This window comes from Puma concolor, chromosome A1 (genome assembly GCF_028749965.1).
Source record: "Puma concolor isolate L17-30 chromosome A1, mPumCon1.1.hap2, whole genome shotgun sequence".
In the NCBI taxonomy this organism is placed as follows: Eukaryota; Metazoa; Chordata; class Mammalia; order Carnivora; family Felidae; genus Puma; species Puma concolor.
The window spans coordinates 53,050,806-53,587,517 of record NC_141667.1 but is presented as its reverse complement, the minus strand read 5'-3'; the positions used below and the strand labels follow the sequence as shown (position 1 = coordinate 53,587,517).

General features: G+C 35.8%; 2 protein-coding genes, 1 long non-coding RNA gene and 1 pseudogene across 9 annotated transcripts; 2 read left to right on the top strand and 2 right to left on the bottom strand.

Annotated features, from left to right (window-relative positions):
• Window positions 1-119,218: 119,218 nt before the first annotated feature.
• On the bottom strand, window positions 119,219-136,837 carry GABRA6 (gamma-aminobutyric acid type A receptor subunit alpha6). 4 transcript variants are annotated; one of them, XR_015252063.1, is made up of 11 exons: window positions 136,367-136,837; window positions 136,054-136,172; window positions 135,393-135,460; window positions 133,224-133,444; window positions 133,057-133,139; window positions 132,612-132,755; window positions 132,049-132,201; window positions 130,050-130,309; window positions 123,336-123,397; window positions 121,361-121,396; window positions 120,705-120,780 (listed from the first exon to the last, which is right to left on the bottom strand). XR_015252063.1 is itself a non-coding variant. In XM_086708708.1 (10 exons), the coding sequence occupies exons 1-10, from the start codon at window positions 136,402-136,404 to the stop codon at window positions 120,505-120,507; spliced, it is 1,398 nt and encodes a 465-aa protein (XP_086564834.1). In that variant the 5' UTR covers window positions 136,405-136,835; the 3' UTR covers window positions 119,219-120,504. The 4 variants fall into 4 exon arrangements, 3 of the variants coding, with proteins under 3 accessions (XP_086564834.1, XP_025779335.1, XP_086564968.1); XM_086708708.1 differs by lacking the exon at window positions 123,336-123,397 and having other exon boundaries at window positions 119,219-120,780; window positions 136,367-136,835; XM_025923550.2 differs by lacking the exons at window positions 121,361-121,396; window positions 123,336-123,397 and having other exon boundaries at window positions 119,219-120,780; window positions 136,367-136,827.
• Window positions 136,838-221,423: 84,586 nt separating this feature from the next.
• LOC147584169 (uncharacterized) lies at window positions 221,424-260,126 on the bottom strand. 2 transcript variants are annotated; one of them, XR_015251964.1, is made up of 3 exons: window positions 259,978-260,126; window positions 258,554-258,725; window positions 221,424-222,623 (listed from the first exon to the last, which is right to left on the bottom strand). It is a non-coding gene; the product is annotated as an uncharacterized LOC147584169 (long non-coding RNA). The 2 variants fall into 2 exon arrangements; XR_015251966.1 differs by lacking the exon at window positions 259,978-260,126 and adding an exon at window positions 259,785-259,898.
• Window positions 260,127-260,637: 511 nt separating this feature from the next.
• On the top strand, window positions 260,638-499,944 carry GABRB2 (gamma-aminobutyric acid type A receptor subunit beta2). 3 transcript variants are annotated; one of them, XM_086708488.1, is made up of 11 exons: window positions 260,638-261,158; window positions 262,225-262,453; window positions 262,615-262,706; window positions 263,701-263,768; window positions 338,654-338,874; window positions 376,185-376,267; window positions 451,123-451,260; window positions 452,996-453,148; window positions 456,520-456,764; window positions 461,975-462,088; window positions 493,869-499,944. In XM_086708488.1, exons 2-11 carry the CDS (start codon window positions 262,377-262,379, stop codon window positions 494,214-494,216), a joined length of 1,539 nt encoding a protein of 512 aa, XP_086564614.1. In that variant the 5' UTR covers window positions 260,638-261,158; window positions 262,225-262,376; the 3' UTR covers window positions 494,217-499,944. The 3 variants fall into 3 exon arrangements, with proteins under 3 accessions (XP_086564614.1, XP_025780636.1, XP_086564634.1); XM_086708508.1 differs by lacking the exon at window positions 260,638-261,158 and adding an exon at window positions 261,457-261,585; XM_025924851.2 differs by lacking the exon at window positions 461,975-462,088 and having other exon boundaries at window positions 260,639-261,158.
• LOC147584168 (ubiquitin-conjugating enzyme E2 variant 1 pseudogene) lies at window positions 397,881-405,614 on the top strand (annotated as a pseudogene).
• Window positions 499,945-536,712: the final 36,768 nt, after the last annotated feature.

The following is a 536,712-nucleotide window of genomic DNA, read 5'->3' as shown; positions in this document are numbered from 1 at the left end:
TGTACACATAATCAGCTTAAAGTGTGTATACATACACATAATCTCCATGTAAACTCCTTTAACCCATCGGAATGCTTATTTTTTCCTTATTTTTCTTTTTTCAGGTGAACATAATGAATAGATATTTAATCAATATCATTTATTAAGGGTTTAGCATGCAGAAAGGAAAAATAAAGATCTGAGTTGGGGAATCAATTTAGAAAGATTACTTGTGAGAAATAATAAAAATAAATAAATAAATAAGCTTGTTGGTACCAAGAAACTGCATTTAGTTGATGCAAAATCTTCTGACATGGTAAGGATATACCCAATTTAGAATATTTGAGGATTTTAATATGGTTTCATTATCCTGTTGGGCAGTTGCATTCACATATTTGTTTGAAATCATAAAACTCAAAAAGTGACATAAACATTAAAGCAGACTTAAAAAAAATCACTCATCATGCCCTGAATTGCCACAGGATTTGTGGAAAGGATATGAAATGGAAGGATTTACTAGAACACAGATCAAGAATTAAGACCCTAATGCCCCATCTGTTCAGTAACTCCCAATTCTTGATGTTTACAATAATTGTGTTCTGTGCAGTGAAATAAAAATGAGTTGGTAGATATGGATGCATTTTTTATTATGATTGTTCACAAATATATCCCAAATTATCTACTGGCCTTGCGTTAAATGTAGAACATAGAACCAATTAGAATTTTTTTTTTTTTTTTTTACTATAATTTACAATGAAACAATGTCAACTAACCCATTTCCAATTTCACTTACAATAGCATTCACCATGGTTTTTCTTGGAAGAAATTTCACAACTTCCATTTTCAATGTTCCTATGATCTTGGGCAGGGGTAGGGAGGAACAAAAGGGTTTTAAATGTGAGTGATAATTACTCTTGAGTAATTTCATTTGTGAAACAATCAGCCCATGCAAATCTCAGGAATGTAGATTGTCCCCCATGAGAACTGGAGATTTAGCTCAGAAAGCATTGCCCTGGATGGGCAAAGATATACAATATCAGAAACCATATAGTCCAATACCAACTTAACATAAAGGATCAAGATGACAACTGCAGATATATTTACTTGTTCCATACTTCATCTGCTTATAAAGATGACAGCACATAATTGCCTTTAAAAGATGTGAAGTGTGATTCTGAACGCAATGGAGTGGGCTCACTGTCACTATTCACTTTCAATGTTAGAATTTCAACATAAACAAGACCATTCTTAAATTTCACTTAAGGAGATTAGGGAATGGACTCCAAATTGCCACTCCCTCCCCCCATAAAAGAGATTATCTCCCATTTAGTAGCTAAAGTATACCAGACACTGTACTGGGTGTTTTTCCTCCACATAATCTTTGCAATTGCATTTTCAAAACAATGCCGTTTACAGACAGAAAACCTAGATTCAAAAGAATAGGGGGCATTCCCAGACACACATGGCTCATAAATTAGAGCCCAGATTTGAACCTGAAAACATTGATTTTGTGGCTTCCAAAAATTCATGATAACAAGGTAAGTGAAGGTAACTTCCTTCCTCAGAGGCTGGCTGTAGAACTGTCATGACAGACTGATGAAAGTATTTCTGATAGCAAATTTGTGATTTGTGAAGAAATGTAATTATATGAATTAAAAATTTTTTAAATGTTTACTAGAGGGAAGCAGAATAACATGTTTAAGAAAGTGGAACTTGGAGTCAGACATTTTCTTTTTCCATCAATTACTTACTGCTTAGCCACTTCTCCGAATTTCTGTTTCCTTTTTTGTAATGGAGTATTAATAATTTTGTTTTACATGGAATTTTCATAAGATAATACCTATAAAATAGGTAATACATTAAAATATGTGCAACAACTGGTAGTTATGGTTATTATTACACAATCTTTACACTGCAACAATCTGTGATAACATACAACATACCCTAGAAGATTGCTTAGCTTTTCAAATATTGAAATTATGTTTTTATATATGGTAACCAATTAAGTTAAGGCTCTGCAGTTGGAACAACTCACTCAGCCAAAATTTATTAAATATGAGATTGACCATTTGATTTTTTTTTCATCATGGAGTTATAGCCTGAAGCAAGAAAGCATTGGCTTTTACAAGGAAAGTGAATTCATTATTTCAGAGAAATTCGACTCAGCAGGTGGTAGAACATAAGACACAAAATGCTTAAGGCGGAAGCAAGACTCAACCATAACCCCGCGACAGGAGGTGAAAAATCCTCTATCCAACTTCTGCTCAACTATTTTGCAAATAAGATGATATATATTTAGTCAAAGTATGGGATGGCTTAATATTAAAATCAGATAAAATGAAATAAATGGGATAAAACTCAAAAAAAGAGATAAAATAAAACAATGAATGAAAATTAATGAATAAATAAGAAGAAAAATTACCTACTCTTATTCTTTTTTTTTTTTTTTTGACAATTGTAGCAGATACCTCTGAAGAAGGAAGCAGTTCAGAAAATTACAGTAGGGAGCATTGAAAAATGGGTCATTTATTACAGATTCAGCAAATTCTGAAATTGAAAAGTAACTTTTACTAGACCAAGAAAGGATCAGAAAAAACTTTTGCAGAGATTTATTTTTTTATACCATGATTTTGATCTTATTTATTTGTGTAGGAACATTTTATTTTATCAGGGAAGTTAATCCCATAATGGACCATTTGAATATCAATGTTTTAGAATTCAAATAAAACACAGATATCAATTAGTATTGAATTGTAAATCAGACAAATTTTGTCTGATTTACAATTCTTTCTATAAGCTAATTTCAGGTAAAAGTGTACTTTTCTAAACTACCAAAGTAGGGGTACCTGGGTGGCTCTGTAGGTTAAGCATCGGACTCTTGATTTCAGCTTAGGTCATGATCTCAAGGTTCCTGCATTCAAGACCAGCATCAGGCTCTACTCTGACCGTGCAGAGCCTGTTTCAAATTCTCTGTCTCCCTCTCTTTCTGCCCCTCCCCATCTCTCTCTCTCTCTCAGAAATAAATAAATCATTAAAAAAAAAAAAATTAAACTGCCAAAGTAGAATAAAGGCAGAACTTGGAAATGGTGTTTGAAAAGCAGCTTCACTAGACTGATGTTCTGTTCTTAGCCTTCATTATTAGTTCTGTGAACCATGTTAAAAGATTATAGTTACTCTTTGGGTGACCTTGAGAGATTTGATACCTCTAGGAAATCTAGCTATTTCAGGGATTGAACTGTTCTAAGTTAGTCTGACAGCCATATGTTTAAATCATGATTTCAGTGCCTGGAGAAATTTTTGTTAGGCTCCCAAGCAAGTCAGTGAATTCAGGAGAATTGCCTTGTGGCTTTGGAAGAACATGGTTGGGGAAGGTCAGTCAAGGTTCAGAAGCCTTTGTCAAAGGCTTAAGGAAGGCAAACACAAGTCCTGTTCTCAGACAGAACAGCATCTATCTCCCATTTAGACTCCTGTGGAAGACCTATAAATCACCAAAAAATAAATAAATAAAAAGAAAGAAATCCATTACAAATTGTGGCCTCTCCTCACACTTTTTAAAATGAATGTATGATTTCACTCTAAGCAATAAATAAGAACCAAAGAAAATTAAAAAAAAAAATCAGAAATAGAAGATGGGCTAATATTTTCCTTAAGAAGAGCTTGTGAGTCACCAGAAAAATTTAAGACAAAACCAAAATATTTTAGGACTAGTTTTGTTTGAACTGGGTAGTAGTTCCTCTACTATAATTTATGGGTACAGGTAGAGGAAGTATTGGCAACATTTGAAATTGTAGGCCCACATTTTACCATTCTTTCCTTTTGAAGTATCATGCTAACTTTACATTTGCTTAACTCCCTTCTCTTTCTTTTTTTTTTTTTTTTTTTAATTTTTTTTTTCAACGTTTTTTATTTTATTTTTGGGACAGAGAGAGACAGAGCATGAACGGGGAGGGGCAGAGAGAGAGGGAGACACAGAATCGGAAGCAGGCTCCAGGCTCCGAGAGCCATCAGCCCAGAGCCTGACGCGGGGCTCGAACTCACGGACCGCGAGATCGTGACCTGGCTGAAGTCGGACGCTTAACCGACTGCGCCACCCAGGCGCCCCAACTCCCTTCTCTTTCTAAGCACATTAAGACATAAAGTGAAATATGGTCTTCAGAGTTCACATTAAATATCATGCAAAAATAAAATTTTATATAAAAATCTTAATAAAAAGACTCCTGGACAATATTAAATATTTTTTAATCATGCCATTTTTATTTAAAGAGGCCTCACTAACCATCCTTTGTATAGATCCTTATTTTTATCTAGTTTCCAAATCCAAAGCCAAATGTGAGATTTCCTCATTTAACAACGTACTGTATTCAAGGACTCACTTGCTCGGGCCAACTACTTTCACTGTCTCATACCTATTTGCAGAATTCCTATCTATAGTTATTACTGGCTTAGAGTTTCCAGAATGTGTTGCATACAAAATCTTTACAAATGCACCAAATACTCTAATCAGATTATTCTTAGAACTGTTTAAAAAGTCAATTCAAATGTTCTTCTGAGGAGCGAATATGAACAAAATCATCACCAAAACTTTGGGGAAACAAAAGTAGGCATAGGGATTGTTTGACCAGATATAAAAATGTACATAAGGAAACTATAGTAAATAAATTTTAAATAGTTCTGGCCCAGATGCAGGTGGAAGCTTAATTAATGTAAATGCCCCTAAAGTTAGAGGCATCTTAAATGTCCCCAGACAGGGGAGGAATTGAATAAATTTTGGTATATCCATATCATGAAATTATAGGTGGTACTTTAAAAAAATGAAGTAAATTTTTACCCACTGACATAAAATGATGCTTGCAGTGTATTGCTACATCAAAAAAAGCAAACATGAAGAAGTATGATTACTGTTTTGCAAATACATTTAATAGCAAGATAAAATATAGACCTGAAATGGTACACAGTTTAGATACATAGAGCTGTCATTTTATCCTTTCCATAGCATGATGTTTTTAAAATGTTTATTTATTTCAGAGAGGGAGAGAGAGAGACAGCACATGAGCAGGGGAGGGGCAGAGAAAGAGAGAGACACAGAATCCAAAACAGGCTCCAGGCTCCAAGCTGTCAGCACAGAGCCCGATGTGGGGTTCAAACTCCTGAACTGTGAGATCATGACCTGAGCGGAAGTTGGACACTTAACTGACTGAGCCACATAGGCGCCCCTGTAGCACGATTTTTTTGTGTGTGGGTATGTATACCTTTTGTAAAACTTGTTGTATAAGACAATAACAAAAAGAAAAGTATATGATTTAGCTTCCTGGATACAGAAGAAATGAGGCAGTGACACTAGAGTTCATTTAAAACCCCAGAAGTCTGAAAAAAAAAAAGCCAGAAGTCTGACTCTAGGTTTACAGAGCGAGGTTTGTTATTATAATTATCACCGCGGAAGAGTTGGATTCTCAGAATTGCTGAGATTTCATTCACTTATCTTAGAGGTTGAAGATGAAGTGGCAACATAGTGCTAGAAAGTCATACTCACTTTCTTCATCTTTCTAATTATATAGTGATCCAGGAGCAAAACTTCCCTGGAGAAATAAGGTACTTCGTTCAGAGTCTTAGGCACTGCTTCAAATGAAATTATAGGTTTACTGTGAACTCAACAATAAATGGCCAAAAAATAAAGGCTGTCAATCAACTGAACAGACACGGTTGAGTATGAAAGAAGCTCTGGTACATACTATAAATCCCAGATCCTTTTTTTTTTTTTTTAATGTTACCAGTGCAGAGACTTACAGCCACTTCTTTTTTTATTTTCTTTTTTTTTTTTTTTTTTTTTGGTTTCAGGCAGAATTCATTTTGTGCCTGCTTAATACCCTAGGGAGCATATGTTTAAGTATGTTAGCATCACATTGACGGGAACTAGAGCTCTTCACCTAACTCTCTGCCTATAGACCTTGGAACTGTTGACCAGTCACTTAATTCTCATCATCCTGTTGTTAAGTGAATCACTTTCTATCCCTTATGTTGGAAGATATGTAAGCTTGGCTGTGTGGTTTTGCACAACAGTTGTGTAAGTAAACATCTCCAAATCCCTATCAAGCATGCTCTTTTCTCTCATTTGAAAGGTTCTCTCCTGCCTTCCCCTGCCCCACACACACATAGCCTTAGCAAGAAAACCAAGTTTTAAACAGAGAGAAAATTTAAATGATTCAAACTTATTTGTTTTCACTCCTAAAAAATGTACCATCATAAGTTAGTGTTTTTTTTAAAACATTGAAGAAACAGTTAACCTCATGGTCAAGAGAGAAGTATACCTCTTCTTTGCATCTTTGTATGAAAAAAGGAAAACAATTTTTCCATATATGATTAATATTGGACTTTGGGCATCTATTTTCCCATGGGTTGAAAATAACTTTCTATCTAAAGGATGAAAAGATCAGGCTTAATCATTGAATATATCTGCGAAATTTTATTAAAACACTTTTAAATGTAAAACTCTGCTCATTACAGTTTACTATTAAGCTGTGGTAGAGGGGGTTAGCATTTCTTACCTCTCACCTAGCTTAAATAGGTTTGCATTTCAGATGAGTATGTATGCAAAGATAAACCTAGCCATGTAGTATGGGGTCAGTGAAGTGTCGTATGCATTAGTCTCCAGACTGGTTGTAAAAAGATTTCCTTTCTTCTCCTGAGATCAGAGGAGGGTAGATATTGGAAGTAGGGGCTAAATGTCCCATCTTGGATGCACATAAAGATGGCAGAGACATTTTGTTCAACACAAACTCAATGAAATAGAGGTCCAAGCAGATGTACAGCAGAGCAGTTTCAGGGAAACACGGGTCATGTCCTGGCTCAGCTAATTACTGAGCTGAGACAAGTTACTTAACTTTTTTGTATTTCTGAAAAGAGCCACTTTTTTCTTAAGAAACCTAAATTAGATAACTTAAATAAAGTGCTTAGCACAGCGTTTGGCACATGATAAATACTCAATGAACATTTTTTAATGTTACTGATATTATTTCTACTCATTAATATTATATCATCACTATTATAATAAAATCTTTCTGATACTCAGTTTCTAAATTAATGGATTGTGATTCATATTTCTTCCTCACAGTGAGGTCCAAAGGAAATTGTACTATCGATACTATTACTGGAGACAATGACATTATAAAGTTGCTTTTTTAAAATTTTGTTTAATGTTTATTTATTTTTGAGAGAGAGAGAGAGAGAGAGAGAGAGAAAGCAAGTAAGCAGGGGAGGGGCAGAGAGAGAGGGTCACACAGAATCCAATGCAGTCTCCAGGCTCTGTGCTGCCAGCAAAGCCCAACGCAGGGCTGAAACTCATGAACCGCGAGATCATGACCTGAGCCAAAGTAGGACTTTCAACCAACTGAGCCACCCAGCAGGCCCTTTATTATAACATTAAAAAAATTTTTTTTAATGTTTATTTTTGAGAGAGAGAGGGACAGAGCATGAGCAGAAGAGAGAGAGGGAGACACAGAATCCGAAGCAAGCTCCAGGCTGTGAGCTGTCAGCACAGAGCTGGACATGGGGCTTGAACTCACAAACTGCAAGATCATGACCTGAGCCAAAGTTGGACATTTAACCGACTGAGCCACCCAGGCACCCCCATTATAATGCTTTTATTTAGGAAATATTTTGGTCACCATCACTTGAGAATTTACAAAATAGCCATGTAAATGCCACACATCAGGGAAAACATGTCTCTCTGAATGCAGTGTACAATTTAGGATTTAATGGATGAATTCAAGATTCCTAGAAAAAGTGATGCCAATGTATATTAGCATAAGCAGTCACTATTATCTTTAGACAATCTTGTCTTAAATACTTTAAGCTTTAAAAAGATTCAGGTTATAGGAACACTGATGTTAGATTAGTCAGAATGCACAATTACTTCTCCTTGGCTCCATGAATCTATGCATAGACAACAATATTTCATGTTGCATTTTGCAAATTGTGTATGCTCCCATCCTCTTCTCTCTTTATTTTTGTTGCTTTTGTTTAAATTTAAAGTTTGTTTATTTTGAGAAAGACAGAAAGAGAGAGAGAGAGAATGAGAATCCCAAGGAGGTTCTGCACTGTCAGCCCAGAGTCCAATGAGGGGCTCAAAACCATGAAATGTGAGATCATGACCTGAGCCAAAACCAAGATTGGATGCTCAACCGACTGAGCCAACCAGGCACTCCTTCCCTGTTTCTTTTTGAATACTAAAGCCTATGTCTCTTATCACAATAATTAAGCAAGAAAATTGTTACCCTGCATATCAGCCCATATATCTCTTATGCATAAGACAAAGACTTTACTGAACATTTGCAAAAACTTGACAGCTCAGGTATTGGTGCCTAGGATTCTACTGGACTAAAAACTTCCCTCCCTTAATCACAACCCTATAAATATACACTGGTTATATCCCAAGCTATGACAGACACATTGCCAACCCCAAAGTATTGGAGTCATGCTGATTAGGGATATTCTGGTTATTACATATTCTAATAATAGTGATTCACATGAAGGAGTTCTCATGCTTGGACTTCTCCTGCTGGGTTTAATACTTCTAAGTGCTTCAGAGGACACTCAACCCTTCATTCTTAGAGGAAAGTATTAGTTGACTACCTCCTGTCTACTATAGTTAGGGAGATAGCTCCAAAACACAGTGTCAACCACTCCAACTATTTATGAGGCCATGGTCATGGGAGTGAGATAGGTAAGGAATGCTGGTTTTGGAGCTGGAAAATCTGGATTTCCTTATTCACTAACATTAGATTGTAGGCTCCCTGAGATCCAGGAACATTCAGAGGAAACAGATAGATTGAATAAGTCATATATAAGGTAGAATTTAGAAGAGCAAAATAGACATCGGGGTGAATTGTGAGTAAGAGTTTAGGGACTTAGTAGGAGGCAATTCTCTGTTGTTTTCTAGCATTTCTGCACATGTTATGAGCAGAGAAAATGATTGCTTTGTTTCAGATTATTTTTTTCAAGGATGTGTCTGTAGTAAGGTAGAGATAGCATACATGTTTCTCATAACAAGAGATGTGGGTTCCTGGGGCTCCTGACTGGCTCAGTTAGTAGGGTATGTGACTCTTAATCTCAAGGTCATCAATTAAAACCCCATGGTGGGCATGGAGCCTACCCAAAATATAAAATAAAATAAAATAAAATAAAATAAAATAAAATAAAATAAAATAAAATAAAATAAAATAAAATAAAATAAAATCTTAAAAAATAGAAGAGAGAGATGTGGTTTCCCTATATTCCGGGTTCCTCTCCTGTAATGCACTGCGTTCCATATGCAGGTGCCATCTGGACCTCTTCAGGTTGTTCTATGGAAACTGGGGTATGGGGCACTGATGCAAATGTTACGCTGCTGGTTGTGCTTTGAATAATAAAATCCTTTGTCTTTGACCCAGGTGTCTTATGTCCTCTGCTTGCATCCAAGAAATTGCAGCAAAGTGTTAGCTTGCAAGTAGGGTGCAGCATTAGACACCTCATAGTTCTTGACAGAATATAGCAAAACAAAAGGATGCAGCATATAAAGAAAATCTAGAAAGGTGAATGAGCAAACGCTGGCCTGCAATTCCCTTCCTTCGTGTTTAATAAAGGTTCACTTAACATTAATTCATTTATTCATATATTGAGGACCTTCCAATGGGGCAGGTATTAGTCAAGGCACCAGGAATACAGTACTATGACTGACAATTCCTCTTCTCTCTTGCTGCATGCCTACTAATAAGTAGAGACAAATATAAGTAGGTAAACAAATACATTTTAAAATTTCAGATGGTCGTAAATAAATAAAGCTAAGTAAAAAGGATAACGTAATCAGGGACAACTTCTTTCATTAGAGTGGTCAAGGAAGGCCTTTCCGAAGTGGCAACATTTGGTGTAAAGTCTGTCATGTAGAATTTTGGGGGAAGAACATTCCAGGGGGATAGGGGAAAAGAGAGGGAGAAAGAGAGTAAGGAGGGAAAAAGGAGAAAGAGAGAGACACAGCATGAGTAGAGACACAGAAAGCTTGAACAGGAGAAATAAAAGCAGTGTTGCTGGAACATGGGTAATGAAAGAGAGGAAAAGTGATATTGGATGATTTTAGCAATTTGTGCAGAAGCCAGACCATATTGGAAATTATAGACTATGGTAGGCACTCAGATGAGATAGATGCTCTTTTCCATTATGAAGTTATATTGGTTCAATTTCTTCATTATTTTTAAAAATATTCAAAGTTTACTGGTACTATGAGTGTTCAGAAAATAAGGAATACATTTGTGCTGTGTAAGGCAGTGTTTGGATTTATTTGAAAAAATGGAAAGAAAGCTTTTGCCTAGAAACTTCTGGAGAACAGAGCTAACTACTATTATTACTATTAAAACACTAGTACAGTACTTCTATTACTATTAAAAATAACAATATATAGGGGCGCCTGGGTGGCTCAGTCGGCTAAGTGGCCGACTTCGGCTCAGGTCATGATCTCGCGGTCCGTGAGTTCAAGCCCTGCGTCGGGCTCTGTGCTGACCGCTCAGAGCCTGGAGCCTGTTTCAGATTCTGTGTCTCCCTCTCTCTCTGACCCTCCCCTGTTCATGCTTTGTCTCTCTCTGTCTCAAAAATAAATAAACGTTAAAAAAAAAATTAAAAAAAAAATAACAATATATATATGAGAAGAATGAAGAAGGCAAGAAGAAAAACAGAAAATTATGGAGATAACCATGTGCCAGGAATTATGCTCAAAGCTTTACATACTTTTTTTAAAACTTCAATATGAAGCTGCAAAATGCTTTGGCACTTCTTTCAGACATGGAAATTCAGGCTCAGAGAGTAAGAGTTCTTTCCTGAGATTTTTGAGCTATCCTACGCCTGTTCTAGGATTTGAACCTTGGAACTCTCTTGCTCCAAAGCCTGGAACTTTGCAGAATATGCAGCCTATATTCTAATGTAGCATCTCTATGCTGAAGATGTTCCTTCCTTATAAAGCAGGCAGCTTTGTCATCAGTTGATACAGAATTGTAGTATCCCAGAAATTGTTAGGTTTAGTCATGGAACAAAATGATTGGTTGTTTTTATCTGCATTGTTTGAAAAGTCTGGCTCTATACAGAGGTTGAAATACAGCACATAACATTTTCTTTTCCAGTGGATGCCATAGCAGACAGATGTACAATGTCTACATATTAAAATGGGGAAAAATGCCTAAATTGATCATCAAGCATGAGAATATAGCTGACCCATGTTTTATTCCAGGTGCTTCTAGACTTTGGTCCTTTGGAAGAAAAATGATGAGCTTCTGGAAAATATCTCTAAAGAGAAAGGATTATTATCATCCTAGAGAAAATGCTTTAAAAATGTACAAATTCAGAGGTACAGGAACAGAAAAAAATTATCTGAACTAAAAAGGCAGGTCTTGATCTAATAGAGTAATAAAATATCAATCTAAGGGGATCTGAAGTTTACTTCTTAGGTAATTAGTGACTACTAACTTGTCACTGGGGAAAAAAATTCTGAAACAGATTGTCTAGACAGGGGTTTCCAAAACTGTTGCAAAGAATGCATGTTTCTGAAAATGCCAACATTTTATGAAATTAAGATTCCGTTGTTTGGAAAACCTCTAGCAAAATGTATCCAAGTCTCTTCTTTCTCAGTTTTATTTGGGGTTGAAGATGGAGGCCAATGGTTTGGTGAATTTAAAACATAAGAGTGGGAATTCAAAACAAGGAAAGAGAAAAACAAGCAGCCAGATGGCCTGTTATTGAAATCAACAAAGCTCTGTAAAACAAAGGAATATGGAGAGGGTGTCCTGGCTCTTTCTCTAGTCCTGTGGCTGGCAACGTGTTTATTGGAGATAGCCATCTTTGAAAAGGATGCCCCTTTGAAATGGATGTCTCAGCAATCAAAGCTTAAGTCAGGCACTTGCATCACACACACACACACACACACACACACACACAAAAGCCAACTGTCAAGATTTACACTACAAAAAGCTGCAGAGGAAATTTAAATATACTCTGCGGCACTGCCACATCAGCCCTGGTGTATCTATATCTTAACTCTGTTTTGGTGAAAATACAAACTCTACTGGGTTTAAATGATTGTGACCAGATCTCTGTTACTTACCAGCAATTAGGTGCAATTCTGATACACCCCGTGTATTGCACATTTCTCTTAAAGGTTTACAGGCATATTTACTCATTAAAGACCTTGAAAATTAATGTCAAAAATAATACATTCATAAATAAAGCAACTATTAAGAAATTACCATGTGCTAGTCACTGTGCAAAATGCTGAGGGTGTGGGAAACTAAAAGACAGAATGATTATGTCATGGATGCCTTTTCAAAAGAAGCTCAATTAAGGTTTGAGGGGTGAATAGGAATTTTCTAAATAGAGAAGAAATGGAAACACAAGACCTGTAGGGAATGTAATAAATGAAAAGAGATAGCATTATTAGGTTTTCCCAAGAACACCAGCATCCTTTATAACAGCTGAGGAATAGAAGTGAACTGCTGTTTGGGGTGGCTATGTGGTCCTGTGACAGAATTACACATTTGGAGAGGTAGACAAAGGCCAAACTATGCAAGGCTTTTATGCCAATCTAAGACACTTAGGTATTATACTCTAGACAATGTGGCACTATTAAGCAATTTTAGACCAGGAGAAACAAAATCATTTTTGTGTTTTTGAGTAACCTCTCTGGCATTAATGTGGAGAATGGGTAAGGGAGGTTGATTGTGGAAAGCTGGCAAGATGGGGCATGAAACCAGATATGAGAAAGCCAAATTGGACTCTAGAGGACACAAATCATTTCAGTAATCACTTCTCTGACTGACTAGCGAAAGGCCACCAATATTTACTCACGGAACAATGCCAGTTCCATGAATCTACCAAAGATCATAGTAGATTCTGACTCTTACACCAATAGAAAGCCCACATTTGAGGAAACTTATTCTATGAGTTAAAATTAAAAAAAAAAAAAAAACAAATTCCCAGTCTCCAATTTGTTAAAGGACCACTTTTTTTTTTAAGCACAAAAGTGAACATACTTCTTTGATCTATTCTGATTCTACTAACACTCAGCTGCATACTGAAGATGGTTTTGATTTCTTTGCCACTTTGTAGACATCTCACTATACCAAGATAAGAGTACAGAGTCTACTCATCTCTTCATATCTGTGATCAAGAAGATTTCCATTCTCCCAAGGCCCACTTTTCCTGGAATTGAGAAGATGCTGAGAAACAGCCCACTGTGGTGTTTAGCATTACTCTTGCTTGGAACATTGTGACTGAAGCCAGTATCATCTTCACTGACTTACTACCATTGATACTAAAGAGCCAATGGCTGCAACTTCAATAAAAACCTGCACAGTCCTGATTTCAGAGTCCTTTCTGTGGGAGGTCATTACAACTTTAGGATTCCTTATCATCCCTAAAATGAAAACAGCTACAACAGTGCATACCCAACCTCAAGAGTTTTTGTAACAACCTTCTACCACACCAAATTCTGAGGAGATTCTGAACTTTTGAACAACCCCTCCTCTGAAGTATAGAGTGTTTACTTTGCAACCTTTGTGGAAGATCTGTAAAATATTTCTACATAAGATTCCTAGATTACCATTTTTTTTAATCAGTATCTTCCTCTTGAGGTAGTTGGAAGTAGATTATCTTCTTTATTGTAATAGTGGTGTTGTTATCATTTCCATCCCACCCACAACTCTCATCACCTCCACCCTGCCAACTAGATTTCTGGGAAGAATCAGTCAATGTGTGAAGAATTAGAACTCAAGTTCATCCATGCTGCTTTTGCCCACCATCTGTATTTCTTTACAAAGACTGCTGCCTCAGACTTTATTCCTTTAGGAAAATTTTTCCTTTCAAACATGAAATATACCACCTCATCAAGAAAAGGTATCCAAGAACCTCTACTCAAAAGGATTTTTGGCAGAAGGTATCACTACCCATCAGATAATGGCAGAGGCTGGGTATACAATGGGGGGCGAGGGGGATATGTGATTTTGTTGGATATCCACTCTATTTGATGAATATTTTAATTAGAAAGCAATGATTAGATGACTTAAAAGTATATACATGAAAGTCTACTTATGGAAAAGTATAAAAGTATATTTTGTTCATTTTTATTTGGTCTCCACCTAGTTCCCAAAGAGAATTAGGAGTGGCTACTGGTATATACTCTGTCTGCTTTATTAATTATTCTAAGTTTTGTTGATGTCCTTATATGAAAGGAAAGGACATTTACACATAGTACTTTCTCTTTTACTCAAATTAAATTCAATTTTTTTATTTCTGGAAAAGTAATATATTCAATGAGATGAAAAGGCAGTAATAGACAGTTTGGGAATTAGAAAGAGAAAGAGCCATGTGTGGCTCAGTCTTTGTTTTTCACAAATGGAGAAGAAAGCACTGAGATAAAAATCATGGTAGCGAGCCTTTAAAATATTTACAAAGCAAACCTTTTCAAGAATTATAGGCATGTCCTCACGTCTAGGAAACATCCTGACTACAGCCCTATAAAATTAGTAGGAATCACAAAATCCCACAGATCCTGAGATCAGTTTCTTGAAAGATGATTCTTAGAGAGCATTTAATCCAATGCTTGTACGTCACAGTAAGAAAACAAAAATTCCAGTGCATGAAAGCAACTTTTCCAATGTCACCTAGTAATCGGGGCTAACTGGAGCTTTTTGAAACTACTTCAAAATTATTACTGTATGGTGTGCTCCCAGGCAATGTATTCTGGGGGGAAAGCCCTGGGCTAGGACTCTACTTTTATCCCGTTCACAAAGTAGATAGGTGTGCCTGTAATTTAGGACACATTTATTAAACTGTTTGTTTGTTTGTTTGTTTGTTTGTTTGTTTTGAGACAGAGAGAGAGAGAGAGAGATCTCGCAAGCAGGGGAGGGCCAGACAGAGAGTGGGACAGAGGATCCGAAGCAGGCTCTGCACAGGGAGTGGAAAGCCAGATACAGGGCTCAAACTCATGAACCATGAGATCATGACCTGGGCTAAAGGCAGACGCTTAACGGGTTGAGCCACCCAGGTGCCTCTACGACATCTATTTTCTGAATTTTTGTTAGATGATACAATCTTGATTTTTAAGAATCGAACAAAACCACCTAATGTAACAACATTTGAACCAATGTCTGAGATCAAAGACTAAAAGATACCTTGCTTTAGAAACTAAATGTGACATAATTCAGATCGAATTTATAAAACTAGGTAGAGCATTTTATGTAATTACTTCTTTTAAGGAAAAGAGACTTGACAACACCTTATTTCAAATAATAAAAAAAAGGCTTTTATTTTATTCAGTTGTGGTTCCATCAGTTAAAAGATTAAAGAAACTTTCTTAGGTTTCTGGAAATACTTAGTAACCCAGTTTCGTAAGATCCCATCACATCCCAGCAGGATGCATGTTTGAGAGCTCTTCGATATAAAAGTTTAGACCAGGGAAAAAGAAGAGCCAATCTAGTGGAAGAGAAGCATTCTCTTTTGTGGAGTTTTACCTTTAGTAATTAAATTAATCAAATAGATATTTTTCATTTTTCTCCCACAAAATACACATTTAAAGACCATTCAAATATAAATTGCTCTCACAATCATGCTAATTGGCTCTCTGGTAATTCAAGAGATAACTTCTTGATGAAGAAAATAGTGATGAGCTCTCAAGGGAATGTAAGGAAATTTGATTTTTTAAGAGTAGTCCTACTTATAGTTTGTTCAAGTTACAAATAAGTAGAAAACACTTTAAAGTGGAAGCTTGAGAAGGGTTCCTGAAAGGGATAGTAATGCTGATATTCATCATCTCTCATCCTCAAGGTAAAAAGGAGGGAAACCTCTGAATTACAAGCTTACAAATTGAGTAAGAAGACAAACTCAGATAATAAGATAAAGCTCTGTGTCCCACTTAGCTTCACATTTATGGTTTTCCCCAAACGTAAAGACTTTGTAATTGCTCATATTTCATTATTGTGTGTGAAAAAGAAAGACCATTTTCCACCTCTGTGCTGCAAAAAGAAATGATTAACATTTATAGAGCAGAGAAGTAGAAATGTTCCTGGAATCTAGGAGCCTGGTAGTTTCAGCTGGTTGCCCAATGTGGCTGCTTCTTTGCCGCAGAACATCCATTTGTTTGGATATTCACCCTCACATGGTTCAGAAACAAAATAGAGGAGGAGAATTATCATAGGTCTCAAACTCCTTAGTAGTGATTGATTAGGTATGAATGCATGACCCAATCCTGACCAAAGGGATAGACAGGTAAATCTCTCAATGTGGCTTCCCAGGCAAACAAACAAATAAAATGATGCAAGAGTAGAAATATTTATTTTTTTCACTAGATATGGCCAAATGTCAAGATGATAACACAAAACTACTATAAATATCTCTCAACCGTAAGTAAAAACATTTCCAACTTGCAAAGGATAACAGATTACTAATATACCAAGCATCTGGGTCCATGATGATATGCTGACTTGAAAAAACAATTCTGGACTCAACCCTTGGCTGAGCATGGAGAGAAAATTTTCCATGGGTCTCTTGCATTTCTGCATATCTGTACTGTAAGCAACGGTTCTGATTGCCTTTGTCTCTGACTACATTTTCAAGGATGTTTGTATAATGAAGAAGCTTGGAAGATAGAGATAGTGTCTCCCTGTGTAACACAGAGGCAGTTTGTTTAGTTTTCAGCATGATAAAGTTAAAGTTTGCCTCCAAGACAAAGTGTAGGCAAGCTTACAACCAATTAAATGAAAAAAAGATTCTGGTTTCCTGAGTTTAGAGTTCTTCTCTTGTACAATGCAACCAACTTTATGTGCAGGTGTCACCTGGTCATTTTCACTTCCATACGGAAATGAGTCTCATGGAACTAGTGCAAAAACTGATACTCTGGCTGTTGTTACTGTTTTGAGTAATAAAGCGTTTGTATCTGACCCAGAGTCTTGTGTTCATATGTACTCCTGAAACTATTACAAGATAATTATTTTAGCCACAGGTAGAGTAAAATCTCAGACCATTCACATTTATTGACACTAAACTTCCTGTTGTGTGAGGTTATATATATACCCAATAATTAATCTCTTTTTAATGGGATACTCTACTGTTTATGAGTAAAATAATTCATCAAGGTATCATCACAATACTGTGTATTTTTGGAAGAGGAGAGCAAAATATTCTCTAGGTGTATGTTTCATGTTATCCCAAAGTCCATGGCATGATACAGTGAAGTTGGAAGAACTGGATACTTCTGAGATCTTAGGAAACTATTTGATCCTTTGGATTAAGTATTCTTCTTCATTAAATGGTGACAGTAAATATGCTCTACCTACATATGCTCTTATGTAAGCATTGTGCTTGCAGAATATACATATAGTTGCTTTAGTAGATCAAAAAGTCATAAAATTTTATCTGACTATTCTCTAGAAATAAACAGAACTGTTTATATAATTAGTATTGCAGTACAACATGTTTTATAACTAGGTTGTTATTGCAGTACAACTAGGTTTTATAAATGGCAGATATCTTAAATTCTACAATAAATACCTTTAATTTAAATTTTTGGGGGGTAGAACTGCAAAGAGATCATCTTAGGTACAAGTGTAAAGTCATTTCTTTAGATAACTCACATTTAAATATGTAACCCAAAAGCAACCAGGAAGAACTATGTACATTCCCTTTTCTCTTCCTTTCTTTTTCCTTGTTGGTAGAAGATGGACTATCTTTTTTTTAATGTTTCTTTGTTTTTGGGAGAGAAAGAGAGAGAGAGAGAGAGAGCAAGTGGGCGAGGGGCAGAGAGACAGAGACAGGGAGACACAGAATCCAAGGCAGGCTCCAGGCTCTCAGCTGCCAGCACAGAGCCTGATGTGGGGCTGGAACTCACGAACTGTGAGATCATGACCTGAGCCAAAGTTGGATGCTTAACTGACTGAGCCACCCAGGACCGCATAAGTGGATTCATTAAAGAATCATTTGCAAAGTACCCTTCAGTGGACAGAAATTCTGTTAAAAATTCTTTACCAGTTTTCTTTCCTTTTCCTTCACTGGGTAGAAGAGAACATTGGGCAATGTTCTGGAATGGTAGGTAGAGAGGGAGGGTCGGGGAACTGAACAGAGGTATGGAATGGCAGGGTTGATGGTGCTCAGGGATTCAGGGCAGACTAGAATATGTGATGACCAACATGGGATTAATGACAGGAAGGTTAGAGATAACAGAAGAGATGGCTGGCTGGCTAGAGTTCAGTTACAGTAAGCAAATAAGGAAATGTGTTGAGAATAATATGAAACCTCTGGAAACAAGAGAAGATGTTAACAAAGAAAGGTAAAATGATGGAAGGAAACATGAGGTGTGGGACTAAAATTATAGATTTTAGTATAGACTCATGATTTTGTAATATACATACACAGCTATATGTGTAATAGTTGCAGTTGTATATGCATTATATACATGCACTTCCAAGCTCTGTCCATTGATAGGGCAATGCTACTCCTGTAACAATAAGTATGGTGAGTGCCACGACACTGCTTTTCTAAATGCTGACCTCACTAAAAGAAACCAGTTGCCATTTGGCAACTATCAGAGATCATGGTTAATTAAGTAGATGTTATCAATAGACACTAAAGTCATTTGGTGGTGGTTTGATGAGGAATGGGTTTGTAGAATCAGTCTGAAATATTTCCCTACATGACTCTAGTCAATTAATCTGAGAAAATGGTGACTGTAGAGGGGAAAAATTTGGCAAAGGCCAGTATTGCCAGCTAACTCAGTTAAAGTCACCAAATGAAGGATTGTTCTGCAAATGTCTCCTGAGGTGACGCACCAAGAAGCGTGCAACAAAATTTTTGTGGAATGCCTGCCAAAAGTGCATGAGCTGGATCAAGACAAGAAGAATCATCACACAGGCCCAGGTTGCAGGTCATGCTATATAGAATGCAAGGCCTCCTCCTTTTAAACTTGTCACAGACACAAAAGACAGGAAAACACTGAGGGACTGAAACAGGATGGAAGAATCAGGAGACATAACAATCAAATTCCATATGGTACTTTGGATAGGAACCAGAACCAGAATGGAAAAGTTTTAACTTTGGGGGCAACTGACAAAATTTGAATGAGAACTTGGGCTTGAATGGTCATATTATACTAATTTTAAATTCCTGATTTAGAGGGTTATATGATATTCGAGAAAGTATGCTTGTTTGGTGAACAGAAATATTGTATTGTTTGGAGTGATGAGACACTATGTCCACATCTTATTCTTGACACTTCAGGAATAGATAAAGGATAATGGCTATATATTTATATACAGAGAGATAGATTGAGAGACAAACAAATGTGGCAAAATTTAACAAATGGAATATCTGGTATATATATACTGATATTAAAGTGTACATGACCATTAGAAAAAATGTAATTATTTCCACTTGAATTTAAGGTGGGTATTCAATGCATCATTTATGAGTCCAACAAATACTGGGATTCTGCATTGTTTGCCCCAGTATTTTGGGTGCAAGATTTACAGAGGGAACAAAGATTCTGCCAATGACTATATAGACTGTAGTGGAATTCACATAACCATGGAGGTCTGTGATGTCTTTTTTGAAGTATTTACTTCATTACAACATTATTTTCATTTATGCTATTTTTAGACATTTCAGTGGCCTTGTGAAAGGAGGTGAGGAAATCTGAGCAGAAAATTATAATATTCAACAGGATAATGAGTGTATCCACCAAAGCCTGTACTTTACAGCAAATGTACTCTATTTCCTAATTTCTGGGATCTTGAATCTAGAAAGTATGTCATTTCCATTATTGTTACCAGAATTATGAATAGAGGTTTTTGTTTTTGTTTTTTGTTTTGTAATTTTGTCAAGGACTTTAGCAAATACGATATTGTTTGCAAGGCTGAAAGCAGTCTGGTAGTGAACTGCCTCCTCAAATAACAAATACTATATTTCTTCCCTTCCAGCTCCCAGTTCCTTACATTTCAAAGGTCAGAAGTATTTTGAATAAAATAGTAAAGACCAAATATCTTTATAAATTGTGGTGGAGGCCCTCCGTGGAAATCTTATTTTTAAAGTGCTTATATCTAAACAATAAAGAAGGTAGTATCTACAATGTATTGACACGTTTCTTCCAAGTTCTATTAAACAGTAAAACTTTCATTGGCTTTAATTTATTCTTTATTCTGTACTATATCTATCATAAATATAGACTTCCAAAACCATAAAAAATATTAAAAATTCTTAAGAATGTTGGCAATCTCACTAAGGATCTATGTTTTACTTCCCTTTGTTTTGTTAAGCTGCAATACTTTTTGCCACTGGAATTTGACAAATGACTAATAATAATTATCCTGGTTTTCCTCTTATTGCATATAGTGAATTTACTTTATTTGTACATGAATAGTAGTAATTCAGAATATCTGCATATATGAAAAGTAGATTGCAACCTAGAACATACTTGTCTAATGACTAAACTGTCTCAAGCCCAATGCTACTGTACACATGAAACATAAAACAAATGAAAAGTAATGCCTCAACAGGAAACACATTTTGGTAACAAGTGAGTAAGAATCCAATACAGAAATTTATTAACATATTCATAAATAAGGAGTAGAGAAAATCTGCAGAAAAGTATGACTGTCTCCAATTAAGGAAGTACCAGGAATGGCTTTCTGGGGAAGAGGACAACTTGTTTAAGTTCTGTTGTTTTGCCTGTTTTTAAGTTACGGTTGTTTTTCCAAATAGATGCAACACATACTAAACCTAACATACTGAAAAGTTTAGTAATTGAACACAGAAAAAATATAATGATAATCTCACTGTTCAAGTATGTCTGCCATTAATATTTAATTTCTCATTCTCTTTAACTTTTGTTGTCAATAGAAAAATAAATACCCACATATAGAAATTAATCTTTTTTTTCCTCTTCATTAATGTCATAAAATAATGAACACTTCTGGAAATCCATATTCAAGTGAGTAAACACTGTGTCAATATGGCACTAAAGTTAATTCAATATCCCATAAACTGGATGGATTTACATTTGAATCTGGTAGCAATTTAACAGAATGTTTTATTTAATTAATCTTTCATGATGCTTCTGGATTTTAAGGATACTTTACCAGAACTAGATTCTTTCAAAAACTGAGTTACTATCATTTATAGTCCAGATTCATAACTTTTTTCAAGTATGTAAATTGATTTGCTTAGTAAACACTATACCATTCAATATTTTTCAAATGGAAGTTTCAATTAAGTTTAATACATAAGTTCTAACTACTTGCCAAGGAAGATACACGTTATCAAGTAGAGAACATTGCCCTTTTTTGTATGCCTATTATATTGTAAGTAAGGTAAGTTACACACACACACACACACACACACACACACACACACACACACAGCAGTGAAATAATATGAGATTGCTTACATTTGGTGAAAATAAATAAGCAAAACAGAAACCTTGCTGTTCTCTTCATCTACAGCAGTACATGCTATGTGTTTCTGAGATCAGAAACAGGAAGTTTCTTGTCTGGAGTCCGTGATAATCTCTAAAGAGTCATTATTCACATGGTTTCTGGGCCTGTGGCACTATACTTCACACTGTATCCCTGTGTAGAATAATGAGGGACAGAAAAAGTAATTTTGCAGTATGAAGAATGGTTACTTAAGGAGTGAGCCAATGTTGGATTTAGAGACAAATGGATGAAAATGAAAGAAGGATGTCAGGTGTATATGGTAAAGAGCCCCCTATATGTACTCTATTGTACACTCTGCACCTACTCTTTAGTGTAGGTAGTCAACAATATTTGTTGAATGAGGTAATGAGTCAGGTTTAAAATGTTCTCAATGACTGGAAAGAAACGCTGGCATTATTGATGGATATCACTTACATTGACCTGATGAAATTCTTCTCTAAAATACATGTGCCTATAGAAAACGAGCACCCTCAACTCCTAGTAACAAAGGTAAATGTAAACTCAAGATTCAATGGCTATTTATCTGCAGGCTGCAGAGTTTGGACTATTGAATTGAAAAGGTGATTTGAATGTCTTTAATTTTCTGAGTATGTTTCCAGTTTTAAGTAAATAATACTTCAATGTCATAGCTTTTTCCTAATAGAGCCACTGTGTGGGAGGAAAGTGGGGATAAGGTCAGAAATGGAACCCAACTCAAGGAGAGACACTTTCCAACTTCTGCTCTTCTGATGAAGACTCTCCTGGCTCTAATTCGTTTCATTACAAAAGTCTTAAAAGATTTAAAGAAATTTCTAGTTTTGTTGGAAATAGTTTCTCACAATCTCTAAATAAATTAATCCCCTTCAGTATTGCTATGACATGCTATTTCTGCTATGGTTACATTTTTTTTTAAGCAGTAGAAGAAACTAAAAAAGAAACCACAGATTCATTAGTTTAAATTCATTTAGTGAAGGAAAACTGCCTGAAGATTTTTTTTTTAAGTTTCCTTCCCTGAAGCAAATTTTTAACAGGAAATTTTATCTAAAAGTTTGCTATATTATAGCACATTGCAATTCCCTTATACTTGATCCAAGACCACTTTAATAATCAAGAGACTGATATCCGTGCTCATGGATTGGAAGAATAAATATTGTCAAAATGTCAATACTTCCCAAAGCTATCTACACATTCAATGCAATCCCAATCAAAATTTCACCAGCATTCTTCTCAAAACTAGAACAAGCAATCCTAAAATTCATATGGAACCACAAAAGGCCCCGAATAGCCAAAGTAATTTTGTTTTTGTTTTTGTTTTTTTTTTTATTTTTTTTTTCAACGTTTATTTATTTTTGGGACAGAGAGAGAAAGAGCATGAACGGGGAAGGGGCAGAGAGAGAGGGAGACACAGAATTGGAAACAGGCTCCAGGCTCTGAGCCATCAGCCCAGAGCCTGACGCGGGGCTTGAACCCACGGACCGCGAGATCGTGACCTGGCTGAAGTCGGACGCTTAACCGACTGCGCCACCCAGGCGCCCCAAGCCAAAGTAATTTTGAAGAAGAAGACCAAAGCAGGAGGCATCACAATCCCAGACTTTAGCCTCTACTACAAAGCTGTCATCATCAAGACAGCATGGTATTGGCACAAAAACAGACACATAGACCAGTGGAATAGAAGAGAAACCCCAGAACTAGACCTACAAACGTATGGCCAACTAATCTTTGACAAAGCAGGAAAGAACATCCAATGGAAAAAAGACAGTCTCTTTAACAAATGGTGCTGGGAGAACTGGACAGCAACATGCAGAAGATTGAAACTAGACCACTTTCTCACACCATTCCCAAAAATAAACTCAAAATGGATAAAGGACCTGAATGTGAGACAGGAAACCATCCAAACCTTAGAGGAGAAAGCAGGAAAAGACCTCTCTGACCTCAGCCATAGCAATTTCTTACTTGACACATCCCCAAAGGCAAGGGAATTAAAAGCAAAAATGAACTACTTGGACCTTATGAAGATAAAAAGCTTCTGCACAGCAAAGGAAACAACCAACAAAACTAAAAGGCAACCAACGGAATGGGAAAAGATATTTGCATATGACATATCGGACAAAGGGCTAGTCTCCAAAATCTATAAAGAGCTCACCAAACTCCACACCCGAAAAACAAATAACCCAGTGAAGAAATGGGCAGAAAACATGAATAGACACTTCTCTAAAGAAGACATCCGGATGGCCAACAGGCACATGAAAAGATGCTCAACGTCGCTCCTCATCAGGGAAATACAAATCAAAACCACACTCAGATATCACCTCACGCCAGTCAGAGTGGCCAAAATGAACAAACCAGGAGACTATAGATGCTGGCGAGGATGTGGAGAAACGGGAACCCTCTTGCACTGTTGGTGGGAATGCAAATTGGTGCAGCCGCTCTGGAAAACAGTGCGGAGGTTCCTCAAAAAATTAAAAATAGACCTACCCTATGACCCAGCAGTAACACTGCTAGGAATTTACCCAAGGGATACAGGAGTACTGATGCATAGGGGCACTTGTACCCCAATGTTTATAGCAGCACTCTCAACAATAGCCAAATTATGAAAAGAGCCTAAATGTCCATCAACTGATGAATGGATAAAAAAAAATTGTGGTTTATATACACAATGGAGTACTACGTGGCAATGAGAAAGAATGAAATATGGCCCTTTGTAGCAACATGGATGGAACTGGAGAGTGTGATGCTAAGTGAAATAAGCCATACAGAGAAAGACAGATACCATATGGTTTCACTCTTATGTGGATCCTGAGAAACTTAACAGGAACCCATGGGGGAGGGGAAGGAAAAAAAAAAGAGGTTAGATTGGGAGAGAGCCAAAGCATAAGAGACTGTTGAGAACTGAGAACAAACTGGGGGTTGATGGGGGGTGGGAGGGAGGAGAGGGTGGGTGATGGGTATTGAGGAGGGCACCTTTTGGGATGAGCACTGGGTGCTGTATGGAAACCAGTTTGACAATAAACTTCATATATTGAAAAAAAAAGAGAATGATAGAATGATTTTCATTTAAAAAAAGTAAAAAGAAAAATTCCAGACTGAAATAAAAATATTTATCAGTAACAGTTAATAAATGAAGTTAGAATTCTGTACTTACATTAAACCAACTGTATAAGTTTGAGCTCATCACTTCCTCTCTCTGAACCCCCGTTTTCTGATGAATAAAATAAAGATATTGAAATAGAAGTGATCTATAAAATCTTTTCTATCTTCCATGTCCAGTTACTCTAACACTCTACTTAAACTAAGTAGTCTACTGGACTTTAGAAAAAATCCCCCAACACCACTTGCAATTTCTGCCACCCCTTTTCTCATTCTGCAGTCTTTGAGTCAGAATTAACTATCACAGAGCACACTGATTACACCTCTCTAATAGCACTTACAGTCTCTTGCCTTATTTGACAAATTGTTTCCATGACGGCTAATACTTAATGGATACTTATGACCACTTATGCACTTCACAGTTGTAGGAATCATTAGAGAGTAATACTGTGAAGCACCGTCTCTCCACCCCAAGTGCTCAAGTTGTTATCTTCCATAGACTGTATGTTGCTTGAGGACCAAGACTCTGTGTTTTACTCTCCTTGAAGATAATAGAAAGTTTCGTTCAATGTTCCATACATACTAAATGAATAAATGAATAAATGAATGAGGAATTAAATGTGTTATCCTCTATTGAGCAATTAATTCCTAGTTAGGCTTTAGGTGGAAAACAAACACATATATCAGGTTTGATGGCTAATGTCTCTTGGAAAACAGATCTATTAAAGCTAGGTCCTCTGCCAGTGAATGCAGGCAGATAAATAGAGGTAGGAGAGAGGAGGTGGAAAAAAAAAAAAGCCATGAAATCTGAAACTACAATACTGTTATATTTTTCAGGATGTGATTTTTGTTTGTTTTTCATCTTTATCTTTTCTGTTTCAGATGTTTTGAGCTAAGGACTGAAACTAGGTAAAACTCATAATTTCTTTTGGATCTTTCTAAAATGTAACTTAAAAAATTCCTCTTTTGTTATTGGGAAAGTATTTTGAAAGCAATAATATTCTCTAAGCTAAAATATATCTTGCAAAACAGAAACTTCAAAAGATTTGAGGAACTGATACCGAAATCAGTGATAACTTATTCAGTTTAAAATTGATTTGGCCTGCTCAATTTTTAAATAATTGTCTAACTATGGAATTATAATATTCTAAGTATTTAGGCAAGTCTCCTTGGTTGTTTCTTCCACTAAAGTCTCTGTTTCTGTGTAGTTTACTAAAATAAATGTAAGCATGCAGTTATATTCATCCATTAAAAACTTCTTATAGCATTCACTTAACATATTTTCATATATTCCTATTATGAGTAAGACAGTGTTCTAGGTGCTGGTTAGTATCAGCAAAAAAACAGATGAAAGCACTTTCATCCTAATGGAAGGAGATCACATAAATAACATAAAAATTCTATACTTGGTTAAAAGGTATTAAAGAGAAAAATAAAGCCAAAAGGGGAACAGGAAGTGGAGACATGAAGATGACATTTAAAAAAAAATTTTAATATTTATCTATTTTTGAGAGAGACAGAGACAGAATGAGAGTGGGTTGGAGCAGAGAGAGAGGGAGGCACAGAATCTGCAGCAGGCTCCAGGCTCCGAGCTGTCAGCACAGAACATGATGCAGGGTTCAAACTCATGAGCTGTGAGATACTGACCTGAGCCGAAGTTGGATGCTCAACCGACTGAGCCACCCAGGCACTCCCATGAAGGTGACATTTTAAATAGAATGACCATAGAAGATCTCACTGAGCAGATGATATCGGAGCACCAGCTTGCAGGAAGTGAAGGAGAAAGTCCTATGGTGGTTTGAGGAAGTGTTCCAGACAGAAGGAACAGTGGGGGCAAAGTTGTAGCACACAATGCCCCATGTGGTAAAGATGCTATGGTGGCTTGTGAAAAATGAATGACTTTAAAAATAATTTCAAAGATAATTTAAAAATAAAAAAATATTTCCCTTAAAATTCTCACACATTGTACAAATATAAAATCAATAAGTCATGTGTCTATCCCCAATTTTTACACTGGAATATTGTAGGAATAGAGAACAGGTATTTTTTTAAGGTTTTTTGTTTTGTTTTGTTTTTTTTTTCAAGAGAGAGAGAGACAGAATTCCAAGCAAGCTCCACACTGTCAGCACCTAGCCCAGCTCACAAATCATGGCATCATGACCTGAGCCAAAATCAGGAGTCTGATGATCAATTGACTGAGCAACCTAGGTGTCCTGAGAATAGGTACTTTCTAATCATGATTGATGAAGAAGCAGAGCTGGGATTATGCCCATAGAACATATGCTCAAGACAAAGGCTTATAAATGAGATCAAGGACTGACAACTTTTTGCTTCAACTTTCCTCTCCCTCTCTCTATACAGCATAAAATAATGTGTCTCTGTATTAACCTATATAGCACCCAGCCACAGAAAATGTATGTGATTCTATATTGTTTTCTTGACATTGCTCCAAAGATAGTATCCCTGTTTGAAAAATAAAGCAGACCATTATGATGCTATCTGTATAATACAAGTAAGCAGAAATCCCATTAGTCTGAGTTGCCAAGATAACTTCGCCAGGTGATTGCATCAGCAGTTTCCCTGCTCGCTATAAAACTAAGCAGTGCTAGGTCTTTGTTTCTTCTCTCCTCCTCTTTTCTTTATGACAACCCTGTAGACAATAAATCATTTATGTGGAATCCAGATTATCAAACATATCTCGAGAGATTATCAGATCACTCTGCTTTGTTAAAACCAAAGTTGCAACCCCCTTATAGTCTCTCAATGGGCCCCCCATTGCATGTTACCTTTGGATTGCACCCCCTCACTTTTTCTTTTGTCTTTTCAGCTCTGCTTTCTCAGGCAGACATCTAAATCTATCCCCTGAAAATTCATTCACAATGAAATGATGAAGAAGAACTTCAAATAGTATCTCTCCTAAGGGAAGAAGTTTTCAGGGTAGAGTCTATTTTCTAGTCAGCTGTAAGGCAGGCTGACTTTGTCACCTGTCTGTTATTTTCTGTCACCTGGGCATTCTCTAAAAGAAGCCAGGTCCCTGGATAAAAGGAACAAAAGCATTAACCCAACCCACTATTCTTTCTTATACTTTATATCACAGACCCTTAAACAAGGAAACAGAAGATGTCAGTATCTGCCAGGAAAGACATAGACAGATAACATATTTATATATAAACAGTTATTTGAGTTCACAATATGATTAAATGGCATAAAAACATTTAAAATTCGGGGCGCCTGGGTGGCGCAGTCGGTTAAGCGTCCGACTTCAGCCAGGTCACGATGTCGCGGTCCGTGAGTTCGAGCCCCACGTCAGGCTCTGGGCTGATGGCTCAGAGCCTGGAGCCTGTTTCCGATTCTGTGTCTCCCTCTCTCTCTGTCCCTCCCCCGTTCATGCTCTGTCTCGCTCTGTCCCAGAAATGGATAAACGTTGAAAAAAAAAAATTAAAAAAAAAAAACATTTAAAATTCAACTTTGGAAAACCTAAGTTGGCAAGAGAAAATTTTCAAGTTATAAGAATAAGTGAAGAAAGCATGACATAATGTGGCATGTGTTTGTTAATAGTTGTATTCATGCATCTGTATACAAATACATATAGGAATGTACAAATATAGAGGCAAACATATGTGCATAAAGGAAACAAAACATTATCTTTAGTAGTAATATTATAGGTAACTCTTTTAGTTATTTTTTATATTCTTCTGTATTTTCCAAATGTATATAGTTCATCTACAAAGCTCATTTTACTTCTCCCTTTCCTTAAAGACTCCACACAAAAAAATAAACATTTAAACAAATTAAAGAAAAAATGGTTAGAACTAGTAAGTGAGCCAGCAAAGTTGCAAGATACAAAATTAACACAAAAGTCAGTCGTGTTTCTATACACTAACAACAATCAATGTGAAAAGAAAACCAAGGAAACAATTCCATTTACATTAATTAGCATTAAAAAGAATAAAATATGTAGGACTAAACTTAACCAAGGTGAAAAGACCTGAGCATTGAAAACTAAAAAACACTAATGAAAGAAATGTTTAAAAAACACAAATAAATAAAAGGACATCCTTTGTTCATTGACTGAATAGTTAATATTTTTTATATTTCCTTATTTCCCAAAGTGACTTGTAGACTCAGTGCATTCCTTATCAAAATTCCAATAAAATTCTTTTTACAGAAATAGAAAAAAAAAGTCCTAAATTTCATATTGAGCCACAAAAGACCTTGAATAGCTAAAGCAATTTTGAGCAAGAACAAAGTCAGAGGCATCACACTCCCTGGTTTCAAAACCTATTACAGAGCTACAGTAATTAAAACAGTACAGTTATAGCATAAAAACAAACATATAGATAGATCAATGGAAGAGAGCTGAAAGCCCAGAAATAAACCTTTTCATATATAGTGAGCTGATCTTTTGACAAGGACGCCAAGGACACACAGTGGAGAAAAGATAGTCTCTTCAATATGGTTTTGGGAAAACAAGATACCCATATGCAAAACACTGAAATTGGATCCTTACCTCACAGCATATATAAACATGAACTCAAAATGTGGTAAAGAAATAAGCATAAAATCTGAAAGAATAAAACTCTTAGAAGGAAACTTAGAGAAAAACTCCTTGATGTTGGACTGGGTAATGATTTCTTGGATATGACACCAAAAGCACAGGCAGCAAAAGCAAACAGACAAGTAGGGTTACATCTTTCAGGAAAAAAAAAAGAAATAAAGAAATAAAAGGCAATCTACAGAATGGGAGAAGATATTTACTGATCAGATACCTCATAAGGAATTAATATGCAAAATATATAAGGGACTCCTCAATACCATAGCATAAAACAAATAACCCAATTAAAAAAATTAGAAAAGGACCTAAATAGACATTTATCTAAAGATAACATACAAAAGGCCAATAGATACAACATCACTAATTCATCAGGGAAATACAAATCAAAACCACAATGAAACATCACTTCACACCTATTAGGATAGCTATTTTTTTTTTTTTCAACGTTTTTTTTTTTTATTTTTTTTTTTTATTTTTTTTTTTTTTTATTTTTGGGACAGAGAGAGACAGAGCATGAACGGGGGAGGGGCAGAGAGAGAGGGAGACACAGAATCGGAAACAGGCTCCAGGCTCTGAGCCATCAGCCCAGAGCCCGACGCGGGGCTCGAACTCACAGACCGCGAGATCGTGACCTGGCTGAAGTCGGATGCTTAACCGACTGCGCCACCCAGGCGCCCCTAGGATAGCTATTTTTAGAAAAACAAAACAAAAACAAAAACAAACAAATGACAGCAAGTGTTGTTAAGGATGTGGAGAAAAAAGAATCCTCATACACTCTTGGTAGGAATGTAAATTGGTAGAACCATTATGGAAAATAATATGGAGGTTTCTCAAAAAAATTAAAAATAGAGTTACCTTTTGATTCAGCAATCCCAATTTTGGGTACATATCCAAAGGAATTAGGATCTTGAAGAGGTGCTTGCACCCCTGTTCATTGAAGCATTATTCACAATAGCAGGATACATAAATAATCTAAATGTGGAAGAATGGATAAGAAAAATGTGGTATATACATACAATGGAATACTATTCAGCCTTAAGAGAAAAGGGAATCATACCACTTTTCACAACATGGATGGGTTCGGAGTATATGATGGTAAGTAAAACAAGCCAGACAAAGAAAGACAAATATTGCATGATCTCACTCATGTATGAAATCTAAGATAGTCAAACACAAAGAAGCAGAGAACAGAATTAATAGATCTAAGAGGATAGACCTTATGTTAAGATTTCTAACCACATGAGGAAAAATAGAGGGGTAGCAAGAGGAAACTTTTAGAAGTGATGAATAAGTTTAAGGCCTTGATAGTGATAATGCTTTTGCAGGTGTGTACTTATCTTCAGAAACATCAAGTTGTAGAAATTAAATATTTACAGCTCTTTGTATGTTTAATCATACCTCAGTAGCACAGTTTAAATTGTAGTGTTTACAATTTAAATTTTACAATCAGGGAAAACGATCTTTTCATATGATGTGCTGTGTTATCTGCATTACTATTTTGCTTTTGTCCTCAACAGGGAACAAAATGTACATGTTAAGTAGGGACATCTCTTAAAAGCATAAATTCCTTCCAGGGGGGGGAAAGATCTTATCATGAAATAGTTTCTCTCTAGCCTCTAAGGCACCAAGTATAGAGATGCACAAGTTGCTAAGGTCAAGGAGTATGTGCCCGCTATTGTGTGTGGACTTGTCCCCAAGGGGGTAATTCAGAGGACACTCAGCCTCATGAACATGGCACACAAATGTCCTGTTTTCTTAGGCTGTTGCAACATTTAAATGTATTTGGCAGTCCAAGCACATAGTTTCTTTCTCAAGGAGTTTTTCTGCTGAAGGTTATGCTATGTATGCCACTAAAACATAAATCTGTTGGCTGTTTGTTAAACCTCTTGTACAATGAAATCAAGGCAATCATCAATGGGTATGGTTCACTGGAAAATGTAAACTGGCTTCTCCACCCCAAGAGAAATAGATTAAGCTATGCAGTTGCACATACTCTCTATAGACACCATCTCTTTTTGTAGGGAAAAGCTTTAGTGCAACCCTTCTCATTGAACCTGCCAAGTTCCTCTTTTCTCCTGAAAACACAAATTCCCATTCCACATCGAAGAATGACTAATGCCTCTCAGTGCCCAGAATGTGTTTGTAATAATTGATATTTCATCCTCTGGTGCCAGGGCTACATGGATAGAATGCTTTATGTTGAAGGCTCAGGAATATGCTTTGGTTTCTTTGGTATTGTAGGGGGGGAAATTTTTCCCTTCTTCCCATCTAGTTTCTTTGGTTGGCCTAATGATTAAATTGATGTAAGACAGATGACATGAAGAAAGCAAATTTAATTTTGTGTGTACATGAGTGCCACAAAGACAGGAGAGGCTCCCTGACAGGTAACTTACGTTTATATGCTATCCCGAGCTAAGGAGAACTGGCAGAGGTCTGAGACTTCAAAGGGGAGGAAGAAAGACTAGAAGAGCAAAAGTTTGGTAAACTAATGCTTGCCATGCCATGCAGAGAGGTCTTACAGAAAAATAAAAAAGGAAAAAAAAAAAAAGAGCAGGGTACAAGCTTGTTATATAAAATTCTTTCAGGAAGTTAAGGGGAAGGTAAAAAGCTCTTGAGTTTGTTGGACCCTAATCATTTTCAGTTTGAGATAATTAACATGCAAATGTGGTACATTCTGGGGTTGCCTGCCCTGAACCCCATTGGTATCCTGCTCAGATGAAGTATGCCCACAATCTTTACAGGACCAATGCAACCCAAGCACATAATACAGGTATCTCATAAAACACAGGAGCACCAGAGGCTTACATAATGTATCAGAGATATGAAAGTGTTCTTTGGGAGAGATAAAATATGATATAGAAACTACCTGGGTGAAGAAGAAGCACCTCAAGTTCTTAGAAGTCAAATTTTTATTAATAGGGATCACATGGCATGGAATTTAGGCCCCAAAGCTTATCATGTCTCTAAACTGCCTTATTCAAATCAAGTATTATAATTTATTGTCATAAAGTGTCTCTGCTCTTCACCCAACCTATCTCCACTGCTGTATTTTATATCGGTGTCTAATTATAAAAGCAAATACCTTTTACTTTAAGTAATTTTACCACCATGATTAAGATTATCTACTTCAATAACAAAACAGAATAAAAGAGAGGTGAGAAAGTAAAAAATGACCTTGAAAATAATATGATGGTTGGGATGTGAAAATCAAATGTTTTTTCAAATACTGGGAGTATAGGAGAGAAAAAACTTTTACCATCACATGAATCTCATCTATTATTTTATGAATATAGCTTTATTAGTTTAAATAATTCTTATCCATTTATTTAAACTTCTCTTGGATATTCTTGATGGCAAAATATGAATTATCAGCATTGAGAGCAAAACTGATAACTGCCTCTGGGTAACTCTAAAACATGGATAGGGGTGCCTGGGTGGCTCAGTCGGTTAGGCGGCCGACTTCAGCTCAGGTCATGATCTCGCGGTCCGTGAGTTCGAGCCCCGCGTCGGGCTCTGTGCTGACAGCTCAGAGCCTGGAGCCTGTTTCAGATTCTGTGTCTCCCTCTCTCTGACCCTCCCCCATTCATGCTCTGTCTCTCTCTGTCTCAAAAATAAAATAAACGTTAAAAAAAAAATTTAAAACATGGATAGTTGGCAATTAGTTATTGTGCATTATTAATTAATTGATAAATTAGCATTTTTCAATTCTCTATGCTATTTCACCTCACTTACCTATCCCATCCTCACACCTTTCCAATGTATTATTTTCGCCAAATCGGGAAAGGATAACCTGAGCCTTACCCCAAAATGCCATCAACTGAAAGTCAAAGTGCCCATTTCTCATCCTTTGAGGATATCTCCAATTGTTATCCCCAGCGAGTTTGAAAGTACTCTTGGCAAAAGAAATGGGGGAGAAAAAAGATCAACAACAAATGTGACTTGTTAGGTGTTTGTTATGTTTGTTTCTTCCTTAATGGAACATGCACATAATTTTAACTGACCACCACCGAGACACTTCCAAGCTTCCCAATTTTAAGGACTTGACTCTGTGCCAGAGGCAAGGTTTTCAAATGTAGCTTCTCACAAGTTCCCAGAAGTAAAACCATTTGGATATAATGGATTATTAACTTAAACACAGTTGAAAACCAACAGTGAAATATCTGAAAAAGAAATGCTTGCATATTCAGTCAACTAATATTTGACAGGGGAGCAAAGGATACATAATGGGGAAAGAATAGTCTCTTCAACAAATAGTAATGGAAAATTGGATGAGCACATGCAGAAGAATGAAGCTGACCTCTTATTTTACACCACTTACAAAAATTAATTTGAAATGCATTAAAGACTTAAACGTAGACCTGAAAATGTAAAACCTCTAAAATAAACCAGGGAAAAAGCTCCCAGACATTTGTTTTGGCAGTGATCTCCTGGGTATGTCACACACACACACACACACACAAACCCAAGCAACAAAAACAAAAATCAATAAGTGGGACTACATGAAACTAAAGGGCTTCTGCACAGCAAAAGAAACAATCAACACAATGAAAAGGCAACCTACAAATTGGAGAAAATACTTGCAAGTTGTCCATCTGATAATGGGTTAATACCCAAAATATAACAACTCATTCAACTCAATAACAACAGAAACAACAACAACCACAAACAAAAATAATACCCTCAAACAGTTCAGTTAAAAAATTCGAATGGACATTTTGCCAAAGAAGGCATACAAATGGCCAACAGACACATGAAAAGGTGCTCAACATAACTATCAGGGAAATTAGATCAAAACCATAATGAGATATCACCACACCTCCTTTCATAAGGACTATTATCAACAAGTTAAAATATAAGTGTTGGTTAGGGTGTGGAGAAAAGGGTGCTATTCATGGGAATGTAAATTGGTACAACCACTACAAAAAACATCTAAAGTTTCCTCAAAAAATTAAAAATAGAACTGTCATAAGATTCAGAAATCCTACTTCTGGATGTATACTTCCCCCCCAAAAAATTGAAATCAGGATTTCAAAGAGGTATTTGCCATCCCATGTTCATTGCAGTATTATTCACAACAGCCCATATATGGAAACAAGCTGTGACCATCTACAGATAAATGGATAGAGATGTGATCTGTATATTCCACTATATTCAGCCATAAGAAAGAAGGAAGTCCTGTCATTTGAGGCAACATGGATGGACTTTGAGGACATTATACTACTGAGTAAGATAAATCAGACAGAAAAAGATAAATACTGTATAATCTCTCTCATATGTGGAATTGAAAAAAACCAAACTCACAGAAACAGAGAGTAGATGGTAATTGCCAAGGGCTAAGTGGTGGGTGTGGGTGATGGGGACATATTGGCCAAAGGGAGCAAACTCAGTTTTAAGATGAATAAGCTTTGGAGATCCATTGTACAGCATGGTGACTATAATTAACAATATTGTATTATATATCTGAAAGTTACTAAGATCTTAAACATTTTCACCACCCACTCACACACTTACACACACAAAAGGGTAATTATGTGAGATTATAGAAGTGTTAATTGACCCTATGCTAATTGCTTCACAGTTTGATACATGTATCAAATCACCACCTGTACACTTGAAATGTATACAGTGTTATGTATCAATTACATCTCAATAAAATTGGAAAAAATACATCGTTGAAAATAGTTTTCTTGAGTTCTGTTTTTGATATTTGTCCCTATCCAGAGTCTAGTATTGATACTACATCTGGTGGAAGCTTACACATGTCTGGCTTACACATGTCCCCAACACCACAATGGCCTGGCTGCTGCTCAGGTCTTATGTAGTGTTTATCACATCTTATAGAAGTCGAATGTCATAAAGCCTTAAATTTGTACTCCAGTCTTTCATCCTAGGTTACTCATCTAGGCCTGAGCCCAATTTAATTTACTAATCTAGCCATGTATCTTATGCCACACAATCTAATTTTTTGGTTTCAAGCCTCTGTGAAAGGAAAGGACTTTGCCTGGGTACACAATGTTGAAATACAAAGAAGAATAACTAGAAGAATAGAGACTGGCTGTCAGAGAAGACATGGACATTAAGTCACAGTCATAGCAAATGATTTGGAAAATGATGGCCAACATTGTGTGCCAGGAAATGTCCTCCAAACATGGCAATGGGAAAGTTTGAGAACAGGTATCCCGTAGACGTTAGGACTGGTTTTATTCATCATAAAATTCAAGAATTAAATGTGTAACTACTGAAGTTTTTCTGAGAATAAAACATCTTCACAAACAATCTATATTTCACACATTTCAAACATTTATGACTTAGGGAACAGAGACAGTTCTGACACAGACCTGCAATACAGTCCACCAAAGGAAGTTGTCTCCTGCAGATGTCAATCAAAAGCCTGATTTTTTTCATCAATATAGATTTTATATAATTTCAGTGGATAAAGCTAGTATTACTTGAAATGCTACTCCTCCCATGAGTAATTTTAAATAGCAATAGTATTTATTTTTGTTCCTCTCAATATAATCACTGATGTCAGCTTTGGGCTTTATCACTCATTCATTCTTTCATTCTTTCTTTCCCTTTTAAAAAATTCACTGCAGAAAATAAACATTTGATAATTGCTTATTATTTGTCAGATGTATGCTAGTCACTGGTGATATAAGTGAATCAAATTGGTGAGCTTTCTTCTCTCAGTATCCTAACAGTCAAATATGGGAAACAGACCTTCATCAAATTATCATAGAAAAATTACAGTTGGCAAATTCACTAAGTCCTATGAATACTAATAATTAACATTTCTGGAGGGCTTGCTCTGTGTCAGATACTGGTGTGAATGTTTTAACAGTATTAACTCACTTAATTCTTGCCACCACCCTAAACAATATATCCTAGTATTATCTCCATCTTACAAGTGCAGCCACCGAGGCCAGACACATTAAATCATGTGTTATCTTAGAACACAAAATATCGGGGCGCCTGGGTGGCTTGGTCAATTAAGTGTCCGACTTTGGCTCTGGTCATGATCTCACCGTCCGTGAGTTCAAGCCCCGCGTTGGGCACTGTGCTGACAGCTCAGAGCCTGGAGCCTGTTTCAGATTCTGTGTCTCCCTCTCTCTCTGCCACTCCCCTGTTCATGCTCTGTCTCTCTCTGTCTCAAAAATAAATAAACGTTAAAAAAAATTTTTTTAAAAAAAAGAACACAAAATATCAAGTACCAGAACGGACATTGAATATCGGAGCTTGATCTTCGAGCCTGTCTTATACTATCATATTCTTACTTCCTCTCATGTTAAAAAAAAGTATATTTTGACAATGCATGAGTCAGCTGTCACTCTATTATGCTGAAATAACAAATATACCACAAGTCTCTGTGGCTTATAACAATAAAGGTTGATTTATTTATTGGTCATGTTAATGTCCCTTGTGGGTCAGCTGCAACTCCACTCCATGTCCTTTTCCTTCTGGAATCCGAGAGAAAAGAAAATCTCCTGTCTTAGTTATACCAGACTTGAAGCTTCTTTCTGCACATGACATCACTTCCACTTGCGTGTCACTGTACAAAGCAAGCCTCATTATAATATTGGGTATCAGTGGGGAAGGAGATATCCTTCTTCTGCAAGAAGAGATACCAGGGAGGGGTCATACCAGGGTGAGTCTGGAAGGCAGGGAATATTTTTAACAAATAATATAGCACACAAAATACATGTAAAATAAGTCCTTAATCCAGTCAGGGAGTCAAAGAAATCTTGAGGTACTGTCTTAGTCGTGTTCTAATGGGTGAAATGTCCACAGAGAATATTCCATGCAGTAGAAATGGCAGGTCCAAATATCATGAAGATGCAAGCAAGCATGGTTTTTCAGGGAATTGAAAGAGATAAGGCTGAAGTAAGGACAGTAACGACAGGGGAGACTGTCCTGAGAGGAGTATGTAGAAGTAAGCAAGAGTAAGATTATGCAGGCCCTTCTAGGCCTCACTAAAGATTTGGACACTGAGCTTAGTAGGAAGCCACTAAAGTATTTTAAACAAGGGGTGATTTCACTGGTGATTTTGGTTGCTTTACAAAAGAATCGTTCTAGGTAAGGCTCATCACCTAAAGATGTCCCCATCTCCCAGATCTTCCTAATACTATTGCTTTAACTGTTTAAGAGGAGAAAATAAAGCTAGCTTTTATATTGTTACCCCTAGCAGAGTACCCTGTCAGATCCATCCATATGCAGTGATTCAGAACAGTCAGTAACTTCCTCCCTTTGTCTCAGAGAGCAGTTTATACCCTCTTACCTTTAGGTTCAGGTTCTCCCCAGTCAGTCTCCCTTTTGTTCTCCCTTTTTGTCTTCCTGAGGAGCTGAAAAGGGAGCAAATGGTGACATGGCAAGTCTGAGCATGAGGCCCTTTGCCCTTTATAGTAATGGGTGGGACTCAGCTGAGAATTGTAGTAGTTTAGGGCAGGAAATCTGTGCAAATTACCTCTAAGTAGAGCTTTCAATTTGGAAAAGGTGCAGCATGTGCCTCAGATGTTTTTAGTAGAAATAAATGCTACCACTCCCTTGTCATGGCAATCATCATTCGCTTCTGATGTGAACTCCGGTCTGTCTCAGGCATTCCATGGAGAATTGTGCTATCCCCCAAAGGGTGTGCAGCCCATCCCAGCCTGTCTTCCTGCTACTGGTAATTTAGGGCTGTTTTATTTGTCCCTTCAACTGCTAACATCAACTTCAGGATGCTGGTCAGTTAAGAGGAAAACAAATGAACAACAACAAAAAGCACCCAGCATATGTTTCACTAGTTTAATACCTGAGAAAAGCTATCAGTCAATATTTGTATCAGCTATAGAGACCACACTGTTTGTTGGAATAATGCCAGGTTCTACAACTGTGAGGAATCAAAATCCCAAATTCCACTCCACATTTACTGATCATAGACACAAGTGAGTACTTTCAAGGGATCATTCAGGAAACCAGAATCCTTCTATCTTGTGAGTCTACTACTTTTGAAGTCCTCTCATTAATCACTAGATAATGCAAAAGCTTGGAGGAACTATCCATGCACGTATTTTATGGAGCAAGTGTGGAAGGGGAGAATGTTAGCTTCTGCTCACACTCCACATGCTATGAGCTACAACCCAACCATATGGCCACACTGAACTAATGGAACAGCTGGGAAATAAAGGATAGCTGTAAGTACAGGAAACAGAAGAAAAACATCTGGAGAAAGCTAAGTATTTGCCACCATACACATTACATCTACATTTCATCTTAAAACTTGGGAATGAAATGGCAAATTTCATATTACATATATTTTACCACCACCACAACAGAAAATAATGGGGGGATAGGATCTTCAGAAACAGTCAATTTCTGTTTCATTAAGTTGTACTAAAAAATATCCTTTGAATAGTCCTGCTCTTAATGTTGAAAGTGAGATTCAATTAACTCATTTTCCTGTCTTATTTAGCCTAACACGGTTTGTAATTTTTGACATCCAGATTGAGGGTCCAAAAGGGTGATTTAAAAACATCACTAAAAGTCATTCTAATTATAAATAGCTGTAACATGTTTTTTTCCCTCAACATCCATTATTTTGTTTATTTTTTCCAACAAATATTAATTGAGTAGCTATTATATTCAGAACTGTATGAGACAATGGGTACATAGAAATAAACAAATGGATAAATCCCTAACCTGAACTTGTGGCATTTATATTCTACAGAGGCGGGGAAATATTACACAAGGGGAAAAGGCCAGTTTATTAACAACTATATGATATTTGTTACCAAGAACACAGTCTGCCATGACAATGTAGAGCTAGAAAAACAGATGTGTAGTCAGCAGAAGCTGGATGCAAGAAGAGGGAAAGTGGGTGGAGGAGCGTTTCAGCCACCACTGGGACAAACACTCTAGTTGGAAAGAGGTATAGCAACAATAGAACAACACCCTGAGGGAGAGGGAAAGGGACAGGAGATAATAATGTGGAGTTAGGTAAGGCCTGACTGAGAGCAGCGTAGAGCCATTAAAATTTTGGAGCAAGATATCAGTTACAATTTGGAAAGATGACATTGGTTGTTCTTTATCATACAATAGAGGGATACCAGCTAGGAGGCTATTACTTTTCTTAAGGTAAAAATAGCCAAAAATAAATGCTCAAAGTTAACTAGCAAGGGAAGAGGAAGAAACACAGGGAGGGAGAAGTAAGGAATGATAGATTTATACAGACAATGTTGGAAGCCCATATAGAAAAGCAGAGGAAACCAGTGAATGATTACATATGTAAAGACATTATCGTTTCGCTAGTATCAATTTGCTTTCAGGAAACAACTATGTTGTCATAGGGGCACTTGGGTGGCTCAGTTGGGTAAGCATCTGACTTTGGCTCAGATCATGATCTCACAGCTTGTGAGTTTGAGCCCCACATCGGGCTCTATGCTCATAGCTCGGATCCTGGAGCCTGCTTCGGTTTCTGTGGCGCTCTCTCTCTCTCTCTCTACCCCTCCCCCACTCATGCTCTGTCTCCCTCTGTCTCTCAAAAATAAAAAAAAAAAAAAACATTAAAAAAATTAAAAAAAAAACAACTATGTTGTCATGACCTTTAGATTTATTTCCCTGTTCTCTGCTAAAGTACACAAATGGAGGGCAAAACAAATTAGTTTTCTATGGTTCTAATAACTTCCCCAGTCTGGTGCCCCCCAAATGTACCTACTCAGTGTACTTTATTATGTCTAGCATGTACCAGACACTGTGCTAGGTCTTAGAGATAAAGTAGTGAAGAAGAGAGAGTTTCTCCACTTATGGATTTTATAGTTTGGTGGGTCTTTGGGTTGTATCTACCCAGACAGTTTTATCCAACTGAATATCATGCTTTTCTACATTTACATTTCTACATTCTACATTTCTACATTTCTACATTTGTTTATTGAAATGCCTTTCTATATGTTATTCTAGGCTGTGGCCATGGCTTTTGAAATTAACAAAGTGTACATGGATGGGATCTATCAAATACTTTAGACATGTTGACTCTGGTGGCAAGTTAAAATGTCTGAATTAGGAATATTCCTTCTATAAACCAAATAAACTACATAAGAATACTTAATTTCAACTGTATTGAATTTAAAAAATATATCAAAATGTATTCTCACTTTTGTCATTTTAGGTTAAAGCATTCACTCTCCAGACTCTAATCTATTTCCTATCACTAACTATTTGATTTCTTCTTTTATCATCAAACTCTCCCTCTTCAGACTTTATTAATCTATAATTTCATTCCACTTGGAAATCTTCTATCTATGTATCATAGCCTTCATGTCACCAACAAATTCTTGGAACAGTAGTTTGTATTTTTAATAATTTACTCCTACCATTCTCTAGTTTGTTTACGACAATTTAATTGATCCCACAAAACCACTATAAATGGCTCAGAGCAACAGTGACCCCTGACTACAAAGTGTACTGGGCAATGTTAGCTTTCAGTTTACTTGATCTCTTTGCCGTGCTTGGCAAAGTTGGCCACTCCCAACACCCCAACCCCTTTTTTGAGCTTCTGAAACATTTCTTCTCTTCTTTGATAACACTGAATTTTGAGGAACACTGGTTCTCAGTCCCCTTTAATATCTCCTTTCTCCTGTGTAATTTTTAAAATATTCATTATTCTTAGGGGGTTCCATTTTATACCCTAGGTTCTTCTTACCCTTTATACTTTCCCCAGCTGATATTTTCAAATATGATTTATGATCTATTATGATCTATGCTTTTGACTCTCAAAATTTTATCATCAGCTTCTATTTCTCTATAGAGGTCCAAATTTATACACACAATTACATTTCATTCAATCACTTCAAACTTAATAAAGCCCAAACTGACCCTACCTGGCTCTGCATATATACAGAGATCCACCCCCTACTAATAAACCCACTACAAATTCAGCTCTTTTTCTCCAAAAATCACATCCTGTTGGTGGATAAACACCATTGACTTTACCTCTTAAATATCTCCAAGTTTCCTCACTGTTCTCTAAGACTTCAGTATTGTCAGCCACTCTTTATCTTCCTCTGGGTCATTCTAACAATCTCCAATTCGACCTCACCTTCAGTGGCTTGTTCTTGCTTTCAAGATAAATTCCAAACTATTTGAAAACTAGCAGAGACACTTCTTAGCTGGCCAAATCTCTCTCTTCTTTATCTTCTCCAGCTACAAACTTAACCAGTTTGCATTTGTTTTATAATAAGAATTTCAGTATCAATAACAAAGTGATGTCATTTTCCCTAAGAAGTCTTCCTGGCTTGTTTCTTGTGGCAGAGTTCTTGTGCCATTTCTTCCTCGCGAAACCTATAGCTCTGTATGTATTCTTCTTTTATATCACTTATAATATTTCATTGTAATAGGTTGTTTCCATGTCTGGCAACCACTTTGGGACTTGGGGGCATGGAAAAACATTTTATTCATATCTATGTGTCTGATACCTCCCACAGCCTAGGCTTACAGTATATTTCTAATATTTACTGAAAAAGAAAAATATAGGTGAATAGATCATTAATTTTAAAATGTGGAGAGTTGTATTGATGGTGTGTGGTCTCCTGGATGCTATTTTTTTTCTTTTTAAAAACTGTTTATTTATTTCTGAGAGAGAGAGAGAGTGAGAGAGAGAGGAGAGAGAGAGAGCAAGATAGAGCATGAGCAGGGGAAGGGCAAAGAGGGAGACAGAGAATCCCAAGCAGGCTCCACACGGCTAGGGCAGAGCCCGATGCAGAGCTCAAACCCACAAACCTTGAGATCATGACTTGAGCCAAAATCAAGAGTCAGATGCTCTACCAACTGAGCCACCCAGGCACCCAGATACTATTAAAATCTTCCAAGAATTTTGATTATGTGTTTTTCATAGACTATTGCAAATCTGAAAGCAACTCCAAAATAAGGAACATTCTCAATTCTAGATTTCATATTTCAAGCACTGACAACTCACTCTTCCATTATTCAGAAATCTTGTCTTTGAACTTTATAGAGTCTACTAGTCATCAGCCTTATGCTAGGGATAATTGATAACAATTAACTGACAGCTTCTTATATAATTACTAAGAGTAAAAGTAAATACAAACTTTAATAGATATGATTTGATAATATATTTTTATAGTCTTTAAAAAGTTCATGAAATTGATCCAGTAATTTTATGTCTGGGAATATATCTTAAGAACCTAATCAGAGTGCCTAAAGTTATTTAAGTAAAAGAATATTTACCATAATGTTATTGTGTGTATAGGGCTGATTGCAGTGAATTGGGGTTAAGTAAATAAAGGTGATGAATTTCTAAGAGAGATTATATAGTCACTTAGTGTTTTTAAGGGGCATAAGGAATATATAAAAGCAACAAGAAATGTGAGATTTACAAAAATACATAGAGTGAGATCCCACATCTTTTGAAAAAATGTACATAGTACACAGTATTGGAAACATATAAATGAAAAAAGACTGGAGGAAAATGTACCAGAATACATGTAATAATTCAGTGTTATGAAGATAATCATGAATTTTCTTTAACCATATGTTGATTTTGTAATCTGAAAAAATAGACAGCAAGTATGTTTTCCCTAGTTCTATTTTGTGCCTCCCCACTTTTCCATGATTTCTTCTAGAAATTTGTAACTGTTGGAACCTCTACTGAAAGGTCAGCGTGCTACATAACCCTGAGCCACAAATTGCCCTAGATTCAGTCTATAATTTGAGGGGCTAGTTACTTACTGTCTGAACAGAAAACAGGAACTTGACAAATAAGATCCTTCACTTGGTGTTTTAAAATAGGATATTGAGGGTGTTACTTAGCATTTGGAACCAAAGTACAAGTGTTATAATGAAAGAGGCAATGGAACCCAAAGGAATTAAAAGGAAAACAGGGTGATAATATATTAAGAGCACTGAGAAGCAGAGGCAGTGATTTAGCATTGAGAGAGTGCTTGACTGGGCAAGACTAGAAAGACTGGACTGCCCACCATTCAGTTCCTGAGAAAGGCAGAAAGAGCTGGGTCTGTTTCTGAAAGTTTTTCTGGTTCTGTGATTCCTGGCTATATAGTGGTCTTTTACCTCAGTTCCCATGAAGTATACGTCTTGTTAAAATACATGCCCTTTCCCTCTTTTAAGATTACTTGTGTCACTGTTCCTTGCACCCAAAATAATTCTAAAAAAAAAAAAAAAGTATTTTCCAGTTCATATAGGCAGGATACTGGTCATTAAAAGATTTAATGATTCCCCATTTCTACTGACTTCACCTACTGTTATTAATTGCACTGGTCACATAGGATGTTAGCTCTTCCTTATAGCACGTAGGATATTTGACCTTGCAATACGACTGTTTCTGTACCATCACCTCCAATAGAGGGCAAGGTCCATGACTTTGTTTACTGTTTTTTTTTTATTTTATTCATTTTATTTATTCCATTTACAATTATGTATTGAATGCCGACTTTTTTCAAGGACCTAGCAGTGTGCTAGGCTCTGGGGATACACTAGCAAACAAGACAATCATTTCTGATATTACAGGATTTACAGTGCAGTGCAGGGGATTAAGTTCTAAGGGTTCACTGAATAAAGACTAAATTAAACATTACTCATTTGGTTGGGAAAGTTAGATATTCTCCATATGTTTCAAAGCCATTTGTATCATATTTTTAAGATAACGTTTTTAATGTTTATTTATTTATTTTGACAGAGTGCATCAGGGAGGGGCAGAGAGTGAGGGATAGAATCCCAAGCAGGCTCCACGCTGTCAGTGCTCACCCCAAATCAGGGCTCAATCTCAAGAACCGTGAGATCATGACCTGAGTCAAAACCATGAGTTGGAGTTTTTAACTGACTGCCCACATTTCTATCATATTTTATCTAAAATAAATTACTGGGAAGAAATTCTGGTCTCATTGAGTCTTTATGACCTTTGAGTAAAGTATTTTGTCACTCTCATTTTCCTTTTCATCACTGCTGAAGAATTTTATTTTGCTGTTCAAGAAAACCAGAGAAAAATGCTGTATGAAATGTCATTAACTACTATTTGGGTGCAACATGCAGAGTTCATATGACCAAGCACACCTACAGTAGTTTCACATGAATGTTTTATAAAATGCAGACAATTTAGGACTGTTTTTTGTTTGGTTGTTTTTAGCTTTGTGATGAGAGTTATTTAAAAATTTCTCATTTGGGCCTCATGGAAATTTAGGAAACACAGTTGATAAATTTAAAAAGTAATCTGTATCACTAGGGTACTGGTTAAATATTGTAGTACATTTGTACTATGATCTATTATGAAGCAATTTTAAAAGAATACTATGGAACTGTATGATGGCATGAAAGATGTTTAGTGTATTTTTTTTTAATTTTTTTAATGTTTATTCATTTTTGAGAGAGAGACAGAGTGTTAGCAGGGAGGGGCAGAGAGGGAGAGACACACAGAATCTGAAGCAGGCTCCAGGTTCTGAGCTGTCAGCACAGAGCCTGATGCAGTGCTCAAACCCACAAATCATGAGATCATGACCTGAGCCGAAGTCTGACACTTAACCAACTGAGCCACCCAGGCACCCCTAAGATACGTTTATCTATATCTATAGATCTATAAATCTCATTTCTAGAGAGAAAACTATTTATTTGTACATGCCTAGTACACATTTAAATTGTTTCTTTTTCATCCATACCTTCCGTTCTTCTTTTTACCAAAATCCAAATTGTCTTCGGGGATTTACATTCTTCCATGTGTCTCTATGGCTGGTGGCCCCACTTAAGACTCTCTGAACGCTTCTTCCTTGCCAATAATTGGTTCAAGAATGTGATCCAACATAGCCCTATTTACTATGAGAAGGCGTTTGTGAGGGATTTTCTAGGAAATTTCTTCTTCACCTTTTGGTATAGTTTTTGAAAGCAGCTCTTTCTTAGGATGTAGCTGTATGTGAACATAGGGCCCAAAACTGCTGAAGCCACCTCTCTTAAAGCTCATTGCCCAGAGGCACAATTCAATAAGAAATTATAGGAAACATAGCCACAGTACTGGAGTAAGTCAACCTTGAAACCTATGTTTATCTATACTTTCAGTAAGGTGAACCAGAAAGTTTCCATAGTTCACAAGCTAGCTTCTTTTGTCTATTTAGCCTGTTGCATCTAAAATCATCCTGAGGTTTTGTATGTTCTTGTGTGTGTATGAGGTTATCCATTCGTAGAAAAAAAAGGGAAGAACATATATCAATTAATAAAGGAAAATAATGGAAAAAGTGGGTTGGGTAGAAGAGAAAGAGGTCCCTCTCTTTTTATCTACATGTTTTTTATGGATGTAATAGATATTTAATGATATTGTATTAAAGCATCAAATAAAACAGAAATATTAAGAATAAATTTATTATCAATACTATGCTGTATCACTATTCCCTTAGACCACAATACCATATTCTAATTTTCAATAAAATCACTGATGAATCCACCAGAGAGTTCACTGATGAATACTTCAAGTTTTAAATGTTGGGAGCCATATAGGAAAGGAGACAAGAGCCAGAGTCAGGATATTTGAGTTTTTCTCCTGTTTCTGCCCCTAATTTAGGTACCTGATCTCACACAAGCATAGAACGATCATGAGCCTGATTTACATCATCCGCAGAGTGATAAGAATGGACTCAAACATCTATTCTAAAGATTTTCCACCATTCTCTGATTTTTTGTTTGTTTGTTTTAACTTACATCGACAAACGAAATAGTTTAGATTGGATACAAGCTAAAGGCAAGACAAGGAACCAGATGAATTGGCAAGGTTTATTTCCAGTGATAGCAGAATTGCTGTATCTGGTACTACCTGAGGGATGATGAGAAAAAACAGATAGAAACACCATTTGTTTCATTAATTTGTTTATTTTCAGGTTAATGTTTTGTAGTGGTCATTAAAGACTTCAAAAGGAACTGGGATGCTTTATATATTAATTAATTTCTCTATTGTCTTATAGTTTTATAATTTCATCTCTATAATGATGTTTTCCTTAATCAGGTCAAAAATGCATTCACTTTACTCCCACCAAAAAAAAAAAAAAAAAAAAAAAAAAAAAACCAAACAACAACAAAACAAACAATCCCATTAAAAAATGGGCAGAGGACTTGAATAGACATTTTTCCAAAGAAGACTCACAAGTGGCCAACAGATACATGAAAAGATGCTCAACATCACTATTCATCAGGGAAATGCAAATCAAAACCACAATGACCACAATGAGATATCACCTCATACCTGGTAGAATGGCTAAAATCAAAGGCAAGAAACACTTAAGTGTCGGTGAGGATATAGAGAAAAAGGAACTCTTGTGTTCTGTTGGTAGGAATGTAAATTGGGGCAGCCACTGTGGAAAACAGTATGGAAGTTCCTCAAAAATTTAAAAATAGAAATACCATATGATCCAATAATTCCTCTATTGGATATTTACCCAGGAAAAATGAAAACACTAATTTGAAAAGATATATATACCCATATGCATATTATAGCATTATTTATAATAGCCAGAACATGGATGCAACTTAAACGTTCATCATTAGAGGAATGGATAAGGAAAATGTGATATGTATATATAAATATAAATATAAACACATGTAAACAATGGAATATTACATAGCCATAAAAAGGATGAGATTGTGCCATTTGAGGCAACATAGATGGACCTAGAGGGTATTGTGCTAAGTGAAATAAGTCAGACTGAGAAAGAAAAACATCATAGGATTCCATTCATAAATGAAATCTAAAAAAAATGAATAAACAAACAAAAAGCAGAATCAGAACTATAAATACAGATAACAAATTGACAGTTGCCAGAGAGGAGAGAGGTTGGAAGTTGGGCAAAATAAGTGAAGAGGAGAGGGAGACACAAGCCTCTAGTTTTGGAATGCATGTCATGAGAAGAAAAAGCAGAACATAGAGAAACCAGTCAACAAAATTTTGTGATGTAATGGGACAAATGGGAGCTACACTTGCGATGTGCATAATACAGTGTATAAACTTGTCAAATTACTAAGTTGTACACCTCAAACTAACATTGTGTGTCAACTATACTCAAATTTTAAAAAATCAACACAATAAAGGCTATATTTTCTGACTGTAAAAAAATGTATTCATTTTATTCTTAAGCATTAACCCCCTTTTTTCCCTTTTATATGCCTTTTTTCCCTCTATTATTAAATATCTTTGAATAAAAGAGAGAGCAGTTCTTGGGAATGACAAAATTAACGCTTTGGCAGTCAGCACAGTTGTTCAGTTACTTTCTTATCAACTGTATTTTCTCCTCCTCTGTCATTTTTTTCCTATACAAATAAATGCATTTATATTTCATTAATAAAATAATTTCTAATTCTTTGTTGGATGTTTATTCTTACCTTTAAAACAAATAATTAATGCTAATTATTTTTATAAGATAATATTTTATAATCTTCAAAGGTGGTTTAATACACATTTTCTTAGGAATTGAAAATTCTTGAGAAGTAGTTCCAAGGAAATAAAGTCTCCAATGTACAGATGATGAAGTGAAAGTCTTAAGATGCTAATTATTTTTCTTAATTAGTTAGCTAATTATATGGCCAGTCAGCCCAGATTTTATAATAAAATAAGGCTCACTCTATATCCTGCTTCTTTTTTCCCCATCTTTTTGACCTTATGTTTTCTAAAGCATCACTCAATTTATTTTCTGGCAGAAAAATTATGAAATTAAAATATGTCCAGATATTTGCAAGTATTAGTAAAACGTGCTTCAGGTGAGAAAATAGAACGATTTCAGCTTATAATACCCCTGCATCCACAGTTAACAGTTGTTTCTCATCATAGTGTGTTCCTAGGCCAGTAAGATGATAGGAACACAATGTAATATCTGGAATCTACAAAGTCCCCAGATAATGCACAACTGTCACATGCATTGGTGAGAGAGATGTCATAGACATTGGGGAAATGATCTCAAGTTCTTTCATGTGGGTGTGATTACAACCTGGCTCACAGACAGCACACATAAGGCAGGGGAGTTCTACAGCCTGTGTGAACAGCAAATTGCTCATGTCCTCAAATGTCCAGTTTGGTGCCCAGCTGCCACTGATACCACAAGATTAGTGTAAAGATCCTGTCAAGAATTTTGGTCTTGTCATTATCAAGTTGACTGGCATGTGGTGAAGGAATATTGCATTCTTCTGATATTCCCAACTTATTTTGAGACATTTTTTATGAATGCTCATTTGGGTTAAATAATAGAAACCACCAGTGTCATTGTGAATCACAAATTGCTATTTGTTTCAAATTTGCTATTGTTTCATCCTCAGCAAGCTGAGGCTTCAGTCTACCTTAGGTCTTTCTGATGCAAATTTACCTGATTGATATCTTTTGGCTGTCACTGCTACCAGAAGCAAATAAGAATGCAGTCAGGACTCACAAAGTAGTTATAAAATTTAAGGACCCTTCTGTGTGCTACTTTATTTTCTAAGCCAGTAAAAAAAGCCATCTGACTTTTGTGACAGGTAACTAAGTTTTCTGCTAGACTTTCTGTTAAGAAACTTCACTTAACCAGATGCCTAGTCTCAGACTGTTCAAGGCGTTCTGTCTGTGTTTACACCAATCTGTGTTCATCTACCAAGACTCCTCAAATACAGATTCTCAATCTTTGTTTGCTTTCTTGGTTTTGATGAGTGTCAGTGCGGGTAGACTTCTAAACACCATGTTCTATGAGAGGAAATTCTTAAATAGTAATGCTATGTGCAATGCTAATTCTTTTGAAAGGTTAAAAAAAACCTCAATGTGCCTTATATAACATGATCTATTTATACTCTGTCACCAAGGAGAGTCAGCTGCATTTATGTTTGGGGTGAACAGAACAATTTATTTGTCCCTTCTCACCCAACTGATTACGACCAGTTTACCCAACTCACTGACAACACTCAGGTCATGAGACACTATCAGAAGCACTAACATGTTTGGGACTGAATTATGTAGCATAAAAATACATTTAAAATAAGAATTCCACGAACAGAGGAATTCAAGCCCAAGAGTTTCTGTATCTTCTTCCAGTATCAGTTAAAATATTAAGTTCTGTCAGAGGATGTTCTACATGATGACAGCTACTAAGAGACTCTTGCAGTTTCTATCTCAAATTGGATGCTTTCAAAACTCCTTCAGTATTTCCAGCACCTGGTAGTGACTAGTGACACCCATGTGAGTTTTTTTTAACCAATAAGAAGCTCTTTAACTTATAATAAAGCAAATTATTGAATTGTTACCATAATAGAAAATTCAGGAAGGGGGGGAGGCAGATTCCAGGTTATATAGCTTCTGAGACCAAAATCTGACTATGGTTTCCTAAGACTATTAATCATGTCTCCTTCATTTATGTATGGAAGCTACCATGAAGCATCAAATGTTACTATATTTTTACAACCCTTTCTTCTCTAGCCCTCTCTTAGTGCTTGTATCTGCTCTTGTATCTGCTTGTATCTGCTTAATGCTTGTTTCTTACTCATTTGATGCTTAGTGTATCCTTTCTTCTGCTTTAATTTTCCTCACAATACAGACTTTGTTGTACGGTGCATGGTATGGAGCACATTACATGCTGTATTTCAATAAATCATCACAACAACCTTATGTAGTTGGGACTATCGTTATACCCATTCACAGAGGTGGAAACTGAGGTTTGGAAAGTTAAGTAACTTGCCTAAAGGGATGCAGCGTGTAAGTGATAGAAGATTTCAGTCCTGACCACCTGCCTTCAGCTTCCACATTCTTACTGTTTTCCTCTTTCCCTTCCCTCCTTTTCCTGACGTCCCCCTCTCCAACATGACAGCAAAACCAAGGTGCTAGGAGTCAGAGATGAGAACAAAGCAAAGTCAGTGTCTACACAATGCAAGTTGTTCATAGGATTAAAAATAATTTTAGAATTAGACTTTATTTCCATGCTTCCTAATTTTTATTTCTTTTCTAAATCCTAGCGATAGGAAGATGTCACTATTGTATACACGAGCACTACCTGGCTGCAAAAAACTGGAAAACCTGTCACTCTGAAAGGAACCACAGGAAGCTTCCCACCTTAGTCAAACATCTATTACACAAAGGGCACTCGATAAAGATTTGCTATTAAAGGCTTCAAGTTCCTTTTTGTGTCGTTTCATATCTCACTAATGGGCTTCAGTTTAATTCAGTTTTATTTATTCTTTGCTTATTTTATTACAGTAAAAAGGTGCAATTTATAACCTCACAAATTACATTGCTCTTTATATTTGTGTTGTGTGGGAGTTTTTTGGTAAACCTCACAAAGCAAGGTATAATGAAAAACGACCTGCAATTCAAGAAACTAATACAAAGAAAAAAGTGCTTTGAGAATGTAAACATAAACAAATGAAGAATAAACTGTCAAAGTGCATTGTCATAATCACACATCTTTAATGTATTAAATTACACATAATGTTAAATTCTTCAAATAGTTAATTAAGGATGCAGAAAGTTTTAAATGTGCTGTATTTTTCCAACAGGTGACGCTAGGGTTGGTGTTTCTCTTAATGTCATCCTTTGTATTTTTTTTTCTCCACACATGATAATATCTCCATGTTTTATGTAATATACATTTCCAGCTCCACCAGACTAAGAAGTAAAATAAAGTAGATATGAACTAGATACTGCAAAATTATTTAAATCAGAGAACTGACATGCACCTGAGAGATTTCATCAGGTGAAAATAATTGATAGGCTAAAATGAATATATCCACCTTTAAAATAATCTAAGATATAACAGTTTATAAAGTTGCAAAGATAAAAAAACTGGCTCTAAACTTTCTCCTCATTTCAAAGCTCATGTAGTCTGAAGACTTCCTCTACAGTATAAACATTATTTGAACTGCAATGAGCCCAACAAGGAAATTGTACAAAAAGGGGTGTGAAGAGTCAGGATATAGAGTATTTGCATAAATTTGCATTACTTACACATCCAGAAAAATTTCACTCACCAGCCAAATTTAGTTTAACAGATGAGAGCATTTTGATTCAGGCTTCAATTTCTGACTGCAACATTTATTTGCTTCAGAGAACCGTGTATCCTCTACTCTTAGAAGGGCTTTTGCTGCTTCTTGTGCACACATATCACAATCCACTGCACAAATTTAAGAGAAAGTATTTGCTTAGTGCCTTTTTTCTCCTACTACGATAGTGTTTCACAAGGGCAAAACCATTGCCAAGTTTCCCCCTGTGTCTCCCAGTACTCTATTCAGTGCTGAGCATATAGTACATGTTCAATGCCAATCAAAATTGCACCAGCATTCCTCTCAGAGCTAGAACAAACAATCCTAAAATTTGTATGGAACCACAAAAGACCCTGAATAGCCAAAGTAATGTTGAAAAAGAAAACCAAAGCAGGAAGCATCACCATCCTGGACTTTAGCCTCTACTACAAAGCTGTAATCATCAAGATAGTATGGTATTGGCACAAAAACAGACATATAGACCAATGGAATAGAATGAAGAACCCAGAATTGGACCCATAAATGTATGGCCAACTAATCTTTGACAAAGAAGGTAAGAGTATCCAATGGAAAAAAGACAGTCTCTTCAGCAAGTGGTGCTGGGAGAACTGGACAGCAACACACAGAAGAATGAAACTGGACCACTTTATTTTGCCATACACAAAAATAAACTCAAAATGGGTGAAAGACCTAAATGTGAGACAGGAAACCATCAAAACCCTAGAGGAGAAAACAGGCAACAACTTTTTGGTCTCATCCTCAGTAACTTCTTACTCAACATGTCTCTGGAGGCAACAGAAATAAAAGCAAAAATGAAATATTGAGACCTCATTAAGATAAAAAGCTTCTGTACTGCAAAGGAAACAATCTACAAAACTAAAAGGCAACCGATGGAATGGGAGAAGATATTTGCAAATGACATATTGGATAAAGGGTTAGTATCCAAAATCTATAAAGAACTTACCAAACTCAACATCCGAAAAACAAATAATCCAGTGAAGAAATGGGCAGAAGACATGAATAGACACTTTTCCAAAGAAGACATCCAGATGGCCAACAGACACACGAAAAGATGTTCAATATCACTCATCATCAGGGAAATACAAATCTAAATCACATTGAGATATCACCTCACACCATTCAGAGTGTCTAAAATTAACAACTCAGGAAACAACAGATGTTGGTGAGAATGTGGAGAAACAGGAACCCTCTTGTACTGTTGGTAAGGATGCAAACTGGTGCAGCCTCTCTGGAAAACAGTGTGGAGGTTCCTCAAAAAATTAAAAATAGAACCACCCTACCACCTGGAAATAGCACTACTAGGAATTTATCCAAAGGATACAGGAGTGCTGATTCATAGGGGCACATGTACCCCAGTGTTTATAGCAGCACTATCAACAATAGCCAAATTATAGAAAGAGCCCAAATGTCCATGAACTAATGTGTAGGTAAAGAGATGTGGTTTATATATACAATGGAATACTACTTGGCACTGAGAAAGAATGAAATCTTGCCATTTGCAACAATGTGGATAGAACTGGAGGGTATTATGCTAAGTAAAATAAGTCAGTCAGAGAAAGACAGATATCATATGTTTTCACTCATATGTGGAATTTGGGAAACTTAACAGAAGACCATGGGGGAAGGGAAGGAGAAAAAATAGCTTCAAACAGAAAGGGAGGTAAACTATAAGAGACTCTTAAATACAGAGAACAAACTGAGGGTTGATGAGCGGGGAGCAGGGGAGAGGGGAAAATGGGTGATTGGCATTGAAGAGGGTACTTGTTGGGATGAGTACTGGGTGTTGCATGTAAACGATGAATCATGGGAATCTATACCCAAAGATAAGAGCACACTGTATACACTGTATGTTAGCTAACTGGACATTATATTTAAAATAAATAAATAAGTAAGTAAGTAAATAAATAAATAAATAAATAACACATTTTAAAAAATGAACAAATGAATACACTGGATGTCTCATTAAACTTCTCAGAAGAGGCAAAAAGCAGATCATTTAATGGCCTAATTTAAATCCTTTTATTCCAATGTTATGCTCATTCTTTGATGAGCCTGGTTCATTCTGAGGACTGGGAATAACATCGCTCAAAGTAACCCTAACTGAGCAAGGGAATTAGAGCTAGAGAGATACCGTGGGTAGTTTGGGCTCAGAATAGATTTTGAAACTGTTTAGACAATGATTAGGTTTGGCAAATTAACATTAAATTAGAACTTATTAATGGTACTATAAAAATGTTTTAAACTGTGGTATGGTTTGGATTTCAGTTCTGAGGATGGTTTAGTTTATTTTTTTAGTTAATTTCAGTAAAGTTTCCTAGTAATAACCTACATTCCAGCATGCTTCTTAGAGCAAACTTACATGTATATGTATAAGAATGGAGATGTGTATATATCTCCAAGCTTACATGTGTTTTATAAGGATGGAGATATCTATCTATCTATCATCTATCTATCCATCTGTATCTATTATCTCCATCCTATGCCTTATATAAGGATATTTGTTCAAATGTACCCCTCTGGAGCTCCATGCCTATCTCTTCTGGAGTCTGATATTGTCAAAATAATGTAGGAGGCAGAATTAGGGGACCTCTTTGTACACGTGAAGTTATTGTTGCTTATATCCTTTATATACTACATGAAGACAGAGATGTTTAATCCGATGACATGTAAGTTTCTTTTAAGCTTTAAAACTCTGAAAAAAATCTGTGTAGCCTATACTCACATTTTACAAAAGTACACATCTACATTAGAGTATGTCAAATAATATCTGTATATTCAAGATTATAAACACATACCAATTTCTAGATATAAACAATATTGCAAATCCTTCACTTGTTTAAAAAATAAAAGATAGGGGAACCAGGGTGGCTCAGTAAATTAAACATCTGACTCTTGGCTTTGGCTCAGGTCATGATTTCACTGTTTTTGAGTTCGAGTCCTGCCTCATGCTCTGCACCTCTACACTGACAAGGTGAAGCCTGTTTAGGATTTCTCTCTCCCTCTTTCTCTCTACCCCTCCCTGGCTCTCTCTCTCTCTCTCTCTCTCAAAATAAACATTAAATGTTTTTAAAAAGATATATTTATTCTACTTATTTAGTTTACTTCTAGCTTTTTTATTAACTAAATTAATTTCTGATTTGTAGAATCATAGAAATATCTCTGCATTAATTTCTAATGCCTAATTTCACTTAGCGTTCCTGAGCCAAAACTTAGAATCGCCTCACTGGGCAATTTCCACTCCTTACCAATATCTTCAGCCCTATCTAAATGGAGACCAATTTGCCTGTCTCTTCCTTTAGGAGTGAGCAAAGATTATAATGAACAATGATTAAGTAATAAGTTCAATTAATTAATACATGTTTTAGCCTCTCATTTCTTTTGTTTCACCATTTTCTTCCAAAGTCCTCTTTTTGAAGCTCTGCAGAATGGCCAATTGCCTAAACATTTTTTCTTCCTGTGTCTCTTCTAATTCAAACATGCAAAAGTGTTATTGTGTTGCTTGCTTTTAAGCATTCTGCCATTTTTCAAACTGAATCTGGACTCAGCCACAAATATATGCTTCAGCATATGTGAATCTCAAAAGCCACCTTAGGTCACTACCACTCACTGTGACCTCACTCCTTCTGAACTCACAGTGTGTGAACTACTCGTGACACTCACTTGGTAATTAATCATGCCTGCCTTGTGACATTTCTGATGATGTATATTTAACATCACACAGTTACATAATTTGTCAGTGTATCTGTGCCCAACCACTTCAATTGAACTGCAAGCTCCTTGAGGCAGATTCAATGTCTGTCCTACAGAATGCATCGTAAACAAGGAAAATATATGCTGATTGATTATTCAATTGATTGACTATGCATTTAGTTATGAAAGAAGTCAGGCAGTATGAATAAGGAAAGTTAAAACTGTCTTCCCCTAATTAGATTTTCTTGGTTATATTAGTGTCTAGGAAGCAATTGTGATGGTTCTCAAAAAAGAATCCACCACAGATTTCTTTGCTTTGTCTGAAAAGTCAAGAACAAAAATAAGGTATAAAATGTCATACAACGAACATTATGCTTTATTTCTTTAGGTGACTTGTTCCACGTACAATTCAAATCTTTCGGCATTTAAGAAGAGGTCACGTCCTAAAAATGGTGCCTAGTGAAGTAACAGTGTGACTTTAATAATGAGCCCAAGAGTCAAATAAATTTGAGGACGACTAGCATAAATCACATTAGATAGGAGTCTACCTGCCAGAACTCACAGAGCTTTAATATTCTCATATTTCCCAAGGTGTGGGACAGAGAATACAGTGCATCACTTTACCCAAATTTGGGTAAGCTTGGATTTGTTTTTAAAGCATCTTACAAGATCTGCGTGCCACAGTGGTCAATTTTAGACACCCTGAGACAGAAATTTCAGGCACACCTGACATAACTCATAATGCCTAAAAATGGCTTATCAACTGCAGAGGACCATTTCTTATTTTGGGGACAAAAGTCCAATATTAACTTGATTTTTGTTGTTCACTTCTTTAGTACTGTAACAGTCACGGCAGATCCTTCAAACTTTCTTTTTCTTATGTGGCCATTTTCTTGTGATGTGTTAATGAGGTTTATGTATTTTGATACTGTTTTATTGCTTTTCTAAAATTCATCTCATTGAATCTACAGGACTTTAGGAATGTATATTATTTTTGTCTTTTCTCCCACTGCACTGTGATGTCCTCTGCAGATTGTGTAAGCATGTCTGCCTGTGTTGGACACACATGTCTGCCTGTCTTAGAGACAGAAGATCTATAGCAAAGTCCTACTCTACAGCCATTAGCTATATGATGTAATCTGTTACTTTCCCGTCTAGGTCTAAGTTTCATCCTCTGCATGAAAATAAAAAATTATGGGGGTACCTGGGTGGCTCAGTCGGTTAAGCATTCAACTCCTGATTTCGGCTCAGGTCATGATCTTGCAGTTCGTGGGTTCCAGTCCCACACTGGGCTCTGCACTGATGGCAGGGAACCTTCTTGGGATTCTCTCTCTGCAACTCCCCCATGCATTCACGTGCATGTGCGCTCTCTCTCTCTCAAAATAAATAAACCTTAAAAAAAGATGAAAAAACTATAAATGCAAGATCTTAGTTAACTATAAAATACTTTGCACATGCAAGGTACTATTTTATATCATCGTATAATTAATTTCTTATATTTAGTCATATTTTGGTTAATGAGAAACTGTTAGTAGTTAAGTCTGGGGTGTGAAACAGGAGGTAGTTAAAAGCACAAGGAAAACTTACACATTATACCTCTTTGTGCTTTTAGAAATTTTATTATTTTATTTTAAATATATTTTCCAAATATATACAAAAAAGTAATATACATTCAAACCAAGCCTCATCATAATATCTGTTTATTTCAAGTGACACAAGCCTAAAACTATAACTTAAACAAATGTGGAACTTGCAAGGGCAGGAATAAATATTGATTAACATGTTAATAGCCTATTTATTCTTTATAACTCTACACTGAAAAGAGCGAGCTAGTGCCATATCCAAAGGGAAAGCACAAATGATCTGCCAAAGCATAGTTGTAATCCTTGTACACCTTTGATGGGAGAAGGCAATGTCCTTTCCATTTTCTTTTATAGATTTGACAAAAACATTAATCATAGCTTTTGCTTGTACTATGAGAGCATCATTTTTTAAAGGAACCTCTTGTGTTTCTCACATTCAGATGCTAATCAATTATGTCCTCCTTTGCCTTTGGATAAAAATCAAACAAAACATCCATTAGCAAATTATCTTCATTAGACTCTGGGGAAATTTTGAATAACACTTTTAGAGATTCATGGTGCTCCCAGGGAAGATAGTTGTTAAAGAAGTACTGATCATAGAATTAATATTAGTAAAAATTTACTCTTAGTACTGAAGATTTTTATGACAAATGGTGTTTTCATTTACTAAATTATAGGTTTTTTTCTCAGATTAGAAGATCAGACTTCTACATTAAAAAATACTTTTATAGAACAGAGGAAATAAGTCTGCCTTATTGCTTATATCAAAAAATTGGGTTACGTTTTGTCCAAATTAATAAGAAAATTACCAGGGTGCCTGAGTGGCTCAGTCGGTTAAATAGCAGATTCTTGATTTCAGCTCAGGACATGATCTCTTGGTTTGTGAGATCAAGGCCCACATCAGACTCCACGCTGATAGCGCGTGGAGGCTGATTCTGATTCTCTCTCTCTCTCTCTGACCCTCCACTGCTTATGCATGCTCTCTCTCAAAATACATAAATAAACCTAAAAAAAAAGAAAATTACCAGGCATTTTCTCAGTATAAGCATTTATACTTATTATAAGTGTAGTAAGTAATGTAAATGTCTGTGGCTCTGGATGGACTTCTGTGCATGTAGCTCTGGATGGACTTCCTTGCCTCACCAGAATCACATGTATCAAGAAGTCTAGAATGCTTATACTTACTCTATTTTAATAGTTTATTTCTCAACTTCCTTTGGCTTTTAACTACCCTCATATTTTTCATTTCTATGACTTTCAAAAAGATGTTTGGTATTAAAGTGATGTAAGCTTTATTAGAACTGGAGAAGTTTTTATTTCAATATAAATAAAGTGACTCTTACAAGTAAGAGTTTCTCCAGGCTGGGGCTTTCAGAGACCTTGACCTTTCAAAGAGCTATAGATTTCTTATCTTTAAAAAAAAGTCATTACAAAGCCTTGTTCATCTTATTTCAGGCTTATAGCTAAATAATTACAATACTACTTTAATAAATATCTTTAATTCTTGACTGTTCTTTTTCATATCCATCCTCCTAGCCCCCCTTTTCTCCACCCCAAATCTATTCTGTAACCAACGCATAAGTTTCTTTGTGTCACCAGTATCCTCCCCAAAATTTTCATGTTCCAACTGCCCCACCCTACTGTAGGATAAAACTAAGATTTAAAATATTTAAAACTCTTCTAGAATATGATTTTCTTGACCTTGCTAAGATTTCCTCCAATTTCTGGTCTACTCAAGGATTGCCAAACTCATCCACACTTTTCTGATTTTATCCTTTGTTTTATTGCCCTTTATCCTCTTTAATCTCTACCTCTCGCATATGTCCACATTTCTGGGAAGAGATGCTGGGGATTTTGAATATCACATTTCTGAGAGCTGTATTTTGTTGTTTTCTTTATAGACTGATGCACTTTATTTTGTTTGGCAGTAACTTGCAGCATATCTGAATACTTTTAAAACTGGTTTTTATGCTTTGTTTGAGCAGATCTGTTGCAGTCTTTACTGTCAGTTTGGCCTTCCTACAAGGTAATGTGCTCTTTGCTTAATGGCATGAATGTTCAACAAAAGCTTCTTTTCTCATTGCTTGGAAAAATTCTCCCAGCTTTGAGTAAACGCTAAGAATGCTCTAGTTTACAATCCCCTACTTATTTTTCCCACTCTTGTAGAGTTTCATTTAAAGTACACATGTTTAGTATTCAAACACAGACACATGGGGATCCCTTCATAGATTTAAGATGTTGTTTTCTCTGTACAGCTTTCTCTTCTCTGGTGCTGTGACCACGATGTCAGGTGCCTCAGGCTTCCCAAACTCCAATCTCTGTCTACTCAATGGAATGATTTGCTGTGTTCTGTTTCATTTCCTTATTCCTATACTCTGGTCCAGAAAGTGCTTCCAGAAAGCCGAGGTAATTGTAGGCTCAACTCATTTTTTTTTTCTTTCTTCTAAGGGCTCACAGTATTACACAGCATTTTGATCAATGTCTGTAGCAGTTGATTCAGACCTTTGTTCACTTTTTCATTTACCATTTTGGAACATCACTTCTGGCTCCAGTTACTTCATCATGACTGGAAATGCCATACTTAACTTTAAATAACACCTAGGGTCTCAATTACTTGTTTGGTTTGAGATGATACAATTCTCTAATTCTATTTTATTCACTGATAAAAGCAGATTATCATGTGTTTACCAAAATAATAATAATAATAATAATAATACTTTTCCCTACTGTACTTGCAGTAAGAGGAGGCCACATGACTGACTATCTTCTGTCCAATAGACTATGAATGAAAGCCACGATAACTCTGTTTGGGCTTGTCCCATTAAATAGCACTCAGTAGTCCTATACCCATGCCTTGTCTCTGTTTACTGGATGAATGCAGAATGACGCAAGGACTTTTAAAGTAGTTTCACAAAATGGAAGGCTGACTATGAAGATTATCCATATTCGTGAGGGCAAATAAACTATACTATACATTAGGGTTGTCCATTTCGGCAGTTTTTCTACCTTGACTGAATGAGTGAATAACAATAATGCCCATACAACACATTATTATTTCATGACAATGCTATTAAATAAAATTAGAAAATATATTTAAATCAATACACTAGTTAAGTGCCTGTTAATGACAAATTTTATTGTTGTTACTATTTTTCTTACTAATCCTACTAGGTATCTTACTATTTTAGTAAAATAATAGTAGATATTTTAAATTAACATTAACATGCTAGATAATATTTTATAGAGTAAATGCACAAAAATACACTCAACTTTATATATGTACACATACAACAAATGTACATAAGTTTTAAGATCTTGAGTTATCCTGTAACATTTTAAATTGCTTTTTGAATAGGAAAGTTGTTCAATAAGTGGATATTCAAAATAGGAGCTTTTAAGGCTGACACTGATAGCTTCATCAAAACAATCCTTTCCTTTGCTGTGTCTAATCTAAGATATATTCTGCCTTTAGATACTTGGATCTGAATGGCCTCTCAGACTTAATATTTTATACTCAATACACCCAGAACAGTCATAAAAGAAACTAAAGTTGAGAATTCTGTGCTGATGAAGAAACTACTGAAGGTAACTAAGAATCAACTCTGATAGTCTGTGAGCAGAGAGAGGAGTAAGTATTTCTTCTTATAACTCCAGGCTTTCTCCTTGAGGTGTATTTTCTATTATTAGCAATTAAGTAGACTTTAGAATGTCACTTGAATTCTCTGTCTCAGCATTGAACTTGGATGATTAAGCAGCCGCAAGAGTTAGTAATGATGTAAGGTTGCTTTTAATAACAGCTATGTTTTAGTCAAATCAGGTTGAGGTGGGTGTTAAAGAAGGGGGAAGTTACCTTACCCTGCAGATTAAACAGGTTGAAAAATACAATTTCCTACCAAGGTGCAGAGTGTTGTTGCACACTGTGGTGTGCTTCTAAGTCATGATGCATTACAGTTCCCCCAACAAGTGAACATCATGAACACACTGGAAAAAGCCTAGATGACAAAATCACTTCCTGTTTGTGATATGGTAAAAAATCATGCATTCACCAGCGAGATTATTAAAATAATTAGTTGTTAGTGATGTTTCCAATCTTAGCACTTTATTTATAAGTGGTTCCATGTATTTAGTTTAAGCAAAAATTTTTTAAAAATCAGAAAATTATTTGTTTAGGTCTTAGAAAAAACTGTTTATGTTAATTAGCTAGCATAACAAGTTTTAATTTTTTGTATCACAGGGGAAAAATAAACATTTTCTATTAACCAAAAGAATGGTTTTCCAACAATGGCTCCCCTGGTAAATAGCTGGAAAACTGCCATGTCACTCAGAAGTTATTGAAATGGAAATAGGGGAAGAGCAGATCATAAACATGGTCACTTGGGATAATTTAATAACACTTTATTTCACTTAGAAAGTATATGTAAAAACAATGACACACTGAAGATAATGTTTCTTTACATTTACACTGAACAGTGAAATATCTACAAATACATATATTTATGTAATATATGTATACTTTGTATATGTCTGTAATATATGTATACTTTGTGTATATATGGAATATATACATGTGTACTTGTGTGTACACATAATAGTAAAATAAAGAAGATTATTTCAATGGATCTCATTTAGAGGGCTCAGCAGAATTATCTAGTCTAAAATGTTCTGTAATTGTCCTAAGTCTGCATGTCCAGCTGTCTCCCTCCCTCTCTTTTTCTCTCTCAAACCCTCTAGAAACTGAGCACATCAATGGCCTAGCAGTGTGAAGGTTATGGTCTTTTCCTCAGGGTGTTGTTAGTCTTCTCTACCATATATTTTTGTTTGTTGATGTGGTGGTGGTGGTGGTGGTGGTAGTTGTTTTTCAGATTCAAGAAGCTTTCAACTCAGCAAGACTTCATTTTTCTTTAATAAAGATTTAGCAACTTCTTACCATGTGTTATCATTCTTGTAGGTGCTGGGGGGAAAATGGCAAAGAAAAACAGGCAGAGTCCCTGCTGTCCTGGAAGATGCAGGCCAGTGAAAGAATAGATCAGTTAAAAAATGCATACAAATACATAAAACTGATAAGTATCATAAAGAGCTGATATTTGGTCATGTGAGAATACAGTAGGCAAATTTGCCTGAATAAGGGAAGCCAGAAAACACTTTTTCCAGAAATTAATGATTGAGTTAAAATCTACACAAAATAATGAATTAGATGTTTTCCAGAGGACATCTATGTGCAGTTTATTTTTCTGAAGGGAAACTGATATTCTTGACATGGATTAAAAGCTATCCTTATAAAAATAAAGCTTAAATAAATCTAAATATGGAAAGCAAAATGTAAACAAAACCTCAATTTATCTCAAAAGTATGATTTTTTTTGGAAAGGTCAATATGGTTTGTTTTAAAGGTAAGTTAGGAGCACCTGAGGGGCTCACTCAGTTGAATGTCCGACTCTTGATTTTGGCTCAAGTCATGATCTCATAGTTGTGAGATTGAGCTGGGAATAGAGCTTGCGTGGGATTCTTTCTTTCCCTCTCCCCTTTCTAAGAAAGAAAGAAAAGGAAGAAAAGGAAGGAAGGAAGAAAAGAAGGAAGGAAGGAAGGAAGGAAGGAAGGAAGGAAGGAAGAGAAAGAGAAAAAGACAGAAAGAGAAAGAAAGAAAGAGAAAGAAAGAAAGGAAGGAAGGAAGAGAAAGAAAGGAAAAAAGAAAGAAAAAGAAGGAAAGAAGAAAGAAAGGAAAGAAGAAAGAAAGAGAGAAAGAAAGAAAGAAAGAAAGAAAGAAAGAAGAAAGAAAGAAAGAAAGAAAGAAAGAAAGAAAGAAAGAAAGAAAAAGAAAAATGAACGGGGGGGAGTGTTTTCTGGTAGTATGCATTTTATTTTTTATATTCATTTGATTCCAAATGCTCTTTTTGATGACAATGATAAAAAATGCTAGTTCACAAAGGTAACAAGGTAAAAGTTAGAAAAACTTTCCTTGTTGGGTATTGATACTCATGCAATAATGCTCAGCAGGATTCTACAGGATTTGCTGAGGGGATTGGATTTGAAGCATTTACTTTGCTCACAAGATTGTATTTGGCAAGTTTCAGGTCATCCATAATCTGAGATGCAGTAAAGGAAGGTAAATCAACTTTAAAGTTATTTAGGAATAATTAACCTTCAGAAAAGTTTGACACTGCTCCTGTATGCCAGTTTCAACCTGCAGAGGAGTCAGCAGGGTTTGCCACTAAGAAACACTTACTCCAGCACAGCAAAGTCCAATTATTTTCCCCCATAACTACTTCACTGTACAATATAAACTGGTTTAGTAGTACCTTAAGTAGCACTTTGAGGTGGCTGAATGAATGACACTAAATATTAAAATTTACCTTATTCAATGGTTCAAGTACCTTATCAATTAATCTAAGCAACTAATAAACACCTTATTTTAATGTTTAATGTTCAAGTTGAACACTTTTTCACTTCTCAAAAAAGCAAAAAGTGAAATACCTGTAAAAATATTTATTTTGCTAGTAAGCCCATAGCTTGTCTATATAGGCAGAGATCCTTTTGACAAACTTTTAATTGGGACTTTTCAGCTGGTGGGAAAGAATTACTTGAGGGTTATTGGCAGCATCTTCCACATCATTTTGATGCCCATGGGTTACAATGACAGAAGAATTTCTTGTTCCAAGAGTAGCAAACTGGATTTGTTGCCAAGATCCCAGATGGCCCATACTTTTTTACAGTCAAAACTTTGCTTGACAAAGAAACTTTTTATCATTTCAAAGATCTCAATTGCCTTTGCAGTTTCCAAAAGGAGTTTACAAAAATAGGGAGGTTTTTGATGTTGTTAGCAAGCATACAATAAAAGGAAATCAAACAGTTGCACTGAGAGAAATCATTAGTTTCTTTGTTGAATGATGAAAGAAAATGGTGTCATTGCAATTTCACTAGGTCCTGTGTCAAAGTCACAGAGAGAAATGTCAGCAGACACATAATGGATGTCATAATTTATTAGAGGCTTGCTTCAATTTTCTTCCTCTGCTCTAAGCCACAAACTATATTAATTAATGCATGTTAGTCTGCTAAAGTTCCACCTGTCAGAGGTCCTACTCTGACAAAGCAATAGCATTAAGGTGTAATTAAAGTCAAAGCTTTTCTGTTGGGGCAAACCCAGACTTTAGTAAATTTCCAGCAATTCCAGACTGAGATGCTATCGTTTCAAAAATGATCCACATTATCTAAAGTATTTCTCAGCACCAGAAAAGGTAACGTGCTTCTTCAGCTTTTATTACTGTACACTCCTATTGCTGGGAGATTTGCTATAGAGTAAGGTCCATAACTTCCATATCCTATGTGTTTTTATTAATCAGAGTTCTCTAGAGAAATAGACCCGAATAGGAGATACATATGTGTTATAGACTCTTGTCCAGATTTGAAGGCCTAAGGACAGGAATGCCAAGGGAAGAAGATTGATGTCTTAGCTCCCATGGTCAGCAGAAAGGGAGTTTAACCTTCCTTCACTTCTTGTTCTATCCAGGCTCTCAACAGATTGGATGATACCCAACTACCCCGAGGAGAACAATCTGCTTTACTCAGTCTATCAATTCAAATGTTACTCTCCTTGGAAGCACAGACAAACCCCAAAATAATATTTAACCAGATATCTGGACATCCTGCGACCCAGCCAAGCTCACATACAAAATTAACTATCACAGTGTTCCTTTACATTCAAAAAGCAAAGCAAAAATAAAGTACATGTAATTTATCATACTTGGTTTTTGTCAGTTTTTACCTGAAGTAAGATCCAAAGCATAAAAAACAATATATCATAATCATAATGGCAAAGTGTTTTTCGTTAATTTTCATTAAAGTGTAATAGTGTGAGCACTCACATCATGTAAATAATGACAATTGTATATTATGCGAATATGCCTCCATCCTGACCTGCATGGTTGACAAGAAGAAAAATCATAATGACACGAGTACCAAATCATTAGTATCTCATAAAGAAAATTCACAGAGTAACATAAAAGGCAAGAAAGAAGGAGAAAATTGTTCCTGCATTAGTGCTCCATAATATCCATTTATGTTGACATAGTGGAGTTGTTAAGATCAAATTCCCATCCTTGCAGAGAAACAGATACTCATCAGCTTGAAAATAAAATACATCCCTTAAGACAAATTAATATAATCAATGATATTTTCTGAGTGTAGTAGTTATTTCCCTATGGTATTTATTACTATGTCTCCTCTGGACATTTGCTGACTTTTTAAACCTTAATTGGCTAAACATGTTTGTGAAGTTCCTTATTATCAAATTCATTATTATCGTTGTCAAAAATATACTAAGCATTGTACTAATTGCTATGTCAATCTCTACTTATATATGCTTTTATGTGTGTATATATATATATATATATATATAAGAGATATATAAGAGATAAAAAAAGAAGGTAGATATTGTTATCTTCATTTAGAAGTCTAAGGCCTCACCACTCAAAAGTCTGAAGATCCTCTCACTCTAAAATAGTTATTCATTTTCAGGAAAATGTATAAATTATGATTTATGAATGAATTTGTATTTTCTCATCGACATATTTTCAGAGATTATAAATTTTTGTTTCTCAGTAATCTTCCATTTCTTATAGCATCTAATATTTCAAACCTAATTTCTTTTTTATATTAGAAACTTTGCATAAACTAATCAATGTTTTGTGATTTAATTAAGAAAATATTTAAGTAACCCAGATAATTCAGTTTAACAGAAAATTCACTGACTTCTCTTTGCTAGCTGAAGATTTTAAAGCTCTGTTTACCAGAACAGAAAAACAGCTTTAATTTTAAAATTTCTGATAAAGTTTCCAATAAACCTGTGTAAGTGGAGACTTATTATTACATTTATCATAGCTGCCATCTATCACTTACTATGTCTAACTACAGTACTCATATACGCATTTTATCTTCTCAACCAGACTATGAGGTAGACACTCTTATCCAATTTACAGATAAAAGAATAAAAGAACTGAGGCTTACCAATGTTATACAGTTTGCCCAAGATTATAGAAGCAGTGAGCAAGTTGGTGTTTGAAACTAGATAAGACTGATTCAAAACTAGGTATCTTAAACATAATAGTACACTGAACCTTTGGTCCATGAAAAAGATCTCTATTAATTTAAGGTTGTATTCCTATCACAACAAGTTATAGCCTAACAATGCTGTAATAAACACTTTCTTCAAAATTGAAGGATTTGATGGTGTCTCATTCTCAACAAATTTACATTTCAAGATTAGTGCCTATCTCTAGAAGGTATCTATGTTCTTCCAGTGTATAAGTTGTTTCTTTTGGATTGTGGTTTATCTTTGCTTTAAATTCTAACAGGGATTTTCATCTCTTCACTCAACATGCAATTATTTAGTATTTATTATATTCTTTCCTAGACCCAAATCATTCAAGGATGAACATTACATATAGGTTTCCAGATTCATGGAATTTATCATCTGAAGACAAACTACGAATATATTACTCTAGTATTTTCTTGTGTTGTGTCTTAATTTCCTAAAATATGAATGTTGAGAAAAAAGAAGTAATTTAAGATTTCTACAAATTTGTCTGTGTTAATCAGAATTTTACTAAATTACTTTCTTAGAGTGCATGTATTCATCAAAAATAAATTCTTAAATACTTTAACAAGTATGTCCTGGTATTCTTGGTGGTACTTAGTATGCAACCAAAATTTACTCATCTTTATCCTGCCTAAAAGAGTTAAGTAGCAAATAAGCCCCTCTCAAAATTAATATAACTCACAGGTAACTGATGTCAAATTCCATTAACAATCATCTTTTCTGGCACAAAAACAGACACTCAGATCAATGGAACAGAATAGAGAACCCAGAAATGGACCCAAAAACATATGGTCAACTAATCTTTGACAAAGCAGGAAAGAATATCCAATGGAATAAAGACAGTCTCTTTAGCAAGTAGTGCTGGGAAAACTGGACAGTGAATGAACCTGGACCACTCTCTTACACCATACACAAAAATAAACTCAAAATTAATGAACAACATATATATAAGACAGGAAGCCATGAGAATCCTCGAGGAGAAAGCAGGCAAAAACCTCTTTGATATTGGCCACAGCAACTTCTTACTCAACATGTCTCTGGAGGCAAGGGAAACAAAAGCAAAAATGAACTACTGGGCCCTCAACAAAATAAAAAGCTTCTGCACAGCGAAGGAAACAATCAGCAAAACTAAAAGGCAACCGATGGAATGGAAGAAGATATTTGTAAACGACATTTGCAAAAGATATTGCAGTATCCAAAGGGTTAATATCCAAAATCCATAAAGAACTTACCAAACTCAACACCCAAAAAACAATCCAGTGAAGAAATGGGAAAAAGACATGAATAGACACTTCTCCAAAGAAGATATCCAGATGGCCAACAGATACATGAAAAGATGTTCAACATCACTCATCATCAGGGAAATACAAATCTAAACCACACTGAGATATCACTTCACACCATTCAGAGTGGCTGAAATTAACAACTTAGGCAACAACAGATGTTGGTGAGGATGTGGAGAAACAAGAACCCTCTTGTACTGTTGGTAGGAATGCAAACTGGTGCAGCCGCTCTGGAAAACAATGTGGAGGTTTCTCAAAAAATTAAAAATAGAACTACCCTATGACCCAACAATTTCACCACTAGGTATTTATTCAAGGGATACAGGTATACTGTTTCAAAGAGACACATGCACCCAAATGTTTATAGCAACACTATAAACAATAGCCACAGTATGGCAAGAGTCCAAATGTCCATCAATGGATGAATGGGTAAAGAAGATGTGGTATACACACACACACACATACACACATGCACACGCACACACAATGGAGTATTACTCGGCAATCAAAAAGAATGAAATCTTGCCATTTGCAACTATGTGGATGGAACTAGAGGGTATTATGCTAAGCAAAATTAGTCACAGAAAGACAAATATCATCTGAATTCACTCATCTGAGGACTTTAAGAGACAAAACAGATGAACATAAGAGAAGGGAAACAAAAATAATATAAAAACAGGGAGGGGGACAAAACAGAAGAGACTCATAAATATGGAGAACAAACTGAGGGTTACTGGAGGGGTTGTGCGACGGGGGATGGGCTAAATGGGTAAGAGGCATTAAGGGATCTACTCCTGAAATCATTGTTGGACTATAATAATTAAAAAATTTCTTAAAACTGTGAACCAGAAACCATAGACTGAAAGTGCTGTATATGTATTTTAATACTTCTGGCATATTATTAACCAAATTCAGTGTGCTAGAAGATAGCCACATATTTTTTCCCTTTATATAGAATTTTGACACTTCTGTTTTGTACACCAATATTCAGTTTTGAAAAAATTTTGAATCTTGCCTAAAAAGGATGGTACTGTGTATTTTACAATATAATAAACATATCAGCTTTTCTAATGAAAAAAAAATCATCTTTGCTTGTATTATCATTCTTAAACAGAAAAGAAAAATCTTTTATTAGTTTAGGTATCATATGCTTAATATTCTATTATTTCTAAATTTAAAAAATCAAATTTCCTTTCCAATTATAATTAGCTAATTATAATTGATATCCAGACAGAGGGCATGTTTCTGTCTGCAAGGTTACCCTTAAACCACTCAACTGTATTCACTAAAATATTCAATGAAATTGATGCTTTGTTTTCCTAGATCTTAGTATCAAGGCTTTGGCAAACAAATGGATTACATACAGGTTACCATTTAAAATGCTAGAAACAGGGGTGCCTTAGTGGCTCAGTCAGTTAAGCATACGACTTTGGCTCAGGTCATGATTTCATGGTTCATTGGTTCAAGTCCCACGTTGGGCTCTGTACTGACAGCTCAGAGCCCAGAGTCTACTTCAGGTTCTGTGTCTCCCTCTCTCTCTGCTCCTACCCCACTCATGCTCTGTATCTCTCTCTAAAAAATAAAATAAACATTAAAAAATTTTTTTAAACCCCAAGTTACTTCTTTAAAGTTCATTTCCCCTTTCTTTAATTTTTACTTGCTAAAAAACATAATTTTAGTTGATCAATAACATAACCATATAATTAACATTATATTATGTTAAACCCAGGTGTTAAGTAATGAAGCTAACATCAATTGACCGGTTTGTAGTCACTAAGACAGGTCTCCTGACTTAAAGCTGTACTCTTTTTAAACCATGACTCATTCATGTTGAGTTCAAATTTAGATTTTCAAAATTGTTGACATACTTTATTTGAATACCCATGACAGATAATGAAATAATTTCAAGTAATTCTGAAAATATGTTTTATTTCTATGTCATTTTTGTTTCAGAAGATAAATGCATTTCTCCTAATATTTCAAAATTCAAAGAACAAACAAAATTGATCTTCCAGAACTATTCTCCCTTTTGGTATGCTCATGAAAACATTTCCAACTCTTTTCTTAACTTATTTCAAGCGTGGTTTTAGAATCCATACCACTATATTCCTGGAGGCTAGCATCAGTCCATCTTGGTGACATAAAAGCTAAAACTTCTTTGAAATTCTTTGTTTAATGATGGATAGTTCTGAAACATCCTGCATGTTTTTCACCTTTAACAGAGTCAGCCTTTAGAAGACAACTTTATGGGGAAGCCGCAATTTATAATGGTCTTGCATCTTCCAAGTTTTCTCTAGCAAAAGCTAGAATCAGGGTCCTAAAGTTGGAAACAGTATTGGAAATCTTAAATCCCCCTCTAATGAAGGATTAGATCCTTCTTTTGATTTGTGTGTGATTCAGTCAAACCAAAAAATGTGCTATTCTTTTCTACACAAAAGAACTCATATTTGTAGATGCAGATTTTATCTCCCTTTAGCATTTGCTTCTCTAAGAAGAAAGCATTGGGTCCTTTGAGGTTCTTAATAGAATATTCATTCTAGAGTTTTCACTATATTGGATGCTCTAAACTGAACACAATTGAAATTATAACTATCTTTTTAATTATAGAGTCCCAAATATCCTGTTTATCACTTTCTTGGGAACTATTTGGTAGTCTGTTAATCAAAAAAATGTGAAACTATTACTTAAAAAATTATTTCACTCAGACAAAAAATTATTTTTGTCTTAAGTTACTCAAAATACATTTCCAATCACTTCCCACTTCACTAAGAATCCCATTAAAAATACTTTCTGCAAAGCCCCATCTAAAAACGCATCTTGTCAGCTTATTTATCCCTTTCTTCCCTCCCTACCCCTTTCTCTCTCCCTCTCCCTCTCTCTCTCTCTCTCTCTCTCTCTCTTCTCTCCCCTCTCCTCTTCTCTTTCTCTTTCATTTCCTTTTGCCAGTTAGAGCTGGTAGCCTGGATCAACGTTTTTGTTGTTTGATTTGTTTTTTGTTTTTTTAAAGATGCATGACCTTCTCTTGGCTCTCCTTAATTACCTAGCCGTTCTGAGCCTGGTGAATATCTGCAAATTAATTTTTTCCTTCTTTGTCCCTTCTATGTTACTAGCCCTGTGGGAGTAATTGAGAGTTATATATATATATATATATATATATATATATATATGAGAGAGAGAGAATACACACACACACATATATGTATATATATATATGTGTATATATATGTGTGTATATATATATATATATATATATATATACTTCCCAATCACTCTTCTATCACTCTTTCTTGAAAAAGAAGCCTTTCTCCTTGGCATTTCATTATGACCAAGCCCATGTCATATAATCAGAGAAAACTAAGGAAAGTATCCTGGATTATTCTGAGATACTTAGATTAAAGGAGTTTACATTGTGCAGGCAAGTCTGAACACTTTTGAATGTGTTCCTTTTCTACATACCCCCTTCATATTTCGTATATACCCAGATATCTAAAATAGCTCTTGGGTTGTGTGTGCGTGCGTGTGTGTGTACGCAAAACAGATTTTTTTTTCACTAGTAGAACTAAGTGTTTTCCAAACAGCAGACTGTGACCCATAAGTGGTGATTATAGCAACTTACGTATCGTAAGAAAATTTTAAATGAAATGAAACAAAATATGTGAGTATAGAATACATACTGCAGTTAAATATATATGTATATGTAAGTGTAAATATAGGTGTATATGTAAGCATGTACTGTGTCGTGATATCAAATGGATTTTTATAGTGTATCACAATGAGGAAAATGTTTGAAAACCACTGATTTAGTCAATTTCTTTGGGATATCCTCACTAATTTTCTCTGACTCTTTTGCTTCTAAGTTTCTATAGTTTTATGGATAACCCTCTGTAGTTTCAAAGTTAGACAATTTAGGAATTAAGGAGCAAGATGCTGAGATTATCAGCAAACAACATCTGGAGACACTCTGGAATATTCTAAAGTACACGCGACTTTAGAAAATATAGATTCCATAATCCTCTCGTCCTGCTATTTCTTGAGATGCTTGTTTCAGAATGTACTCTATGAGATAATGATAAGACATCACATTGCTTACTCCTGTACTGAATGACTTCATAAGAATAATACATTCATCCAGGTTTGCAACTGTTTTGCTTTCATGTCTTCAAGCTAACTCTGAGATCTACCAGAGACCACTACTCTAAGAAGGAGGGGCCTATGAACGTAACGGTTTCACTAAATAATAGCCTTGTATGGTAGCTACACTTGTGGTGAGCACAGCATAATGTATAAACCTTTTGAATCACTATGTTGTATACCTGAAATGAATGCAACATTGGATGTCAACTATAATTAAATAATAACAAAAAAAGAATGAGAATATTGAGTTCATTTAGAACAAAAAGTCCTAATTATGGTAATAGGCTTCTCTTCTATATTTGAATTTGCCCTTTTCTTGCATTTACTTTTACACAGAATCTGTGTGTACATTTATCACAAAATGCTTTGTAACGTAACGACTTGATGAGGAAATTACACCTCCCACATCAAGTGACATGAGAGAATAGCTCTGTCCCTACTTTACAGGTCAACATAATGCACGTAATATCACATTTCAGCATGTAAACAGGTTAACACAACACCCAACATTAGAGCAGAGTTTCCTCAGAAAGTGGCAAGTGAGGGACAAAGGGCAAAATCATGAGTCTCTCTTACTAAAAGCCCAAGTACTGAATTTTTAAATGAAAATAGATAATAATGTTTTTCTATTCATGTTAAGATAAATGGTTAATTTCCCTATGTAGTGTGTATTTAGCATAAAATGGTCCTATATACTCTAGGGTCCTTAGTATTTATTAGCCATTTCTCTTGCAAAATCTGATCTCCTGGAGAGACACAATCCATTTAGAAATTTAGAAATTTGAATCAACAATTAAAATCTCTGCGTTTCAGAGTATCACACATCTTATTTTTAACAAGAAAGGCTAGTGTGTGTGATTATTTCCTCCTTCTCTCCCTTTCACCCTCCCTCATTCCCATTCCCAACCTTGGAATTTCTCTCCTCTTCTCTCTTTCATCTCTTACCAGCCTGTTAAGATGCATCTCACACTTGGAAAGCTGTTATGAGCTGAAAAAAGGAAAGAAATGACAGGTGTACACTAAGAGGGTACAGTGTGAAGATTCTGTAGAGATGGTGCTTATAGGAAACTCAGAAATGATGAGGCTGATAAACTCTAGTCCAGATAGGCTCCTTCTAGACAAAAATAAATCAGTACTGGGAAAAGTCCAGTGCACAAAAATCTCATGATACCATATTTTTCATACTATGAGCTTTCATTGACTTACAGGCTAAAATTAGTCCCCTCTAAAGTCCATTAACTACTTCAGAGAGGTCTATGGATGATGATGATGATGGTGATGCTCACATGGCTTCAGGAACAGGTTATTTCTTGCAAGCTCTTGATTCTGCCCCCAGGCTGTTGCTGCTGTGATGACCCTCATGAATACACATGTCTGAAGCATTTAGTGACTATCCCACTCTTCTCCTTTCATGAGCTCAGTGGATAAGACCCCTCTTTCCACTTTTCTAGTCCACCCCAAGCATAGAGAAAGACCTTCCATTCTGTTCACCATTGTTACTGAAACTCCCAGACTGTAACTTCTCATGAAAATTTACCAAAAGCTTGAGATAATAAGAGGGAAATATAACACATAGACTAAATTACAGCTTCTCCGCATGAGCTCTGCCTTAGTTCCTTCTCTGTGTTGCTGTGGGCCATCTTCACATATCCAGAGGAAATTCAACTTCCACTCCCTCCATGGGCAACATTCTAAGATTGTCCATGCTCTGGAATGGTTCTTACCTCCTACACAGAGAGAGGAAGAGGAAGTTTTTTCTCACTAGTGTCTGAGGATCATATTCTGGATTTCCATTTTTCTGCCCCACGTATGACCTCTTCTTAAGATAGATATCTGACAATGAAAAATGTCATTGCTTAGAATAAAAAAAAATCCTGTCCATAGTCATTCACATGGTTTTCTGACATTAGTACTTCTATTGGACTTATTATTTAATCAGGCTTAAATAAAATTATGTATGGGACATAAAGAGTATAATTTAGATAGACCAAAACAAGCTAATGCCAAACAAGCTTGCAAACATTTGGGGGATCTTGAATCACTGTGGTTCACCCAATGGGAGTCCACCTATATGAAATTTATGGGCTTTGTAGGGTAGTTATCCTGATGTTTTCCTTTTATCAAAAAATGAAAAAAAGATTTTTGAATCAAAGTATTAGAAATGTGTTGCCTATCTCAAGAAGCAAGAAAATTTTCAAAATACAAAACATAAGCTTACACCTAAAGGGAGCTAGAAAAAGAACAACAAATGAAGCCTAAATCCACAAGAAAAAGATAAATAGTAAGGATTAGAGAAGAAATAAATAATATATATATCAACAAATAAGCAAACAACAAAACAACAACAACAAAAACCCCAGCAGAATATATTAATGAAACCAGGAGATGGTTCTTTCAAAAAATTAATAAAATTAATAAATCCCTAGCCTGACATAACAAAAAGTAAACAGAAATAACCCAAATAGATAAAATCATGAATGAAAAAGGAGAAATCACAACCAACGCCACATAAATACAAACAATTATAAGAAAATATTATGAAAAATTATATGCCAAAAATTAGGCAATTTGTAATAAATGGATAAATTCCTAGAAACATATAAACTACCAAAACTGAAAAAGGAAGAAATACAAAACCTGATCAGACCAATAATCTGCAAAGAATCTGAGTAAGTAATAAAAAAATCTCCCAACAAACAAAAGTTCAGGGCCAGATGGCTTCCCAGGGGAAATCTAACAAACATTTAAAGAAGAGTTAATACATATTCTTCTCAAACTACCCCAAAAAATAGAAATGGAAGAAAAACTTCCAAATTCATTCTACATGGCCAACATTACCTTGATTCCACACCACACAAAGATCCTATTGAAAAAGAGAATAATAGGTCAATATCCCTGATGAACATGGATGCAAAAATATTCAACAAAATACTAGAAAATTGAATCTAATAGTATATTAAAGAATCATTCACCATAATAAAATAGGGTTTATTCCAAAGTTGCAAGATGAATCAATATTTGCAAATCAATCACTATGATACGCAACATTAATAAAAGAAAGGACAAGAACCATATCATCTTCTCGACAGATGCAGAAAATGCAATTGACAAACTACAGCATCCATTCTTGGTAAAAACCCTCAACTAAGTAGGGATAGAGGGTACCTCAATATCATAAAAGCCATATATAGAAAACCCACAGCTAATATCATCATCAATGGGAAAAAAATGAGAGTTTTCCATTCTCAACACTATTATTTAACATAGTACTGAAAGTGCTAGCCTCAGCAATTGACAACAAAAAGAAATAAAAGATATTCAAATTAGCAAGGAAGAAGTCAAACTTTCACTGTTTGTAGACAACGTGATACTCTGAGTAAAAAACTTAAAAGACACCCAAAACTGCTAGAACTGATACACAAATTCAGTAAAGTTGTAGGATACAAAATCAATGTAAAGAAATGTGTTGCATTTCTATACACCAATAATGAAGAAGGAGAAAGAGAAGTCAAGGAATCCAACCCATTTACAACTTTACCAAAACCCAGAACATACCTAGGAATAAACCTAACCAAAGAGGCAAAATATCTGTACTCTGAAAAATACTTGTGAAAGAAATTGAAGATGATATGAAGAAATGGAAAAGCATTCCATGCTCAGGGTTGGAAGAACAAATATTGTTAAAATGTCTATTCTACCCAAAGAAATCTACACATTTAATGCAATCCTTATCAAAATATTACCAGCATTTTTCGCAGAGCTAAAACAAACAATCTTAAAATTTGTATGGAACCGCAAATGATGCAAATAGCCAAAGCAATCCCGAAGAAAGAAAAATAAAGCTGGAGGCATCACAATTCCAGACTTCAAGTTATATTTCAAAACTGTAAGGATCAAGACAGTATGTTACTGGCACAAAAACAGATACATTGATCAATGGAACAGAATAGAAAATCCAGATATGGACACACAACTGTATGGTCAACTAATCTTTGACAAAGCTGGAAAGAATATCCAGTAGAAAAAGTCTCTTCAACAAATGCTGCTGGGAAAATTGGACAGCAACATGCAAAAGACTGAAATTGGACCACTTTCTCACAATATACACAAAACACAAGTTCAAAATGGATTAAATACCTAAATGTGAGACAGGACACCTTCAAACTCCTGGAAGAGAACATGGGCAGCAACCTCTTTGACATCTGCCAGAGCAACTTGTTACTAGATACATCTCTGGAGGCAAGAGAAACAAAAGCAAACATAAACTATTGGGAGCTCATCAAGATAAAAACCTTCTGCACAACAAAGGAAACAGTCAATAAAACTAAAAGGCAATCTTCAGAATGGGAAAAGATATTTGCAAATGACATATTTGATAAAATATGTCATTTGCAATAAACTTGGATTTGGATAAAATATCCAAAATCTATAAAGAACTTATGAAACTCAACACCTAAAAAACAAATAATCCAGTGAAGAAATGGGCAAAAGACATGAATAGACGCTTCTCCAAAGAAGACATCCAGATGGCCAACAGACACATGAAAAGATGCTCAACATCACTCATCATCAGGAAACTACAAATTACAACTGCAATGAGATATCACCTCACACTTGTTAGAATGGCTAAAATTAACAACATAGGAAACAAGAAATATTGGTGAGGATGTGGAGAAATGAGAACCCTCTTACATTGTTGGTGGGAATGCAAACTGGTACAGCCACTCTGGAAAACAGTATGGAAGTTCCTCAAAAAGTTAAAAATAGAACTACCCTATGATCCAGCAATTATTTGCACTACTAGTTGTGCCTCCAAAGAATACAAAAATACTGATTTGAAGGGATATATTCACCCCAATGTTTATAGCAGCATGATCAATAATAGCCCAGTTATTGAAACAGCCCAAATCTCCATTTACTTATGAGTGGATAAAGAAGATGTGGTATATATATATATATATGAATATTACTCAGCCATAAAAAAAAGAATGAAATATTGCCATTTGCAATGACATGGATGGAGCTAGAGACTATTATACTAAGCAAAGTAAGTCAGTCAGAGAAGGATAAATACCATATGATTTGACGTGGAAATTCATACGTGGAATTTAAGGAGCAAAACAGATGAACATGGGGGAAAAAAGAGAGAGGCAAACCATCATACAGACTCCTAACTACAAAGAACAAACTGAGGGTTGCTGGAGGGATGTGAACAGGGTGGGGGATGGGTTAAAAGGGTAATAAGTGTTAAGGAAGGCACTTGTGATAAGCACGAGGTGTTGTTTGTAAGTGATGAATCATTATATTCTACACCTGAAACTAATATTACACTGTATGTTAACTAACTGGAATTTAAATAAAAACTTGAAACATGAGGAAAAAAAAGAAATGTGCTGCAAGAGAAATATAATCTGATAAATAAAAACTTTTTTGTTAGCCCTTTTTACTTCCATTACATAAAAATTTTTTGTAGTTGTTCAGGCACATTTATACAGCCTGGCCACTTGGCAACATTTTCAGGTGAGTCTGAGTTTTATTTACTGAAAAATATCAAACTTTTAATTTCAAATAATTTTAAATGGAAATAATGGCCTAATACATCTACAGTGAATTACCCAGGATTTTTGTCTTAATTCTTCTCAATCCAGTAAATCTGTAAAATAACTCTCAAGATTTACAAAGAAGTTATGGATTCTAATCAACTACAAATTACCTGTGTTGTGAGGAATCAAATAAATAGCATGGATTAATAGAACCCTCAGGAAATCCAAACACCACATTTTAGCGAATAAATTCATGTGAACTGCTAAGAGGTGGCCAGAATGATTGATTTAATATTGATTTATTTTTCCTTACTCTAAAAAAAGTTATATAAAATGCTTTAGAATATATAAAGGGGAAAACAAGAGAAGCTTTCATGACAATATGCATACATACACAAACACATGCACAAGATACACACATTTTTGTGGAAGAGGGTTCTTGTCCTTCAAATTGGCTATTGTATATAAATAAGTACAAACTCTCAGCTTGAAAATTTGGCAATGGTGTTAACATGTTAGCATATTTCACACTTTTTTTCAACCAGGAAATCTATGTCTAGAATATATGCTAAAAAACCATCATGGCTGTGGGCAAAAATCTAGCAACAACAACAAAATTATAGCATGTGTACTTTCCATGAATACAGAACATACATCAGTTTTGTTTACCATTATATCTCCAAAACCTTATATAGTACCTAAAAACATTTGGCCCATAGTCAACATATATTTATATATTTTATGTTATATAATGTGTGTGTGTGTGTGTGTGTGTGTGTATAATGTGTATATGTGTATATATAATGTGTATATATGTATGTGTGTGTATATATATATATGTATGTATATACACACACACACACACACACACATATATTTAGAGAGAGAGAAAAAAATGCCATCAAAATAATAAGATTTATTCAGAATCAATGGTATTAAGTATTGAAGATACTAGAGAATAAAAGAACAAAGTAAAAATCATGAGTAATATATAACAAAACTTTTTCAAACAGAAATGACATATTGCAATATATGGCTAGTAGAATTTCTAAAAAAAGAAAGCAGAGATTGTAAAGTCAATATTCAAGAAGATAATTGTTATAATTATCCACAGTTGATGGAAAACAAGAGAGGGGAATTAATAAGAGTAAGACCATACAAAGACACAATGTAGTGAAACTTCAGAGCAACATGAACAAATGATAAAATTGTTGAAGCATCAGAAAGAGAAAAAATGCATAATTTCCTTAGAGTGACTAAAAAATGAAAAGAAAATACATATATATAAATGATTTATAATTTTACATATAATACATTTGGAAACTTAAATAGATAACAAATACCAAAACTAACTAGAGAAGGAAAAGAAAATCTGAATACACTAACCATTGAACAATGTGAATCCATAGCTGAAAATCAACCCATGATATCAACAATACCAGATCTAGATAGATTTATAGAAAATTCTTCCAAATTTCAATGGAAAGAATAATTTGTATCTCAAACAAAATATTAAGGATCATAGAAAAATGGGAAATATTCCCAAATCACCTTATGAGGCACAAATAAAACCGATGACAATGCAAGGCAACAATGGTATGAAGAATAGTTATGGTCCAACCTTACTTGTAACATAAACACAAAATTCCTGAAATGAAAAGATTAAAAATCAAATTATCTCAATTGCTGCAGGAAAAAAAAAACATTTTATAAAATTCAAACCAGTCATTATAAGGATTCTTTCAAAATTAAGATTTGAGGACATTTTTAATCTGGTAAAAAATGCATCAAATACTTCGTGTTCTTGCCCCCAAACCTCTCAGATTTTGTCAACTGCTGCATCATCTCGTTTTTTTGAAGATCTAACTTGATAAGAATTCTTTTTATCTCCAATGTATATTTCTCACATTCTGTTCTAAAGTTTCTCTGATGTCATGGGTTAAACACTTACAAGAATTTACTTGGCACTGACATATCTTAATCCTGGGATTGCTGGATCATATGGTAGCTCAGCTTTTAATTTTCTGAGGAACCATCACACCGTCTTCCACAATGGCTGAACCAATTTACATTCCCACCAGCAGTACAGTAGGATTTCCTTTTCTAGGCACCCTTACCAGCATTTGCTGTCTATTGTCATTTTGATAACCAGCCATTCTAACAGCTGTAAGGCAACATCTCATTGTGGTTTTGTGTCACACTTCCCTGATGATTAGTGATGTTGATCACCTTTTCATATACATTTTGATCACTTGTGTGCCTTCTTTGGAATAGTATCTTTTCAGTTCCCCTGCCATATTTTAACTAGATTATTTACATTTTTTTTTTTGCTTTTGAGTTGTATGAGTAATTTATATATGTTAGATATTAACACCTCATCAGATATATGGCCTGTGAATATTTCCCCCCGTTGTGTATGTTGCCTTTTCAATTTATTGTTTCCTTTGGGGTACAGAAACTCTTTAGTTTTATGTAGTGCCCTTGTTTTACTTTTTGTTATCTCTGCTTTGTGTGGCTTATCCAGGAAATCCTTGATGACACTAATGTCAAATGTCCTTTTCCTTATGTTTTCTTCCCCCCTTGGAATTTTGTGATTTCAGGTGTTATATTTAAGCCATTGATCCATTCTGATTTAATTTTTGTGAGTGGTATGTGTCCAGTTTCATTGTTTTGCATATGGATATCCACTTTTTCCCACTGTGTGTTCTTAGTACTACTGTCAAAAATTAGTTGTATGGGTTTGTGTCTGAATTCTCTATTCTGTTCCATTGGTCTATGCATCTTTTTTTTTAATGCCAGTATTATACTGTTTAGATTAGCTTTGTAATACACCTTGAAATCAGGAAGTATGGTGCCTTCATCTTTGTTCATTCTTAGGATTGCTTTGGCTTTTCAGGGTCCTCTGTAGTTCCACACAAATGTTAGAAGAGTTTTCTTTCTATTTCTATGAAAATGACATTGGAATTTTCATAGGGATTGCATTGAATCTACAGATTGCTTTGAGTACTATAGACATTTTCTCAATATAAATTCTAATCCAGGAACACAGGATATTTTTCATTTATTTGTGTCTTCTTCAATCTCTTTCATCAATGTCTTATAGTTTTCAGTGTACAGGTCCTTCATCTCCTTTGTTAAATACATTCCAAAGTATTTTATTGTTTTTGATAGTATCATAAATGAGATTGCTTTCTACTTCCTCTTTCAGATAGTTTCTTGTTAGTGTATAAAAATGCAACTGAGTTCTGTATGTTGATTTTGTATCCTACAACTTTATTGAATTCCTTTTTTAATTAGTTTATTTATTATTTACTAATCCATATGTGTGTGTGTGTGTGTGTGTGTGTGTGTGTGTTTAGTGGAGTTTTAGAGTTTTTTGTATATAAGATCAAGGACAACTTTCCTGGGTAATGTGTTCTCATTCGGATTTTGTTTGTTTGTTTGAACACTTTGAATATATCATCACATTCTCTTCTGGCCTACAAGGCTTCTGCTGAGAAATCAGCTCATTGCCTTATTGGGATTCCCGTATATGTAATAAGTCTTTTTTCTCTTAGTGCTTTCAAAATTCTCCCTTTGTCTTTGATTTTTGAGAGCTTGATTATAATGTGTCTCAGTGAAGATCTCTTTGGCTTATATCTGTTTGGGGATCTGTGAACTGCATGTACCTGGATGACCATAATTCCCCCCAGATTTATGTCGCTATTTACAGATTTGAGGGCACAATCATTTCTTCTGGCCTTTTTGGGCTTGCTTCAGTGGGGAAAAGTATTTAGCTGAAGGTAGCTACAAGGATACCAGCTAGATGGGATACAGTGTCTTTGGTGCCTAAGAGATGCAGTGATGTAATCTTCATTTAATTCCATCAGCTAAGGTCAGCATTAGTGCAATCGCTGGGGCGGCCATGATTATGGCCATTGATTGTGGAGGACCTGTGAGTGGTAGTGGTGGATAAGGCTATTAAGCTCCTCAGAGGCTACAAGTCTTAGGCTTTTCCCATTCTCTCTCTCTCTCTCTCTCTCTCTCTCTCTCTCTCTGCCTGTGGGAGAAAGTTCTCACTGAGGGGAACTCTCATGGTTCCTTAACTGGCATGTTGGGACTCAGACCAGTAGCAGAACTAGGGTCCTGGCATAAGGTACATACACAATTACCACAGTACTGGGGCCTGGGACACAGGCACACTCACTGCAGTAATGACACTAATGTCTGAATTGTGGGTCTGTGCAGATCTCTCATGGAACTAGGTTTTGGATTTCCGGGGCTCACTGCAGTGACTAATATTAGCAGTGGAAAGCAGAAGGGTGACAAAGTGCAGTAGTAGCTTGAACCAAGGGGGCACAGTGAAGTAGCAACACGGCCTGGGACTAGTGGGTATCAGTGCTAGGCCCAGGTGGGAGGGGGAGGAGTTATAAGACAACAGCTTATCTCCAGTTGTAGTCCATGAAAGCCACATATCAGGGCACTGAGAGCAGTGCCAAGATCAATGACAGTGTGGCTGGCCAATGACACATCAGAAAGATATGACCTGAGACCCAGGAGATGGATTTTAGGACAATAGTAACTCTGGTCCTGTCTATGTCTAAGCACTATGACAACTTGATCCCAAAAGGTGGTGCAGAGCCATGACTGTGGACCCTAGTGCCAGGTCTCACTGTAGTAACAGCTCCAGCCCTGGGAATTCAATTCAGTGGGGGCAACCCCAAGTGACTTCATCATCTGGGATCAGCATTGGTTTAGACTGTAGAAGACATTGGCAGCAAATGCTGCAAATGTCCACAGGGGTAAGGTTTGCAGGGATTCTTCTGTTCTTTGCTCTGTGGGATGAAATTTCTCTTGGGGATATCTTCTTGTGCTGAGCTGCACTGAACTGGGGGATCGTGTGAACAGGTGAAATGTTTCCTGCACTTTTCTCTGTGGTCATCTTCAGTCTTTGAGCTCTGCAGGATTTTTGCTGCTTCCTCCTTATAGTTCAAAGCTTTTGCTGAGCTATTTTTGTCAATTTGTTTTTGTTTATTTATTCAATTTGTTGCTTTTTGGGGGAAGTTGAGCATTGAAATCTCCTAGACCTCCATTTTTCTGACCTCCTAACCCTCCATTTACTTTGAGACGTTTTTGAAAATTAGAAATCAGATAAGACTATGTACACAGAAGTAAAAAGTGAATCATTGCTCAAAATTTGTGAAGAATTTATACTCAAAGCCAAATTCTATGACAAGGAGGAGACCATAGTGCATCCAACTCAGTGATTATTTGAGTAACACCTTCAGAACAGTCATGTTTATTGACCAATTTCCCCTACTAGGATAAACACAAAGAAACATTTGTGATTACCTACAGGCTAAAGTAGTGGGTTGAATACTGTATCTACAAAGGTGTGGTAGTACTCTTTGGCTTTTGACCCAGAGGAGTGATGCAGAATGCCAACACCTATGATTAAAACAATCAGAGCACACCTCCCAATAACACATTCTGTTCTTCCCAATCACTAGAGATGGGTTTGGGAACAGAAACTGAAACCAGATTCAGGAAAAGTAGAATCTCAAATAGAAAGGTGATCACACCAGTAGAAATAAAAAATAATTTTTAGGGAGGAAAATAAAAATAGGAACAAGAGACATCTCATTCACAAAAAAAAGAATAAAGATTTGAGGAGAGTGTTATTAGAGCAAAACAACAGAAACTTTGAAAAGACATGCAGCATCCAGGAAATAACAGAGAACACCAAAGCAGTAAATACAAGTGGAAAATTATTGTATTATGTCATTAGTTGCTTATTTGTTTATAATTTGGTATTCTAAAATGCAGTTAGGTATGCTAACATTAAAATATGTTAATTAAAGTAAAAACTCGATAGATGGACTAGAGCCCATTAGTTATAAAGAGAATTAGTGGTGTTGAAGATTGAGTCCTGGGAATCCTTCAGGAAAAAATAAAATAGAACCTGAATAAAATAAAGAAGAACCTGAAAAGTTACAGAAAATTAAGAATGATGAAGTCTCAAATCTTCAACATCATTTGGTGTTCCAGAAGGAAAGGTCAAGAATAAAGAGGAAGATAAGTAAGTGGCTGCTTTCTCTGTGTCAATTCTAGAGAGACTACAGAAGCTAAAACAAATAAACAAAAAACAAAAACAAAACACACACACACACACACACACACACACACACACAAACCCCAAAGTGAAAAACCATTGAGCTATGGATCCGAAGAGCTTAAGAAAAGACTGAAAACCTTGGAGAAAGGAAGAAGCTGTGCTCTGCTATAAAAAAGGAACATCAGTTTGGACATAGGAAATTAGAAAATCAACTATGAGATTTTTTTTTTAATTTTTAAAATTATGTAAAGATAAAACTAGAAAAAAAAGTTTGTGTGCCACTTTATTTTTCAAATATTATCTACCTGCTTTATAAACCTCCTACACACACTTTTAGAATTTTTGCTAGAGTACTTCAACTCCTTTTGACTCCTGCACTATAGTATGAATCTTGAATAAATACTTTTTTTCACTGCAATGCCATTATCATATATAACAAAATAATTATAGTGCTTTTGGTAACATCAAATAACCAGTCCATATTCAAATTTCTTTATTGTCATAAAACTTTCTGAGTGTCATTTTTTAAAATTAGGTTCCAAACAATTTCCATATTGCATTTGAATGTCATATCTCTTAACTGTTTTTTTTAATTTAACTTTTGCTTCGAGATAATTATTGATTCACATTCAGTTACACAATATAAGACAGAGAAAAGTGGGTGTGGCCACAAAAGGGCAATATGATTGATCTTTGTGGTGATGAAATGTTCTATATTTTGTTTCTAATGTCAGTATTCTGGTTGTAACATTGTAGTATAGAGTTACAAAATGATTCCAATTGAGGAAACTTGTATTGCTTATATTATTTGGTATAACTGAATGTATTCAGTCAGTATTTTTTTTCAAAATTGCTTTAGTTATTCTAGTTCATTTTCACAGGGAAGTTGATCTTGACATTCTTGAACTACCGAACAAATGCCGGGATTTAACTTTTTCAGACCTAATATATGGAAAAAAAACCCTCTTAATGTAGATTTTTGTAATTGACAGAAAATTCGTCTAATGAATTTCGAACAGAAAATTCGTCTAAATGAAAATGAATACTAGCGCGCCATACATTAAGATGTAACCTGAGAACCATAGTCCGCAAAATAATTGTAGTAGTGGGAAAGCAATAAGTTAAATACACCAGACAGATAAGAGGGTAGAAAAAAAGACTTACAAATATATGAGAACCTGACATACAACAAGGATAACATCAAAAGACAAGTTCTGGAACAAAATGGCATAAATTCACTTTTCCCTGATCTTCCCCTTTGAATACTACACAATACTCTGGAAATAATTCAATAATTCAATCATAAAAGTACTCCCTTTTTTAGGAGCACCAGGGTGGCTCAGTTGGTTAAGTATCTGACTTTGGCTCAGGTCATGATCTTGTGGTCTGTGTGTTCAAGCTCTGTGTTGGGCTTTGTGCTGACAACTCAGAGCCTGGAGCCTGCTTCAGATTCTGTGTCTCCCTCTCACTCTGCCCATCCCTCGCTCATGCTCTGTTTCTCTCTCTCTCTCAAAAATAAACATTAAACTTTTTTTTAAAAAAACTATCTTTTTTAATGTTTATTTATTTATTTTGAGATTGAGAGAGAGAGAGAAAAAGAGAGAGAGAACAAGTGGGGGAGGGAGAGAGAGAGAGGGAGAGCAAGAATTCTCAAGCAAGCTTCATGCTGTCAGCACAGAGCCCAACATGGGGCTCAATCTCATGAACCGTGAGATCATGACCTAAGCTGAAAGCAAGAGTAAGACACTTAACCAAAAACCCATAAAAGAACTCTTAATGATGGATTGAAGAAAGTAAACTGGCCAGAAACTACTGGACCTGAAGAATGACACTAGTGAGTTTTCCATATATTCTAGACTGACTGCCAGAGAGTCCTACAACCCAGAGCTGCCAAAAGTCATATAAAACAAGCAAGCGAGCAAAAAGCAAACAAACAGTAGACTCTCTCTATGCAAAGGATCAACAAAAGGTAAGCCCAGATGTGACTTAATGAGGAGATCTATACACAATGGCAGTGGTGGGCCTGATCTGCCTGCAGCAACAGTACTAGTAGAGCCCAGATGAGCTATTCTATCCCATGCCCAACAGCTGCCAGCAGCCACAGTTCTGATCTTCCTGTGGTGGTGATACCAGTAGAACTCAGAGATAATCACATACCCTTCCCCATACATGCTGACAGCTGTTCACCTGATCTGCCTACAGGAATGGCAATAGTTGAACCTGTACTAGCTACCTTGTATTCTGCCCAACACACAAGAACAAAGTAGACCAGAAAAGTATTGCAAGGGCTTAGAAAACTAAATCATCATTGGAACTATATCCCACAAAAGCAGACTAAAACTTACACACTTACTCTAAAGAGGGTGTTCAATCTAAAGAGGATGGATTCTTGTTAAAATATAAGGTTTAGGGATACCTGGGTGGCTCAGTTAGTTAGGCATCTGACTTCGGCTCAGGTCATGATCTCGAAGTTTGTGGGTTTGGGCCCTGCATCAGGCTCTGTGCTGACAGCTCAGAGACTGGAGCCTGCTTATCATGCCAGCTATCAAAAAATCAACAAGTTAAGTAATAAATTATAATAAATTGGTGCCAATAAGGAAATGAACCAGATATTGAAATTACCCAGTAATGATTTTTTTAATTCATCACAAAATTGTCTCAGTAGAACCTTTGTATTTCTTTGAAACAAATAAAAAAAACCTCAGCAAAGAAATATTTTATATAAAAAAATTCAGACTATAGATATAACAAATAAAATAACTGAAATAAAAATAAAAACTTGCTCAATATAAATTTAATTAAACAATACAATAACCTAAATAAAAAATGGATGAGCTCAGTAAAACAGTAGAGATGACAATGACAGAGTTGGTAAACTTTGAGGATAGGTCAACAGAACATTCATCATGTAAACAAAGAGAGAAAATAGACTGGATAAAAAACGAACAGAGACTTGGGAACTGTAAAAATAACAGAAGAGCTAACATATGTATCACTGGGGTCCCAGAAGAAGAGGAGAAAGGATATGTAGTTGAAACATTATTCAAGATAATAATTGCTGAATCTTTGTAGATTTAGAGCAAGACATAAGTCTATAATACAAGAAGCTGAAGGAATCATAAATAAGATTAACTCAAAAAATCCATGCCAAGACACACCAGAATTAAACTTTTGGAATCTGAAAACAAAGAAAAAAGCTTAAAAGAAACTAGATATAAATGATTATTACCTATAGAGGAAATTAATTTGACTGAAAGCCAGTTTCTCATCTGAAATCATGGATGATAGAAGGAAGGAACACAAATTTTTCATGTGCTGAAAACAAAAAAACTGTCAGTAACTTTTATACCGAAAGAAACTATCCTTCATGAATGAAGAGGAAATCAAAACATTCTTAGGTTTAAAAGACAACAAAAACAATTAAGAGAACTGTTTGCTAACAAAACTATTCTTTAAGAATGACAAAAGGAAAAATGAGCACCTGGGTGGCTCAGTCAGTTCAGTGTCCGACTCTTGATCTTGGGTTAGGTCATGATCTCAGGGTTCATGAGTTCAAGACCCACATCAGGCTCTGCAATGCTGGAGCAGAGCCTGCTTGGGATTCTGTCTCTCCCTCTCTCTCTGCGCCTCAACTGCTTGTGCTCTCTTTCTCTCTCTCTCTTTCTCTCTCTCTCTCTCTCAAAATAAATAAATAAACTTTAAAAAAAGAATGACAAACGGAGGTTATTTAAACAAAAGGGAGATGATAATACTGGAGACTTGAAACTTCAAAAAATAAAGATAAACAATAAAATAGTTAAAAAATACGGTAAACCAAATAGATTATCTTTCTCCTAATGCTTTTTTTTTAATGTTCATTTATTTATTTTGAGAGACAGAGAGTGTGTGTGCAAGGGGCAGAGAGAGGGGAAGAGAGAGAGAGAGGGAGAAAGAGAATCCCAAGCCGACTCCACATATCAGCACAGAGCCCACTGCAGGTCTTGATCTCACAAACCGTGAGATCATGACCTGAGCTGAAATCAAGAGTCAGACGCTTACCCAACTGAGCTACCCAGGAGCCCCCTTCCTAATATTATTCTTAAGTCATATTTGGAGATTGAAACAAAAATTATAACACAATCTTTAGTTATGTTCAATGTATAAGGAAGAAATTTCTAAAACAACAGTATTTTAAATGTGTGAGGGTACAGGGACCTAAATGGAAGTAAGGTCAATAGTAATAGTCTGTAGTAAATTACTCATGGACACTATAATGCCTATAATACCTATATAGTTTACTCAAAAACAGTAAAAATAAGATGGAATCCCCCAAATATTCAAATTACTCGAAGTAAGGCAAGAAAAGAAAAGAAGAATGAGAAATAGAAGATAGGAACATAAAATAAATAATAAAATGATAGGCTGAAACCTTATCAGTAATTATATTAAATGTAAATGCTCTCTATACATCAATTAAAAGAGACACTGGTAGAGGGGAATAAAAAAAAGTTATGACCTAAATATATCATCTATAAGCTATCTATAAGAAAATCACTTCAAAAACCATGAAGTAGGTAGATTGGAAGCAAAAGAATGGAAAATACAGGGATGCCTGGATAGCTCAGTCAGTTGAACGTCCAACTTCAGCTCAGCTCATGATTTCACAGTTTATGAATTCGAGCCCCACATCAGGCTTGCTGCTGTCAGAATGAAAAAACTCAACTATATGCTGTACAAAAGAAACCCACTTTAAATATAAAGACATATATAGATTACAAAGAGAAAGTTATGCCATGCAAACAAGAAAGGTGTGGTAGCTTTATGAATTTCAGACACAGCAAACTTCAAAACTAGGATGAAAACTAAGAAAAGAAGAGCAATAAATAGTCAAAAAAGATTCTTTGTCTCCAAAATGACATAATAATCTCCAATGTGCATTCACCTAACAATAGGAAGTCAAACTAGGTGAGCCAAAGACTGATAGAACCAAAAAGAGAGGAGTGCCTAGGTGGCTCAGTCGGTTAACTGACTCATTCGGTTAACTGACTCAGTTGGTTAGTTGACCTCAGCAGGCAACTTCGGCTGAGGTCATCTCATGGTTCTTGGGTTCGAGCCACATGTCAGGCTCTGTGCTGACATCTCAGAGCCTGAAGCTTACTTTGGATTCTCTCTCTCTCTCTCTGCCCCTTCTGCTTGTGCTCTGTCTCTCTCTGTGTCTCTCAAAATTAAATAAGTGTTAAAAATTAAAAAAAAAGAACTGAAAATAGAAAACTCTACTATTATATCTGGAGACTTCAATACTCATCTGCAAAATCAAGCAGGCAGAAAAATCAGTAAGAATATAGATAAACTGAATAGTACTGCCAAACAATTTGTTCTGATCAATATTTTTAGAATACTACATCCAACAATAGCAGAATGAACTTTCTATTCAAGCTCAATGGGACATTCAATAAGACAGAACATATTCTGGGTCATAAAACACATGATAAACTTTTAATAGAGACTTTACACTGTATATTCTCAGACCACAATGGAATTATACTAGAAATCATAACAAAAAGATTGCTGAAAGATTCCAAGATATTTGGAGACTAAGCTGTACATTTCTAAATTTGATGTGGACCAATATAAATAAGTCTCATGAGAAATGAAAATACATTTTGAACTAAATAAAAGTGAAATATAACTTAAAATTTGAAGGAGGCAACAAATGCAGTGCTTAGAGAGAAACTTACAGCATTAAATGCTTACATTAAAAAAGAGGGGCTCCTGGGTGCTCAGTTGGTTGAGCATCTGACTCCTGATTTTGGCTCAGGTCATGGAATCAAATCCTGTGTCAGGCTAAGCATGGAGCTTAGAGCCTGCTTAGAATTCTCTCTCTCTCTCTCTCTCTCTCTCTCTCTCTCCCTCCCTTTCCCTCTCTCCTGCTCACACTTTCTCTCTCTCTAAAAAGAAAAGTAGGGGGCGCCTGGGTGGCGCAGTCGGTTAAGCGTCCGACTTCAGCCAGGTCACGATCTCGCGGTCCGGGAGTTCGAGCCCCGCGTCAGGCTCTGGGCTGATGGCTCAGAGCCTGGAGCCTGTTTCCGATTCTGTGTCTCCCTCTCTCTCTGCCCCTCCCCCGTTCATGCTCTGTCTCTCTCTGTCGCAAAAAATAAATAAATGTTAAAAAAAAAAAAAAAAAAAAAAAAAAAAAAAAGTAAAAAAAAAATATGTAAAACCAATAATCTAAATTTCTACTTTAGGAAGCTAGAAAAAAGAGAGAAATTTAAACCTAAAGCAGGCAGAAGAAAATAAATAATAATAATTTGAGCAGAAATCAATGAAATTAAAAACAAATAGGAAAAAAAATCAATGAAACAAAAGTTGGATCTTATGAGAGGTCAATAAAATTGATAAACATCTAACCAGGCTGACCAAGAAAAAAGTAATGAGACATACTTTACTAATGAACACAGGAGTATCATTATTGAACCTATGGAAAAATTCCTTGAAAGACATTTACAGTTCACACAAGGGGCAATATATAACTTGAGTAACCCTATATCTATTAAATAAATTGAATCAATAATTAACAGCCTTTTGAAAAGAAGGCAACATAAACAAATGGTTTTACTAGTGAATTCTATCAAACATTTAAGGGAGAAATAATCCAATTCTTCACAATCTCTTCCAGAAAGTAGAAGCAGAGAGATGCCTTCCTAACTTGTTAACTTAAAAGTAATTAACAAGTTAGCTTCATTAACTTGATGAAGAATATCTAGAAAAAAAGGACAGTTAACATCACCTTTAATAATGACAATGTAGATGTTTTTTCCTCAGGCAAAAATGTCCTCTCTAACCAGTCTTGTTTTATATTGTACTAGAGATCTTAAATAGTACAATAAAACAAGAAAAATAAATGGTAAAAATGTTGAAAATAAATAATAATACTTTTATTCTCAGATGACAGTATTGTCTATGTAGAAAACCCCAAACCACCCACTATTACTCTAAAACTCCTAGAAATAGTATGCAAGTATGACAGGGTCTTAGAATAAACAGGTCAATATATAAAGCAATTGTTTTTCTATATATTAGTGACATATTTTTGGAATTAATGTTTAAAAAAATGCATTTGCAATAGCACCAAAAAAGCAATACTTAGGCAAATATGTAACAAAATATGTCTTTATTCTCTTCATACATTTATCCATCTCTGTATCCATTCATTGCTTCATTAAAAAAGTGTTTCCAGAAATGTATAGGCACTATGTATTTGGAAAATGAACTAAAATACCACACAAAAAAATCATGCATGTTGAAAAATGTTGACAATTAGGGAAACAAACAGATGGGGGACTGCCATGAAGTCCTTTCTAAGAAGTTGACATGTAAGCTTTGAAGTAAATGTGGGCGAGACAGTCACGAAAAGAGGGAGATGAAGTACAATTCAAGGAAAAGCAACAGATATCTAGAAAAACCCTCAAAAGGGAATAAGCTTGTTGTGCCAGTGAACTGAGCAAGGCATCGTGGGCAGCAGAGAAGTTGGCACAAAGAAGCTGGAAAGGTGAGCAGAGGCCAATCTTGAAGCCCACATTAAGATTTTACAATTGTCATCCTTTTAAAATGAATCACCTATGTGACTTTTTGTTTATTGTAATAATGAAATGAAATTCAAGTCACTCAGTTAAGAAACAGGAACTAATCATGACACTAAACGGGTATACATGAGAAGCCAAAGGCAAGATTTTAACAGCCCCAAGAAGAACCTAGAATGTGATATGGAAAAGCTGACAGGACTCTCTTACTACTGCTTTACTCTTTTCTAATTAATCCTTTTGGCTTCTCAGTCCCATGGCTTATCTTTCCTTAATAAATGCAGGTAAGTGAGGGGAAGGGCATATTCCTTAACATATTCCTAAATATTTTTATTCGAGTGCTTATATATATATATATATATTTTAATTTTTTTAATGTTTATTTTATTTATTTTGAGATAGAAAGATAGTGATCAGGAGAGGGACAGAGAGAGAATCCCAAGCATGCTCTGCACTGTCAGTGCAGAGCCCAGTACGGGCTTGACTGTGAGATCACGACCTGAGTCGAAATCAAGAGTCAAATGCTCAACCGACTGAGCCACCCAGGTAACCAGAGTGCTTATATTTCTTGTCTGGATTATTATTTTAGCTTGCACTTTGGAACTTGCCTAGCTTTGCTTCTCTTTTAATCAGCCTTCAACACTGCTGCTTAAGGGGTCCTTCTAGTGCATTTATCTGAAGGTTCACTGCCCTGGTTTAAACCCTTGAGTGGACTGTTTCTACCATTAGGTTATAATCCATGCTACCATGACATTCAAGGTCCATTATAATCAAGCATCTCTCCACTTAGTTCTCTTGAGTTGTCTACTGCCAGTCATCTAGAGATATACTAGACATTCTGTGTTTTCTCTCACTCCCAGCCATCCTCATTGAACTCTACTCACTCTTTAAGACTTAGCTGAGGAAGCTTCTCTTACAGTCACTGAGATAAAGAACTGATGTTCTCACCCTACAGACACCAATGGTCATCATGTGATAAATCATGAATCTAGCAGACTAGGGATAGACTCTTTGAACTCTTTTCAATCAGTTCCTACTAGCACATGGCTTGGATTATAAGAATATATTAACTAAATGGGGGAAAAAAACATCTATACCCAAAGACGACCTTTAAAAAAGCTTAAATTACTTAAAGGGCCAAAGGAGTGATTTCTGCATTTTGTGCAAAAAAAAAAAAAAATGGATTTTGGATTGAGTTAATATTCCCAGAACAGAAAAGATTTAGACTATTTAAAAGCATCTTAATTAGAAGTCCATGAAAATATCTAAAATCAGATTTTTTAAGTAAACAGGCCTTGCATAACCTCAGTGACCAGACCATCTGTTAAGCATTTAGTAACATCACTGAGAGTGAATTGCATTTTCTAAGTTTGGCCCATCACTCATCTGTGTGGTAAAAGGCATGGCATTTTTAGCATGTTCAAATTGCAAGTAATTTAGCATTTCTGAAAGTTCCTTGGTGATTTGAGTCATATTCAGACAGTAATTATGATTTGTTTGAAAATGGACCATAATGCACGATTATTGTATCATATACATTGAAATGCATTTATTGACTTTCTAAGTTTTGAGTACAGTAATTACTCTGAAATGAGGCAAAGCCAATTTTACATGTTTTTACCAACTTCAAAATGTGCAAGTTAATGAGATTTATACTCTGACAATTTTTATTATTTTACTTTCTCTGTTGTGAATGTTAGCATCTCAAATCAATATATTATCCCTTTGATATCATCAGAGGAATAGGTTAGGTTTTATTGTCTCTCTGTCTCTCTCTTTTTCCAAATAGGTGGCACTCTACATCTTGATGACAAGTCAAGGTGGAAGGAGTTTATTCCCCACAGAGTATCTTTTATGATTGCTCAGGAGTAACATCCTACCTATTGCCACTTTCCCATCAACCCCAGGTGAATTGAATGGCAGGCTTAGAATCAATGGAGAAATGAGCCTAGGCTACTTACATTCCTAGTATGGGTAAATCTTGTTCTTTCATTCATATGTATTTAATAATCACTTATACAGTAGACACCATTATAGGCATGGAAGAATTCTCAAGAGAGACGAAAGACATACTCTCTGCCTTCACAGAGCTGATAATGTGTTATGGCAGAAATGTAAGTAAATAGACTAATGCACCAGTATGTGCAGTGATCCAAGAAACAACACTTAATGAATGTAGAGGAAAGACAGGAAACCCAGTTTGGGGAATAGGAAAAACTTCCAGACCAAAGTGACAACTCAGCTGAGAGCTAAGTGACAAAGGAGGGGGGGGGGACCCTCCCTATCTAAGTGATGCAAGAGACATATATAAGATCAGCTATAAATCCTGAAAAGCAATTTTGACCATGCGGTCCACGAAGAACCAAAACAGTCATAAGTGTTCCTAAACAAATATCACTACTTTCCGCTTTCACTGGAAACTGCCATATTCGTCGTTAAGTGAGTCAGTAGCAGGTCTCCTCCTAAAAGGGATAACCTTGTTGTACTTTTGCTCTCTTTTGAGAAAAATGCAGAGTTCTGCCAGCTTTTCCCTATTTAATCATGTGTTAAATCTCAAGAGCTCCTTTCAGGACAATTTTTTCTTTAAATGCGTCCCTTAACAAGTCTAGTTGCTAAAATCACACATCCTCACCTGAAAATACTTCAGAAGGTTTGGTGCTGTGCACGAGTCTTCATTAGGAAAGTGACAGAGTCTTGATTGTTATTTAATTTAGAGAAAATGATACCTCGTGTCTGGGCATGCTAGTTTGTGGATTTAAAAATAAATGTGAGATCTCAGAGTCAGGTGGACTTAGCTCAGGCTGTGGAATTCTGAATAGGGAAAATGATTCAGTGATCAGGAAAATTTAGGGGACTATTTTTATTCATTTTTTAATTTTGCATTTTAAAGGATCCTCGTATTATTTGCGAATTTACCACAAGAAGTGTTTAGTATATAAGACTTTTCACAACACATCATTTTCTACGCTGAATTAGAAGTGCATACAATTGATCTGTCATTAGAACTCTGTAGGATCTTGGGCAGTAAATTCCTTCCTTTCAAAAGGCTTCTGTTTGGCCATCTATAAAATGAGTGAGCTGATTTAGACAATAAATGGCAAACACCTGAGAAACATTGCAATTTCCACCTTCTACACCCATGGTAGGTACCACTAATCAACCATAGCACTCTTCCCTACTGAAGCCAAGGAAGGCTTCAGAATCATTCTTGCACAATGCTTCTGGCAACTGTGAACCAATTAAAGCTAGAACAGAAAAATGTATTTACCATGGTTTGTTTGGTTAGATCTCTTAGGCTTCTTATGCCACCAACAATCCCCAAATAGGATAATTCTGTGGAGTGTTTTTAGTTTTAGTTCTTAATGCAACTTTTATGTGAAGTATAGATGTATATTACAAAAGCAAACTCAGGTAAGCAAAATAATGAAAGAAAAATAAAAGAATAATCCCTCCAGATCGCATACATAGAGATAGCTCTTATTAATATCTTGAGAATTTTTATTTTTTAGTACTACCCCTAGCGCTAAATTTTTTAAAAAATATTTTTAAGGGGCGCCTGGGTGGCGCAGTCGGTTAGGCGTCCGACTTCAGCCAGGTCACGATCTCGCGGTCCGGGAGTTCGAGCCCCGCATCGGGCTCTGGGCTGATGGCTCAGAGCCTGGAGCCTGTTTCCGATTCTGTGTCTCCCTCTCTCTCTGCCCCTCCCCCGTTCATGCTCTGTCTCTCTCTGTCCCAAAAATAAATAAAACGTTGAAAAAAAATTAAAAAAAATATTTTTAATGTGTATTTATTTTTGAGAGAGAGGGACAGAGCAAGCAGGTGAGAGGCAGAGAGAGAGGGAGACAGAGGATCCGAAGTGGGTTCTGTGCTGATAGCAGATGACCTGATATGGGACTCGAACTCACAAACTGTGTGAAATGTTTAACTGAAGTCAGATGCTTAACCAACTGAGCTATCCAGGTGCCCCTAATGCTAAATTTTCTTAAGAGTCTTTTATTCTCAAAATGTTTGGCCCCCAGATGAACAACATTTCTTTATTTTGAACACCTACAAATTAACATGATTCATTCAAAAAGCATTTTGATGATTTTTTTTATGTGAGATCTTATCTTTACAGGCCAATTCTTGTCTTTTCTCTAGGAAACCAAATTCTCATGTGACCACTTAAGGTCTTTATAACTAGAGGCCAACTGGCTCCTTATGCAGAGAACCCTTATTTCATGGCCTTAAAAGCCTTCACATCCCAGTAGGTCCTGCCAGCCTGCTGGAACCAAATTGTTTTACTCATTCTTGGCTGGCACCTTCTTTTTTATTCTCCTTATAACAGAAAAGTAGTCTGTCTAAAATTTGTGAGGAATACAAGCCTGTGTGTTAGGTCAGAGGGAATGTAGTGAAAGGGAAGATAGAGGGGAAATAACATCTTATTAACATTGTGTTTAAGACATGAAGACACTAGTGGCTATTGTAGTTTTTTAAACATAATACTTTATAATATGCAAATTTCCAGGAAATAATGTATTCTATTACAATGTTTCCCTAGTAACCTTGTGATTTACCCACAGCTAAATTTCTAGACTTCTCATATTTCAGTATATATACACACCTTCAGTATATATATTATATATAATATACATATACTAGACAGTGTATATATATTTTCAGTGTATATATATACATACATATATATTCAATAAAATATATATACTTAATATATAACACTTAAATATATTTATTTATATATTTATATAAAATACAATTAAAATATATACTTACTATGTATACTTCAATACATATATTTATGTATATTATATATATACTTTATAGTATATATACACATATACTTAAAAACACTATTCAGTTTTCATATATTGAAAAATTCAATAATTATATAATTAAGAAATTTGAGCACTACACTGAGTCTTTCTCACATCCTAAAGGTATTCTCCAGCAATTCTCCTCTCTCCTACATTATTTTTCACCCTTTAGTGGATCATCTCCATCAGCATATAAAAAGATGTTATTATGCTCATTAAAAAATCATTAAACTCAATAACAGGAAAACACACTACTCAATAAAATCAATCAATAAATAAAAGAATTGGGCAAAAGACCTGAACAGACACTTCACCAGAGAAGATATACAAATGCTTAATTTAAGCACATGAAAAGATGCTTCACATCATATGTCATTTAGGAAATGCAATAAAAATAAAAATGAGAAACCATGATTAATATCTATGAGAATGGCCAAAATCTAGAATATTGACAACACTCACAAATGTTGATGAGGATGTGGATCAATGGGAACTCTCTTATTCATTACTGGGTGGAATACAAAATGGTGCAACCACTTTGGGAGACATTTTGGTGGTTTCTTAACAAAACTGAACATAATTTTACCATAAAATTCAGCTATTACACTCCTTGGTATTTATTTAAATAAGTTTGCAATGGACTGCGTGTTTATGTCCCCACAAAATTGTATGTTGAAACCATAATGCCAATGTGATGGTATTTGGAAGTCTGGCCTTTGAGAAGTAATTAGATCTTGAGGGTGGAACTTTCATGAATGGGATTAGTGCCCTTATGAGAAGAGGCCAGAGAGCTAGCTAGCTTTCTTTCCATCAAGTGAAGATACAAGAAGTCAGCAGCCTGCCCTAAAAATTTTCTGTACTTCACCTATTCAACATCCCTCCCTCCACCCTATGCCCTGGCAACAACTGATCTTTTAACTGTTTCCAGAGTTTTGCCTTCTCCAGAATGTCACACAGTTGGAATCATGTAGTATATAGGTTTTTCAGGTTGGATGCTTTCACTTAGTCATATGCATTTAAGTTTCCTCCATGTCTTTTTATAGCTTGATAGCTCATTTCCTTTTAGCCCTGAATAATATTCCATTGTCTGGATGTACCACATTATTCATTCACTACTGAAGGACATCTTGATTGCTACCAAGTTTTGGCAATTATGAATAAAGCTGCTATAAACATCTGTGTGTAGATTTTTGTGTGAATATAAGTTTTCAACTACTTTGGGTAAATACCAAAAAGCACGATTGCTGGATCATATGGCAAGAGTGTGTTTAGTTTTATAATAAAACACCAAACTGTCTTCTAAAGTGGCTGTACCACTTTGCATTTCTAGGAGGAATGAATGGCAATTTCTATTGTCTCACATCCTTGTTAGCATTTGGTGCTGTCAGTGTTCTGGATTTTGGTCATTCTAACAGGTATACAGTGGTACCTCATTTTTCCTTTTAATTTGCATTTCTCTGATGACACATAATACAGAACGTCTTTTTATAAGCTTATTTTCCATCTGCATGACTTATTTGGTGAGGTGTTTGTTAAAAAAGCATTTTTAAGTCAGGTTGTTTTCTTATTTTTGAGTTTTAAGAGGTCTTTGTATATTTTAGATGACAATCCTTTATCAGATCTGTCTTTTCTCCAGTCTGTGGCTTGTATTTTTATTCCCTTGCCAGTGTATTCACAGAGAAAAAAATTAATTTTAATGCATGGCTTATCAACTCTTTCTTTCATGATTGAGTCTTTGGTATTGTATCTAAAGAATCATGGCCAAACTCTAGGCCATCTAGAATTTCTTTCCTTTTTTTATTTTTAATGTTTATTTATTTTTGAGAGAGAGTGAGAGAGCAGAGGAGAGGCAGAGAGAAGGAGACACAAAATCCGAAGTAGGCTCCAGTCTCTGAGCTGTCAGAACTAAGCCTAACGTGGGCCTCAAACTCAGAACCGCAAGATCATGACCTGAGCCAAGTTGGAGGCTTAACTGACTGAGCAACCCAGGTGCCCAAGATTATTTTGCTTCTAGTAGTTGTATAGTTTGAATAGCTTCTAAGATATTTTGAAGGAGTTTTATATCTTTACAATCATATTATGTATTTTTGTACCCTATACTTAATATCTTCTCTTTACTTGATTGCATTGGCTGATGTTTCCAAGACAATATTGTGCAATAATGTTGACAGTGGGTCCTTTATTTTCTTTGTGTCTTTAGTAGAAATGCTCTTTGTGTTTTCACAGTGGTGATGCTGATTCAGTGTTTTATTACATAAGGGCTAGTATCCAAACTCTATAAAGAACTCACCAAACTCCACACCCAAAAAACAAATAATCCAGTGAAGAAATGGGCAAAAGACATGAATAGACACTTTTCCAAAGAAGACATCCAGATGGCCAACAGACACATGAAACAATGCTCCACATCACTCATGATCAGGGAAATACAAATCAAACCACACTGAGATACTAACTCATGCCAGTCAGAGTAGCTAAAATGAACAAATCAGGAGACTATACATGCTGGCGAGGTTGTGGAGAAACAGGAACCTTCTTGCACTGTTGGTGGGAATGCAAACTCGTGCAGCCACTCTGGAAAACAGTGTGGAGGTTCCTCAAAAAATTAAAAATAGATCTATCCTATGACCTAGCAATAGCACTGCTAGGAATTTACCCAAGGGATACAGGAGTACTGATACATAGGGGCACATGTACCCCAATGTTTATAGCAGCACTGTTAACAATAACCAAATTATGGAAAGAGCCTAAATGTCCATCAACTGATGAATGAATAAAGAAGATGTGGTTTATACATACAATGGAATACTACTTGGCAATGAGAAAGAATGAAATCATGCCATTTGCAGCAATATGGATGGAACTGGAGGGTATTATGCTAAGTGAAAGAAGTCAGTCAGAGAAAGACAGATACCATATGTTTTCACTCATATGCGGATCTTCAGAAACTTAACAGAAGACCATGGGGGAGGAGAAGGGGAAAAAAACTTATAAACCGAGGGGGAGGGAGGCAAATCATAAGAGACTTTTAAATACAGAGGACAGACTGAGGGTTGATGTGGGGTGGAGGAGACGGGAAAGTGGGTGATGGGCATTGAGGAGGACACTTGTTAGCCTGAGCACTGGTTGTTGTATGGAAGCCAATTTGACAATAAATTATATTAAAAAATAGAGTTATATTTTAGATTTTCTCCTTGGATTAACAATAGTTGAGTAGAAAGAAACTTTCTCTACTCACATATACTTTTTATGCTTTTTAACAAATTTTTTTCTAGATTATACTTTGGTTGGTGAATAATTTCTATGCAATGTCTACTTTATAGCATCTACAAATGTTTATTTTGGGGCCTAACATGTGGTCAATTTTTTAAAAATTTTTTAATGTTTATTGTTGTGAGAGAGATGGAGTGTCTCTCTGGGGAGGGGAGAGAGAGAGGGAGACACAGAATCTGAAGCAGGCTCCAGGCTTCAAGCTGTCAGCACAGAGCCCAACGCGGGGCTCAAACTTACGAGCCATGAGATCATGACCTGAGCCAAAGTCAGACGCTTAATATGGCTAGGCTCCCTTAATATGTGGTCAATTTTTGTAAATGGTCCATATTTCCTTGAAAATATATTCTCTATTATCATATCTATTCTGTTCACCTAACAAGCTTATTATTTATTTTTTCTCACTTATTTTTGTGTCAATTTGAAATATAATGGACTGAAAGAAATGTTAGTCACACTACTATTTCAATTCCATAAATGTTTCCTTGCTTTTCCTATTGATTTTATACCCTGACTTTATAATAGGGGCCTTCTATATGTAGTCTTCTATTATATTTTCAGAATAAAGATCCTGCATTCTCTTACTCCATTTATGTTAACGTATTTTGGAGGAGTCGGGAAGGAACTGCCCTCGTTTGTAGGTAAAAAATAGATTTTTTTGTACAAAGTTGTTATTTGTACCATAATTATGCATAATGATATTGATCTCAGAACACGAATTGCCATTGATTTTTTAATATAGTATTAGGAATAATTTTGCCTTAAAAAGAGCCATAGTTTTTCAACCAAGCTCTTCTTTGTAAACACGAATAAAAAATTATAAGATAGACATCACAGGTTAGAAGTTTAATCTGAAGTCCATGGAACAAGATGGATTAACCCAGAAAGGACTGATCTTTATACCCTCCCTACAGAAACTGATGTGGCAATTTAAAATAATTTTTGTGGGGCGCCTGGGTGGCTCAGTCGGTTAAGCGTCAGACTTCGGCTCAGGTCATGATCTCACAGTTTGTGAGTTCGAGCCCCGCATCGGGCTCTGTGCTGACAGCTCAGAGCCTGGAGCCTGCTTCAGATTCTGTGTCTCCCTCTCTCTCTGCCCCTTCCCTGCTCATGCTGTGTCTCTCTCTGTCTCAAAAATAAATAAACATTAAAAAAATAAAAAATAAAATAATTTTTGTGTCTTGTTCCATAAATATTTGAATATTTTTTGATAGTCTGTATTAAAAATTTTAAAGGAAGAGAAACAACATTGTGGTAAGTACTTGATAATCTTTGCTCCTAATTCTTAAGATTCTTAAAATACAATATAAAGTTTTCTTTCCTAATTTATATACAAAACAACCCAGTAAGAGTCCATACAGTAGAACAAGTAGTACTTATTCCACTGAAAAGAGCAAATAAGATCCTTTACAGATGAAGATGATGGTATTGAGGTTTTCTTACCAGTGCAATATAACTATATTTATGATAAAATTTGACTTCCTGACAAAGTAAGTAGACTTGTTAATTTATGTTTTATAGTGCCTGCACATAATTTCTTATGTTAAAGATTTCACAAATAAATCCAGAATGCATAATGCAGCTCAGCAAGTGATAAAATGTATCAGGAACATTATTGTCTAAAGGCATTATTGTCTTCTATGACAGTAAAACAGAACTGTATTTGCTGGACTTGTGTTTGAACTCCAGCACTTGCCATAAGTATCATTCACATAGTCACACACACACACACACACACACACACACACACACACTCATTAGGTAAGTGAATATATCAAAGAAAATAACATTTCAGTGATTACGAATGCTGGTAACTATAGCAGTGATATAGATCATGCAGATTTCTCTGCACTATCAGTGCAGAGCCTGACTCAGGGCTAGAACTCACCTACCATGAGATCATAGCCTGAGCTGAAATCAAGAGCCAGACACTTAATCAACTGAGCCACCTAGGCGTCCAGGTAATCATATTTTTAAATTAATGAGTAAAAGGAAGAGCTATACAAAATTTCTCATGTAAAGTGTTATATGAACAAAGAAAAATCTGAGACCAATTGACGAGGACCTATAGAAAGACAAATTTCAATTCAGTAAGTACAGTCTATCAAGGTATCAAAAAAGAATTGATAGTAAGTTCTATGTTGCAGAACTATGTTTATGTTCAAGCAATGACAAAATCATCACTGAACAAAGGATAAATAGATGACATTCAAACATTGGCTCTTCAAGCTTCTGACATGCTACAAGGTGGTAATATGCACAAGCTTTGGACTTAGACCTATCCAGGCTTGGCTTCAGTTCTGACACCCTGCGTATTCACTATGAACCCCTGGGAATGTCTCTGAGCATTACATTGCATTTTTACGTAAAATAAAGATAGTAATAATATACTATGCCAAAGATCGATTAGAGGAGTAAATGAGATATTCTGTGTGAAGTGCCTCACACATAAGCAAATGCATATATTTTTTAATAAAAGTAATTATTAAAAGATATTAGGGGCACCTGGGTGACTCAGTCAGTTGGGCATCTTACTCTCGATATCAGCTCAGGTCATGGTCTCGTGGTCCAGAGATGGAGCCCCATGCTGACAATGTGTAGGTTACTTGGGATTTTCTCTCCCCTCTCTCTCTGCCCCCCCCCACTCACATGCACGTGCTCTCTCACTCTCAAAATAAATAAATAAGCATTTAAAATAATAATAATAATAATAATAATAATAATAATAATACTGATTTCTGTTAATTTTTTCCAGAGTATATAACTTTGTCTCTTTCATTTTAAGTATTTCAGGTTTGTTTTCTCTACCTTAACACCCACCATATTTTCCCCAGAATCTTGCTAAGGTCAGAAGCTAAATCAATCCTCAGAGTCAGTATAGCATTATTACATTACTCTTCTGTCAGCCAAGGTCCTCTTTCAAAGTATTTAGGATAAGTTCTCGGTCTCAATGATGGCATGCCTATTACATTTTAAATGTTTAGAAATTTTGTCTTCATAATAAAAATGAGAATTTTATTTGCAGAAATTTTCCTTTAGCTCTTCTTAACCTCTGTGCTGTGAATCTACCAAAGGGCACTGCTATATTTTGATCACTATGTAACACATTTTGGTGTAAGTGGTAAAGATGGTTATAGAGCAGGATAAAGAGGGTCAAAATCTTAGTACAAGTGAAAAGTTAGAGTTGCTATCTGAAGTTGATGCCAAAGACAAGATCGTATATGAAATGCAGTGTTTGAAAATCTGCTCCTGAAAAAAAATTTGGCTGCTGAGTATATAAGAAAATGACATCACGGGGGCCCCTGGGTGGTTCAGTCAGTTGAGTGTCCCACTTCGGCTCAGGTCATGATCTCGCAGCTCGTGTGTTCAAGCCCCGCATCGGGATCTGTGCTGACAGCTCAGAGCCTGGAGCCTGCTTTGGATTCTGCGTCTTCATCTCTTTCTGTCCCTCCCCTGCTCATGCTCTCTCTCTAGACTCTCTCTCTCTCAAAAATAAATAAACATTTAAAAAAATGGTATCATGGAAGAAAACAATTCTACTCATTGATAAAGTGACCAATACTAGAGGTTATAATCTTATATATGATATATTGTACAACAGGATGGTTGTGTAGTGACTCTTGGTGACACATTAATGTTATTTTGGTGGCTAATTTTATGTCAACTTGACTGGGCTAAGATTACTTAGATAGCTGGTAAAACATTATTTCTTGTGGTGTTTGTGAGGCTGTTTCCAGAAGAAATTAGTATTTGAATCAGTAGACTGAGTAAAGAAGATTTACCTGCCCGTGCAGGTGGGTGTCATCCAATCCTTTGTGAAGCTTGAATAAAACAAAAAGGTAAGGAAGAATGAATTTGCTCTCCACCTGAGCTGGGACGTCCATACTTGCCTGCCCTTGGACGTCAGTACTCCTGATTTTGGGACTTTGAGACTCAGACCAGAACATATCCCATCAGTTCCCCTGGTTCTCAGGCCTTTGGGCTTGGACTGAATTACACCACTGGCTGTGCAGACAGCAGATAGTGGGACTTACTGGCTTCCAAAATCACGAGGGTCAATTCTTGTAATAAATCTCTTATGTATACCTATGTGTCCTCTTCTGCCTTTCTGGTGAACGAACCCTAATACACAGGTGTATGCTAGCTTAGGTTGCCGTAACAAAACACCACAGGCTGGGTGGCTTAAACAACAGAAATTTACCTCCTTACAGTTCCAGAGTCTAGAACCCTCAGATCAATCAGCAAGATTGGTTTCTGTGAGAGCTCTCTTACTGGCTTATAGATGATCACTGTCTTTCTGTGTCCTCACATGGCCTTTCCTAGGTGTACATGCAGAGAGTGATCTTCCTCGTTTTATGTCCATATTTTATGATCCATTAGGATTAGAGACCTACACTTATGACCTCATTTAACCTTAATTACCTCCCAAAGGCCCTGTTCCCAAATACAGTCACATTGAGAGAGTTCTAACACGTCAATTTGGGGAGACACAATTGAGTTCATAGCAATCCCTTCAGGTGTTCCCCCCAAAATATACTGTTTAAAAGTGTGCCATCCACAGGCTCAAAATGTTTGAGAATTAGGAACTAAGTATCTCAGGATCCTTAACATGTTAATAATTACAATGCATTCTGTCACCTCTCCAATAATTCCATTAGATTTAATGCCTCAATTGTGTGTTTCAACAAATTCTGTGATTTTGTCAATTCATCTAGTAATTGACAGATTTGAGTATTTAGCCTAAAAAATACATTCCTGATTTTTATTCCATAGATCAACTTCTTCTAGTGTCCACTTTCCATAATTGTGGTAATGTACCTGGTAAAAACTTAATAAATACTTAACCACTTGTAGCTCAAAGTATCCTTACTGATGAGTGTAAGCTAGATGATTTAAAGCACAGTGGCTGTGCTGAAAATCTTTTATTGTCTCAATTCCTATCACTGTACCTTCAGGATGTTCTGATGACTGCATTTTAGTCATATGAATCCAACTTTTTTTCCAGCTGATGGAGGAAAAGAGAATGAGACAAGGAGACAGGAAGAGAAAAGAGAAAAGAGAGAGACAGATGAAGGAGAAGGTAGGAGAGAGGGAGAGAGAGAGGGAGGGTAGAGGGAGAGAAATACAGAACAATTTAAATTTTTTTAATGTTTATTTATTATTGAGAGATAGAGAGAGACAGAATGAGCACAGGAGGGGCAGAGAGAGGGAGAGACACAAAATTTGAAGCAGGCTCCAGGCTCTGAGCTGTCAGCACAGAGCCCAATGTGGGGCTTGAATTCATAAACGGGGAGATCATGGCCTGAGCCTAAGCCAGACGCTTAACCGACTGAGCCACCCAGGTGCCCCTAATTTAAAAGACAAGGTGATTTCATTTTCTACTTTTCACCATGAGTATATGGGCTGGAGTGATCTTGAAATGATGGAAGTGAATTTCCTATTTTCTCATTCATTTTCAAATACTCTGAGTATATCATGCAACATGTGATTCTAGTATTTCAGTTATATAATTTTCATCACATGACCCTTTAGTATGACCATAACTGGACATATTGTATATTTTATTTTCCATGGACATTTTAAAGAAATACAACCTACTTCTGATGGAATATAATACTTACCTTACATATTGGTTTTGAGAGCAAATCTCATATACTATGTTTCTATGTCATACATCCTAATTTCAGACAAGTTAAATATGTAACATTTTGTATCATCGATATAGGACAATTTTTAAAAAATGAAGTATCTGCACAGTGACAAAAGTATTATTATTAAGAATTGGTACTTCTCAGAAGAAAAGTAGCTAACTTATCTGTAGTCTCTTTTAGGGCAAAATAAATGTTGATTTTTAAAAATAACAGCTCTCTATAATTTAGTACTTCCCACATTATGTCTTGTAAAACAATCTTTTCAAATGTTTGTCTTTCCTTTGGCTTAAAGAGCCTTTGCAAAGGTACTATGTCTTACTAGAATTACAGCAAAATGGTAAGCAATAGTTGCTGGGGTTGAAACAATGAGGTATATGCACAAGTGAAATTAGAAAGTCAAATCTTCCTGTATTCAATTACATTATTAAGATAGAGGCATTAACTGAGTTTCACATATTTTTAAATTCAAGCATTACATATGCATCCTATATAGATCATATATCTGCAAGTATTGTCAAATAGTATTTTTGAAGATGCCTGAACTGTTGGAACCGATCGCTGTGATCTCATGGGTTTTTTTGTTTGTTTGTTCTTGTGTTTTCCTTTTTCATTTAAATTAATCTTTGGCTGAGAAAGGCGGTTCTTAAGAGTTATGACTGTAGTCATGTTTATTCAAATAATGAAAAATAAGGTTATCAGCAGGAAAGAACAACTTTGGGCCCTGAATTGCAATTTTCTTACACCTTTACAGAGGAAATTAAAAAATCACATTGTCTCCACGTGGAGATATCTTGTGGTAGGAATAGATACTGCAATTTTTCTGTGGTACAAACATTTCCACACTGATCACACTCACTCAGGAAATGCGCAGAATCCAAATTACAATAAAACTATTTCAGCCAAGAGGGATTCAAAACCAAAACTGTTTAAACCATCATAGTACTTAGAATATATCTCAACTGGGGACTTAGAATATATACCTTAATATCTTAGGAGATAAATATATTACATATGCCACCGTTTGCTTTGGTAATAAGGAGAAAAAGAAGACGTGATTGAGAAAAGCAGAAGAAATGTGATGAAGATAAAATCACCCTTTCATACATAAATGAAATGCAGCTATTTCCAGCTTACCATCTTGGCTATTCTAAAACTTTCATTTTGATTTGTTTTCAAAGCTATCTAGAAAAATATGCTCATGTGTTATACTTACTGAGTGTCATTACCTGCATAGTAACAGTTGAGCTGCCTTTAAGAGATATACAATGATAGAAATCCCGAGTGCTCTTTCTTCACTACCCTAATGTATCCACTTGTAGATTTTTGTCAAAACAATGTTGAATCAATTATTAAAATTAACTTAAATATGAAATGCAATTTTTTTCTTTTAGCTCTTTTATGAGCAATTCTAGACCACTGTGAAAACTTCACCCCAGGAATGGCAGTATCTATTTGACTAAAGAGTAGCTTAAGTTATTATTTTGAAAAAGAAGACAGAAATTGCTTAGGCAACATCAGCAATACTGCATGATGAGAATAATTCTATAAAGCCCCTGTGTATGTAAGCCATAGCCACATAATACCTCCCAGGAAAAGAAAATATGAATGTTATATGCCTGTAGATAAATACAAAAGGAAGACTGGAGCATCATATCTATTAATAACCCAACAATTTTTTCCTCAAATGCCCTTGTTTTCAACTTTCCTTTAAATTGCTTTAGCATTTCTCTCAGTACTTGCGGCAATTTTAAGATTTTCTCCAACTTCACAGCATATAAGCTGAAAAATATATAAATAAGTCAACAACATTATCAACTATTTTAGAGAGTTTTTTAATATATATAATTTTCTACAGTGGCTCAAGAAACAGATCAAAAAAGCTTTGAGCAACAGCTTTAAGTCTGGATCATAGGGTCATAAGTGGAATTTGATATAAAATTATTGCCTCTCTGAAAGTTTACAGAAGATATAAAGAAACCATCTACATTATAAATTTAACTTTGAGGAAAGACTCCAAAAGAGTTTTAAAAATGCAAAAAATGTGGGAAAATAATGTGTCCTCTTGACCTTCCTCAAAGCATGAATAATTTTGTGGTATTTGTGAGCTAAGAAAAAGATTTGTATGGAAATCTCTGAAGTCTTTGCCTTTCCAGCATGGTTCATGTTATTGGCACTGAAACAGAGATATGAGTAGAGATTTTCTTCCTATTCAGACACAACCAATTTCCAGGCCAGATCTTCATCCTGACCTTAAAAAACAATAACCCCTTCCATGTATGTCTAAAAGAAAGAGCTGTGGAATACTGCCTTACACTATTATACTTTGCCTGAACCATATTATCATATTTTATGTATTTGATTTTTATGTGAATTTTGTCCAGATTTGGTATCAATTATCATGTCATGAGGTGGAATGCTATAAAATTAACTAAATGCTGAGACACACAGAGTTCAGTTCTATACCATGCACGGCAACTGACTTGCTATGGAAACCAAAAAATCATCTGCCTACTTGTGCCTTCTATTTTCTTATCCATAAAATGAAAATAATGGCACTTGATCAGGTGGATTTTACTGAGATTCCAAGAGACTCAGCTCAGAAAACAGATTTCAAGCGCATTGAAATGTATAAAACATGAAGATAGCAATAAAATATTATCAATAAAATGTTGAGAATAAGTGAAATTTCAAAGAATGAATAAGCTTACAAACAGAGATCTATATTATTTTGTTTCTATGGTTAAATTTAGAAAACTTTATCCTTTTTTCTTACACTTTAACAATTGGTACATGCACCTTGAGATATATATCAAAAAGAAGTCCTTTACATCTTTTAAATATGTAAATTTTAACAATAAATTTTCTAATCCATGAGCATGCATCTTTCCATTTATTTTTCATTTATTTATTTATTCAATTATTTATTTTATTTTCCATTTTATTTCTTCTTTAATTTATTTTATCAATGTATTGTAATTTTTGGTATACAGGTCTTTCATTTTCTTGGCCAAGTCTATTCTTAAGTATTTTGTTCCTTTTGACACTATTGTTAATAGGATTTTCTTAATTTCTTTTCACATATTTTGTTGTTAGTGTACAGAATTGCAACTTAATTTTGTATGTTGATTTTGTATCTTTCAACTTTACAACCCAAATATCAATCAACAGATGAATGGATAAAGACAATGTGATAGCCACAAGCGCACACACACACACACACACACACACACTGTAATATTATTCAGCCTTCACAAAAGAAGGAAATCCTACCATTTGCAACAAAACGGATGAACTTGGAAGACATTGTGCTAAGTAAAATAAATAAGTCAGTCAGAGAAGGGCAAACTGCATGATTTCACTTTTATGTGACATCTGAAATAGTCAAACTTGGCAGAAGCAGAACCTAAAATAGTTGTTTCCAGGGTACAGGAGGAGGGGGAAATAGGGAGTTGTTCAGTGGGCATAAAGCTGGAGTTATAAAAGATGAATCAGTTCCAGAGATCTGCTGTACAACATAATGCCTATAGTTAGCAATACAGTATTGTGTACTTAAAAACTGTTGAGGGTAGGTTTCATGTTAAGTGTTCTTATAACATTATGGAAGAAAAGAAGGGAGGGAGAGAGGGAGGGAGGAGAGAAGGAAAAAGAAAAGAGACACAGGAAATGTTTAGAGGTGATGGATATATTTATAATCTTGATTGTGGTTATGGATTCATGAATATATGTAGTTTTCAAACTCATAAAATTGTATATATTAAACGTGCACAATTTTTTGTATATATACCTCAAAAAAGTTGCAAAAAGACTTTAAATAAAACTAGAGTACACACACAGACATACAGACATAGAATGGCACTGATATACTAAAGGACATACAGTGAATATGTTGAACTATGCAAAATAAATAAATAACCCATATTACAAATTATTGATGTTGTATTCCAAAACCTCATTTAAATAATTTGAGAATTGAAATTGATTTTCAAACAGAAAGAAGAGGGGCTTCTGGGTGACTCACTCAGTTAAGCATCCGACTTTGGCTCAGGTCATGATCTCATAGCCTGTGAGTTTGAGCTCTGCATCGGGATCTATGCTGACAGTTCGGAGCCTGGAGCCTGCTTTGGATTCTGTGTCTCCCTCTCTTTCTGACCTTCTCCTGCTCATGCTCTGTCTCTCTCTCAAAAATAAACACTAAAAAAATAACTTAAAAAATAAAACAGAAAGAAGAGTAAAATAAATTGAAAAATAACTTTTAAACAAAGCTTGCAACAAAGTTGTTTTATTATTCACCCATTTTCCTGTGGAGGTAAATAAGTTGAATTAGGTAAATAAGTTATAGACATGACTGCTTGAAAGAAATGTCCTGTATAACATTATTTAGGTATGTTTGCTCTGTTCATTAATTCAAAATGTTAATCTTTAAAATAATTCTTTTAAAACTATTTGAACTCCCTGAGGTTATCATCTGAGTAATTGACCCCATAGGTAAATAAATACTGAGTTGATGTAAAAGGGAAAACGGGCAGACACAGCTATAGTTTCACGAGAGTCTGGTACTTATGCTAAAACAAAGAAGAAAATAATTTTGGTACTAAACAAGTGGAGGAACATTTTCATCTATTGATTTATACTCTTAAAAACAGTTCATTTATTTTTCTAGAGGTGGCATCATAGTAAATGTGAAATATGGACTTTAGTTTTTTACATCATCTGGAGAAGAAATAATTGATGTCACTGATTTGTTGAGCTCCAGGCAGTTGATTAGCTACATTAATTATAACCTGAAGGCTTTTTACTTGTGCCATAAGTATAGTCTCTGCTTTCCTACCAAAGCCCAGAGTGGTTTTTACATTACTGTGTGTAAATTCATGATTAACAATCTCTTGTAATTCTCATTATGGACATCATCCTGGTCAGGAGCGATCACCTGAGCAATCTGCATGCCGAAAATAAACACTTGGGTTAGCATAGAATCTCACCACTAATATTAATATAAATGACTTTGGTGTTGTGTTGTGTTTTTTTTTTTTTTTTTCAGATGCCAGGAACATTGTCTGTTTCAGGATCCATATCTCTTCTACATTGAAAGGAAGATATACTCTGACACTTCTCTGAGTGCCCAGACCCCAAAATGCCCAGAGACTGAAGAGAGAACCATTGAGCAGTATAATAGAAAGTGAAAGAATTCAAGTCGAGTGTACACCAAGCAATAGTGTTATGTGGGTGAATCACTTTACTATTCTGGCTTTCCGTTTTCTCCTATAAACTACGTTAGATTAATTACTCTCTGATTCCCTTCTGCCTTGTCATTCTATAATATGTGTCTGAAACTGTGTTGAATCCTTTTAGATGCACCTGCCAAACAGTAGAAATTCGATTCTTCAAGGGTGGTTCTGAGGACTAAAGTTGCACAATGTTTTCAACTAAAATTTGCCTCTTTTTATCCTTTCCGTAACCTCTTAAAAGAGTGTGCCTCAAGCATTGAGTGACTTTTCTGTTCTCCTCAAAGAAACAATAAAATTGAAATTGAAGTCAAGAAAGTAAAAATTGGAGATAATTGTGGTGAAATCATGCTAATAATTTTGAGTACTCAGTTTTTTTCCATAAATTATTCTCTATCATGATCCAATTAATCATCATAATATCTCCTTGAGGGAGTTAAGTAGCTAATATTACTAGATGAATAAAGATGCCCATTTTACTTTAAGAAGTATCTTCCCCAGCTTTATTTTTAACACTAATTACCTCCTTACCTAGAGTAGGATGAAGTATTCCAATAATACCACATATGTTCCTTTCATGTGGCCAAAAATAGATTATCTTACAGATTTATTTCATGAATTTGATGGTATTTCAAAAAAAGCAATTAGATACCACAGTGTAGTGAATTCTAAGTTCTTATTTTCTAAATAAGACTTTAATAACTAATTGAATCCACAGGCTTCATGAACTTATCAGCTCTTCCATTAATTTGCTATGCATTCTTGCCCAAATTCTTTAACATATTTGTTCCTCACTATAAGAAGCTGATAATTTAATTGCTGTGTTAATATTTAAATTTCTTAAATACATTGTACAAATTCAAAATAGTATTATTTTCATTATGTCCAATATCAATATTTATCCATTGAAATGAAAACTGTCAGGGGAAACAATGACCAGCTGATGCTCTAAAACTATTTCAAGTTTGTACAAATGTGTGTACAAGGTTACGATCCTATGTATGCCCGAAGTATGTACAAAGCATACATCTAACTAGGTCTTTCTTTTTATTTTTCAACTGAATAAGTGAATCATGGTTAAGGCAGAAATTAAATTAGGAATTTTCTCAAAGTGTTTAGTATGTACTGAATTATTGAATTGGACATGATCTTAGAAATAATGTGCTCCTATTCTTGTAATGTACTGATGCTGTGTAGTAAAGTGATTTAGGAGAAAGTATTTGGGGACAAACACTGGATTTTAACTACCACTAAGCAGCTCTGTAGACTTGGCCAAAACCTACCAGTTAATTTTTTGCAGTTTTGTAATTGAGTTATTAATTTCTAATTCATTGAACTTACTTAGTGTTAAGACAATGTATTCAAAACACTTGACATACTGAAAATAAATGGAGGGACAGAGGGTGAGAAGAGATGAAATGATGTTTCTTTGTCCAGCGAACTACTAGGTGAATTCTTTATTTGGTCCTTTAGAATTCTCTTTGACTCAATTTTCTAATGTCCTCTGTTTTCAACTGGGCCATGGAAAAGGAATGTATAAGAATCAGCCTATGGATATTTCTACTTTGTCTTCATATCTCTTAGGTTCCATTGTAGCAGTTTCCACTGAAAAACAAAATGAACAAGTTTGGGGAGTGAGCCAATTTGGCAAAGATCACTCTTCTCTTCCTGTGTTACTTAATGCCCCTAGCAGAGCATGGCACTCACTCACCCATGTCTTCTTCATTACTGCCATATTGTGTTACAAATATCTCTATTAGCACTTCCTTCCCTAGATTCTAATTATCTGTTGATGTTTCTCTCTTTTTCACTAGACTGAGTTCCTTGAGGGCATGGGGTATACATTACTTGTGTTTTTTTTTTTTTCTTTTTTAATTTCAACACAGCTCTGACACATGGTAAATGCCATTCAGTCTGAATGAATGAAGTTTATGTGTCAGATTAATAATGGGAAATGAATTAAGACAAAAAGAGAAAAGACAGAAAACAATCTACAGGTTTGAATTACAATTCTGTATCGTCCTGCCTATCTGAGCCTTCTTTACAGCCTGATGGCCACACTTGATATGAATTAAATAATTGTGGGATAAATGAAGAATTGGCCACAATTACTTTAAAAATGATTATTCTATGGATATTTTAATTTTAAAATTGCAACGTTTATCCTAATTGCTATTCGCAGTATGCTATGGTTTATTGGTCTCTGCATATGTACCAGGCACTGTAGAGGGATCTCTATATCAAAATTTAAGCTCCATCGTTATAGAGAAGTAATTTTGGTATCCTTATTTTACAAATGAGTACATTGGAGCATGGAAGTGAAAATGATGAACTAAATTCATAGGTAATTGTATACACGTACTGGTGTTTCTCTTTCTCCAAATGACTTTATGATCATCTACTAATGAATGTCACAATGCATTCAATGTCTGATTGAAACATATTTTTGCTAATGATAGTGAGAAAAGGGTTGGACAGTTGCTAGAAAGATGAAAGGATATGAATAATGTGCATACTGGCTAATTGACCCACTTGCATTGCCTATATAGGAATGGAGAGAGCACTCCACCCTCTTCTAGTCTATCCTAAATATTGCTCTTCAGTGTCTAGGATAGACTCATAAACCAGGAAACAGAGGTGCCTGATTTGCTAAAGAACTAATTAAGAGGCTACTGCTATAAACTTGCTAATATGCAAATGTCTTATATTGGCATATGCTTCTCAGTATTCTAAGCTCTTTCTCATAAACTAGCATATAATAGGATAGGAGAGAAGCAACAAAGTGTTCTGGTTCACACACAAGACCGAAGTGGATGCGCATTCTGACTCTGCTTTTCTTTGCTGACTGTGAGCAACTTCTATGACTTTCTTTGTAAAAGATGGGAGGAAAGATCTTAATAATACCTTCCTTAACAGATTTTATAAAAATAAACTACTTAGAATATTATATGAATTTTCAGTTAAGCAGGGCTAGCAGTTTAGGTCCATTTGAGATGACAAAAACAAACAAACAACATTAACAACATTAAAATGACATTCAATGAAAAATGTATGGAGCATCTGTAAGATATCAGATACTGCACTAGACACTAGGTAAATAAAGAAAAATAGATTCCAAATAGCCTTCAGTTGTCTCAAATTATCAGTGGACTCCTAAGTCATAGTTCTGTAGTCAGCTAACAGTAATGAACATTTTTTTCTACACTACTTTATATAAGATGATATTTTACTCATATTATCTTCACAACAACCTCTTAAGATAAGAACTATTATTATCGCCAGCTTTCAGATGAGAAAACCAAGGTGGTGAGAATTTAAGTAACTTGCCTAAGATGGCATATTTAAAAAGGGTTTAGCTGTACCAGACACCCTCACAGTCTATGCTGTCTTCTGTGAGATATTGCCTCATGTGTGTTATTTCCACTCTTATAGAATGCTTACGGGAACAAAAGGGGGGTAATAACTTCTGATCAAGATGTCACAGCAGATATTTGTTCATTCCTGCTCAATTCAAATACCCTGAAATAATATAGATTTTAAAAAATAGGCAATTAGTCATATTCAAAAAATAAAACTATATGTATCTGCAATCCCTTGGTGATAAGTTGGTATTCAAGTCATATGGTGGCACGGCAGTGGGAATCATGTTTAATCATTTGAATACTCTTGCAGAAACTGGGACTACCTGGTAAAACAGCAGAACCTATGGCTGCAGATAGCCAGATGCAGGGGCCATGCTCCTCATCAATGAGCTGTGATTGGTAGAGCACCACGTAACCAAGAGTTACACGTTCAACTTTGCAAACCAGAAATTTGCTGTTTGCCTGTGACCCAGGAATAAAGCAGAAGCACCATGCAAGTATAGGGAGTTTATCTGTACTACTTGAGGAGGTAATGCAAAATTTTGCAGAAGACAAAAATGGATTGTGGATCTTGTTTCACCATGAGATATTGTGCAATTAACATCCCTTCTGTGAGATTGTTTCCTCACTTGTAAAATGTGCATAAACAGAATACACTTCATTGAATTGTTGTAAAGATTAAATCAAATAATATATCCAATACAGTAAAACCTTGGTTTGTGAGCATATTTCATTACAGAAACACGCTTGTAAGCCCAAGCACTTGTATATCAAAGTGACTTTCAAGAAACATTGGCTCAGTTGTGTTTATGCGACATTTAGCATCATTTACTACTCGTATTGCAAGACATTGCTAATTTATCAAGTTAAATGTATTAGAAATGTTTGCTAGTCTTGAAGAACACTCACAGGGCAAGTTACTCATAATCTAAGGTTTTACTAAACTTATAAAAATGCTTCACTCATACATGTACTTACTCATACTAAGACTAAACCATTTTTACTTTAACTGTTTATAGTAGAAATGCTTTAAAATATTTTAACTCACTCTTAGGATGTTTTAAATGGAGTCACTGAAAATTCATTATACAATTATTGTAAAATGATAGAAATTTAGGTTGTTAAAGGATTTTGGAAAGCATCTAATCAAATCTCCCAATTATAAAGATGTAGAAATGGAGGCTCAGAGAAGTGAAGTGATTTGCTGATGGTTCACCTATATATTTTATATTCTTCTGCCTCACTGCTTTCTATCTGCTGTCATTTCTACTTTTGGTCTGCCTGATTCTAAAGCCCCTCCTGTTTCTCCACAGTTTACTTGTCTCTTCCACTTTGGGGTAAGAAACAAATTAGAGTGAACTAGGTTTAATATATAAGTGAACAGGCTTTGAGTGAAGGTAGTGATTCTACTGTGAGTAAAATACTTGCCTTTCAATACCTATATTTTGGTTTATTTACTTTGAGTATTGCCTAGTTGTGGATGGTGGTGGGAGTTGAAGGGAATTCTGGGCTAAGCATCAGGTTATCAATTTTATGAAAAATTAAAATCCTTAGAAAAGCAAAATACAGATAAAAGCGAGGCATTGTTACATTAACATATGGATAAATATAAAAGTCAGGTAAAGGGGCGCCTGGGTGGCGCAGTCGGTTAAGCATCCGACTTCAGCCAGGTCACGATCTCGCGGTCCGAGAGTTCGAGCCCCGCGTCGGGCTCTGGGCTGATGGCTCAGAGCCTGGAGCCTGTTTCCGATTCTGTGTCTCCCTCTCTCTCTGCCCCTCCCCCGTTCATGCTCTGCCTCTCTCTGTCCCAAAAATAAATAAACGTTGAAAAAAAAAAATTTAAAAAAAAAAAAAAAAAAAAAGGCAGGTAAATGAATTAACTAGCTACCACCACTAACAAAAAATAACCCAAGGATAGTAAATAAATTATGAGATTTTAATGTGTTCAATTAGAACTAATATGTGAAAGTTAAACAGAGAAGGTTGTCTGCCAATTCATTTTGTAGTAATTGAGAAACAAGCAAATTAATTTAAGAAATGCAGGAAAAGTCTATTTGCATATTATCTTTATGACTGTACATAAAGCATCTAGTCTGGAAGAATTCCCATTCAAAGGGACATTAAATTAGCATAGTGCCGGTCTATAGGTCTCCCCCAATAGTTACCCACATGCTTGTGAACACCCATAGGCAGAGAGATGAATGTTCCTTCTAGCTCAGGTTCTGGAGAATTTAAGACAATAATTGCTTTCAATGTTTCTGGGGCAGAAAGCATTAGACGGCCAAAATCTGGGTTAAGGACATTTGTAAACCATAGAACTCTTTGCAACTGTACCCTTTGTGTTACTAACACCTCATATCACTCAGACTTTTCTTCAGCAATTTGTAGTTTTGTTTTGTTTTGGTTTTGGTGTGATAGTACACATTTTATTTTTTCATCTGCAAATATTTGTTATAAGCAACTTTATGATTACAGATTTCATAGACCTGATATGGAATATTTATAATTTTAATCTTATCAATTGTGTATCAATGCTTAATACTAGCATATAATGAGATGACGTGATGAAGGTGATGATAATGGTGATGATGATGATGTTATTAACACTCACTTATTATGGTGCCTTATATATACCCGACACTGTTCTAAGCAATTTCCATATATAAATTCATTTGATGATAACATATGGAAGTAGGTTTTTACCAGTAAGTGCTTTCTGACAACAAGTCCTTCTGCTCCTAATGGCTCTACCACCAGCTCATTATGGTTCCTGAAATCCAACCATGAAGTAGTGTTTTAGAGAGCTTAAACCGGACATCAGAATAGTTTAGGTTCCAGTCTGTGTTCATGTTTAAACTATTGTCTCTCGGTTGCAAATTTATCCTTCTATGTTTTGTAACACCGGTACTGAACCGCACAGCTTTATTTCTCCCTTTAAGATGTTTCCTACTCAGTTCTGGGAATAGGAAGCCCTCTAGGGAGCTGAGAAGAAAGGAGAGAAAAGGAAGAAGGGCTTCCTCATTCCATCTTAGTCTGTTTTTCTATGGCCCTCCCCTCTGGCAGGAGTACTTAGTTCTGCCTCTAGGTGCTTATGCATTCCCAGATCTAGCCTCGTGGTGACCCAGGCACTGACCTCTTTTAAAAGTTTGGGCCCAGGCTCTTTGGAATCTTTCCAAGATGATATTCCTAGCCCTTCTTCTTTTTTCCCATAGTTTTAAGGATAACAGCTATTTCTCTATCTGAACTGCACTTGATACCAGGAGACTCTGAGGTTTATTTGATCATGTCCATGTCCTTTAACGAAGCATCGATCTCCTTTCCAATAGGAAATGACATAGTAGTAATTAATAATATGAAGTCACATCACAATTAATTAAAAATGTCACTCTTGTTGATGATGTAATGAAGTAATCCTGAGAATCAAGTGCTTTCAATACTTAATTTTTATGGTAGTTATGATGACTACAAGAACTATGGGTGGTTGGTCTGCTTCTGACTGCATTGGAGAATCAACAGGCAGGAAAGTATAAGCTCAGGGTTTTTCCTTCTCAGTTGAAGTTATAGAGAACAAAAGACCTTTTATGGCAGTCTCAAAAGAATTTCTTATTTCTAGTAGCCATAGGGCTGGCTTCTCCTAAAAAGTCGATGCAGATTTTAATTGTGCTGATTATAGAACTATAATGTAAATCAAAATCTTACACTGGCCATGTATCTCATGAGAGAGCCAGGATATTAATTGGGAAGGAAAGTGAGGCTAAAACTTGGATGGTGACAGCTGAGTGGACTTGAGCAGGGCTGAGAATCTTAGAACTTTAAGGCTTCCTAAGACTTTCTTATAATGGAAACAATCCACCTTCCTGGATGTGAGAAGACACTCCTGCTCTTGAATTCAGATCCTTCAGTTATTCTGTCAGATAAAAAACTGCAAATCAACCAGTTGACAGGCCGACTAAAAAAAAAAGTAGTAGAGGAAGGGTGTTATTGTGTCAACTACAATCATGTAACTAATTACAGATATGGGAATTATAGAAGGTATGAATATTTCCATTCCTTGCTCGCTATTACTTTCCTAAATATATATAGCTCTAGATATCTCTAAAGATCACATGGGCATTTAAACTAATTGATATTTGTATATATTAAATAGTTTCTTTTGACCTCCTTTCTCCTATCCCTTTAGTGTTCTACATAAAGGTGTTTACATCATAGAAAGGCTTACAATGGACTCTTTGGGAAACAGATTATTCAAGTGTGACTGTGATTATATTAGATTAAATGTCATCACTCAGAAATGGATACTGTAACTGCTGCCCAGAAACGGATATGATGGCTGTGTGGATCTTGTATATCTCCTTTTTGGACAAATGTTGAGAGTATTTTGTTTGCATCAAGGATAATTGCATCTTCTGGTTGGGAGTCAGCATACATATACAGAAGTGAATGTGTGATATCAATTAACTAACAGGGTGAAGTATGTCTGTTATTAAGCATTTTTCTGTCATCTCCAAATCCAACCTTCTATACCCTATTTTATGATGCTGGGCCGGGAACTCTTTAATTTCCATTTCTTTTCTACCCCTGACAGGTTATTCTAGTAGAAGGTGCTGGAGGAAGATTAGAAAGCAGGTGGAAAGAGAAAGGAACATTCTCCTTTCTATCAATTTGTTTTGCCTTCACCTTGCAAAAACAGTTGATTAGAGTCTTCAGTGCTTTGCATTTCCAAAGCCAGTCTCCCGAAGGTATCAGTTGCAGTCAAGCAGCACCTCCTCCTTGCGAGACTAATCCTAAATGTGCAAGTGTTCTTTGGCACGTGACTGAGATCCCAGCAGCACATGGGCAGACCACAGAGGTCTGAGACCCAGCCCCGAGGTGCCCCTTCTCCAATTACCTGTGATTCCAGCATCGGGCATGTGGCACCCTGTCCTTGTCTGACTCCCAGCTCTGGGGTTTCCTTCTCTGAGCTGCTGAGCTACTTTCACCATCCAGGTGGTGTCTTCTCTTCACATAATGGAGTCCAGCTCTAGAAGGCCTCTTGCCTAACTTTCTAGGCTCTGTGAATAGTACCATCTTTCTTTTGGTGTCTGCTCCTATAGTTACTATCTCTATGTTGTTCATTCATCAGTTTCTTCTGTATTAAATTCTCTTTATTGAAATACCTAATCTGGTTTCTGTTTGATACAGTTCTAATTTGTGTTGACTGGGATAACTCATGTCCCCATTCAGACTCAATTCCTTACCTGTTTAACTGGTGGGCGATTATAGAAGGGATTGTACAAATAATATCTAAGGTGATGTTTCCCAATTTTTTTTTTCTGGGGAATACTAGTCCTGTCTCCCTGCAAAATAATACCTATGGCTGAGGGGATTTGGGAAATGTTAAATACTGTAGCAATCTGTGAGAGAATCATAATGCACATAAACATAATAAAGGCTCTGAGAAGTCCAACAGAAAAGAAACTTATTTTACTCTGATTCAGCACATCTTCCCAAATTACTTGATTAGAAAAACTGCTTTATTTTCATTTAACATCTATCACCACTCCATGACATACACTGAGAAATAGTATTCTCTAAAATCCTTAGCAATTCAGAAGTTTTATAATTTTATGGATTTTTAAGATCATTTTATTGGGGTGAAATCTGCCTCTAATATCTAATGAGTTTAATTGGTCTTACTTATCTGTTTCAGTTCTAAGCATAAACGTTGACTGAAAGTAATGTCCTTTGCAGTGAAATGTAGAATGATTGCTGAGGACGCGGCAGGAAGGATGTCAGAACACCAGAAAATTACTACAGGAAATGAAAGACGAGATGAGAGAATTCTGGAGGGGATTAAAGAACAGAGTTACACTGGGTTTGATGAGGATATGTATGGTTATGGCTATGTGAACAAGCTATGGATTCGCACTATGTGGGTGTGGCTCTCAGTTATACCATCTGAGTGCCACTGGCTGTTGAAGAAAATTAGTTATCTTCTCTGTACCTTGGTTTCTTAGTTGAAATGGAAGTCTGGGGTGCCTGGGTGGCTCACTAGGTTAAATGTCCAACTCTTGATTTCAAGTCAGGTTGTGATCTCAAGATTGTGAGGTTGAGCCCTGCATCAGGCTCTGCACTGGGTGTGGAGCTTGCTTAAGATTCTTCCTTTACCTCTCCCTGTGCTCCCCACCCCCCAACTCTCTCACTTTCAAAAATAAATAAATAAATAAATGGAAGATAATAGTGGTACATACTTTACTGATTTGTGAGGAAGGTTAAACGTAACATAGAGTATAAGATGATTAACCTCTGCCTAGCATTTAATGTACTTTCTAAAACAGAAACAGGCCCTATATAATTAGACTAATTTAATTTACATATAAAAGAATAGGAATGACACAAGTATAAATTGTTCAAAATGGAAGGACCTCAAAAGGGCATCTGATCCATCCCTCTTATCCTATAGCTGAGAATAGAAGGAAGTCTCCCAGAGACCAAGAGATTTGGTCACGGAGCTAGTTAATGGAGATGTTGGATGGAGTTCTCTGTCTCCCCCCCCCCCCCCCCAGTAGAGAGCTATTTCAATTAACTTGTCATTTGTTAGGCTGTAGAATTTTCCCATTTTTCTGTATTAACTCAAGAGTAGTAATCTCAAAATGTTTTTTTCTGCATTCATAGCTCAGGATGATATCAATGATATTTAAGCCCCAACAACAGCAATGAAGAGTTTATCAGTTTGGACAAACCACATCACATGCTTTTTCCTACTCCTAGTTCCTGTTTCTCTAAGAGTATCATTCAATATGGGAGAAACATGGCTGGACTTAGAATCAGGGAGAAGTAGGATAGCATAAAAAGAGAAATAGTCTCAATTAATTTTTTTCAGCTTTATTGAGGTATAACTGACAAAATCACAAGGTATTTAAAGTGTACAATGTGATGATTTGATATATGAATACATTATGAAATGATTCTCCCCACTGAGTGAGTCAATTAATGTATCTATCACCTCACATATTTACCTTTTTTTTTTTTTTTTTTTTTTTTTGCTGAGAACATTCAAGTTCTACTCTCTTACCAAATTTTAATTATGTAATATAGTGCTGTACTCTAGTTGTCATATTATACACTGGATGCTCAGACCTTATTCATCTTACAACCGAAAGCATGTTGAGTGAAGCAGGAAAGACATGAAAAATCATCTCTGTGAATACAAACTTAACTCTGTTTAGAGTGAGATGACTGAGACTGCCTGTCCCATACCTTCTACCTGTCAGAATCACTGGGGACTCTAACATTGGGTAGAGGTAACCACTTCATTTCTTCATATTTAAGAGAAAGCTCTTTTTCCCTATCTTTATTAACCAGATCCAGGGAACCATGTTTATTTTTGTTTTATTTAGTGGCATACTTAAAAAGGTAGAAAATATGAGATATAACCACAGTCAAAATATAACAAAGTTTCCTTATAGTCTCATTTTTTTCTACAATCTCATGGAATTATGATGAGCATATTATTTTTAAAGGAGCTCCTAATGAGAAAAAACACCACTGTATTGCAGCTTAATTAAAGCGATATACATATGCATACTTTATGTATTTATTGAGGTAAAATAGCACAGCAAGGTTAAAAACAAATGGCTAAGTTCAGGCTTAACTGTTAATTGTTAATACAGGCTTAACAATGTCACTGGAAACCATTTTACTAGCACAAAGGCCTTCAACATGCTGGTATTAACCTATTGATAAATATTTAGACTATTTATATTGTGTACTCTTTGACAACTAAGCCAAAATAAACATATTTTAAGGCAACCTTTGGAAGTATTAGCATTTCTTATTTTATCTTTGTGGTTAATGCTCTTCACAGTGACAATTAAAATATTGAACATTGAAAGACAAAGATTGGCAAATTCATCTTCAGGGCATCTTATTCTCATACAAATTCTTCCTCTAACATATAGAAAAGTCAGTTTTCAACAACCTTCAACTTCCAGTTTTGAGGGGTAACATTATTGCTTTTTGGCCCAAATATGCTTACTCAAAGCTATGTGTTACAGGTTTTCAATGTTCAGAAAAGCATCCATACAATTCTTAATGCTATTTTTAAAAATTAGAAAATGAGAACTTATAGAATAGAAGTTATCCTGGCTGCAAGCTATTCAACACTGCTGCTCACTTCCATTGTGTCTTTGGAAAGATAAACTACCCAGTATACAAGGTTAAATCCTGCAAATGCAACAGGGAACAGAATCCGAGAATACTGGTCTATTTTACTGGTGCCTCCAAAGGCTGCAGATAGTGGTGGGGGTGTGACAGGTGTTGACTGTAAGATAGGAGCCCTAGTGAGGACTTTGCTGGCCTCAGGGGATGGAACTATTGGCAAGGTCAGAGAGGAGATTCTTTTCTTCAGATGATACTTGGAATCAGGATGCTGTAGGGAAAAGACATAAAATTCAGCCTAGGTAAAAGACTAGAGATTACTTAGTTATTCACTTTTTCATCACTGACAGATATTTATTGACTACTTACTATGTAAGATAAAATATTAGCAAATTGTTAATAGTATTTGATAGTGCTGCTTTTCCAAGAAAGTGTTAAGTTTAAAAAAATGTTTTGTTTCTATCTAACATCCTATAATTTAATCCATCAGAAATTGATGCCAAGCATATTCCACATCCCAGAAACTGTGTTGAGCATTAGGCTATTAGGAAGAGATGAACCGTGTTACAAAGGCTTATCTAGCCACTTGCAATTGCTGGCGATGCATAAGCCTATAGGGCAACGAGTGTGGGCAACGAGAGGGGAATTCACTTTGGAATATATGGACAATTAGTTAATATAAGAAAATATAGCGGTGTGCCTGGGTGGCTCAGTTGGTTAAGCATCCAACTTAGGCAGAGGTCATGATCTCATGGCTCGTGGGTTCGAGCCCCACATTGGGCTCTGTGCTGACAGCTCAGAGTCTTAAGCCTGCTTTGGATTCTGTATCTCCCTCTCTCTCTGCCCCTTACCTGATTGCACTCTTGTCTCTTAAAAATAAACAAACACTAAAAAAAGAAGAAAATATAGCAGTTCAGTTAGTTGATATCATTCTTCTAGCCTACATCTTTATCATCACACATTCATAAATTTGAACCAGCTGAGATGACAACAACAAAAAATATTAAGGTGCTTGTATATGTGAAAAGCCAGTGGCAAAGTATCAATACCTTTAAATTGCATGGGATGACTGTTCATTCCTTGAAATACAATTGCCTCTTAAGCCCAGAAGTTTTATATTGAGAGCTTTCTGCTTCCCATTCAGAACTTCTCCACTGGTCTCCCTCCATTCTAAGTCACCAAAAAATGATTCATTGACTGACCTCAGAATTGTTATATGTTCTTTTTTATCATTTGAAATCATGAGACAACTAATTTTTGTCTTGAAAGAGATATTTAGCATATTAATTGTTAGGTGAGAAGTCTAAGTCCAGAGGGTGGAGGTGAAAATGCCTCGTCCATAGTTGCACAGCTATGGTGACTAGTAATAAACTACGCTGGTCAATTTCAATGCTTGTTTCATCATCCCCACATTTTCTTGTTTTTACTCTGAAGGATTGGGTCTAGTTCAGAGACTCTAATTCTGTTTGCTTTAGCCTCTTTTCATACTGTTAGAGACGAGGGAATCTTCCTTTGATTTGTATCTTTTCCTGTCTACATCCTGTAATAGTCACTCTCCTTGTGGCCAGGTTGTCGTTGCTGGGTCTGCCTTCGAACACTTGCTGTACATTATCTCTGCTCTTGTAAAACTGCCTTGTTTTCTCCCTGGCAGCAAAATCACCACTTTGATGCCTGGCAGGGTATGTTACTCACATGGGCAGACTCCTGTGGCTTTAGCCAGCAACCCCGCGGCAACAGGATGAGGCAGCTGCCTCCCCTGTGCTGGTTGAGCCACAGGACCAGAGTGACCTGCCGATGTGGTGACATTTGGAGTGTGAGAAACAACAATTCCAAGAAACTCTTCTTTCTATCTTCCTCTCCTGAATTTTGCTTTTGATTTGTCATGGAATTTACTGAGTATCTAAATAATAATAGACATCATTGACAGTTCAAGCCCAGTGTGCTTTTAGAGACCATGGGAAAATCTCTCTCTTCACCAAAAACAAAAATGAATCTCTATAGTCAAGTTTTATTTCTCACACCCATGGTGAATTTCAAGGAAAGTGTATCTTTATTTGTTAGGTATTGGCGCAGAATTGAGCTAGGTATTCTGGACAGAATTAAATAAATCATAGGTCTTGGGAGTAGAAGATAATTTAAAATAGTAGAGGTTTCAGTCTGCTGACCTTAGGAAATAAGTGACACTTTCTACTAAAAAACATGTGACAAATAAGGACTACTGTGCTCAGGGTCACCAGTCAGTATGAGGATAGGACCAGAGTAGTGGTATTTTGGTCAGTGTATGCTGCCTGTCTTAGGAAATAAACACAGTAACTTCTTTCAAGAGCTTTCTATTGTGTATCTCAGATTCTAATTGGAATTTTCAGCCATTGAGTATGTTATTGAAATATTCTCCACATAAAAGAGCAAAAAGTATTACTGTTGCATTTTCCAAAAAGAGTTACCTCCTCAAATTTTACTCTAGTAAAATTTCTAAGGATCGTGATGGAGTAGAAAGAGGGCAAGCCTTTAAAGCAGATTCTCTTTTTAAACTCACCTTGATTTTTAATGGCATGCATTGCCTGTGTTCATTTCTTTTTTAAGGAGAAACAGGGTAGACATAAAAAAAAATTCATTGAGACAAAAAAGTGATTATAAAACATAATCTGCCATAAAAATATAAAGCATTGTGTTATCTTCCCCTCTTTAGAGCTGTGGGGCAAAAAGGTGTTTGTCAATCTTTTGGCATTGTCACACATAACTTAATAAGAATTACCAAATGACTTTTGTCCAGCGTTAAGCAACATCACTCAAGACCAAACACCATGAAAAAATTAATGACATTACCTTGGAATTAAAGATTTGCCATTTCCTCATCTATTTCTCCAAACAATCTCTATGGAGGCTTGCTGAAGAGTTAAGACAGGAGAGTCAAAGAGCCCTGGATTGCAATTCCACATATACTACTTATCTACTAAATGAAGTTTCCATCTTTAAAGTTAGGAATTAAGTTTTTTCTTTTTGTTAAGAATTTGAGGAAGAAAATGTAAGATATATTTATCTAATAGATTTATAGATAGATGGATAGATATTATATATATATATATATATATATATATATATGAGAGAATACTTTTTTGCCTTAAAGTTATTATCATGTTCTTACATTCTTCCTTCTAAACATTATTGTGCCTTATCTCCTTTCCTGACGTGAAATCCACTTATTGGTAGAGGGCATATATTCTTCATTTAAAAAAAATTGTTTTAATATTTATTTATTTTTGAGAGAGAGAGAGAGAGAGAGAGAGAGAGAGAGAGAGAGACAGATTGCAAACAGGGAAGGGGCAGAGAGAGAGGGAGACACAGAATCTGAAGCAGGCTTCAGGCTCTGAGCTGTCAGCACAGAGCACATGTGGGGCTTGAACTCATGAGCCACGATATCATGATCTGAGCCTAAGTGAGATGCTTAACTGACGAACCACCCAGGCACCTCACAGGGCATATTATTCTTAAGTATGAATGTGCCACAGTGCCTAGCCAGTGCATAGAACAGAATATATTCTTAATAAGCATATGCCGATTCAACAAATGAATGAAAATCTAAAAATTTCCAGAATTTCTTAGTCAGGCAAAGAGGAGAAAACAAAAAGTTTTATGATTGTTTTACATTATATTTTAGTATGTTGTTTCATATTATACTGTAAGTACCATATCTAAATGCTTACCAGTAACAAGCACTGCACAGCATTTTGCATGCATTATTTTGCTTATTCCTAGAAAAAAATCTATAAGGTAATAGTATTATTTTCATTTTAAAGATGAACAAATGAAGGCTTAAGCAGGAAGTTCACACAATTACTGGCAGTGCCTGTGATGCTACCAATCACACTCTTAATCATTTTTGTGGTTTCTTCCCATCAGCTTTAAGGTTCAGGGCATGGCTTCCCAACCACTGAATTATTGACCTTTTGTGTAGCATACTTCTTTGTTGTGTCCTGTACATCATGAGACGTTGAGCAGCATCCCTGCGCTCTACTCACAAGATACCTGCAGCAACCCACTCCCCAATGTTGTGACAACCAAAAATATCTCCAGACATTGCCAAATATTCTCTGGGGAGAAAAGTCTTACCGCTGAGTATCACTGATTTAGAGTCACAGCTATCTCACTGCCCAGCAGTGATTGGGGGGTATTTCTAGCAGGCAGTAAATACGATATGCTCAAGGAAATGCAAGAGGCCTGGCTAACCCACATGCTGGACAATCAGTTCCTGCATAATTGGGAATTGGCAATACAGAAAACTGGACTACGATTTAGAAGAATCACATTGAATTTCTGAAATGAAAAGAAAGCCAATTTTGCAAGCCATTCAAGATACAGGTTTGCATCAGACCCCGCCTGCTCTATTGTAAGCCCAGCAGCTTCAGCTGATGGTAAAATAGGTTTTTGTCAGAGTCCAGATGAGGGCTCAGCTTGGGGCTGTCACTGTTTTGAGTGGAACACCTGTGGTTTTGAATTTTTCCAGCGCTCCCCTGCTGCTGAATGCCATCCTGCTCTGGGTATTTATAGAGTACTGCTTTGTTTTAAGTAATGCCACATTGCAAAGGTACTTGGAGTCAAAGTGGACTTTATGACAATCAGTTATTTGATGTAAGGATAAGACATTTGGAAAGTGGTTAAGGCAATTTTGATATGACGTTCAGTGAATCTAATATGTTATAGAGGAGGGGGCAATGGGTTACCTCACAAGAGAGAGATTCTAACCAGGGCTGCATTACTCAAGGAACAAACAAAGCATCTGTTTTTAGAACGAGCAAACAGGGCAACAAATATAAGAGAGAATATTTTTGAGGGTGAGAGAGAGAGAGAGAGAGAGAGAGAGAGAGAGATGACACGTGCCAGAGGAGCAAAGGGAGATGGAGGGAAAGAATCTTAAGCAGGCTCCACACTCAGCACAGAGCCTGATGCGGGGATCAACCCCAAGAACTGTGAGATCATGACCTGCTCCGAAATCAAGAGTCAGATGCTTAACCGACTGAGCTACCAGGGCACTCCAAGAGAAAACATTTTTGAAAACATTTAGTACTTGATATTTTAAAAAAAAAACACTATTATATTAATTACTATGAAAGAAATAAAAATTCCATCAAATTTTCTTGCATCTACGTAATAGCTGGTAGAATTGGGACAGAGACGATTCCAGAATTTCTATAAAGAAGCAGCTTATTGGCAGCAATCTGGTGGGTTAGTGGTGTGGGGCACATGTCTACAAACCATATTGGAATGCTTAGAGGGTAGAGAAGGAAATACTGGATGGGGATTTGATAGAGGGTATGGGGAAAGAACTAACCACCTACATCCCTCATCTAATCCATACTACCCTCTCTATAATTTATGCAATAGCACAACCATGGTGAAGGGACTCAGAGTCTCTCATTAACTTACTTTAACCCTTAGTTCTACAGAGTAATGATAGTATTCAAAGAAATCTTGGCAATATTTGGAATGCAGGAGGAAAATCTTTCATTATATGCTTTGTATCTCTTTACATAGGTGGAGGGAAACATAATAATGGCTGAGCAGATCATCCCACCCTTGAAAGGGATTATAAAAAGGACATAATATGTCTTATTTTCCTCTCTATGCCCAAGTTTCTAGCAATTGACTTAGTGTTTCTAGAACAGGACCAGGTTCATCCTTCTATCTCAGCTTAGGCATCACTTCTTTCAGAATCATGACCCCTCCAGTCGAGTTAGGTATTCTCACATGGCTCTTCCTTAGCCACTATACGTCTCTAACCAAAACGTTTATCACAATGTTTTGTCATGTCTTATTGGTTTGTCTTTCTTCCTGTTGAACAAGAAGCTTGTGAGGGAAGAGGCCCTATTGATGTCAATCACTAAATGTATCCCCGGCATTCTACAAAGGATATGGAACATAAAAACATTTAACAAGTACTTATGGTATGAATAGTTCAATGAATACATAGGTATTCAATAAATGGGTTCCAGATGAAAAGAAAAAAAAATAAATGAATAAACAGCATAATCAGTATAAATATAATTATTGTCCTGGCTAATGAAATTTTGGGCAATTTTGTTTGTAGATAATTTACCAAGAATATCACACCTCCTGTGAAGAAGAAAAGCCACATTGGATGTGTCAATAGGTGGGGGAATTCATTCTTAGGAACATAGGAATGAGGGCTTAGACCTTTAAAATAACAAGGAAACTAGAAAAAAATCCAGAAATTGATTGAGGTCCAAACTTGGTCTTACACACAAAATAAATATACCCTAGTCACATAATAATTAATGAAACATGAAGATAAGAATAACTCTCTAATCCCAAGAGAGCATGCCAGATAAAAATAATAAGGAAGATACCATATAAGCAAGAAAGAAGCTGTGGACAGTTTCTTCTCAAAATCTAAGAAGAAAGAAAGAAAGAAAGAAAGAAAGAAAGAAAGAAAGAAAGAAAGAAAGAAAACAAAGAAATGAAAAAAGAAAAGAAGGAAAGAAAACCCAGTATCTACTTCCAAATGCCTTAAAACCAGGAGGATCATTTGTCTACAGAACACTGCTGAGGATTTAGTTTTAGATGTCTCTTTGGGTTTGAGTACTGCATTTAAAACTCCTGAATTTCTTTGCCATTATTATATTACATTTCAAGGTCAAAATCAAAGTGATAAACTTTCTCCCATATTCATTCTAAGTAGTTTCTTGTGAAAAGCAATGAGGACATTAAAATATAAACTTAGAATCACATGAAATATCTAAGCACGTAATTTTACTTCAACCTCACCACATTGGTTTGCTATTTTAATGTTCAAATTACTCAAGTAATGTTATTTTGATTACAACTGAATAGCCATTTTTAAATGTCATGGTATTTGAAAGAAAAAATGACCTGGCAATCATAATATACCATTGTGTTGTATAAACTGCAAATGTGTAATTTATGTTTGTTCCTCTGCATTATATAAGGCAAATTGCCAAGGTTTGACATGAATAAATAAAATGTAAATGTTCTATGTAATCATCTATATTTATTTTTGATACCTACAAGGTTTGCATTGTTAGGTTTGCTTATTTTGGTTTTTATTTTTATTTTTATGATTTGACCAGCCTTTTAGAAACAAAATGCAGCTTTCCATTGCCTTAAAATATTTTAAGTGAAACCAGGTTAAGAAATAAATTTTTTCATAAGAAAAAAGTCAACTTGCAGTCAATTTTGAGATGATTTAAAATGCATTTTTTATCTAGCTTCCCAAAGGACCTGCTCATTATAGGTTACTATTTTAGAATCATAGAAGATAGCTTATATGAAAACCTGAGATCTTAAGTTCCATCTTATTAATAAATTATACCTTTAAAATAATAGACATAGGGAATGCTAACTCTATACTTTCTCCAAGGATTTGAAGTCATTTTCCTCTCAGTGATCCATATTCCAAAAGAATTGAATAAGGAAGTTGGTCTTTCTTTTTATCTCAATATCAGATCAAAGAACATATTTAAAATCATTTGAGTTATTTTTTATCTTGTCTTTCATGAATTTCTCTTTTGATTTTAATTGCATTTCTCAAAGAAAACTGTTAAACTGAATTCTGATAAATACCAATTCTTCTTTCTCTATAGACACATGTTAAGATAATGTATGGCCATTGGGACATATATTGATTATATGTCTATATATATACAGACAGTTTATAACATAATCACTTATTTTTACAAACAAAATAATTCTCAAAAATATTTTCTGAAAAAAAATATTTTCAAGTGTTTTGGACTGAGTCTTCAGAGTAGCATCTTTTTTGCTATAAAATTGACATTTTTGTGGCCTTTCAAAACATTTATATAGGGGCGCCTGGGTGGCTCAGTCGGTTGAGCGTCCAACTTCGGCTCAGGTCATGATCTCGCGGTCCGTGAGTTCAAGCCCCGTGTCAGGCTCTGGGCTGATGGCTCAGAGCCTGGAGCCTGCTTCCCATTCTGTGTCTCCCTGTCTCTCTGACCCTCCCCCGTTCATGCTCTGTCTCTCTCTGTCTCAAAAATAAATAAATGTTAAAAAAAAAATTTTTTAAAAATACCAAAAACATTTATATAAAGAAAACAACATTAGGTCATAGGAAGAATTTTGGGAATGGCCTAGCATTCTGAAAATATTTTATATTGCAGTATGCATTCCTTTATATTTCAACCTTTGAGAAATTATTGGGGAGGGGATGGCCTCTGCCTCTGGTGGATATCAGGACTTATGGAATCAATTTCTAGTTTTCCTACCAACTAGTAACTAACATTTCCCCCACTCTGAGACACTGTTTTTGATTTGTAAGCAGAGGTAGTTAGTCTGGATCACTGGTAAAAAGAATGGTAAACTTTTTTTTTTAATGAGAGCTAATTTAAGAAAAAAAATCTTTAAATTATATCTTATTTTATCTTATCTTTGGAGAAAATAGATTCCAAGAAATACACCAAGAAACTTGTTTCTTAGTATATCAAACCAGATGTTTCAATAGGAAAGTATCATCTTTTTACCCAAATACATGCCTGAGTATTTCAGAAGTACAACACACATAGTAATTTTTGTCATTAAAGTTAACCAAGGATTACCTAGACTTCATGTAGTTCCGTGATTTGGAAATGTTCACAAGAATTGGTTATAAAGACGTTTTTAGTTCAAAGTGTTTGCAGTACTTGATGTTACAGAGCAAAATTTTCTTGTTTTAAGAACTACTATTTGGAATTTGCATTGACATAAAAACTTGCATTTGTCAATAAGTTCTAAAATCCATTAAAAAAAGTGTGTGCAGTTGAACTGTTGTGAGAATTTACTCAGATGTGAAATTGAAATTTGGGGACACATTCATGACCCTTGAATTATTAATGCTATCATTTATTTCTTTTTCAAAAAACCTTTGAGGACCAGAGCTGAGCAACAGAAAATCTAAACTGAATTTTATAGGTATTTATCACTTATTATTAAGTCTTTGAATAAGAACAGGTTGGGATATATGCATTTAATATACAAATATGAACATGAGAATGTTTTCACGTAAGTCAAAAACTTTGCTTATGACTCAGCATTCACAGAACCTATTAATCACATCTTGCCTTCATGAAATAAAGCAGCAAATAGACAATTTCTAACAAAAATTGTCTATTCTATAGGAGTCCCTGTTTATTTCCCTAAGACTCTGAAGCTTCATTAGGAACTTTTTCTTTTTCACTTTATTCTCCCTAGTTGGTAGAAGTAAACCTGTTCAAAGGAAACATCTAAAGGCTGAGAAGAATTTTCTCATCTCCTCTGAGAGCACGGAATCTGCTAGTACCAGTGAGGATGATAAAAGAAGAATGCCAAAAGTTTAGAGCAAAGATAAATGAAGGATTGCTGCTTCATGTTTCTTTTCTTCTATGAATTTGGAAAAGAAGTTGGCCTTAGAACCAGAATTATGTAACTTGTGCTCAACTAATAGTATTTTTGGACTACTGAGTTGTTTGTGATCACCATTTGGCTGCCTTTTCCTAACTGGTAGGTAACATTAGAAAAGTAAACAATTACCAAAACAATCTCAGCTTCCAAGGGTTCAGTCGCTTTTGATATTGTCACTGGGGGTGAGGCTGCAATCTGTGCCCTCCTTTTGGCCTTCTGTGTCTGAAGATTGGTAAAATAGTTGACAGCCGCAAATTCAATAAGAGCAGAGAAGACGAAAGCAAAGCAAACAGCTATGAACCAGTCCATGGCAGTTGCATACGACACTTTTGGCAAGGAGTGCCGGGCACTGATGCTTAGTGTGGTCATGGTTAAAACAGTGGTGATCCCTAAAATGAAAAAGAATGAGAAATGCAGCATTAGCATTTAGAATCTGATAATAACATCAAATGACAATGTGTCAGTGGATTAAAAATTCTGCAAATGTAATTTTTGTTATTATTGTTTTTTTTAATGTTTATTTATTTTTGAGAGAGAGCACAGGCAGGGGAGGGGCAGAGAGAGAGAGAGAAAGAAACACAGAATCTGAAGCAGGCTACAGGCCCTGAACTGTCAGCACTGAGCCCAAAGTGGGGCTCAAACACACAAACAGTGAGATCATGACCTGACCCAAAGTCGGACGCTTAACTGACTGAGCCACCCAGGCGCCCATGTTATTTTTGTTTTTTAATTGTTGACAATTACTGTCATAGGTATTAAAATTTTTGTATCCTTCAGTAACCAGTGCAGTGGCATGTACACTGGAGTTGATCAAAAAATATTTTTTAACTTGATCTAGTTTAACTATTGTAAAGCTTAACTCGCAAATAATTCTAGTTGTTTACTTCTTAAGAAAACTCACAGCAAGTAATTATCATGTAAGTACTAAAACCTTGAACTCCTGGTCTATCTGAATAGATGATAATATCTATTATCATATTTAAGAAATCTATCTGGTATGAATAGTAAACATACATTAAGTCCCTCATTTTTTAAAATTTCTAGCTTGATTTTAAGATAAAATATTTACTCATGAGAAAATAATTTCATCACTGAGTTGTCAACAGTTTCATGTCTTGTATTATACTTGGAAAATTTATGTAATTTCAAGATGGTCAACATCATTGTATAGATATTCTTTTATAATTTGCAGAAGTAGGTCTATTTTAAAATATACTAAATTAAAAAGTCAAAATTCATGTGAGATTTCAGTTCAACTCAGGTCTTACCTATGAACTTCTAAATTATAATCATGAAAACTCAGAAAAATGGGATTTTGTTGTTGATGATATTTTCGCTTACAGCTCTTTCTCTTATTACATTTTGTTCCATCAAAACTAATAGTGATTCTAAATATCATAAATGGAGCTCATTATTTATGTTGAACCATGGGAAATTGGTTATATTTAACTATTTTCAGATCTTGAAAAATGGCAACGTTTTACAATTCAATCTAATAAAAGCAAGATTTAATTTATATATTAGATATAATTTATATATCAGGGTTCAATATCTTAACCTTTGTTTTCATGGGTTTACATGTCAGTTGTTACTTTTCTGCTTTTCCTTAGTTATGAAATAGCAAATTAAGATTTTATTTTATTTTTTTAATGCTCATTTATTTATTTTTTAGAGCAAGAGGGTGAGAGAGCACAGGGGAGGAGGGGAGAGAGGGTCAGCTGTCAGCACTGAGCCCCACGCAGGGCTCAAACTCATGAACCAGGAGATCGTGACCTGATTCCAAATCAAGAGTTGGGTGCTTAATTGACTGAGCCACCCAAGCATCCTGAGATTTTAAAAAAGAAAAAAACAAAAAAAAAACTAAAACGAAACAAAAAAGCCTCCTTAATAGGGCACATGAAAGTCACAGGAATCCAGCCAGAATTCTTGCTAAGACAAATTTTTTGTAGATTCATCACACAGCTTAGGATAATATAAGGGTCATTTTATGTAATACATATGCCTGAATAAGATAGGAGTCTATTTCCTTTGTGGATTGAAAAAGTGCACTAGTGTGAATATTCCCCTAAAATACACAAGCAATAATTGCTGGAGGATGGGTGAAGTATAGCCAAAGAATGAAGCATACCAAAGACAGTTCTGGCTGGGACAGACTCCTTATTAATCCAGAAAGACACTTGAGAAAGAATGACTGTCATAATGCAAGGAGTGTATATCTGTATCATGAAGTAGCCCATCTTCCTTTGCAAGTGGAAATAAACTGTCATTATTACGTATTCACCTGTTGGAAGACACATATATCAGAATTATTGCTCTTGACAGTATGCAAAAAGAATGCAGCTGGAAATAAATCTTGCAGATCTTTAAATTAACATGGGCTAGAAGAAAACAAGCAAAGGCATATTTCAATGTATGACAAAGATACTTAATCAGTGAATGATAGATACATCAGCTCACTGTTTTCGGTGGTGTTCTTTGTGTCATATACATAGAAAACTACTCATCCCAAGGTTACACAAATCCTTATACGCACATGGTTGCAAAATCAATTTTAAAGAAAGCTACTCATCACTTCAAAACAGCAAGCGTAGCTGAGGATGGCTAATGCAAAGAAGAAAGAAATATATACTTTGAAAATGTGCATTGGGGTCACCTTGTTGGGTTGCATTCATGAGTTGGTCTAATTCTTACCTGTGTTAGATTTAATTGTCTCACTAGATACTGTTTGTCCAATCAGATCATACTGGAGGAGGCTTGAAGATTCTTCTGGGACTTCGACTGAGTAAAGTGGTCCTTTTTTCCATGTATATATGATTTCACTTTTGGGGTAAGCATCTGAATTTTTTAAACAAACAGCAGTGAATATGACTAGTTGTGTTTTTCCTTTTTAGAGCAAATCTTGTCCATATAAAAAGGAAAATACAAACATAAATTTTCTTTAATGGTATTCTTTACTCTGTGTGACTAAAACCTCTATTTATAAGATTGACAGACATGATTAAGTGAGTATATTCCTGGAATCTCACTGAGAGTATCATAGTAATATTTCTCTTTTGCTTCCCAGTCTCTGATTATAATCAAATAATTGTATATTTTGAATGCATTATTTGGCTTTCAGAAGTCTTTTGTAACTTACAACTCCCAAACTTGAGTGGACAAGCATGCCCATCCATAGGAAAGTTAACCAGCCTCATAGGACAGTCAGCATTGATGGTAAGCCTAGGGACATTGAAATAAATGGTTCCGAGTTAGTATGATGGACAAATCATTTGGGTAGAGGAAGCTGAATTGGGAAAACCTCACCTCATAGTGTATAAAATAGTTCCATTCTGCATTATTCTGAAGAGTTTATTAGGGGTTGTCATATTGTGAGCAATTGATTTTTTGCCATTCCTGAAAAAAGTGTCAGGTGTCCATATTTTACTGACCATTAAGTTATTCAAACTCAAAATCTCAGTTGGCCCCCCAAACTTCAACCTCTCATCAGTCCAAGTCTGGCGGAAGAAAACATCCATTGTATATTCCTAAGAAAAAAAATAAGATATTCATGCAAACTGGGGAGATAGTTTATTAAGAATAGTTGATTCACTAGCTTATATACCCAATTCTAAAATTTAAGAAATAAAACAACTTTTTTATGACAATAGTCTATCAGAAAAACTATGATTTCAGTAAATTATTATTTTTCTCAAACGCAAAGTTTGAAACATTATTATAAAAGATAGTATTGTGTCGTGCAAACCTCCCTTCTTCACCTTTACCCTCTTCCACATTCTTCCTCCTTTCTATTAGTCATCCACCTCTCCATCTATTGGCCTATCAATTTTGCCTTCATTAGCTTAGAAGAAAAATATGAAAAGATTTACAGTCTAGGTTTTGTGTTGGCCATCCCACCATCAGTTAGTCTAACCATTCCCCTCAATGTCTTGTCCACCTTCAAAGGTGTCTCCAAGAACCCTGGTACCATGAAATCAACTTCCAAGGATAGACAAACTTCGCTTGATAAGTGTACTCTGGCTGACATCATAATTATTTTATATTGTTCTCAGAGAACATAAAAGCAAATGTTACCACAATTACTCAGAGGATCATTTAAGTATGCATAATTAGAACTTTGAGTTTTAATTTGTGGCTTTTATGAAATAACATTAGAAATCTTAGGAATTATGGTGAGGGCATTGCAAAAGTCAATAATAAATAACAGCTTGTAAGTATATCAAAATATTGCCAATAATTGCTTTGACTACTTTATAAGTTCCTTTATGAGACCTATTATTACAAGTGGTGATTAGATTTTCAAAGTATAATTTGACACATAATATATCCATATAATAATGGTCTAGGGTATAACCAATCTCCACTGTATAAATATACTTTAAAAATGAGACACATACATAAAATGAAGTTCCAAGTGTTCCCCAGACTTCAATAATATAATATAATATGGTTGTGATTATTTATTCTGGAGGTGAGTCAGTAGTCAATGAAAAATATGATAGTAAAATAATTGAGGATTCAGGATAATTCTGACTCCCCCTTCTTTCAAGACCTAATACATTTATCTCTTAAATAAAGTCCTCCTCCTTCTCCTTCACTTCCCTGTTTTCTTTCTTACTTTTGTCCCTCCCTCTCCCTTTCCCTTCCTCTTGTACTGCTTCCTTTTTCTTTTCTTCCCTTCTTGATTTTTTCTTTTCTTGACAACTCAAAAAAGCAGAAGATAAAAAGTCTCCAGTAACTACTTATCCACAGTTACATTTTCCTAATTAAATGAGGCAACTATATAAAGATTTATTTTTACTTCAATTTTAGTATTTATATTTTACTTTTAGGGGGAGATAGTACCTGAGAACTATGAAAAAATACCATGATACACTTTGTTCTAGAAGACTAGTTCAGATTTTCATTGCCACTTACTATAAATACTCTCTTACGAATCCTACAGCCATCTGTACCTGGAACAGAGTTCCCAGAACTCCTACTGGTCCATTCGTAACACAAAAGGTACAACATACTAGCCTTTCCAAATGATGCTCTCTACTGTTTAGTAAAATATACTGAGAAGGATGTGCCACAGAAAATAGCTATATTTTAAGTTTCATAGATATTCTCAATATACTCTTATATGGCGTATCATCTTTGTTGGTTTTTCTTTTTGCTACTCTAAAAATTTACCAGGACTTCATAAAGATGGGGAAAATCTTACCTTTGTAGAAAAAAATCAGTGCATGATATGTGGCCAGAAGAGAGGACTTTAAAAAGTCCCTTAGGTTAAAGCATTCAAGCAAAGTAGTGAAATGTGAGGGAGATTAAGCCAGGAATCTGCTCTAATGGCCATGCCCTCCAAGCATGAGCACACATATTGTATTAGGACTCTGGAACCAAGCTTGGTAACAATGCCCAATACTGTTAGTTCTGGGACTCTGCCCTCCCTTCACCAAATAAAACTACCCTCCTCACTCAGAAGTCACTCACCATCTCCACATCTGACACGGGCCCAAAACTGGTCACATAAATGTCTGTTTTAACTTCAGTGACAGCACCTGAAATTAGCCCAGAAGAATGGGGGCAATTACCACCAGTGATGTTAAGGAGACTGAAATTAATGACCTTATCACGAAGTCCCTTCTCATGGTCAGAATCTGCAACCTATCCTAAAGCAATCTCAGTAGCAGGAACCCTTGGGTTTTTCAACTCTGAAAACTCATACCAGTTGTGTTATTTTGAAAATTTTCTCGTCAATTTGGGGGAATTTAAGGAATGCAAGAGAACTAAGTTAATACTCTAATAATAAAAACTATAACAATAACACATCTTGATAGCTTTAATGGGACAAATGTTAAGAAAAGTGCTTTACATGGAGAATCTCACTCTATACTCACGTAACTCTATGAAGCAAGCACTGTTCATACACCCACACTACAGCTGAGGAAGCTGAGGCTTAGAGGGTTCAAATAATGTTCATAAAAGGTCACGAACAGAGGAAGGGGCAGAGACCCGATGGGAACACATGGCCTTTCCCAGTACCCCTGCACCTTACCACTCTGCCATCCTTCTGAAGCCTCTGGGTCTTAGAACAGCAGGAAGGGAGAAGGAGAGAACACATGTTTGGTCTAGTAGAGATACTGTCTCTCACCTCCAAATCCCGGCCTCAGACGATTGTCATAGCCTTCAAGCAAGTTGTCTAGGATCCGACTGATGTTTTCTGAGTAGAAGTTGCCTTCATCTTCAAGTTTCCCTAGGGTATTTTCTACCCTGTGAGTAGACAGTCAATGATCCTCACTCCCAGCCTCAGAGAAAATAGGCTGTCCAATCCACCCTCATATACTCCACCACAAATACATGCCATACCACCCAGGCTTCTTCCATGATTTGGTACAGAAGTCACCCAGTGGGTGTGCGCTTTCACTTTCCTTAGCGCTGAAGGGAAAAAACAAAATCTTACTCACCATAGAATAATGTACAGCCAGGGCAGAGGCGACGCCATCCTGCAGAGCACTGCAATGCCCCAGTTCACCCTCCTCCTGGCTTCTCCTCCCTCCTAACAAGCACCCCTTTGCCAATCAACTAGAGTAATATTCCAGACCCCTCATATCTCTTTTCCCTGTTTGTGTCCAGCCAGTAATCCGTAGATGAAGAGGTTACCAGAAAAACTTTGAAGGTCTCCCTTGCTCTCTTGTTCTCGTTTTTGCCTTTTCATGTGGAACAAGGTGGCTTATGGTCTTAGACTACATCCTGATGGACATTCAGCCTCTTCTGGTGGACTCAGTTAGGAAACAAGAGTCTGAAAGGACACTGTATGGTCGGAGAGCAGTGACAATAATTGAATAAGGCATTAGGGGAGATTAGAAGGAAGAAATCCACTGCTAGTTTTGGCATGGAATTAGCAGGTCCCTGTGAGAAAATCTGGAAAGCTGTGGCATCTTGCTGATTGAGATTATGTTCCAATGGCTCAGCATTTATTATTTCTGTGGTTCACAGAAGGATTCCTACACAGCTCTTACTGCTTATAAAATCTAACAATATTGAGATCCTTTTGGGTTATCTTTCTGATTTCATCAGCTTTATGGCATCAGATGCACCTTTCCTCCACATTTAAAATTACCCATCATTATTCATTGAAAAGCACTTACAATACACTAGAACAACTCCTTGTCGTCTGGCTGTTGGTTTAATTTTTTTTTCTGTTTTTTTTTGTTTGTTTGTTTGGTTGGTTTGTTTGGTTTGGTTTGGTTTGTTTGTTTGTTTGTGTTTATGTATTTTGCTTATCCTTCCTGTCAAAGATATGTCATCTCAAGCTAAGATATAAATAGGTCCTACCACTATCTTTAAAAACCCGGCCAATTTCATGGATGCTGCCTATAAGAGACAATGTCTGGAAATAGCTGATTAAGGTTCCCCATGTACAAATACTGTAAGAATAAAGCATCCATGGACATGGTTAATGCTGATGTTGTGGGCACTATTTTAATAGGCTTGCCACAGGTGAACAGAGAAATGTTTGAACTGAAAAAATAGCGTTCTTTACCTAGTCTGGTAGATGGAAGTTGGAGGAAAGGAAGTCACTTTAAACGTTAAAATTTTAAGCATTGTGAATCCCCCCTCTCATATATGTGTATATATATACTGTGTATATATATACATACATATATATATATATTTTTTTAAATAGTAATTCAGGAACACAAGAAATAGAAACAAGTGTCTCACATCACCATCTTCCTGCCAGATCTACACAGCATTCACCCACTTCACAGTCTGTAGCTTCAGAATCTAAATTCCAAAAAGGTGACCGTTCCTATTGCAGACACATAGCTAAGTCTTAAGAGTCATTTCTAAAGACATGACATAAATTATTTGTGGAACATTTCAATAAATTAGCTGTGACTAAGAAGAAACAATAGAAAAAAGGAAGGACTGCAAGATTTCTGTGAAGTAGTTTTTTTAAGATTACTGAATCTCACAGTTGTGTGGAATTTTCTGGTTATTCATCAACCCCCCCCCCCCCCGACACCCTCCAGTATTCCTGGCAAGTGGTATCCAGCATCTGTTTTCTCACATTGTCTTACTTGTGCTGAGCTGAAACCTGCCCCTAGTCCTAGCTCTCACATTTGAAACCATACACAATGATTTGCTAGGGAAAGACCACATGGCAGCCATTTAAACAAAGCTATGTATCATGTCCTCTCAAATTTAAGCTCCTAAACACTCCTAAAATCTTCTCTTTTTCATTACAGGACCTGGTTTCCATACCTCTTCTTCTTTTCACTCTAAACTTCTCCAGATGATGACTACAACACATTTTCTTTTTTTTTTTTTTATATATATAATTTATTGTCAATTGGCTTACATACAATCCCCAGTGCTCATCCCAACAAGTGCCCTCCTCAATGTCCATCACCCATTTTCCCCTCTCCCCCACCCCCATCAACCCTCAGTCTGTCCTCTGTATTTAAGAGTCTCTTATGCTTTGCCTCCCTCCCTCTCTGTTTGTAACTATTTTCCCCCCTTCCCTTCCACCATGGTCTTCTGTTAAGTTTCTCAAGATAAGTTTTCTCAAGATATGAGTGAAAACATATATCTGTCTTTCTCTGACTGACTTATTTCATTTAGCATAATACCCTCCAGTTCCACCCACATTGCTGTAAATGGAATGATTTCATTTAATTTCACTATAAATACTCAAGGATGATTAAAGAAAATTATTGCACAGAAAAAGCAAACTTAGTACCAGACACTAAATAGTACTTTATATGATAGAAAAGAGGCATTAGTATAGAAGGGGCTTGAACCAAAGGATTCTGGTATTTATGTAACTACTTCCCACCTAGTAAGGACATTTTTCCCTGTTTGCTTAGAAACTGTTATGGAGAGCAAGTCAGTCTAAAAATAATGAATGCAATTTAAGACTGTATTAGTGAAAATTAACATAATATTAATAATAAATACCAAATATTTAGCATTTACCATATTCCTAGAATTATGTTAAGAGCTCCATATACTCCAACTCATTCACTACTAACACAAAAATCCGAGTTGTCTATAATTGAGTCCATTTTGTAAATCAGCAAGTATGTAACTTGCCTAATTTCACAGCTAAAAAATGGCAGGATCAGAATTCAAAACTAGGTATAAGCTAAGGCCATGGGGTAGAAGCCAGTGAAAAATAAGTTTCCATTCTATTAAAGAAATAGTTTCTAATTGTGGTATTTACCCAAAGAAGGAAGGAGTACCATAGGAGAAAATGAGTTTCCTGTTAACAAAATGTTCAAGTATACCATGAAATACCATGGACAGGTTTCATGAATGTATGTTTCAGGAGGAAATTACATAATCCCTAAGAACATTCAGTAGGAGATTGAGGCTATTTGGGGGCATCCTAAAGAAGAGCTTTTTGACAGAGACCTTGAGTGAATATTTGTGGGGTTTTTTTAATGTCTATTTTTATTTATTTTTTTTTTTAGAGCATGGGAGCAGGGGAAGGGCAGATAGAGAGAGGGAGACAGAGAATGTAAAGAGGCTCTACATTGCTAGTGCAAAGCCCAACATGGGGCTTGAACCCACAAACGTAGAATCATGGCTAAGCAGAAGTCAGACATTCAACTGGCTGAGCCACCCAGGCACTCCTCAAGTGAATATTTGGATTCAAAGATTCTGCTATGGAGTTATTCTGGAGTGATATGAGAAGGAGGATTTAAAGAGCTTCCTCCTAGTGGTAAAATGGGTCTGGGAGGTACTGGAGGACAAAACTACTAAAGGAAGAAGAAAAAGTGGTAGATTATATAATAATAGTTAATATTTATTGAATGCTTATTATGTCAATTGTGTACATTGTCATTATCTCTAATCTGTGCAACTGCCTTACAAGCAGCTATTTTCATTTTTATTTTACAAAAGGATAAAATGAGGCATACAACAGGTATGTAACTACCTTAATGTCCCAGAGCTAGTTATTACTGCTGATTCCAAAGTATACACTATTATACACTATGATTTATGTATGGCAACTCTGACTCCATTTTCTAAAGTTGGTCCTCTTAAACTCTCTGGACCAACAATATTTTTCTATATTCTTAAGGGATACCCAACCTCTCAGTGGACACTGTAGAAAATTCCCATGCAATATTGTTTGGGAATCCAGTGCAATAAGGACAAAATTGCTCTGGGAAACAAATGGCAATAAAGGGATGGTCCTCTGGTCACCAGCTTAAAATTGTTTTGGCTTGGTTAGCAATAGAACATTGAATACATTATATGGCAGAAAAGTATAGGCAGGCAATATCAATTTCAAATCTGAAAACACAAATATGGAGGGACTAAAAGTCATGTCAGGGCGTCTGGGTGGCTCAGTTGGTTACGTACCCGGCTTCCACTCAGGTCATGATCTCAAGGCTTATGAGTTCAAGCCCCGTGTCAGGCTCTGGGCTGACAGCTCAGAGCCTGGAGCCTGCTTCAGATTCTGTGTCTCCGTCTCTCTCTGCCCTTCCCCCTCTCAGGCTCTGTCTGTCTGTCTGTCTCTCAAATAAGTAAGTAAATAAAATAACAGGTTATTGAATTCATGATTTATACCTGTTCAACCAGTATCCGTCCAATTTAGTGTTTGTTTATTTATTAAGTGCTTGTTTTATGCTGAGGATATAGAAATTAAAAAAAAATAATGTTCACCTTCAGGAAGCTCACATTCTAGATGTTAATATCAATGTAATAGAACTGAATGGTAAACATATATATTATTAACCATGTGCTATGGTAACAGTAAAAAGGCATCTGTGGGGGATGGTGGTCAGTGATTATTTCATGAAAGACACAACATTTGGACTGAGCTTGAGAAGTTGAATAAACTTTTAGTAGATTTAAAAAGGCCATTCCAGGGCACCTGGTGGCTTAGTTGGTTAAGTATATGACTCTTGATTTCAACTCAGGTCATGATCTCATGGTTTGTGAGATTGAGCCTCACATCAGGCTCTGCACTGACAGTGTGGAGCCTGCATGGAATTCTCTCTCCCTCCCTCTCTCTGTTCCTCCCCCCCACCTTGTGCTCACTCACTCTCTCTCTCTCTCAAAATAAATAAATAAACTTTAAAAAAAAAAAAAAAACAAGAAAAGGCCATTCTAGGCTGCATGATGAACTCAGAGTTGTGGCCATTCATGTTGTTTATAAACAGCAAATAACTCTGAGAAACTGGAAAATAGGAAACAAAGAATGTCATGGATAAAAAGACTGGAAGATAAACATAGTCCAATAGAGGGAGATTTTCATGCTCCTCACTGGAGGATTTGAGAAAGGCATGGCCATGTGTAGAAGACTATGATGGCATTGTTTAAGTAATTCATAACAGCACTTTTTCTCTGAGAATTGCCCTGCTATTTTATAGGGGTAGGGACTTATTTCTCATGTTTGTCCTGCTTGATCTCATATCAACCCACCATTGATTATACAGAAGACTGGGATACCACTTTGATATCAGGTAACTTGGGTTCATTAGCAGGCAAGTTACTTAGGAAAATTAGTTATTATCTCTAGGTATCATCTTCATCACCATTAAATGGAATTACAGGGGCTTGGTGAGGATGAAATTTAAAAAGGCATTAAGGCGTTTTCACAGGATATTGTCCATAGTAAATAAAAAACAAAAATACCATCAACATCACTACCAACATCACCCATAATTATCATTGTCATTGTCATTTTTGGCCATTTTTTTTCTCTAGCATTTAAAAATGAGATGAAAAAATTACAGATTGGTCTGTGTCATTTGCTAAGGTTGCCAGTGTTAGAGGAAGGCATGTTTGGCCAAATTCATGCAACATCAAAGAAATATCTGTGAAGAGAGAGGAAACAACAAAAATGCATCAGCCTTACAGAAAGCATCAGAAACAAATCACTTCAACCCCAAATCTGCAAGAGCGGCTGCCCAGATTTTTGATGGCCTCCCTGATTCCATTCCTTCATAATCTAGGTATCATTTCTTCCCTCGAGTTCCTTCTGAAAGCACTGTATCCTTATTATTAATTATTTTTAATTTTTATTTATTTATCTTTGCTCCAGATAAGTGGATTACTGTCACTAGCTCCTAAAGGGTCTTTTAACTCAGAGACTACATCCCAAACTCGAAAACAAAATTTCAGGTGATGATACATTATGACAGCTGGATGGACTGACTGCATACCTAGAGCAAACCTAGACAAAGTGGAATTATGAGTGTACTTCCTGTGCCTTCTGGAAAGGAAGGTGTTAATTGGCAAATACATAATGATCTTGCTGCCTAATGAATCTCTCACACCTCCACAGAGTAGAATAAGCATTTCAGTAAACTGCATGAACTCTTTCAGGCCACTAGGGGACTACTGAGCATCATCTTCTGGCAGTGCTACCCATGCCCCAGAATCTGTTTGCCTATTTATCAGGTGTTTGGAGTATAGGAAAAAGAGGACAGAATTTTGGGTTCAAGCCCAGTGATGAGCTCTGGGGAAATGTTATAGAAGAACAAAGCAGAATGGAAGTCTATTAACATGGATTCTGTTGGACTTGGATAAGATGTAAATTCCAAACCTATTGCCTGTAAAGGGATATTCTCAAAGCAGGTTATAAAAATAAACATTTGAAAGTGCCATGGAAAGGTCAGAGGCTTCCATGGGAATAATTTTGTCCTTCATGTTGTTATATTAAATGACTTTATGTTACTTCTTAGAATAAAATAGAAGAGGCTTGCCATTTATATAGGAGTGATTTAATCTGAGGAGGAAAAAAAGTGATGGGGTGGGTGGGAAGGCTCTTCCAAAAAGAGGCTACGAGGTATTTGATGCATAATTTGGAGCTAATGACTCAACAGTGACTGAACAATGTTACACACGCATGCTGCTGGTAAATGTTCTCTAACAAACCCTGACCATCAAAGACACACACAAATTATCTTAAAATAGACTTTTAACAGGCTTTGGAGAGAACAGGCTAGAAGTAGAGTATCTGATATGTCAGAATTAAAAGAGCTATATAGCACTATGAACTTGCAGTGAGCATATTGTCGTTGTTGGTGCCCATTTTACTATCATGGCACTGTATCAATAAGGAATGTGTTAGATGTAAAAACAGAAAACTCAACTTGCAGTGTTGTAAACAAAATGGATTCTTTTTCCTACAGAAAAGGAGAAAATGACGGACCTAGGCAGCTCCTGGCTTTGGCAGCTAAGTAATGCCAGAGCTGACAAGGCTGCATTTCATGGTTGTAATATGGCTACCTCAGTTTCAGTCATCATATCTGCATTCAACAGAAGAAATAAAGAATAGGGTCACGGGGCCCTGTCTGGTTCCAGAGGGAGTTGAGAAAGTTACAATATAGTCTTTGATTTCTGATTTAGGAAATGAATAAATACAAATAGATGTTCAGATTAATCCACAAAAATCTTTTCATACTTACTATAGAAATCTAGGAAATTGAGTTGATTGCATAGCAAGTAATATTCTTTTTTAGTTTTGTCATCCTTTATAATGTAGGTGGCCAAACAAGATGAGGATTAGGAATGAATGTTAAATGGGCCATCTGTCACAAGCAGAGAACTGCCTCTAGGTAGTTACAATGAGATACCCCATATTCTGGTATAAAGCCTCAGGGAGTGGACTGCAGACTACATTTCTGTTGCTACTGGCACACTCAGCTTTTGGGCCAGGCACAGTCTGCACAAATACGTGGAGAAGCCTGGCAAGAGGCATATGAGAATTTTGCAAACATTTTTTCTCAATAAATTCTTTCTCAATATTTTAAAGATATTCTTCTGAATTCCGTTGTCATCTAATGCAAATAATACAGCTACTATCCAACGGTTAATAAAATAAGAGACCTGATAGTTAAAGCACTTAGACCATCAAAGGCTTAAATGGTTGAAGCACATTAGTTTAGCTCCTACCAGAATTATCCTTCCTGGGTTCCATTTCCAAGTTATAAACTGATATCTATATATCTATATATCTATATCTATATCTATCTATCTATCTATCTATCTATCTATCTATAGTTTTTTTTTTTTTTATTTTCCTACAGGAAAGAATCAAAAGACATTGTACCTATTACATCAATTAGTAGCCATTATATTAAGTCCCACTTGGGAAATTTCTTACAAAATTAAGTAATAGGAAAAACTTTGTCTTGAAAAGAAACTAAAATAATATTTTTCTTTCTACAAACTATATAACTGAGCATGTTTCTCCTTTTGACCTTGATGCCTGGATACTCGGAGTCAAAACTGAATTGTAGTTGACTTTTTTTGTGTTAATCTTCTCTTACCTTTGTACCTGTTTTTCTATTTCTATTCTACACTTTGCATTTGCTTTTTTCGGAAAGGCTCCTCAAAACTTCTGGGGAAAAAGATAGAATATAAATAAATACTAGTCAGTGAAATAGCTATTGGTGATTTTCTGGGCCACTCATTCATTTGGATCAATTATATCATATTTTCTATTGATTACCTGGTATACTGTTTGAACTGAAACCCAGGATTAAATAAAACACCAAATGGAGAAGACATTAAGCCTGAGAGGACAGTTGGAATCAGAAGATTCAGCAAAATCAGACACTGAACTAGAGATAATATATTTTACCGAAAAGAGGCAGTTACTTTGAAGTTCCTGACAATTTATACTTTGAAACTACATTAGCAAAATGTCACATATCTTCTCGTTTTAAAGGTAAGAAGGAAATACTGTTTTATTTATATGGTAAAAAAAAAAGTACTCTTTTTTTCTTTAGGTCTTTCTTCTTTAGGTTCACAGTAAAATTAAGAGGAAAGTACTGAGATTTCCCATATACCCCTACTCCCACACTTGCACTATCTCATCTCTTTTCAACATCTCCCACCACAGTGCTACATTTGTTACAATTAATGAGCCTACACTGGCACATCATTATCACCCAAAGTCCATAGCTTACATTTTTTTTTGTTCACTCTTGTACATTCTATGCGTTAGACGAACGTAGAATGACATGTGTCCAAACGTCTAGTATCTTACAGAGTAGTTTCACTGCCCTAAAAATCCTCTGTGCTCTACCTATTCAACCTTTCCCTTGCCCAACCCGTGGAAACCACTGATATTTTTACTGTCTACATAACTTTGCCTTCTCCAGAATGTCCTATAGCTGCAATTATATTGCATGTACATTTATACTGCATGTACATTTTCAGATTGGCTTATTTCACTTAGCAATATGCATGTAAGTGTCCTCCACACCTTTTTATGGCTTAACACTTCATTTTTTTAAACACGGAAAAATAGTCCATTGTCTGGATATACCACAGTATATTTGTCCATTCACCTACTGAAGGACATTTTGGTTGCTTCCAAATTTTGGTAATTGTGAAGAAAGCTGCAGTAGACAACTATGTTCAGGTTTGTATGTCAATGTAAGATTTCAGCTCTTTTGGGGAAATACTAAGGAGCACATTTGCTGGATCATATAAGAGAAGGTTTAGTTTGTAAGAAATCACCAAACTGTTTTCCAAAGTGTCTGTACCGTTTTGAATTCCTACAAGGAGTGAATGAGAGGTTCTCGGGTACCGTGTCCTCACTAGCACTTGGTGTCATCAGTGTTCTGGATCTTGGCCATTCTTATAAGCATGTAGTAGTGTCACATAATTGTTTTAATTTTATTTCCCTGATGATATATGATATGGAGCATCTTTTCATAGGCTTATTTTCCATCTGTATAATAATTATTATACTTGGTGAGGTGTCTGAAAAAGTCTTTTGTCCACTTTTTAATCAAGTTATTTGTTTTCTTATTTTTGAATTTTAAAAAATCTTTGCGTATTTTGGATAAGTCACTTTCCAGATATGTCTTTGGCAAGTATTTTCTCCCAGTCTGTGGCTTGTCTTCTTATTCTCTTGACATTGTCTTTTGCAGAGTAGAAATTTATTTTTAATGAAGTCCAGCTAATCAACTATTTCTTTTACGGAGTGTGTTTAGTATTCTATCTAAGAAGGTATCACCATACCCAACGTCATTCAGGTTTTCTCTTACACTATCTTCTAGTTTGGTGTTTAACATTTAGGTCTATGATCCATTTTGAGTTAATTTTTGTGAATGATGCAAGGCCTTGGTCTAGATTAACTTTCTTGCATGTGGGAGTCTAGTTGTCTAGTTGTCTTAGCACCATTTGTTGACAAGACTGTTTTGCTGCATTACATTGCCTTTGCTCTTTTGTCACATATAAGTTGATTATATTTATGGGGGTCTATTGTCATCTCTATATTCTCTTGCACTTATCTATTTGTCTATTCTTTCACGAATGCTACACTGTTTTGATGAGTAGCTTTATAGTAAGTTTATGAAGTTGGATAACATAAGCCCTCCAACTTTGTTCTTCTTCAATATTGTATTAAGTATTCTCCATCTTTTGCCCCTCCATATAAACTTTAGAATCAATTGTGAATATCCATAAAATAATTTGGTGTGGTTTTTATTGGGATTGCATTGATGAATTGATGAACCTGTAGATTGAGTTAGAAATGACTGACATAGAGGGGCACCTGGGTGGCTCAGTCATTAGGTGTCTATCTTTTGGTTTCAGCTCAGGTCATGATCTTACAGTTCTTGGGTTCCAGCCCCACGTTGGGCTCTGGGCTGACAGTGCTTAGCCTGCTTGAGATTCTCTCTCTCTCTCTCTCTCTCTCTTTCTCTCTCTCCCTGCTGCTCCCCCATTTGCACTGTCTCTGTTTCTCTCAAAATAAATACATACACTTAAAAAAAGAAATAACTGACATGTTGACAATAGTTATTTTATTTTGAAGAGTGTTTTAAAGTACAGAAATGTATAGAGAACAGTTACCATCATTCTGTTACCTAGCACGAGAATTACAAACATTTTTTTTTTTTCTTTAGGTAAAATGTTTTGGACAGAAAATTCCAGATCAAGGTGAAGTTCTATTTGTTTCCTTTCAAATTTTTTTCTACTCCCTTGAGAAAGTCAGATAACGTCTTGAATATGCTATATACTTTAAAGCACATGTTTTTGTAATTTTACTATGTATGCAGATGTAGAGAATTTAATGTTTTTAATTTATAAAAATGTTGTTACACTCTATCAATATTTCTTTCACTGTATTGCTTTCTAGACATGCTGTACATATCATAATACAATTTTATATTCCCCACTGGATAAACAGTTGGTTTGGTTTTTTTAAATAAATTTTATTTAATTGTTTTAAAGTGTATTTGAGAGACACAGAGACAGCGTGAGTGGGGGAAGGGCAGAGAGAGACAGGGTGAGAGAGAGAATCCCAAGCAAGCTCCCCGCTGCCGGTGCCCAGGCCCAGACCCCACAATATTGTGAGATCATGACCTGAGCGGAAACCAGGAGTTGGATGCTCAACCAACTGAGCCACCCAAGCACCTGGGTTTGGTTATTTTTTAGATTATAAATAATGTTATAATGCATATCCTTTTATATATCCCTTATACATGTAGGGTTTTATAGTTGTGCATTTTAACCTTTTATTAGATTTGCAAAACTGGTTTCCAAAGTTGTTTTACCAATACATCATCAGGACGGTTACATGAAAATTCTTGTCTCCTATATACCAAATCTTGATATTTTCAGATTTTGTTTTGCTAATCTGATATGACAAAATATATCATTGTTTTAATTTGCCTAAATTTACAATTAAGATTCAGGTTTTTTTTTTTTTTTTTTTTTTTAAGTTTAATGGCCCTTTGGATTTCTTCATATTTGAATTGCCTATGTGTAGTCCTTACCCATTTTATTACTTCATTGTTCATCTTTTTCATAGTAATTTATGTTATAATTTAAATACATATATATAAATAATATGGGTTTGAACTCTGAAGGTCCACTTATACACAGATATTTTACAGCACAGTACTGTAAAAATATTTTCTTTTCCTTATGATTTTCTTAATTACATTTTCTCTTCTGTATATTATTTCATTTTTAAAATACAGTATAGAATGCATATACAAAAATGTGTTAATTGACTATGTTATTGGTAAGTCTTCTAGTCAACAGTAGGCTATTATTACAGTGTATATGTTTATGTATATATTACTTTGCCCTTTTATGTTCAAATAGGCTCTCAGTCTATTACTTTATTTACAATATATTGTCATATATTTTTTAATTTAATATTGTAAACTTTATTTTGTTTTTCCTTAATACCATGTGATCTAGGGTGCTACCTAGATCTAGGTGCTACCTAGGTGCTACCTAATAAATCATGTCCTCCTGTGAGTGAAAGTATCTAATACATTTTCTTCTGATAGTTTTAAATTATTTTTTCCATTTAAGTCCTTAATTATCTGAAATATGTTTTTGTGAATGGGGAGTATTAAGGATCTATTTTCTTGTCCTAATTTTAATGCAATTGTTCTAATGCAAGTGTGGAATAGTCTGTATTTTACTCTCAATTCTGTTCTATTGACTTATTTGCTTATATGAACACCATTGTTTTTCACTGTTTGCCTTAAATACCATGTATAATGAATGTTATGCTGTGCCTCTTCTAGTAAATATCCTGTTAATAATGAAGGACTTATGTCTCTACCTTGTGGGAATGCTGTAAGCCCTTTTCCAAATTTCTTTAGCTGAAGAGTCTTGTAATAAGCATGAATCTTTTTCGGGGTAGGCAATCTTCAATAACATGGATACAAATATTTATACATCTTCCCAGAACTTGAGAAAAATGTATACAGCCATCTCAGGTTCAAAGCTCCCATGGGTTTGTCCAGGGCTAATTTTTTTTTTCATTTTTAAAAAGTTTATTTATTTGGAAGGAGAGAAAGAGAGACTGTGCAAGTGGTGGAGGCATAAACAAAGAAGGAGAGAGAGAAACCCAAGCAGGTTCTGCAGTGTCAGCACAGAGCCCAATGCAGGTTGGATCTCACAAACCCTGAGATCATGACCTGAGCTTGCCAATAGTAAGTTTCTTAACTGACTGAGTCACCCAAGCTCCTCACAGGGCCATTCCTGAGATTGCAAATTCTCTAGTACAATCCCTTCCTTTCCACAGGTGGTAATCCCAAAAGCACTAAGAAACTGCCTGCATGCCATCCCTCTGTTTTATAATCTTCAGTTCAGGGAATGAAGCCTATGACTCAATGCAGATTTCATTGGAAACCTTCCAGTTCCTGGCCTTTTGCACAAACTTCTCTCTCTCTCTCTCTTTCTATATGTGTGTGTGTGTGTGTGTGTGTGTGTATACATATATATATATATATATATATATATATATATAGTATACAATATATATATATACAGTACACACACAATACACATATATATTATATGCAAATTTCTCTCTCTATATATTGTATAATATAATATATATATACAACACACACACATATATGTATATATATATTATACAATACAAACACACATATACACACACGCTTATATATGTTTTCATATCTTATATTTCTAAGTGGTAAGCTACTTGTTCTTGAAAATATTTGTGAATATGCCACAACAAGGAATTAGACCATATATGCAATTTTTTAAATATCACCAAAGAGTGTTATGAAAGAATCAATTATGGAAATACATACACTAAGCATTTTTTTCAACATTTCAACAAGCCTCTAGATCTAGTATGTACTAGACTTTACATGTGATTCCAGAGATTCAGACAAAGAGGGTGAGTACTGTCATCATGAAGCTCATTGCCTACCTTTTGGTTTCTCTTTTAACCACTATGTCAATATTTCTTTTGATTTTCATGTGTTTGAAATGCTGTGGTTAAAATATTCTTTTTCTGTGTGTGTTTAGTAATTTGTTTAGCAAACAGTCAGTGGTAGTTATATGCCAAATACTGAAGTGGTTTTTAAGGGGGAAACAAGGAAAGCAAGACACCTGATCTGTCTTAAGGTAGAACGTGACAAGTGTGAAATGACCATGTGGCAAATAGGCTATCAACTGGGATATGTGGAGGTGCAGAAGGCAGTGGACATTTATGTGAGGGAGACTTGAAGGCTCAATTTTATTCCACTGGTCGATGGATTCTCTGTTTTTGTTTCAATCATCTATTGTAGACCACTCTTATTCCATATTTGCTTGGAAAACATTTTGAAATCTTAATTTGTCTTTTCTTTCCTCCCCTTCATTTTACTTTAATTTTCCCCTCTTTAGGCAGTTGGCAAATTTTGTCCTTTTTTCCTTCAGGCGAGTTTGTGGCCTGGCAGAAAGCAATGAACACACTTTTACCTCCTAAATTTTGTGTCCAGAAAGCCCTATAGTGGTAAGCATATACAAGATGGTTTGAAAAAGCGTGAAAAAAGAAAGATTTCATTCAGATTCCAAGATTACCCCTGGCTAGGGGAGTAGAGAAATTGGACATATACATAGATCTGGGAAAAATAGGATTGCGATACCGTGCTTCCCAGCTACATCTGAAAGGCAAGGAACCAGCATAGAAATAATAGCATGGTACATCAGTCAAATGGGATTACAAGCAGAAGTTTGCCCCCCAGGAATAACTCAGAAACCATGGAGAACCACTAGATGTCACAGGGCCACATAGGCAGGGACAATGATAATTCACTGTCAACTCTGAGCTGATGTTTGAGAACAGATGCCCTGTCCTCAGTCCATGTCTTGGCACTGAATAACACCCTATAGCTGTAGCATCAGGAAGGAAGAAGTTTCATTTTTTGCATACCAGAATTTTCCAACAGAGATTTATGTTATGTCTACAACAAATGTATATTGTGGTTTTCTGTTTATTATTTGCCTTTTATTCAAATACTGCTTCTTTTGTTGTTTTATAATCCTTCTTTAGGACTTTGTATGAGGTCAAGATAAAAGGATTTACAGAGAAAATGGGAGCTGGTGCAGATATAAGCAATAAACTAGTTTTCTTCTCAAAAACCATTTTTTTTTTGGCCTCAGTCTTTAGCTGCAAAATGATGTTTCATATGCAGTGGTGGTGGTGGAATTACTAATCATTCACAGACTTGATGCCTAACTTTTATTCATTAGCTGCTCTTTTTCTCAGAGATTTCTGAATGTATAATCCAAGGAATGGATCTTTTATGATGAATATCACTTGCTAATCCTCTTTACCTTGCAACTCATATTCCAGGTTGCAACTTAAAATGTCAATTTCACCACCAAATCTATCCTTTCCCAATTTCCTCCTCCAAATAACTGGTTTTGATTCTTCAATTATGTATTCTTACAGCACGTAGCACTTCTATTATGCACTTACCATAATAGTAGTTACATTATTTTTTACATAATTCTTTGACTAAGGATCTCCTTTCTTCCACTTAGAATGCAAACTTTTGTTTAAAGAGTTACTTCTATAGCACCTAGTACAATGTTTGACACATAATAAGTATTTAATAAATATTGCTTGAGTGAACATGGGAATGAGTAAACTTCAGTTTATCACTTCTATTCTTCTCTACTACTTATATATAAGTATATATATAATATAAATGTGTGAATATGAATATACACATACATATATTCATAAAAGATTACATTTTTATAGTTGTCATTTTACAGTGGATAGAAAGAAACTCATGTAGTAACGTTTCATATGAGAATAGAATAGATTGAAAAACTGCAAGTTGAATGAAGGATTTTTTTGGATTCCTTTCTACAGTCTCTGCAGTTAGATCAAGCTTGCTTAATATTCCATTAACACATGTTCAGGGAGATCTATGTGACCAGATAAGAACCATGGTGTGATGAGCAACTCCAGGTTGCTACTTGGTTATATTTCTTTCCTGGAGTGCTCATGTATTTGCACATCTGAGGGAGATTTATAGAGCTCCTAGATTTTATGCAAAAAAAATTATTGAGAAAAAAATTAATTATGTACCTCTAACACTTGCAGTGTGCTGGGTAGCAGAATCTGAATATAGAAAGCATTGTCAATAGAAGCATGAATATGGCAAAAGAAAAATGCAGTTCCCAAAGTGTCCAAAATAACCCATTATATACTACTTGTAATTTGTCACATCACATCAATCAGTTACATTTGAAGGTCTTGGGTTAAACACAAGTCCCTTAAGATTTGTAAAATATGAACGATGATTTCACTTTAGCCTCCAGTACCCGACTGCTTAAGACAGGTGCCTTCATTTTAGCTGCAATTAAATACACACACGCGCGCACGCACACACACACACACACACGCATATACATATATATAGGTATATACCATATCTATATGTGTATATATATACATATACATATGTATATATGTATATACATATATACATATACATATATATACACATACACATAAATATATAGGTATATACGTGTATGTGTATATATATGTATATATGTATATATGTATATGTGTATATATGTATGTATATATATATATATATTACTCACAGGTGTGTGTGTATATATACACACACACATATATATATATAACTGTAGAAAATATGTATACATATATATTCTAGAAGTGAAGCCCAGTAACAGGCAATTCATTTCTTTGTAATGTGCTCTGGATCAGAAACTCCATAAACACATTACTGAATATGTTGTCTTAAATGTAAAATAAACATTAAAGCCAACTCTGGCCATTTCTGTTTTACTTCTATTTCTGGTGCACAAGACTAGGAAACAGCTTTTAAAAGACACTCATCTTGCCTTCAAGCTTTGTTATATTTTGTTTAAATCTTACTTTTATTTATTGCATATATCAGTGAAATAGGGCATAATTTGAGTATTTAATTGAAAATATAAGTAATGCTGTACAAATGTTTACGTGGTTGCAAATAATGTTATTCAACCATTTAAGTAAGTACCAATGTGTGGGTGATTAGAATATAAGAGTGTATAGATATTATTGAGAAAATCACCTTTTTTATCAGTACTTTATTTTTATTTACCTTTATAATAGAAAGATAGATATAAATGTATACCTATTTCTAATGTTCTTCACTTGGGATTATTTATAAGAAAATCACAATAGCTGGTACAATATTGCATTGTGAGAACTGTGCTTATTTTATTTAGTGTGGATTTTTGTTTTTAGATAAGTGTGTAGGTGTTTAGGTGTCAGCCATATGACATCCCTGTGTACTCTGAATTTACCCAGAAAGCTACAGGCAATGTTACATCAAAGTTGGAAAAGAATAAAATCTCAAGCATTCTTATTAAATTATTGTCTTACTTGGTTGGTGCCACTGAATATTCACTGCTAGATAGATCAGAAACTCAATAGAAGAAATGACGATATTCTTAGAATTTGCATGAAGGCAGAAAGAGGGGAGTAGGAGAATAGGAAATGATATAGATCTACACTGGGGCAAAAGACCTACCTATACTTTGTTACTCCTTTGTGTTAGTAAGGATTCTATAGACAATTAGAACCAACAGCATATAAAGAGATTTATTATAAGGAATTTGTTCACATGGTTATGGAGGCTGAGTATTCCAACAATCAGCAGTCACAAGCTGGAGACTCAGGAGAGCTGGTGATGTAAGTCGCAGTCTGAGAACCAAGAGAGCCAATGATGTTACATGTCAGTCCAAGTGCAAGAAGAAAACCTACTTCTCAGCTCAAAAACTCTCAGGCAGAGAGCAAATTCCACATTTCTCTGCCTTTTTGTTCTATTCAGATCCTTAATAAACCTGATGCCACCCATATTGGGAGGGAAATCTGCTTTATTCAATCTACTGATGCAAATGCTGACCTCATACAGAAACACCTTCACAGACATATCTAGAGGTAATGTTTAACCAAATATCTGAGCATCCCATGGCCTACTCAAGTTGATATACAAAATTAATTATCACACCTATTTTTATTCCGAATATCTTTCATTGTAAGCATGCCTGGGTTCAAAATTGCTTCACTACTCTCAAGTTATAAATGCTCTGTGCCTTGACTTTCCCTCATCTGTGTCAGAGATAACTGACAGATAACCCTGTTGTAAGGTTTAAGTGAAATAATACATTTAAATTACAAGGTACAATGCAGGCCTTATCAGTAAGCACTCAGTGAGTGTTATTTGTTATTAGCATTATTAACATGAATAGAAATAATAAAAGTTTGAGTGCATCTAAAAACTACTATCTTGGTTTTCAAGAGAGCCAGCATGTACAAGTCTATCACTAGCCTACAGGGCAGAGAGCCAGAAATATTAGACCAACAGCATGACATGGAAAGCCAGTCACGTGAAGGTCAAATAACAGTTGCATAGAAAAGTGACAGGAAACATAAAGTCAGCTACTCTCCTTTGAGTCTCTTGGCCTTATTCACTGGTAAAGATGCATAGCTTCCACCTGGCCCAAAACTTCTGTCATAATGATGAGATACTTTGCTGTTCATGTAACTGGCTCATCCTGGATCTATTTTACTTCAACAGTATTCTCATTGAGACTCCTTCAGCCATCTATTTTCAGGGACACATCTTGGAAACTTTAAGACCTAGAAAAGCCTTACCTCAGAAATATATAGCAGTATTTACCCTCTGAACACCAGCCCCATCAGTCCAAATTTTTACTCATCATTCTCACCCATTCTGCTCCTTATTCTCATGGAGAGTTCCAATCTGTTGGTCTGTCTGATTTCCTCAACCTATACACCTCTTCTTGGTATCTCTTCCTGACTCTAATGGAACCACAAGCTTGATTGTCTTAATGGTTTCTCACCAGTAGTACCAACTGGCAAGCAAACTTATCTAACAATGTATCTGTCAGGAAAACAACTCTATTCTGAATGCAAAACATTTCAGATTACTGCTTACTTTCAGAAAAAAATTTTTAAACATTATGTTTATAAACATGCTAAATCCATTGTGTCCAAAATTACCATGATTCTCTGTGCATGCATCATTCATTTGACTTATTCTTGGTTGGTCTGAGCCCTCCTATTCTCTAATGCCTATTCTAAGGCTTCATCTCTGAGCCAGCTAGATCCATCGTCTCTCTGTACTCAAATGATTCTATAGAAGTATTTGGTAAGTAAAGATTCAGGAGATTTTATTGAACACATGATGCCCTCCATGACTGAAAAAAGCAGACATTCGAGGGGATTGCATAAATTTCAATATCCATCTTCCTTTCTAATGAAATCTGCCAAAGAACATCCTTAAAGTATTATTAAGAACATGTTACTGTGTATAGATTTTTAAATTACATAACTCAAAAAATAAAATAAGAGTATGGACCACCAGGGGCTCCTGGGTGGCTCAGTCAGTTAAGCGTCCAACTTCCACTCAGGTCATGATCTCATGGCTTGTGAGTTCGAGCCTGACGTCTGGCTTTGTGCTGACAGCTCAGAGCCTGGAGCCTGCTTCAAATTCTGTCCCCCGCCCCCCACCCCTCCCCTGCTCATGCTCTGTCTCTCTCTGTGTCTCAAAAATAAATAAACATTAAAAAATTTAAGGGGCGCCTGGGTGGCGCAGTCGGTTAAGCGTCCGACTTCAGCCAGGTCACGATCTCACGGTCCGTGAGTTCGAGCCCCGCGTCAGGCTCTGGGCTGATGGCTCAGAGCCTGGAGCCTGTTTCCGATTCTGTGTCTCCCTCTCACTCTGCCCCTCCCCCGTTCATGCTCTGTCTCTCTCTGTCCCAAAAATAAATAAACGTTGAAAAAAAATTTAAAAAAAGAGTAAGGACCACCAATTATTATTTTTAATTCATGACAGCTCTTGTGATTTTTAAAAATATATACTGTATGAAATCACTTCAATTATTTTTCCTACCTTGGTGCTCCTATTTTTCTGGAATTTATGCAGATGTTTAATTTACCTATTGGGTAATACAAAACTTAACACCAGAAAGACTTGCATGTAAAAAAGGAAGGGAGTGTGATGAAAAATATTGAGAAATTTTGCAACTTTAATTCTTTGTATTGGGAAATCCTTTCCCATTCTTTAATATTGTAAGTAATTCATGAATTGATCTCCTTGCTCCTCATGCTATGACTCAAAAATGTAAATTTATATAGTTATTACATCAGAGGGAGAAATGGGCACTGTGGACTTTTTATACCTTTCCCATCTTAACTCATGTTTACAAAAGGCTGTAAATGTGTCCAAAAAATGAACCCTGTGTGTTGAATAGAAATATTTTAACTCATTTGGCTGCAAAACTATAAAAGAAAGTGATTTTTTTAGATGTGTGTCCATTGAAAGCCACTCACATCAAAAAGATTCATTAAAGATTGGGTCAATGGTAACAGATTTTAAATTTTACTGATCAGTTCATTTTCAATTTCACTTTAATCTTAGACCTCCACATTTTTTCAATAACAGACTTAATGATATATCATTCAATTCAGATAGTATAAAATTCACCTTTAAAGTATTACAATTCAATAATTTTTGGTTTAGTCACAAGGTTGTGTAATCACCACTGCTATCTAATTCCAGAAAGCTTTTCACACTAGAAAGAAACTCCGCACTCATTAGCATTCGGTCTATTTTCCCCTCTCCCCAAGCCCCTGCTAACTACTAGTTTACTTTTTATTTCAATGAATTTGCGTATTCTGAACATATCATAGAGATGGAACTATACAAAATGTGGGCAATTGAACTAACTTCTTTCACTTAACAAAACGTTTTCAAGGTTCATCCATATTGCAGCATGTAGGAGTACTTAATTCTTCTTTCTATTTAGACTAGTTTTACATTCACAGAAAAATTGTGGGAGAAAATAGTAGAGTATGATCCCATACACACTGCCTCCAGCTTCCCTTACATTAGTATGGTACCTTTGGTACAATTAATGAACCAATATTGATATATTATTATTAACTAAAATCTATACTTTCTATTTCCCTAGTTTTTATCTAATGACATTTTTCTGCTTCACAGTCTCACCCAGGATATTACATTACATTTAGTCACCATGACTTTTAGGCACCTCTTGCCTGTGACTGTTGCTCAGAATTTCCTTGTTCTCAATTACTTGCACCATTTTGAAGAGTATTTTTCAAACATTTTGCAGAATGTCCCTGTATTATGATATGTCTAATGTTTTACTTATGATTAGTTTGGGGATATGGGTTTGGGGGACTAAGACCCTAAAGATAAAGTGCCATTGTCATCTCGCATCAGGGGTACTTAACATCAGCAGGATTCATTATTGTTGATGTCAACTTTGAAAATGTGGCTGAAATAGTGTTTGTCATATTCTTCTACTGTAAAGTTATTCTTTCCCCTGCCTTTCCATGCTGTACTCTTTGGAAGGTAGTCACTATGTGCAGGCCACATTTAAGATAAAAGGAATTATGACCCATCTGCTTGAAAGCAAAGTATCTACATAAATTGTTTATAATTTTTCTGCATAAGAGAATTCCTTTTTCCCCCATTTATTTACTTCTTCAAACTTTATTTATACCAAAACTTTAATCAGTTTATTTCTTTTTTTAAAGTTTATGTATTTATTTATTTTGACAGAGATAGAGACAGAGAGAGCATAAGTGCACAAGCACATGAGTGGGTGAGAGGCAGAGAGAGAGGGAAACAGAGAATCCCAAGTAGGCTCCATGCTGACAGCACAGAGCACTGATGTCGGGCTTGATCCCACAAACCATGAGATCATGGCCTGAACTGAGATCAAGAGTCAGATGCTCAACCAACTAAGCCACCCAGGTGCCCCTATTAATTTTCTTTCTGAATAATATCCCATTTTATGAGTATACCACATTTTGTTTATTCATTAAATAATTGTACATTTGTTTTATTTCTGTTTTTTTGAAGTTATTATAAGTAATGTGCTATGAGCGCATTTATATAAATTTTTGTGTGGATGTGCATTTCAATTCCCTTGGGCACATATCCAGGAGTGAAATTGCTGTGTTGTACAGCAAATCAATATTTAACATATTGAGGAACTGCTAAAGTCTTTTCCTAAGTGTCATTACCATTTTACAACCCTTGCCACCAAAAATATATGAGGGTTCCAATTTCCCCACATCCTTGCCAATATTTATTATTTTCTGTATGTTTTATTTCAGCCATCCCAGTGGGTATGAAGTATCGATTGACTTTGGCTTGATCCTCATTTCAGTAATGATTAATGATTTTGAGAATCTTGTCATATACTTATTGGCCATTTATATATCTTCTTTGGAAAATGTTTATTCAAATCTTTTCACTAATTTTTGCTTGAGTTGTTTGTTTTTTTATTATAGAGGGTAAGAGTTCTTTATTTATTCTGGATACAAGTCCCTTATCAGAACATGATTTTGAATTATTTTCCTCATTCTATGGGTTGCTTTTTCACTTTCTTAAAGGTGTCTTTTGAGGTACATCTTTAAAAAATTTTGATGAAATCCAATTTACCTACTTTTGGAATGTTACCTAAGTTTTGGTGTCATATCTTAAAAAAACAAAAAATAAGCAAAAAAAAACTGCTTAATCGAAGGATGTGAAAATTTTTTTCTGATTGTTTCTCCTAAGACTTTATAGATTTCATTCTTATATTTAGGTCTACAATCGATTTTGGGTTATTTTTTTATAAATTGTATAAGGTAGTTATCCTTTGCATTTGGATGTCCAGTTGTCCTAGGAACATTTGCTGAGAAGACAATTATTTTCCAATTAAATTATCTTGGAACACTTTTCAAATTTAACTGACCATAAATGCAACATCTTATTTATGGACTCTCAATTGTATTCCATTGATTTATATGCCTAGCCTTCAACTAGTCCCACACTGTCTTGATTACTTTGTAGTAAGAGATGAAATTGGGAAGGATGAGTATTACAATTTTGCTCTTTTTTAACCATTGTTTAAGCTCATCTGTGTCCCTTGAATTTCCACATGAATTTTATAATTACCTTGTCAACCTATGCAAAATAGCCAGCAGGGATTTTGATAGAGATTGCATAAAATTTGAAGACAAGTTTAGGGAGTATTGCCATCTTTGGGAGACTTAGTGTTGTACTTGAAATACTTTTCCATTTATTTAAGTTTTCTTTTGTTCCTTAAAACAGTATTTTGTCATTTTAAGTATATAAACGTTTTACTTTTTTGCTAAATTTATTCTGAAGTATTTTATTCTTTTGATGTTATTGTAAATGAAATTATTTTCTTTTTTTTAAAACATTTATTTATTTTTGAGACAGAGAGAGACAGAGCATGAACGGGGGAGGGTCAGAGAGAGAGAGGAAGACACAGAATCTGAAGCAGGCTCCAGGCTCTGGGCTGTCAGCACAGAGCCGGACGCAGGGCTCAAACTCACAGACCGCGAGATCATGGCCTGAGCCGAGGTCGGATTCTTAACCGACTGAGCCACCCAGGTGCCCCTGAAATTGTTTTCTTAACTACAATTATATATGTTTCATTTTATTGCTAGTTTATACAAATACAATACATTTTTGAGCATTACTTTTGTATTTTGATACCTTACTGAACTTGTTTATTTGTCCCAAAATCCTTTACATTAAATCCTGCAGGATTTTCTACATAAAAATCATTAGCATCTTTGGATAGACATAGTATAACTTATTCTTTTCCAATATCAACACCTAACTTTGTGCCTTCATGAATAGTTGGAGGAGGAAGTTCATCTTCTGTGGTGAAGAGTGGATATCTTACTAGATAGACATGGTCTCTGAGACTGAACCTGAGTCCTACTTAATGTAAAAGAAATTAATTGAGTAGAAAAAGGGTCAAGTGACGGAGAAAATGAAGGCTATGAAGAAAATGATAAGAAGATGAGGAAGATCATTAATCAAGGAAGTAGGGTATAGATGAGATCTTCTTAGCCAAACTGAGAGATCTTGTTCCAGGGGTGAGTTAAGTGATAAGTGAAACTGATAATCTTGGATTGACAATACAAACATAACACAGAATAAAGGCAGAAACAAATTTTCCATGTAAAAATAACTGGCAATATACCTGGTATCTACCAGGCATACACAAATGTAGAACCTGTGTGAAAGGTTCCCAGGCATATTTGTGGGTTGTGTAATATCTGTGAATCCTTTTTACATACGTATACATGTCTTAAATTCATCTACCATGGGATAGGGGCAGCTGGGACAAAGTAGCTGGAGTTCATTACGAAGGAAAACCTTATTTTTGGTGAGGAATTCATTCATTCCTTGCTCTCAGCAAGAATTTCAAAAAAATGTTGGTTTCACCTCTCAGTCCATGTTCTCACTACTTTTGAAAAAAAACTTACCCCTCAGATCCTCCATTTTCTCTAGTGACTTCAGCTTTAGAGGAGCAAGATCTAGCTCCCCATAACTTTTTTGTACTTTGAAATATTTTACTCAGTTATATTAATTAAATTAAGAAGACAACACAAGCACCATTTCTTCCAGGATGCCATCTGGATCAGATAGCCCTTATCTTAAATCTAAGTAAAGTAAGATAGAAATAGAAAAATTGAACAAATATATATTCAGTCTTGTGTTGCTGGAAAGACTGAATTTGGGATTGACCTTCAACAAAGGTAGAAAGGATTTGACAAAATTCCTAGGCTTTCAGTTGAGAACCTAATTTACTACACCTTAGATGCATGGGATATTCCCTAGGATTAAGAGTGAACCAGAGAAAAAACATTCTTAACAGAACCTTAAAACCCAATTTTGTCTGTACACTAGTGGCTTGGCACAGAAAAAAAATATATATATATGTGTGTATGCATAAATACATATATATACAAATGTGTATATGTATATATACATACATGTGTATATGTATATACACACATATATGTATACTTACATATATGTGTGTGTATATATACATACATATTAAATTAACTTTGAAAGAAGACAACAGCAGCCAGAGCCATTTTATTTTTTTCATATTTAATACAGAGCATTCATTCTTTTTTAAAATTTGTTTAACATTATTCATTTTTGAGAGACAGAGAGTGTGAGCGGGGCAGGAGCAGAGAGGGAGACACAGAATCTGAAGCAGGCCCCAGGCTCTGAGCTGTCAGCACAGAGCCCAGCACTGGGCTCGAACTCATGAGCCATGAGATCATGATCTGAACCGAAGTCGGATGCTTAACCGACTGAGCCACCCAAGCGCCCCTAGAGCATTCATTCTTACCTTACCAGTTATGCCCAAAAATGAGCAAATAAACTCCAAGAAAAATAAATAATAGAAATAGACCTACGTTGGTTCAAATATTGTAGTTATCAGAAAGAAACATTAAAACTGTGATTAATATTTTCAGTAAAATATGCACATAATTGGAAATTTTCAGCAGAGAACTTTTTAAAAGATGAATCGTTGTCAAGAGCTGAAGATTACACTGTAATTCAGAACTGAGCATATAGTTTTTTTTTATTTTTTTTAAATGTTTATTTATTTCTGAGACAGAGAGAGACAGAGCATGAGTGGGGGAGGGGCAGAGAGAGAGAGAGACATGGAATCAGAAGCAGGCCCCAGGCTCTGAGCTGTCAGCACAGAGTCCAACGTGGGGCTTGAACTCACAAACCGCGAGATCATGACCTGAGCTGAAGTCGGCCGCTCAACCGACTGAGCCACCCAGGCACCCCTGCATATAGTTTTAAGAGAAGATTTGATGTGGCAGAAGAAAGGATACATGAACTGGAAAATAAATTAGTAGAAAAATACCCAGATATAAAAATAAAGAATTTTAATTGGAACACCTGGGTGGCTCAGTCAGTTGAATGTCTGATGCTTGATTTCAACTCAAGTCACGATCCCAGGGTCATGGGATTGAGCCCAGTGTTGGACTCTGTGCTGAGTCTGGAGCTTACTTGATATTCTCTCTCTCTGCCCATCACCCTCACTCATGCTCTCTCTTTCTCTCTCTCTCTCTCCCTCAAATTTTAGAAAAAAAAAAAAACTCTAAAAATAAAGAATTTTAAGATACAGAATATAAAATATGTGTATATACATATATATACACACATATTATATATATATATATATATATATATATATATATATATATACAGTGAAATTTTTTAACATGAATATTTAGAGGCTTAGGATAAGAGGAGAAAAAGAATAGAGAAGAAGCAATATTGGAAGAAATAACAGCTGTGATTCTTGCAAAATTGATGAACACATGAATCTATAGATTTATGAAAACTTATGATCCCCAAACAAATTAAATGCAGAAACAACAAGACAAAACAAAGTATATCCTGGCACATAATAGAGAAATTATTAAAAGCCAAAGGTAAAAGAAAAATCATCAAAATTTTCCAGAGTTCTTTTATCACTTTCTGAGTTTTTCTAATTGTGATTTATATTATTCCTTCACATCCTTCATTGTTGCTAAGTATCTGTTAGCTCATTTTAAAGTGGTGACTTGTGGTTTTGATCTGGTTTCATGCACATAGATTTCTGCAAGGAAGTTATTTTGCTCTTTATGATTTTTTTTGTCTTGTAATAATTTTGTGCTAGATCTTATCTTGATACTTTTCTGCTATTCTTTATGTGAAATTAGCATTCCTAAACGTTTAGAATGAAGTGGAATTTAGAAAAGCAGTTCTAATTTCACAGAGCTTCCTCTTCTGTTACTTTTATGTAAGGTTCAAAAACAAGGAAGCTTGCTTTCTGGGATTATTTTGGTTACTCTTTCACAAACTTTGGTGTGTATGTTCTCTTTCCTGTCTCTTTCTTGTGCCTATCCTGCTCAGTTTTTTATTCTACTCTTAATAGTTTCTCATCATGGGTTGTATTCTGGAAGGGAACCTCTGGTGGTCAGTTTGAGAAATCATAAGGACAAGACTATTTTAAGGGCTGGAATTCCTTGCACTCACTCATTAGTAAGGAGAATACAGCCCCCACCCATTTCTGTTGCTGTCTGAAAACAATCCCATTACTTTACAATGGATATCAGTTAGCTCTTGGGAATTATCTTCTTTTTAGGTCCTTAGATGACATGCTATTCCTTTATCCTTATGTCTACAGCACAAGGCCAATACCATTCAGGTACTGGGATTTTTAATGGTTTTCCTGTACCCACATAGCATTTTAGTGTTCATGGAAAGAGTCTGTCAGCAAGGTTTGTTGTAAATATTGACTATGGTTTTTTTGAAAATGTTTATTTATTTCTGTGCGTGTGAGAGAGAGACAGAGAGAGACAGAGAGGGAAAGAGAGACACAGCACTAGTGGGGGAGGGGCAGAGAGAGAGGGAAGCAAGAATCCGAAGGAGGCTCTAGGCTCTGAGCTGTTAGCACAGAGCCCAATGCAGGGCTCAAACCCATGAGCTGTGAGATCATGATCTGAGCAGAAGCCAGATGCTTAACTGACTGAGCCACACAGGTAGCCTTTGGTTTTGTTATATAGTTGCTCTACCTGCTTCTATTTGTGAATTTGGAATGCTACCACCACCTGTTTCTGAAATCGTCAACCTCATTTATGACACAAGTTTTAATATCATAATCTGACAAAGATATTAATAATTAGTAAGATAGTAAGATAAACTTCTCATGACTATAAGTGCAAAAATTTGAAACAAAATATCAGCAAACAATTCCAGCAATATGTAAAAAGGATAATACATCATGAGAAATAGGAATTTAGTTCAGTCATGCAAAGTTATCCAAACTTAAAAAAAAATTGACGTCCATCACCACATTAACAAAATTAAGTAAGAAAATCACAATATCATCTAAAAAAAAATCTTAAAATAATCATTACCCATTTAATAATTAAAAGAAAAACACTGTCAGCTAAGTAGGAATAAAACTTCCTTAATCTATAAAATTTTCACAAAAAATATTATATTTAGTTGTAAAATATTGAAAATGTTCTCCTGAGATAAAAAAAATAAGACAGTTATGCCCACTATCACCAACTCTATTCAATGGTATATTAGAAACTCAAAGCTAGTAAATAGACCCCACTCTACTCCCAAAATGTAAAGATGTAAGGATTGGAAAGTAAGAAATAAAATTGTCATTGTTCATACACCATGATTGTGTATACTAAAAAATCTAAAAAGATCACTATTAAACTATAATTAATGATCTAAAACAGGTTGTTGAATACAAGTTAAATATAGAAAATAAACTATATATCTATATCTATATCTTAATACTGCAGTGATATGAAAATAGTGAAATTTTACAAAGCAACATCTCTATCAAAGTATCAAAATCAAATGCCTAGCAATAAACCCCAAAATTATGGGAAAGATCTTTACACAGAAATTTAGCAAAACATCTGTGTGAAAATAAAAGGAGATCTAAACAAATGAAGGATTATATTAAGTTTAGGGATTTTAAACTTTCTTTTTTTTTCTTTAAGTTTATTTATGTGGAAGAGAGAGCACCCACTGAGGGAGGGGCAGAGAGAGGGAAGGAGAGAGAATCCCAAGCAAGCTCCACACTGTCAGTGCAGAGCCTGATGCGGGACTCAAACTCACAAACCATGAGATCATGACCTGAGCCGAAACCAAGAGTCAGATGTCCAACTGACTGAGCCACCCAGGTGCCCCTAAGTTTAGGGATTTTAAAACTTAATATGATAAAGATACCAAATCTTTCTAACTTGATCTATAAATTTATGCCATGCTACTTAAAATCCAAGCATTTTCCTTTATGTAAGTTAACAAGTTAATTTAAATATTTATATGAAAATACAAGCAAAAAAGCCAAAAGAATCTTGAAGAAGAGCCAAGCTAGAGGATTTATATTATCATATATCAAAACTTATTTCAATTTACAAGATGTGCAGTGACATAAGGCTATACAAATATACTACTTGAAGACAATAGTAAACTCAGATTAATAGACCTATCATATATGTGGACATCTGATTTATCTGTCATGAAGGCACCACTACAGTGCTGAAAAGATGGTCTTTCTGATAAATAATGCTAAATAAATTGAAAATTAATTTAAAAAGAAACTTGGCCTGCACTTCAATAAATTCCAGATGGATTGTACATCTACATGAAAAAGGTAGATCAGTAAAATTTCTTAAAAATAACATAGGCTAACTGAGCATATTTCTTGACAAGGGCAAGCTAGATTACAGGAAAAGGAAGTAAATGAGATCAGACATTAATCATCACTCCAAGGTCTTCCTCCATCCATGACCTGTAAATCCTATAAATAAATTACTGCTCTGTAAACTGTTCCTGGAGAGTTATTGTACCTCCTCAGTCCAGTCACATTATAGACCAGGATGTAATGAAGAAATATTTTAAGTAGAATATATTTTTATCACAATGCTGTATTAATAGGTCTTGGTATTTTTGGCCTGTAGCTTCTAGGAGTCAGAGACCATGTCTACTATCTCAAAAATATACTAGTAAAGTATATTTCATTCTTCATTCATTTCTCAAGTCATCACACGTTAATTATTAGGTGCATCCTATGAGTGAATGCTAGTTTAAGATAATGAGGAAGTGTACTTTTTGTTCTCTTTAATTGACTTACAATCTACTTAGGAAAATATATATAATTTTAAACTGTTTAAGTGCCGTTTTGCTACTTCATATCTTAATACCATAGTTAAAAAATATAAATTCACTTCCAGACAATTAATATTTATTAAGTATCTACATTGTGCTTAGCACTCTGCAATGTCATATATGCCAGAGATATGAAAAAAATATGATCATGGTTCTTGCTCTCAAGAATTTTATAAAGCAATTGAATGAAGGCTATAAAGACTTTCTACTCTGTGATTTCAATAAATTTTTACTGTAATCACGACTCTATCTCCTTGAAATAAAACATAAATCATAAATAAAGAGGCACTGCTTCCCATACAGCTCTGTATATTTCATGGTAGAAAATTGATAAGTCAAATAATTTTAAAATGAGTTTGAATTACAACAAATTCAAACTCTGTGGCAGGATGTTGATAGTTGGGGAGACTGTGTATGGGGAGAGGAATAGGGGCTTATGGGATTTTTCAGTACTTTCTGCTCAATTTTGCAGTCAACTTAAACTGTTCTAAAAACTAAAATTTTTAGGAGTGCCTGGGTGGCTCAGTCAGTTAAGCGTCTGACTTCAGCTCAGGTCATGATCTCATAGTTTGTGGGTTTGAGCCCCACATCGGGCTTAGTGCTGACAGCTCAGAGCTTGGAGCCTACTTTGGATTCTGTGTCTCCCTCTCTCTCTGCCACTCCCCCACTCTTACTCTGTCTCTCTCTTTAAAAAATAAACACTAATTTTTTTAAATAAATAAAATAAAATTTCTATGTAAAAAAATAGGTTTATCATGTTATGTAAATGATGTGTTCTTTTAGAAGCTATGCCTAACACTTTCTTATTTTATGAGACTAGCATTGCCCTAAAACCCAAACCAAATAAATAGATTATAAGAAAAGTAAATTGCACACAAATATCTCTCATTAATGTACATATAAAATCCTCAACTAAATATTAAAAGCTTGAATCCAAAACAGAATAAGAATTATATGCCATCACAAAGTATAAGTTATCCAAGCATGCAAGACTGTTTCAAAATTTGAAAATCAATTAGTATAATATACCACAGGGACAAAAGAAAGAAGCAAAATCATATGATTGTATTAATTGACATTGAAAAAGATTTGACAAAACCAACACTCATCCATGATAACAGCTCTTAGCAAACTAGGAATAGAGGGGAACTTAACCTTGATAAAGAATAGTTACAAAACAAAACAAAACAAAAAATTACAAGTAACGTAATAGTGAGAAACTAATTACTAACTACTAATTACTAATTACTAACGTAAATTACTAATTTACTAACGTAATTACTAATTACTAACGTAATTGTGAGAAACTAAGGACCCCTGTAAGATGAAGGAAAAGGCAACAATTTTCCTTTTAACCCCTCTTGTCCAACATTGTACTGGAAGCTCTACCTGGTACAATAAGACAATAAAAAGAAATATTATATATATAGATTAGAAAAGAATAAATGATTGTCTTTATTCATAGATGACCTGATTGCATAGAAAACCTAAAATAATCAGAAACTATCTCCTGGAACTTATAATAAGTATTGTGAAATCACAGATATAAGGTCAATAAACTAAAGTCTATTGCTTTCCTATGCCAGTGATGAATATTAGACATTGAAATTGAAAAGACAATAAATTTATAATAACACCAAAATAAGTTAAATATTTACATACACATCCAAGAAATATGTACAGGATCTGTAGGTGAAAAACCACAAAACAGTAATAAAGGGAATCAAAGTAGATCCAAATAAATGGACAGATATTCTGTGCCAATGGATTTGAAGACTGAATATCATTAATGTCAATTCTTTCAAACTTTATCTACAAATCTCCAACAAATATCCCTATTTTATATATATCAACAAACTGATTCTAAAGTTCTAATTGAAAGGCCAAACCTTAGAATAAGCAGCACAATACCAAAAGAAAAGAAAAGAAAAAGCAGAAGGATTCACACCAACCAACTTCAACACTTACTATAAACCTGTAATAAGTAGACAGATTAATGGAAGATAATAGAGCACTGTGATATTGTGATTTGATCATTCAGATGACCAAATATATATTTGGTACATCAGTGAGGTGACTTTTGGAAGGCACTTGAGGATGGGGGCTGGTAGCCAATGGAGGCAACCATGTCATTAGAGGGTTGAAAAGTTTAGCCCCACCCCCTGATCTCTAGGGAGAGGAGAGGGGCTGGAGGTTGAATCAATTGCCAATAGCCAATGATTCCATCAATCATGTGTGTATACTGAAACCTCCATGAAAGAAACAAAAGAACAGTGTTCAGAGAGCTTCCATGTTGGTGAACATGTGGAGATACGAGGAGAATAGTATGCCCAGAGAGTGCATGGAATCTCTTAACTCCTTCCCACATACTTTGCCCATGCATCTTTTCTAATTGGCTGTTCCTGAATTGTATCCTTTTATAATAAATCAGTAATTTAGTGTGTAAATGGGTTTTCTGAGTTCTGCAAGCTGCTCTAGCAGATTAAGGAAACCCAAGGATTGAGTCTTAGGAACCTCTGATTCACAGCCAGCTCATCAAAAGCATAGCTAACAACCTGGGCTTATTAACTGGCACCTGAGGTAGGGGGTAAAGGATAGTCTTGTAGACTGAACCCTTAAACTGTGGAATCTGATGGTATCTCTAAGTAGATAAATGTCAGAATTGAGTTGAATTATAGATCACCCAGCTGGTGTTCTGAAAATTGCTTGTTGGTGTGAAGAACCATCCCTGCTCTACACTGGAATTGGGTCCAGGAACCCAGAATTTAAGAGGCCAGAAACAGATCCACATAAATATAGTCAACTAATCTTTCTCAATGTTTCAAAGGCAATTCAATACAGAAAGGATAATATTATCAACAAATGGAGCTGGTGCAATTGAATACCCAAACTTTTTTTTTTTAATGAACCTAGAAAAGATCTTTCACATATCTCAAACAATAACATTCAAAGAACCCTATACCTAAAGGTAAAACTAAAAACCTGTAAAACTTTTAGAAGAAAGCACAGAAGTAAATCTATATGATTTAGTTTTGTAGTGAATTTTTGGATATAACACCAAAATCATGATCCATGAAAGAAGTGATTGATAATTTTGTCTATTTTTTTACATTAAAAAATTTTTTTTGAGAGATAGAGAGACAGAGTGTGAACAGGGGAAGGGCAGAGAGAGAGGGAGACAAGGAATCTGAAGCAAACACCAGGCTCTGAGCTGTCAGCACAGAGCCTGAGGAGGGGCTTAAACTCACAAACCACAAGATCATGACCTGAGCCCAAGTAGGTCATTTAACCAACTGAGCAACGCAGGTGCCCCTAATTTTGTCTATTAAAACTGAAAATATGTGCTCTGAGAAAGACACCATTAAGTCACTAAAAAGACAATACACAGACTGGAAAAAATATGTGCAAAATCTATTTGATAAAGAACTTGTATCCAAAACATTCAAAGATATTGTTAAACTACAAGAAAAAACCTAATGTAAAAAACAGCGAAAGATCTGAACACAAAGATAATATATATATTATATATTATATGTAATGTATTTTTTACTTATATGTGTGAATGATAAATACGCATATAGAAATATCTAGCCCAATTTGTCATTAGGGAAATTAAAATTAAAATAACAATGAGACACTACTACACACACATGAGAATATCTAAACTCTATAAAACTGACAATACCAATTGCTAGTGACAATGTACAGCAATAGGAATTCTCATTCACTGCTAGTGGAAATTCAAAATATTCAAGTTTTTTGTTTCTTTTTTATAAAGCAAACCATACAATCTGACTGATCTGAAAATTATAGCCACTACACAAGCCTGCATGTAAGTGTCTACAGTAGCCAAAACTTTTTTCACAATTGCCAAAAAAGTGGAAACAACCAAGATGTTCTTGAATAAGAGTATATATAAACAAGTTTGTGGCATATCAATATAATAGAACACTAGTTAGCAATTTAAAGGAATAAGTGAAAGAAGGAATGTCATAAAAGGCTACATACTATATGATTTCATTCTTTCAATATCCTGGAAAAGTGAAAAATATGGAAATGGTAAACAAATCAGTGGTTGAAAGTGTTGATAGAATGTGAAAAAAATGACCCTTTAACTCTGTGGTCTTCCATCCAAAAACACACAATGACAGTCTACTCATGAGAAAACTGTAGATAAATTCCAACTGAGGACCATTCTACAAAATGCCTAATCACTACTTCTTAAAACTATTAAGATCATTAAAAAAACCCAGAATCTCCAAAAAGGAAAAATTTAGTTTGGGCTATATGAGAACTCTATTATACCTTCACAATTTTTCTAAATCTATTCTAAATGCCAAAATTGATTTTTTGGGGTCACCTGGGTGGCTCAGTCAGTTAAGCGTACAACTTCAGCTCAGGTCATGATCTCTCAATTTGTGAGTTTGAGCCCCACAGTGGGTTCTGTGCTGACAGCTCAGAGCCTGGAGCCTGCTTTAGATTCTGTGTCTACCTCTCACTCGGCCTCTCCTCTGCTCATTCTCTCTCTCTCTTTCTCTCTCAAAAATAATAAGTGAACATAAAAATAATTAAAAATTTATTGTTTAAAGAAAAATCCATCCTTTGTGTGAAAAACAATTTGTTTGTGTGAAAAACAATTTGAGTAAGTACACAAGAGAATTTTTTATGATGATAAAACTATTCTGTAATTATTATAATAGTGGATGTATGACATTATGCATTTACAAACCCATAGAAATTTAGAGAAAAAAGAGTGGGACTTAATACATAGAAATTAAATTAAAAATTTAACAATTTGGTGATCTCAAAACGGAATGAAAACTATGAAGAAAATCAAACTATATTGTAAGTATACGAAACAGTCTCATTGAAGGGACTGGCCAAAATGTTGCTGATCTAAGTAACACTGGAAATGAATGGAGTCTGTAAGGCTAAAGGAAAAGGAAATGCACAAAAACACTTTAGTTCATAAAGTTTTTATTTTCCTCTACAGGGGTATGATTAAAAATTTGGAAACCACTCTACATGTGTACTGGAATTGAACATTAGTTCAATAGATGGTGAATTGGGGAAGCCAGGTTTCTCACTGTTGGAATAGGAGATTACACACAAACAAGGAAATAAGGCTATGATAATCCACATGATAATGGTTCAGAGTTGGAGACACCAGTATTATCTCATGTTTAGCTCAATATAGATACAGATGGATAAATGTTACATATAATGAACATCACAGCTGGTGTCCATATCTTTTTTCCTTCTGTCATTCTCTAATAAAAGGGTCAAGACTCTGGAGAAATGGTTGATTCTAGGACAAGCAGGAAATATACAGAATGAGTCTAGAGCATTTTGTTTTTCCAAAAAGTAAGGAAGTACTATAAATAACAAATACAACAATAGAAGTATTTCAAAGGGACACATAAGCCAATTGAAATATTATCCAATGATCAAAGCTAGAACATTGTGAGCAATAGAATAAATAATCTAGTATTGGAATATAATTCTAAGAATAAAATAAGTATCTATGAGTCTATGCTAATATAGACAAATATATAATTAAACACATAAATGGGAGACAACAAATTTCCCATGAGAAAATTCGAAATAATTTTTGTAGGTACTCCACCCTCAGGGAAATGGAGCATAATTCCCTACGCCTTACACACACACACACACACACACACACACACACACACACACACACACAGATGTTATTTTGCACCATGAAAGAACAGCCAGAGTTCAAATGTGAATATTCTTTGTAAACTGAAGAGGGTAAAAGGAATAGAGGCTGTGATAATAATCTAAATATGCCATATTTAGATCAAGTAGATGCTGAAATCTGGGAACCCCTTGTTAGTATACTTGGAAAATGGCTTTGAAAATATTAAAATAATAGCTCTTCATTTATCCTCTGTTGTAATAATCTGGATTCTTTCTACTGCAGTTGACAGAGCCCAACTCAAACTGAAGCAAAAAAGGAGAATTTATTTGGTTAGAGAACTGCAAAGCTCTGAAATATCTGCTAACTTCAGAAATGGACAGAACTAGGAGTTCAAAAGTGTTTTAATATCTATATCTCTCTATAGTCAATTCATGATTTACTCTGGCTGGCTTTATTCTGAGACTTCCACCTCATGGCAGCTACAGGCTTATATTCTTCTAGCTCAGCAGCATCTCTAGAAAATATGGCTACCCTTTCCAAATAAATTAAAAAAAAAAATACAAGTTGAGTCTTATTGGGCCAGCTGGGCTCATAATTTACCACTTCTGTAAAGTACAGTGGGATGTTCTAGAACTGAATAATGCAGTTATCTCTGACAGAAGCAGTAACTCAAAGGAAATGGCCCTTTATAGTTAATTGAATAAGGACCATTTTTTTTTTTAATGTGTGATTTCAAGTTCTATACATTGGATAACTGACTACATGTAAAAACAGTAAAAATGGATAAATGTAAAAATAGAAACAGGAGTAAGTTTAAGGCAAAAGTAAGATAATGTACCTAGTTTTGAGCAATTTGACTTTCAAGTGGCATGGGGATAATGAATTGGGTTTGTCTAAAAAGAAATCTATGTTGAGAGACTATTGAATAAAAGTTAGGAAATGAAGAACTTTCTGTTTGTAATTTAATTTTATATACTATTGGAAGTTTTATGTACATATATTTTTTTTTAAAAAAATGCTACCAGAATCCTGTGTAGAGTAGACCAAATGTCTCAATGTGTAACTTACTGGTTCAAGTGACAAATGTGATATGGTATTTTGTTGCTCTTTGAGCTTAAATAAATAAATAAATAATGATGGTTTAATAAAGATTGAAATAATGCCTAAAATCACTCCTCATATTTTAGGGAAATAAGGTATTCAACAACAAAATGAAGTGTGATATACAAAAAAAGTACAAACTTAAGATTTTGATCAAAGTTGTCTGTTATTTCTCCTCTGTTCCCCAAATGACTTTCCCGTCTCCTTGAATAGACAAAAACTCCAATAGTTGCCAGGAAAAAAAAAAAAAAAAGCTAAGAACACAAAATTTCAAAAAAATTGTTTGGCTCTAAATAAAGGTAGCAAAAGTGTCCATACTCAGTCATGCCTCATAAAGTTCCTTTCACACAACCGAATGACCATATAGTTTTATATTCTCTGTAAACAAGACATAAAATAGCATAATGGTTCAATGAGTCTCATACCTGAAATATATATATATACTGAAAGAAACTGTAGCCCATTATTGTTGTTTGAGTACTTTGACTGCAAGCAACAGGGACTGATTCAGACAAAGCAAAACAAAACATATATGGGTATAGGGAGGTTACAAGTCAGTCTCAAAATTAAAGAGATTATTTGTTATGGGTTCAATTGTGTCCCCTCCCAAATACATTTATAGAATGTACCTCAGAATATAAACAGTGGAGATAGGACCTTTAAAGAGGCAATTAAATGAAGGTGAAGGTGAAGTTCTATGGGTGGGTTCTAATCCAATATGACTGATGTCTTGATAAGAAGAGGAGATTAGGACACAGATATAACACAAAGGAAAGACCATGTGAAAACACAGGAGGAAGGCCATCTACAAGCCACTGAGAGAAGTCTCCTAAGAAACCAACTCTGCTGATATCTGACCTTGATCTTGGACTTTTAGACTCCAGAAGTATAGGAAAATACATTTCTATTGTTTAAACCTCCCAATCTGTGGTACTTGTTTATGGCAGCCCTGACAAATACCACTGAACACTAGGTCTCAGAAAGAATGCAAATAAAGTTATTTCCAGATATTGCTGTAAAATCCAGTGAATTGTTATTTCAGAATTGTAGCTTTGAATTAAATAAGTATAAACTCAGTCCATCCTTACATAAATTCAAAGTACACAATTCCCAGGAGAAAGAAGCTGATTGGCTAAGACTGAGTAACATACTTACCTTTTCACTAGGACAAAAAATATCTTGATTTAACAGCTGCACCAAAATTGCATAAAATAAGAGAAGTGGAAAATAAATAACATAATAAATAATTTCTACTACAGCTATTAACATCTTCCAGAATGTTACTCTCTTCGCAGAGGAAGGTAAGTAGAGTCTCAAAGTTCACTGAACAGGGAAAAGACCAGAATATTCTATAACCAGACAGAAACTCTGCATTCCTGGAGAATGATGGGGGAAGGGAGTTGTAGGCTGCAAGATCAGAGAGGAAAAGAGAGAGGCCATAATTTTTAGAAATGGTTTCATAAGTCACAGAAAAAAGTTTAGATTTAATTCTCATTGCAGTGTAAAGCCACTGCAATTTCATTCAGGGAAGTTACATATATATTTTTATAGTTTTAAATGATATTATGATAGGAATATGCCAGGGAAAGTATGTAGCAATAAAGAAAGCAAGATGTCTGGTTAAGAGGATGATCGCATTTTATATGAGGGAGATACTTAGACCAAAGCAGAAGTAGAAGAGATGTGATGTGGTTAGATGCAGGATATTTTTTGAATGAAAAGCTAAGAGAACTTGTTAATTAATTGAGTATCGAGGAGGAGGAAAAAGGGGAGCCATAACTCTTAGTACTTTGACCTGGATAATTAAGTGAAATATATATAATTAACTGAGAGAGGGAATTTAGGGAGGCACAGTTGGGAAGAAAGGGGTGCTTGGTAAGAAATTAACAGGTCAGTGTTGACTCTGTTAATTTAAGATGCTATATTCTCTAGTAGAGAAAAATCTTCAACTGGGTTAAATACTAAGGAAATAAGACATTAGGTTAAGAAATTAAATTTAGTAAGATTAAAAGCCACTATTGCTGTTGACAAAAGTAATTTCTGAGTATTAGTAGAAATAAAAGTCTGATGGGGGTAGAATAAAATGTGAAGATTTAGTAAAAGCAGATGTAAATGGTTTTCCCCAAAGGAGGTACATTGATTGAGGGACATTATGGTATATTTCATGCTGATGAAGTGATTCAGTAGAGAGAATAGAATTAATAGTACAGTGGGGGATGAGTAGATCATTTCAGAAGCGAAATCCTTGAGCAGGTGAAATGGTGTTGGATTTTATGTCCATATGTTGATACTGGCTTTAGAAGAAGCAGGAGTTCTTTGATCATAATTACAAAAGTGGAAGCAGCATATTTTGTTACAGCGCCAGTACTATAGGGTAAAGACATGAAATAGTCATTGCATAAGGGAGGCAACAAGTTTACTAGGAAATTCAATGGAATTGTCAGGGAGTACTGAGTCCCCACTTGTGATCTGTGGTCATAAATTTAAAGCACAATTGGTAGTTTTTTTTCCTGCCACATTAACCTCTTCAGAAGTAGGATTTCAAAATAGAGAGGTGGGTTTAATCTGGGTTGAGAATTTACCTGGAGAGTCTGATGGCGAGAGAATGCCCAAGGAGTAAGGAGTCACTGTAAAAGAGAGATCAAAATGTTGACACCAAGACATAGATGGGGTAAACAAAGAAGCAAGCTACCAATGCTTGTAAAAAAAAGCCAGTTCCAAAGAACTACTACATCATGAAGAATACACCTATAAAAGCCTAACACTACAGGTTCCTTCCATTGGAAATGTACAGCTGGTTGATCACGTGAGGCAACAGAAGCAGGAACATAGATTTCTTCATCCTAACTAAAACCAAGTCATTGAGAGTTGAGCAGAAGTTCCCGAACCACCTATTTACTTCCAAGACCATCAGCAGCATCCCTGTGAACTTGCTTTGTCCAAAGAACAATCAAAATGTCTGCAAGAATGTAGAATATTTATGATTTGTCTGCAAGAATGTAAACATTATTCAGCCTATTTCTTATCTTTCCATTTCTTTCCAAAGTCTCCCTTGACATTATCTTCTATTATCTGGAATTCATGAACTCAACATGTTCTTTACACTAAATAAATAACCAATGCCTTTTCATCTCCAGATACAGAAGATTCATGTTTTGATTAATAATTCTTTTTTTTTTAAGTTTAATTTTATTTATTTTGAGAAAGAGGCAGAGAGAGTAAGAGAAAACAAGTGGGTGGGGGGCCAGGAGAGAAGGAGAGAGAAAGAATCTGAAGGTTCTGAAGAAGAATCTGAAGAAGCAGGCTCCACACTTTCAGCATAGAGCCTGACACGGGGATTGATATCATGAACCATGAGATCATGACCTGAGCCAAAATTTAGAGTCAGATGCTCAACCAACTGAGCCACCCAGGCACCCCTTAATTAATAATTCTTAATACTGCCACAGATGTATTAACTCCACTGATATATTTTAATTGCTATTTCCTCATTCATGTGATAGACTCATTCATAATGAAGGCTCATAGTAACAGGAATTTTGGAATTAGAGAATGAGAAGGCATCTTAAGGGCGTATTTTAATAGGAATCATTTTGTATACATTCTAGGTACCAGACATTACATTATGCTGCATTAACTCTTTAGAGTGCATGGCAAATATAATTATTCCCATTTTACTAGTATATCCCCAGTTTACAGGGTTGAAACAACTTGACCCAAATCAGCCCTTCACATACCTGAAAGTCAGGTTTCACTCTCAGATTTCCATGTGTGAAAATTTGGGCTCATATGTAAAAACTATGCAGTGTTGTTCTTCCCTCTCTAAATAATATGAACTCCTTTCCCAGATAAGTAAATTGAAACCCAAAATTAAGAACAGATTTACCTAAGCTTCTACAGTTAATTGGTAACAGTGCTCAGGTTATCTTCCAATGTTTTAAAATGTAGGGAAGTTTTATTGAGTAGGGGACTATATTTTTAACATTGCATGAATTATTACTATTGTTTATTTTATTTTATTATTTAAAATTTTTATTATTATTTTAATTGGAATATTGTTAGTTTAAATATACTGTTCATGACTAAGAACTGTGCTGCAAGTGGGGTGGTTCAATTTTTGCAAATCAATCAATGTGATACACCACATTAATAAAATACAGGATAAGAACCTTATGATCCTGTCAATAGATGCAGAAAAATATTTGACAAAATACAGCATCCATTCTTGATAAAAACCCTCAACAAAGTAGGTATAGATGGAACATACTTCAACATCATAAAAGCCACATATGAAAAACCCACAGCTAATATCATCTTCAATGGAGAGAAACTGAGAGCTTTCCCTCTACAGTTAGGAACAAGACAGGGATTTCCACTCTCACCATCACTATTTAACACAGTACTAGAAATCTAACCCTCAGCAATCAGAAAACAAAAAGTAATAAAAGGTATCCAAATTTTCTAGGAAGAAGTCAGACTTTCACTACATGTAGATGACATGATAATCTATGTAGAAAATCCAAAAGACTCCACCAAAAAATTGCTAAAACTAATGTATGAATTCAGTAAAGTCTCAGGATATAAAATCAATACAGATATCTGTTACATTTCTATACACTAATAATGAAGCAGCAGAAAAAGAAATAAAGGCATCGATCCCATTTACAATTGTACCAAAACAATAAGAAACCTAGGAATAAACCTAATCAAAGAGGCAGAAGATCCGTACTCTGAAAAAATATAGAACACTTGGAAAGAAATTGAAGAGGACACAAAGAAATGAGAAAAAAATTCCATGCTCATGAAAGGGAAGAACAAACATTGTTAAAATGTCTGTATTACCCAAAGCAATCTATACATTTAATGCAAACCCTATCAAAAATACCACCAGCATTTTTCACAGAGTTAGAACAAACAATCCTAAAATTTGTATGGAACAACAAAAGATCCTGAATAGCCAAAGCAATCATGAAAAAGAAAACCAAAGCTGGAGACATCACAATTCTGGACTTACAGCTATATTATAAAGCTGTAGTCATCAAGACTTTTTGGCCCAAACATAGACACATAGATCAAAGGAACAGAACAGAAACTCCAGAAATGGACCTACAACTATATGGTCAACTAATCTTTGACAAAGCAGGAAAGAATATCCAATGGAAAAAAGACAGTCTCTTCAGCAATGGTGTTGGAAAAACTGGACAGCAGCATGCAGAAGAATGAAACTGGGCCAATTTTTATACCTTACACGAAAATAAATTCAAAATGGATGAAAGACCTAAATGTGAGATAGGAAACCATCAAAATCCTAGAGGAGAACACAGGCAGCAAATTCTTTGACCTCAGTCATAACAACTTCTTACTAGACATGTCTCTGGAGGCAAGGGAAACAAAAGCAAAAATGAACAATTGGGACCTCATCAAGATAAAAAGCTTCTGCACAGCAAAGGAAACAATCAACAAAATGAAAAGTCAGTCTACAGAATGGGAGACGATATTTGCAAATGACATATCTGACCAAGGGTTAATATCCAAAATCTATAAATAACTCATCAAACTCAATACCCAAAATACAAATTATCCAGTTAAGAAATGGGCAGAAGATATGAATAGACATTTTCCCAAAGAAGACATCCAAATAGCTAACAGACACGTGAAATGATGCTCAACATCACTCATAATTAGGGAACTACAAATAAAAAATACAATGAGATATCACCTTACACCTGACAGAATGGCTAAAATTAATAACACAGGAAACAACAGGTGTTGACGAGGATGTGGAGAAAGGCGAACCCTCTTGAACTGTTGGTGGGAATGCAAGCTGGTGTAGCCACTCTGGAAAACATTATGGAGGTTCCTCCAAAAGTTAAAAATAAAACTACCCTATGATCCAGCAATTGCACTACTAGATATTTACCCAAAGGATACTAAAATACTGATTTAAAGGCATACATACACCCCAATGTTTCTAGCAGCATTATCAACAGTAGCGAAACTACAGAGAGAGACCAAATGTCCACTGACTGATAATGGAATATGACTCCACTATTAAAAGAATGAAACCTTGCCATTTGCAATAACATGGACAAAGCTAGAGTATATTGTGCTAAATGAAATAAATCAGAGAAATACAAATACCGTATGATTTCACTCATATATGGAATCTAGGAAACAAAACAGATGAACATATGGGAAAGGGAAAAAAAAGGAGAGAGCGGAAAGGAAACCATAAGAGACTCTTAACCATACAGAACAAACTGAGGGCTGAGGGAGGGGAGATGGAAGGGGGAATGGGCTAGATGGGTGATGGGTATTAAGGAGGGCACTTGTAGTGTTGAGCATTGGGTCTTATATGTAAGTGATGAATCACTAAATTCTACTCCTGAAACTAATATTACACTATATTTTAACTAACTAGAATTTAAATAAAAATTTGAAAAAAAAAATAACTGACTGCAAGCGAAATTGTGGAGTTGAACAGACCAAAAAACACAAAACCGTGTGGCTTGAAGAGAAAATAAGGAAACTTGTTTTATTTTTTAAATTTTTAAAAAATGTAACTATTTTGAGAGAGAGAGAGAAAGACAGCATGAGTGGGGGAGGAGCAGAGAGAGAGGCAGAGAGAGAAAATCCCAAGGTAGCTCTGTACTGTCAGCACAGAGCCTGATGTAGGGCTGAAACTCATGAACTGTGAGATTATGACCCAAGCTGAAATCAAGGGTTGTATGCTTGGGATCCAACTGGGATCAGCCACTGGGAGCCCCAGGAAACCTTTGTTTTAGTCAGTTCTGATCAACCAATTAGTTATTTTTTCTTATCGTAATAATATACCCTAAGATTATAAAAATATCTTTGTTATTCAAAACACTGAAAAAAAAACAAATTTGCTTTTGTGAGTTTAATACAGTAAAACCTTGGATTGTGAGTAACTTGTTCTGCAAATGTTCTACAAGGTGAACAAACATTTCTAATAAATGTTAACCTGATAAACAAGTGATATTTTGCAATACAAGACATGATGCTGAACATTACATGATCACAGCTGAGCCAATGATTCTTCTCTCTCTGCTTCTCTGTGTCTCTGTCTCTGTCTCTCTCTCTCTTCGGGATTGTGGGTGATCATCTCCCATGCTTGGATGCTCAGTCCCAGGCTGCAATATTTGGCAGAGATCAGTGATTTTTCAGAACATTGGAAGTGCCCCCAACTGGCACTGTGTTTTTGTTACTTCAAAGCACCTATGGACAATCCTTTGCTTTTCCATACAAGAGTAAGCTTGGGAATGGTTTGCTTCATTCTAGGTTGGGCTGCCTGTAGATACAGACCCTTCCCTCTGCTGCCTTATTGCCAGTTACATTAAATAGAGTTTATGACAAGAGTTTATTAATACTGTACTGTAGTCAACATCCATGTGGGTATACAATGCCCCCCATTCAGAAAAAGGATGAAAAGAAAGGCAGTAAGAAAAAGGAGATAATTATGGTGGAAATTAATAAGGAAATCATCAAGAAGTATGAACGAGGTATGCAAGTGGCCGAAATTGCAAGATTTTGGAAGTCTACGTCTACATCTCCTCTGCAGAGGAGGAGAAAAAGGCGGAGGAATCCCTCACTTCAGATGAAATTAGGGAGATGTGTAAAATGCGGGAAACAGTGCAAAATTTTGTAGAAAAGCACCACCCAAATAAGGCTGTAGCAGTGCGAGTGATGAATCTGTTTAACGACAATGCAATGTCATATTTCCACGAAATCCTCTAAGGAAGGCAAAAGCAAGTGTCATTGGATAGGTTCCTTGTTAAAATTGCATGAGGGAAAAAGATTCCATTGAGCCAAAAGATAGCAGTGCTTCTGTTAGTGATAGTGAAAGTCATCCTACACAATAACCCTCCTCTCTCTTGTTCCCTCACACCAGCCATGAAGGTTTTCAAAGGTAGGTGCAAATTAATTTGTTTATTTTTCTCTATATTTTGTATTTTCTTTATTTTTTTGTAGTATATTACAGTATTGTAATCATTTTTATATGAATATTTTTGGGTTCTGGAATGAATCATCTGAGTTTCCATTATTTCTTATGGGGAAATTCGCTTTGATACACAAGTGCTTTGGATTACAAGCATATTTCTGGAACAAATTATGCTCACAAAACAAGGTTTTACTGTACTTTATAGTCCATAAATGCTTTCTTCAATTGAAATAATTAAACACTAAGTTGCAATGCAATACAATTATTGCAATGCGGTGTAATACAACAGCTAGGAATTTCATGAATTAAGTGAATAAAAATTACATAGACAAATAACCAAACTCTTTCTTTCTTGTATTGTACACAACCATTCCTGAGATAAATTATCATTTTTCTTTTTATCATGTCTTCAAAATGAGAGCTTTTAGTGGATAACATTCTAATTTTGCAATATTGCAACCTTAAAACTCTTAAAAATGGAAAATAACATTAAAATATGAACTAGTTGTAGCTGTACTTGTAAATTTAAAGGTTCATTTTAGCAAGGGAGAAAATACATTTATAATTAAATTTTTCATAGCAACAAAAATATATGTTCATTTATAGTAACGGCTTTAAGGGAGAGTAAAACATAAGTAACCTTAATCTTGTCTATCAAAACAAGATTTTAAAATAAATTTGATAGAGGAAAATATTAAACAATGATTATATTTTATTCAAATTTCTTAATCAAGACTTTTCCTTTGCATTGATGCAAAATAAAGATAAGTAAAAAAATACATATGTTTATATAAATTAATGAAAAGCAACAAAATATTCTTGGCATAAAAATTGATGACAAATTTTTTTAAATGATAAAGTTTTGCTACACAATATACATGCATTAGAATATATTTAATTTTTTTAAGTTTATTTATTGTTTTGACGGAGAAACTGTGCAGGAGGGCAGAGAAAGAGAGAGAATCCCAAGGAGGCTCTTCACTGACAGTGCAATGAATGCACTGACAGTTCAATGTTGGGCTCAAAATCACGAACCGTGAGATCATGACCTGAGACGAATCCAAGAGTCAGATGCTCAACCAACTGAGCCACCCAGGTGTCCCCCCTTTAATATATTTAAAACTACTTAAGCAATTGTTTAAAACAACAAAACTCTTCATTGTTTGATGATTGAGTGGTTTGTTTTTTGATTATCAATTTCATCTTTTTCTATAAGTTTATTTTCCTCTCCACTTAAGAAAAAAGGAAGGAGTGACAAGAGGGGAAATTATGATGAGAATCCTTTTTAAAATTTATTTTCAAAATCTCTTTTAATTAGAAAAAATTAAATATGAGTTTTTCCAGCTTATTATCAGATAATCACTTTGCAGATATACCTAGGTGTGAAAAAAAAAAATTAAGCAACTTCCTCAAACCATTTTGCTATACTATATTCCATGAAAAGTGTTCAGGTTGCCAGAAGTAAGAATCAGTTCTTTGACATAAATATTTTGAACTAAAGTGCAAAGTTTATTGTTTCTAACATCTGTAGATAAACAGTAAAATATGACAGAAATACATTTCCGTTTTTGGTGTGAATTTGTGATCCATATTCAGGAAAGATAATTTAATCTAAGCCAAATGAAAATTGTTATGGCATATTCAGAAAGGAAGCAGTTTACGTGATCTCTGATCACGTAACCATGATCACGTAACCATGATCTCTGATCATGGTTATGTCCCATGCCCAACTGTAGTTGAGTCCTTACCTATTCAAATCATTTTGTTAATTAATATGTTTTCTTTTACTGTACCAGAAGTCATTTTGCTCCCTTTTTTATTAAAGGAATCTGTTCCACCTCCTTGCCAGCCCCAACCTCCTTCTCTCCCATTGTATCTAATGCCCTATCATGTTGGTGTTGGCAGTAGCATGGCAAGTGATTATCCAGTACTACAGACTATCAGTTGCAGAGTGATTTTTTTTCCCTCTTCTTTTTCTTCTTTCCCTTTCCCTCCTCCTCCTCTTCCTTCCTCTCCCTCTTCTTTTCCACTACTACATTTTTACAATTGATTTCTAAGTCTTTGAAAGCCTAATAAAACAGTTGGCAGTTCCTAAATTCATTACTTTGTACTCAGTAGTGCTTAAGTATCTTGGGATTTTGCTCTATGAAATTATACTCCATAATGTAAACAAGTATTAGCTCTTTCAGAAAACAATAATAAATGAATTCCCAGGGCAAAGGCTAACAAGAAAAATAAACTACATCAGGTATTTTAGGTTGATGACTTTCTAGAACTTAATTCCAGCCATATCACTGATGTTTGGATGGCGGAAAAAAAGGAAGAAAAGGTAGGCTGTGAATGGTTCTTTCATTTGCTAGTAGGCTACATGTTATATGTTCTAGAAAACAGAGAGGGGAAAAAAGATTATCTTCTGTTTCTCTACTTACTCTGTACCTTCTAGGGGCATGTACTTACAAATCAATGCTTCAGTTGTGACAACTCAATATCAAGTCATTTCCTTCCCAGAAGTGGAATAATTTTTTTCTGCTTTATTTACAAAATTTATTATTACAGTGTTCTTTCAGAGTTCTGTGATGAGCATCCTTAGTATCCATGTATTCAAATACATGTGCCTCTCAAATCATTGTAACACCTTTTCAAGGCTGTTCAATACTCTTCTCATTGATCGTAACACCAAGTACAACATCTCTATTTGGTAGCAATTAAATAGTTTGTACCTGTAACATTGAAAAGGCTTTTAGGAATGGGTTGCAATGAGGTAACTCAGGTATATCAGCCTGAAGTATTCTGGCATTATAGTTCTTCATTCTATTTGGATGAGAATCAAATTTGAAGAAAAGAAACACTTTTGGTCTGGCAGGGAGGTGAGTGATACTTTTGAAATAGCGACAAATCCCATTTTCCTTTCAAGTTCACAGTACTTTTGAGGAAGATTCTTGCCAATATCTCAAGGAAGCTGCTTGCCTCAGAAGAGAGCCCCGGGAAAGGAAAGTGGTGTGAGAGGCGGAGAGTGTAAAGGATGGAAAGCAGGCATTTCTGCAATCTTTTACTTGGTTTATCCTCAATCTACTTTTGAATTTGTTTTGGCTAGAAAACTTCCTTCTTTTGCACTTCATAAGAGATCTGGATTTTAAAAAGACAAATAAGATTTTTACATGAGAAAAATTAGATACTCGGTTAATTTCACCAACATAATTCCATAAAGCATAGTCTTAGTAGAGTCTCTAAAATCACTCAAATATGTGCCAGTCTCACTAGGAAGTGATGACACTTGGGATATTTCAGCACCTTCTGTGTCCTTTCAGTGTTGAGAGCATGAGAACAGAGATTCACATCTCAGATCCTCAAGTCTCAGTGCTCTTCCTGTTCCTGAAAATGTCATCTTAACAGATCTGTTCAGCCTGAAACATGTCACCGACTTCAGTTTGATCCAAGGATGTTTCAGGGAATTGTCTTTGATGCTGGACATATGTTCTAAGGATGTATCGCCAAAGTGTAAATGGAGGCTAGTAACACTATTAACACCTACATACATTTTTAAGAATACTTTTCTTCACAGTCATCATTCTATTTTCACACCTCAGAACTAGTCAATGACTATTGTTTGACAGCAAAATGGCAAACTGAGGTTCCAAAAAAGAATTATTTCCTTTATATAAGTCTTTTGGAAGGCAAGACAAAGGAGGACTTTATGGCTAAGCAATTCATAAAATGTAGCTTTCACCACCCAATTCTATAGGTATTGTGTTCATATTATTATGGATATAATGTTAATATTATTAATTTCCACATAATCTTTTGTAAAACACCACAATGAATTAATCACTTTACATTGATTTTTTGGTGCACTTTGTGCCTTTGAAGATAGGAGCTGAAATGTTCAGCAATCAATGACTATATTTTTCTTTTGTATCTTTGAATATAACAAAGATATAAAATATATAAAAAATATATAATATATAAAATATATAATATATTATTAATATGTAAAAATATATAAAATATAACAAAAAGTATATGTATCTTTTGTCTGAGTTATTAATTAAAGAGAAAAATAAATTGTCCTTTTTTTTCATTTTTCATTCACAAGTATGTGATTTCTCAGGTAAAATTGTTGATGAAGATAGCTGGCAAAACAAAATGAAGTGTTGCTATGTTGTATTGTTAGTGATGCTTTGATGAAGTCATTGAACCAAAAGAAAAACCTATGTGAAACTGATGAATTAGTTAACATGTATAAATTGTTCTTTATTTATATTGGAAATATTTGAATAATGGCTTGAGTTTTATAGCATCCAAATATGTGTTGGTGTATTTGTCGAAAAATATGGGGATATTTAATTGATTTTTTTTCATTAATATGTACACAAACTTTAAGGCTTGGATTATACATTTACCTTGTTGAATATACCTAGATATCTCCTCAAAAACATTATGAATGACAATGAAAGTAAAAAACTGTAAATCCTACTTTTATTACCAGAATTATGAAAAAAGTTTAGGTATCAAAGCAAAAATGGAAAGAAAAGCCAATAGACCAGCATAAAGTTAGGACAAAATTTATTGTTTTGTATTTAGTCTCAGGCCTCAAATTATTATAGTTGCAGTTCCCAAACCTGTGAACTATGAAGTAAAGGAAATTCAACAATTCTTTTATTAGTCTGTTCCACATAAACACCACATTTTTAACATCCACATAATCAAAAAATTAAAACACAGCAGAATATATATATATGTTATTATATATATATATATATATATATATATAAACAAAAAATTCAATTTTCTTATAAAGACCAATTAGAAATTGCACATTTTTCACTGAAACATTTAACTGAGACAAGTGAAAGGGATACGATGGAATAACTTGGGAAATCAAATCTACAAATCTGTCATTAGAAGTTTTCTGAATTTTATCTGTGTTATCACTGTCTGTCATCATATCATGCCTTGGCAATAAGGGAAACAAATGTTATAGCAAATAGGAATACATGTTTGTCAAATATGACAAAGAGCTGGAAGCATTATTTTATTTCAGCTGTTCTTAGAAAATACTTGCTATATAAAAAAAGAAGCTTTGATCTCTTTTTTTTTGCAGGTAAAGCAAACTGAGGCCTACACATATTAACTAGCTGGTGTCAGATAACTCTGTTGGATGAATGGAGTCTTGGGGCACCTGGGTGGCTCAGTCGGTTGAGCATCCAACTCTTGATTTTGGCTCAGGTCATGATTCTAGGGTTGTGGGATCCAGCACTGTGTCTGGCTCTATGCTGAGAATGGGGCATGCTTTAGATTGTCTCTTTCTCTCTCCCTCTACCCCTCTCCCCAGCTTGTGCTCTCTATCTCTCTCTCTTCCTAAAAATAAAATAAAATAAATAAAAATTTAAAAATAAATAAATAAACCCCAGTCTTACTGATTCCTGAGCCCATTACCAGAGGGCCAGTTTGCAGGACAGGAGAATGAAACAGGAAGAAAGTGGATTTCAATGTAAACACGTGTTACATGGTTTGTCACCACTAAAGTGGTGAGTGAGAACTATGGGTTCTCCATCCTGAGGGATATCCTAAGAAGCCTTACAAAATATGTCCTTAAAACTCCAACTGGTGATGAAACGGGAATTATTTATTTATAGACTCCTATCCCTCATTGACCAAGAATGACCCCAAGGACATTAATTCAAGCAAATTTCCAGGTTACACATTTTGAAGTGTATAATAAAAATTCCTAAATTTGGAAGCAGATGTTAGGAAGTTCTATCTAGGTGAAATAGGTCAATTAAAATCTGTCCTAAATTGGTCACAGGGCAGTACTGGAATGGGAGATGAAACCAAAAGACTTTAAAGTGGTGTACAGGAGGTATTTAATGCACTCTATTTCTATTTTCTCTAGGAAAAACACTTTGAGAACCAATAGTTTCCAAGTAACTTCATGATACTCAGAAAGACCAAAAAGTAAAAAACTTTTATATTAACCATAAAGCCTAGCATAATGTCCTGTATGTACATGGTAGGTACTCATAAAAAAATGTTGATTTATTTATTATTCTCTCATTAGGTTGCATTTTTTAAATGTTTTAATTATTACATTTAACTTGTTATTTCATTTGAAATTATTTTGGTGCATTATTTTTTCTTACATTGGTTTTCTCATTACCAAAATAAAATACTGAATAATCCATCTATTCTTCCACTGATTTATAAATCTTTTCTTTTCTATTAAAGATTTAATCCAGGGGTGCCTGGGTGGCTCAGTCTGTTAAGTGTCCAACTTCAGTTCAGGTCATGATCCCATGGCTCGTGAGTTCAAGTCCCGCATAGGGCTCTGTGTTGACAGCTCAGAGTCTGGAGTCTGCTTTTGATTCTGTGTCTCCCTCTCTCTCTGCCCCTCTCCCACTCATGCTCTGTCTCTCTCTCTCAAAAATAAACATTAAAAAATTTTTTAAAGCCTATCTATTTTATTAATTATAATAAAGTCATGAGTACCACAAGAAATAGGGCATGAAAAGTGCTGAGCAAAATCTCTGGAACAAAATATGCACTCAAGAATAGTCACTTTCTCCCCTTTGTCATACTATCTGACTCTAACCCTACTAGAATGTGCTAAGAATGACTTCAGTATGAAAGAGAGACTACCTTAAGACTTTCTCATTAAACTGGAATCACCACCATTCTGGATAATAAGCCCTAAGCCTATGTTTTAGTCCTCTATCACCCTTAATTTCTGTCTCTCTTAAATATAACCACAAGAGACTAACCTAAAACCTTTGGTTTAGAATATTTAGCCTTAACATTTCTCTTCTGTGTTAGGAAGATTTGGAGAATTTCAATATTTGAGAATTATTGCAAAGAGTTTTTAACTTATTGTTTTTCTACTGTCTCTATTCAGTAATTTTCTTAGCACACAACTCAAACACATATCAAATTAAAGAAGACATTATACTATAATGATTGTCACATTTACATATTCCACATAAGGACATAAAGAAAAAAGAATACATCTTTGGAAAGAGGATCATGGCACCAGTGATAGGAAGGATGACATGTGCAGAGAGAATAATTCCACAGTTGTCTATTCCCAAAGCAACAGGTCAAGCAGAAGTCTTCTCTGTTGCATGTGCAGATCATTGCCCACATGTGCACAAAAGAACACTGTGTCTATGATATGCAGATTATAATCCCAGTTACGTGTGTGCATATATACATGCACACGTTTTATTTATTTATTTTGAGAGAGAGACTGAGACACAGAGAGAGAGAGAGAGAGAGAGAGAGAGAGAGAGAGAGAGAGCGTGGGGGAGGGGCAGAGAGAGGGAGAGAGAGAATCCTAAATAGGTTCATGCTGTCAGTGCAGAGCCCAAAGTGGGGCTCAATCCCATGACCTGTGAGATAATGACTGAAATAAAGAGCCACTTAACCGAACCACCCAGGAGCCCCCCTCCTACTATATTTTGAACATGTTTACAAAATGAAACAAAATCTGATTTCAGAACAATTCTGATTATGGTGATTTGAGCCATCAGAAACAATCAACCCAGATTAACTGCAGAATCAATTCACTCACCCGTATATAAAGAGGTAAGAACTATTACCCAAACAATTAGCTCAGCTACCACATTACAGCCTAGTTAAATTCATCAGAGAGCCATATTTCATATGGTCAATATGTCCAATATTTTCAATTCCTTATATTCCATATGGTCATATTACCCTGTGTTTTCAATTTCTTCTGTGCATTAGCAATAGCTGTGATGACAATACTTCTTTGATGTAAGGGAAACCATATGATCTATATTATGAAAGCAATTTTATTTTACATGACAATATGGGTATGCCAATTATTGTAAAGAGTTTTTAACTTATTCATTATTTTTCTACTCTATCAGTAACTTCCTATATCCACTAATTTTCTTAGCAAACAACTCAGCCATCAAATTAAAGGCATTAAGCTATAATGACTGTCATATTTACATATTCAATGGATGCATTGTTTTATTTCAGCATTTTTTTCTGGTTTTGTTGAGGAATACTTGACATACCATTTCATTTTTGTAAAAGTTTGTGTCATGTATTCAGCTGCCTTTTCTATTTAGGAGTTGACGAAAGAATATTTTGAAATAAACTTGGAAACATTTAAATGGATAACTAAGCAATGGTATTTTAGTTATATACTATTGTTTGACTTTTACTAAATTAGAATAAACACTTTTGAATGTGTTATCCCATGCAACAGACATTGATTTTGTCTAAGAAATTCAAACTTCCAGAGTGAACATTTGAATTTTCAGTTAGTTTTAAGTTTTTGGTTATATACGAACTATGAAGAGACAGTTTCACTGAGGAGGCAGATTACTATGGTGAAATCTTTTGTTTTGATGTAAAATGTAGGGGAGGAATAAGAAATTTCCCTCTATCCTTCTAGGTTTTGGAATGAGACACCCTTTGTAATAAAAGAGATATTAACAGGAGAAAAATGTATTTAATTTCACAAATATAGGGTCCCCAAAGATATGAGACCTAAACCATTAACCAAAGAAGGCAGCTTTTATACCTTTTTTGACAAGGAAACAATAAATTTATGAATTGATAAGACAAAGAAGTTTCAGTTTGGGGTAGTAAATTAGTAAACAAGTAACAAGCTTTGTTTATACCGCTTTCTCCTTCCTGATTTTTATATTTCTGGGGATAAGGATGTCACTTTTCCTTCTGGTAAAGACAGGATACCCTTCACAATGAGAAATTATTTCTTGCTTTCAGGGGATCAAAGAAGGGTCAGAGCATCCTTTTTGCATTGGCTGTTTTTTTAGTAACTTTAATTCAAAATAATCAATATGCCAAAGTGGCACATTTTAGGATTGCCTGCTCTGAACCCCACAAGTACAAAAGCATCTTTCCAAAAGAAATTGGAAAATTCTCTTCCTCTGGTTACTGTTTCTAAAGGAAATAAAATTAATGCTGATATCTATGAGTTAAGAATGAAAAAATGAGAGGGGCGCCTGGGTGGCTGTCGGTTAAGCGTCTGAGTCTTGATTTTAGCCGGAGTCATGATCTCATAGTCATGAGATGGAGCCTCACATGCTGGGCGCGGAGCCTACTTAATAATCTCTCCCTCTCTCTCTCTCTCTTCCTCTGCACCTCTCCTACTCACTCTCTCTCTCTGTCTCTCAGAGAAAAAAAAAATGAATGAAAAAATGAGAAAAAGATTAATAAAAAATTGAAGAAATAGTGACAAAATCATAAGGATCTCATAAATGCTGAAAGCAGTGAGTTTAGAGAATAAACAGAAAGTGATGGGGCGCCTGGGTGGCGCAGTCGGTTAAGCGTCCGACTTCAGCCAGGTCACGATCTCGCGGTCCGTGAGTTCGAGCCCCGCGTCAGGCTCTGGGCTGATGGCTCAGAGCCTGGAGCCTGTTTCCGATTCTGTGTCTCCCTCTCTCTCTGTCCCTCCCCCGTTCATGCTCTGTCTCTCTCTGTCCCAAAAATAAATAAAAAAAAAAAAAAAAAAAAAAAAAAAAAGAAAGTGATAAAATTATTTTAAGGTGGTAAGAATCACCATTTCATCAGTTACATAAAGAATGAAGAATTAGAGCAATCCATAGGTTGTAGTTTTTTCCCCACAAAATGCACTATGCTAAAATATAAACTGAAATTTGCATGAAATATTGTATGTGCCAAATATTTTCCTGATGGATTATGCATTTTTACTAAGGTAAAAAATTATGAAATAAGTATTTATTTTTTCATTTATAGAAATACTTAAAATGTCTTGCCTAACATACATTAGGAAATTTCATGTGCCATGGCAGAAAACTCAATTTTAATTGTCTGCAACTATTAAAGGGAATTTAAGGCTCATGCAATCAGGAAATACAGTGGTAGAGCTGGTTGTAAGCTTTATGTGTAGGCTCAAAAGAAACCACTTGTGAAGGTTAATTTTATATGTTAACTTGACTGGGCTAAGCAATGCCCAGATAGGTGGCAAACATGATTTTGGGTGTGTCTCTGAGGGTGTTTCTGAAAGAAATTAGCATTGAATCAGTTGACTGAGTAAAGAAGATTGCCTTCTAATGCAGATAGGCATCATTGAATCCACTGAGAGCCTGAATAGAACAGTAAATGGTAGAGAAAGGGCAAATTCTCTCTCTGCTTGAGCTGGGACATCTAACTTTTCCTGCCCTTGGACATCAGTGCTCCTGGTTATTGGGCCTTTGGACTCAAAGTGGGACTTACACATTGGCTCCCCTGATTCTTAGGCCTTTGTACTTGGATTGCAACCATACCACCAATTTTCCTGGGTTTCCAGCTTGCTAATGGCAGATCATGGGACTTCTCAGTCTCCATGATCTTATAAACCAATCTCTCATAATAAATTTCTTTCTATATATCTATATCTGTACTATGTATATGCTCTATCTATCTATCATCTACCTATCTATCATCTATCATATATTTATCTCCAATTGGTTCTGTTTCTCTGGAGAATCCTGACTAATAGACCACCAGAGCTGAGTTTTACCTGTTTCTGGCTTGGCTTCTCCGGAGTTGATTTCATTATTAAGCAACCTCTGCCCTCATGATTGAAGGATGTAAATCAGGTAATCCTTAAACTATATGCTTCCCCTCTCCCCCAATCCACCAAGAAAGATAAAATATTCTCAATAGCTATGAACTTCATATACTCCCTTTAATTGGATGTCTAGATTATGTGTCCATTCTGGAGCCAATCATGAGGGCTACAAGAATGTAATTAGATTGGTTTAGGGCTGGTCAAATGCACCACTCCTGGTGACAAGGGTGTAATCATTTTTAATCAGAAGCGCAGGAGTAAAGATTAGGGAAGGAATGGTGATCCAAAAGAAAATCAGTGTAGTGTTACTTGTATTAGTTTCCTGAAACTGCTGTAACAAATTACCACAACTTTGGTTGCCTAAAACAAACAAAACAAAACAAAACAAAACAAAACAAAACAAAACAAAACAGAACAAATTTTTTTTTTCACAGGTCTGGACAAGTAGCCCAAAATTAGGCAAGGCTTCACTCCCTCTAAAGAAGAATCTGTTCCAGGTTTGCCTAGCTCCTGAGGCTCCAAGAATCCCTTGGCTGGTGGCTACATCACTCCATTGTCTACCACTGTGGTCACTTTGCCTTCTCTTGTTTGTTTCTCTCTAAACCCCTTTGCCTTTTCTTATAAGAATACCTGGATAATCTAGGTTAATCCCTTCATCTCAAAATCGTTAATTTTATCTGCAAAGATCCTTTTTCCAAATATGATAAAATATATAGGTTCTAGAGATTAGCACTTAGTATCTTTAGATAACTATTATTATGGCTACCAAACAATATGAAATCAGAGCTGAATGGCCATAAACAACAAAGGTCCACCACACTCACCATATTTGTAAACAGAGACAATATGATACAGTATGATAGATGAGTAGAAGTTACCAGCTTTGATAACTGGGTTGGAATCTTAGATGTGCCAAGTAGTCATTGTGTCCTGGGCAATTTACCTAACCTCTCTGAGCCTCAGTTTCCTAAGTGTAAATAAGAGATAGTAAAAGTGTCTATCTCATAGTCTTTAGTGGGGAGTAAATAAAATGCATGTAAAAACAGCATACTACACAGTACATAGTGCTGAATAAGTACTGGCTAGTATTTGTCTGTTAAATATTTTTATGTTTACATACCAGAAATAAAACACCCTTGATTATTTTAGTATTTTAGTGCCATTTGTTTCCATACTTTTTTTTTTTTTTGCCATAAATAGAAGTGATGTAACAGTGTGCAAAGAGTGAACAACTGGGAAGTACAAGCCCTGACTTCCCGTCATTGATCTGAAACCAGAGGCAAGTTATGTCCTCTTTGGATAGCACTCTATCTATCTACAAATGGAGATAAATTTAGATCGGAGATCAGCAAACTATAGCCCATGAGCCAAATCTGGCCATATTCATTCATTTAGTTTTTGTCTAAAAACTGCTGCCCTATAAAAGCAGAGCTGAGTAGTCCCTAGGGTGACTAGTCTAGACCCCAAAGCCAAAAATATTTACTATCTGACCCTTTCCAGAAACAAATTACCAATTTCTAGTTTTAGATGCTTACTTAGGACTTTCTGTCTTAAGTTTCTGTCATTCCAAAAATGAGTTTTTGGAACCATTCTTTTTACCTTCTTTTGGAACAAGTAAACCAACTCATGATGCCAATTTATTTAGATCATACATTGAATTATAGAGCCTCATGGAGATAATATATTTATAAATCATAAATTTCTAAACAAATCTATTGGTACTTGATAATATAATTGGAGGAAGATAGAATCAAAACAAAAAGGAAACAGTTCCTTCAGTGTAAACGAAAAAGTCTTCTCAAATGAATAAATACCCAGATAGCCCTGTTTTCTGTTATGATTTTAGTCTAATTAGGAGCCATTTGAGAAATAAGTGTTTTAGAATATAAAGTGCTATTTATTAGAAATACACAAATAGCGACAACATTCCATACTTCTCTAGTCACTAAGTAGAAGTCTGTTTTAAGGAATAGATAAGAATAATTAAAACTGGCATATCAAAATACCAATTAAGTAAGACTGGCCTCTATTGGTATTTATGTTACAATGGGCTGGATGCTAGGTGTCTATGATTGTCTCTGAGGTTCATGCATTGATAATACCTTTCCCTTAAGATTACCATTCTTTAGAGACTGTGTTAGAGAAATAAAATTAAAAAAATAAAATAAAATAAAACAAAAGCACCTTGCATCAACTTTAATAAGCACTCCACAGATGATTGTCTTTGCACCTGTAAGGGAGTGGTCTGAGTGTAGGGCAGCCAGATCCCTCTTCTTGCTATTGCCTCATCTGTCTGCCCTCATGTGCCAAAAAACACATGGTTTATCTGTGCCATAATGTGATGAACACTGGGAAGCACTCAAGAATATGAGTTGGGGAGGGGGATATATTAATGGGTGAAATTGTTACAACTTTTGGAGATACTGTGCCACTTGATCACCCATTCACTCCTAAAATTTTTTATTTTTATTTTTATTTTTTTCAATATATGAAGTTTATTGTCAAATTGGTTTCCATACAACACCCAGTGCTCATCCCAAAAGGTGCCCTCCTCAATACCCATCACCCACCCTCCCCTCCCTCCCACCCCCCATCAACCCTCAGTTTGTTCTCAGTTTTTAAGAGTCTCTTATGTTTTGGCTCCCTCCCTCCCTCTCTAACTTTTTTTTTCCCTTCCCCTCCCCCATGGTCTTCTGTTAAGTTTCTCAGGATCCCCATAGGAGTGAAAACATATGGTATCTGTTTTTTCCCTGTATGGCTTATTTCACTTAGCATAACACTCTCCAGTTCCGTCCACGTTGCTACAAAGGGCCATATTTCATTCTTTCTCATTGCCACGTAGTACTCCATTGTGTATATAAACCACAATTTCTTTATCCATTCATCAGCTGATGGACATTTAGGCTCTTTCCATAATTTGGCTATTGTTGAGAGTGCTGCTATAAACATTGGGGTACAAGTGCCCCTATGCATCAGTACTCTTGTATCCCTTGGGTAAATTCCTAGCAGTGCTACTGCTGGGTCATAGGGTAGGTCTATTTTCAATTTTTTGAGGAACCTCCGCACTGTTTCCAGAGTGGCTGCACCAATTTGCATTCCCACCAACAGTGCAAGAGGGTTCCCGTTTCTCCACATCCTCTCCAGCATCTATAGTCTCCTGATTTGTTCATTTTGGCCACTCTGACTGGCGTGAGGTGATATCTGACTAAAATTTTTAACAAATTACTAAATACACTTCATTAACCAAATGAAGCAGAGTTCTCAACATTACTGTGAAGCAGAACTGGAGAATGTAGCAGAGAGAAATGCAAATTCTATTAGGCATTTGAGAAACCTATTGCTAAATTTACTTCCTTAGACTGATAAATTTCTGCATGGAAAGGGGGGAAATAAGGAGCTGAAGGGAAGAAACATAAATTCAGATATTCTTTCCAAAAAATTGGAACTTCCTCCTCCCTCTAGATACAAAAATAAAAGGGTACAAGCACATCTCTTAACAAATTTACATAGAATAATAACACAACTTTGACCTAAGCCCAGCAATTTGGGATACTAGCTCTTTACTAGTGTGTTGCTAATTCTAGCATGTACCTTAACTCCTCTGAACCTCAAGTACTTCTATTATGTATATTTAAAATATCTTACCTCTTAGAAGTCATTGTGCATATTATTATGTGCATTTCCTTCTCTTCTAAAATCAGTGATAATGTAAAAATTATTAATAATCAGTTCTTGGGAGGATCATAAACTTTGACTTAATTAGAAGAAATTAATTTCTCTTAAACATCTTATTCTAAGAAAATATAGTGGGGAGTGGGATGGAATTGTACCATCATATATATATACCCTACGTTTTTCTTGACTCCTTGTTTATAAATGGCAGAATCATTATTGCCTGTGAGATTAAAATTGCTTAAAATATTGTGCAGGAAGTATGATTTTTCTACTGAAGAGGAAGTATTAGTGGAAAAAAACAATAACTTCTAATAGAAAAGGCACCCTGGGAGAAATTAAAAATAAACAGATAAACAATAATCTTGGGTCATGAATTAAAATATATAATCCTTCTCAAAATCTGCTAGTAATCTTGAGAGAATGTGATAATTGCATTATCATTAAAGATTTTATCCCAGGAAAATTAGCCCAATAAAAAATAATTTTGATTTTGGAGAAGCTTTATAGAATAATAATATAATCTCTGAAGCACAAAACAACTTCACAAATATACCCATGAACATATTAAAATGAAACAATCAATTTTCCTTAAATATTTTTCATCTATTTTATAGTCATTTAGATTAGTAAATATAGTTAAGCTATAAAAGGATATGAAAAATGATTTGCATATTCAATGTTGAAAGCATTGTACTTTTGACACAGACTTACATATAAAATCTTTTGTCCTGTGTATAAATTATAATATAAAGCAATGTTAATAATTTATTTTAGCTCTATTCTTCCCAAATAATTACATTTGTATCATAATAGGAACTATCTTAAATTTAATGCTAAAAAATCATAACTGTCAGTACAAAAAAATCAATTTGCAAATTTTCAGAAATATTCACCAGAAACATAGATACCATCTGCATTAATAGAGTATTTTCTATTTGTACAGTGCTTTTGTTTAATTGCCTCTGCAAAGTTGTCATTTATAACATCACAGCATTCATCTTCTGATCCACAAATTTCAAGATGTTCTAAAAGAAATTATTTTCTAATGTATTTTCTTTTGGCAGGGGTAGAGGAGAGAGAGTCATGCATATAATGAAAGAAATTTTGACCCTATAAGGTTAGGATGAGGAATAAATAATATATGTAATTCATCTAGTGGACTACTTGGAACAGTGCAACTGTTCAAATCCTACAATTTTGCCATTGGTGTTTAGAACAAAAAAAGTGATCAATATTAAATTAGTAACAAAGGCTTCAAGGTAGAGATGGGTGTTTGAGTTCATTCTACCATTCATTTAATCAGGAAAATTTTATCTGTCACCTTTTATATGCCAGACACTGTACTATACAATGGCGAAAAAAAATCCCTACCTATAGTTTAGAAATATGGAAACTAATAATTAGGGAAAAAAGTTTATTCAATCCTATACACTATGTTGATGGAAAGATACAAGAAAATAACTGTTGAACAATAGCCAGAATTGTAATCTATAAATCTCTTCTTGTTTAAAAAATATTTTTAAGGTTTTTTTGTTTGTTTGTTTTTTAATTTTTGAGAGAGAGATGGTGACAGAAACAGAAACAGAGTATGAGCAGGGGAGGGGCAGAGAGAGGAGATGCAGAATCTGAAGCAGGCTCCAGGTTCCAGGCTCCAGGCTCTGAGCTGTCAGCACAGAGCCTGATGTGGGGCTTGAGCCCACAAACCGTGAAATTATGACCTGAGCTGAAATCAGATGCTTAACCAACTGAGCCACCAAGATGTCCCTATAAATCTCTTCTTAAACTAAATGAGATCCATATGTAAAATCACCTAATCTAGTAGTTAGCATAATCTAGAAATAGGAAAATAACATTATGGTTGCAACTGTGCTATAATACAAACATCTGCTTTTATAACTTAAAATGACAGACATAAGATGTCAGGATCATACATAAAAAGTATGCACTGCTTTGATTTCATTATGTGCATAACTAAATATCTCTTCTGACACCTGTAATATTATTTTGAAAACTTTGTAAGTTTCCTACTAAGTATATACCAGGTATTTCAATAGCATGGAGAGAGCTTTAAAAAGTAATCAAGGGGCGCCTGGGTGGCTCAGTTAGTTGAGCCTCCAACTCTTGAATTCTATTCAGGTCATGATCTCAACAGTCTTGAGACTGATCCCTGTGTCAGTCTTGCTGGACATGAAGACTGCTTGAGATTCACTCTGTTTCTCTCTGCCCTTCCACTGCTCATACTCTCTTTTTCTTTCTCTCTCTCACTCTCTCTCTCAAAAAAAAAAAAAAAAAAAAAAAATAAAGTAAAATAAAATAAAATAAAACAGTTAAGAATCTTTGACAACAAAATTTAAGTACACAACTGAACTAGTTTGATGTATTACACCAGTCCAAAATGATTGCTATTATCATTATTAGGAATTTTTAAACTTACATTAAACTGCTTAAAATCTTAGATGTTCTGGAAAAGAAATGAAGAGTTCTACATTCTAATTCATGTGTTGGCGCTAATTAACTCAAAGAGATGCAATTGTCTCTTTTTAATTTACTTTTATTTTTATACTTTCACCTTTTATATATAGTAAAAAGTATGAATCTTAAGTGTGCAGTTCTGTAAGTTTTAAAAAAATGAATACACCAATATAACCATCAAACAGAGGATATTCCCACTGCCCCTAAATATTCTCTTTTGCCCTCTTCCAGTCAGTAAACTTCAAAGATAATGGCTGATGTGCTTTCTGTCACTATTGATTGCCAATATAGATAACCAATTTTAGAATGAATAATATCTCTTTAATTTCTAGTTGGCCCAAATTTTCATTATAAATGGTCATTGAATTTTATCAAAGGTAGTTTTTTCACATTTACGATAATCATGATTTTTCTTCTTTATTCTTCTTATGTTATGAATTACATTGACTGATTTTAAAAGTTATACCAAGTTTGTACCCCTGTGATAAACCCAAGAATTTAGTTGTAGTATATTATCACTGTCTATATTATTGAATTTTGTTAATATTTCACTGAAGTGGTCATATTTATGTTAATGAGGGACACTATCTTAAAAATTTATTTTCTTACTATGTTTATTGTCAGTTTTGGTATCAGAGTTATTATAATGATCTCAGAAAGCAAGTTAGTGCATATTCCTTCCTCTCCTATTTTTGAAAGATTTATTATAAATTGGTGTTATTTGATCCTTAAAATGTTTGATAGGATTCACCAGTGAAGCCATCTGGCCCTGGAGTTTTTGTGGGAAAGCTTTTTAGTAATTAGTTCACTGTTTTAATAGTCATAGGTATTAAATTTTTCATTTCTTTTTGTGTTAATTCTAGTGAATGGTGGTTTTCAAGGAGACTATCCATTTCATCTAAGTAGTTGAAGTTATTAGGCTGTTTTTCATAATTGCCCCTTACCATCCTTTTAATGCTTGTAAACTATGTCGTGATGCTCCCTACTTCCTTCCTGATATTGTTAATTTGTGTTTCTTCAGGTTTTCTCTACAAGTCTTTGCTATTGGTTATATCAATATTATTAATTTTATTATTTTTTCAAAGAAACCAACTTTAGCTTTGTTAGTTTTCTATACTGTTTGTTTTCTAAATCTCTAACATTCTTATTTTTATTTGCTTTATTCTCCTGTTTAATTGCTCATCTTTTTAAAACATCTCCTTATTAGCTTATTTCAAATCTGCAGTCTCTTCTAAAATATAAATATAAAACTATGAATTTCCCACTTAACAGGATTTTTTTTAAGTTTATTTATTTTGAGAGAAAGAGAGAGAGCTTGAGTGGGAGGGACAGAGAAAGGGAGAGACAGAATCCCATGCAGGATCCACCCTGTCAGCACAAAGCCCAAAGTGGGCTTGAACTCATCAGCTGAACCATGAGATCATGACCTGAGCAGGGATGAAGAGTCGGATGCTTAACCAACTGAGTCAGTCACCCAGCCCCCAACCCCCACACTTAACAGGATTTTTGAGTTTATTTATTCATTGTATTTGAGTCAAAATATTTTCTAATTTTCCTTATGATTTCTTCTTTGCTCCAGGGACTACTTAGAAATGCGTCACTTAGTTTCAAGTATTTGGATATTTTCTAGTTTTCTTGTTATTTATTTCCAATTTCACTGCATCATCTGAGAATATAAACTGCATATTCTCAATCTTGAATCAATTGTTGCTTGATTTATAGTGCAGTATATGGTCTATTTTTGTAAATGCTTTATATATACCTGAAAATATGTATTCTCAAGTTGGTTCCGGTGTAGTCAGCAATGCCAATTTGGTCACATTGGTTACTAGTGTTGCCCAATTTTTCTACATCCTTACATGATTTTTATCTCTGTGCTCTATTAAATTTTGAGAAAAATAATTTATCATTATAAAATGTTTCTCTTTTGTATCTCTGGTAATACTCATTTTCTTAAAGCCTACTTTGATATTAGTATGGCTTTCTTATGATTAGTGTTTGTTTTGTCTCTCTTTTTCCAGCCTTTCATTTTCAATCTATATGTTTATTTCCAATTTTAGAGTGACTCATCACTAAAACCAGTCTGACAATCTCATTCTTTTAAATGAAATGTCTGTTTAGTCCATATCCAATGAATGCCATTATTGATATATTGGATTTAAGTGTATCTTCTGGCTCATTGTTTCCTGTATGTCCTGTTCTGTATTTTGGTCCTTTCTTCTTCTTCTACTGAGTACTTCATATTGTTTCATTTTATCTCTTTGAATCTACTACCATCATTTCTTTGTTTAGATTCTCAGTGGTTGCTTAAAATCATAATTTCTCATTGTCTAACTTAATATTATACTTTAATGTGTATAACTTAATCTACCCACTCCACTACTATTATCATATATTTTATTTCTATGAATATCATTATTGCTTTAATGGTCAATAGACATTTGAAGAAGTTAAGAAAAATATAATTCTTCTTATATACCCATATATTTACCAGTTGTCTTCATCTTTTCTTACATGTGGGTTTCCTTGGTGGATTATTTTTCTTCAGGCTGAAACCATTTATTAGCTTTTTTATGACAAATTATTTCAAAAAAAATGTCAATTACTCTTGCATTTATGTAAGGTATTTAAGGAAGGGATCTAGAATTCACAGTTCTCATACCACCCTCACCCCCACCAGTACTTGAGGAGATATCTTTCTATTATCTTCTGGCTTTGATTTTTTTTTTTTTCCAATAAGAAGTGAGTCTTCATTCTTATTATTGTTCAGTAGGATACAATATATTTTTATTCTTCTAGCTGTTTTTTAACATTTTTTCCCTTATATTTGGTTTCAACAGCCTGATTATAATGCACATAAGTGTGTTTTTCTATGTTTTTTTCTTTGCTTGGTTTTCCTGAGAGTTTTGGTTCTGTGACTTGATATCTTTTATCAGTTTTGACATAGTTTTACTATTATTTTGACTATGATCTTTTTTACATATTTGTTTCCATCACTATAGTCTCTCCTCTGCATAAGGGACCAAATTTATATATTACCATTTGGTATCATGCAATAGGTCTCAAATGCTCTGTTGTGATTTATATTTTGATATTTATACTTTGTTTCAATTTGAATAATTTCTATTGATCTGTCTTTGTATTTATCAATTATTTCCTTCTGCTCTGTCTAGACCATCCAAAGATCTTTTGTAACTTAGACGTATTTTTTTCCTTATAAAAAAATTCCATTTGATTGTTTTTTAGGTTTTTTCATTTTTCTGTTGTGATTTTTCATCTGTTCACCAATTTTCACCATATTTTTCTGTGTCTTTCAATATGGCTATAATGTGTTTTTAATATGTTTATTAAATTTGGCTTAAGGAATTTTATTGCTAATTTCAATATCTGAGTCATCTGTGGTTCTATTTCTGTTATTTTGCTTTTATTTTTGTATCAAATCTTTCCCTTCTCATATCTTGTAAATTTGAACTATATGCCAGACATTGCAGATATGTTGCAGAAAATCTGGATTATGCTATCTTCTTTGAAAGCATGCTGTGTTTCATTCCAGTAGGGAATTGGAAAACTGGCATATTGACTTGATTTGACTTAAGCTTTGCTTTAAGTGGGCCCCTCAAGAACTTTGGTTTTCCTCTTAGAGCTAGAATATAGTTCTGGATCCTTCTTCTAAAGGCATGGCTCTTCTGGGATTTCGGTGGAAATTCTAAGATGTTTACCAAGCCCCTCCAACTTATTGGGAGATGAACTCCAAATGTCTCTCTAACACTTGGTTGCTGAAATTTCTGCTCAAGTCTTGATTATTCCAGAGGCAACTATCTTCTAGGTTCTTTTGTATCACCTCACACATGCAGAGTTGAGGCATCGGCTGATATTTGACAATTTGCACACAATTTTGGTGTTTCCCTCTCTGTGGTATCCACTTTTTAAGAATGTTCTTCCTCAATTTCCAGCCATACAAGGGGCTCCAAACACCAACCTCTGTCCCTTCATCCCAATAACACTGATGATTTCCATGTCAAGTTCTGTTCCTTCTTTGCCATCAGACACTAAGGAGTGTCCTTGGGGAAAACCTATTTAATTGCTAAATTTGCATAGTTTGTTTCCTTTCATTTAAAGACTTTTTCTTTTATTTTCTACATGCTTTTGATTCCTTTCAGACCTTTAAAACAATTGTTTTGTCACAGTTGTTTTCATAATTGTCGAAGTTTATCATTGTTATTAGCAGGTTAATTAGTGTGAATCAGGCTGCTCTATCTTAGTTGAAACCAGAATTTTTGAGTATTTATTTAAAAAGTTGCTAACGTTAGCTGAGTACTTTTTTAAAAGTTTTTATTTAAATTCCAGTTAGTTAACAAACAGTATAATTACTTCCAGGTAATTTCTTACTTCCAGTGTAATTTAGTGGTTCAATACACATAGTTGAGCACATTTTATAAAAGTCAGGTATTGGGGCACCTGGGTGGCTTAGTCGGTTGAGCGTCTGACTTTGGCTAAGGTCATGGTCTCCGGCTAGTGAGTTCAAGCCCCACGTCGGGCTCTGGGCTGACAGCTCCGGGCCTGGAGCCTGCTTCGGATGCTGTGTCTCCCTCTCTCTTTGCCCCTAACCACTCGTGTTCTGTCTCTGTCTCTCTCAAGAATGAATAAACATTAAAAAAATTGTTTTTATAAAAGTCAGGTACCATGTTCTGCATGCATCTTAAAATTTAGTTATCAGAAAAGTCTTGTAAGTTATTTACTACCTTCATTCCTATTTGTCAGATAAGAAAACCGTAACATGGAGAATAAAGGTAACCTCCACAAAACACATAACTAGTAGGAGGAAGCACTGGGATTTAAAGCTAGGAAATCTGGCTTTGATTTTAATTGACTATTATATATTGCATCTCCAAACTAGTCCTTTGCCTTAATACTAGAAAGTGATTGAAATTTTATCTAGATTATTATTTCCACATCTCAAACATACATTTTTTTTTTCTATAAGATTTTCTATGAGATATTTCCTTTGGCTCTAGAGGAAAAAGTGTCATGCAAATAAATTTTGTATCACTGGAACCATGCTATCTCTTTTAGGGCTTGTTCATATCCAGTGATTTACCAGACAGTTGCAATATCTCAAATATACATCTAAGGCCCTTTGAATTGTGAATTCCCCCAAAGTATGTTGGCCTAAAGTGACTATTAGCTGAGCTTACCCATGAATTGGTATTCTCAAATGACCTCATACTAAAGGCACATTTTCAACTGGTCCAAGTAGAAAATACAGTGTCCTAGATTAACTTACCTTCATGTTGATCATATTTTTGGGATCTATACATTGCTTCAAAGAATAAGAGATTTTAGACCCCAAAAAGCATGGTTTAAGCCTTTGCTGTATATATAAAAAACACAGGGCCAAGGAAGTAAAGTAGCATCATCTAACATCACAGCTATTTAGTTGCAGACATAGGACCCAAGTAATAAATTCACTTCTCTTTGTAATTAACAGAAGCAACAACCATTCTTACATTTAAAAAGAGAAAGTAAATATAACAAAGAGCATTATTCTTAAATTAGTAGAAATCCTTTGTCCTTGACCATTTAACTTCTGAAATAGTGTGATTAATTGATTGTTTCCACAAAATAGCTCCATGGATTGAATCTATATTAAGTATCATTATATCATTCAATTTTCCCTTTTATACTGTATTCTGAAAATTCATAATTAAGTTCCCTTACTATGAAATTTCATATTATTTCAATTGCCCAAGTCAATAATTTTTTGGTCCATTGTTTTAGAGACATACATAATCAAATCCAATAATATATGACTGAATAGTAATAAACTATTAGGGTTATGTTGAAGAAAATGGGAGAAATCACTAAAATTCTCTGGATGGTCCTTTGAGAGGGCCATAGCTCTTTCAATGAGCTGCACCAACTGTGTTAACCACACCCAACATGTTCTTCCCATGTCCTATATTCATAACTTCTTAGGCACACTATTGTTCATGTTTCATCCTAATAGTATTATAAGCATACATTCTTCTTTTCAAAATTGGCAATGATAACATAAAAAAATCATAAGGCCTATACATCACCATTATAATACAAATCCATTGTTATTTAACTTGTACAATGAAAATAATTTGGCCCAGAGAGGTGAAGTGACTTTCTCAACATTAAATAGATTCTGAAACTAAAAATGAAATCTTGATTACCTTCCAAACTGGATACCATTCTCCTATGAGACATTGTATCTCCATCAATATGTATATGTCAGCATGTGAGAAGACCTTACTTATAAGCTATATTGAGACAACACTAAATCTGACAGGGTTTATTTTCCAGAGGGCTATCTATTGGTAACTTATACAGTTGGATGAGATAGGGCATAAAATTATTTTTCCAGTAAAAAAGTGTGGGAGAGCCTGGGTTAAATAAATATTTATCTTTAGTATTGGACTTATTTGAAGCTTTCTTATGCTAATATGCATGTATTTCTCTAAAAGGAGAATGGAAACATTTCTCAACATAACTGACTAAAAGATTTTATTTTTTGAAATACTACCTACTATAATAAATAACTGGTAGAATAATTTAGAAAAAGTTCTCTAGAGGTTTAGGTGACAAAATCCTCAGAATATTGTGGCCACTTAATAAAATTTTACTGAAAGGAGAAATGGACATTAAAATTGTATGTACATTCATAATAATTTATACCTAAAGTCTATCCATTATCAAATCCTGTTTCACATAATGTCACTAAGGACCATCTTGTGAGAAAAGAAGGTAGTTTATCTTCATGATAGTGACTTCAGTGGATGGAGACATATTCCAAAGACTTCTAACTTCACTCTATATCCTGATGGGATACCATCACTCTTAATCTCATTTAACTGCTATGTCGTTTAAAGTGACTGTCTTTTAAAAAGATTAATAGAATCCATTATTGTATGTGAAATTTTAACTGAGTTTAAACAGCTACAGAAACACCATCACCTGGGAAAATTGCCATGTTGTTTTCAGAAAGAGAAGTTTGTGAACTGACAGCCCTTTTTAAGTCTCCTCCAGCTAAAGTGACTCAAAAAAAGAAGTAGGTTAGCCAATTTTAATTTCCTTGGAAGCATTGATTTTACTTTCCAATGGAATAAAGTATTATATTAAAATGCATTAGAAAAAGAAGCACAATTAGTAGCAATGATTTCCTCTAAATTTATTTAAAAGAGGAAAAAATCATCCAGATCACTGAATTGAGGACGGATTTTAGCATATATTTGTAATAAATATCACCTTATTTAATTATAATGTTTTGTTTTTATTTTAGTTACAGCCTTGGAAATGAGATTTAAAACAAGCATTAGTTTACTTGTTGGGATTTTCAAATTCAATAAATACTGAATGAATATGCTGCAAAGAATAAAAAATAAAGTCCCTACTCTCAAGGAGATTGAAATCTAATAAGGGAGAATGACAAGTACAAAAAGAAAAAACAAACTATAATGACAGTCGGAAAGTGGTAAGCCAATTTTAAACAAGACAAAGCACTATAAAGTTTCCCAAACAGGGAGAAAATACATTCTGCTGCATATAATCAGGAAAGATATCACAGAGTTGGGTATATTTGGCTTCTCAATCTAGTGTTACGAAGGAGCCATGCAAGGTTTTACATAACCATATTGCATGGAGCCTGCCATTTATCAAGTACTACTTCTTCCTTGTCTCTTCTGAGTCTCCGTAACTGGACAATCTCTGCATTTGAGGTAAGCATAGATTGCATGAGTGGAAGTATGGAAGAGAAGTATTGTGCCCAGAATATAAAGTCCTTTGATTGGTAATTTTATTAAGTAATAAAATAATATTGGAATTTTTTAAAATTAAAGAATAGCAAAATCAGGGTTGATCTGGAGACATTGTTTGTGAAAGGGAAACGGAGAGAAGATAAACTGCAAGCAAGAAAATAAGTGCAATGATGCGGGCAAACAGCCCTTAACTTACACACTAGAAATAATAACTAAGCAAAGGAGTTGTACAAGAGGTTTTACAAAGAAGAAATGACAAGATAGAACAATTAGTGCACAGTGGAGGGGGATGGACAACTGAAAAAAAAAAAACAACAAAAAAACAAAAACTTTAGTTTCCAAGCCTGAGTGGAAAGGAAATCATCATGCTATATACCAAAATAAGCAGTAGAGGGAAGAAAGCCAATTTGTCACAGCAGACAATGAGTTCAGGTTTAGTGATTATGTTTGACAGCTTGGTGAGACTTCCAGGTACAATTTTTGAAAAAGAAGTTGGAAATGTGGGACAAGAATTACATAAGACAAAGGTAAGAGTTAATGACTAGTATGGCATGGGCAATGAGCAATAAAGTGTGTGCATTGGGCAATCAGAACAGTTGCTGGCTGTAAATAGCTGGTATCAGTAAAAAGCACTGGAAGATCCACCCTGCATGGATGGAAAATAATTGAATCCACCTAGTGAGAAAGGGTATAAAAAAGATAGTTGGGAGAAAGCTTTAGGGAACATTTATGTAAGAAGCTTTTGGAAGTGGAGCCAAACAAAAGTCCAGAGAGGAAACTGTTGGAATAGGAGGAAATAAAATACAATACACATATTCAATGCCTTTAGCTGCTATGTATGTATAGCTTAGAAGATATGATCATTCATTTTATCTCATTCTCTACTTGATTCACGTATGGGGCTGGTCTTCAAACTACAGTGGAAGAATCTGAAGAAAGATAACCTGTCTTCTATCTAGGTATTCCTTATAGTGTTTTAGGTCCTTGTGGATATGGAAGATTTAAATTTTGAATTGACAAAGTTTACAAATCGCTTGAACACATAAAATTTACATTACCCAATAATGTGCGTTAAGCTGGACAAATGCAACAGATTCCATTTTAGAGATAAAACTCAGAGAGGTTAAGTGATCTAGCCAATGTCTTTAATTTAATTAGTGGAGGGCTTGGGACTTCATCATGGCTTTACTAGCTCATTGTTGTGTTCTCTTCTGAATGTCTTACGGTTTACAGTCTACTTCTATTCCCTTGAATTCCTCAGATAATCAGAATTTTCCCAGTACCTAGTACCCATGGGAATATTCACAGTCCTTCACCAAATATTGCAGAAAACACCCCACCATATTGCACAGTAGACATTTTTTTCCAGGAAGTTAAGCTTCTTCTTCTTCCTCTAAAATATACTAAGTTCAGACAACTTGGGATAATAGATTTTTCCTATGTTTGTTTTTTATTATTATTATATTTGTTTTTGATCATAGTATACATTAAAAGTATCTAATCCTTTTGTCCACTAGTAGATAACAGATGATATATATTAGCATCAAAACCAAATAAACACATCTGCCAGGACAGTGGAGTAATTGCTTCAGTTTGAGCCTCCAAAAGTCCACTGATGATTAAAATTGCCCTTAAACAACCTTTTAATGAACTTAAGCTAGAGGGCCTTTCTGAATCCTCAGATCTTCACTCTGATTACTGTGCTTGGCTCTTCTTTTCTGAAGGCTATCAAAAGCATTTGGATCGATCTTGTGTTGTAGAAAGCATATCCCTTTCAGCTTAGGTAATGCCATCAAATCATAACTGAAAATGGACTTCACTTTGAGTTCAAGAACCCTAAAAGGACAGCTCTACTGACATTGACCCACTGCATCTTCAAGAGTCTAGTTTCTTAAGACACATTTCACAGTTTTTAGTTGAGGTCAGCATTTGTCTGGTAGGCTCAATGAGCTTGAAAGTTAAATATTTTAGAGCCAGACTTAGAAAATAAATATTTAAACATATTTTGCTTTATTTGTATACCCACAGGCTTATTTATAGGATTATAAATGTCACATATACATATATTTACTCCTAAATGGGCATGTTCATGCAGTAGTTGATATTTAATGCACATACCCCTATAAAATGCACCACCATAAAATGGAACTACAACACATTTGCTGAATCACCATTTTCATATTCTGATTTAATGTCTGACTACACTATACATAACAAAACTTTTTTTGATGTAACCCTAGACTGACGAGCAGGAAGGATTATTGTAGAGGACTGTATATGTTATCCAAATTATAGAATTTTTTATTAGGAAGGCAATAGATGTCATTAATGTCATTTTCTTGATGAGGAAGCTCAAGTATTGGGAGTAATCTTGAGGATCATCTGGCAGAACTAAAATTGAGAACTTGTTTCATCCAATCCTGAGACAAATGCTCTATCAATAAAAATTGGTTTTAAAATATGTAGTCATATGACTGAACCATCTTTAAATTAGATACTAGAGATTTGTTTTCTGGGCAAAATGGGTCTATGCTAATATTTCTCAATAAGAATTTTGTTTTTAAAATATCATATCACTTTTACAGTCATTCTAGCAGTTACATTGATTGAACATTTATTTTGTACCAAAAATTGCTCTAATGATTTTGCATAGATTGTCTCTTTTCATTCTGGTAAAAATCCTAAGGGGTTATACTATTAACATAGAACAGAGGCCCAGAAAATTTAATTTCTCAGGATCATACAGCTGGTGTTGGGGATCCAGGATTCAAACAGAAACTCATCTCTATTTAAGGCACTCCTTTTAAGTACTACATCATCGAAACACTAAAAGCTATGCCCATTTAAAATTTCTAGATTCCAGTAAACTTGAATGTTTACAATGAAATGTTTCCAAAGAAAAGATGCAGAAATAATATAGACCACAAAATAGCATTGGGGTAAAATTAATTATTGTTATACATCCATGAGATGGCTTTGTTGTAAGAATTAAATGAGATAATTCCCTATTATTTAAACACATTAGGCCTGTCAGGCTCTACTCTTGACTACTCAACTGTAATTAAAAAAAAGAAAGAACACAGAACCATAAAAATAAGGATTAGACAGGAGAATCTCTTCTTCCCTCTGTCTCTTTCACGTTTATTTGGATTGAAGGCATGTTCGAACAACTTCTGTGAAGCATTCCCAAACATCTCCACCTACCCCTAGACCTGCCATGTCCCAGACAGAAAAAATAATAAATTTTACCTCTCTATTTCCATATAGCACTTCACTTACATTTCTACTACACAGCATATAATGCAGTAAATTTTTATAAGCTTATACATTTGTTTTCCCAGTAGACTATAAACCTCTCAAATTCTTATTTGACTCTAATTATTTAGTCCCTAGCATAGTACTTTCATGGGTATTTGTTTATATTCAACTTTTTTGGATGAATTACTTAAGCAGAATTTCATATGAAATAGAACATTATTATTTCTCCACTTTTCTAACTATAATTACTAAATTCCATTGGTACAACCATTCCTGGCTTTAATCCATTCTGATCAGAACTTCAGATACATGTATATAACCTAAGTCTAAGTCAATCTGAACAATCTGCCATGATTGACTTATATATGCACACATGACCCAAATTGGTCCAATCAGACTACATGTTATGATTTCCTAAGGAGCTACCAGGAGGAGGAAGAAATTTCCAATATAACTCTCCATATATTTACATTTCCCACCTAAGAGAGAAGAAAACAAAGTTGAGAAATAGTAAGAAAAAGGGTTTTTTTTTTGTTTTTTTTTTATCAGTGTCATTTAAGTTCCTGAACTTAGTCATTTCTGAATCCATCACCACAACCCTGAACTTTCTTAGTTTTTAAATAAAAGTTCATTTTACTTTAGGTTTAAGTTGGATTTTTTTCATCACTTTTAAAAAAAAAATAATGTTTATTTATTTTTTAGAGAGACAGAGAGAGAGAGCATGAGCAGGGGAAGGGCAGGGAGAGGGAGACACAGAATCTGAAGCAGGTTCCAGGCACACACAATTCCAAGTAACACAATTAATTTATTCAGAACATCTCAATGTCAGTCAGGCCAAGGAAAAGAGCAAGAAAAACAGAAAATATAAGGTCCTAATTCTTAAATCAAGAGCTAATATTTTTCCAAGCCCTGTCCCCCTCAAAATTCAATGCTAAGAAATGAGTGAAGGAGAGATAGCAGTAAAATAGAACAGTTTTTACCAGGTAGATAAAGCCCAAATACTTCACTCAGGGTCTTAATTCACTGACAACCATAATCAAACATTACTCAGGGTTTCATTGCTGTCCAATCCCTTCACAGCCTGGGGGAATCCCTTTATAGACATCATCTTTAATGTCTAACAACTAGGTTTGATGGTGACATGTAAAGTACCTATTGAAAGACCCAGGAGTCTCAAAAGTAGAGACCATCCACATAAACATGTCCATATGGCATTTCTCATTGGTGAAGTGGCTTGTTGGCGAGATTCAGGGCAGATTCAGCCAAATAACTTTTTTCTCTTATATGTTGTATGTTCTTCTCTTTTCCCACTTCTGCTCACTTGATAAGTGAGCCTATTATTGTTCTGTGTATCAGTTTCTTAGGGTTGTCATAACTAAGTGCCACAAACCGGGTAGTTTAAAACAACAGAAATTTCATAACAGAAACAGTTATGAAAGCTAGAAGCCTGAAATCAAGGTATCATCAGGGTTGATTTCCATCTGAAGGCTGTAGAAGAAAAGCTGTTCCATACCTCTCTCCTAACCTTCTGGTGGTTTGTGGGCAATATTTGGCCTTCCTTGGCTAATATCCACCTTCATGTTACATTTTATTCCCCCTGTGTGTGTGTCTGTGTCCAAATTTCCCTTTATTAGGGTATCATTCATATTGGAGTAGGAGCCCACCCTAGTCCAGAATGACCTCATCCTAACTATATCTGGAACAACCCTATTTCCAAATAAGTCTCATTGTGAGGTACTCGGGGGGTGGAAACAATACATCCTGTGTCACTCTGGCATCAGCAATGTCCTTATCTTCAAGATAGAAATTTATGGACCACTATGTTTAATGCCATAATGCTAAAGAATAAGAGTTTTATTAAAAGTAACATAGGAATCTAGGTCTGTTAATACACTTTTAACAAAAATTTTAAAAGAAGAAGAAAGTTAATCCAATGACAAGTGAAGTATTAGGAAGGTTACAGCTGAGTCATCCTGATTACAACAATACACATACATACAGAGTTTCAGAAACCTTAAAATTAGAACTTACTGGCTCAGCTAACACTGCCTAAATTTGTTTCACCTGTGGAAATTTTCTAGACCTGATTTTATTTTAATCTACAATTTGAAAGCTCTAAGGCTAAAGTATGAACAATGCTTTATTTCCCTATTTCTAAGTAAAAGTGAAACCCAAGTGACTTTTAGAAATGATTTCTGAGAACAGGAGTAGAAACAGAACTAAATGCATTAAATATAGATCATTCTAACCAGAAAGGTCAAAGGACACACACAAAAAGAGGGTTTACATTTAACAGATGAAGAACATGGGAAGAAGATTTATCAGAAAGAGTATTGCAACAAATTAGATTCTACAGTTGGAGTTATCGTATTTTGAATGAAAGAAGAAAATTAATATTTGGAGTGAAGATTTGCAGCTTCTTTTTTATATATGTTCACTTCATTTTTTTAAATGAATGTTTGATTAAAGCAAGGAAACTTGTGATCCAACCCAGAGACCTTTCTTGACGAGGACGTGGAATGACTTATCTTTCTTGGAGAATTTCCCAAAGAAGAAAATGCCAGGGGAATTTAAAGCAAGGAGCTAGGACAGCCGATTTTTCCTTCTTTCTGTAGGCTCCTTATGATTAGGATTTCTAATAGATGTTTCTACCTCCAATTCACTGACTATAAGAAAATTGCCTCATGAAATAAACAGATTCAAACCTTCATGAAACTACTACTAGGGTTTATATAGCCACTAAAAGTGGTGATTTGTAGAAAACCAGACTGAAATGGTTTTCATTAACAGGTGGAAATCACATCAATGATACTCTGTCATATGCTTCAGCATCACAATTCTGAATCTGAGCAGGCTGAGAGTGTTGAAATTGGCCTTACCTTCTTTAAGCTTTCTATTTGTGACACTGTGTGCCATGTGAACCACATAAATATAATGAAAATTAAAACTAACACATGCCTCTTAGAATACCTGACAATGGTGTCAATAAGTTCATTGATAGTATAGTTATAAAAATGTGTAACAAAAAATGAAATGGGAAGAAAGGGTCAGAAATATTTGAATGTAACTAACATTTAGTAAGCAGAATATATCTGAGGGAACTCTGCCAGCAATGATGAAAAATCAAAGATGAATGAAACCCAATCCCTAAACATGATAGCATAAAAGGCAAACAGCTGGATCCCCTCCTTCCTTTCTGTTATAATGGAGAAAGCACCCTCCTGAAATACACTGATCTTAAGCGAATCATTCAGTAAATTTTAGAAAATAAATATACACATAAAATCTAAATCCCAGCAAAATATATGGCATTTTCATCACCTCAGAAAAGTTCCTCGTGCCCCTTACTAGTTAGTACCATGTCTTTCACTCTCAGAGACAACTCCTGTTATGATTATTTTTTCACCAAGATTAATTTTGCCTGTTTTAGAATTTCAGATAAATGAAATAGTATGGCATGTTCTCTTTGGGATAAGCCTTTTATTCAGCATATTAGTTTTGAGATTCATCCATGCTTTTGCATATATCAGTTCCTTTCTTTTTAATGCTGAATAGTATACTATCATATACTTATGCCAGTTTTGAGCAAGCAGGTGCTGTGTGTGTGGGTGTGGGTGAGAAAGAGAGAGAGAGAGAGAGAGAGAGAGAGAGAGAGAGAGAGATTTAATTATTCCCCTCTTGATGGATACCTAGTTTTTGGGTTTTGGCACTGTGAATAAAGATGCCATGAACATTCTTGCACAAGTCTTTTTGTGGAAAATATGGTCATTTATCTTGGGTAACATCCAGAAGCAGGATTATTGTATATGGGAGGCCTTTGCTTAGTTTTATATGATTACCATACATTTGTCCAAAGTAGTGGTAGCATTTTCATCTCATATTGTAAGGTATGAGAGTTCTGGATGTTCCAAATTTTCACCAACATTTGGAGTTGTCCATCTTTTTTAACTTTAGCCATTCTTGTGGATGTAGTAGCATCTCAGATGTTTAATTTAAATTTTTCTGATAACAATGTTGAGTATATTCATGTGCTTATTGGCAATTCATATATTCATATCTTTGGTCTACTTTTAACTCAATTATCTTTTTATTACTAAGTTTTTGGAGGTCTTTCTATATTCCAGATATAAGTGTTTTTTCAGATATATATTTTGTCAATATGTTCTTCCAATATGTAGCTTGCTTTATTATTTTCATAACTGGTTTTGCTGAATTTTTGAATATTTAGGGATTTCCTGGATTTTTTGTTGTTACTGATTTCTAATTCAATTCCATTATTGTTAGATAATATATTCATTAGAATTTCAGTGGATGTACCATGCACATTTGAAAAGAATGTGTATCCTGAAGTTCTTGGGTTTAGAGTTCTATACATGCCAATTAAGTCAAAGTGTTACATAGTGTTCAGATCTACTTGCCTTTACTGATTCTTTTGACTCATTATTTTTTCAATTACTGAGCAGGAATGTTAAATCTCCAAATATATTTGTCTATTTATCACTTTTAATTCTGTTCAATTTTACTTCACATATTTTGATACTTTGTTATTTTATGTGCATACATATTAGGAGTTTTATGTCTTGCCAATGAATTGACCCTTATATTACTTAAAAATGTCTTGCTTCATTGATGGTAATGCACTGTAATGAGGTCTACTTTATATAATATCAATACAGATAGTCACACCTTCTTGTGATTAGTGTTTGCAAAGTATATCTTTTTCCATCCTTTTACTTTCAACTGACTGTGTCTTCATATAATTACCATGTAATCCTTGTAGAAAGCAAAAGGGTTGGGGAACCTTGGTGGTGCAGTTGGTTAAGCGCCCCACTCTTGATCTCAGCTCAGGTCATGATCTCATGGTTTGTGAATTCAAGCCCTGCATTGGGCTCTATGCTGATGGTGTGGGGCCTGCTTGGGATTCTGTCTCTCCTCTCTGCCCCTCCCCTGCTTGTGCATGCTCTTTCTCTCTCTCAAAATAAATAAACTTTAAAAAAAGAAAGCATAAAGTGCTGTCTTATTTTTTAAATTCAGTCAGATGATCTTGTCTTTAATAGGCAGGCTCAGTCCAACCACATTTTTTTTCCTGTCTATCTTTATTTTTGTCAATCTCATAGGTGTAAAACAGAATTGCATAGTGGTTTTAATTCCTATTTCTTTAATTAATAATGAAGATAAGTATCTGTATGAGTTTCCTAGGGCTGCCATAACAAAGTGTCACAGACTGGTTGGCTTAAACAACAGAAATTTATTTCCTCACAGTTCTGGAGATTAGAAGTCCAAGATTAAGGTGTTGTCAGGGTTGGTTTCTTCTGAGAGCCCTTCTCCTTTATTGTAGATGGCCATCTTTTTCTGGTGTCTTCATACGGTCTTCCCTTTGTGCCTGTTTGTGTCCTAACTTCCTCTCATAAGGACACCAGTTACACTGGATTAGAGTCCACCCATTATGACCTCATTTTACCTTAATAACCTCTCTAAAAGTCCTATCTCCAATCACATTCTGAGGTAATAATGATTATGACTTCAACATATGAATTTTAGGAGGACAAAATTCAATCCATAACAGCATATTTTTATATGGTATATCTACTTACATATTTTATCCTGTGGGTGGTCCATCTACATTTAATGTAATTATTGATATGGTTGAATTTTCTATTTGTTTTCTGCTTGTCCTTTTGTTTTTCTCCCTCTGTCCCTCCTTTCATCCCTTCTTTTGGTTTGCAAACCTTCTAAAATTCTATAACAATCTCTCTATTGGCTTTTCAGGTAATCCTCTTTTCATTATCATTTTCTAGTGCTTTTTCTAGATATTAAAATTTATATCTTTAACATTTCACAATATAATTAGAGTTAATACTGTACCAGTTTATGTAAAATGAAAGATCTGTGCATCATATAACTTTATTCCCCAGTTTTATGATTGTTGTCCTATACATTACGTCTAAATATGTTATATAGCCCACAATACAATGTTATGCTTTCATTTTAAACAACATCTAAATTTTAAGCAATTAGGAGAAATATAGAATATAGTGCTTTGTACTTATTTAATATTTACAATCATCTTTACTCTTCTGCACATTCAAGTTTAATCTAAGATTATTTATCTTCAACCAGAATTATTTCTTTAGCATTTTTTCTCAGGCAAGTCCACAGCGAACAAATACACATACATATATACATATATATATGATATATATCATATATATATACACACATATATATTATATACGAGTATACATGTATATTTATCCTAATATGCAGTTACTTCGTCATTCTGGAGTGATATTTTTCTTGGCTATAAATTTCTGGGTGATAAATTTTAATTCTCTCAGCGCTCTAAATAAATTGTTCCTCTGTCTTCTTAACATCCTTGTTTCTGATAAGACTTCAGCAATAACTTATATCACTGTTATTCTTGTATATACTGTGTTATTTAAAAATTTTTTTTTAATGTCTATTTATTTTTGAGAGAGAGACAGACAGACAGAGTGTGAGCTGGGGAGGCGCAGAGAGAGAGAGAGAGACACAGAATCTGAAACAGGCTCCAGGCTCCCAGCTATCAGCACAGAGCCCCACGCAGGGCTCGAACTCATGAATGGAGAAATCATGACCTGAGCCGAAGTCAGATGCTCAGCGTACTGAGTCACCCAGGAGCCCCTATATGTGCTATTTTTGTCTGTACTTTCAAGATTTTCTCTTTCTCTTTGTTTTTCAGTATTTCAACAATGATGTGTCAAATGTGGCTTTTGTTAGTTATCCTTCTTGAAATTTGCCAAGCTTTTTGAAACATGTAATTTCTGTCTTTCAATGACTTTAGGAGAGATTTTTTTCTGTCCCATTCTCTCTCTTCTCTCCAAGGGTCTAAGACACATATGTTAGACATTTATGTGATTCTTCACAAATCTCTGAGTCCCTGCTTATACATTTTCAATGTTTTTTTCCTTTTGTTTCTCAACTTGAATAATGATTATTGACCTATCTTCACTGACTCCTTTTGTGCTCTTAAATATGCTGTTAAGTGTATCCAGTGATTTTTTTTCACTTGCGCCATTGTATATTTTAGTCTTCAAATTTCCCTTTGATTCTTTTTATAGTGTCTGTCTTTCTGCTGAGACTTGCTATCTTTTTACTCTTTATGTTCTTACTTTCCTTTACATGTATAGTTTATAATACCTTGAAATGTTTGCTAATTGCACACGTGCCTGGGTGTCTCAGTCAGTTAAGTGACTGACTTTTGATCTTGGCTCAGGTCATGATCTCACGGTTCCTGAGTTCGAGCCCCCCATCGGGCTCTGCATGGACAGTGCATAGCCTGCTTGTGATTTTCCGTCTTCCTCTCTCTGCCCCTCCTCTGCTTGCTCTCGATCTTTCTCAAAATAAATAAACATTAAAAAAATTTTAAATGTTTGCTAATTGCAAATCCTGGGTCATCTTGGATCAGTCTCCCGTGATTGTCTTTTTTGTTGAGTATGGGTCATGTTTTCCAGTTTCTTCCTATATTGTACATTGGATTATATCCCAAATACTGTCAATGATTTGCTGTAGAGGCTCCATATTCTATTATGCTCTTCTCAAAAGTGTTTATCTGTTTATTAGGCTGCTAAGTTGCTGAACTCAAACTCCATGCACTGTCCCCTATCTCTGAAATCTCTATTCAATTATTTTAGCCTAGCTAATAAGCTTGAAGTTCATCCTGCACATGTATACTTCATGGGGAGCGAGGTAGTTGGCTGAAGTTTATATGTTGTACAGGATAATAAATAGACTAAATCACACCTGAGGCACTAGAGTCAAGCAGACCATAATTCAAATTTCTCCTCTGTGTGTTTTCTGTTATTTGATCTTGAGAAAGTCACTCAACGTCTCTGAATTAGGTTTTCTCCACCTTAAAATGAAGAGAATAATAGCTGCTTCCCAAGCTTGAGTTAGAGATTGAGTTAATTAGCTTGTACTTGGCACATTAGCATGTGAAGGCCCTCATTATTATTTGAAGTGAGAAAAGTTTCATGACAAGAGTGTAGTGTTAAGGGGTTCAAAGGGGGCAGCAATAATTTTCATTTGGAAGGGAGACTTTTGGAGGGATTTAGTATTTGAGGTATGCTTTGAGGGATAAAAGTTGTTTAATTCACAGTATTTGGTTCCAGTGTTTCACATTTACATATGGTGTCCCTATTTACCTCCATACTTACATATATTTACATTTATATTTTCTATAGATGAAACTATAGATGTCTATATTTTGGTATCCATACAGCTCTCTTTATATATGCACATACATATATGTATACATACAGAACTACAGATATAGATAGCATACATATAGATGTATATGTATATGCATATATGTATATACAGAAAATCTATAGATAGAAGTGCAGATGTGAATATGGCTTAGATATATCTATGGATATATGGATATTTATTTCAATATCTAGAAAACACATACACACATACAAACACACATATAAGAATATACACAAAGAATCAAAATGTCATTTTAAAATAGGTCAAGAATGAAGTCAAAAGTCCTTGAATACTAAGACTTTTGAAAAGCTAGAGATGAGGAAAATCATGAAATGTATGAGTTCAAAGCACTTACCAGAATTATTATACTCCCTCTGTCAGAGATATGCTAAAATCAGAATTAGCGTCATGTCTGACACATGAAATTTGGATACAAACTTCCTTATTAAAGAGAATTACAAAATGTGTGCTCCAGAGCTGAGTTTTTGTTATCTCTAGAGCTAATCTGGTTGTGGTTTCATGTGATGTTTGAAATTCTACTAAGGTTACAAAAGGAATGGGTTACATAAAATATTCAGGACTTCCTCCTCTGACATGTCAGACTAAACTTTGACAAGGGTCTTGATGGTCTGGTATACTAATATGAAATATATTTGATTGGAGTGTCTCAGTTGGTTAAGTGTCCAACTCTTGATATTGGCTGCGGTCATGATCTCCCAGTTGTGAGCTTGAGCCCTGCCTAGGGCTCCACACTGAGCATGGAGCCTACTTGGGATTCTCTCTCTCTCCCTCTCTCTCTCTGCCCCTCCCCCCTGGTCCGCCCCCCCTCTTTCTTTCTCAAAACAAACAAAAAAACATTAAAAAATATACAGCTGATCATTTTAAGTCAATGAGACCCAATGATAGGGAAACTACTATCCTAGAGCTCTGAGTTCTGGTCCTGGCTCAGCTACTTGTGGTGCCAACCTACCAAGCAAAGCAATGTCCTTTGCTCATACCCTCCTGGTTAAAACTGAGGAAGGTGGGACCACAAAACATCTCATTTCCCTTCCAGATGGCACTTACAAAAATGAATTTGTGAATAGTCAGCAAAACGAATAGGTGCCATCATGCTGAAATTTACCTACAATAATATAGCACTTTCAGGATATTTTTATTTGCACCACTTTCAATAACAGAAGGCTAAAAATTACTTGTAACCACATAATTTTTAAAATAATGTTTAATTATAAAAAGAAATATTAAGTCAAACTTATTCTTGATTAGTGATCAAAGACTTTGTTAAAATAGAACTTGAAAATTATAATCAATAATGAGGAGCAAACTGTTGTTTTGAATTTGAAAGAAATCTGAAATTGTTCACATGGAAACCATTGTATACCTTCAAAAATACAATTTCTCACATATATAATGCATTTGCTTTTACACATAGGTCCGATTTTTTTGACAATTTAGCTTTGTTTCTTCTTGATAATCTCTCACTTTGGGGAATTTCAAAAAGATACTTAAGGATAATAAATAAAATATTTTCATTTGGGTCTAGGATTTGGTCTGAGTTACTTTAACTGTGATCATCTTGCAATCTAAGCCTGAGTTGTTCTACTATTTTTATGGCGGTATTAATCAGTTCTAAAAATATAACTGATTACAATGAAGAGTGATTGAAAATGTTATCAATGATCCTTATTGCAAAATAAAATTGCAGATTGTTTGCAGAGCTGAGTTTAACAAAAGGCTTCTCTCTAATGTGGCAGGAATGATCACTACCTCTACAGACCTCCCTCCTGCTGCTGTCGCTGGATAATAATTCTTGGCTCTGGGATTCTCATCCCAGAATTTGTCATTACCTAGCTATTTGACCTTGAGCATGTCAACTATTAACTTTCCTGTGCCTCAACTGTCTTTGCTTGTCTTGTCTAAGTCACAGGTTTACTGCGAAGATACCACAAGTTACTATAAGTTACTTATGAAAATACTTTGTAAACCATAAAGCGTTATGGAAAGTATTTTTATTTTCTTGGTTTGGCTTTTAAAAGATATTCCAAAGAAACAGTATCACAGACAAATCTTTTCTAGAACCACTAAGTCTAAGGGAGTTCACACAAAAATACATATATTGCAAGCACTAATTCAAGTCTATTAAATAAGTTTAATGGTAAAGAGTTGGGCTCCAAAGTCAGAAAGAATTGTTCAAATCACAGTTCTGTCTTTTATTGCATCTTTAACCTTGAACAAATTAGAAAATTTACTTGAGCCTTCAACTTATCAGTAAAATGCAGGTATCTACTTGATAACTTATTAATTAGAACAGGTTAAAACAAGTTATGCTTTGATAACAAAGAATTCCAAAATTTTAGTAGCATATAAAGTAGCAACAAAGGTTGGTTGGTTTAGTTTCCCTCTCACTCATGCTATATTTCTTTTGTAGGTCAGTTGAGGCACTCCACTCCATTTCTTCTCACTCTGGAACCTTTGCTGTTAGAATATCTGCCACATAAAATTAGCTGATCACTAAAGCAGAGGGAAAGTGAGAGCAGTGGTTGTGTGTTGATTTGGCTTTAACTGCTTATATCTCACCAGCCAAAGAAAGTCATATGGCCTCATTCAACTTCAAGGGGGCAGAAAATTGTAATCCTACCATAGCCTTGGAGGAGAATTAGAACTATTGGAAAGAGAGTCCTAATCATTGTTACAAACAGCTTGTTCTAAAATTACATATATGAATTACTTATCTCAGTGACTGGCAAATATACTAAGGTTTCAATAATGTCTTATCATATCTCCATTAACTTATGTTTATACACAGAAATAATTTTGAGATTTCCATCATCTATACTTACAATGCCTTGACCCATGAAGCAAAAAACTGGAGAACCTATCAGAAATTTGGGTGCCTACGTTATTCTGTCATAAGGGATCATGATTTCTCCACCCCTCCCCTGCTTACTTACTAAAAACAATTGCAAGGAGAAATATTGTGACTTTGTGAAAGTATTACATGATATTGCAAAGCAGTTTGAGTTTCTAAGAAGTACCTGTGTGACACACATTGCATCTATTTTTTACTGAGAAATACCCCAGGGATATCATTCCTGATGCTTCAAAGAAGGGATAAAACTTACAAATAGATCTTGTTTTTTAAATGACTTTGTGGTTCTTTTCCTGGAAGCCGTCTGACTGTAACTTCCATTCTTCATGAGACTGTGATTCAGGTTGACTCTCTGTGATCCCAAAAATATCCTAGCTTCTAATCCAGATGACAATTACAAATAAGCAAGTCAGAGGGAGGGGAAAAAAATGAAAAAACAAAGGCGCTCACAGAGCAACTAACATAGTTCCTTGGTACATAGTATACACACTGACAGTTTCTTCTAGTTAGATGGTCTGCACATTACCTCTTATTGAGTCCTACAGTTGTCCATTTTTCTGAAACCTATGCAAATTATTCAGGCTTTTTTCCACTTATGTGAAAATAAATATTCAGGCTCTGTATTTTTTATGTCTAATGTAAAGTTATCTGGTACAAATCAGTAATATTACATAAAAATAATGAATGTCTGAAACTATGCTATAAGGTCCACAAGAGAAGAAATGAGTCATAGTTATTTGGAGGCAGCCACTCTCAGCCCTTGTCTCCCCTGCCCTATCCCCACAGCTCCAACACAAGCTCAAAACTGTTCATTAAAAAATGAATAATGATGGGCGTCTGGGTGGCTCAGTCAGTTATGTTTCTTGCTTCGGCTTAGGTCATGATCTCCCAGTTTGTGAGTTTGAGCCCCACAGCACAGAGTCTGCTTCAGATCCTCTGTCTTCCTCTCTCTCTGCCCCTCCCCTGCTCACACTCTCTCTCTCTCAAAAATAAATATTTTTTTAAAAATGAATAATGGTATCTAATGCCAACTCAAGTATTTGGGTTGCTATGTATCAAATTCTAGACAAGCTTCTTGAATATGGTACTTTAGAATGGGGTGGCATGAGTAGGTAGTATTCTTAACCACTTTAGAATTTGGAGTTATAAAAGAATGGTTGTCTGAGGGGAGGTGTTGGAGGATGGACTAAACAGATGATGGAGACTAAGGAGGGCACTTGTGATGAGCACCGGGTGCTGTATGGAAGTGCTGAATCACTATATTGTACACCTGGAAAAACATCTCACTGTATGTTAACTAACTGGATTTGAATAAAAACTAAAAAAAAAAAAAATGGTTTGTTATATTCAGTTCTAGCAAACATTTTCATATTCTCTAGCCTATCTGTCCCATGACCAGAAGTGTTTAACTATGAGACCATTTAGACATAACCAGATGCACTGGTTTTGAGACAGCAACTCTCAGTTGCTTTGAAAAGTACTATTTTGCAGGTGTGGGCACAATTAGATATTCAATTTATGCAGGTGTTACATTTCTGACAGGCTTTTATTTTCTCTTCTTTCCCTTTCTGCCTTATCTTTTCATTTTATTTTTGTAAATCTATTTGTTAGAAGAGTTCTGGCCTGGAGAGCCACAGCATTTGTCAGTGGGAGAAGGTGTAGGTGGGAACAAATATATTTTTCAAGTCACTGCCTCACTCTGAGCACAGAGCATGGTTCCTCCTGCTAGGTGGACACCTAAGAGTGCTCTTCCCTCAGGGGCAAGCTTCGATACTTAATTTATGGATGTGCTCAGCCTGATTTTAGAAAATACCTGGTGATGTAAGACTAAGAATTAAGAAAAAAGATCAAGTTCTCACAGTAGCTGCTTGCTAATTAATCCTGGTGATTAACCACCTGAGAGAATCATCTAAGAATAGCTATATTGGGCAGTATTTCTATTTTTTCCCCTCTACCTGTGGCTATCCACAAACAGGATGAAATAGAGGGTATTTGGAAGTGAATACTTTGACAGTTTTAAAACAATACTCAAGGCTGTAATTACTTTAGTAAGTTTTGCTTCAGCGAACACTCTCGAAGAGAAGGTCTGCATTTCTTTTCATTTGCAGCCTTGTTTTCCTTTTCAAATAATTCACCTTGGGATATCTTCAGATGTATGCACAAACCGTATAAAAGATTTGAGACTTTCATAAAACCAAGACTTTGGAGGCAACATGATCAATTCTAGATAGCATAATGCATTTCACTATAAGAAATGTAGCCCTATCAGAACTGAAAAGTGTACAATTAATGCTTTCATCATATAGACAGAATCTGAATTAGTCCATTTTAAATTATCTAAAGTACGTAATAACTTATTAAATAGTCAAAAGGGTTATGCTGCAGGTATGTTTTTATATATGCACAAATTACATATAAACCATTAAAAAATGTATTGAACACCTACTATACACCAGGCACTATTTTATATTTATACACAATCCAGATGTATAATGTTGTAGTAATGTTCATATATTTATCTTAAACCTAATAATGAATGTGTTGGTTAAAATAGTCTTAAAATCAACTTTATTGTTCCATAATTATGAGATGACATAAAATTCTACCACCCAGAGATGTTTGATAGTATTTCATTGTAGGTCACTCTAGAAAGTTCTATCTGCATACATATATATAGAAAATTTTCAGAAATCAGATCTATAGACCATATGGAAGTATAGCATGATTTAAAAATCATAAGAATACGTTTTTTTTTCAATTGTATTACCTTTTTAAATGATCATTACTATGCAGAAACTTACTGTTAGAGTCCAATTCTGCCCTCTAACAGATCACATATATTTCCTTGAAAAGGGACTGCACTGAGCTTCATCATCCAACAGTTAGTCCATTAATTCCTTCCAATCATACCCATGGTACAGTAGGAAGATGGAACAAACTCTACTAAGCTCAACTTCTGTGCCAGGCACTCAAGATACAGGGGTAAACAAGAAGATGTGATTCTCCATCTAACAAATTTTATATTCTGGGTACTTAAACTTTCTCTAGTCTAGATTTAAAGGTAACTCAGCTAGATTTTAGAAATTTTGGATGTTCATCTGGGGACTACCAGGGCAAGAGACCAAATATAAAGCCTATCTAGTTCGATGCATCATATCATTCAGGTTCTAATCTCTCGTAGTAATTGCTGAAAAATGGCATTCGAGGATTTAGAGATCCTGAAACTGGCCACATACCAACATAGTTCTTTGCAGTTCTATCAGTCTGTCATATTTGGTTAGGCCTAGTATACAAAAAAAATCATTAATTTTTTAATGTTAAACATTTGTTCAAAATCAGTTATGATACCAGTTAGCATTCCCACACCTGACACATTGTGAGGACTTAATACATGTTTGTTAAATTAATTACTCAGGTTCATCTCTTTTCAAAGTGTTAAATTCACACTGGAATATAAAGGTAAGAATCTGCAATTCATTTCATCTATTTAGATCTCAGCTATAACATACTGATTGCATCCTGGATCAGCAGAAAGCAAAGTCAAATTTAAAAAAGGAAAAATGGCCAAAAACTACTGTTAGTTTTCACCTTAATCTAGTGTTTGCTCATCAACCACTGAACTAATCATGCTTGTGCCTTGAGTTGAGAATAGAATGGGGACATTATAGATTTAGAAAGTCCAGGGCTTGTTCTTTATTGATGCAATAATTTTTTGTTGAGAGCCTGCTATGTCTTGAGTATGTTCGACATTCTGTAAGTTAAGACACAAATAAATGTTTTTCAATATCCACCCAATCAGATCTTTATAAAAAATAATCCCAACAAACAAATCTTAGTTTAGACTGAGGATAGAACAAGAATGCTATTCTAAATGATCTTTTCTAGGAAGTTAAACACATTTTTCAAATCACCATTATTTTCAGTGTTATCATCTGTAACCAAATTTCAGAAGACAATCGTATTCATAGATTCGAACAAGAAGGGTGTTCTGGTCCTTTGTTTCATTGCTTTGTTGGTTTTTAGTGTCCTGTTTTTTAAAAACTGATCCTTGGTATGTATATTCATGTATTCTTTTTAGGAAGAAAAAATATCAGTAAGGTGAAATTGCTGCAGTATTTTTCTTCTCAACTATGTGCAATTCGTTTCTTTAGCTGTGTGTCCGTTTCCTAGGAAACCTTAGTGGAGTAATGTTTGATTGGCTGTCATGCTGGACTTATCATGAGAGTTCTGAGCAAAGAGTCAGAATGGCATAGCCCCAGATAAGTTGCTCCAAAGACATAACAATGCCTCTCTGTGCATATTTGCAAGCTGATGCAAACCATACTGAGTTTGAGGTGTTACCGTGTTGCAGGAAGATCTGTGCATGGAATTTTGAAGACCCTCCTAATAGACATGATATAGCACAATTTCTCAGTACTGCAATCTTGATCTCTTACCAGGTATTTAAAATTTGTTTTCTACCTATAGTCTTAATTAAAGATTCAAATTTGAAATTCTTAGTTGTAATACCTCTCCAGAGAAATAGAACTGTTTACTACCCTAGGATATTTTACCTGCTCATGGTTGATGATTAAAGTATCCATGACATATTTTACAGTGCTATTGCACTGCTTACATAATATATTTAAAAATAATTTTCATATCTAATACACTACAATTTATGAACTTACTGTAAATATTACCTCATTGAATTCTTTCTGGACCTATGAGTCAGGTAGACAAAAAGTCTAATTAGCTTACTTTAAAAGATGAGACACTGGAAGCCTCAAACAGATGAAGCAATTCATGTGTGATCACACAACAGAAAAGTAGCAGACATGAGACTGATATCTGCATCTGTTCATAAACTTCAGAGCGCTCTTCCTAAAAATTTCTAATTGTCCACATCTAATAAAACAGTATCTCCTGGTTGCCTCCATTTCCAAAATATATCCCCAATTCATCTATTTATCTCATTTTCTGTTTTATCACTTATTTTTCCTCCAAAGTTCCATAATAACCTCCTAAATAGTCTTTTTGATACTAATCTTCCTAAAATTCATTCTCTCCACTGTAGCCAAGTACTTTAAAAATTTTAGTGTGGGTGTTTTCTGAAGTAAAATTTACATTCCATGAAAAGCACAGTTTGTAAAAACAAAACACAATTTAGTGAGTTTTAATACATATATACTTCATGCAACTATATCAAAATTGAAATATACAACATTTTCAAAACTCCAGAAATTTCTCTCATGCCTTCTTCCAATCCCCATCCTTCAGCAGCAACCACTATTTTGATTTCTTTCACAGGGAAGCTTATATAGATTAAATAATGCAGCATGTACTCTTTATTCTGCTTCTTTCCTCAATAAAATATTTTTGAAATGCATCCATATTGTTGTATGAATGAGAAGTTTGTTATTTTCGGCGCAGTGTAGTATTCCACCAAAAGCATAGACCTAAATTTGTTTACCTATTTTACTGTTGATGGACTCTTGAGTTATTTACTATTTTTGATTATTATTTCACCGTAATTTTAAAGTAAAATTCTTATTTTATAATCGTTTCAGATTTACAGAAAAGAGGTAAGATAGTAAAAATAGTTCTCATATAGTTCACATCTAGTTTACCCTATTATTAACATCTTACATTAGTGTTGTATATTTGTTGCAACTAATAAACCACTGTTGAGACATTATTATTACCTAAAGTTCACACTTCACTCGGATTTACTTAGATTTTTATTTTAGTCTTGGGCATTTTATTTTTTTCAGTTTTATTGAGAAATAATTGATGTACCTCACTGGATAAGTTGAAGGCTGAGGGCATGGTGATTTCAGTTATACATATTGTGAAATGACAACATAATAGGTTCAGCTAACATCCATCTTCTCATATAAATAAAATAAAAAAAAAAAAGAAAGAAAACCAGGAAAAAAGGAAAAAAATTCCCTGTGATGAAAACTCTTACAATTTCCTCACTTAACAACTTTCCTATGTATCAAGCAATGTTAGCTACAGTCATGGTGTTATATGTCCCTAGTACTTGTACCTGGAAATATATACCTTTTGACCACCTTCAAATTTTCCCTCTCCCACTTTCACCTCTGGCAACCATAAATCTCTCTTTTTCTTCAAGTTTTTTTTGTTTTTGTGTTTTGTTTTGCTTTTTGATTCCACATATAAATGAGATCATGCAGTATTTGTCTTTAACTTATTTGACTTAGCATAATGGCTTCAAGGTCCATCCATGTTCTCACAAATGGAAGGATTCTTTTTTTAATGGCTGAATAATGTTTCATTATATATAAACCAACTTCTTTATCCATTCATCCATTGATGGACATTTAGATTGATTCCATGTCTTGGCTACTGTCAACACTACTGCTGTGAACGTGGGGATGCAGATATCTTTTTTGAATTAGTGTTTTTATTTCCTTTGGATATATTCCCAGAAATGGAATTGCTGCATCAAATGGTAGTTCTATTCTTATTTTTTTGCTAATTTTCCATACTGTTTTCTATAGTGTTTACACCAATTTACAATCGCACTAACAGTGCACAAGGGTTCCCTTTTCACCACATCCATGCCAATGTTCATTATCTCTTGTCTTTTTAGTAACAGTCATTCTAGTATTTGTGAGGTGACACCACATTGTAGTTTTAATTTGTATTTTCTTAATGACAGTTTTTTTATGTACCTGTTGACCTTTCATATATCTTCTTTAAAGAAGTGTCTATTCAGGTCCTTTGCCCATTTTTAAATTTTTTTGTTTTGTTTTACTGTTTGTTTTTTGTTTGTTGCTAATGGGTTATATATATACATATATATATGTATATATATGTATATATATATGTACATATTTTTGTATATATTTTAAGTATTAACCCTTTACCAGATATATGGTGTGGAAATATTTTTTCCTAATCCTTAGGTTTTCTTTTCACTTTTTTCATGACTTCTTTTGCTGAGCAGAAGCTTTTTAGTTGATATTCCATTGTTAATCTTTCATTTAGTGGTTTGTACTTTAGGTGTCATATCCAAAACATCATTAACAAGACCCATATAAAGAAGCTTTATTTCTATGTTTTCTTCTAGGAGTTTAATTGTTCAGGTCTTACATTTAAGTCCTTAATCCAGTTTGAATTGATTTCTGTGAGTAGCATAAGCCTAGTTTCTTTCTTTTACATGTGAATATCCAGTTATTCTAACACCATTTATTGGAAATACTTTTTTTTTCTCCATTAAATATTCTTAGCTCCCTTGTGAAATATTAGTTTGCCATATAAGCTTGGGTTTATTTATGGGCTCTCAGTTCTGTTCTGTTGCTCTATATTTTTGTTTTTATGCCAGCACTATACTTTTTTGATGACTATAGCTTTATAGTATATCTTGAAATCAGGAGGTATGATACCTCCTGCCTTTTTCTTCTTTCTCGAGATTTCATTGGCTATTTGAAGTCTTTCCTGGTACTACATGAATTTTATGAGTGTTTTCTCTACTTCTGTGAAGAATGACATTGGAATCTTGATAGAGATTATACTGCATCTATACATGGATCTTAGTAGTACTCACATCATAACAATATTAATTCTTCTAATACATGAACACAGGGTACATTTATTTATTTGGTTTTGTTCAATTTCTTTCATCAATGTTTTATAGTTTTCAGAGTAGGGATCTTTCACCTTAGTTAAATTTATTCCCAAATATTTTTATTGTTTTTGATGCTATTGTATATGGGATCAATTTATTTTTCAAAAAAAAGTTCATGCATAGACACATTACTGATTTTTATGTTAATTTTTCATCCTGCAACTTTGCTGAATTTATTGATTAGATCAAACAGTTGACTAGGATTTTCTGCATATAAAATTATGTCATTTCCCTTTTTTTTAAATTATTGATTATTGATTATTTTTTTAAATTATTGATTTATTTTGAGAGGGAGAGCATACAAACAGGGGAGGGTCAGAGAGAGGGAATGAGAGAGAATCCCAAGCATGCTCCACATTATCAGTGCATAGCCTGATGTTGGACTTGAACCCACAAACTGTGAGATCATGACCTGAGCCGAAATTAAACGTTGGACATTTAACTGACAGCTACCCAGGCACCCCTAAAGTTATGTCATTTCCAAATAGAGAAAATTTACTTCTTCCTTTCCAATTCTAACACTTCCATTCATATTTTTCTTGCCTGATTGTTCTAGGTAGGACTTCTAGTATTATGTTGAATAAGAGTGGTGAAAGTATGCACCCTTGTTTTGTTCCTGATCTTAGAGGAAAATCTTTCCATCCTTCACCAATAAGTATGATGTTAGCTGTGGGCTTGCCATATATGGCCTTTATTATGTTGAAATATGTTTCTTCTATGCCAAATTTGTTAAAAGTTTATATCATGATTAAGTGTTGAATTTTGTCAGATGCTTCTCTGTACCCATTGAGATGACCATGTGATTCTTTTATTCTATTAATGTGATTTATCCATTGATTGATTTGTATATACTGAACATCCTTCAAACCCACAGATAAATCCCAATTGATTATGGTGAATGATCCTTTTAACGTATTGCTACATTTGGTTTACTAACATTTTATTGAGAATTTTTCATCTATATTCATTAAAGGTATTGGTATGAATATTTCTTTTCTAGTAGCAACCTTTTTTGGTTTTTGGTATCAGGATAATGCTGGCCTCATAAAATGAATTTGGGAGTCTCCCCTCTTTGATTTTTGGAAGAGTTTGAGAATCGTTATTGCTAATTTTTCTTTAAATGTTTGGTAAAATTCACCAACGAAACCATCTGATCCTTTACTTTTTCTTTGTAGGGAGATCTTGATTACTGATTCCATCTCCTTAGTAATAATTGGTTTATTCAGATTTTCTTTTTTCTTTTTCTTTTTTTTTCTTTCTTTGCTTTTTTTTTTTTTTTTTTTTTTTTTTTGCCTAACTCAGTACAAGTAAGTTGTATGTTTCTAAGAATTTTTTACTTATTCTAGGTTGTTTAGTTTGTTGGCATATAGTTCTTTATACTACCTTCTTATGATCCTTTGAATTCTGTGAGATCTGTTCTGGTGTCTCCTTTTTCATTTATAACTTTGATTGGGTCCTTTCTCTTTTTTCCTTGGTTAGTTTAGATAAGGGTCTGTCTCTTGTTTATCTTTCCAAAGAAGTAACTTAGTTTGTTTAATATTCTCTATTGTTTTTCTGTTCTTTATTTCATTTATTTCTGTTCTAATTTGTATTCCCTTTTTTTATGTGAAATCTGGTCTCAGTTTATCTTATTTTACTATTACTTAAGTATAGAGTTAGGTTGTTTATTTGGGATCTTCTTTTTTCTTAATGTAGGTGTTTATTGCTATGAACTTCCCCCTTATGACTGCTTTTGTGAAATATCATATGTTCTGATATATTATATTTCCATTTTAATTCCTCTCAAGAAACTTTTTTATTTATCCTTTATTCTTTGATCCATTGGTTGTTCATGAGAATGTTATTTAATTTCCATTTGTTCATGAATTTTCCAGTTTTCATGTTGTTATTGATTTCTAGCTTCATGTCATGAAACTAGTGGTCAGAGAAGACACTTGGTATAATTTCAATATTGATTTGCTATGTATGACTTGTTCTGTGGCCTACATGGGGTATATCCTAAAAAGTATGTTCCATGTATACTTGAGAAGAATGTATATTCTGGTATTCGATAGAATGTTCTTTGTATGTCTGTTAGGTCCAATTGGTCTACAGTGTTGTTCAAATCCACTGTTTCATTATTGATTCTCTGTCTGGATGACCTTTCCATTGTTGAGAGTGGACAATTACAGTCCCCAACTATTAGTATATTATTGTTTATTTCTCATTTTAACTATGTTAGTTTTTGCTTTATATATGTAAGTGCTCCAATGTTGTGTGTGTAAATATTTACAATTGTTATATCTCCTTCATGTATTGACCCCTTTATCATTATATATGTCCTTCTTAATCTCTTTTTACTATTTCTAAAGTTTATTTCTGATATATGTATAACTATCTGCTTTTTTTTTTTGTTATTGTAACCACTTGCTTGAAATAGCTATTTACATCCCTTCATTCTCAGTCTATGTGTGTTTTTAAGGCATATCTCTTGTAGATAACATATTGCAGGATCTTTTTTTTTCTTTTTTTTTTTAATTCACTCAGCCATTCTATGTCTTTAATTGGAGAATTTAATTCATTTATATTTAAAGTAATCATTGATAGGTAAGAACTTACGTTGGCTATTTTGTTATTTTCTAGCTGTTTTGTAGACCTGTTTTTTATCTAGCTGTCTTTTTTTTTTAATGTTCTTTTTTTTTTAAAGTAAACTACCCCCAGCATGAGGCTTGAACTCATGACCCCATGATCAAGAGTTGCATGTTCTACTGACTGAGCCAGCCAGGTGCCCCATCTTGCTGTCTCTTTTTGCATGTGTTGTGAAGTCTTTTGCTTTCATATGCTTTGACTTCTTATCATGTTCTTTTGTGTAATGACTACAAGATTTTCCTTTGTTACCATGAGGCTTACGTAAAATATTTTAAACATACAACACTCTATTTTAAACTGATAACAACTTAACTTCAATACAATTTGTAAACTTTGCACTTTTGCTTCTCTTCTCCTTCACACTTTAGGTTATTTCTATTACAATTTATACGTGTTTTTATATTGTTAACTAATAATAGATTATTATAATTAAGGTTATTGTTACTTCATTTATTGTTTTATTTTTTTTAGTATTAATTTATTTTTGATAAAGACAGTGGGAAGAAGCAGAGAGAGAAGAAGACACAGAATCTGAAGCAGGCCTCAGGCTCCCAGCTGTCAGCACAGAGCCTGATGTGGGGCTCGAACTCACGAACCATGAGATCATGACATGATGTGAGCTGAAGTTGGACGCTTTAACCAACTGAGCCACCCAGGTGCCCCACTACATTTATTCTTTAAAAAAGAGTATTTAGGGGCGCCTGGGTGGTGCAGTCGGTTAAGCGTCCGACTTCATCCAGGTCACGATCTCGCGGTCCGTGAGTTCGAGCCCCGCGTCGGGCTCTGGGCTGATGGCTCAGAGCCTGGAGCCTGTTTCCGATTCTGTGTCTCCCTCTCTCTCTGCCCCTCCCCCATTCATGCTCTGTCTCTCTCTGTCCCAAAAATGAATAAACGTTGGAAAAAAAAAATTAAAAAAGAGTATTTAAGTGAAATATGCATCACTATTACCATATTGTAAAATCTAATTTTGACTAAGTATTTAAAATTACCAACTATTACTAGTGAGATTTACACTATCTTTTTATGTTTTTGTGATGTTAATTGGCATTCTTTTATTTCCACTGAAAGAGCTCCCTTCAGCACTTCTTATAGGGTAAGTATGATGGTAATAGAGTCCCTCAGCTTTTGTGTGTTTAGAAAAATCTTTATTCTTCATTTATTTCTGAAGGACAGGTTTGCCAGGTATAAAATTCTTGACTGACAGGGGTGTCTGGTTTGCTCAGTCTGTTAAGTGTCTGACTTTTGCTCAGGTCATGATCTCACAGTTTGTGAGTTTGAGTCCCATATCATGCTCTGCGCTGACAGCTCAGAGCCTGGAGCCTGCTTTGGATTCTGTGTCTCCCTCTCTCTCCGCCCCTCCCACACTCACACACACTCTCTCTCTCTAAAACAAATAAACATTTAAAAAAAAGAATTCTTGACAGTTATTCTTGAAGTTATTTTTTTCCCTATTTTGAATATAACCTTTCATTCGCTCCTTGAAATTACTATTGAGAAATCTGCAATAATATTATGGGGGTTTGTTTCCTTGTACATAACTTCTCTCTTTTTTATTGTCACTCAAAATTCTTTCTTTATCTTTGACTTTTGTAAATTTATTTATAATGTGTTTTGGTATAGCCCTATTGGATTCAAGTATTTGGGTCCTTTGGGATTCATGGATCTGGATATCCATGTCTCTCCCCATTTGAGAATTTTTGAGAATTTTTCAGCCATTGTTGCTTTAAATGTACTCTCTGTCCTTTTTTCTTCTTTTCCAGGAATTCTTTAATGCAGATATTGTTTCTTTTCTTTGTGTCTTATAATTCCCATAGTTTTTTTCTTTTTTTTCATTCTTTTTCTTGTTGCTTTGTCAGGGTAATTTCCAATTTCCTACCCTCCAGATGATTGATTCTTTCTTCTATGTGGTTGAGCCTATTTTTGAAACTTTTTATTGAATTCTTCAATTTAGTTACTGCATTTTTCAACTCTAGGATTTTCTCTGTGTATGTATGTTTTGATGTTTGCTATTTCTCTGTCAAACTTCTTGTTTTGTTCATACATTGTTTTACTAATTTTGTTTAGTTGTCTGTGTTTTCTTATAGTTCACTAAACTTTGTTAAGATTATTCTGAATTCTTTATCTGATAATTCATAGATCTCCATTTCTTTGGGGCTAGTTTATTGGAGATTTATTAGTTTCCTCTGGTGGTATCACATTTACTTGAATTTTTGGTGATTCTTGACTACTTACACTGACATCTGCATATTGAGTAATTGGGCTCCTCTTCCAGACTTAACATGTTTGCTTTGGCAGAAACAGTTCTTCATCAGTTAGCTTAGATTAGGTTTCTGGGTGCTTCTGCTATTATGGTCTATTTTTGGATGTGGCAACGGTCCAAACTCTGAAGACACAATAGGGAGTGTGACACTGGCTGAGAAGAGTTGGATAAGACTGCTGGCTTGGTTCTCTACCCAAATGTGGCTGTAGTATAGGTTCTGCACTTGCCTGGATTCTCTGGTGAGGCTTACTAAATGGCCAGGACTAGGTACTCCATTTTATATTAGATGGGGAGATGAATTAGCTTCCCTTCCCTGACAGAGCAGCAGGATGGGACCCAGAGCCTGTACAGTTCATTGTTTGAAGACCCCAAATCAGGCAAGAGTGTGCACTGAATTCCCTGATTAGGAGAGGCCACCTTATGCTGTTCAGATGGGAGAAGCCATGGGTTGTGCTCTTTGTTCCACTGTACATAGGGCTATTGTATATAGTGCTACTGTATATAGGTGCCACTATACATAGGGCTATTGAGTGGGCCATGCAGACTCATGTGTTCTTTGGTAATGTTCCACGGTTTGACTGACTTTATTCAGCAAGGACCAGAGCTCTGAATTAGATTCCCTACCTGGTCACAGTGGGAGAATCAGCTCTAAGTCTGGTAATGTTATTTGTTCGTTGTCTTAACTCAAGCTGACTCATACCCCTAGTTCCCTAATCAAACAGGGCCACTGGCTTTGCTCTGCGACCTGCTGGTTCTGCCTGTTCTCCTCTCAGCTTGAGGGCCACTAGGCCACACTGCTTCCAGGAGTTGTTGCCAACCCTTCTGGTCAGATGGGGCTGAAAAACAGTCTCCACAGTTTATGGGGTTACGTCTCAGTTTCTTTGCCTGGGCAGGAGGAGGAGGGGCCTGTCCAGACTACTCTCAATTTCCAAACAGTATCTCCAGTTGCATGGGGCCAGGGATTACCCGCAGCCTTAGTTATGAACTAATAAGCCTGCCTGTTCATAGCACTGGAGCACTCCATGCCTGGTACTTGTTTTGCTCTGGGGGTGATCAGCTCTGCCTGCCCACCTCTCAGCTCAAACACCACTAGGCCACACTGCTTCTAGGAGCTGTCACCAGCCTTTTTGGTCAGATGGTGCTAGAAGACACTCTCCACAGTGGATGCGTGGGCCTGCAGTTCAGCTCCTTGTCTGGGCTTGGGCAAACTAGGCTCTATGGCCCCAAATTCCTCATTTGAAGATGCAAATCAGGCAGATATGCACTCCACCAAGTTCCCTTGTCAGAGTGTGCCCCAAACATGATTCTGCAGATGAGCAAAACTGCTGGTTGAGATTACTACTTAGGCACTACAGTTATGAACTCACTCTTCCAAGTTATGTGTGCTGATTGTTGGAAACCCCTCCTCCCTTCTCTGTCAGATTCCCAGTGGTTGGGCCCTCAGCAACCTCTGCAATACCCATGGTTTCGAGATCAGAGTAAGGTTTCCCACAAAGTAATCTACAATGCTAGTGGGGAGAGACTGGTTGTCCCCCCAGGTTCTTTTTCCGCACTGGAGGAACCAGTGGTTCAGGGGACACCTCTCTGCATGATGCTGTGTTGGCCTGGAAGAGAGGCAATGCAGTCTTAACTTTACAATACAGTCTGTCTTGGTGTCTGCAGTACAGGGACATGCTTCATCCTCGCTGTCATATTTTAGTATTTTCTCAGTGATGTCCTGTTCTTGAATAGTTGTTGTTTTTGTGAGGGGGAGTGAAGTCAGAAACAACCTATGTCACCATCTTAGTGACATCACTTGCTTAGATTTCCTTAGATTTTACCTAGTGTTATTTCTCTGCTCCAGAATTACATCTAGGATACCACATTACATTCAGTTGGTGTGTTTCCTTAAGCTTTTCCAGACTGTGACAGTGATTTAAACATTCCATGTTTGTGATGACTTTGAAAGTTTTGAGGAGTACTGAAGAGGCATTTTGTAGAATATCTCTGAATTGGGGTTTCTTTTTTCTTGTGATTAAACTGGAATTATAAATTTTTGGGGAAAAGGCCACATAAGTAAGGCGCCATTCTCATCATATCATAGTAAGAAATCATGCTATCAACATGACATTGCTGTGAATTAAACCATGATCACCTGGCTGAGGTAGTGTTTGTTAGGTTTCTCTACTGTAAGCATACTCTCTTTTCTCCTTTCCATAATGCGCTCTTTAAATGGAAGTTATTATGTACAGCTCACACTTAAAGAGTTATGCCCACTCCCCACATCTTGATGGAGGAGTATCTATATAAATTATTCAAAATTCTCCTGCAGAGGGCACTTGGCTATTCCTCATTTGTTTATTTACTAAATTACTTGTTTATATAAGTATGAGGTCATGGATATTTATTTTATACTTTATGCTATAATCCAATGCTAGTTATTAATTTTGCCTTTCAAGCCATTCCAGCTTTAGACATTGGGAGCTCTTGCAGTTGGTGTCTGTGCCTTTTGGCATACTCCCACAGTTGTGTATAACATTTTGTTTTTGTGTATTTTGTTTTGTTTTCGGAGTTCTTCCTTACTTTCTGGCACTACAATATGCTTCAGGTTCATCTTCCATACATCTGCCCTAGTCCTAAAATCAGGCTTTTTGCTAAAGAGACTTGGATCCTTTCATTTGGTGAACAGTATTAGAATCCAAGAGCTTCTATAAGCCCATCTATATCTTTCACAGCATGAAAGGTGTTAATTTTAATAAAGACCAATTTATCATCTTTTTTTTTTTCTTTAATGAATTGTGTTCTTAGTGTTGTATTGAAAAGGTTATCACCAAACCCAGGGTCACATAAATTTTCTCCTATGTTTTCTTCTAGAATTTTTACATTTTACATATCATTTTACATGTAGGCATATAATCAATTTTAAATTTTGTATAAGTTATGATATTTGATTAAGTTCATATTTTTATATGGATTTCCAATTGCTTTTTTCAGCACCGCTGTGAAAAAATACTCTTTTCCAGCACCATTCGTTTAAAAGACTATCCTTTCTATATTGTATTGCCTTGTGCCTTTGTTAAAAATAAGTTAGCTAAATTTATGTGGGTCTATTTCTGAGTTCTCTATATTGTTACATTGATCTATGCACCTATTCTTTTTACCAAAAGAAAGGTTTTGTGGTTACTATAACTTTATAGCAAGTCTTGAAGTAAGGTAGTTAAGTTAGTAAATTTTATTTTGCTTCTTAGGATTATGTTGGTTATTCTATATCCTTCACATTTGCATAGAAATGTCAAAATCATTTGTGCTGATATCTATAAAGTAGCTTGCTAGAATTTTGACTGGGGTAGGGTTGAATCTATAGATCAAGTTGGAGAGAACTGACATCTTAATGACATTGAATCTTCCATTCTATAAACACACAATACTTTCCCACTTATTTAGGTCTTCTTTCAACAGTGTTCTTTTAGTTTTTCTCCTATGGACCTTGTGCATATTATCTTAGATTTATAGCTAAGTACTTACATTTTGGAAGGGGGGCTGATATATAAATAGTACTTTTTTAAATTTCAGATTCCAATTTTTTATAACTGGTACACATAGTAAATTTTGAAACATAAGCAAATCATGTTTAATCATTACACTTAAAATGCAAATTCCTTAACTCTGTCCTTTAAGACCCTGCCAATCTTTCTAAACTAGGTTAACCTTTAAGTACTAAAGTTTCAAACTCACTGTTTTTTTTAATGCTTATTTATTTTGAGAAGAATGAGAGAGGGAGAGAGACAGAGCATGAGTGGGGGAGGGGCAGAGAGAGAGGGAGACAGAGAATCCAAAGTAGGCTCCAGGCTCTGAGCTGTCAGCATAGAGCCTGATGGGGAGCTCGAAGTCATGAACTGTGAGATCATGACCTGAGCCAAAGTCAGATGATTAACTGACTGAGCGACCCAGGTACACCTCAGACTCCCTATTTTTTTTGTTTTTGATTTCTTGACTTATTCTAAGCTTTTTCATACCCCAGGGCTTTTGCACTTGCCCTTCATTTTGCCTGGATTTGTCTTCACCTAGGTGTTTTCCTCTTTGCTTCTGTCACTTTTCATCCTTTATGTCTCATTTTAAATGTCAAAGTGGCCTTCCCTAATCACTACGTCTAAAATAGCCAATTTTTTCTTCCGCCACTTCTCTTCATTTATCCTTTATAGCTTTCATAGTACTTATTACCATTTGGCATTATTTTGTTTGTTATTCTTCCTAGTTATTATTGGTCTTTACCAAAATAAAATATAAATTAAATAAGAGTACAGTCTTGGCCTTTTTCATTTACTACTTTATTCCCAGTGCATATTACTGTGTCTAAAATATAATAGATACTCATTTAAATATCTTTGAATGAATTAATGAATATGTATATATACATACATATACATATACATATACATACATATACATGTATATAGTAAGAAAGACACACCAAGGTCAAATATCTCAATTTCAGCAAAATCTTCCTTCAGTCCCTAAACTGGAAATGATTATTCTCTGCTCCTGTTCTCCCTTAAAATATATCCTTTTTATGCAACTATTTGTAGTACTTGTTTATGTGCATCTTTGTCTCCTATAATCACTATGAACAGAGGCAGTAATTTATACATGTTTGTATTCACCATAACTTCAAAGAGAGTATCTTACATCTGAATTTTTAAAAATGAATAGATAGCAAATGGGTTAGTTATCAGAAGACCTTAGATGTGATCCAAACAGATCTCACCAATTAATTGCGTAACTATTTGAGAACCACCTCACCTTAGTAGGTCTTGTTTTAAAATAAGGAAGTTAGACTAGATTGGTAATTCTTAAACTTTCTGTTTCTTTTGAAGGAGGTATAGCATACATGGTCAGTGCTCCACCCATATTCCCTGGGATCTCTTTCCCACTTTCATGAACATCAGATTCCAGTGTGTTTTTATTTTCAAGAGCTAGAACCTGCCTCCCTTCATTGGAAGACTGACCTCGGGATTCCTGAGAAAGCTTTCTCTGAAAACTGAGAGAGTCAGAATTACAACCCCCATGCCTATCCCCAGCACTGGGAAACCATGATCCAGTGACTAAAGATGTAGGTTATGAATCTCCCAGCTTCTTAGGCCCCTGATATCCACCACTCTGAGGGGGCTCTAGAGACCACTGCAAAACAGGAATTTGGTTTGATGTCTCACCCTTGCTTGTCTTGCTTCCATTCCTAGTCTCACTTCCTCACTTGGCAACCTGTTTCTCATGGAAACACTTCCTAATGCATCACTTTCACATGAATCCTCATCTTAGAGATGCTTCTGGGGAACAGGGGAACCCAACTTGAGATATGAGATATTGGTTAAGAGACCCTTTTGGGAGTATGTGGAAAACCATGGTTTATCTTCAGGAACACACACACACACACAATTCATGCAAAGATATTTATATAATCTATGGATTTCAATTTAAGAATCACTTGACTAAAAATCTCTAAGGTAATGTCTTCTCAAGTTCATTCACACCTTCAACAATGTTTATTGACTACTTACTTATACTTGTTATTGTAATTCCTAAGGATACTGGGAGTGAACAAAACCAGTCAGAACCTTGTTCTGTGGAGTTTATCTTCAAGTGGAGAAAAATGATAATAAAATGCTTAAGAAAAAGATAAGCTAATGTTAAGTGTAACACAGATAATTAAATTAGAAAACTAGTGACTACCTTATGCATGATGATCAAGGGAGACCTCTGGGAGGATGAGGCATTTAAGCTGAAATTGTAATGACAAGCAGAAGCTAGCTATACAAAGATCAAGGGGTGGCAACACAAGCAGAAGGAACAGCCAGTGCAAAATTTCTAATTAGGAATGAGCTTGATAAGTCTGAGAATCAAAAGTGAGTGACTCAAGCATAGTATGCAAAGTAGAGAATGGTATGAGATAAAGCTCAAAGAGTTGTCAGTCATTGATGATGGAGAGTAAGTCAGAGTAAGGAGTTTGAATTTTATTCTAGGTAAAATGGGGATAATGATGATCAGTGCCAGTCTCCTACAGGAACATTCCACTGCTAGTGCTAATAATAAAGGGTTTGGACTCTAACTGCACTTTGATCAGTTCCATCGACACCAACCCTTCACTCTTCTTTCCTCACCTATCCTTTCCTTATTACCTAACTATAAGCTTCTTCTCACTTAATCTTCTCTCACTGGAGAAAAAAGGGAAAAAATATGATGACTAATTGTATGAATTAAAAGTCATTTGTGAATGATCCTGATTCCACGAATGATGAGAATTTCCCTGAATACTTGCACTGATAAGAATGAACCATTCTTGACCTTTGACTAGATCTAGAAAGAGGTTTCTATACAGAGGAAGTCACACTGAGGTGATAAAGTCTTACAGACTACAGAGTATATGTTACTGACATCTTCAGTTTTGTTTATGTTGGGTGGGCAGAGATTTGTACCGATGGCCATTCTTAGTATTGATTCCATGTGAGTTTAATTTCAAAGAAAAAAGCTATAGAATCTCATTTTCTATAGTCCCTAAAATTCAGTGAAAGGTTGTCTAAAAGCACAGTAGATATTATTAGTATCTCAAATGCTAGAGAAACAAACAAAATAAAAAACAAAAACAAAACCTACAATATGGGCTCTGAAATATTTTTTTCCCAATTCTTTCACTGGCACCATGGTGGTACTTCTACAACTCATGTCCCCCCAACAGGAAAGGTGTCTTTCTGACAACGCAAGCTTGATAAGACAGCTGGAGTTACTTAGAAAATGTTGACCAAAGTAATTACCCTCTTTCTGATAGCAGCTGTAAAGTTTCGGTTGCTAGGGTGGAATTGAACCCCAAACTGACTGAATTCTAAAGAATTTATTGTTAGAGTTTGCTTACATACACATCAGGGTATACTTTTAAAAACAAGAGCTACTTAATTGGATTAACAGCAATGATTTTGTCCTTAATACCCAAGGTTCAAAAGCTTAACAAAAATATTTATAAAACAGATGAAGAAAAGGAGATTCTCCTTACTGGTCAGCTTGTTGCTGCTGTTGTTTCCATAGTTGCACGCATCCTAACATTCAGCCTACTTGGCAAGCAACAAAACATAGGCTGCTTTTGGATATAATTAGGGTTGAAGCAATATGGAGGTGATATAGTGTAAAATGCAATACTTTCTCTAATCCCAGATTGTCAAATTATATCTAAATTTATGTCTCCTACTCTTTTCCTAAATTATCAAAAGTCATTGTTTTGTAACAACCAGTTGCCATGTATTTGCTAAGTGTCTACTATTTATAACATCACTTATGGATTACAAAGAAGTCTCAAGTATAATTTCTGTCTTCAGAGTTTATGCTACAGGTACAGAACTGAGATGTATGGAAAAATAACTATCTAGAGTAGGTAATAAATTCACAGGCATCATCATGATCAAAAGTTTATTATTTAGTGCCTGGTTGCTGTGCAGGAGGATTCTGAGGAATACTCAAATAAATTATGTGCACAACATTGCTTTAGGAATTTTGAGTATGTCAAATTGTGAGAATAAAATGCTACCTTGATTATAGCAAAAGTGTTTATGGCCGTCATAATAGCAGTGGCAAAGTTAGTAGGTATGAGAGTAGGAAACATTTACTAATCAGACACCGCATGCCATATCCACCACATTTTGACAAACAAGAACTCAGGCTCACCTACACCCAAATTAGGAATCAATCAGAAATCCAAAGTCGGGGCTTCTTGCCTCAGCCATGATTCCCTTAAACACATCAAATCAGGCTTCAAGGTGGAGACTGGATCAGATACAAGTTTGCTACATAGGAAGCTTGTTTCAAAGATTCAGCCCTAAACAAGTATCCATTTATTTTCTATAAATCAACCTAAAACTTTTCGCAGTCCCCTAGCATGTGGAACATCACATTAGTTTTTTCATTCTATCTCCAACCATTTGTACAGAGGTTCATGAGTTTGTTTAAATATGGGGAGGAATAAGCTTCCTTCCATCAGCGACCAAGATTCTCTACTTTATGTGTTAAACTTGGGGTGTTTGCCTCTCTGGCAAGGTTGGAAGCACTGTTGCTAGGTTCCTGCACCTTAGATACAGAATGCAGTCATCCCCTTAAGCATTTTGGCCTCCTCAGACTTCTATTTCCTTCCCAGCATGGGATTCTCCTCACTTCTACCCCTTCTCAAAGAGCCAGACTCTTTCCTCCTCCCAAAGAAAGCCAACACAATTCCTCTCAATCGCTTATTAGGCTTTAGGAAAACAAAAAACAGACTAGGATGTATCTTGTAAGTCACTTTTTGGGCCCAGAAACAGAAATCTCTACTGGAACAAGAAGGCACACAAGGTCATGATATCTCTGTGGAAAGGATGAAGAATGAGAAAGGACTATGAGGGAAAGAAAGTAAATTAATATCTTTGTTAATCACTCTGTCACATAAACATTGAAGGCAAGTAGAAATGAGATAGGCAAAGAGGACAAGATAGGGCATTTTGGTTCACCTGAGATTTTATTAGCCCATGTGCCTATATGTAAATGCTTGGTACCCAAGTATGGTTCTAGCACCGACAGCAATTGTATAACATGGGAGTTTGTTAGAAATGTAGAACCTCATTGTGCTCCCATGCCCAGCTAATGAACACTAATAAACATGTTCATCAATAAATACTAGTAAACATGTACTTTAATAGGATTCCCAGGTGATTTGTATGCATATTAAAGTTTGAAAACCAGTAGTATAGAGGGGAAAAAGCGCAAAGTGCATTCAGGGTATAGTAAATAGATAATTTGGCTAAAACACAGGTTTCTGCAAAAGCAAAAAGTTTGAAACATCTAGAAATGACAGTTGGTCCTGATGATCAAGAGACTTGAAAGCCATGTTCCAGGAATTAAAAGTTTTCTTCCAGTCATTGGAAGCCATTGCAAGTTTTTGTACTGAGGAATGACATGATCATAGATGGCTTAGGAGGATTGGAAGAAGGGGGTCATTTGTGAAAGAACATGATGATCTGTAGTCTCAAATCTTTTCTGTAAGATACTCTTTCAAATCCATTAGACACTTTCATAAATACATAGGCTCTTTCAGGTTTCTGAGAGACTATTAAATATACTAACATGATGCAAAGATGTTCCAACTAATGACTTGAAAGAGTCATTTTAGTTCTTAATGTCACTGGGTTCTGCAAAGAAGCAACGGGAACTAAGGTCTCAGGGATGAGAGACTGAATATTCACAGCCAGTTGGAAACTAATACCAAACAGAAAACATAGGCAAAGAGGGCCCTGGGAACACAGTATATGTATCTTTCAGGTTCCTTAATGTTGCAGTCTGTATCTTTTTCATCTGCCCTTTGGCAATTTCACCACTTATTTGAGTTCTTATCTGAGGTAGGTCAGGGTGCAGAGTGGAGCTAGCTGTTATCATCCTGCTGAAACAGCCTTAAGGTCAGTGGTTTGCAGCCATCACTGCACATTAGAATCACCTGAGGAGTTTTAAACACTACAGCTGCTCAACCATGTTCCCAGGCCAATCAAATGATTATTTCTGGTGGTTCTAACAATCAGCCAGGTATGGCTAGAGTCAAATAAATGCCCTCAAACTGAAAATTACAATAAAAAGAAAATATCCTTCTAGTTTAGTGGGTGGAGTAAAATATAACGGTTACCATTTATTAAGTCCATATTAGGTGACAAACACTTATAAATGTGTTTCACATGCATTATCTGTTTAGCCTCCCCCTAGATAACTTGTGTTTCAAGTAAGATTTTTTACCATAACCTCCAGTTTACAGAACAGTACACTAAGGCTCAAAACAAAGAATGCAGTTGCCTACATTCAGGAAGTGGTCAAGCCAGGATTCAACCTAAAGGAGTAAGGTTTAGAGCCTGATCCTTGGTCCAAATCACAAATTCTGAGGACAATTTGTGGATTCATTCATCCCTTCTACCCTAACCCAAGTCTACTGAGTACAATTTTTTTTTAATATTATGAAAATAATGTATTCTGTGATTCAGTTGGTAAATGCTCAAATTTGTTTTAGCATGATGGCTCATTTCTAAATGCCATCACTGCATAGGGTGGTGCCTTGCATATTGCAGGCATTCAATAATTGCTTTTTATATGATGATATGAGTGAATTCACTCATTTATAAATTTATAAATTCACTGTTTTCTTGTAAAAGAAGAGAAAGGTATCTGATTGAATCAATCATACCACCAAAATATACACCTGGCAATGTGTTTTTAGCAGCCATTGTCAGTAGTTTCATCTTATTTGGTTTACTTATCAAATATGGTCTATTCTCTGTGTTTAGGGTCTCCCTTGCTCACTTTACTCCAGTCACATTGGACTTCCTCAGTCCAGTCAGTCTTTCTCCTATCTCAGAATGGGGAGAACTTCATGCTTATTGTTCTCTCCACTAGATTCATCTCCTTCTACTGCCCTCTCCTCTTTCCATCTCAACACCATCACTACCAGTGTATGCCTGGGTAATACCTTCAGATTCCAATTTAAAAGTAATTTTGTCATGGGGCGACTGGGTGGCTCAGTTGGTTAAGTGTCCGACTTCATCTCAGGTCGTGATCTCACAGTTCGTGGGTTCGAGCCTGCTTCAGATTCTGTGTCTCCCTCTCTCTCTCTCTCTGCCCCTCCTCTGCTCATTGTCTGTCTCTCACAAAGAAATAAAGATGTTAAAAAAATTATAAATAAATACAATAATTTTGTCACATAGCATATATAGTGACTTCTCAACACCTCCTCCTCTGATAATTTTCCCTATTTCCCCATTCTTTACTTAAAATGACTTTATAACAATTTGTTATTATGTATCTCTTGTTTGTTTATTCAATAACTTATTCCCTATTAAAACGTGCCTTCCCGGAGCAAAGGAATCCTGTCTTATTTACCACTGTGTTTCTAGTGCCTAGAAAGTACCCAGCACACAGTAGATGCTCAGTGAAAGCATTGAATGTTCAGTGTTTCTAAGTATTAGCTGTGTTAACCCCTAGCAATAGCATTTGTTTCTCTCAATTCCCAGTCTTACTTACTAGGTGATCTAAATTACATGTAGTTGTTTTTTCTCACTTTAGTGTTTTCAACCGATGCTTAAAAATAAATAACCAACACAATATGTACTGTTTCCATTTAGTAACCTACTTTTTTTTGAAAAGCTATTTATCTGTAGGAAGTCAGAGAATCAATGAAAATTCAAGCAAATTTCCCTGAGGCAGAAAGTAACCAGAAGGTGAGTCCATTTTGAAACAGGAGTTTTGTGATATGGAGTTTTAATCTAGTGAGAAAATATTGTACCTCAAACCAATATCCTGGAATTTCTCAATAAATTTTGAAAGGATTGGTTAATTTTCACATGCAACTATACCATTCTCTTACGCAAATTCGCCTTAAAGGTTATACAGTGATGACTCTGCCTCCATATTTGTTTGGACAGTCAATTTTATTCAGTGCAGAACGAGTGTGTACTCTCAAAATTTTCTAGGAGATATTCCTTATTTTTATCATGTATATCCATTTCATAAATTCAATTCAACAAGCATTGATAATATGTCCACAACGTGCCTTACCCCATGCTCCTTGCTGTAGGAATGCAAAAGGAATCTATAACAAGGTTCAAAGAACCATTAACCATATTAAGATTACAAGAAAAAACCCATGACTTGGGGTAAAGGGTAAGGCTGGGGTAGAAAAACATATGAGACAGCATTTACTAAAATGAGGTACTGAGCACAACCAAGGACCTCACTTTAATATTGCCATATATGAGAAGCTCGTGCCACATTCAGTGGTGAATGGTTGAAACCTTTCCCCTAAGATCAGAAACAAAACAAGGGTGCCCACTCTAACCACCCCTGTACAACATAGCACTAGAAGTCCTAATCAGAGCAGTTAGGGCACAAAAAAGGCAAATAGTTACATAGCTTAATGACAAGACTATTGCTCTTAAAACATCTTTTATTCAAATTCTGGTTCTGATATTTATTAGCTTTGTCAGTTTTCATGAGTATATTACTGGTTACCTCACAGAGTTGTTAGAAGGATTAAAATATGCAAATTGTCTCACATAATATTCTCAAAAATATGCAACTCTTATACCTGATAAGAGGAATGAAACAGCAATATTAAGTTAAAGAGGAATGATTCATGGGGAAGGAAAGATTCAAAATTTAGTCATTCATTCAATGTAAATTTTATTTTAGACCTATTATGTGTCAGCTCTTTTGGATACTGTGTTGAAGAAGATGGCCATGATTTCTTGAAGTCCACATTTTAATGGAGGAAGACAAACAATGAACAAGTTTAAAAAAAACCAACAACAACTCAGAAAAGAAGATAGTGAATGGCTGTAACAGGACAGAGAGAGTTGCCTGGAGTTGGAGAAGCATAGGAATGACCACTCTGAACAGGTTACATGTGAGATGACGAGACCTGGACATTCAGTTATCCATGTGAAAGGGGGAAGAATATTCCAGGCAAAGGACCACAGGGGCAAAGCTCAGAGGCAGGAGTCTGCTTGGTGTGGGTGGCTAGTGTAAACGGAGTGTAGTGAAGGAAGGAGTGACCTAGATGAGGGTCCAGAAGTAATTCTGGGCTGAAGAAAGAATGCCTGGAAAGTCATGGAGCAAAAGGATCTCTTCAGATGTACCTGCTGCACCCCTTGAAGTTGTGAAGGGAAACAGAGCAAGTAAACCCCTTTGGAAAGAAACCGCAGCTTAAGGAATGAGACCAGGGAAAAGGAACTTGGCTAGAATATAAAGTCATGGTTTGTGTAAGTTCATAGAAGAGAACTTTAGATTTAAGCAAAGGAAATTTGATGCATAGTTACTACTTATGCTTTTCTTTTCTTTTTTGATTTCAAGTTTTTATTTGAATTAGTTATTTGAATTAGTTAACATACATGCTAAAATTGGCTTCAGGTGTAGAATTTAGTGATTTATCACTTACACATAACACCCAGTGCTCATCACAAGTGTCCTCCTTAATACCCATCACCCATTTAACCCATCCCCTACCCACCTCTCTCCATCAACCCTTGGTTTGTTCTCTATAGTTACATTTCCTTAAAAGGTATATATGGATGGCCAACAGAAATTCATCATGCATTCTAATGCCTTCCAGGGCTTGTCTCTGGATTCCATTTCCTTATGGGTCAAATCTTAGTGAGAAACTTTTGACAAAACAAGTTGTTAAATGCTAAGTACATTATATTCTTTATAAACAACCCTCCTAAAAATTAAAAGTATTAGGGAGTCACAATTTATATTTTTAAACAGGCTTTCTGCTTTGAACTTTTCATATTACTCATCAAGAGACCTTGTAGCTTTTTCTCTAATTTTCCCTACACTATTCCAGTCTCAGGGGCAGATTCAGTGATTTTCATATCTGAATTCCACATGCATAGCATTAAAATATGGGTGAATAATGATGTATATTTCTTTCAAAGCAAGCAGATATTATTTAAATAATGGATATTTTCAAAACCATGATACTTTGTCCTTTGCTTTCTTTAAATCAATTTTCAAGAAAAAAACAAAACTTTGCATTCCCACTAACAGTGCAAGAGGGTTCCCCTTTGTCCACAGGCTATTGTTCCTCGTGTTGTTGATTTTAGCCATTCTGACAGGTGTGAGGTTATATCTCATTGTGGTTTTGATTTGTATTTCCCTGATGATCAGCGATGTTGATCATCTTTTCATGTGTCTGTTGGCCATCTGGATGTTTGAGGAAATGTCTGTTCATGTGTTCTGCCCAGTTTTAATTGGATTATTCATTTTTTGGGTGCTGAGTTTATAAGTTCTTTATATATTTTGGATACTAACCCTTAAACAGATAAGTCATTTGCAAATACCTTCTCCTATTCCATCAGTTGTCTTTTAGTTTTATTGATTGTTTCCTTTGCTGTGCAGAAGCTTTCATTTTGCTTTTGTTTTCCAATACTACTTGGCCATAAAAAAGAATGAAATCTTGCCACTTGTAACAATGTAGATGGAGCTAGAGAGTATTATGCTAAGCAAAAGATGTCAGAGAAAGACAAGTACCCTATGATTTCACTCATATGTGGAATTTAACAAAACAAATGAGCCAAGGGGGAAAAAAGAGATGGAGAGGCAAACCAAGAAAAAGACTGAACTATAGAGAAGAAGGAAGGGGAGCTTCCTGAAAAAGTCCAAGAAAAAGACTGAACTATAGAGAACTATAGGGAAGGAGGATGGGGAGCTGGGTTAAATAGGTGATGAAGATTAAAGAGGGCACTTATTGTGGTAAGTATAGTGCTGTGTAGAAGTGTTGAGTCACTATATTGTACACCTGAAACTAATATTACACTGTGTGTTAACTAACTGGAATTTGAATAAAAACTTAAAAAATAAACTTAAGTTTATTGAAAAAAAAGAAAAAAAATAACTTTGGAATGTCCCTAAATAATCAGGGCTTTTTCTTCTATAAGCTTATAGTAGCACCACTTTATAATGAAAAATGTTTAATTTTTTTTTAACATTGTGTTTATTTTCAAGAGACAGAGCATGAGTACAAGAGGGGCAGAGAGAGAGGGAGACACAGAATCTGAAGCAGGCTCCAGGCTCTGAGCTGTCACCCGATGCGGGGCTTGAACCCACGAACTGTGAGATCATGACCTGAGCCAAAGTTGGATGCTTAACCGACTGAGCCACCCAGGCACCCCATGAAAAATAATTTTTAGCTTACAGTGAAATGCCAACCTGCTTCCCAATGCTACCCCACATCCACATTCTGCCTTGCTACTTGTGTAGTTGTAGAAAAGGAAATTAACTTCTCTAGTCTCTCCTGTATTTGGGGGAAGAGTAAATAAGCTAACACATACAGCCTGTGTACAATATTCAACACAAAGTAGGTGCTCCACAGAAGCTGATTTGTTTTCTTAGTTTCTGCTTCAAAATCAGCTCCCTTTACATCTTTTATGTTAATGAAAGATGTTGGAGTTAGTGGGTCTTTCAATGCTGGTTCTGAGTCCTTGTGCTGTTCTGGACATCAGCCACCTACCTGTCCCCCAATCCCTAATCTCTAACAAGTTTCTGGCCAGGATAAACGTTTTTTTAACTACCTTGGTGAATGATTATCACCATTCTGACTTTGGTAATACAACTTCTTAACCTTCTCTCTGTCGTTCTAGATTCATCACTACGATCTGATCCCTACTTGGCAACCTGTATCTTTCTTGGTTCACATTACTACTTGAGTATATCTATACTTTATCTGTTTGAGTTCTTGTATAGGATTTAAGGTAACTACCTATAGGCACACTGACCTGAATTGGGATCTAGGGTGTATTATTTACCAGTTTTGTCACTTTGGACCCACCTGTTAACTTTTAATAATCTTTATTTCTTCACTTGAAAATTACAGATAGCAAACCTGACCTCAGAATTAATGTGAATATTAAATGAAGTAAAGCATATTAAGCACTTATCACAGTGGCTAGCACAATTGTATACTCAGGCAATCATTTAATTATGGCAAAGTTAAACACACACACAAGCACATACACGCATGAACACACACAGGCAGAGAGAGAGAAGGAAAGTGATTTAATCTTACTGCAGACACAGACACTACTAAAAATGGCCACGTGAGGAAACTCTGACCTGGGCAGAGTAAGGAATGTATCACCCACTTTTCCAACATGAGGAAAGGTATTAAATTAGAGCTATAATGCCCCAAACCAGGTTATTTTAGCCAAGTTCACATGATGCAATTGTCAAATTGTGAGTGGCAAAATATTTACCAGAACACCTTTTCTTAAAAAAGAAATATAAGTTCATATTAGCTACCCCTATTCCTCCATGATTTAAATCCTATCATTCATTTGAGGAAAATAAATTGAAAAATGACTCTCCATCCTATCTTCTTTGGGATTTTTCCTTCTTCCTCCACTTATATCAGTATGTGAACTTGTTCCATCCAAATGAGTCTTTAACTCAGTGGAAAAGGATACACAAATATGTGTTGAGGGAATTTATGTCAATGGGCTCTAAAACAAACAAGCAAAAAATATAAAACAGACTGTGCTGTTGTAGTATAACACTGTGGATTGTCAGAAGTAAAATTGTCTACCGTTGGCATTGTCATCCATCATGTTGCCTAAGCAAAACTGCAATCTCAGAGGAAGTAGGAGGGGTGAGAAGTGACTTAAAATGATTAGTTCCGCTCCACAGATGCAGGAGCTGGTGCGCTAAGGACCAAGTCAAGCATCTTAGTTGTGAATTTGTTTGTGAACGTGTCTGTGATTTGCACCATGAGGGAAAATGAAGAGAACATGAAACCACATTTTAGAACTGCATGTGATGGTGAAAAAATAAGTAGGCTATATTTTATTCTTGTTATTTCCTAACAACTTTGTGGAACCTGCAGACGGTCCCCCCCTCCCTCTCCTCCATTCATGCTTCCACAAGTGTTCCTGTTAATGTTAACCTTGCTTCCAAAAACAAAATAAACACAATGTAGTTACTATGAGTCAGAAGGATTTAACATTCATTTTTATTATGACCTTCCCAAATGATCACAGTGGATAAAACCACCAACTCTGAAGGCAGATTGGCTGAATGTAAATCTCGCCTCTGCCATTACTTGCCTTGTGGACGTAGGCAAGTTATTTAAGCTTACTTTGTCTTAATTTCTGCATCTAACTTAAAAAAAATGTTGAGGATGATAACAGACCTACAACCTATGCTATTCAATTCTGTAGTTGTGGCATAATAGCAAGCATTGATAGTATCTAAAATAATGAGTTCGGCCATGACCCTATAAAACAGGATCAAGCTATGTTTGGTTAGTGATCCATAGTTGTCAACTGCCTGATTTAGGTCACAGAATTTTAGATAGAGAAGGAACTTTAGGGATCACTTAATTTGACAGCCTTATATTACATATGAGACAACTAGGAGACAGGAAGAAGCTGTACCTTGTCTACCTCCTCTTCACCTCCCCACCCTCCTCCACCAAAAAAAAAAAAAAAAAAAATCACATAGCTAGTGTGAAAGTAACAACAAAACTAGTTGTTTTTCTTATATAACTTATGGTATCATTTTCATCTGCAGAGTTCTTTTTTTTTTAATTTTTTTTAACGTTTATTTATTTTTGAGACAGAGAGAGACAGAGCATGAATGGGGGGAGGGTCAGAAAGAGAGGGAGACACAGAATTGGAAGCAGGCTCCAGGCTCCGAGCCCGACGTAGGGCTCGAACTCGTGAACCATGAGATCATGACCTGAGCCAAAGTCGGACACTTAACCGACTGAGCCACCCAGGCGCCCCCATCTGCAGGGTTCCAATAATGATGTCTTATTTTCCAAAAACAAAGGTTTTCCCTGGATTGGATCTCATACTTTCCAGTGCTCTCATGCTCACTCCCCAGAAGCAGACCAAGAAAGAAAAACTTTTGGGCATGTGATAAGCAAGTAGGGGAAATAAGATAGGGAAGTCGGAGTAAACCAAATAAGGGTGAAATTTCAAGCCAAAGCCATTAGGCAGGTAAGTTTGAGCCTGACTTCACGAGGAAACTCTGGAGTATAAGTTGCTTAAGGATTGCTCTACTGCCCACCACATAATCATTGGTTAATGGGCACTGAGGAGGCTGCAAATTCTCCAGTATTTTCCAGTGGTCAAAAGCTGCCCAGTAGCCCAAGGGGTGGTATACTGAAGAGGGTGAATGCAGGTACTGCTCATAGAAATCACTCCAAAATAATGTGCATGGGGTGGGTGGGTGGTGTGGGGTTGGGAGGATAAAAAAATTATCTGAGGGAATTTAGGTAGAGCACTAGTTTAGTCTTCTGTATGACCTTAATAACAGGAAAATAAATAAATAAACCTGTTTGAAGAATTAGACCAGAAATTTCTGCTGCAAGCTAGCTATTTGAAGTTTTTTGTTTTATTTATAAAAATTCATATTGTATTTTACCTTAACATCTCAATGATTACTTGAGGCTCTTTCCAAAACTATGAGTTTGATTTGCAAGCTTCAAAAGTTGTTTTAACTGATATCTAATTTTTTTAACTTTAAATTTTAGGGTTTTTTTTCTTTCTTTCTTTTTTTTTTTTTTTTTTTTTTTTTACCATCACTCTCCTACTCTACTTTCTTTGTTTTCTGGTAGAACATCAGTTTTTATGCAAATAACATCTTAATGGTTTTCTCTTCTCATACCCATTTATACCTCCCTCTCCATATAGAAGGACGGAAGGGGGCAGCCAGTTCCTTGTATGCCACATAACCCCACTCCCTAGAGGAAAAAAAAGAGTAAGCATTCATTTCACTATTCAGGCTTCTTGCAGTAAATTCTTCAGTGCTTTTCCCGTCTAATTTTAAAAGAATCTAAGATGTAATGTTTCTTCCCCACGTCAGTTCAGCTTCACACTAAGATTAAAATGATCTATGATGCCATGGCATTCCTTTCAGATCTCACGCCCCTTTGTACGTGGAAGTGACATACAAGATCCTCTCAAATTACTAGTATGATTTATATAACATGAGAAGTGTTTTGTTTGTTTACTTCGTTTCCTGGTAAAGATCTTACCATATTTTCCCAGTAGTGTTTTGTTTTTTGTCTTTTTTCCCCTTCTTTATTGCTCCTTGCTCCCTGACCTCTCTGTATTGTTGAAGTTTATATGACTGCTTTCATGCTACTACTGCATACTTAAGTTCCTACAAAACCTAAAATATTTACTATCAGAAAAGGTTTTCTGATCAAAATGATGTGGCAACTATAACATAGCCAATAAATGATCAAAGGATGACTGGATTCCAGATCTTACATCTATTTACATAACTTGAAATCCTCATCCTGATGTCAATGTTTTCCACATCACGGCTGACATTGCCAGTCATTTATTTCTCTAGCCAGACACTGGTTTGCCAATGAGGAAACTTACCTCAAATGTTTCCATTACCCACCCTTCTAGGTCCATTTCAAATCACATCTATTTTTTTTTCAATGCTTATTTATTTATTTTTGAGAGAGAGAGAAAGCACAAGTTGGGGAGGGACAGAGAGAGAGAGAGAGAGGGAGACATAGAATCTGAAGCAGGCTCCAGGCTTTGAGCAGTCAGCACAGTGCTCAACATAGGGCTCAAACCCACAAACCATGAGATCATGACCTGAGCCAAAGCCAAATGCTTAACTTGCTGAGCCCAGGTGCCCCCAAATAGCATCTCTTCAGTAAAGGCTTTCTCATTTAATTCTAACCGATTGTGGTCTATTTTTCCTTCAATCTTCCTTGGATTAGGTTCTTCTTGGTCTATACCTTTCTTGTGACATTAATATTCTACTGTTTAATTATTTTTTGCTATCCTCCTCACTCTGCTACAACTTAGCTCCTTGAAAGGAAAAATCTTTTTGTTTACCCCAGAATCAAGAACACTTGCAAATACATAGATGCTCAGGATATTCATTGAATTACTGAATTAGATTTTGATACCCTACATATAGAGATGACTTTGCTGTTTTATGATGTTCAGTTTCATCTCATATCTTCTGGGTGCTGGTCACTCACACTAGTGACATCTGATAATAATAGATTCTTAAGAGTTAGAAGGCTTTCACTGTAGCCTAAACTATGAGAATTTCTCTTTTAGAACTTTGACAGATTAGGGGCGCCTGGGTGGCGCAGTCCGTTAAGCGTCCGACTTCAGCCAGGTCACGATCTCGCGGTCCGTGGGTTCGAGCCCCGCGTCGGGCTCTGGGCTGATGGCTCGGAGCCTGGAGCCTGTTTCCGATTCTGTGTCTCCCTCTCTCTCTGCCCCTCCCCTGTTCATGCCCTGTCTCTCTCTGTCCCAAAAATAAATAAAAAACGTTGAAAAAAAAAAAAAAAAAAAAGAACTTTGACAGATTGATCCTGCCCAAATTATTTAGTCAGTTTCCCAAATGTTTTTATACCAGAATTTTTATATACTACCTACATTATTTTTGTCAAATGCATGTGCCACCTGCTCTGTTATTTTTGTCAGTAGTTTCTTGAATTTACTCACCTTTAACTTGCATAAATGTATTTTAAAGAAAGGCAGTATCACCACCTTTTGTGTAAATTTAATATTACTGGCCATAAATGGAATATAACCATAATAAGAAAGATCAATACATTTGGATCTGAAGATTTACATCTCTCAGTTAAAATAGAGACGGAACAAAGTTGTTAGGGGAATGTTGATGACATGTTGCTATCAAACTGAGACTTTCTTGGCAGTTTAATCAGGATGGAAAGAAAGCTGATACATGTTGTGATACTATCCTATTTAAATCTCTGTCCATATATCTACAGTCATCTCCTGAAGCATCAGGGTTTACATGCGAACTTCTCAGTAAAGTGCATCTTTGAAGCCTACCAAACTCCCAAAGTACTCACTGCTTCTTGTTGAATTATCATTGGCTCCAACAGCTAAGTCACTTAGTTCTAAACTCTCATTACAATAAAGTATATCTAGCAAAAAAATAAAATAATACAATTTTAAAAGTGGACAAAGAGGGGTGCCTGGGTGGCTTAGTCAGTTAAGCATTGGACTCTTGATTTCGGCTCAGGTCAGGATCTCACAGTTTTGGGGATTGAGCCCCACAGTGCGGAGCCTGCTTGGGATTCTCTCTCTCCTCTCTTTCTGCCCCTCTCTGTGCACACATTCTCCCTTTCTCTCAAAAAAAATAAATAAACATTTTAAAAAACGGACAAAGGACCTGAATAGACATTTTTCAAAAGAAGACAAAAGAATGGCCAACAGGCACATGGAAAAGTGCTCCATGTCAGTAATCATTAGGGAAATGCAAGTGAAAATCACAATAAGACATCAACTCACACCTGTTACAATGGCTAGCATCAAAAATACAAAAGATAAATGCTGGTAAGGATGTGGATAAAAGAATCCTTGTCTACTGTTGATGGGATTATAAACTGGTACAGCCACTTTCTAAAACAGTATGAAGGTTCCTCAAAAAATTAAAAATAGGACTATCATATCATCCAACAATTCTACTTCTGGGAATATATTCAAAAGAAATAAAATTACTATGTTGAAGAGATATCTACACCCTGACATTCATCCATAGCAGCATTATTTACAAGAGCCAAGACATGGAAACAACCTAAGTGTCCACTGATGGATGAATTGATAAAGAAGTTGAAGAACACATACACCATGGAATAAAAACCAAGGAAATGCTGCCTTTTGTGACAACATGATGGAAATTGAGGGAGTTCAATGCTAAGTGAAATAAGTTAGACAAAGACATATACTGTAAGATCTCACTTACATGTGAAATCTAAAAAACAAATAAACAAACAGACTTGTAGAAAAAAGACACCAGAGTTGTGGTTACCAGAGGTGGAGGGGAGGGGAGGGATAATCTGAGGAAGGTGGTCAAAAAGTACAAACATCTAGTTGTAAGATAAAGAAGTACTAGAGATGTAATCTACAACATGATGACTATAGTTAACACAGCTGAATGGCATATTTGAAAGTTGTTAAGAAAGTAAATGCTAAGAGTTATCACAAGAACAAACTTTTTCCCCTTTTTTTGTATCTATATGAGATATTGGGTATCACTACACTTATTGTGGTAATCATTTCATAATATATGTAAGTCACATCATTAAGCTATACACATCAAACCCATACAGCCCTATATGTCAATTATATCTCAAGAAAACTGGGATTTTTTTTTAAAGATACATTACACTCATAACAATAACACTGATAGATATTGGCTGTTGGGCTTTCTATCCTGAAAGGCACTGTCTTTATTTTATAATGCAATGGCTGTGCTCTAGGCTACCACATACCACATCCCTCAGTAGGACACTTCCTTTATGGCTGTTAATAATTTATTTGAACCTGAAAGCAAATTCATTTTCTCAGGAAGTAGGAACAAAACGTGTCTTCATGCAGTTTCTAATATGGGAGAATTATGTTAAAACATGAAAGGAAACATTGGTTGTTATCACCTACTCTTAAGGTTTCCAATTAAAGAAAATCTTCACTCTCACAGACTGACTACTTCTCCTCTCCTCCTTTTCTGCGGAGAAGCTTTCTCAATCACAAAATCTTGACACTTTCATAATATTGTGAAAGACAAATAATATTAGAACTTACCTCATAGTATTTTGTGAAAATTAATGAGGTGTAGACAGGTGAGAACACCAGTATCAGGAAAGGTCATTTGGTATCAACAATGACGTATGTGTCATGGTTAAATACCAAACAAAAGTATATTTTTATTATTAAGAAAAATCACATACTAACACTAATTAAGAGGCTATTCTATGATTATTAATATGCTACTATTCTATTTAAATACTTAGCAAAAATGTTGCTGTGGAATTCATTCATTCAATATATATTGATAAGGTTTTACTATGTGTAAGTAGAGCTAATACAATTATTTGACATTAATATTATAATGTTTTTACTAATAGGTCTTAGTTACTCAAATATTAATTTATGAGGACCTTTTATCCCTGGTTATTCTCATTCATAATTTTATTAATTTATATCATTTTCCTACATGTATTTACTTATGTTTACTCAGTTATACCATGACTTTTTAAAAACAGTTTTCAGGGTGATTGTTTCACATATGATTATGTGAGCTGCTAAAATGTAATGTAGCAATCATCTACCCTTGACATGAATCTGAGAGACCAGATGTCCTAGATTGATATATTCATTCATTCATCCTTACTGGCCAGTTGCAGGGACATTCATGCAAGACAGATTCTTCTTCTAGCAACATTCAAGTCCCCATGTCATAATTTCTGTATCTAAAACATATGGTTAGTAATAATACCTATTCCACCTCTAGTAGATATCTGTGACTTTATCTGTTCAGCATCCATTTCCTCTCTTTCTGGTAACAGAACATTAATAGTCTTACTTTGGGTCATTATTCCTCAACCATTCACAGTCCATATTGTTTGAATATGGTTTATCCCAGCTTCAGGATCCAGGGCAAGTGACTGGTTGATGATAGGAGTGGGATCCAAGCCCCCACAGAATTGGGTGGTGTAACTAAATTGCTAATCTTCTCAGTGTTGCTAAACGAAGCCAGTTTATGGTTATCTTTGGAAGCCAAACTTCATAAAACAGAACTTTGAGCCTTCTCAATTTACCTGCACTCAGAGTTGAACACCCTTAACATGACCTAGTATTCATTTACTTTAGCTAGTTTGAATTTGGTTTCTGTCCCTTTCAATCCCAAGAGCACTGAATAATATACTTCACAGAGTTAAATGAGTAATTGTTGATGTTCATCACAGAATAAACAAGCTAGTAATCAAGCACTCAATATGTATTAGTCATGAATAATAATTGGAATTACAATTTATCAATTAATGAGTGTCTCATACAAGTTAGGTGAATGCAGTGAGCATAGAGAATAATAAAATAAGAATACAAGTCCCTTGTAGAATTAGCAAATGGAGATGTTTCTGAAGGTAATTTAAAGAAAAAACAAAGCAAAACAAAAAAGCAAGACTCTACAATTGGTTTAGATTGAAGTAGGGAAAGGACTAACTTTCCTTGAAGCTGATGACAGCTGGAGATTTTCACAACCTTCATATGCCCGAGTCCTCTAACTCGTGGAGGCCCCATGACATATAAAATAAAACATATTAAAAATGTATATTGCCCATGTGAAATTTAAGTTTGATAATTATAGACATAATATTATGTTTTATAGACATTTAATTAAACATTAATTTCAGCATTTAGTTTGCTTTTCTAATTTGGGGCTAATATGTACATTTTTTTTTTCAAGATTCCAGCATTTTTATAGGCCCTCTAAAGGCTTGTAAACCTAGGTTCTCTAATTCAGGCAGCTAGTGGATAAATAGTCCTGGTAGAGGAGCATCAGGAAAGGGCCTCAGCGTGGTGTGACCCACATCCTGGAAAACTCCATTGGTCATAGTGGATTACCTATCTTTGGCCATCCCTCAAAAGTCATCCCTAAGTAACCAACAAACCTGACGGAAATTTTCAAAAGTTACTCCTTAGAATCTGCAATGTCATTGCTCATACATCAGTTTTGTTCCTTCACTTGTATTGATGAGGCACACCTCTCCTCCTCCTTCAGGTTTGGAGAAGTGGTTGGTAAAAAGATAAGGGATGTGGTGTTTTGTTACTACTGAGACTGAATACAATTAGTATCCCCATGGTGTCAGAAGTTAGGCAATTTCCTCATTTAACAATTTTACCTCCATTTGGAGCATCAGTAATTTCATTTTGTACTTTAAGGTACACTTTTTCTGTACTCTTCAAGATCGATTATTTTGAGGTGGTGCTGCAAGGTAAAAGGACCTTCAAAAAAATCTGGTAATTCAAGCCCTGAAAATTTCCTGTTGGTCATCTGATTGTTATCAAATCTCTGTTAGATGCAGAGATCCTTTGGGCTAAGATTTTATTTTGTTATAAAACTCACTAGATGAGACATGCTGAGAACTGACTGAAAAGTAGACAAATTTATGGAAGTTTTATTTATAAAGTTGATAGTTATCAGGAAAGGCCTGAGTCCTTCAGTATTTTCTTATAAACTGTATAATCTTATAGTCACTTAATTTTTGCTTATATTTCTTCATATATGAAAATATTGTAATAGTAACCTTTCATAGGCATATTGTAAGGATTAAATATTATTATATGCAGAGAATTTGAAACACTATGAGACACATTAATATTGCTATACTATTATTACATGTTAATTTTCAGTTAAATAGTTTAAATTGGTTTTTATGTCATCAGGCTTACTATGGCCAAGAATTTTACAGAAACTCAGACTTAATGTTAGTCTTAAACTGTTGAAGGAGAAACACTCAGGACTCAGTGAACATAGAATTCACATTTCTAATTCTATGTGATAAAACATCATTAAGACATAAGCCCATACTTTGCAATTTACAGTAATTTAGAGATAATTTTTATTTTCCAGTGTCTGCGAAAGCAAGGTTTGCCAGACATATAAATAAAGGGTATTTTTAATTAGCATAAGAGAAAAAAATATTTTATAACAGTTAAACTACTCTAGGATCCTTTAGCATATACAAATAAATAAAAGTACATTAATGCATAAGATATATGTAAATATTGTTTAAAAATGATTCTTATTTGTATATTACACTAGGTTCCAGGAAGCCATATACTTGACACACTTTATTAGTAATTGGTAAGTTTATATTATTGTATGTACTGAAAGTAATAAATGTATATTTTCTTCCTACATAGTGTTTCTGATGTTCTCCCTAGTCTTTAGTATTACTGAAATTTCTAAATATTATTTTATAAGACCCCAATCAATATTTAAAGCTAAAAGATCCATTATTCATTTAAAAAAAGTAATAGTACTTTTTTAAATACTTTCTTTGAAAAGTAATCATTTAAAAAGTATTTAAATGATTTGGCAAAATAGGTAACCCATGTTCCATGAAACCTTCCCCAAAATCATCACTGCTGATGATTCACCACCAGCAGCAGGTCAGTGAAACTGACCTGGCACCATGGGCATATTCCATACTTGTTCTTCATCAGATAAAAGGCTATGATACAGAATTCCACATTACCCCCTCCCAACGGAGTTGTGTTAGTTTCCAGGGAAGGAATCAGGGAGGCAGAGTGCATTACCTTCTGTATTTTATACCATATGCACATAATGTCTACTCCAAAATTAACATACATTTTAAGAATTTAATACAGCTGAACAGTCCTTTATCAGAATATTCTCTTTCCTTGGCTTTTATCACCACAGTATCTTCCTCTTACCTTTTAGGCCAGTCCTAATTTTAGTCTTTTGATAGCTGTAACTGTCTTTTACCAGAAGATTCTCTTCTAGATCCTCTAGTCTCCTCATTCTGCTCATCCTCCTGAGAAAAGTCTTATGTGCTCTTATGATTTAAGTTATTTACACCCTCAGCATCTTCAAATATATACTCATTCATTAAAACATATGTATTAAGTGTCTACTATAGGCACTAGGTACTGGAATACAGCAGTGAGTAAATCAGATAAAAATCTCTGTGATTTCTTTTTAACTTTTATTCCATGCAGTAAGATGAAAATAAAATGTGTAAAATATAATACGGTAGTAATATTTTCTAAAGAGACAATACAAAGCAGGAAAGGGCAACAAAGGTGTTAGGATGAAACATGGAAATTTTCTATTGGTCCCACCTCAACCCTCACTTCTGAGCTTCAGGTGCATATATCAAAACATCCAGTGTGCCTTGGATGTCTAGCAGGTACCTTAAACTTAAACTGTGACCCAACCTGAGTGTATTATCTCCAGCAACTTTTTCCAGCACCACTACTGAACTACTCAAACCAGAAATGTGTGAGTCATCTTTGGATACCTCTCTCATTCCCTATATTCCATCTGTCACAAAGTGTAGTCAGTTCTATCACATAACTTGGGCAACTTCTCTACATCTTTACTGTCACTATCCTAATTCAGGTGAACATCAATTCTCCTCTGGATTCCTGCAAAAACAGATCTCACTACAGCTACTACCATCTTCCTCCAGTGTCACTAAAACTCATCCTGTCATTCCCCTACCTCAACAGATCAACGGTCCCAAATTGCTACTGCCCAGATCTCTAACTGCATCACTCTTGGGACCACTCTTACCCTTCTCCTTTAGTCTCAGGGTTCTTCCTTCATTCTTCATCTATGCTATCCTCTCTTGGCCCAAGATATTTGCACATACTATTTCTTCTTCCTGGAATATTCTTCCCCCAACTCTTCATTAGGCTAACCCATCTTTCAAATCTCAATTGAAGCATGAATTTATCCAGCAAGTTTTATTCAAATACTCAAACTGGTTTATTTGCAGCAATTATGGATTCCATAATATCCTGTCTTTCCCACTTTACACATCATGCTACACCAGTTATTACTTCTATATTGGCTCTACCCATGTGGGAGTGTGAACTCCAAGAGGATAAGGACCATGTCTGCCTTTACCACATGTCATCCCCAGTGCTTGTCAAATAATGTTTGACATAGAGTAGGTGCCCAGTACATATTTACTGAATAAATGAATGACTATTTTAGTAAAGATTAAGAGCAGATGATTGATGATTGCTTTTATCTGGCATTTATATGCTTCATGCACAGAGATGATTTTGAGTCATGATCTCTAAATAGTACTTACAATTTTGCCTTCTCATTGTGTATCTGGGATCACAGAGGATGCTCTCCAGCAACTGATACATCTTCAGATTCCAGTAGTGCCCTCCCTTGCACATTATTGTTCCAATTTTCACATTCCTAGGTAGCGATATCAGTCTTCCGGAGAGAAGTCCTAGAGAAGTCCTAGAAGTCTGCTGTACAATAAAGACCCATTTCAGGTATAAGTTGATCTCAGGTTTTATAGCTAGTGGAAATATCTCTTTGATTATGTTAGTAACATCTATTGGTAATAGATATCCCTGAGATGTTACCACATAGAGAAAATATTTTTTCTCCTTTTGATTGGTTTCAATACATTGCCTTTTTAACCTTAATTCCCTTGAAATGTCTGTTTCTCTCTTCTCAAGTCTGTCTACGATAATTGCATTAAATTTATGTCCACTCAGACTATATAGATTAATGCTATTAAACCTTGTTTGTTTTCCTGTCCACTCATTATGCTTTATTATTAAAAATTGTTAATATTTGTTAATTTCATGCCAAATGCTCCACATATATTTATGTCATTGTAAAATCAAATGGAGAAGGTTCAATTATCATTCTCAGTTTTACACAGGAGTAAACCATGGCTTAGAGAGGCTAACTGACCTGTCCAAGTCACAAAGATACGGAGTATTCAAACTGGGATTTAAACCCAAAGTTCTGCCTCCAGTTCCTTTGAAACTCTCAGTTTGCACTGTGCTATTGTTTTACATGCTGAGACACAAGTTATTTTAACTCTTTGCTTACCTCTCCCTTAATTTTCTGTATAAGGTAAGCCTTCAATAAGTACTTGTTTAACTCTTCACTGGGCTGTTATTATTACTGCTGAATGACAGTATTTGTGGTACTGTTCTTTTTACTGATTTTTTTCTTTCCCAACCCAAACTGAAGAGAGCGTAAGCGGGAAAGGCTGGCAGTGCAGAAAGTGCAACAAGGATAAATAAAAGTCGGAAGGAAAAGACAAGATTGCTAGGGTTTCACCAGCTAGTTACTTGGGGTTCAAACTGCTTTAGGAATCCGCTGGACGTAATGCTAGTAATCTAAACTTTGTTCTTCCTTCAGGACGTTCGCTTGTGTAAAAGATTCCCATTGTAGAGAAATGTAAAAAGAAATGGAGGAAAATTGGCAATTTTGCTCTATCATGGGTCTATATTTTGGTTCCTGTAACTCGCAACCTGAGTAATTAATGATGGAAGAATTACAGATTTCACCGTTCTCGTTTATGGCGCTGATTTTCACCTGTCCCTAATTCAGAAACTCCCTTACTCTGTGAAGGCACACAGCTCTTCCTTCCCGCTCGCGTTTCCTCCCAGGGGCGCTTTCGGATTCCCGCCTCAAAGCCCTCTCGCCTCCACCCTCCCCTCGGAGTCATTCCTCCAAGCGTCCCCAGGATGACCCTCTGACCTAAGCGGGGGAGGAGGGAGGTTGTCCGGAGGTAAATGGGTCAGGAGCAAGGCTCGGACCTGGACCGCGGGGAGGCCCGGGTGCTGCGGGGACCGAGAGCCGGCCGAGCGCCGCCAGCCCCTGCCTCGGCTGCGGGCGGCGAGCGCCCCTCCTCCTCTCCGACTTGGCCCGCCAGCGCGCGCCTCCCACTCCCGCAGCGGCCGAGGGCTCCTCGGGCCGGGGGAACTGCGCCGCGGCCGAGAGCCGGCAGCCGGCAAGGTCTCGGACGTGGGAACCAAGGCTGTCTAGTCTAGTGGTTAGGGACGCTGGCTTTGGAGTCCAATTCTGTTTCCACCTCTCGCCTCCTAGGTGACCTTGGGCGAGTTGCTTCGCTTCAGTGTGCCAGTTTCTAAATCGATATGGGGAAACTGAGGTGAGGGCTAAATCCTAGGATTGTTGTATTAACAAAGCACTCCAGGCAAGTAGTAAGCGCTCAGTTAATAGACAGCAACGGTCAGCCCTCAAGAGTGAGAAGCGAAAACTGCTCTGGGTCCAAGGATGTAGGTTTGCGCTCTCGCTTTTCCAGTTCTGCACCGAGGAGTAGGGGGAGGGGCCGCTGGGAGCACCTGCCCTCCCTCCCCTCCCCCCCTCCTCCCCAGTTCCAAGATAACTCGGGAGAAGCGGGGAGGCATTCGTCCCAACCTTGGGTTCGGGCTCCTTAACGCGGCCCAGATCCCCCAGCCTAGTGGCAGCCCGCGGCGCCCGCGGCACGTCTCTCTCCCGCGAGCTGAGGAAACATTTCTGCCCTGAATTGAGTATCTCCCTCCCTCTCCGACCACAGAGCTCGCTCGCTGCCTCCTCTGGGACTCGGCAGCCGTGGGGAGTCCGGCAAAGCCTCGGGCGGGAGGGAAGAGACAACCTCAGGGTGTGAGAGTGTCCCCCCGCCCTGGGAAGGGAAGCGAGGACGAGGGGTGGCGCGGAGACCGGGGGAGAACACCGGGCCCCCTGGCGCTCCTGGGCCCCATCCTCATTTTGCTGCCTTCTAGGGACTGCTCTGGCTTTTCCCGTCCCGAGGCACACACATCCCCGGAATAGCCAGGTGTCCCAGGCCGCCACACGCCCGGCTCTCCGCCTAGGGCAGAGAGGCCGGAGGCTCCAGCTCAGCACGCGGCGGGAGTGGGCGGCGAGCGCCAGCAGGCGAGGTAAGGAGGGGCGGGGGGCGGGTGGGGAATGTGCCTTCACGTGCGCGCGCCTGTGCGCGTGCTCCGAGGGGGCGTCGGGTGGGGGTCCGCCCCAGGGCCACCCGCCCTTCCTGCACCGTGTCCCCGCCCCAGCCCCCTCGCACCCTGCACCCAGGCTCCGGTGCTAGCCACGCGCGTTCCCCACGCCCCCGTGTCCCAGCACCCCCTGATCCAAACCCCACCCTCCCCACTAATAATTTCCCAATGCAGAATCAGACCGAAACCTGGAGAGAGAACGTTGCCTTTCTGCTCCCCTCGCCCCCCCCCCTTCTATAAATAATCCGGACTAGCGGGTCAGGCACGTCACACGGCAAGAAACCGGGACCCCGACGTTTTCTTCTCTGGGAATAGGGGGTAAAGGGTGAGGAGAAGGAGAAAGAAATCGCTCGTGAGTAGTGAAGAAAAGCTTGCTCCTTGACTCCTAGAAGAGACCAGGCACCATTTTATTCTTTTCTTTTTCTTTCTTATTTTTCCATTTCTTATTCTCTACCCCCCCTCCCCGCCCCAAATCCAATGGATTGCTCAGCACTTCTCCCATTGGTTTCTTTCCTCCCTCCCCCTTCGACTACTGCACCCACCGTCCCTCCCCCCCAACCCCCGCCGCACAACCCCCACCTCCAGCACACGTCTCGCCCCACGCAGGGGATGCTATTCTCCAGGAAATAAAGTTCAAACTCCTCGCCTCATAGGCTTGCTGAGACCAGAAATGGGCTCCCAGGCACCCGTCTTCCACTAGCACTCCACACCTGCTGTCTTTTAAATTCCTAATCTGGTTTTGCATATTTAAGAGGAAACATACATACACGCCCCAAAAACCCACAACCCGTGAGGTGCAAAACTGCCTCCCGCAACTACCAAAACTTACCCGAGGCTCTAGTTGTTTTTGTCTTAACGGAAGGAAAACAAAGATTTTACTCTGGGCCCTCCAGTGGGGTGATATTCAACTATGTATATGTTGTACACATATATGTTTTTTCTTTCTCCCCTTTAATTTTTTTTTTTTTTTTTTTTTTTTTTCCTTAGCAAGAAAATCTGCTCGGTCCCAGGCAGCCGCCGCTGCCCCTTTGATGTTTTGGTACACCGTGCGCATGCGCCTCACATTAGAATTACTGCACTGGGCAGACTAAGTTGGATCTCCTCTCTTCAGTGAAACCCTCAATCCCATCAAAAACTAAAGGGATGTGGAGAGTCCGGAAAAAGGGCTACTTTGGGATTTGGTCATTCCCCTTAATAATCGCCGCTGTCTGTGCTCAGAGGTAAGTGTGCCCAGCATTTCTCTTTTTCATTTCACTTTGAAGGGCTCTGTCTGCATACCTCTGTGAGCAGGGATCTGTAGTGAGGATCGGATAGATGCTGAAGACGCTCTGCCTGCTGCCTTATTGATGCCTGTTTATTGTCTTTTCTTTTTTTTTTTTAGTGTCAATGACCCTAGTAATATGTCGCTGGTTAAAGAGACAGTGGATAGACTCCTGAAAGGCTATGACATTCGTCTGAGACCAGATTTTGGAGGTAATGGGGTTGCCTTGGAAATAAGAAACAGCCTAGTTATAGCCTAAGCTGTCTTTTGAGCTTTGTGTGCGCTGTGCCTTCCCTCTCCCTATTGTTGGCTGCATGTGGTATATCGGATGTGTCTCTGTGTTACCATATTGAGAAAGTGATCCAAACTTAAGTCTATTTGTCAGTATCCAGCACTTAGATGGTCTTTCAGTGAGACCCTCTTAGAGTTTATAGGTGACTGCTGTCCTTCACCTTCACTGCTAAAATCCTTTGCTTCACCGTCTTTGCTTCATTGAGATACGAGCCTCTTAAGTTTAGTTAATGGTGTACCCAGAGAACCTGGCTTACTGGAGGCCATCGTGAACATTTTTGAGAATAAAATGTGCAGGCAATTGGTTGAAAAGTGGCATTAATCCCCTGTGCCCGCCTACTTTGGAAGAGTTCTGGCATGGTTTAAAGTGGCTGGTGTCTGGGCATTCTCCAGTCCTGGAAGCCCCACTGCTTAGGGCGGTGGGAGGGAGGGGGGGTTCGGGAGCGCCAGAAAGTAGGTGGGGAGGTAGGTGGGAGAAGGGTGAAGGACCCCTTGCTGCAGCCTTAGATACACTGTTATGCCCATTTAATTTTGCTTTAGACTCTTATGAAGCTCAAAGAGTTAAACCTGCTCACTGAAGGACAGTGGGAAAGAATGAGGAGGAGGGGGTTTTAGTGCAATATATAAAATTCCCTCGGGCTAGACTGATTCCTGTGCTTCTGTGAGTTGTGTGTATTCTCACACTGAGACAGCTACATATGTAGACAAAATTGGAATCTCTTCCACAAAGGCACATGTGTGCATGTTCCATAGAGCGTTTCCTAGAGGAGTGCCTGGCACTCTTTTTAAAAAGGAGCAATGAGGGTGAACAGCGGGGGAGGGATCTGGGGCAGAATACCCCAAGCCCAGGGACTACTCTTGCTGAGAATGAATGAAGTTCTGAGAAATCACGTGGCTGGCCATCTTGGTTTGCAGGTCCCCCTGTGGCCGTGGGAATGAACATTGACATTGCTAGCATCGATATGGTTTCCGAAGTCAATATGGTGAGTACTGAGGTTTATAGTTGTACCTCTACAGACCTTCATTTGGGGACAGGAAGTAGGAAGGGGTCAGTCAGTGGGGGTGGCATAAGCATGAGTAAGCATATGAAATGGGGATGAGGGCTGGGAATTTTGCTTTGGAACCCACTGTGTTTGAGGTTTCAGAGCCCTTGCTTTTTGGTCCCTAATGATTTTTCCAACCTGGTTCGGATACTTGAGAATTGGTACAGAGCAAGTAAAAGCATCATAATTCATGTGCAAAACACAACCACATGCACAAGATCCCTTGCAGAAGCCACATTTCCTAAGGTTTATTGAGGAACCAGGTTCATCAAGTGATTTTCTGAGTTTGGAGTGGGGTCAGGAAAAGAGGGAACGGTTTTGAGGCTATTTCACAAGGAATATAATCTTACAAACTAAACTGTCGCTAATAGACTAAATAAATGACCCTGGGATACAGATGTCCACTTGTTGCTTTCAGAGATGGCCTTTTTACAAGCTGATGGCTGTCACCTCCCCCCACAATTGTTCACCTGCTCTTTTAATGTCTCTTCCCCACAAAAATAAATTAAAAAATTGTCCACCCTGTGTTCTGAAGGTAGGCTCAGACCCATGTGCCCTATCTAGTCACTTTTGCAGTGTTGTACACTGCGTGTCCTAAGCTTGTACAGTTTATGGACAGCAGCACTCCTTAGTGGCTACCTCCTTGGAATTGGGGCAAATGCTGAGAAAAAGCCTCTCTTCCTGACCAGGGACACTTGTGGGGGGTTTGTTTCATGCAGGAGCGCCCCCTGCTGCCCATGTGGGGGCACTGCAGACAGACAAAACCATGACAAGTGTCCTAGATACCCCAGAATACTTGGGCTACTTCTTTCTCCAGTGACTTTTCTACTCTGTGTTGTTAAAGTTTTCTCCCTTGGAAAAGTCTGTCTATAAAGGCCACATTTGACTGTAAGATGGTAATGTTACTTTCAATACTGAAAGCACACCGCACATTTCAGAAGACTGTTGTGGCATGGTTCTTCCTAGAAATGAAATGCACTAATAAAGAAAAGGGTGTAGTGTGTAAAGTTTTATGTAAAAGACTTCTCAGCCAGCCATCAGGACTTGAAAGTTAGGACATTTACTAATTAACTCAAGACAGCAAAAGTAGTTGATATGTTCTTAACATTATGCAGATTTTCATATTCCCAGAGTTTAAATAGAGAGAAAACTCAAATAACTAACCTCATCCCTATACATTGTCCAAAGACAGGTGATAGTCATTAGCATTATGACATTATAAAACATAACTACTCCAGGGAATATTCAACTCTTTCTATAAAGTTTCTGCAAAGTTTTAATGCCATGTATCTTCTTATATTCTAATTATTGGGAAGGCTTTTTTCATATAGGATATAAAAACAGACTGAGACAATATTGGGTGATTCAGAACCACAGATTTCCCACATATTATGAAAATTCCCTGTGTGTCTAGAGAATACATTTTCCTTGGGAAACTAATTTCTCAGATGCACAAATATTCGCTTTTGTGGAATTCTAGAGGTCTTTCATTAGTTTAAATTTTTAGTTTTACTAGAAAAATTTAAAAAGGTCCTAATGTGGGTACTTCCTAAGTCCCAAAAACTTGAATCTAAATTGTGTTGCTAGACACAAAGTGATGACAGAAATCAGATGTGGTTCTGTGCGTCCTGCATGTGGTTAAATTAGGCTGCTTTCTTTTGCCTTTTGATTTATTTGTGTTATTTTTTTACAGCCCTCCTCTTTGGAGCATCACAAAAATGGTGTTCTATGGAAAATTAGGAAATAGATTCTAAACAAACAATGATGAGATGATAGGTCACCTGTGATAGGTCAGCTATGAACTTGGATATATTATATCCCCCAACTGTTTAGAGTAGTGCTGTGCTGTGTGTGTGTGTGTGTGTGTGTGTGTGTGTGTGTGTGTGTGTTTTAAATTTTGTTCACCTTTTACCTGCATACAGCATTTTGGAGAGGTATCTGAGCTGGACACAATGCCAAGACCTGCTAGTCAAAATATAGACCCAGCTAAGGCGGGGTGACATCTCTTAAAGCTATTTACTGTTGATGAAAAATCATGGGATGTTGAAAGTGCAAAAACAAATGTCAGGTTGTAAATAGGCCAGTACTGCAGCATTAATGATTAGAACGAAATGTTAAAAATTCCATGCCAGATTCCTTTCTTAGCCTACTGCTACCACATGCGGACTTGTCCAGACACATTTTTTACTTGTTGAAAAATTAACACTTATTTCAGCTAACATTATAGTGACTTAAATTATCCTTCAAAGAAAAATTTTGTGATGTATGTTATTTTTAAGTATGCTTATTTGATTTGAAGCAACAGCTGGGAAATTTCATCATTGGTGTGTAAATAAAATAAAGATGCTTGTGGCATATTACCTCTAGTATAGGGGTCTAAAAGTGTTAATATGTCTTGATTATTTTTAGTTCTGAAAGAATGGTTGATTATTTAAATGAAACCTCAAAAGTGATTAACATACATGTTTTTGCCTCATTATCTTTTATTACCTGCAACCTCTGGTAATTGTAACTTTCTTTTACTATGGTGAATCTTCCTTTGAAGGATGGTAGGCTCCAGACCATTTAGATTGTCACTGACTCATTTGTACTGAAAGAAAAGAGACATGTCAATGTGATACTCTTGGTAAATGACAGTGATCGAAAAATCTGAACCAAATCAGGAGTCTTGAATACTAGTTCTGCTTCTGCTGCTCAGTCATCCTCAGGGAATTCACAGATGGACAGGGCTAAATTTCCTCACCTGTTAAAGAGGAGGAATAGTCCCATTGTACCTATTTCAGGTGACTACCAGAATTAACAAAACTATACATGTGAAAGTGTTGATGTTCCATGAACATAGCTTATGTAGAAGACTGAATAACAGACTATCATTCAAGAGAATTTGTGTCCACTCCAGCTGCTGCCCTAAAGGTAATATACTAGGTCTCAAGTTTGTTTTTTTTCTTTTTTTTTATGTGTGAATTGAGAGGGGACATAATAATTTGACTTCCAACTCAAAGTTATATGTATTTCTGGTTTGGTTTATTTAGTAGCTCTGTTGAGTACAAAAAAGTTCCAGGAAAACATGGAAATCTAGCATAAATGTAAGGAAACTGCAGAATTCCTAAATGTCATACAGTTGTGAGTTCTTACTCGTGAAGGTGAGGTTGGTAGCTTACTCAGGTGACTGTTGGCCCAATGCTAGATCTTTGGAAGAATGTGATTTCAATTAGAATGCTCCTGAGTGGAAAGCTTGGCTCTAGAATGAAATATTTTTAGATGTCTTGGTTACATTGGCAGGGATCTTTTTGTTAAGGTTCTTTGATGAAAAGTGCATTTTAAGATCCAAAATTGGCTCTGAGAATTATGGACTGAAATAGCTTTCTCTTCATTTAAAGTAGATTCTTCTCCATCTTGAAACAACACATTTGCCAACCAAAGAGTGAAGCAATATTTCACTTTTGAGGAAAGAGTTCTAGTAAACACACACACAAATTACCTTTTTATGGAATGGCAAATGAAGAAAACTGCTGCCTTTTTTTTAAAACAGATGTTTTCTTGCATCACCAGATGCACAGTTTAAAATTCAATTCAACACAAATGCTTATTTAGCAGCTACTATGATCCAGCCATGTTGTAGGCCTCAGAGACAGAGCAATGAACAAAATTGATTTGTCTCCTGACCTCATGAGACTTAATATCTAGGTGCTCACTATTCTTAATTCTTCTGTAGACTCTTACTGTACTTATGCTTAGCATAGTCTTATCTTTTCTTTAAAGCTTTTTTTATGAGCAGCTGAATGAGTACCTAGTGGTCTGTATTTCCCATGAATTCCTTTGTCACTTCTTGGTTTCACCATTCATTTGTTATTTGCCATTTCAAAATGCTGTGTATGTTACATATTCATTCTGTTTTCCTGATCATGTTATAAACTACATGTAGACAGAGTTATAATATATCACTCCATGTGGTTTTGCTCTATACACAATGACTGGTTGGATGTTAGACCCTGGGTGAATGCCACAAATATTGGGTGAACTATTTGTTTTCATAGCAGCAATTTGTTATTATTCACTAGACACCGTACCATATATGTGGAGAAACAGAGCATAAAATCATAGTCCTCAAATTCAAGGCATTCGTTGTTTAATATAGAAAAAAATCACAATACAGGATTATAAGTGCTTTGAAAGAGGAAATACAAAGGGCATATTGGGAATGCAGAATACTAAGATATTACATAGAAATTTCTAGGTGAAGAAATTAACTAGAAATTATAGGACTGTGGATAGATGTTCCAAGTAGAAATAATGGCACATAGGAGAAAAAGACACAGAAAAATAAATGGGGTTAGGAATTTGCAAGTAACTTTGACTGGAATTGGGAGTGGGAGTAAGGAGGTGATAAGAGCTTGTATTGAGATCACAGGTGGTGATCAAATTATAGAGACCATTTTTGCAGCTTGAAGTGTTAAATTTTGTTCCAAAGACTGTAGAGATCCATGAAAGGATGTGAATAGGAGAATTGCATGAACAGATTCACACTTCAAGAAGATGCTTCTGAAATATGAAGAGTCAAGCAAGACTTAAGTTGGGGGATAAGATGAAAACTCACTGCAAAAATCCAGGAAGAATTGATGAATTGAGGCAGGGATGTAAAATAGAAGAAAGAAAAACAGCACATTTATGAGGTATAAGCAGAAGGACCTGGTGAATCCCAAATTTCTGATGGTACTATTTATTAATATTCAGAAACAAAAGGGGCATCCAAGTTGGAGGCGGGAGTCAGGGATTAGGTATACGGGCAGATGGTGAGCTCAGTTTGGGATATGTTGACTTTTCAACACACATGAAATCTCCCAGTGGGGATTGGGAAATACAGTTCTAGAGCTACGTAAAAAAGTCATGACTAGAGAGGTGAGCTTCTACATTGTCATCGTATAAGTAATATTTATAACAGTATGAATGGACAAAATTAAAAAGGGAAAGTGAAAAGACAGCTACAGTTAGAGATCTGGTGAGCACAAGTGGAGGAACACTGAAAAGGAGTCCACAAAGAGTAACAAGGAGCTAAGCAACAATCAGAGAGTTAGGAAGAGAACCTGCAGATAACAGTGTTTTGGAAGTGGAGGTACAAGAGAGTTTAAAAAAGAAGGAAGTGATCAGTTGTGTCACATGCCAAAATGATCAATTGAAATAAGTTGTGAGATTCATCTACCGAGTGTAGTAGTAACAATAGCTCACTGGTAAATATAGAGGACCTTTGGTAGTTGGGAACTATACTTTTGAAAAGTTTGGATCTGAAGTAAAATGGGGAGAGAGCAATTACTAAAAGGAGTGATATATAATTTGGAGAAGTTTCCTTTGGAAGGGAGCAGGTTGCAGATACAACACAGGAGATGGGTGGGGCGGTGGGACAGGAAGCTAAAGGCTCACTTAATTGAAGACCTCTATATTCTCTCCAACATGGGAGACATTTCCTATTGAGAATAGAGGAGGTTAAAATTGGCCTCTGTGGAGAAAGGGTAAGTAAGTGAGGTTACCTGGGACACACAGAAGGATAGCCAAGAAGCAATGAAGCATGGTGAAGTGTATATGAACACTCTCCGACTACAGGCAGGCTTAAGCCTAAGTGAATTATGCTTAGAAGTTCTCCTACCCAACTTTTAGCAAGCTATTATGTTCTCTCCTTTTTCTTCTACTCCTTTGCACCATCATCCCCTCTCCCTCTCTTGTATATTACCCAACATTTTCCAAGTCATGTAACACAAATAGAATAGAATAAAGCTAGTGCTTATTGAGTTCTTAACTCATGCAAGTATTCTGTTGATTTGCATTATTTCATCCAATGCTCCTATAAAAACAGTGAGGTAGCTACATCAGCCTACTTACAAAAGAGGAACCTGAGGCCAAGAGAGGTTAAGTGACTCGTTCAAGGTCACACAGCTAACAAATGACTGACTTCACATTGCTTGATCTTAACCATGCTGCAGTTTTAAGTTGTAGCAAAGACTCGTTAAAAAAAAATCATGTTCATTCCTTGAGAACCCTGTTTTGTTGTAGTTGCTATTTTTTTGAAAGAGTGGATAGATCAGAGAAACTAATCATAAGATGATACTTCTCACTCTCTTCGCCTTAAAAAAATCTTAATTTTATTAGTGATTCCAAGTAGATAGTTTATTCAGTATACATTAAATAGAAGAAATGATACCCATCCTTCAGAAACACATACTTTAAATTACATCTGTTGAGCATGATTTAAACCATGCAATAAAGGAAAATTTACATAAGATCCAGAATATTTCATGTGTTGTAATTTCTGTCATTATGAACGGGTGCTGTTGGTTAACTTGTCTAATAATTTTCTTTTGCCCTAGAAGAATCTATCAGATAACAATTAAGGCCAATAATTGCCAGGAAATAATGGCTGCTACATGTTTATGAATCATAAACTCGGGGGTTATGGGCAGTGAGTGGACACTGTGTGAAAACACCACACCCTTTCCCCCCCTTTTTGTTATCATAAATACCTCATTTTCAGTTGAATTTTTTTTTTCATTGAGAACACATTTTTCTGATTTCTGGTTAATTGCTTCTGCAGATAATTCTCCTAAAGGTAGTTGAATTCTTTTCCTTTTCTTCCCAGAGCTTTCCTTCCTCCATCCCATGTAGTATAAATGAGACTCATTATAAAGATTACATCTCTAGAAGACTTACCTATTTTAAAACATCTATGACACTTGATATTGACAGTTTATAAGTCTATTTTTTCTGGTTAACTCTTAGGGCAATTTTTTTGCTGTTACCTTGTGGGTACCCTGAACAATGCTCTTGCTTAACTATGGGCATGAAATAAAGATGTGATAATGGACTTCCTCTGCAGGAGACAGCAGGCTAAGGAAGTATCTCAAGTTTCATGTTTTAGTGCATCATGTGTGCTTTGGTGTGCTCCTCCAAGTAATTAAGTGGTTGTGGGAATTTTTTAAGAATGTAAATCAAAGTGTTTTTCCTAACTATATGGGAAGGGTGTATATATGTTAACTTTGGGGAAGGGCACAATTTGTTTTATGATCATTCTATAACAAAGTTTCTTACCTTCAGCATTGCTGTCACTTTGGACCAGATACTTTTTTGTTGTGAGTGGGCGGTCATGTGCATTGTAAGAAATTTCATGGCTTTTCTTGCCTCTACTCCACTCGGCTGCCAGAAGTACTCCTGCTGTTGTGAAAACCAAAAGTGTCTCCAGAAATTGCTAAATGTGCCATGTGGGGTGAGGGGATTGTCCCCAGTTGAGAGCCACTGGTGTAAAGAATGGTGTTGTGGTTTTGTCTCTAAGCAACTAGAGAAAAGAGATTTGTCACTGAGATTTTCTCATTGATTTTGTGCTTCGTCACCATTTTCATTTATGTTTGGTGGTACATTGTGACGAAACCAATTTGAAAATACCAACAAATATCAAAAGCAAAAATTACCCATATCCCTATTATTTTATTAAAACTGTGTTTTAATTTGTATTACCTTCTAGCTCTCGTCTATTAGTTTATTCATGTTTTACACATTGCACTTGTTTTGTAAAGATAATTTTATAGTCTATATTTTCACTTAACACACCATGCATATTTTTACAGATTTATGCTTTCTTTATAAAAAATACACATCTCTACTACCACCAGTGTAAACTGGTGGGTATTTTTCCTTGATCTTACAAACATATAATGAATATATTGACATTTTATTTTTTATTCATTCTGAGAAACCATTTTAAAATATATTTTATAGATTATTAGTCATAATTATAGCTATCGATTATTTAAAAATAAACTTACTTAATCTTTTAAATTTTCCTTTTAATGTTTATTTATTTTTGAGAGAGATAGAGCACAAGCAGGGGAGAGGCAGAGAGAGAGAGGGAGGCACAGAATACAAAGCAGGCTCCAGGCTCTGAGCTGTCAGCATAGAGCCTGATGCAGGGCTCGAACCCATGAACCATGAGATCATGACCTGAGCCGAAGTTGGACGCTTAACTGACTAAGCCACCGGGTACTCCCATATTTACTTTTACTTTTGCACCATTAACAATAATATATAAATCACATACAAAATAGAGAACTGGATTTAAGTAGCGTATAAATGGAAATTTTAAAAAATGATATATCAAGTTGACTCATATTTACACAGCCACTCTTTACTGTTTCTATTCTGATATTAATCGGTTTTTCCAAAATCAATTTACACTTTTCAGATGACAAAAATACTTAGGAACAGTTAAAAGAGGAACAAGAAGCAGGGGTTATGAGTTTTTAAAACACAAGATTTATGTGCATTTCATTTGCATTATATATATATGTGTGTGTATATATATATTTATATGCAAGGAGAAACATGGCTTTATGTTATCCTGCCCCCATTTATATGGAAAAATATAGGAATGTCTTTAGCCCATTGGCTCTTGCTGGTGCTCATTTTGTTAACATTCTATTGGCATTTTTATTGCCAAGTCTTATTTTCCTTGCACTATAATTTGGCCCCTACTGCCCACTTACTTGCCAAGAGGTCTTAACTTAGAAGTAATTGTTTGGCAATTGAAGCTAAAATAACTTCTCTCCTAACACAATAGCAACAATTAATGAAGTTTTAAAGGTGAATCTACCTGTATCTTAGAAAAGTGATACAAAAGTAAGCCATAGAGGAAGATCGGAGATTTTGAGGTGTACAAATTCATGGAAAGTGCCCAGCACGATGCCAGACAATTAGTAGATGCTTGCCAAACATGGATTGGCAGAATTGGTTGAAGGGGTAGTTGAAGGACTTCAGTACATCAAGCTACCAGGAAGTGTTTATCAAGGGCTAACTTAAGCAGCACTCTACCAGTTAAGCTGCATTGTGGAAGGATGGGAAATGGGACTAAGGTACTTTCTAGAGTCAAGAAAGATTAATCTTACTGCCTGAAGAGGGAGGTGAGGGTTGATGGAGAGAAGAGTGTTTCAGATGGTGGGAGAGGAGACTGGTATGTCTCTCAGGTAAAAGAGTCAAAATAAAAAATTGGGAATCAAGTTTTACAGTGATTGTCAAATTTTTCTGTGCAGTAGAATCTCTGAGTCTAGTGTTAATATTCATATTTTTAAGGCCCATATTCAGAGTCTGACTCCTCAGTCTAGGATGGCGTTCAGGGGTCTTCATGTTAAGTTTTCTACGTGACTGACACAAGTACGATCTGAAAGGCACTGTTAGAGGAACATGAATTTTATAGTGAAGTTGGAAGCTGGATAATTAGTAATAAAAGAATTTGACAACAACTGACTGGCCTCTAGTTGTAATATGGATTTTTACAACAATATAAAGATCTAAGTAGTAAGGGTGGGTGGGATTTGCAGAAAGAGACTTCATGGCAAAGAGAGTTGAACTGAACAAATGGAATCAGTGCAATTTGAATAGATGGAAAATTAGAACAGTCCTGTGGGAAAGGGCAGTAGGGTATAGACAGCATGAAGAAAACCATTGCATATTAGCAATAGTAATATTGCAAAAATATAAATTTAGGGTGTGTATGACTATCTCAATGCTCACAGAAATCCAATGACCTAGATAATAGTATTATCATCATCTTTTAGAAATGCAGAAACTAACAACTGGATAGATTATATAATTTCTAAGATTTCACAGCTAATGTAAATGGATCAGAATGGTAGGGTGCATATGGAGGGTATGAATATCAAGATCCTTAATTGCATAGGATCTTGATGGCTCTGCAGAAGAGACCTTGGGATTTCTTGGGTGGGTGCTCTGACACTGTGAGAGAGCCTTAAGCATCTTCACAAGGAACAAAGTTAAAGGCAGAAAACACTTCATAAAGGAAGTATGAGAACATTGAAAAACATTTTCCAGATCTGATTTCTATTTTTATAAAATGTCCTTTGGAACTTCCACAATAATTTTATTGACACACATCATTAAAATGATCGCAGTTCTATATTTAAAAAGAACAAAGGTTGAACAATGGTTGCAAAATGGTGGAGGGATGAGCACCTAGCACAGTGTTTGATACTGTGAAAAAATTAATAATAGCTGTATTGATTATTTAGTTTTAAGATGTCTGAAAAATATCAGAAATACTTATATTTTAATATACATTTCATGGTAATATGATTTTGCTATCCTTGTTTAGCTATGTAATTGGTGGTTAGTAATAGTAGCATTACACGTTACATATAGGGACAATGGCACTGAATAGCTCCCTATTAATTATTTATGGCTGCCTGATTATAATTCTTGAAGTATGTGCTTAAACTTTAGGCCTCAGTGATTAAACAAACATCTTGAGGTTGCTCCTCTAAAGATCAATAATTCAGTGCCTAATTGGTAGAAGACCATTGCATCAAAAACATTTTTATAAAATGTTTATCTCTAGACTTTTACATAGTTTATTAAATTAAATAGTTTTTAAAAGACACTTCTCACTCAACTATTTTATTTTTTATTTTAAATAGAAATGATGGTTGCATCATGAGAATTAATCTACTTGACTTGCTTAATAAATGTGTATTTATCTAGCTATGAACTAATACATAATGTTCACTATCAAACATACTCAAGGTAGAGATTTAAAGAGGATTTGAGGGGCACCTGGGTGGCTCAGTTAGTTGAGCATCCAAGTCTTGATTTGGGCTCCAGTCATGATCTAACAATGAAAGCCCACTCCCACATTGGGCTTTATGCTGACAACACGGAGCCTGCTTGGGATTCTCTTTCTCCCTCTTTCTCTGCCCCCCCCCATCTTTCAAAATAAATAAATAAATAAACTTAAAAGAAGAGGATTTTATAAAATGTATATAAAGTTATATTTGCATCTCATGGTCATCTTGACACTGGTTTAGGGTTTTGCATTTTCTATGAAAATAGCGATACAGTGAATAATAATGGAAATTAAAGGCCATTTTATTCTTCATTATTATCCTGCTAAGGGGAAATATTGGATAGTATGGCTTGGAATATAGATAATTGAAAGGTGACTTTTTTCTGTGGAAACAGTCCCATTTATTCCTACCTTCCAATTTCTAAAGCATCAACATAGAACAAGTAATATTTTAGAGAGTGTGCTGTTCCTCCCTTCCAGGAGGGAGCATTTGTTTTAAAGTAATTATTGAATCTTCTTGCTTCTTAGGACTACCGTTTAAATGGATTTTACAAGGGACTGTATAATCAGACAGGTAGCTCTTAAATAATCATGCAAAGATCATCTTTACAAATTTTCCTGTTTTGTGAGGCTGTTGACATTTCATCATCTGTAGATGTTTCAGGAAATATTTTTAACATTAATCTTTAAAGAATGATTTATAGGCCATTTTAAGGAATATCATAAATAAGAAGGAGAGTTGTCAACAGCTTTAAATATAAGTGAATAGGTGCCCATTGTTAGGTTGTAAAATCTAATCACCTTTCTGTATACTTACCATCGTTGCAGATACTGTGCTCCAAAAAATGAAATTTAAATATTTTTTTCTGTTTGCTTTCTTTGACCTACAAAGAAACTTAAAGACTTATTTTGTAAAGACATATTTCTATTTCTTTTTCCAAATGAGTGTTTGAGTTAATAGACTGCAGATCTCTTGAAGCATTCTCCCATCAGTCAGTTGTGTAAACCTTTCCTCTTTCAAGCACTCTTAAGCCAGCTCTTTCTTTTGGTGGGGCTGATCTGCTAGGCTGCGTACATTTGCATCTGGCTTATGTGTTGGAAGAATGCTTTTAAGTGTTTACTTGAATCATACTAGCTTGTCGGTGTGACAAACCATTTTTCTAACTGAATTCATTAGAGAATACCTTTGTTATTCTAAAAGTCATAATATTTTAAGTACTTGCCAAATTTACACGTGAGAGATATGTAAAATTACAGAGCATATGAAAAAGTTTCCTCATTTCCTTCAGATTTTTTTCAGTGCTTTATTTTAGACTGCTTGTTGGAGGCTAAGTTCTGTTCTATAAGAAATCTGAATAAAATCATTTTGCCAATTGCTTTTTAACACTACAGAGTAATATTTTCTGACATATATATACATATTATAAAATATATATGTATTATAAAATACATATGTATTATAAAATATATATGTATTATAAAATATATATTATAATATATATATATATATATATATATATATATATATATATATATAAAATTCTCTGGTTATTCAGAAAGATCAGCTTTCATGTTCATATCTTAATTATACATTTTCTAACAGACCAGGAAACTCTTCCTGCCTATCTATTTAATGAACCATTTTTGAAAGCCACATTTTAAAATGTCTTTATTTCATTAATTTACCAAACTGACTCTGATCATCATCCCCACCACTTAGACGGAAATTTGTTGTTTAATGGAACTTTTTCTACTTAGGATACTTTAGTCAAAGTGGCAATGCTATAGGTGTGTCTTGGTGTTAAAATTCCCAGATTTGGACAGAATACCTCTTAATTGTTTATGTTCTCATTAAAAAAGTAGCCACAATCCTAGAGCTCTGGGTTTCCCATTTTGTTGTTGTTTTAGTGCCTAGTGCAAATACGGCAGGAACAAAACTTGATTAAATCAAATGCTGCTGTGTCTTTGAGCTTTAAAGAGAGGGACAAAGAGAGATGCAGAGAGGGAGAGGCGAAGAGGGATAGACATATGTATTCCTGTTCTTGAAGAGTGTGTAATGTGTTTTCAATAGTTGAGAAATAGCAGAAGGCCTTTCCTACATAGTCACTGTGTCCTGTTTAGTATAGATGAATATTTATATATGTAAAGTATGCAACAAAGATTACCATGAAAGATATATATGTGTATATATATATATATATATATATATATATATATATATATATAAAATCAGGGACTGTCTTTTTGAATTACGTGATATGGAATCAACAATATCAAAATGCATGTGGATTCTTTCTGTACTTTTAAGCATTTGATAATTAATACATATTTTAATTTAAAAAAAGTCAATGAAAGCAGTTTTGAAAAATTACAGTATACCTGGAACTGGAATTTGAGCCTGATTTGTCCCCTATCCCATTTATTTTGTGTTTTTCTGAAGTGAAAGAAAAAGGAAGTGGAAAAAATTGAATGGAGCTGCCTCCATCATAATCTCCCAGGATGATTGTTAAGAATCCACATTCCAGATTCCCAGATGACTTTTGGGAAGCCTACAAAACTAAAATAAATAGAACATAAGGAAGTAGGCAATCTAATTCATTGAGAGGTCAGTTAAATTAGTAATTATCACTATGTCAGCATCATTAGAGTTTGTGGATAAATTGAAGATTATGATTTACTTTTTTCCTGGCTATTATAAATCCTCTTTCATCACTGAGGAATAAATCCAATTCATGCTTGAAACAAAAATCTGCTCTGCAAAGGATATGGTAATCTTGAGAATTAAGAACAAAATTAGATCTTGATTAAGTTTTATGACTTTCATAAATGAAGAAAATATCACCCCTTGATACCTTACTTGTTATTTTAATGAGGTGGTACCTATCTCAGTATCAGAGCATCTCAAAATATTCAGTAGGCTGATGATTAGCATTTGTGTGAAATAATAATTGTGATGTATTTCAAGGTCAATCTAAAAACTTCAGTTTGAATACAATTGTGTTCTTCAAGGTTGAGAACAATATGTGGCTTAAGCAAAATGTTTCTAATTTCTTTTTATCTACTTTATCAAATATACAAATGGGTTGATTAAAATCAAACATAAAATTTAGGGTGTGTATATTTTATATATCTAATAATACACACACACACATATAATTATTAAGCTCTATGTTTCTTTTGAAAGGTAGCAGTCCTTGGGCTAAAAGTATGTTATTGAATTTTTCTAGAGATTATTTCTGTAATTATTGTGAAAAAGTCAGTATTCATATCAAAAGCAGGGACTGGGAGTTCTGGATTTGTCCTGAATTTGTCACTGGTGATAAAACCTTGTACAAAATTCTTGTTCAGCGTTTCTGTATTTGGAAATTAAGGTAATTAAATGAAAAATTTTTGTCATATTTATTTTGTTAAGTGGGTAAATTTATCTGTTATGTGATTTTCTTAATTTTCTTCCATTTAAAAAATATTTTCTGTTTTTATCTTGAATTGTTTTTATTACTTATTTCTGTCCATTACAGAAAAATCAGTAACAGTGTAAACTATAATTAAAAGTGAAGATGCCTATTAATATCACCACCCAGATAGAAATACTGTTAGCAAAATGATCAGTAAGCCTCCAGACTTCTTGGGAGGTACGTGAAATATTATCAGATGGTATCAGACATCATGTTTTATGATTTTTGCTTTTAATATTTTGTGAACATCTTTTGATGACATCTAAAATTTTTCTACAACATAATATCCAAGGGTTGCATAGAATTTCATTGATTTTATTAAATCAATCCTATTTTGACAGACATTATGATTATTTTGTGGACTTTTAGTATCATGAATGAAACTATATAAAACAATCATGTATTGTCAGATTTGACAGATAGGTAGATAAATGGATAGATATTTGTCACAGTAAAATTTAATGAAATAGTCTATCCTTTCCCTATTATTTGAAATCTTGTCTTTATCATATAGGAAATCTCATCTGCCCTTAGGTCTATGTTTTTACTCTGTAATTTGCCTCATTAATATTTCTCTCTCTCCATCTTTCTCTCTCTCCCTCTCTACATATGTGTGTGTGTGTGTGTGTGTGTGTGTGTGTGTGTGTGTGTGTATAGTGTAAGCATAATATGGTTTTAATTATTTTAACCTTAAATATCAAGGCAAATCTCCTCTCATTATGTTTCTATTTAGTTATACTTAACCATTATGAGATAGTTACACTTTCATACAATCTTTATATTTTTGCAAGTTAAAAAAAAATGCTGTGCCAGCATTTTGGTTGTAATTGCTTGAAATTTGGTAGAAAATTTAGTTCTCAACGGCAGTGGCTCCTTGTATTGAAAACCATACTATGTCTCACCATTTATACATAGTCTGCTGTGTCCTTCAGTAAAATTATAGTTTTCTACATGGAACTCTTGCACATTTCTTGTTAAATTTATTCCCATAGGCTTTACATAATTCTTGTTAAATGAATTCTTAAATACTTTACAGTTTGTATGGTTATGGTGATTTGGATTTTTATATCCAATTATTATTTTTGATTCTTGGCCAAAAGAACAAATGCCATATAACCATCTGAGAAGGGTGTTTTTTATCTTTACCACTCCTCGTACCATTTCCATTGCAATTTATGCATGAAATACCTTTGGTATCAGTAACCTGTTTGAATAGATAGATAGATAGATAGATAGATAGATAGATAGATAGATAAATATTGTGCACTTTTTCAGTTTATTATTCCTAACCAACTTAAACATTTAAAATAATTGTTTTATTTCAATCTCCAACATAGGATTGACTTACTTGGTCCCATAAAACCAACATGAATTACCATTGAAGGTGCAGTCTTCCATTCCTTTACCCCAATGAGGTTCATAAAATTTAGATTTAAAGCTAAAGTCTCCTTTTAATATATCCCCTTTTTATCTTGCATATTGCAAACCTTGTGAAAATAAGAAACCTTTTTTTGGTGTAAACCAAATCATCATCACATGCTACATTTAAACTCTGGTATCTATTACTTGATATATGTATGGATGATTTAATTACAGACAGTTGAAGAGGGCATGTTTTATGTTGAGGGCAGATACAACCAGAGAATAAAACAATGTTAACTGACACAGTGTGTGAATATAGCCACAAATACCTTTTTCAGAGTGAAGACTTGTCTGGATTTAATACTAAAACTAATTGACCTTGAATCATACTTGATCGCCAAATATTGAAAAATGTAAAGGTTAGGCTCTCCCATTATGGTAGTCTAAGTTCATAAGTGATTTGACCATCTTAAATACACTGACTTATCAATCTGCTTTACTGAGCAGTTTTTAGTTTTCATGTTGAATCCTTCAGCTAAGAATAGTTTAGTTGTGCATAAAGTTTGAGATTACTATGTTAAATTTTAGGGAAAACATAGAATACCATATACATTTTAGGGAATTATAGTGTCTCCTTGGTTGAGTTGTAACTTTTGTATTGGTTAAGTCAGAAGTGCCTTTAAGAAAAAGCAAAAGCACAGATGGAGGAGGACTTTCTACAAATTAGTCCAGCATTGTCAATAGCATATGGTATTTGGCTGTCACATACATAGATACACACACATACATACATAAAATAGAGTATAACTTTTTTTTGTTTAAATAAGAACTTCCAACCTTCATGTTTAATTATTTGATGTTGGTAAATTTAAGTTAGCTGCATTAGTAGATGGGGATATCATATGAAATAGCAATGCCACATACATCAGTTTGAAAAGACTATATATCCTTGGACAGGAAAATGTGTTTCTTGTAAATAAATATAGGAAAACTAAAGTAAGGGTAGAATTCCATGCTGTTTTGCGTGTGTGTGTGTGTGTGTGTGTGTGTGTGTGTGTATATATTAGATGGATGTTTTTAATATTAAAATATTGATGTGTTACACATCAGTGAATTTAGGCTTCTGACTGATGTATCAAGTAAGGTTTGATCTTTTGACAAATGAGTTTTGGTTCTGTTTATTTTCATAAAAAATACAGGTACAGTACTAATATAAATAGAAAACTTACTAGCACAATTAAAAGGAATCCGATTCTTAATTGTCTATAGATTTATTGTCCATTCTAAAAGATAATGATAAAATTTATCTTCAAAGATATATTGTAGAAATTTTTATTTTTTAAACTGGACTTTAGTGAGACATACTTTGATAATCATGCTCATCTTTATTCAGCTAGTTTTGGCCAAAAGATTATTGATATTTTAGAGGAAGGGCCTATACTTGCCTATTTTTGTAAATAAACTTTTATTGGAATGCACCCATGCCCATTTGGTTAGATATTATCGATACCTGCTGTTGCAACTTATTTGTTTTTAATGTTTATTTTGAGAGAGAGAGAGAGAAAGAGAGAGGGAGAGAAAGAGAGAGAGAGAGAGAGGGAGAGAAAGAGAGAGAGAATCCCAAGCAGGCTCCACACTCAGCGTGGAGCCTGATGCAGAGCTTGATCCCATGATAATGAGATCGTGGCCTGTGTGCTCAACCCACTGAGCCACCCAGGTGCCCCTGCTTTTGCATTTTAAATGCAGAGTTGGGAGCGTGAGAGAGCGAGTAATGGGGAGGGGCAGAGAAAGAGGGAGAGAGAGAGAGAAAATCCCAAGCAGACTCAGCACTATCAGTGTAGATCCTGGTGCGGGGATCACACTTATAAACCAGGAGATCATGATCTGAACTGAAATCAAGAGTTGGATGCTTAACTGAGTGAGCCACCCAGGATCCCCAAAATAAATAAACATTTTTTTAAAAAAGGAAAATAACCTTTGTATTAAAATTGGGAGAATTATAGAAAATAATGTGAAGCTTTTTGTTTCATATTAATTATTCTTAGATTTGCTTTTTAATATTGTTTATAAAAAGAAAAGTTATAGTAACTTATGTTCAGGTTTGCTTTGTAGTACGTTGTGAATTTGTATGGCCTAAAAACGTATGGATGCTCCTTGTTAATATATTGATTAATGTAAGAATTAGAATCAAGAAAATCTTTTCTGCTCATAGTCCTTAACAGTTTCTCTCTACTGAGAAATGATCCCATAACCCATTAGACTGTGCTTCATGAGGTCAGGACCATGTCTGTTTTTTTGACTATTTTAACTACTGGCAGATCTAGCTTAAAAAAGGTCTGACTCATGGAAATTACATAAGAAATGAGTTAAGCTAGTGGTAGAATAACATATAATCCCTTTTATTAGTGCTTCTTTCTCTTAAGAAGTTATAGCACAACAAAACCATAGTTTGGTTCAGAAGTTTTTATCATTGCTTACCTTCAGTCTTCAATTTTTATTCAAGGATATTTTGGTTGATTTTCATAATTTGTTCTAGAAGTCATTGTACAGAGCTCTCACAGTGGTCATACAGTTATGTTAAGGGTCTACATATCAGTGCTGGTGACAACAGAGTACTCAGAATTTAAGGAATAGTTCCCAACTTGACATCTTTAGACAGTCCTCATTCCTTTCTGAAGTTTGTGGACTAGAATTTATGGCTAGGATTAAAAAAGTAAACCTAAGAGCAGAACAAAGCAGGAGTACCAGATTGTACATAAAATGAGGTATAATTGTTGTGACTTAACAGCTAATAAATATGCCATAATATTTCAGATGTAAGAGTAGTAAGGAAGTCAACAATGAACTAAGCCTACCAGATAAATAAAGTTTAAACCTCAATCCTTGAAAGTCTTTGTTAATGTTGAATGTCTTTGAAATTGGTTGAAATGTATTTAAAGAACAGAATGAGACAATCTGTTTTTTATTGCTTGATTACAACTAAATACATTTGGTAGTTATGTCTCCAACTACAAGAAGAAATAGTTTTCTTTCTTAAAACTTATAAAGGCAGGTTTGCTTATGAAAATTTCTAAGAGTATGTTTTTCTTTGACAGTTTTATAAACATTGGTAGCATTTCATAGTAGTTGAAGATCTGGGCTGTGGAATTTTGGCTTTTCTTATTAGCTATGTAATATGGTCCAAATAACCTAATTCCTTAAATCATCACTTTTCTCATCTATAGAATAGGAATATTGATAGTATCAGCCTCAAAAGAGTATTCTAAAAATTAAATGATTTAATATACATACAAGGCTTAGTAAAGTTCTTTGCACATAATAAATCTCAGTAAATTATATCTATTAATAACATTATATACATACAAATTTAATTTTGGTTGATGCCACAAGCCCGCTGACACATTCATGATTTCAGTTTATGCAGAATGGACACCATATCAAGGGTAATGGTATCTTGAAAAGCACATGGTCATTTGATGGTCAAAGAAGCTATGTGCTAGAAAGGAATCCTAGGGCATTAGGCTAGTATTCAGGAGACCTAAATTCTCAGTACGATTCACCTACACACTAGTGTGTCATATCAAGTATGTCATTTTATCCCCCCTCTGGACTATAGTTACATTTTTATGTGTGGTGTGGGGACAGGTGGGGATGAAGGTAATGAAAAAATGACTAGATTGATATAACCTTCCAGTTCTGAAATCCTGAAAATCTTTGAGTAAAAAAAAACCAGTTTTTTTTTTTAATTCTAAATTCTTAAAGATTTGCAACCAAAGTTGGAAAGAACTATGAAAAAAAAAAAGACAGCTTTGCTTATTAGGCCAGAAAAAAAGCTGACAAACAATAGTTGTGTTGTTTATCAGAAAGTGTTCCTCTTTCTAATGGAATATTTTGCAGTTGTTTTGCAGAATAAGCACTTTGCTAATTCTGTAGAGCTTTAGGGGTATAATCCTCTCAAGGTGTTCTGTCTGCAGGAGTCTGCTGTGAAATTGTTAGATGCTAATACTTCTAGATGCTAATATTTGTTCATACTTGTGAAAAGAATTTTATTGAGAAGTTAAAATGCAAGTAAGATACAGCTCTACTCTCTTTCTAAAAGTAATTTTCTTTCCGAATCAAATGTCTCTCATCTTAAATGTGTGATAATTCCTGGGGGGGGCTATTAAATTTTTGAGACTAACCAGAGCTTTATGTTCAACAGATAAAGATCCAAGGTTCGTATATGGAAAATGACACCCTTCTTATTGGAAATAGCATAAGATTTCATCTTGGGAAGTGCAGATGCCCTACAACATAGTTTTATAGCTACTATTTGCTTTCTGTGATGGAAAAAATAAAAGAACTGATTGTACAGTTTAGTAAGGCTAGAAGGATAACTGTCTTCTCTGATTCACTTGGAAGACATTGCCAAGGTCATTCTCAGAGCACGAAAAACTATTAAAATAAAATACAAATGTTCAGAATACACGTCCCTTCCTACCTTCAAAGTTTGATTTAGTGCTTTGCCAAGACAGAAAACTAATTTGTTATCATAGGGTTGCTCAGATCTCAACCACAATAGTTTGGTTTAGAGATGGTCTTTCAACATGCATCATGGCTATATATACTTGTATATATATGATATATATATATACATGTATGTATATATAATATATATACATATACATACATATATACATATACATATACATATACATATACGTATACGTATACATATATATATATATAAATATATATATATATATAATTTTATTACATGCTACCAAGGCTATTTCCTAGTTGAAGGTAAATACCTCCAACAATGGTAATACCAGTAGTAACATTTTTACACATTTGAGGATCTTAAAAGTACGTTAGTATCATCTATTTCATTTGATTCTCCTACCATTCCTGGGAGATAAACGACAAGGTGTTTCTAGTTTTTTCCTCCTTATCCTGCCTCCAATCCTCCTTTCTTGTCTTCCACTCTTCTTTTCTGCCTCCCTCTCTTAGTTTTTTTCAAAAATAAACTCCAGAGACAGTAATACTTAGCCATATGATTAACTAAATGGTAGAATTTGAACTAGAATCTTGATGTTACAAACTCAGATCTAATATTCTATTTTCTAATTCAGGAAGCAAGTTAATGGAAATTTGATTGAGAGAAAGATTTTTTTTTTTCATCTTAAAAAAGAGTGATAGAGGTATCAGTGACCATGGGTAAAGTACTTGGAACAAACACCAAATACATTCCTTTAAAGAGCCAATAAACCTAATAGTTAATGCAAAAGGAGCAGCTTGGGTTTGCTAAGCATCATTTCATTTTAATGCCTTGGGTAATCTCAAGAAACCACTAAAACCAATGTTCCTTCAGCTTGTCTGTCCCCATGAGATTTGTCTACATTTGAAAGATTGGCACAGTTAATCAAGCATCATGAATCATGGATGTTCCAAGTTACAGCCAACAAATAGACCTCCTACAGACAACCCCCCAAAATCAGTAAATATGACTTGCTCTACCTGTTTTCTGAAGCAGTGTATTACAGCAGTAATTGATTATTTGGAAAGCTTTACTGATCATTGAGATCTAATGGGGCAAGCTGTGATGAGAAGTTTAGCCATGCTCCTTTTTTGTTCATTGCAGAAAGGCAGATATGCTTTTCCATGGTGCTAGGGCCCATACCAAAACAACAGGGCTTCTGTGCTGGGATAGTCAGGGTACCAACTGTCATAGGATATATGCATTCTTGAAAACTGGTTTCATGGTACATGGTCTGGAAACAGACAGACTGCATTAACATATCAAATACGTGTGAATTTAGGCAGGTTGCTTAATTTCTGAACCTCAGTTTCTTCATTTGCACAATGAAGTAAATCTCTTTTGGGAGTTTATTGAAGATGAAATATAATTTCTTTAATGTTTTTAGGATACTTCCTGTGCAAAGAAGGCATTCATTAAAAATTGACTTTGATACATACGAATGCTGGCTATCACATTATGTCAAAAGGGACACTATCCCGAAAGAAATTATGTAAAAGAGATGAAACAATGGGCAGCCGGGAAATGAATATTAAGAATTTGAATAGGTTAACATAAGTAATTTTTTTTCATTTTGTAAAACATATTGCATAAAGATTTGTTCTTTGATAAATTCAATCATAAAAATAAAAATTAGGAAAGCAGAAAGGCATCTTGCTGTTCATCCAACTCAGATCTCTATTTTATTATGAAAGAGCTGAGTATCAGGTAAATATTCAAGGTTATAAATGACACAAGACAAGGACTCTGACATCTAGAGTCCTTTATATGCCACTCCTCCCTACATACTAGAGGCAGCCAGAGTAATATTTCCTATTTATACAACTCACATAACCTCATGGCCAGGTAGAAGGTGTGGTTATTATTTTTTTTTAAGTTTTTAAGAACTTCTCTTACTTTTAATGCTTTTATAATTCACTTGGTGGTAAATGATCCTAAAAACAAGTAGCAATGGTTCATTTTATGCTCCATTTTAATGCAAAATCTAATATCAACATTGACTAAAGAGGGGAAAACCACACTGGAAAAGAGCTATAAAAGAAAATATGATCATGGTGTTAGATGCCATTTAAATAATCAAATGTATTATCTGTTATACCTCGACCTTGCTTTGCTCATTGAATAGATTTCATAGACTTAAATTTTAAATCATAAGCTTTATAGATTTAAAAACAAAAACTATAGAATGACTTGCAGAATTTCATCTTTCCTCACTTTCATTCACTTGAAATTGTTTTTTGTTTCATAAAATTGAGATATTATTTTTAGTTTCTTTCTGAATTTTCTTTGGTAATTTCAAACCATCTATTGATAGTCTTTTGCTTTATTTCATTAATATGTCAATCTTTGATGAGACTTACATGTAGCAAAACTCTTTAAATATAGTCAATTCCCCTAATATGAAAACTTTTTATTGTAACTACATTGTTGAATCCTAAACGTTTCATCGTGAGGCTTCATTGATTTTTTTCCTTCATTAATAGAGACTGGGTGGATACCTTTAGTGGTAGAATGATTTTCAGAAGGGTAGGTACATAGAAGAGAGCTTCATAAGTCTCCCATATAAATTAATGGGTGTGAACATTTTAGTTCATCATCTAAGGGTGATGCCTTAGTGTAGGCCGTATATTATCACTGTATTTGAAGAAACTAGTTTTGGATTGCAAGATAATTGACATGAACATATGGTGAACAAACTCTGTGAGTCTATATGTGTGCATGGATCAATTTCCAGTCTCTTTTTACAGTGTTATGCTATGGCTCATGGTCTCCAGAAGGCAACCTCTGACCTGCCTATTCCTCTCTTTTCTGGTATGTGTTAAAGGGCACAGTGGTTTTCAAAATAACTTAACATCCAAACTTAACCTTTTTTTACAGTCTCTGAATGGCCATCTGAACATGTTCATTACCACTTCATAAATTCTGCCCTGAAGCTACATACTGTTCTTTATTAACCTTATAAAATTCAAAGGTAGTTGGTTTTAGGTTGATGCCTAAGAAACAACCACTACTGCTTTCCACAGTGATTTGTTTCAAGTGTTAGTAAATTCTTTTACAATCTAAAATCTGATCGTGGAGTTTAGGTCAATAGCTTGTGTTATAGGTATGGCACAAATAATTCTGATTTCATTTATAAATTATGATTTGTAATATATATTTTCTTAGATTTGAAAATAATGTGTATGCTTTAAGATGTCTTCTCAAAATACCCAATGACTTTATCAGTGTCTTTTTTATTATTGCCCCACATGAATCAGAGCATCTCTCTGTTATGTGGGTTTATTTCAAGCAAGTGTTAGAAATCTTTGGCTTCTGTGGGATGCAGTGTTTATGAATGTTGTGCTCTTCAATAATCAAGAACAATTTTATAGTCAAGTAGCATTACCTATAAAGGACTTTTATGGTAGGATCATAGATGGTAATAAATATAATTTCAGTTTTTGAAATCAAATGTACTTTTTACTATAAACTGTTGCAAAAGTTAGGGAAATCCATAAGACTTTAACTGACATTAAAATAATGTGAAGTCTATCCCAACTCCTGTTTCTCAGCTAAGTTTTAGTAATGGGATGGTAATTTCTACTACTACAGATGTCTGTATGCAGCCCCCTTTCTAGAATGGATTAGAACTTTGTCTTCATTTTCCTTTTAACTCATTGTTTACAACATTGGAATTTTTCTAGATCAAGAACTTCTTTTTTCAAAGGAATTCTTTTTGTTCATACTTTTTATTTTATAGGGAATAGTTAGAAAATAATAAGCTTTTCCAGTGTGGTGCAAAAGGAAGGATTGGCTAAGCTCTTTACTTCAAATGTACCTCAGTGTTCTCTCATGAACAAATCAGAAACTTTCAGTTTTATTTTGTCATCTGTGGGTTATTTCAGTTACACTGTCCTCCTTCTTAACAAAATTTAGGTAAGGTGTGTTCCACCCTTTAACTAGATTCCACCCTTTAAACAGTTCTTGTGGCACCAGCGCACCATTCTATGACTTACTATGACCCATTTTGTGCAGCCTGAGTTTAGAGAGTAATGCAGTTAGTGGGTTGTTGCAACTGTTTTAATGTCCAGCCATATTACACAGGTATCTGGAGAGGCAGTTTACATTAGCTTGTCCTCTAAGTTTTCTTCCAGGCCACAATGAGAATGAGTATTAGTGGCATACAAAGGTATGTGGGGCAACCATATATTGCCCCAGTGGACTTCAACCAAAGTCGCTGGGGAACACAGTGGTTATCCACCATATTTATAAGTCAAGATGGAAGTTAAAGCTTTTAAATCTAACTCATATTCTTTCTTTAATGGCCTCACCCTTTGCTGCACAAATTTATTCTCAGAAAGTCAAATCTGAGTTTATCAAAGCCATAAGGATCCAGTGTTAATACATCCTATCAGATTGAGGTATTTTGTGTTGCCTTTGTCAGGTATGACCATATTACTTCTCCCAGAATGAGGTGCGATCTTTCATCACAATCAATAATCTAACTCCAGGAGAGATGGAAGAAGGAAGCTTTTATTCCTCTCAAGGACACCATAATGATATCCGCATATACCTGATATTATTTATCTTGTCCTAATTCTACCTCCATCACAGCTGTATTCATGAAAAGTTGGGGATAAACATCTAATAACATTTCATATAATATCTCCCAACATGCCAGTTTCTGTCCTGTTAATTTATATATTCATATCAGGAATTGTCAGACCCTCCATATTCAGTCACAGAGAAGAGCCTAGCAAAATATCTGAAAACAAAAATGGTACTGTTTTATACACAAAAAAAGGTGAGACAAAAGCCTAAGTAAGATGAGATGAAATGTTCCCTTATGTCAAGTGTACATTATTGCTGGAAACAAAAGTAGAGACATGTCAAAGACTGGGAAATAATAGAGCTGAATGTAATGTTTTTTAGTTCCCTGGGTCAGAGCTTCATTTTTATCTTTGTTGCCTAGGCTATTGGTAACAGTCCATTGTGCCTTTTGTTTTGATGATTTGAACATGGATTGAACAAAAAGAAAATATGGAAGTTTGCAATTTCTTAGTAAGAACATTCCCTGAAATGTGCTGTATATTACATAAAGTCCATTATATTTAAATCTTCCTCAAAGACAAGAATCAGATCTTTTCTTACTTTGCACACCCTGAAGCACATATACAGTTTTTTTTTAATGTTTATTTTTAAGAGAGCATGACTGGGGGAGGGGCAGAGAAAAAGAGAGACACAGAATCTGAAGCAGGCTCCAGGCTCTGAGCTGTCAGCACAGAGCCTGACATTGGGCTCGAACCCACTAACCATGAGATCATGGCCTGAGCCAAAGTCGGTCGCTTTACCACCTGAGCCACCCAGGCGCCCCCACCCCGAAGCACATATAAAAGAAGCATGTGGCATATCAGAAATAGCATTGCTCTTAAATATAAATAAAATAGCTGAGTTCAAGTTTAGTGGTCCCTTATTAATTATATGTATGTGTGAGGAGGCTTCATGGTATCTTCACTTTCCTCCTCCATCATTTGGACACAGAAATGATTACCTCTGGTTGCTGTGATGAAATCATACGTCTTTTGCGGAAACCATGGTACCCATAGTGGTTAAGAAGAGGGCTTTGGAAGTCATGCAAAGCAGGGATAATAATATTTACTTCACACAGTTGTGAGGATTAAGTAAAAGACTCGGATAAAGCCCTTAGTACAGTTTCTGGCATATACTAAACACTCAATAAATGTTAGCAAAAGTATTAAACAATATAAATGGCAAAAGGAGTTAAGATTGGTCAACAACAATAAAAGAGCTTTAACTCATTTAAGTCTTATTATATGCATGTTATGCTAATGATTGCAGATAAGGAAAGTAAGAATGAGAGATAAATACAATGCACTTGATGATTCAAGTAGCAAATGCTAGGGTCAAGGCTCAAAGTCTTGCAAAGGAAAATCCAAAGTCTGTGCATGTTTTCTATAGCAGCTGCCTCTTGACAAACCTGTATGAAGTAGTAGCAGGCAGAAAAGCTACCATGGAATAGAGCAAATGCCAAGTTCGTTATACAGACTTCCTCATGCCACCTTTCTAGTGTGGCAAGCTGTTCGTTCTTTTGTTCCACCTGAATTATAATGGAGGTTTTTGGTACTTGTTGATGAGTCCATAAACTGAGGCTAAACATGTTTTGTTACCTATAAAACAAATATGCTGATGGGTTTTTTGAAGCTAATTGAGAATTACATTTCTAGTGTATTGGAAATCATCTTAAAGAATTATAGCTACAGAGTAGGAACTCATAATTTTGTTGTTATTAACAGGAAAGTGGGGCATTCCTTTATCAGTTCTCTAGCATGTGCTTCTAACCTTTAACTCTAAGAAGCTTACTTAATGCATTTGCATGGTAATTAAAAATCAGTGACGTTTAAAGGAACTTAAACCTAGTGTGGAATTAATGGGATATGTGAAGCATACCGGAACTTAAATATTTTGTTTAGGTAATTAAGCTGCTTAGAAAAAATAAAAACAGGAAAATACCTAGTAAAATTGAGTTTCTCACAGCTATACTTGTATGCACTTCATTCATTTTCTAAATTAAAAAGCTGTGTTTTGCAAATTGTCTTCTGGGTGGACTGGTACATATTTTCCAATAATAAACTCATTATTGCTGAAGACAAAAATTTCTTTTGCTTTTGATTTTTTTTTTGCATTTTAATTTCCTTTCCATGCACATTTAGTTGAAAAGTTAAATACAGTTTCAGAGAAATCTGTTGAAGATTTTCATGTAGAACTGATTATAGAGATATCTGTAATGAAAAAATGTGATGACTCTCAAAGAAGTTGACTTTATAGACTGAGTTTATTTTGCCTAACACGGTCCTTTTCCTTAGGTAAACCATATTTCAAGTGAACTCAGGAGCAGTTGAAATTAACTGATCTAAATGAATAGAATACTATTATGTATAGCAGCATTGACAAATATGGATCAGTAGTATTTTGGTAGTTAATTTTATGTTTCAACTTGACCCTGACTAATACAGTTACTAGAGCTCCTCCTTAATGAGCACTTGCTTTGGTAAGGCTTTAAGATCATATACATTTCCTTAATTAAAAGAAATTAACAATTATGAGACTAAGGTATATTTAATGTGAAGAAACTAGAGATTGGAAAAAGTAAACAGTCTTCTAAACTCACACATCTTATAAATGAAGAAGACAAGTTTGGCTCAAAATTCAACCTAAGGTATGAGATAATTGGAATTCAGAGTAGTATGTGGACATCAATCTTAGCTGGGGTATCTGGGAGACCTCAGCACTGTAGAATTGTTTAAAGGCCATTATTCTGTTAAAGTTCATAATCAGTGCACATCATTTCTCATGCCCACTGAGGACCATTCGGGGGCAATATAACTTGTAAGAATGACTCCATTAAAAATGTATATACTTTAATGATAAAGGGAAGGCAAGAGAATTTCCTTTCTCTTTCTTGTTTTCATTTATTTATTGAAATACTCTTTAAGCATTCACTTTAAGACAGGCACTCTTCTGTAAGTATTTCGTATTAAGGAGATAAAAAGATGAATGAAACAGACCAGATCTTTCATTTCATGTGCTTCTTCTATAGGAGATAATAATAAAGTGAACATACAAATAAGAATATTACACATTCTGGGGGTGCCTGGGTGGCTCAGTTGGTTGAGCATCTGACTTTGGCTCAGGTTGTGATCTCGCGATTTGTGGGTTCAAGCCCCGCATTGGGCTCTGTGCTGACAGCTCAGAGGCGGGAGCCTGCCTCAGATTCTGTGTCTCCCTTTCTCTCTGCCCCTCCCCTGCTCACATTCTGTCTCTTTCTTTCTCTCAAACATAAATAAACATTAAAAAAAGAATATTACACATTCTGTGCATGAAATAAACAGAATATGGATGTGATAGGTTTGATGGGAAAGTACCTTAGGGATGGAGGGACTTTTAAAGAAGTTGCATTTAAGCTTGTGGTGAAGGATGAGAGGAAGCCACCCTTGGGAAGAGTTGAAGGAAGAGTTTCCAAAACTCTGGTTAGATAATCAGCAAACACATTTGCAACTGTTTAAGCAAAAGTGTCCAGTGATGAGCACATCACTGTGCTGTGGGAACTGTGATTATAAAGTTCTGGAATGAAATCACTCTTGGCTAATATTTTTGGCATGGAAAGACTATAACTATATGAAAAATATTTGCTTTCTTGCTCCAGATGAAATTGAGCCAAAATTGTGACTTTAAAATGAATTTGTCTTTGAAAAAGCAATCAAATGATGAAGAAGCCAAATTTTGGTAATGTATAGGTCATGTCCAGCTTCACTGTATTTAGTGTTTCCACTGTTTTGTTGTTGCAGTTTCTTTCCATTGATAGTTTTAGTAGAGATCTGTGGATACATGTTACAGATGAGACTAGTAGAGATTTGTCTAAACCCTAGGATGTTACTATAAAATCCTGTTTGAAATTTAATTTGTTTTGTTTGGTGATGTTAATCATCAATTTTTCAAAATAAATATGTAAAAAACATATGCTAAAAATAGTGTTTGCGTATATCTCTTATGCTAAAATGTTATTTTGCATTTGTGGCTTTGCTTGAATCTGTCACTTTTCTTTTTTTTTTTTTTTAATTTTTTTTCAACGTTTATTTATTTTTGGGACAGAGAGAGACAGAGCATGAACGGGGGAGGGGCAGAGAGAGAGGGAGACACAGAATCGGAAACAGGCTCCAGGCTCTGAGCCATCAGCCCAGAGCCCGACGCGGGGCTCGAACTCACGGACCACAAGATCGTGACCTGGCTGAAGTCGGACGCTTAACCGACTGCGCCACCCAGGCGCCCCTGTCACTTTTCTTTTTAACTGAAGTAATCGCTGGTTTGTCAGTTTTGTTTTAATTAGTAGGTTAGTAAGAATAGCTTATGTAATACATTACTGGATGGTTGGGATTATGAATGTTTCAATTTTTTATACTTAGTATTTTTAAAGTTTTTCCAAAGACTGTGTATTCTATAGTCTGAAATTGGTATGTAAAATAAAATCATTTCATACAATATATAATTCATTTTATATAAGAAAAGAGCAAGATTTTCTAAACGTATTGATCTGTGTCTTTAAGTTCCCTCTACCTTCCTTTCTGATGTAGAATCTCTGCCATCAGACCAAATCTATTCCAGAGAAATAGCACTATAATCACTCACGTATTTAGTATGAATGTGAGGTTGCTACTTTCTCAATAATTGTGGACAAGCCCTTTTGTTTTACTGTGAAGCTAACTATGGTATGGTAAGATATCTGTATGTCTACACGCAGTCAAAATACTGATAGCATCATGCTTGTTACCATAACCTGATTATTCTTATCCTGACTACTATGGTATGGAAAGAATATGGTTGCAAGCCTCTAACAATTATGGATATACCCTTAAAAGACCAAAGAAGTATAATGGAAGATGACTAATAAAACTTCAGAATACTCAAAGTGTCATAAAAATGAATTTTTCTTTCTCGTTGCCTTCTTTCCATAATGCTTTTTTTTTTTTTTTTTTTTAATGAAGTCTAAGTGGTAGACATACCATTGGATTGTTTGGATACACTGATAGATATGCAAAAAAAAAAAAACCCCTCCACATTATCCTCTAGGCTAGAATAGAAATCCAGGCTTAAGTTACTAAAATTCACAAATACTATGTAATAAAATAAAAGTTTTTAAAGAGATTAGTGGGAAAATTTTATTCTTTTCATTTATGTGAAAAAAGAATTTTCTGAGAAGGTGAAAGTCAAGCCAGATCTTAAGGAGTAATAATAAATTAACTTTGAAAGAAAGATCATGGTGGTCAAAATGTGAAGACAGGATTAAAGGGAATGAAACCAGAGGCTGGAAGGTCATTAGGAAGTAATGCAAAAGGCTAAGCAAAGGTGATAGCAGTCTTCCTAGGACTTTGGCAGTGGGGTATAGAGGAGGGCTTTATATTCATCCATTAGAGCTGATCTGGTTGCATAATGTCAGTGTTTGTCCTGTTTGCTTTGTTTGCATACTGTATTCGGTGTGATGTCTTGACTGTGACACATGGAAGGAGATAACAGGAAGTGAGGATTGAGGAATAGGCAGAGTCAAAAGGATAGACATGTAAACAAATGGTGCAATCCTGTGCTATGAGTGCAGTAATCAATGTTTAAGATAGAACTGATTCTAAGGAGTGATTCACTCTCTAAGGATGTCAGAGAAGACTTTGTTTTTAATATTTATTTATTAGAGAGAGAAAGTGTGAGCAGGAGAGAGGCAGTGAGAAAGGCAGAGAGAGAAACCTAAGCAAGTTCCCATGCTGTCAGCATGAAGCATAATGCAGGGCTCAATCCCAGTAACCATGAGATCGTGACCTGAGCTGAAATCAAGTGTTAGACCCTTAACCCACTGAGCCACCTAGGCGCCCCATCAGAGCAGACTTTTTAGAAAATGTGATGCCCAAGCTGATTTTCCTCATGAAAAAAAAATGGGATAAAGGCTTTTCAGGCAAAAGAAACAGCCTATGCCAAATTTACAAAGTAATGAAACTGAGTGTGATATTCAGGGACATATACATTGATATTGCTAGATGGTAGCGTACAAAATGAGAAAGCATACGTAGAAATATTACTGGAAAGCTGTTTTATCCTGAAAATCATTGGAATGGATGGAAGTCATTGAAGTTCACTCAGCTAATTCCTTTTAATATATGCTTTTATCTGATATTGTATTGGTTGTTGATGCCCTTTAATCAAAGAGTGAATTGTATATGCTTTATTTTGCTTCTATTGTTTTGAGACTAATGCAGAGTGAATGAAATTAGAGAGATCTGGAACCCCATTTATGTAGTGTTGCCTCATTTCTTTATATAGCTACCTGTAATGGAATTAAGTATTGCTAGTTTAGGAAGGAGCCACAAAGCTTCTCCAAAGAGAATAGCTTAGAAGAAATTAGGTTCTGGCCAGTTAATTCTGCCTTACTTATACAATGGTGGTTTACAGATTTCCATGCCTTATTTTTATGATATTAGCATAAAACTTGGTGATTCTGTGGTCATGTACAAAGATGATTGTCAATATGAAGTGTGAAGCCAGTTAAGAAGAAGAGAATAATTTGGTCTACACTGTTATGAATAGGTGTCCAGGCAAGACACTGTGCATTTATTCTTTTACCTACTAAGTACATCTTTCAAGTTTCTGCATAATTATCTCCTCATTGAAACCATATTTTCTCTTTAGAAACCTGGGAAGTTTATTTTCTTTATTATAAATTTAATTAAAAGTTACTTATTATAGTTTGTTTTAATGTCCCTCTACTTGCTAAAGTGACAACTTGAAAGGAGGGGTATTGTCTTAAGGAACAAAGAGTATGGTATGCTTTTTGGCATAATCCTGCAATAGTCAGGGATTCTGCATTTAGGGTCAGAGAAATTGGATTCAGTTCCCAGCCACCGTCTCTCAAGCCTTATCTATAAAATGGGGGACATGGGACATGGGACAATATTGTTACTCATATTAGTTTGGTCTTCATCAGCTATCTCCCTGTGTAGAGTGCAAGCTTTAAAAGAACTAAGAACTTGACATCTAGTTTGTATGTCTCTGGTGCCTAGAACATTCTTTGCACAATATAGGTTCTTAATGAATGTTTGTGGAATATATGTATTAATAGACAACATATGTAGTTACCTAAGGTTTTTGTGAGAGTGAGTTAGTTTGCATCTATAAATATTTTAACATAGTTCCTCTCACAGAATAGGCATTTGGTAATATAAAGTTTTTAATTTAATAGCTAGTATTTTTTTTAAGTTGATTTATTTATTTTGAGACAACAGACAGCACAAGTGGGGTAGGGGCAGAGAGAGAGGGAGAGAGAGAGAAAATCCCCAGCAGGCTCCATGCTGCCAGCAGAGTCCAATGTGTGGCTCGAACTCCCAAAACTGCCAGTTCATGAACTGAGCCGAAAACCAGGAGTTGGATGCTCAACCGACTGAGCCACCCAGGCACCCCTAATTTAATAGCTAGTATTAAAAGAGCGTTTATCTTAAAACAGTATTTGAATATTGTTAAAATCTTTTTGTATGTGTATGTTTCCATATTTCTTGTATGCGTACCCAGTACTAAGTTGGATTAGTGGGTCTTGTGTAGATAGATGTTTAACTTTATAAGAAACTGCCCAACTCTCTCCAAAGTGGTTATTTCAATTTACACTTCCACCAGCAGTGTATGAAAATTTGGGTTGCTGTATATCCTTGCCAATCGTTGGTGTTGTTCTTTATAAATTTAGCCATTCTAGTGGGGGTGTAGTGGTATCTCATTGTGGCTTTAATTTGCATTTTCTCTATGACTAATACTGTTGAGCAATCTTTCATATGCTTATTGGCCAGTTTGCATATCTTCTTCTGTAAAATGTCTGTTTTAATCTTGTTCATTTTTAGTTGGGTTGTTTGTCATTTTATTATTGAGTTGTAGCACTTATGTACACATTCTGGGTCCCTTACAAGATTATCTCTCTCTTTCTCTCTCTCTCAATCTTTCAGTCTCTCTATTTCTATTATCTCTGTCTCTATCTCTATATATAGTTTTTTCCTCTTGGTCTGTGGTTTGCCTATTCATTTTCATAACAACCTTTTTTCCCCTCAGTAATTTTATTTCAAAATAATTTTAGATTTACAGAGGAGTTGCAAAGATAGTACAGAGAGTTCCCAAATACCCTCCCCCTAGCTTTCTCTATTGTTAACATCTTACATAACATTTATCAAAACTATGATATTAAAATTGGTACAATACTATTAAATAACCTACAGACTATTCAAATTTTCCTAGTGTTTCCACTCATGTCCCTTTCCAGTCCAGAATCCAATCCAGGGTACCATATGCATTTAGTTTTCATTTTTACTCCAATCTGTGACAGTTTCCTGGGCCTGTCCTGTCTTCTACCACTTCAAAAATTTTTTAAAGTCCAGGCATTTATTTTTTAGAATAGGCTTCAGTTTGAGTTTAACAGTTTTTTTGATGAGCAGAACCTTTAAAGTCTTCTATGGAATTCAATTTATCAATGTTTTCTTACCTAGTTTATGCTTTCTGTGCCCTATCCAAAAAATCTCTGAGTATCCAGAGGTTAAAGAGATACTCTCCTTCATGTCAGCATTTTTGTATCCTTTGGATAAATACATAATAATGCAACTGCTGGGTAGTAGGGTTGATCTATATTTAATTTTTTGAGGAACGTCCATGGGGTTTTCCAGAGTGGCTGCAACAGTTTGCATTCCCACCAACAATGCTGCAAAAGTGCTCCTCTTTCTCTGTATCCTTGCCAACATCTTTGTTTCCTGAGTTGTTCATGTTAGCTGTTCTGACATATATGAGGTGGTATTTCATTGTGGTTTTGATTTGTATTTCCCTGATGATGAGTGATGTTGAGCATCTTTTCATGTGTCTGTTAGCCATCTGGATGTCTTCTTTGGAAAAGTGTCCATTCAGGTCTTCTGCCCACTCCTTCACTGGATTATTTGTCTTTTGAGTGTTTGCTAAGTTCTTTATAGATTTTGGATACTGATCTTTTATCTGTCATTTGTAAATATCTTCTCCCATTTTGTTGGTTGCCTTTTAGTTGTGTTGATTATTTCTTTTGCTGTGCAGAATCTTTTTATCTTGATGAGGTCCCAATAGTTCATTTTTGCATTTGCTTCCTTTGCCTCTGGAGACATGTAAGAAGTTGCTGTGGCTGAGGTCAAAGAGTTTACTGCCTGTTTTTTCCCCTAGGATTTTGACGGTTTCCTGCCTTTCATTCATTTTGAATTTATTTTTGTGTATGGTATACACGGTTTCATTCTTCTGCATGTTGCTGTCCAGTTTTCCTGATTCCATTTTTTAAGACTGTCTTTTTGTCCATTAGATATTCTTTCCTGCTTTGTCAAAGATTAGTTGGTCATGCATTTGTGGGTCCATTTCTGGGTTTTCTATTCTGTTCCACTGATCTATGTGTCCGTTTTTGTGCCAGTACCATACTGTCCTGATGATTACAAATTTAACAGCTTGAAGTCTGGAATTGTGATGTTTCCAGCTTTGGATTTCTTTTTCAATGTTACTTTGGCCATTCAGGGTCTTTTCTGATTCCATACAAATTTTCAGATCGTTTTTTTCTATCTCTAGGAAGAATGCTGGCATTATTTTGATAGAGATTGCATTAAACGTGTAGATTGCCTTTATGTGGTATAGACATTTCAACAATATTTGTTCTTCCAATCCATGAGCATGGAATATTTTTCCATTTCTTTGTGTCTTCTTCAATTTCTGTCATAAGCTTTCTATAGTTTTCGGCTTACAGATCTTTTACCTGTTTGGTTGGGTTTATTCCTAGGTATCTTATTATTTTTGGTGCAATTGTAAATAGGATTGATTCCTTGATTTCTTTTTCTGCTGCTTCATTATCGGTGTATAGAAATGCATCCAATTTCTGTATGTGAGTTTATATCCTTGGACTTTGCTGAATTCATGTATTTGCTGAATTCAAGTTCTAGCAGTTATCTAAACGACACAAAAATGCTGATTCAGAGGGGCACATGAACCCCAATGTTTATAGTAGTACTGTCAACAGTAGCCAAATTATGAGTCTAAATATCCATTGACTTTTGAATGGATAAAGAAGAGGTACACACACACATATGCATGTAGGAGGCAAAACATTAGAGACTCTTAAATATAAAGAACAAACTGAGGATTGCTGGAGGGGAGGTAAGTGGGGAGCTGGGCTAAATGGGTGATGGGCATTAAGGAGAGCACTTGTTGGGATAAGCGCACTGGGTGTTACATGTTGAGTGATGAATCACTGGATTCTACTCCTGAAACCAGTACTACACTGTATGTTAACTAACTTGAATTTAAATAAATAAATAATTTAAAAAATTATATTCTCCTGTGTATTTTTTAGAAGCTTTGTAGTTGTTGCTTTTGTGTTAGGTCTATGATCCAACTTGAGTTAATTTTTCTCCATGGGTTGAGATAAGAAATCAAACTTCTTTTCTTATGGATTATTAGTTTACCAACATTGCCCATTCCAAAGATTGACCTTTTTTCATTGTATTGCTTTGTTGCCATTGTCAAAAATTAAAATATGCAAGTATGAGTCTGTTGCTATATTCTAGTCTCTTTCATTACTCTGTTCGTCTCTTATGTCGATACCACCATTTTGATTACTGTAGCTTTAGATCAGGGGTAGATAAACTTTTCCTTAAAGGAGCAAATAGTATTTTAAATTTGCAGGGTGTAAGATCTCTCAAAATTACTTAGCTCTGTTGTAGCATAGACAATATGCAAGTAAATTGCTGTGGCTATGTTTCACTAAAATTTTATTTGCAAAAACATTGTCCGGCCTATGGACAGTGGTTTGCTGAGTAAGACTATGAAATATGATGAACAACTTTATGTGTACATACTTTCCAAATTAGGTGAAGGGGGGACAAATTCATTGACAGAGACAACTCACAAAGATGGTGCACGAAATAGTAAATATAAATTTCAGAATAAGACTCAAAATCAGGTGATGTTAAGTCCTCCCAACTTGATTTTTCTTTTCCTTAATTGTTGTGGTTATTCTGCATCCTTTGTAGGTTTATGTAAATTGTGAAATAAGCAATTAATTTTGAAAACAATACCTGCTGATTTATTTTGATTGCATTGAATTTATAGATCAATTTGGGGAAAGTTAATACCTTAACAGTATTTTGTCCCCCAATCCATGAGCATGATACATTTTTCCCTTTATTTAGGTCTTCTCTAATTTATCTCATTAATGTTTGTGTGGAGGTATTGTACACAATTTGTTAAAATGTTTCCTAAGTATTTTGTGGTTTTGATGTTTTTATAAATGACATGAATTAATTTATATTCCAGTTGCACTACTGTTAACCTTACATACTGTGATCTTCCTAAATTCCTTAGTAAGCCTAGCACTTTTATTTGTAGTTTCCTTAGGATTTTCTATGTACATAATCATCTCATCTATGGAAAGAGACAGTTTTATGTCTTCCTTTCTAATCTTTATGATCTTATTTACTTTACTTATTACAGTGGTTTTGATTTCCAATAAATTATTGAATGCAAGTAGAAGTAATGATAGCAGGGAAACTATCTTTGATTCTGATCTTAGGAGGAAATAAACAGGTTTCTTAATATTAATTATGATATTATCTGCAAATTATTCAGTGATGCTTTTACTGGAATAAGGATGTTCCATTCTATTTCTAACAGCTGTGGATTTAAAAATAATCACAAATGAGTATTGTTTTGCCACATACTTTTCTGAACTTAATAATATGTTCATATGATTTTTATTTTATATCATGTTAATGAGTAGGATAAATATATTGATTTATTTGAAAACATTAAAGCATGTTGGTATGCCTAAGATAAACTCAATCTGATCAGCTGTATTATACTCTTAATTTATTACTAGATTTTATTTGGTATTTTTTTTTGGTGTCTGTGTTCATGTAGGGTGGAAAATAGATATATAATTTTCTTTTCTTGTAATACTCTTTTCTTGTTTTAGTATCAGGGTTATGTTGGCTTCAGGACAAGATATGGGAATGTTGACTCTTCATCATTTTTTTGAAGATGTTTATGTAAAATTAGTTTTTTAAAAAATGATTATTTTGAGAGACAGAAAGAGAGCATGTGCACATGAGTGGGTTGGGGCAGAGAGAGAGGGAGAGAGAGAATTCCAAGCAGGTTCCCACTGTCAGCAGAGACTGACCCTAGGCTCCATCCTGTGAACCATGAGATCATGACCTGAGTCGAAATTGTAGGCTTAACTGACTGAACCACCCAGGTGCTCCTGTTTATGTAAAATGAGTAATATTTCTTCTTTAAATTTAACAGCACTCACTAGTGAAGCCATCTGTGGTTATAGGGCTTTTTTAGATTCAAAAATTTTCATTATGAGTTGTTTTTATATTATGGTTTTTGGGGAATTTACATTTACTATTTTTTGTGAGTTGTCTCTGTCAATGAATTTGTCCCCATTAATCTAATTTGGAAAATGTGTGCACATAAAGTTGTTCATCATATTTCATTTTTTTTTTATTTTAATGCCTTGAGGCTTTGTACTGATACTACCTTTTGCATTTTGGATATTGGTTTGTATTCTCTCTTTCTCTTTTTTCTCTCTCTCCCCTTATTAATGTGATGAAAAGTTTATCAATTTAATTGATATTTTAAAGAGTTGCTTTTGGTCTAATTACTTTACCTCTTATATTTATTAATTCCTTCTTTCCACTTTGTGCTTGATTTGTACTTGTTTTTTATAATGTCTTTTTTTTTTTTTTTTTTAATTTTTTTTTCAACATTTATTTATTTTTTGGGACAGAGAGAGACAGAGCATGAACGGGGGAGGGGCAGAGAGAGAGGGAGACACAGAATCGGAAACAGGCTCCAGGCTCTGAGCCATCAGCCCAGAGCCTGACGCGGGGCTCGAACTCACGGACCACGAGATCGTGACCTGGCTGAAGTCGGACGCTTAACCGACTGCGCCACCCAGGCGCCCCTATAATGTCTTATGGTAAACCTTAGATTACTAAATTTAACTTTTCTTCTTTTTAAATGCAGGCATATAAAAGCTATCAATTTCTCTATAACACTGTTTTGGCAGCATCCCACAAATTTTGAAATGTTATGTTTTTGTTATTCAATTCAAAATATTTTAATATTCTTTGTGATTAAGTCATTCATGAGTTACTTAAAAGTATTTTGTTAAACTTCTAAATATTGTGTGAGTTCTTTGTTGTCATTGTTCTTGAAATCTAAATTGATTGTAACGTTGTCAGAGAACATATTATATACCTGGCCTCAGTCCTTATAAATGTTTGACCTATTCAATGTCCTGGCATATGGTTTATTTTAGTGAATATTCCTTGTGCACTAGAAAATTATGTATTTTCTTCTATACAGGTGTATTGTTCTATAAATATTAATTTTTTTGGTCTACTATATCCATCAAGTACTGAAAGATAGTTGTTAAAATTTCCAACCATAGTTACGGGATCAGTCTGTTTCTCCCTTTAGATCATCAGTTTTTGGTTCATGTATTTGAAACTCTCTAATGGGATGTATATGCATTTCATGTTGTATCTTTTGATAAATTGATGCTTTTATTGTGACATTCCCTCTTGACAGTCATGATCCTTGTATAGAAGTCTTATTTGCTAGTTTTTAATATTTCCACTCTTGGCTTCATATGATTAGTATTAGAATTGTTTGTGTTTGTACATATATATATATATATATATATATATATATATATGAATGTATATAAATATATATTTATATGTGAATACATATATAAATACTTATGTATATGTGAACACATATATAAATATATATTTGTATTTCATTTTTTGTACCTTTCTGGATCTTCATATTTAAAATCTATCTCTCATGGACAGCATATAATAGATTTTTTTTCTTATCCAGTTTGATAGTATATCTTATAAAGAGTCTACTCCATTTATATCTTCATTTAATATACCTACTGAAATATTTTAGAGGTCAAATAAACTATACTGCTATTTCTATTCCATTTGTTCCATTTGCTTTTTTGTTCATTTTTCATTCTTTCTTGTCACATTTTGGATTTATTGAAGATTTTTAGTTACATTTTTTCCTTCTCTTTTTAAATTCTTTGATCTTTATTTGATTTTTAAAAAACAGTTTCTATACCTCTGCTGAGACTTCCCGTCTGTTTCCTTATTATACACAGCTTTATCTTTGAATCCACAAAAATATTTATAAAAGCTTTTTATTAATGTCCTTATCTAAGAATACTGAAATACTCCCCCCACCAAACAACTACAACAACAACAGCAATAACTAAAAACTGCCCTTGGTCTTTTATTGACAGTTTTCTCTCTTATTGATGAGTTACATTTTATCTTTTAGTCTAGTAATTTTTCAATGTATGCTGAACTTTTTTAATGCTACATTATCAATGGTTTGGTGTTTTCCACATTTTAAAGTTGTTGAGTGTAGGTGTAGGTTGTTACTTTTCTTTCTTTCCTTTTTTTTTTTTTTTTTTTTTTTTTAGCTACAGTAACCTGACTCCTAGGAAGTGGCCTCTTTGAGTCTCAACAATGACCAGACCGTTTCTTTGAAGTCTTTGTTCTCTCACTTGTTGGAAGTCCAGTGTCTGCAATAACTGTGTGAGCCATAGAATTCTCATTCAGCTCACAGAATCACAGATCCCCAGAAGTTATTTTTTTCAAGGCCTTACAGAGTTTTTAGCTTTATTCTTGCACTGCGTAGCATTTGGCCAACACTCACTGGAAAGCTCCTATGGGGATTGCTGGAGTTTCTTCTCTTGCACTCTCTCCTCTCCAGTATTCTGCTTAGTTACTCACCTTGCCCCACAGATTCCAGCTGCTTCACCAGCCCCAAATCTTGGTATCCATTTCTTCTACTTACCAGGCTACCTATTTAGGATATATGTCCTTCTGCTGTGCTTTGAACAGTGCTTCCAGGTTGGAGGTTGTGGTCCTTGTGAACCTCACTTCCTGTGTTTCCTTTCCTCCAAGGATAACGGCCCTGTGCTGCATTATGTTCAGTACATGAATACAGTTGACACGGTTGATATATATTTTTTATCTGGTTTTGTATTTGTTTACAGTAGGCACTAAAAGGAGGAGGGACATGAGATATGGAAATATAAGTCTATTATAAGTATGTCCATTAGTCTTCATAGCCAGAACCAAAGTTAGAAATAGGTTTTAATCTCATGTTGCTTATCCAAGATAGCTTTTGACTTGTAGAACATTCAGTTCATTTGGACATACATGTATGCATTTCATATCTATTTTAATAAGCAACTTGTCTCTTTTATGGTGGCTTTATTAAATAATGAAAATACTGACATTTTAAACGACACACTTTTGTTTGTAATCATTTGCATTGAAGTATATGTAATTCTGTAGTGAAGTTTATTGTACCAAAATATGACTTTATTTTTTTCTCCATTTTATATTATTTAGGTCATATTTTCTCCATCAATACAATGAGGTTACCCTTAGGTTTTCATAACACAACAGAAATATAAGTAATTTTATAAATTATTTAAGATATAAAATATTTTATATTAAGTATGGAAACATGTTTATGCATAAGAATAATTATGCAATAATTATAAGAGTAATTGTAATTATATATAATCACATTATATATTATACATGTATTTTATGTGTGCATATAAAATAAGTTTAATAGTAACATAATATTTAATTAAGATGTTTTATACATTTCCTTTATTTAGCATGTCACTCCAGCTTTCTTTTTAGTTGTTAGAGAAGAAGAAATAGATAAATATTCAGATTTGAATACAGATACATGCACAGAATACCTACAAGAAAATCAGGATCGATGTCAAGTAAATTTTACTAGATTATTTTTGGAAATACTCTAGATGTCTGTGTAATAATGAATAAGTATAGCAGTATCTTAAGACAGAACACTTCAGCTGGTAGGTCTCTAAAACTGAGTCATTAACATTGAAAAATAAAAGCATAATTAGGTCACTGTCTTTTTTTTTTTTTAATTTTTTTTTTCAACGTTTTTTATTTATTTTTGGGACAGAGAGAGACAGAGCATGAACGGGGGAGGGGCAGAGAGAGAGGGAGACACAGAATCGGAAACAGGCTCCAGGCTCTGAGCCATCAGCCCAGAGCCTGACGCGGGACTCAAACTCACGGACCGCGAGATCGTGACCTGGCTGAAGTCGGACGCTTTACCGACTGCGCCACCCAGGCGCCCCTAGGTCACTGTCTTTTATATTGTCAAAAGGGAAGTGGAACAAATATTTTTTTAAAATGAAGCACTCAAAAGGCTACTGTGATTTAAGATGGATAATGGAAAAACTGAACTGTCTGTTTAAAGATCTGTGGTTGAAAGGTAATTAATTCCGCCTTGCTAAAGGCACATTATTTTCTCATTCTTCAAATACTACTCAGCACGTTTTTTTTTTTTTTTTAAGTGATAAATACTTGGCACAAAAAAGATTTTTTAAAAGAAACTTAGATTTCTTCTGGAAAGTAAATCTTGTACATGGGCATAGTTTTTTGTTTTCTTCTTGATTTCAGGATAGTTTTATAAGTTTGTTAATGAGCTTTCAATGTATATTTTCACAGGACCACTTATTCAAGAAGTTTTTTTTAATTGAAGCAATTTTTATTTTTTTTAAGTTTATTTACTTGTTTTGAGAAAGACGGAAACAGTGCAAGCAGGGGAGGGCAGAGAGAGAGAGAAGAGAGAGAATGACAAGCAGGCCCCACACCTTCAGTGTAGAGCCCTATGCGGGGCTCAAACCCATGAACTGTGAGATCATGACCTGAGCCAGAACCAAGAGTTGGCCACATAACCGACTGAGCCACCCAGGTGCCCCTCTCTATTCAAGAACTTTTAAGGGGTTTCACTAAGCAATGAAAACTTATTTATTATTTAAAACATTCCATGTACTGGATGATACATGCCTATTTTAAAATAAATATATCTGGAGAAACTTGGTTAAAAATAGTAATTTGTGATTACAAGATTTGGAGAAAGTGTATTACCTTGCCTGATAGTTTGGAGAGATTTTTAAATGACATAAAGCCTGAAGTAGAAATCACTGGTCAGTAATTCCCTTTAAATTAAATGGATTTTTACTTTCACAATATGAGTCTATAGTTATTGAAGGCTTAAGGGAGATCCATGCTAATAGTTTGATATTATTCAAAAAAGGGTTATAAAGTAAGAGAAGGGAGGGGAAAACAAATCAAGGACAACAGCAACAGCAACAAAAAACAAGGAAAGCAAAAAGTCCTTTAACTAACTGCCGTTACCCAAAATAATACCCAAAATAATAGTCTCTTTATAAACATTAACCGAATAATCCTCACAACAATCCTAGGATATCCATTTTACAAATGGAGCCCCATTTACCAGATCCCTAAATCCATGTTCTTTCCATTACTTCACATTATCTTCAAGGTCATTTATTCTAGCCACTTTGTTTTATACATGGGGGGGGGGGGTGTTGGTGAGAAGGAACCAACCAAATACACAGAAAACAGAAACTGAGTCCCAGAAAGATACTTAGTTTACTTAAAGATAGACAGTAAGTAGTAGCTTGGATATTTAGTCCCAAATCTGCCTGCTGCTTGCTTCTGTAGCAGACTCAACAGTATTATCCTCAGAGTGATAAAACCCATCCTAGGAAACGAATCTTGTGAGAACTTATATATTTAAATTTTATAAATCTGCAATTTTGCATCCACAAGATTCCCAGGTCTTTCAGCTTGTGGATTTGCACCACTTACCTTGTTTTATTGTTTCCAAATGATTTCTTTTTTTCATTGCTGCCTTAGCTAGAAGGCTTAGGATTTGAACCATGAAATCGGTTTTCTTCATCATAGAGTATGAAGACCTATAGGACATAGTAGTTTATTTTAAAACAGTCAGTAGTGTTAAGCAAAGCAATAAGTTAGCTTTCATGTTCATTATGGCTTGTATTCCTTCCCTCTCTCCCACCCTAGAAGGAAGACAAAATACTTGGCCTATTTACACTTTGCTTTTATCCCACCTATCCAGTGATCATTGTGATAAATGGATTGAAAATATTCCTTGGGTGGTTCTCATATTAGTAGAAAAAATATTTTTGTTGTATTTTAATATTTGTCTAATTGATTGATGCTCCATAGTAGCAATTAAAAGGCATGGTATTGGCAATGCTGGGGCAGGGGGACTGATAATTCCATTATTTAGATATAGTTGAATTCCATGTATTTTACTAATCTCAACTATCCGTTGAAATCTTGAACTCTTAAATATTGGCCATGAAATTTCAATGCTTAGAAGGGCCCATAGAAGATTAAGCATTCTAGTTTATTTCCCTTATTTTACAGCTGAAGAAATGCCGCATACTTTGTAGGCTCCTAACATAATTCAGTTTCAGAAAGAAAAAAAAAATTGCTAATCTTTTTCCTGTTTTCAGTATGAGATTTTTTCTCACGTTTGGCCACCTTTTATTGCTGGTAGTGTGGGCCTCAGGAAGTAGTGCATGCTTTCTCTCTCAAATAAGAGAACTGATACTTAATTCTTTATTTTTCAAATTATTCTTAAATATTATTTTTGAATAATTTGAATAGTTTTTGAATAATATTTGAATTATTTTTGAAATATAGTGATTGATAAGGTATTATTGGAGGAAGCTTAATGCATAAACTTTGAAAATAAGGTGCCTACAAGAAGACACTAATAGTTACTGTCTTTGATTTGGTGAGTGGAATTTAATACTTTTTCAGTGAAAATCTATTGTAACTCCAGGGTATCAGAGCCAATAAAAATACAGGAACATGATTTTTTTCATCTTAATTTTAATTTTTTAAATGCAGTAGCATTGGTACTGTTTACGTATGGCTAACAAATGATATTCAACTAAATAATTTTAATTATTCCTTTAATTGTATTTATTAAAGGAAGAACAATGATTCCTCAAGGATACCAGGGAGAATCCCTGACACGAAATAGAGTTAACTTAATATACTTATGTAATACACACTCTTTGCTATGTGAATATTTAACGGGATCAATTGTGATGTATTTTAAGGCATCCATTTCAGTCTTCTTTTTCTATATTTGTATCCTTTTGGTCTGACTCATGATGAAAACGTGCTCAAAGATCCATGCAAAGCCTTCTAAATTTCATAGTTAAATTAGTATTCCCCATATGCAATAAAGTAGTATTTTCATGACTGTACCACTTTGCAGTAACTTCTCAAAGAAAATTAGGGTTGAAGCTATGTTTACCCTCTTTATTTCCAAAAGTTGATTATTATTTCCAAATGTTTCTTTGTGAAACATCTCTAAATATTCCACATATAAACATTCCAATATCTCATATTGCAGTCAGGAAATCTTTAAATCATCTTGAATTTTACCAAGAGACCCAAGTAAAGCAATATAGGCAAGGGATACCTGCACTCCAAGAACAGAGGCAGAATTACTGGACGTTTCCTGACCCATGCTCACTTTAAGGACAGACTAGCAGTCCATTGTAGAGGGAATAAAATAAGTGATCTCTATCAAGTAACTTGAAAGGTAGTAACAAAAGTCAGTTTATTTGATGGGTAGAAGAAATTGAGCTGTGAGGGGACAAAGAGATTTTGTAAAGAGAATGCCGTGTTGGGATTACTGTCTTGATTATACTGTTGCATAAACCAGGCTTTATGGGTCCTGTCACCATCACAGCCTGGTGGTCTTGCACCCAGGCTCACTGGGAAATTCTAGTTATTGTTCAAAAAAGAAGACAGTACATTTAAACTTGAGTTCCAGTGGAAGCATGTGATTATGCCATGTTGAGTTCACATTAGATTCTGCCAATTAGATGTAACACTTCAGCAATCTTAATGCCTCAGGACTCAGTAGTGCTTTCTACCTGGGCAGTGCTAATGATCATTACCTCACCTAGAGCTGTGTCCTTCAGATTTAGTACTCTAGCATGACTCAAAGATCAAGGATTGGGAGAGGTTTGCCAGATGCTGAGTGAATTATTGCTAAGATTCTCTGCTGCCTTCTGTTCTTAAAGAAGTAATCTATTGAAAATCATTTTTGAGCTTGAAGCATTTTTTTTAATCTAAAGCATAATACAGAGGCTCATTGAATTACAACTCATCTTGAGAGATTCAATAACTTTGAGCTCAGTTTCTAAGCATGCCAGAGATAAGATTAAGAACTTCTGTCTTAGGGGGCATATCCCCTCAAATGTTGGACATTATTAGGTTATTTACCTTTTGAATGGAAAAAGGGCCTAAAGGCACCTGAGGAGTCATGAGTCTTATGGAGAAAATAGCATTTATTATGTAGTAGTTATATCAAATAATAATAATAAATCTAAACTATTACCTAAGAAAATATTTTGCCAAATGTATAAAAATACAATATTTAAGAATGTCCTTACAAATTTATCAGTTTTATTAAAAATATCTACAGATTTAAAAAATACATTAATAAGAGAGGTGGTATTTAAATTTGAGGGGAGTTCTCTGTAGACACTGAAATTATGATGTAGAAGATATTTAAGATATAGACATATTGAAAAGTGAGTAAAAAAACAGCATGTATAATATGGTCATGTAAGTGTTTATATTTATATTTTTTTCTGGAAGTTTATATGACAGTCTTAATAGTGGCTATTTCTAGGTGATGGGTTATGGTTGATTATTTTCTCCTTTATTCCTTATTGTGTTTTCTAGTTTTTCTGCAACTGCTATAGATTATAAGAAAAAGAAATCCCTTTCCATTTTGAGGAAAATAATCTTATCTGGGTACAAAATAAATTGGAAAATTAATATGTAATGAGCAATCACTATGTAACTTATACTTGTTTGGGAATTTTGAATGATTAATTTACTTAATCCTTCCATAAATCCTCTAACAGAGGTATTTCGGTCACTAATTTATAGGTAGGAAAAAAAGAATCAGAGAGGTTACATAACTTGTCCAATGTCAAATTACATGGCTCGTAAGAAAAAGAATCAGGGATTCTCTGAATCTTTCTGCTGTGCCCACGCTGCCTTATTAAGGCAGTCTGATGGCATGTTGTCAATGGCCTATCAGTCTCGGGTAGGGAAGAGTGGTATGTGCTTGTCATCAATGCTAATAGCCCTCCTTATCACCTCTCTTTTCCAGTGTCAGTTGTAGCACCATTTACAGTGTTCACTTAATAATTGAAATGTGAGAAGACCTACTTGGTTTCAGAAAGTCTAATGTGAGGGTTTACAGTAGTGGATCAAAGGAGGCATGTACAGCTTATCTGCTTCAATTTATTATTTATTTTTATTTTATAATGTTTATGTATTTTTTATGAATATAATTTATTGTCAAATTGGCTTCCACACAACACCCAGTGCTCATCCCAACAAGTGCCCTCCTCAATGCCCATAACCCACTTTCCCCTTTCCCCCACCCCCCATCCACCCTCAGTTTGTTCTCTGTATTTAAGAGTCTCTTGTGGTTTGCCTCCCTCCCTCTCTGTTTGCAACTATTTTTTTCCTTTCCCTTTCCCCATGGTCTTCTGTTAAGTTTCTCAAGATCCACATATGAGTGAAAACATGACATCTGCCCTTCTCTGACTGGAAGGCGTTACGCTTCAATTTATTTTAAGTTTTCCAATTCATTGCAGAAAACATAGGGGATAGAACTATGAAATCCCTTTCTTGTGTGCTGCCAACTCTGGAGGAGGTCTCATTCTGTCCTCTGTTTTATAGTGGCATATTTCCTGTGGACTGTGTCCCTAACTTAATTTCTGGTTCAGCTACTAGCATGGCTGAGACTCCACTAATAATAGCAGAGGGATTTTCCATTTATGGCCATAATTTTAATCATTGAGTCTTGAGTACCATTCAGCCTCTGGAGTATAGAATCTACTCTTTTGAGATGTTGACATTTAATTTCTCAAGGGTACCTTGATAGAGTGGAAATTCAGGGTGATTCAGGGAAACCATCTTCAAATTTTTCCACAGGAGAATAAACTGTGAAAAAAAATTCTTTGAAGTGAGTAAAACAGAAACAGAAAAGGAAAGCAGTCTGATGGCATTAAACCACTTACTTACTTTAAATTATTCTATATGAATCAGTTTGCCCTTTTTCTATAGCATTTTGTTGTGGATAATAATTGATTTTTTCTGTATTATTTATCAAACTTACAGGATTCAACACTATGAGTATAATTTGTAATAGATAACTCTCAGAAGCATACAAGGAAAAGTTTATTTAAGAACATTTTCCATGTAATAACAGTGTTTAATCAATCTAACACTTAATCACACAAAACAGAGTAATCATTTTGAATTCAAATTTAAAGTATTCAAAACATGAGTATTATAACTTCAGGAATAGCTGGATATTAATTTGTGACTTAACAAGATTTTTGGCTTTAAATGCAAAAACAACAACAGTTTATAACAGCAAACACTTTAAGCATAGTATATTTTGTAAGCCAATTAAAATTGTAAAGGCCAAACTACTGGGAATGATAGAGTTTGGGAGCTAGAACCTATGATGAGCACTTCGTATACACTAGTTTTCTAAGTTTCTACTCTTTATATACATATAGAGTTGCTGAGTAATGAAATATAGTCTCTGTCTTTGAAGAGGCATTATGATAAATAAGTATGAGATGTTCTTTTACTGATTTGATTTTTTCTTTAAATAGGATTTTAAAAGAAACCAAGATACCACGGGGCATTTCAGATTTGGAAATGCACAATATTCCAGTAACTCTGAACATTACAAGGAAGAAAAAATCTGAATTTGAATAATTTTATAAACACACATAATTAATGTTATAAATACCTCAGTCCTCTGAAATTGATCTGGAAATGCCATAGAATTTTTATCAAAATCTCAATTTTTTAAGACAGAAGGAGAATCCTTCATCTCAAAGGGTAAATTTGTGGATTAAATAGATCAGCGGAAGTTAGTATATGAAAAGGTGACATTTTAAATCAATGGGGAGAAGATGAAATACCTAAAATGATTAATGGCTATATGATAAAGCATGGCATTAATAAAAAAGCTTTTTCTCTTCTTATTTTCCAGAATCAAGTGAAGGAAAAGCACTTAGAACAGAGTATTATTATCTATAATATGTAAGCATCTCATTTGTATCAATAAGAAAAATACAAAAATGAGAAGAGACATTAATGATAGATTAATGTGTGAAATATTCCTTAGCCTCAGTAATAATTGGAGAAATGATAAAATAAGAAAGAGATACCATCTTGTTTTTGAAAGATGTTAAAATATCATTAGTACTCTCAATAATTCAAGACATTGTTGCTGGCTATTTGACAATATCTATCAAAATAAAAAATGCAGCTTGAAGCAGCTTTATTTTGCTTTATATATGTTACTGGATGCAGCTAACTTTCTTTTAAGAATTTATAATTGAAAAATGCTTGCATTGGTTCAGAAATATATGTTTGCAATCATATTTGTTTCAGCATTGTTTGTAATAGAACAAACAAACATTGAAAGCAATGTAAGAGTACCTAGGGGCGCCTGGGTGGCTCAGTCGGTTAAGCGTCCGACTTTGGCTCGGGTCATGATCTCGCGGCCTGTGAGTTCGAGCCCCGCGTCAGGCTCTGGGCTGACAGCTCAGAGCCTGGAGCCTGCTTCTGTGTCTTCCTCTCCTTCTGACCCTCCCCCTTTCATGCTCTGTCTCTCTCTGTCTCAAAAATAAATAAACGTTTAAAAAAAAAAAAAAGAAAGCAATGTAAGAGTACCTAAATGAGGAAATGAATGTATCAATTTTTGTAAACCTGTAAGATAAAACAGTAAGTAGAAATCAAAATAATAAAGTAGATTTACTTATACTTACTTGAAAAATGTCTGGGATGTATCATAACTGAAAATGCCCGTTGGATATAAACATAACTAGAATGAGCCCATTAGACCTATACCAAACTGTTTGCAATGGCTACCTTTAGGGTGTGGGTGTAAAATGATGAAGAAAGAACATTTACTTTTCACATTTTATATTTTGTTTGACTATATTACAAGTATTTGTTACTTTTTAATTAAAAAAATGAACAAACTCTAAAAAAGGAAAAAAGAAAAGAAATAAAAAATAAATGCAAAATTATAGACCCTGATAGTCATGTGGAACATGTGTGAATTGCAGGCAAATGGGCTGAGTAACAGGAATATCTTTTAGGAGCTCCTTGCATTAATCCAAGGAGTGCATGAACGTTTAGGGGTAGAGACTAGAATGAGGAGAAGGGATCGGCTATATAGATATTTACAAGGTAGGATCAACATGCTATACAGAGGAAGAGACAGAGAAATAGTAACAATAACATCTAATGATAGCAACTTGGGGCTAATGTTTTTATTTAATAAATTAAGACCCTCTGCCTGGATTATAGGTATGATGAAAGACGTTTGTTGAATCTAGCTACCTGATGTTAAATTTAAGAATAATCAGGGGCACTTGTGTGGCTCAATTGGGTAGGCATCCAACTCTTGATTTTGGCTTCAGATGATGATCTCAAGGTGAGTTGGAGACCTCGTGTAGAGCTGCTTGGGATCCTCTCTCCCCCTGTCTCTCTGGTCCCCTGCCCCCTCTCAAAAATAAAATATTTAAAAATATTAAGAATAATCAAATTTCTCTTTTTTAAAGTTCTAAAGTACTAGTGGCATGTCTTCTGAGGTCTTGTAGTGAAGACAAAGATTGTTAATAAACAAGCTTGAAACACGGGCCTGTAATCAGATAGAATTCATAAACATACCACACTGTTTTTTCTATTGGGAACACAAATTTAGTTTAATCTATTTTTGCATCTACATTACAGGGAGTCACCCTACCTAACTCACCACTTCCTTTATTGACCGCTTCACATTATGCTGTTACATCATCAAAACTTGATATGTCCCTGCTTCTTGATACTCCTAGTTTTGTAGATAATGCTAAACATACACCATAAGGTAAAACAGCTGCTCTTCTATAGACAGAATACAACGTGTATGCAATCAGGATGTCAATATACTTAATTTGCTCTGAGACATAATCTCTGGTAATATATGGAAAGATTCTTCAAGTTGAGAATTCTGTAGGCAAACATCTTTTACCTTTACAACAAACTTCTAGAAGACTAGTCACTTTTCTTGGTTTTGAAGATTCTATACTTTGTGAAATTTAAAGACTCCTAGTCAGAGAGAGTGAGCATAGGTAAGTGACTTAAGTGGGTACACAGTGAACACATTGAAGCTTAGATAATCATATCCCCCTCCTCCCAAAACCGCTGAAAGCATTTGTTTGTGGGGCTAATTTATTTTTCCCCCTGAAGTCTAACAATCACCTTCCATGCTTAAAGCACACACATTGGATTTTCTGACCTCCTACAAAAATATGTTCCTATCCACTGCCCCATAATCCATAATTTGAGGCAGATAGCATGCTTTAAGGAAATATTTGATTGAGTTTAGAATGTAAGTGTATAAAAACAGCTCATCCTCATAAAGAGAAGGAGCTATCATCAAGCAAAGAGCTTTTAATAAGCCTAACACGAAACATTTTGGGCTAGCATTATTATTATTATTATTATTATTATTATTATTATTATTATTTTCTTTTCAAAAGACTGCTCCCTGATTACATAAATCCTTCAGTGAAGCTTGTTTAACTTGGTATAGAGAAGAAAAATTATATGGCAATTTGAATATTGCCTAATCATATGGCCTGATACATTTTTCTCAGTGTAGTCTCTGTCAGCAATTTCACTAAAAAGCTGTATTGGTGAAAATTTTGGCTCACTAGTCAACTGCATGGATTTGAGTTCAGATTCTCTCATTTACTATCTGTGTGAGCTTGACACATTTACTTACTCTGTCCCTCCTTGGGTTTCCTCACAGGTAAGAAAGGAAGATGGTGGTAATACCTACCTCATAGTGTTGTTATTTAATTAACTGAGACAACTGTGGAAATTGGCTGGCCCAGAAAATGTGTGCTTTAAAAGGGCTACTTATTACTATCTGTCTCATTTATGTTGTCTTTTTCATGGGCTTATAAAAATATTTATATATAATTTTGATGATGATGATTCTGTTATCTACTGTATTAATATAAGATATAGTTTACTATAAAACAAGGCTGGTCATCTGCAGGGAAGAAACAGATTAGAAAGCCTATTTGTACTTTTTTTACTCAGCAGCCATCTATCTTCAACATCAATCATCTATCTGTTCATTTGAAGAATGATGGCCGTTTCATTAGAGTCCATGGTTCCAACCCTCAAGTGATGGGCAGCATGAATTTCAGTATGTCTTGAATTTCTTTACAAGGCATTTCTGCTCTCTAATCATATGTTAACCTCTTGACATATAATCGAAGTATAGGCACTTAACAAAATGTAAAACCTAATTACCCTTTGCAACACAACCATGAAGAGATTTCTGATTCATGAGTTTGCTAAGTGCTTTTTCCTAGCTGTGAATAATATCTATTGCTTACTGTACAACCATGATATCAATCTATACCTTTTGTAAATATTTTCTTCTGAAAAGATACTACACAAAATTTGTAACAAAGCAACAGGTAAGCACATTTTGCTTTAGGCCAGAAAAAAAGCTTTTTTGGTGCTATGCGTACTGAATGGATTAGACAAGAATTTAGAAGAGAAATGAATTTTATCACTGGGGGATAATAAGAAGATAACTGTAATGTGAAAAAATCAGCTATTTTAACAACTGAGAGATTTCCTTAAAACACTCTGTAATCAAAAGCCAATAATCATAAAGTAGTAAAAGGCAATAACTTTTTTTTCCCATCCTAAGGGTTTCATAAGTATCTCTTCAGCCATAAAACCATATTTATACAATCATTTCTTACCAAAACTGCATAAAGTGAGATAATGAGCCCCAGGTAAAGAAGAATAAAGACCAGGATGAGACAAGTAGTACATCCTTCCTCAAGAGAGGCTGAGAAACAAAGCCCCCTGGGCCTGGAACCTTGTCCTAACGCTGAACCTCAGTGTCTACATCAGCATGTGACTAGAAGCATCTCTTGAAACTGTTGGAATCTTAAAGTCTTCAAGTCCTCAGAAAAAAGTGAAATAACAAAACTTAAACAAAACAAAACAAAACAACTTTTGTGCCAAGCCAGGTTTTTTTGATTCACCTTCTCTAAGGCTCTCCACTTTTCATCCAAAGCATTTCAACCCTGGAAGCGTTATTTATATTAATAGAAAAAGCCATGGAGGAGGAACAATGATTAATTTGTTCCTCTTTCTAAACTGCTCAGTTGTTCTTGTGTGTGAAACTGTATGGAAAATACTCATATGCATTTTAATGGAAGTGGGCTTACTCTGTACTTTTCTAGCTGTTAAGGATTTTTTTTTATCCCTGCTACTAGATTATCTGGCTCCAGTCAATAGTTTTACAGAGTTAGGCATAATCAAACCTTCCTTTCAAATTTTGGGTATTAAAAACAATAGAACATAGGAATTTAGGAGTATAGCCATAAGGAAATTCTCTTTACCTATTGTAATCCCCATCACTCTAGCTATCATTTATCCAGTGCTTACTATGTATCAGGCACTAGTATAAATGTTTTTTACATGTTATTTTGTTTAATCTTTATGGCTACTCTGAATTAGGCATTCATATTACAGGCAAACAAACTGACAAAAGGATAAATGACCAGCCAAATTCACACAGCTGAAAAGGAGCAGAGTCAGGCCTGGATATGCTATACCTCTTGCTATGGAGCTTTCAACAACGGTCTATAGTCAAGGGATAGGAGGCATTTTCATGACATTTAAGATCTTTCCCAAGTCTTTCTCTTTTCCTCTTCAAGTCCAAATTCAAAAATTCAAGTCCAACAACTTTCAACCAAAATAGTAATTTATTTACAATTTCACATGTATGGCTTTTTAAAATTATTATTGTGATTCTGCCCGCAAATCTCTCATATTACCAGCCTAAGTCCAATTTTTTATTATTGTCTACCACTTTGGGAGGGGGGGAACACATGGGAGAGCTCTGTGATTATTTATCTGGGAAAGCAGCATTGTTTTTTTTCTATAATGAGGTAAAACACCAAACCTTGAATTAATTTTTCAGATTAGCTTGTCACTCAGAAGAAAATCAGGGGCAAAGGACTAATGGTTTTCCCCAGGAAAATTGGAGGGGGAACAGTTTTAAAAATCCGTGCTGCTACTGAGTCAGACCTAGGAAAAATATCTTTTATAGATTTTAGACAGCATGAGGCTTTTAGACAGCATGAGGACAGGTATAGAATGAGGCACTTATCATCTCTAATGTTGCTTAGGGCCTATGTGATCTTTTTGCTGAATCAAAAATCAAATTTATTCTTTCTTCTTGATAAATTTGGTAAAGATTCCTTGTCTGTTGGAAACCAAAGCATGTAGAAAAGCTAGGGCACATGGACTCTGTTCAGTGATGTCCAAAATTACTTGTATGAGGCAGTTCATCACAGTGACCTCTCTAGCATCCGGAAGTAGATGGCTAGTGTTGAGCTGATGGCCTTTCTGAAATGAATATTTATTTTCTCCAGCTGTGGAGGAGGAGACTTAGAAAGATAGGACTGTGTGGGAGGAAGAAGCATATCAGTCTTTTCAGGGTGGCATAAAGAAAGCCACTGAGTTAGTATATAAATTTATGCGTTACACGGCTGACTAAACATGTCACAAACTAATGCACTTAAAATTGATGCACCATTCTTCCAGCCTAACCTGTTGTGTGCTCAGTCTTAGATAGTGTGATGTGCCTGCATAAGCCAGGCTGGAGCAGATCAGAGATGGGTCAGAATCTTTCAGTAATATGTGTAGGAAATTAAAATGTAATCCGTCATTGTTGACAAAGAGCCTTCATGTGTGTATTTGCTGGGAGTTAGATTCAATGGGCAATATATTTAGTTCTAGAGATTATTCAGTTGTGATAGATGAAATGTACACACCAAACTCTGAGAACCTTGAGGGCAAGGACTGTGCCTTTTTAGTTTTATAATGCCTATTTCCAAGCAGGTGGTATAGGGTTGCCATTTAATAATAAATTTTTGTAGAGTAGCTTCTTCTCTTTTCTCTCTTTTCTGCAAATTCTTCCTATTTTTCAAATGAACCCATTTGCCTGTGATTACCCTAACCATAAGTAGGTGTACCATATATTAGGCATGGTTCGCTTAAATGGCCAATGACAGAAACACAAACAGGATTAACAAAGAGGGGATGTATTATCTCAGTAATTACAATGACCAGGGATTGTTCTAGTTTTAAGTATAGCTGAATCTAGGTGCTCATATAATATGATCAGGAAGTAGCATTTCTCCAGCTCTTGGTTGTACTTTTCTTAATTCCCAGGCAAGTGCTTTCAAAATGGTGACTGTGAAAGTTCCAGGGCACAAAGGCAAACAGCTTCTTTCTTTTCAAATTGCTGAAACAGAAGTCATGGATGGAGTCTCACTGATTTAGCTGGAGTCACGTGACCATCTATAAACCAACAAGATGAAATGATCTAGCCAGATGTATCTCAAGAGTGGGAAGTCAATATTATCCAAATTACATGGACATAGTGGGGAGAGGGTTTGTTCCTTGAAAGAGAGGTTTAGGTTGCAATAGCCAAAAATTGAAGAAATGGAATTTGGGCAGGCAGAAGCAACAGATGGCAACTACTCTCTTCTAAACTCCAGTGTTGGGCGTTCCAGTCTTCTTAGGTTGTAGTTAGCAGTGGTCCTTCAATAAGTAACTAAATTCTCAGTTTCCTGACTTTGAAAAAAACCTGAGAATAAAATTATACTTTAAAGTTATTGTGAAGTTATAAGTAATTTATATAAAACATAAAACAGTGTGTTTTGCACTTTAGGCCCTTAATAATGAGTGGTGGTGGTGGCAGTAGCAGCAGCAGTAGTAGTGGTGGTAGTAGTAATAACAGTAGTAGTAATAGTAGTAGTAGTAATAGTAGTAGTAATAGTAGTAGTAACAGTGGTATAGTAGTAGTGATTCCTCTATAATTATGATGAGCTATTAAGCCTTTTCTGATATTTGTCTTCTCTACATCATGGATATCTACAATGATCTTCTGACAAGTGATTTTTTTAATCATATGTATGCATGGCAGGCTATTTCTTTTGTTTCATAGCAGACATATACGTTTTGATAGCTATGATTTTCAGATAATTAGGCCTTTTGTTAAGTCAGATTTTTCTCCTTAAACTTCTACCTATTAACAATGGTTTCTAGCTCCAGAGTTACACATAAGTGGTCTCTTTTCCTTCTAGATAATGGTTTTGTTATTATATGACCAAGTGAGCCTACATGAACACCCCTTTCCCCAGATGTCTTCAAACTATCTCCTTTAACTATTCCTCATGTTGCAGGGTTTTGGGTCTTATTGTCTTTTTGATGGTGTATTTGGAAGTGCTTTATTCGTCCATCCATGTGTTCAGCAAATGTTTTTGAATTACTATTCTGTGCTAGTCATCAGCAGGGCAAAGGGTACAGTAATAAGTACAATGCCCAGGACTGCGACACGTTCAGGGTTTTATGTGTACAGAGGTAGAGGACTGCAGTAGAGGTGAGGAATCAATCATTAGAAAGGCTTTGCATAGGAAATGATGTATATTTTAGGACCTAAAGAATTCATAGGAATGGTTAAATGAAGAGGAGATGGGTAGATGAGAGGGAAGGGGAAAAGTAATACAGGCAGAAGAAACAGCTTGTGCAAAGGTCTAGCTGTTGTGTAGCTTAGCAGATCCAGGGCATTAAATAAGATCAATGTTCTGAAGAATAACTTCTGAGCTTGTACATTTCTGGAGATGAGGCTGGAAACATAACAGGTCCTTATATGCTACACTGAAGAGTTTGAGGTCTATACTGAGGGTGACAGATCACTATTGAAAAACTTATAAGCAGGGTAATGACAAGATCAGAATTGCATTTTCAGAATCTCTTTCCAGAAAAATGGAGAGAACATAGTTTGATGGAACGAGATTGCATGCAGAGAGACTAGTTAATAAACAGGTGAGACATAGTGGTAGCCTAAATACAGTTGGGAGTTGTAGGTGGAGATAAGTGAATACATTATGTACGCTGCATTTACATAAAGTTAACTCCTTCCTGTGGAATTCAGATGCTTTTTAAGGTGTTTTATACATAGCCTAGTGTTACTATAATATGAACAACAGAAACAGTGAGCAGCACTTTTGGTTTCCTTTAGGCAGAAACTGGGTGGGAGAGGGAATTCATGGACCAGGAGCTGATTCCTTTACAGGTCCTTTTTCCAAGGCTGACCTTTTTTTTTTCAGTATAACTGCTTCATCTCTGCTTCTCTTTTGTACTTTGAAAGATGAGCCATTTAGCAGTGGAGAAGTGTCCACTTAGCCACATGGCGGGGGGTGTAGGGCATACCTGAGAAGGGAGATTTAGTAAAATAGTTCATGAAAAATAAGAAATGGACACAAGTTGGTCACTTCTTTTTAACTCACAAGTGGATGGTCGGTACGTGTGGATGTCTTTAGGAAATAAATAAATCTCTCTAGATATATTTGGGCTGATGTGTTAAATCCAGGAATAGTTGTAAAGAAACCATCCATGCAAAAAATTGAAGACTGAATCAAATAAGATGGGCATAGTGATAACCAAGCAGGCATGGAATATGCTTAAATGAAATAAAACCCTGCTTTTTTCTTCTATCATTTCCTTTGTCTTTGAGCCATAGTTGATATGAATTTCTCAAGCTTCATATTAGTTACATTTTAAAGGACAGAATCAGTTTTAGTATACTGTATGGGTGAAAGTCATAGGGAAGCACATTTCTTATAATTGTCATTATCCAAGAATGCAATACCAGACTTGCCAGGTAGAGATTTTTGTTACTGGACATATCCAAGCAGAATTTGGGTTACCATCTGTCAGGGATTTGCGAGAAAGGCTTCTTTTATTAAAGAGGAAGGTTGGAACCAGAAAATAAAATCACAATAATCCCACCACTTTTAACACCTTACTGTACTTCCATCCGAATTTCTTTAGTCTAAGGCACAAATATATGTATTTATACTCTTTTATGCCACATTTTATACTAGCAACTACTTCTACCTTTCTATTTTAACATGTTTACTCCTGTAACATACCATATTAAGTTTTTTCCCCAAGTTTTCCTTAGCAGTAGACTTCCTTGAAGCAGAATTCTGAATCCAGGATTACAACATGTATCTGAGGGTTGTTTATCTTAAATCTATTTTAATCTACTTCAATCCCATTTTAAAAATAATACTGACTAGATAAAGAGATGAGACAATAGCATATTTAGCCTACTGTTTTGGTTTTTTCATTTTTGTTTTCTTGGTTGTATCCAATTTTTACATAATAGAACCCTTCTACCAGTTCATTCATCATTCAGAATTATTTTTTGAGACATAGCCATGTGTTAGGTTCTCTATTCATCCGTGGGAATACAGTAGTAAACAAGATATGGAGGAACTTTGTGTTGGTATGGCTTGCAGGCTAAGAAAGAAAAATAAAGAGGTCCTTTCTAAAGAACACAAAAACATCACATGTAAATGGAGAAAATATTTGGAATGTCATTTACTATAATGTGTGATCATTTCTCATTGAGTTTGCAAAACTCGAATTCTGGTAGTTCCTATTTATTACATCGTCAATGAGTTGGAGAAATTCTGTAATGAATAAGGTTAATAAGTTTCTTTACTATAGGACTTCTCAGCAGTAAACTAATGTGCGTGGCAAATCTGTAAGAAAAAAACATAAAATGCATGTAATGTTTTCCTAACACAATTAACCATGACACACTTTTCCTGAGAACCATCTTTGTGAAACTATTGTTATGTAGAAAATGTTTTGGCTAGGCTGATTATCTATGTGAAAATTCCTAGGCTGATGATACATGTAAAAATTCCTAGCACAGCCAAGTAGGAAATACAGTGAAAGTCTTGAGACTCTGAAGTCAAATAGAATACTTGTTGCCTGCTTTTCAAATTTCTTTGTTAAATGGCAATTAAAGAAAAAAATGATCAACTCAACATAATCTTCCTAAAGTTCTGTATTGAATAAGACAGACTGGATCAATGGACTTGTATGCCAGAAGGGGGATCTTTGAATATTTGTCACTGATCATGCAGAAAGTATGCATTTTATTTTTATTTATTTATTTTTTCAACGTTTTTATTTTTATTTTTGGGACAGAGAGAAACAGAGCATGAACGGGGGAGGGGCAGAGAGAGAGGGAGACACAGAATCGGAAACAGGCTCCAGGCTCCAAGCCATCAGCCCAGAGCCTGACGCGGGGCTCGAACTCACGGTCCGCGAGATTGTGACCTGGCTGAAGCCGGACGCTTAACCGACTGCGCCACCCAGGTGCCCCCAGAAAGTATGCATTTTAAAAGAATTAATATGACCATCTATGCTCATGCCTCTGAGGAACCACTTTTTAAAAATTGAAATATGATTAACATACAGTGCTATATTAGTTTCAGATGTACAACACATTGATTCAATGATTCTGTACATTCCATACATTATTCAGGACTCACCACAGTAAGTGTAGTCACCATCTGTCACTAGACAACTTTGTTATAATATCATTGGCTGTATTCTCTATGATGTACTTCTCATATCCATGGGGCACCACCTTTTTAAGTATTGTGGGTTCCACATTATACACCATGCTGTAAAGATTTGACAATGGCCCAACAATCAACTTGACTACTATAGAGAAGACAGTTCAATATTAACATATATAAAAGATGCTCCTTTCTCCCATGAGACAGCCTTTGGGACTCTCTTGAGATTCTTGAGATTCTTAAGGAGCATAAAGTGAGAAGGAATGATGTTGGACATCATTTTTCACAATTTTTCAAAATTTTCAAAAATTGTCACAGTAACTATCTTGCTACAAAGTCATCAAAATCCTTTCAATCAGGAACCAACTCTACCTCATGCAACTAAAAGGAGACAGGGACACTAGCTGGGTGGACTTAGAATTGTTTTGTCAGGTCTCCTTTTGTAGAAAGTATATAGTTTCATTTTCTAAATCTCTGAAATCAAAGCACAAATGCACACATTGTGAAGGACCTGTTTTCCTTGCTACCTTCCCACCTCCACCATTGTAAGGTAATTTAATGGTTAATGAATTAATGAATGGTTAATGGTTAATAAATTGAATGGTTAATGTGTGCAAGCAGCAAAACTTACTGTTCATGGTGAAGGTGAGAATGGGGAGAATGTACAAGATGGCAAGGTCTGACATCTTAGGGTCTGTATCCACTCAGCCCTTAAGTGCCTAGATGGCCATGGGCAGGATTCTAAGTTTCAGGGTTTCAGTTTCCTCTTCCGTAAATTTAGAGGACTGGACTCCAAACTGACTAAGGGTCTCCCAGCTCTAGGAACTGGACTGCCTGTGATGATTTGGGCATTTGGGACCATTGTCTGCCTTCTGGATCATTTGCACTGGAACCTGGGAAAGGTCAATGGCCAAATCAATATAGTTTCAGAATATGAATTTTCAGTTTGGTATTAAGTATTAAAAGCACATCATTAACTCTCCCTTTGAAACTCATGGAGTCAGAACAAACTTGAACTTTTTATAAGACTCTCACTATAATTTTATTATTAAGGTTACTTGCATGGATTAAAGCTAACCATGTAATAGCAGATTTGGGGATGGAATAAATTTTAGAATGCTTCTGCCCTTGGTGAAGGTAAGATGCTATTCCTCTCTATGGAAAAAGGATTCAGAAAAAAGCCTATTCTAAGTGATATAGATGCCATATATAGAAGGGCATAAAATATTTTTAAATTGCCATTTATATTTTCACTTTGGGGAAAGTCAGAAATTTATTTTGATGTATAACAACTCCATTTATCATAGGGCCCTGGAATATCTATGACAACTTTTTTTCTCTTCAGAAATAAGTAAGTGTGATTATTAGAAAGAGACATTGAACAGAAAGTGCTAAAATTGATCATAATGATAACATGTTAAGTTTGTGTTCTGTGCCAAGGCCTTCATGTGTATTAACACTAATCCTCCCTATGATTCTGCCAATAGGCTTCTTCACCTATATGGCTGTTTTTAATGTGTGATCCTATTCACCCACTTGCCTTTAGTCTGCTTTCAGGAAAAACTGGATTTAGTATATAAAATACTGGGCCTGTTATTACATTGTACTTAATTAATACATGATAGGTAACCATGTATTTGGTTAAATGTATTTGTTGCTTCACTAGATGCATGTTTGTTATTAAATATGTATAGACTATTTCATATTTGTTTTTCATCTGTCATGTATCTCCTGTTAGACAAGAATGGAAGTATACCTTTACTGTTGATTTGAAAACTCAAATCGATAGCCCTTTAGCTTAGTTGATAGTGAGAATGTTTTTTTCATCCTTTTAAGTATGCTAAAATGAGAAATTATAATTATATTCATCCTTAAACTGTAAACGTTTATCCATTTCTTAATGGATGAAAGTAGCACTTTTTGAATTTTATGAAGTGCCCTAATGGCCATAAGTTGACCAAATTTACACTTCCTGCATATCTAGTTTCCTATAACACTAGTTCAAGTCCACTCAAATCTTCTTGAGAAGTAAGATCATACACTATACAAAATGATATTTTAATCTGGTACCAAAAATACAATAGCTATCCTATTAAGAATAGTTATTATTTATTTGCTTTCTTAAATAATAACGGCCAATACTGACCACTTACTTTGTACCAGGCATAGAAACACATGTACTCTTTAATTATTACAAGAATCTTGCAAGAGAGTCACCGTTCTCTTCAGTATGCAGAGGAGACCGTAGGGCTCCTCTTGTTGGAGGCTGCACAGGAAGTAGGTAACCTAGTCATTGAAACTCCAGTTCTATCATGATCCATGAATTTAATAGATGAACATCTATGCTCTGCAGCATTAGGCTAACACCAGCTTTGTAACTGACTTAACACAATAGAAGTTTATTTCTTACTCATTGAACAGATGAGTGCATTTGATCCTCTTTGAGCAAGCAGCTTTCCTTTTTGCTGTGACCCAGGGACTCTGGTTCTTTCCATTTGGGAGCTCTGTCATTATCCATGGAAGGATAAGAAAGGGCCACTGTGTTCAGAAAGCAATACATTGTACTGGTTTGTGTTTAATGGCATCAAAAAGATAATGAGGAGAGTGGATGAGAAGGCTGGGAAAAAGAGTCCCAGGCTTAGCTTGATAAATTGTAAGGATTTTGAAGCTGTGTGTGTGTGTATGTGTGTGTGTGTGTGTGTGTGTGTGTGTGTGTGTGTGTGTGTGTGTGTGTGTAGGATAAATTTGTAATACCTGGAGCACTGCGTTGAGAAAATTACCTGAAAGGTTCAATGTGTTTGTGGTTACTCTAGATAGTGATATTTTGAGTTGTTTAAATTTTCTTCATCATAATCTTTACGTTGTGTTCAGATATTCTATAATCAGTTTTATGATAATAAAAACCAATAAGAACATTTAAAAAAATCCACTGAGAGACATGTTTATACATCTTGCAGGGCCAGGACCAGAGTGGGGTGTTAGGATGCACTTTTCTTTTCTTTTTTCTTTTCTTTTCTTTTCTTTTCTTTTCTTTTCTTTTCTTTTCTTTTCTTTTCTCTTTTCTTTTCTTTTCTTTTTTCTTTTCTTGTTAATGTTTATTCACTTTTTGGGAGACAGAGACAGAGTGTGAGCAGGGCAGGGGGCAGAGAGAGAGGGAGACACAGAATCAGAATCAGGCTCCAGGCTCTGAGCTATCAGCACAGAGCCCGACATGGGGCTTGAACTCACCAACTGCGAGATCATGACCTGAGTTGAAGTCGGACGCTTAACCGACTGAGCCACCCAGGCGCCCCAGGATGCACATTTTAAGAAGAATTGTGAAGTGCTGACTCTACACTTGGAGAAGGCAGATATGTAGGGGGTGATCATACTCACACAAAAAGGAGGATGCCACTTTGACCTCAGAAATCCTGGTCTGTTGATGTACCTCAGGAGATATTAAGAATATCTGATACAGACAGGGCAGTGGTAAAGTTCTGTGCCCAATGCCACTTTCGTCTCAAAAAAATTTTTAAGCTGGTTTTGCCTCCAAAAGTGATCATATGCATTTCTGTTTCATCTTAGCACATCAGGTATTCTCTTGGAAGCATTGACTAAGCATATTCTCTTTGTTCCAGCCTGGGTCGGCAGATTGGCCTTCTCAGCTTCTACAAGCTTGTCAAAAATATGAAAGCAATGATATGTACTTACTTTAAAATGTCCTTTCTTTTTAATACTGTCAGATCTCTTCAGAGGCTATAGCTTCAGAAAGAATGAGCCTATTTCACACTGAGCAGAACAAAAATAAACATCTAAAATATGGAAAAGGGTCTATATAGCACTACCTGTCTGTGTCATTTCCTCATGCTTTTCACTTTTCCTATAAAAGCACTGCTCAGAATTGAAGGAAAAGCTGAAATAGCCAGATAAGATAGGATGTTTTCTACCCATTGCAAGTATGCATAAATAAGACAAATGTATATGAAAGGGCACATAATATGATATATATGTCATTATAGTCAGTCATGGCAAACACTCATGAAGTGTGTGTGGGATATTTGTTTGCCTATTCCCTTCTCCCTAAAATCTCTTGCAAAGTTATTCTTCTGTAACTGACAGATTATAGCACCTTGTAGGAAATTCCATGGGAGATCAACAAATGCAAGAAGTATGTTGTAAATAATTTCATTTTGACATACTCAGTAATAATATGTACCACTGGCCAGTGTGCCATAGGTAGAAAATGGATTATTAAAACTTAATTCCAAAGATCACTTTTGAGACCACCATCAGACATGATACCATGTCTGGTGAATGTAGTAATTTACATCAATGATAACTCAATGAATTTGATTTGAAAACAGAATGGTGATATGTATGTAACTTCTGTTTTTCGAGGTGAGTTTTAAAAGTTAACTTACTGGTGTTATGTAAAGTAGCTATAAATGCAATTTTCCTTGGAGATTTTGTATATATCTATATATCCCAAACAATTTTTTCCTTATTAACTTGGTCAAACCAATCTTTCTGTATCATGTAGCAAGAAAGATTGTGACATGAATTTTTTACTCAATTCATTTGTGTGAAAGGAGAAAGAATAGTTCCAGCTTTTCTTATATTTTCACAAAATTTCATGTAAAAAATGGGAAGGTTTACTAAATAACTATATACATATCCAAAATTAAAAAGCAAGTGATTGTTGTTTGCAAAATGATTATTTTTCTCACATAGTAACTTAGCTAATAAGTGTACCTAATATATTTTTAAGTGAACAGTTCAGTAGTATTAAGTATATTTATATTACTGTGCTACCAGTCTCCAGAACTCTTTTTATCTCATGAAACTAAAACTCTTTACCTATCAAACAACTCTACTTTTCTTTCTCCTCCCAGTAACTAGAAAAATAAAATTGTATTTTCTGTTTCTATGAATTTTACCACTTTAGATATCTCATATGAACAGAATCATACAGTATCTCTCTCTTTGTGACTGGCTTGTTTCACTTAGCATAATGTCTTCAAGGTTTATCCATATTGTAGCACGTGCCAGAATTTTCTTCCTTGTAAAGGCAGAAAAAATAATCTATTGTATCTGCTACATTTTAACTATTCATCTATTAATGGATATTTGGGTTGCTTTCATGTCTAGACTATTGTGAATAATGCTGCTATGAACATGGGTGTGCAAATATCTCTTCAGGATCTCACTTTCAATTCTTGTGGATGTATACACAGAAGTGGGATTGCTGAATCATACAATAATTCTAATTTTAATGTTTTGAAGAACTACCATATTGTTTTCTATATCAGCTGTATCACTTTACATTCCCACGAACAGTATGCAGAGTTCTAATTTCTCTACATCCTCATCAGCACTTTCATTCTTTCTGCCTTCCTCCCCATTTCTTTCTTTCTTTCTTTCTTTCTTTCTTTCTTTCTTTCTTTCTTTCTTTCTTTCTTTCTCTTTCTTTCTTTCTTTCTTTCTTTTTTTCTTTTTCTTTCTCTCTCTCTCTCTTTCTTTCTTTCTTTCTTTCTTTCTTTCTTTCTTTCTTTCTCTTTCTTCCTTCCTTTCTTTTTCTTCCTTTTTTTCTGCCATCCTAATAGATGTGAAGTGATGTCTCACTGTGGTTTTGATTTATATTCTCTAATTATAAGTAATATTTAGCATCTTTTCATATGTTTATTGGTCATTTGAGTGTTGATTTTGGAAACATGCCTTTTTAAGAACTTTGCCCATGTTTTAGCCAGATTATTATTTTCATTATTACTTATTTTTGAGTCGTAGGAATTCTCTATACATTCAGGATATCAACCTCTTGTCAGATAGATGATTTGCAAAAATTTTCTCCCATTCCATAGGTTATCTTTTCATTCTTTGGGTTGTATCATTTGACCACAGATGACTTTTAAATTCCTGTAGTCCCATTTGTGTATTTTCACTTTTGTTGCCAGTGCTTTTGGTGTTATATCCAAGAAATCATTGACAAATCCATCTCATGATGCTTTTTCTCTGTGTTTTCTTCTCATAGTTTTATAGTTTTAGATCTTACATTTAGGTCTTTAATCTATTTTGAGTGATTTTTATATGTGGGTGTAAGGTAAGGGTCCAACTTCATTCTTTTGCATGTTGAGATCCACTTTTTCCAACATCATTTGTTACAGAGACTGCTATCTCTTCCTTTGAGTAGTCTTGGCACTCTGTTGAAGACAATTTTTCATACACACAAAGGTTTTTTTCTGGACTTTCCATTCTATTCTATTGGCCTATATTTCTATTTTTATACCAGTAGAACATTTTTTAGATTAGAGTAGCTTTGTAATAAATTTTGAAATTAGGAGGTGTGAGATCATCTACTTTGCATTAATTTTTAAAGATTGTTTTGGCTCTTCAGTATCTGTTAGGTCATCATTGCCATCATGCTACTGAAAAAAAACTTCCTGAAATTGTATGACTCCAAGGCAAGTTTTAGTTTGCTGAAACTATTTTCCAATTGAATTATTTCTGAATAAATGCATTACTACAGATAGTACCATATAGTCTCTCTGAATACTGTGGGTTTCTCAGTATTAAGGTATGCATCCTGCCAAAAACAGGTATTTTAATCATTCTGCAGGATCAAAGTGAGTTTATGCAGTCATCTTTTGTATAAAAGTGAGTCTCTGTTTGTTCAGGAATATGTGCCTATATACACAACTTTAGTATTCAAATCCCAGAGAATTCTCAGGGAATATTTTATGTATGCTCATGATTGTTCTAGTTTCTTTGTTGTTGTATGTGGCTTTGTAGGTAGGTACATAGATAGTTAAATAAATAGATAATTTCCTCCATCACTTTTTGGAGGGGGTGGAGGAAAATAGAAGCAATGTTGGGAAATGATGACTCAAGCTCAAAACTGACAGCAAGGTCAGTGTTCTACAGGCAGGTCAATATAGTACTAAAAACATGATCTACATGGTCAGATGTTTCCCTAGCCAAATCATGACTTAGAAAATTATTGAATGAGTGACATCAGAAAAGTGACTCACATCTCCATGTTTCAGATGTGTCACCTAGAAAATGGAGATAATGAAAATAACGATAATTGTTAACAGCAAACGTTTATGGAACACTTAATCTGAGGCAGGCATTCTGCTAATTACTTTCCTTGGGTGAACTTCCTTTCTAATAGGGACTATGATTTGCTTTGTTTTACAGAGCATAATGTCTCAGGTAGGTTAGGTAGCATGGCCAAAATCTCACCGCAGCTAGTAAATGGTAAATCTATCCAGTATATACCCCATAGGGCTGTTGTGATGATTAATGAGATAATGCATGTAAAAAGTGTTAGCTTAGGGCCAGTGTTAGGTATTAGAGTTGGAGAAAGGCTAAGTAGATGGCAAAATACTCTAAAGCAATTTGATATAAACTTAGAGTAAGGAAAAAAAGCACAAAATGATAAGGGAACAAATCATATACAAAGTGTAATTTTGATGTTGATTATCTCAGAGTGAACCGAGTTCCCTACCAAGGGTGCATTATATATTAAGATAGGGACAGAGATAACGAATTACACTGGCTCAATTTTTAACCATCCTTGGAATTAGTCCCATTATCACTGAGAAGGTTGGTGTGTAGTAAAATGCAAAGTGAGCTAAGCAAAATAGTGGAAAAGCTCATTGTCTTGACCATGTGCATTTTAGTTTCACATACAAGAAAATAAATCAGTCACTTCTCAACTTAGATTTCCCTTATGGGTGATCTTAGGTACAGCTCTCATGTCCTGAATGTGTCTCTAGCAATTAGTCAGAGCTGCAGCCATGTGTTTCTTCTGAAATGCTGCAATTGAACATCTGGTGTGATGGCTTCTATTAAGTGGGGGCTGAGTTTTACTTCATTACATTCTAGTTTAGGAGGCTGTGAATGTGGAAATATTGCCATGACCTATAATTGGATCAGCAATTTGTGGGCTCAGATGTGGAAGACAGAGAGCATTTTAAAGAGCTAGGAATGTGGAAAAGGCTTTGTGGGAATATTTATATTTCTGAGTTCTTTCTGCTTTGGATAGATAATTGTGTCCTTCAGAAATCCTCATTCTCAGCCCTGGGGACTTTGCTAGTAGAATTCTAGAAGCTCTGAAAAACTGAAAGCACACCAGTAGCTCTGAGGGTTTTGGAGACATGTGGGAAAGGATAGAATGAAAACTCACTCTCAAATGCCATTGGGTGGGGAGAACAAATTCCTTGGGGGATTCAGGAGTAATGATTAATAAGGGGGTTAAAGAATCAAAACTGGAAACCCATAAAGACTAGTGAAGAAGTGAGAACAAGCTTCAGTGTGTCTGTGAATATTCGTAAGGGGCCAATGATGTTAAAGACAAGATGTTCAGGTCACTTTGTAAAGATATAACAGCATGGTTTTCGACTTCGGAGAACACAGTAGAGTTTCATTGGAGAGGTTACTTCCCTGCTCTAAATGACATTACAAAAGGGAACAGTTCAATCCAATAATGCTTAGGGTTCTACAGACCACTACATCAAAGGGTTGAGAGGATGAACATGGACGGTGGCAGAGGGAGAAGAGGGAGAGTCCTCATAAATGCTGAGAGAATGGGTTGAATTTGGGAAGGCAGACAAGGAAGGGCATGGGAAAAAAATAAGCAAAATGGAATGTAAAGATGTGTTGGGGAGGTAAAAATTCTTTAGTTCAAACAAGAAGTTCAGGAGAGTGATTGGTTGAACATCAATGGAGTGACAGAATCCTAGAACATCTGCAGCTCAAACTCTGAAATGTCTGATGCTCTTAATTTCAGTTCATTCACTTTGGATGAGCAAACAGAGATGCAGAGAGGTGAAGTGAGTAGAGCAGACCTTAAGGAGCATATGACATTGGAATTTACAAGCAATGAAGTCTTGTGGAAAGCTTTTTGAAAGAATCCATTAATTCAGACTTCCATTGCAGTGTAAAAAGGTGCTGTGTGTGTTCACATCCTCTGAGTATGATACAAGAAACAGATCTGAAATCTTTACATTAGAAAAAAAGAAATTTCCTAACAGTATAAATAAGACTGATATTAGTGTCAGGGGAAGAATCTAGGATCTCCTTTTTTAGTATTTAGGAGGAAAATTAAGGATGGATTTTCATCTCTCAATGGTAGTTACATGTGAATTTCCCTGGTGTGGAAAAACAGTTTATCACTAATGGTCTCGTTGTGTGATTCTAGTTACAATCCCTTGATCAATACAAAGGAGATTTGTGTTTTGTTAATAACAAGCCAAAAGGCTGAGGATTTTTCATTTATGACACTGAATGCATTTCCTTTTCCTTTATGCTGAGCTCTAACATGCAGAGAGTAAAGACATATTTTTAATATTAGAGTATCTTTTTATAATATAATTCAATGAGGAATTATTAGTTTATATAGTTTTTGTTGAGAAGTAATTTATATTTATAAAATGAAATAATATAGATTACCAAAGGAATTAAAAATCTCTTGGCAACTTAGCATACAGAAATACCATGGTTAATATTTATATTCTTAGACATCTTTTTCCAGTATATATTTATATATTTCAAAATGTGATCATATTATGCATATTGTTTTGCAGTATTATTTAAAAAACAATAATATATGAGGCACCTGGGTGGTTCATCATCTCAGGTCATGATCTCACAGCTGTAAGTTCAAGCCCTGCATCGGGCTCTGTGCTGACAGCTCAGAGCCTGCAGCCTGCTTTGGATTTTGTGTCTCCCTCTCTTCTCTGCCCCTCCCCAGCTTGCACTGTCTTTCTCTCTCCCTCAAAAATAAATAATAAAACATTTAAAAAAATTAAAAAACAATAACTTATAATAATATGTTGAGAACATCTATTCATGTCAATAAATATTTTTACAATGTAATTTTAATCCCAGCATATATTCCATAACATATTTGTACTATATTGTATTTATAGTTTTGTGCTGATGGTCTGTGTGTGTGTGTGTAGCTAATGCAGCAGTAGCATTTGGGGAGATAAATGTGCATTGTCTTTCATTCAGTCTTTCACAGCTTTCAATAGATAGTATATTATTACTCTGTGCTAAACTCTCTTTTAGACATGAGAACATAGTGATAAACAAGTTCAAGAAAACTTCATAGTTTCATGGAATGTACCTTCTATTGGGAGAGATGAAAAAGAAAGTAAGCCAATAAATAAACATGACTAGTTGAAAAAGATGGTCGGTATTATAAACATAAGAAAAATGGGGGATGAGATAGGACTGTTGGGGTTGAGAGTAAGATGGTCAAGGAAGGGCCTCCTGAGTAGGTTTGATCTTTGAGTTGAACTCTGAGTCTCAAAGAAGAGCCAAGTACACTCAGGTACATAGGTTCTCCAGTTAGTCAATTGTTAAGAGTTTGTAAGGCTGAAGGAGCTTGGGATATTTGTAAAACAGAGAAAAATCTTAGCTAATGGACTTAGTGAGTTGAGGTAACAGAAGAAAAGAGGTTGCAGGAGGCAAGATTAGAGAGGCATGCAGAGTCCCGGTTATGTAGTACCTTAAAGGCCATGGTAGTAAGTTTGGGTTAATCTAAGTGCAGTGAAAAGCATCTGGATGATATTAACCAAGGGAGACATGAACTGTGTTATGTTTCTACTACCCTGTGAAGACAAGGTTTATAAGCAAGGAGATAGTAACAATGGCATTACAGTCACTCACAAATCATGGTGATTTAAACTAGACTGTTAGAATTGGAGACACAAAAGTAAGAGACTTGTAATGTTTGTATGTAAAGGTGTCAAAACATACTGCTTAATTATTTACTGCAAATATTGCTAGGAATGTAAATATCAGAGCAAAGGGTATGCACAGTTTAGACCTCTCTACATATTCCCAAGTGTTCATAAGGAAATCTGTACAAGCAATGGTAGTTCTATCATTTACCAGAAAGTATGCACACTATTGGCAATATATACAGGAATGAGGAACATTCTTTGCTGTCAAGGAGGTGACCAGCTTAACATGTTGAGAATGCACTTACTATGTACTTACATACAGTGTCTTCCTACGGTATTTATTTAGGTGATAATGTCTATGTCAGATGTAATGTGTTTTCTTTCACGAAGGGGTAAAAACAAGCTTTTATTTAGGGGAATAATTTGGCATCCTATCCATTGAATCAACCTGTCGTGTCATATTTTTTTTAAGTGGAAATTCCAAACAGAAACAATGAAACACTTCTCTAAACATGCCCCATATTAAAAGACTATGCCCCTAATGATAATAAAAGTGATAAATATGCTATGTTGAACAAATTATCATGGAGTTTTATTGACATGAAACTTTCATTATATTTAAATTAAATTAAACTTACATTAACTGTTTCTAAATCACATATTTTACAGCCTTAAAAATACTGGTTCTATCTTATAAAAGCCAGAAGCTCAGATTATTAGTCCAAAATCTCAATTTTGACCTAGCATATTACATTAAAGGAAAATAATAGATGATAGCATATTAAACACAATTGTTTATTTCAGCAAGAAGTAATTAAGATAAAGCTAAAAGTTTTATTTTCTTTTAAAATATAAAAGCCTAAGTAGAGACAGAGGGAGATTTTTCTGAAAACATTTAATTTTGGAGGCAAAACTATTATCTAGAAGATCTTAAGAAGTAAGATAAATTAACAAAGTTGAAGATTTTAGCACATTAGTAGTTATTGTGAAAGCTTAGAGAATTTCATTCCAATAAGTAAAGGAAACTGAATAACCCATAATCACTGATGAAAATAAGCCTTAAACTCTGGTCATTGAAAAATAAACTATTAGGTGTCCTTATGTCCTCAGATAACAGACTAAACACATGTGAAACCAACCCCTTACCCTACCATCTTTTCCCCAAACAGAAAAATAAGGGAAGGAACATAAAGGTATGGAAAATGATATAATCACCTTTATAACTTTTCTCACATACATGGCCATGCTCTGAAAGAGGAGAGGGAAAGGTCCATTGATTAGAAAGGGTGAGGTCTCCAGAGAAGAAAAAAAAAGCATATGGAAAACCATAGAGATAAATGAGGGTAGAGAGAATGCTGAAGTTTGTGGTTGAATAGCAATTCAGGTCCATATGTGAATACAGAACACATAGTGCATTTTACAGGCTTGAAACTTGCATAAGGACAAGACCCTGCACCATATATCCAGAGTGAAAGTCTGTAGCTGGGAGCAGGATCCAGAAAAATGCCAACGGTTTGTGAAAGGAGTAGGTAGACAGAATGATCCTTAAGAAGATAGTTCTCATTATTTAATAATAAAACACCTGAAATGGCTTATGTTGTTATTTACTTCTTTTGGTTTGTCTTATTAATATTTAAGCATTGTCAGTGGACTAAGTACATCAATTCAGGTTGAGGAGAATGAAGAGAATAGAAATTTGGAAAGCGTGCCAAAAAAAAGAAAAAAAAAGAAAAAAAAGGCACACAGTGATTATAGAGTTCAGCCTAATAATCTTCTGTGAGTTTTGACAAATGTCTAATCATGTAACCACCACTGCAATCAGGATGCAGGGCAGTTCTATTACCCCAAATCATTCCTTCATGCTGGCCTTTTGTAGTCAACCTCTCCCCCATTTTGAATCCCAGGGAACTACTAATCTGTTCTTTGCCCCTATAGTTTTACATTTTATGGAATGTTGTATAAATGGCATCATGTAATATGTATCCTTTTGAATCTGGCATTTTTACTTAACATTTTGTATTTGAAAAGCATGGATGATGTTGCATATACGGAAAGTTTGTTCTTTCTTATTGCTGACTAGTATTCTGTTTCATGGGTGTACCAGTTTGTGTTTATCTCTTCATCTGTTGAAGAGCATTCATCCAGATGGCTTTCAGTTTTGACAATTAATATAGAACTGCTGTAACTATTTGCACACAGGAGTAAGATTACTAGGTCACTTGTGAAATGTATGTTAACTTTATAAGAAATGGTCCAACTGTTGTCTAAATGGCTGAAAATTTGTATCCCCATCTGTAGTAAGTAGGATTTTCAGTTGCTCTGCATCCTCATCAGCATTTGGAATTGGCAGTTGTTTTTTTTTTGTTTTGTTTTGTTTTTGATGTTTTTATTTTAGCTTTTCTAATGGGTATGTAGTGGGATCTCATTTTAGTTTTTAATTTGATTTCCCATGATGACTAATGATGTTTTGTGTCACTTCAAGTGCTTATTTATCATTTGTCCATCTACATTGGCTAAGTGTTCACATTATTTGCCTATTTTTATGGGGTTGTTTGTTGAGTTTTGAGAATTCATTATACATTTTTATATTCTGGATACCTGTCCATTATCAGATATGTGATTTGCAAATATCTTCTCCCAATCTGTGGTTTGTCTTTTTACTCTCTTAATAGTGTTTTTCATGGAACATAAGTTTTAAATTTTGTTGAGGTCCCATTATCAGTATTTTGTTTTATTGCTTGTGCTTGTAGGTTTGTATCAATGTCTTTGCCTAACTCAAAGTCACAGAGAATTTCTCTTATGTTTTCTTCTCCTAGTTTTATAGTTCTACATTTTACATTTAAGTCTGTGACCCATTTTGAGTTAATTTTTATGGAAGGTGTAAAGTATGGGTGACTTTATTTATTTATTTATTACATATGGATGTTCCTGTTAATCCATATTATTTGTTAAAAATAGTATGCTTTCTCCAATGTATTGCCTTTGCATCCTTGTGAGAATGAATGTGTGGGTTTATTTTTAGATTCTTCTATTTCATGATCTGTGTTTCTATCAATACCATAGTACCACCCTTAGTTTGCTTAATAGTAAGGCTTTAAATCAGATAGTAAGTTCTCCAAGTTTATTCTTTTCTTTCAAAATTGTTTCATCCATTCTCATTTCTTTGCTCCCTGTATAAATTTTAGAATCAGCTTGTGCATAGCTATAAAAATCCTGTGCATATATTGGTTGGGATTGAATTTTATCTATAATCAATTTGGTGGGATTGACATCTTAACAGTACGTTTCAAATCTAGGAACATGGTATATCTCTCCATTTATTTGTGTTTTGGGCTGTGTGTGTGTGTGTGTGTGTGTGTGTGTGTGTGTATGTGTGTGTTTAATGAGATAAAAGGGAGGAAAAAATAAACAACAAACTCACCATGGGAATGGTCTTTCTTCACATTTTGATTCCCTTCGCAATCTGCATACTCTTCTTACTTTGCATGGTACTTTGGTAGTTTTGTTTATTTATCTTTATTCTTTCCATTATATTTAGTTGTGATTAGTGGGAGAGAGAGCCTGTCATGGGGTTTCTGTATGTTGTTCAGCATTCAAAGTCAGTTGGTTTTAGTTGTGGTTATCTAAATCCTTCTTGCATGGTGATGGAATGGATTGAGGAACATCCAGAAGTGGTTTGTTTGTTTTTGTTTGTGTGTGTGTGTGTGTGTGTGTGTGTGTGTGTGTTTTAATTTTTTCAGTTCCAGGGGTGCCTGGGTGGCTCAGTCGGTTAAGTGTCAGACTTTGGCTCAAGTCATGATCTACCGTTTTGGGGTTTGAGCCCCGTGTTGGGCTTTGTTCTGACAACTCAGAGCCTGGAGCCTGCTTCGGATTCTGTGTCTCCTTCTCTCTCTGCCCCTCCCCCACTTGTGCTCTGTCTCTGTCTTTCAAAAGTAAATAAATGTAAAAAAAATTTAATTATTTTTTGGTTTGAATAAACCAATTGCGAGACAATTTTCAAAACATAGGGTTGTTAAATGTAAAGGATACACTTTTTATGTGAAAGTTCGAAGGATTTATCTTGGATAGATAAAGGTTTAGGAGAGAGGGTGGAGCAGACTACTCTTTCTTCTTAAGCCCAATAATATTTATTTAGATTCAGGAGTTTCTTCTATTCTTGACAGTGCTATGATGTGTCATTTAAAAATAAATGAAATGAAAATTGGTGCGACAATTAGCAGAGTTATTAGGGTCCGTCTGGTGCATTTCTTAGCAGGCTTTGCCTTGCTGACAAATAACAGGAATTAGCACATGACACTGGATTTCACAGTAGTACCATTTATTTAGCCCAAAAGAGAATACAGTTTCTGTGTCCAAACGCATCTCAGCTGACGGAGCACTTTCCAGACAGCATTATCTCCCCTAAATCTCAATGAGGTTTATTATGAAAGAAGCATAAATAGCTTTATCTTCTAATAGAGATAATTATAAAATACTCAATTTTATCTCCAAGAATTGGAAATCACAAAATGTGACCTCTTAAGCACCATATAAATTGCCTATTTTATTTCCTATTTTTAAGGCTATAACACAGAGTCATGCAAAAAGTGTATCTATTCCTTTTCATATTTTCTAGTTATGTAATTCATAAGTCTACAAGGTTGCTTTTACTATAAATCAAGAAGCTATTTTAGAGATCCTCATTCTATTTTTTTTTTACAAAAGCAGAGTGCTTCAGAGCAGTTCAGATCACTGACTAAAGTGATCCACTAAAGGAAATTTAATCTACAATTATTTGATATAACTTGAGGATATTAATGTTTCTTTTGTTAGAATAGAAGGTTGGTTCTACACTTCTCATTCAGAAGTTAGCCCTATACTGACTTCTGAAGAAGATCAAAATTTGTATATTTGTGAAACAAGGAAAGATGTTTAATTTTTTTGCAGAAGGATTATACTTTTCCCATTAAAACTTTTCAGGTGTTTTTAGCAGATAATATCTTACAAGCTGTATTTCTAAATTATATAACCAAATTAGGATGTATAAATATCAATGAGGGTTGGAAGAATTCAGGGACTTCACAGAGATTTTATTGTGTATCTCATCCACAAAAGTATGTAAACGTGCAGAAATCCAGTAGGTGTACCTTATTGGATATTCATTCATTCAATCATTTGTTCATTCATTCACCATTTGTGCCTTAGGACTGTGCTAGTTTTCAGGTTGCAGAAATGATTAATACATGATTCTGTTTTTTTTTTTTTTTTCAAAAGCCCTCAAGTAGGGCACTGTGAAATGATTTTAAAATAAATTGGTAATTATCTTTTCCAATGAATATTTGGTCTTTCATTAAATCATTCAAATGAGGGTGAGAGAGCAATTACATAGTGCCCATAGGCATCTAATGGATAAAACATGCACAATACATAGTAAATGCTTTATTCATAATATATAGCTATTTGTAGTTTACAAATTGCATTTGAGTTATACATTTAGTTGTCATAATCTGTGTAGATCAGGTATGTATTGAAAGCCCCATTTATAGTTAAGGGAACTTAAGCAAAAAAGAAGTTGTGTAAATTTACATGCTAGAAACAATTGAGAAATACAGGAGCTGAGACTCCAAGACCAGTTGCTCACTTTATAGCAACCCATTGTTTCTCAAAAGCTAAGAGCCTGGCCTGATAATTTAGTATCCTGCAATTAAAATCCTCTTGAAATACTGACTGAGTTAATATTGTTTAGATTACTGAGAAGCTACACAAATCTCAGTGTAAACGTCGCCTCTCCTGGGAAATTCACCCTGATTAAATGGGTTAGGATTCTCATTGACAAACTAAGGAATTATTCCTTACCATCTTTCTTCCTGGGTAAAATATAATAATAAATTTTGCCAAGATAGGCTCTCTTCACTTCTGTATTTACAGTGCCTGCTACAGTGCCTGATACATAGCAAGTTTCAGTAAGAATGGGTTTAAGAAATTAATATTTGCCTATATATGAATAGTATATGTTTCTGGGGTTTGGCTGTATATATTTTCTTTTCTTATGAATACTAAAGTGTTTGCCTAACTCCCAAGTCCATTTGGGTACAAAATAACCATTTTCTTCTCACATTCACAGGATTATACCTTGACAATGTACTTTCAGCAAGCCTGGAGAGATAAGAGACTGTCCTATAATGTAATACCTTTAAACTTGACTCTGGACAATAGAGTGGCAGACCAGCTCTGGGTGCCCGATACCTACTTTCTGAATGATAAGAAGTCATTTGTGCATGGAGTGACTGTCAAGAACCGCATGATCCGCCTGCATCCAGATGGGACCGTTCTTTATGGCCTCAGGTCTGTAGTGTCCATTTCAAAATTGAACTTTTTCTGAATGAAATCGTTATTGATTTTTATTGGAGGGGAATATTGTGATGTTTTCCTTATTCCTCCTTCGGTTCTGTGATAAGCAGTTAAATCTCCTATCCAGTAGACATCTGAGAGTTTAGGAGAGCATGTATACAAAGGGACTTAGTCCTAGCTAAAAATAATTTTTTCTGAATTATCTTCTAACATCAGCTGCTGATCCTAAAGCTGCTTTCTTTAAGGAGTAAGGATAAACAATCAAAATAGCTGGGCTATAGTGCTTAATTAGAATGGAAACAAATTATGAATGCTGAATACTTGTTTGAGCATGGCAGATTTCTGTTTCATAAATTTCTCCTAAGCTGTGTGAATTGGGTCTGGTTCTCTGGTGACAGGAAGGCTTTTTGTGCCCTCTCTCCCTCCAAGGAGTAATCAGACTTGCAAATAAATAAAGTTGTTATCTCATGTTTACTAATAATGAACTTTCATGTCAGTAAAGAGTTGTGGTGCTCTGCTCTTAAGGTGAGGATGGATTGCAAAGTAAAAGTTTCTTCTTTTAAAGTTTATTTTTGTATTAAAAGCAATAGATGGTTTCCTGAAAGAAAAGGGAGAAAAAAGATATCTATCTTACCCTGAAAAATTACATTATTACAATATAAAGGGTTTCTTTGCATTATTGGGAAGAAGCTCTTAATTCTTAAATGTTACATTTTCTCTGACTTATTATTACATAAATGTGTGGTTACCCTATCATAATTATGATGGTAGCAACAATGGTATTATTCATTTATTAGGGGTTAGTGGTCAGATATTGAGTTAAATCATCAATGCTTTCCATGCATTGTTATAGTTAATCTGTACAACAACTTCATGAGTTAGAAACTGTTACAATTTTTATTTTCAAATGAGGAAACTGAGGCTGATACAACTTGCCTAAAATCACAAAGAAAGTAAGCTATGAAGATGAGATTTGAACTCAGATCCAAGTTCTGAGTCACAGCTCTTAATCACTACGTGGGGATACTTCTCACTCCCACATTTTTCTTATTTATTATGTCTTGTTTTCATTATCTGGTATATTCTGACAGTCACATTGTTTAGGTGCTTATGTTTATTTTTGACAGAGAGAGAGAGCGCGAGCGAGCATGAGCGGGGGAGGGGTAGAGAGAGAGGGAGACAACAGAATCAGAAGCAGGCTCCAGGCTCTGAGCTGTCAGCACAGAGCCTGATGCAGGGCTCGAGCTCACCGCGAGATCATGACCTGAGCCGAAGTCGGATGCTCAACCGACCGAGCCACCCAGGTGCCCCTGTTTAGGTGCTTATGAACCAGCTTCTTTGTTGATCATATTTTTTAGAGAAAGTAGCATTTGGCTACCAAGGGAGAGTGGGTAAGGGTGAGGAACAGAGGTAGCATGATTGTGCTCTGTGTCAGCCATTAGAGGTAAGAAGATGGACTGGATATGGGCAGTGTTTACATGCGTGTCTTAGAAAATAGAGAAATGCCAAAGAGATAAATTGACTGGCAGTGTCTGCAAAGATTCCACCAAGGTGGTGGGCTTTGAAAGTGCTAATGGAAAGAACTGTGTTATCAGTTATATTTTGCTAAATTTACCACTTGGAATGAACAATAAAACATTTGGTGTGGGATGCTTGGGTGGTTCAGTTGGTTAAGTGTCCAACTTTTGGTTTTGGGTCAGCTCATGATCTCATGGTTTGTGGGTTTGAGTCCCCCCCTGGAGCTCTTGCTGCCAGTGTGGAGCCTGCTTGGGATTCTCTCCCTCTCTCTCTCTCTCTCTCTCTCTCTCTCTCTCTCTCTGCTCCGCCCCTGTTCACTTTCTCGCTCTCTCTCGCTCTCTGTCAAAATAAATAAATAAACTTAAAAAAAATTAGGTGTCACAAAGACTTTGATGAGAGGGTGACCATACAGGCTGTGGGGAAGATGGGGGATGAAAAGAGGTTTCAGTTTCCACTTTTTAAGAGTTAAGCACAGAGTGTGGTCAGAATCCTGAAGAAGGAACAAGGAGCCATAGAAATAACGTTATCCACTCGGCAGTAAATGAGGGGGAGGACTGGCAAGTGTCAAGTTCTGGCAAAGCACCAGACCTAGTGCTGGAGGCATTTGCCCAGCAAATCACTTAATTTGCACAGCAATCATGCAGAAATTACCCTGAGCTCTTCCTATTTCCTTGCAACACCCACCTTGAAAGCAGAGAACAAGTTGTATTCTCCTTTTATATCCAACACTGACAAAGTGCCTACAACCATAAATATGCTCAATAAAGGTTGTCAATTCTGAATTCACATGCAAAGTTGAATGGATGGGAAAATCAACAATCAAGATGTCTTTGGAATTGAGAAGGAAAAGAGAGGACCAATATAGATGATAAATAAGGCTTCTTTATATCATTATATACTCAGACAAAAACATTGATGACTGCTCAGTCTTATCATTGAGACCAACTATATGACATTGCTGTAACTCAAACTCACAACAATAGAAAATCATCATTCTCTTATCCCCTCTTCTAACAAGGGGTGTCGAACACGTCTGACATGCGTGAAATTAACACTACTAGACAGAGAAGGCACATGAATTGTAATTGTTCCAGCAGTTGTATTGTTAATTCTGATTTTGAAATGGATAACAAGTTTTTCAAGAAATTTACAAGTATCCTAGTCCACTTTTTACCGATAAATAATAGAATGATTTATTTCATGGCAAGAAGCTTAATGCAGACCACATACTCCCTTCTCAACTCCAGGAGGTTCATTTGCAATATATAAGTAAAAGGAATTCAATTAAAATTACCATGGTAGGGTTGATTCCACTCTACATAGTCACTTTTCCTATTTACCCAAAAACTCCCCTCCCATTGAGATCCATACACATTGGCAGGGACAAGGAAGGTAGAGAGAACATTCAGAGGATCTGAGTAAATTTCTTTCTGTAGGATTTTCTTTAGTGAAATGTTCAAGCATTAAAACATAGAAAGGAGAAAGTAGTATGCAAAATATTAATGCTTGTTTAATTTTATCATTGTTATATAGGATTTCATTGTGCCGGTCTTTCAATTTTTCTGTAGGTTTGAAAATTTTTATGATAAAATTTGGAAAAGGAAAAATGTTATGTGTCAGAGACCTAGGAATATCTGGTTCTAATATGCAGGAAATATCATTTAAGATTTAAAAGTCTGTAGCCAAGAAATGCTATTTTGATCTCTTGGAGGTAGGGAATCATCTATATATGTTATTTACTTTCAGGAGCTCTGTCTGAAAATGAGATCAGCACATCTCAAAGGTTATGTGACTCAGAGGGTGGGATCCTTGACCATAGACAACCAGGTTAAGCCATAACCCAGGAAGGAGTGGTCAAAACTCTTCAGTTAAAACCTTGATGACCTCCTTATGAAATCAGTTGTCCTTCTGCATGAGTGGCCCTTTGCATCTGATTGTACACAGCAGGAACTCTGAGTGCACTCATACTGATACGTTATGTTTGGAGATCAGGAGCTTTGAGGATAGCGCACTAGCTACTCAGCAGGCTTGCATTAAGATACAGTGGCTTTGAGGAACCACATACATAAATGGATGTAAGTGGGCAATGCAACCAACTTCCTTAACAGAGTGTAACGATAATGAAACTTAGGTTTTAGTTTGGGCTTTTATAATAAACTTCTCTTTGAACCTTGAGTGCCTTATCCAGGTTTTAATTTCCTCATAGATAAAACAGAGGGGGTAAATTAGATGATACCAGTATGCTATGGTTTTTATAACCTGTCATCCTCTGAATCAATAATTAATGAATCTAAAAGAATATATAATCTAACATCAGAGTAGAAAATGAAATTATATATTTGGAGTAGCATAGTAACTGGTAGATAATAAGTGTTCAGTGCTACTATTTAATGAATAAATTAATGTAGGGATATTTGAAGGCTGGCACAAGGAAGGCTTCGCATATCAAAGCCATTGTTTTATATTATAGAATTATACCCCAGTTGTCTTTTCACAATTCAGCAAAGTAGGACACCAGGTCCATGGTGTAGAATGAGAAAAGTGTCAGAGAGCAAGTGGACTGAAGACAATGGGGAAGGTCTATCCCAGCAGATCTAGAGTGAAAAAGGGAACCACTAAAAAAAATGTATAGTGGAGCCAGTTAACTCCAGCCATTGCATTTGGCAGCGTGAGATCTGGAGCAAGGAAAGTGGATGCCTGGCTTGAGACCCAAATGGCAAGGCAGACTTTAAAAGCTGCCCTGTGGGTACCTGGGTGGCACAGTTGGTTAAGCCTCTGACTCTTGATCTTGGCTCGGGTCATGATTTTGCAGTTTGTGAGTTTGAGCCCTGCTTCAGGCTCTGCACTGATGGTGCGGAGCCTGCTTGGGATTCTGTCTCTCCTTCTCTCTACCCCTTACCCACTTGTTCTCTCTCTCTCTCTCTCTGTCTCTCTCAAAATAAATAAACATAAAAAAATGAATGAATAAATAAATAAAAACTGCTCTGTAGCCCCAGCCCAGTGCCTCATTTGTTGCATGCACTCAGTAACTTTCATTTAATTAGACGTTGTGCAGTTTCTTTTAAAAAGTCTTTCCTTTTCTTCCCCTGATGTCCTATCATGTGTGTCTATTTTCTCAACTTATTTAACAGTCTATGGGATACAGGAATGATTAACAAAAGTTATAAATAGTGCCTTTTTGAAACTTAAATTTATAGTTTGTGGCTAAAGAATAATGAAACCTTTGAATATAGATTCTCACCTTCACTCTTGACTGGTTGATAGCTCAATTTCACCAATTTGATTATAAAATCAGATTCCTCTTGTCTTTAACAATGCTATTTAGAGATTTCTGTCAGGAGATATATATTCCTCTGTCAGGAGGAAGAATATTTTCTCAGGACTAACCCAGCTGGATAATTTGTGACAAATGAGTTTCTAGTTGATGAAGCCGAAGAATTCCTAGCAATTTACAAAGGAAATATTTCAAACAGAGTAACTATATATTATTCTCAAATAATATTGGCCCATTCAAATCATTTTCAGAACAGTTCAAGGAAAAATAATATAGAAAATATTGGATTTCTTTTAGGGAATCCAGCAAACCCCTACCAGGTAAACACCAGATTTAATCTGTCATTGGTATTATAAAGAATGCTAGATAGAATTTATATTGTTATTTACTTACAATAGGAAATATTTGTTGGATTTCAAAAAGTAAATGAATAATTACATTAAGCAGAAAATTAGGAGGCCTTGTCTTACAATTAATAGTTCTTACAATTACTCATTTAAGTGACTTCTAAATTTTATACTAGCTCCCCAAATTTCGTATTCCTGTGATTTTGCTCATGGGTGGCACAAATATATTAGGTATATATACTCCCACCTTTCTTTGTGTACATAAGCATTTAACATGATATTTCAGTTACTTAGCAATTATATTTATCTCCTTGAAAATATCTGATTGATTAAGAAATCAAAACCAAAATCATTACATTCTGGCATACAAAAAAACCCCTGAATTATCAAATGATGACATCTTTTTTTAATATAATATATATTTTCATTAACACTTAAGATCTGAATCCAAATTGGACTGCATATTATTTATATCATAAGCATTTTATCAAACATTAGAAACTCTTCAACAAACATAATTAAGACAAAAGACTTCCTATCAGGAGGTGGTAGATATTTATTATTAAAAAATTAGAAAATACAGTTATGAAAATAAAATTACTCTTAATTCTATCACCTAGAGATAAACACTATCTGTACCTTGCTTTATAGTCTTCTAGATACTTTTCTAGTAAAAAAGCTTATAGGAAATTTTTTATAAAACAGATTTACATTTTACATACTATTTTGTGACTTGAATTTTTTTCTGTGACAAAGGATGTATCATAAACATGTTTTCATGTCACTGTAACCCTCCTCACCACCATTCTTTAGCCATTATGGGACATATTTGGGATATATTTCTTTATCCCATACAGGATATGGTTTATGGTTTTCATATAAGGTGAAATATGTGGTTGTTGCTCTGAAATTCAGGACTACCGTTTAAAATTTACTTAATATTTTAGTGACAGGCAAATAAAAAATATAAATTGTGGCACAATTTATAGTCTTATAGTTGTGCTGTTACAATTTGTAGTCTCACTGGTTAAATAGATGACTCTGGAGATGTACTAATGCTGATTTTATTAGGCCAGTTCTTATGGAAAGAATGACTTAGTCTTTCAGTAATAGCTGACCCATCTAAAAATAGCTGTTTGTCTTTTGGCCTGGGGGGGGGGGCTTGAGTTCATGTGTCTATACACCTCCCATATGTAATATTAGATCAGAAGCATGTCACTTCTGATTAAAGGTTCACATTCTTAAAGAAAATTTCAGCAGGAAGCAGAAAGCAATTCACCCACCTCCTGCTATGTATGTTCTGTCATTGGGAAAATGGCAAAGGATAATGTTAGCTTGTAATGAATTTAGACAGGCAAGATTTTGTTAATTTTGTCTTCTTCCTCTATTCCTGAAGTTTTACCACAGGATATTAAACAAGCAAATAATCAAGTAGCCATCCCTCACTGAAACATAGTCTATCAAACATTAAAATATCAAGTTATACTCAGATTTTCTAATTGCTTTAATTAATTTTCATAGAGATAGTGATTGCATTTGGTCAAGCAGAAAAACAGAAATTTTATTAAGAATATCAGTCGTAATGGCCAGGGTGCGACGCCCTGCTCTCTAGACTTTCTCATTCTTCTGAGAAGGAGAAATCATCTTCATCTTTCTCCAACTCTGTGGGAAACAGTGCATGCAATCATAGTGTTTTATAGGATATATCCAGTCCAAGGAGCTACAAATAATTTTTTTAGTGTTTATTTACTTATTTTGAGAGAGAGAGAGAGAGAGGGTGCAAGCAAGGGAGGGGCGGGGGGGGGGGGGGGGAGAGAATCCTGAGCAGGCTCCTCACTGTCAGCCCAGAGCCTGATACGGGGCTCGATTTCATGATTTGTGAGATCATGACCTGAGCTGAAATTAAGAGTTGAATGCTTAACCGACTGAGCCACCCAGATGCCCTGAACTGTAAATAATTTTTAGAGAGATTTCTTGCTTATTATTTTCCCTATTTATAAATAATAGCTGACACCTTCAAGTTCACCTCCTTTTTTAGGAATGAGAAGAGGGATGTTCAGAGAGGGAAGGGACTATGTCTAATATCACACAGTTAATGGCAAAGCACAGAGTAGAACACCAGACTCCTAACTCTTAATCCAGGGCTTGTTATTGCTGCTGCTGCTGCTGCTGCTGCTGCTGCTGCTGGAGTCATTTGGTTGTATGGAGTCATCATTGTCTGACTGATGTCAGCAAATAAGTCAATTCCTGATCGAAAAGAGTAGAATCAGGATCACACCATTCTTTGGACTTGAGACATGGAGGCAGTGTGTATTTAGCAGCCCTAAGAAATAATCTAGGGCTCTTTCTGTTGCCACATTTTGCTGGACTTTTAGATAAAAAAAAAAAATTAAAGAGGAAAAGAAAGTCTGCCCACCATCTTCTTCTTAACTTTTACTGACTCATAGTGTTCCATTAGTCAGTGGGTCTCATTCACTGTCAGCTGAATGGGTCCCTAGTTGTCCTCATGTCCACTGATTTCAGTCACATGACAGCTGTAGATGTGGCAGCCCTGAAACCAAAGATGTGAAAGAACTTCTGGGGAAAAGAATGACCAGAGACTCCAGGGGTTTTCAAAGAAGGGCAGAAACCAGCCCTATGCCCAATGAGAACATACATCTTGTATTGAAGGCAAAGGAGTGCCATGGAACTGGGCCTTGTCTCCAAAGGAAAGAAGCATTGAAATCATCAAGGACACATTATTCATAGGCTCGTGAATGTATCTGTATACAGCATCGCTATACATAACACATTTTGGAGGTAGCACTTACATATTCTTGATTTCATTGGGAGTGAACTCTGTAGGCCACAAGAATACTGTCAGCATGGAAAGAAGCCAGATCTTCACTTTTTAATTTAATATAATTTAATTTAATTTGATTATTTAACTTATTTTATTTTAAGCAAAGTATTTCCTAGTGGATGATTAAAATTATAGCTGTTACATATATGTTTGTATACAGGTGTTTATCTCTATTTATAGATATAAATATGCACATGTATCAATTTATAGGTATATAAGTATGTGTACATATGCATATGTGTGTATATATTTGGACATATATATGTCAACAACAGGTTTTTTTCCTCTGTCTTATGTTAAAACTGAAGAAAACAGAAGGGACTTCCATAATTCTGACCTTCAAACAGTGTAGATAGTCCTCAGCATTAAAGATAAAGTCTTCTCCAGTGACGTTTGGGGTAACTTGTGTAACACTCTGATTTCATGAAATCAGTGAATTTTGTTGGCAGCTTTTGCTGGCAACTTGCTTGGCAATTAAGCAAAATACAGTTAACCTAGATAGTCTTTGTAAGGAGTTAGCTCCTGTCAGATTTTTAATTGGACAAAGACCTTTCAAGTCAAATATAAATGAGCACTTGTTTAATTAAGAGAGTGATTACCTGCTATTGGTAGTAGTCGTGGTAGGAGCAGTAGTAGTAATGTGTATCAAGTACTTTCTATATGTCATGCCCTGAATTATCTGTATTAAACAACCCTGTGAAGGAGGCTACTGTTATTTACATTTTATAGTTGAGAATACTGAAGCTTTGGAGAAGTAAATATCTTGCTGGTTGGTTTGAGGCTCAGAATTGAACTCAAAGCCCATGATCTCAGTCACTTCCTCAGACTCTGCAAAAATACAGTATCTGTCCAGGTAGATGGATGCAAAAGACCCTTAGGGAAAACAGGTACTGAAAATCTTGACGGAAGAAGAATGGAGAGCCCAAATTTCCAAGGCTCATAAAAGGAGCCTCCCCCTAGAGAGACTGTCCGAGTCGCTATTCGTAAATAAATAATTATGACTTTCTCAGTCTTAAACAGGCTCCATGATGGGGATTTGTGCACTGTTTTTGGCTAGCCTGTAGCCGTTTCCATATTTACAGCACATATAGTATATCCCTCAGGTGTAAGTTAATATCATCACCCCTACTTTCATCCTTTATCCTTGGGGGATTTTCTCTTGTACAATTTAGATGCAGAAAGTTATTTTTGTTTCATGTTTTTGAATCCTCAAGTTCAAGGAAGTTTGAGTTGAAGTTCAGTTTGAATTGGGGGTATAGGGATTTTGAAATTCTCTTCTTTTCCAGAATAATATAGCCATATTGTGGAGTTCGGTTGCAGACTAAGTAAAAAGCAGCCACTTCAAGATTAGATTAAATCTCAGCCAAAGATGTAATACCTTAGTAGAAGTGAGAAGGCCACCTAGCTTTTTGGCTCCTAGGGTCTCTGAAAGCCACTCTAGAGTTACTCTGTCCAGCTTTCTGCTGGATTGAAGATGCTGTATTCCTCATAATCTGGGAAGGAATTACCCCAGTAACCTGTACACTTTCATGTCAAGAATTCACAGATGTCATTCTTACACTCAGATCCTTGACCCTAAGTCTACCATCAGTACTCATCCTGGAAGGGGGGACAGAGAAGGTACTAAGCTTAGTCATACCTCTGACTTTCAGGCAACTAGAAAAGTACCTTTGTCTGTAAGACTATTAGGGAAGATCCCAGAATACACTGAAGAAAATCTGTATTTGTTTTGTGGCATAAGTAAAAAAAAAAGACTTATTTCACTGAAGTGTTTTTCAGCCTATTCCCCATGGAGAAGAAAAAAAAAAATAAAGGAGATAAAAGGCAATGTAACCTAAGGATATCATCTCTAAAATTTTTTGTTAAAGGACTTTTGGTTAAAGTTTTAATGCCTTGATTTGCTAAATGGTTAGTAAGAGAGGATTTCTTGCGTATCCTTACCTTTTTATTCTGGAGGTCACAAATAAAAGCAAACCTTCCTTTTGGAAACCAAGCCAGTATAATAGCTTAAAGACTCAAATCACAGTCACCACATTATGAAATGCTCAAGCTATTTTACTTCTCAGAAGCAGCCCATTATCTGCACTCTTATGGACAGAATAAAAGACAACAAAATGCTAACTGGCCATAAATCCTTGGAGGAAGATATTAATTCCATGTTGGGTTGTTCTCACTAGCCATAATAGAGAAAATAATTAGGACTTTTATTTTAGCAGCTGTAATAGTCTAACAACTAAGCTAAACTGAAAAAAATCAGGATAAAGACCAAAACTTCTTGTGGCATCAATATGCTGGGAGGCATTTTCCATCACTGCATAGTGAGGCCACAGAACACAGGAAAAGCAGTGTTGCCCAAGGATCAAGAGCCTGGGTTTGGGATCTGACTGCCTTGTTTCAAGGACTTCCTCTGTCACAAATTAGCTGTGCTTCATCTTTCTGACATTCAGCTCCCTTGTCAGTGATGTAGGGCTTTAGAGTACCCCCACCTTATAGGATTACTGGGGAGATTAAGCGAACAAAGATTTGTAAAGCACTTAGTAGAGTCCTCAGCACACACTGACTTCTTTGTAGAGATTAATTGCCATTGTAAGAATGCCACATGTGTCTAACTTTGACCTATCCTGCTATTTTCTGTCGTGATTAGTACCAGATGATATTTGGCAAGAGGGGATAGCGGTGTTAAATCCTTATTATGTACCAACACTGTGCTAGGGTACTGGGGTTACACAAAGACACATGAGACAACCAAAAATTGAGACTCAAAACCTGGAGTTTAGTGGGATGAGAAGATATGTAATAGTGAGATGAAGAGCAAAGTAGGATAGGATAGTGCAAGAGGGCCAGGTTCTGGAGTTTGGGTTTTTTTGTTTTTTGTTTTTTTTTTTTTTTTTTTGTAGGTTTTGTGGCTTTTTAAAAAGTTACCTACCAACTTTAAATTGAAAATAATATCATTTAACTTATGGGAATATATTCAGAATTAAATAATGTAACTTAGGGAAAACAGCCAGCATCCAGTAGGTGGGTAATAAATACTTGTTGTGGTCTTATTCATTGGTGCAGTTACCAAGATAACGGCAATCATCAAAATCAATTAGGCACATGCTGTATATCATTTGCTGCTCATTTGTTATACCTTCTGATCTTCAAATAATCCCATCTGGCAGATACTCATATCATTCCATTTTATAGAAGAAGAAACTGAGACCTAGACAAATCCAGTAACTTGTTCAAAGCAGCACAACTTCACATGTCAAGTCTGGGAATAGAATTTAAGCTGTTTGACTCTAGAGTTTATGCCCTTCATGTTCTAATACGTTTAATGCAGGGGAATGGCCCAGTGCATGGCCTAGGAGGTAGCAGAGCAGACACAGACTCACTCAGAATTTTCATTAGACTGATAGCTGATTGCTGTTAGTAATGGTGACTACCCTAATGTTAGGAATGTCTGTGTAGTGTACTCAAAGGAAGCATGAGAAAATACTAGTGTTTTAATTTATGTTTAATGAAACAAGGCCATTCTAGTCAAGTGAATTTCTGAACCCTCAATTCATTTATCCATCAATCCACCCAATCAGCTGCCATGTAAGCACTTCTTATTTCTCTAGGTGGGGAATGGGGGTGCAGAAGTGAATAAGCCAGACATAGTCCCTAACTCCAGAGGCATGTACTTAATAAAGGAAACATATAAACCACCAGCAAAAAAAAAAAAAAAAAAAAAAGAGGCTATTTAATAATAAACTTGAGGGTTGCAAATTGTGATAAATTCCATGAAGACAATTAAACAGAATGAATGATCTGATAAAGAGTGATGGAGCAGGGGGGTGGAATCCTATCTGAGGAGTGACATCTGAATCAAGATGTTATTTATCAAGACCAACAGCCAGAAATCTGAGCAATGATCCAGTTAGAACAAAAGCACCATGGTCCTAAGGACAGAACACACTTATGTGCTCACAGGAAGAAAATTAAGTAATTCTGCTTTACCCCAAATTTCTGTTTCCTCTCTATCACATTTCTGCATTTTGTGTGCTTTATAACTAAATGCATTTTTCATAAACACTATACTAATAGTAAACAGTAAAATAAATAAAAATAAAAGAGTAAAATAGTGTTTACTATTGGCCATGTTACAATAAATGATAATCTCCATGAGAGCAGAGACCTCTATTTTTTCCCCCTGCTGTATCCCAGCAACTTGCATAGTGCCTGTCTCAGAAGGGTCAGTGCAAAACTATTTGTTAAATGAATGTCTGCAAGAATGAATAAGTGATAGTTTCTCCACAGTACTTCCTATCTTATCAGTGTAACTACCTGACTTTGTTGATCAGTTAGAGGGGATCCTGTGGTCTCTGGAGGCTTATCTCAAATTGATTTATCATTCAGTCTCAATGCAAGCAACTCAGGCAAAATCACATCTAATGTTTTTAAAGAATGGATTTGCATTCTGAGGTAAATTAAGAAGAAAGAGAAGCATAAAATCAAATCGGTATCATGGAGAACCCAATTACCAAAGATTATTATGTTTTAATGCGGTGAAAAAATCTGATTGTCCTGCCTAGTAGACACCGTGTGCATTTCTCTTTATTAGTGGGGAGAACTACGTTACCAGTGAGATGGTACTAGAGGTGATACTGGTTCGACAGATGATAAGAAGGCATTCTGAAAACAAAGACAGGATCAGCATTTATCATCAATTCAGTTTTCCAGGTTGTGACTTAAACGCAAATGAGTTGACTGTGTAGAAATTTCCATTGGTGTAGTATTTTTGTATGTTATTTTATTATTTGCAGTCCCAGTGGTGTCTTAAAAGATACACAGAGATGTGAAGGTGAAGAGAGTTGTATAAATGTGGAATTTAGGTGACCCATATTAGCCTTCTACCACATAATGAGTCAGTGAGAAAACACTTTCTAATGAGAACTAGTGCTTTTCAGACACATACCTCGAAAAATTCATTATGGCTGAGTTAAAGGGAGATGTTCTTTTTTATTTATGATTATCAAATATTTTACGATTAAAATGTGTATAGTTTCTCAAATATAAACGATTTGTTTAGCAAATAGCATATCCTTATGTTATTTGAACTATCTTGTTTATATTTCAGTGTGTGTGTGTTTGTGCACATGTGTGTTCACGTGTATGTTTTCTCTGTGTGATAGGAGGCAAGGCAGGAAGTGGGAAGAGTGAGGGTTGACTACCATGTGGAAAAAGGAAGCATTTTTATTGCTCAGAACAATGTTTTTCCCAAATCATAAGTATTTTAGCCCTTTTGGCTGGAATCCATGGGTTGGAATCCATGGGTTGATCTAACTTCCTGTAGGAAGTTAGATATATGGGACACAAGGGTCAGTCTTCTGCCCATGTAATAGGGGTTTATGGTGTGATAATGAGAAACATTTCACCGCATCCCCAGCTGGCCCTTTCTTAGCCCATTTAGTATGTGACAACTTTGTATATCTCACTGCTTCACTAACATTATTCACTAATGGTTGGTTCATGGATCCTTGCTAAGTTACTTAATCTCTGCACAGTCAGTCATCACCCAATGATGAGGGGATGAGACAACCCATAAGTCTGGTCTTTATTTGGTGGAGGGTGGAGTTACTCTCAAGGAGGAAAAGTTTGTGTCAACTGCATGGGTGACCTGGGACAGGGAAAGGATGCACACTGAAAGAACAGAGGGGAAAATCAACACAGCAGTGAAAATGCACTTCTAAAATCTAGGCATAAAACAAGTAGTATTTTAGTCTGAGAGGCCAAGTTCCAAATAATATGGATTACCTGACATTCCAATTTGAGAACACTAAGGATTGTGGAATCACCTACGAGGCTGAATTTGGTCTGTGTCATTGGATGGGTTTTAGGGTTTTTTTTTTTTTAATGTTTATTTTTGAGGGAGAGAGAGACAGAGTGTGATTAGGGGAGGGGCAGAGAGAAAGGGACACAGAGAATCTTGAAGCAGGCTTCAGGCTCTGAGCTTTCAGCACAGCGCCCGACGCGGGGCTGGAACTCACAAACCTTGAGATCCTGACCTGAGCCAGAGTTGGAAGCTTAACTGACTGAGCCACCCAGTGCCCCGGATAGGTTTTAGTTTTAGTGCTTATTTTATTATGCAAATCTCAGACATCTTAGATGAGGAAGAGTCTATATTGCAGAGTTACTTTTCCTTTATTTGTGATTTTGTTCTTTTTGATTGATGCTCAGGCTTCTGTTTCCTCCAACATGAGTGGGATGCTAGGCTCAATTTCATCTTTTGTTGTATTTTAAAAATTGTGTAAAATCAAATTACTATTCTTTAGTGAAAATCTTCTTTCATTTCAAAAAGCTTTTGTCCTTGCAAATTTCCAGCTTTTCTAAGCATGGATAGAAAAAAAAGTGTAAAATATACATGGAGCCAAATTTCCAGAGGTCATTAGTGTAATTGCTGACTGCTAAGATTTGGTAGGGGTTGAGTGACAGGGCAAGGTTTAATTCCATATTTCAGGTGCTTTCAGCTGTTGCACACACAATTTCGTTCAGGAGTATGTCAGGGTATGGGCTTACTTAAGCAGCTAACATTCGATACAAACTAGACACTGAACATGAATGTATTCCTTATGTGAGCCATGACCTTTCTGTGCTTTAAAATGTAGTTTCCAAATCCTCATATATTTCCTCCACTGCTCTGTGTTAAAGAGAACTGACTGCATCAGGAGGGATTTAGGGACACCAGAATTTTTTTACTTCTCTGGATACACCATCTGCATGAGCAGATGGGGAAACATGTCACAAGGCTAGAGGGGGACTCCAAATCAAAAAACAGGAGAAACAAAAACGAAATGCAATGGCAGGGTAGAGCAGATGAACGCCAGTGGCTGGGAATTCTTTGCAATCTGACCCAGGTAATGGTCACTGAGTAGCTGCTACCCATGGAATACAAAAGTCCCCAGAACAGTGATGCTCTCTGCATTGCTGTGGGCAGATTGCTCAGCACTGGAAGGGAGCATACACACCCATTTCTCTCTGCTGATGGGAAGAGGTCTCTGGTACTGTTAGTTAAAATTCCTCATAGCAGACAGCAAGCTTTCGTTTCCATTAAGCTTTTCTTGGGGCAACTGACCATGTGCTGGTGGGAGAAGATTCTACATAAGACTAGATTTGAATACCTTCCCAAAATTGATTGACACATTGCCTGTACTTTTGCTTATAACATTTTATTTATTTCCACGTTTTTAAAAAATTTTTTTCACTCATTTATTGCTCATTCAAACATTCATTTTAATTCACATTTATTTAGTAGTTATTTTGTGCCAGGCACAGTATACTGAATACTTCATATACTTTAACTCTTAAGAAGTAGATATTTTTTACACAAGAGAAAACCGAAGGTCAAAAAAAACTAATGTGCTTAATGTCACACAGCTAGTGATTGCAGAGCTGAATATTGGATCCAAGTGTATCTGACTTAAGAAATTCTAACAGTCACTCTATATTGCCCTTTTTACCTTTCTCTGGACACATAGGTTATTACAAATGATAAAAATTAGTCTTCATATTTGAAGATACATAACTTGTGAATGATTTGCTTTCCTAGCTATGGCTCCTACATTATAGGAAAAAAAATCTTGTAAATTTAAATTCTAGCCACGTATTTTGTAGATAAAAGATTTTGTTCATAGATTATTCAATTTAAAACATCATTGTTCTATGTCTACTATGTCTATAGGCTGTATGAGCTGATAGGATTTGCAGCGTGACTGTTGACATTGTTGTAAAGTCATGTCTATAAAATGATGAGGCACTGGAGGTTTGCAAAATCATTGGGTCCTCTGCCCAGTATTTTATATGTATTCATTCAAGAAATGTCATTTCTCTCTCTCTCTCTCTCTCTCTCTCTCTCTCTCTCTCTCTCTCTCTCCCTCTCTCCTTTCCTTTTTAATTTTTTAATGTTTATTTATTTTTGAGAGAGAGACAGAGCATGAGTGGGGAAGGAGCAGAGAGAGGGAGACACAGAATCCGAAACAGGCTCCAGGTTCTGGAGCTGTCAGCACAGATGCAGGGCTCGAACTCACAAACCGGGAGATCATGACCTGAGCTGAAGTCAGACGCTCAACTGACTGAGCCACCCAGGCGCCCCTCCTTTCCTTTTTTAGTAAGACTAAGAGTTTGTCTTCCAGGTATGTAAATAATAAATGCTAGTGATCAAAGATTTGAAAAGTAGAGTATTTTAAAAAGTATCAAATTTTGAAGAAAAAAATACCTTCAGAGATACCTATCATTGTCAGGTTCCCTTCTGTATTCTTTGAATGTTTTTTCACATAAAACTGTGATTATGTTATATGTCCATTTCATAATTTTTTTAAATTTTTTTTAATGTTTATTTATTTTTGAGACAGAGAGAGACAGAGCATGAACGGGAGAGGGTCAGAGAGAGAGGGAGACACAGAATCCAAAACAGGCTCTGGGCTCTGAGCTGTCAGCACAGAGCCTGATGCAGGGCTCGAACTCACAGACTGCGAGATCATGACCCGAGCTGAAGCCGGACACTCAATCGACTGAGCCACCCAGGCGCCCCCATTTCATAATTTTCTTTATTCACTTAATATTATTCCTTCATTTTTCTGCAGTATGACTTTGAAGCTACTTAATCTCTTATACTTGGAGGTGATGCTGTATGTTGCCAACCCTCTACTTCAGCATATTTAAGTGGGTTTCAACTTTTAACTACAGTCATACCTTGTTTTATTGTGCATCTCTTTATTGTACTTCACAGATAACTGCATTTTTTTTTACAGATTGGAGGTTTGTAGCAACCTGTATCAAACAAGGCTATTTGTACCATTTTCCCTCTAGTATTTGCTTACTTCATGTCTCTGTGTCACAGTTTGGTAATTCTCACAATATTTACAACTTTTTCATGATTGTTATATTTGTTATGGTAATCTGTGTTCAGTGATCTTTAATGTTACTATTTTAATTGTTTTGGGTCATCACACACTGCACCCCATAAGTTGGCAAACTTAGTTGATAAATGTTGTGTGTGTTCTGACTTTTCTACTGAGTGTCCGTTTCCCCCAGGTGTCCCCCTTTCCTCAAGCCCCCATGTTTCCTGAGACACAACAGTATTAAAATTAGTGTTCTAGTGAAGGGAAAAGTCACATGTCTCTCACTTAAAATCAAAGGCTAGACATGATTTAGTTCAGTGAAAAAGGCATGTCAAAAGCTTAGATATGTGGGAAGCTCAGCCTCCTGCGCCAGCTTCCCAAGTTGTGAAAGCAAAGGAACAGCTCTTGAAGGAAATTAAAAGTGTTACTCTGTCGAACACACGAATGATAAGAAAGTAGAACAGCCTTATTGCTAATATGGAGAGAGTTGTAGTAGTCTAAATAGAAGATCAAATCAGCCACAATGTTCCCTTAAGCCAAAGCCTAATGCAGAGCAAGGCCCTAACTCTCTTCAATCTATGAAGGTTCAGAGAGGAGAGAAGGCTTCAGAAGAAAAGTTTGAAACTAGTAGAGGTTGGTTCACGAGGTTTAGGGAAAGAAGCCATCTTCATAACAGAAAAGTACAAAGTGAAGCAGCAAGCGCTGAGGTATAAGCTGCAGCAAGTTATTAAGAAGGTCTAGCTAAGAGAGCTGATAACGTGACTACACCAAACAACACATATTCCACGTAGACAAAACAGCTTTCCATTAAAAGAAAATACCTTCTAGGATATCCATAGCTAGAGAGGAGAAGTCAATGCCTGGCTTCAAAGCTTCAAAGGATAGGCTGATTCTCCTGTAAGGAGTTCTTGCAGCTGGTAACTTTAAGTGGAAGCCAATGCTCATTTATATTCTGAAAATCAAGAGCTTTTAACAATTATGCTAAATCTATTCTGCCTCTGTTCTACATATGGAACAACAACTCCTGGATGACAACATGTCTGTTTACAACATGGTTTGCTGAATATTTTAAGTCCACTGTTGAGACCTACTGCTCAGGGAAAAAAAAAATTCCTCTCAAAATATTACTGCTCATTGACAAACACCTGATCACCCAAGGGCTCTGGTGGAGATGTACAGCACGATTAATGTTGTTTGCGTTCCTGCTAACACAACATCCATTCTGTAGCCCATGGATCAAGGAGTAATTGTCACTTTCAAGTTTTATTATTTAAGAAATACATTTCATAAGGCAATACTTGCCATAGATACTGATTCCTCTGATGGATCTGGGCAAGTACATTGAAAACTTCTCTCAAGGATTCACCATTCTAGATGCCCCTAAGAACATTAGTGTTTCATGGAAAGAGGTCAGATGATCAACATGAACAGGACTTTGGAAGAAGTTGCTTCTAACCTGCATGGATGACTTTGAGGGAGTCAAGATTTCATTGGAGGAAGTAACTGCAGATGCAGTTCTCTGGCTGTTTCTACCACCTCTATAGCTACTTACTCCGATTAAGAAGTGGAGCCTGAAGATGTGACTCAGTTGCTGCCATCTCATGATGAAACTGGAATGGATGAGGAGTTGCTTCTCAGAGATGAGCAAAGGAAGTAGTTTCTTGAGTTGGAATCTACCCCTGGCGAAGATGCTTGTGGAAATTGTTGAAATGACAACAAAGCATTTGGAATGTTACATCAACTTATTGATAAAGCAGTGGCAAGATTTGAGAGAACTGACACCAATTTTGAAAGAAGTTCTGCTATGTGTAAAATGCTGTCAAAACGGTATCTGCTCTGATGCTACAGAGAAATCGTTTGTGAAGGGAAGAGTCAGTAAGTGCGACAAACTTCATTGTTGTTTTACTTTAAGAAATTGGCGTAGCCATCCCCAGCCTTCTGCAACGCTCACCTTGATGGGTCAGCAGATACCAACATTGATGAAAGATCTTCAACCTGCAAAAGAATTACACCTCATTGAAAGATCAGATAATGGTTAGCATTTTTTAGCAATAAAGTATTTTAATGTGTGTGCATTTTTTTAGACATAATATTATTGCACACTTAATAGACCACAATTGATTACAGATTTAATAGATTACAGTGTAAACATAATTTTTATATTACTAGGAAATTAGAAAATTCACCTGAATCACTTTATTATGATATTGGTTTTATTGTGGTGGTCTGGAAGCAAATCTTCAGTATCGCTGAGGTATGCCTATATCTTTAAGCCAGTGTCACAGAGTCAAACATCCACTGGGCCTGGCTGGATTACTACGTGAAGAGAATCTGGCAGGATGAGCACTTAAAGAATCTGGAAACTACATGTCTTCATTAAAGGCCTTTAAACTCACATTAAAAAAATTTTTTAAATGTTTATTTTTGAGAGAAAGAGAGCATGAGCGTGAGCGCGGAGGGAGACACAGAATCTAAAGCAGGCTTCAGGCTCCAAGCTGTCAGTACAGAGCCTGATGTGGGACTCGAACTCACGAACCGTGAGATCATGACCTCAGCCAAAGGGGGACACTTAACTGACTGAGCCATCCAGGCACCCTGAAATTCATATTTCATTTATATTTTTTAAATGGGGAAAGAGAGAGGATACGGATATTTAATTTTTTTAATGTTTATTTTTTGAGAGAGAGAGAGAGAGAGAGAGAGAGAGATAGAGAGAGGCAGAGAGAAAGGGAGACACAGTATCTGAAGCAGGCTCCAGACTCTGAGCTGTCAGCACAGAGCCCAACACAGAGCTCAAACTCACCAACCATGAGATCATGACCTGAGCTGAAGTCAGATGCCTGACTGAGCCACCCAGGCACCCCTAAACTCACATTTTAAAGCCATGTGCTAACCAATCATTGATGGATGGATAAAGAAGATGTGGTATATGTGTACATACATCATATGTATACACAATGGAACATTATTCAAAAATAAAAAAGAATGAAATATTGTCATTTGTAACAAGGATGGAGCTAGAGAGTATAATGCTAAATGAAATAAGTCAGAGAAAGACAAATACCATATGGTTTCATTCATATGTGAAATTTAAGAAACTAACAAGCAAAGGGAGAAAAGAGAAGTGAGAGAGACAGATACCAAGAAACAGACCTTTAACTATCGAGAACAAACAGGTGGTTACCAGAGGGAAGTGGGTGGGAGGATGGGTAAAATAGGTGAAGGGGATTAAGAGTACACCTATCTTTTTTTTTATTTTTATTTTTTAACATTTATTCATTTTTGAGACAGAGAGAGACAGAGCATGAATGGGGGAAGGTCAGAGAGAGAGGGAGACACAGAATCTGAAACAGGCTCCAGGCTCTGAGCTGTCAGCACAGAGCCCGACGCGGGGCTCGAACTCACGGACCGCAAGATCATGACCTGAGCCGAAGTCGGACGCCCAACCGACTGAGCCACTCAGGTGCCCCAAGAGTACACTTATCTTGATGAGTACTGGGTAATATATGGAATTTTTGAATCACTATATTGTATATCCGAAACTAATTTAACAGTGTAGGTTAACTGTACTGGTATTAAAATTTAATTTAAGTTAATTAAAAAATAAAGAAATAACTGGATGGTCAAATTTAGCCTGTGGTCCAATAGTTTGGTCCCTACAAAGTATTATTCTGTATATAACTTGTTCCGTTATCATAGTGCATGTCCCAGTTCCTTAGATAGACAAAACACTCCCAAAATTTTTAGTTAACATTTTGTAATTAAGAACACCAGTCCTATAAATGGTACCAGTTCCATATCACTGAAATAAAATATTACATTAATTATGCTTTAAATATAAAATAGTATTTTCCAGACTGAGAAAATTGAACAATCAACTCAAGAAATTACTAAGATCTTAGATATTTATTTTTAAATGAATCTGAGTATGGAAGAATTTCTTGCTGCTTTGTGTCTCTTCTTTAAAAAAAAACATTATAAGGTTAAGACGTATAAAAATCATACAGAGGAAATCTAGAAACTACTCTTTATTAAATCCTTTTTCTTATGTAGTTTTTGTAGGATATTTTACTGATTGTTAGGTATACATAATGTGTTCCCTTCTGTCATGGAAGCTGCTGTTTGACCGAGCATCCCTGTCAATTATGTAAAACAAAGGCATAAATATGAATTTACCATTCCAGATTTGACATAAATTATATTACTTTAAATATAAGAAGTCATCATGTTATCCATGTGTTCAAAGCATTAATTGTAGTACTTTTTGCGATAGTAATTTTAATTATTCCCTTTTTATTTTTGTAAAAAAATATCCTGCTTCCCCCTTGACCTCACTCACAGTCTTAAAATAGGCTAGAATAGTGATAAGAGCAGTTACCATCTACCTGACATTGAGGATTTGCAAGTAATTGCTCTGAGTGCTTCATAGACATCATTTGTTTGATTTCTCATAGCACTGATATAAAACAGACATTTCTAGCTACAAGTTACAGAAAAGGAAACAGAGAGGGATTAATAATATCCCAAGTGTCACAGAGCTGGAAATGCCAGATCCAGATTGAAATCCAAGACTTATAACAAATATTATCCCACCTCTTTTCCAAGAATGCTAATTCTGTGTCTTTGGAGTCACAATTATAAATCCAGGAGAATTCTCCTGTTCTATTAAAAAGCTTACTTATTTCCCCAACTCATCAGTTTTCTTAAAGATTTACAGTAACTTGGCTCATTTCTTTTAACTGTGAAAATTGGCTTTAACTCACAATTTTTCTTATAATACATCATACAACTGTACATTTCTATACATTATAAAAGCAATTAATCTTAATAAAAATACTATGTATAACTCATCCTTACATATTTCTGCTTTAACAATGTCGAATGTTTCACTGATCTAGATTATATGAATGGTAGAGCAGTTTTTTTTTGGTAATTTAATTGGTTGTTAACATTGCTTAGTTTAAAATTACAGTTCCTAGGGAACTTGACTGTAAGTACTCACATCAGAACATCCTTTCCTAATTATTAAATTACTCATTCTGTCCTTGACTTTCTTAAATAAATGTTTGAAAACCGAGTTTTATGACATTATCACTCAAGTGGTTATGAAAGCATGCCACCAAGTTATACAGTTATGTGTTATTCTCCAGCAACCCTATATGCTAGGCATCGTTATTTACATTTTAAAGACAAGCAAACTAACCTCCTCAAATGATATGACTAGGAAATGGTAAACACTGGTGTTTGTACTCAAGTCTGCATGACCAAATGACTCCCCAGGACATGTTCTTTCCTCTCTACTGCATTAATGCCAAGAAGAGAGAACCAATACTCACACTTTTTTAAATTTTATTTTGACCTGTATCCATCTGCTACATTGTTTGTTTACTTTGAGACTAATGAGACATAATCTAGAACTTAAAGACATATATTAATAGAATGGAGATTGCACTGAAACTTCAGAGATGACCTGGCTTGGGGCATATGTCCACATGGTTCCATACTGACTAGAACAAAGCCTTAGCCCCCAGTGTGTTGTAGTCAACTTTGGGTAAAATTATCATTGGTTCAGGTTCCAGTGGTACCTCTAACTCATTCTCTGTGTCAATTAGGATGAATCCCTTAATGTCTCAGAGACTTGCTTTCTTCATTTATAATATTACAGATTGTATGTAGGTATGCCTCCTGTCAGCCCTCAGGACATGTTCAATTCATGAAGGTATTTTTTTGACCAACACAGTTCTTTAAAAAATTAGGACATCTCATTTTTAAATTTACAGTTTCTAATTATTTATTTAAAAATCTAAAGATTGGAAACATTGGCCCTTATTTTCCACATAGCAACAGTCAGCTAGAACTGAGAAATAGATACGTTGTTCAAACAAGGTATCTCTAGTTTACCCCAGTCCCCACCTTTCCCAATTGTCTTATGTTGAGCCTGCTCCACATACTACAGAGGCCATAAGCTGGACCCTCTAGGTGTTTCAGTGTGTGACTGACTCATCAATCAGAATTAAGTGTCTCATAATTTTAACACTTCGGTTCATATCATATCATACTACATTCTGCAATTTTCCGTGGATAAAATATAAACTAAGTTGACTGGAACTTAAGGTCAACTACATCACCCAGCCTCCATCCAGAATCTCAGCAAATCTGGTTACCACACAAGTTTCTCTATCCATTTTATCTGTATGTCCTGGCTCTGAGCATGTGCTCACACCATGCCATGCTGACAAGAAAATCTTCCCAACTACATTCTATCTAGGGAAGTCTTATCTATTCTCCACCACCTAGCTGATATCTCATTTTCTCTGCAATGACTGATTCAGCTTCCAATCCTTTTCCTAATTGGAGATCTTATGATACAAATTATTCCTACTTAAGACATATACCTAATAATAATAAATAGAAAATAAATATAATCACTTTATATTCATAGCTAAAGTTTGTAGGATTGCTTATTCCATGCTAAACATTTTCTGTGTATTGTTTATACATCTCTAAGAGGTAAATGCCCTTATTGTTGGCATGCTATTATTGATGCTCAAAGAGGTTAAATAATTAGTTTTTTTAATGTTCATTTATTTTTGAGAGAGAGACAGAACGTGAGAGGGGGAGGGGCAGAAAGAGAAGGAGACACACAATTCGAAGCAGGCTCCCAGCTAACAGCACAGAGCTGGACATGGGGCCTGAACCCACGAACCCTGAGATCATGATCTGAACTGAAGTTGGATGCTCAACCCACTGAGCCACCCAGGCACCCCGAAGAGGTTAAATAATCAATCAAAAGTTATAAAGCTAACATCCTCCTAGATCAGTTCCTTTCTGTATCTTGTATCTGGGCTTTGATTTTAAGGTCTTAAGGCTAAAGACCACATCATAATAGTTTTATAAAATATTTCCTCCAGGGGCACCTGGGTGGCTCAGTAGGTTAAGCATCTGACTTTGGCTCAGGTCATGATCTCACGGTCTGTGAGTTCGAGCCCCGTGTTGGGCTCTGTGCTGACAGCTTGGAGCCTGGAGCCTGCTTCGGATTCTGTGTCTCTCTCTCTCTCTCTGCCCTTCCCCCACTCATGCTCTGTCTCTCTCTTTCTCTCTGTCAAAAATAAATAAACACTAAAAATTTTTTTAAAAATATTTCCTCCAGTTCTTAGCAAGCACCATACAAAATGTAGACTCCCTGTGGGTAGATTAACATTGATCAATCCCTTTATTGTCATTCAGGTATATTACAATTCAGGAGGTTAAATTTTTCTCAAACTCATTGACCAAGTATGATAAATCTGCATATTTTCAATTTTTAAATTAATACATATCTGACTCCAAGACCTTATACTCTCATTAACTCCCTAATGGTAGGTTAAGAATGAATAGACAGTTTTGTTGCATCGTGTTTCTCTCAGGGATGGTGGGCATTTGGCAATTATTACTCTATTCTTCCTGTCAAGAAAAGACAGTTGAATGTGCTTTGTGGTGGAGTTGGGGGTTGGGGAACACAAGAAATCTATTGAGAAAGCAAATGTAAAATCACTTGTGTCTCAGTGATACAATACATCTTAATCACTTAAAAATAATTGCTCTAGAAATAATTACTCATTAGCAACACTGTAGTACTACACCACCACAAATGCCTTAACAAATGTGAACAGTGAGCATAAAAATTATAACCAACACATAATGTTGCATCCCAGTGCTGTAAGGATAGTCTTGAATGGTTTTGTTAATAATTACCTGACAGAAATATATCTTTCCCTAGCCCTTGTTGTCATTAAGCACACATTGGAATACTTTAACGTTTATAGGCTGTATTATGACTCTTTAGTTATTTAATTACATTTAGCAAGTCCTGAAGTTACTGTCTGTTTTATTAAGCTAAAATCCATTACAAGCCAAATTAGCAAAGGTGTGCTGAGGCTGCAAAGGATTTGGACATTTGCTCTGGTTGCTGAAAATTAAAGATAGACGCTGCTTTAGTGAACCAGAAAGGACAGGCCGTCACTGAGATTCCCCTTGTGCCATGGGTAGCCTCCCCCCACCCCCTCCATCACCCTGACAGATGAGCCTATTCTTTACACATCATCTTCAGAAAGGGAAATCTACCATCTACTCTAGGGAGCCATTTCATTATTTTACAGCCCTCATGACCAGCCAAGTCATCTTTCTATTTAACCTAAATCTTCCACGTCCTTCATGTTAGAATTTATGACCATAGCTACCCTTTGGTCCACAGCAGAAAATGTGAACAGCAGATCATCACTCCCTTGAGCCCTCTGTGTAAATAGAGGCTGTTAATATATTTATCAGTCTACTCTCTCTTCTCCAGCTGGAACAGCACAGCTCATCTAGCCATTTGCTAAACAATTAATTTTAAGGTTTTAATACCCAGTAACATTTCACTGAATTATGAAGCCATTTTGGTAATTTTTTTTTTTCTAGAGAGAGGAACAGACAGAGATACAGAGAGATCAGCATGGCAAATTAGGCAAAATATTTACAATGCAGCCATTCTTTAACTTAGTTGTCCATTCTCTCATTCTTCAGTTCTGTTTCTCTCCAGCTTTGACAAAGTGAAATTGTCCTTATTAAAACAGTGCTACATGTGTTTTTCCTTTAGATAGTTCCTAATATCAGTTTTCATTTTTCATCCCAGAATTGGATGTGTTTGTTTCCATTCTTGCCTTTTTGCAATGTGCCATAATAATCTTCTGGTAATTTTTATTGTAAATGGTTATTTTTAATGTGTTTATGCTTTTTTTCTGGGCCTGTTCTGTTTTTTTTGCAAGGCTTCTTTAAAAAGGCCCCATTTTTAAAACTATGAACCACTTTATTCTGCTTTAACTCTTTATTAGTCAATTAAGCTTCTTACTAAAGCATGCCATCATTTGGGTACAAAACAATATTTGTTTTTCCTCTTATATTTTCAAACAACCTTGCATTATAGATGTGTTTTTGTAGGAGTTTTTCAAATACCCTTCTTTTTCCCGACTTAGCATCTAAACTTTGTTTGTTTTAATCAGTCTCTAGTTGGATGGGGCTCTCTGAATTTCAGTGTTTAGTTACTATGACCCATATTCACCACTCTCCACACTCACTTCAGGACTTCATCCTAAGTAACTAAACACTTCTGGACAAATAAAGTGATTTCCCCAAGTGAAAAGAAAGTTAGCCTTACTTTCTTTTTGGTGAGATTCTCATGGTCATGTTACCATAGAATATCTGAAGAAATAACTATCTAGAGTTCAAGAGGACCTTTTGCATTGTAGCAGTCCTTTGTATGTTGGTTCAAGATCGCACAGCAAGAGGCAGAATTAAGACCTGAGCCCAAGACTGTTCATCTTCAAGGCCTCGGTTTTTTTATTTCTGTGCTCATGTGTATGAGAGTCTATCGATGTATATCATCAGTTTACCAAACATCGTCCTCACCACACCTCACTATTCCGTGTCATTCAGGGGTGAATGGCCTTGTACATGCATCTTTGTCCTCTTCTGTTTCCCTCAATAAATGCCCAAAAGTGAAACTACTGGCCAATGTGTGAAAGGTTCTGATAACTAAATTGTCCTTTATAAAGGTTGAATCAATTCATATTTTTATCAGCAATCATGAGAATCCCAGTTTATCCATATTCTCACCACTTATTACCTTAAAAATGACAATTTGCTAAATAAAAAATGGTAGCCCATTGTTTCCATAAAAAATTCTAGGTATGCCCTCAGTGCACACAACATGTCAATGTCAATTTGAGATGGATTTACAAATTGCTGTAAAATTTGAAACCGTGAAAGAGTGAGAAATATAATAAAACTTTATCTAATCTTAGGATGGAAAGTGATTGTCTAGACATAAAGCAATTTAAGAAACAAAAATAAAAATGATTTATAGCTTTGATGAAAAAATGACATCAAAAACTCTAATGAATCACTAAGTAAAACAAACACTTCCTTGACAAAAACTGCAAAGTATATGAATTAAACAATTTACATTCAAAGAAATGGAAACTTCTATTAGATGTAGAAAAACATTCTGGTAATCATAGCTTTTCAAAGATGGAATAGGTTCCTTTCAGAAAGAGCCAGTTCCAAATCACTGGAGAGGTTCAAGTAAGAACAATAATTATAGAGATCTCTTGAGAAGAATTCACTCATCAGTAAGGTATTTGTATATCTGTACATGATTTAATCATCCTGCCTACCTTGAGAATCCCTAAGCAAGTGATGATATTTCTGCCAATGTTTTAAATGCATAGGAAATTTATTGAAGTGCCTACTTTGAAAACAATTAGCATGCTAACCAACATTTCCAACCCATGGAATCGAAATATCCCAGGCGTTATCAGATGTTGTCAATACAGAACAAATACCACTGCAAATAGAATAAGTGACTAGTTATGAATGGTCTTGGTGGAGACTAAAGCAGACGGGGAAAATTATCTTAATAACATTTTTTTTCAGGAGAAAAAGCAATATGCATTCATCACAAAAACAGTGAAACTACTGAAACTATAAGAAAATAAAAACCAAATAAATTCCCAATGCTTATTGTAGTATACTTTTAGTCATTTAACTGTGAACCAATATACCTTTCCAAATAAATATGGAATTGCACTGCACTGCTTTCTAATATGTTTTTTTCTCTGAAGAAGAATTAAGAGTTCTTTTATGTCCACGCTCTTCTTAAAGTATTTTTATTGCATCAGTCACTTAATCAAAATGTATTTAACTATCTTGTTAGTTAGGTATATAAAATGTTTCCATTTCTTCCCAGTTTAAAGTTGTACTTAACATCTTTGTTTAACATCTTTGTATATAGTTTTGCATGATTTTGTTTTCACTTTAACTTCTTAAAGTGGAATTTCAGAAACAAAGCTTGCACATTTGGTGGGTTTTAATTAGTGTTGTCAAATTACCATCCCGAAAATTTGTACCAATTTACAGTTCTACCACCAGCATGAGATGGTGTGTTTCCTCCCAGAATGTGTAGTACTGGGAATATTATAATTTCTGTACCTTTTTGTTTATGTGATGAGCAATAATAATCACGGCTTAATTTCTGTTTCTACAAACTTGTGGTTTCTAATGGTGTTAAGCATTTTCCCACACATTTGGTGCCTGTTTTATGTAAAAGACTTAACTCTGCTGCCATTTATTTGGAAATCTTTTACCATCAGAGTTTAGAATGGCAGGAAGGCCACAAATACTGCATTGTAGATTTTGTTGGAGTTGGAAGGTACAAGGTGAATTGCCAGTACATGACAGGAGGCAGCTTTGTGTAATTCATTTTTTGTGTTTAAAACATAACAGTGACAGTAACAAAGCAGTAAAGCCTAGTTTACTGGTTAAGATTATCACACTTGCAACCATGTGCAGCAGGGAAGATATGTTGTGAGGGCATGTTAGAGGCTGGATCTACCACGAAAAATGTTTCTCTGATTTTTTATAGGGTATGTCTTTTCCTCAGATGCTGAATGCTAGCTGCTCAAGCAAAGTGTGTGTGTGTGTGTGTGTGTGTGTGTGTGTGTGTGTGTGCGCGCGTGTTTAGCAATGGTGGGGAGGGAGATAGTTTAAAGGCCATTTCAGGCCCTTGTGGGCACTTTGATGGCAATATTCCCTCTAGAACCTTCCATGTCGTTGGAACTTCCATGTCATTGGGCCTGAATCCTGCACTGATGTTTTTTTGTCCAGTCATGCTTCTTCTCCCTTTCTTTCATAGCTGATGATGCCCAATGAGCATCCTGCAGGATCTACTTTTGGAAAACCCAACCTCAGATAGACCCTGAATCTACTTGGGAGACAGAAAATAATGAAGAAGCAAATGTACACAGAGGATAATTTCTGATAATGACAAGTATAATTAAAGGAATGAAATGGGATATGACAGTGACCAGTGGGGAGGAGACTCAGGGGTGCATAAGCTAGGTGGAGGGAGAAGGCTTCCTAGAGGGCTGGGAGGAATTGAGACTTCAGTCATAGAAGGAGGAAGTTCATTTAAGGTAGAGGGAAACTTCATCCCTTCATCCCTAAAATTCCAGGGCAGAGGACCCAGGAATGGAATGCTCCTAATTATTTTGACAGTCTGATTCAAAAAACCTCAGATTTTAAATACATTTCTACAATATATTTTATCAGTCAAGGGCCCAATAGGAAACAGATGGCATACTGAAAATGGGATAGTTTGAGGACAATGTATTATAAGGTCAATTCACAAAGAAATAGAACAGTACTTCCTCCCTCCCAGGGATAGGATCAGCATGTTGCCATTTGGTCCCTAGTGTGCCACACTTGAAGGGGGAGAACAAGGCATGGTTGGGGGAACCTGGACACAAGTTCCACAGGAGCTGAGCCTAGAAAACAGTTTCCCTGGTCTCACTCTCCTACCTTCCCTTACCTCCTGATCTCCTCCCCATTGGCCAACTCCAACCTGAAGCTGGAGAATCAGGGAGACAGTTTTTGAAGTCCCAACATTCTAGTCTATAAGGCCACAGAACATTGTGATTAAGGGTGGAGGGTAGAGCTGGAAAGGCAAAGACCCATGTGAGGTTGTAACCTCAGTCTGTCACTGGTGAGCTATAAATCAGCATCTGTGAGCCATGTATTTTGTTAAAATAAATAAACGAATAAATGGCTAGAATAAAATTGATTAATTTATTCTGAAATGCTATGACTCTAATGTGTTAAAATCAAAATTAAATATTTTAAATATATTTTAATAAATGCAACAAAACGTTTCTGGCATACCTAAACACTGTTTTAAATTTCGAAAACAAACAAACATAATCACTATGGAAATCATCAAAGTCCCAGCTATATGTCTTTCTAGTTGGTAAGCAGGTCTGGATCAACTAAATCACTTACAGTGATCTGAAGTCAAATTTTGGTTGTTAGGTTATGAGTCAAAAAATAGAATGATTGCTTTTTTCAGGGACTCAGATTTCCTTTAAAACATAACTTAGAGAAGTCAGCATATTCTCATTCCTGATATAAGCACATGATTTGCAGATGAGACCATCAGGAATATAATGTGGGAAATCTTAGTAAATAAGGGAATGACTTGCCACCTGGGTGGCTCGGTCAGTTGAGCATCTGACTTCGGCTCAGGTCATGATCTAGATGTTTGTGAATTTGAGGCCCGCATTGGGCTCCCTGCTGCCCGCTTCAGAACTGTCCCCCGCCCCCCGCCCCTTCCCTGCTTGCTCTCTCTCTCTTTCTCTTTCTCTCTCTCTCTCTCTCTCTCTCTCTCTCTCTCTCAAAAATAAATAAATCTTTAAGGAACTGACTGCAGAAGGAAAAAGGCTCAGACTGTATGTCCATATTGACTAATATTTTTGATTGAGTAGGATTTATATACTCACAAAATGAAATTTTGTTAGATACTGCTGTTTGGATTATACAGACAATGTTATTTAAGGAAATGTCTTTGATACTAGCACCGGATTTGTAGCAGAAACCTGTGTAGCCCTTAAACGGTCAGAGTATCTTTATGGAGGATAAAATTCCAGAAAAGCAAAGAGTCACAGAAGGCCAAACAGCTGCAGAAGAGTACAAATAGCTCTAATCTGAAATGCACGATTTATCAAATGGGAACATGATTGCTAGCAATCTTACTTTTTTTGGTGATTACAAAGTTGAGCATACTGGCACATGTGACTCTATATGAGGACTTGTAAAGAGCTTTTAAAAACAATTATGCATGAGTGTTGGAGATTTTAATTTAAGCAGAAGGACTCTGTGGAGGTAAATCAAGAGCGCAGGCTGGAAGAAAAATGCTGAGGGAGACCTTCAATCAGGGGAGAATATTAAGTGGGACTCCTTGGGGAGAGGCCTGTATTTGCTTGTCTGGGGTAGGCTAATCTACATAATTGACTAAAACAGAATGAACAGCTGTGAAATACAGCATTTGAATGTGTGGGTAAAACACAATTACAAAATATACAGGGTCACAGAACATGTAATGTATTTTCATAGGATTATAGAATTTCCAAGCTCAATTGGGATTTCAGAAATCGGTCAGTTCTCCAGAGAAGCTAAATGACTTTATCAAGGTCAACTAGCTGGTTAGTTACAGCATAGCAGTTAAATATGTGGGCTCTGGAGTCAGACATCCTAAATTTAAATCCCAACTCCACCCCTCATTCTGTGACTATTAGAGGAAAACACTCATTAAATGAGATGATACATTTAAGCAACACTAGATGATGTCTAGAACTCAGTAAGTGATCAGTTAATAGGAGGTATGTTTATTACTTGCAAGAATGCCAAAGTGGGTCATCTAAGGCTGTACAAAATGCACAAGCATATCACAAGAGGGATATATGTGAGAAATTAGCTTCCCAACTAAAATGACTGTGAGACACAAAATAGTATTCAGTTTTCTTAGAGAGAGAGGCAAAAATTTTTCAAGTACCTTATGGAGAAGTGACTCAGATGAGCTCCTCAGAATTTTTCAAAATTTCAGTTTGTACTCTAATGCTTGATTTTGGTTTATTGATCTTCCCCCATTCCCACCTGAAGTTTTTAGTTTGTTTTACAGCTAGAAATATATATATCAATATATTTTTTTGATAATTGACTGTTTTTACATCCTAATTTTTCTCTAGTAATGATGCCCACTCATACTATAGGATCCTGTTATCCTTTGTAATTAGAGTAAGTTGTGCTTTCAAGTAAATGTGCATTTTGCACAAAGTAAAAACATGCTGTGGATTAGAATGACATGCTTTGAATATAGTTGGGGATAAGACATCTGATTTTCTTTAAAAAACATACATATATATTGAAAAGAATAATTTTGTATGCATGAAATGATTGGATAGTTATCTAGATAAAGAAATCAAACAAAGTAGAAGTCCAGTGTCACTTTCTTGTCATCTCTGGTTGAAATCCTAACAAATTTCTGACTTGTCAAGGCACATGTTTGAGCATATATTCTAGTGCCAGAAGTCTGTTGTGAAGACTGTTGAAAGGACCAAAGCATGTCACATTAATTATGATTCTGAGTTATCTCCTATTGGCTGAGAGGCAAAGGCATCTATTATTACTTAATAACTATCTTTGATTCTTTTTAATCTTGGAATGATACGGTACCATCACTAAATCTCAGGTAATAACACTATAAAATATTTGTTGTGGCTTTGCTGCAAAATGCTGGCATAGCTGTTGTATTTCTTGATTTTATAGATGCCTTTATTGAGTGTTTTAGGCTATGTTACATATGTAGTTTTCTTGCACTATGTCAGTATTTTATGACACAAGTAATTTTTGGTTGACAAGACTCAGCGGCTAAAGAACAAAAAGTTTCTCCAAAGATCTTCAGCCCATTCAGAATATTGGCATTCCCCAAAGGTGGCTTTCATTGCGTAGTAATATTCAGCCTAAAGAAGTCACATTTTCAACTTGTAACTGTAGAAAATTTGTGACAGGTAAAAGAGGCACATTCTGAATGTGTCATTGACTATTCCTGTGATTGAAGACAACACTATCTCTATATATTTCACAGTGGACTTAAAATTTAATCAGCATACCTACATAATGAGTTACTAGCTTCACTTCAAAGACTAGTGCTAGTGTTAAGTAATTTAAGGCCCATTAAGGATGTTTATCAGGATTCAGAGTGGAATGTTCATGAAAACCTCATTAAGTATATTTGTTGTATTGATTGTTCCTAGAGAAACTTAGCAATGCTATAAATCATCAGTTCCAAAGAAAAGATTTTGCTGTCGATCATTGAGCTTTTCTAAATAAATTCCTTTCTGAGTAGCTTCTATAATTCTATGATTTTAGAATTTTTACATAAATTTAATGAGCTACTTAATATAGAGAATTGCATCAAAATCTCAGTTTGAGAATACTTATGACCATGGATTTTTTTCTTCTCTTTGTTTATTATTATTATTACTATTTAATCTTGGCTTAGTGATATATACCAGGGACCTGGCAAAGTGCTTGAAATACAAAGAAGACAAAAACAGATGTAGTTTCTGATATTATAAAACACATGGAAAAGATGCAGGTTTGTTAGCATATGTCTGTACTTTGTATTCAAATCTATTAGAGTTTTATATACATATATAGAATGAGTTTTTGCATATTTTTGTGTTTGGATGCTATTCATGTCATATTTTATAGCTCTACTTTAATTTTTTTTAATGTTTATTTATTTGAGAGAGAGGCAGAAAGAGAGGGAAAGAGAAAATCCCAAGCAGGCTCTGCACCTTTAGCACAGAGCCCAACGTGGGGCTCAATCTCATGAACCTGTGAGATCATGACCTGAGCTGAAATCAGGAGTCAGATGCTTAACTGACTGAGTCACCCAGGCACCCCACTCTGCTTTTCTTTTAATATAAGTGCTTGCGTATTCTACATTTCTTCTGTATACAAACACATACATATACATATTTCCAAATATTAACCATTGGTCAAATGAGCTATCACTGTATTTGCTCATTAGCATGTGGTAATAACGAGTTACAGAACATTTTATGAGTTACAGATCTCTTCTTACCTTTATCATCTTATAACAAATTAGGTTGGCAAGTTTTTAATTTCAGATTTTCAGAAGCAACCAAGTATTATAGGATCTAAGTGATTCATCCTAGTTCACTCATTCTGGTCTATATGAACAGGATTCAAAATGGATTATTTTGTCTACAGAGTTTCTGCTTTAAGCCAATAGGAGACACAAGTGCCTTGGAAACATTGACTGGAAAATAGTTATATATATATTTTTTTTGTGAAGTATAGCATTAAAAGAGTAAAACACAGGTGTAAATATAAATGTTGATGAAGAAAAACACTTTCATCTTTTTTTTTTAATGTGGGTAGAAACTCATTTCTTCTGCAATAGCATTAGTCAATTTATTTTTCTTGTTCACAGCACTAATGTTTACAGCACTAGTTCACAGATGTTAGTTGCCATGAATATGTATCAGCAGAAAGTGTGAACCACAGCCTATATAGTAGCTATTGCAAACTTCACCTCACTTACTCTGTTAAGCATCTGTTTATGGCTCTCACTTTTTTTTATCATATGTGCGCCCTTGTACCTTTAATGTCCTTTGTGTTCATTCTATGAGATGAAGTTAATTTTCTCTTGTTTCTCAAGATGGAGATTATTTATGCTATTTTACAGACGTAACATAGGAGTTTTGGTATGCCCATCATGTACCTAATTTTATTTTCTTTGAAAATGTATCTTCTACATAACACAAGCTTCTGTATTCAATTCAGGTTATAGCTACAATTCAGGTTGTAGCTACATGTGAAATTCAGGTTAGTAGCTACAATGTGTTAGTAACAATTCAGGTTGTAGCTACATGTGAAACAAAGACACAGAGAGGAAGGAAGGAAGGAAGGAAGGAAGGAAGGAAGGAAGGAAGGAAGGAAGGAAGGAAGGAAGGAAGAGAAGGAAGGAAGAAAATCAGTAGGCCAGTGAGAAATTCAGCCATGTATTGCATAGCCAAAATAAATTGTCATTTTTAGGCCCTGAGCAAATTATTAACTGTGAATGTTAATTTTTATATACTTTTAGAATTTATAAAATGTAAGTATTTGGTAAGACCCAGGGAAAGCCATAACAATCAGTTTGATGATAAGATAAACTCTAGTACTCTTTATGCAATGTTAATTAAATGGATTAAAATGTATTTACTGTTAAAAATATAAGACAAACCCCTAAAACTTAAGACATGTTAAGTTAAAAAAAGAGGAGAAATAATGCAGTAAGATAATCCTCCAAATAAAAGATTTATAATCAGCAAAACCAACTGTTTGCCTCTTTATAATTCATGTTTTTATTTATCCAACAGATGTTTATTGATTGCCTTACAATAAATCTGTGCCTTATAACAAAACCCGCGCCCCTAAACAGCTTACATTTTATTGAGAGAAATAGTAAAGAAAGAAATAAAGGAAGAAAAAAAGAAAGAAAAGAAAGAAGGGAAGGAAGGAAGGAAGGAAGGAAGGAAGGAAGGAAGGAAGGAAGGAAGGAAGGAAGGAAGGGAGAAAAAGTTTTTTCCTCTTAATCCCTTTCACCCATTCCCCTAGCCCCCTCCCCTTGGGCCATCACCAGTTCTCTATATTTATGAGTCTGTTTCTCCCTTTGTTGTTGTTTGTTTGTTCATTTGTTTTGTTTATTATATTCCACATGTAAGTGAAATCAAATGGCATTTCTCGTTCTGTGTGTGGTTTATTTCACTTACCATGATATCTGCTAGGTCCATCCATGTTGTTGTGAATGATAATATTTCATTCTTTTCTTATGGCTGAGTAATTGTTTAATCACTATGCTATATACCTGAAACTAATTTAATATTATATGTCAACTGTACTTCATTAAAAATCTTAAAAAGTAAGATAAATAAGCAAGATAATTTCAGATTATGATACTTGCCTAAAGGAAATAAACAGGATGGAACATTAGTTAAGGCAACCACTTTGGATGGGCTGCTTGGGAAAAGGCCTCTTAGAGGAGGTGACCTTTGAGGTGAAGGATCATAAAAGAGGGCCTTGTGAAGTTCGGAGAGACACATATTCTAGGCAGAAAGAACAAATGTGAAGACTGGAAGATAGAAAGGACTTGGTATGAGATAATATTGAGATTTTAGGAAGAGGCAGATTATTTAGAGCACAGTAGGACACAGTCAAAATTTTGGATCTTTTTGGAAGAACCATTAAAATTTGAAGCAGAGGAATGATAAAATCTAATCTATGTTTTTAAAAGATCTGACTGCTGTGTGGATAATGGATGGTAGGGAGGCAAATGGAGAGGCCAGGAGACCTATCTACAATAATTATATGAGGTAAGGCAACAGGGCCATAGATTTTGAGGGAGACAATGGAGATGGAAAGGAGCTGAGGCAGAGTAGCTAACTCTTGGCGAAGGAAAGGAAGTAATCAGGGATGAACATCAGCCCTAGGATACTCAACTTCCTACTAAAAAGAAAAACAAAAGTTAACAGAGCACAAACCTTAATGAAGCAGTAACCAAACTAAAGAGGTATGAACTACTTACACTTAGTCACATATTTCCATCCTACAACTAAGGAGTGGGACTCTCACACCTAACTGAGGAATTTCATAGACTCAGTCTACCTAGATTACTTGCAAACTGTGCCCAACCTTTTAATGAAAAATATCTATCTGGAGACTGTTTATCCCAAGCTGGGGCTGTATCTTATTTTTCTATTCTTAACTCATAGTAAAGTGCCCTTCAGAGTAGAGTGAGCCAAAGTTGGTCAAATTCAATATCAATTTCTTGTTAGTTTTTATTTTTCCAGCAGATTGAAAGGACACACTGTATGTAGGTACTCTTCTATATTCTGTATACAAATTATTCTTATAGAAATACTGTTAGGTAACTATTATTGTTGTTAATAATATCCCCTTCTCATAGATAAAGAAACTAAGGTTGGTTAAAGGATATTAACCATCTTGATGTCAATCAGTTAGCAAGACAGAATTAGAATTTATACCTATGTCTGTTGTTTTCTAAAACTTGTGTTTTTTCATGACATTATGCCACCTTATTGATCAGAAAATACATGTTAACAAATCATTTAGAACTGTATGATTTTTGACTCCTTTTAATAGATCTTCAATAAGAGATTAGTGAAAAATAATGACAGAGTGGCGCCTGGGTGGCTCAGTTGGTTGAGTGCCCGCCTCTTAATTTCGGCTCAGGTCATGATCCCAGACCTCTTTCTCTTTCTCTCTCTCTCTCTTCCCAGCTTGGGCTCTGTCTCTCTCTCTCTCTCTCTCTCTCATTCTAAAAAAAAGATGATGATAGAGAAATATAAAGGCATTAAAAGGACATGTTCACATCTTCCTGATAAAAGAATAAAGGTACCAGGTGTTCTAAATAAGTAAATCTGCCAATCCATGAGAGGACATTCTCTTAACAGGTCATGAGAATATCATTTTACTCAGCACAGAGCAAATCAGGTGATACATGAAAGGCTGATACTGTATTGTATTAAAGCACTTGATAAGTACTATACAATGTATATAAATGTCAAAAATGATGCATCAAATCCAAGATTTAATTAACATTAGAGAGAGGAGGAAACAAATGTGAGTGGAAGAGGAATTATCTATGTTGATATTCTTAATCACCTGTAATGCTTAGAAAAATAAAGAGCCCTGGGACCATCCCTCCCTGCCCCAAGACATTCTGGAGCATGGAAACTGCCTGTTTAACAAATGCTCCCAGATGGTTTTGGTACAAGTAGGTAATGGACCACACTTTGGGAAAATACTGATTTTGTCCAATTTTTTTTTAATACATCAGCCCAAGGCTCATAAAGGAAAATGGTTATCTGAACTTGTGGCACCCTTTTTCGTTAGGATTTTGGCTTAAGTCAGTCTCCTAGAGGCCCAATTCTGTCCTCTTTGATTCTTGGATTTAATTTTTCCAGTTCCAGCCATGGACCAGCTAACAGCATGTATCATTGCTATTTCTCTTCTAGAATCACAACCACAGCTGCCTGCATGATGGACCTAAGGCGGTACCCACTGGATGAACAAAACTGCACCTTGGAAATTGAAAGCTGTAAGTTTTTCTAAGAATGAAGCCAGACTGAGCTCTGCTTTAAGGTTACTCTGGTTCATATCCAGACCACAGGTCCCCCAAAAGTACTGCTACTACAGTAAATCTGGTGGAGAGAGACGGAGTCAGTATCTTTCCTCAGTGATGCTGCCACCCTCTTAGTCTCATCTCTAAATCCCTGGGAGAGATGTATAGGCAAGATGTAATTGAGCAATAAAAGAAAGATGCTAAGACCCTGGAAGAAGACCAAGGGCTATTCTAGGCATTTAAAGTATGGAATTGGTGCATACAGCTGCAACAAGCTTGGAAAAATAGGTGGTAATGGCAGAGAGACACAGGAAATCCCAATTGTCTTTGCCTCTCAGAGAGGTTATGTCTTTGCAATTGCAAAATAAATGTGGCCTCTGGACCAGTTAAAATATTCACAGAATGTGGATTGGTGGAATATTTTTTGTTTCAAGGGACTACTTTCACTGTCTAAAATTTAGTTTACATTCCTGCTAGAGGCCATATCATGAGCAAGATTGGTGTCTGTGTCTGTGTTTATTTTCTTTCCTGTGCTGACTTGTTTTGCAGTGTTGTTGCTTTTCTGGGCCACGGTTTCTTGATGACTCAATCATCTACCCTGTTGGGTGGGTGAAAACATTGATTTCATGACCCCTCTCCATTTTAGAGGTCATTTGAGATGGAAGAGGATTCGAATCTCTTTTCTTTGTCAGTTCTTTGCAATGTTTTCATGCCTCATCCCACCAAACAATTGGAAGCTGATGATTTTATATCCAGCATTCTAGATAATGAGTAACTTGACTGCTGTGTGGATGGGATACTCTCAGCTGTTGTGAGAAAACTCTAGCTGTGGCAAAGCAGTGCAACTCGAAGTCACTGCTCTGAGTGGAAATACAAGCCTTTATGGAACACAGCTTGTATTTGGCCTGTTAAAAAAGAATAGCTTCCAGAGATTATTGAATTTACATACATTTTTTTGAGGAACCTGATTTCATTCTTGTGCTCTCAAATCATCATTATTTTCACTTTTGATCTTTGCAATAAAGAACTATTTAATGAAATTGGTCTATAGGATTTTGATAATTATTTTTATGTAAGTATTTTGGGATAACTTAGCACTTTATTAACTTATGATAGAATTAAAGTGCAGATTGTTCTTCGAAGTCCAAATTCTTTGGTTGTTTCCAATTTTTTATATAAGGATTTTAAAAAAATTAGGTTGCCGTGTGCTAACAGTGAGGTTTTGGTAAGAGAATTTTTTGTGGTGAAATTTGAGTGGACTTTTAAATAATCAGAATTGTACACATGGTTGAAGCACTTGTACTCATGTTATTTCATTTGAGCTCTTCATAACCCTCCAAGGTAAGTAAACAAGTCCCTTTTATTTTAAAGAACTGATGCCTAAGGACACAGCCAACACCCAGGTGTTTAATGTAATTAAATTATAATTCTGACAAGGATTTTTTTTTAAATTAATGTGACAATTCTTCAGACTTTTAGAAAGTTTAAGTTTTAATAAAGGGGCTTTTACATTTCTCATTTCAATTCACAGTTACCCTATTAAATGGAGTAGAATAGATTTTTTTTCCACAGCCTTACTGAGATATAATTGATGTATAACATTGTGTAAGTTTAAGATGTATGAGGCAATGATTTGATAGATGTATATGTTGTAAGATGATTACCATAATAATATTAGTTAACAAATCCATTACCTCAGTGACATTGTGTGTGTATGTTGAGGACTGAGCTACTCTTTAGCAACTTGCAAGTGTACAATACAGAATTGTTAACTATAGTCACCATCCTGTAGATTAGATGCCTAAATATTACTCATATTTTAACTCATCTTTGTAAACCTTTAACCATCTTTGATCATCTTCCAAAAACCGTCACCCCTGACAACCACCAAGTTACTCTCTGTTTCTATGACTTCAGTATTTATTTTTAGATACCACATATAAGTAGGATCATACAGTATTGGTCTTTGTCTTATTTCACTTAGTGTAATTCCCTCAAGTTTTATCTATGTTATTGGAAATGACAGGATTTCCTTTTGATCACTATAGCTTTTCAGTATAGTTTGAAATGAGGAAGTGTGATGCCTCTAGTTTTGTTATTGCTGTTCAGGAGTTCTTTAGCTATTCAAGGTCTTTTGTGGATCCATATAGATTTTAGTATTATTTGTTGTTCTATGTCTGTAAAAATGTATTGGAATTTAAATAGGAAATGCACTAAATCTATAGGTGGCTTTGGGTAATAGAGACATTTTAATAACATTAACTCTGATCTGTGAACATGAGATATCTTTCCATTTATTTATGTCTTCAGTTTCTTTATCAATGCCTTATACTTTTCTTTGTACAGATCTTTCACTTCCTTGGTTAAATTTATTCCTAAGTATTTCATTGTTTTTGATGCTATTGTAAATGGGATTGCTTTCTTTATTTTGTTTTTAGAGTTCATTGTTAGTATATAGAAATGCAACTGATTTTTGTATGTTTATTTTGTATCATGAAACTTTACTGAATTTATTATTTCTATTTTTGGAGGGGAGACAGTCTTTAGGGTTTTCTATATATAAGATCATGTCATTTGCAAACATGTAATTTTACTTCTTCCTTACCAATTTGGATATCTTTTATTTCTTTTTCTTGCCTGATTTTTCTGGCTAGGACTTTCAGTACTACGCTGAACAGACAGAAAATCATTGTTATATGAATGATCATGAAATATGTTATATTAATAATATATATGATATTCTGCCATTATTGGTAGGTAGTTAACTAATTAAGCTTATTGAAATGAATTTATGATCCTAGACTTTTAACAACTAGCTCTGAAGTTGATGCCTGACACTCAACCTTATTTATCCGTTTCTTTCTTCTAAGCAAACTTTAGGCATTCGTTTATTCTCCTTTTCCCTCTCCCTCACCCTCTCTTCTCCCTCTTTGCCTCTACCTCCCTTCTCCTTACTTTTCTTCTCTCCCTCCCTCCCCTCCTGACTGTCCTTTTCCCTACCTCTCTTAAATGCAAATGACCTCAACAGTGGCATTACTAAATCATTATTACCTTGTCTCTATGCTTGCAATTCATATATTGGTTTAATGGCAGAGAAAATAATATTACTTGATTCTGAGTGAGGGAATATTAGGATTGAGTTTATTGCAAAGCCATTTAATATGTCCCATCCAGAAATGAAAAATAATGCAAAGAGAGCAAGGGGAGTATTATGTGTCTTTGAAATGGGAATAGTTAGAGGACTAATCTCTTATACTCTGAGCCAGATTAGTTGCCAGGTTAGTTGCTAGAACTTTCCTAGCAGCTCTATCAAAGATAACTTCACAGGACTATGCCAAGTGTTCACTGAGATAGCCAGTCAGGCTTGTCCTTTTAGGACCTAAAAAAAAAAAAAAAAAAAAATCCTACCGCTGCCCTTGTAGCAGCATCAGAAACCAGTTCTTGCTGTCCTCTCACAGTCACTGATTACATACATTATGTTGGGAAAGTCAACCCGCTTATCTGAGCCTCAGTTTCCCATAGATAAGAAGGGAATAATAATATCTACCACAACAAATTGTTATGAGGATTGAAGTAACTAATAATGATTAAAAAAAATATTGCACTTTGCTTGGTACATAGTAGACATCGAATAAATAATAACTGGTGATGATGATGATGATGATGATGATGATGATGCTTATATACCAATTTTATTATATTTAAAGATTCCTGTAGTGCTGGAGATTTGACCTAATTATGAGATCTAGTAGATCCAGGCAAGGAGAGATTGAAAACACAGCATTGTCCTTCTCAACTTTTACTTTTACATTCTAAGTAAGTCTCATTATTTGTAGGGCTGTCTCCTTCCTCATAGTATGTCTCAGCCAGCTGTGCCTACAGTATAAAATGCAAATTAATTTCTTTTACTTCTGTCAGTGGGAAAAGAATGAATAGTTAGCTTCAAAATCCAAAGAGGGAGATTTCAAAGCTCTTTGACATCTATCTGTACTTAGATGGAATGAAAGTACAATCCATTTTAAAATGTAATCCATTTGTGGTTTTGCCAACCTTTTACACTGGCCAGAGGAGACAGCCTCACCCACTGATCATCTAAAGTCTGTGCAATCAATGTAGCAAAATGTGCCCATAAGTGTGTATGTGTTGGCACAGGCTTCTTTTTTTCCTACAGATATTCACCATGCTTCAGGAAAGCAGGAAATAGAAATGTGTCTGTTGTTGTTGTGTTGAATTCCAATTTGGATATTTTGTAAAACAACTTGCTGTCAGATTATTGGTGGAATTAAGGCTCCATTTTCTTTTCAACAGCTTTATTTGGAATAATCTTTATTAAAGAGGGCAGTATAGATTGATATACTTAAGCAGACTAAGGTACTGAATCCATGTTTACTATGGCACAGGTTAATATATTTTGGATATAGCTCATGCTGTGTACTGCTCAATATTTTTGGAAATATACATACAGGGTTTTTAAGAACTTAGTGGAAAAGATAACGCATAGTGTTCTTCCACTCCTAAAGTGAAAATTGATGGCATTTTAGAGTATGTCACTAATACTCTAAGTATACCACTTAGTATACCACTCTGTGATAATCAGAGTGGTATCACAGTATGTATTGTGGATCAGGGGATATTTATTTATTTTTTATTTTTTATGAGAGAGAGAGAGGGCGCAAGTGAGCAAGGGGCAGAGAGAGTGGGGGAGAGAGAAACCCACACTGTCAGCACAGAGCCCTAAGCGGGGTTTGAGCTCACCTGAAATGGGACTCAAATTGGAACCATGAGATCATGACCTGAACCGAGGTTGTACGCTTAACGGACTGAGCCACCCAGGCACCCAAGAGGATTTATTGAGTACGGTAACTATCTGGCATTGATTTCTCGAGTTAACTAAACAGGTCACTTAGCTTTTTCAAGCTATGGTTTCTCATCTCTACAATATTGCAATACCTTATAGATAATGAGATAACGACAGAGATCTTTGTGCCATGCTTGGTACTGATCTTTCCATAGGTAGCAGCTGTTATCATTATTCCATCGTTATTATCATTATCAATTTCACCTGGAATATTGTGCTCAGAGTCACAGCATTTTCGAGGGATATTTAGCAGTCAGAATTATCAAAATGTGAATGATACATAAAGTATGGAGTATGAAGAACCAGTAGAAGAAATGAGTGGGAGGAGGGATGTGTCCTAGGAATGAGAAACCTAGGGAGAGAGTGGCAGTATTTGAATGGGATAGTTGTTTTCAAAAAATTGTAGTATTTCCTCTTAAGAGAGCAAACCATGTCCGCTCTGGGGGCAAAACTAGACGAATGGTAAAAGATGCCAAAAGGCACTTTTGGACTGAAATATTTAAAAAAAAGAAAAGTTCATAGCAGTTACAGCTGGTGAAAATCCAGCAGGTCGTTCAATGCTATAAGACCATTTTCGGGGGGAAAAGAGGATTCTTGCTTTGGGCAAATGATGGGATGATATGATTTCTGAGGAGCTCTGGGTTGATGGTTACTTGGTACCAGCAAAAATAGGAAGGACTTTAGTTAAAGGCCAGTTAGGCAAGCGCTGGTTTCTGTGAAGATGCTGATCCCATATGTATATACATCTGGAAGCAATGTTATTTATGAAAAGATGAAAGTCACATCCTGGCTACGATTTTAAGTAGATGGTGTGTGTGTTTTGCTGATGGTCTGTTGTTATTTAGCTAGCATCTTTCTTTTCTCAGATTTCCTCACAGGAATATCTCTTACCATTGTGTGTGTGAGGAGAAACACTCAGACCCCCATATTTTCCTGCCTTTCTAAATAATTTTGGACCCTCTTGAGGGTTTTTAAATATATATATTTAGTTATATTTATAATTAGTTATAATTATTTACCTAGAGAAAATCAAAGAGAACTGCAAATGCTCCATAGTGTCACTGCATACAAACTTAATTTGCATCGCTGTTCTATTTTGGTATTTTCTTGACTTGTATCTAGTGGCTTGGAAGTGGGGAGCTTTTCTTCCCCTCCTTGATGTGTGAGATACTTTGCTTCAATGTGATCTCCATTGAACCATCTTTGTTGAACAATTATTATTCTTATTCTCTTGTGACAATAAATAAGTACCAGGATGTGTGTTTAGAAACACTGGCACCTGATGCAGATAGTACTTGTGATTTGGGGTATTTGGACTTTAGAGCTTCTGTCCTTACAATTTGTCCATTATGAGAAAGTGAAGAAGTGACTTAGATATAAAGGGTGCATCTTGATATGGAGTATGAAAAATGAAAATATTGAACTCTTTCCATCTAAAGCTTTTTTTCCCCTGGAGTAAAGAGAAATCTTATTTTTTATTCACATTTTTAAAATTTTCTCTTTCTGTAGTCTATTTTCTCCTTCTGGGATTCCTACAAATGGATATTGGGTGTCTCACATCTATCTACCATGGCTCTGAAATACAATTTGTAGATTTTTATCTTGCAGATTACTAATATTTATTTTATTCTAAAGAAATTATTATTAGTATTCTATTTTGGCCATCCTGTTTTCAATTTCTAAGAACTGTCTTATTCTTTGATAGCTCATTTTCCATAGTCACTTGTTTTCTTATGGAATGTCCTTTTTAGTTTACAGATATCATTTAAAATTATTTTACAAGTTTTCTTCTCTCTTCATTGTTTGATATCCTTTTGTGATGGTATATGTTTATTTATTATGGTCTTTTTTTATGCTGTTGATTTTCCTTGTAAGTCAGCTAATCTTGGTAATCAGTTCATATTTGTAAACAAAGGGCTAGTTTGGCCAAGGAGTTACTGATACAGATTTTCTGAACTGATGTGGGTTTCCTTAGCACTTTTACATGACTGTTTTCATAGTCAGATTCTTCCCTGAATAAGGAGAGTGGGGACAGGAAGAGAACGGGGCTTGATGACCAGGCAGCCTTCCTCTTTAGAAGAGTAGGCTAAGACCTTTCACAGATAACCAAGGCTTAACTGAGGTTTAAGTACTTTAGATTATTTCACCCTTTCATTTCTGGAAGGATGTGATAGAACAACTTATCCTTTTATCCTCTCCATCTGTAGCAGTACCCAGGGCTATCTGGCACTCTGTTCTGATTCTCTCTTCAGCCCAATATGTAAACTAGGAACCCCGGCAGCCCCACTTTGTTTAAGGAGCCTTCTTCCCGCATTGTCTAGGGGCAGTCACCACAGCCAGATATGAGAATAAGAAGTCTGGTGGTTGCATGGTGCACATGATCCCTTGGGGAGTTTTTAAAAATCCCAATGAACTAGCCACACCACAGACCTATTGAATCAGTCATTTTAAAAGCTCCATAGGTGATAACAGTGAACAAAGTTGGGAAAGAGTCCTCTCGGGCATAGTTTTCACTCTTGAATGAGCATGAGAATGTCCTGGACAGTTTGCTAAACACAGATTGCTGGGTCCTATCCCTGGGATTTCTAACTTAATGGGTCTGGAATGAGGCTCAAGAATTTTCATTTTTCGCATTTGTTGGTCCTGCTAATGCTGCAGGTGTAAAAACCACACTTCTCTGACTTTAGTGGGAAAATCAGCCCTCTCCGTTGCACTTCCCTATGCAACACTTATTTCCTTATTTGGTTTTTTCTATCTACATAACCTCATCTACATTCTAACTTTTGTACTTTTGTGATTTTCCAGAATTATTGGCCCATTGATGTAATGATACCTGCCTATTTTATAGTGCTATTATGGATTTTTACTGTTCTTTCTTTTTACACTTATTTCTATGAGATTTGAATAAGGTAGGAAAGGTAAATATACTGTCTTAGAGTGGAATTCTCCTTTTTCATACACATATTCAATTTTTAACTACATAAACAATTTTCAACCTCATTTTAAAAATTTAATGGCATATCACAAATATTTTATGAAATATTCTCTTCTAATTTCTTGTGTATATCTAGTATTCTACATGTGGATGAATCATAATTTATTTAATGGGTTCCCTATTATACATCATAAAATGACTACTATTTTGCTCTTTTTAAAAATGTAATTTGTGCATGATTGAAGCTATCATTAAATACAATCAAGATTACATATCTATGTGTGTATATATAATATATATATATATATACACATATATATATACATACATATATATAAGATTACGTGTGTGTGTGTGTGTGTGTGTGTGTGTGTGTGTGTATGTATGGCTCTTCTGTACAACGTAATATGTAATGTTAAATTTAAATTAGTTATTTAAAAAAAACACTACAAATTCAGTTCTTCAGTCTAACTAGGCATATTTCATGTGCTCAGTAGCCACATGTAACTAGTATCTGCCATATTGGACAGTGTAAGTATATAGAACATTTTCATCATCTCAGAAAAGGCTGAGTAACACAAATATATGAGGCAAATTCATAGAAGTTGAATAAGTATATAATAGAAAAAAAATTTAAAGTCTTTGGGTATGATTTTACATATATCCTGATTTCAAAAATACTATAATATAAAAGGAAGCCAAAGGGCATTAGAATTGAAGTATAGTTATTTTCTTAATTGCAAAGAAAACCATTATTTTATTGTTCCTAAGTGGGCAAACCAAAAGGAAGCATAATTCATAGTGTTATCGAATTAGTATCTCCCATCTCACAGATGAAAATCTGCCTGCCATATTCATTTTCCCGCAAGGCATCATTGGGCTCTCTCTGACATGGTGTTCAGAGCAAAGCAGTTTATGAAGTGTGTATGTATATCTTAGTAAACACTAGCCTAACAGGTAGGATGTGGATAAACTATATTATCCTGGCAGTGATCAAGATTGCCACATGAATTCACAGGAACCTTTGGCATTTAGAGTTCCAGGTAGAGAGTTTGGGGAGATATATTTTAGCAGTAGACTCAGTCCCTTACCAGATTTTTGCCCTGTGTATATCAGGGTAAATACTGTGCCAAACCCAGGTAAATGAAACACAAAGGCTTCCACCCCTCATCTGTAGTAAGCTGACTTGGTAACTAAGAGCTCAAAGCTTAAGAGCTGTTCACCCCTCTGACCCTGTGGTAAGTGCAGGTGTAAAGTTTCGGGATGTATTGGCACAGGCTCAGCTTGCAACTCAAAGAACAGAGAGGAGCAATTATAAGGAAATGGATTCCCATTATTGGTTCTTAAACTGAAGTGTTTTCTTAAAGACTAAACAAGTTCCTGAGTCCCTCAGGACAGTTTTGGATTAGGCTCTGCTCAAAACCCTGTGCTATGTATATTTACCTTTCTGAAGGTGATGGCCACCTTTTATGTTTCTAATACTCATTTTTTTTTCCTGTTTGGAAACTTTCATTAAAATTTAAAAAAATTCGGGGCGCCTGGGTGGCGCAGTCGGTTAAGCGTCCGACTTCAGCCAGGTCATGATCTCGCGGTCCGTGAGTTCGAGCCCCGCGTCAGGCTCTGGGCTGATGGCTCAGAGCCTGGAGCCTGTTTCCGATTCTGTGTCTCCCTCTCTCTCTGCCCCTCCCCCGTTCATGCTCTGTCTCTCTCTGTCCCAAAAATAAATAAACGTTGAAAAAAAAAAAAAATTTTAAAAAAAAATTTAAAAAAATTCGGTTGAGGTGCTCATTGTATTTTACAAATTTTTCTGTGGCAGATCTCATGGTGAGAGGGTGGTGGGGGTACAGACTTGTTTACTTGGTTTTCCTTGAGGCTCAGGAAAGGTGCCAACAGAGCTGTCACCAAAAATTGTCTCTTTTTGGCTGGGCTGCATTTTATACTGTATCCTAATTAAGTGAAAATGCCACATGTGTGGCTTTCTTAGCATTTTTTAGTGAAAGCTGGAGAGCACTTCAGGAAACCTGATGTGAACATCATAAGCCAGAGGCATAAATACACCCACAGACCTTCCCTGAAGCATTTCCAGAAGACTCATGTTGTTTTTGTTTGATAGTTGCAGCCCAATGAATTATAACTTAGACTGACTTTTCTCAGATCCTGACTCTGGCTCCTTGTGTTACCACTTGGAGATATGGTCCTTTCAGTAGGCTTTCAAAACTCTTGATTTGTTTTTGCAAATCAAACACCTTTTTCTTCATGATAGCTTCCAGAGTCTATCATCTATCCCTACTCCCACCTCCATTGCCTTCAGTACCATGATTATTACATTTGTTGTTATCATGATCACCATTATCAATAATAGTCACTACCATTTATTAAATGTTTACTTTATATTAGATACAGTGCTGTATATACACATATAATCTCATTTATATATCTCATATGACAACTACTAATAGTATTTCTTCTTTACAAATGAGGATGTGGTACCTTAGAGAAGTTGTGCAACTTAGAAAAGATCACACACGTTAGCAGGTGAATGTCTAACTGAAGAAAACAGAATCCAGTGTAGCTAGTTTAAGCAGAAAGAGACTTACTTAGCTTACAGAATTCTTGGGAAGACTGAAGAAACAGACTCTAGGCTGAGCTTTTACATATAATTCTCACAGTCACAGCCCAGGCCTGTGTTGACAGGCAGTCAGTGTTCCTGCCACAGTATAATGACTACCTGCAGAACAGAGGGACCGCTGCTCTTACTAGACCAAAACCACACTGATTTTCAGGTAATCTGTACTAATGCAAGAGGTGTTTTGTGCTGTGCCTCTCTCACTTCAAGCTCTGAAATCAAGTCTCCAACAAGTGTATCCAATTGGCAGAACCTCAATTACATTTTGAACCATAGACAGAAGTGAGGAATTATTATTAGGGCAGTTATTATTATTATTATTATTATTATTATTCATTATTGCTTGACCAAGCTGAGATGTGAATACAGATCTAATTTTAGAGCCCGTCTCTAACCATTATACATATATTCTTTGTTTATACACCTAACATAAAATTAATATATTCCTGTTTGTATTATAAATAATTTATTTCTAATAATTCTATATTTATTAAATTCTACCTGCTGAGATAAATGCTTTCAGTGGACTTTGTTACTTTCTTTGCCTGCCCCATATCTGAACATTATATTTGAAGAATCCCCTGCTTTATGAAACAAAGCTCACCTTCCATAACAGAAGTTGAAAAAGCCTCACTCATTCTCTCAGCCTTACTTGCAACTAGAAGGTGGGTGCAAGACTAAGACTGTACCAATCCCATAACTTTGAATTGGAAATCTGTGCTGTGAGAACCAGTGACTGTGGGAAAAGCCAGCCTAAGAAAGTTAGGAGCTATGGCAGTGGAGGGATGGAAGTGTTCAGGGGAACATATAGCTGTAAGAACCATAGCACCCCTACCCAGTGAAGTTGCCTTGATAACTCTACTAGGACAGTTCTGCGGTTTTGGACATTATTCCTGACTTCATAGTTTCCACACCTGGATTTCTGGCCTATTGTAAGTTGTTCAATATCATTTTAATAACTGTGTCTTCTATTTAATTTAACTCGTCACTTTATATTGTTTGCAGCTAAGAACCTTGATTGCTATGCTTTAAAAAAATATATATTTATTTTGAGAGAGAGAGACAGAGACAGAGAGTGGAGGAGGGGCAAAAAGAGAGAAGGAGAGTGTCCCAGGCACTCTGACAGAGCAGAGCCCGACAAGGCGCTTGAACTCACAAACCATGGAATCATAACCTGAGCCGAAACCAAGGGTCTCAACCAACTGAGCCACCCAGTGCCCCATCTATGCTTCTTGAAAAAAGGATTATGTCTTATATTATCCTTTATCTTTTATATTGCTTTGCAAATGACAGGTAGGTAGTGAAGAAATTCTTTACCAATTTAATTTAATTCATTGATTTCATCAAATTTCACTCTAGAACCATGCCCTCCCAAAACAAATAGTGCCATGAGGAATTCCCTGTCTTGGGATTTATCACCCTCCCTGCCCCCAAGCTATTTGGCAATTGATTTCAGATTATTTGCCTGAAAATATTAGAGACTTTACATGAATTTTTCTGTGGCCACATTAGGTAGAGAGACAGGCAGGCAGAATTTATTGAGCACTTAGTAAGTGCTACGTGCCTTATATTCATTGTCTTATTTTATCCCGTCAACCAGATGAGAATAAGAAATTAAGTAAAGGTTATACCTGAGGCATAGTCAGGATTCATTCTCAGTCAGTCATCCTCAGGGACCTTGCTATCAATCAGCCTACCACCACTTTGAAAGTATACAAGGGAAGATGATGCTGAAGTCAAATAAACATTAATGCTGGAAGGGGGCATTAAGTTTTTAAGCTGTTTTAAGGTAGGAAGTTGCTCTACGCCCTTTGTCCCTGTAATTAAGGGAGTGTTTCTACTCTATGGGTATGTGCATGCTAATATCATAATATTCATAAATGTGTCAAGAATTTATCAAACCATTGCTAGTCAGTCACTTTGTTTCTTTTTTCTGATAAACAGAAAAAAAATCAAAGATTTATTTCTCAGTAAAAGAAAGCCATTCATTGATAGTTTAATTGATTTCAAATGGCCCTTTTTGTCACCTTTAGAAATAAATATTTATTATAGATATATATTCTGAAACATTTTTGTACTTGAACCCCTGACATAAAATGCTGTTTGAGTCTAAACTTAATCAAATTTACTGCCCAATGGTAAGCTTTAGTGGACAGAAATAGAAAAAATACGTTAAGGATGAGCTGGCCTTAAGTTGAATAATTGTGGCTGTTCTGATTACAGTTGTATCAAAACAGTTTAATATGTGAGCAGAAGACAGAGAGTATTATAAATTACTTGCATATGCAAAACAAAGTTGTTACTTTAATGTGTCTTTCCAATTCTACCTTCTTTTCTTAGTGCTTATGTAAATAAAGGTCATGCTGCTTGTCTACAACTTTCTAGTTGTGAAGATACATTAGCAGAATGTTCCTTAAAAAACAAAAGACTCTTTTAAGATCTAAGGACTATATTCAATGTAATACTAACAATACCTACCATTTGGAATGCCAGTTTTGCAGTGAGCCCTTTACACTGATAAGCTTACTTAATCTTCACAACAGCCCCTTGGGTAAGTACAATGTCACACTATTTTACAGATGGGGAAACTGAGGTTTAAGTAATTTAAAATACACATTTGGAAATGGAGACAATAGAACTCACTTAATTCTCAAAGCCTAATTACAGAGTATGATAATTTAACCATGTTGGTGATGCTTATTCATTGAGTTAATAAAAACAACATGCGCTTAAGAACACAACTTGAAACTGTAGCTCATAGTCAATTAAACACATACTTACTGGTACCTTACTGGGTTTAGGAAATCATCAAACAAAATGGGGAAAATTTTGTAAAAAGGGGCTCATTAAAGAGCCAGCAGAAGGATTTATTTTAAGCCAAAAGGGGTTTGGGATTCTCATTTTAACCATCTCTCTCCTCTGGGAAATCTGAGACAATGAGAATGCTTTATCAGGTTTTCCAGAAAGAAGAAAACAGATAATCTGCCCTATTCTCCATTGCCAAGTAGGGGATGAGTGACATTCCTGGAGCAATGAGAAATCCTCAGTCCCTCTAATCACTCTGTTGTAACATTTTAAAGTCCCAGTGGGCCATAATGCAACTCATGCACCCGGAGGAATGGATGGAATATATTTAGACTCAGTGTGGTCTTTTGCTTTCTTCTAGGGCTGGTCTAACGTGTTACTTTTCAAGACCTAATTTCTAGCATTTTAAGCTTCTTAGTTAAACATCATGTGCATCCATAACTCAAGAAGAAAACCAAAAATATATGAGAATAATCTCTGAAGCACAATATGCCATATAAAAAACAATTATCTAAAATTCTCAAACAAAAGATTTTCCTCTTTTTGTTTTGGCCATGGAAAGCAGAAAGAAAGGATCAAAGATTAAAGGCTTCTTTTTGATATTCTTTCCTGGACCTTCACAGGTTCCCCCAAAGAAGATGTGTTAACGATTATTATATTCTTGTAAATAACATTGAGTTGGTGAAAAATACCTCTTGATCACAAACTTAGAAGGTGTGTGAAGTGGGGTGAAGATTCTTGGGTCTTCAGCCCAACCATTCTTTTTTTTTTTTATGTTTATTTATTTGGAGAGAGATTGGGAAAAAAGGGGGAGAGAGAGAGGGAGAGAGAATCCCAGGCAAGCTCTGCACCATAAGCACAGAGCCCAACATGGAGCTACATCTAACTGTGAGATCATGACCTGAGCTGAAATCAAGAGTCAGAGGTTTAACCAGCTGAGCTACCCAGGCACCCCAGCCCAACCATTCTTTACCTAAGATCCACAGAGGCAAGACACTGCACCTGTACCAGAAAACAAACAAACAAACAAACAAAAACCATGAATAGCCTCAGGGATTTCTACCTTGCTATTCTCTGCCTGCAATACTTTTTCCTCCCTTCTTTGCCTAGCTCACTCCTACTCATCCTTCAAATCTAAAGCTAGAATTAATGTCTTAGCATTGTCTCTCCTAATTTCCCTCTCTCAAAGCACCTGTACCCTTTATTCATGCAGTTGTTACAGTTGTCATGTTTGTGGGTTTTATTCTCTTATAATCAATGCTGCGTTCTTTCTTGACTGTAAACTCCACAAGATAAGTACCATGGTTATTTTTTTATCATTCCATTCACAGTGCTGAATGCAAAGCATTGTAAAATTCAAAGTATTTGTTGAATAATAAATAAACAAATGGATTGTTGGACAAATAAAGAATAGCCAGCCCAGCCCATTTTTGGTTATCATTTGCTATATTTAAAGATCTCTGTTCAGTTTTACCCTCAAACTGAGGCCATCACTGCCTCCTCAAATTAAGGAGAAAAATATCAGGAAGGGAAAAATGAGACTACGGTGTTTCATTAAGCCTATTCTCACAATGTAAAGGATATACAGATATCAGCTGCCTCCTCAGTCTTACAAAAAATGGAGAATAAGTAGCCCCTCAGTGGCCAGTCATGTGGGTTTTTTTTTTTTTTTTTTTTTTTTTTTTTTTTTTTTTTGTCATTAGGGCACTTTGGTGGATCATATTAACTGATTTTGAAGGATAAACCAATCTTACATTCCTGGGATAAGTCTTACAGGATCATAGTGCATTACCATTTTTATGTGTTATTGAGTGTGATATTCTAAGATTTTGTTGAAGATTTTTGAATCATGAGAGATACTAAACTATAATTTTTCATTTTTGGCAATGCCTTTCTTAGGATTTGGTATTAGAGATATGGGGCCTCCAAAATGACTAAGGACAGTAGGCATCCTCTATTTTATGTAAGTATTCGTTAGCTTGGTGTTTTTGTTTGTTTGTTGTTTTTCTTTCTTAAATGATTGAATTCAAAAGTGAAGCTATCTGGGCCTAGAGATATTGATATCTCTAGATATCAGAGACAGAGATATCTCTGGGCCTAGAGATTATTTGTTTGGTAGGGAGATCTGATAAATGCAATATCTTTACTAAACATAAAGCTGATCACATTTTCTTTCTTCTTGTGTCATTTTTGCCAAGTTATATTTCTACATAAATGTTTCTGTATCTTCTAAGAGGTTGAATTTTGGCATAAAGTTGTTCATAGTATTCTCTTATTGTTCTTTTAATGCCTATAACATCTGTAGTGATAATCTCTTTTCATTATTAATATTGGTGATTTGTGTTCTTCCTTTTTTTTAATGTTTATTTTTAAGACAGAGTGAGCGGGAGAGGGGCAGAGAGAGAGGGGAGACACAGAATCTGAAGCAGGTTCAAGGCTCTGAGCTGTCAGCACAGAGCCCTGTGAGGGACTCCAACCCACAAACTGTGAGATCATGACCTGGGCCAAAGTCGGTCACTTAACTGACTGAGCCACCCAGGTGCCCCTGTGTTCTTCCTTTTTTATTGATCACTTTTGCTAGTGTTTTTTCAATTTTGATAGCATTTTCAAAAATCATCTTTTGGCTCAGCTAGTTTTCTCTAGTGTCTATTTTTTACTTTATTGATTCCTGTTTTTTTATTATTTTCTTCCTTTGCTTCTTTTATATTTACTTTACTCATCTTTTCTATAGATTTTTGTAGATGGAACCTTGGCCACTGATTCAAACTACTCTGATATGAGGATTTGAAGATACAAGTTTTTGTCTAAGCCCTGATTTATTTGCTTTTCAAAATTTTAATGTATTTTCATGGTCATTCTTCTCAAAATATTTTCTAATTTCTCTTGTGATTTCCTCTTTGCCTTATTAATTTTTTGAAATTGTGTTGTTTTACCTCCAAGTAGTTGGGGTTTTCCTAGCTATAGTATTGTTAGTAATTTCTAATTCAATCCTATTGTGATTAGAGAATATATTCTTTGTAGTTCCTACCCTTTTAAAATTTATGGAGGCTTATCTATCTTGGGTAAATATGCTGTATGCAATTAAAAAGAATGGGTATTCTGTACCCAATGGATGTATTGTTCTACACACGACAATTAGATCAAGATGGTTAATAGTATTGTTTGTATGTTCGCTGTTGTTGCTAGTTTATTTTCTAGCCCTATCAAATCCTGGGGGAGAGGTGTAAAAATATTCCTGCAATATTTGTGTAATTTTTCTTCCTCTCATTCTGTAAATGTTTGCCTCATGCGTCTTAAAACTATTATTTGTGGCATATGATAACTGATATGTCTTCCTGATTAATTTCCCTTTATTATGAATTGCCACTCTTTATCTCTAGTAATATTATTTGTCTCAAAACTTATTTTATTTTATATTAAAAGAGCCATCTGGTATTATCATGCTTGCTTTTTGCATGGTTAATCTTTTTCTGTCCATTTACTTTCAATGTGTCTATGCCTTTATACTTAAAGTAGGTCTCTGTGGTCTCATATAGCAAGGTCTTACTTTTTATATTCTTTGATAATCTCTGCTTTTCAATTGGATGAAAATGTTTAGACCAGAGGTTAGCAAACTGTGACCCATGAACCAAATCCAGCCTATGTCCTTTTTTATGTGGCATATTGCTAAAAATGGCTTTTTTATATTTTTAAAGAGTTTTGAAAATGAATGTACTGAGAAACCTTAAGCCTGGGTGGTTACCTTTGACTGCACTATTGATTGACATTAAAATTTGACCTCTTTTCATTTTTTCCTTTGCTGGATACCCTATCAATACAGCTTAAAATTGTCCTTACTTTCTGGGAAGTCACATTATCTTGTAATTTCATGTGTAGCTTTTGGTCAACTTTAAAGTTGTATATCTTTCATATCTCTTTTCATAAAAAAGAAGTCAGGTCTCCCTGTGAAATTTCATTTTTGTTTACTTTTGTTCTTCCTTTTGTCAGTCATTTCTGTATCCAATTCTTAAAAAAAATTCCCTTCTATTTGTTCCATTAACAAATTTATAACCATATCGCATACACTTTTATGGACACTATTTTTAAAAAGTTTAAACGATATACAAGAGTAGCCCTGACAAACACATCAACTCATTAATAGTTTGTTTTATAAAGTTATTAAATTGGCTGTAGATCCACTTACTTCTCTAATTTAGCTTATATTTACCCTACTAATCAATATGGTTATCAATTGTTTCCCTCAAAAAAGGTATTTTTAGAGGTGAAGTATGATATATTAATAGCTAACATTTATTTAACACTCTATACGATAACCAGTTTTGAATTATTTATAAGAATCATTAGATTTCATTGTGTGAAGTACCCTTTGAATGCCCATTTTCAGATAGGGAAACTGAGGCACAGAGAATTTAAGCAACTTGCCCAAGAGTTCACAGACTAATAGAATCAGAATTTGGGCCCAGGCTGTTTGGTTCCAAAGCCTGGGCCATTAACAACCATTCTTGCCCCACAATGCAACTGAAAGAGCATTGTATTTGGGGTCAGGAGACCCAAGTCAGAGCCATTGACTTGTGCCAGACATCAATTAAGTTCTTCAGAAAGTGGAGGAGTTATACCAGATTGTTATTAGGTGTTCTTTTAGTTCAAAATAGTATGATTATTTTTATTTACTTAGATGCCTTGTCATTTTCATATAAAGAAGAGGCAAGGATAATCAATAATCATAAATACTGTCACATGGGCCTTTTATCAAGGTCTAAGTATGTGACAGAACCGGAGTTTGAGCACAGCTCTGTCTGCGTCCAGAGTTTAACACTCTGTCAGAGTTGGCCTCATGAGCACAAGACCTGGGCAGTCAAACAGGGCCTCGTCTTGGTATAAGCATGAGGGGACTCGTGCTTGATATAATGCTCTGCTGCCACTGTCTGAAATTCAGAATTTGTGAACAAGAGACCTCTCATTTTAATTTTGTACCCCACAAAATTATGTCACCGGTTCTGCTTTCAAATCCATCTACAGTAGTCTTGTGCTGCTGCACTGACAGCAGAAATTCATTTGGCATGAGGGTTAGGGCCAGGAGATGCTCACTGATATGGGGACATGATTTGTGATCCAGTACCTTCTTAGAGACAACTTACGACCCATCAGTGAATCCTGAATCTCTTGGGTTGACGGTCTCTTCTCTGTTGTTTCTTGTCTTTTGGATTCTGGAAGAGCAGAGTTTTTCATTACATCTTATTAATATCTGAAGCCAACTTCTCTGAGTCAGTATCAGTTATCTTTCTAATTGGAGAAATAATGAAACACATTTACTTAGATCTCACATAGACAAAGAGAGAGAAAGAGAGATTTCTCAATGTGTATTCCTGGTTTTCTCTCTGAACATGATTCCTAATGCTAATATTATGTATTCTTTGTTGGCTATGATGTTAAGTTTTCCATTCCATATGAAAATTCAAAATTTGTATTTTAAATAGAACAAGGTTTTATTCCACCCTTTGAAACTACTTCGCATTTGACTTACTTACTCCCACCCACTCTTACCCCCAGGAGAATATCTCTATGATAAAAGAAACTAAATTAAAGCTGTTTTCCACAAAGAATATAGCCTACTAATGCTTCTTTGATATCACAGATTTTTAAAAATCTGTCTTGTTAAAATGACCCTCCATTCTCTCTCTGCCTCTCTCTCAGTCTCTCTCTCAGTCTCTCTTTCTCTCTCTCTCTCACACACACACACATACACACACACACGCACACACATGAGGGCATGGTTTGCCATTTTCTAACATATGCTCCTGCTTTACAAAGTTAGTTGAAGCAAACTTGTCAAATGCCAAAGTGTACAGTATGAAAATTTCAACAAAATGTCAGGAGAAATGGGAAACCTAGTGAATTTAAGAAAATCTGTCATAAAGATGCATTGCATGTTTCTTTCTGCCTAACTTTGGGTGACATATGGAAGTTTAAAAATATAACCTAATGATGTGTCTTTATGGTAGGAAGTTTATATAACCTAATTGCCACAAAACTGTCATTGCTGGTTAATTTATTAGAGTAATAAAATATTGTACTCTTAGAACTTAGTTGGAATAAATTCTTCCCAACAACACTGATGGCCCCTGAACCATAAATTTTCTATTTTTGATGCTTGTTTGAAACCTGAGAAGATGCACATGTGGGCATACTATTCTTTTAACCATTTTTCTTGGAGCACTGGTATAGATACCATACCAGTGATCCAGTGATAGGTATAAGTTAGGGACAGTGATGGGTGAATTAGGGACAGTGCTGTGAACCTTCTCTTATGGGAGAAGCCTAAGTGTAAAGGATTGGGAGGAAGGAAATAGAGACTAATATAAAGGCCTGATCATTTATGGGAAGTATGAGCCCTCAGATTCCACCCAAATGCTAGCTTTTTTTTTTTTGGAAATAACCTTAGGTTCACAGAAAAGTTGCTAAGATAGTACAGAGAGTTCACTCAGGATTTTCACCTAGCTTCCCCTGATGTTACTATTTTACATACCATGATAACATTTCTCAAAACTGAGAAATCAACATGGGTAAAATCCTATTGAATAAATTAGTCTTCATTAAGATTTCATCAGTTCTGTTCCAGAATCTAATCCACGTGTTGCATTTAGTCATCATGCTTTGTTAGTCTCTTTTAACGTCGCAGTTTCCCAGCCTTCTTTTTTACTTCATAATCTCAGAACTTTGCAGAGAACTTGCTAAGTATTTTCAGAATGTCCCTCAGCTTGGGTTTTCCTCGTGTTATATCTTGTGATTAAACTGGTCCACCCAAATATTTAATCTTCTTCCATAAGAAAGTGCATGAAATCCAATAGTGCTGACTTGAAAGCAGGAAAGAGCAGGGCTACATGACCATATTTGACTATGTAAAAGCCAAGGTGATTAACTGGAGTAATAGTCTATTAGTTTAAACATTGGCTGAAAATTTACCATATAGATATTTATTTCACACACAAAAATAATACCAACAATATGTCCCAGACACTGTGCTTTATATACGTTGCCTAATTTTATTATCAAAACAACCTATGATTCAGGTGTTAGTAGTATTATTACTGTTATTATAATTATCATCATCATCATCATCATCATCATCATCATCATCTTTGAGTTGAGGAAATTTAAGCTCAGGGAAAGTTAAGTTCCCAGTAGTACAACTCAGTACTGTCTGTGGAATGCATCCTTAAACCTATGTCTTTCTGATTCCAAATACCTTACTATTTATTCATTAAACAGTAAAAATTTAACTATATAATTCGTTACCCCTTCTCTGAAAGAAGCCCATGTGTTCCAGAGGTGTATTCCAGAGGTTTTTAATTGAGTTATCCCAGATATTGATATTATATTGGTTAAAATTTTTATGGAAACATTTCTTTTATGGATATTGGTCAAAAACATACTCTAAAACATTCCTTCATCCCCTCTGTCTTCCTCTCTCTCTCTCTCTCTCTCTTCCTCTGTCTCTCTTTCTCCCATCTCTGTTTCCTTCTATATATAACACACACATACACGCATACGTATTACAGATATGTTTTTGTACATAAGTATCTATCTATATGTATCTGCAAATATAATACTCTATGCGATCTATGAAAAATCATGCTTTCTAAACAAATCTCATTAATTGGTGAAATTTTTTATGCTTCAGTGCCAAGATGATATTAGTCAAAGTCTACTTTTTTTTTTTTTTTTTTTTTTACATTTTTGACATGAGTCAGTAGAAAGAAGGAATTTTAGGAGTATATTTTAGAAGTTTAAATATCTACAGTTTTGGCACGGTGCCACCTACTAAATTAGATGGTTACAAATTATTAAACTATAACTTATAATGGTTTGTGCCTTAATTTGGATGCACCACATTCTGGCATTGTTCCCATTGTCTATTGTTATAACAAAGTGCACTAAATTGAGAGTTACTTATTATCTAGTTCAACAGTTCAGTTTTAAAGATAAGTAATCAATATCTCTAAGGTCATTAATCTGGTTAATGACAGAATCATGGCTAGAATGTTTAAGTTGTAAATTCCTTCCTCCCTGATATTCTAGGATTCTGAAAAAATAAATTGAGCTAAGTATTGATTAAAATAAAGTTTTCTAATTTAAAATTTTTTCACGTTTATTTTGAGAGAGAGAGAGAGAGAGAGAGAGCATGCGCACAGGGGAGAGGCAGAGAGAGGGAGAAAGAGAGAATCCCAAGCAAGCTCTATGCTGTCAGCACAGAGCCTGATGTGGGGTTTGATCTCATGAGCTGTGAGATCATGACCTGAGCCAAAATCAAGCGTCAGAAGCTCAACAGACTGAGCCACTTAGGTGCCCCTCTAATTATATTTATTTTGCACATATGCTTATAAGAGACCTATAGTATACTATGTGGGTATTATATATGATTTTATTTCCATTTTTACCACAAATAAAGCAAAACTATATATTCATGATTAAGGTAGTTAATCAGCATGTTGCCATTGAAGGCTAAATATTTGGTGATACATTAAGCTTTATTTAATTATTAAAGATATTTTTAAAATCTAAACATTATCTGATTTTATGGAGGATGTTGTATAGTGGAAGAATGATTAAATGCATAGTGACCAATGTATCTCATTTAGAGTTAAAATTAATAAAAAATATGTGCCAATAAAATGTGATTTATATAATAAAAAGCCGGCATCACAAGCAAATTATATGTCTCAGTTTGAAAAGTGTTGATAGGCTATAAATAATAAATTTCTGAATAATGAACCTTTAAATGATTATTTTTAATATATCAATGGACAGAATTTTAAAACCTTCTTTTGACATCTTTGATGAATGATATCTTGAAAATATTTTCTACTGAATCTTTCTTTAAATTTTTTTTAACATTTATTCATTTTTGAGAGACAGAGAGAGACAGAGCATGAGTGGGGAAGGGGCAGAGAGAGGGAGACACAGAATCCAAAGCAGGCTCCAGGCTCTGAGCTGTCAGCACAGAGCCCGACGCAGGGCTCAAACTCACCAACCATGAGATCATGACTTGAGCCGAAGTGGGACGCTCAACCAACTGAACCACCCAGGTGCCCCTCTACTGAATCTTTCTGAAATGCTTTTTCACAAGTCGGAATCAAAGGGTGGGTGACTCCTCTACATGACATCTATAGATACTTCGAGCACCTAATAAAATCACTTTCCAGGAATACGTCTTGAAACAGAATTTCCCACTATTGCAAATCTTTTCATGGATTCTTGGAATTATGGCCAGCATTTTTGCTCCTAGTGGAATAAGAGCAATTTGAAAATGAACGACGTATGTATTTAGTTTGTGATCAGAAATCGTAGTTCGGTTGTCTGTGACGTGACAAACCTGCATTTTGAACTCTTTCAAAACCTGCTTTGGCTTTTCTGTGCCAGTTTTATGAGGCTGAGTTGAAATTAAATGCTTAAAGCTGTTAGGATTTATGTATTAATATCTCCCTAGATTTAATTATGTATGGTTCATTTAAAAAGTGGCATTTGAAAATCTCTAGACGTGTTAGTCTTTAGTAGTTTATTTATTTAAACTAACAGTTTCTTATATCATGTTTTATTTGATTTTAGACTTTTTAAGTACTTTTACCTATATAGGTCTCTCCTAAAGAAAAATCGTTGACATGACTCACATCTATTGCACAGGGTTAATTACCTATTTCAGCACAAAAATAGAAGAAATGTGAGCAGTTATTGGCATTAGGTTATATATAGATTCTGTGTGGTATAGATAATCTACAGTCTTCACACAGCTAATTTGTACCAATGAGTTGTTAACACATATGCTCTTTGATTCTATGAAATCCTTCAAAGGGCTAGTTTGACAAAAATATTTTGACATAATAGAAAAGTTTCAGTTTACTCTGATAACTTCAAAGGATACATTTTCAACAGAGTGAAGTAGGACACATCAGGCTGGAGGATGCCTTAAGTGAATGTAGCCTCTCAGGTTCCCAGGAGATTTGGTGGTATTAGTACTTCACCTGTCTCTGGTGAGAGACTGTCAGGACACAGGAAGCCCCATGCTGGGATAAACAAACCTGCCATACCAACAACTCCAACATGATCAACATACACTGCTATGTGTATGGTCTGTAAATATGTCAGTAATTCACAAAGCTAAGGGCAGAGTGAGCATGGTAGGCTCAGTGAGGGAATACAATACCACAGGATTAGAAAATGGACATTTCATTTATTTTAATTACAAATATCACATTTGAATTTGATTTTGATATATAAATATAAATATACAAAGTATAAAATTTCTTTATCATCCCTCCTACAGCATCAATAGATTATATAGCCCCTCTAGAACTTTTTTCTATGAATACTGTTTTGTGACCACCCCCTCAGGACTGTATGCATCATGAGTATCCTTCAGTGTCAATGCTAATAGGTATCACTCAATTTTTTTTTCAACACTTGCCTAGTATTGCATCATATGGATGTGCCATAAATTGTTGAATCATTACGCTGTTGATGAACCTTTATGTCTTCCCTGAGTTTTCACTATCATATACAGTGAAAGCAATGAAAAGCACAGTTTACCTGTCTTTGCGCACTTGTATTCCATAGCATATTGGGTTAGTAGAACTGGAAGTGTTGGTTGAAAGGGATATTTCCATTTAAAATATTTATAAATACATTGCAAACAGTATATTTTATCAATATTTAACATTTTTTTTTGCAGTCTGATTGGTAAATACTGATTTCTCTAATTAACCTGCATTTTTCTATGACCACTAGTCAATTTGTGCATCTCTTCAAATATTTATCAGATAGTGATGTTTTTCTTCTATCAATTTTGGTATTATGCTAACTTTTCTTTTTGAAATGTTTTATTTTCTATTTGGGAAAGGATAACCCTTTGTTTCACATTTATAAAGACTCTCTTATCTTGTCATTTGTCTTTTCATTTGGTTTATGGTGAATTGCATCATAAAGAAGTCTAATTTTTTATGTGGTCTAATCAACTGGTCTTTTGCTATCTTGCCTTTGGGTGTGGTTTTATGCTTATAATATTCTGCTACCCGAGAATAATTAATATGTTCTTATATAATCTTATATATTCTTTAAATATATTGGTATAGCCCTATATTTCCATAACAAGTTAAGCTTCTTAAATTCTTTGGCAGAATTCTAAGTGCTGGTCAGCTTCCCAAAATGTATAAAGAATAGTCTTGTGTATTCTCAATCAGAGGAATGGAAGGAGTTGGAAGGCCACATTTTGTAAAAATGTAGTGTATTGGGGTGCCAAACTTCATATTTTAGTTTCCTGTCTTTACTATAGAGATAGTTACATAATATTAAAAACTATTAAAGCTTTTACTGTGGTATTAAATCACAATAAAGCCCTTTAGGCTGGGAGATTTTAGGGGGAGAATCATGTCACTTTTTAAAATGTTAGCAGAGATCACAAGCTTAAATAAATCTATGAGGGCCACTTAGGTTAAGTACAAACCTCATATGGGTGAAAATAATGATTGGGTAGGTCCATTACATCAAACCACAGATTTTAGTTTTCTAGTGGTTATTTTAGAAGAATAATTTGGACATGAAGGGAGAACAGCTTGAGCTGAGAGTGCTCGAGCTTCTCCAGTGAAATCCAGGAATCCACTCAACTTCTGAATATAAGTTTCTTCATATTACATCTCAACACTCACACAGAGACACAGACACAGGCGCGCGCGCGCGCACACACACACACACACACACACACACACACACAATATTAAAAGCTAATTATGTGATAGGCACTGTTCTAGATTCTTTACTTGACTCTCTCACTTGATCCTCATAATAAGGAACTAGGAACTGACTATTCTTTTCCTTGCTTTCTGAGTAAGGAAACAGAGGTGTAAACAAGGTAAATCACTTATGTAAACTGGCACAGGTAGAAGTGAGGGAGGCAATTTGGACACTGGCATTTTGATTCCAGAGCCCAGGGTATCACCCCTGCACAGACCATGCACCTCCTTACAACTCCACTCCAGAAATAAAAATAAATAAATGAAAATGACATAGGGAACACTTGTGTAGCACTTCATTATTTTGCAAAATAATTTCACAATCTTAATACATTTAATTATCCCAGCCATCTGCTCAATTCCCCGAGGTTAACTTTATTATTCTGGATATATGGACAGGGGAACTGAGGCACGGAATTTTTAAACATGTTGTCAAAGGCCACACAAAAATTAATCTCAGACCCCAGCATAAAGCACAGATTTGTATCTTTCCAGGGTGATAATTCTACTCTCCTTCCCCATAACAACAGCAAAGACCACATTGGAGTAACGTGTTTAAAACACACCAAGATTTTTAAAATGTAGCAATAGAAGTATCAATATAGCAGTGGATTTATAATTTAAAGTGGGTTTTTGCACACAGTGTCTTTAGACTCAACTGCCTTTTATTGGAAGATAATATTGAAGAATTAAGTGTATACAAGAGACAAAATTTATTTTATTTGAAAATGCATAAAATGGAAATATGCTCCAAGCTTATTCCAGATTTGACAGAAAGGACACTTCAAATTGAAAAATAGAGGCTCCTCTTATCGCCACATGTTCTCCAATTCTTCCTGTGCTGCTCTTCAAAAAAATTTTTTTAAAGTTTATTTATTTATTTAGAGAGAGAGAGCGCAAGTGGGGGAGGCACAGAGAGAGGGAGACAGAGAATCCCAAGCAGGCTCCACACTGTCAGCTTGGAGCCTGATGTGGGGCTCAAGCTCATGAAACCTGATCATGACCTGAGCTGAAACCAAGAGTCGGACACTTAACCGACTGAGCCATCCAGGCGCTCCTCTGTGCTGCTCTTCAAACTGGCTGACTCCTTTTCTCCTTATTGTTTTTGCAAATGCTTTTATCCCCTCCTTCTGGGGTATACTTCCATAGCCAACTCTCACAGCTTCACCTGGCTTATTCCTAACCACATAGCTTAAATGTCCCTTTTTAAAAATAAGTTTTCCCTCACCAATCAAATTAACTAAGCCCCCTTATTATTAAGGCTTTTAGTACCAAGTACTTTTAGCTCTTCTTGCAATACATAATTATGTATTTATTCTGGTGTTCATTTGTTTAATGTCTGTTTCCCCATTATTCTCCACTAGGGCATGGACCATGTTTATGTCACTCAACATTCAGTATCTAGTGGTTAGCACAGAGCATGATATAGAGCAATCAGTGGTTATTTGTTGACTTAATAAAATAAACTATTTTTTCTTTCAGATTTTATGAGTGTAAGCATTCTTAAACTACTGAATGCTAACAAGCTAAGATCCATTCCCCTATTTTCTATTTTGCCACCAAGAATCTTGCCTCCCTACCTAAGAAGGAAACAACCTTGAAATACCAAGGAAAATGTAAAATGACTATTTCAAGCATCAATAACCAAGATTGTTTCTGTTTGTTTCATAAAGAATTTTCTAAATGAGAGGGCCTTTCCACATCATCGCTACTGAGAAAGAAATGAGATAAAGGTTGCTGAAACATGTATTTACAGAGAGATGTTCATGAAAGATTTTGCATTAAAGACTTCAAAAATGATTGATGTACTAGAATTCAGTTGGGAGTGTGTGCGAAGCACATAGAGATACAGTTGACAGATATTTGCATCTGGAGTAGAAGAGAATATTTATCTCAGCTTTTTTGATGGGGACTCTTAGATTAAGAAAGACTAGAGGAAATCTGAGACCTTGAACTTCCTGGAAAAGGTTACAGATGCTCAACAGAGAGATTCCAAGTGCAGCTGGGGATTTCTCATTCTGCAGTTGACTTCATGGGTGTCTAGACAGTGGTCCCGGGTAAGAATGTGCAAAGGGGCAACAGGCTAATTACGATTTTGGGAGTAGAAAATCAGGAATACAATTTAGAGGATGAAGGAAGAAGTCACAGCAAATGTAAAACTGTGTAATCTCACCTTCTTTTACTTACTGTCCCAAACAGTGTACATCAAGAGACAATTCTCTCCCCAACTCTCAGAATAGGGATATTGAGTGGAATGCAAGTGGAGAATATAATCTCTCTGAGGAAAGGATTGTGTTTGTCTGGATTACCCAGTACAAGGCCTGCCCTATAGTAATTATTGTATAAACATTTGGTGTTGAATTAATAAAACTCTCTAAGAGATCATCTCTTAACCATATCAAAACTGTGAATTTATATCATTGGCACATGGATGATGCTATTAGTAAATAGGCATTGGATGAATGAGTGGATGAATGGATGAATAAATGAATGAAGGTGAACACATGGTTACCACAAGAGAAGTTTAGGGCAAACTCTCCACTTTTCTAAGTCTTAACTTAGAAAACAAACTGAGAAGCATGTTCTCTTCTACTCCATACCCAATTATACACTTCCATATGGCAGGTGAAAATTCCAGCCACCCATCTATATTTTATAGTTAAAAATAATAAGAGGTAGGGCCTTTGAGTGACAGTGACATAAGATGTCAGACACCATGGGCTCAGGAGTAAAAGTTCCTCACAATTTTTGACTGTTGGAAGAATGGGAAGAAGGCCAGAAAGGAGTAGGAGATGGCACAGGTAGCTTGAATCTAGAAGATGATGAAGACATGACACTTAGAAGATGGGCAGGGATGATAACTGGGCCTCCAAGAACAATTTGTGAAACTGGATATATAGTCGCAAAATAGAATTGGATCTAAACACCCAGAAGCAACCCCCTTTGTAATATTTGTAACAAAAATTAATAGGAATGGAGTTAATAGTTCTAATGGAGTGGAGGACCCAAGAGGCATATCATTGTTAGCAAATGGCAGAATTCACATAGCATCAAAGTTGTCCTGTAAGAGCTCTGGTGCCTAATGATGTCTAAAGAAAACCTGAAACTCCCTCAGCCACCTGAAGGACAGTGTTACAGCAGTTAATCAAAAGGAAAAACCGTAGGCATCCCACCCCCATTCAATTTAAGTAGTCTTCATTTTCCCTTCATTTTCTAGATACGTCTCATAGACCTCAAAGTACTGATAAGGAAGCTCCCATTCAAAGGCAGTTTATGTTAAGATACTGTAAATGATCCTATTTTTTCATGCATTTGAAATACATAAATTGTGCCATAACAAAAAATAGATGTATAGGAAAAAAGATGTCTCTAAGAATGTATTCTTTATTTCACATTTATAAAGTTAGCTTTATAGTTGTGTTAGCAATTAACCTACTTCATGTCTTTATTTATCTAGCTGACCACACGTTTTTCTAAGGGAGTGTTTCTTGAATTTGGAGAAACTGACCCTTATCAGAATTTTAGAACTACTCCCATAAATCATCTCCCCAGAAAAAGGCGTGAATATCCTTTAACAAATTTTTGCTTGTAACCTAAGAGCTTTTGCTAAGCCCTTGAAGGCTCCTGTGTACCCCAGGTTAAGAAACTTTATTATAATGGGAAAATTTTAACACCGACTCCATATTTGATGTTATTATATATTATTGTTGTTATGTACTATTACAATGTGTTTATTTTTATAACATTATAACATGTTGCTATATTTTGGTGTTATGTTTAGGTGACATGGTATTTGTTTCAAAATACTCTGTGGTGAGTGTTGGATATAGGTTAGCACTGCCCAATAAAACATTCTGTGATGATGGAAGTGTTCAACTGTTTTGTAGAGTTATATTGTCCAGTATGATAGTCACTTGCCACATGTGGCTGTTGGGGCCTTGAAATGTGACTGGTGTACATGAGGATCTGAACTTCTGTATGTTATTTAACTTTAATGGATTAACAAGTGCAGACATATTTTACTGGACAGTACAGTAACAGATCAACATAGGTGGAATGTCAAGTGATGACCTTAAAGTTGGGACTATGACTGTTATTGAAACTGTTATATGTTTGGAATGGTCCATAATAACAGACACAGAAGGACAAGTACTGTATGATTCCGCTTATACAGGGTATCTGCAATAGTTGAATAGAAGTAGAAAGTAGAACGGTGGTTGTCAGAGGCTGTGGGTTCGGGAAAATGTGGAGTTCATTCTTTTTTAATTTTTTTTAACGTTTATTTATTTTTGAGACAGAGAGAGACAGAGCATGAACGGGGGAGGGTCAGAGAGAGGGAGACACAGAATCTGAAACAGGCTCCAGGCTCTGAGCTGTCAGCCCAGAGCCCGACGTGGGGCTCGAACTCGCAGACCGCGAAATCATGACCCAAGCCAAAGTCGGCCGCTTGACCGACTGAGCCACCCAGGCACCCCGTGGAGTTCATTTTTAACAGGTAAAGTGTTTTAGTTTTGCAAGATGAATGAGTCCTAGAAATCTGCTGTGCAACATTGTGCCTATAATTAACAGCACTGTATGGTACACTGAAAACTGTCTTAAAAGGGTAGAGATGGGGCTCCTGGGTGGCTCAGTCAGTTAAGCGTCCGACTCTTGACTTCGGCTCAGGTCATAATCTCATGGTCATGGAATTTGTCCCCACCTTAGGATCCATGCTTATCATGGAGCCTGCTTGGAACTCTCTCTCTCATCTTCTCTCTGTGCCCCTCCCTCACTTGCATACATGCTCTCTGTCTCTCTGTCTCTCTCTCTCTCTCTCTCTGTCTCTCTCTACCTCTCTCTCAAAATAAATAAACATTCAAAAAAGAAAAACAAAGTAGAGATCATGTTACATAGTCCTACTACTATTTAAAAAAAATAGTAAGAATTTTCTAAAATTAAACAAAAATAAGAAAAATTAGAGGGAAAAACACTTGAATAGACAAATGAAGGAGAAACAATTAAGTCTGGGGCACCTGGGTGGCTCAGCCAGTTGAGCATCTGACTCTTGACTTCAGCTCAGGTCATGATCCCAGGGTTGTGGGATTGAGCCCTGCTCAGGCTCTGCACTGAGTGTAGAGCCTGCTTAAGATATTCTCTCTCTCTCTCTCTCTCTCTCTCTCTCTCTCTCTCTCTCTCTCTGCCCCTCTCCCCAGCTCATTCACTCTCACTCTCAAAAACAGAAAGAAAGAAAGAAAGAAAGAAAGAAAGAAAGAAAGAAAGAAAAAAAAATTAAGTCTTTAAAACCTAGTTCTTTTGATGTCCATCCAGAGTTCTCTTTGAAGGATGACAGATGTTTATTGGATTCTTGGCAGTATTTCCTCAGGAGAGGTTGCCAAGAGACTGGCACAAGGCGATGCATGGCAGGAGTGGAAGGCTCTGGGTATCCACCGAGCTGCGTGAGTGGAAGATGTAAGCTTGGTCTGTCACAGTGAAGAATAGGTCTTTATGACTAGATTTTAGGGTGAGTGTGAACAGTGATTTAGAATTAAGCCATGGAGCTTACCATTGTATAAGAGACAGAAACAACATGTGTATAAGCCAGAAGATTTAGAACCAATGAGTATGATTTAGGTCCTTGAGAGACAAGTCATGTGACAATGACTCTAGGAAGGAGTAAGAGCTGAATAAAAGGAGGACAATATTCATTAGCCCAGCAAGGAAAGAGTGGCTGAGAATAAGCAGAAGTATTATTGATATAGAATCATTCATTCACAAGACTGAAGACTATGACCCAGATAGAGGATTGTGAGAGTTCAAAATATGATCAGTAAGCTCAATGGAGATAGATAGATTTGTGCTATGCTAGGAGATAGGGACCTTCAGTTTTATACTCCCTTAATCTGAGTGTCTAAGTCATTTTGGGAAAGTCTCTGATGAAATACTTCCCCTTGCCATAACAATGTACTGTCCAGCTTTTTCAGACTAGCTACAGAAGACAGAGCTCTTCCTGAGAGTGGAGGGGACCTGAGCCAGAAGCCCTGACATTTGTTCCCATTTGCCATTCGAAGTTTCTTCTCCATCCTTCTCCCCTTGCCTGTCCCATATTTTCTCTTCAATGCCATGGGTCAAGATTAGACAAAAGAAATACTTTTTCAAATCTCCATAGCAAGGTTTAGATTAGATTGCAGCACGTCACTCTAAGGCCTAACAATATCAAAAAGCAAATGAACAGAAAGCCTAACAGGTAGCCAGATAATATATTTTATTAATAATATTAAAAGGATTAAAGTATATTAAAAATGTATTGCATATCCAGTACTATACTCTGTGTTTATAAATATTACCTTAGTTGATCTATATGCCAGATTTATGAAATAGATATCATTCTCACTTAATAGAAAAGAAAACCAAGGTAATTTTTGGCCTAACTTGCAAAGCTAAAAAATGTCAGACTGGACTTGAATCTGAGTTTGACTACTCCAAAGCTCATACTCTTAACCACTTCAGTATATTTTCTTATTTCATGGTCAGCTTGGAGACTTCTAGTGGGTTTCACCTTACCTGCTTCCTGACCTGCCTCCAGTGTCAGGGGCATGTGTTTTTTGTTCTTTTTAAATGTTTTGTAAAGAACACACTGATAACTGCTTCCTCCCTTCAGAATAAAGCCCATCTCCTTCCACAGGGATGTAGCCTCATCCTAAGACCTCAACCAGTCAACCATATCTGCACATAATAAATAGATCATTCATTCAGATCACCTGTAGACTCTCCCTTTCCCTCCCTAGTCCCCTGCACTGGGTACCTCTCTTGTCTTGTGTTCAGAGGAGGGCACAAGTTCACTTCATATCCATTTCTTCATCCTAATTCTTTATGAAGATGTTGTGGTAGTACTGTTGGTGGTGGTGGCTTGAATTTATTGAATACCTCATATATCCAAGGAGCTATACTTAGTTCTTGACAAATTGACAGTTGTCCCAACAGTGGATAATGTGATCTCCATTTTGCAGTTATAGACACCAAGGCTCTGAAAATTTAAGTGATTACCCAAGGTCACTCAACCTGGTAAATGCAAATGTTAGGACTTGAATTCAGCTGTGCCTGGTTCCAATACCTACATTTCTTTTACCGTAAAAGGTTAAAAAGGAAATAATATGTACAGGGAGGATTGAAGCTCTCCCTAAATCTGCCATTTGGGTACCAGCATTTGTCTCTCAACATCTTCTCTTGTTCTGAAGTATTGTGGTAGGACCTGTGAAGTCAGGTAAAAATCTGTTTGTTTTAGAGCCCATGGAATTTTTATATCTTTCCTCTGACTCAAACTTTTACTCACCCTTACACTCAATAAAGCCCATTTCTTATTCCCCTCATAAAATCATGAGAACAATTGATCTCACGTCACATCATGTTGTATCAATACACAGCCATTTTATTTCCACCTGACTATAGTCTTTCATTCTTGTTTCATGTGATCAGTTGTGATCACCCTCAGGTTTATAGCATTGTGTTGTCAAAAGTTTCTGCATTGCCTAAAGCTTGATTTAATTCAGCTCTAGCCACTCTGTTTTCCAATTTTCAAAAGTCAGTTTCCTTTTTCACAAGAGCATTGCATGTCCTGAACAGAAAGGTTACTGACTCAGCATTGCTCTTGAAACTTTGCACAGGAGGTGAATTCCCCCCGACAGTCGCAATGCAGCTCAGTCCTTAACTCCCAAAGTCAGAAGTTGTTATTTGCAAATGCAATTGGTAAAAAGCTGGTACACTTGAGTTCTAAGTAGAATCTGAATACCATTTGAGCATGTCACTAAGAAAAATAAAGGGAAAGGAATTTTGAAGTCCAGAATTTTGATAAGCTACAGTGAAGGTGATCTGGCTTTTCATAAAATAATAAAGTTGCTTTCCATTGCCCAGGTGATAGTTTATACTCTAAATGGTAAGTTAAGTTCCTGAAGAGGTAAAATTTTGTGTAAAGTTGTTTGTTTGTTTGTTGGTTTGTTTTATAGAGTTGCAGAATAAAGCAGACCAGATTCCAATTAATAATAGACTCTATTTCAGAGAGTATGTTTGATAACGTGTGGTTATCAGAACACTGGTATCAAACTGACTTGGGATGTTTTATCTTGGTGAGCATTGAGCAATATATAGAATATGTTGTATGCAGGAAACTAGTACAACATCGTATATCAATTATGCTTCAATAATAAATAAATAAAAATAGATTTCTAGATTCAAGCTTAATGAATCAGATTCTATAGATGTATGGCCCCAAGCAAAAAATTTTAGGGACAGAAAAGTCATTTATAAGATAATTAAGTGAGATCAGCTCCATAGCGTTAGGGGGTATTGAGCTCTCAGTATTTCGTATCTATTACTGTAGTTATTGGCATCCTTTGCCTCTCATTTGCACATTGCACCTTTCCTCTTTCAGGCTTCTTCCACTAATTTTTCATATTTGCTCTCTAGAAAGAATGCATTCAGCACTTCCACACTGTGGCACAAATAACTTGCAATGATTTCAAGGGTTATCCCTCCTAGGAGCAGCATATACAATCTAACATTTATTAAACCCTAAGCTTTATTTCAACCAAAGGAGGGAAATGCTAAGAGTACAATTTGAGTTGAGTCAGGGAGAGGAGATAATTGGAAGTGGTGGGCAGTGGATGCTAGAAATAATGTATGAAAATATGCTCTGTGGTCAGAGAGTGTTGACTCATCATCCAAAATACTTTAGCACCTAGAAGGCGAAAACCAATGTAATAGGAGTGGAATGAAATTTGAGAATGTGTTATTGCAATATTTTAATAGAGATAATCTTGTAGGTATATTGCTCTTTGATTGATGTATGAGTATTTTAAGTATTTGCAGTGTTTATGAATACAAGCTTACATCTCAGGGAGGGAAAAAGGCAAATCTTTAAAACCCAGAACATTCAAACACACACACACACACACACACACACACACACACACACACACACGACACAAACCCTGCAGTACTAATTATTCTGGGACCATTAAGGACATATGTTTGCAGCTCCTTATAAGTTTCACAGCATGGAAATGAGTATCAAGGCCTGTGTTGCCCACCATTTTGGTTTTGGTTTTGTTTTTGTTGGTATTTAGCTTCATTGAACATGTGTATTATATTGCTTAGACAACTGTAATGGGTTTATGTTTTAAATAACTCTATCTTTCACTGAGCACCAGCTCCTGGAGACCTCACCTTTCTGTTTTACTCAATCACTATATGCGCAGCACCTACATAAAGATGACCAGGTAGGTACATGGCTCATGAAAGATTGAAAATATGTTTTAGATGTTTAAAATGACAATAATGTCATTCCTGATATAGTTTAAATCAGAAAGTAAGAGAGTATAGTTTACTGATGAGTAATGAGAATGAGGAGATTATATCTCTAGTATAGCTGAATGACTTTAGAAAGCCGCTTCTCTAGACTTTTTTATCTTTAAAATGAGACCATTCAACTAGCTGTCCCACGACCTGTGGGAGTGGACCCCTCTACACCTTATGTTCAAATTGTATCAAACACTCTGGCTTGAATTAAACTATGACTGATTCTGCTTAATAGTTCATAGTTTTACTTTAAATTTTAAATATGTGCTTTTCAAATGTACCACATATTATGTTAACGAGACTTACAAGTTTCTGGTATTTTATCATTAATGGCTGTACCTTTCAGAGCCATTGTAATCAATTTATATCAAGTTTTAATTTTAGCAAATAGGACTAGTTTAGGGAAATTCCTTTTACTTAGTCTCAGAAATTCTCATAACTCCTTTTCCACTTATGCTAGTAGTAAACACATCACCATGATTACTATTAGCTTAAAACCAGAAATGGTACCAGTTGGTGAAAACATGTGTTTATCCCCGGAACTATAAAAATATCACATGACCTCAATCCAAGTAAGTCTTGCCATTAACTTGTTTTAAGGGCTAGAGTCAGTTCACTGGGAATATATTTAATTATAGGTATTGTAGGAAATTAAGGTTATTGTAGAAATAATGGCTTCTTCCCTCATGAAGTTCATATTTCAGTATAATTATTAAATTTTTTTTCAACGTTTATTTATTTTTGGGACAGAGAGAGACAGAGCATGAACGGGGGAGGGGCAGAGAGAGAGGGAGACACAGAATCGGAAACAGGCTCCAGGCTCTGAGCCATCAGCCCAGAGCCTGACGCGGGGCTCGAACTCCCGGACCGCGAGATCGTGACCTGGCTGAAGTCGGACGCTTAACCGACTGCGCCACCCAGGCGCCTCTATTTCAGTATAATTATTAAGATCAACTACTTTTACTCTCATGTTTATTAATAACATTACTTTTATTGAACATTCACTATATGTTACCTAGTTGCATAATTTAACTTACTTAAGTCACATAACAACCTCCTCTTAACTGTAATTAATCCTCCATTTTACAGATGTGGAAACATAGCTTCCAAAAGATTAAATAAATTTTACTGAAGCATGAAGCTAGTAAACCCGTTTTCTTAAATTGTTCTTTCACAGTTCTCAAAATTTTCAATCTCACAGAAATAGAGTAGAAAAATTGAAATTGGAATCCCAACAGGGAATTTCTTTTTAACTGGTGCAAAAAGGTGCTTTTATTGTAGCACAGGGTAAGGATCCATGAGCAGAAAGAGCTGCGTTTGGGATTGTGAACAGAGACTGATTATATACTCTTAAGTTTCAGGGGGAGGGGTAGAGATAATGTAAGCCTCTAAGGTATTTTTGCATGTTAAAGAGTTTTGGAGCCTGGAGGTTTAGCTAGTGTCAAGATAAGGTTGCTTTTACTCTCTAGCAAAACTTCATCATTAAGGCAGCCATGAGTTCCTTGAATGTCATGCTCTGCACATCTAAGGTATTTATCAGTGTGCTACACATTGTAAAGAGATTTAAAGTGAGCTACCTTTCTCTTGCCTTCCTTCTCCTCGTCTGTAAGCACTCATGAAATTTAGCCCCTCAAGGCCAAATGCCTGGGGATTCTCTTACCTTTATAGGCTCCCTGGTGTGCTAGTCTGCCTTTTGCCCCTCTCTATGCCCAAGGTTCCCTCCCTCACTCCCTCCCGTGGTTGGACCCATGGAGTCTAGGTTCCCAAAGTCTTCACCTGTTCTACCCTCTCCAGTAGGGCCTCTTCTCTACAGAATATCTTCCTCATTAGTTGTGGAGTCTGTTCGGTCAGTCTTTGGGTCCCTTTCTGGACTGTTTGCTCTGAAGCAAGTAATTCCTAGTTGTATTCACAGGACAAGGTGAGTTCACAGTCCCAAGAGGGAAATCCTAACTAGATTTCCAATCTAAATAGCATTATATATGGTTGTTAAGTACTTTGTATTAAGTATAATACTCTATTCAGACAAGTTATGAGTTAAAAGATATTGTGGACTGATCTGCAAATGTATCCAGTCTTCACATAGGAAAGTAAGTGCCACTACCAAATAACTTTATTAAAAAAAGGTTTTGTGTAATTAGAAAAATAAGTGTTGAACTTCCTAGGTTCCTAGACCACATATAACTTAGCTAAAACTAGTTATTTAATAACACGTTGAACATTTATCTTGGAACATTATGTAAATTACTTTCTACCTTAAAGTACCCTTTGCTATCAGAGGACTTGCAGTAAGAACAATTCTTGTTTCTTTCTTTGTAGGAGGCATTGACAACTCCATTTTGTTTGTCTTCTTGTTTTTTTATAGACTTCAAATAGCTAATAGAAAAATTATTGTCAGGTAGAAAGGACTTCAACTGCATTTATTGCTGAGATTATGTTTTTCTCTCTAATGTAGGTTTAATCTCTCAGTAAGATTGATATCATATGCATTTCTTCCTCAGTAAACATTCTCTGTAAAAATGAAAAGTTTACTTCAGAGACTTAGGACTAATTCTTGAAGAGGAGCCACGATTAATATCCTTAGAGAACAAATTTGAGATATGGAGACCCTATTCCTCTGTTGGCATTTTCCGTAATGCTGGTGGGCTACCAAGGCTTTTTCCATATGGGTGTTCACCCACATATGCGTTTGACCCTTTAGACACTCAAAACTCAAAACATGACATTTATGCCTATATACATTTTTTAACGATTATTAACCAAAACTTCAAAGTTTGACAATTATGACTTCCAATGGAAAAAAAGCTGTATTTTGAAGAGTTACAGTAAAATGTTAGTTTAGGTAAAGCTTGAATGTTATCATCAGCACAAGTATATTTAAATAATCTGACATAGCTTCCCTATGTTCCACCCATAGTTTTTATTCCTTTGTCTCTGTTTTTTCTTTCCTCCTTCCTCATTTATAATTTTCTCAAATACATGAACTCTCCTTACTATACATACCAAGGCTACCTTTTTAAACATTTAAAAATGTGCAGTAAATATTTTCCCCCAATTGTTTTCTCACCACATTTATCACATGACCCATTTGCCTTGCCACCTGCAATGAAACTGACCATGATTATAGCAACAACTAAAATTTGTTGCAGGAAATGGGGTATATAGCAGTTCATATTGTTTTTTATGAGCATTCAAAATATTGATAATATCCTTGATATTGACATATGTTAGGGCATTTAGTTATAAATTTAAATTTAATTTACGTATCGGTTAATTCCCTATAAAATCCAACAATACTATAAATATTCTTACATAAACAGTAGATGAGACCAAAAGTTTTGGATTTCTGCAAACTCTTCTTCCAGATAACTCTTGAATATCTTCTTTTTTTCTGGTTCTAAACTACTTACAACTTATAAAAGAAGCATTCTGTCTCATCTTTTTATGTATGGACTTGATTTCCCACAATTACCTATGTTGGACCTTATGAGCCATGACAGGTACTTACAGAGTTTAAGCTCCTCTGTATCCTAGAATTCTCTTGACATTGTGACTGGTTCAAGTGAATTATCTGCATATGTGGAAAATTTGCTCCACCACCATCATCTCTGTTATTAGCATAAACTAAGGTTAATTAATGCTCTATTAGTTGATCACTTACATCTTAAGAAGGCTTTCCCCTCACTTTTATTTTCTACTTTTGTTGCGGAAATGTTTGAGGATATGTCTTTGTGATACCCTACAAAATGATTTTAGATGTTTAAACTTCATTAAAATTTTTGGGGGATGTCTGGGTGGCTCAGTCAGTTAAGCATCAGACTCTTAATTTCAGCTTCAGTCATGATCTCACGGTTTCTGGCATCAGTTCCCACGTCGGGCTCTGTGCTGTCAATGTGGGGCTTTCCTGGGACTGACTCGCTCTCTCTTACTCTCTGTCTCTCTCTCCCCATCTCTGTCTGCCCCTCTTCCCTTCTGTTTCTCTCTCAAAATAAATAAATAAACATGTAAAAATTAAACTTATTTTTTTAAAATAATGAATGTAGGCTTACCTAAATGACTAAATCCTATAAATTTGATGGGGGGAAAAAGATGCATATTTTTATCTGAGGAAATATTTCATCTTGACATTAAGCAGAAGCTTTAGCAAAAGATTACAGTACCCAATGATATGGTCAATGATGTAACCTTAAACAATGATTGATTCTATTTTATAATTATAAGCCAAAAATAGTAAGTTTTTTTTTTTTCTGCTTAGACAAGAATTATCATTCTAATCAATATTGGTATCATAGCTAACACTCATCAAGTATTTTTAAATGCCAAGATATTTAAGGACATTATCTTATTGAACCTTTGCAATGCCCTGGTGTTGTCCCTGTTTTAAATATGAGAATACTGAGATTTAAAGAATTTAAGGGGCGCCTGGGTGGCTCAGTCAGTTCAGCGTCCAACTTCAGCTCAGGTCACCATCTCACGGTTTGTGGCTCTGTGCTGACAGCGCAAAGTGTGGAACCTGCTTCAGATTCTGTGTCTCCCTCTCTCTGCCCTTCCCCTGCTCACTCTCTGTCTCTCTCTCTCTCAAAAATAAATAAACATTAAAAAAATTTTAATAAATAAAGAATTTGAGAAAAGTTCTCCTAACTCCACAGCATGAATTGATGGGACTAATACTGGAAATCAATTCTGTTTGACTTAAAACCCCTCACCTTTGTCCTTGCTATAATATTGTTTTTCTAGGTGCCATTTTTCGTTGTGGAATAATAGGGATGGTCATTTGTGCAAAGGCAGAATCACAAAGACAAGTTGCTATGAAGTCAGGTGGGCAATATCCGTGAGTGAAGTAGGCAATGCAGGGCTTTATCACATGCTGTTTCTAAAGCAGGAACCACTCCAGCCTCACTTCAACTCCAGCTGAGGGCTTCCAGGTGGGAACAACAAGCCCCTGTTGCTAGATTTCAAGAGAAACTAGATATGTAATTTTTATATAAAATTATTTTTACACAGTATTTGTTTACTACAACATTTAGTCCCCTGGTCAGCAATCTCTAACCTCTCTCTTAAAGATTTAAACTTGATCTCTTCCTTCTTGGTGTTTGGAAGTCATTTGTTTGACAAATAATTATTGGATACTTACTGTGGACTAGGATTTATGCTAGTGTCTGAGAACTAGTTCAGCTTATGCATTCAAGTAGCTTCCCGAATAATGAAAGATATGAGAAGCAAATAATCAGTTTCTAAATCTCTGTGTGTTTCATACTGAACTAGATACCATAAGAGATAGTAAGACATATAAAATATGGCATTTTGTCTACTAGGATTATTCATTGATTTATCTATTCAGAAAATCTTTTTTTTTTTTTTTATTCCCAAGTTAGTTACCAGTGTAGTCTTGCCTTCAGGAGTAGAACCCAGTGATTCATCAATTGCATATAACACCCAGTGCTCACTGCAACGAGTGCCCTCCTTAATGCCCATCACTCACTTAACCCACCTCTTTACCACCCCCCCCAACCCATCAAGATGTTGGGCATCTTTTCATGTCTTTTGGCCATCTGGATGTCTTTTTTGGAAAAGTGTTCATTCATGTTTTCTGCCCATTTCTTCACTGGATTATTTGTTTTTGGGTGTTGAGTTGGGTGAGTTCTTTATAGATTTTGGATACTAATCCTTTTTCCAATATCTCGTTTACAAGTATCCTCTCCCATTCCATTGGTTGCCTTTTAGTTTTGTTGGTTGTTTCCTTTTCTGTACAACTTTTTATCTTGATGAGGTCCCAATAGTTTATTTTTGCTTTTATTTTTCTTGCCTCTGGAGACATGTCAAGTAAAAAGTTGCTGTGACTGAGGTTAAAGAGCTTGCTGCCTGTTTTCTTCTGTAGGATTTTGATGGTTTCCTGTCTCACATTTAGGTCTTTCATCCATTTTGAACTTATTTTTGTGTATGGTAAACAAATCTTTTAAGTGTTCACTACATGCCAATCACTGTCCTCAGCAATGCAGATAAGTAGTTAAAAAAAAAAATTCTTGCCTTTGAAGTGAACATATACTGAAAGGAACATATAATAAACCAACAAATATATAATGTGGGAGGTAGTAGTATGTGTCATGAAGATCATAACATGAGGTAGGGAAGTAGAGGTTATTGGAGAATCACTGTTTATTAAGTACTAATTTATATATGGTGACCATGGAAGGCTATTCCAGTGAAATGATATTTGAGCAGAGACCTCTATTAAGTTAGGGTTTGGACCATGTGTATATTGAGTAAAGATTATCCCTAGCAGGAAAGTAAGTGCAAAGGCCCTGTAGGAGCCAGTTTGAAGATTCTTGCTGATAGTCCAGAGAAAAATTTGATAACTTGGACAGGGTAGAATTTATGAGAAATTATTAATCTTAGATGTATTTAGAAGGAAATACCAGTAGTATATACTGATGTCTGTTAAGTGAGGGAAGAAGTCAAAGATGACTTACCAATTAGAAGAATGGAGGTTTCATTTACTGAGGTAGAGACTACTGTGTGAAGAACAGGAGTGTTGTAAAAATCAAGATATCTGTTTAGAAAATGTCAAATTTGAGATGGTCTCTATACATTCAAGTTTATTTTTTTAATATAATGTATTGTCAAATTGGCTAATATACAGTGTGTAATGTGTGCTCTTGGTTTTTGGGGGTGTTGTATACATTCAAGTTTAGATGGAATGTCAAGAAGACACTTGGCTTAGAAGGGAAGAATGAACTAGAGATGGCAACATGAAAAAGGAGGTGGAAGAAAAGAGTCAAGTGAGTGACACAGACTTGAAGTACCATGGGTGTTCAGAGAATGAAGGACTTGTGTTCTGAAAAATCTGCAAACTGCTTAGTAAAGAGAGGAGGACCATAGAGGAGGAGAAACTATAGAATAAATGTAGCTTGAGGCAGCAAAACTCTGGAATGCACGGAGACTAAAGAGGAGAATAAATGAGAAAGAATCACAGTATTTGAGTATCCTAACTTCTTTGCCCAGGACAGTTCTGAAACTTTTGATACCTAGGATTCAATTTCAAAGATGGTCTATTGGAGAAAGGGAGGGTAGGGAAGGGGAGAGAAATGCCACATCATGAAAGTAGAAAGGATTAGTACATAATGGCTGATAAAATGTGTTCCACCAGTGGAACAGTGGGTGAAACATTAATTCTTTTTTAAGTTTATTTATTTATTTTGATTTACTTTGAGAGAGAGAGAGAGAGAGAGCAAGAGCATGTATACAAGGGAGGGACAGAGAGGGAGAGAGGGAGAGAATCCTAAGCAGACTTCCCACTGCCCTGTCAGCTCAGAGCCTTACATGGAGCTCGAACTCACTAATTGTGAGATCATGACCTGAGCCAAAACCAAGACCCAGATGTTTAACCAACTGAGCCATCCAGATGCCCAGAAATGTAGTTTTTTTTTTAATGAAGTTCTCATTTAGTGTGAACTCCAAAGGAGCACATTTCCAAAATTAATATAGGTATCATCATTGCTAGGTATACCATTTCTACTATATTTTCCTTTATTTTATGAGGGTACTGAGGTTGATTCTCTTGAACTGTATTGTCTATTGAAAGGCTATTGTAAGTCACAGAATTGGTGGTAATCTGTGGGGAAATTTAGCCCAGAAAGGCAGAGCTTGTGTGTCTGTGACTGGTACTTGCCTTGTATATGAGGTGAGAAAGGACTGTTACTTGGGTCTTTTTTATGATAATTTACCCACAGTTACTGTACTTGGATGCCCAAGGAATATCCTTATGTAACACATATTTGCATATGGAATTTTAATTTGCATTGGAATTTCTGAGAAAGAAAAAGAATCTAGGCATCCACCTAAAGAAGTGTGTTAGTTTGGAATATTGATGCCCCTGGCACTTTACAGTTTTGATTTTCCCCATAAATAAGTGTTCTAGGTTAGTGCTTTATTTCTAGACATGCCAGGGGCTGCTCATTCCCCAAATGGGACAGCCCTGTTCCAATGATTTTAATGTAGTAGAACTTAGTGCATGATGCCATACTGAACAGGTATAGATCTCAGTTCTACCACTGCCTTTGTGTATGGTCCTTTAATTGTCTCATCTGTAAAAAGGAGATCACAATACCCAATAAGAATTAACATGGATTTTTTTTTTTAATTTTTTTTTCAACGTTTATTTATTTTTGGGACAGAGAGAGACAGAGCATGAACGGGGGAGGGGCAGAGAGAGAGGGAGACACAGAATCGGAAACAGGCTCCAGGCTCTGAGCCATCAGCCCAGAGCCCGACGCAGGGCTCGAACTCACGGACCGCGAGATCGTGACCTGGCTGAAGCCGGACGCTTAACCGACTGCGCCACCCAGGCGCCCCTAACATGGATTTTAAATGAGTGAATGAATCATGCAAAAAGGTTGGGATGGTATCTGGAACAGAGTAAGCATTCAATAAATATTAACCACTTTTATAATTATGAATACTATCTAAATTTTGTTGATGGAGGGAAAGCAGGTACATCAATGTTTTCCTTATGATGGGGAGAAGTGTATGAAAAGAGGGAGCCATGAATATTATTATACTTTAGTGGATGTTAAGTTATTCTGACTCTAAAGGCACATGTAAATAAATATGTTTCCTAGACTTAAGGACATATTTTAGAAAGGCCCCAATATAGGGGATACAATCTTAAATACCTGTGTAAGTTAAGGAGGTAGAGAAAATAAGTGAAGATGACCATGCATACAATAAAAGGGGGTAATGGAGACTGTAGAGAACTAGAAGGGCCCATTTCCCTCTCCTCAGGAGAGGGCAAGGATATCAGCCACAGATGGTGGTGGCCATGCAAGACTCTCCAGTACAGAAGTGCAGTCCCAGGGGGGCCACATTCTCGGATTTTTCAAGAAGAATTTCCAAATTCAGTTATGTGAAATTAAGACATAAAATGTTTGACAAGTAATTGAAAAAAAAAACAACTTAAAACACTGAGGGTAATCTAAAACAATACATTTGCAGATCAGAGTTGATCTGTTTGTAACCTCTGGGTAAAATGGCAATAGCAAACATTCAACAGAAATAATCTAATCAATTAGCTAGTGATTGAATTCATCTCCTTACAAAATAGTTTTACATACCATGTGTTTGGCTCTCATTTGGGTCAAACAACATGACTTTTGGAAACCCTTCCCATCCTTAGACTCAGCATCAATATACGAAGTTATTCTCCTTCAACATCCCATTTAAAATCTGTTACCTGATCTTACCCTTGTCCTTGACTGCCACCTCTGGAATAAGGCACTGCTGCGCTAGGCTGATTGTGGTTCTATTGCACATCATCCCATCAGCGCTTTCTTTTCATAGCAATAAACCAATGGGCATTTAAAATTCTAGTCCACAGGACACATTAAAGACTATTAAGAGATTAGACTGTGCCTTGTCTTCTCTTTAGATACATGTTGTAGAAATTTAGATGCGGCCCAAACAGAGAGAGAGAGAGAATAGATATTGTTATTATAAGACAATTCATGTGGGCACCTGAGTGGCTCAATTGGTTGAGCGACCAGCTTTGGCTCAGGTCATTTTCTCATGGTTCGTGGGTTCGGGCCCTGCATCATGCTCTGTGCTGACAGCTTAGAGCCTGGAGCCTGCTTTGGATTCTGTGTCTCCCTCTCTCTCTGCCCCTCCCCCACTCACGTTTTCTCTCTCTCTCTCTCTCTCTCTCTCTCTCTCTCAAAAATAAATCCTGAAGGGGCACCTCCATGACTCAGTCAGTTAAGCCCCCATTTCAGCTCAGTTCATGATCTCGCAGTTTGTGAATTCAAGCCCACTTTAGGCTCTGTGCTGACAGCTCAGAGCCTGGAGCCTGCTTCGCATTCTGTGTCTCCTTCTCTCTGTCCCTCCCACATTCGTGCTCTGCCTCTATCTTTCTCAAAAATAAACATTAAAAAAAATAAATAAATTATGTATTTAAATAGTCATTAATTTTACCTTTTTGTTTTGTTTGTTTAACTTCGAGGTCATTCTAAAAGTGTGCTTCCAAGAAAGTTTCTGCCCAGATCATGGTTAACAAACAAATAATTGTTTAATAATAACAATATCCTCTCTTTCATATTCTGGAAATTGATTCTTGTTAGAGAGAGCTATAGAGAGAAGAATATGGCTTACCACACCTTTGGTACCCAGTCTGACCAGCACTCAGAGCTTAACGGAGGAAGAGGCGAGAAGTGTAGGACTACCAACCCCTGAACTATTAAATAAACTGCTGCTATTAAATAAACAACAAACTGCTGCATGATTTTTCTGAAAACAGGCTAGAAACATTGTTTTCTGCTCTTAGAATTCCATAACACAGTAGATGCTGACTTTCCCAAAAGCTGATACTGGTGTTTCTTTTTCACATCAATGGCCCTTTCACCAACCTGGACATCAAGGTGGACATTTTTAATGACCATGCAGCTACTCTTCTAAGCTAGATTTTCCAGTGATTAATAAAGATGGTTGCTGTGTCTTCAGTTCAGTTTCATTGCTAGCTCCCTGGCAGAAAGATTTTTAAAGTGTGTAGACTGCTAAATCATTACTTTATTTACAAGTAGCAAAAAATTTAATTCTCTGGCTAAAAGACTCTGAGTATCTGATCTTGCCAAAATACCAAATTGAATGCTAAAGGAGAAAAAAGGAAAGCAGATTTTTTTGGATGGTCCACAGCCGATGGGAAGTTATACAACACAATTTTCTCTGGGCAAAATGACAGATTTACAGAGCTTGGCTGCAAAATTTCTGGCACATTTTGACAAATGGGGATGGTAGATCTATTCACATTCTTCTTTCTAGATAGGCTATCCCAAGTCACGTATTCTTTTAAAATTATTTTCAACTCTGCTTCCACACAAGCTAGGTCTCTCAAAACCGAAGCTAAATTCAGATTTATCAGCCTGTGAATGATGGATTGGGCTAAGCCTACCTACTGCTTAACAAAAGGACAAGACACCAAATAACACTTGCTCTAACACTGTATTTCCCCTTTATAGCAAATCATTCATATATTCAGGCATAACAGTACATATAATCCTGTATGCAATCTGATATTTTATTTTTCCTCTTCATTTTTTAAAAGGATAAAAAAAGCTTCTTCACAAGAATGGATTCCAATCCCATGCAGTACTAAAATAAGTCTCATTTTGTTTTTTCTTCTTAATTATTAGCCTTAAGGTTTTTAGCACTGCTAAGACACTTACTATATGGAACTTCAGCCATTACTGAGTTGATAGGTAAAAACTTACTGGATGATTTTAGACATAAGTTGGCCAGCAGAGACAGCTTAATTTATTACGAAGAAAGAAATCTGAAGACACCAGTCAGAGAAACTTATTTGACATCACTAATTACCTTCTCAAGCTAGCAACACTACCATTTAGTGTAGCTACCATAAGAAATCTACCATTTAATGTTAAACTCTGAAGAAAGACAAATAAGAAGACAAGCAAATGCACTGAAGGATATTGTTTTAAAGGTTTTAAATCAATACTAACATGGCTGAATTCTAGTTACTAAAGAATAGAACAGACCTGTAATGAAAGTTCTTATGTAGCTTGGCAAATCCATTCCCAAAGACAGAAACTTTTTCCCCCAAGTATATCAGCTCTCTGACTTCTTTTTTTCTTCCAGTAAAGAGATAGAATTGACATATGACATTGTATTCGTTTAAGGTATACCACATAATGATTTTATATGTAAATATACGTATATATTACAAAATGATTACCATAATAATTTTAGTTAACATCTATCATCTCACATATTTTTTTTCCTGTGATAAATGTTAAGATCCAAGAGGCACCTTTCAAGTACGAAAACTTACAGTATTGTTAACTATAGTCACCATACTGGACATTACATTCCAACTTATTCATCTTGTAACTGGAGGTTTGTACTTTTTGGCTCCCTTCACCCATTTCCCCACCCCGTAACACCCATCTGTGGTAACCACCAATCTGTTCTCTGTTCCCTGAGTTCAGATTTTTTAGATGCCACATATAAGTGACATCATATAGTATTTGTCTTCTTTGCCAGTATGAGGTTTTATTACATTCTCTCTCTCTCAATTTCTCTCTCTCAGAGATAAAGAGGCAGAGAGAAATCTCATTTTGCCCCATCATAAATTGGGTTTTTATTGCATGTTATTTCAATGATCAGTCTAAATCATTTGTTCTTTCTAGTTTAAAGGAAAAGTTCAAATCAGTCTTGTATAAATGTTCTTTATAAAAAGAGAGGTTTTCACTCGTGTGTGAGAAATCTGAACTATATTTGCAGATTTTAATACATATTCTTATCTATACTGTTTAAAAATAGAACTGCTATTTAAAGTATAATTTTTGAAAAAAAATGTTGCTCTTAAAACACCTTAACTGAGAACAATTCAGTGGTCTTTCAGCAGGAGCTGCCAATTTCCTGCAGGAAATCTATTTCACAGAATAGATTTGGGTATGCTAATATGTTCACAGCCACACAAGAGAAACTGGGAATTTTATCAGATGTTCTTAGGCAAGTTGTCCTAATAATAAAGCAGAAAGAAATCTGAAAGCAGGCATCCCCAGCATTAGAAGTTACCAGCGTACATCTGCAAGCCCACCGAGACCCATCGGCATTATTTAGTTAACATTTACTATTACCGGGTTCTCTAGAAAAGAGACCTGAGGACACTTATCCGGTCATAAAAATAAAAGTTGCTCTACAGAACTCTACATTTTACTCTCCAACACATTTCATTTTTTAAATTTTTTAATGCTTATGTATTTTGAGAGAGAGAGACAGAGGGAGAGGGAGAAAGTGAGCAGGGGAGGGGCAGAGAGAGAGAGAGAGGGAGAAACAGAATCTGAAGCAGGCTCCAGGCTGTCAGCACAGAGCCCGACGCAGGGCTTGAAATCACGAACTGCAAGATCATGACCTAAGCCAAAGTCAGATGCTTACCTGAGCCACCCAGGCGCCCCTCAAACACATTTCTAAACATGAAAACCTTACCACAAAAAGATATGGAATGAACAGCCATCTCTCAATTCAGAAATTTGGAAGATATAACTAAATGCCTTACTCCACTTAATGGAGTTCTACAAGACCCCCATTAAAATGTTTCATGGCTTCTTTTATCCCACCCCACAAATACTTCTCTAGTCTAATCCTTTATCCTGTCTTGTTTGGACCACTAGAACTTCTTATACTGGCACAGAAATGTGAAATGCCTCCCCCAAAACGAGGTGGAATGTATACATAAGTCAACCAGGTGGGAAGAGTATGCAACATATACCGCAGGGAGCATCTACTAAACTTCAGAAAATTGCCAGATAGGTTTTTGTTTGATTGATTTTGTTTCATTTTTTCAAGAGAAATTAGAACTCTCCCATTTCTTAAGTGTTAGCAATAAGTAATGTCTGCAGGCCAAGCTGGACCTGAAGATCCATGGTTGGCAGCTTCTGACACTACAGTTCCCTGCTTTTAGGCTTTTCTGTTTTACATTGTTATTTCTAAAACATTGCTAGATCTTTCTAAAACCATGCCTTTCATTATACCTTGCTGTTCAAGACAATTTCCATGGCCAACAATATCAAACCAAAATTGCTCTTCCAGTGTTGAAGATCTTGAGTGTCCATTTTTGACTTAAAAATTATTTGAGATTTTTATTGCATTTAGGTAATTTACTTATGGGCTCCGGTGGATGGCTTTCAGGCACAATTATGACATGGAATTGAGAATTAACTTTATCAGCACTATCAATGCATCTCCTACTTTAGGCAAGAAAAAAAAAATGAACTGACAGATTGGGAAGTTCGGGAGGAGTAGAAAATCTAAGACAGTGAGAAAAGTATCTATAAACTTTGAGAAATAAAAGCAGTTTGGCTACCAGAAGTATCAGTAATGGAAAAAGTTTTGGGAGATTGGAGCTGACTTTTCTCTGCAATCTGACAATTTATCCATTTAAAGTACAACTCATTTCACTTACTGTGCACAAGGCATTGTGTTATTAATGTTTTTCTATTTCACATGCATTTTCCCATTTAACATTTGTAGTAGACCTGTGAGTTGGGTAAAGTATTATGATCTCCATTTTGATTATGAGAAAGGGCTATCTAAGAGAGACTGTGGCTTATCTGAAGCCACAGGTTTGATTAGCAGTTGAATCTGGAGTGATACACCTGTTTCCACATCCTATCTAGTAAAAATATTACTTCACCTATTCTGCAAGGGCAGATGCTTCGGGCACTATAGACATGTGCTGCATTTGACACCCATCTCCTAACCTGTAATACGCAACACCGTGGCACAGAGGTCTCTAACCAAATCACTGGCCTGTAATTGGCCATTCATTGTCGCTTTAATTGACTTTCCAGCAGTTAATTCCATGAAAGTATTAGTGCTTTGTAGAAAAGTTTGCCTGCTTGTTCTCCCTTTCCAATTATTATGTTTTTTCCTTTGTACTTTGTCTTTTAATATTTTAGGTGATGGGAATATGGGGGGAGGGTTTTTGTGTGAGAATTGGGTCATAAATTAAGCAGGATATTTGTATGAAATGAGGTCACAAAGTTAAAGCAGACTTTGGTGGGGACAGGAGAGCTTAAACGTCCCCATGCATATTAGACAGTAGATCTGGGATTTTTACCTCAAATACTCTGTGTGCAGTGAAATGAATCTCTGCTGAGTTGCCTGACTACAGATTGACTATGAAGTTTCATTCCAGATGAATCTTGAAAATTTTTCATTAAAATGCCTCCTTATCTTTGGTAGAGACATTTAATCCTGTGAAATTCTGTTGACTATTTCCTGGTGTTAATGTTTTGAAGCTAAAGTTGGTCTTTGAATGTATATGTGATTCCCACTGAACTTTGAAACTGCTGTAACATTTTCTGACACTCAAAATGATATTTCTTGGGGTGTTTTAAAGATATGGGAAAATTAGGCTTTAAATAATGCATCTGGGAAAGACACCACCTATCATAAATGCATGTCTGCATATGAATTGTGCTGTAAGTAAGAACTGGGGAGGGGGTAGGATTGGATTAAATGCAACAAATGAACCAGAAATTCTAATGTACTAATTGGAGAGGACTGAAATAAGATGACAATTCCTAGTCACTGATTTTGGAATAAAAACAAAAATTGCTAACTCATAGTATTTTAGTAAACTCAAAATACATGATTGGTTATTTTTGACATTCTATTTGAATTTTCAACAACAAAAATAATTCCTAACATTGATCAAGCTCTGTAACATATGCCAGGCCTCTTGCCGATCATTTTCATGGGGATTATCTCATTATGTCTTCATGACAGCCCCATGTCTTTGAATTCAGTTATAGCATTTTAATGTGTTTTTTATTTTTATTTATTTTTTATTTTTTTTAACGTTTATTTATTTTTGAGACAGAGAAAGACAGAGCATGAACAGGGGAGGGGCAGAGAGAGAGGGAGACACAGAATCTGAAACAGGCTTCAGGCTCTGAGCTGTCAGCACAGAGCCCGACGCGGGGCTCGAACTCACGGACCGTGAGATCATGACCTGAGCCGAAGTCGGACGCTTAACCGACCAAGCCACCCAGGCGCCCCTTTAATGTGTTTTTTAAATCATATACAGAAAATTTCACCATGCTTACTATTTGAAATTTATAAAAATTCTACATTGTGAGGTTAAAAAAATTCAAAGAATACAGAAGTTAATACAGACTATTGATATCAAGAGATTCCCAATCAGAATCTTGAAAGAATAATACATTAGAAAAATGTGTTTATCATTTTTCCTAGATTTTTCCCCTTACAAGTGGAATATATCTTAGAGTAATATCTGAATTTCTAAAAGGGTACTTGAAACAATATTTTGGTAATCTTTGTCAACAACAAAGTGGATAATGACCAATTTGTCCTGGTAACCAGGCCCTGATTTTTCTATTAAAGAATGGAGCACCATTCATTCATTCATGTATGCATACAGTCTTTCAGTTAACCATAATTGATCACTTATCATGTGCTAAGTAGGACAATGATGAATGTTATTCCTGCTCTTAAGGTACCCAGATGACTGGCATTTGAATAGAAATTTTTCTTTGGTTAAATTAGATCTCTGCTGATTTTGTTCAGATAATGTCAAATGATTGGTTCTAAATTTGTAGTCTTTTGTGCACATTTACTTGAATGAGATTCAAGAATCCAAATGTGGAGAACAATCACTTGCCTATTTCATAGCTAACAGCAATGGAAACATAGAAACCCTTGGATGATGGAGAGATAATAGATATTCTTTGGTCACTGCTTCATCAGCAACATTTTGCCTTGGAGCTGACTGTGCCAGTCATACTTTTCATTTTAGATGCAGTTTTGAAAGAGATTCCCTTTCTATAACTGTCATTTCCTTTCGAAATGGTTTATTGTACTCTCTAGAATCTAGGTTACTTTTTATAACACTGAGTCTCTGGGGAATTGGGCAGAACAAAATGCTCCCTGATATAAAAGTGCCAGCTTAGCTGGCTTTACAGAACTCATTCTAGATAAGTTGGGAACTTTTAATGCCAACTCACTGGACACGCTTGAAGTACCAACTATTTGTCAGGTGCAGGCAAAAGGCCCACCTAAGCATAGCCCCAGCTCTAAGGAGAGTCCCCAGTTGTATAACATAGTCAGATTCCAGAGACAGAAAGATTGTTCACAAATCCCACTTTGCAACAAGAATAAAAATAAAATAACATTATATTTCCTCAGCATCTTCATTACACTGCTATCCCAGAGGCTCATGTGCATCTTACTTAAACAAGACTGTTCATAAGAGAAGCTCCAAAGCACAATGAATAAGAAAACACTTTGGAGAGGGGCGCCTGGGTGGCGCAGTCGGTTAAGCGTCCGACTTCAGCCAGGTCACGATCTCGCGGTCCGGGAGTTCGAGCCCCGCGTCAGGCTCTGGGCTGATGGCTCAGAGCCTGGAGCCTGTTTCCGATTCTGTGTCTCCCTCTCTCTCTGCCCCTCCCCCGTTCATGCTCTGTCTCTCTCTGTCCCAAAAATAAAAAAAATAAACGTTGAAAGAAAAAAAAAATTTAAAAAAAAAAAAGAAAAAAAAAAAAAAAGAAAACACTTTGGAGATAGATAGGCAAAGGAGAATCCTGGTTTTGATACTGACTAGTTGATTAGAGATTAGAGCAGATATTTTAACCTCTCTGCATTCCTAATTCTTCATCTTTAAAATTGTGATGATAATAATATTTTCTAACAGGGTTATTTAATGTGCATAAAAATCCCAATTATTAAAAATGCCTGTAGGTTGGGGCACCTGGGTGGCTCAGTCGGTTAAGCGTCTGACTTCAGCTCAGGTCATGATCTCACGGTACATGGGTTCGAGCCCTGCATCAGCCTCTGTGCTGACAGCTCAGAGCCTGGAGCCTGTTTCAGATTCTGTGTCTCCCTCTCTCTCTGCCCCTCCCCCACTCGCACTCTGTCCCCATCTAAAAAATAAACAAACTTAAAAAAAAAAATCAAAGAAAAAATGCCTGTAGGTTACTTAAATACGGTGGTAGCAGCAGCAACAGGGAAGTATTAAATTAATGAGGTCATGTTATGTGTATTATGAATGATTCAGCCACATAACACTACTATATTAAAAAGTATTTCAGAAAATAAGCCAAACAGGTATGAAATAATTGTCAAACAAATTGAAATATTTTGTAAAAATGCCAAACTTTATTTTCAAGTTATTCAGGAAAGGGGGAATTAATAGAGGTTAGAGCGATCAAGTCTTGCTGTAAGAAGCCATTTAATTTGGGCCTTAAAAACTTAATATGTGAGAAAAACTTGTTGACTCTAAATTCTGTGCCCCCCCCATATAAGTAGGGTATGTTTTCGAACCAGACAACACTGGGATATGAACCTTGGCTTTCTAACCCTAAATTTGTGGTCAAAAGTATTGCCTATTCTTTCTACTAACTCTCCTTAACAAATAGTTTCTCTTTAGCTATTTCTCTGAGCTTCTCTTAGTATCAGTAACACATCTTAACACAGTCTTAACACATCTACATGCTTCTGGATCTGAAAAAGTATACATTTGTGGTAATTACTATAGACTTGAGGAAATCCTTGGGAGTAACAGTAGATTGTGAAAACATCTTCTAATGAAGAAGGTTTTCTTGATCAAAACATTTTTAAAAATTACTTATTAAATTGTTCTGGGCAAGTCACTTTGGCCTATAGGATAAATGTTCTTTGTAGAATTTTAAACATTAAACAAAATGGTATTTCTAATAGATTTCCTACACTTTTACTATCAAATTTGAGAATTGTATTAAAGGAAGAAACACTTAAAAATAGATTTTTTTCCTGTAGATTAAGAAAATAAGTGCCTAATTATCAGTTCCATCAGCAGGATCTAATGTACATATTTAAGGCAAAGCTGTGTCAAAAATTACTTTTCAGAGCGCCTGGGTGGCTCAGTTGATTAAGCATCAGACTGCTGATTTTGGCTAAGGTCATGATCTTGCAGTTTGTGAGTTTGAGTCCTGCATTGGGCTCTCCACTGATGGTGCAGAGCCTGCTTGGAATTCTCTCTCTGTGTCTCTTTGACCTTTTCCTGCTCTTGCCTGCACAAGTTCTCTCTCACTCTCTCAAAATAAATAAATACACATTAAAATTTTTTTTCAAAATTATTTTTGTATTTCTCACGTTAAGGTGTTCTGTAAATGTATCTGTATGTAGAGAGGTATAACCAAATATAAAACAGGTAGATGGAGCAAATAAATTTTAAGATCCCTTTATATCCAAAATTTTGTATTTAAATTTTTTTTTTCAACGTTTATTTATTTTTGGGACAGAGAGAGACAGAGCATGAACGGGGGAGGGGCAGAGAGAGAGGGAGACACAGAATCGGAAACAGGGTCCAGGCTCCGAGCCATCAGCCCAGAGCCTGACGCGGGGCTCGAACTCACGGACCGCGAGATCGTGACCTGGCTGAAGTCGGACGCTTAACCGACTGCGCCACCCAGGCGCCCCCAAAATTTTGTATTTAAACGTTCATTCTATCTATAAATATTTTGGAATGTTGTCATTATTTATTTATTTATTTATTCATTTAAAGTTTATTTATTTTTGAGAGAGAGAGAGAAAGAGCAAGGGAAGGGCAGAAAGAAAGGGAGACAGAGAATCCAAAGCAGGCTCTGCACTGTGAGTGTGGAGCCCAACGTGTGGCTCCAATCCACGAAACCAGGAGATCATGACCTGAGCTGAAATCAAGAGTTGGACTCTTAACCCAGTGAGCTACCCAGGTGCCCTGGAATGTTGCCATTTTTAAATTGAACATAGAGAACTTAGTGCCATTCATTTTGTTTTTTATCAAGTACCTATTATGTCCCAGGCACTGTTCCAGCAATTGGGGTAATATGGTGAACAAAACAAAGAGGGAAAAAAACCAGATACTATGTCATATGAAGTCTCCCTATTTGGTTATCACAATGTACAGATTATTTTACTTTAGCACATAAGTTTGAGGAAAACCTTACAGAGAATTAAAAATAAAATTATTATCAACAATTCAAGTATGTATATACATATATATATACATATATATGTGTATATATATATATATACACATGTATTTTCCTATGCTGATTTATATATATATGCATATAATCACATTTTTTGTATTTCCCACTCAGTATTCCTACATGAAAATTGAAGTTGTATGCATTATAATTAATGGAATTGGATAAATGTTATCCCATGTTACACACTGACAGAATGAATGTTTCATGCATTATATACATTTTTAAATATGTGATTTTATCTCCTGAATAAAATGTGAAGCAGGTAAGTTTTACTAAAATAGTATAATATTACTCCTCTTCAACTTACTAAGACAAAAAACAAAACAAAATAAGCCATAGACTGTTTACAAATAAGGCAAGATGTGTTTCCAGAACTTAGCTGTTTTGTAAATAAAGTTTGTTGCTTTCCATATAAAGGAAGAGAAATTAATAGTTCAAAACGCCATATGCTACAGAAAGAGTACATGATTCAGTTGTAACACAAAATATAAGGACTATTTTTAAAACATAAGTGAATACTATTATTATACCTAACAATTTACAATAATTTCTTAATATCAAAAATTCAGCATTCAAATATATTTATCTCTTTTTTTAAAACAATTTATTCAAATCTAGATCCAAATGAGGGCCATATGATTTTAATTATTTCAGTCTCTTAACTAAGTTTTAATCTGTAATTTCTTGCCACCTTGTCTTTTTTTTTCTTATAATCTTTATTGAAAAAAACAATCACATTTTCCTTCAGAGTTTTCCTATAGTTTAAAAGATTGCCAATTACATTATTGTGGTATCTTAACATGCTCTTATCTATTGTCTTTTTTTTCTATTTTCCATAGTTTGTATGTTTTAATTCAATGTAAGGCTTAATCAAATTCAGCTTATTGTTGTTTGGGCAAAATACTTCATAGTGAAAATTGTCTTTGTATCAGGAAATATATAACATTTGATTAACTCTCTTTGTGATGTTAGCAGCCTAAATTATACTTAATTAAAGCTTGAAGAATGGTCATATTCTTATACCATTATCCCATCTTAATTTATTAGCTGGAATATTTCTATAGAAAAATAATCTCATTATATTAACTGTTTGATTACTTGAGAATAGAAAAGGCAGAGGGTGCCTGGGTGGCTCAGTCGGTTGAGTGTCCAACTTCGGCTCAGGTCATGATCTCACAGCTTGTGAGTTTGAGCCCCACGTCGAGCTCTGTGCTCACAGCTCAGCTCAGAGCCTGGATGGAGTCTGCTTTGGATTCTGTGTCTCCCTCTGTCTCTGCCCCTAACCCACTCACATTCTGTCTCTGTCTCTCTCAAAAATAAATAAACATTAAAATTTTTTTAAAGGCAGAATAAATGCTTTATTTTTCCTGTTTACCAGTTTTTAAAATCATGAGTTGACTCCCTAGTAACCTCCAATGTTAAACATATTACAAGTGTTTGCTCCATTGCAGATACCATCTTTGTTGATGTTCAAGTAATCTCATTCTTTTTGCCAGTGGGAGCCTCTTTAAATTAACACCTTTTTGATATACCCTAGTTTGGTTTTGTTTCTTTCATTGGTTCTTTTGTTGGTTCCTTCCTTGCTTTGCAAAATGACAAGATATTCTAGTTTCATCTTGCATATTTCCTGCCACTGGGAATCAGCTATTTTCCTGAATAGCTGTGGTTCTTTTTCATGAGAAATGTTAGAGACTGCAGTCTGGGTAACAGAGGTGCTCATTGCTGCAGGGTGGGTCATCTCCCAGGCCTTACTGTGAAAAATCTAAAAAATACATACTCTTTTAATTTTCTTTACTTTTTTTTTTTTTTTTTTTTTTTTGAGAGCGAGAGAGGGAGTGTGCATATGCACAAGTGAGCAGGGAGGAGCAGAGGGAGAGGGAGAATCTTAAGCAGGCTTCACACCCAGCACAGAATCCAATGTGGGGCTCCATTTCACTGTGAGATTGTGACCTGAGCCAAAATCAAGAGTCGGTCACTTAACGTACTGAGCCACCCAGATGCCGCCTCTGTTTTGTTTTCTTAAAAGTAAAATTTGGCATGAATTCCTACAGACTTACATCATTGTTCTTTCATCTGTAGCTCTTCCTACCATAATGAAAATCCCTATTCTCATCATTTCTGAGAGTTTATAAACCAAGTGGCAACAAAAATAACCCATTCATAGGATTATTATAAGTATTAAGAGGTTATCTAAAGTATTTCATAGTGTTTGGCATATGTCAAAATGTCAATGAATACACTGTTATCATTTTTCACTGTCATCATCATATTTCTAGTAGACATATCTGTCTTGCTGCCACCCTTATACCTTGAGAGAAATCATGTATCTTCAGAAACTCTTGTGTGTGTATATAGGATGTGTCTTAGTCCCTTCAGGCTGCTATAACGTAATATTATAGACTGTGTGGCTTGTAAGCAACAGAGCTCTATTTCTCATGGTTCTAGAGGCTAGAAGTCCAAGTTGGAGACACCAGCAGAATTAGTGTCTGGTGAGAGCCTATATTCTGGTTCATTTATAGTTGTCTTCTTGCTGTGTCCTCACATGGTAGAAAGAGGCAAGGGGGCTCTTTGGTCTCTTAGGGAGACACTAATCTCCTTCATGAGGGTCTACCTCTATGAACTAATCACCTCCCAAAGGCCCCATCTCCAAATACCATCAATCACATTGGGGATTAGGTTTCCACATATGTGTCTAGAAGAATGTTTTGTTTCAAACTTAACTACAGTGTTATTTAAAACAATGAAACAAATTTGATGTTTCTATAAGTTTATCAGTGTTGTTATGCAGAGATCCTAAAACTATGCACTATATTGTCAGCATTGCATAGTAGTAAAACACTGGAAAACTACATTGGTGAGACAAAATAGCAAATATTTCAAAAATTATATTATTGAATCTTGAATACGTATATATTTGTTTGTAGTACATCTAACTTGTGAGTCCTTAATAGTTTGGACTAAGTATGCTTAGATGTGCTAAAATGAGTTAGTTTTTTCCCCCTTTTCAATGAAAAAAAAAAAAAAACACACATAATGGTGCCCTAGATTTTCATTACTAAAACATCAAAGTAAAAAATTGCCACCCACAGATTTCCCAGGAGGCAAAACTGTTTCCATGTAATTCAAGGTTTTTTGGATACAAACAAAAAGTCCACTTAAATTAGCTCAAGCAAAGAAACTTTAAATTCATGACCACAGACTTCAGACTTTAATGCTGCTGAATATACCTGCCTGGCCCATTCATTCTCCCTGTGTCCTAAATGACTACTTTTTGTCTTCTTCCCTCTCTTCTTACTTTCTCAACATCTCCTACCACATTCTCACGCTCAGCTAATGACATTGTTTCCTACCTCATTAAGAAAACTGAATCATTGTAAAAAGAACTTAGAATATTCCCACCACAACACCTATCCACCTACCAGAATCCACGCCCACACATCTGCCTTACCCCTGTGGTTACTATGCTTCCATTGAAATATAATTCCTTCATTTTGCCCACTTAAGAAGATGACTTTATCAATCTACCTTCTCTTTCCTATATCATCAATTGTCAGGTCTCTACTGAGACTCAATCAGTATTATAAGCAGTGCTGTTGCTATTTCTTCCAACTTTACAAAACTTATCTTCCTTCCACCCAACAAATTCTGCTAGCTACCACACCACTTCTTTTTTTTTCCCTTTTGTAGCAAAATGCCTTTAGTTGCATATATTCTTATGCTATCATAAAATCATACCAGTATGCCTTTTTCTTCCACCACACCACCAAAACTGCATTTTCATGATTGACAGTGGTCTTCACATTGTTAACTCAAATGGGCATTCTTCAGCTTTCATCTTGTACAGGTTCCACAACCTGTCACATCAGGATCAGTTGGCACTGTTTATTACCCCCTGCTCCTTAATACATTTTCCTCCATTGACATCATTGACTGCATTCTCTCTAGGTTTCCTTCTTACTTCTGATTTTTTTTCTCAGTCTCCTTTGTGGTTTGTTTCTCTTCATTTAATACAAGAGCACACCAAGACTCACTTCTTGGATTTCTTCCTAATCTACATTCACTTCTTTAGGTTACCTCATAAATTTGCATGGCATTACCTATCATCAATATGCTAATTGAACCCAAAAATTTATCTCTAATCCAGATTTCTCTCCCAAACAAACTTCTCTACCAGACTTTATATATCCAACTGTATGTCCCAAATGGAACTGCTCATCTTCTCTCCAAAATCTTTAATGTGAGCAGCCTTTCTTATCTCATTTAATGTCAACCTCATCTTTCCATTTGCTCAAGGGAGAAACCTTGGGATATAATTTTCCACTCTCTTTTTTTCACATCTTCCATAAAATCCTATTACCTGGGATTACAAAATATTTCTAAAATTCTACCACCCATCACCACCTCTTTTGCTTCCACCTCTGATTGGTTTCCCTTTTTCAAACTTTATCTACCTCCATATTGATCATTCTCTACATAGAAGCTAGAATAATCATCTTAATACACATACCCAATCTTGTCATGTCTTTTCTTAAAGTCCTCACTCAGAGTTTGAAACCAAATTCCAAATAATAGCCTGCACGATTCCATATTATAAGACCCCCTTCGCCAGTGCCTCTGTGACCTCACCTCCTGTTCATTCACTGTGCTCATAGTGTTCCAGCTGCACTGGATTTCTTACTGTGTTTCTAGTACACCATGTATCCTCCCAGCTTTCGGCCTTTCCACTATCTGTTTTTTCTACCTAAAATGCTCTATCCACCAGTAGGCTTAGGTCTAAATCCTTCATCAGTCTTTGCTTATATGTCAGATTTCTGATGAGGTCTGTACTGACCACCCAATTTAAACATGCAACCTAAGTGCCCTCCCAAGATTCTACATCCTGCTCACCTTGCTCTACTTTTTTATTTGTCCATAGCCAATATAAATTATATTACTTTCTAATATACTATGTAATTTGCCTGTTTGTTATGCCTACTATCTATTTTCTGTCTCTCTCAGCTAGAATGCATTCTCACTGAGGGCAGCTGGGTTTTTTTTATCTTTTTTTTTTTCCTATCAATGTGCCAAAAGTGCTGAGAACCATGCTTGCACATAGTAGGCATTCAATAAATATGTATTGTATAAGAACACAACAATCTCAGAAGCATCTCAGGAAATGATGTTCAAGACTATTGGGGAATATCTAGGATTCCAAGGATATTCTTCCGGCTTTGGAACTAGACTACCTCTCTGTCCATGTCTCTCCCTGCCTCTCTGTGATTTTCTCAGGGGCCCCGTGTATCTTTTCCCATGATATCTGTGCTTCATTGTTCTTTTTCTGCATATCAACTTCCTCTGCTTTCTTATAGTTATGGTTTCTTTGTTCCTATTCTTCCCTCCTTTCTTAATAATTATCTTTTCATATAACACCGGTAAATATGCTGATTCAGTCTCTCAATATTTGCATTCCATACTCGTACCAAAGGAATATGCTTACTCCAGCCTAATGTAGACATCCAATCATGTATAATCAACCATGGCTGCAATGGGGGTACAGTCCAGATTCAACAGGAGCTGTGGAGAGGAGCAGTTTCAACTGATACTGGCTTTTGGTTGGCAGAGAACCCTTATCTTATGTACTATAGTTATTCTGTTTAATATGTCATATCTCTAGCATAGGTTGTGAAGATAGATAGGATCCGGATAGATTATATAAGGTCTCCTAAATCACATTACAACTATAAAAAAAGTCATAAAATTTTCTGGCTTTTCTTTATTATAACAAATCTTAAAATATGATGTCCAGTTAGTCTATTCAACCATTTATTTGCTTAAATTTAGGTAGGTTTGCATATTTGAAAAAGTGTAGCAAAACATCAGTCTTCCTTTGCCTTTACCTTATCCTATTTATTTGCGTGTGTTTCACTCTAAACTCTGGTTTTAAATTCCACTTAATTTTTTCTTTCCCCTTGTATTTGTTAAAAGCGTATATCCACCAGTGTGCTTTGTATTTTGGAGAAACCTCCAAATGGAATATGGAATAGGAGTTAAGTGGCATGTCAACAAATCAATGGCAGAAGTCTATTTTTGAATAATACATTTTTGTGATATCAATAAGGCACTTAATAAAAGTATCATCATTCCATAAAGCATTAACCAAGAGGACATATTTCTTTGTAGTATGAATTTTAAATGAGGTACCAAACACTCTTGTACATATTAAATGGTGGCAAAGCTTCCATGTAAATAGGACATCTTCCTTCCTGTCTATTAATATATGTTTGATGTGATTTGAGTCCAATACTTCTTATTAAAAGTTATTAATCTGTTAGGTTTTAAGCTATATACCAACTAAAGATGTTTTTATTTATTTTGAATATATGCAGATGAGACCAGTGTTATCTGTTATATAGATGTTAATCAACAGGTTTTACTTATTCATTCAAAAACATTTATTTAGTACCTACAATGTACCAAGCAATGTCCTAGATGTTTTATATACCACAGTGAATAGAAAAGACACATTCCTGCCCTATAGGAATGTACATCGTAGTACAGAGAGCCAGACAATGGAATAAATAGAGAAGCTCATTCCTGAATGATCAATTATATAGAAAATTAAACAATGTAAAAATGTAGAGAATAACTGCAATGGGGAATCTAGGTGACAGCTCAGAATAAGATACAGAGCTCAAGCTTCATTTGGAGGTCACTGAAGCTGAAACCTGAACAAGCAATAAGAATCATCTATGTACAGATCTACATGAAGGGAGTGCAAGGCAAGAACTAAGGCTTCAAGACAAGGAATGAGCTTCTTGTGTTTAAAGAGCAGACCAGGCCAGTATAAAATTAATAGAAGTGACTTCAAAGAGGTAGACAGGACCAGAGTCAGATCATGTAAGGGGGGTGGGTTGTTTTATTTATTTATAAGGTAAAATGAAAAGCCACTAGAAGCTTTTGAGCAGAGTGACATGTCAGGGTATTCTTTTAAAGCTCACTGCCTACTATATATAGGGGAATACAAATGGAATCTGGGAAATCAGTTAGCAGCTATAACAGTTTTGCAGGCATGAGATGATGTACTCATAGTCTATGACACTAATACTGGGAGAGGGAGAGAATTCGATGAATATATTTTGAAGGTCGAGCCCGTAGCTAGAGTTTTATTTTGGACATCTATAAATGACAAATTTGCAAATATATATGCCATGAGCCAGAGGAGAGATTCATTATCTCATACAGACTCCAAGGTTATAGAGTCCCAAAATCTCCAGGAACCCTACATCTAAGAAAACATATGTACATCTTAGGACATTCTTGAAATTTTAAAGGAATTTTTCAAACTCTATAGAGCAGAGTTTCTCTTGAAGCATGGACATGTGGTCTGTGCATCAGTACTTGCTGGTACATTTATTAATGTACCTACATGGTTAGCCTACACAATTAGACTCTGTAGGTATGGCCCAGGAATAGGCATGTTTAACAGGTCCTGGAGGTGATTTGTTGGTCACAAAAATTTGAGGATACTGCTGAGGTGAATCACTCTAAGTCCTAGGGCTGTTATATTAAATACCAATTTGCTATGTTGGTAATATTAGTCCTTTATTTTCCCCCTCATCTTAGAAGCCATTTGTACTGTAAAATCATAGTTCTATAAAGATAATGTGGTTTGAAGAAAACTGCCCTTGAATTTGAAAATCAATTGAGTTTTTTCTCCAGTCAGAAAATTGCCCTATTATCTGTAATTGCACAATCCTTAGGAACTAAGGAAATAAATTTTAGTATTTGGTGTTTGTTTTGCTTTATGAAATCTTTGTGGATAGTTTGCTTTAATGTCACATACCAAAAAAATATCCAAGTTCTAGATAGAAGAAGTACTAGTAAAAAAGTTGATTTGGATTGGAAGGATCAGTACCAGGTATCAGGTACACTGGACTTACCTGCTGCCAAATCAAAGGTATTACCTTAGTTATGTTTGGACATTCAGAAAGCTTGTCTCAAGCTGGGTTGTAAATAGTTAAAGTGCAAATATTACAGCTGCAGTTCCAGAGTCTGGAAGCAGTTTGCACAAATCACTAAACACCCCACCATCTTGAATATTGTTTCCTTTTGGCATTTATTGGTTTGAAATCAGTGACGTGATTACCATTATGTTAGAAGAAGCACACAGCTCCTGTGTCTGTTAATAACCAATTGTGAAAGAAAGGGGCTTCCACATTTTCAAACAAATTGGTTTTACCCAATTTAGAAATCAAACTAGTAGCAAAGGTGATCATTTAGGATTGAAGTGCACAGATTCAGGTGATAGATTTATCCAGAATATACTTTTTTTTTTTTTTTTTTTTTTTTTTTTTTGCCAGCACAATGCCTTAATTTTTGGCAGTAGTACCTGAATTTGAATTATCTTGGGTGCAGGACTACACTCCCCAGTTCAGTACATTCAGAACTTATACATTACCTATTTTGTTTGACCCCTGAAGCATTTGAGAGTCTTAGTCCTTATTTAACTGCCAAATGTTTTAACCCAGGTGCTGGTAGTATGAGACAGCCATTAAATCAGCTTCCTTCCTTTTCTACTCTGTTCAGACCCTCCAAGAAAAGGAATACTACTTTATCACATATTAAAGGTTGTGCCCATTATTTACTGAAGTTAGACATTAAATGATTTACCCAATTCTTCATCCCACAGAGTGAGAACTTAGTAGCTTAGTAAATGAACAATTGTTTTGTTTTTTTTTTTTGCATAATAAATGAACAATTGTTTTCTAACTTGAACTGAACCTAAAAGTTGCATTTGCATAGTAAATGAACAATTGTTTTCTAACTTGAACTGAACCTAAAAGTTGCATTTGGAAACTTAATTTTTAAACTGTAGATAATTTAAAAATAAAAATAAAAATTTTGCTTTAACTATACATATCACTAATCAGAGTAATGATGGCCAGTCATCATTAAACTAGTGTGCTAATTGTTTTGCAAGCATTTTTTTCCAGTTCTTAGAACAACATAGAAAATACAAGTGGCATTATTTGCTTTTTCAGTGGAGTTAGGCTCTAGAGACATAGTAGGAAGTAGGCAATATCTGAACCCATCTGTGTTTGTTTTATTAGACCATGCTCAAGTGCAAGGTAGCGGGTTTATATTATTTATTGATGGGTAACAAATTACCCTAAAGCTTAGCAGCTTAAAAGAACAGACATTTATTGTCTCATAGTTTCTGAAGGTCAGAAATCACAAGTCAGTTAGATAAGTGATTCTGGCTCAGGGTTTCTCATGAGATGTAGTCAGGCTATTGGTCAGGGCTGTGGTCTCATCTGAAGGTTCAGCTGGGTAAGGACCCATTTTTTTAAGCTCGCTCAGAGTTGTGGCAGGTCTCAGTCCCTCATGGTGTTCCTATTTGACTGAGGGCTTCAGTTTCTTGGTCTGATGGAGGCCTCCTTCTCTTTCTCACCATGTTAGTCTCTGCACAAAACAGGTTGCAATGTATTGGAACCTGAAGAGGTGAAGGAGAAAGAGAGAGAGTACATTCAAGACAGAAGCTCCAGTCTTTTTATAACCTAATCTCATAAGTGACATCCTATAATTTCTGCTGTATTCTATATCTTAGAAGTATATCACTAAGTCCAGCCCACACTCCAGGAGACAGAAATTAAGTTTCATCATTTGTGGGTAGCAATATCAAAGAATTTATGGACATTTCATTAAAATCACCAAAGCAAGCTAATTCTCTATTCAGCTTAGAAACAACAAAAGCAAACAAACAAACAAAACTGTACAGACATAAGGATACTGCCCTTAGTTTGGTTGAATTTGGGTCAAATCTTGATAATTATTTAGTTTTAAGTATGTTTCACATGTTCTATATTTCATCTTTGGTGTCAGCATTTAAAAAATTATGTTTAAGGAGTAATATTTTTCTCAAACCAGGAATATAATCAATAGTTTAGAAAAGAGCAGATTTGCAACAATTTGGTCAAGGCTTTTGGCATTACTCTAGATGTTTTCTGCATATTATTTTTTAAGCTGGAAAGGTTTTATTCCATCTTAGAAGCTACAAATTTTAACTGCTTGGCCTGCACTAATGAAGTCACATTCAAGGTCTTATTTTTTATTATTTATTTATTTTTTTGAGACACAAAGAGAGATAGAGCATGAGCACAGGAGGGGCTGAGAGAGAGCGGACACAGAATCTGACGCAGGTTCCAGGCTCTGAGCTATCAGTACAGAGCCCGATGTGGGGCTCGAACTCATGGACCGCGAGATCATGATCTGAGCCAAAGGTGGATGCTCAACCTACTGAGCCACCCAGGCTCCCCTCAAGGTCTTATTTGTATGAATTAATTTGCATTGGTATTTCCAGGCCAAACAAAGAGAATGAACCATTCACTTCATTCACATAGGTCCAACTTTGACCAAACTGATAGTCTGATATGGATGGACAGTAGCTTCAATTGTATGCAAATGCATTAACTTTCTTTTTTAAAAAATTCTCAAGAATTTCACTGCATCAAAGAACCAAATGATTTACGTTTAATTGTAAGAATGTCATACACACACACAGACATACACACAACACACACTTTTACTCTATCGAATAAAAATGATCTTTTGAAATGATCTTTCAAGGTCCCCTTGTTTTTATTTCTACTCTACAGGAAATAAAGTTGCTAGTTTTGGGTAGTCCTTAATAATTTAAATCCAAATGAATTATTTGGAGTTCTCCTTAAATTTAACCAAATTTCAAATTCGAAATCATCTAAAACAGTGACTCAAAGTATAATCTACAAGACCCCTGGTTGGTTGCTAAGACCCTTTCAGAGTGTTCTGAAGGTTAAAGCTCACTTCATAGTAATACTAAGCCTTTATCTGCATTTTTCACTTTCATTATTTCAAAATGTACAGTCATGTTTTCAAAAGACTCACATTATCACAACCACTGAATGCAGAAGCAACGTTGAGAATCCAGCTGTCTTGTTAAGCCAGCCAAAAAGAAATTTACAAAAATATAAACAATGCCAGTCTTCTCAATAAGTTTTTGTATTTTGTAAAATATAGCTACTATTCATAAAAATGACATTTATGTTAACATGAAAATAGGATCATTATTGTTATAAATGAATTAATGGATAGATATTTTTAAATATCTGTTTTAATTTCTAAGATCGTATGTATCAGTGGATGTAAACCACATAAACAAAAGCTTTTTGGAGTTCTTAATAATTTTTTGAGTATAAAGGAGTTCTAAAACCAAAAATTGGGGGATTGCTGTTTTAGAACAACTTTATTTTTTAGGTATAGAAACAGAGTTTTAAAGAATGTATGATCTGTCCAAAATTCTACAGCTTGTATATAGCAGCACTGGGATAGGAACCTAGGTAGGTCTCTTGATTTAGGTTATGCCATATGGCTGAGCCCATAATATTTATAAAACCAGTTGGAGATTCTCTGAAGCAAGGCCCAGCTGTGAGCATGAATTTTATCTTGGAAATGAAGGTGTATATACCATTCTATGAAGAAAAAATGTTTGTTTTCCTGTTTCTACAGAACCTAGTGCTCTCCATTAGCTTTTAGTAATTAACAGTCTGCCCCAAACTGTGGATTAAAACAGAAACCATTTATTATTGCTTAGGAAGCTACAGGTTGGCCGAGAGGCTCAGAACCAGGCCCACACATGCATGTGGTTCTCACACAGATAGGCTTGGGGCTGTCTGACTGCTGTGATGGGGTGAGTGGACACATGTCCCTGCTTCTCCACAGGCTATCCAAGCCTTTCACAGGGTGGCAGCAGGATTCCAAAAGAAAGGGGAGTGGGGAGCTGTCAAACCTTCACTAGCCCAAGCTCACAACTTGGCTCAGTGTTACTTCTTTGATTAAAACAAGTGTCAAGGGCAGCTCAGATTCAAGGTGTAGGGAAAGATTCTACCTCTTCTTGGGAGGAACTGCAAAGTCACACCGCATAAAGGCATTGATACAGTAAGAGGGATGATTACAGACATATTTTTGTACTATTACAGAATAATTTGAAAATATGGCCTTGAATAAGTAGTATGAGGTAATAAATAGAGTTACTGTGGAGTTGGACCCTAGTGTTAAAGGTGATTTAGTTCAATTCCCATTTCTGACCTTTGGGCAAGACGTTTAACCTCTTCAAATTGTTGTTTCTTCATCTGTGAGCTGGGAATAATAACAATTTCTGCTTCAAAGGGATTAAATGAGATAATGCTTGTGAAGAACATGGCATCACACAGAAAATGATTTAAAATGTTAGCTAGTAGCAACTTTAAAAATCCCTTGCATTAGATCACCTTGATGAATTCTTCCTGATTCCCCCAAACAGAATAGCAATGCCATGTTTAACTATGCATGTATATTTGGGTCCATCTTAGTAAATGTAATAAATGTCTGGTATTTGCCACCTTTCCAGTACAAGCCATGGATACCAATTTGAAGAATGTAGGCTCACTATTTATTTATTTTTTTTTCAACGTTTATTTATTTTTGGGACAGAGAGAGACAGAGCATGAACGGGGGAGGGGCAGAGAGAGAGGGAGACACAGAATCGGAAACAGGCTCCAGGCTCTGAGCCATCAGCCCAGAGCCTGACGCGGGGCTCGAACTCACGGACCGCGAGATCGTGACCTGGCTGAAGTCGGACGCTTAACCGACTGCACCACCCAGGCGCCCTGTAGGCTCGCTGTTTAAATGAGACTTCATATTTGAGTATAGGGTATGAATTCCTTACCAGATCATTTAATAAATATCCCGAGAATTAACACAGGATGTTACGCAAGCAAAGAAGGGTCAGTCATATATGGAGTTTAAGGGCAGAATGAAGATTTTCTTATTAGTCAAGACACTTGCTAATGGTCTGTTTCACTGGCCAGCCAGATATTTAGACTAAAAATTCCTGTACAAGAGCATCTTGCCTAATATCTTTAAATGTGTGAGTCCTCAGCTGACCCCTGTCACAGTGAAGGTGTACCAAAGAATGAGTTAAGATAGAGAGACCCAGACCACTTCCAACATCAGTAAGCGAGCTCTTCACTTTCTCTGCCACCCCCTATGAGAAAGCAGATGGGTTGGTGTAACACTTGATGGCATTTTATTGCACAGCTGTGCATATCTCCTAGGCCATTTGGTTGGCCTTGTTAATTTAAGTATCTTCCCTCACTCTTGAGCTAACAAACTCTTCCATGGGACTAAATCCCCTTGTCACCAGGGAGCATTATTCCATTTGCACAGCAGGTATTGGCTGCCTCTGGAGGCTATTGTGGCAATTTGGCTTCCAAAATCTATCAGCCCAGAGAAAGTCATTATCAGAGGGCCGTGTGGCCACTCCAAGGATACTGTTGTTCACCTAAGAATGACAACATATATTAAAAGTCAGCAACACCAACAAAAGTTTCTTTTGACACAATGGCCTTTGCTTCAACTTTTATGGACTGGTACCAATGGTACCACCTTTCTTTTAGTGACTCGAAGGCTACTGAATGGGAATTCCACATCCCAAGTCACTAATGATCTCAGCTTTGCAGTCCCACCATCTTACAATTCAGCAAGTAGCACCTGCTCATCATTCCACCTTCGGGAGTGGGATCTGGTGAACTACAATGAAAGGGTTAGTGTGTTGACCATTCAGTACAGCCACGCTTACATGACTCCCTCCCTTATTAAGACCTGCATTAAGGAGGAGACAGGCACAGAATTATCAGGCTTGGTTCTTCACCCTCCGGGGTGGTCTGGTGGCTGAGATCAACACATCCACAAACCCTCTGATGCAAAACTGTCTATAACAGCTATGTTGTAGAAATTAAAACAGTGCTGTTAAAACATCAGGAAAGAAAGACAGGAAGTTCCCAACTGAGGGAAAATGAGACAGTGTCTTGGAAAGTTGAGATGGGCCCTGAAATTGTACAGAAATTTGATATCAGTGGGAAAAATGTTTCAGTTAGCTTGAACCAAGGCCTGGAGGTCAAAGGATTACGAAAGGAAGTAGAAGGGTAGAGATGAGAGCTTTGGAAGAGGAAGAAGTGCAATAGAAGATGAGGCTGCGAAGCAGATAGAAGCCCCGTGATAAGAGTTTTGAATGCCTGAGTGAAGAATTTGCTTTTAAGTCTGGACCTGTTTAAAGGCCATAAAGAATTTTTTCATATTTTTGTTTTCCATTTTTTAATGCTTTCCTAAGGCATAGAAATGGCACACCAGCCTGTTTTTAAATGAAGTGTAATAGCATCATGTGTAGCACAGATTAGAAGAAGGCAGGAAACTTGAAGCCTGTTGACTAGTATGTTGAAGAATATAAACAAAAGATGCAGAGATCTGATGCCAGAGTGGACTGTTCTTAATCCTAAGTATTCAAATAAAACTGGTGTGAATACAAATGAGCAGAAACCCTTCAGACCTGGCTCCATCTTTCTGTTCTATGCTGTTGATGATTGTAGACCATAGATTAAGGAAGAGAACCAGACCCCTGGGTAGAGACGGCATCAGAAACATCTCCTCTAGTCCCTTATAAGAGAGGCAGAGCTGGGAGAAAATATTTTAATTTTGGAGCTTGTAAAACCTTTGTTCAGAAGAAACATTGTTCTTCTCTTGGTCAGGCTAGATACCAGCATCCCTTTGCTGATTCCCATGGCAAGGGAAATGACTTTCGCTCTGCAACACTCTCCTGGCTATGAAGAGGTTAGTCCATGGGTAAACACCATCCCCCCACCTGGAAGTTTATTAGAACTACAGAATCTCAGGCTCTACCCACTTAATCCTAGTTCACACTGCATTTTAACAAGATTTCCAGGTGATTTTTATGCACGTGAAATTTGAGCAGCACTGACAGTTCTCTGCCTCTTCTATGTTACTTCAGGACTTAGGGCTAATGCATAGGGAAAAAAAAGCAGGGTTGGGTAGTGGGGAAGAATGCTTGTAACCATAACCCAGTCTGGTTTATATGGTTCTAGACAGAACCGTGTAAAGAGTTTAAGGCAGTCGCTGACACATAAGGACTTTGAAATGGCAGCTATTATTGTTGTGGTTGTGGTTATTATTATTGTTTATATTATTAATTGGTTTATTTTACCTGTATCATCAGCTTAATTGCTTGAGCTCTGCAAACTTAAGGAAGCTTAAGAAACACATTAAGGAGTTAAACTTGCAGGAACAGCCACTAGAGCACTCTGCTTCCATACAGAGAAAACAAATAGTGAATATTGCATTGAAATCCAAAAAGAGAAATCATCTTTAAAGCACAAAATCTAACATTTTACTTGATTATGATCAATTTCCTCTCCTCTTACATAAGATTTGAATTTGAAAATGCTAATAACACAAAAAATGGGTTATCTGTGATGTAGGATGAATGCTGGGCCATGACTTGATGGTGTCCTTACTAAGATGCCACTTGGTAATCAAGTCTGACCCACCCTAGGCAGATTATTTTGAGCTCTCAAGGCCTAGAAATGATTTGACAGCAGAACATTAGTGTCTAGCAGTCCATCTAAAGAGCAGAGTGAAGAATAAGATGCAATTAAGGAGTCAGAGCAATCACTCAGAGTGTCTTTGGAATGCTTTCATTGCTGAATTTAAAGAGTTGTAGCTGACAAGCGAGTCTCTCTCCCTCTTGGAAAATCCCCATAACTAATTGGCATTGACTGTTCTCAGTCTTGCACTTTTGCAAACATACAGGACTGTGTGGCGTGTAGTCCATTCTGATTGTGGACTGATAGACTTCTGATTGTGGTCACTGAGTTAGTCATGAGACAAAGGCCTGCTTTCCTGTTGCACATTAGGTCCTGCTGCTTCCCCAAAATGTTTGTCTGCTTTAAAAGGCAATTTGACCTGGTTGTTATTGAAAATGTTTTTCTTCTCTTCTGGAAATTTTTTTGGAGGGAAAAAAAAAAAGATTAATCCACTAAAGAGCAAGACATAGCTCCAAGGGACTATGTGCCTTTTCCAGTACTTATCTGGTTTGGGGGGAACCTAACTAAAGCACCCTAAAATGTGTGACTAACTCTAGCATTTTATGGAATTATTGCATTTGGATGGATATTTTTTATGTCCTAAAAAAATGTCTCTGGTCAAATAGGTACGGAGAATGCCAGGGGTAAGTAATATTAAGCAAATTCTTTATTGAGGAATTATCTAAACTTTACTGTGTTAAATGTTTGTGACTACAAGAGGGGCCCGAAATGCACAGTTACTCCCAAATACATTTACTTAGAACCCTTTTCCATGAAGCACATTACAGGATTAGTGTTTCTCAGAATGTAACTTAAGTTTTAATAATAGTTACTTATATACCGATAACAGTAACCACATAAAAATTTAAATACTAATAGAGCGACATGCTAAAATTTTTACAATGAGGTTTTCAATTCAGAAAAACTTGTGGAGTGCTGTGATAGACACATAAAAGGGCATGAAATTCGAGATAAGATAGTTCCTAAAAAAATTGAAACCATCCATGACTAGAGTGGATTGTCCCAATAACACTAGCCCTTAATCCTCAAACATCAACAATTGGTTGTGATGACCAAGAATTAGCAGTTTAAAGCAACTACTATGTTACAGTTGCTATGTTGGCTACAATGGGAGACAGAAAATAATTACCCTACAACATTTAACAGTCCAATTGGAGAACAAAGTTTAAATGAACAACAAGAAAACAATAGGTCTCTTTAATTTCTCACTAGGAAAAAAAAAAAATGGTGGCATTTATAATCCATTTCTTCTAAATGTTCTCACCAGCCCTCACTGTTTAATATCTTGGTATAGGTTCATATTTCTTGCACAGTAAAAATATTTCATCTGAAATGAAATATTTACTTAGTAGATAACAAAATAGACAAGTAGACTGACACTAAAGAGAGAAAAAACTTTTTTAAATGCCATGTTATGTAATAAGATAATGTCACAATTGTGAGAACACATTCATTTATTATGTGAATGTGTTTAACGTGATAATTTTGCTCCTTAGATCTCATGTAGTACATATTTTTATCAGTGTATGACAGTATATCTGTCATTCACATACATAGATTTTTAAATGTATTTGTTTATCTGTCCTGATCAGAAACTTTAACATTTTGTACAATTTTAATTCCTTCAGGTAGATTCCAGTGAAGTTATATTTTGGTTTATTTATAGTCCATCTGAGTTTATGTGGGTTATGTTTTTAATGATAATAATACAATATAATTTAATGACTCAGTTTCTGGAATCCCATGAATAAAATATAAAAGATGAATTTAATTTGCAAGACATTAATGAGAAGTTTCAGTGCATCTCCTCCTGATAGCTTTTAAAAGATATCTAATTATTTTTCACTCATTATCGTTACGAAAGCTGTAAAAGTCAGGTCATACATATTTGCATATGTTTTCTTTTATTTTTAATCACTTTGAGACACTGTTAAATATTCCTTCAGAGAAGTTGTTTTTTGTTTTTGTTTTTTTTTTAAAGAAGAGGAAGAAAAAGAAAAATAAATAAAACTAGGTCTGCTTTCAGTTTATCCTACACAGTGTATTGAGCTGGATTTGGAACTTGACCACCCTGGCACAGTCATAAACTGTTGGTCTTTGGTCTTTAGAAATCGGTGATGCAAGAGCATACATTTGCTTTCCATTGGCAGCATTCCATACTTGGTTAACTCAAAATGAAGTCAAGAAGATAGCAGTTTTTAAGACCAGCAGTAACTAAGAAATATTACAAATATGATGCTCCATTATGTCAGATTCCAAAATGTTTGACATCAAAATAAACTTCCAATGTCTCATTTTCGATTTACAAACACACCAGAGGGTGTGTCATTGGACACCCAAGTTTCTCATTGTGTAAATGTGTTCAAGTGTTCATAAAATAGAAGCCAGGTGACATGCAATGAAATATGAGTTTTTAATTCATTTACAATAATTCTTATTTGAAAAGAAACTATTAGCTAACCTTTTTGAGCATTATCTATCAGGTACTGCTCTAAGCATTTTGTAAGTAACAACTCGTGTTTCCTGCATAACAACTCTATGAGGTAGCTTTTGTTGTTGTTATTGTTTATTGTTACAATTTACAGATTAAGAAATGAAGAACAGAGAAAGGTTAAGCAATTTGCTGAGCTATTACATAAGGGTAAATACATAATAAAGAACCTTTGGATTTTTCTTAAGGGCTGTGTTATCTTTGGGTGGCTTTTTTTTATTCACTCAGAAGATATTTATCTAATACAACTTTGTACCAGGTACTGTATTAGGAGCAAGAAACAGGGGTATAGACATGATGAATACCTCCACAATGCCAAGCATCTGGATAAGCAACCATCACCCAAATCCACACATGTGTTAAATAAATATTTTACTAATTCAACAATATATCCCAAGTGCCTCTCCTCTGCCAGGAATTATCTAGCAAACACATGTCAGATAGCTGGCATTTTCACAAAAATCTATATTTCATGATAATATTTCTACTTATTAAACAACGGTGAGGCATTGCCTATATAATTATTGAAATGCCATAGATATTCCCATGCCTCTGCCCACAGAGAGCTTCTGTGAGAAGATTTGTAGCAGTGGACGAGAGAAGATAAAAACTGAGGAAAGGAAGCTGGAGAACCAGAAACACACTCTTTACTAATTTAGACTTAGTTCTTATTGCAAATGTAAGAGTTGACTTTACTCCCATTCTCGTTTGAAAATGGCAGCATTTGACAATTTTTTTCCCCTAGAAAACGATGGCCTTCTTGTTTCATAAATACCTTCTTTCATGTTTATGTACCACAAATCCAATTTACAGTGTCATGAGCTGGAAGGAAGCTCAATCAACTGAGCCAGGTGCCCTCTTTTGTTATTTAACACTGGTTTGGCCAAGATGGGATTGTCATTGATTAAATAATTTCATAACTGAGAGCTGTGTGCAAATAACCAATGAGAAACGGGATTATATTCGAGATGAAGTCCTGGATTATGAGGATTCCCATGGCCATATTAAGAAAGTTGAAATCACAGATAAAAGCACTTGTTGTTTGGGACAGTTCTTAGGATTAGATAGAGAATATTAATGGGGTAGACTAATGGAGAAAGAGAAGAATATTTTTACTGTGCCTTTCACTTTGTACCTGGACTCCCCTTCTTAAAATTATGAATAATTTGCTTTTAAATCAAAGTTTCATGCGAAGAAAGACATTCTCTAACAAAATAAGTGGCTTTAAAAGATATCATGCTAAGAAAAATGTTGGTGGTGTATAATCTGTTAAATATCCACAATTTTTTTTTAAGTAGGCTCCATGCCCAATGTGGGGCTTGAACTCACCACGAGATCAAGAGTCAGATACTCTACCCACTGAGCCAGCCAGGCACCCTGACAATTGTGATTACAATGTACTTTATGATGTTTGCAAGTAAACAGGCCTTTTTGAAAATCATTAGCTATTATCTAAAGGCCTATAGTTATGGAGCCAGAAGTTCAAGTTCTCATTGACTCTTTACAAAAATCTGTATTTCTGCATCAGATAAAGATGGCTGCTCTTATGAGTAAAGAAGAATGCAGACTTCTAGAAAAGTTAAGACATTGTCTGAGCTGTGCTATGGTTGATGTAGATTCTCGAATTGAGAGCACTGTAATTCTTTGAAAAATAATCCATTTCTACTCTTGGAAATTTGACTTGCTTTCTTTGGAAGAAATGTGATTTAATGAAAATTATAAGAGCTAAGAATGAAAGGACTGATATTCTAGTCCTGTATAACACTAACTAGTCACATGTCAAAAAGCAAAAAGAACTTAAGTCACATGTCAAAAAGAATTTAAGCAACCTTTTTAACTAGTTTTTTTTTTTTATTTTTGGGTTTATTTTTTATTTTTTGTTTGTGTTTTGTTTTTGTTTGTTTTGTTTTGCTTTTTGCTTTAAATTGGGGAGCAATATCTGACCTGTCTACTTCTTAGACTTGTAAAAATTCAGCTCTCTGGATGCAAAAGTTCTTTTAAGAAATATGATATACAAATACAATTTATGCTCTGCAGGTGGGATATTGGGGTGGGTGTGTTTGTAAAATATTAAGATTTAATGGATTTCATTGCATGCTTCTCTGTATAGTTCTGTTAATAATCTAATAGGTGTTTATTCATTGCAGTTACACATATGCTTACTCACCAAGATATGTGTGCTTATTCTATTCTGCCTCGTGGATTGAAAGTATCATTATAACAGAGGACTTGTTTTTATTATACAGACTTCTATCCCCAGCAACTGTACACTCATGAGCATAGTAGGTGCTCAAGAAATAATTATTGAGAAAGTGGAAACAAGCCTCCTAAATGCACTGTGCCTTTTATAGTGCACATAATACATTTGTATTTACTTTTAAAACTATTGGAATTACTCCTGTTTGGGGTTATTTGGTCAGGGGTAGCTTTTTGGAATTTAGATATGCTGCAAAATCAAATTTGGAGATTTTGATTTTGCAGCATATCTAAATTCCAAAAAGCTACCCCTGACCAATGTCTATGAATATTTAAAAAATGATGACTCAATTCCTTATAATCTCTTCTGACTTGAAACCCAAATATATTGTAATTCAAAACTTTTTTATGGGGGGGTTGATAGCATTCAATACTGCACTGATAAGTTAAATGATACTTACTTTCTCTTTTGTTTTCTGTTAGAGTACTATCCAGGGTCATGTAATAATGTGATAGTGTTTTAGAAAATGAGTGCAAGTTAGAACTAGATGCTGCCTCTTACTTGCAAGCTGTTAATTTCGCTAAACCTTCATTGCCTCATGTGGGCCTAATTATACTCCCCTCATGAGACTGTTGTGAAAAGTAAATGTGGTAATATACTTCAGGTGCTTAGCGTGATACCTAACACATAATAGCCTTTAGCTGTGGCTGTTATCATTAATATAGTTCATCTTGTAAACAAGTACTCTTTGTTTTGTTTGTTTTTTATTTTGTGTATCTGTGTGTGTGTGTGTGTGTGTGTGTGTGCTTCCTTTTACAGATGGATATACCACCGATGACATTGAGTTTTACTGGCGTGGGGATGATAATGCAGTAACAGGAGTGACAAAGATTGAACTTCCACAGTTCTCTATCGTGGATTACAAACTTATCACCAAGAAGGTTGTTTTTTCCACAGGTGTGTATCAGGGAAGAGGGTTAAGGCAAAAGGGGCTTCAGCATATTTTGTCAAAAGCATTCACTTATATCACAACTGGGTCCCAGGAAAAGATGACTGGAAGATTTGGATCTGCTGCAAACCTCCAGTTCCCCATCAAAGGGCCCATTGCTCATTTGGGGTCCATGCAGCTATTTCCCAGAAGGCACCCCCACAAAGCTGAGAGGGTTACCTCTGTGCCTCTCATCTACCAAAGACTGGACTAATTGTCAGAGACAGAATACAGAAAGAGAATGACGTTGGTCAGAGTTGTTTGCCCGAGCTTTATACAACTTACAGAACTGATCCTACTCTTGAAAAATACAGGGAAGAGACGGTTCACTCACGTCTGACCACGATGAAATTCTCTAGAGGCAATAGAATAGAATTCCACATTATCCTCAAAGGTTAAGAATTTCTTTATGGAGCCTTACCTCCTATTTTAGAGCTAAAAGCCCTTCCAGATGTTGAGATTATCCTGATGCTTTCACCATTCTTACTCTTCTAGCATTGAGGTTTTTGGTTGTCAAACTTGGTTTCACCAGCACAGAATTTTAGCAAAAAAGCTTAGGAAAGTAATACTTTGCTGCATAAGGGAAAAAAACATTAAGGGGAAAAACAGTAAACCCACAGGAATATTTCTTTCTTATGTTTTTCTTATTGGATTGAATTCCCCAGGCACAAAAAGAGCTAGTACTGTAACTATACATTTTTAATTACCCTTCTGCCTTTCCCTGCAAACTACTTCAAGTAAGAGTTGTATGACTTCATAAGAATATAACGTAGCCTTAGCTTTAAAAAACAAACAACAGAAACTTTTCCTAAATTGGAGGTCCCTGAATCCCTGAGACACTAGAAATGAGTTCATATCTAAAATATTCTTACTTTAATATTACAACACTTAACTTGAGCCCAAGAAGGCTAGGCAAGACTTTCTTTCAATTATTAATAATGTCACCCCTAACACACACGATTCATCAATGTGACTTTTTGACATTCTACAACGATGTTCAGTTACATATTTTGTTTAAAGAGTAATTTCCTGGAGCATCACAATCAAAGGATTTAGCCTCAGGAATATGATCCTTTAGTTTTATCTCCCAAAAATATTCTTTGGAAACACTGATTCTCACCTTTTGATGAGTCAGGCACCCCTTTAGAACTTTGATGGAATCAGTGGAATTAGCAAACATATATAATCCATACATGTGAAAACCTTCACACAATTTTAGGGAGTTGCTGTATACCTGAAGCTTGCCATTGATCCCAGATGTGCAGTGAATTCTGGGGCTTGTGAAGAGATTTCTAAAATATGATCAGAGTGTACAGCCTTATTTCTTATATAAAAAAATAAAAACAAAACATCTTACAGGATGGTCTTGTTGAGGAACAAGTGAGGGGGAACAAAGGGACTGTACCAAACTGTCTTGTTTTCATAGTTGTAGAGAATGAGTATCCTTGATCCAGTGCAGGAGCCTGAGCAGGGAAGAGCTGGAATTCTTTTAATTACTCATGACTATGGGTGTACTCAACACCAAGTAACTTTTGCTAATTAAAAGACCAGTGTTCCCATACTACTTTTTCAGGAGCAAGTGCCCTTCATCAGGAGCTAAAGTTGAATTTAGGGAAGATTTACAAACTTATTTATGGGCCTTGAAAGAAAAGTATCCTATAAATATTGATTGATAATTATGATATTCTAAAATTGCCTTTCTAGGTTCCTATCCCAGATTGTCCCTCAGCTTTAAGCTTAAGAGAAACATTGGTTACTTTATTCTGCAAACATACATGCCTTCCATCCTGATCACTATCCTCTCCTGGGTCTCCTTCTGGATTAATTATGATGCATCAGCTGCAAGAGTGGCATTAGGTAGGCCATTTTCTAACTGCCTGTGGGGCTTGACTCTGTGTGTGCACACGTGTATGCATGTGTGTGTATGCGCATGCATGTTCATTCATACACTTTGCTTAGCCTGGTATTTGTAATGCATGATAAGACTGGGCTATGCACATTACAAGAATTTGGCTGTGAAACTTTGGGTTATCTGATTCAGCATTAAATCAATTAAATACAAATTAAAACTCTTTCATGTCAAAATTAGCTAACCATATAGCAGTTGGTAATGAAATTAGTCCTGTCAATTTTTTTATTTTTATTGACGCATAGTTTGTGTAATATCACTTGATAATTTTTCAATTTGCATACTGTGCTTCCTTATCTGGAAAGAGCTCCCTTCCATCTTTTTTTTTTTTTTTTTTTTTTTTTTTTTTCTGAGCAGGAGACAAGGAAGTATATTATGTAACTAACAGATAAGCAAAAAGACTTCTAAAGTCTTATTAAGATTTTGGAGTAGCAGGATAGAGGGCAGAAGAAAACAAAGTAAGATGGCTGGGAACTCATCCATAGCATCGTTTATCTTATGCTTGATTTTTTTTCTATATGATGCCAGAGGAAGAGAATATATTATATTTCATGAACATTTTTGTTACTAACTCCAGATAATAGTAAAGTATGATTATTTTACACAATTTTTATTATTTTGAGTTCTGACTAATCCCTTTAAAATGTTGGACTGTTACCTTCTCCACCATGAGATCTCAATTCAATCATTACTTCTGAGAGAAGTCATTCATTTTTTCATTCAACAAGTATTTGTTGAACACCTACTATGTGCCAAACATGCTAGATGCTGGAGATAAAGTAGTTCCCTTCTGGAAGTTTTGTGCTAGCAGTAAAAGGACAATAAATTTATTTTACTTATAATGTGAACTAGGTAGTACAGTACGTCTATAGAGGGAATAAGCAAGGTGAGGGCAGTTGCGTATGCCAGGAGGAACAGTTTATAATTTGTAAAGTTCATCCAGAAATTATTAATAGAACAAAAACTTCATGAAGATAAAGAGTCACTTAAATGTCTGGATGGGAATATTCTAGCCTATTACAAATGCCCTAAGGTAGGAGAGTGCCAAGGATATTAGTGAGGTAGCCAGTGAGGTGAATGCGAGAGTGAGTTCAGGAGTCAAGATGATGTTGGGGACAAGGGACTAAAAGATTATGAAGCAGTTCCAGAACCATGATAAAGACCTTGCTTTTATTCTGAGTGAAATTTCAGAGCCATCGAGGATAGAAGTGATATGATTTGATTTCAGATTGAAAGGGATAAATTTGACTGCTGTGTTGAGATTAGATTGTGGTGGTTCAAGGATGGAAGGGAGAAGTAATGACCTCCTGGACTGAGTCCAGTCCTCTGTGATAACTTCTCTTAAAATACAGAGAACTTCCCTTTGTAGACCAACTGTAGTTATAATTTATATTTATTTGGTTTGTGATGTCCTTTTTCTTCATGGTACTGAAAGAAACACTGAAGAAAGGTCCATATATAATTTTGCTTCCATTATATCTGTGATATCTTACACAATGAATGGTGTTCAGTAAATATTTGCTGAATAAAGTAATGAATGGAATTTGTAAATATCTTATTATTCCAAAGTGAAAATCTGTTAATTTTATAATTTTATGTCATTACAGGAAAAATAAATAATTCACTTTTTAAAAGAAATTTGTAAAACATCTTTTGATAGAGTAATTTATTACTTGGTCAGAGATATCTTAAAATGAGATTGAGATAGATAGCAAAATTAGCATTGTCAGTTTTATAATATACGTGTACAGGTTAATCTGCAGTTGACATAATGAAATGAAAAGTGAAACTGGGAAATGTTTTAAATGACTGATATTATAGAGAAAATACGAAAACTCTAAGACACCTAGACCTAAAGCAAGAACAGAGTTTTTCTGGCCATGCTCAGAATCAGATGCACAGATTTATTTTTTCTGTAGTTGTTTTATGAGCATGTAGAAAAACAAGGCAAAAATTATGATCTTTATAGAGAGATAAAATTAAATCAGAAAACTTACATTCCCAAAATATCATAGAAATGAAACTTTTGGGATGTGTTATTGGGTAGTGGTTAAGGACACAGCTTTCTGAGTCGGAGAGACGGCCATTCAAATGTTGATTAAACAACTTCTCATCTGTGTGATCTTGATCTCTGGGCTGTTTTCACATCACTATTTTGCTACAAATGTGGACCTTATCACATTCAGGACTCTGGACTCCTAGTGCTTTTGCCCGGCATATGTCTTCTATCCCTCCAATTATAGAGGGAAACTACTCTTCACTGTTGAAGATGACCACTCAGTGAGATGAACAATTATAACCTGAGCCAGTATGCCATTTCCTATAAAGAATCTCATAATGGTTCCATGTTACTTATCTGTGCATTACATGCCACGTTGACCAATCCAGAAACATGAGGGCTAGATACCTGCTTCTCTGCTACCCGTCATCTCCAGCTTCCAAATTTTTATAATCGTTTGCCCGTACCATCCGTATAATGCAGTCACTGATTTCAATACTATTGTGATTATTTTGATTCATTTCCTCTTTATCACTTAGATTATTCTGAAAAACTATTAGCTGGTATTCCATTTTCCTGTCTTGTATCTTTTCCCTCTGTCCTTCACACTACTACAAGAATGATTGTCCTAAACACAATTTGTCCCTATGTCTCCCTGTTTGAAGCTGGTCAGTGGCCCCACCTCACCTTCATTTTAAGTTCAGACTCCCCATTAGGGCCTGTATATACAGCTCTGCATTATGCAGCCTTACTTAATTTTCACTCTCCTCACCATGCTTTCTGTCATATCCTATAATGTACCCACATTGACTTTCTTGAGATGCTTTTGATGGACTGTGTACTTTCAACCCCCCTTCAAAGCACTCTTTATAAAAGCTCTCTCTACCTTCACTTTTGACCTCCAGTCCTCTGTTACTTGGGTATCTCCCACTCATCCTTCAGTACTCAGCTCCAAAGTCTCCATTTCCTGACCTCTCTCCTGCTGCATCACAAGGCTTAACCAGAGACTTCTCTGTATCCTTGGTGCTCACCCTACACACGTGTCTACCATGACATTTAATTTACATCTCTAGCCTACCACTAGATATATAACTATAAATATATAAATATAAATAAAGGAAATGCTTCAAAATGATTAATGTTACTATGAATTAATGATTTAAATGTGTCTCCAGGGCCTATCACAGGGCAGGTATGTACCAGTAAGCTATTTTGTGGCATGTATGAATGAGTAAAAGAGCACAATTAGCCTTTCCAAATATGATGAAATCAGCAAGGAAACAGGAACATTACTAATCTAACTCTTGTCATTTTTTTCAGGAATTACAACTGTCCTTACAATGACTACGATCAATACCCACTTGCGGGAGACTCTCCCTAAAATCCCCTATGTGAAGGCCATTGACATGTACCTGATGGGGTGCTTTGTCTTTGTTTTCATGGCCCTTCTGGAATATGCTTTGGTCAACTACATCTTTTTTGGGAGGGGACCCCAACGCCAAAAGAAAGCAGCTGAGAAAGCTGCTAGTGCCAACAATGAGAAGATGCGCCTGGATGTCAACAAGGTAAATTCAGAGGGCAAGCCCTCCTTGGTTCTTAAACTCGTAGAAGAATGCCAGCAATATAGGCTAATGGCCTTGTTTAACAAATGAGGAAACCAAGGCCCAGGGAAGAGAATGGGTAATTTTTCCAAAATCACAATGTTAATTAGTGATGGAGGCACAATTATGGCCAAAACTTATGTTACATTTGGATGCCCTTTACCTTAACACTAGGGTTGCCCAAACCATAGTCATCGGAGAACTACCTTTGTGAATTTTTTCATATATGAGTATAATATGTACTATTTTATACCTTATGTGCATTTACTCACTTTAAGTTTTTTAAAAAGGAAATTTTGTATCACTTAAATCAGTATTACTTGCTGGAAGATAATCTTAAGTAATAAACCTAAAACTATTGAAGTGAATTCTAGGCTACACTAGATGAAGACTCTGGGCCTGAGCCTGTTCTCTCTGATTTAAAAGGGAGATAGACAAGTGCAGAGATATACTAAAGATCCACCAGCAATAAATGAAGGCTTTCTCTTTGAAGTCATCAGAAGGATAAAAAGAGAAGTGGAGGGTAAAAAAAAAAATAAATTTCTCCTTAAGTGACAGATAATTACTTAATGCCTTGCACATGTACCACTTAAAGTCACTGAAGCATGTGACTGTAAGAGACCACCATCTTGCTTGTTACACATAATCAAAGAACAATTTCCATGTGGTTGTAAATGCTATTTAATCTATAAGGCAATGATTCTCAACCTTGGGTGCCCAATCGAATGACTGGGAGAGCATTAACAAATACTGAAGTCTGGATTCCTTTCCCAGAAATTCTTATTTGAATGTGCTGGAGTATGCCTGGGTATCATAATTTTTAAAATATTCTTCAAACCTTTTGCTAATTTGCAGCCAAGATTTAGAATCTTCATTTAGAGGTTTTTGACAGCAGTCCCAATGGATCCAACCCTCTTTACTACCTAAATGTTACTTCACCTGGCTTCCTCTATCAAACTTTCTGCATTAAACAGAATATTTATATATGTATTTTCCCATAGCCCAAATTTAAATCCTTCAATATAGACCAAAAAACAAGGCCTTATTTTAATATCTGCCATAAACAGTGTTTATAAAGTAGTGCATAGTGTTGAATTTAATAAATAGCTCATAGTAATGAAACTAGGAAAACAGTAATACTTTTAAACTATCTGGTATTATTAACCAGATCAATCATTATTTAATTGAAATTTTAATATTTCTGACTTCAATTGAATTCCAAGGATAGCACATCACAAATAATCTCTACAGTTAAGTTTTATTTGGAGCAAACCCAATGAAAGCTTTAACTCACTACAGTTTTCAAATATCCATAGGTCTCTTTCTCTCTCTCTCTCTCTCTCTCTCTCTCTCACTCTCACTCTCTCTGTCTCTTTTGGACTATTCTCTAATCAAAGGCACTTCTTTGCCAGGAGATGATGTTTGTAAAGATGCAAATTTTAAGTATGGCCCTTGATGGCTAATGACCCATGGGTCTAGAAAATTGTCAATTTCTTTACAGTGCCTGATGTTTCACTTATTAGAATCTGTCAATAGGTTCTCTCTCAGGCTGTGAAAGAAAAGAATGCTTTTAAAAACCATTTTATGATTTTTCTGATATAGTAGCTTCAGTTAAATAAATAAGTTATATATATATAATATATGTATTATTATATATATATATAATAATAAATAACACTATCTCATAGGACTGCAATTTGAACTGAATCTAAATCAATTGCCCTAATGAAAAGCTGACCTAATAAGATAACATCTGATACTTTTTACTTTCATCTACCCTATTTTTTTCATGACAGTTTGCATTTAAATGATGAATTTAAGAGCCAGAGAGTGGCAGTTTTATAGCAAACTGAACCTGGAGAGCTTCAGAGAGTTTTAAGTTCAATGTACTGAGCTGAAGGTAGAAAATGGCTCACTGAGCGAGTACCCCACAGTGGCTGAAGTTGGACCCACAATTCAGAGCATAGAATATCAGAGAACAAAAATGATATCAGAGTTCTTTGAGTACAGTGGTTCTTTTTTTAAATTTTTTTATGTTTATTCATTTTGAGAGAGAGAGAGACAGACAGAGCATGAATGGGGTAGGGGCAGAGAGAGAGGGAAATACAGAATCTGAAGCAAGCTCCAGGCTCTGAGCAGTCAGCATAGATCCCAATGCGGAGCTCGAATCCACAAACCATAAGATCATGACCTGAACCAAAGTTGGATGCTTAACTGACTGAGCCACCCAGGTGCCCTTAGTACAATGGTTCTTAAAACTCAGGCAGTTTTTCCCCCAGAGGATCTTTGGCAATGTCTGTAGATATTTTTTGGATTGTCAAAACCGGGAGGAGGGGATTAGCACTGGTATCTAGTGAATAGAGGCCAAGAATGCTGGCAAACATCTTTCTGCTCAGTGAACAGCCTCCTCCTAACAGAGAACTATCTAGTCCCAAATGTCGATATTGCTGAGCTTAAAAACCCTAGTCTAATCCAATCCTCTAGTTTCAAACACAAGAAACTGAAGCCCAGTAAAAATATAAGATGCTTGTTCTATTCTTACAGTTCTTTAAAAAAACTTTTTTTAATGTTTGTTTATTTTTGAGAGAGAGAGAGAGAGAAAGAGAGAGAGAGAGAGAGAAAGAGAGCGAGGGGGGGAGAAGTAGAGAGAAATAGAGACAGAGAATCTGAAGCAGGGTCCAGGCTCTGAGCTGTCAGCACAGAGTCCAGTGTGGGGCTCAAACTCACAAACCGTGAGATCACGACCTGAGCCAAAGTCAGACACTTTACTGACTGAGCCACCTAAGTGCTCTGTGTTTTTATAACTCTTAAACACAAGTGGTTTCTCCACCTTCTTTAATCAAAATGTGTAATATCAAGACATCATAAGTTCTAATTTAGCATGACAGTTCTAAACCTGATTTTGGAGTCAGTTTCAGTATTTACTGTCTATTTACAGTTGTGTGACAACAGGTAATAAACAAATAAGCAAGAAACTGACCCTTCAGTTTCTTCATCTATAAAATGGAGTTTATTCTTCTCTGATAGGCTATTATGAAGATTATCTGTGATAATGTAAAGAGAGGATGGATAACATAGTCCTTAATACATGTTAAACACTCAGTAAGTGGTAAATACTAATAAAATATTAAAATATTATAAGTTATAGGAATTATTACTCTTTAAAGTAAATTTATAGCTTCCAGTTGTATCACCAATGCTTGTTCATGTATTTTACACTGTAAATACAGAGCATATAGGGTCCAATCCCATTCCTAAAAGACGATACTATCTATAGAGTTTAAGTCAATGCAAGGAAATCATTTTTCAACAGGTATTAGCTGTAAAATCTATAGCAAAACAACTACAAACTTTATCATTTATCAGGCCTGAATACTTAGAGGCATCTTGATTTGATTAAAACAAAAAAAGTGATCATCCTACATTCCAGACTCCCGTGGTTTTTTTTTCAACCTAACATGAAAGGTTGGAGATCTACATAGGGCTCTGATTGCACATCACTTTCTTTTGTGTTGGCATCATGAATAATGCCACTCTATTTCTTATCAAGAATGTCCATTCTTTTCAACTGTAATTTTACTTTTTTATTTTTTTTTTCATTTCTTTCTTTCTTTTTTTTCCCAAAGCTGGGGAACATATAATCAACTAAGTATTGTTGGATGCTCTGGAAAAATCAGTCACCAGGAGAGGGATTGACCTTTTCAGCTTCCATTGAAGGTTTCCTAGAGAAAGAAGCAGCATGGCAGATCATCTAAAGTGATTTTTAAATTGTGCTCTGTCCTGAGGTCAGGGAGGGATGAAAATGGGAAGCCTAGGCAGGTGGGAGCCCACTGTTACCTCAATGACATATGTCCACATTTTTCCACTCTCTTCTCTGTATTGGTTTCCTGTAAGTTTTTAATTTAATAAGAGTATATACAGCTCTTAGAACAATTCTTTCCTGCCATTTAATTCATTTAATTTATGTAAAAACTAAGGCTCTTAAGGAGAGTAAAATATCCAAGGTTGCATAACAAAGCTGACACAATTTCTGAGACTTGATCTCATCTGGATTTTCCAGTTTGTATCTAGTGTACATTCTGCTATGCTAACAATTACAAAAAATATTTAACAGTTCATTCTACATTATTCCATATATTCAATTCAGTTGACTTCACTGGGGGAGGTGGGGGGGAAACACCTGTTTGCACATGAGAGTTCATAGTCCTCAAGCACTATCATGAACATTGTCTCCATGTAACAATTTAAGTTGTAAAATACAAAGAATTTTAAATAAACCTCAGACCAGCAAGAGGGTTACTGAATATGTTTCCCAAGTGTCTTATGGAGTTTTTAATTAAAAAACAATATATATATATATATATATATATATATATATATATATATATGTGTGTATATATATATATATATATATATATATATATATATATATATATATATATAAATCTAGTGTTAGGAGAGTGCTTCTTATTTATCCCTTTGCATTCTTCTATTTGTGTGTTTGTGTATGTGTATGTGTGTATACGTGTTTCCTTATAGAATTTGCTCTTGATTAATTTCCCTTACTTTTCTCACGTTCTCTTCAAGTTTTCAACTCTCTTTTCTTCCCTTTAAGCTTTATGTTGTTCATTGTTTATTTTGTTGCCAATAAGTGTGTGTGTGTATGTGTGTGTGTGTATATATATATAACTAAATTCTAATATATATACATATAGAGATATGTATATATATTAGAATTTAGTTACTCCTGCCTTTTCACCACCTTGACTTTTACATATCTAAAAAGCCTCCAATGTCTTTATTGCATTAAGAGACCCACAACCACCAGTTTTCCAAATAAAACTGTGCCCAGAAGATCTCCATTTGGGGAACATTCTTTATCCTGCATTTATGGGTGTTGTGAGTCTCTGTGTTGCCTTTATCCATTGTGCCTAATTTTTTTTTGTTATGCAAAGCCACTAAAATCTTTTAAATCTACTTATTTCTAGTGGTTGGAATTATATATATTTTTAATGATAGATTAAAAAAATACAACTAATTCAAAATCCTCTCTGTTAACATCGGTCTTTCTAAAGACCAGTAGCATTTATCTATATCCAATTTACTTTAACCACAAATCCTAATCTAGTGGCATCAGTCTACTTAATTAGCACATTCTCTACTTTGTCTTCCAGATTTTTTATAAAGATATTAAACAAAATGGGACCCAATATCGATCCTTGTGGGACCCAACTGGAAACCTCTCCCCAACTAGACGGACTACCAATTACGATTTCTCTCTGTATACGGTTAGATAGCCAGTTTTTAATCCATTTATTTGTATTTCTGTTGGGGCCAATTTGTTTAGCTGTTCCCTGTAAAATAATGTATGGGGTCTTTGCAGATAATCTATGGACTTATATCCACAGAGACTTGGAAATAAGTTAAATGTTTTCATGAAAACCCTAATGGGGTTTTCCGGTTTCTTCTTTTTTTAATATAACTGTGATGAGCCTAAGCTTCATTGTTCCACTCAGTCATTATTATTGTGCTAGAGAGAGAAACTAAGTACATCATATTTTGAGATTCCTTTTCATTTGTATTGAGAAGATAGAATGGCATTATATACTATGTCATTTCTTAGTTTTCTTGTTGTGTTTATTTGGATGAATAGAATAGGTAGTGAATTATACATTCCTTCTATTAGTTGCATCAGAATTTAGAAGCCTATATTTTCTGTCCTAGATTATTAATTTATGTCTGGGAATGTTATGTTTGCATCAAGTCCTTGTTGCTTTATCGTTACGTATTTTACAAATAACTATTACCTTGGTGGATTCAGCACTATTATAATGATAAATAAAAGGTAATACCTGAGGTTGTTCCTTATAATTCCTGACTTAAATGAACTCTAAAGAAAACATTTTTTTGGCTAATACTTAAAGTTCAGTTTTTGAATCCTCATGTGTTTGCATTATTAATTGGCAAATTGTCATTCATACTGCCCTCTACATTGGAGGAGGAGGAGGAGGAGGAGGAGGAGGAGGAGAATTGTCACCATTCTACTTTATCATCTACAACCTGTCCAACTCTTTTTTTTTTTTTTTTTTTTTTTTTGATTTCTGTTTCCTGGTGAGGCAGTGAATGACAATGAATGCTCCTGAATCTTTCCTATGAGGACTTGATGCTTGATGAGCTGTTACTGTATCTTCTGAGTATCATGTTTTTCCCTAATTTTACTGTTCTGACCCCAGGTTCCTTAATTCCAAATTATTATTGCCTTTGGGGTGGGAGAAAGGTATGGTTTATCTATTAAATTGCTACTCTGTTTTATTTTAAGCTTCCTTTTAACTTCATTACTTGTTGTGTTGTACACAGAACAGAGTTTGATAAATGGTATTAGGTAGATTCCAGGAGAAGAAATATTTGGAATTTTGCCATCACTAATTTAGTCCAATCCCCTAAACATCCAACCCCTACCATGTGTGTTGTCTTAGGCTATCTCATTTGTGTTATTGCTGTTCTTGTTTTTAACTCTAGCTAGTCTTGTTGAAATTGAACTAGACTGATTTGGTTGGGCAGTATTCTGGGTAGAACACTAATCATTTAGAAGAAAACACCATTCAAATTTCTGTTTGTGATGAAAACGATTGAAAAATGTATTCTGCAAAACCAAAATCAAACTATACTGCATGATTGTTATAGTGACTGGGTACAGTTATGTGAAAATTCAGGAAAAGCTCCAGATCATGAGACTACTTTATAGAAAATTTGCCTCTTTGGTGCATTAAATTTTTCAGTTGATGACTTGAAAGAGTTAATGATACTCTCTGATACCATGATTTAGACCCTCACTTGTCAAGAACTCTTTCCCAATTTCATAAAACATTATGTTAAAGAAAATGTTACATGATTTACATTTAAATATGAATCTTAATGTCTTCTGCTTGTACAAATTTCTTTGTTGAGCGTGTCTTCACTATACCCTTTGAGTTCTCTTTTAATTTCAAACTTAGTATATTAAATAAGGATTGGTGTTCAAAAGTTTGAATGAGCCATTAAATCTGTAACCTGTAAAAACATCAAGATGTATGTGGCAATCCTCAGAGGCAGTAGGGTCCACTGGGAAAATGGTGGCTTTTAGAATCAGCCAGACCAAATTGGGGTCTCATTTAGGCATGGTCTTTTATGAACTGTTCGACCTTAGATATGTTTAACCTTTCCACCCTTCCAGTTCCTCAAATGAAAACTAAAACACACTACCTCATGAAGCTACTGAGAGGATTAAATGACATAATTATATTAAGGGCCTCATCTGGTACCACACCAAGAGCACTCAATAAATAGTTGCTGTTACTCTAGAGATGGTAGCAGAGAGTGCATCTCTCTCTCAATTTTTTTTCTTTTTTTTTTCTTAGTTTAGTCCTATTACTATTTTTCTAATTACAAATCTAATTCATGGTATTTTTTAATTTACAAAAGGCAATGAAAACCATCTGCACCTCCACACCCAGATATAATCACTGTTAACATTGCCTTTTATTTACAGGGAGTGACATACTTTTATATAAATAATTACGCTCTGCTATTGTGTATACTGCTAGTTTCCACTTGCCTTTTTATACCTTCAAGTATAAGTATACACCATTTCTAATACTGATAAGATATTTTATTGATATATTTACCATAATTTATGTAATAAGCACCTATGGTTAGATATTTGCATTGTTTCTAAGTGGTTTTCCATTATAAGCAACTCTAAGCGTTCCACTGTGGACATGTTTGTACATCATTGATTCTTGATGTATTTCTTAAAATAGAATTTCTGGGTGAAAAAATGTATGTGCATTTAAAATGGTGATAGATATTTCCAAGTTGTTCCCCAGGAAAGTTCTGTCATAGCTCATATACCCACTAGCACCATATGAGTGTGTGGGAGTACACACACACACACACACACACACACACACACACTGTCACCAAGCCCTTAAAAGGATAAAGAACCAGAAAAAACCGGTGCCTTTGTCCAATTGCAGACGTGTTAGAGAAGTGAAGGCAGAAGAATCCAAAACCTGTGTGCAGTTTTTCTCCTCTCCATTCAAAAGCCATAGAGAATAAAACAGCAATAGAAAAACAAAACAAAAACAATCAACACTTAACTCAAGCTGAAGCTCTACAAAGAAACAGAGACACATAAGCAGAGCCAATATTCATGCAAGCAGAATCCTGACAAATCTACTGAAGCTATATTTGAACAAATAGGAAAACCATGTAGAAAGGTCTACATCAAAATGAAACATCTGAACAAAGATACAGCATGGCAGCTGTGCAGGAAAACTACAAATGACTCTGTCTATGTCTGTTTAGTTAGGTAGAAAGAGAAAAGAACTTAGGTTACAAAAGACAGAATAATGACTCTAATTGGAAAAAAAAAATACTTCAGGATAAATTAAAATTTCCATAACAAAAGTTTTTTTTTCTCACCCAAAATTGAAAGAGAATATGAAACAAAAGATCAAGGATGAAATGATAAACAAGATGCTAAGAGGTGATTTAAAAGGCAATAATGAAGACAAAGTAATCTTTGTAGAAACTAGTAACTGAGTCTAAACAAGAGAATAAGTGTGGCAAAATATCAAGGCAGTGACACAGAGTTTAGGCTGGAGAAAATCATGCCAAAGAATGCCAAATGGAGAGAAAAGAGATATAAAGATACAGACCACTTAGAAAAAACATCATAAATATATAAAACAGGCATAGCAGATTAAACATGCAGAATCATGATGCCAGTATAGAATGGAATAAAATGGATTAGAAAAAGTCTGATGTCAAAAATTATAATAATAATGAATACTTATTGGATGCCTTTTATGTTCTTAGACACTTTACATATAGTATGTCATGACAGTCTTTATTATTATCCTTTATTGCACTAATTATAATTTTACAGATAATGAACTAGGACCCAGAGAATCTAATTAACTTGCTTACAGTTAGAAAGCTAAGAAATGGTTGAACAGAAAAGATGACTAGAGGCTACACTCTTATGCTAGACATTATATATTTATACATATATGCAATAAAATAAATCATTAGGCCCAAAGGGTATACTGGGTCCTAAGGTAAAAATTATATAATCTCATTACCACCCTATTATATCTTTCTGACATTACCAAACTTCCATTCAGAAATAGTGAATGATCTACAAGGAAGGGGAAGAAAATTAGGTCTCAAACTATTCAACAGTAATATTAAATTTTGTAAAACAATGGAAAAATGTTACAGGGTTCTGAGGCGGAGACAAAGTAACCTAAGAATATTATTATTGATAGATAAAGGCAAAAAAAAAAAAAGATATCCACCGTTTCCAAAGTCGTAGTGAATATAGCATCCACAAAACCTTGTTAAAAAAAAAAAATTCTAGCCCCAATTAAAGGTAGTCCAAGTTAAGGAACTCTAGAATAGGAAAAGGCAGTGTGCTAGCATTCAGAACTAAAGATAGCATGTCAACTTAAAGCTATACAGCTCCAGAAATTAAAGTCACAGAATAAAAAATAAGTGAATTATTTAAACTAGATGCTAAACACTGTATAAAAAGAATAAACCATGGGGCGCCTGGGTGGCGCAGTCGGTTAAGCGTCCGACTTCAGCCAGGTCACGATCTCGCGGTCCGTGAGTTCGAGCCCCGCGTCAGGCTCTGGGCTGATGGCTCGGAGCCTGGAGCCTGTTTCCGATTCTGTGTCTCCCTCTCTCTCTGCCCCTCCCCCGTTCATGCTCTGTCTCTCTCTGTCCCAAAAATAAAAAAAAATAAAAAAAAAAAAAAGTTGAAAAAAAAAAAAAAAAGAATAAACCATGGGGCACCTGGGTGGCTCAGTCGGTTGAGCGTCCGACTTCGGCCCAGGTCATGATCTCGCGGTCCGTGGGTTCGAGCCCCGCATTGGGCTCTGTGCTGACAGCTCGGAGCCTGGAGCCTGTTTCAGATTCTGTGTCTCCCTCTCTCTCTGACCCTCCCCTGTTCATGCTCTGTCTCTCTCTGTCTCAAATATAAATAAACATTAAAAAAAAATTTTTTTTTTTAAAGAATAAACCAGAGTGTCTGTTGTTGAAGTGAGACAAAGTATTTGTTTTCTAATTCATAGCAAGGACTCAGTATTTACCCTTTATCCTTAGAGTTTATGAATCAAGAAGTTGAAGATTAAGAATATATTTAAAATTAACATAGATTACTATGACCATGTTTCTGGAAGGATCCACCATAGATTGCCTACATTAGGGTCATCTGGGATGCTCACTTAAAATTTAGTAGATTCCACCTGAGACATTGGAAATCAAAATCTTTAGTGGGAAAGCTGGGGAATCTGCATTTTTGTCTTTTAGATCTTTGTCCTATACACTGAAACAGGAAAGTTTGAGTATCAAGATAGTTAGGATAAAACAATCAAAAACTGACAATTAATCTATAAAAAACCCTAGCTAATAAGAAGGAAATAAAATAAAGATGCAGATAAGGTAGCTAATGCTACATGTCAGAAATAAGGATGAGGGCAACTTAAAAGCAAATTTAGAGCAGAAATTAAGATGATAGAATTAAGACCAAGCTTATCTTAACTGCTATAACTAGAGCACCTATCAACTTACCCATCAAAAGAGCAAGATTCTTAGATTTGATCAAGCAACTAAACCCAACAAAATGCTATTTATTAGATACACTTCTAAAGCAAAGTATTGAAAAATATTCTATGTAAAGTCACAGGCAAAACAAATGAGGCAAACACAAGTCTGAGAATAACTGAATATTGAATATTATTACTATTTGGTAGTACCAAGTTATGACTGTTATGACATTATAAGGATGAATTGAAGGTAAAAAAACTATTGACTGAGAGATATTTTATAATAATGGCAATCCAAATTAAAGGTGTTATCAAAGATTAATAATTTATATATAATTCATAAAATTAAAATTGAAATAGCATCCAAATAAAGTGATAGCAAATAAAAAGAGAAAATGACAGAAACATTACCTGACTAATATATTTAATAATGTTTATTAGTTGTATAACCACATTTTTATACAACTCATGTGCCAAAGTTACAATAAAAATTAATTTGAAGAACATCTAGGAACTAATAGCAACTTAAAATACTGCATAATGAATCCCAAGGGATGTGGTTAAAATAATTCACAGTGGGAAAGTTACAGGGTCAAGCAAATTTCTGGCAAGTAATTTTAAAAAGTGAATTAAATGTATAATTTAAGAAGTTAAAAAAAAAGATCAACAGTATATCCTAAAGAAGCAGAAGAAAGTAATTCATCTAGATCAATTGTAAGTTAATAAAACAGAAAAGCAAAGTAAAAATGTACAAATAAATCAGTTCTTTTTTAAAAAATTAAGTAAAATAGGGAAATAATTGATAAAGGAAAAGCTTATTAAAGAAGCAAAGAGGGAGCCAAAGTAGAAATTTTTAAAAGCATAACAATTATTTTTTAGAAAGGCAAAATTAAAAGAAAATTATGCAAAGATCTTAGAAAATGTGGATAAAATACATGACATTCTTAGAAAGTATAAATTAGCAACACTAACCCTAGCAGGAAGAGAAAACAAAAACAGAGCAATTACCAAAGACAAAACTAAGAAAAGTGACAAAATAACGTAATCCTACTCTAAAAGATCATCTAGCCTAGAAGATTTCAACAATAAATCTTGTCGAACATTATAAGCAAATATCTCCACTGGTATTTAAACTCTTGGAGATCCTAGCAGAAAGAAGAAAAAAATTTTCAAATGATTTAGAAAGTAGCATAACATAAGGTGACAAAACCATATCTAAAAAAAAGCATAAGTGTAGGAAAAAAGCTATGGATTCACTTCATTAATGAATATCAGTGTTGGGGCGCCTGGGTGGCGCAGTCGGTTAAGCGTCCGACTTCAGCCAGGTCACGATCTCGCAGTCCGTGAGTTCGAGCCCCGCGTCAGGCTCTGGGCTGATGGCTCGGAGCCTGGACCCTGTTTCAGATTCTGTGTCTCCCTCTCTCTCTGCCCCTCCCCCGTTCATGCTCTGTCTCTCTCTGTCCCAAAAATAAATAAACGTTGAAAAAAAAAATTTTTTTTAAAAAAATGAATATCAGTGGAGGAAAGAAATCTTTAAATTAAGCTTTACTTAAATTTTACTTTACTTAAATTTTCCTTTACCTAAAATTACTTAAAATTTATTTAAATTTTACCTTACAACATAACTATGAAATATAATTTCAAAACAAAATTGTAATATTATTTACCACATTAATATGTAAAAAAGGTGAAGTTTTTTTACCCTTTCAATAGATTACCAAGAGATATTTAAAGGTCCTGAATTCAGTATTCATGTTTTGGTTATAAATTTTAAAACCCTTAGGAAATTGAGAAATGATGGATATTTTCTTGCTCTGGGTTTCTTAACTTCTCTTCATCTATCCAAACTTTCTCTCTTACATTTTGTCTTAGGATAGAACAGTAAAAGCAGGAACAAGAAATGGATGCTTACCATCACCACTGTTATTTAATTTTGCAAAAATTGTTAATGAAATTACACGAGAGATAATAAGGAATTTTAGAAAAGGAGGAAAAAGAATTTCACTCTTAGCAAAAAAGAAATTATTTTATTCTGGGAGGAGCTTTTAGAAACTATATGAAAATTTAGGGAAGTTTCTATAGCTTTTCTATATAAAGAATATATAAACAATAATATATATATGTATATATATATATTAGATATGATATTTATATATGTTATTTATATTTATACCTATAATGGAAGGAAAGAAAAAGAACCCTTTTACTAATAGTAAGATTTTGATAAAAGAAAACTTCATTTAAAATACCTTATTTTTTTAAAAAAATAACATTTTAAGAGAATCAGTTTTTTCCAAAATATTCTATGAATTTAGTGTAATCTCATTGGATGACAAAGGGCTTCATTTTGAATTTTAAATCTTTACTGTTTTGGTTTTTTTTTTTAGAAATTTAACACAGTAACTCTAAAGTTTATTTGAAAGAAAAAATATATATATAGAATCAGCAAAATGATGAAAAAAAATAAGAATAGTTCTACCAGAAGTTTAAATGAATTGTAAAACAAGAGTGATTAATATAGTAGTGAATCAGTCCTATCTACATAAAGAGAATAGAATTGACTTAGAAACATAATACACTAAATTCTTAATAAGAGTGTCATTTCATATCATTAGGAACATGTGAGTTATTTAATAAATAGTGGTGAGTAATTAGATGACCATTTGGGAATACTGAAATGTAATACCATATATTTAACCCACCCCATCCTCCAAATTAAATTCTAGATAAATTGAAGAGCTAAATATTTTTTTAATGTTTATTTATTTTTAAGAGAGGGAGATAGAGCTTGAGTTGGGGAGAAGCAGAGAGAGAGGGAGACCCAGAATCAGAAACAGGCTCCAGTCTTTGTGTTGACAGCCCAGACATGGGGCTGGAGCCAATGAACTGTGAGATCATGACCTGAACCAAAGTCGGACACTTAACTGACTGAGCCACCCAGGCGCTCCCAAGATCTAAATATTTTTTTAAAGAGGAAAAGATACATAAAAAGCAGAAAATCATGTATAAATATTTCAATAAACATGGGCAAAACAGAAAATACAGAATCTAGAAGAGAATAATATATTTGAGCTTGTAAAAATGTTTAATTTCTATATTTTTCTTTTTCTCTTACCATTTTCTCTTACCATTCTTTTTTTCTTACCATTCTTATCAGGTAAAGCTTTTCTTTCCATGAGGAACATAATTTTTTTTTTATCTTCTTTCTAATTACATTTTTTAAAGCACATGGTTATTTTCATTTAATAATAGTTTAAAATAAGAAAAGTAGAAACCATTTGAATCCCACTTTATTTCCTAAGGGGGAAAAATACCCAATATTTTATAATCATTTTTTCATTTTTCATGTTTATACTTCTGTATGAACAGATTCCCTTTCTCATTCTCCCTTCAACAGTATTGATTGCTGATTGCTCTTCACTATTTATTAAGTGTATAGTCTTGTTTTAACTTGAATTTCTCACATTTAAGAAATTTAGTAACTTTTCATATATTTATGTGGTATTTGAATTGGCTCCCCTGTGAATTGACTATGGTTACTTTTATCCATTTCTCTGTTTTCAGTTTTCAGAGGTCTAAATACAATAAATATACTAACCACTTACTAGTATGTGCACTAAAGATATTTTCCCAAGCTGCCATTCACTCCATAAACAAGTTTTCAATTTTTAAATTGCCTAATTATTTGCACTTTTATAATTTCTGGGTTTTCTGGAATGGATAAAAATTCCTCTTCAACTCTAGGTTAGGCATATGATGTAATGAATTTTTATGAAAGCTATTTTTCTTTCCATAGTTAATTCATTGTTTCATGTTTTACATTTAATCCATCTTAAATAACATATTACTGTTAGTGCAAGAGAATGGTCAGCTTTATATTTTTCCGGGGGTAAGACCAATAGCACAAGCATTATTGTATTATTACATTTTGAAGTCCATTTTCCCAGTGGTTACATTTAGAGAGTGGGACAGAATGATAGAAACGCTTCCATTTTTCATTTAATGTCTTTCTGCAGTGTTTGAACTATTACAATGAGTACATATTACTTTTAAAATTTAAGACACTGTGTGAATGTGTTTATGTATACATATTCCCACCTGTTTTGCCAGTATGATCCTATGATCCTTTTACTACGTTCTCTCTAACACATACAGTTACACACACACACTCACTCACCACACCTACTCAACCCAAATACCACACACAAATACAATTCCTACTTTTCCCAGTGTTTCATATATATCACTTAACCAGAATAGCCCAATAACATATAAGCAGTACATGCTCATTTATAATAATTATTGCTTCTATTCTGTTCTAATAATTATTGCCGTCAGAAAGAAAAGGAAGGAAGGAAAGAGGGAAGAAAGCAGGGAGTAGGGAGAGTGAGGGAAGAAGAGAGAAAGAGGGACAGAATAGACTAGGCTGAACAGTAACTAGTCTACATTGGGAGCAGTCAATACCATGCCATCTGTCTTTCTTGTCAATGTTGTCACCAGTTATGCAACTAGACAAATAGATGTCTTAATATTTTTTCAAGCTTGGACATACCTATAGCAACACTGCCCATAAATCCCTGTAGATATAGTTCCCCGTGAAAAAATTAATTTTCTAACTCAGTACAGTAAACTGAAACTCAGGAGATTTGAGATTTAAGTTTTAATTCTGCACTTAAGACATACTTGTAATATCTGAAAAGTCAACCTGTCCTGCAAAATAAGGATGTGATCTCCAAGATCTCATCCACCTTAAAAATCTTGTGGTTCTAGGGGTGTCTGGGTGGCTCAGTTGGTTAAGCCTCTGACTCTTGATTTTGGCTCAGGGCAAGATCTCACCATTGTGAGAGCAAGCCCCATGTTAGGCTTCGTGTTGAGGGTGGAGCCTGCTTAAGATTCTTTCTCTCTCCATCTGCCCCTATCCCCCACTCTCTCTCACTTTCTCTCCCCAAAAATATAAATAAATTAAAATTTTTTAAAAAATCATGTGGTTCTAGAATGTTTACTGAGCCTTCTTGGCTAAAATTCATTAGTCCTGTAGCCTAAAATTCATTAGTCCTATAGCCTAAAATTCATTAGTCCTTTCATTAGTCCTGTAGCTGTTATCCAGTTAAACCTATCACTTATTTCTACGACAAGCAATGCTTATTAATTTAAAATTTATAAACACTTGTACAGAGTATATACCATACTCTGTGGTTAAACCCATTTTATTTAATAAGCTTCCTTTTGGAAAAATGTGGAAAAATGTCTACAAAGAAAAATATTATAAAACAATTTCCAGTGTTAGAAACAACTAAAAGTACTATGAATCCAACTCCTATTCCAAATATAATGCATCTAAATAAGATATAATTCTTATATTGGATAAATTGGAGCATAAATTAAATAGTACACTGTAAAGTAAGTAGTAAGTAACCAAGTGAGTAGTTCCATTAGATTTTGATAATATTGTGTCCTGGTGTAGTATTTATACTTTTTCAATGTGCTTCCTGTGATACCTCATTTAATTATCTCAAGAACAACCTGATAAATAGAAGGTAAATGTAATGAGGTAAATGTAAATGAGGTCTCTCTCAATCTTAGAGACCAAGATTTACTAACTATGATTCATTTCCCTTCGATTAGTTTTTTTCTAGAATGAGAATCACAACCAAGGAGTTAAATTTTGAAAACATATTTGTTCTGAGTGCCCATGTTGCCAGTAAACAAAGTTTAGTAAACAACAGAAAAAGTTTATATGTACCATTTCATGGGTTTTCAAAGCAGCAATAATACTTTGCCGCTTCAGGTGCTCTATTCCATTCTATAAATTGAAATACAACACCACTAACATACTGCTCATACCATTACCATGTTGTTAGATCAGTACTGGAAGTCAAGCCCACCCTGTGGATTATTAGCATAGTCTTTAAGGGAAAGCATGCAATAGTTTTCAATTTGAAGACAAAGATTCACTTTTGAAAAGCTCCTGAAATATGAATACTTACCTGCATTGCAAATATTTATTTCCTTTTCTCCTTTATAAAAACGTGTCAATAAATTAATGGTATATTTTGCAGTTGTTAAAATCTTAGATTTTAGGAAATGTAGTAACAGTCCTAGTATCATGAGCACAATCCTTACTGAAAAAACTCTGAAAATATTATGAACTGTTGAAAAAAAGAAAGAAAACTGTGTGTTCCATGGGCACCTTTGGGAATTAAGGACTGGCATTAAATTTTTATTATCTATCTTTCCATTAGATTAAATTATTTTATTTAAAAAAAAAGTTCCTCCAGCAAGTCTTGTGTTCCTAAACAAATTAGTAATTTTTTATGACCTCTGCTGAGAAGAGGTTTACAGAATTGCTTGATGCTGGTTTAATTTTGGCAAAGAGCACCAAGGGAGACCTAACAAAAATGGACCCTGACATAATTTTGAAGTCTCCTACAGCAATAAGCAAGCCGTCTCTTTGCCTCTCAGTACTGCTACTGGCTTCTGCTGCAGAAAATTTCTGGAAGCTGGACCAGCTTCAGAGACCCCACAGCCAGTCTCTCTCGCAGAGGCACAAATACATGACTCCCTACAGGGGGGTAAGCCTTTCTGAATCCCAGAGCACAAGCCTGCTGACCCAGGTGCCACCCAGAGAATGCCCATCCATAAGGAGTCCTCAGCGGTGAATACTGCTTTGTGGAGCATTTCACATTCCCTCACCCAAGAGCAGGGTAGTTTACTTCGGCAGTTGGGACTGTTGGTCCCCTGACACCAAACACATGGGCTGCATTCCTATGAAAGGCTTTTCTTGTTGCTCCCCTCATCACAGCCCGCTGCAGAATAACTCTAAACTTTGCCATAAGGGACACAGATTTAGAAGGAACATCACAAGTGTGTTGATCATTCAGCACGTTTATCAAACTCTTGCTCTTGGAGAGTTACCATCACTGTTAAGAGCACAGGCATACCTAGCTTCAGCAAACCTACTCAATTTTGAATTTGAGGCAGCCCTGAGTTCAAGCCCCATAATTCTCACTTATTAGACATGTCAGTCTAAGAAAGCTCTCTGAGCCTCAGTTTCCTCATCTGTAAAATAGGGCTTACTGTTCTACCCTCAAAAAATAGTTTTAAGGATTGCAGGACAAAGTACGTGGAAAGCAAGCATTAGTTAAGCGGCAACCTCATGAAAAGGATCACCATGACAGAACTCTGACTTTTCCCAGTTCCTTAATTCTTGTTTCTAAATTCAGAGGAGCTGTCTCTGTAATATTCTTTTAAATTGTGCGACATGATCAGAATGGATAGTACATGGTACACATGGCATATGCTACTGAGTTTCAGAGGAGGTAAATGTTCCTTTAAATTCATGTTCAGGAAAAGCTTCACAGAATAAAAGACATATTCCATCTCAGGAAAAAGAGCAAGGAGCTCTACTGTTCACCCAGGGTATATATGGCTATGACAGAACAACAGTATTTTAACCCTCGAAAGAACATTAAAACATCTTCTCGTTTTATAAATGAAGAAACTGATACCCAGAGAGGTAGATTGACTAGTCCATGGACACACAGCAATTAAATAACAGAGACCTCAGTTCTCTGGCATAACCTGCCTATTGTGCAGCACTGCCTTTCACTCCTTGACTTGATAATACATAACAATTTGATCTGCATCCTTCCTCGATCCCTTGCATTTTCAACAAAGTATTCTGACAAGTGTTAGTAAACAGGAAACCATTCTGGTACAATGGAAAGTGTTCCATTCCTGCTCCTACCCACTATGTAATATTTAGCAAGACATTTCTGAACTAATATATTTTTAAAAGCTAATATTGACCAAGTGTTTACGAGTGCTTTACTTGAATTTTCACTACCCACTGCCCCATAGTAACATTTTATACGGGGTTATCCTCAGACCACAACTTCAAGCAAAACTTGAAGAAATAAAGAACCTCAGCCCATTCCAGGATTTACTGAATGAGAATTTCTGATGACCTAACAATTTAAATTTTATCACATCCTCCAAATGACTCTGATGTTCATGAAAGCATGAAGCTTGTTGAGTAACTAGATACTCTTACAGTCCCCTAAAATTTTACCAATGACAAAAGCTGAGGTCCACAGAGAAGTAACATTCAGTCACACAGCTAGTAAGTTGCAAACCTGGGATTTGAATCCAGGTAGTTATTGTTGTTGTTGTTGTTGTTTGAAGGTTTTTAATATTTGACACAGAGCCTAGCTGGTATTTTATTCTTTAGCAAAGCATGAGCTTAGATCTGATGTTCTTTCCCATCTCCCTAAATTCTTAACTTATTTCCTAACTCAACTTGTAGCCTATGTTTTGTAAAGTTTAATCATTTACTGTCTACCATCATCTGCAAATCTCAGAACCATGGGTCATTTGGTATTAAAATGGAACAGAGAGATGTTCGACAAGGCTGTGTCAGATTAACAGCAGTCTCCCAACAAGGGTTGGGTTGTGAGAGTGGATGGTGCATTTGGCAAATTCTCACTGGGGTAATTCAGCATGTAATCGGCTAAATGTAGAGAAGCTGTCAGCCACCACTGTATAGGGATCCCTGGTTGAAGTTGATTTAGATCACTCCCTCTCCAGTTCAGTCTCCCCCTGGCAGGGGTGCTAGCTGGTGCCTTGATTGTGATTAATTCAGTATTCTGAAAGGAGAGCACAAAAAACACTACAAATTAACTTCTCCACCCCTTTACTGTATAGAGACCTTGAACATTTGGTTTAGCAGACTTGGGGAGTTACCCAGGGTCCTTAGAAGATTCTTTTTTTTTTAATCCTACACTTATGGACTTTGAATTTTAAGGGATCTAAGAGATGATCTAACCGGGTGCTTCTCAATCTTTAATGTGCACAAAAGCTATCTAGGTACTTGCTAAAGTGCAGGTTCTTATTCTGTAGGTCTAAGATGAGGCTTGAGATTCTGCATTTCTAACAAACTTCCTAGAAATGCCAAAGCTGTTGATCTCTGGACCACACTGAATAACAAGGACCTAGCCCAGAGAATGCAAATGAGTTCCAACCCTGAAGGAGTAGTGGCTGCTGCCTTAAGAACTAGACTGAAGGTTCTAGAGATGACTCGGACCAGTTGGCAAATTCGCCTGGTTTGTGCCTATCTCAGACTTAAGAATAGGAAACTCCACCTCAAAATAATTTTTTGCTGTTTTTAATTAACGCTTCCTTTTACTTTTAGTTGCATTTTTGTTCCTTTTTTTCGTTGACATATAATTGACCTAACATGATACTAATTTCAGGTATACAACGTAATGATTGTTATTTGTATATATTGCAAAACGATTATCAAGATAAGTCCAGTTAACATACATCACCATACATACTTACATTTTTTTTTTTTTATTGTGATGTCTCTGTTTTATATGTAAACACTGAAATCCAGAAATGTCAGTGACTTACTCAGGGTCAACTAAGCTAGTTAGTAGTAGACCTTGGACTAACTAAAACTGGAACATAAACCTAGGTTTCTCTCTCTCAGTTGCACAACTTGATCACAGATTGTATGTGAAGCTGTTTTAAAATATCTTTTCTCAGCTCTATCATTGGCAGAGAAAGCCACAGAGTAGAATTTGGATTCAAGAAACCAGGACACTGAGCCTAGCTCAGCCTCTGGAAAGTTCTGCAACTTGGGGAAAAGAATTTCTCTGTGCCTTAGTTTTGTTAATCCATAAGATAAGATCTTGCCTGGCCTTTCAAATTCATTCTGACTTGTAGAATGAGATGAAATAAAAGATATGCCAGCCATTTGATAAAACATAAGTGACTTAAATAAATGGAGGGCATTTTTATTAAAATTGCTGTAGGATAACATTAAACTATTCTTACAGGATTATTGATTTTGGAAAGGTGTCTCTATACTTCTATATATCTATATCTATATGAGGTATAAACATGTATCTTATATATATTTACATATATAAAAATATAGATGAATTATACATGATGTTACTGTTGTCCTAGGTTGAGTTTTATCACAGTATTGAAATTATTATTTTTAATTTTATTAATGAGACTTTTTTGATTTTCTACCCACCTTTAATATATTTGGTCTATGCATGGGGCACCTGGGTGGCTCAGTCGGTTAAGCATCTGACTTCAGCTTAGGTCATGATCTCACAAGTTGTGACTTCAAGCCCCACATCCGGCTCTGTGCTGACAGCTCGGAGCCTGGAGCCTGCTTCAGATTCTGTGTCTCCCTCTCTCTCTGCCCCTCCCCCACTCATGCTCTGTCTCTGTCTCTCAAAAATAAATGTTAAAAAAATTTTTTAAATAAAAAAATATATATTTGGTCTATGCAAAGCAGGCATAGAAGTAGGGGAAGTGAGAGAGAGACACAGAGAGAGACACAGAGATGGAGATAGAGATCAAGCAAGGCAGCCAAAATATTGTCAGTTATACCTTGTTCTGGGCTGCCAGTATGTAACAAGGCTCCATGTTTCTTCATTCATATCCAGAAGGAAAGGTGGAGACTTCCCCCACCAAAAGCCTCACCAAACCTTTCTTTTCTTTTTTATTGGTTCAGTTGACTTAATGCCTTCCCATTCCTGAACCAATCACTGGCAAGGGGAGGGGAAATACCAAGGCTGGTTTAAAGCAGTCAGGCCTACACCTGAAACACAGGATCAGTCTCTCCTGTTGTTACAATGGGTGGGATAGATTCAATTACAAACTACTGCAGAGGGCTAATGGGGAAAGATAAATAATTAGTTTTACCTATGTAAGACAGTGAATTTATACTTTCTTTCCCAGTTGAGGAATGTTAAAGTTGTAAGTATGGTAGCAACGGTTACCTTTTGTTACACACCTAATTGCATGCCAGACATGACAGTGGGCTCCTTAAATACCTTACCTCAATCTTAAATGAAAGCTATCATATAATGTAGCTTTATTTTAAAGATGATTTGGTATAAATTCATTTTAAAGATGAAAAAACTGACACTCAACTAAGCTTTTGAACTTGACCAAGGACATAGCAGCTAATCAGCAGGGAAGCTAGAATACAAAGCTATTTCAAAACTCATGCTTTCAAGACTTAATTATATACATGTGTGTATATGTATACACACACACACACACACACACACACTCACACACACACATATATGTGTGGGTGCAAACTTTCCATTCCCCAAATTTGACTGATCTTGTTGGCAAACAACAAAATGTATCTTTTGCATTGCCTCTTGCCTCTGCCCACTGTAAGGATGAAGAACCAAACAAAATTAAGCATTAGGAAGAAATATTATTCACAGTTTCTTTTATTAGTCCTGTGAATAATGAGGTCTCAACATTAGACACTTTCCTGGAAGACTGAAACTAGAAGATTCACACAGCCCAAAACCAACAGGAAGCTCCCTGCCAAAGGACTGTAGCAGAGAGTAGCACGTGTATATTGCTACATTCATTTCTTTCTTTTTTTTTTAATTTAAATTCAAGTTAATTAACATATAGTGTATTCTCAGCTTTGGAAGTAGAATCCAATGATTCATCTCTTACATAGGACACCCAGTGCTCATCCCGAAAAGTGCCCTTCTTCATGCTCATCACCCATTCAACCCATCTCCCCCCTCCAACCTCCCCTCCAGCAACCCTCAGTTTGTTCTCTGTATTTAAGAGCCTTTAAGGTTTGCCTTCCTCTCTGTTTTTATTTTATTTTTCCTACTTTTCTCCTACACTTATCTGTTGAGTTTCTCAAATTTCGCATATGAGTGAAATCATGATATCTGTCGTTCTTGGACTGACTTACTTCGCTTAGGATAATACCCTCTAGTTCCATCCACATTGTTGCAAATGGCAAGATTTCATTCTTTTTCGTCACTGAGTAGCATTCCATAGTGTGTGTGTGTGTGTGTGTGTGTGTGTGTGTGTGTGCGCGCGCGTGCGCGTACATACCACATCTTCTTTATCCATTCATCAGTCGATGGACATTTGGGCTCTTTCCATAAATTGGCTATTGTTGATAGGGCTGCTATAAGCACTGGGATGCATTTGCCCCTTCAAATCAGCTTTTTTGTATCCTTTGGTTAAATTCCCAGTGGTACAATTGCTGGGTCATAAGGTAGTTTCTATTTTTAATTTTTTAAGGAACCTCTATACTATTTTCCAGAGTGGCTGCAATAAAGAGTTAGTATCCAAAACCTACAAAGAACTTACCAAGCTAAATATCCAAAAAAGAACCCAGTGAAGAAATGGGAAGAAGACACAAATAGAACTTTTTTGAAGAATATATCCAGATGGCTAATAGATATATGAAAAGATGCTCAACATCACTCATCATCAGGGAAATACAAATCAAAACCGCCATGAGATACCACCTCCTACCTGTCAGAATGGCAAAAATTAACAACTCAGGCAGCAACATATGTTGGCAAGGACACAGAGAAAAGGGAACCCCTTTGCACTGTTGGTGGGAATGCATTCATTTGTTTCTTAAAGAGTAATTGAGCACATGCTGTGTGTCATCCTCTGTCACCACTTCCAAGGCTGTTTTATGTCAGAAACCAGTTTACCATCCTAAACCTCTTCTGACTGTGATATAACACAAGTTCAATTCCTTTGCCCACTTACTCTATAATTAAAGTTACTGTTCTGTGAATTTATCGTATAGGGCACTGTGAATCATCTCATTAAATCCTTGCAGTCACCCAAAAGGCATATATCATAGAATGATTTTACATTTTACAGTTGATAAACAACCATTTTACAGTTGATAAAACTGAGTCTCAGAAAGGTTAAATATCTTTGTGACCTTGTCTTTAACCCAGAGTGTTTCTATCTCAAGCAGTATAGTTTCAGAGTCCACTAATGCCTCAGCCCAAGAGAAGATGAATGCTTATAGGTTTACCCTGAGAGTTCTTAGAGTCTAGGGATAAAGAGTTTGGATATCTGTGCTAGTCTGTTTTACTTTATTATGTTTATTCATTTTTTAGAGAGAGAGAGAGCATGAGCAGGGGAGGGGCAGAGAGATAGAGGGGGCCAGAGGATCTGAAGGAGGCTCTGCACTGATGGCAGAGGTCCCAATGCGGGGCTCGAACTCACAGACCGTGAGATCATGACTTGAGCCAAAGTCGGACACTCACCCGACTGAGGCACCCCTGTGCTAGCCTGTTTTAAAATCTAACATGGGGCATCTGGGTGGCTCAGTTGGTTGAGTGTCCAACTTCAGCTCAGGTCATGATCTCGCAGTTTGTGAGTTCGAGCCCCACATCAGGCTCTGTGCTGACAGCTCAGAGTCTGGAACCTGCTTTGGATTCTGTGTCTCCCTCTGTCTACCCCTCCCCTGCTCATGCTCTGTCTCTCTCTCAATCTCTCTCTCAAAAATAAAAACATTTAAAGTAAAATCTAACATGAATCCCTCTCATTTCACATAGTGATTCTTCCTAAAATGACATCAAAGTTAGAAGGAAAGGTCCTAAAGGAAAAGATGAGATCCCTCAAGCTGTCTAACTTGGCACTTATTGAATGTAATGTTGTGTAGACATAGGAGGCTCCCCTGTCTATCTTTCCCCTTTCTTCCTCTTCCTATGTCTGATAGGCCTGATTCTCCCTTTATAAAGGCCTAGTGCTACATTTATCCTCCCCGTCTCTGAGCTCAGGCCTTAATCTCTTACTCGGCCAGTGCTTCTGCCCTATTCTTGTCACTGTTCCTTCAGATGAATGGTGCACACTTATATTTCCTAAATGTCCCCCCTTCAAAACAATAGGGCATTTCACTCTCTACAGGGAACGTGTAAGTCCTCGTGTACCATCAACCTTAAATGTGGTGACTCTGAAACAGGACTGTCTGGGTTCAAATCTCAGATCCCTTATTTACTCATTGTGTTACTTTCTGCAAGTGTCTTAAAATTTTAGAGCCTCAGCAGGCTTATCTATGAAATGAGGGTTAATAAGAGCACCTACTGCAAAGGACTGTGCTGAGGAATACATGCCGTCATCCATATAGAATGTTTATAACTTACTGCCTGGAATGTAGTGTACAGATACGCCCGATTCTAAATATTGACTAAAAATATTAACTGCTAATTCAACAGATACTTCTTGAGTCCCTACCACACATGCCCTTTGCCCTCACAGGGACCACATCTTAAAGGGAGGATATACTTTCAGTAAACATTTATGGAAATAATACATAAGTGATAATAAATGCAGTGAAGGAAATTTCTATATTACTATGAGAGTATGTCTGAGAGGAACTGACAGAGTGGGGTATGTTAAGGAAGACTCCCAATGGAAGGAACATTTGAACTGAACTGTGAAAGATGCAAGATATGTAAGAGCGAGGAAGGATGAATATGGATCCTCCTACTCCCTATTATCTGATGACACAAATGTTAGAAATTCCTTGGTCCTATTCCAACAGCTGCATATTATTCAGTAATAGTAATGTTCTATTAAGAAACGGTCTGGAGCTTATAAATACTTTTGTTGTAATTAGATATTTGCCATTCATATTTGTTATGAAGACATTTGTTCTATAGTCAGACTTCTCTTAGCATCAGTTATTTTTCCTTTGTTGTATACAGTGGGTACATGCTTAAAACTACACACTGTAAGTTATTTTGTCTATACCCCCCTTTTAAGTACTGCTGAGTTGGTTTCTACCGGTGCAATTTTTTTAAGCACAGCTACTACATCCAGTGCTAGTTAATGCTAAACATGTGTCTCCACTCCCACTCGTAGGATTCAGTAATCACTGTGAATCCACATACCCTCCCCATCCAGCCTACCTCTGTTCCAGGCACCCATTTCAGCAACACTTTCATGGCCCCTGCCATTCAAGAACCAAACTAAACTCTAAATCCGTAGAAGCCAAGGTCACTGGCTGTGTTCCTTGCATCTCTGTGGAGTTGAATATGTTGCTCCTTTCTGTTACCCTTTTGCTATATGTTCCCTGGAATCCTGCCCATGTGGTCCACATTAGATCAGCTTTCTGGCTTCTTAGCTAAATTAAATGAAAGACAATTAGAGGTTGTGGGTAAGGTTCTGTGGAGGGAATAAGTGTCTCTAATACATATGAGTGGAGGTGATATAGTTTGTTTATTTTTGTTTTTCTCAAGTAGTCTAATTCTCTTTTTGAGTCAATATTTTCCAGGGAGAGGGAACTATCAGATTTTTAACTACATTAAAATTTTGGTGCCTTCACTAAGGAGGACAGAAATTAAACCTTGAATTCTTTGCTTTTAGATGAAAGATAGAAGCAGACGGTAATTTCCCTCTGACACAGAAATGAGGCAATGGCAATGGGTGGTTCTGTATGCCCTACCCACATCCTCATTAGCTTATGGGACAAGGTTGGGTGAGTTTCAAAACCCAATAACAAGAGAAAACCATGAGTCTCCCAATGACCTAGGGTAATTATGGATCACACAACCTTTAAGCCAATCATAACCTGCCATTAAGTCTTGAAATTTAACCTGATCAATTGCCGCATCTATCACTCACTGTCCTGGACTGTGGAATATTATGAAGAGCAAGGGCATTTAGCTGGAAAAGTCCCCCCTTTTCTCTCTTAGGGACATGCACTGTCATCACCCTTGAAAACATGTGTAAGCCCTACAGGGAAAATGTAGTTCTTCTTTGCTAAAGGCTACCCATTCCTCCTCCCCCTACCCTGTGCATTAGAAACACTTGACTGGCATGTTTGCAGCCTTGTGGGAGGAAACCAAAACAAATGTCCTCTGTGGTATTAGTTAAAAATGGGTTGGGAAATTGTGAATTACGAGTTACATGGTGTGTATAAAAATCTTACCAAGTCATCACCCATAATGCATTGAGTTGTATGAACCAGCTAATAAAAAGATTAGATCAATTGTTTACCTCCAGCTTGGGACCTCAGTCAATTATTCAAATGGAAATTGAACTGGAACAAACTTTTATCTCTCAGGACCTGAGTTTCCAGGTGTTAAAAGTTCTTTGAGTTATCAGAATTAAATGGACAAATTCTCACATCTGCCTCTCTGAAATGTATCAAAATAAGACTCTGTGCTTATAGAAGCTCATTTAAAACTTGCCTCTATTCTACTCATCCTAAGGAACTATAGTAATTCAAGACAAGTCCCTCCTTTGGATGGAAGAAATGTCCATTAGAATTAGTAGATTTTGAATACACTTTCCTTCACTTTTTCCTCCTTCAGAGAATTTCAGTATGATTCCAATCTTTTATGTTTTTCCATACAATTAAAACTCCTGACTTTCAACTTTAGTTGAAACTAGTAGCTTTATTTATTAAATTAGAAAGAACCCAGAAAGAATTCTGTCAACCTTCCAAAACAAATTAGTCCATTCATCATATATTTTATTAATTGTACTTTATTATTATTAAATGTAACAATTTGAATGTAGCCTCATTTCCCCTAAATTTAGCATCCATCCTTCTATCTCAATCCAAATATTATTTGCAAAAATACATGATCTCTAGGGCACCTGGGTGGCTCAGTCAGTTAGGCCTCTGTCTGTTGATTTTGCCTCAGGTCATGATTTCACGGTGGTGAGATCAAGCCCCGCATCCAGCTCCACTCTGCAAGCCTGCTTGGTATTCTTTCTCTCCCTCTCCCTTTGCCCCTCCCTACCTCAAAAAATAAAAATAAATAAATTAATTAATTAATTAAAAATAAATAAATAAATAAATAAAACACATGATCTGTCATTTGCATACCATTCTTAATCAATTGCACATAAACTAATACATACATAGAAAGGAATCATTTTCCACAATAAATAAATTTGATTCTGTGAAAGTAAAAGAAATGAAAGAGATTAAGCCACAAAAATTAGGAAGGCTACTTATGAAGTTCAAAGACAGAGAGATACTGCAGAATTTCACAGCAAGGCGCTACGATGTGGTTAGGAAAACAAATACAATACTAGCACTGGATCAAGATCACAGTTTTTAAATTTGTTTAATTTTGTTTATTTTTGAGAGAGAAACAGAGCATGAGTGGGGGGAGGAGCAGAGACAGAGGGAGACACAGAATCCAAAGCAGGCTCCAGGCTCTGAGGTGTCAGCACAGAGCCTGACACAGGGCTCAAACTCACCAACCATGAGATCATGACCTGAGCCAAAGTCGCACACTTAACCGACTGAGCCACCCAGGTGTCCCAAGATCACAGTTTTGAAGGACACTCCAGGACTATAGGATTTTTGCTAGGCAGAATTTCTCTATGTATTATTCCTATGTTATTTAATAATTTTTAAAGGCGATAAAGCAGTTCATAAGTATAGATTAAATGGAACTTAAAGGCAAAGTTTTTATAAATTAAATCTAAAATGACTGATGTAGCATCCCATGGGCTGAACCCTTAGATGTGATTTTGACCACAATAGTGAAGCTTAAAATTTTGGATTTAAATGTCCGTCAGGCAGCCCTCTATTTCTTAGTCTAGTTCACTCCAGGGCCAACTTTTTCCTATTCTCCATGACACCTGCTTCATACTTTTATATGATCTCTCTAGCCAATTTTGAATGTGTGATCCTAGACTTAATCTAATCCTCTAGTAATTCCATTTAGCAAGTTTTATTTTGAATACTTAGTACCAACTCTAGCAGTCAGCATTAGGGACACATAAGCAATGGGATACAGTCGCTGCTTACATGTTTGCCATTATGGGGGAAATGAGGGCTCAGTTGGTAATAGCCAGAGGATTAACCCCCGGTAGAGGGGGTTAGCAAAGGCTGTCCTAAATCCACCTGGACTTCCTTGAACAAGAACACTGAGGCCCAGAACAATCCAAGATTAGAACTGGCTGTCACTGCTGAGGTCAGTGTTCTTTCCACTCTTCTTATAGGTATTGAGAGGGGCAGGAACCCATATGAGAAGGACCAAAAAGAGCACAAGCATTAGTTCATTTGATGGCTATGCTTGCTGAAGGTCTTCTCACTAGTGATCCTGTATTAATCATAATGTTTATGAAAGCTTTATCTTCTAGCCTTGGCTATGAGAAAAATCGTATCCTTCTCTTTCTGCTCCTGAGATATACTTCTTATTTCCTCTAAAAAATTCTGTATCACTTGAAATAATAACTTAACACCTCACTGAACTCACTTGATTCACCCATTTATCCAGATGGATGTGTGTGTGTGTGTGTGTGTGTGTGTGTGTGTGTGTGCGCGCGCGCGCGCACGTGTGTGTTTGAAACAGAATCTTTATACATTGTGGTGACTATAGAGTAGGATTTCCTTAACAGTGAAACAGTTCACTAAACAAACCTTGAGATACACACTCATGTGACCTACCTATGAGAATTTAAAAATTGAAAATCAAAACAGCAATAAGTAGAGCCACCTATGTCCTTACTGTAAGTATTTCACCTCATATGAAAATATTTGGTAGAAAAAGCACAAGATTTCAATCTGCAAACATAAATTTAAGTGATTGTTTTACCACTTAGTAAATTTTAGCTACTTACAAATTTCTGCATTTTGATGGGAAGGGTTGTTTTCAAAATGCTGATAGTACTAATTCCTCATAATATGGTTGTAAGTCTTCAAACACTTTATAATAGCATAACAAAATTAAAAAAAAGATAGAGTAGAAATCTCAGCCCTTTTTTTTCTACCAGTTTGTATTTTAAAATGACCACCCTTCCACAACTACCTGGGTATTTCAGCAGTATTCTTCTGTATTTATGTTCCAGATCTAAACTCCATATTTGGTTACTATTTCCCCATTTACTTTGGTGGAGGCATTCCACAAAGATATTGGCCTTTTCTTGCTCTCCTAGAATCTTCATTTCATGTTCTGGTTGGGTGAACTTTTTTTCACCTCTTAAAATACCGAATGCATGTTAGGTCATTTCTGAGTGTTTTTACTTTGGAAAGAAGTGCTTTGGATATTCCCAGGTGGTTAACAGTTCATTACCTTAGCATTTCAAGTTACTCAGGTCACAGTGTCATTTCATGGAAGATAAAACATGATCTCCTACCCAATACTAGTCACAGTAATTGGAAATTGCAGAGTTAGGATTTCCTGAGTTTTTGCAATTTCTCACTCTTCTCTTGATGATATGAGTGGTAAACTGGTATTTAAAATAGCCCCATTTTCACTTCCCAAGATAAGCATGCGATGCTGCTGGGACACTGAGGGATGTGATTTGTTTTTCTGGACAAGGACATTCCTCCAGAGCATACACCTGTCACTGAGAAAGGTGCAGAAAGGAAGCAAGAAATCTGAAACTAGACCTGGAATTAACAAATTATATAAAAATAAGATCCATTCGTCATTGTTTAATGTGATACCTTTTAAGCAAAATGGAACTCTGTTAACCAAAGCATGTTCTGTTTCTTGATGGAAAAAAAAAATGTTGGAATTAGGAATGGAAAAAAGGAAAAGAAAAGCTCTTAATCCAGATGTTTAACATGAATTTACTCCTATTTAAACCATCAACAGACAGGTCAGTCTGGGAAATAACTTAGGTCAGCAGAAAAGTCCATCCTCCTACCCAACAGAACAGCTGATTCAATCAGTGTGCACACTGTGTTATTCACGGAGAATCATTCATAGAGTCTCTGGAATGCTGGAGTAAATAAATCACTCTGTTTCCCAAAATTTCAGCATTTAATTGTTGATTGATAAGCAAAATAACCCCAGGTAAAGCATAATTTTATGGTGGATTGTGAATGAGAAACATGAGACTTTCTTTATTTGTACTGGCCTGTTTAATAGGGCCTCTTCAAAAACCCTTATTGTCAGGAATGGACACCTGTAAGTTAAAGTTCAAGACTAGAAAGCAAATAGTGTAGATGCTTGGACTAAAGCAAGGCCTTCGGCTTGGTTCTTGCAAAGGCAATTTATCTGCAGAGAATGACAGTATATTCACTAGTCTGCCTCTTCCTTCTCTTCCCCTTCATTTACTTTTGCTTCCTTCTCTCTCTTGTTTTAACTACTATCAACAAATTTCTCATGGGTGTTTGAGTAAGTAAAAATGCCAAAACATGAAAATTTGAAAAATATTTTGTTATATTTCCCAGAGCAGTAGAGACTGGTACATGATCTTTCTGGTTAAAGGGAAACTATGTCTTGTTAATATCTTAATCAAAAAAAAAAAAAAAAAGGACAGGTTAGTGTTTTCTACTGTGTCTCACTGCTCAAGTGAAGAAAAAGACAATTAGGAAATCCACTTGGTCAAGCCTGGTAAGGTTGGGGTAGAGACCCGATTTCAAAGATTAGCTAAATCCACATGACAACTGCTATTCCCTTCATTTTCTGGAATGTCTTCGCCTAAGTACACCCTGATAAAGAGATGGCATTTTAAGACAGAACTCATAATTGAAGACAGTCTCAAGATAGACAGTTGTGTTGTGTGAGGATTAGGAACCTTGGAACAGACAGATTTAGTGCCAGTACATTACATACCAACTGTGCAACTCTGGACAGATCAATAATCCAGAATTCTCAATCTCCTCATTTTTAAAATGAGAATATTAGAAATAACTTTCTCATAGGTTTATTGTCAAGATTAAATATTGAAACTGTGTGAAGGCTTTAATATAGTTCCTACCTCCAGAAAGTAATAAATGGAGGTCACATATGTTTTCTCTGTATGAAAGTTGCTTTTAAGCTTGGTGGTGTGGACTGTGGTCAGAACTTCAGCTTTTTCATTGTGTCTCAAGGCCTCTGTTTCTTCTTTATTTGAAGTCATGCCCTTCTGCTGCTGTCCAATGGACTGATAGTTTTCCAAGTGTGAACCCCAGCCTCGCAGCCTGGCATCACCTGCAAGCTGGTGATTTCTAACCTGGGAGCTTGTTAGAAATGCAGATCATTGAGCCTTATTCCAGCCTTACTAATTCAGAAACCCTGCAAGTGGGGTCCCAAGATCTCTATGTTTTAACAGAGCCTCTAAGGAATTCTGATGAATGTTCAAGTTTGGAAACCTCTGAAACAGACTATACCATCCGCCAAACCAAGGAAATACTGAGAGATGGTTCCTAGACAGAATTTGTCCCTGGTAGGGCTGGTGAACTATCAAACCACAGATGTCTACTATACGTAGGTGAAAGCATTTGAATTTAATAGGATTTTACATCAGCTGTCATATTTAGTGGCATATTTAAAGACAGAAATTCTTATTCATTCCTTATTAAGGAAAATTTTGCAAGCCTCCAGAGGACTACCATTCACTGAGAGGGTCCTCTTTTATGAGCTGTAGAGTACACAAGGGCTTGGGGGCTGCTGCTGTGCCTCAGCATGACACGGCAGACAAAGACCAGATTCTAATTCCTACTCTAACACATATTCACTATGAGAACTTGTGTTAGGTTTCTTAATTTCTCTGTGCTTTATTTTCTGAGCACGAGATAGGGCCACTGGGATAACTGAAAGAGGTCAATATGTAAAATGATTAGTCCTGGCTTCTAGTTGCTACTCACTAAGCTCCTTTCTCTGAGACAAGAATGGGGCATCCGTCATATAAATAACCAGGGCCCTATCAAAAATGCTCCTTCCATATTTCAGGCACCTGAGCATACTGCTTCAGCAAGAGACCTGTATAAATAGAGGGAGAATACCTAGAGTGAGAAAGGACTTCAGGGGGTAACCCCATACAGTTCCAATCTTCAGACTGGTGCTGCAAAATTAAATCCACCTTACTGATGACTCACTGAGAGATTGGATTACTAAGGTCACAAAATTAATTCTATCTAATCACTTCTTACTGAGCCCCTACTATGTGCCAGGCACCATGCCAAGTGCTTGCGGATACAACAGTGAAAGAAAAAGGCCTTTCCCAGGAAGTATAGCCTGGTGGGGCAGCCAAATATTAAACAGATGATCATAATGACAAGCATTATGGTGGAATGTTGTAGGGCCATGAGGAAAGAGAAGCCAGGCTCTTTCCTTGCTCTGCCACACTAGCAATGGAGACATCTCCCTCTTTGACACTGGCTTGAGGGCTGTTTTCCCTATCAGTCAGGAGGATAGCTGGTGGATCTGTGAACCCATGAATACTGTGCTCCCTCTCCACCTGTGAAATGAAAGGCAGCTTTTACTCATCTCACTACAGCATTCAGAAGTAGCTCAGTCCAGACTTATGTATTATACTTAATAAGTGTGTTATGTATTGTAACAAAAACATAGTGTTTATATGAAGCATTGTTCTCAGCACTTTACAGAAGTCACTAATCAAAGCAAAATTTAAATAATCTGATGAATTCAAAGCTCTGGTTTGTTTATATAGTCGATGGCATTTAAAAAAATGGCCATGGAAGATCAAATGTATGCATTTAATGAATATTTATTGCTTTTTAAAAGCAAGAACAATTATGATTTTTTTGAGTGCTTGCTATGTGCAAAGCTGGGCTAAGTGGTTTGCACGTGCTGTCTTATTTAATCCTCTCAAACAACTCTAGAGACTGGTGTTTCTCCCACTTTACATATAAGAAATGAACTCAGAGAGGTTGAATGATTTGCCCATGGAATCAAAACTAGTGAATGGCTCAACCCAGAGTCAAAATGTGGATTGTCTGAGTCCAGAATTAGAACTTGGAAACACTGCACTATATTTCCACTTCTAAAAGAAAACAGATATGCTTCCACGTGTTGATCGGGCTACTATTCAAAACAGACAAACAAACAAACAAAAAATTCTCAGAACTGGTGATTCCACAGCAAGTTGGGTAAACAAACAGATGCTGTGGCGTAGTGTCAAGGGAGGGATGCAGCTAATTTCTGAGGAGGCGAGTAAACAAGGTTGGCATTATCTGGGAGGCTTTATGGAGAACGTGAGAAAACTGGCCCTTCAAGGACAAGGTGGGGTAATCAGAGCAGTGTCTCAGGGCTTCCCTTGAATGTGCAGCCTAATAAACTGCAACCCGCTTGAGCTGCCTCCTCCATGTCACCATTAATTGGGAAATAAATTGGAAATGAAGGCAGCTGTACTTTATACCTCTCCACTTTACAGCTCCATAGCTAAGGGTAAGAGTTTTCTGGGAAAAAAAGATTGTTGTTTTTCTTTTCATTTTTTTGTATTTTAATTGAAGCTAATTTATACCTTGACTATTAATGACCTTAATTAAGACTCTGCAGGCAGTCAAAGTTTGGGGTTCAACTATCCTAATATAGCACAACACTGAGGAGTCACACTTTATAAGCTGATGCAGATGTCCAACCTGCCTCACCTACCGCAACCAACCGCAGCCTCAGCCTGATTAGATATTCAGCAGTGGCAAGATGATTAGGCTTACCTACGGAAAGTTCATCACTCATGTCTATTCCACATCCACTGTGAGGGCAGGATACTTTTTTTAGGCATGGCTATTTGCTGTGTTTTCTCAGCCCGCTAGCACCTTTATGTTTCCCACTGCATTTGTAGCCTGTCGTGACAATCACCTTGCATAGCACTTCTGCTTCCCAAGTTCTTCCTGCATAGTCAGTTGATCTCCCAAAACTTTATTCTTAACAGTTGAAGAAAACTAGCTTGGGATGGATTAAATCACTGTTCCAAGGTTAGAAATAAGAAACAGGGCAACCAGTAGTCCAGTCTTTTCACTCCAAGTCCATTTTGTTTTCTGGAGGCTGTTATTGCCACGGGGACCAGCAGCCGTGCTGTCTTCTTCACCACTGTGGCTACAACACCTGGCACAGCGCCAGACACACACTAGTGCCTGTTATGTATATTTTGTAAATTTTTGATTAAAAATAAATTATAAAGCTTCAAGAATTATCTAACAAATCTTGGGTTTCATAAATAACACAACAGAAACCCACTAAAATCAGATGAATTATCCAACTTAGAACAAGTTGCCATACTAAGAGTCCACTGTTCCCATTATTTTTATAATGCTTGTTATTATTGATCTGTATTCTTACCTCAGCCAAGTCTGATGTATATAACTGTTCTTAACATAGTTGCTCAATAGAAAAACAAATATCCTGGTGCTTAGAGAGGGGGAGACTCCTGAACAACTGTCATGTGTAGCGGCCAAAGGAATTTTGCTAAGCAGTTATTTTCTAGGTAGTTAAAAGAGCAAACAACCCAGAGCAGAAGGGAAAATAACAACACTCTCTGAAATAATGAAGAGTGATATGTTCCCCCACTTCTATCCGCTTTACTTTCCTTGAGTGTTGTAAAGTCACACTTCTCTCCCCCAAGCTTTGTGCTCTAATGATCAAACTCCATCACTTAGTAACTGTGTGACTTTGTGACATTTGATGATGCCTTCACTTTATAACCTAGGAATGAATTCCTTTTTCAAAAAGATGGTCGTGAGCATTCAGTTAGACAGTTTCTGCAAAGCCCTGGTACATGAGACATGACTTTAAACATTTGTTTTCTTCCCTAGGGCCATTGAATCCATCACTAAAGCCATTACCTGGCCCTTCCTTGAGAGAAGTGTTTCTAAAATCATTGGGTTTCATTTCCAAATCTTATAAACTTTAAATATTAATCTTAAGAAAATATATTTGTTTAATATGTCCACTAAGCAAAATACTACCATATACCAAACCTACAGAAAATCTAATCAGCGGGCAGAGATTAATTGGTCAATTACTAGGTTCTAGCATATTTTATAGGTTCTGTTTCTCAAAATATTTTAGATTTGAATTTAAAATACAGGGTCATTAAACCACATTTGAAAGCTAATTGTTACTATATAATCTTAGCAACCTTCTTTTTGCCTTCTGCATAATTCATGAAGCTCAGACCATTTTATCTTCCAATTAAGTGTTTGGTTATATCCCTTGCTTCCATATATCATCAGTATCTACTATTGATCATTTTTATTTTATTTATATTTCAACAACTTTACTGGCAATTGGTATATCATGATTCTCCATCAAAATAAATGTACTCTGTTATTAATAATAATGTGTTGCAACTAGGTTTTACTATCTGTAGCAATTGAAGGCTCTTAAAAATAAGACACACAAATCTTCCCTTCTTAATAAAACAAAAAAACATTATCACAGTAATTTAATATTTGGGCATCATGGTGTCAGTATTAATTCTTTCCTTTTAGCTTTGCCAAGAAGCTAAAATCATCCAAGAGATAAAAGAGGTCACCATATCTACAGGACACCCTCCTACTCCCTGGGCTCAGAATTCAACTTAATAGAGCCAACTTTGGGCTAACTCACTTCTTGAATCCTGCCTCCTTCCATTCCTTCTCAGGTCAATCCCTCACCCCACTGACCCTTCCACCATGCACAGTTTTGCCCAGCTGTTAATTTTCAAGTCCCTTGTTCTGAATTCTATTGTATTTTGGCAAGTCACATGATGCCTGAATTTCTATTGTTCAAAACTCTTCTTTTATCCTATTTATATTGATATTGCAAATTTAGGGTGATATCTCATAATCATGGGTGTTAAGAAACAATTAAGTGAAGTTATAGGAAAAGGTTTCTGGTATATGTAGCAAGTGCTTAACAAATGTTATCTACTGGTTTTAGTTCTAGTTTTAGCATGAATTCATCTATAATTAGGCTACTATCATGAGCATAACTCAGTAATTAATCCCTTAATACTATTTCATACCTAGCACAGCTTAATTTTGTATTTATTCATATCAGAACTGTAAATTCTTTAAAGAGTGCCACGCCTTCTATTTCTCTGTATGCCCTAAGTGGTAGTAGCAGCAGTCTATTATATCTATTATATCATTACCTTATTAAAGAAGTGCTCTAAGGTTGGATTATTATACCATTTAATAGATGAAGAAACTGAAACTAGCATAGTTTATAGTGATGGAGGCACCATTCACATTAGGAATTCACCCAAGTTCACTTAGATAGTAAGTGGCAGAACCAGGATATGCACCCAGACACATGGATCCCAAACCCACATACCCAGCTGGTATGTCCCTCTTTCTCCCTCATCTCTTGAGTGGCCACTTTGAAACAACTTGGTAATTGCAATGCTTTTTATTTTTTAAATTTTTTTTTCAACATTTATTTATTTTGGGGACAGAGAGAGACAGAGCATGAACGGGCGAGGGGCAGAGAGAGAGGGAGACACAGAATCGGAAACAGGCTCCAGGCTCTGAGCCATCAGCCCAGAGCCCGACGTGGGGCTCGAACTCACGGACCGTGAGATCGTGACCTGGTTGAAGTCGGACGCTTAACCGACTGCGCCACCCAGGCGCCCCTGCAATGCTTTTTAAAAGAAGATCATTAGAATGGCAAACATCAGAGTGCCTCTGATTTTTGAGCATCAAAAATAAACCCATTAGAAGATATTTGTGATATAGTTAAAATGTGAGACACTAGCCTTGATCAAGCTACATTCTCATCTCAGTTCATAGCCTGATGATCCTCAGTGATCTCAAATGGCTCTAAATGATGTACTGATTTGGGTTTAGTCAGATGATGAGCGATATCTGTTTGTCTGTTATCCTTCTTAGATAATGTAGCCTCAAAGCCGGTTCTCTTAACACTCTGATAAATATTACCTAGATCACATATCCTAGCACCTTGCATAATTAGGAGCAATAAAGGCTTACTGTTTTATCTTATTCGATTCTTCTCCCTTGCAGATGGACCCACATGAGAACATCTTACTGAGCACTCTTGAGATAAAAAACGAAATGGCCACATCTGAGGCTGTGATGGGACTTGGAGACCCCAGGAGCACAATGTTGGCCTATGATGCCTCCAGCATCCAATATCGGAAAGCCGGGTTACCCAGGCATAGTTTTGGCCGAAATGCTCTTGAGCGACATGTGGCACAAAAGAAAAGCCGCCTGCGGAGACGTGCCTCCCAACTGAAAATCACCATCCCCGACTTGACTGATGTGAATGCCATAGATCGGTGGTCCCGCATATTCTTCCCAGTGGTTTTTTCCTTCTTCAACATCGTCTATTGGCTTTATTATGTGAACTAAAACATAGCCTCCCATGGGAAGCAAGGACTAGATTCCTCCTCAAACCAGTTGTACAGCCTGACGTAGGACTTGGAAAACACATCAATCCAGGACAAAAGTGATGCTAAAATACCTTAGTTGCTGGCCTATCCTGTGGTCCATTTCATACCATTTGGGTTGCTTCTGCTAAGTAATGAATACACTAAGGTCCTTGTGGTTTTCCAGTTAAAATGCAAGTGATTTGTATACATGCTGGCAAGACTGTCTGAGTGTTCCACTTTATCTGCTGATGCAGCCTATATAGAGGGCAGTTATTTAGAAGATATTTTGAGAGGGCTCAGTAGCATTGCCAGTCATTTTGCTGAGAAGTGGTCATATCCAGATACTCCCCATCTTCATTTCTAAGGTTGGCATGCTGTTGAGATGGCACTGTGTTTATGAAACATCTGCAATGCCATGCAAACATGCTTACTGAAGATGACCTATGCCTGTCTTAAGGTGATAATGGTGTGTCATGGGAAGATAGTTCCCACTGGATTCTAGAAGGTTCTCATGTAGTTCAAACAGGATAGGCAGAGTGAAGACAGAGACTTGGTAACCAATTTGGCCAGTCTCTGCTTGAGCACAGGGAGTCAACTCTGATGTCTTCCATTTTGACATTTCTAGAAACTGGGGACTACTAAACATTATCATGCGTGGTGGCCAAGAAATGTTTCTAAAAAGCTATTTCTTGTTGGTTAAAATAGAGTTAATAATCCAGAAAAGAGTGGAAAATCCAGAAACAAAGGTTGTAACAAAATTAAAGCAAGCGAGCAGCATGACCCTTACCAGCCCCACACAGCATCTGGTCCATACATATTTTGTATAATGGCAAAAGGTCAGTGAGAGAGATTTTTTTCCCCCACTTCACAGGCTTTTGACAGCACACCTAAAGAGGTTTTTATAGTTTATCTAATCAAAAGACAACCACAAAATAGAAAAGCTAGCAAAATTAGAAGTATCTTAGATGCAGGTTAGATTGGGAGTCATTCAAATATACTAATATAGAGCACAGATAAAGCTAGGAGACAGGTTGATTTTCTCAGACAATGTCAGCTGTCTCTACAACATTTCCCTTAAGTTTATTTCTGAATTTAATAGGGTATTTCAAAAGAAGGATTTGTTCATTTCTTTAAAGGATTAATGGTCCTTTGCCAGCTTTTCTTGTTTCTGAAATCCTGATTATATTCTTAGGAGACAAAGCAAGGCTTTGAAGAGATTGATTGAACTACATTTCCTTATGTGCAATGACATTCACCTTTGTATTTTTCATAGCAAACAATACTTAAAGGGTTATGTGCACAAGTAGAGTTAGTTTGTGGGTTTGTTGGATTTGACTTTTTAAGGGTGCTTTCATTGTATATGTTGCGATCGGCTGGATCAAAGAAAACATGAAAAGTAGTGTAGAATAGGATAACAACAAAGCCACATTAACATGATGAATGTTATGAGCCTCAATTGATATTACAGAAAAATATATAACTGATCAGCAGGCATGATGTATTGTTTTTATTCATTTTTTAAATTATGTCAGTGTGCTTCTTTCTATGATAATTGGACATATGCATTCATATGTGAGACAGTAAAGAGAATAAGCTAATATATTTTATTTCTATCAATGTGAGGTCCATATTTTGCTTTTCTTGGAGAAAATAGTGAATTGCTAATTTCTCCTTAAAGTTTGATTTGATTGAATGTTTTCTTAGAGGATGACTTTGCTATTTCTATTTTAAAGACAAGAAACACTTATTTTCAAAGTAACATCCCTAATTGTGCATAGTAGGCAAGGCCAGTATTTGCCTGTGGATAAAATGTATGTTTTTTTCCCCTGATAATTCAGCAGCTTGGAATATGACAGAGTCCTGCTGCCCTCCTATTCCAACTATCAGACAGAGAGGGGAAAAAAAAAAAAAAAAGGTTTAGCATTCAGCTTTCTAAATTCTATGCTCCAAGATGGGAGGTATTTTTTTTTCCTTCACCAGCAAAGGGAGCTCTGGCCTTTATTTTTTGATTATACATTTGAACACTTCTGAGTATGATCTTTGGGCAGAATCCAACCAAGTTTCTGCCCATGGGCTCAGAGTAAAAATTTCTCAATTTTCTCCAGGTACATGCTTTCACCTAGGCAATCATTTTGGGGCACACACTAATAAAAGTTCCTGTCCCTTTTCGCCAGGGGTTAAAGTTTGAGTAGCATATATCAGGAAGGAGCATATCGATAACTCAGGTGCACAACTCCAAAATGCCATCCTAGAAAGGTTTTCTAGAGACAACTCAGAGCCCAAGTCTAGCAGTGGGCTCTTATTTGCAATTATCATAAAAGCCATAAAAATCCTTGATATTGTCATTTATGGTTACAACAAAATTTCAATGTCCAGGGAAGTCAACATGGTAATCTAGATCAAAGTGAGAGAAGAAACTTTGCAGCATGAGCCTCAAAAGCGTATGACCAAGGATTCATTTCTGTTCACAGTGATAAGAAGAAACCAGAAAAAGGAGAAAGATGGGAGCTTCAAACAGATGCCCTAGAACGAAATCCATATATTGGCATTCAATAACCATGTAGGTAGAAACAAATGACTCATCCTGCCCAGAGAAACAGTAGATGTAGATTTTATTTTTAACTATATTTTTACTGTAGTTGAATTGGACTGTAGTCACCAAACTGGGGGTGGGTTAGGGAGGGGTGCTAGATCTCATAACTCTATGAAAACCAGTCAGCTTGGTATCCAGTGGTTAAATTTAAGGACCACAAAAATGTGTTTTGGCAATTCTGATATGGTATTAGTATCACTTTATACATATATATATATATATATATATATATATATATATATATATAGTTTTCCTTTTGATTATGAAACAGCCAGATAGCCAGCAATTAAGGTGTTTTTCATCTTTGTGAAATTCATAGGCAAATTCTGACTCTAAAATGCACAGTCTAAATGAAATCTTTGATCTCAATCTGTATATATATATTGTACATGACTGCTAGTAGGTATGAAATGCATTTTCAGAATTGAAAACTCATGCAACATAATCATGTGTTTGCATAAAGAATGTTACAATTCTTTCTACTGCAATTTAACAACAGGGGAAAATACTTAAGCAGTGCCATCTAGACCTTTTATCTTCTCATGTCTTCAAAAGCAGTGCTAAGTAAAAATAATAATAATAATAATAATAAAAATGGTTTATGAACCAAAAGACTTTACATTCTAGTATTAGGAACACAAAAAGTCTGTCAGCTTATAAAAGCACAACACATAGAGAAAGTTCAGTGGAATGCAGTGGGAAAATGAATCATGTTCATTTTAAGCAAGACCTGCATTAAATTGGCAACTAACACAATTTCCATTTTCTGTAGGTAACTGTGTTCCAGTCTTATGACTAAGTTCATACTAAACAACAAAAACAGCAAAACAATCAACAACAGGTCTTACAACATATCTACATGTATATATGTGTATATATAGATCCATGTAAACAGAAATACATATATATGCATTCATATGTTGGAAAACAAAAGGAATAAGCTAATATGTTTTATTTCCTTCATTTAACCAATGTATGAGTATTTTTAATTGGCAACCAACAAATCAACCTATTGAAACTAATAATACAGGGTACTGAGCATTTCTCTATCAGCAGATCAATGCCTACAGTTCTTATGAACCATTGCACAGTTTGACACTACAATAGTACTGTACCTCAGAACATCGGGAATTAACTAGTTCTCACATTGCTTGTCTACTTGCTCTCTTTTTCAAGAAAACAAATAACATTGTCTATTGGTGATTTAAAAACAAAGTCTTAAAACAGAAAATGAAAAAAAAATCCTCCTTGAAGGAGGAAAAAAAAATAATAACCCCACCATGTTGGTTAGGGCAAATACTCTCAACTGTAGCAATCATGCCATTTTGCTAAGTGTACAGAGTCCATGTAATGTGAGCAACCATAACTTTCACTGAGCGTGTGTAAATATTAAAACAGATTTCTTAAATATTTTTAACTTCTAATTTGTATTTTATGGTAAGGCAATGTGCTAATTCTGTTTATGGCTTATGTTTATGTGTTATAATATTATGTAAATAATTCAACATGCTGTAAATGAATAGTCAATAGATACAAATAATTGTTTAATTCTTTTTCTTAATTTTTATTTATTTTTTACTAAGTACAGTTACTGCAGTGCCCCAGCAGAGTAATTTAAACACCCTTTTGCATAAATGGTTTGGGATCCCAGACAGAAGGGTTTCAATTTGCTATCACAGACATACACACATACACACTCACACACTCTCTCTCACACACACACACACACACACCTACACACACACACACACACTCACACTCACACTCTCACTTTCCGCTCTCTCACTTCCACTCTCATCCCCTTTATGGGAAATGCTGTAGTGTTTATGTAGTCAATGTAACAGCCAAGAGATAGCCTTAGAAATGGAAATGGGAAAAGCAGAAATGATCATTGATAACTTGATAGATTTTTTTATATGTCAGAGTTCAAGACACCAAAGGTTGTAACTTAAATCTCAATTTTAAAAGAGTAAAAGTTTATATTGATGGCACTACAGGAAATAAAAGTGCTTATTATTCATACCTGTTCCAGAAATTTATTACACATAATACACATGAGACTTTTTTTTAATAATAGCATTTTGTCTTTAGATAGTATTATTCCTTTTAACCAAAGACTCCAGAATTATTAAAAAACAAAAAAAAAAAAAAAGGAAAGAAAAAAGGAAAAATAGGGGAAAATAAAAAAAAAAAAAGACTGCTTCACACCAAAGGTTTAAAAAATATTTTCCAAATACACTAGGAACATTGTAAAAACTAGTAAGGAGCCAACAGAATGCTAACTAAGATACTGCCGTAAAGAAATCATTTAAGAAAAAAAAAGCAGCAACACCCTTAAAAATTTATTACTTAAAAATTGAAGTGAAACATTTCTGTAGATATATGCAAAAATGCTAACATCAGATTTTAATTTGCTTTGAAAAGTTCTTTTGTGATAAAGATAAATATGATCCAATATGATGACAAACAAAACTTTGTGTTTTTTAACTTTCAAAACCAAATGTCTCTCTCCTGTCAAATGTCCACTAATCTGATGCCCATTTGTGTGTCTTTGTACCACCAGAAGCAAGCTGACAGTTCCATCAGCTTGTATCTTTTTCCTTTTCAGTTCAGTAATTTGAGTTAAACCATGGTCATTTTAAACATAATTATTTCAAACGAAGTTGCAAATGATTTAAATTCCATAGCATTTAAAAAATTTTATTTGCATGGGTGTTTAAATAGTTCTGTTATGAATATTGTCCCTGCACAGTTCTGAATTGTCCTTTTATAAAAAGTGATATTCTAGTTTCTTCACAATGTAGTGATTATCAGCCTTACTAATTACCTTGTAGCCTTTCTTAATATGCACATAATGCACATTTTCCAATGGCTAGAAAATGCAAAACACAAGTGGATATCATTGCATCTATTTTCATGTCTTTCTAAAAAACAGGACTACTAAAATCTCTGGGATACATGAGATAGTAACAAATGAGGATTATAAATGAGTAGCACATAAGAATTATTTTCTTGAATTTAAACTTATTACAGCCAGTTTCAGCATGTAAATATATAATAATGTTGGCTAGTGTGTAATTCTTGAACTAAGAAATATAAATAAAACTTAAAAGAATGTGTTGTGGTTTCATTGGGTTCAGTGTGTGTGTGTGTGTGTGTGTGTGTGTGTGTGTGTGTATAGTTTATTAGTATGAGTTAGATTGTTGAATCCTGGCTTTGTGAAAAGCAATGGAAAGCTTCAAACTTGGGACCTGCTGTTGGGCAGATTTGAGTTGGAGCTCAAACTTGTCACATATTAGGCATTTGACTACGCAGCTACTTAATCCATCTAACTCTGTTTTCTTATCTGTAAAGCAAAGATATAATTGCACCTCCCTCATAGGGCTGTTGTAAAGATGGAATATAATAACCCATTAGAAGTCCTTGACACCTTGCATGGTAAGTGGTATGTAAACAGTAGATACTATTGTTGTTGCTTTTGTTAATTTTCATCATTACTATAATAGCACATATATCACAAATTGTATTATGCCTAAAACTTCACAATAATTATTAAATGTTCTCTTAGGATAGATATTTTATATCAAGGATAATTCATTTAAAAATTGGCTTTACTCATGAAAATATGCTAAACATTATGCATTCATTTAATATTGAACGTGTATCTGATGAAGACATTGTGCTAAGCTCTTTGCAAATTTAATACTCATTTAGTCCTTACCATATTCCTCAAGTAAAAGAAACTCAAGATCAGAAAGAGGGAGTACCTTGCCTGTGAGACTGGAAGAACTTGGATTCCTACCCAGGTTGGTCTCATCTTCAAATCCTTGTAAGCTCTTTCCACTTCAGCATTGAAAGCAACCGGACTTACTTAATTCACATTCATTTGGTCATTTCTCAAGAAACATTTGCTGAGAGTCTGCCTTCTGCCATATGTAGTACTAGTACTGGAAATGTACAGGTTGAGCACACAAAGCCCCTGCCCTATGGGATTATTTGGCACCACTCAAACATGTAGGAACTCTCTTAAGGCCAGCAACTCATTTGGTGATAAGCTTCGTGACTTTCACCCCTCATGACTTTAGAATGTCCAAGCAGCACCTGATAGACACTATCTGTGAGGGAGGCAGCCTGTCAGGACATTATTGTCCAATACATTCAGGATTAAAAGGAGCTATTGCTATCAAAGAATGAACATCACTGAAAAGACCCAATTATGGGATGAGCGAAGAACCAGTTCTTCTCAGCTTACACTATAAATTGCAAATTATGTAAACCTACAAATGCAAAATACGTGCATTTTCAGTTGACACCCTTCATGCTAAGTTTCAGCATTCTGTCCAGCAGAGAGAACAGAAGTCAGCTCCAGTACAGGAACACGTTCAAATAACTGGTGGGGTGTGTGTGTGTGTGCACACACGCGCGCACGCACAGAAACTCATGTAGGTGGGATGGTGAGAGAGCCAATAGGAAATGACACCATAGGTGCAATTCATGGTCAATAACTTAGCTCTGGAATGGGAAAGCCCCAAACACCTTCCCTCAGATGTGCTGATCAATTCATAATTGGTAAATTCCCCTACTCATACTCCAACTAGTATAATTTCTTCTAAAAACACTTCAGATATCCTCACTCTCTTCTGATATTTGTTCTAATTCTGAAATATCATATATCATTTTTTTCCATGCAGAATATCCCTCTGAGCCATTCCACCCCTAGAATAATAACAGGTTAGTAAGAAAATCTCTCAGAGATATCAATAGGCATAATAAGTCCATAATCTTTTATTTCCTAAGGCAGACAGCAGCAAGATAATGTAAATACATTCTTATCCCCATGTGATACAATGTGTAATGTGACAGAGCATTAGCCAAATGTGCAGCCCTCTTCCACCCTACCCACCATAGTATCACCCTACTATATGGACTAGAACCAAAGAATAATCATGAAATGGTCAATTCCAGAAAAGCCCAGAATGATTAGGCTTCTTTGGTAGATCTCCTTATCAATGTGTTTATTTGTTCATATTCTGATGCATTCTTTTGTTTGGTTCTAGTGGCCAGCTAGTACATTAGTATTCATTCATATATTTACTTTTTCACTTCAGAGATTTTTATTGGAAACAAAAGGAAAAGCTCCTGGGACATACTAAGAGACAATGCTTAGTGTCCCACTAATACTGAGGAAAATGAATGTCTTTGAGGGTAAGGAGAGAGGAAAAAAAATTCTCTCAGATTGGGAAGAAGGATACCTGGTTACATGGAAGTAGAGATTTGCACACTATTCAGTGGTGGTAACCTGAGGAAATGGTGGACCTCAGAGCAAATTGTGTAATGAAGTTTGGGAAACCTGCCCCTGGCGTTGCCCCAGACATGCTACAAATGACAGACTCTTGTGATCACAGTGAAAGCATCACACAGGCTGGAGCATCTCAGTAGAAAAGAAAAAAAAAGCTTCTGTCTTTCTGCAGCAGTATAATGCTGCTAGGTAGCTTCATTTAAAAAGTTAGATTCATCACTACATTCCCATCTGAGACCTAGTGGGTACTTGGTCCCTCAACCCCACAAAGTGGTATGAGAGACAACAGGATGGATTTAATGTTAGATCAGCAATATACTATTTCTAGGATAAGATGTGCAAAGGAAGTAGGCATAACTTGTTTCCGTTCTGAAAGAAAGCTAACAAGAGATCTAAGGTTTGGCTAGAGGATTAATATATCTCACACCCTATGTTTTAGAAACTCAAATGTGTATACAGGGCTTAATAGGAAGGGTAAAATAGTAATATACACTTGGCACAAAACAATAGGGAGTGGTGGGGGCTGTGGATAACTAGGGAGGACAAGCTCTACCTAAAAGCAGTTACTATTAAGCCCCATCCAATGGTTGCCTTGAGGGATTGCAACCCTGGGGTTGCCAGATGAGTCTTAGAATTCAAGAAAACCCCAAAGCACTGCATCTTTTATTTTCTGGACAGTTACAGTATGGTCAGAGAGACACTGAAACATTCATCTTTCCTATGCCAAAAATCCCATCCTGATGTTCTAGATCTGTAATCCCAGGAAAGAGCATATTACAAGATCTATGAGAGTATTTTCATATGAAGCAAGCTTCTATGCTATTATAATTGTGACAAGATCTCTTTTCTTCACTTTCCTGGAGGCCGACACCTTATAAATGAAATTTTTTATGCTCTCTCAAAATAAGAAAGATATATAAACTTTTTTATATTATAAAGTATACAGAATTGCAACAGAGGTTTTCACAATGTGAACATGTGATTGACTACTTTTAAGTCACTCTCTTTGAAGCTCAGTGTCTCTTTTCCCTATGCAGTGACTCAGCAGTCCCTTATCTCCCAACACTTCCTGGATCCATCCAGCAGTAGTGAACTTGACTAAGAACAACACAAAAACCACCCAAGGAGGGATTTCGGTGAGGACCAAAGAGTTATGAGGGGGCAAGGAACTTTTGGGAGAGAAATGGAGAGAGGAAAGGGGAGGGCAAGGATGGAAGCTTAAGGGATCTCCATCATTACAGAGTGTGCCATGGACTTCGGTTCTTGACGATGTCAACAACTTCAGAGATGAAGTCTGGGGCACAAATTAAGTGGGAAATAGAAGTTACGGAGAAATTTCCACCTCCCCAAAGACCCTATGTAGAATGGAGCTTAGTGAATGAACCTGAAGTGAAGAACTAATAAAAAATTATCCAGAAACTTCTGAGGTGAAGCAGCAGTAGTAGAAGAGGGAAACTATACATGGAAAGGAAGACATTTTCTTCTAACTACAATAACAAAATATTGACATGGTCGATAAACAAAATAGTTTGAAAATCACTAGCCCACAGTGGTGAGTTGAAGAGCCTGGTATTACCCATTATACTGCTGCAGAAAGACAGAAGATGGAAGAAAGATAAGGGGAGAGGAAAAAATAAAGACAGAAAGCAAAGACTTTTGGAAACATTTTCAGCACCTGACACCACCTCACCCACCCCTCTAAGGTATGTGATGTGAATTTAACTCTCAAAATAGCAGTGTGAAGTATAAACTATTGGCATACCTATGTTACAGAGAACGTAACATGGAACAATTGGTATTGCATCCAGAGCTGACTGACTCCAAGGCCCATGAACTTCACCCCTTTACTTTCATGCTACAAAATGCATTGCAGAGCTTCAGTTTCGCTGCTGGAGATACAGTACTTTTAAAAGTGAAGTTAGAAACAAGGTCAAAGTATTTAGGGAAAAAGAAAGGGAGGAGTGTTTACTCTTAAATTTCTATTTTATGTTTATAGTTTTACACTTATTCAGTGTTATTTTTTGAAGCTGAGAATTTTCAAATTCTAGATATTTTGATGTTTCTTTTAATTTATTTGGGTGACAGAAGAGAGATGTATATGTAAACTAAATGAGTAACTTTGACACATCTTCGAAAGGATTTTGAAAATCTCCTTTCTTGCTTTCTCTTTAAATAAGGTTATCTTTTTTTAAGACATCATTTAGAACAATTTTGAATTGTAAAAGCAGTACTTACTTCTCAATGTGGAACATGTTATTTTTTTAAGTCCCCAAAGTAATGGTTGAACGTTCCTTTATAAGTAAGACAATACAGAGAGAGAAGGCACACCGCTGTGGTCATCTGGTCAACTGGACATGAGGAAAGAAGGCTAGGAGCCTGAAACTTTCCAAGAGATCAAAAGAGTTTCTGAATGTGTAGGCTAATAAATGCTCCTGAGAGTTGTGTGAGATTTGTGGCAGGAAACCATCAGTGTTCTTTGAACCTCAATATAGGAGTGGCCCTGGGTAGAGCTTACATTTCTCATTCTGAATGGCCTAAGCCCTGACTGAATAAAATGGAAAGATTCTTTCCTCACCTAGTTTTCTTTACTTGCTTAAAAACACCCTTGGAGGGATCGAAGAACCATTTGAGTTGGAAATCTTTCAGAGTAGCTTGCCAAATCTTTATTTATTCATACTTATTTCTCATTCCACTTGCCAGGAATTCATTTGAACATTTAGAGAATCTCTCTGTATGTATAAGACAAAACTATTGATGCATACAAAGTACAAGATGATTAATAAATAAAAACTTTTAAATGTTTTAGAAGCTTCATTTAAAATTAAATTACAAGGGTGATCTTGCCAGTTTGAAATGAGCTTTTCCCATTTCAGCTTTGGCAGATAATAAGGACACTGGCTCCTGGCTCTTGTTCTTGTTCCAAGAGCCGTCTTGAAGCACTTGGGACAGCCTCTTTAGAATCCTTGGTTTGGAGTGGCCCGGGAAAAGCAAATGTTCAGGAAGTGTCCCAAACTCACATAGCAAGTGCAAAGCCTGGGGAGGCCCAGCTTTGAATCTCCCCTTCCCAGCAGTATTAGGGTTCCCCAGAGAAATAAGAGCCAATAGAATGTGTGTATATACGCACATAATTGCTCATGAAATTATGGAGGCTGGCATGTTCAAAATATGCCTGGTGGACCAGCAGGCTGGAGACCCAGGGAAAAACTGATGTTGCAATTCAAGTCCAAAGGCCCTCAGCCTGAGGCCAGAAAAGTTCCAAACTTGTAGTTCAAGTCCCAAGGCCATCTGCTGGAAGAATTTCTTCTTGCTCAGGGAAGGTCAATCTTTTGTTCCATTCAGACCTTCCACTGATTGTATAAGGCCCACACACAATCTGGAAAGCAGTCTTCTTTACTCAAAAGCCACAGATTTAAATGTCAATCTCATCCAAAAACCAGAAATACCCAGAATAGTTTTTGACCATGTATCTGGGCATAATGGTGTGACCAACTTGACACATAAAATTAGCCATCACACGGCCCATATGCTATAAAGCAGCCAAGGTAATGTGAAAATGCAAATACAATCATGTCACTTTCCATCTTAAAAACCTTTAAAGTTTCTATGATATCCTTAGGAAAAGTCCCAATTTATCTTGGTTCTCAAGGTCCTTTGTGACCTGTTGCTCATTTATAGACCTCAGTTCTCCCATCCCTTGCTTGAATCCCAAGATCCCACCAGACCAAATTACTTTCAGTTTCACAGAGATACTATTTGTTTCTAGAAATTTACAGTTTATTCTTCCTGCAACATTTCCCCTTATCCCCCAAATTGTCTCCCTCATTAATTCCTATTTATTTTTTCCAGGTAAAAATTTAGACATCACTTCATCTGAGAAAGCTTTCCTGACTCCAGAGGTTGATAATTAATTCCCAACAGTCTGCCTAGCACATACCATATGCTTGTAACTATTTGTAAAATAACTGAATAAAATCCACATGTTCTGCAGAACCAAAAGTAATGCTGAGTATGGTTAGGTGACATACTGCAGAACCAAAAGTAATGCTGAGTGTTAGGTGACAGCAAAAACTATTTTATAAGGGGCAATTTTCTCTTGGAACCAACCTTCTTGGCACTCTGAGTTTTGCTTCTACTTCAGTGATTGCCCCTTCTCGGAGTCCTTTGCTGGTTTCTCAATGGTTCCCCAACTTCTTCCTGTTGAAGTAACTCATATTTGTACCTTCATTCAATACTTCTCTTTTAAACCTCAGGCAGTTGCTTGGCATTATATTTTGGATGTCTAATGGGTCTTTCAAACCCCAAATAGTCAAAATTGATTGTTCTCCCAAAATTGAGGGTGACTTTAGCTACTCTGGCTAAGACAACTGTAGTCATTTCTTCTTTTTCTTCTCCTCTCACCTTATGGTGACTAAAAGTTCAAAATATACCCAGAAGCTATCCACTTCTCACACTTTCTACCTCTTACCACCCTTCTCTCAGTCACTACAGTCTGTAACCTGGCCTGTTTAAACAGCCTCCTACTTGGTCTTCTCGCTGCAGCCTTTCCCAACCTACAGACTTTTCAACAGCCAGAATGGTCACTTCGAAAGGAAAGTTAGATTATGGATTTGCTCTGCTCAAAATGCTACATGCCTCTCTGTTTCAATCAGAGTAAAAGCCAACTTTCTTAAAATGTCCTGAAAGTTCATACACAGCCTGGTTCTCTGCACTTGCCTAATTGATGCTGAATCTTATTACTCTTCCCCTGGCTCTCTGAGCTCCAAACATACTGGCCCCTTTGCTCTATCTCACAGGGCTTTCATTCTGTTCACTCTGCTTCTAACCATCCTCCCCAGGACATACTTGATTAATTACCTCACCCCCTTCAAGTCTTTCAATGAGTTCTGTCCTTGCCAATTTATTTAATTTCAAGTCAAATACCTTTCCAAGCCCATTATTAAGGAGTTTATTGAAAGAATATTGCCTTGGTCATAGCCAAAGATTCTAATTTTAGTAAGTTTGGGGGTTGGACCCAGTGACCTATATTTTTCATAAGAAATAAGTACTGTCATGATCATTAAAGTTTTTTTACACTACTGAAAAATTCTCAAGATTATGGTTTGACCTGACAGTGTCAGCGCCCCTTAAAATGTTCTGAGTTGCCACATTAAGGCTTCGGCTAAAGATTTTGTTTCATCTACAAATCATGAGCATATCCAAAGAATGTTCTAACAGAAGAAAAAAAATTCTTGTTCTGTTCTCTTAAATAATAATAAGAATGATGATAATAATGATTATTAATAATAATTATGTTTTGGAATGTGCAGGACTTAATGGGAAAATATGTATGCATTTAGCAGAATAGAGATGTTCCTAATTTCTCTTTGAAAATGGAGATTCTTTCATTATGGGGACTTTTATCTTGATACTTGTTGATCCTAAGCCTCACCTTTCCATGTATATCATATTTATTTTTAACTCAGGATTTTCATTTCCCCTGACCCTAACACCTAATGGAAGCAAAGGGCTGACGATGAAAATGAGACTACGATGTTTGATCTAGGGTATAAATAGAAAAGCCTAGAACTTAGGCAGAAAAACTGTATAAACAGCCCTTAACTTGCTACATGACCTTAGGAACTGCATTTCAACTCTCTAAAGCTCAGTTTTGTCATCTATGACACAGAAGGAAAAATATTTTAGTATCAATGTGAAAGCATTCTATAAAGTATAAAGTACTGTAATACTGTGTGCACTCAGATATTATTAGTATTATTACATAGTCATCTTCATTTTCTTGATCTACATTTATAATGGAAACTTGTTACCTTTCCTGTCTCTATGTTATTAGAGACAGTGGCTTACCACAATATAAGGAGAGTTGGCCATGATGGCATTTCTTCCTGGGTGTAGGCAATAAGGAGATCCATTATCTGAAAAGAGTTTGAAATAATAATAAAATTGGCAGAAATTCAGTCTGTTTTTTTTAATTATCATCATGAACCCACAATGTTAAAAATGTCAGAGATAAAATGCTACCCCACTTCAGATTCCTTCCATTGCTCTGACTCTTCCTTAAGAGCTACCATTCTCCACTCATAATCCCTGTGATTACGAGGGCTCACCCTCCTGCAGACTCTAGTGTGGGCACGTGACCCAGGCCTGACCTGTTGTTTTATTCTATCCAACTTGGCCACAATGATTTTTGTAAGATAAATAAGTGACCAAGTCAGTCTAATCAACAGCAAACAATGCTAGGATTCTTGTGTGTAGTGAGTAAGATATTCTTTATCTCAGCTGGAGTTGAGAACAGGGTGGGGAATACATGTGGCACTTCTAGCAGCCCCCCTGCCAGCACAAGGAGAGACTCTGCCTGGAAACTGAGCCAATATAACTTAAAGCAGAGACAAGGTAAGAGTGAGACCATGTCCAGACGGCATCATTGGATCATGTGGAGACAGACGCTTGTGCCTATACTCTCGAGAATCAGATAGGCCCATGCTAGTTTGATTTGGGTTTTTATCACTTACATCCTGAAGATCACTAAGGCAAGGGTCTTTATAAAAATGAGTTTGAGGGGTGCCTGGTTAAGCATCTGAGGGGTGCCTGGTTAAGCATCTGAGGGGTGTCAGTTAAGCATCTGACTTTGGCTCAGATCATGATCTTGCAGTTTATGAGTCTGAGCCCCACATCGAGCTCTGTGCTGGCAGCTCAGAACCTGGAACCTAATTCAGATTCCCTCTCTCTCTGCCCCTTCTCTGCTTACGCCCTGTCTCTTTCTCTTTCAAAAATAAATATTATTTTCTTTAAGTGAGTTTGGTTTACCTTGGAAGACATTGAGTGGAGGGTTAGCTCATGTCAGAAGTAAAGGGTGTAGTGTGGTCCAGTCAATGAAAGAATGTTGGGTTCTAGTGCCAACTCATTTCTGAGCCTCAATTTTACTTCCTACAAAGTGAGTGAGGGAAAGTTAGGAGAGATGATTTCTGGATAATTCAAACTTCTAATAAGAAGAGTTTCTAAGCATAGCTCAGGCATACCTTGGTACATGATGGAAATTTTGGAAAATGATCCAGATTTGAAAATAGGACTGTGAACCACCTGCCAAAACACAAATAAGTCATGTAAGACATTCTTTCTGCAACACATTATGACACTGGACTGATGACATGGAAACCCTAAGGCAATGAACATGACTGTGGCTGCCACACCATCTCAGTCATTTTTATTGCTTTTACCATTATATTTTGATGTCAAAACACATGAGGCCTCTGTATTTACAGTTGTTCTGTTAATGCATTATAATTGCAGATGTACTCAAAGGAGAAGCTTGATTTTTTTGCCTAAATGACACCTTTAATCAATTCTGAATAAAGCATGACTCCAATTAGAGATATCTTCAGAAAATCACACCTAATAGCATCATTTATTAGAATTCTAAATAGGAGCTCTTTGTTTCAATGTCATCTCCTTTTAACTGTTTTCCTAGGGAAGGGCATGATTTCCTGCACACTATGCCAGAAGGTGAAATTCTTATGTTTGGGATTCATCATATCTGATCCTACACTAGGTAACTCATTGAACATGTTTTTCTGCTTAAAATAAATCTAACAAGCTATTTGGATTACCCACCAAGTGCCAAGTAGTATAGAAAAATGTGGAAGCGAGCAAGTCTTCAAACCTCTCCACAACATATCCGAAATGTAATGGAGGATACAGATGTATGAGTTAGCACATGACTAGCAAAGAAAGGGAAGTGTATTTCATGCAAGAGGAATAGCCTGAGTGACTATGAAGTCTGGAGGGTTGAATATGACAGATTGTGCTTGAAATACAATAAAATGAAGATGAGGTCATACTGGGATAAGATGGGTCCTAATCCAATGATTGATGTTCTTATAAGAAGAAGAAATTTAGATACAAACATGCCGAGGAAAATGGCTATGCTAAAATGGAGGCAGAAATTGGAATTATAATGTTGCAAGTTTAGGAATGCCAAGGATTGCTGGCGACCACTAGAAGATAGGAAGGAAGAACGGACCCTCTCCTAAAGCCTGCAAAGAGAATGTGACTTTGCCATCCATCATGAGAAAAGGAAGCCCTTGGAAGTCATCAGTCTCCCAAAAAAGAACAAAAAGAGTAGGTCTGAAATCAACTCATTGCCTTCAGCAGAGTTACCTCAGCAGACAAGCAGGGCCATGAGCAAAGACCAAGTTGTTGCCCCCGAAATTTGGGAGCTGTTTGCTATCTTGCATTATTGGATTAAACAACAATAACAACAACAACTAAACTATTACATTGCCCTAGTATATTCCCTTACTTTTTAGCTTTTTTTTCCCACCCCCACCATCTATTTTCAGTTTCCTCTGATCTTCCCAGAAGAAGCAGTTTTATCTGCTAGCCAACTTCTTTTAGCCTAATGATTCAACATCCTATTATAGATATTGTACTTAAATAGTTCATAATCTCTCACTTCCAGACATGAAGAATGGAAAGAATTTTTCCTGAAGCTGTATGCCAACATGCCTCATGAGATAATTTCTCATAAGTTTTGTTATTTTTTTTCATTGAAATGCCTTCGTCCCAAAGGATAAGAACTTTGGCAAAAGTAGCCACAGCAACAATGAAAAAGTCCTGGTTCTCTGTGTGTCCTCAGTACCTAGCACTATGCCTTGTACAAGGCAGGAACTTAGAGAATATTCAACAGAGAAATGTGTGAATGATAGAATGAGTATGTTTTTGCTGTTATTTAAGTCAGAAAATACATGAAAATATTTAAAGTGTCCATCTTAGAAGATAAATGAAAAAAAAAATGTGTACACTTAAAAAGTTTGGCTCTTCAAATGGAATGGGATGAGCTCTATGGAATTGTCACAGCCCCAATAGCAAAAGCAAGCAAAGGATATAAACTATTTTCAATGGAAATAAAGTAACATGGTTAAAAGTAAGGGCTTTAAGTGTCACAGGGCCTAGAATTGAAGCCTGGCTCTAGCTCCTATTATATGAGTTTCTTGGCAAATTTCTTCATCACTCCTCACTTTTTTTTTCTTCTGTATAGAATGTAATTTATGGCTAAAAGGATGTTAACCAATTATTTGCTAACTCAACAGAGACCAAAATAAATTCCAATAAATTTAAGTGGAAACAAAACAAAAAAAGAGTTCAATTAGAACAGAGTATTCCCCTTTTTGCCTTTAAAAAAGTCTCAGAGTTATATGTGGGATTTAAGAAACAAAACAAGCAAGCGAAGGGGGAAAAAAAAGAGTGAGAGGCAAACTAAGAAACAGACTTAACTGTAGAGAACAAACTGATGGTTATCAGAGGGGAGAGGGTAGAGAGGATAGGTCATACAGGTGATGGGTATTAAGGAGTGTACTTGTGATGACCACCAGGTGATATATAGAATTTATGTACTGGAATTTAAATAAAAAACTTCTCTTGTTCGTTTTTTTTAACTTTTATTTTTTTATTGAGAGACAGAGAGCGTGAGAAGGGGAGGGCAGAGAGAGGGGGAGACACAGAATCTGAAGCAGGCTCCAGGTTCTGAGCTGTCGGCACAGAGCCAGACGTGGGGCTCAAATTCACAAACCACGAGATCATGACTTCAGCCAAAGTTGGACACTTAACGGACTGAGGCACCCAAGCGCCTATAAATAAAAACTTTTAAAAAACTAGGAAGAGTTAGATGAAAGAATGTGGAATCTTTTGTAGAGCACCTGCAGCTTAATTGTCTGTAGACAAAGAAAATAAAATTGAAATTTTTTATATAAATGTTTACTGTAATTGTAGAGCCCCCAAATCATTCAGTGATTATGTTAAAATGAAATGGTATTACTCAGAGTCAGTATTGTTAATTCTCAGTATAATATTACATTTCAAAAACAGAGTTTAGTATAAATACAGCTTTGGTGAGAAATTATGAAATATAAGTTTTGACTTTAAGGATAACTTTATTTCCATAGTCATAATGTTATTAAAATCACCTTGTATGGATTTGATATCAATAAGAAATGGATAATAAAAGGATAGACTTTTTATATCCATTATAATTTATTTTTCTGAAAAAATAAAAAGCAACATACTGAAAAAAGGCTCAGAGTTTATTGCCACAAGTAAATGTGGAATTTCTGTACTAGTAAGTAATCAATAGATATTAACTAATACTATCTTCATTCTCGTCGTCTATATTATTTGCCAATAATCTGCTAGGATCTACAAATTTCAAGGTGAACAGTTTCAGTTCTCTTCCCTGCCCTTGAGGGACTTGTGATCTAGAAGGAGATTATTACTAGTTATATTCCTATCAAAGACCCTCTTCTGTTGAATCTCAGAATTTCATATTTTGTAGCGGTGTAATGCAGCAACTGATGTAAAAGAATTTGTTATAGCAGTGTTTTTGATTGGAAAAACTCCTCCCATGTGGCATAATCAAGGGACTGAGGTTCAGCCTTGGGGCCATCCAGGACTGATTACTTTAACTGCTGATCCAGACTGCTTTCCATGGAGCTTTCCATGATGGCAAATTCCTTACCTGGTGGCACTTTAGTTTTTGGAAGATCAATCTTGCACAAGTTAATGCTTATCCTGAATTGCAATACCTTACTGTAAGGGAAATTGCTATTCAAATTATGTGAACATTTTTGAGAAAATTATATGCATCATCTTTTGTGTTTCTTATCATCAATAAATGAGAGTACCTGTATTCCCAATTCTCTCCAACATTGTTATAATTTTGCTTAAAACATTTTGTAAGTTATTATTCATGAAAAGACAACCATTTGCTTCTGCATCTCATTGGTGGTTAATAAGATCAAATATTTTCATATGTTTGTTGGCCATTTTTCTTTTGAGAGCTGCCTAGCAATGGCAAGTTTGAAAATAGACACATTTCAGAACTATCAGGTTAAATAGAGTTGAACTCAGTGAAATAGGAAGCAGCTTACAAAGAAACCAATACTTCCAAGTGGTCTTTTCTGAAGGATGTAAGAAAATTTGTATTGTTACTAATTAATTATAAATAAATCCTTTGCTTTTCTTCTCTACTAAAGAATGGCCAAGAATACAGAATGCCTATTTTGGTCAGTGTGTGTCTTTTATTGTTCTTTTCCCAGTGATATTACATATATATTACAGATATGTGTGTCAAGACACTAAAACCCCCATCTTGGGTTCCTGAATTAATAGAAAAAGGTCAGGAAATAGACCAGGATATGGTCAGAATTCTTTCAGAAGAAATGCATGTAAGCCTGGGAATTCCATCATCCCTTGAAGAAAATTAGTTGCAAGACTCACAAATGTCGAATAAAAGTTATGTTCCAACCCCCTTTGGCAGCTGTATAGTTCTAGAAGCCACCATCTCTGATATTCCTCAGGAAAATCTCTGAATTTGTATAGTGTCTTAACTTGCCAAAATTCTCTCATGGAATTGTTATAGACGCAGAGAACACAGGTCTCTTGGCACTTAATCCAGTCTGTTATCATTGTGTCCTTTCCAATATGATCTAGTAATTATAGATCATAATTATCAAACATCATCTAGCAATGGGGCATTGGGGATGGGACCACATCTAACAAGAATCAGGTTAATTCTTGAGTTGCTAGACCAAGGTTTTCTAGAATGTTGCCTGCTGGAAAACCACTTGTAGGTAAATCACCTGGGCTGGTCCCATTCCATATCTACAAAAGTATAATCTCTGGGATTGGTACCTTAAAAAGCTCCCTTTTTATTTATTTTTTTTAAATTTTTTTTCCACGTTTTTATTTATTTTTGGGACAGAGAGAGACAGAGCATGAACGGGGGAGGGGCAGAGAGAGAGGGAGACACAGAATCGGAAACAGGCTCCAGTCTCCGAGCCATCAGCCCAGAGCCTGACGCGTGGCTCGAACTCACGGACCATGAGATCGTGACCTGGCTGAAGTCGGACGCTTAACCGACTGCACCACCCAGGTGCCCCAAAAGCTCCCTTTTTAAACAAGCACCCAGAGGCTATTCTGTTGTATATGGCTAAGATAATTAATTAGTGCTTCTCTTTCTTTTTGTGGAAGGCATTAGGATGGACTTAAATTCAGTTTCAGCTTCTCGTAAATTTTGTTGTCATATTTTATGCACTAATCATTTTAATTCACTTATTAATTTGAGCAGAGTGAAAGAAAAGGGAAAAAAATGATATGAGATTCAGAATGCCAAATCAAATTAACTATTAATGATCCAGAAGGTTTGGATGAACAGTAGTCCCCAGTCTCAAAAAAAAAATCCCTTATTTAAGAGGGCCTTCACTTAACTGCTTTAATAAGAGCTAGTCAACTGAAAGACATCTTTGAACAAATAATAAAGAACACGGTGTCTCATGCATAAACAATGTGGTGTCCTGAGAGACGGGTGGATGGGCTTGGAGCCAGACAGATCTGCATATAAATCCCAGCTCCTCTCCTTATTAATTCTGTGGCCCTGCTTAAACAATTTAAACATTCTAATCCTTAGCTCCATGATCTATAAAATGAGGCTAATACTATTTCTTCTTTACAAACTTGTAAATATTTTAAAGTTCCTAGCATTAAGTAGACACTTTGTAAGGACCAAGATAGGAAATGATTAATCAAAAATGTTGACTATAACCAATGCCAAAGAATGTGGCCTTATATGAAGTTGCTGGGTTTTGTCACAGGTAGTTCTTATTTGTTTACTGTGGGACTATATCAATGGACTGTTTATGGTTTTATTGACCTGACAGATTAAAAAAAAAAAAAAAACATAGCTCAATTCTTTTTCCTCCTGTCAGATAACATGATAAGAAACAGAAGAAATAAGATTTTAGCCTTAAATAATGTTAATTTTTCTGTTACTAAAACTTTCTTTCACTGAGAAAGATAAATTCAGTTTCTCCAATAAAAAGGAAGCCTCTATTACTAATAAGTTGACTCCAAGAGTAAATAAGACATTAAGAAATAAGATTCTACCTTTGATGTAACAAGCACAGGTGAGGACAGAGAAATACCTTGCTTTGCATGACAGAAGTAGAAGAAAATAATTAAAGATAGAGCCCTGGTTCTGAATTGAAGCCATGTAGTGCACATCCTATTCATGGAAAACAATGAAATCCAACTCAACTTCTTCACTTTCTTCTTTTGAATAAGCAGCTGAATAGACCAATCAGAAGCCCTATTTCATGTATCCAGATGGTACTGCCAATCAAGGTACCCCACATTCCCCGTCTCCTGAATGCACTTTTTGAAGCAATTAACCAATCCGCTTCAACTCAATGATTTGTACTAGAGTAGGCATGTCACCCACAGACCACGTGGAGTCCTTTAGGGGAGACTGAAAGAATTTGAGAAAGAGTACCTTTCTTTTCTAATAGAGAAAAGAGAAAAAGAGAGAATCCTAATAAGATTGTTTAGTGCCTATATCCGGCTATTACAAAAGCCCAGGACCGTTTGGTTACCTGAGTCAATAAATTCCCTTTCTGTGCTTAGGCTGATTGGACTTGATCTCTTAAGAGTCTAATTTCATTGGTCTGAGAGGCTGGGCTACAAAAGAACTGGAAACAACTATGTCCTGAAACACCCCTTGATTCTGCCAACTAACTCTATGGTCTTCAACAATGGTTTTCAGTTTTTAAGCATTTTAAGTAAATTTTCCAAGATGTTGTTATTATTGCTGCTATTGTTGTCATTCTTGTGTTAACATGAAACTATGAATGTCATATCTCTGCTTTTCATCCCACTAATTTTGACCTGACCCTGGAAGATGCATACCTGCAGGCATATGTATTCTTCTGATTCTGAAGCCTGGGTGAGCTTCAGAGCATGCAGTCAGCTGGAAAGTCCACAAACAAGACCAGCTTTCTGAGAAGGAGCCTGCCAGAAAAGCTGCTACAAGCATATTGTGTGAGCAGCTGGCCTCAGCAGCAGTGAGAATTTACCAGAAAAGAAGATGGAGAAAAACGTTTGCAAGCAACAGTTTGAAATCAAGAGGGTCCAGAAGGCATAGACTATGTGTATCCCCACTGCATTTAAAATGGGATCCTCAAGAGAGAAGTCTCCATCCATCCATCCATCCATCCAATGGAATGGAGTCAGGAATTTGCTATTAATCACATTTAACATTTGAATGGAATTTATCTTATTCCAAACTCAAATGATGATTCACTCTGTAGTTGGACCTCCTCCATTGAACAGGCTGTGCAACCTTCTTGGCTGCTAGGCCAAGTGGAGGGCTTCCAGGTTGCTTCTTTCCTTTTGCCTTCATCCCCTCCATTCTTGAACGTTGTTCAATCAGAAATGACCTCCTAAATCACTGGGATCTGGCCAATAATCCTCAGGGAGTTTTGCATTGCAAGACAGAATGAAGACAGAATAACTTTTGAAATCAGACAGATTTCAATCTCAATTTCCCTCCTTCCCTCTCTCTTTTCCTTCCTTCCTTATTTATGGAGTACCTATTCTATGCCAGACACTATTAGATACTAGAGATACAGAGACGAAAAAAACAAAAACAAAACAAGAAACAAAAACAATAACAGCAACAAAAAGAAAACACAGTCTCTTCTTTCCTGAAATAGAGGATCATTCAATGAGTAAACACCTTAAGTAACTTCCTATTTGAGCCAAGTCATTTCCTGTGTTGTAGCCTCAGTTTCCTCATCTGTATCATGGATATAGAAATGCCTACCTTGCATGACTAAAGAAGGCTTCAGGTATGTGAAATCTTGGAAGCTGGACAATCGAGAGGTGAAAAAAAGATGTATGTCTTAAAGATTAATAAAATTAGTTAATATTATCTGGAAACCCCTGTGTTTTTTACTTTGTGGTAGGAGAAGCTAAATAGAAGAAAAACTATGAACCTATGGTCAGTGGACCTCATCTGCTCTGAGTCTCCCAGAGCCTCTTCTATAAAATGGTGACAGTCAGATTCACCCTACCTCCTCAGAGGGCTATGCAAGAATTGTGTGAGTTGTTTTAAAAAGAGAGAGAGGTAGCAAACATTTAAAGCACCCTTTGCAAACTGAAAGCAGTGGTTCTTGATTTGGGGTAATTCCCACCGTCTTCCCCCACCCCCCAGGAGACATTTAGCAACTTTAAAAAAACACCTTTTAGGGGGACCTGGGTAGCTTAGTCAGTTGAGTGACCAACTCCTGATTTCACCTCAGGTCATGATCTCATGGTTTGTGAGTTCAAGCCCCGAGACTGGCTCTGTGCTGACAGTGCGGAGCCTGCTTGGGATTCTCATTCTCTCTCTGTCTTCTCCCTCCCTGCCCTTCCCCTGCTTATGTTCATGCTCTCCCTCTCTCTCTCTCTTTGAAAATAAATAAACTTTTTATTTATTTTATTTTTTCAATATGAAATTTATTGTCAAATTGGTTTCTATACAACACCCAGTGCTCATCCTAACAGGTGCCCTCCTCAATTCCCATCACCCACATTCTCCTCCCTCCCACCCCCCATCAACCCTCAGTTTATTCTCAGTTTTTAAGAGTCTCTTATGGTTTGGCTCCCTCCCTCTCTAACTGTGTTTTTCCTTCTCCTCCCCCATGGTCTTCTTTTAAGTTTCTCAGGATCCACATAAGAGTGAAAACATATGGTATCTGTCTTTCTCTATATGACTTATTTCACTTAGCATAACACTTTCCAGTTCCATCCACATTGCTACAAAAGGCCATATTTCATTCTTTCTCATTGCCAAGTAGTATTGCGAAAATAAATAAACTTTTTAAAAAGCACCTTTTATTTTATTTATTTTTGTACATTTTATGTGAGAATGTTTAAGTTCTAGTCTTTTAACAAATTTAAATTACACAATACAGTGTTATGTATAGTCATCATGTTATACATGATATCCTCAGTTTATATTATTATAATTTATTCTGTTTGTAGTTGAAAGTTTGTACATCTTTATCAGCTTTCTCCTATTTATCCCAACTACCTACCCCTGTCAACAACTTTCCTATTCTTTGTTTTTATGAGTTTGACTTTTTTTTTCCTAAGAGTCTATATCTAAGTGATACCATGCAATATTCAGTATTTGTCTTCCTCTCTCTGTCTGGCATTATTTCACTTATCAGTATCCTCCAGGTTTATCCATGGTGTCAAAAATGACAGGATTCTCTTCTTTTTAAAAACTGAATAATATTCCATTGTGTGGTGTGTGTGCGTGTGCGTGTGTGTGTGTGTGTGTGTTACATTTTTTTTAATCTCATTTGTCAATGAACAACTTAGGTTGTTTCCATACCTTGTTTTTTGTGAATAATGCTGCTATGAACATGGGAATACAGATATCTCCTTGATATCTCATTTCCTTTGGCTATATACTCAGAAGTGGAATTGCTGGATCTTTTTGTAGTTCTGTTTTAATTTCTTGAAGAAACTTCATACTGTTTTCCATAGTGTCTGTACCAGTTTACAACAGAGTACAAGGGTTCCCTTTTCTCCACATTCTCACCAACATTTGTTATTTCTCGTCTTTTTGATAATAGTCATTTTAACAGGTGTGAGGTGATATCGGGTTTTGATTTATAATTCTCTGACAATTAGTGATGTTGAGCACCTTTTCATGTGGCTATTCCCATTGTATACCTTCTTTAGAAAAATATCTATTTAGGTTCTTTGCCCATTTTTAAATTGTGCTATTTAACTTTTTACAATTAAGTTGTATGAGTTCTTTATATATTTTATATTTTGACCCCTATTGTATATGTTGTTTGTAAATATTTTTTTTCATATCATAGGTTGAATTTTAATGTTATTGATGGTGTCCTTTGTTGTACTGAAACTTTTTAATATGATGTAGTCCTGCGTACTTATGTTTGCGTTTGTTTGTAATATTAAAAAAAATCATTGCTGAGACCAATATCAAAGAGTTTACCCTCTATGTTTTCTTCTAGGAATTTTTTGGCTTCAGTTCTTACATTCAGATCTTTAAACCATTTTCAGTTGTTTTCATGTATTTTCTAAGATAGGAGTTCAGTTTTATTCTTTTGCATATGGCTAATTTCCTAACACCATGTATTGAAAAAGACTATCCTTTCCATGTCATACATTCTTAGCTCCTTTGTTAAAAGTTAATTGACCATAAGTGAGAGGCTTTATTTCTGGGCTCTCTATTCTGTTCCATTGATCTATGTGTTTGTTTTTATGCCAAAACCAGACTGTCTTGATTATTATAGCTTTGCTACATAAAGTCGGGAAATATGATGCCCCCCACCCCCATCTCTGTTCTTCTTTCTCAAGATTGCTTTGGCTATTTGGGGTCTTTTGTGGTTCCATACAAATTTTAGGATTTTTTTCTTTTTCTTTTTTAAAAATGCAGTTGGAATATTGATAAGGATTGCACTGAGTCTGCACATAATTTTGGGTAGTATGGACATTTTACAATATTAATTCTTCCAATCCATGAGAAAGAATGTGCTTCCATTTATTAGTATCCTCTTTAATTTCTTTCAAAACTGTCTTATAGTTTTCAATGCACAGATCTTTCACCTTCTTGGTTAAATTCATTCCTAAATATTTTATTCTTTTTGATTCTATTATAATCAGGTAGTTTTCTTAATTTCTCTTTCTGATAGTTTGTTTTAGGTGCATAGAAAGCCAACTGGCTTTTATATACTAATTTTGTATTCTGCTACTTTGCAGAAATTGTTTATTACTCCTAACAGTTTCTTTGATGGTATCTCAATTTTCTGTATATAATATCATGTCATTGGCAAAGAAAGGCAATTTTAATTCTTCCTTTCACATTTGGGTGTCTTTTATTCTTTTTATTGCCTAATGACTTCCAGTACTATATTTAACAAAAGTGTTGAGAGTGAGCATCACTCTCTTGTTCCTGTTCTTATAGGAAAAGCCTTCATCCATTTTACCATTGAGTAAATATTAACTGTTGGATTTTCATACATTGTCTTTATTATGTTGAAGTATGTGTCCCTCTACACCTAGTTTGTTGAAAGAATGTCAAATTTTGTCAAATGCTTTTTTTGCATCTATTGAGATTATCACATGATTGCTATCCTTCATTTTGTCAATGTAGTATATCACATTTATTGACTTGTGGATTTTGAACCACTCTTACCCTGGAATATATCCCACTTGATCATGGTAAACAATACTTTTAATGTATAACTGAATTTTGTTTGCTAATATTTTTTTGAGTATTTTTGTATCTTTGTTCATCAGGGATATTGGCATGCAATTTTTTTTCCTGTATTGTCCTTGTATGGCTTTGGTATCAAGGTAATACTGATCTCATAAATGATTTTGAAAGTACTTCCTCCTCTTCTATTTTTGGAAAGTATTTGTAGTAGGTCTTTTTTTTTCTTAGTGGCCAAATTTAATGAAAATAGAGTGGGTTCAAGAGTCAGAAGATTGACCATTCTCCTCACCAGCTGTGTGACCTTTAACAAGTTACCTAGCCTCTCTGAACCCACTCTCTCAGCTGGAGAAAAAAATATCAAATGATACCTATGTGATGGTCCATCTAGAATGTTGGTGATGGTGCCTGGCACAGGACAGGTATGCTAGTAGCAGAGAAAGAAAGATGTGACATTTTGACCTAGTGCTATTGTATATTTCTGGTCTCCAGAAATTCATTCATGTCTGCATGACATAATTGTTAATATGTAAATTCTTCCTCCTGTCCTCTCCCACCTCCCCTGCATCCCCTACCTACTAAACATGATGTTGTCTTTGCACATTCAACTTCTCCCTGGCTCCACCCTCCAGGGAGACTTCTGTCTTTGCCAGATTTCTGTGCTGCAGATCTGAGAGAATGGCTAGGGCTCAAACACCACCTCCTCCCCATGGCCTCTACTCACCCCCCACCTCTCTTCTAACTGTAGTAGGTCTTTTTTAAATGTTTGGCAGCATTCATTACTGAAGCCATCTGGTGTTGGATTTTTCTTCATTGGGAGAATTGGATTATTAATTTAATCTCTTTACTAGTAATTGGTCTGTTCAGACTTTGTTTTTCTTGATAATTCAGTCTTGGTAGGTTGTATATTTCTAAGAATTCATCTATTTCTTCCAGATCATCCAATTTGTTGGTACATACCTGTTCATATTAGTCTCCTAGTACTTTGTATGTGTGTGGTATCCATTGTAATGGCTCCCCTTTAATTTACAACCTTATTTGCTTGAGTCCTCTCTCATTTTTTCTAGGTGAGTCTAGCTAACAGTTTTTCTAATTTTTTGAATCTCTTCAAGCAACCAGCACTTAGTTTCAATGATTTTTTTCTATTGTCTTTTTGGTCCTTATTTAATTTACATACTCTAATCTTTGTTATTTTCTTCCTTCTATTAACTTTGGTTTTAGTTTGTCCTCCTTTTTTTCAGTTCTTTGAAACTGAAAAGTTAGGATGTTTACGTCTGACAATTTTTGAAGATGTATTTGGTTGTCACAACTGGTAAGAAAGTGGAGAGGTGCTATTGGCACCTAGTTGGTAGAGGCCAGGGATGCTGCTAAACATCCTACAATGCACAGGACATCTCCCCACCCCCAATAAAGAATGATTGAGACCAAAATATCATAAATGTCAAGGTTGAGAACCTCTGCAAAGCGCTTTAAGTAGTGTGAAAAAACGACTATTATTCTAATTGAATCTGGATGTAGCTAAATACAGTGGGAGGGGACAGGGGCCAAAAAAGGGGGAAAGGCAAAGTCTAAGAAGTCATACTGCCCTCAAAACTCACATATGAAAATAATTTCTAGAGCAAAATCAAAATAATGATACCTTATGCTTCAATCTATAATACTTGTAAGGAAGTTAGATGATAATTCTTCCAGATCTGTTATTGACTTGTATGACCATGGACATGGACAAGGCATTTACTCTTTCTGGACTGCTAAATTTACCTTAATAATAGACTAGAGAGTTTCAAGGCATATCCAACACTAGCAGTCCATTTTCAATTATTTGTGAGAGGTTGTAATAAAATCATAGAATATTTATTCTAGTATCACAGACTCGGGTTTTTTCACTTATTAGGTGGGAGGATTCAAAAAAATCATTGAAGGATTTTGAGCCTCAGTTTTATTATCTGTAACTGGGAGAAAAATGAATGTGTTGCAGCAAAGAGCCTGGCACATAGTAGCTATTATTTCTAGTTATTATATTACTATGGGCTGTAGAGAATATTTCAGTCTTTTTCATGAGCCTGCATTTGGTTGAAAGCATGCTTCTACAGTACTGAGCAGAAACAAGAGAAAGGGTCATGGTCTTTATAGAGTAAGTGTATACCACCTCTCAGTAAGCCTTTTAGTGTGGACCAAAGACTAGTTTGACCATGTATTATGGATAAGTCATTGCCCTTCTGAAAACACAACCACCCCATTTGAAAGGTGAAATAACTATGCCTTAACAGAACAATAGAAAGTTGCATGTGTATTTTTAACATTTATGTTTAAGTCTATTTCCTCTATTTCCTAGTGTCCCTGCCCATCCTGAAGGATATTCTCATCTTCTCCATCACTGCATCCAAAGAGAGACAAACCTTGCCTTCAAAAGTCAGCTTCTAGTCCCTCAGAAATATTTTTATAGGAAGACAGAAAAAAACCAAGTTTCTCTTTCTTCATGCTACTTAAACTATGGGGCACTGTTTCTTTGGTCATAAATAGTGCCCAATTTGCTTCATAGTATGTTGGATATTGACTTTAGGAAGATTTATGTTGTGAAGTCATTTCATGAAGGAATGAGCTGGTCTGTTCTCTCCCTTAGGTCTCAAAAAAAAAAAAAAAAAAAGGTCTCAGTAGCTTAGGGAAATCTGAAATAAATTCCAGGCCAAATTAAACATAATAGTTGTTAATAAAAAATCCTTGTCAATAGCCCAAAGAAGCTGATTTTAACATACCAGTAATTTTAATTGTGTCATTATCAGTGACATTTTCAACTATTTATGCTATTTAGCATATATAGTTTTTTAAAACAGATTTATTGAGATATATTTCACTTACCATAAAATTCACCTTTTTGAAGTATATAATTTGGTAGATTCTTGCAAATTCAGAGTTATACAATCATCACCACTAATTATGAAGCACGTTTATCAATTGTGTCTTCAAAAAATAAAAAGCTAGAAACAATAGCCTTCTCCAGTCACACCACTCCTCCATTTGGGTGTGAGAAACGTTTGACTATTTATCACCACACCTGATATTTGTCTGATTTTGTATGAGAAACCTCACGATCCATCCATGTTCTTTCTCTTTGTTCTTAGGAACAATGGCTCAGTCTCAGTGTATCTGCTCCAAAGCATACTCCTTTGATTCTGTTTCTCCTCTTAGTTAGTACTGGATTTATAACTGATCTCTTCATACTCATTAAAGAAAATGACCAGTAGGGCCATATTCTAGCAAAAGTGGTCACATTATGTGAAATGAATACCTTCCTGGGACCATGGTTGCTGTTGTTAAGAGCTTAGGCTCTATTTTAAGGTAGTTTCTCACATTCTGACTTGTAATGGTTGCCAAGGAAGAGGTCTCCTCTATTCAATAATTGATTTTGAAAAAAATTGTCAGTTTAAGAATGGTTTCCTTCCAAATCAATATCTTGACTTGAATCATATTAGTAAAGGGAAACTCAAAGAACTATCTCATTCAACTTTCTGTCTTCTAAAAGAGGAATTTTTAAGACTTGTACTTTAAAAACAAACAAAAAAATGGAAGTACTAAAATCTGGAAATCTTGGGAAAGTTTCTTCAACAAATTCTCTTAGCTCTCATTCTTTCTCTATTCTCATTGGTTTATAAATTTTCTCTCAACCGTCTTATTCAGAGTGACTTTGGTTGCAAGTAGTAGAAACCCACTCAAATTAACTCACATATAAATACTTTAGGGTTTGTTACTGGTTTTTTTTTTTTAATGTATATTTATTTTTGAGGGAGAGAGACAGAGCGTGAGCAGCATGGGGTTGGGGGCAGAAAGAGAGAAAGACACAGAATCTGAAGCAGGCTCCAGGCTCTGAGCTGTCAGCACAGAGCCCAACGCAGGGCTCGAATCCATGAACAGCGAGATCATGACCTGAGCTGAAGTAGGATGGTTAACCATCTGAGCCACCCAGATACCCCTAGGGTTTGTTACTATATGTCTCACAACCCACAGGCAAGAAGTGCTTTAGAATGAATTAGAACATGGAAAGCTATCAGGAAGCAGTGTGGCCAGTCTCACTTTCTCTTTTTCTGTACACTTACAAACTCACCTCTCTGCCTCTCATAGTATATTTCTGCCACATTTTTCTCTTTTCTGTACATTTTCTGCTGCTCTGTAAACATATTTAAAAGGACCACCAACCTGTAAGTTCAAATACTAAAAGAATCTAACTAATATCTTTTAATACCAATTCCAAACATCTCTCAAGATGGGCTTAACTTGGTCAGGTTTCTCTCCTAGATAAGACAGAATCTGTCAGGGAACCATTTCCAATAATTGTCTGAGAAAATGGGATTGAGTTGTCGACCCAAGTTGTCTATTATCACACTCCGTGATGCTTTCTCTTTCTTTTTCAGAATAGTAGCCCAAACTTTCTTTTTTTCTCTCTAAGCATTTCAAAGAATCAATCTCATCAGTCTTAACTCTTTCAATTACAAAAAAAAAAGTCAAGACTTCTGGCAAGGAAAGCCGTGGTACGGTAAAAAGTCAGGAGCAGTTTTGGGGGACAATCCAAGAGCCTGCAGATTGTGATGAGTCTTATACACAGAGTGATTGAATGAGTTACTGATGGACTGAAATCCAGTTCCATTTGCTTCTGTAGTATGGTAGTTCACACATTAAAGTTACTGCTATTAGTCTCTCTCAGAGCAGTGTCCAAATAATGTAATAACATTTCACAGTTATTAGCCTTTTCTAAGTTATTGCACTTTACTCAATTTTGGCTAGAAGCCCATGTCCTGGAGCAGAACTTAACTTTTAAACACTGTAGTGATTGCCCTATTTTAAGTAATGGATTTGCCAATGGAGACAAAAGAATTTTATGATCCTTAAAGAATCATTCACTTATCTATTTTAAATGTTAGGAGTTTAATGCTTTTCATTGATTAAATCAAAGTCAGAGCAGTGATTTTTCTACAGGTGTCAGAATAAATTGTGAAACCACATTTCTGCCTTATAAACCCTCTGGTCTGTGAGGTTCCTTTTCTTAAAGTATTTTTTAAATTTTTTTTATGTTTAATTACTGTTGAGAGAGAGACAGAGACAGAACACAAGTTGGGGAGGGGCAGAGAGGGGGAGACACAGAATCAGAGGCTCCAGGCTCTGAGCTGTCAGCACAGAGCCCAAAGTGGGTCCGAACCTACAAACTGTGAATTCATGACCTGAGCTGAAGTCAGACACTTAACCAACTGAGTCACCCAGGTGACCCTGGAAGGTTCCTTTCAAAAGGAAAATATAGAATAATTATAACTGTGTAAGTTACCAGGAAAGAGGTTATGTTTTTGAGCCATGGAGGTAGCAAGTCCTATACAGTAAAAGGATAATACCTATTATCCTAAATATCTTATTATGGCCTATTATGATGATAAGTCTCTTCTCAATGGCTTAATTAGATCCAATTATATCTGAGTAATACTAGGAAAAGTCATTTACTTTACCTTATTCCTTAATTTTGAATCTCAAAGGAGTATTTGTGGACAGGTACTGAGTATAAAATATTTTTAATTTCTATCAAGTAATGTACTGTGCTTACCTAGAGTACTGATGACAACCATTTCTTTCTCACTCATACTTCCCTCTTTTAAAAAAAATGTCCCCTCACAGGCTAGAAAAGCCAGCTTACCCACTTTTCACCCAAAGCCTCCATCTACAGTTGACTGAACACTGAGGTCCACATCTGAACTAACCTGAGTCCATCACATGATTTCTCTTTGGAATTAGAAAATGAAACACAGAGATTGATGTAGTTAATCCAGGAAAGCCAAAATAGAAAGTCCCGTAGATGCCAGGGGCTTCAGGTGCTTCAAAGGACAGTTATGTTCATGTGAATAATTGAACAGAAAGTTGGTCGTTTAGAGAAAAGAATCAAGCAGGTGTCTAGAAGATACAAGCGATGAGAGGAAAGGAAAAAAGGGAAAATTCCTAGATTCTTGGCAGCTGTTCTCATGAGGTGTGATTGTACTTATTAAATTTTATGAGATACCCAGGATCCTTACAATACCCCTTACTGTAGTAAGTTAGATTAAGTCAGTTTCTGTTTCTTGCTATTGTTAGCTTAAACATTTCCTATTTATGCATCTCGATTGACACACATGAACTGGAGATTCATGTCAGGCCAGTAACTACACACAAAACTGAATGAGAACCAAGGTTTTCACTGACACTGCAAAATTCAACCTCCCGTACAGTTCTATATAAGCAAAACTCATTTTACAGATAAGAAAAAGGAGGCTTAGAAAGGTTAAATAACTTGTTCAAAACTACATAAATCATATGTAACAAAAACTAGAACTAGACTTCTGATTTCTATACTCCTGCACTTTTCATGGCATATTATCTCCAGGTGAAAATACTAAGTTCCAGGACCAAACTCCAGTTGCTGGTATCTTATTAGTTAAAATTGTTAATCAAATCCTCCAACAATGCCCTAACTGTTCCCAGCTAAACCAATCACTAGCATATGTGGATTCAGGTGGTTACTTGTTCTCCCTGGCTTAGTCCTCACTTGTAAGGTGCAAGCATGACCATGGTGAAGGTTAGAGAAAAACGAAAAGGACCTAGCATGGTAACTGGCATCCAAAAACATTTTACCCAGTCCTCTCCCATTACAGTATAGAACTACTCTTTCCAGATAAATGAAGCAAGACAGAGGTGGATCCAGCAGTCTCTGCCTTTTTCTCTGCATCCCTCAAGTGCCTTGGAGTAGCAGATTGACCAGCAGAGCAGGTAAGTGCTTAAGGCCTTCAGAAAATGCTCTCTACCTAGTGAGTGGGTTTTGTGCCTTCCCAAGCTCTGGAATTGATTGTCTTACCTCTAAGACCTCATTTAATTGTGTTTCTTTTCACAGATCCTTCATTTTTTTCTTTAAAGTGTTATTTATTGAGAGAGAGAGAGACAGACAGAGAGACAGAGAGACAGAGAACGTGAGTGGGGGAAGGGCAGAGAGACAGAGATGGAGAATCCCAGGCAGGCTCTGTGAGCTCTACACAGGGCTGGAAACTCACAAACTGTGAGATAATGCCCTGAGCCAAAATCAGGAGCCTGACATTTAACTGACTGAGCCACTCAGGTGCATCACAGATCCCTTTTTGGGGGAGATCCGTGCAGGGTAAATACACAATTTCTTAGTTTCTGATTCTGCTTATTTTACATGGCATGTATTTGGTCTAACCCCATGTACCCGATGAATTTTTGTCCAAAAAGACCAAGCACGACTCTACTCCTGGCCTGTCCAAATTTTTCACTGGCAATTTCACTGACTCTGCTCCTTAATGGAGTCGCTTTCATGAACACATTTCTATTCCTACTCGACTATTACCTTTCTCCTAGGAACTTCTACTCTTTATTTTGTGAAGTCATATTCTGATCACTTTCAATCCCACCCAATAAGTACTGTAAGTATTTTTTTTTCTGACATTTCTTAGCCATTTTCCCTTTTATCTTCCCTAAATATTATATGAGCAAGCTCATACCATGACAGCATTCCAAACCTGCCCCATTATTTAGAGTCTTTGTTTCTCTCCCTCTCTATAAATTTGCCATTTTTATTCTGTTTCCCCAGAAGTAACTACTCCCAATTTGTCAACCACCTTCATTTTATTTCTTATCTCTCTCACTATAAAACATTTGAAACACTTTGTGTAAGAGGCACTAGATAAAAATAAGTCGAATGGCATCTACATAAAAAACACAGCAGCATTTGGCTCAGGGCTGTATGTGGAAAAGTGCTTGTCTTTTCAGATCTCTTATTTATCTCCTCAAGCCCTTGTGAAGGAACTAATGAACATCAGGAAAGGGTAATTTAAGTGTTCTCCTTAATGTGTTCTCATGATTTCTTTTTAAATTTTTTTTTTCTCAACGTTTATTTATTTTTGCGACAGAGAGAGACAGAGCATGAATGGGGGAGGGGCAGAGAGAGAGGGAGACACAGAATCGGAAACAGGCTCCAGGCTCTGAGCCATCAGCCCAGAGCCCTACGCGGGGCTCGAACTCACGGACCGCGAGATCGTGACCTGGCTGAAGTCGGACGCTTAACCGACTGCGCCACCCAGGCGCCCCTCATGATTTCTTATTAGGGCTTCATTATCCCCTCCCAAAAATAAAAATAGGCAGAGTTGTAGTGATATATTATTTCTTAGAAAAATAAATCTGAGACATTTAATGTTTGTTCTGAACAGGGATAGAGATCTCAGTTCTGATGTTGTTGCTACCTATCACCATAATTGCAGACTTGAAATAAGCTTCCCACTGGTTGGTTGACTTTGCACTGGGAAGAAATGCCAGTCACACTGACTTTGAGCCCAAACTGGGAAGAAATAGGTGGGGGTATGAAGAGCTAGAAATCTGTCTTCACCAGTTGGAGAGTATAACGCCACATGAATTATTTTGATTTTTAGGTTTTTTTCCCTCTGTCTACAGAGCACCATGGGAAGGGCCAAGATAAAAAGGGGGGCTGTAAGTATATGTCTGTAAATTATGGCAGGCCAAGGTAGAGGAGGAGGCCCAGCTGGACCGCCCTGAGAATAGCTGAAGTCAATAGACTCCAGGAACAGTGATATTTGATATCCAGTTGAAAAGGTCTACATTTCCCATTTAAATTGTTATATGTTATACATAAGTCTTTAGTGAAGTTTGGTTAAACACTAAAACCTGTTTTCAGCCATGCTCATGGAGAAAATGATGTGTGGTTCATGGGTGGAGAGAAGCAGGCTAGGAATGGAGTCCACAATGCAGAGAGAGACAATCATGAGAGAAATAGTGCACAGAATGATAGAAAACAAGAGACACTCAGAATGGGTTTCAACAATATATTGTCATTGCCAGAGGATTTGCAGAATTCTTTGTGAGGAATGTACAAAAAAAAAAAAAAAAAACAACTGATTTTCTGCAGGCTGTGTTAGTTGACTATTGAAAAATGCACTTGATGGGGGAGAAATGAGGACTTTTAGATTGTACCCACAAAGTCCTTCATGTGTAAGGCAGTAGGTTTCTTTCACTGATCTTTACTCTTAGAGTTTGATATTTGGAGATATATTATTTGTCCTTCTTTACTTTTCTGATAATCCTGCATATCTGCTTTACTCTCTTGCAGTCTTACCTCTAAGCAGAAATTTTATCTGCTCCTGTCTCTATTTCTATAATACATATTTGGATTCAAGATCCAGTCAGTTAAATCCCTCAGGGAGAAATTCAGAAGAAAGAAGGGGCGGGGGTGGGGTGGATGAAAAGGAAGCGATAGATGGAGGTTGGGAAGGTGCAGGAAAGTGGTAGGTTGAACGATTACTATGCATTGCTATGCAGCACTGATTTTCTTAGAATCTTCTGGAGCGAAGACATCACCATCATCTAATTTAACCCATTGTCACCAAACTGTCACATAACAGTGATGTGATCCTAAGAGAGAACCTTTATATTAGGCTGCATCGTTACCAGAAAACAGCAAGAGACTGACTCAAAATATCACTCCAAAAAGTCATGTCACTGTCAGATGAAGAAGGACACACACAAATAGGTACCCAGAAGTGTGCCTTCATTTCACACATGTAAGCATAGTCACTAGTTCCTGCACAGCAACATGATCTTAACTCCATGGCTCCACTGTCTAATAATTAGCTAAGATGTACTGCATGCTTCCTAAGCATCCAGACTTTGGCTAAGTGCTTTACCTGCATAATCCCTTCCTACCTGCGAACACTGAGGGAGGTCAGTGCTATAATTATCCACACTTTAAATAATAAAATTAAGGTTTGAAGGAGTTCTGAAACTTGTTCAAGGTCCCAGATAATACGGTCAAGAATGGAGATCTGCACACCACCCGTACTGCTAACCACTGTGCCTCCATGCTGTCTGCTGTCTTGCTTGCTTCCTCCTCATCTGTAATGTTATTACTTATGTTTCTTTCTTTCTTAGTTCCCCTGCATGTGCTTTTACTCATCTCAGGTGACTCTTATTATTTTTTTTAAATATCTCTGCCTCCCTTGAGTGGTTAAAGCAGGGGACATTCATAATTATCCATACCTGAATTTTATCCTGCCGGCCTTTTCAATCTGAAGAGCTTCTGGGTGATACTGGACAGGCTTCTCATCATCTTCCATCTCTCATCTTCACTGATGTGCTCACAAGGTGAACAGCCTTGTTAGTAGATCTGAAATCCAAAAATCTAAGGATATCGTCAGAACTCCTTCTCATACAGTGGTTCTCCAGATGGGACAATTTACCCAAACCCTTTGGCCCTCCATTTTCTCATCTGCAAATAAAGCAGGTTATAATGCCTACTGCATTCAACTGTTGTGTGGTACAAGTGAGATGAAGCAAGAAAAGTTCATAGTCTTATGCCTGATATAAAGTATGTGCTCTAGAAGTGTTAGTTGACATTATTATTAATTAGGGCAGGTCATAATTCCCATTTAGCAAGGGAAGAAACTGAGATTCAGAAGTGAGGCATCTTACCACAACTTTACACCTCGTCAGTGGCAGAGACAAAAGCCGCTTTCACTCAATAAGGTTTATTGAGCATCTACTATGTTCCAGGTTCTGTGGTACATGCTGGAGATACTCAGATTAATATGTGCAGTAGGATCTTATATCAAATGTCAAATATTCTTTAAATATTCATGAATATAGGGGCACCTCAGTGGCTCAGTGTGTTAAGCGTCCTACTTCGGCTCAGGTCATGATCTCACAGTTCATGGGTTCAAGCCCCACCTCAGGCTCTGTGTTGACAGTTCAGAGTCTGGAGCCTGCTTCGGATTCTGTGTCTCCCCTCTCTCTGCTCCTCCCCCACTCATGCTCTGTCTCTCTCTGTCTCTCAAAAATAAACAAACATTAAACATTTTTTTAAATATTCATGAATATACTCAAAGGGAAAGATGCTGAGGATGCTGGAGAAACAAACTGTCGTCACAAGATCAGATGGTAGATGCTGTAGACAATGTGTACAAAATAATAACTCCAACATTCTGAGACCTAAACTGCTGTCCATTCCATGCCACTATGCTACCTTCAGCTGAATGTAATTAGGAAAGTATATCTTTAGAAAACTAACACCCATTATAGAATGTATTCCAACATCAACTATAAATTATTCTCTCCATTAGTGCAAAAAATTGGATGTTGACTGAGTTTAAATTGTGGGAAAGAAGGAGGGGGTAATTCAAATGTACATGAGAATATCATTTGGGAAGGTAGGCTTCAGTAAAAAGAGCCAAAGACTAAGATTTAGAAAACGTGGTTCTAGTCCAGCTTGCTTCTAGCTATGTTTCTCCTTTGTTGAATGACCAGGGTTTTATTTCTGGTACAAAGGTAATGTATGTGTAGGTGGGGAGGGGCTGGGCTGGGGAGTGTGGAGTTGGAGGTGGATCAGAATGTTTATAAGCTGACTTGCCTGCCGGCACTACCTTTATATTACTTTATTTTATTTTACATTATTGTATTCTTAATTCTTGGAGACATTACTGTTTCATAGATACTTTTTTAAAAAAAAATGTTTATTTACTTATTTTGAGAGAGAGAATCCCAAGCAGACTCCACGCTGTCAGAGAAGGGCACAAATGGGGCTGGATCTCACGAACTGTGAGATCATGACTTGAGCCGAAATCGAGAGTTGGAAGCTAAACCAAATGAGCCACCCAGGCGCCCCACCACTTGGTAGTCTTTATACCCAAAGAACATAAGAGGACTGACTCATCCATAGGCAATGGAAGATGCTGGTTCTTGGGCTTCCTAGTATAAATACTGGGGCCCAGGTTCAAGGGAAAGGGAGAAAATGAGTGGGAGTGGTCAGTGCCTCCCCAGCTTCAGGAGTCAATCAGCAGGAAGGAGACTTTATCTCTCCTGTTACCACTCCCATTCTGGCCCCACAGATCTTGTCCTGGCCAGACTCGGGAAGAGATGACAAGCAAAGACAAAGATGAAAAGAATGACCCAAGGCAATATGAGGCTGAGAGCGAAAGGGAAAAAAAAGAAAATGGAGATGACAGAGGCTGTTCTCCCAGGGATGAGAGATTGATATTGACAATAAGAGTGGCTCCCATTTTAAATGCCTACCATATGCCAAGCCTTGTTCATAAGTTGTTTCTAATATTTACTACAAGTTGAGTATAACATCTATATTTTAGGGATGAGGAATTGGAGACTCAAAGAAGTCAAATAACTTACCCAAGTCTAAACAGTAAATGTCAGAGCTTAGATTTAAACCCATATCTGTCTATCTCTAATCTATTCACTTTCTGCATGCTCTGCTGGGGTATGACTATGGAAGGATATAGAACGCTGACAATATTTATATCAGTTGCTGCCTATATCCAAAACAAAAATCTCAGTTTCCTCCTCTGTAAAACAAAGAGATTGAGGTCTCATCTGGAAGCATAATTTTGGACAATAAACTTAACACCCTCTGACATCTGCCTTGGCAAAGCGTATATTATAATAACTCAACAGAAATGTCATCTCATTCTCAGTGAATAAAATCCACCCTGAGCAAACAGGATAAACAAGATAAGCACAATAGCCATGGAAGATTCTGCAAGTGGAGATAAATAACTATAATTAGAAAAGTAAGTTTCAGTTTATTGAGGTTTATGAAGCCTAACAAGTAAAATAGAGATAGATATTTGGGTGTAGTGGCCTGACAATAAATAATGGAGAGCAATGGTTGGTCATTTTAAGGTCATTTATTCTGGTGTGTCTATTTCACCTTCATGCCCTCAAGTAATCTTCCAGGCTCTGCTTCAATATGTTCAGAAATGTGGAACACACAATTTTTGGAAAATTCTTGCATTGTGAGCTCAACTCTTTGCCATGGTAAATCATTGAGAATATAATGCCTAAATAATTCATTTTAGTTGAGAAGTGGTATTCATTTGGTACTGTCTCTGGACTCCTGACAAGCTTAAATAAAGGGGAGGACAGGCTTAAACATCTTGGTAGAATGTTTCCAAGATAATGTGTAATCAGAATAATTAATGTAAGAGTAAATGTGATATTAGTTTCTGTAAGCATTTATCTTGTGAAATGAATAATAATTACAATGGCAAGATTTGGCATTAAAAGAAAGTGATGAAAAGTTTTTTTACAAATTCCTCCCTTTTTTCCCTCAGTAGAATCTAGGCAAATCACTTGAGGTTAGCTATTTCATCAGATTTATAATCAAAGGTATTGTTTTAGGCTCTAGCTTTTTTATAAGGCCATCTTTTCTTGGACTAATTGGTTTGGTGAAAAGAGGGTATTATGTATAGTCAAATGGATATTCTCATAAACAAAAAGTAGTTGGGAAATATAAAAGAAATTAATTTCCTGGGTGCTATGGATCTGAATTGTGCCCTGCCTCCCACTCACATGTTGAAGTCTTAATCTCCAGAGTGACCATATTTGGAGGTAGGACCTTTAGAAGATAATTAAAGCTAAATGACATCATAAGTGTATGCACATAATATCATGTGCTTATAAGAAGAGACATCAGAGCACTTTTTACCTCATTTACCACCCCATCTACATACACTGAGGAAGGCCACATGAGCAAACAGTGAGATGGTGGTCATCTGTAAGCCAGGAAGAGATTCCTCATGGGAAATTAAATCCTGCTAGACCTTGATCTTGGACTTTCCAGCCTCCAGAACAATGAGGAAATTAATTTCTGTGGCTTAAACAATATTGTCTGTGGTATTTTGTTATGGCAGTCCAAGAAGGATATTATTATCAATCATCGATGATATATTTTCCCATATGATTATAATATACTCTATGATCTCCTCCTGTTTACCTCTCCAGACTCTCATCTTACCCCTTTCCATTCATATCATTCTTGACTTCCCATCAGACTGAATTATTTTTAGGTCCCTAAACCTATACTTCCTCACTCATGACTACTGAAATGCTCTCTATGGTAGTGTGACCTTTTTAAAAAATCGAATGCAATAAAATGCTGCTCTGCCTCAACCTCAGTGGAATTTTATTGCACTAAGGCTTGAGTCAAAATCATCTGAACCTTGGGGTTCTGTGAAGTTAGGTTGCTGCCCACCTTTCCACCTTATCTTGTACCATGACTCCTGGAGCTCCCTCTTTTCACTCACACTGATCTCAAGTGCTTCTCTTCCTCCTGCTTTGTCTCTTAGGTCTAGTACTCCTTTAACTAAATAAGCTGAAGTAAAATGAGCCATCCCTGTCGTCCCTTATACTTTTCCCTTATACTTTTCCTTTCTGGCAGTTATCACTGAATATCTGATATTTTGATTACTCATGTGCTTTCTCATTCAATTGAAAATTCAGAGACTGTGTGAATTAGTCACCCTTATGTCCCTAGTGTGTATCATAAAACCTGTATATAACCATTTGTTTAATAAATATATACCCTCAATTAACTGTTTTTACCTTCTCTACTCTTTCCTCTCTACTTTAGCCTCCCAAACACCCTTCAGGTCCAGTCACAGAAAGCATTCTTTCAAAGTAATCTTTCCCCCATTCCAAAACTCATTTCCTGCATCTTAACATCTTCCTGTTTGCCTAACATTCTCTTCCACTAAATTCTGATCTCTTTAAGGGTATGGGCCATACTTTGTGTACTCCGTTATCATTGGGTCTGAGCAGAGTATCTGGCACTAGCAGAACCTCAACAATTATTCATTTACAAGTGATTGAACCATAGAGTACAGTGCTATCCTGTGGCTATTAGCTAGCATTCCAGTTTTTTTTTTTAAATAATCTAAATTCTACTTTAAAGAATGCATCTGTGCATGTGAGTGTGGGGTGTGTTTGTGTCAGAAGAAAGCTGATATTGACTTGGATGTTTTCTTGATGTTTTCTAAGGTGCCAAACCGTATAAAGAAAAAAACAAAGGCAGTAGAAGAGATGCTCAGCATGTCTATAAGATGATAGCTTGGATGATTTTGTTTTAACCAAATTAATTTCTTTGTTGGGCATCATCTAGCTGTGCAGTATGCCTTCCAGAGATTATCTATGGTGTCTTCATTTGTTTTTGAAAATGTGAATGGCTTTGGCATTGCTTCACAGGAGTTATCCTCTTCACATTCCCCCTGAGGTAATAAAAGTGGGAAAATCCCATGCAGACCAGGGGTAGCTGGACAGTGGTGCTGATATGATATTATATAATGTTATAATCTTATAAAATAACATCCTATTACACAAATTATATATGAATTATATAAATTCCCTCTCCCAGACAGAGGTTATTGGGTCAAGTACATTTTTGACCCATGTGAGTTAATTACAGTTTCTCTCCTGCAAGTTTGGAATTAGCATTTCCAGATGTCGTTAATCTTTGCTTCTTGCTTGACTTGAGGAGATACAAACTGGGGGATGACAGGGCAGCCATTATGTGTCATGAGCAAGGGAGGGAGAGAAAGCCAGTTTGCCAAGAGGAAGGATTCAAAGAGACAAAGGAGAACAGCAGTAATGAAAGATGATGTGGGTTCAGAGTGACATACACAGTTACACAAGTGAAGATATGTGTTAGCTGCCTTGGAGCCTGGCATGTTTTCTTGTTTCCACCTTTTACTACTGGATGTTGGACTGCCCACATTTCATGGGATATATTCTTTCTTCTTTTTAAGTTGCTCTTAACTTAATATGAGTGGATTTCCCTTACTTGAAACCGGAAATAATTGACCAAGGCAAGGATTTTATACTGAATCTCATGGTATTGAAAAGTGCCTTACAAACAAACAACAAAACAAACCAAGACCTAGAAGGAAGTGAGAGAAGGGGAAGTTGGGCTAAAGTTGGGTTCACCTGGACCAATATGGAGATTTTTTTTATGCTTCTCTAGGCAAGAGAATCAAAGGGCACAGACTGCCTGACTTGGTATTTGTTCCTCCACGTTGTCATAGAGAACTCAGGAGGTGATTAGAAAATGCTCTAAATTCCATGAAAAATCAAATTGCTTACCAGTTATTTATTGGCTAAATTACTGAGAAAAGTGCTTGTCTTCCAGGCCCAAACACTCACTAGTTTTGGGTCACAAAGAATTTTTTTTAGCCTCCAAAGTCAATTGAAGACACAATGATTTGCAGTAAATGAGGTGTGAAGACACTTGTACCCTCAGAAATAAACTTTGATATCATGTGGACATAAAAAACTTAATTGTGAAGAGGTAAGGCTGGCTCTTTCAATTGGTTTATTAGCTGGTTATATAGCTTGGTCTCAATACTCTTGTAACATTTTGAGTAATAGTAGCACCATTGGAATAAGTTTAGAAGTATGTAAACTACCATGCTGTAAGTTTAAAAGGATATAAACTAACTGCAATATGTTATAGCTAATCTTGTAACCTAGACCTTTCCTTGTGAGGTTTTCTTAGCTCCACCTGTTAGTCGTTAATGCTGGTAAAGACACAATAGCAACTACCATTTGTGTAGAATTTCTTGTATGCTAGGCACTGGGCAAAGGGCTACATGGACAGTTCACTTGAGCCATTGAACAACCCTGTGATGGGCATATATTTTTCTTAAGTATATAGATTA

What these genes read in the sequence shown, in the direction of transcription:
- GABRB2 (XM_086708488.1), top strand. Translation starts at nt 262,377, where the DNA reads ATGTGGAGAGTCCGGAAAAAGGGCTACTTTGGGATTTGGTCATTCCCC. An exon ending in TCTGAGACCAGATTTTGGAG is followed by an intron (nt 262,707 to 263,700) that starts GTAATGGGGTTG and finishes CTTGGTTTGCAG; the next exon opens with GTCCCCCTGTGGCCGTGGGA. An exon ending in GAAGGTTGTTTTTTCCACAG is followed by an intron (nt 451,261 to 452,995) that starts GTGTGTATCAGG and finishes TTGCCTTTCTAG; the next exon opens with GTTCCTATCCCAGATTGTCC.
- GABRA6 (XM_086708708.1), bottom strand. Translation starts at nt 136,404, where the DNA reads ATGGCGTCGCCTCTGCCCTGGCTGTACATTATTCTATG. An exon ending in CCCAGCCAGAACTGTCTTTG is followed by an intron (nt 130,310 to 132,048) that starts GTATGCTTCATT and finishes TTTTCATTTTAG; the next exon opens with GGATCACCACTGTTTTAACC. An exon ending in TGGAAGCTGAGATTGTTTTG is followed by an intron (nt 121,397 to 130,049) that starts GTAATTGTTTAC and finishes TTCTTTTTTTAG; the next exon opens with TGTTTGTTTATTTTTAAGAG.